Source organism: Phyllobates terribilis, unplaced genomic scaffold (assembly GCF_046119375.1).
Source record: "Phyllobates terribilis strain yellow unplaced genomic scaffold, ASM4611937v1 Scaffold_9__5_contigs__length_417890890, whole genome shotgun sequence".
In the NCBI taxonomy this organism is placed as follows: Eukaryota; Metazoa; Chordata; class Amphibia; order Anura; family Dendrobatidae; genus Phyllobates; species Phyllobates terribilis.
In genome coordinates, this window is record NW_027362769.1 from 117,087,308 (window position 1) to 117,664,023 (window position 576,716).

General features: G+C 44.2%; 2 protein-coding genes across 2 annotated transcripts; one reads left to right on the plus strand and one right to left on the minus strand.

Moving 5' to 3' along the window:
• The first annotated feature begins 87,336 nt into the window (after positions 1-87,336).
• Positions 87,337-432,421, plus strand: LRP2 (LDL receptor related protein 2). The gene is made up of 79 exons (XM_073646998.1): positions 87,337-87,529; positions 205,229-205,336; positions 209,878-209,994; positions 210,404-210,520; positions 234,369-234,479; positions 235,635-235,748; positions 238,671-238,787; positions 240,186-240,329; positions 244,890-245,009; positions 248,086-248,214; positions 250,482-250,651; positions 255,166-255,389; positions 256,105-256,311; positions 256,549-256,751; positions 258,177-258,317; positions 263,185-263,388; positions 267,738-267,930; positions 270,743-270,868; positions 273,434-273,564; positions 292,512-292,649; positions 292,841-293,122; positions 293,802-294,041; positions 294,399-294,518; positions 294,601-294,717; positions 299,729-300,106; positions 303,667-303,915; positions 304,029-304,240; positions 308,371-308,555; positions 309,140-309,368; positions 309,945-310,122; positions 310,519-310,647; positions 330,512-330,678; positions 330,827-330,970; positions 331,209-331,318; positions 334,391-334,568; positions 335,317-335,530; positions 338,267-338,506; positions 339,191-339,379; positions 341,050-341,967; positions 343,512-343,677; positions 343,802-343,960; positions 345,316-345,605; positions 345,692-345,895; positions 347,373-347,615; positions 348,913-349,038; positions 356,164-356,283; positions 357,762-357,893; positions 360,731-360,932; positions 362,823-363,118; positions 364,758-365,274; positions 366,329-366,481; positions 369,253-369,423; positions 370,585-370,808; positions 372,361-372,538; positions 372,691-372,887; positions 373,484-373,729; positions 375,993-376,121; positions 378,161-378,280; positions 380,929-381,045; positions 387,762-387,878; positions 395,680-395,817; positions 395,898-396,020; positions 407,527-407,655; positions 408,590-408,721; positions 410,007-410,138; positions 411,410-411,553; positions 412,598-412,763; positions 413,593-413,721; positions 414,625-414,845; positions 417,491-417,670; positions 418,240-418,359; positions 419,660-419,750; positions 422,332-422,399; positions 422,490-422,610; positions 422,709-422,838; positions 422,942-423,055; positions 427,734-427,838; positions 429,165-429,236; positions 431,717-432,421. Exons 1-79 carry the CDS (start codon positions 87,436-87,438, stop codon positions 431,885-431,887), a joined length of 13,980 nt encoding a protein of 4,659 aa, XP_073503099.1. The 5' UTR covers positions 87,337-87,435; the 3' UTR covers positions 431,888-432,421.
• Positions 432,422-434,752: 2,331 nt separating this feature from the next.
• Positions 434,753-464,866, minus strand: LOC141161740 (retinol dehydrogenase 7-like). Its single transcript, XM_073646999.1, has 4 exons — positions 464,560-464,866; positions 458,800-459,058; positions 436,999-437,162; positions 434,753-435,289 (listed from the first exon to the last, which is right to left on the minus strand). The coding sequence occupies exons 1-4, from the start codon at positions 464,864-464,866 to the stop codon at positions 435,039-435,041; spliced, it is 981 nt and encodes a 326-aa protein (XP_073503100.1). The 3' UTR covers positions 434,753-435,038.
• Between the last annotated feature and the right edge of the window lie 111,850 nt (positions 464,867-576,716).

Genomic DNA, 576,716 nt, shown 5'->3' on the forward strand with positions numbered 1-576,716 from the left:
CAGAATGGTTTTTATCAGGGAAAAATGCAAAGTACTGCATCTGGGCAATAAAAATGAAAAAAGCATATACAAAATGGGAGGAATAGAGCTAAGCAACAGTACATGAGAAAAAGACTTAGGTATACTAATAGATCATAGACTGATAATGAGTCAACAGTGTGATGCAGCAGCAAAAAAGGCAAATACAATTCTGGGATGTATTAACAGAAGCATACAGTCTAGATCACGTGAAGTCATTATCGCACTTTACTCCTCTTTGGTCAGACCTCATCTGGAATACTGCGTCCGGTTTTGGGCACCACATTTTAAAAAAGACATCGACAAACTGGAGAAAGTTCAGAGAAGAGCGACCAGAATGGTGACCGGTCTGCAAACCATGTCCTATGAGGAACGGTTACAGGATTTTGGAATGTTTAGCTTGCAAAAAAGAAGACTGAGAGGAGACTTAATAGCTGTCTACAAATATGTCAAGGGCTGTCACATTGTAGAAGGATCATCTTTATTCTCATTTGCACAAGGAAAGACTCGAAGCAATGGGATGAAACTGAATGGGAGGAGACACAGATTAGATATTAGAAAAAACTTTTTGACAGTTAGCGTGATCAATGAGTGGAACAGGCTGCCACGAGAGGTGGTGAGTTCCCATTCAATGGATGTCTTCAAACAGAGGCTGGACAGACATCTGTCTGAGATGATTTAGTGAATCCTGCTTTGAGCAGGGGGTTGGACCAGATGACCCAGGAGGTCCCCTCCAACTCTACCATTCTATGATTCTATGATAATTCCACAGAGGCTGGCAGGACATACTAGGCATGAATCATGCCTGCCTAGTATGTCTTGCCAGCCTCTGTGGTACTACCATGCCCACCTGGCATGTCCTGCCAGCCACTGGTGGTGGTGTGGTACTATCATGCTAGTACTACTACCACCAGTGGCTGGCTGGCAGGACATGCCGGGTGGGCATGATAGTACCACAGAGGCTGGCAAGACATACAAGGCATGAATCATGCCTAGTATGTCCTGCCAGCCTCTGTGGTACTATCATGCCTAGCATGTCCTGTCAACCTCTGTGGTACTAACATGCCCAGAATGTCCTGCCAGCCACTGGTGGTACCATCATGTATGCCCATTTAGTTTTTTATTAAAGATGGAGTTCCTACATGTGTTTTGTGTTTTATTTTTATTAAAAAAAATTTCTGTGTTGTGTTTTTTTTTCTGTTTACTAGAAGTTCATGGTGGCCATGTCTAGTTTGGCGTGACGCCATGAATTTCAGGCTTAGTGCCAGCTGATAATGTGGCGCCCCTGAGGGTTCGACCGCCACAGGGATGCTGCACCTCTTCAATGGGGTGTGGTGTTCCTCCTTCTAGGTAAGAACAGTGCCATGGTCAGGACCCCACCTCCACATCTAACACCACACTTCTCCCACCAGAGGGGGCTAATAGGCACTACTGTGCTGCCCCTACTGGAAAATGGGAGACTGGGGAACCAAAAGATAGGTGGAACCATGTAGTGGGTTAGGGTGGAGGACGCACATTTAGTTTACACTTAATATTTCATATTTAATAAACAGCCATCTTGGGCAAAAGGTCTTTTGATTGTGATCTCCATCCCTGAACGTGGCTTCTGCGTGAACCTGCAGCAGATGGAGACACGGTCCTCTTACCCTGGCCTTGAGTCGAGGGGCAGGTTGGAGTTAACATATGTCTCAACCCGGTCAAAGACCATACCCAAGAAGGCCTGGAGCTTAAGAGTGTAGCTCCACCGCAAAAGGATCCCAGGGGGATGCAGACGGAGCGGTATACGCCACCTGTCCTCGCTATTCTGGCCTAGTCAGAGGGATTCTGGCTGCAAAACGGGTACCTGCCCCCGACACCTGACTTTGCTACTCCACGTCCTAGTCAGGGAAACCCGGCAGGTCCAGAGGATCCCACCAGGTAACGGAAGGAGCGGAGCTGCCACCCGTACCCTTTTTCTGAGCGTAGTCCAGAGGGAGACCCGGCCTATGTACACCCACACAGACAGGAAAGGACTCGGTCTGAAGTCTAGGAACACTCTGGTGCGGGGTCCTGAATAAGCACTTGAATTACTCGGAGGTGGTCGGACCCCCGTCCCTGGTGACCGCAGAACTCTGTGAGGAGCAGGGAGAAGCCTTGCAGCTGCACTCTCCACCGTGAGTAAAAACCCTGGAAGTCAACCCCTATGGCCTCCGGACTCTTTATTTCTGCACCGCACCGCGCAGCACCAGACATCCTACACTATGACTCCCTCCATCTCCGTCTCTGCCCTGAGGCCCTGCTCCGCCTGTGGGGAGTAGTGTCAACGACAGCTGCCACAACATCCCGCCTCAGAGGACTGCAGCAGCACTGGTGGCCTTCACCAGGTACCACAGGTGGCGTAGTCGATAGCAACCACTCAACCCTGATAGCCCATTACATCCTTTTTAATGTGACGGCCCTGGGCACGGAACGGGTCCAGGCCACGGCTGCAACCCACCAAACATCTGACCCGGCTCCGAGTACCCCCCATCTCCCATGGCAGGGCTGTGAGCATCACAATAATACAAAGCTGGTACTAACCCCATTATTACCCAGCCAGCCACCCCCCACCAGGGCCGTTGGAAGAGCCGGATAAAGGGCCTGGAAATGGCGCTACGATAAATGCGTAAATTCCAGGGGTGGCTGGGGGCTGCCGTTTTCAGCGTGGGGGGCCCAGAATGCTTGGGCCTTACCATGCTGAGAATCCCAGCCCCCAGCTGCCTGGTTTTACCTGGCTGGCGATCAACATATGGCGGGAGCCCACACATTTTTTTTTATTATTATTTTTTTAAATAATTAAAAAAAAATTGGGCTTTCCTGACTTTTGATCAGCAGCCACGGTAAAGCCAGGCAGCTAGAGGTGGCAGCCCATAGCTGTCTGCTTTATCTGCGCTGAGAATCAAAAATTCTGCGGAGCGCTATGTCATTTTTGTTTTATTATTTCTTTTCACACTTCTATATGTGTGACAGTCCCAAAAGCTAATCACAGACGCTGACACAGAGAATGGGCTTCTGTGATTGGCTGCTTGAGTAACCTGAAAGCAGCCCATACATAGTACCATACTAGAATGTATGGGCTGATTGTACATTACTTGACCAGTCAATCACAGACGCCCATCCTCTTTGACAGCATCTGCGATTGGCTGTTGGGTCTGTCACATATAGAAGTGGGAAAAGAAATTTTTAAAAACGATGTAGAGCTCTGCAGAATTTTGGATTCTCACCGCAGATAAAGCAGACACCTACGGCCTGCCACCCCCAGCTGCCTGGCTTTACCTTGGCTGGCGATCAAAAGACAGAGAAGCCGAATATTTGTTATATTTGTTTTAAACTTATTTCACTTTTTTTTTTTTTTAAATGCGTGGGCTCCCGCCATATGTTGATCGCCAGCCAGATAAAACAAGGCAGCTGGGGGCTGGGATTCGCAGCATGGTAAGGCCCAAGCGTTCTTGGCCCCCTACACTGAAAATCACAGCCCGCAGCCACCCCTGAAAATGGCGCATTCATCATAGCACCATTTCCAGGTGCTTTAACCCGGTTCTTCTAGCAGCCCTGGTGGTGAGTGGCAACCTGGGTAATAATAGGGTTAGTACCAGGCCAGCTTTGTATTATCAGCTGGTACTAAGCCCGAAATTCATGGTGTCACGCTAAATTAGACATAGCCACCATGAATTTCTATTAAACAGAAAAAAAAAAGACAATTTTTTTTTTATTAAAAATAAAACACATTTAGGTACTCCATCTTTAATATAGAAAAATCCTCACTCCAACGTAATCCATAGGTCTTCTGTCTTCAGCTCTGCTACATCTTTGCCATCAGACAAATATGTCTGCTGACAGAGATGAGCAGGCACAGAATGACACTGGAGCACTGTTACTGTGTAGTGCGGCATTATGTTTCTTTTTTTGTTATTTCATGCAGTGTAGAAATCTTGGAAAAAGTGTGGATTGTGCTCTGGAAGTGATCAGTTATAGCTAACTATGTTATTTTCTGCAGAGATAAGTCCTGCATAGAAGATGTGATATATCGGTCTGCGACAGATAAAGAACTTCACCTAGAGACATCACTGGTGAGTATGCGCCTTACCTATACACACACACTGACACTATATACAGAGCTCCTGTGTATAATGTCACTGGTGATCACTGTATTACCTATACACACACACTGACACTATATACAGAGCTGCTGTACATAATGTCACTGGTGATCACGTATTACCTATACACACACACCGACACTATATACAGAGCTCCTGTGCATAATGTCACTGGTGATCACTGTATTACCTATACACATACACTATATACAGAGCTCCTGTGCGTAATGTCACTGGTGATCACTGTATTACCTATACACACACACTGACACTATATACAGAGCTCCTGTGTGTAATATCACTGGTGATCACTGTATTACCTATACACACACACTGACACTATATACAGAGCTCCTGTGTGTAATGTCACTGGTGATCACTGTATTACCTATACACACACACTGACACTATATACAGAGCTCCTGTGTTTAATGTCACTGGTGAACATGTGTATTACCTATACACACACACTGACACTATATACAGAGGTCCTGTGTGTAATGTCACTGGTGATCACTGTATTACCTATACACACACACTGACACTATATACAGAGCTCCTGTGTGTAATGTCACTGGTGATCACTGTATTACCTATACACACACATTGACACTATATACAGAGCTCCTGTGTGTAATGTCACTGTTGATTACTGTATTACCTATACACACACACTGACACTATATACAGAGCTCCTGTGTGTAATGTCACTGGTGAACACTGTATTACCTATACACACACACTGACACTATATACAGAGCTCCTGTGCATAATGTCACTGGTGATCACTGTATTACCTATACACACACACTGACACTATATACAGAGCTCCTGTGCGTAATGTCACTGGTGATCACTGTATTACCTATACACACACACTGACACTATATACAGCGCTCCTGTGTGTAATGTCACTGGTGATCACTGTATTACCTATACACACACACTGACACTATATACAGAGCTCCTGTGCATAATGTCACTGGTGATCACTGTATTACCTAAACACACACACTGACACTATATACAGAGCTCCTGTGCGTAATGTCACTGGTGATCACTGTATTACCTATACACACACACTGACACTATACACAGCACTCCTGTGTGTAATGTCACTGGTGATCACTGTATTACCTATACACACACACTGACACTATGTACAGAGCTCCTGTGTGTAATGTCACTGGTGATCACTGTATTACCTATACACACACACTGACACTATATACAGAGCTCCTTTGTGTAATGTCACTGGTGAATATGTGTATTACCTATACCCACACACTGACACTATATACAGAGGTCCTGTGTGTAATGTCACTGGTGATCGCTGTATTACCTATACACACACACTGACACTATATACAGAGGTCCTGTGTGTAATGTCACTGGTGATCACTGTATTACCTATACACACACACTGACACTATATACAGAGCTCCTGTGTGTAATGTCACTGGTGATCACTGTATTACCTATACACACACACTGACACTATATACAGAGCTCCTGTGTGTAATGTCACTCGTGATCACTGTATTACCTATACACACACACTGACACTATATACAGAGCTCCTGTGCGTAATGTCACTGGTGATCACTGTATTACCTATACACACACACTGACACTATATACAGAGCTCCTGTGCATAATGTCACTGGTGATCACTGTATTACCTATACACACACACTGACACTATATCCAGAGCTCCTGTGCATAATGTGACTGGTGATCACTGTATTACCTATACACACACACTGACACTATATACAGAGCTCCTGTGCGTAATGTCACTGGTGATCACTGTATTACCTATACACACACACTGACACTATATACAGAGCTCCTGTGTGTAATGTCACTAGTGATCACTGTATTACCTATACACACACACTGACGCTATATACAGAGTTCCTGTGTGTAATGTGACTGGTGATCACTGTATTACCTATACACACACACTGACACTATATACAGAGCTCCTGTGTGCAATGTCACTGGTGAATATGTGTATTACCTATACACACACGCTGACACTATATACAGAGCTCCTGTGTATAATGTCACTGGTGATCACTGTATTACCTATACACACACACTGACACTATATACAGAGTTCCTGTGTGTAATGTCACTGGTGATCACTGTATTACCTCTATATAGACACTATATACAGTGCTCCTGTGTGCAGTGTCACTGGTGAATATGTGTATTACCTATACACACACACTGACACTATATACAGAGCTCCTGTGTGTAATGTCACTGGTGAATATGTGTATTACCTATACACACACGCTGACACTATATACGGAGCTCCGGTGTATAATGTCACTGGTGATCACTGTATTACCTATACATACACATTGACACTATATACAGCATTCCTGTGTGTAATGTCACTGGTGATCACTGTATTACCTCTACATAGACACTATATACAGTGCTCCTGTGTGCAATGTCACTGGTGAATATGTGTATTACCTATACACACACAGACACTATATACAGAGCTCCTGTGCATAATGTCACTGGTGATCACTGTATTACCTGTACACACACACTGACACTATATACAGAGCTCCTGTGCATAATGTCACTGGTGATCACTGTATTACCTATACACACACACTGACACTATATACAGAGCTCCTGTGCATAATGTGACTGGTGATCACTGTATTACCTATACACACACACTGACACTATATACAGAGCTCCTGTGCGTAATGTCACTGGTGATCACTGTATTATCTATACACACACACTGACACTATATACAGAGCTCCTGTGTGTAATGTCACTAGTGATCACTGTATTACCTATACACACACACTGACGCTATATACAGAGTTCCTGTGTGTAATGTCACTGGTGATCACTGTATTACCTATACACACACACTGACACTATATACAGAGCTCCTGTGTGCAATGTCACTGGTGAATATGTGTATTACCTATACACAGACGCTGACACTATATACAGAGCTCCTGTGTATAATGTCGCTGGTGATCACTGTATTACCTATACACACACACTGACACTATATACAGCGTTCCTATGTGTAATGTCACTGGTGATCACTGTATTACCTCTACATAGACACTATATACAGTGCTCCTGTGTGCAATGTCACTGGTGAATATGTGTATTACCTATACACACACACTGACACTATATACAGAGCTCCTGTGCATAATGTGACTGGTGATCACTGTATTACCTATACACACACACTGACACTATATACAGAGCTCCTGTGCGTAATGTCACTGGTGATCACTGTATTACCTATACACACACACTGACACTATATACAGAGCTCCTGTGTGTAATGTCACTAGTGATCACTGTATTACCTATATACACACACTGACGCTATATACAGAGTTCCTGTGTGTAATGTCACTGGTGATCACTGTATTACCTATACACACACACTGACACTATATACAGAGCTCCTGTGTGCAATGTCACTGGTGAATATGTGTATTACCTATACACACACGCTGACACTATATACAGAGCTCCTGTGTATAATGTCACTGGTGATCACTGTATTACCTATACACACACACTGACACTATATACAGTGTTCCTGTGTGTAATGTCACTGGTGATCACTGTATTACCTCTACATAGACACTATATACAGTGCTCCTGTGCGCAATGTCACTGGTGAATATGTGTATTACCTATACACACACAGACACTATATACAGAGCTCCTGTGCATAATGTCATTGGTGATCACTGTATTACCTGTACACACACACTGACACTATATACAGAGCTCCTGTGCATAATGTCACTGGTGATCACTGTATTACCTATACACACACACTGACACTATATACAGAGCTCCTGTGCATAATGTGACTGGTGATCACTGTATTACCTATACACACACACTGACACTATATACAGAGCTCCTGTGCGTAATGTCACTGGTGATCACTGTATTACCTATACACACACACTGACGCTATATACAGAGTTCCTGTGTGTAATGTCACTGGTGATCACTGTATTACCTATACACACACACTGACACTATATACAGAGCTCCTGTGTGCAATGTCACTGGTGAATATGTGTATTACCTATACACACACGCTGACACTATATACAGAGCTCCTGTGTATAATGTCACTGGTGATCACTGTATTACCTATACACACACACTGACACTATATACAGCGTTCCTGTGTGTAATGTCACTAGTGATCACTGTATTACCTCTACATAGACACTATATACAGTGCTCCTGTGTGCAATGTCACTGGTGAATATGTGTATTACCTATACACACACACTGACACTATATACAGAGCTCCTGTGTGTAATGTCACTGGTGATCACTGTATTACCTATACACACACACTGACACTATATACAGAGCTCCTGTGCATAATGTCACTGGTGATCACTGTATTACCTATACACACACACTGACACTATATACAGAGCTCCTATGCATAATGTGACTGGTGATCACTGTATTACCTATACACACACACAGTGACACTATATACAGAGCTCCTGTGTGTAATGTCACTGGTGATCACTGTATTACCTATACACACACACTGACACTATATACAGAGTTCCTGTGTGTAATGTCACTGGTGATCACTGTATTACCTATACACACACACTGACACTATATACAGAGCTCCTGTGTGTAATGTCACTGGTGAATATGTGTATTACCTATACACACACACTGACACTATATACAGAGCTCCTTTGTGTAATGTCACTGGTGATCACTGTATTACCTATACACACACTGACATTATATACAGCGTTCCTGTGTGTAATGTCACTGGTGATCACTGTATTACCTCTACATAGACACTATATACAGAGCTCCTGTGTGCAGTGTCACTGGTGAATATGTGTATTACCTATACACACACACTGACACTATATACAGAGCTCCTGTGTGTAATGTCACTGGTTATCACTGTATTACCTATACACACACACTGACACAATATACAGAGATCCTGTGTGTAATGTCACTGGTGAGTATGTGTATTACCTATACACACACTCTGACACAATATACAGAGCTCCTGTGCATAATGTCACTGGTGATCACTGTATTACCTATACACTGACACTATATACAGAGCTCCTGTGTGTAATGTCACTGGTGATCACTGTATTACCTATACACACACTGACACAATGTACAAAGCTCCTGTGTGTAATGTCACTGGTGATCACTGTATTACCTATACACACACACTGACACAATATACAGAGCTCCTGTGCATAATGTCACTGGTGATCACTGTATTACCTCTACACTGACACTATACATAGAGCTCCTGTGCATAATGTCACTGATAATCTCTACATTATCGGTACACTGACTCTATATACAGAGCTTTTTTACATTTTCATTATCAGTCACTATCTGGTGCCATTATGTGCCATGGTCATGGCATGGCGGAATTTGTCCCTTATATGTGGTATTATTCAGACAGTCACTATGTGGTGGTAATATGTGGTCTTCTCATGGTGTGGCAGTATATATACCTTGTACTTGGTAGTATTTGGTCACTATGTGGTGGTATGTGTTCTGGTCATGGTGTGGTGGTATTTCTCTCTTCTATATGGTATTATTAGTCTAGGGATGGTTGTCAGTTATTTGTTTTTTCGGATATTAAGAATGGGAACATTCTTTATTTGCAATACATATTAAATACTTGGATGTTTAACCTCTCCATGTGTTGTGACTACTACACAGCAGCAGAGATGCATGTCAGCTCAAGACGCAAAAAATAAGCCGTCACACAGCCCCAGAAAGGTATACATGTATACAAGTATTTATTGTTATTGTTCTGTTATGGCACTTTTTCACACACTGGTGTGAATAAGATAACAGTGTTCCTCTTTTGCCAGGAGTGTTTCTTTAGTTTATTTAATCATTATATTGGTTATTTATTGGTTAATAAAGTTGATTCATTTTGAAAGAGTTTGTGGACTTATGTTATTCCTATATACGGTAACTGCATGGTGCTGGTGGGCCCCAAGATTGACTTTTTCCTGGTGGGCCCCAGGTACTCCAGTCCGGCGCTGGGTTTGGGGCTCAGGGAATCTGCTGGAAAAAGGCCACAGTTCAGGTACAAATGAACTTGACTATTCAGGCTGTACATCTCTGCTTTCTGATGTGTGCCAGTTTGACACAGAGCCAAATAAAACATCTGGTCCATCATGTTATGTATATTGCTGCTGCCTTGTCTACTCGTTGTAGCCCTAGTGCTGGCATAAACCCCAGGGCGTCAATGAACATGTAAAAGTTGCTGTTCTTCCTCTATTCCTTGTTGGATCTCCATGTTTTTTTCTAATATAAATATGAGTTATGACTAGTGTTGAGCGATACCTTCCGATATCAGGAAATATCGTATCGGATTGGATCGGACCGATACCCAAAAAGTATCGGATATCGCCGATTCCGATACCAGAAACCAATGCAAGTCAATGGGACACAAATATCGGAATGAAAATAAACCCTTTCTTTCCTGGTAGGTTAATTCTACATGAAGTAAAACAACTAACAATAATGTAGAATGTATTACGCGAAAAGCTGGCAATTCATCAGCGGCATACACCGATACCCGACAATTTATAACAGACAGAATTGGACTTCACACATAGATTAGATAGATAGAAACATGTCAGTCACATATATATGAAGTACAGTGACAGTGTTGCTTACTGTACTTGTCATTTAGTGTAAAGGATTTATTTAAAAAAATAATAGTGTTTTCGTGCACCGTCTCTTTAAAAAAGCCGGCCGGCAATTCAGCATCTGTACCCGACAATTTATAACAGACAGAATAGAGCTTCACACATAGATTAGATAGATAGAAACATGTCAGTCACATATATATGAAGTACAGTGACAGTGTTGCTTACTGTACTTGTCATTTAGTGTAAAGGATTTATTTAAAAAAATAATAGTGTTTTCATGCACCGTCTCTTTAAAAAAGCCGGCCTGCAATTCAGCATCTGTACCCGACAATTTAGAATAGAAGGAATAGAGAATCACACATAGATTAGATAGATAGAAACATGTCAGTCACATATATATGAAGTACACTGACAGTGTTGATTACTGTACATGTCATTTAGTGTTAAAATAAAGGATTTATTTAAAAAAAAATTGGCGTGGGTTTCCCCTTAATTTTAGGCTCTAGCGGAGGTTAAGCAAACAGCTGGGGCAGATGTTTGAAGCCTGGGAAGGGGGTAATACCCACGGAGCTTCCCAGGCTACTAATATCAGCCCCCAGCTGAATACCTAGCCTTTACTAGCTATTAAAATGGGGGACCCCCCCAAAAAAATGACGTGGGGTCCCCCCTAATTTAATAGCTAGCAAAGGCTAGGCAGACAGCTGGGGGCTGATATTAATAGCCCAGAAAGGGTGCCATGAATATTGGCCCCCTCCCAGACTAGAAACACCAGCCGTCAGCCGCCCCAGAAATGGCGCATCCATAGGATGCGCCAATTCTGGCACTTAGCCTCGCTCTTCCCACTGCCCTGTAGCGATGGCAGTGGGGTAATAGGGTTGGGGTTGATGTCAGCTTATAATGCCAGCTGACATCAAGCCCAGGTTAGTAATGGAGAGGAGTCTATAAGACACCCCCATTACTAACCCCATAGTCAAAGTTAAAGAAAAACACAAACACCCAGAATAAAGTCCTTTAATTGAAATAAAGACACAATTCTTTATTGTTCTAAATTAAACCATACTTACCGTCTCGTCAGTGGCGGACACAGACTGTAGTGGGCCCCTGTGCAAGAAATTTTTTGGGCCCCTCCCCTGCCTTTCATAGGGCAACAAAGTTATGTACACATAACCCCCCCATGTGCATCTCTCACCCCCCCATGTGCATCTCTCACCCCCCCCATGTGCATCTCTCATCTCCTCCATGTGCATCTCTCATCCCCCCCATGTGCATCTCTCATCCCCCCCATGTGAATCTCTCACCCCCCCATGTGCATCTCTCATCCCCCCCATGTGCATCTCTCATCCCCCCATGTGCATCTCTGACCCCCCCCATGTGCATCTCTCATCCCCCCCATGTGCATCTCTCATCTCCCCATGTGCATCTCTCATCCACCCGTGCATCTCTCATCCCCCTGTGCATCTCTGATTCCCCCCACTCCTAGTTAATTAATTGTATTTAAAAAAAATAAAACTTGTTATACTTACCCCCATGCGATCCCTGCAGAATCCTGGCGCTCGTCCACGTCGCTGCCACCAGGTTCTCCTGACGTTCGGCCATGTGACGGCGCCACATACATAGCCAGCAGCTTTTGTTTTGGCCAAAAGATTTTTAAAGCCGCCACCACGATAAGGTAGACTCTTCTGCCGGGCCCTACTCTAACCTATTAAAATTTTCTTAAAATATCCAATACTCTTTTTAGATATATTTTTATTTAGTTTTCTTTAAGGGGATGTGTCATATACATTTTTTTTTAAAATGACCAATAATACCACATACAGGGAATACCGCCACACCATGACCAGACCACATATTACCACAACATAGTGACTTAATAATACCACACAGAAGGGAGAAAAACTGCCACACCATGACCAGACCACATATTACCACCACATTACTAATATTACCACCACATTACTAATATTACCATAAGTGTCATTATACACGGGAGCTCTATACATGGTATACAGCGTATAATGTAAGTGTCCAGGTAATCTAGTGATCATCAGTGACATTATACACAGGAGCTCTGTATATAGTGTCAGTGTACAGGTAATACAGTGATCACCAGTGACATTATACACAGGAGCCCGGTACATAGTATATAGTGTAAGTGTACATGTAATACACTGACTCACTGGTGACGTCTCTAGGTGAAGTCCTTCAGCTACGCTTTTCTCCTTCATCCAGCACAGATGGCCATCACGTCTTCCAGCCAGGACTCGTCTCTGCATAAAATAACACAGTTATCTAGAGCACATTCCCCAACTTCTACATTACGCAGCTGAATACAGACGTGCATCCACCATCAATATATAGTTAGTTATTATGCAATCTACCATTCCAAATATAAATTGTAATCCACCACGGTGCCCCCATTAACTGTTAATAGGCACTTAATATATCATTTAATTAGAACCTCTACTCTTTCCGCCAATTTGTTACCAGTCACACTCCTGCATCCACAAAGCCCCCTACTCTATACTTCCTGCTCCCCGGATTCATTATTTACATGCACCCCCTTCCCCAATTCATTATATCATGTCCGTGCTCTCCCCACCCCATCATCATTTATCATTTACTCTCCCCCACCCCACATTCATTATGTGCAGCTCATTATCCCCCTACTCCCAATTCCCCCATGTGCAGTTCTCATCCCCCCTGCCCATGTGCAGCTCTCAAACCCCCCATGTGCAGCTCTCAAACCCCCCCATGTGCAGCTCTCAAACCCCCCCATGTGCAGCTCTCATCTCCCCCATGTGCACATCTCTCACCCCCCCATGTGCACATCCCTCACCCCCCCCACATGTGCACATCTCTCATCCCCCTCCCCACATGTGCACATCTCTCATCCCCCTCCCCCACATGTGCACATCTCTCATCCCCCTCCCCCACATGTGCACATCTCTCATCCCCCTCCCCCACATGTGCACATCTCTCACCCCCCTCCCCCACATGTGCCCCCCCATGTGCAGCTCTCAAACCCCCCCATGTGCAGCTCTCATCTCCCCCATGTGCACATCTCTCACCCCCCCATGTGCACATCCCTCACCCCCCCCACATGTGCACATCTCTCATCCACCTCCCCCACATGTGCACATCTCTCATCCCCCTCCCCCACATGTGCACATCTCTTATCCCCCTCCCCCACATGTGCACATCTCTCATCCCCCTCCCCCACATGTGCATCTCTCATCCCCCCATAGTGCATCTGTCATCGCCCCCACCATAGTGCATCTCTCATCCCCCCCACCATAGTGCATCTCTCATCCCCCCCACCATAGTGCATCTCTCATTCCCACCATAGTGTATCTCTCATCCACTGACACTATATACAGAGCTCCTGTGCGTAATGTCACTGGTGATCACTGTATTACCTATACACACACACTGACACTATATACAGCGCTCCTGTGTGTAATGTCACTGGTGATCACTGTATTACCTATACACACACACTGACACTATATACAGAGCTCCTGTGCATAATGTCACTGGTGATCACTGTATTACCTATACACACACACTGACACTATATCCAGAGCTCCTGTGAATAATGTGACTGGTGATCACTGTATTACCTATACACACACACTGACACTATATACAGAGCTCCTGTGCGTAATGTCACTGGTGATCACTGTATTACCTATACACACACACTGACACTATATACAGAGCTCCTGTGTGTAATGTCACAAGTGATCACTGTATTACCTATACACACACACTGACGCTATATACAGAGTTCCTGTGTGTAATGTCACTGGTGATCACTGTATTACCTATACACACACACTGACACTATATACAGAGCTCCTGTGTGCAATGTCACTGGTGAATATGTGTATTACCTATACACACACGCTGACACTATATACAGAGCTCCTGTATATAATGTCACTGGTGATCACTGTATTACCTATACACACACACTGACACTATATACAGAGTTCCTGTGTGTAATGTCACTGGTGATCACTGTATTACCTCTACATAGACACTATATACAGTGCTCCTGTGTGCAATGTCACTGGTGAATATGTGTATTACCTATACACACACACTGACACTATATACAGAGCTCCTGTGTGTAATGTCACTGGTGAATATGTGTATTACCTATACACACACGCTGACACTATATACGGAGCTCCGGTGTATAATGTCACTGGTGATCACTGTATTACCTATACATACACACTGACACTATATACAGCATTCCTGTGTGTAATGTCACTGGTGATCACTGTATTACCTCTACATAGACACCATATACAGTGCTCCTGTGTGCAATGTCACTGGTGAATATGTGTATTACCTATACACACACAGACACTATATACAGAGCTCCTGTGCATAATGTCACTGGTGATCACTGTATTACCTGTACACACACACTGACACTATATACAGAGCTCCTGTGCATAATGTCACTGGTGATCACTGTATTACCTATACACACACACTGACACTATATACAGAGCTCCTGTGCATAATGTGACTGGTGATCACTGTATTACCTATACACACACACTGACACTATATACAGAGCTCCTGTGCGTAATGTCACTGGTGATCACTGTATTACCTATACACACACACTGACACTATATACAGAGCTCCTGTGTGTAATGTCACTAGTGATCACTGTATTACCTATACACACACACTGACGCTATATACAGAGTTCCTGTTTGTAATGTCACTGGTGATCACTGTATTACCTATGCACACACACTGACACTATATACAGAGCTCCTGTGTGCAATGTCACTGGTGAATATGTGTATTACCTATACACACACGCTGACACTATATACAGAGCTCCTGTGTATAATGTCACTGGTGATCACTGTATTACCTATACACACACACTGACACTATATACAGCATTCCTGTGTGTAATGTCACTGGTGATCACTGTATTACCTCTACATAGACACTATATACAGTACTCCTGTGTGCAATGTCACTGGTGAATATGTGTATTACCTATACACACACACTGACATTATATACAGAGCTCCTGTGTGTAATGTCACTGGTGAATATGTGTATTACCTATACACACACGCTGACACTATATACGGAGCTCGGGTGTATAATGTCACTGGTGATCACTGTATTACCTATACATACACACCGACACTATATACAGCATTCCTGTGTGTAATGTCACTGGTGATCACTGTATTACCTCTACATAGACACTATATACAGTGCTCCTGTGTGCAATGTCACTGGTGAATATGTGTATTACCTATACACACACAGACACTATATACAGAGCTCCTGTGCATAATGTCACTGGTGATCACTGTATTACCTGTACACACACACTGACACTATATACAGAGCTCCTGTGCATAATGTCACTGGTGATCACTGTATTACCTATACACACACACTGACACTATATACAGAGCTCCTGTGCATAATGTGACTGGTGATCACTGTATTACCTATACACACACACTAACACTATATACAGAGCTCCTGTGCGTAATGTCACTGGTGATCACTGTATTACCTATACACACACACTGACACTATATACAGAGCTCCTGTGTGTAATGTCACTAGTGATCACTGTATTACCTATACGCACACACTGACGCTATATACAGAGTTCCTGTGTGTAATGTCACTGGTGATCACTGTATTACCTATACACACACACTGACACTATATACAGAGCTCCTGTGTGCAATGTCACTGGTGAATATGTGTATTACCTATACACACATGCTGACACTATATACAGAGCTCCAGTGTATAATGTCACTGGTGATCACTGTATTACCTATACACACACACTGACACTATATACAGCGTTCCTGTGTGTAATGTCATTGGTGATCACTGTATTACCTCTACATAGACACTATATACAGTGCTCCTGTGTGCAATGTCACTGGTGAATATGTGTATTACCTATACACACACAGACACTATATACAGAGCTCCTGTGCATAATGTCACTGGTGATCACTGTATTACCTGTACACACACACTGACACTATATACAGAGCTCCTGTGCATAATGTCACTGGTGATCACTGTATTACCTATACACACACACTGACACTATATACAGAGCTCCTGTGCATAATGTGACTGATGATCACTGTATTACCTATACACACACACTGACACTATATACAGAGCTCCTGTGCGTAATTTCACTGGTGATCACTGTATTACCTATACACACACACTGACACTATATACAGAGCTCCTGTGTGTAATGTCACTAGTGATCACTGTATTACCTATACACACACACTGATGCTATATACAGAGTTCCTGTGTGTAATGTCACTGGTGATCACTGTATTACCTATACACACACACTGACACTATATACAGAGCTCCTGTGTGCAATGTCACTGGTGAATATGTGTATTACCTATACACAGACGCTGACACTATATACAGAGCTCCTGTGTATAATGTCACTGGTGATCACTGTATTACCTATACACACACACTGACACTATATACAGCATTCCTGTGTGTAATGTCACTGGTGATCACTGTATTACCTCTACATAGACACTATATACAGTGCTCCTGTGTGCAATGTCACTGGTGAATATGTGTATTACCTATACACACACACTGACACTATATACAGAGCTCCTGTGCATAATGTGACTGGTGATCACTGTATTACCTATACACACACACTGACACTATATACAGAGCTCCTGTGCGTAATGTCACTGGTGATCACTGTATTACCTATACACACACACTGACACTATATACAGACCTCCTGTGTGTAATGTCACTAGTGATCACTGTATTACCTATACACACACACTGACGCTATATACAGAGTTCCTGTGTGTAATGTCACTGGTGATCACTGTATTACCTATACACACACACTGACACTATATACAGAGCTCCTGTGTGCAATGTCACTGGTGAATATGTGTATTACCTATACACACACGCTGACACTATATACAGAGCTCCTGTGTATAATGTCACTGGTGATCACTGTATTACCTATACACACACACTGACACTATGTACAGTGTTCCTGTGTGTAATGTCACTGGTGATCACTGTATTACCTCTACATAGACACTATATACAGTGCTCCTGTGTGCAATGTCACTGGTGAATATGTGTATTACCTATACACACACAGACACTATATACAGAGCTCCTGTGCATAATGTCACTGGTGATCACTGTATTACCTGTACACACACACTGACACTATATACAGAGCTCCTGTGCATAATGTCACTGGTGATCACTGTATTACCTATACACACACACTGACACTATATACAGAGCTCCTGTGCATAATGTGACTGGTGATCACTGTATTACCTATACACACACACTGACACTATATACAGAGCTCCTGTGCGTAATGTCACTGGTGATCACTTTATTACCTATACACACACACTGACGCTGTATACAGAGTTCCTGTGTGTAATGTCACTGGTGATCACTGTATTACCTATACACACACACTGACACTATATACAGAGCTCCTGTGTGCAATGTCACTGGTGAATATGTGTATTACCTATACACACACGCTGACACTATATACTGAGCTCCTGTGTATAATGTCACTGGTGATCACTGTATTACCTATACACACACACTGACACTATATACAGCGTTCCTGTGTGTAATGTCACTAGTGATCACTGTATTACCTCTACATAGACACTATATACAGTGCTCCTGTGTGCAATGTCACTGGTGAATATGTGTATTACCTATACACACACACTGACACTATATACAGAGCTTCTGTGTGTAATGTCACTGGTGATCACTGTATTACCTATACACACACACTGACACTATATACAGAGCTCCTGTGCATAATGTCACTGGTGATCACTGTTTTACCTATACACACACACTGACACTATATACAGAGCTCCTATGCATAATGTGACTGGTGATCACTGTATTACCTATACACACACACAGTGACACTATATACAGAGCTCCTGTGTGTAATGTCACTGGTGATCACTGTATTACCTATACACACACACTGACACTATATACAGAGTTCCTGTGTGTAATGTCACTGGTGATCACTGTATTAAATATACACACACACTGACACTATATACAGAGCTCCTGTGTGTAATGTCACTGGTGAATATGTGTATTACCTATACACACACACTGACACTATATACAGAGCTCCTGTGTGTAATGTCACTGGTGATCACTGTATTACCTATACACACACACTGACATTATATACAGCGTTCCTGTGTGTAATGTCACTGGTGATCACTGTATTACCTCTACATAGACACTATATACAGAGCTCCTGTGTGCAGTGTCACTGGTGAATATGTGTATTACCTATACACACACACTGACACTATATTCAGAGCTCCTGTGTGTAATGTCACTGGTGATCACTGTATTACCTATACACACACACTGACACAATATACAGAGATCCTGTGTGTAATGTCACTGGTGAGTATGTGTATTACCTATACACACACTCTGACACAATATACAGAGCTCCTGTGCATAATGTCACTGGTGATCACTGTATTACCTATACACTGACACTATATACAGAGCTCCTGTGTGTAATGTCACTGGTGATCACTGTATTACCTATACACACACTGACACAATGTACAAAGCTCCTGTGTGTAATGTCACTGGTGATCACTGTATTACCTATACACACACACTGACACAATATACAGAGCTCCTGTGCATAATGTCACTGGTGATCACTGTATTACCTTTACACTGACACTATACATAGAGCTCCTGTGCATAATGTCACTGATAATCTCTACATTATCGGTACACTGACTCTATATACAGAGCTTTTTTACATTTTCATTATCAGTCACTATCTGGTGCCATTATGTGCCATGGTCATGGCATGGCGGAATTTGTCCCTTATATGTGGTATTATTCAGACAGTCACTATGTGGTGGTAATATGTGGTCTTCTCATGGTGTGGCAGTATATATACCTTGTACTTGGTAGTATTTGGTCACTATGTGGTGGTATGTGTTCTGGTCATGGTGTGGTGGTATTTCTCTCTTCTATATGGTATTATTAGTCTAGGGATGGTTGTCAGTTATTTGTTTTTTCGGATATTAAGAATGGGAACATTCTTTATTTGCAATACATATTAAATACTTGGATGTTTAACCTCTCCATGTGTTGTGACTACTACACAGCAGCAGAGATGCATGTCAGCTCAAGACGCAAAAAATAAGCCGTCACACAGCCCCAGAAAGGTATACATGTATACAAGTATTTATTGTTATTGTTCTGTTATGGCACTTTTTCACACACTGGTGTGAATAAGATAACAGTGTTCCTCTTTTGCCAGGAGTGTTTCTTTAGTTTATTTAATCATTATATTGGTTATTTATTGGTTAATAAAGTTGATTCATTTTGAAAGAGTTTGTGGACTTATGTTATTCCTATATACGGTAACTGCATGGTGCTGGTGGGCCCCAAGATTGACTTTTTCCTGGTGGGCCCCAGGTACTCCAGTCCGGCGCTGGGTTTGGGGCTCAGGGAATCTGCTGGAAAAAGGCCACAGTTCAGGTACAAATGAACTTGACTATTCAGGCTGTACATCTCTGCTTTCTGATGTGTGCCAGTTTGACACAGAGCCAAATAAAACATCTGGTCCATCATGTTATGTATATTGCTGCTGCCTTGTCTACTCGTTGTAGCCCTAGTGCTGGCATAAACCCCAGGGCGTCAATGAACATGTAAAAGTTGCTGTTCTTCCTCTATTCCTTGTTGGATCTCCATGTTTTTTTCTAATATAAATATGAGTTATGACTAGTGTTGAGCGATACCTTCCGATATCAGGAAATATCGTATCGGATTGGATCGGACCGATACCCAAAAAGTATCGGATATCGCCGATTCCGATACCGGAAACCAATGCAAGTCAATGGGACACAAATATCGGAATGAAAATAAACCCTTTCTTTCCTGGTAGGTTAATTCTACATGAAGTAAAGCAACTAACAATAATGTAGAATGTATTACGCGAAAAGCTGGCAATTCATCAGCGGCATACACCGGTACCCGACAATTTATAACAGACAGAATTGGACTTCACACATAGATTAGATAGATAGAAACATGTCAGTCACATATATATGAAGTACAGTGACAGTGTTGCTTACTGTACTTGTCATTTAGTGTAAAGGATTTATTTAAAAAAATAATAGTGTTTTCGTGCACCGTCTCTTTAAAAAAGCCGGCCGGCAATTCAGCATCTGTACCCGACAATTTATAACAGACAGAATAGAGCTTCACACATAGATTAGATAGATAGAAACATGTCAGTCACATATATATGAAGTACAGTGACAGTGTTGCTTACTGTACTTGTCATTTAGTGTAAAGGATTTATTTAAAAAAATAATAGTGTTTTCATGCACCGTCTCTTTAAAAAAGCCGGCCTGCAATTCAGCATCTGTACCCGACAATTTAGAATAGAAGGAATAGAGAATCACACATAGATTAGATAGATAGAAACATGTCAGTCACATATATATGAAGTACACTGACAGTGTTGATTACTGTACATGTCATTTAGTGTTAAAATAAAGGATTTATTTAAAAAAAAATTGGCGTGGGGTTCCCCTTAATTTTAGGCTCTAGCGGAGGTTAAGCAGACAGCTGGGGCAGATGTTTGAAGCCTGGGAAGGGGGTAATACCCACGGAGCTTCCCAGGCTACTAATATCAGCCCCCAGCTGAATACCTAGCCTTTACTAGCTATTAAAATGGGGGACCCCCCCAAAAAAATGACGTGGGGTCCCCCCTAATTTAATAGCTAGCAAAGGCTAGGCAGACAGCTGGGGGCTGATATTAATAGCCCAGAAAGGGTGCCATGAATATTGGCCCCCTCCCAGGCTAGAAACACCAGCCGTCAGCCGCCCCAGAAATGGCGCATCCATAGGATGCGCCAATTCTGGCACTTAGCCTCGCTCTTCCCACTGCCCTGTAGCGATGGCAGTGGGGTAATAGGGTTGGGGTTGATGTCAGCTTATAATGCCAGCTGACATCAAGCCCAGGTTAGTAATGGAGAGGCGTCTATAAGACACCCCCATTACTAACCCCATAGTCAAAGTTAAAGAAAAACACAAACACCCAGAATAAAGTCCTTTAATTGAAATAAAGACACAATTCTTTATTGTTCTAAATTAAACCATACTTACCGTCTCGTCAGGGGCGGACACAGACTGTAGTGGGCCCCTGTGCAAGAAATTTTTTGGGCCCCTCCCCTGCCTTTCATAGGGCAACAAAGTTATGTACACATAACCCCCCCATGTGCATCTCTCACCCCCCCATGTGCATCTCTCACCCCCCCCATGTGCATCTCTCATCTCCTCCATGTGCATCTCTCATCCCCCCCATGTGCATCTCTCATCCCCCCCATGTGAATCTCTCACCCCCCCATGTGCATCTCTCATCCCCCCCATGTGCATCTCTCATCCCCCCCATGTGCATCTCTGACCCCCCCATGTGCATCTCTCATCCCCCCCATGTGCATCTCTCATCTCCCCATGTGCATCTCTCATCCACCCGTGCATCTCTCATCCCCCTGTGCATCTCTGATTCCCCCCACTCCTAGTTAATTAATTGTATTTAAAAAAAATAAAACTTGTTATACTTACCCCCATGCGATCCCTGCAGAATCCTGGCGCTCGTCCACGTCGCTGCCACCAGGTTCTCCTGACGTTCGGCCATGTGACGGCGCCACATACATAGCCAGCAGCTTTTGTTTTGGCCAAAAGATTTTTAAAGCCGCCACCACGATAAGGTAGACTCTTCTGCCGGGCCCTACTCTAACCTATTAAAATTTTCTTAAAATATCCAATACTCTTTTTAGATATATTTTTATTTAGTTTTCTTTAAGGGAATGTGTCATATACATTTTTTTTTAAAATGACCAATAATACCACATACAGGGAATACCGCCACACCATGACCAGACCACTTATTACCACAACATAGTGACTTAATAATACCACACAGAAGGGAGAAAAACTGCCACACCATGACCAGACCACATATTACCACCACATTACTAATATTACCACCACATTACTAATATTACCATAAGTGTCATTATACACGGGAGCTCTATACATGGTATACAGCGTATAATGTAAGTGTCCAGGTAATCTAGTGATCATCAGTGACATTATACACAGGAGCTCTGTATATAGTGTCAGTGTACAGGTAATACAGTGATCACCAGTGACATTATACACAGGAGCCCGGTACATAGTATATAGTGTAAGTGTACATGTAATACACTGACTCACTGGTGACGTCTCTAGGTGAAGTCCTTCAGCTACGCTTTTCTCCTTCATCCAGCACAGATGGCCATCACGTCTTCCAGCCAGGACTCGTCTCTGCATAAAATAACACAGTTATCTAGAGCACATTCCCCAACTTCTACATTACGCAGCTGAATACAGACGTGCATCCACCATCAATATATAGTTAGTTATTATGCAATCTACCATTCCAAATATAAATTGTAATCCACCACGGTGCCCCCATTAACTGTAAATAGGCACTTAATATATCATTTAATTAGAACCTCTACTCTTTCCGCCAATTTGTTACCAGTCACACTCCTGCATCCACAAAGCCCCCTACTCTATACTTCCTGCTCCCCGGATTCATTATTTACATGCACCCCCTTCCCCAATTCATTATATCATGTCCGTGCTCTCCCCACCCCATCATCATTTATCATTTACTCTCCCCCACCCCACATTCATTATGTGCAGCTCATTATCCCCCTACTCCCAATTCCCCCATGTGCAGTTCTCATCCCCCCCGCCCATGTGCAGCTCTCAAACCCCCCATGTGCAGCTCTCAAACCCCCCCATGTGCAGCTCTCAAACCCCCCCATGTGCAGCTCTCATCTCCCCCATGTGCACATCTCTCACCCCCCCATGTGCACATCCCTCACCCCCCCACATGTGCACATCTCTCATCCCCCTCCCCACATGTGCACATCTCTCATCCCCCTCCCCCACATGTGCACATCTCTCATCCCCCTCCCCCACATGTGCACATCTCTCATCCCCCTCCCCCACATGTGCACATCTCTCACCCCCCTCCCCCACATGTGCCCCCCCATGTGCAGCTCTCAAACCCCCCCATGTGCAGCTCTCATCTCCCCCATGTGCACATCTCTCACCCCCCCATGTGCACATCCCTCACCCCCCCCACATGTGCACATCTCTCATCCCCCTCCCCCACATGTGCACATCTCTCATCCCCCTCCCCCACATGTGCACATCTCTCATCCCCCTCCCCCACATGTGCACATCTCTCATCCCCCTCCCCCACATGTGCATCTCTCATCCCCCCATAGTGCATCTCTCATCCCCCCCCACCATAGTGCATCTCTCATCCCCCCCACCATAGTGCATCTCTCATCCCCCCCACCATAGTGCATCTCTCATTCCCACCATAGTGTATCTCTCATCCCCCCTACCATAGTGCATCTCTCATCCCCCCCATAGTGCATCTCTCATCCCCCCCACCATAGTGCATCTCTCATCCCCCCCACCATAGTGGATCTCTCATCCCCACCATAGTGTATCTCTCATCCCCACCATAGTGTATCTCTCATCCCCCCCATAGTGTATCTCTTATCCCCCCCACCATAGTGCATCTCTCATCCCCCCCATAGTGCATCTCTCATCCCCACCATAGTGCATCTCTCATCCCCCCCATAGTGCATCTCTCATCCCCCCCACCATAGGGCATCTCTCATCCCCCCCATAGTGCATCTCTCATCCCCCCCCATAGTGCATCTCTCATCCCCCCCATAGTGCATCTCTCATCCCCCCCATAGTGTATCTCTCATCCCCCCCATAGTGTATCTCTCATCCCACCCCCAATAGTGTATCTCTCACTCCCCCATAGTGCATCTCTCATCCCCCCCATAGTGCATCTCTCATCTCATTCCCCCCACTCCTAGTTAATTGTATTTAAAAAAAAATAAAACTTGTTATACTTACCCCCATGCGATCCCTGCAGAATCCTGGCGCTCATCCAAATCGCTGTCACCAGGTTCTCCTGACTTCCGGCCATGTGACGGCGCCGTCACATGACCGGAAATCAGGGGAATCATGAAGGCACTGCCTTAGCAGCGCAGCGCAGCGCTGAGATGTCCCAGACCCGGCGCTTAGCATGGGGCCGGGGGCCCCATGAGGAGAGAGACGCACAAGAGGGGGGCCCCCGAGGGGGCCCCGACCGGCCGGGCCCCATACTGGAGCCAGGGCAGTCATGCCCTGATGGCGGCCCTGCTGGAGGCTGGAGGGGCCCCCTCTCCCTCGGGGCCCCCGTTCAATGAACGGGCTGCACGGGCGGTAATTCCGCCCCTGCGTCTCGCCCATTCCAGCTGAAGCCAACGATCTCCTGCAATAAAAGAAAAATAATAAAGCAACATCATCCTTACCTTTCCATGGTTCCCACGACAGCTTCAGCTCTGCTACATCGAGATGACAGGCTGGACCTGAGGAGTGCAAGCATGCCTGCGCTTCTCAGTGTCTGCGGGATGACAGGCTGGATGGCAGCGTTCTGAAATAATTTTAAAAAAAATTGACGTGGGGCTTCTCCCTATTTTTGTGTCCAGCCAGATACAACTAGGCAGCTGGGGGATGGAATCTGCAGCGCAGGAAGGCCCAAGCTTTCTGCCCCCCCCCGCCGCTGCAAATTGCAGTCCGCAGCCACCCCAGAAAATGGCGCGTTCATAGAAGCTGGATGCTGTACCTGGCTGGCATACAAAAATATGGCAAAGCCCACGAAAAAATTTTTGGGAAAAATTAATTAAAAAATAAATAATAATTTAGGGACTGCATCTTTATTAACTCCTCAAATGTCATTTAGTGTTAAAATAAAGGATTTATTTAAAAAAAAATTGGCGTGGGATCCCCCATAATTTTAGTCTCTAGCGGAGGTTAAGCAGACAGCTGGGACAGATGTTTGAAGCCTGGGAAAGGGGGTAATACCCACGGAGCTTCCCAGACTACTAATATCAGCCCCCAGCTGAATACCTAGCCTTTACTAGCTATTAAAATGGGGGACCCCCCCAAAAAAAATGACGTGGGGTACCCCCTATTTTAATAGCTAGCAAAGGCTAGGCAGACAGCTGGGGGCTGACATTAATAGCCCAGGAAGGGTGCCATGAATATTGGCCCCCTCCCAGGCTAGAAACACCAGCCGTCAGCCGCCCCAGAAATGGCGCATCCATAGGATGCGCCAATTCTGGCACTTAGCCTCGCTCTTCCACGCTGCCCTGGTGCGGTGGCAGGGGGTAATAGGGTTGGGGTTCATGTCAGCGCCAGCTGCCATGAAGCCCAGGTTAGTAATGATGGGCGTCTATAAGACACCCCCATTACTAACCTACAAAGTGTTAAAAAGAAAAAACACACTACACCCAGAAAAAAATAATTTATTTGAAATAAAACACACCATTTTATTTAATTCTTAGTTTACTAAAAAAAAATAGTTACCTGTCCACGTTCCTGCGCTGATTTCCCATGCACAGCTGTCACATCTGGAGATGGTGACAGCTGTGCATGGCTGCTGTAAGCTCACGCTGCCGGGAACACGTCCGCTCCCGGCAGCGGGAGCCACTGACTGAGGTCACCGGAGTGCATTCAGGCAGCGCAGCTCCAGAGACCTCCTTTACGGCAGTGCTGTACCGTGGGAATTTCTCACGGTACAGCAGGGCCGTAAAGGAGCTAACCGGAGCAACGCTGCCTGAACTCCGGCGAACCCGCTTATGGAATGACGGGGCTGCTTTACGGCCCCGTCATTCTAGCGGCGGCAGTGGTTCAGAGCGGTCACATTCTATGTGGCTACTCTAAACTGGAGATCATCGTGGGACACTCGTGGACTACTACGGAGGGGTAAGGATAAGGTTGTGGTTTATTATTTTATATTTTATTACAGGAGATCGATGGCTTCGTGGAATTAGGTGTCTAGGTGAGTATAGGTGTAGTTTTTTATTTTTTACTTTATTTTAGGTGGCGATCGGCGGGGACAGGTAATGTATGAACTAATTTATTGTAGGTAACCACTGGCCACCAATGACATGTATTTAAAATTTATTGGGGACACAGTAGGGCAATTTAAATAGCAGGATCAGGCTGATGGGAACTACTGCTCCCATCAAGCTGATCCTGCTGGCACGAGTGGACGGGGGACAGACATAGGCCGATGGGAGTAGTATTGTCACATCGGCCTATGTCTGCCTGCACGCACACACCTGCAGACATCGCACAGACACCGCGCACACCCGCACACACCCCCAGACATTGCACAGACACCGTGCACACCCGCACACATCGCACAGACATCGCACGCACTCGCAGACATCGCACAGACACCGCACACCCCCGCAGACATCGCACAAACATCGCACACACTCGCAGACATCGCACAGACACCGCACACACCCGCACACATCACACAGACACCCGCACACACCAATCATGACGGGCTGATGGTCTGGGAGGTGAGGCTGACCTGTGCGGCCGTGGGAAAGTTCATGTGAGTTCATGCAGTCAAGCATGAACTCACATGAGCCCTCTGAGGGCACCGCGGCTACTTCAAATGAACAGCTGATCAGCATCACCTGATACCTCAGCTGTTCATTTGAAATAACCGGCGGGAAAGCGCAGCACAGAACGGGAAAGCCGGCGGTGAAGTCTTCTCACTGCTGGCTTCCCCGCCCGGGTCCTTCGCTCCCCGCTCCTTGGTGCTGCGCTCCCCGCCCGGTCCTAACTTACGATCAGGATGGGAGGTGGCGAGGGGAGCGGAGGATCGGGGTGGGAGGCTGCGGGGAAGCAGTATGGGGCTGTGTGATTGTTTAAAAGCCGGCGGCTTTTTACCGCCCGCCGGCTTTTAAACAATCAAGAGAATTCTCTCACGCTGGGATGGCATTCTGATGAAAGGCTGGATCGCAGCTGAGCGCTGCCATCCAGCTTGTCATCCTTCAGAGACCCTGCTGAGCGCAGGCATTATGGGAGCTTCCGATTCCGGTATTCGCTCCCCGCCCGGTCCTAACTTACGATCGGGATGGAAGGTGGCGAGGGGAGCGAAGGATCGGGGTGGGAGGCTGCGGGGAAGCAGTATGGGGCTGTGTGATTGTTTAAAAGCCGGCGGCTTTTTACCGCGCGCCGGCTTTTAAACAATCAGGAGAATTCTCCCCCGCTGGGATGGCATTCTGATGACAGGCTGGATCGCGCTGCCATCCAGCTTGTCATCCTTCACAGACACTGCAGAGCGCAGGCATTATAGGAACTTCCGATTCCGGTATTCGATATTGTAAAAGTATCGGAATTAAGTATCAGAATTCCGATACCGCGAATATCGGCCGATACCCGATATTTCAGTATCGGAATGCTCAACACTAGTTATGACATTGTTAATGTCACGGTAAAACATTCAGTTGGCAACATTCGCCCCACATCAGCTGCCAACAGAGGATTTCAAAGTAACCCAAGCTCCAACAGCATACGCATGTTGATTCCCATTGTTTAGTGACATCGCAAATCAGGCAAATCATTGTTATTTTAAAGCCTGGAGGGTGTGTGTAACATCCAGATAGTCTCCTGTCCATGGCTACCACCTTCTACAAGCAGGTGTATTTCTTTACAAAAATTTGTACTATTAAATACAGGATGTGTGCCTTGCAGGGCACATGAGTTACTTTGTACAAACTTAGTGCAGAGAGAATGGTCCAGGGATTGTAGTTTGCAACCATATCGAGTTGCAGTTGATAGGAAGGCATCTACAGTGGCTTGAAAAAGTATCCCCGCATTTTTCGTGTTTTGCTACCTCACAACCGCTAATTTCACAGTTTTTTTTTGAGGGTTTGCATCAGTTCATGTACAGAACATGCCGGCAACTGTGAACATTTAGTTTTCTTTTTGTGAAGCGAACAACAAAGAGGACAAAATAACTGAAAACTTCAGTGTGCATAACTATTCACCCCCCTAAAGTCAGTACTTTGCAGAGCCTCCTTTTTATGGCAATTACAGCTGCAAGTCACTTTGGATAACTCTCTATGAGCTTTCCACTTCGTGTCACTGGGATTTTTGCCCATTACTCAAGGCAAAACTGCTTCAGCTCCTTCAAGTTTGATGGTTTCCTCTAGTGAACAGCAATATTCAAGTCTGACCACAGATTCTCAATTGGATTAAGGTCTGGGCTCTGACTAGGCCACTTCAAAACATTTTATGTTTCCCCTTAAACCACACGAGTGTTACTTTAGAGAGACTGAAACAGGTTTTGCTCAAGAATATCCCTGTATTTCGCACTATCTTCCCCTCGACTTGGACAATTTTCCCTGTCCCTGCTGCCAAAAAACAACCCCAATGAATGAAGTTGCCACCACCATCTTTCACTGTGGCTCTTGAGGTGATGAGCTGTGTTGGTTTGGCGCAAGACATAGCGTTCACATTGGTGGTCAAAAAGTTAAATTTTGGTCTCATCTGACCACAGCACCTTCCTCCATACATTTGGGGAGTCTCCCACATGTCTTTTGGCAAACTCAAAACGAGCCTTACAATTTTTTTGTGTAAGTAAGGGCTTTTTCTGCCCACTGTTCCATAAAGGCCACCTCTATGGAGTGTACGACTTATTGCGGTCATATGGACAGATGCGCTAGTCTCTGCTTGAGAACTCTGCAGCTTCTTCTAGGTTACCTTTGGTCTCTGTGCTGCCTGTCTGAAAGTTTTGGTGGGCGTCCCTCTCTTGGCAGGTTTGTTGTAGTACCATATTTTTTTATAACCCAACCCTGACCTGTACTTCTTAACAACTTTGTCCCTGACTTGTTTGGAGATCTCCTTGGTCTTCATGGTGTTGTTTGGTTAGTGGTGCCTGTTGCTTAATGGTGTTGCAGCCTATGTGACCTTTCAGAAAAGGTAAAGTATACAGGGTGGTCCAAAAGTAGGTGGACGGAAAATAATAACATTTATTTGGATTTATATATAAAATTATATTTACTAACACAAGCATAACATTGACAATTAAATTGTATTCTGAACAATAATACAAAAGCCCTTAAGTTTTATTAACGCAGGTGCTCAAACTGTTTTTCATTACAATTTGCACAGCTTTGAAGTCGGCCTCTTGCTCTTCGACAAACTTTTTTGCACAAGTCTCTTTGGGTATTAATTTCTTGAAATGCATCTCTTAAGTAATTTTTCAAATCACTTACACTTTTTGGTTTTTGACTATAAACTAAAAAATCCATTGGGGTGAAGTCTGGTGAACGTGCCAGCCAATCACATGGGCCTCTTCGGCCAATCCAATTATTAGGAAATGTTTCATCAAGATACTCGCGGACTACTCTTGAATAATGTGGAGGGGCCCCATCTTGTTGGAAATAAAGGTCATTTGAATTAGGCTGTTGCTGTAACTGGGGAACTTGATTCATTAGAATTTCGAGATACTTTTCTCCTGTGACTGTTCCATAAAAAAATATTGGTCCTAAAACACCAAAACTTGATATACCACCCCAAGCATTGACACCAGGCTCATTTAGTTGTTGCTCTAATGTTAAATGCATGTTCTCATTATACCAGTAAATACAATAATGTCTGTTAATATGGCTGGATAATTTGAAAGAAGCTTCCTCACTCCACATAATGTTATCTAAAATTACTGGATTTTCTTCAATTTCGTTAAGCATAATCTCACTAAATTGCAGCCGCCTGTCTGGATCATCCTCCAATAAAACATGAATTAGACGTGGACGATCAGCTTTCCACCCAATAGATTTCAGGATTCGCATGATAGAAGCTCGTGAAATTCCCAATTCCAAAGAGGCTCTTCTGGTGGACTTTTTTGGACTCTGAACAAATGTTTCAGCAACAAGTTGTTTATTATCTTCTGTACAGACTGTTTTGGGGCGACCAGTCTTTGGAGCATTAAGGATTAAGCCAGTGGCATTGAATTTGTCACGAATGCGGTAAATGGTTTGTCTCTTTGGGGCTTGAGTACCAAATGTTTCAACCCAATTTGCTCTAACAGTTTCAGCATTTTGAGATTTACAATACTCTGTTAAAATCCATTTTCTTTGATCTGTATTTAAATTATTTGCCATTATGTGTTATCTGAATTATCTGAAAAGAAAACAGATTTGGGTGAGATTTATATGTGAAAAATAGATCTGTGAAACTGGCTCAGTTGCCCTTAGCAACCAATCAGATTCCACCTTTCATTTTCCAAAGAGTCTGTGAGGAATGAAAAGTGGAATCTGATTGGTTGCTAAGGGCAACTGAGCCAGTTTCACTTTACACCATGTTTGATAAATCTCCCCTTTCATAACCTTATTACACTTTCTGTCCACCTACTTTTGGACCACCCTATAGTGACAGACATGTGACACTTACATTGCACATACGGTAAGTGGACTTCCTTTCACTAAGCATGTGACTTATGAAGGTAATTCCTTTCACCAGAAATTTTTAGAGGCATCATAGCAAAAGGGGTAAATACATATGCACATGCCAATTTTTAGTAATTTGATTCCATAAATTTAATTTATGCCTATACTTTTCTTACTTCACTAACTTAGACTATCTAGTGCTGATTCATCGCACACAAGTTGGATTATAAAAATATTTAAACATAGGTTGCATTGTAACAAAATAGGTAAAAAGCCAAGGGGGTGAATACTTTCACAAGCCACTGTAGCATGAGATTTACAGCTTGACGCAGAGTAGCAACTTGTCTGCTGTCTGGCTTTGTTGCCCATGCTCATTAGCTGTAAAACAGCTGGGCAGCACTTAACCTTCCAAGAACGAAGAAGTAATGTTTCTCATTGTGGAGAGTGACATGCCTGACATGCCAGTGTAAGGAGACTTATAAGCCATGTCACTCTCCACAAAGAGAAATGCTACCCCTTAGACTCTAGTCAGAGGCCTCTCATACAGTCAAATCAGATCACAAGTTTTACACTGAGGAGGGGCAACATCCCAAAATACATGTCTGCGAATTGAGATTTTGGTTTGGCTGTTATCCTAAGTCATGTGGTAAGGCTTTTTAAAGGGTTGATATTAATTTTTAATATTGCTACTTCCAATAAGTTGCGCTAGAGTTTAAGTCCTCTTCCTCTTTCAAGAGGCAATTTACATATTTAATTTCCCAGAGGAGCATTGCATGGCCTAGAAGTCTCCTAACACTGGCATGTCACTTTCCACAAGGAGAGACATTACTCCTTAAACTATAGGTATGAATGTCTAATCAGTGGGAAAGAACAGAGCTCCTTTGATCTCATTCTGCCAATAGCAAATGCTCGGACGCACAACCAGTTCAAAACTATTGCAGTGCAAAGTGTCACTAACTCCCTACCCCACAATATCTATACACACTACCAGTCAGTAGCTGCCATTGCCCCTTTGTAGGTGGCATAATGATGTCACAGGGACATTATAAGTACATGGAAGCCAAAATTAGGGATTGTTATTAGTTTATGGGACCAGAGTGGAGGACATTATTAATTTATGGAACAACAAAGCGGACCTGACTAATGTCTCCCATTGTAGCCCTATACATGAATAATGTCCCCCATTGTGGCTCCATACCTTAATAAAGTACAGTTCTGCTCACCATTATTGGCACCCCTTCATTTTTTTCATAGACTCTACAATATCTTCAAAAATGAATGTAAATGTACCAAAGTTATGTCCTCAGGATTTTTTAATTAGTGGTCCAAAGTAATACAACAATAAAGCATTGTTTTTCAACTTCCATGTTGCAATTTCAAAGAAGAAACAGAATAAAGAGCATATGCAGAAATAAAGGCACCCCTAATTAATACTTGGTTGCACACCCTTTGGCATTGCTGACAGCCTCCAAACGTTTCTTGTAGCCATCTATAAGTTTCATGCACTTCTCAGCGGGAATTTTCTCCCACTCTTCCTTTGCAGTTTGTTCAAGCTCTTGAATGTTTGCAGGGTTCTTTTTCCCAATAGCAGATTTCAGCTCACCCCAAAGATTTTCATTGAGATTAAGGTCAGGACTCATTGCTGGCCATTTTAAAATAGTCCATTTATTCTTTTTCAACCATTCCTGAATACGTTTGGATGTGTGCTTTGGGTCATTGTCTTGCTGGAGGACCCATGATCTTCGACTCAAACCAAGTTTTCTTACACTGGGTAGGACATTTCGCTCTAAAATCTCTTGATAATTCTCTGATTTCATGATTCCTGTGATACTGTCAAGGCCACTAGTACCAGCAAAGCAACCCCACAGCATTATGGATCCTCCACCATGCGTAGATGTTGGTAAGGTGTTCTTTTCCTTATAAGCTTTATTGTGCCATCTGTAAACAAACTGTTGCTTTGCATTGCCAAAAAGCGCTATTTTAGTTTCATCTGTCCACAGAACATTTTACCAGAAGGATTGTGGTTTGTTCAGGTGCTCTTTGGCAAAGATCAGTCGTTCCTATTTATGCATTTTCTTCCGCAATGGTTTCTTCTTTGGCCTTCATCCATAAAGTTCTGCTTGGTTTAGTGTGCGGCGTATGGTACTTGTTGAAACCATGACCCCAGACTCTTCCAGGTTGGCCTTCGGATCTTCGGATGTTTGACGTGGTATTTTTTCCACCATTCACACCAACCTTCAAAGACATCTCTTGTCAATTTTCCTCTTTCCCCCAAGGAGGTTCTTGATGGTTCCATGCTTGGCAAACTTCTTAATAACATTGCGCACTGTTAAAATTGGGATACCAAGGTCTTTGGAGATGGCCTTACACCCTTTTGAAGTCTTGTTTTTGCTAATAATAGCAGTTATGATGTCCTCAGACAACTCCATCATCTTCACCATTGTGACAAAGGAACAGGGCCTACCATGTATCTTTTTAAAACACTGAAGTCATCATTCATTGGCTAATTCATGTCACATGAGCACCGACAATTATTCACAGGTGAATCTCTTTTGTGATTTATCACAGGCGAGTCAAATTGTGTTTCCATACTAAATTAATGTAAAGGGTGCCAATACCAGTGTCACAGCAAGCTTTAGGTTTTTCTATTTTTCCCTCCCTTTTTGGGGGTGTTTAAATTATTGTTTATCATTTGCTCTTTTGTATTTAACATGAGTCTCTATACAAAAATACTGTTTCACTTGATTCATTTTTTTCTGGAAATATTACACATAATGTACTTAAACTTCATGGGAGCCAATAATGATGAGCAGGACTGTATGGGTCAAAAATTGTGGACATTACAACTATACTGAGGCATAAGAGCCAGATGTTATTACAATCTGGGGACAGATATGGTATATGTTACAACTTTATGGGTGTCACTGGGGAGGGCGTAATTACTACTCTATGTGGTCACAAAGATGAATATTACTGCTTCATGGGGCACAAAGGGGATTTTTACTATTGCACGGGCACCACAACAGAGGACATGTGGATTAATACTGTATGGAGGGCCATAGAGGGAGTAATTTTTGGGGAAACTGCTACTATGGGTGGAAGAAAAGTACAATGTCGCTTTTCTTTTTAAGTGTAGAAGTGGAGTAAAAAATGGGGCATGTGCTCTAAAAGTAATCAGCCATAGATATTTGTATATCACATTCTACAGAGATGAGTCCTGGCTGGGAGTAGGCATAGTGGTTTTGGCCGAGTAAAGAACAAAATTAATTATTTCAATTGGAGTCATCACTGTTGGATTTACAAGAACTGTTTAAACTTACAAGTGCTTCTCACTAAATTAGAATATCATCAAAAAGTTAATTTATTTCAGTTCTTCAATACAAAAAGTGAAACGTCTATATTATACAGAGTAATTACAAATAGAGTGATCTATTTCAAGTGTTTATTTCTGTTAATGTTGATGATTATGGCTTACAGCCAATGAAAACACAAAAGAAGTCATTATCTCAGTAAATTAGAATATTTAACAAAAAAAAAACGGCAAAGGCTTCCTAAGCTTGTATATGATCTACAGAGCATGGTCATGGTGTGGAGGAAGTATTAATTTATTGTATAGTGGTATTATTGGTAATACTGATTTTGGTACAGTGGGCCACAATTTGGAGATACTATAGATACAATTTGGAGATACTATTTGTTATTAGGTAATTTTATGGCTGTATTACTTAGAAGTCTCATTAAGAAAATGATCTTATTGCTTTGTTTTCTGTGAGATTTATATACAGTACAGACCAAAAGTTTGGACACACCTTCTCATTTAAAGATTTTTCGGTATTTTCATGGCTATGAAAATTGTACATTCATACTGAAGGCATCAAAACTATGAATTAACACATGTGGAATTATATACTTAACAAAAAAGTGTGAAACAACTGAAAATATGTCTTATATTCTAGGTTCTTCAAAGTAGCCACCTTTTGCTTTGATGACTGCTTTGCACACTCTTGGCATTCTCTTGATGAGCTTCAAGAGGTAGTCACCGGAAATGGTCTTCCAACAATCTTGAAGGAGTTCCCAGAGATGCTTAGCACTTGTTGGCCCTTTTGCCTTCACTCTGCGGTCCAGCTCACCCCAAACCATCTCGATTGGGTTCAGGTCTGGTGACTGCGGAGGCCAGGTCATCTGGCGTAGCACCCCATCACTCTCCTTCTTGGTCAAATAGCGCTTACACAGCCTGGAGGTGTGTTTGGGGTCATTGTCCTGTTGAAAAATAAATGATGGTCCAACTAAATGCAAACCGGATGGAATAGCATGCCGCTGCAAGATGCTATGGTAGCCATGCTGGTTCAGTATGCCTTCAATTTTGAATAAATCCCCAACAGTGTCACCAGCAAAGCACCCCCACACCATCACACCTCCTCCTCCATGCTTCACGGTGGGAACCAGGCATGTAGAGTCCATCCGTTCACCTTTTCTGCACCGCACAAAGACACGGTGGTTGGAACCAAAGATCTCAAATTTGTACTCATCAGACCAAAGCAGATTTCCACTGGTCTAATGTACATTCCTTGTGTTCTTTAGCCCAAACAAGTCTCTTCTGCTTGTTGCCTGTCCTTAGCAGTGGTTTCCTAGCAGCTATTTTACCATGAAGGCCTGCTGCACAAAGTCTCCTCTAAACAGTTGTTGTAGAGATGTGTCTGCTGCTAGAACTCTGTGTGACATTGACCTGGTCTCTAATCTGAGCTGCTGTTAACCTGCGATTTCTGAGGCTGGTGACTCGGATAAACTTATCCTCAGAAGCAGAGGTGACTCTTGGTCTTCCTTTCCTGGGGCGGTCCTCATGTGAGCCAGTTTCTTTGTAGCGCTTGATGGTTTTTGCAACTGCACTTGGGGACACTTTCAAAGTTTGCCCAATTTTTTGGACTGACTGACCTTCATTTCTTAAAGTAATGATGGCCACTCGTTTTTCTTTACTTAGCTGCTTTTTTCTTGCCATAATACAAATTCTAATAGTCTATTCAGTAGGACTTTCAGCTGTGTATCCACCTTACTTCTGCACAACACAACTGATGGTCGCAACCTCATTTATAAGGCAAGAAATCCCACTTATTAAACCTGACAGGGCACACCTGTGAAGTGAAGACCATTTCCGGTGACTACCTCTTGAAGCTCATCAAGAGAATGCCAAGAGTGTGCAAAGCAGTCATCAAAGCAAAAGGTGGCTACTTTGAAGAACCTAGAATATAAGACATATTTTCAGTTGTTTCACACTTTTTTGTTACCTATATAATTCCACATGTGTTAATTCATAGTTTTGACGCATTCAGTGTGAACGTACAATTTTCAAAGTCATGAAAATACTGAAAAATCTTTAAATGAGAAGGTGTGTCCAAACTTTTGGTCTGTACTGTATTTTATCTGTATATTTATTTTAAAGGGGACAAACATATTTCTTTATAGGCTCTGGCAACGCCACTGGGGCTCATGCATCTGAGCAACATGCTGGTGGGTGTGGGGGCCCCACTACCCAATTTTGCCCCAAGACCCATACCCATAGGACTCTAGTTATGCCGTTGGCAACGGCACGTTTGTTCTAGCCACTGTGGGGTCACAGTGCAAGGAATTCGTCTTTATGACATAGGAAAAGTTAGTTATAACAGGAATTACACTTTAACCTTGGGAATGTAGCAATAGGCCAAAGTAAATGCTTAAGCAGGAAGATACAAATCCACTAAATATTAATTCCCCCTTTTGGTAAACATCTGTTCAAAGTTCTTTTTATTTGTAAGAATTGCTTCTCTCTTGTCAGTCTTCATTGTTTTCTTTGTTTTTCTGCAGTTTCGCCATCTCCATAGTTTAGATTAATGTTTAATGATCATTCCGCTGTATTTTTATCTGTGAATTTAAATGAACAGTATAATAAAGGACAGCTTCTAATATGTTTCCATTTGTAATTACCAAACTACATAACTACCACGTTCAATGAAGCGGGCTCAGGCGCTGATCATGCTCCAAAAAGCGATGTTTCAATCTGTATGAGGTCTTTATCAAGTTTGACCTGATATGAAATGTTACTTTTTTGACGCTTTTTTTTGTTTAATAGATTTACATTTTTACTGTTAAAAATAAAACTTTGGTTCATGCCACCACATTCAGAGAGTTGCTAATAGCTCTTTAATGTTAAAACACTAGCAAAAGTGTGCAATAGGGTTGAAAATGGGTCCACTTCACTCACTACAAAAGGCAAGGAGTTTTAGACTGTCAAGAACTGTCATATCCTTTACTGAGCCTGTTGGTGCGGAAATAACTAACTACCTATGTTTCCTTATTACGCAGATGCCATATCTGTGCAAATGTTACAGTATGTTATGCTCTTCCTTCTGGGTATCGCTAGCTAAGCAGGATTCCTAGGAGCAGTTTGGTTTGATAGCACTATACCGCATACAGTTAGGTCCAGAAATATTTAGACAGTGACTGAGTCTTTGTGATTTCAGCTCTGCATGCCATTATTTTTAATTTAAAATGAAACTGAGATGCAATTGAAGTGGAGACTTTCAGGTTTAATTAAAGGAATGAACAAAAATATCCTGTGAAACGTTTAGGAATTGCAACCATTTTTCTACAAAGTCTCCTCATTTCAGGGGCTCAAAAGTACTGTATTTAGACAAATTGTTAATTTTAATATTTTGTATAGAATCCTTTGCAGGCAATGACTGCGGCAGTCTAGAAGCCATGAAAGTAACCAAATGCTGTATTTCCTCCTTTGTGATGTTTTGCCAGGACTTTACTGCAGCTGTTGATTTGGCTACTCCTAATAATTCTGCTAGCTCTCTGATGGATTTCTTTTTTACAAGCCTAATGATGATCTGTTTCACTTCTATTGAGAGCTCCTTTGACCGCATATTGTGGGTTCACAGTAAAAGCTTCCAAATACAAATGCCACACCTAGAATAAGCTCCAGACCTTTTATCTGCTTAATTGATGATATATCAACAAGGAAATAGCCCACACAACCCAACAAAGTGCTTTTGAGATTGAGATTTTGACATAATTGGTGGAGAAAGGTCCATCAAGTTCAACCTAGGTCTTTTTTCAACATATGAAACTATGTAACATGTTAAAGAGCTGTAATTCCTAAACCCTTACAATTAGGATGTGAATACCCTCAAAAGATGAGAGTCTGCACTTTAAGCCCATATTGATTATATAACTGTATCTTAAATACATTTTGGTAAATAGCTAAAATGCCAAAACTTATGTCAGTGTCCAAATATTTCTGGACTTAACTGTATGTAGCATCGGCGTCTCTGCCTCCTGCTAGGCAGAGACGCCGTCCCTCTCACCTTCCTGTTCAGCGCGCGGCGTCCTCCTGCGCTCCTTCCCTCGCTGCTGCCGGCGCGCGCTCCTTCCCGGGCACTGTGCTTAGGGCGTGCGCCCTCCCCCTCTCTTAAAGGGGCCGCGCGCGTCATCCTAAGGAGTCCCCGGCCAATTGACGGAGGACTTCCCATATATTAGGCACCTCCTCCAAAATGGAGATGCCCGAGCAATGTTGTTGCAAAGCCTTTCAACTCTGCTTCAGCCCTCAGGTCCCGTTACCAGATACCTGCCAGTTACCTGCCAGATCTCTGCTTGATACCTACCTGATTCCTGTCTATCTACTTGCATTCCTGCGGTCCGACAGTCTGCCTTCCAACACCTGTCAGTCTGTCTATGGATCTGCCAGGCCGCTCACCTGGGAGCGCTCACCTGCTACCTGCCTGCTAGCCTACCTGGAGGCTCTGCCGTCACTTGCCGTGACCAGCTGCCTTTCCAGAGACTCCTGCCCGCTCACCTGGGAGCACTCACCTGCTACCTGCCTGCTAGCCTACCTGGAGGCTCAACCGTCACTTGCCGTGACCACCTGCCTGTCCAGAGACTCTTGCCCGCTCACCTGGGAGTGCTCACCTGCTACCTGCCTGCTAGCCTACCTGGAGGCTCTGCCGTCACTTGCCGTGACCACCTGCCTGTCCAGAGACTCTTTCCCGCTCACCTGGGAGCGCTCACCTGCTACCTGCCTGCTAGCCTATCTAGAGACTCTTTCCCTGCTGTCACTTGCCGTGACCATCCGCCTGTCAAGAGACTGTCCCCGCCACTTGCCGTGACCTCCTGCCCTTCTACCCAGAGACTGTCCCTGTCACTTGCCATGACTACCTGCCCGCCTTCCCTGGGAGCCACCCGCTTCCTTACAAGGACTGCCCCTTTGTATAGTTGCTCAGAGGTTCCACCTCCCAGACCCGTTGCAGTTTGTTTGGGCCATGGATTCCGGTGGCACCCAAGCTCCCTCGCTCTCTGACCTATACCAGGAAGTCTCCCGTCAGAGATCCCAGCAGGAGTCCATCCTGAACCACCTGCGGAATGTCCACTCCCACCTGGACACACTGACTGCTCCACCTACAACCTCCGCTAGTTGCACGACTCGCACCCCGGCAGCGCCGCTGCCCATCAATACCATGGCATCCTGCTCTGGACCCCGGCTTTCTGCACCTCCTCGTTTCGGAGGCGACCCCGCTCAAGCTCGGGGCTTCATAAACCAGTGTACCCTGCACTTTGAACTCTTGGCACATCACTTTTCCACCGACCGGGCCAAAGTGGCTTTCATAATGTCGCATCTCACTGGAGAGGCACTGGCTTGGCTAAATCCCCTGTGGGAGAGAGGGGATCCCCTAGTATCCAACTTGTCAGCTTTCCTCACTGCTTTCCGGAAAGTCTTCGATGAACCGGGACGAAAGACCTCGTCAGCCTCCTCTCTGCTACGTCTCCGCCAAGGGAGTCTCACAGTAGGCCAATATGCCATACGGTTCCGTACCCTCGCTTCTGAACTTGCCTGGGATAACGAGTAGAGATGAGCGTTGTTCGACTCGAACTGTTCGCCAATCTCAAATTCGAGCTGTTTTGGGCGGTGTTCGAGTCGTTCGGCGAACACGAACGATTTGAGAAAAATTCGGCTGTTCGAGGTTATGTTCGATAACTGTTCGTGCACCAAAATCATAACTGGATTTTTTCTCAGTAATGATGAAAATTAATGTTAATACTCAGTTTGAGTGTACAGCGGGGCGGGGGGAGGGGCAGGAAATGGATCTCTGCAGGAATAATGAAGATCTCCATTTTTTTTTCTCTTTCCCGCATTTACAGTGGGGAGGTGCAATCTGTCAGCCTATCAGCAGCGCACACATGGAGCAAACTGCTTTTTTTCACACAAGCAAGGGCATGTGTCATTGGCAGTGTATGTCACATGTCCTTGCCCTATAAGACCCAGCCATTTTCCCCGTCGCCACCATTTTCTCACTGCTGCAGCTGCGTGTTAGACGGCACCGCTGTTGCTGTGTGCGCTATACCTTGTTAATTTCAAGCCAATTTTCGCACAAATCTACAGATAGCTTGGGAGTAGGGAATAGTTGTGATTGCAGTCCTTTTAAGGACTACGTTACATCATTTCATGAGACTTTTATCAGGCAGGTCTGTGCTTTTAAATAGATAGGTTGGGAGTAAAGACTAATTGTAATTGCAGTCCTTTTCAGGGCTAGGTTACATCAGTTCCTATCAGTTTTTGCCAGGCAGGTCTGTGCCAGTGCTGTGCAAGTTTTTTTCACAGTCTTTGGCTGAATCTAGCAAAGTTAATCCTTTTTGGCCTATTGCAGAGTGTGTTAGTCAGTGGAGTAGCCTATCTCTGTTGCAAGATACACCACCTGTGTATAGAATACCAATTTTTTTACTGCACCTAGTGAAGTAAAACCTTTTGGGCATAGCATCATTCTATTAGTCCATCTATACTGACCTCCATCACGTTGCAAATTGAATATAATTGTTTACTGCATCTAGCTCTGAAAAAAATATTTGGCCTTCTAGCAGTGTGTGGGACTTGTTCTATTAGTCCATCTATACTGACCTCCATCAGGTTGCAAATTCAAAATAATTTTTTGTCTGCATCTAGCTCAGAAAAAATATTCAGCTTTCTAGCAGTGTGTGGGACTTTCTCTATTACTCCATCTATACTGACCTCCATCAGGTTGCATATTAAAAATAATTTTTATCTGCATCTAGCTCTGAAAAAATATTTGGCCTTCTAGCAGTGTGTGGGACTTTCTCTATTAGTCCATCTATACTGACCTCCATCAGGTTGCAAATTAAAAATAATTTTTATCTGCATCTAGCTCTGAAAAAATATTTGGGCTTCTAGCAGTGTGTGGGACTCATTGTATTAGGCCATCTATACCAAGCTCCACCAGCTTTTAAATTAATAATAATTTTTCGCTGCATCTAGCCCTGAAAATAATTTTTCTTCCCAATAGTGGTAGCAATAGAAATATGGGGCGCGCGCCTGGCTTACAAAAATATACGCTTCATAACAAAAAACACCATCCTAGCGCACTGCATTAATAAGATGGCATCATCGTCTCTCCCAGTGCTAGGCCTACTACCCAGGCTAGCATTCCTGTGCCTAAAACACAATGTATGGGTCTGCGCTAGACACTATGCTGAGGGGTCTAAAGCTGCTGCTAACGCTTTATAACAATTCAATTGGCAGATTTTCACAGAGCTCTTTGACAACGCCCACCCATCGGGCAACAGTTGCCCACCTTCCCTATGGGATCTAGTGGCGAATAGTTGATGCCATTAATCAGAGCGTCAGTTGCCCCATCAACGTGGCAAGCATACGATAAGGCATGGGAAGAGTGGACATGACTAGTAGCAGGCAGACGGGTTGACCAAGGTGAACAAGCCAGATCACAAGTCACCATAGAATTTCTCCACCAGCTAATTATGAGGGGCATATCAGGGGCGTCAGCGCAGCGGTGTCTGACCGGAGTAGCATTTCACTTCCAACTACTGAATTGGGGAGATGTGACAAAGGTTCATCATCAGACAATCCATAAAAGGGTGGAAAAGGGGTCAGCCAAGTCAGGAGTGTAGACGTCCCGTCCCGTGTCACTAAAACTGATTTCTCACATCATATCCCTAACACCATTAACATGACACTCACAATTTGAAGCAACACTACTGTCTACTGCATTTGTGATCGCCTTCTTCGGGGCGCTATGCATAAGCGAATTAGTCCCTCAATCCAAAATTACCACCAGTGGAGGCTTATTACACCAGGACGTAGTCATAGCCAATAATGCAATACGTCTACGCATACACAAATCGAAAACGGTTCCAGCAGGCAGGGGCACTTGGGTACTTCTACAACCCACAAACGGTACACTGAGTCGGGTAACAATAGTAAAAACATATCTAACCATCAGATCACAAAGTAATTTCTTCCTATCACACATTGATGGAATGCCATTATCAAGATACCAGTTCCAAGCTATATTTAATAAATGCATAACATCGGCAGGGAACCACCCCAAAGATTACGGGACACACTCATTCCGCATAGGCCCGGCCACGGAAGCAGCAAGAGCAGGACTGTCAGAAACGGAAGTTCAGAGGATAAGGAGATGGCGATCCACGTGTTTGGCAAGATACATAAGACCGGACTTGTTATCCTAACGTGGTTTGTTTCTTTTACAGGTGACGCTAAGCCAACAGTGTGGGTGATAGGCCACTCGTATATGTATTGGGCAGAAAAAAGGGCGAAAGTCTGCCCAGGCGGGAGGAAATTAGAGTTTCATAACACATATTTCAACTAGAGAGGTATTAGAGGCCTGCTATGGCCACAGGTACTAATGGAGGTAATCAAGGTAGGGAGAGAGGCAAGATGTCCGGTCATCTTAGTTATACAGGCCAGGGGAAACAACCTAGGTCATCACAACAGCGCATAACTAATGGCAATAATGAAACTAGACACTGAGCGCTTCAGAGAATTTTTCACAAAACTAGCTATAGTATGGTCAGAGATTGTGCCGATAGCGGTATGGAAAGGTGTGCGAGACATCACGGCCATCGAACGGACAAGGCGGGTAATAAATATTCGGATGGCAAAATTTAGAAGAGACAGAGGCGGTGTAGTGGTACGACACCGACAACTGGAAGGAGATAAAGCAGGCCTCATACGGCCCGACGTTGCTCACTTAATGGATATTGTACTGGACATATTCCTGTCAGGACTCCAGGACGGAGTGGAACAAGCGTTAAGAGTGATGGGTGGGGGTCAGAGACCTGCATACGAGTACGCAGGATCCTCCGTGGCCTGGAAATAGAAAGGACATGTTGGAGAGTTACACTTGTTGGCCAACTTGCCGGAGTGGAGACCCAGGGCATGCTGCAACAAGCTGAATTATTTTAGAAATAAAATGCCTTTCTAATGGAATGAGTATAAAGAGTTAATAAAGCTGTGACCGATCCTCACCCATCCAGTTGTAAGAGTTACATTATTGTATTGTCAAGGAAAGGGGGGCGGTAGGGGGGCTGAGCATCTGGGTTTGGTTGGGGGTCCCCACAGTCTACCTAGGCTAGATGCATTTAAAAATTCTTATTAGATACACAGGCGGTGCAGCTTGCTTCGCAGCTGGGCTACTACGCCCAAAGTATTGCCTAGGCTAGATGCAGTTAAAAATTCTACGCTGACTAGCAGACACTGAAGATTTGGAGCAGACCTCTGAGTAAACAGCTCTTCAGACTCAACCATCTGTGTTACCCCAAGCCATAATGTATGTAGTTTCTTACAGTTAAAAGGGAGGGGGCGACCCAACCCACCTGGAATTGACGATGCCAACGTCACGTAAGACACAGCAAGGGGACTCCAAAATTGTGGCACAGACACCACTTAACCCTAGAACGCATACCTGGGGCCTCGCAGGCCCGCCCTGTTAATTGTTTTCTATTTTCTGAAAGATTACTTTAGTTCGAATTTTGAAACTCTAGGTATTCTTCATGTATATAGTTGTTTGTCATTTGAGTTTGAGTTATTCCATGTTATTTGCACACGGCCTAAAAGGCCCCAGGTATATGAAAGTGTAGATTTTTATGGTCATGCGTTCTAGGGTTAAGTGGCATCAATTGCCCCACAGTTGCTTAAAACGGTTGGTGAGGTGATTTTACAAAATCCTCAAGGTTTTAGTCTCCCAAGGATGACACAGGGGTAGAAATGTCCTTGCGAATCCATGATTTGTTCATCTTTATGAACGTGAGTCTGTCTACATTCTCAGTGGACAGACGCGTGCGCTTATCTGTCAGCACACCACCAGCAGCGCTGAACACACGTTCAGAGAGAACACTGGCTGCAGGGCATGACAAGATCTCCAAGGCGTGAGTGCCGAGCTCCGGCCATTTTTCCAGATTGGAATACCAAAATGAGCAAGGGTCCAGTGACACAGTCATGGCTTCGATGTTCACTTGGAGATTCTCCTGTACCATCCTCTCTAGGCATTGACTATGTGTCAGACTTCTTGTCTCCTGTGGCCTTGCAAAGGATGGTCTAAAAAAGTGGTGAAACGATTCCACAAAATTGCTGTTACCAGCAGATACTGTGTTACTGTTACGGTTTGAGTGATGAAGACTCGACAGTCCCACGGTTGGCAAGTTAGAACTGTGAGATTCACTACGTGCACCACTGGTGTTTTGTGGAAAAGCACATGTAAGATTCTGCAACAGCGTCTGCAGATACTCCTGCATGCGTCAATCCCTTTTTATGGCAGGAATTATTTCAGCAAATTTACTTTTGTACCAGGGATCTAAGAGCTTGGCAACCCAGTAGTCGGGATTACTTCGAATTCTGACAATCTGAGGGTCATGTTGCAGGTAGTGCAGCAAGAAGGCACTCATGTGTCTTGCGCATCCAGGAGGACCAAGTCCTTGTTGTGTTGGTAGCGAGGTAAGAATCATGCTTCCTTCCTCTGCCCTCTCCCCCCAACCTCGCACAACAGAAATGTGATCAAGGTCTCCCTCATCTGATGAGTCTTCCATGCCCATCGCCAGTTCGTCCTCCACTTCTTCCTCGGCTCCTGCACCTTCCTCAACAGTTTGGCTGCTACCATACGCCCTGGTTAATCCCTCTCCCCCACCCTCCCATGCCTGCCGCCTTGGTGCTGCCAACCATCTGGACCTTGGAGATGTTATCCCTTCCGCATACGACTCCTCCTCTACTTCCTCCACCTCCTCTTGTCCCACCACCTGACTCTGAATTCTGTTTATTGTGTGCTCCAGCATGTAAATCACCGGAATAGTCATGCTGATAATGGCATCATCGTCAGCACTAAACATCTTTGTCGCCATTTCAAAACTGTGCAGAAGGGTGTGTGGCGCCCCTGAGGGTTCAGTCACCACAGAGATACTTCATCTCACCCAGAGGTGTGGTATCTCACCCCCAGGTAAGGAAGGCATATGGCTCGGGACCCTAACACCTGCATCCAACACATACCCGCAGTGGGGGTAGGGCGAGATTGCTCCTAAGGGAGAGCACAGTCCCAGGTCCTATGTAGTGGGTGCTTAGGGGAGCAGCTTAGCGGAGCACATGACAGGGAGAGTATAAATAGGAAGCCATCTTAGAAAGAGCAAGCCAGTCAGAGGAGGAAAAGTGACAGGAGCAGAGGCTCGGCATGAGCTCTGCTTCAGAGGCGGGCCTATCCTGGGAGGCCCAGGACTGAAGGAGAGAAGAGAGGAGTGGGAGCAGGAAGGCTCCAGGAACCGAAGGGACCCTAGGGCTACGGGCCGTGCAGAAGGCCACCCGTACTCCTGCTGCTACCAGGAGGTAGAGGGGTCAGGCCAGATAAGGGGAACCGGTCCCTCAACTAGCGGAGAAACAGCAAGGCTCAACTAGAAACCGGAGGCTGCAGCATTTCATGCACTGCAGGTAAAAGTCCACACCAGTCTCACTAAGGTAGCCACATAGGACCCAGGGGACGGAACACAAGTCGCCCGCCAAGGCCCGAGGATACCGGATAGAGGTGTCACTGGGTGTGAGGTGCAGGGAGAAGGCCAGAGAAAGGACACACAGAAGGGGGTCCTGCTAAGTACTCCGGAGCTATCTGGGGGTGGACTGAGCCCCTCACTGAGTACGCACAGTACGACGGGTGAGATTGCTCTGGTACCTGTAATCTGGACTGCAACAACTGTGAGTAAAGATCTTGGGACTGCATCACACGGACTCTGTGTTCATTACTGACTCCCTGCACTACAACCACCATCATCCACCCACACTGCCCTGAAGCTACACTCTTCCTGTGGTGAGTACTTCAGAGGACTGTTCCGCAGCGGCGGCCCCTTTTGCCCCACTCCAGAGGTGGCGTAGTCGGACATTATAAAACCCATATATACAAATTACCCTTGGATTGACCGCCCTGGATCACGGACCGGGTCACCGCCACAGTGACTACAACCCCCAGCGTCTACCGGCCAGGCTCAGGGTACCCCACAGCCCAGGGGGCGCGACAACTTCATAGGTCCCTGATCTGAGACCACTCCTGCAGCGTGATTTGCCCCACCTCTGGATCTCGTTGGCCCATTCTATACGTCAGAACGTATTGCACCAGGGCTTGTCGGTGCTGCCACAGTCGCTGCAACATGGTCAGAGTTGAATTCCACTGTGTCGGCACATCGCATTTCAGCCGGTGAACTGGCAGGCCCAACGACTTCTGTAGAGATGTAAGTCGTTGAGCTGCGGGATGCGAACAGCGGAAGTGAGCACACAGCGACCGTGCCCTCTGCAGAAGGCCATCTAGTCCGGGATAGTGGGCTAACAATTTATGGACAACCAGGTTCAACACATGAGCCATACAAGGCACGTGTGTGACATTGCCCTGGCGAAGGGCCGCACCCAGGTTTGCAGCATTGTCGCACACGGCCTTCCCTGGTTGCAGGTTCAGTGGAGACAACCATTCATGAAACTGGGTCTCCAGAGCTGACCACAACTCCTCAGCTGTGTGACTCACATTTCCCAGACATTTCAAAGTAAACACTGATGCATTGAGCCCTGCTGCCAGCATAGTAAGGAGGTGTGCAGGATTCCTTCTGCACAGTTAGAAAGCAGGTGGCATTACCAGACAGGCTTTGGGTGCAGGTGGAGGACCGAGAGGAGGTTGAGGAGGCAGAAGCAGTGGAGGAACTTTGAGATAAAGAGGATTGACGCACATGCCGTGGGGACGGTAAGACTTGGACAGCAGCCCCTTGTCCTGCTGTCACCATAGTTACCCAGTGCCCAGTCAGCGACATGTAACGCCCCTGTCCATGCCTACTCGTCCAACTGTCTGTGGTGAAATGCACCCTGTCACACACAGAGTTTCTCAAAGAAGCGGTGATGTTGTGTGCGACATGCTGGTGGAGCGCAGGCACACCTTTCTTTGAGAAGTAGTGCCGACTGGGCATCTGGTACTGGGGCACTGCGACGGACATAAGGTCTCGAAAATCCACTGTGTCCTCGAGGCGGAAAGGCAGCATTTCTGTAGCCAAGAGCTTGCAGATGGTGAAATTCAACCTCTTAGCTTTCTCATGGCTAGGAGGAAATGGTCTTTTACTTTTCCACATCTGAGGGACCGAGGGCTGGCTGTTGTGCTTAGACGGGGTTGAGTAGGGTGTCCCCGGCAAACTGCCGGTCTGTGAGGAAGATGCAGGCGGACATGTTAGGTTGCCTTGATCCAAAGGTGGTGCTCTCGATGTCAGAGAGCGCTCAACACCAGCAGGTGTTTCCACTTCCCAATGAACTGACGACCTGCCAATCACACTGGCTGTTGCAGGTAAAGAGGTGGCAGGTCTGCGTCCAAAAACATGTGACTGCTGTCCCCTCAGTCACAGAGGATGAAGAGGCCGCGGATGCACAAGATGGGGCAGACGGTGGTTGGCCCAGCCTGCTAGGCCGCATTGTAGCACAGTGAGCTTCCCACTGCAACTTATGCTTCATATCCATGTGACGGTCCATGCATGAAGGACTCAAACTATGGATTTTTTGGCCTCTACTTAGCTTTTGGTGACAAATATTACAGATAACACGAGTTGGGTCATCCTTATCATTCTGAATAAATGCCCAGGCTATGCAAGGCTTAGAGCCCATGCGACCTGAAGAGCCACTACGACTTGTGGTCAGAGGCAGAGTTGTGGTTGAGGATGCAGTTGTTGACGTGCTTCCAGTACTAAGTCTCTGTCCAGGAAGGTGCAACCTAACCTCGTCGTCAATAGCATGTGTGACGCCCCGCTGTGCTTGGTATCACAGATCCTAGAAGAGTGTATTGATGGAATCCTCCACAAGAGGCCCCCATAAACATTCACACATCTCCACCTTCCACCTCAGACCAGCAGAGGGAGCCCGTTAGGGATATAAATAGGGAAGGTGGAGCTAGGCAGTTCAGTTCCTCTGAAGAGTTCCTGCAGTAGAGAAGCCTAAGAGAGGTCAGTCTGCAGTGGAGCTCAGTCTAGTCTAGAGAACTCAGTTAATAGTTCAGCAGTGGAGCACGAGGCTCCTGCTAGCTAGATTCAGTAAGGCATAACCGAAATCCCTGGAGAACTACAAGTCCCAGGATCGCTAAGGTGCTGATATGTAACAGAGCCAGGAGATGCTTAGGCCCTGCATAGTAGGAGCGTGAACTCCAAGAGAAGGCCCTACCACAAGGTCAGCCAGCGCAGGACAGAGACAAAGTTAGGCCTAGCTCCAGGCAGGTCAGAAACTTACTACGCAGAGGCAAGAAACAGGAGGCCGTACACCCGCCATTGGGGAGGATCCTGATATTCACCCTTCACCCTACAGTGCTCCGGGATGTGCCTGAATTTCCTCCAGTAAAAGGTACTGAAGTGACTGCCGTGTCCATTCCCGTTCTTGCTCTGACTCAGCTGGGTCTCGCCTGTCCTGCATTCCCCCTGCATACGCTGCCCTGAGACCTAGCTCCACCTGTGGGGAGCTATACCATCGAGCTGCCTTATCACGGGTCTCAGTGGACTGCTGCAGCGCTGGTGCTTCTCACCAGATACCACAGGTGGCGTCACGAACTCTTATAAAATTAACAATTATCCACTCTTTTAAAGAGTGACCCCAGGGTACGGGCCAGGGAGCTGACCACCGCGACATCCCCAAGGCCACGCAAAGGCCCGGGTACCGAGTCATCCCCATCCCCTGGGCTAATCACATCCTCCTCCACCTCCTCCGTTGACCTCATCGACTGGCTGACTGTGGGTTGACAGTAAGTGGGATCTCCAACCTCGTCATCATCACCCTGTGTGTTATCACACCCGTCGTCCTCAAAGCCAACCTCTTCCTGCCCTGACCGAAAAGTCAAGTTGTCGCTCCAATCAGGTATTTGAGTCTCATCATCGTCTTCATCATTGTCTCCACCAACAGGAGTGACAGTTTGGGAACGAGGGTCTACATTATGCTCAGAACCTTCTTCATCTGGTCCTGGATCCGACTTATAAAGATTCTGGGCATCAGTGCAGATTGTAGCATCGGCGTCTCTGCCCCGTACTAGGCAGAGACACCGTCCCTCTCACCTCCCCGCTCCTGGCGCGGCGTCCTCCAGCGCTTCTCTCCCCGCTGCTTCCGGCACGCGCTCCTTCGCCGGCAGTGTGCTTAGGGCGCGCGCTCCCCCTCTCTTAAAGGGACCGCGCGCGCCGTCTTAAGGAGTCCCCGGCCAATTGCCGGAGGACCTCCCATATATAAGGCACCTCCTCCAAAATGGAGGTGCCCGAGCAATGTTGTTGCAAAGCCTTCACTCTGCTTCAGCCCTCAGGTCCAGTTACCAGTTACCTGCCAGTCACCTGCCAGATTCCTGCTTGTTACCTGCCAGTCACCTGCCAGATTCCTGCTTGATACCTGCCTGATATCCGCTTACCTGCTTGCAAGCCTGCGGTCCGACGGTCTGCCTTCCGACTCCTGTCAGTCTGTCTATGGACCAGCCGGCCCGCTCACCTGGGAGCGCTCACCTACTACCTGTCTGCTAGCCTACCTGGAGGCTCCGCCGTCACGTGCTGTGACCACCTGCCTGTCCAGAGACTCTTGCCCCCTCACCTGGGAGTGCTCACCTGCTACCTGCCTGCTAGCCTACCTAGAGGCTCCGCCGTCACGTGCTGTGACCACCTGCCTGTCCAGAGACTCTTGCCCGCTCACCTGGGAGCGTCCACCTGCTACCTGCCTGCTAGCCTACCTGGAGGCTCTGCCGTCACTTGCCGTGACCACCCGCCTGTCAAGAGACTGTCCCGGTCACTTGCCGTGACCACCTGCCCGTTTACCCAGAGACTGTCCCGGTCACTTGCCGTGACCACCTGCCTGTTTACCCAGAGACTGTCCTGGTCACTTGCCGTGACCACCTGCCCGTTTACCCAGAGACTGTCCCTGTCACTAGCCGTGACTACCTGTCCGCCTTCCCTGGGAGCCACTCGCTTCCTTACAAGGACTGCCCCCTTGTATAGTTGCTCAGAGGTTCCACCTCCCAGACCCGTTACAGTTTGCTCGGGCCATGGAACCCGGTGGTCCCCAGATCTCCGATCTGCACCAGGAAGTCTTACATCAGAAAACTCAGCACGAGGTGGTACTGTCCTATCTACGGTCCGTTAACTCTCGTCTAGGCGCATTGTGTGACTCGTCTTTGTCTACCTCTGGTCCAGTCATGCCCATTCCTGCGGTACCGCAATCCAGTCCCTTCATGGTACCCGACTATGGACCTCGGCTTCTGGCACCTCCACGCTTTGCCGGCGAACGCACCTTAGCTCGGGGTTTCATAAACCAGTGCACCCTGCACTTTGAGCTATTGGCATACCAGTTCATCTCCGACCGGGCCAAGGTGGCCTTCATCATGTCCCATCTCACTGGGGAGGCACTGGCATGGCTAAATCCCCTGTGGGAGAGAGGGGATCCCCTGGTGTCTGACCTGCCGTCTTTCCTCGCTGCTTTCCGGAAAGTCTTCGATGAACCAGGACGGAAAACCTCTTCTGCCTCCTCTCTGCTACGTCTCCGCCAAGGGAGTCTCACCGTGGGCCAATATGCCATACGGTTCCGCACCCTCGCTTCTGAGCTTTCCTGGGAAAATGAGGCTCTGGTGTCCGTCTTCTGGGAGGGTCTTTCCGGTCGGATTAAGGACGAGTTAGCTGGTCGGGACATTCCTTCCACTCTGGATGACCTGTTGTCACTAGCTACCCGGATTGGCATCCGGTTCCAAGAGCGTGCCAAAGAGACTGCCTGGGAGAAAGACTTTTCTTGCTCTGCTCCTACTTCCCTGAGACCTGTCTCTCAACCAGTCACTCCGCGGGCGCTCTCGCCTGAACCTATGCAGATCGACCAGACCAAGATGGTCAGATCTCGCCAGGAATCTCGCCGAGCCGAGGGAAGCTGTTTCTATTGTGGCAGTATGGAGCACTTCATCCGTTCCTGCCAGGAAAAGCCGGGAAAAGCCAGTGTCTAGGACCGTTCGGAGAGGTCATCCTAGACAAAACTAAGCCCTCTCCGTCTCTGACTTTACCGGTCTCTATTGCTTGGGGAGAAAACCGTCACTTTGAACTCGCCCACCTGGATTCTGGTGCTGCTGGAAACCTCATCTCCCAGTCTCTGGTAGAGAGATACCGTATTCCCACCAAGTCCCTGGCTGAACCATTGTCAGTCGCCTCCGTGGATGGAAGACTTCTCTCGGAGACCATCCTGCTCGTTACTGAACCCATAACCCTGCAGGTGGGAATGCTGCACTCTGAGGAGATCTCATTCCATGTGCTGTCCGGACCTTCTCACTCCCTGTTGCTAGGTCTACCTTGGCTCCAGACACATGAACCCGTATTGAACTGGCGATCCGGCGAAGTACTCCGATGGGGTCCAGACTGCCATAGGACCTGCCTGGTTCCGGTCCGCCCAGCTCGCCCTCCGCCTACACCAGCTAATTTACCAGGTCTCCCGGCTCCTTACTGGCCCTATGCGGACGTCTTCGGTAAGAAGGAAGCAGAGACGTTGCCACCCCATAGGCCATATGACTGCCCGATCGACCTGGTACCTGGCACCACTCCTCCCCGTGGGCGTATCTACCCGTTGTCTGCAGCCGAGACCCGGGCCATGTCTGAGTACATTGAAGAGAATCTGGCTAGGGGATTTATCCGAAAATCTACCTCCCCGGCTGGAGCCGGATTCTTCTTTGTCAAAAAGAAAGACAGCTCGCTACGTCCCTGTATTGACTACAGAGGACTCAATCTCATCACAGTAAAAAACAAATACCCCCTGCCGCTCATCTCTGACTTGTTTGACCGTCTCAAGGGCGCCAGGATCTTCTCCAAGCTGGATCTACGAGGAGCATATAACCTGGTCTGTATCCGTCAAGGAGACGAGTGGAAGACGGCATTCAATACCCGGGACGGTCACTATGAGTACCTTGTGATGCCCTTCGGTCTCTGTAATGCTCCCGCTGTCTTTCAAGAACTGGTCAACGACATCTTCCGTGACCTCCTGTACTCCTGCGTAGTGGTATACCTGGACGATATCTTGGTCTTCTCTCCGGATCTCCCCACACACTGAAGGGATGTTCGTCAGGTCCTGCTTATGCTTCGGCAGAACCACCTCTATGCCAAATACGAGAAGTGCCTCTTCGATCAGACCTCCCTACCGTTCTTGGGCTATATCATCTCCCAGACAGGTCTGCAAATGGATCCCGAGAAGCTCTCTTCCGTTCTAAAATGGCCTCATCCTGAAGGTTTGAAGGCGATACAGCGATTCCTGGGCTTCGCTAATTACTATCGTCTTTTCATCCCACACTTCTTGTCTCGGACTGCACCCATATCTGCACTTACCCGTAAGGGGGCTAACCCCAGGACATGATCGCCTGAAGCTGAGGAGGCCTTCCTTTCCTTAAAGAAAGCCTTCGCCTCTTCTCCCGTCCTGCACCGTCCGGACTGTAATAAACAATTCTACCTGGAGGTTGATGCCTCCTCCTTCGGAGCCGGAGCGGTACTCACCCAAAAATCTTCTACCGGGAGAATGGTAACCTGCGGCTTCTTCTCCAAAATCTTCTCCTCGTCTGAGTGCAACTACTCCATAGGAGACCGTGAATTGCTAGCCATCAAATTGGCACTGGGGGAGTGGCGCTATCTGCTCGAAGGGGCTCTCTACCCGGTAATTATCACAAAAACCTGGCATATCTCCAAAATGCCCAGAGACTCAATCCTCGCCAGGCCCGGTGGTCGTTGTTTTTTGCCCGCTTCGACTTCATTCTTCATTTCCGTCCGGCGGACAAGAACGTCAAAGCTGATGCCTTGTCCCGGTCCTTCCTGTCCTCCGATCAAGAGGAGGAGCCTACGCACATCATCGACTCCTCCAAAGTGATGAATGTGGCCCCCTTGGATCTGACTTGTCTCCCACCCGGTAAGATGTTTGTAGCTGTACCAGATCGGGAGAGGGTTCTTCGCTGGGGACATTCTTCTAAACTAGCTGGCCATGCTGGCCAAAAGAAGACCTTCCAACTCATTACCCGGCATTACTGGTGGCCTACCCTGCGTAAGGACGTGGTAGACTTTGCCGCGGCCTGCTCATCCTGTGCCCGTAACAGAGTTCCCAGACATCTACCAGCCGGCCATCTCCTGCCCCTTCCCATACCTGCTGCTCCCTTGGCAGCACATTGCTATGGACTTTATCACCGATCTTCCTATTTCTGCCGGTTGTACAGTCATTTGGGTTGTCGCTGACCGCTTTTCTAAGATGTCCCACTTCATTCCCCTGCCTGGTCTCCCATCTGCACCCGAGCTGGCTAAAGACTTTATCCGCCACATCTTCCGTCTCCATGGCCTGCCCCTCCAAATCGTGTCGGATCGTGGGGTTCAGTTCACCTCACGCTTCTGGAGAGCCACATGTAAGCTGCTAGACATTACCCTGGACTTCTCCTCCGCTTACAACCCACAGTCCAATGGTCAAGTGGAGCGGATCAATCAGATCCTGACCAGTTACCTCCGGCACTTCGTTAATGCACACCATTCGGACTGGGTGGATCTCCTACCATGGGCCGAGTTCTCTTACAACAACCATGAGAGCGAATCCTCTTCCAAATCCCCGTTCTTTATAGTTTCTGTGGACAACCCTGCTGCAGAGTCTCTTGTCAGCGAATTTTCTACTATTTGGGAGAGTACCAGGTCCGCTCTTCTTCTGTCCTCTGAGCGGATGAAAAGATATGCTGATAAGAGACATCTGGATCCGCCTCAATTCCGTCCGGGAGACAATGTTTGGCTCTCGTCCAAACATGTGCGGCTCAAAGTACCCTCCTTCAAGTTGGGCCCTCGATTCATCGGTCCCTTCGAAGTCCTCAGGCAAATTAACCCTGTGGCCTACAAATTAAAACTCCCGGCCACCCTACGGATCCCCAACTCCTTCCACGTATCTCTCCTCAAACCCGTTGTCTTTAACTCTTTTTCCAATAATCCAGGTGCCCCTCCTGCTCCCGTTTCCGCTGATGACGTCTTTGAGGTAGAGAGTATTCCGGCCTCCAAGAGGGTAAGAGGAAAAACCTTTTTTCTGGTAGATTGGGAGGGGTTTGGTCCTGAGGAGAGAACTTGGGAACCCAGGGAGAACATCAACGCCCCGCTTTTCCTTGAAAAATTTCTTTCTGGCCAAAAAAAGAGGGGGCCTAAAGGGGGGGATACTGTAGCATCGGCGTCTCTGCCCCGTACTAGACAGAGACGCCGTCCCTCTCACCTCCCCGCTCCTGGCGCGGCGTCCTCCAGCGCTTCTCTCCCCGCTGCTTCCGGCACGCGCTCCTTCCCCGGCAGTGTGCTTAGGGCGCGCGCTCCCCCTCTCTTAAAGGGACCGCGCGCCGTCTTAAGGAGTCCCCGGCCAATTGCCGGAGGACCTCCCATATATAAGGCACCTCCTCCAAAATGGAGGTGCCTGAGCAATGTTGTTGCAAAGCCTTCACTCTGCTTCAGCCCTCAGGTCCCGTTACCAGTTACCTGCCAGTCACCTGCCAGATTCCTGCTTGTTACCTGCCAGTCACCTGCCAGATTCCTGCTTGATACCTGCCTGATATCCGCTTACCTGCTTGCAAGCCTGCGGTCCGACGATCTGCCTTCCGACTCCTGTCAGTCTGTCTATAGACCAGCCGGCCCGCTCACCTGGGAGCGCTCACCTACTACCTGTCTGCTAGCCTACCTGGAGGCTCCGCCGTCACGTGCTGTGACCACCTGCCTGTCCAGAGACTCTTGCCCCCTCACCTGGGAGCGTCCACCTGCTACCTGCCTGCTAGCCTACCTGGAGGCTCCGCCGTCACGTGCTGTGACCACCTGCCTGTCCAGAGATGGTCCCCGTCACTTGCCGTGACCACCTGCCCGTTTACCCAGAGACTGTCCCGGTCACTTGCCGTGACCACCTGCCTGTTTACCCAGAGACAGTCCCGGTCACTTGCCGTGACCACCTGCCCGTTTACCCAGAGACTGTCCCTGTCACTAGCCATGACTACCTGTCCGCCTTCCCTGAGAGCCACCCGCTTCCTTACAAGGACTGCCCCCTTGTATAGTTGCTCAGAGGTTCCACCTCCCAGACCCGTTACACAGATCATTTCCTAGTCTGGATTAACAGAAGCTCTGGAGCAGACCTCCGTTTCCCAGGCTATAGTATGAATAAACAGCTCTGCAGACTCAACCATCTGTGTTACCCCATACTCAGACGGGCAGCTGGAGACTTGGGAGCTGTGAGGAAGCAAGTGCGATTGGGGTGACACCTCTGAGGACTGGAGTATTTGTGATGTTGAAATTGAGGTGGAGGAGAGCCCACTTGAAGGAGCACTTGATATCCGCTGAAGCACCTGCTGTTTTTGTGCCTCATCTGGAATTTGTAGCGATGGGCGTGTCCGTAAGAAAGGGATCGTATCACATTGTCCAAGAAAATAAGTCCACATCTTAGTTTGGCTGGAAGATGGTCTTTCTTCTGCAGATGTTACCCCCCCCCCACTGCGGGGGGGCTCGACCCACCAGCGGACAGGCACCAGTATTGGGAGAGGGGGGCTGGCCGTCAGGGTCCACCGTGGCTCTGGCACAAACCCGGCGACACGGAGGTGGCACGGGCAGGAACGAACTGGCCGTGTCGGCATCTCACTTTTTGGATTTTAGAAGGGCATGACATGCCTATATCTGTGTCTCCCCCTCCTTTTACTCCTCCACCTCTTTTCTTTTCGCATGACTATATGTACTTGTCACTTTTCCATGTGTTAGTTATGTCTTCTGAGCAGTTTGTCAGCTTTTGGACACCTTTGAAGGTGTTTTCTATGTGTTTCTATGTGTTTTTGTTTGCCTGCCATTGGTTGTAACGGTGTTCGAAGGTGTTCGACAAACAGTTCGACGAACAGTTCGGCGAACACACGGGTGTTTGACGAACCGAACCGAACTCGAACACTACGGGGGTGGCTCAATACTAATAACGAAGTCCTGCTGTCCGTCTTCTGGGAGGGTCTTTCTGGTCGGATTAAAGATGAACTTGCCGGTCGCGACATCCCTACCACCCTGGATGACCTAGTGTCACTTGCTACCCGGATTGACATCCGGTTCCAGGAACGTACCAAGGAAACCACCCGTGAGAGAAAGTTTCCCCGCCTTGCTCCTAACTTCTAGAGACCTGTCTCTTCTTCAGTCACTCCCCGGGCGCACTCACCCGAGCCCATGCAGGTCGACCAGACCAAGTTGGTCAAATCCCGCGAGGAGTCACGCCGGGCCGAGGGGAGCTGTTTCTATTGTGGCAGCAAGGAGCACCTGATCCGTTCCTGCCCGGAGAGGCCGGGAAACGCCGGTGTCTAGGATCGCTCGGAGAGGTCGTCCTAGACAAAAGTAAGTCCTCTCCCTCCCTGACTTTGTCTGTCTCTCTCTCCTGGGGAGAGGATCGGCACTTCGAAAATGCTCACCTGGACTCTGGAGCGGCTGGGAACCTCATCTCCCAGTCCTTAGTTGAGAGATACCGTATTCCCACCAAGCCTCTCACTGAACCTTTGTCAGTTGCCTCCGTGGATGGTAAACTCCTTCCAGTACCCATCCTGCTCATCACTGAACCCTTAACTCTGCAGGTGGGAATGCTGCACTCTGAGAAGATCTCCTTCCATGTGCTATCTGGACTCTCTCACTCCCTGTTGCTAGGTCTACCTTGGCTCCAGACACATGAACCCGTATTGAACTGGCGATCCGGCGAAGTACTCCGGTGGGGTCCAGACTGCCATAGGACCTGCCTGGTTCCGGTCCGCCCAGCTCGCCCTCCGCCTACTCCAGCTAATCTTCCCGGTGTTCCGGCTCCATACTGGCCCTATGCGGACGTCTTCGGTAAAAAGGTAGCAGAGACGTTGCCACCCCATAGGCCATATGACTGCCCGATCGACCTGGTACCTGGCGCCACTCCTCCCCGTGGGCGTATCTACCTGTTGTCTGCGGCCAAATGTCTGAATACATTGAGGAGAATCTGGCTAGGGGATTTATCCGAAAATCTACCTCCCCGGCTGGAGCTGGATTCTTCTTTATCAAAAAGAAAGACGGCTCGCTACGTCCCTGTATTGACTACAGAGGACTCAATCTAATCACTATAAAAAACAAATACCCTCTGCCGCTCATCTCCGAATTGTTTGACCGTCTCAAGGGCGCCAGGATCTTCTCCAAGCTGGATCTACGAGGGGCATATAACTTGGTCCGTATCCGTCAAGGAGACAAGTGGAAGACAGCATTCAATACCCGGGACGGTCACTATGAGTACCTTGTGATGCCCTTTGGTTTCTGTAACGCCCCCGCTGTCTTTCAAGAGCTAGTCAACGACATCTTCCGTGATCTTCTTTACTCCTGCGTAGTGGTTTACCTGGACGATATCTTGGTCTTCTCTCCGGATCTCCCCACACACCGGAGGGATGTTCGTCAGATCCTGCTTAGGCTCTGGCAGAACCACCTCTATGCCAAATACGAGAAGTGCCTCTTCGACCAGACCTCCCTTCTATTCTTGGGCTATGTTATCTCCCAGACAGGTCTACAAATGAATCCAGAGAAGCTCTCTTCTGTTCTAAAATGGCCCCGTCCAGAAGGTTTGAAGGCGATACAGCGATTCCTGGGCTTCGCTAATTACTATCGTCTTTTCATCCCACACTTCTCGTCCCGGACTGCTCCCATATCTGCGCTTACTCGTAAGGGGGCAAATCCCAAGGTATGGTCACCTGAAGCCGAGGAGGCCTTTCTTTCCTTAAAAGGAGCCTTCGCCTCTGCCCCCGTCCTGCATCGTCCAGACTATAATAAACAATTCTACCTGGAAGTTGATGCCTCCTCCTCCGGAGCCGAAGCGGTACTCACCCAAAAATCTTCTACCGGGAGAATGGTAACCTCCGGCTTCTTCTCCAAAATCTTCTCCTCGTCTGAGCGCAACTACTCCATAGGAGACCATGAATTGCTAGCCGTCAAATTGGCACTGGAGGAGTGGCGCTATCTGCTAGAAGGGGCTCTCTACCCGGTAATCATCTACACGGATCACAAAAGCCTGGCATATCTCCAAAATGCCCAGAGACTCAATCCTTGCCAGGCCCGGTGGTCGTTGTTTTTTGCCCGCTTCGACTTCATTCTTCATTTCCGCCCGGCGGACAAGAACGTCAAAGCTGATGCCTTGTCCCGGTCCTTCCTGTCCTCCGATCTAGAGGAGGAGCCTACGCACATCATTGACTCCTCCAAGGTGATGAATGTGGCCCCCTTGGATCTGACTCGTCTTCCACCCGGTAAGACATTTGTAGCAGTATCAGATCGGGAGAGGGTTCTTCGCTGGGGACATTCTTCTAAACTAGCTGGCCATGCTGGCCAAAAGAAGACCTTCCAGCTCATTTCCCGGCATTACTGGTGGCCTACCCTGCGTAAGGACGTTGTAGACTTCGTCGCGGCCTGTTCATCCTGTGCTCGTAACAAAGTTCCCAGACATCTACCAGCTGGCCATCTCTTGCCCCTGCCCGTACCTGCTGCTCCATGGCAGCACATTGCTATGGACTTTATCACCGATCTTCCTGTTTCTGCCGGTTGTACAGTCATTTTGGGTGATCGTTGACCGATTTTCTAAAATGATCCACTTCATTCCTCTGCCTGGTCTCCCATCTGCACCCGAGCTGGCTAAAGACTTTTTCCGGCATATCTTCCGTCTCCATGGCCTACCCCTCCACATTGTGTCGGATCGCGGGGTTCAGTTAACCTCACTCTTCTGGAGAGTCACATGTAAGCTGCTAGACCGCTTACCACCCACAGTCCAATAGTCAAGTGGAGCGAATCAATCAGATCCTGACCAGCTACCTCCGGCACTTCGTTAATGCCCACGGATTGGGTGGATCTCCTACCATGGGCCGAGTTCTCTTATAATAATCATGAGAGCGAATCCTCTTCCCAATCCCCATTCTTTATTGTCTATGGCCAGTACCCTCGGATTCCAGTTCCTGTCTCCACTTCTGTGGACAACCCTGCCGCAGAGTCTCTTGTCAGCGAGTTTTCTACTATTTGGGAGAATACCAGGTCCGCTCTTCTTCTGTCCTCCGAGCGGATGAAGAGATTTGCTGATAAGAGACGTCTGGATCCACCTCAATTCCGCCCGGGAGACAAGGTTTGGCTCTCTTCCAAATTTGTGCGGCTCAAAGTACCCTCCTACAAGTTGGGCCCTCGGTTCATCGGACCCTTCGAAGTTATCAGGCAAATTAACCCAGTGGCCTACAAATTAAAATTCCCGGCCACCCTACGTATTTCCAACTCCTTCCACGTATCCCTCCTCAAACCCGTTGTCCTTAACACTTTTTCCGACAATCCAGGTACTCCTCCTACTCCGGTTTCTGCTGAGGACGTCATTGAAGTGGAGAATATCCTGGCCACCAAGAGGGTAAGAGGGAGAACCTTTTTTCTGGTGGATTGGAAGGGGTTTGGTCCTGAGGAAAGAACTTGGGAACCCAGGGAGAACATCAACGCTCCGCTTCTCCTTGAGAAATTTCTCTCTGGCCTAAAAAAGGGGGGGCCTAAAGGGGGGGGTACTGTAGCATCGGCGTCTCTGCCTCCTGCTAGGCAGAGACGCCGTTCCTCTCATCTTCCTGTTCAGCGCGCGGCGTCCTCCTGCGCTCCTTCCGTCGCTGCTGCCAGCGCACGCTCCTTCCCGGGCACTGTGCTTAGGGCACGCGCGCGCGCGCCCTCCCCCTCTCTTAAAGGGGCCGCGCGCGTCGTCCTAAGGAGTCCCCGGCCAATTGCCGGAGGACTTCCCATATATTAGGCACCTCCTCCAAAATGGAGGTGCCCGAGCAATGTTGTTGCAAAGCCTTTCATCTCTGCTTCAGCCCTCAGGTCCCGTTACCAGATACCTGCCAGTTACCTGCCAGATCTCTGCTAGATACCTATCTGATTCCTGTCTATCTACTTGCATTCCTGCGGTCCGACAGTCTGCCTTCCAACACCTGTCAGTCTGTCTATGGATCTGCCTGCCCGCTCACCTGGGAGCGCTCACCTGCTACCTGCCTGCTAGCCTACCTGGAGGCTCTGCCGTCACTTGCCGTGACTACCTGCCTGTCCAGAGACTCCTGCCCGCTCACCTGGGAGCGCTCACCTGCTGCCTGCCTGCTGGCCTACCTGGAGGCTCTGCCGTCACTTGCCGTGACCACCTGCCTGTCCAGAGACTCCTGCCAGCTCACCTGGGAGCGCTCACCTGCTACCTGCCTGCTAGCCTACCTGGAGGCTCTGCCGTCACTTGCCGTGACCACCTGCCTGTCCAGAGACTCTTGCCCGCTCACTTGGGAGCGCTCACCTGCTACCTGCCTGCTAGCCTACCTGGAGGCTCTGCCGTCACTTGCCGTGACCACCTGCCTGTCCAGAGACTCTTGCCCGCTCACCTGGGAGCGCTCACCTGCTACCTGCCTGCTAGCCTATCTAGAGACTCTTTCCCTGCTGTCACTTGCCGTGACCACCTGCCTGTCTAGAGACTCTTACCCTGCTGTCACTTGCCGTGACCATCCGCCTGTCAAGAGACTGTCCCCGTCACTTGCCGTGACCTCCTGCCCTTCTACCCAGAGACTGTCCCTGTCACTTGCCGTGACTACCTGCCCGCCTTCCCTGGGAGCCACCCGCTTCCTTACAAGGACTGCCCCTTTGTATAGTTGCTCAGAGGTTCCACCTCCCAGACCCGTTACACTGTATATATTGTTGTATATCAATTGTTTGCTTCTGCCATATGATATGTAGCACTGCAAATCAAGTGTGTGACATATGTCTGGAGTACCACATGTGTGATGTGAGTGAATGTCGAATACATTGGAGATACACCCTGGTCTAATATGGTAAGACAGAATTTCACTGGCAGCGGGAAGGAGGTCTGAGGTGCCACTCACTAGGATCAAAAGCTGTGCTGTGTTCTTAATAAGTTAATGTACTAGGTCGGTGGCTAGTGACTTGGCTCAAAGGAAAGCGTGAGATCAGCATTAGAATTTGGTGCCCACATTCCAGGTGGAGACCATGAATGGTTCGTCTTTCCCACCAGTAGAGGTCAGACACATGTGGACTGACAGCCTTTGGAGATGAAGAAGAGCTGTGCAGCCCAGAGTGCCTTGTAGAGGGGGTGACTTGTCACATGTGATGTGCCAACTTAGGGCTATAGAGAGGACCCAAGAGGAACAAAAAAGGAAGTTGTAATCGGCAATTTATTAGGTTCTTGTAGCCAGCTCTGGGTTTGAAGTGTTTTGAATTCTCAAAAATAACATTAATCACAAATGTCCACCATATGCAGCAGATATTCTTTTCCATGAATAACACAATATTTTCAGCTTCTGAGCATTATATGGTAGCAGAATCATATTGTGTGCACCCCTATTATCTTGTGAATGTGTCATTGGTATTGAGTACAAGCGCTGGAGGAGAATATTTCTATGAGCAAATGTGACGTATCATAACATTTTAGTTGGGCCCCATTAAAAATAAGCACTCCTCTTTTCTAACCTTAAGCTAAATTTTTATTATTACATATTGAATGTGACTCGCCCCCTGGGCCGTGGGGTACCCGGAACCGGGCCTTCTGTACGATGCTGGGGGTAGTAGTGGCAACCCGATCCCGTGGCTCAGGGTGGTCAGACCAAGTTGTGGCAGTCTATCAATCTGTGCTATAAATGTCCGACTACGCCAACCGTGGATTGCGGTCAGGGATAACCGCCGCTGCAGGGCAGGCCACCGGGGCTGGTGTTGGTGTGCAGCACAGAGCTAGAATAACTCCCCACGGGAGGCGTGTAGCCCCAGGGTAGTGCAGGTGGATGTTGGGGGTGATAGTGCAGGCCGCAATAGTAAAAGTTCAGAGCCCGTGTCAAACAGTTCTGGGTCTTTATTGTAGAGGTTAATAATGACCCAACAGTAGTGCTGGGTAGGAATGGGCCTGGGTATCTGAGAGCATTCGGGCGAGCCCCACTGGTCAGGGTGAGTGTGTAGGCCTACCGTTCTCTCTGTGCTCTTTCTGACTATCCCCCTCTTCGTGGTGTAATAGCCCACGTCCCTGAGCTGGGCGTGTACTTCTCGCCTGTATGGCTTGCGAATCGGGCCTTGGGTACCTTTTGCTTTCTCCTCGATGTACTGGTCCCTCTGTGTGGCGGAGCCTCCAGGCTTCTTAGGCCAAGGGACTTGAAATCCCTCGCGGGTTGGTTCTCTGCTGCTGGGCTTATAACCCTGACAGCCTCGGACCCCAATGTCCGGTTAGATTGGTTCTCTGCCAGGACCGGCTCTCGTCGCCTCTGTCCCTGGCTTGCAGTTTCTCCTCTGCCTCACGGACTCCTCAGCTGCTGCTGACCTGTCCCTGTTCTCTGAGAACCCTTCTGGTCACTTCAGAAGTGGGTTCTGGTCTCTCTAACCCTGCCCCAGTCCCAGCTTTTATAGGGGCAGCCAGCTCCCCCTACTGGCCTGGGACAGGAGGTGCTGCATGCTAATGGTCCCTAACCAGGGAACCTCCCTCCTGCTCTCGGACACAGATTATTGTTTGTGGCATCCAGGCCTGGGGTGACACAAATGCATGTTGTATACAAAATATAAAAGATTTTTATTATTACACTGACATGTACAGTATTTTTCAGACTATAAAATGCATCGGACCATAAGACGCACTTAGGTCTTAGAGGAGGAAAAGAGAAAAAAAAATCGAAGCAAAAAATGTGGTCATGATGCACTGTTATGGGGGTGGGGATCTGCTGCTGACACTCTTATAGGGGTAATGTCCCCCAATTCAGTACTAATATTCCCCATCCTGGTATATATATATGCCCCCTTCCTGGTATACATATGCCCCCCCTTCCTGTTATATGTGTCCCCCACCCACATCCTGGTATACATGGCCCCCCCATCCTGGTATAAAAGGTACCCCATCCTGGTATGCATGGTACCCCCACACTGGTATGCATGGCACCCCACCCCCATCCTGGTATGCATGGCACCCCCACACCCATCCTGGCATGTATTGTACCCTCATCCTGGTATGCATGGCACCCCCATCCTTGTATGCATGGCACCCCCATTCTGGTATGCATGGCACCCCCATCCTAATATGCATGGCACCCCCCACCTCCATCTTAGTATGCATAGGACCCCCATCACACTGCACACATTAAAAAAATAAATGATTCTACTCAACTTTCCTCTGCCCCAGCGTTGCGTCCTGTTCTGCTGACAGCAGCTGATATCACCATGTAAGTAGCCCATGATGTCACTGCCATGCGCCTTCGCACGCTGAGGTCAGCTGTCAGATTATTCGCTGCTCCCCATACTCACACTATTGGAGTGGAGAGCAGTGAACATTCATTCTCCTTAGTAGCATGCACAGTGTCAGCAGCAGCCGCCGACTCCAGCAGCTGCTGGGCGATCACATGTACCTGCTGTTAAAGAGAATGAATATTCACTGCTCCCCACTCCCATGGGCGTGGAGAGTAATGAATATTCATTCTCTTTAATAGCAGGCACTCTTTGATCGCCCAGCCGCTGCAGGAGCCGCGGGTGACGCTGTGCACTCTATTAAGGAAAATTAATATTCAGTGCTCCACACGCCCATGGGCATGGGGAGCAGTGAATATTAATTTTCTGTAGCAGCGGGCACAGTGTTAGGCGCCTCCGCTGCTTCTGCTCCCCCCACACCCACCACCATCCATAGCTGGACTGTATATCCGGACTTACTATAAGACATATCCCCCACTTTCCTCCAAAATTTTGGAGGAAAAAAAGTGTGTCTTATAGTCCATAAAATACGGTATGAATGTGCTATACTTCTAGTAAAATATAACTATTGCATTAAAGAGCACCGGTTATTTCAGGATAAGCTTTCATGTGTGTACACAGTACATGAAACATAACTTTATATCTAGCCATAATATGCCTTATTATACAGCTTTTTCCTCAAGTTTTGTCCTCTACAGCTTCTATCTCTAAATTTCAGTTCTCTGAGCTAGTGGGTGGAGACTAGGTGCCATGATATATACATACATGATGTGTCAGCACACTGCAATTAATAAATACATGAACTCCAATATTGCTGGAAACGTTAAGTAATGTCAGTTAGTTAGCGTTTTTTGATTTTTGATCAAAGAACACAAAAGCTATCCAACCATGTCAAAGTGTACCTTTTATTACTGATGGTCTCTAACCACTATATGTCCTACCTCCCAATGTGCCAAACCAGGACTCATCTGAATGAGGAGTGAAAAGGAGACCAGGTATAGGTCGTAATTAAAAGCTTGTATGGGAAAGATGAGTGATTAAGGGTGCTGAGCCCTGGAGGGGGCCGCAACCCCTGATATGTACTACAAAAAAGAAAAAATAGGGTATGAACACTTTTGGTGTTAAATTAATGTACAGGTGCACAAATATGGGCAATATTCAAACATATACATACACGATGCATCAGCACACTGCGATTAATGAATACATGAACTCCAATAATGCTGTAAAAGTTACAAATATAAGGAAGGACATATAGTGGATAGGGACCATCCATATTAAAAGGTCACCTTGACGTGGCTGGATGACTTTTGTGCTCTTTGATCAAAAAACCCTAAGTACCTTACATTTTTAACATTTACAGAAATTTTGGAGTAATGAATATGTGGCACCCCAGGGGTCTGGTTTCCACAGTAACAGCAATGTTATGTCTGAGAGCAGGTGGGAGGTCTCTTGGTCAGGAATCCTATGCATGCCACACCTCCTGCCCAGTCCTGGGAGGGGAAGAACTTCCCCTATATAAACCTGGGGCTGAGGCAGGGTTAGGGAGTTGAGAGGGAGAGTTCAGCCAGGAGGGCTGACAGGGAGCTGTGGCTCCGGCTGGGCCCAGCTCCTGGGCCATGCCAGAAGTAGAGAAGAGAAGCAGCATAGGAAGAAACAACAGGAGCTCTGTGGGAGCAGTGTTACAAAGAGTCAGGGGCTGGCAGCTGCAGAGCTCGCCCTGACTGAGAAGATTTCTTACCGGACCCGGAGTCCGAGGCTGTGGGGACTAACTCCTACCCAGCAGCAGAATCCGTCAGGCAGGGGATTTCAGGTCCTCTGGCCAAGAAACCCGAAGGCACGGTCACACGCATGGGACCAGCACCGCCGTCGTGGAGCGGAAGCTACTAGAAGGCCCCGAGTCACCGGCCATACGGGTGAGCACCACACGGTACACTCAGGGACTTGGGCTACTTATACTCACTTCTAGCAAGGTAGCCAGAAGAGTATCGTTAGTTTGGGAGGCCTACAACTCCGCCTGGCCAGGGGAGATCCCATCTCCTCAAGGACTGACCAGGCCCCAACCGCTAGCCAGTACTCCGGGAGGGTCTATCTTTGTCACCAGTAAAGACCCTGAACTACACCGCATCGTCTCTGAGTGGTTCCTGCTACCCCCATCATCCACGTCGGCTGCCCTGAGGCCATACCCCTCCCGTTGGGGGTTATACCATCCACGATGCACCATCCTTCCACTGGCCTCAGCGGTCTGCCCTGCAGCGGCAGCTCCATAGCTGCATTCAACGGGTGGCGTAGTCGTCCATCATCTACCGCTGATACAGCGCCACTTAGTCTGACTCCCTGGGCACGGACCGGATCACCGCCACGAGACTACAACCCTCAAGAGATCCGGCTCCGGGTAAGCTCCCGCGTGCGCAACGCAGCGCGACACAGGCCCAGGGGTGCGTCAACTTTTGGCGTAGTCGGCAGGATCTCGTGCCCGCAACCACCGGGTACTGCGTGCCTGAAAAAGACTGTTCAAACTCACCTGTGGTGAAGATTCCCGCCATCCGGCGCCATCTTCCGCTTCCTTCCCGCCATCGGTGGAGTTTTCCCGCCATCCGGCGCCATCTTCAGCCTTCTTCCCGCCACACGTGGAGTTTTCCCGCCATTGGACGCCATCTTGAAGACGCCGCGCGGGAAGAAGAGGGGCGTGGACTCCGAAAGCGCGCGAGAACTGAAGCCCCGCCTCACGTCCGGACGTTGCGTAAGGTCCTGGAAGGAGCCCAGCAGACGCCGACGACACAGGAGCGCGACGGAAGGTCCTCAACCCTGACGATCCACTGCGGAGCCGCGGCCTACGGAAGAGGATCATCGCAAGGTAGGCCACGGTCCACTAGGGGGGAGAAGGATGTCGGATACGGAGGAGAGCTTCACCGCTTCAACCCCCGCCAGCGCCACCGCTGTTGCGGTCATGCCTTTCACCATGCCCTATATCCCGGGGGCAGCCTGGCTACCCCAGTACTCAGGGGAGTCACATACCCTGCATGACTTTAGAGAAAAGCTGGATAGCCTCTTCCAGGTGTACCCCCTCACAGAGGAGCAAAAAGTGAGCATCCTGGTGGCCCAATTAACCGGGGCAGCCCAAAGGGAGGTAAAGTCCTGGCCACCTGGGAGGAGGACTGTCGCAGAGATACTAACCCAGCTAACCGAGGAGGAGCTGCAGTACTACCAATACGAGGAAAGCCAAGAGGACCCGGACGGGTCTGAGGACTACCCTCAGGAGGGAGCACAAAGAGGACATAGCTACTGAAGGGAAGTAGCGTGAATAAAGAGCTGTAAATAGTTACCCGTAAGGGTACAAGGACTGCTGCTAATCAAAATATGGTCCCCGTTGGGATTAGTGAATTGTTCCCCATGTGCCCCTATCTTAAACCAGGCAGAGGACTGTGAGCAGCCATTCCTTATCCCCACTGACCGAGGACTGAGAGCGGTCGTTCTTTCCCTCTACCTGGCCGAGGACTGAGAGCGGCCATATCCTGTAAATAATTATGTGTTTCTAGTAATTTATAGGAGTCCTTGGTGGATTTACCGGGAATCCTTTGTACAGTTAGTGGAGCGTAACCCAGGATGGACTAAAAGACTGTTAAGGACTCGGGGCAGGACAGACCCCTACCTGGTTACGTCTCCCTGTTTTGGTGAAATGGACACCTTTGTTTCCTTCAAAGACTGCACCCGGTTGCGGACACGCCGTGACCATCTTTATATGTTTTTCTTATTGTACTATTATTGTTTATACCTTGTTATGTTTAAAAATATGTTTAGTCCTGGAGTACTAAATTTCACTAGGGGGGAATGTGGCACCCCAGGGGTCTGGTTTCCACAGTAACAGCAATGTTATGTCTGAGAGCAGGTGGGAGGTCTCTTGGTCAGGAATCCAATGCATGCCACACCTCCTGCCCAGTCCTGGGAGGGGAAGAACTTCCCCTATATAAACCTGGGGCTGAGGCAGGGTTAGGGAGTTGAGAGGGAGAGTTCAGCCAGGAGGGCTGACAGGGAGCTGTGGCTCCGGCTGGGCCCAGCTCCTGGGCCATGCCAGAAGTAGAGAAGAGAAGCAGCATAGGAAGAAACAACAGGAGCTCTGTGGGAGCAGTGTTACAAAGAGTCAGGGGCTGGCAGCTGCAGAGCTCGCCCTGACTGAGAAGATTTCTTACCGGACCCGGAGTCCGAGGCTGTGGGGACTAACTCCTACCCAGCAGCAGAATCCGTCAGGCAGGGGATTTCAGGTCCTCTGGCCAAGAAACCCGAAGGCACGGTCACACGCATGGGACCAGCACCGCCGTCATGGAGCGGAAGCTACTAGAAGGCCCCGAGTCACCGGCCATACGGGTGAGCACCACACGGTACACTCAGGGACGTGGGCTACTTATACTCGCTTCTAGCAAGGTAGACAGAAGAGTATCGTTAGTTTGGGAGGCCTACAACTCCGCCTGGCCAGGGGAGATCCCATCTGCTCAAGGACTGACCAGGCCCCAACCGCTAGCCAGTACTCCGGGAGGGTCTATCTTTGTCACCAGTAAAGACCCTGAACTACACCGCATCGTCTCTGAGTGGTTCCTGCTACCCCCATCATCCACGTCGGCTGCCCTGAGGCCATACCCCTCCCGTTGGGGGTTATACCATCCACGCTGCACCATCCTTCCACCGGCCTCAGCGGTCTGCCCTGCAGCGGCAGCTCCATAGCTGCATTCAACGGGTGGCGTAGTCGTCCATCATCTACCGCTGATACAGCGCCACTTAGTCTGACTCCCTGGGCACGGACCGGATCACCGCCACGAGACTACAACCCTCAAGAGATCCGGCTCCGGGTAAGCTCCCGCGTGCGCAACGCAGCGCGACACAGGCCCAGAGGCTCGTCAACTTCATTTCATTAGTCTAAGTATGCTGACGCATCATGTATATATATGTTTGTATATTGGCCAAATAGCGAATTTGTGCACCTGTACATTGATTTAATACTAAAGGTGTGCAGGCCCTATTTTCTTTTTTGTAGCTGCTACGATGTCACCCATACACAGCACACAGATGGAGTCCTGTATAGTTTTAAGTGGTATCCAGACAGAAGCAGCAGCAGAAGCATGGAGGGTATTATATTGCAGTACACAGCAGTGTGGATGTGAATCCAGCTTTGAAGTTAAATTAATTTGCTATAGCTACAGCACGGTCTGCCCTTGTCTTCCAGTTCTCTCACTGTGTTGATTCTCCTACCTTTCCTCTCTACAAAGTATTATAGGCTGTGTAACCTGACACTTCACTTTGCTGTAGTCCACTTTGTCATGACGAAGACTGATTTGAGCTCAGAGGATGATGAGTTCAAAAGGCAGGGTGAAGGGGAAGAAGTGGTTCATAAGTGGAGAAAAAAAAGCATATTTCATTGACAAGATATATTACAAAGTTTCTTATATTTGCCGGTACTATTGAATTATGCAAAGTTTATTGACCATTTAATTCAGCCCATAGCAGATGTTGGGTTCATTGGTTGTGTGAACAGTGTGGTTTTTATGATGTATCAAAATATATTTTGCTTAGGCAGCTACAGACCTGCAAACGGCTTTTGGGGTCTAAGTTAAGACTGGGGGTTATATTATCTATTTCTAAAGCCTGTCCATCGCTATTAATGCTGGAGATGCACTAAACACGGGGACCTATCTGTACTGTTTATACAGGAGGAGAGAATGTAGTCATTCAATTTCACTTTAATAAATTACACATTCACCAATCTCAATTAGTAACATCAATAGACCTCACACAGAGCACTAATAAAAGGGGAAACATCTAGACTGTCCGGGACTTTCTTTCGTTTGTACCATTTAAAAACAAAGCTGAGCTTTTCTCCCCCTTTAATGATGATTTTTTTTTTGTGCCATGGTAAGAAAACACGCGTCCTTCAATAAACCCAGAAATGCATTCAACATGGGCAAGCTGAAGTAACACGTCGGCCCGATCTAGGAACTTTGCCAACTTATCAGAATCAGTGGTCACATCAGAATATAAAAGGTTAAGTAAAAGCCTGGCAACAAAAAGTGCCAATCAATAGCCATGGCAACCAGACAAGCAAACTTAAAGAAGTCTCTATACAAATGTTCCAGAAATGGAGCGGTGGAGGTGGAGGGGGGAGAAAAAAGGAACACGAGATCAACAAAATACAACCAGGGTATATGATAAAAGTTAATAAAATACATTTGTCCATCCTTAAATATATTTCGTTTAACTAAAATGAATGCTAAATTGTGTAATCATTAGTTTTTAGGGGTCAGGGCTTAGGTTTTTTTTTCACTTTACAAGCATAGGCTCAGTATTTAAAGATAAAGCTTCGGCTTTATGACCTTACTGTGCAATGCTTTATTATTCAGTTCACTAGATAACGGCACGGACCTAAACTCCCTCTCGTGGCAGGTACAGGCAATGGCCAAATTTTAATACTTGCATTCTGAGATTAGGGAAATTGTACGGGAAAAACGCTAGAATTTAACTGTAGAACCTTCCCTTAGGGCATGCGCACATGAAGTCTTTTAGCGATGTTTTCCCGGAAGCGTCTTTTCTGAGGTCTGTTGGGACATCTTCTGTAGCAGCTTTGCTACAGATATATATATATTTTTTAAATTTTGTATATAACACAGTGGCATCTTCTAAGTAGAAGCTGCCATAAAAATGGACACGGCACTTCTTCTTTTTACCGCTTCAGGTTTCAAAAGCCTGAACCTAGAAGTGACAAAGGAAGTGTCACTTCTGTAAGAAGACCAGAGGCTCAATCAAAAAGGCTGCCTTGGACAGACTTGGCACGTGCCACTCCATCTGCCAGATTCCAGAGGTATCCCAACATGCACCCTTTAACCCCTTTACAGGGATCTTTTATTGCATCAGGGTCCAGTGGATTGCTTCCAGGAAAGGGCTGCCATCTGAAGGAGAGAACCAGAGGCAGAAAGGCTCGTCAAGCAGGGTCAAAGCCAAGAGGTCACGTCAGAAACAGAATCGTAAGACAAGTCGATGGTCAAAATTCACGCCGAGGTCAGAAAACAGAAGGAATTAGGAAACCAGCATAAGCAAAGGCTAGAGCACAAGTCAGGTAGCAAAAACTAATTAACTGGCAGTGGAAGTCAGAGACCCAGGGGTTTAAATAGCAGACAGTCTCGATAAAGGCTCTCAGAAAGGAGTAATGAAAACTAGACAATTAACCTCATAGCTCCCTGACCTGGCAGCACCAAAAGTCCCAGGAATTAAACAAGACTGATGTTGTCACGCATCACCCGCAGCAAAGCAGGACCAAAAGGGATAGGAACTGGCACAGATGTTACTGCAAGTCCAGCATGTCGTTTTTACATTGCTGGGCATTATGTTCATTCTTTTTTAGTGCTTTTTCTTTTCAAGGCTGGTTCTAGGCCTGAAATAGACGTTGCGTGCACATACCCTTGTTCTTACATTTTAAATATAAGTCCTGTTCTTGAGCTCATTGTAAGATTATTGGTAGGCATACAGACAACATTCATCCTCGTTACCAGCTCAAATATAGAAGGGAAGGCTTTTCGGTTTGTCCCTTGATGACATAGTTGGTGTGGACAGACAAACAACTTTATACCTACTGTATATGGTGAACAGGACTTAAAAATGGATATTACCTTTTCTCAGATTATTACCAGACTAATAGAAAATAGGTAAATAGGACCTGTCTGTTAACCAGTAGTGTCAAAATGGCAGACAGACTTGCTTGAAATATCTAATTGACCCAAGCAGGTGGACCAGTTGTATATATTGCATGATGCATCTCGCTATTTTTGGGGGCCATGTATTGGGTGCACGTGTATCTAGTTGCTATTGATTCTTTAGGGCATATTATAGAGCTAAAAACCTTATTCAGGTGTCCATTTTTTCACATACAGTACAGACCAAAAGTTTGGACACACCTTCTCATTTAAACATTTTTCTGTATTTTCATTACTTTGAAAATTGTACATTCACACTGAAGGCATCAAAACTATGAATTCACACATGTGGAATTATATACTTAACAAAAAAGTGTGAAACAACTGAAAATATGTCTTATATTCTAGGTTCTTCAAAGTAGCCACCTTTTGCTTTGATGACTGCTTTGCACACTCTTGGCATTCTCTTGATGAGCTTCAAGAGGTAGTCACCGGAAATGGTCTTCCAACAATCTTGAAGAAGTTCCCAGAGATGCTTAGCACTTGTTGGCCCTTTTGCCTTCACTCTGCGGTCCAGCTCACCCAAAACCATCTCGATTGGGTTCTGTTCTGGTGACTGTGGAGGCCAGGTCATCTGGCGTAGCACCCCATCACTCTCCTTCTTGGTCAAATAGCCCTTACACAGCCTGGAGGTGTGTTTGGGGTCATTGTCCTGTTGAAAAATAATTGATGGTCCAACTAAACGCAAACTGGATAGAATAGCATTCCGCTGCAAGATGCTGTGGTAGCCATGCTGGTTCAGTATGCCTTCAATTTTGAATAAATCCCCAACAGTGTCACCAGCAAAGCACCCCCACACCATCACACCTCCTCATCCATGCTTCACGGTGGGAACCAGGCATGTAGAGTCCATCCATTCACCTTTTCTGCGTCGCACAAAGACACGGTGGTTGGAACCAAAGATCTCAAATTTGGACTCATCAGACCAAAGCACAGATTTCCACTGGTCTAATGTCCATTCCTTGTGTTCTTTAGCCCAGACAAGTCTCTTCTGCTCGTTGCCTGTCCTTAGCAGTGGTTTCCTAGCAGCTATTTTACCATGAAGGCCTGCTGCACAAAGTCTCCTCTTAACAGTTGTTGTAGAGATGTGTCTGCTGCTAGAACTCTGTGTGGCATTGACCTGGTCTCTGATCCGAGCTGCTGTTAACCTGCGATTTCTGAGGCTGGTTACTCAGATAAACTTATCCTCAGAAGCAGAGGTGACTCTTGGTCTTCCTTTCCTGGGGCGGTCCTCATGTGAGCCAGTTTCTTTGTAGCGCTTGATGGTTTTTGCAACTGCACTTGGGGACACATTCAAAGTTTGCCCAATTTTTTTAACTGACTGACCTTCATTTCCTAAAGTAATGATGGCCACTCGTTTTTCTTTACTTAACTGCTTTTTTCTTGCCATAATACAAATTCTAACAGTCTATTCAGTAGGACTATCAGCTGTGTATCCACCTGACTTCTGCACAACACAACTGATGGTCCCAACCCCATTTATAAGGCAAGAAATCCCACTTATTAAACCTGACAGGGCACAAATGTGAAGTGAAAACCATTTCCAGTGACTACCTCTTGAAACTCATCAAGAGAATGCCAAGAGTGTGCAAAGCAGTCATCAAAGCAAAAGGTGGCTACTTTGAAGAACCTAGAATATAAGACATATTTTCAGTTCTTTCACCCTTTTTTGTTAAGTATATAATTCCACTTGTGTTAATTCATAGTTTTGATGCCTTCAGTGTGAATGTACAATTTTCAAAGTCATGAAAATACAGAAAAATCTTTAAATGAGAAGGTGTGTCCAAACTTTTGGTCCATACTGTACGTGTTCTGTGTTCTTCACAGATGGAACAAATAGCTATTATCATCTATAGGGTTATTCACTTCTCCGTTCTTTTTCACACACTGCATTTTTGCAAAAAATAACATCTCATCATTTTTTTTGTTCTGAGTGAAGAATCAAAATTACCCATATGAATCAAAAAATCACCAAAAGCACACGGATACATTATTTATTAACATTGTATTGGGTAGAATTTTTGCCCAATTTTTTTTTCGCTTCACTAATAAACAGTAAACAGGACAAATTGATTAAACACTGATGAAAATCTGATCTAGCACACTGATATAAGGGAGTCCATTATTTTCACGTACGAGAAAAAAACGGATATCTGAATGAGTCCTTAGATGTCCTAATTTTTATATTGTATATCTAATTTGTACATATATTTTTGTCCTTTTGAGATATCACCTATGATAACAATTAAATAGCTCTCGCTCATTTCTCATTGATGAGCAGACTGACTGCAGAGAAGAGAGTCAATGCTCCCTGGATGGTGCATGACCTGTTGACTCCCATCCACACTCTGCTGAGCATTCACTCTGATTGCAGCCAGTTTATTCTTTATAGGGTTCAGTGAACCCTAACTGTGGAGCCCGCTGACCTGAATTCATCAGCAATTGAGTGTAGCTAGGATGGGAAGTGCCAGGGTTGGAAATCATTAGTTTTTGTGTATATAAACCAACTCCCCACATTTGATATATCATATAAATCACTGCACCCTACATACTCTCATTTCCCTTATACATTATGCATTTCTTTCCTTCTATTTCAGAAGGTTTGTGTTACTTATTACAACCTTAGTCAGTGTCCTTGTCAGACATTTTTTACACTGTCTGGTTTACATCCTTAAGCCTTTGCAGAAAAACAGGTTTAATCTATTTCTTAAGAATAGACCTTTGTAAGATGAGAGCAGTTCCAAGAATGCGTCTCACTTACTTTTGGAATCCTATATAGGTACAATATTGCTGATGTGGTCATTGGAATCACTTGGCTTCGGCACCCAGGGCAGTGGTGCAGCCTCTCCTGACACTTAACAATTGAAGCCATGTAAAAGTCACCTGCCTACTACACTGTATCCATGTCACATGGATGTATATATGACGCGCCCCCTGGGCCTGTGCTGTGCAGGGGGATACCCGGAGCCGGATCGCTGGGATGCTGGGGGTTGTAGTCTCCGTGTGGCGGTGACCCGGTCCGTGCCCAGGGTGGTCAAACCAGTGGCAGTCTATTGGTGTTATAATAAGTGTCCGACTACGCCACCCGTGGATTGCGGTCAGTGGGGACCGCCGCTGCGCTGCAGACCGCTGAGGCTGATGTTGTATGCGCAGCCAAGAATGGGATAACTCCCCACGGGAGAAGTATTACCTCAGGGCAGCTAGTGTAGATGATGGCAGTGGTGGTGTGAGGGTCCCAGTACTAATGGTGCTGGTGCGGCGAGGAACCACAGAGACGTGCAGTTGCAGTTTTCAATGCTTTACTCACAGTTCTTTACTGGTCCTAGTCACCTCGGTACCGGCGGTGACTGCCCAAGCCGTGCTGCGTCCACCAGGCAAGGGACTCGACCAACTCCCAGGCAATTCCAGAGCGTGGCACAGGGCTCCCTTCCTTTCCTTTCTCTGGCCGTCCCCACCAGTGACCCACCTTTGTCCAGCTTCCTCGGGCCTTCTGTTGGCGAAACCTATCTCCGGTTTCCCTGACCCTATACGGTATGCCTTTCTGGTGGATGTAGTGAGGGGTGGCACCAAGATGTGGTCACAACCTCCGGTCTTTGGCTGAGGAATCTGTTGCCTCCACCAATTTGGGTTCCGGTACCCTGTTCTGCCAACCCTTCACCCTGTATCTCCTCTGGGCATATGGGGTTCCTTCTGTCCTCGTGTCTCTGGGCCTTTCTCTGTGTTCCTGTTCCTTGCTTCCTTCCTTACTTTCCTTTCTGTTCCTTCTCCTTTCTCTCTCTCTCAGGCTCCAGCCTCTTGACAAGGCCTGCCTGCGGAGCAGAGCCCATGCAGGGGCTCTGCTTCCTGTTTTCTCCTCTGACTCTCAACTGAACTGACCCCTGTCCTAAGATGGTGCCCACCTTATATACCTCCTTCTGACACCCGAGCCCAGGTGACTAGCAACCAATGGGCTCCTTCCTATGCCCAGAGACCCACCCCTATCTGCTCCTACACCACTGGGTGTACTTTCCCCTCCCCACTCCAGCCAGGGACAGAAGCTGTCGTGCCTGCACTTCTGTGGGAGCACCGTTGAGCTGTCCCTCGGAAATGAGGTGTGTGTGGTGCATGCAGCCTACCGAGTCCTGGTCCACACTCCATCCTTACCCGGGAGTGGAATATCACACCTCTGGTCTGAGGTGCAATACCCCTGTAGCAGCCGAGCCCTCGGGGTGCTACATTCCCCCCTGGTAAATCACAGCACGTCCTCGGGCTGGAAAAGAATAAAACAATTTAAACATACAAATTTTTAAAGTGCACTCGCATATAAAACATTAACTATCAACTCATCCCTTTATGGGAGGTACTCTTCTCTTTTTAACGTCACTGGTATAAAACATTTTCATAAAACACTTTGCTAATGCCACCGGAACTCTTTTCTAACACACTATATAAAACTTTTGGCATTACTATTTTAGCAGCATACTAAACTTTTCACATTAAGGCATTTTCAAATAAAACATTTTCAAACTGATTCTTGAACTCTGGCCGCTGTGCAACTTGCGACCAGGTAAAGGTGCAACAGTCCATTTAATTCTGAGGTAGACGTTGCAGTTTCGTATAAAACCAGTAGGGGGCGCTTTAAGAAGCGCAACTATTTACAAGGGGTTGGCCGTTCTCAGTCCTCGGCCAGTGGGGATAAGGGAGTGGCTGCTCACAGTCCTCAGCCTGGTTAGGGATTAGGGGCACACAAGTAACAGTTCTTTAACTATTCCACATTCGTCCCAACGGGGATCACACTTCAATCAGCAACAGTTTCACAACAGTTCTTGTACCCTGATGGGTAACTATATACAGTTCCACTTTACCGTTCACTGGTAACGGTGTCCTCCTAATGCTCCTTGCTCTTCCGGGTAATCTTCTGGTCTGTCCGGACCCTCGGTGTACTCAGTGTCTGGGCGGTACTGCAGTTCCTCCTCTGTGAGCCGGTGGACATGGAGGGCATACAGTCCCTTTGCGCCCTTGTGCCGGGTGTAGGTGACCACATCACCAGGGTACAAGTCACGTCCGTGATGTCCCTCTGGCAGGTGGCTTTCGACGTCCCTTCTAGTGACGAAGACGTCGGTGTCAGCCTCCGGGTCTCTGATGAAGCCCCAGCCATGCTCCAGCTGGAACTTGACTACGGTCCCGGTGGCTCTGGGTCCGCGGATGGCGTGGGTGTCTTGTTGGGCCCTCCTCTTTTGTTCCGCGCTCCTGGCCTGTAGTCGCTCCTCCCTGATGCGCCTCTGCCGCCGCTCCCTTTCATAGGTGGCTAGCTGCTGACGGCAGCAATCCAAGCGCTGGGCTGCTTCCGCCCGGGTCTCCTGGGTGAACCCCATGAGACTCTCGCCGGTGGGGTCCCATGCAAACTGGGCATCTTCCAGCGGGGGTGGAGCGATGTTGGCAGGCTCCGGGGCCGGGATCAGAGGCTCGCTCAGGGGTTGTTCTCTCTGGAGCCGGGGGTTGACAAACTCCGGTGGCCACTCAAAGGGCAGCCCGTCCGGGCTGGTATGCTGGGCGTACAGGTCCGCACCCAAGGGCGGCACCGCGGGCTTCGGACATGTGGCAGCGCCCCGGGGCACTCGGCCTTGCGACCAGGTCGGTGGTCGCTTGTTGGTCGCGCCCGGGGGTGGCACCGCCAAGGTAGGGGGCGCTGGTGAGGCAGCGGCGCCCGGGCGTGCTGGGCCTTGCGTCCTGGCCTGTGACGTCTCCCGCTTTACGGCGCCCGGGTTCAGAGGGCACAGCGCGGGGCGGGGCGTGATGACGGTGCTTGCCTGAGGCCTAGCTGGTGGCGGTGGAGGCGTGGTCTCAGGTACGGTCCCCGGGGCTTCGGGTCCCGCAACGGAGGGTGAGGGCAGGCTGGTGTTCCCAGGGCTTGGGGTGGTGGCGTCCCCATTACCTGCCTCGGTCTCCGTGGCCTCCTCCGCGTCGTCGTCTGCAGCTGCCGGTCCCTCTTCTCCGCGCCCAGCGGTAAGCGCGCTGCTCTGTCCTTGCGGGGTCCTCCGCTGGTTGTTTTCGTGCTGCCGGGCCAACTCCTCCTTCCACCCGGCAAACACATCCCGCTGCGCCCGGACCATTCTTCGGTTCAAATCTTCCAGCGCTGCGCGCGCACAGTCCGGGTCCCTGCGCAGCTGGGCTAGCAACTCTGTCAGGCTGCAGGGTGGCTCAGCTTGCAGCAGGCTGCGGGCCAGGGTGCTGGTGGGGTTCGCTGCTCCCTCCATCTCCGGGTGCAGCAGGTCCAGACTGATCCAGGCCGCACCCAGCCCCTTAGTTTTCTTTCCTATCCGCCCCCATGGGGGTTGGTCTTGGGGGCATCTGCTGACAATCACCTTCAGGGGCAGCCCCCCCCACGTTGATGGACATCTCCATTGCTGCATTCATGGCTGGTGGGGGCGGGCTCCTTCTTTGGCGCCACTCTGGGACCTGGCCCACGATGGGAGGTGGCTTCCTGCTGTCTTCTGGTGCGCACATAATGGCGTCCGCTCTGCCAGGGCGGGAAAAACGGATGAAGATGGCGGGAAACGGTCCAAAATGGCGTCCGATGGCGGGAATCGGCTCCGGATGGCGGGAAACGACTCCGGACGGCGGGAAACTTCTGGAAATGGCGGGAGACTTCCTTTTAAGGTACATGTGCAGTTTTCTTCAGGCACGCAATACCCGCTTGTGGCGGGTTGGTAATGATCCTGCCGACTACGCCAAAGTTGACGCGCCCCCTGGGCCTGTGCTGTGCAGGGGGATACCCAGAGCCGGATCGCTGGGATGTTGGGGGTTGTAGTCTCCGTGTGGCGGTGACCCGGTCCGTGCCCAGGGTGGTCAAACCAGTGGCAGTCTATTGGTGTTATAATAAGTGTCCGACTACGCCACCCGTGGATTGCGGTCAGTGGGGACCGCCGCTGCGCTGCAGACCGCTGAGGCTGATGTATGCGCAGCCAAGAATGGGATAACTCCCCACGGGAGAAGTATTACCTCAGGGCAGCTAGTGTAGATGATGGTAGTGGTGGTGTGAGGGTCCCAGTACTAATGGTGCTGGTGCGGCGAGGAACCACAGAGACGTGCAGTTGCAGTTTTCAATGCTTTACTCACAGTTCTTTACTGGTCCTAGTCACCTCGGTACCGGCGGTGACTGCCCAAGCCGTGCTGCGTCCACCAGGCAAGGGACTCGACCAACTCCCAGGCAATTCCAGAGCGTGGCACAGGGCTCCCTTCCTTTCCTTTCTCTGGCCGTCCCCACCAGTGACCCACCTTTGTCCAGCTTCCTCGGGCCTTCTGTTGGCGAAACCTATCTCCGGTTTCCCTGACCCTATACGGTATGCCTTTCTGGTGGATGTAGTGAGGGGTCGCACCAAGATGTGGTCACAACCTCCGGTCTTTGGCTGAGGAATCTGTTGCCTCCACCAATTTGGGTTCCGGTACCCTGTTCTGCCAACCCTTCACCCTGTATCTCCTCTGGGCATATGGGGTTCCTTCTGTCCTCGTGTCTCTGGGCCTTTCTCTGTGTTCCTGTTCCTTGCTTCCTTCCTTACTTTCCTTTCTGTTCCTTCTCCTTTCTCTCTCTCTCAGGCTTCAGCCTCCTGACAAGGCCTGCCTGCGGAGCAGAGCCCATGCAGGGGCTCTGCTTCCTGTCTTCTCCTCTGACTCTCAACTGAACTGACCCCTGTCCTAAGATGGTGCCCACCTTATATACCTCCTTCTGACACCCGAGCCCAGGTGACTAGCAACCAATGGGCTCCTTCCTATGCCCAGAGACCCACCCCTATCTGCTCCTACACCACTGGGTGTATTTTCCCCTCCCCACTCCAGCCAGGGACAGAAGCTGTCGTGCCTGCACTTCTGTGGGAGCACCGTTGAGCTGTCCCTCGGAAATGGGGTGTGTGTGGTGCATGCAGCCTACCGAGTCCTGGTCCACACTCCATCCTTACCCGGGAGTGGAATATCACACCTCTGGTCTGAGGTGCAATACCCCTGTAGCAGCCGAGCCCTCGGGGTGCTACATATACAACTATTAAAGGGGTTGTACTTAGAAAAATATGGCTGCTTTCTTGTACGCACAGTTCCAACCCCTTGTCCAAGGGTTGTTTCCGGTTTCCCAACTTAGTTCCATTGGGAGTGAGAGATGCTGCTTTAGAGTAACATGTTGCTAGAGGAGGAGAGGAGGAGAAATATATTAGTACTAAAGAAGGAGCAATAAGTGTTGCCAGGAGGAGAAGATGTGTAACTAGTAAGAAAAAGATGTATTGCCAGGAAGTAAGAAATGTTTTGTCAGAGAGGGAAGGTGTGTTGTAAGGAAGAAAAAGATGTGTTGTTAGAGGGGAAAATATGTTACAAGCAAGGAAAACTTGTTTTGCCAGCAGGGAAAAGATGTGATGCTAGAGGGGGGAAGATGTGTTACCAGAAAAGGAAAACGTGTTACTAGCGAGGAAAAAATGTGATGCCAGAAGGGGAAGATGTGTGACCAGTAAGGAGAAGATATGTTGCCAGTGAGGAAGAGATGTGTTGCAAGAGAGGGGGAAGAAGTTTTACCAACAAGGATATGATGTGATGCCAGAGGGGGTAGATGTGTTACCAGAAAAGGAAAAGATTTATTGCCAGTGAGAAAAAGATGTGATGCCAGAGGAGGAAGTTGTGTTACTAGTAAGGAAAAGATATGTTGCCAGTGAGGAAGAGATGTGTTACCAGAGGGGGAAGATGTTTTACCAGCAAGGAAAAGATGTGATGCCAGAGGGGGGAAGATGTATTACCATAAAAGAAAAAAAATGTGTTGCTAGAGAGCGAAACGTTACATGAAATTTAACAGTTTCTAATTCTCCACTAATCTAGTAATGTATTGCATGTATCGTAAAATCTACAATATTTCTATTTTGAGAACTACAGGAGCATTCTAATAATACTTTCAATGTTGGAAAAAGAAGAATACATGGCAACATGCTGCATTTGTGACATATGCAACAAAAGTAACAGAAAAGCTAAATAAATTATTAATTTGTTTTTAAAATGCAAATTTCCCGCCAGAGCATTGTTTAATTGTGAGATCCCGTCAGTCATTACAAATAACTTTTACATTATAAAGCAATTAAACACCATTAATGGAACTTGTATTTTCCCTCCCTAATAAAGGATGATTTGGAGACGAGTCCATACATTGATTCACTATGTAAACATCACAGTTCATTCATTAGAGAATGATGTCAGCGAAATGTAAAAAGAAGCATTAAAGGCATTCAGCAGCAGTTAGATGGGATTGATATCCAGCAGCTTTTCCTTTTCCCCAGTCTTCCTTTAGTTTCGAGCTTGTTTTTCTGGATTAAAACAACTTCAGAGATTCAGCTCTACAGAGAGACTCAGCTGGTGACGTTTGGTCAGAATGAACCTTGCTGTGAAACCACGACAAGAATTCCAGTAAGTTGGAAACAGTGAAACAAAGCAGAGAACAATAAGAAAGGCCCTTCAACCCAAGGAATTTATCAAGGACTCTGCTCCTCGGTGACAGCAGACATAGGGGAGAAGGAGACAAGGCTTGATGTGCTGCTCTTGCTGGGACCTCAGATGAGATGGTCCCCCCCACCCAGGCTTTGTAATTCGGAAAATGCCAAAACTCATTGAATATTCTGATCTGCTTCATGTGGTTTGACCCTGGTGCTATGTCGTACCAATTCTCTAAGAAGCCCTGAACCAGCATAAATCATGTGTACACATTACCAGCAATATACAATCACTGTTACTTGCTGCCCATGTTATGGAGTGAAATAGGCCACAGTTCACAGTGGGTGATGGTCAGACTGGGAAATGCACCACTATTGCAACAAGTAAAAATCTGGGAACACATGCACTTCAATTTGAAGTCAAACATAGGATTAGTGGGTGCTATGGATCAAAGGACATGGATATGTGCAGATAGAAATTCATAAATTCTCTATCATTCACTTATATCATCTGGAAAAGTCAGCAATTGTAATGGTCTTTCATCTTGCTTTTTTTAGATACCCACTATTCATATGTCTCCTGGCTTCCTGCTTTCTTGGGGGGAGGGGGGGGGGGCGGTGCGTTCCTGCTTGATTGACAGTCCAGACGAGTAGCATCGTCACACCGCTGATCTGAACTGTGCAATCTCCAATGATGCTATATAAAGTACCTTTAAATCTGTAGCATTGGAGTAGCGCAGTTGTACTTAATCGGGGGCTAACAGTCTTCTCCAGCTATCTTCCAGCGTTTCCAAGCTCTGTTGAGATGCGCTTGTAAGCACTGCACATGTCCGGCCACCACTGCTAATTAAAGCAGTGACGGGTAACCTAGGCAACGAGCAGTAAACAAAAACATAACAAATCCATAAATTTTTCAGAATGGAGATTTTTTAATAACAAGTAGATTACAAAAGTTGCCTATTTTTACAAGCTCTGTGCCATTTTAACTATTTAAGATCATGAGTGAAACCCTTTAAATGGCTTTTAAAGGTGAAAAATAAGGATAGATTTTACATTTATGATAACTTATGGTCCAACAATGAGAATCGGGGTCCCCTGTGTGTATGGATTAATAGTGTCCATGTGTGACCACTAGTGATGAGTGAGCGTGCTCGTTTTACCCTTTCATCGAGCATGCTCGGGTGCTTGCCGAGTATCTTCACCGTGCTCATATATTATGTTCGAGTCCCTGCGTCTGCATGATTTACAGCTGTAAGACCGCCTGAACAAGTGTTAGGATTCCCTAACAAACAAGCAATCCCCGCATGTGTTCAGGCTGTCTTACAGTTGTAAATCATGCAGACGCAGGGACTCGAACATAATATACGAGCACACCGAAGATACTCGGCAAGCACCCGAGCATGCTCGGTGAAAGGGTTAAACGAGTACGCTCGCTCATGACTAGCGACCACTCCTTCATTTACTCTGTATAGGACTAAGCTATCTCCAACAGTCACACAGAAAAATGCATGAGCATTCAAACAGGTGACTTAGGTACTCCATTCATATGATCCCTGCAATTAAACCCTCAATGATTAGACACTGATCACCATCCTGTGGATAAGTGATACATGTATTTATTGTATAAAAAAAACATAATATAGGGTCCACTTGTTATAACAATACAATGACTTGTGCACACAATGATGTCCCAGTCTCCATCACAACGGAGTAGCACACAGTCTATATATCTGTTATACCTGTCCATATCACTCTGTCAATACTCAATTATGTCAGTTATTTTATTAGATACGACACTTATGAGGCTACTTTGACCAAGACACAGATTACACTGCCAAAGATTGCTGTAGGCTGCGGCTACATTGCAGCATAACGCAGCTGTAAGGGGTTGCATTGCGACTTGCAAAGTACCGCGACTGCAATAAGCAAGTCACAAAAACCAGTTGGATTTTTTGCAAGTTGCTTGTCACGGTTCCTTCTGGATCACAATGCTGTAAGGAGATGGACATACTGCCCACGTTCCCCCTTGAAGACACGTGTATTGCTGTATTGTGTAATGTGTATTGTGACATGCGTTATTAGTGATAGATTATATTTTGCCGAACAGTAGGGAGCGTTAGGTTTAATGTTTGGGACTAGCCCAGAGTGGGAGGATCTAAGATAAAGGGACAGAGACAGCTTTCTGTCAAAAAGATAGATAGGGCCCAGCATGCAACAGAAGCAGACCTAAGGTATGACTAGAAAACCTAAACAGAAAAGAAATACCACACATACTACATAATGGCCAAAGAATACCACATAATAACCAAGCATACCCAAAAAATGTATTAAAAAAAGGCAAAGTCAATACAATGTAAGCAATTTATTAAATCATGATCACAGACAAGATAAAATACAAACACAACACATAATTTAAAACACGAAATATAAAAATGAGGGGATCAGGGTGTGCCAGATGATAACAGGCAGGCATGAGAAATAAAATACTGATAGAATATATAAAGCATCATTAGCAAATCTATACAAATATCAAGGGCTCTGAGTACATAATAATAATAATCAATATATTCAAAAAAGTGCCATGTGCATATATAAGGATGATGATATATAGCCAAAAGTATACAATGATAATTATACTTTGTTCCAAATTATTATGCAAATAATATTTTCTCAGATTTTCCCAAACTACCTATATGAATTGCAGTCATTGTAATTTTCCAGTCAAATAACTATTAGAGTACAACTGAACGGTTTTTGTACAAACTGCCGATGATAACAGTATATTTTAAAAAAAATAAAACACTCAAACTGCATGTTCCAAATTATTATGCACAGCAGAGTTTTCAACCTTTTCATGTTAATAAAGAACAAAAAAAATGGTCATTTTTGAAATTATAAGCATTAGCAGGTTATTACAAACTGAAATCAAACAGTTTTCAACTCAAAACTTTATTCTAGGTGATGTAACATTTGCACATAGGACCCCTTGTTCGAAAGGAGCTTCTGAACTCTCTCGTCCATTGAATTTGTCAGGTTTTGGATGGTTTCTGCTTCAATTGTTTTGCATGAGGACAGAATACCCTCCCAGAGCTGTTGCTTAGATGTGAACTGCCTCCCGCCATCATAGAGACTCCTTTTGATGATGCTCCAGAGGTTCTCAATGGGGTTGAGGTCAGGGGAGCATGGGGGCCACACCATAAGTTTGTCCCCTTTTATGCCCACAGCAGCCAGAGATGCAGATGTGTTATGTGCAGCATGAGACGGGGCATTATCATGCATGAAATGATCTCGATGGTCCAGATGGATGGAGTGGAGGATGGCTGGTTGATGGACACCCCATGCAAACACGACTACGGTGCCAACAAGGAGGAGGTGGAGTAATGTTTTGGGCTGGAATCATGGGGAGAGAGATTGTCGGCCCTTTTAGGATCCCTGAAGGGGTAAAGATGAACTCCATAATGTATGTTGAGTTTCTCAAACAGCACTTCCTACCATGGTTCAAGAAGAAGAACCGTGCATTCCGCAGCAAAATCATTTTCATGCATGATAATGCCCCATCTCATGCTGCACATAACACATCTGCATCTCTGGCTGCTGTGGGCATAAAAGGGGACAAACTTATGGTGTGGCACCCATGCTCCCCTGACCTCTACCCCATTCAGAACCTTTGGAGCATCATTAAAAGGAGTGTCTATGATGGCGGGAGGCAGTTCACATCTAAGCAACAGCTCTGGGAGGGTATTCTGTCCTCATGCAAAACAATTGAAGCAGAAACCATCCAAAACCTGACAAATTCAATGAATGAGAGAGTTCAGAAGCTCCTTTCGAACAAGGGGTCCTATGTGCAAATGTTATATCACCTAGAATAAAGTTTTGAGTTGAAAACTGTTTGATTTCAGTTTGTAATAACCTGCTAATGCTTATAATTTCAAAAATGACCATTATTTTGTTCTTTATTAAAATGAAAAGGTTGAAAACTCTGCTGTGCATAATAATTTGGAACATGCATTTTGAGTGCAGTTTGAGTGTTTTATTTTTTTAAAAATATACTGTTATCATAGGCAGTTTGTACAAAAACCTTTCAATTGTACTCTAATAGTTATTTGACTGGAAAATTACAAATGACTGCAATTCATATAGGTAATTTGGGAAAATCTGAGAAAATATTATTTGCATAATAATTTGGAACACAGTGTATAATATCCAAGTGGAAGGTTTATACATCATATGATATAAGGAAAAAACCTTAAATAGTACTTGCTAAGACTCAATGAATGAACAGCAGCCATTAATGATAGTAATAAATGATAAAGAAGATACTGATGCAGCCAAAATTCACAATATATAATGCATACCAATAAATAGACACACCACAGATTCCCTCACACCACTCCAAAGTAGTGGATGAGTCCTAGGACAGGTCACCTAGCAGTACTGCCCCGAGTTCGCCATACAGAGAGGTAATGGGCCAGGATGGAACAGGAAAAGTGAGATGAAGAGAGAGCCCTGGGTGGTAGTTCCAAGGCGTCACCAAGCAAAGAAGTTAAGTATCGGCCATAGTGGCAAACTAGTTTCCGTAAGGCATACGTGTCAAACTCTGGCCTGTGGGCCAAATCTACCCTGCAGGCTGATTACATTTGGCCCGCGACACAAGAACCACCACTCCTATGCGGGGCCCATTATACTGTATGGAGGGCTATGTGGGGCCCATTATTCTGTATGGAGGACTGTGTGGGGCCCATTATACTGCAAGGAGGAATATGTGGGGCCCATTATTCTGTAAGGAGGACTGTGTGGGGCCCATTATTCTGTATGGAGTACTGTGTGGGGCCATTATTCTGTATACTGGTTGGTCTGCTACTTTGTCCAAGTTTTTCATTTTGGCCCTCTGTGTGTTTGAATTTCACATCTCTGCCCTAAGGGAAAGGAAGACGTGGAACAGTGGGTTGAGGACAGGACTCTCATTTACTGGACAGTTGTACCGTACTGGGTTGTGCTGAAGGCAGAGGAACTTGGGGGCAGAAACAAGTAAGCCTGAAAAAGGTAGGGAGACCGTGTGTGAAGATGGTCCATGTTGAAAAGGAAACGTTTGTGAAATTATGCACCCACTATCCTATGTACATGATCCCCACCAAGTTGATGTTCTATAAAAGACTTTATGTTTGGTTGGTGGTCTCCCTCATTTTACTTTACACCATCTGGTCCTGGCCAGTCATAATCACGGGCAAGGGCGTAGCGTCCCCCGTAGTCAAAGCCCACATACCCAGCCAGGACCTCCATCTTCTTGTAGGCGTTGCTAGGGCGTGGAAGACGAGTCCCTTGCCTACAACTGCCACCCATTGCCACGTTACAATGCGACCACATACAATTGCATTATGCTGCAATGTACCAGTGGAATACAGCGATCTTTGGCCACGTGGTCTGTGTTGCAGCCAAAGCTGCTGTATAACATCAGCCTTAGGCCACGTTCACACGTTCAGTATTTGGTCAGTATTTTACATCAGTATTTGTAAGCCAAAACCTAGAGTGAGTGATAAATACAGAAGTGGTGACATGTTTCCATTATACTTTTCCTCTAATTATTCCATTCCTGGTTTAGGCTTACAAATACTGATGTAAAATACTGACCAAATATGAATGTGTGAACGTGGCCTTAGAGGCATGGTCTGATGAAGATAAGTTATTGTCTTTCCACAGGATAGGTGATAAGTCATAGATCGGTGGTGTTCCGACCATTGTGCCCTGCACCGATTGGCAGAACGGATCACTTAGATTGGAGTGGCAGTGCACATGTCCTATCTCGGATGTATTCATTCTCTATGGGGCTGCCGGAAAAAGTCGAGTACAGCCCAGTAAGGAAAGAATGAAGAAGCAGTTGGGCATAGTAAAGACTGTAAGAGATATTAAAAAAATGCTAAACATTCATACGGATGTAGCTGAGATTATAATTTGGCACATCATCTTGTGATACACCAACTCACTTATTAGCAGTTTTACACACTGTATATGTATGAATTTATGCAAACAAGTAAAATACTAAAACTTTTTTTCTGTATATAGAACTAGCACAGATTCTACTTTTTTTGTGTCTTCTCCCTTCCCCCTTCTTTATAACCCATCACTGTGACAGACTAGTGGATTGTAATGGTTATCCAGCCATGCTGGTTCCCTGGCTACAAGTTCTAAAGAGCTTATGTGATGTGTGGAGGGTGGGAGTTTATTGCCTCAGCTGAAGAACACGCCTTTCTTCCACAACTAGCTGGATAAGGAAAAAAAAAAAAAGACATCCACTTGGCTACTTAAGGAGAAATTCACATTGGTGTCACTTGGGCCAGCTCGCTGCTTGCAGGCTGGTCCATTCTCTCCATGAAACAGCGATGGGGGTTTTCAACACAATGCAAAGACCAGCTTCTTCTCGTCTCCTTATGGGTCTCCTCTTCACCTTCTGCATAGAAACCACAAATTCCCAGGGTAAGACTATAGACTATTTATGACGCTGTAGTTAGGACACTTGTAGCCTGGATGTAATACCCTCGTCTATTATAGAATTTGTTGGGATACAATGTTACCATATTTGTTAAACAATATTATTGTATTTTTTAATTATTTTTCATTTTCTTGTATACATTTATATATTTATATATGTATATATTTTCTTGTAATAAACTGCTACGGTCCACTATATTGCTGCAGAAGTTAGCATCATTTATTGCTATTCATCAAAAGTTGAGTTATAGTTTTTCAGTTACAATTCTAGAATATATGCCAATATTATATAGTATAATATTTTGGTTGTATATATGGTCATACTTTTACTTTTTAAATGTTAAATATCCAATGTATCTTTATTTATTACTAATCGTTCAGAGGTGGGAAATGCTGAATTAGTCATTGAACTATATTGATTTTGTAGCTGTTACTTGCATTTATATAAACAACAACAACAAAAATGAAACCATCTCAGCATTGCTACGTTTGTATACATTTTGTTTCTGGCATTGGAAGAAGTTTTTTTTTTCTTATTCTCTTTGCTCATAGTAATAGACTTAGCAGGGTGATATATTTATACTTTTGCACTAGTGAATATTTTGGTCCATACATGTTGCTGCAGAATATATTGACGCTATAGAATCAGATAAACGTTGATATTATTACTGTTTGTCGCATGCATTTTACAGTCGCTCTTGTGAGTTACATGCACTTGCGGATGCTGCAGAATATTTTGTCTGGGGTCTGATGTTTGGACCAGGGAGACTGATTTGCCCCCCGGTCAGAATGCTGCCAGTCTAGCCCTGAACAGATGTTAGGAGCGATTGAAGCACAAAGCTTCTCTTAGCCACAGATTGCAAGTTTAGAAAAGAACTTTTTTCCCTGGGCTTTGTGGTTGCTTAGCAATCAGCACTAGCATGTGACCAGGAGAGAATCTAAGGAGTGTAGTCCGGTGCCCCTAATCTATCTGTACCGGAGTCTTCCTGTAAAATCTTTTCGACCAGTGGCTCTTGTCTTGGAAACAACTTAATTGCCATACAATGAAAATGAAGGCTTATTGTGGCCGCTGCTTAGCTCTGATGTAGAAATTGATTTACTTGGTTGCATAGACATATTCACATTGTAATCAGCTTTCTTTTCTCAACTCTTTGCATAAGCTCCTTATGGAGAATCAAGTAAGTAATTATACATCAAGTGCTGGTGGAAGGAGCCAGTCACGGACCCTTGCTGTAGTAAATTCTGCTTGCATGCATTATGCCTGACAATATGTGAAGGAGATTTCCCTTCTTTGATGTTAAACAGGTGAATGCGTCATCTTATCCAGAATACGCAACGCACACGCACAACTTTAATGCACGAGCTGGTACGGATGTAGCAGAGCTGAATAAGTCATCTGCTAGAATTCATCTGCTCACGTTGCTTTTTTGTTTTTTTATAATGTTGCACTTGTGATTTCCAATGATAGAAATCTTATAGAAAGAGTTTGAACAATCAATGTAGCCCCCTTTTTAGATAGAATCTGTGTCTATTCCTTCAAAACGAAGCTAATATACTACTCTAAAGCAGGACATATACATTATATGGTCATCGGTAGAGATGAGCGAACCTGAACTTAAAAGTTCAGGGTTCGTACCGGACAGTTAGTGTCTGGTGCTAAACAACGAAGATGAAATCCGTTGCAATGTTTGGAGTTCCGGGGGAAGTCCATTGCAGAGAGCGGGTCCCCAATTATTTTCAATGGGCTTTGGGTCCTGGTTCAAGTTCGGGTACAGTTCTGCTACCCAAACTGAACTTTGAAGTAAAGTTTAGATCAGATACCAGAGCCCGAACTTCTACTGGTCTGCTCATCCCTAGTCATCGGCCATACGGAGCTTTAGCCGATTGTCCAGTTGATGGCTATCTCAGCTGGCTCTCTCATACACAGGACCACTCGTTCTGTAGACCGCTCCTGTGTTTTTTATGAAAAAGCCGTCGTCAGACATATTTGGCGTTGGTTTATCTCTGATAGAAAAAGGAGATCAGCAGTCTGAAATCGGAAATGTACAATCTATATCTCCCCCGACGATCAGTTGTCCTGGACCCCCATACATATTACACTGTCGGTCAAACCCGTCTGAATTGTCTGTGTTCAAATAATGTTTTGTCATATGAGCTAGAAAAGCCAACGAGGCATATGTAAAACATAGAAACAGGTGCCATTGGCTCCATAAGAGACCAATAGAGTGATTTTTGGCCTCCGTTAAAGAGTTATACTTTGTAGAAAAAACATAGAAATAGGAGCCATTGACTCAACGTAGGCCAATAGAGTACTTTTTGGCTTACGTTAGGGGGGTATACTTCAGTAGAAAAATGTTCCAGATGCATTTCTATACGTTTTGCCACCACAAAAAAAACCCCAGATGCCGTCAAATATACATGTTCTTAACATTGTGTCAGACGTACATATCGGAGGTATACTCCTATATACATTGAAAAGCCATAACATTAAAAGTGCCTGCCTAATATTGTGGAGGACCCCTTCATACACATCCCACGAATGCTAAATCGAAATGAGATGCGGGGAATTTGGAGGCCAACTCAAGACCTTCAAATAATTGTCAGGTTCCTCCAACCATTTCTGAACACTTTTTGCAGTGTGGCCGGGGCATTATTCTGCAGAAAGAGGCCACTGCTATTAGGGAATACCACTGCCATGAAGGTGGGCACTTGTTTTGTACAATGCTTAGGTAGTTGGCAAATCCACATGATTGACAGGATCTGAGGTTTGTCAGCAAAACATTGCACACAGAACTACATCCATCATACATTATGGCGCCATCTCTTCCTCAGGTAAGTAGCGCACACGCGCCCAGACATGATTCATTGGAGTCAGTGACCTTCTCCCATTGCCCCAACATCCGGTTCTGATGCTTGCATGTAAATTGTAAGCCCTTTTGATGATGGATAAGGGATCAACATGGGCACCTTGAGTGGTCTGTCGCAGCCCTTTGCACGTATCCCAAATAAGGGTATCAAACAGAAAGGTAGCTGTGCAGCAAAAAGCCACAATGTTAGCGATGTCATGAAAACAACAACGTAAACTTTGTAATTCAGGTGCACGTATTCCTAGTTATGTAAGGATACAGGATGTACTAACCAGGAGAAATTATCTTCAGGATTAGTTTTATTTACTTTTTGAAACAGATGCTCTTTTATGTTCTGTTCTTTCTCGGTATAGTGGCTATTAAGACACAAAATACAATTATACAATGGCGACACATTGTTGATTGTACTGTTTATTGGAAGTTCCAAATTTTATCACATTATATAAAATCTGCAAAGTGTGTCTTCTTTGTCCTTCTTGGAAACAATGGCCAGACACCAAGGAAACAAATGTCAGGCCAAGATAAATATTAATACTACCGTTCAGTGAGCCTCATAAATTAGAACCATAATTGACATTATTGTAGACTGGCACAGGAGGCAACAGATTTATGCCATAAAGACAGGTACTTTACTAAAGTTTGTAGATCAAAGAGACAACTCTGAAACTATTGACATCAGGAAATTCCCTAAATAGTAATGTGATACATTGTAACTGCAGAGTAATGATGAATGTGCTGATGAAGATGAATGTGATTACACTTATGGCCAGCATGGTCCACTAGTATTAGAGGATGGGCCAAGGCTCTGCAACAGTATGGCCCCGAAGATTTAGCAGAAGACAACCCTACTTGAAGTTGACTTTGGTGCCAATTACTTGCCACTAGCATTGTTTTTTTGACCGTATTGTTGATAAATCCTGTGCAAACCATGATAACATCAAAGGTTATGACATTTGGACATGAACATGTAAAGATGGAGGCTAGAACCTCTGAATTATTTCTCTTGGTACGCCTAAAAACCCCAGCCTGGAATTGATAAAACTTTTAAGGATGGAAACCATGGAAAGTGTTTACAGCGGCTGCAATATTTTTCATGGTACTTCTCAGCACATTCTCAATTCGTCATTTAGCTGAAGACCCATGTAATCTGAGGCAGACATTTTTCTGGGTCTTGCTACCTGATAACCCTATGTAAAAGGCTAGGTTAAATTCCCAAACACTGCTGATATGGTCCCAGTGCTTCAACAAGGACTAAGATCTTTTGGAAGAGAAACCAATGAATCCCAAAATGTCTTGTAGTAGGTGTTAGAAAAGTAACCTAGATTGATAATATTTTTAATGTGCCTTGAAGCATAAAAAAAAAATAGTCTTTCAGTCTTAGGGATCTGGCATTACAAGTCAGCTCGAGCTGCTTCTGGTGTATTGGCTTCAACATCTTCTGCGCAAGGAGCGTGCCCCAGATACTGCTGGATTGTGCTTGTAACGCCAGGACACCTGGAGGACACAGACAGAAAATGGCCTATGTACAAGAACAATATATGGGCCCTTTGTAGCCCAAATGTAAAATTGCACCTGCTTTTGAGGTAGAAATGGGTCCCCTTACCTCTTGGGCCCGTGTGCGGCCACACAGGTTGCACCAATGATATGTCCACCCCTGGCCAGGACTGCATGAATTCAGAAGAGACCAGGACTGACCGCTTGGCTCTTCACAGGATTCTGTGCTCTACTTTCTAATATTTTTCCCGTTATAGTCTTTAAGGTCCATTTAAATGAAGGACGTCTTTAGAAAGCTATTACTATCCTGCATAACTATAGAGGCTGCTCAAGCACGGTCTATTTAAAGCCATGGTTCCCTTTATTAGGCTGTATAATATTTGACTTTTATGACGTTTCATTTCAACAAAGTTGAGGTTTTTGTTGGGGGGGGGGGTGGACACAATTGATGTAAAATAGGAATATGAAGGGATCCTGGTGCTGGTTTTGATAATGTGATGACCATGATCATATAGAATTTTTCTATATTAAAGAATTGCAATGTATCCGTAAAAATAGTATGCTGTACGGTGGCTTCGTGTTGTATCCAATTTTTATTTTGCGCATCCATAGACTTGAATGGGCAAGCCTCACCCGACACAACTAGTGCAAGCTGCGATTTTTTTTTTTTATTCCACACGTGAAAAACATATAAAATAACATTGGACCTAATGCTGTCTTAGTTTTTTAATGACAGCACATGGACCAAAAATATGGTTGTATGTACCTACTGCAAGGCAGGGGCTGCATGGCATCTTTGACTGCAATACAGGACACACGGCCAATGATTGCTGAAATCTGCTGCTATATTACACAATAATGCCGGTGAATGGGGTCACTTTGCAATTTTAAAGGTACCGAGACAAGCAAGTCGCACATATGTTATAACCAGTCTTATTTGTTGCGATCATGATACCTATCCCATTCATTGCACAATGCTAAGATGTAGCAGCGGCATAAAGTGATCATCACGCTGCCAAAGATGCCGCGTATCCCCGCCTTCACTGCTATATAGTTTCCATTCTCAGGTATAGACAGTGCTTTCATGGAGGTGACTGAATATACCAGTGTAACTATTATTTTAGTCCATAATTAAAATAAACATTCTTATTGCAATATATTTTAGGGAATGTTTGGGATCCCCATTGTTCTTTGTGCTCTATGCAGTTAATGACTTCCTACTTCTCACATAATGCACAATTTTTCCATTGCACAGCCTCACACAGACATGTTTTCTGTCTTTTATCCGTCTTAAGATGATTTAAAGTTCTTGGATGCGGTAGTCACAGCACTAGATAATCAGACTAATTGAGTATTAGCAGTGTCTGTGACCTGGCAGGAGCATCCTGTTCCTGGCAGCACAAGGGTGAAGAGGAAGACATATGTTCATAGCCCGTCTATGGAATAAACACGACTGCCAGGTCTCATCATATTATAGACAAAAAAACTATTATTGCTTTTGGTGTGATAACACTTATCTAAGTGCTGAGTATTAATGCAGCACCTTCTCCATTCCTGATATTACTGTCTTAGTAAATGGATTCCCTATGATATAGCAAGTCTGGAGAATCCTTTCTTATTATAGGTCATGTAATCAAAAGTGATAAACCTCTACACTGGATGATCCTCCTATTTAAAGAGAACTTGTCATCAGGATTTTAGACCCCAAACTAATGGCATGTATATAAAGGTGCTTTCATGCTGATTACATACTTACCTTTCTTGTTGAAATCCGTTTTGTTATTATAGAGAAATCCATAGTTGAAACTGTATGCTAATGAGCTGCAAGTATATTGAAGTGGGCACTGCACTTGCAGCTCTGCTGCCTCTCTGCCTATTCCCGGCCTGAGGCCTGCCTCCTGTCTCTGATTGACAAGTCACTCCTGCTTCAGTGAACTATCAGTGAGAGACAGGAGACAGACAGCAAGCGGGGAATAGGCAGAAAGACAGGAGAGCTTTCTCACTGTACCGCCCCACTATACTTGCAGCTCATTAGCATAACATTTCTCTATGGATTTCTCCATGGTCTACTACATCAAGTTGTCAGCCTCCAATAGGCGTAAACAGCCAAAAATTATGCACAGCAGAGGACACAGTAGCTCCGTTTGTACCATTATAATCAATGGACTCATTGGCGCAGTCCCCCGAATCCTGTTTTACAGGGGGTTTGGACGTAAGCCCTTAGGGTATTTTCACATAGTGTTTTTTGACCTGGTTACTTCTGGCTGAAAAAAATTATAGAAAGTAGGTTTAAAGAAAATGTTGGGGGGTAATTTTTTTTTTTAACTTTTTCTACTTCTATTGATTTAGTAGCCTTTTTTCAAGCAGAAATGCCTCAAAAATTAACATGTAGTTTTTTTCCATGCTGAAAAAAACATCACCATGCACACTATAGGAGTGTTTTCCTATTAAAATCATAGAAATTTATTCAAGGCGTATTTGAACCTCTTTGATGTTAATTTTGCAGCAGAATATGCAGTGTTAACATATCGTTAGGATATGGTCACGTGGATTTTTTCTGGCTAAAAAGCCAAATATAAAAAAATACGTCAAAAGTTGCATTTTTTGGTTTGCTTTTTAGAATTTTTTTTGAATGCCGTTTTTGTGTATGAAGCATTCTTTTTCTCTATGAATTGGTTCAGAAGTTAAATTTGGAGAAATTTTTAAGGAAGAAGCATTGGCATGAGCTTCTTTTTCCCCATGGAAAAACACATTGAGAAATCAGCACCATGTGTACTGTAGGTGTGTTTTCCCATTGAAATATGCAAATTACCTTTTCAGAGAGGAAGAGGACTATTGGAAGTAGCAATCCTAAAAGTCAACATCGACCCTTTAACGAGCCTTGGCACGTGACTTAGGATAAAAGCCAAACTAGAATCTCAATTTGTAGACACGGTGTTTCAGGGTGCTGCCCCTCATCAGTGCAAAGTGTGATATCTGGTTTGGCTAGGTAAGAGGCGTCTGACCAGGATCCAAGGGGTAACGTTTCTCCTTATGGAGAGTGACATGCCAAGCATGGCATGCCAATGATGATGAGACTTTTAAACCTTGAATAGCAATCAAATTAAAACAGTTTGTAGTGTTTTTTTCATGTGGATTTGAGTCAAGAAGATATTCACACAATGTCTTTTGATGTGAATTTTGAAGCAGTTTTGCTTCGCTTTTGAGTATTTCTTAATGTGGCTTTTGGAAGGGATCTGCTTTAAAAAAACGCAATGTGAACATAGCCTTAGGGTATTTTTATATAGTATAGTTTAGTGCTTTATATTTTTCTCTCTTTATGTGTGATGTATTTTAAAAACGGGGTTGTCCCCTACCCAAACAACACTTTTTAAGTTAAGTAGTCCCCCTTGTAAAATAAAAATAACTTGTATTCACTTCCTACACTGATGCCATTCCAGTGTTGTCAATGCCAGGTCTCCCAGGGCTCATGTGACATTATTATGTCACTTGAGCCTGCAGCCAATCAGCGGCTGCTCTTGGGCTGCTGCACTCTCACTTCTTCCGCTTGTCTGAGGTTCCTCTAAAGGAAGTGAGAGTGAAGAAGCCAAATAATGGCCGCTGATTGGCTGCAGGCTCACATGGCATAATAATGTTTCATGAGACTCAGTGCCAACATTGCTGAATGGCACTGGTGCTCTAAGTATCAGTTGTTTTTATTTTACAAGGAGGATTAGTTCATTTATAAAGGAATCATCTAGGTAATAGACAACCCCTTTAACATCTGGCAGCACTGAAGCTGACACATCACTCACTTGAGCACCATGACACTTTCCACTGACTTTTTTTTTGCTGTATAAGAGGTCAGACCTCCCAATGTTTAAACATCAATGGCTAAAACAAAACCAAAAATTCCTTTATCTTGTACCTATGTCATTACTGTTCATATTTAGAATGCCCCATGGCTCATAGTTGCTTCCAATGGACTCTTTGTAGGTGGAAAGTCACCCGTTCCTTTATCATTTATGAAAACTGGCTAAAAGAATAACTGTCTTTGTTGCCCATAGCAACCAATTACAGCTCTGATTTTTCAAATGAAATCTCCACTATGTTTGGTTGCTATGGGCAACAAAGACAGTTATTCTTTTAGCCAGTTTAAAAAATCTAATATTCTCAATTGTGTGTATCAACTGTTATAGGTCCGTGATTAGGAAAAATGTCTGCGCTCGTCCAGAAATGGTCCACTCTTATCCATGGGCTGTAGCTGTTTTTGCAGTTAATTTCGTAATACCAGACATAGCTTTTTGACAAGAGTGGCACTATTTCTAGAAATAATGGAAGTCGAAAGTGATAAGCCAAAGATCAGTGCTGTTAAGGGAAACTGACGTGATATTGTCTTAAGGAATAAAAGCTTTTAACAACATAGAATAAAAACAACACGATTCGGTGCAGGGTCTGCACATTTCTCAGGTTCATAGGTCCTTTCTGAAAAGAAAGCAGACCCTTGTTTCTAACACGCCCCCTGATGAAGCTAGGGTGAAACTCGCATTGGAGCGCCAGAGTGTTTCCTTGTATAAATCGCACGTTGTTTTTGCATTGTCGATAGGCACTGGGATATATACTATATATTTTCATAACTTTTATTTCACCTTGCTTTTGTGGTCTTCCATTGGGTTACTCTGGCCTTTTAATTATTGGTTGTTATTTATATATTGTGTTCACTTTAATAAAAGATATAGTTTTATGAGACTTTAGTGGACTATTTTCTTTAGTCGGTATTATTAACCTCTTAAAGGGTTATTTGCTTTATTGTTGGGACCCCCAACGGTGTAGAGAACGGAGCTCTGCAGAGCCACATATGAATAGAGCGATGACCGCTCCATTCATTCTCTATGGGACTGCTGGGAAAAGCGGTGAGCGGTATTTGGCAATCTCTGGCAGTTCCATATAGAATGAATGGAGCGGAGATGTGCTTGCTCGACCTCAGCCCCATTCAGACGAGGCTCAGTAGAGCCCCATTCTCGAGATTGCTGGAAACATAATGTTTGGACCCCCGAAGATCAATAAGTTGTCCCCTATTCTGTTGATAGAGGATAACATATACTTGTTACACCCCCATTAAATAAATATATTTAGGATGATATTACTCTTTAAGTTGCTTGCAGTCCCAGTATCTGAATTTATTCACTTAATATCCTTTTCTACAGAAGGTAAAGAAAATAACTGCATATAAACTGGATATATTTTTCATTTCCCAATGCCTTTCCCGGTTGCCTGTAATAATTTACTCTTGTGGGGTAGTGAACCACATAAGGAATTTGCAAGTTCATCACCTAATGTTACAAAAAAGACAAAACCTTTAGAAAACTTGAGTTAAAATTTGAAAGTAGTAAATGAGGATGGCAGGTCAGATTACTTACTGCTGGAGTCACTAAAAACCAAGAGGCAAAGTCCAAATTAAAGAAAGTATCAGTGGCAAAGTAAAGTAAGATTGATGTACAACTGATGAAAAAAAACTGCACTCTCTCAACAAGACGGCCTTAAGACTTCTTTCACGTGTTGAGCTGAAGGGAAATTTGAGCAAAGAAATCCTCCTTTAATCCAGATTTACTTTTTCATATGCGTTTTGCAGGAAATGAACAGATTTCAGTTGGTGGCATTGTATAAATGTATACATCCATAAGTGATTTAACATACTGATATCATTTATAGGACATCCCTATATTTAAGGGAAACTATCATTGCAAAATTACCTATTGCTTAAATAAGGCTTTTGTGTTAAATGCATTTTTTTCATTTTTGGAATTTTTTTACATAGCTGTATAAAAAAATTGAAAATAGAATCCTTGCAATTTTCACACTGCACGCTGGGTCTTTTTTTTAGACTTCGGCTATGTTCACACATCATGGTTTTTTCAGCCGTGTAGCTGTTCTGCAGCGTTGGGCTGTTTAGCGCCCTAAGTCCATGAATTGTCCTCCTTTGTCAAATTTCAACACAAAAAATAATAGTGGAATTATGGAAATCACGGGATCAAAAGACTGATCTGCAAATGATGAAAAAAGGAAAATATTTTTTTATTTATTCAAATAATAGATTAAATATAATGTAGGGACAATTTAATGGTTTTCTGTTTATACCAATATTAAATCACAATCAGTATAAGAATAGCATAGCAATCACAAAATATGATATTAATATTTATATCTTAATACAATCCATATTTCTAATATCCACATCGCACATGTCCATATTGCACATTGCCCACTGACTGTATATAGTCATAAAAACAATAGATGTAATGCGGAGTATCTATCCTCCACGGACAGAGAATACAGCATATTGGGACTAATGTGCAGATAACTGGAAAAATAAGAAAAGAAAAAAATGTATTACCTGTGACTGTGTCACACAGAACCAATCAAAGTGTTAGTCGCAGTACCCTCTCACCCCGACGCGCGTTTTGCCTCGCTTCTTCAGGGGGCATTCTATATTATATATAATCTATTATAGGAATAAATAAAAATAAACATTGTGTTCTTCTGGCATAGCTTCACTTTCAATGCAAACATGCCACTATATTTATATAGAATACTGTACTATAGCCATTTGGCATAAGTAATGGCATACTAGTAGTTGTGTTTCAATTTACATTTTGAAAACTCTTGAATATTTATGTGATACTGAAAGCCATAGTGTCATTTAGAGGCAGCTCTGTTTTTTACTGTTTTATTTGTTGTTTTAATGGTATCGAATAAAGATTGTTAATTCTTAATTTTTATTGATTTCTTCATTTTTGGGGGGGATTCTATTCCCTGATAAAGGTTTATATAGTATTTTTAAACTGTCAGCTGTTAATGGGGTGATCCTGCCTTTAAAAAAATTAAAAATTGATAGCTTAGACTTAGGATAGGCAACAATATGAGACTGGATAGGGGTCCGACTCTTGGCACTCCTACTACTCAGCTGTTTGAGGAGGCTGTGGTGATTGTGCAAGCCCTGCAATCTCTGCCATGTTTCCATTGGCTTGCAAGGCTAGGTCAAATCTCTACAGTAAGAAAAGTCATAGCCTGATAAAGAGGCCTGAATAGTCTGGAAAGATTGCTATTTGTTATCATCATCTCAGTTATCAAAAGGAAACAACCACTGAGGACTCTCAATTTTGATTACTTTTCTGCACTAAGACAGATATTTCAAGGAAATTGACAAATCTTCTTTAAATTAAGGTTTATGTAATTTTCCAAAACACTATTTACTCGCATATATAGGTTTAATCTGCCGGTAAATAGCATTAAAATCCTGCCTGACTGCCTTTCTGGAATAGCGGCTAAAGGAAGAAAATTATCTTATATCCTTCCTGCAGACGCTCGCTTACAGTCATTGAGGCAGTGTAGGGAGCGATTAAAGTCACCACGCTACACACACTGCACATACACATGCTGCACACTCACACTGTACACACACACACGCTGAACACACACACACACGTGCTGCACACACACGCACACACACACACACTGCACACACACACGCTGCACACACACTGATAAAGAAGTTGGTCCAACTTCGAAAGGTGTTGAGAATAAACTGCATGGTCAATCCTTTTACAATGTCTTCTGGATTTTTTAATTACACGAAAGCCACACTAAGAAAAATTAAAATTCCCCCAAAAATTCAAGAAAAAACAGCAACAGAGGGCAGCAGTGTTTACCTGCCCAGATCTTCAAAGCCAAATGCACTATCAGGATGCAGCAGACCCACATAAAGATGGCGGCTACACAGGTGCAAAATACTAATGAGACTATCACTCACAGCCTACCATTTCATGGAGGGGGTGACTGCTTAGTATTTAAATTGCACAAAAAAAGGATTGTATAGGGTGCTGTTCACACTAGGGTAGCGCACAGTATCCGGCTTACAGCCTATTAGTTACGCCCATACTAGGGTGTCTGTTCCCAGGGGGTGTGACGCTCCCAGGGGATGGGGATGACTCAATACCCGGGCCTTTACAATGTGTTCCAAATTATTATGCAAATAATATTTTCTCAGATTTTCCCAAATTACCTATATGAATTGCAGTCATTGTAATTTTCCAGTCAAATAGCTATTAGAGTACAATTGAAAGGTTTTTGTACAAACTGCCTATGATAACAGTATATTTTTAAAAAAATAAAAAACTCAAACTGCACTCAAAATGCATGTTCCAAATTATTATGCACAGCAGAGTTTTCAACCTTTTCATTTTAATAAAGAACAAAAAAATTGTCATTTTTGAAATTATAAGCATTATCAGGTTATTACAAACTGAAATCAAACAGTTTTCAACTCAAAACTTTATTCTAGGTGATGTTACATTTGCACATAGGACCCCTTGTTCGAAAGGAGCTTCTGAACTCTCTCATCCAGGTTTTGGGTGGTTTCTGCTTCAATTGTTTTGCATGAGGACAGAATACCCTCCCAGAGCTGTTGCTTATGACGCGCCCCTGGGCCTGCTATGTCGCGCAGCGTCTCGCGCACGGGGGCTTACCCGGAACCGGATCAGATGAGGGTTGTAGTCTCCGAGTGGCGGGGACCCGGTCCGTGCCCAGGGAGTCAAACTCAGTGTGTGGCAGTCTTGATAGGTGTTATTTGAGTGTCGACTACGCCACCCGTTGATTTGCAGCTATGGAGCTGCCGCTGCAGGGCAGACCGCTGAGGCCGGTGTAGAATTGTGCAGCGTGATAGTATAACCCCCAACGGGAGGGGTATGGCCTCAGGGCAGCCGACGTGGAAGATGGGGGTAGCAGGAACCACTCAGAGACGGTGCGGTGTAATTCAGGGTCTTTACTGGTAACAACGATAGACCCTCCCGGAGTACTTGCTAGCGAACGGGGCCTGGTCAGTCCTTGAGCAGATGGGATCTCCCCTGGCCAGGCGGAGTTGTAGGCCTCCCAAACTGACTGTACTCTTCTGGCTACCTTGCTAGAAGCGGATATAAGTAGCCCACGTCCCTGAGTGTGCCGTGTGGTGCTCACCCGTATGGCCGGTGACTCGGGGCCTTCTAATGACTTCCGCTCCACGATGGCGGTGCTGGTCCCACGCGTGTGACCTGGCCTTCGGGTTTCTGGGCCTGAGGACCTGAAATCCCCTGCCGGTCGGCTTCTGCTGCTGGGTAAGAGTTAGTCCCCACAGCCTCGGACGCCGGGTCCGGTAAGAAAGCTTCTCAGTCAGGGCGAGCTCTGCAGCTGCCAGTCCCTGACTCGTAGTAGTATTGCTCCCACTGAGCTTCTGCTGTTTCTTCCTATGACTCTTTCTCGTCTCTACTCTCCTTGACTCCTAACCCTGCCTCAGCCCCGGGTTTATATAGGGGAAGTTCTTCCCCTCCCAAGACTGGGCAGGAGGTGTGGCATGCACAGGATCCCTGACCAAAGGACCTCCCACCTGCTCTCAGACATAACATTACATTACTGTGGAAACCAGACCCCTGGGGTGCCACATTCCCCCCTAGTGAAATTTAGTACTCCGGGACTAAACATATTTTAGAAAAACATAACAAGATATAACAACAATAATAGTACAATAAGAAGAAACACATAAAGGTGGTCACGGCATGTCCGTAACCGGGTGTAGTCTTTGAAGAAAAGCAAGGTGTCCATTTCACCAAAACAGGGAGACGTAACCAGGTAGGGGTTTGTCCTGCCCCGAGTCCTTAACAGTCTTTAGTCCGTCCTGGGTTACGCTCCAACTATGTACAAAGGATTCCCGGTAAATCCACCAAGGACTCCTACAAATAACTAGAAACACAAAATTATACACAAGCAACAATACACAGGTAAACATAAATAAAACAATTTATACACTTCAAATCCTCCAACGTGCGGGTAACTGGCCTCTAGTGGCCCTAGTGGACCTACGGAGCTGACTGTCTAGCCCTGAACTACAGGGTGTAGGAGCTGTCAAGGGTAAACTGGGCAGCTGTCTACCGGCTCTTTGGCTCACTAGGGATATGGCAGGCTCACTGCAAGCAGAGGGTTGATCCTCCTGGTCTGCGGGTGTGGGGTCTTCTGCCTCCTGGACCGGCTGTTCTTCCAGCTCTACCTGTTGCTCCGTAGGTGCTTGGGATGCTGGTTGGAGGAAGGTGAGTACGGGTACCACAACAGAACCATTGACTTGAGTCCAAGACCGAGGGAAGTCCCCGAGCACAGTACTAACCATATCTTCCCTTTCCTCTACGGGTCGATGGTCTTCTTGTTCCTCTTCAGGGTTCCTCAGTTGTTCGGGACACTTCTTCAGGTGGTCCCGGGATACAATGGCTGTGGTTTCCCCTCCGTCTTTACTGATGGTACAAACCTTCGGGTTCTCGTGGCTTGAGGGCAGTACGGTGTACGGGTCCTTCTCCCACTGGTCGTCCAACTTGTGGAGCCGTCTCTTCCTCTTCAAGACCTGCTCTCCGGGTACCAGGGGAACAGCGGGAGCATACTGGTTGTAAGTTTTCTCTTGTCTTTCCCTAGCCTGACAGAGACTTCGCTCCACGCTCTCCTGTACTCTCCGGTACTGCTGCTGCCTCTCTGTGTCCCAGTCTGCTTCTGGTGAAGTGTCCTCGGGTGTCAGGACTCCCATCTCCAGGTCAACAGGTAACTTACCAGGTCTCGCCCTCATTAAGTAAGCCGGGGTACAGTTGGTGGAACCTACCGGGATGTGGTTGTATAGGTCCACCAGATCGGGCAGCTTCTCAGGCCACAGACTGCGTTCTTCCAGGGGCAACGTTTTCAGAAGATCCATTACCACCTGGTTCATTTTCTCACAAAGTCCATTAGTTTGCGGATGATAGGGTGTCGTCCTTATCTTCCGGCAGCCATACAGAGTGCAGAATTCTTGGAAGACCTCCGCTTCAAAGGCAGGTCCCTGGTCTGTCAACACTTGGTCCGGGTACCCGTGTGGACGGCAGAAATGCTGCTGGAAGGCTCTCGCTGCTGTTCGAGCTGTTAAGTCCTTGACGGGGACGACAACCAAGAACCGGGAGTAGTGATCCACGATGGTTAGTGCGTAGACGTAGCCACTTCTGCTTGGGGTCAGTTTTACATGATCCAAGGCTACCAGTTCCAACGGCTGCCGGGTGACGATGGACTGCAGGGGAGTCTTCTGGCTGGCACGGTCCTTCCTTCTTAGGTTGCACGGGCCACAGTCTCTGCACCACCTCTCGATGGTTCCCCTCATGCCTACCCAGTGGAACCGCTCGCGCAGCAGGAACTCCAGCTTCTTCCATCCGAAGTGTCCAGCTCCGTCGTGGTATGCCTCCATCACCATGGCTGCGTCTCTTCGTGGCACCACTACTTGCCAGATTAGTTCATGCGTCCGGGAGTTAACCATTCTGCGGCACAACTTCCCTTTGTAAAGGAACAGTCGACTCTTCTCTGCCCATAGTTGTTTGGCTTCCTCCGGAGCGTCTGGTTCAAGGCGAGCCTCCGGCCGAGTCAGCATCTCCTTCACCAGTCGGACGGCAGGGTCGCTGTCTTGCGTTTCCGCCCAGTTGTAGTGGGGTAAGGGGTTCAACGTAGCAGCCTGCTTACTCCTTACCCGGTGGGAATACTGGATAGTCCCATGACGGTGGAATGCAGGGAGTTCAACTTCTTCCAGTCCCTCCGGATCTTCTCCTCCGTCCGGCAGGTTGGGCATCCTGGACAGGGCGTCCGCGTTGGTATTGGAGCGTCCTGCCCGGTATTTGATTGTGAACTCGTAGTTGGACAGACGGGCCATCCACCTCTGCTCCAGGGCACCGAGTCTTGCCGTGTCCAGGTGTGTCAACGGGTTGTTATCCGTGTACACGGTGAACCGGGAAGAAGCGAGGTAATGCTTAAAGCGCTCGGTGACTGCCCATACTACGGCCAGGAACTCTAGCTTAAATGAGCTGTAATTCTCGGGGTTCCTTTCGGTGGGTCGCAGTTTTCGGCTGGCGTAGGCGATTACTCGTTCCTTCCCCTGCTGGATCTGGGACAGTACGGCTCCTAGCCCGATGTTACTGGCGTCGGTGTAGAGGATAAAGGGCTGGCTATAATCCGGGTACGCCAGGATTTCGTCCCCCGTGAGGGCCATCTTCAGCTGGCGGAAGGACTCTTCTTCCAGCTCCTCCCATTTGAAGGGCGGCTTCTGGTTCTTGGCCTTCCGGGACTGGCCTATCAGGAGGTCCTGCATAGGTGCTGCCTTTTTGGTGAAACCGGGAATAAACCTTCGGTAGTAGCCTACCAACCCGAGGAACTGCCGCACTTCTTTTACGCTGGAGGGGCTTGGCCATTCCTTAATTGCGGTGATCTTATCAGGGTCGGGAGCCACTCCGTCAGCGCTCACCACGTGTCCCAGGTACTGCACCTTTGGTTTCAGGAGGTGACACTTGGAGGGTTTCACCTTTAGGCCGTAACTTGCCAGAGCTTCGAACACTTCTGCCAGGTGTTTCAGGTGGTCCTCATACGTCTTGGAATATACGATGACATCGTCCAGGTACAACAGGACCGTCTCGAAGTTTCTGTGGCCCAGACAACACTCCATTAGTCGTTGGAAGGTTCCCGGTGCGTTGCAGAGTCCGAACGGCATGCAGGTGAACTCGCTAAGTCCCATCGGGGTGGTGAATGCGGTCTTCTCCCGGTCCGCCTCTGCTACAGGAACCTGCCAGTACCCGCTAGTGAGATCCAAGGTAGAGAAGAAGTTAGCAGATCTTAAAGCAGCCAATGACTCCTCTATCCTTGGTAAGGGGTACGCATCCTTGTGTGTGATACGGTTGATTTTCCGGTAATCTACACACATCCTCATGGTGTTATCTTTTTTTCTGACTAAGACTAGTGGAGCTGCCCAGGGGCTACAGCTATCCCTGATCACCCCAGCCTCCTTCATGTCTCTAAGCATCCCCTTGGCGTGTTGGTAGTGTGCAGGGGGTACGGGTCGATACCTCTCTTTTATGGGAGGATGGTCTCCCGTGGGGATGTGGTGTTCTACCCCCTTGACTCGCCCGAAGTCTAACGGGTGTTTACTAAACACTCTCTCGTACTCTTGAACCACCCGATAGACTCCCTGTTTCTGATGTGAGGGAGTGGAGTCAGTACCCAAATGTAGTTGCTGACACCAGTCCTCCTTTGTTTTCTTAGAGCCGTTACCTTCCTCCGGGTGAGATGGAGGCAAGGGTTCCACAGATTGTATAGCATTTTGGTTAATGGTATATAATTTGGCTAGCGTGGCATACCGGGGCAGGTACACTTCCCTCTTCCCGATATTGATTATGCGAACGGGCACCCTCCCATGGCGTACATTAACCACCCCCCGTGCTGTCAAGATGGTGGGCCTACTGTCTGAGTAAACTGGTTCTACCATTGCCTGGTAATCTCTACCTCTCAGACCAATAGCTGCCCGGCACCAAATCATCATTTCACTTTTTGGGGGCATGGCAATAGGAAAAGGGTCACACATTCTTACGCTACCAATCTCACCGCCGGAGAGTTCCACCTGTTGCCGTCGCATCAGTGCCCGGATCTCTTTCTGGAGCACCCGCTGCTCGCCGGAGCTGGCGTTCTTGGCAACCTGCTGTAAAAGGAAAATCACCTCTGCAAGACAATTTTCAATTACATTAGTTCCTAGAGTTATTTTTGGGTGACTCTCATGTTTGTCAATATCTACAATGATCAGTCCCTGTGCTGCCAGTTCGACTCTACCGATTTTGATGGTCACCTCTTTAAATCCGATCTGTGGCACGGGCTGGCCATTGCTGGCGATGATACTCAAGTCGTCGTCAGGGTAGCGGGTAATATCCGAGTCATTCCAGTACTGCTTAAAGAGCACGTACGGGATGGTGGTGACCTGTGACCCGGTGTCCAGTAGGGCACTCATGGGAATGCCATCCAGTACCACAGGCAAGACTGGACGTCCTCCCACATATCTGTCGCGCCAGTTCGATGGGCCTGGTGATCTTTTTCCTGGGGGTTGGCCCTCTACCCCAGGTTGTGCCCGTTTAAAGAACAGTACCTTGCCATATGTCCGGGTTGATTGCAGCGGCGGCAGGTGGGTCGTCCGTCCTCGCTGTATCGGTCACTGGGTCTTCCTCTGGCCGGTGGGGTCCTCCTTGGTCGACGCCACGGGATGTCCTCCGGTCCGGATGCCAGCTGGATCTTCCCTGGAGTGGAAACCTGTAAAGACTGCACAGTTCGGGTTAGCGCAGCAACGCTCTTAGCTAGCTCTTGGACCTGATGGTGTAGGTCTGGAGCCGGGTCATTGTCCAAAGCCTGCGCATCAGCTCCCACAGGCCCTGCCGACAAGGGCGCCGCCTCCTGGTGGTAAGTGGTAGTGGGGCGCCTGTGGGTCACAACGCCACCTGGTGCCGGTTCTCGGAGCACCCGGATGGCTCTGTCCTTGAACTGTGCAAAGCCCAGATGGGGATCCTGTAAGGCCATCGCCCGCAACTGGGTTCGGTGGGCATTACAATATAGTCCCTCTATAAATTGTTCGGTCAACAGCCTGTCCTCGTTTCCCACTCCATCAGGGTCGGTCTGCTTAATGGCCCTCAGGGCCTCTTGTAGGTTTAGTGCATAGTCCCTTATACTCTCATGCGCTCGCTGCTTGCACCCGTAGAATCTAAGCTTAATCTCGGCTGAGGTGCGGGTATCAAAGGTATCCTTCAGCCGGGTTAGTATCCCTGCGACAGTCTTCCTCCCAGGTGGCCAGGATTTTACTTCCCTTTTGGCTGCCCCGGTTAGTTGGGCCACCAGGATGCTCACTTTTTGCTCTTCTGTGAGGGGGTACACCTGGAAGAGGCTATCCAGCTTTTCTCTAAAGTCATGCAGGGTATGTGACTCCCCTGAGTACTGGGGTAGCCAAGCTGCTCCCGGGATATAGGGCATGGTGAAGGGCATAACTGCAGCAGCGGTAGCGCTGGCGGGGGTTGAGGCAGTGAAGCTCTCCTCCGTATCCGACATCTTCCTCCCCCCTAGTGGACCGTGGCCTACCTTGCGATGATCCTGTTCCGTAGGCCGCGGCTCCGCAGTGGATCGTCAGGGTTGAGGACCTTCCGTCGCGCTCCTGTGACGTCGGCGTCTGCTGGGCTCCTTCCAGGACCTTACGCAACGTCCGGACGTGAGGCGGGGCTTCAGTTCTCGCGGGCTTTTCGGAGTCCACGCCCCTCTTCTTCCCGCGCGGCGTCCTCAAGATGGCGTCCAACGGCGGGAAAACTCCACGGATGGCGGGAAGAAGGCTGAAGATGGCGCCGGATGGCGGGAATCTTCACAGATGGCGGGAAGAAGGCTGAAAATGGCGCCGGATGGCGGGAATCTTCACCGATGGCGGGAAAACTTCACGGATGGTAAGTTTTAAAAGTCTCTTTTTCAGGCACGCAGTACCCGGTGGTTGCGGGCACGAAATCCTGCCGACTACGCCAAAGTTGACGCGCCCCTGGGCCTGTGTCGCGCTGCGTTGCGCACGCGGGAGCTTACCCGGAGCCGGATCTCTTGAGGGTTGTAGTCTCGTGGCGACGACCCGGTCCGTGCCCAGGGAGTCAAACTGAGCGGCGATGTATCGGCGGTAGATGTTGTACGACTACGCCACCCGTTGAATGCAGCTATGGAGCTGCCGCCGCAGGACAGTCCGCTGAGGCCGGTGGATGGATGGTGCAGCGTAGATGGTATAACCCCCAACGGGAGGGGTATGGCCTCAGGGCAGCAGATGTGGATGATGGGGGTAGCAGGAACCACTCGGAGACGGTACTGTGTAGTTCAGGGTCTTTACTGGTGACAATGATAGACCCTCCCGGAGTACTGGCTAGCGATTGGGGCCTGGTCAGTCCTTGAGCAGATGGGATCTCCCCTGGCCAGGTGGAGTTGTAGGCCTCCCAAACTGACTGTACTCTTCTGGCTACCTTGCTAGAAGCGGGTATAAGTAGCCCACGTCCCTGAGTGTACCGTGTGGTGCTCACCCGTATGGCCGGTGACTCGGAGCCTTCTAATGGCTTCCGCTCCACGATGGCGGTGCTGGTCCCACGCGTGTGACCGTGTCTTCGGGCTTCTTGGCCAGAGGACCTGAAATCCCCTGCCTGACGGATTCTGCTGCTGGGTAGGAGTTAGTCCCCACAGCCTCGGACTCCGGGTCCGGTAAGAAATCTTCTCAGTCAGGGCGAGCTCTGCAGCTGCCAGCCCCTGACTTGTAGTAGTATTGCTCCCACTGAGCTTCTGCTGTTTCTTCCTGTGACTGTTTCTTGTCTCTACTCTCCTTGACTGACTACCCCTGCCTCAGCCCAGGGTTTATACAGGGGAAGTTCTTCCCCTCCCAAGACTGGGCAGGAGGTGTGGCATGCACAGGATCCCTGACCAAAGGACCTCCCACCTGCTCTCAGACATAACATTACATTACTGTGGAAAACCAGACCCCTGGGGTGCCACATTTCTTCCTATGACTCTTTCTCGTCTCTACTCTCCTTGACTCCTAACCCTGCCTCAGCCCCGGGTTTATATAGGGGAAGTTCTTCCCCTCCCAAGACTGGGCAGGAGGTGTGGCATGCACAGGATCCCTGACCAAAGGACCTCCCACCTGCTCTCAGACATAACATTACATTACTGTGGAAACCAGACCCCTGGGGTGCCACACTTAGATGTGAACTGCCTCCCGCCATCATAGACACTCCTTTTGATGATGCTCCAGGGGTTCTCAATGGGGTTGAGGTCAGGGGAGCATGGCTGCCACATCATAAGTTTGTCCCCTTTTATGCCCATAGCATCCAGAGATGCAGATGTGTTATGTGCAGCATGAGACGGGGCATTATCATGCATGAAATGATCTCGATGGTCCAGATGGATGGAGTGGAGGATCGCTGTTTGATGGACACCCCATGCAAACACGGCTACGGCGCTAACAAGGAGGAGGTGGAGTAATTTTTTTGGGCTTTAATCATGGGGAGAGAGATTGTCGGCCCTTTTAGGATCACTGAAGGGGTAAAGATGAACTCCATAATGTATATTGAGTTTCTCAAACAGCACTTCCTTCCATGGTTCAAGAAGAAGAACCGTGCATTCCGCAGAAAGATCATTTTCATGCATGGCTGCTATGGGCATAAAAGGGGACAAACTTATGGGGTGGCAGCCATGCTCCCCTCACCTCAACCCGATTGAGAACCTCTGGAGCATCATGAAAAGGAGTGTCTATGATGGCGGGAGGCAGTTCACATCTAAGCAACAGCTCTGGGAGGGTATTCTGTCCTCATGCAAAACAATTGAAGCAGAAACCATCCAAAACCTGACAAATTCAATGGACGAGAGAGTTCAGAAGCTCCTTTCGAACAAGCGGTCTTATGTGCAAATGTAACATCACCTAGAATAAAGTTTTGAGTTGAAAACTGTTTGATTTCAGTTTGTAATAACCTGATAATGCTTATAATTTCAAAAATGACAATTTTTTTGTTCTTTATTAAAATGAAAAGGTTGAAAACTCTGCTATGCATAATAATTTGGAACATGCATTTTGAGTACAGTTTGAGTGTTTTATTTTTTTTAAAATATACTGTTATCATAGGCAGTTTGTACAAAAACCTTTCAATTGTACTCTAATAGTTATTTGACTGGAAAATTACAATGACTGCAATTCATATAGGTAATTTGGGAAAATCTGAGAAAATATTATTTGCATAATAATTTGGAACACAGTGTACTTGGTTTGGGGATGTCGCGGTGGTCGGCTCCCGGGCCCGTTCCCTGGGGTCACTCTTGAAAAAGTGGATTGGAACTTGGATAGAGATAAAAATAAAGTAAATAGTTTGTGACGCCACCTGTGGTACCTGGTAAGGATTACCAGCGCAGCTGCAGACCTTCGGGGGGTGATGGGATGGCAGCTGAGGTGTTTCTGCTCCCCACAGGCGGAGCGGGCCCCCGGGGCAGTGTGGAGTTTGATGGTGGGTGGTGATGCTGGGACTTGTAGTGCAGAAGGAGAGATGGCGCAGCTGAAATAATTGATGGAGGCAGTGCAATGCAGTCATCCGAGTTTTTACTCACAGTTCTTATGCAAGTTCCACAGGTACACTGTACGTGTGTCAGCCTCCCATGTCGCGCTGCGTTCACCAAACCGGGGATTCAGCTCTTCCTCAGATGTGTCAGGAGTGCTTGACGGAACCCCGCTTTCCTTATGTTCCTTGACAGACCGACTTCTCACGTTGGGTCTTCTCCCTCCTGCCCTGCGCTTCCCCACTCACAGTCCCGATCGGGTGCTCTGAAGTCCCTCTGGGCAACCTGGAGTTTCCGGACCTACTTGACCCTCACGGTGACTAAGATGAGGCTGTGGCAACTGCACCATAAAAGTCAGAAGCCTCCAGTTTTTCCAGCCGAGACCTGGAGTAACACGGCTGGTCCAGGGGCCGGTCCCCTTCTTGCGGCCTGATCCCTCTGACACCTGGCAGATTCGGGGTGTATGGGTGCCGTCCTGCACTCACCGTACCCCCTAGGATTCCTTCTGTAGAACGGAGCCTTTCTCCTCTGCTTCCCTCCTGGGCCTCTATCACTAGGCCCCACTTGTGGAGCAGAGCTCCTGAAGAGACTCTGCTCCCTGACTGTTCTCACTGACTAATCTGCCACCCTAAGATGGCTTCCCTTTATATACCTCCTATGAAGGTGCTCCCCTACTCTACTTCCTCCATCCACACCCACTACTGGTTCCCCCTCTCTTTGGTTCCCCCCACTCCAGCCAGGGACAGGGCTCAGCAGGAACACAGTGCATCTTGCCCTTCCAGCCGGCCTGGAGCAGTGTAGTGTTGGATGCAGGTGTTGGGGTTCCCGGCAGCACTCCCTCCTTACCTGAGAGAAGGAGACACCACACCTCTGGGTGAGGTGCAGTACCTCTGTGGCAACTGAACCCTCAGGGGAGCCACAGGTGCACTTGGATAGTACCGGGCAGCCGGTCTAGTTGGATAGTACCGGGCAGCCCGCCTAGTCGAATAGTATGGGTGTAACTAATAGGCTGTAAGCCGGATACTGTGCACTACCCTAGTGTGAACAGCACCCTATACAATCCTTTTTTTGTGCAATTTAAATACTAAGCAGTCACCCCCTCCATGAAATGGTAGGCTGTGAGTGATTGTTTCATCAGTATTTTGCACCTGTGTATCCGCCATCTTTATGTGGGTCTGCTGCATCCTGTTAGTGCATTTGGCTTTGAAGATCTGGGCAGGTAAACATTGCTGCCCTCTGTTGCTATTTTTTTATTACATCAGCAGCACAGACTACCACTCCTTTCATCTCACTATTTGCTCTATACGGTGGGATCTTCTGACCTGAGGGTACTGCAGAAGCTGTCAATCCTGGATTCCTTAGTTGTGGGTTAAACAACCCCAAAATGTGAGCCGATATTTACCCCTCACCTATATAACTTTGCTGTCCATGGGATAAGATCCCATTGCTCTTGATGTGCCCCTATTTCTTATTGATTAAGAAGGCCCAGTGATAACATTGTTCATCATTTGTTTCCTTTGGTCTCTCTGTAGCACAAGTTGGCTCCATTTTGTGGTTGCATCTATAAAAAACCCCTCCTAAGCCCTAATTCAGTCATTTATAATTTTTATCAGACTCAAATAATGATCCAATCAGTATCTTGGATCAGTTTTTCATCAGGGTTTTTCATTGTTTCCACGTTTCCCATCAGTGCTTCATCAGGGATTTTCTCATTGATAAAAAAAAAAAAATTGCAAAGCTTTTCCTATCCATTATAATGTTAAAAAGAGGCAGCTGCGTGCTGTCTGTAATTTTCAGGGACCCATACAGGTCCATTAGCAAGTTGGATCCTTGACTCAGATCAAAAACAGACATGGCTCCTTTCTTTTGTGCAATAAACCACAGATAAGTCAACAATAGAGATGAGTGAACCCGAACTGTAAAGTTCAGTGCTGAACTCCGAACGTGGACTTCATTTCATAGTCCGTGGAGTCCGGAGAGAGAGAAAGTGAGGAAGAGGGAGAGGGAAAAGGAGAGATTTTCCAGCTCCAAAGTTCGGGTCCCCGTTGATTTCAATGGGGTTGGGGTTCATGTTGAAGTTCGGGAACAGTTCTGGTACCGGAACCCGAACTCCCACGGGTCCATTCATTCAAACCCATGTTCTATGTGTGCAAAACACAAATAGAAACACATACTTGAAAAACAAACGCCATAGACTATTTGAGGCCATGAACAAGAGGTACTTGTACCTATTTTGATCACTTTGTAGTCAGAGATAACTACCAAAAGTCACCAAATGATACGTGTGATTGTGAAATATCATTATCCAAATTCTCCATTATCAATGATTTACAGATTCACACTTATAATACATTAGGTGATGCGTTTACACGTACACTAAAGGTCATTTGGCACAGTCACAAAACAAGACAGTCAGCTACTCACAGGTTAATGAATACTGCTAGTAAAGAGCCTCAAAGTAATCTATCAGTTAATTAATGACCTGTATCTAAATAGGTCACTTTCATTATTTTTTTTTAGAATTCTTTCAGTTCAAATTTTTAAATAATAAATTCATCTGTTTTAAAAACTAAAAAGTAAAAAAAAAAATCTATCTATATTTGCAATGATTTTATAAATATGCACATTTCCCTAATTTTATCTTTGGCTTGAAATAGTATATCCTTAGATAAGAGATGGTGGGAGATTACCAGCATTGAAATAAAATATCATGATTTTCGCCTACAGTATTATCGGAAGTTGTATACGCTATATGTGTCTATTGGTTGTGATCAGAGGTGTAGCAAGGTATTCAGCTCAAGGGGGACAAAACTTCTGAGTGGGCCTCTTACTAGGAAACCATGGTTACAACTACGGTGGTGCAGCCTATTAGTGGTGTGATGAACCTGTAGCCGCCATCTTGGTAATGATAAATCATATCCAGGGATGGCCACACTTCAGCAGCCCCCACCCTTGGGACCTTCTGTTAAAACGTCAACTAGATAGTTTCCCCCCATCCAGGCTCCTGTAAGATAAGAAGCCTACTTAACACTTGAATGCTAGGAGCTTCAAAGACTTCGAGAGGAAACACAGCCAGCAGGGGGGGGTGCTTCGTCTATCTGTACCTGACCATTTGTCCCATAGGACTAGTTTCTTTGTCTGTCACAAGCATGGAGGCATAAGATATAGAAACATGAATAGTACACGCATGTTGCGTGGGATGGGCCAATAAAAAAATATCACGGCGTCCCGGAGCCATTGCGCACACAAGCCTCCGCGGTAGACGTTTGTACGTGCTCTGGAAGCCAAGATATAGCGCGGAGCCATTCCTGAGGACCGTATGGTATCATAATTGATATCAAAAGGTCGGTTACGGCGGCCCGAATCCATGGGAACCCCTGGGGGTATCATGAGACCATCCCAGAAGAAGTTATTGGGTTCCATAGAATTTGGGCTTCTGATCGAAGTTAGACCTGAGGGTGGAGACTGAGCCAGCTGACCTCACCAGCAGTGGGCGGGACGGGGCAGGTAAGATAGCAGGACAGACAAGAGACAAGTCAGTTTTTGACCCAAGAGTGGTGTGCTGAACATCTGAGCACCAGCTGAGGCCACCAAGGGGAGGAGCAGTTTGACCATGCGGTGGTAGGCCTCAGCCTGTAACAAAGAACCGTGCCTGCGACCGCAGAATCCTCTCCCTGCGTCACAAGAAAATCAAGAAACCGGTAACTGATATGCTGTGGTGATTCTGTGTGTTGTATTCCATTGTTGTATAGTTTAGCCTGACCTTATACCTGTGTATATTTAGTTGTATATCGTGTATCTAGTGTATTATTATAATCAATTACCTCAAGTAATTGTGGGCCTGCCTTTTATTCTGCATAACGAACGCACGTCCGTGTGAGCTCGGCTCAAGCCAAAAACGCTACCCAGGGTTGGTTCCTGACCCGATATAGGCCCATTCACGGACTGGGCGTATATCTAAAATAGGGACTGGTGGCAGCATACCAACTGGGGATTGGGGAAGGCTGGTAGTGACGGTCGGAGGTTCAGATATATATATTCCTGGCGCGGCCAAGGAAGATATATATACCGCCCTCACTACAGAGGGCCCCGATACCCAGTAGGTTACAGGACAGTCTCCCTGGCGACCGCTTATCCTAGGTGCAGTTCCTTGACTGACCTGAGGCTAAGAGGGCGCTAGCGAGTTGTGCTGTGTAGTGACGTTACGGTTTAGTGACGTTGAAGGGATAACACACTACCGTGTTCCCTGCGCTGGTTGCAGCTTCCTGGCACTACTTTCTCTAGGTGCAGTACCTTGACTGACCTGAGAGGTAAGGGGGCGCCAGAGAGCTGCACCCACCGGCCGGCTTTCATCACATTGGTGGGAGCGGTGGGATTGCAGAATAATAGTGTTGTGGGACCCCTACTCCCAGGCACTAAAGACTGCCAGTGGTAACTTCCACTGCTGGAGTCTTAAGGTCAGCCCAACGTTAGACGGTCAGGCTAAAAGTATAACAAGGTGTGTGCAAACTCAGGGTTGCAGCGGTGTCGGTTACCAAGATGGCAGACGGCACCAGGAGCAAGACCCTGCAGGAGGCTAATGCTACGGTCCGTGTGGCAGGAGGGGAGGACATTGTTACTCATGGCGAGGAGGAGTCCAGCCCGGGCACCTCAGGGAGCCAGTCCCCAGTATACGGTCCCGCAGTGGGCTGCCCACCACCTACCCAGCCCAGCCTGTCCAGATCACAAGCCCTTTTACAAGCGGCTATGGCAAGTCTCCAGTCTCATGGCGATGCCGTCTACAAAACCCTCCTGGCAGCATCAGAGAAGGCAGCGGAGGAGGAGCGCGAAGCTGCAGAGCGCCGGGAGGCTGCGGAGCGTGAAGCTGCAGAGCGCCGGGAGGCTGCGGAGCGTGCAGAGCGAGCTGCGGAGCGCCAGCACCAACTGGACCTGGCCCAGCGGGGGCTTCCGCTAGAGCAACCAACCCATCAGGAGACCAAGTCGTCCAAAGTCCGAGCTGAGGACTTCCCTCTACTGGAGAAGGATGGGGACCTGGACTCCTTTCTGGTGGCATTTGAACGGACCTGTCTTCAGCACCATCTGGCCCGGGATCAGTGGGCCAGATACCTGACCCCCCGTTTGAGGGGTAAGTCCCTGGATGCCTTGGGGGACTTACCTGCCGGGGAGGTACAGAACTACGACTGCATCAAGCGGGCCCTGATCCGGCAGTACAACCTCACTCCCGAGTCGTACCGCCAGAAGTTCCGGAGCCTGCTGCGTGGCCCCAAGGACACCTGGACCGATCATATGCGGGCGCTGTTGAGAGCCGCAGAGCACTGGACCTCGGGTCTAGCGCTTACTACCCGCCAGGAGGTCCAGGAACTGTTCGTCACGGAGCAGTTCTTGTGGAACTGCCCAGAGGACCTCCGACAGTTCCTCCGTGACCGAAAACCAACAGGGGCTTCTGCTACAGCCGCCCTGGCAGACGAGTATGCCAATAACAGGGCGCCTGAGCTGAAGAAGTCTGCCAGCAGCACCTGGAGAGGGGGTAAGCCCAGTCATGCCCCTGTTTCCCCGGCCCCTAGAACACAAGGGGTGTATCCCCCTGTTGCCCTCTCCAGGCAAGGACCAGACGTAAGACGTTGTCATCTATGCAACAAACCAGGACACTTTAGGGCTGAGTGTCCCCAGCGCCAAAAGACCCCATCCCAGTCCCAGAGAGCGCCCAATGTTTTGTGTGTGGGAGGGGGTGGTGGTAGGTCCCTGGACAACATCCAACCCGTCACCATAGGCCGTTCTGCGGTCATGGGACTGCGGGACACGGGCGCTGAACGAACACTGGTACGGCCTGAGGTGGTGTCCCCCCAGGACTTGGTACCAGGAAAGACTCTTTCCGTCTCCGGGGTTGGAGGCGTGGAGCCGGCACTTCCCGTTGCCATGGTGTATTTGGACTGGGGTGCCGGAAGGGGGATGCGGGAGGTGGGAGTAACGCCAAATATTCCCGCAAATGTTTTATTAGGGACCGACTTGGGGCGTCTAGTATCGCAGTATGTACCCTCTGAACCCCCAAGTTCGGCCCCCCAAGAGTGTATTGATTTGTCTGCTGCTAATGCCAACCATGTTGTATGTAGTGTGTGTCCTGCTGAGGAGGAGGGAGTGAAACCTGAGGGTAACACCTGCACAGACACAACACAAACAGGGTTAGTGAAAGCAGGTGGGGAGTGTGGGGATGCCCGCAGAGGTGCTCAGCCGGCGTGCTGTGACCTCTTGTCCTCCGGTGAGGGAGGGGGCGGGCAGGATTCTGTAGAGGGAAGCTCAGGGATGGAGAGGGGGGCAGCTACCGGCAGTGTAGGGCTCCCAGGGGTATCCAGGCTGCTGAGTATAGGCCCACTGCAGGGGGAGGAACAGGCCATGGGAGGTGGGGGTGTCCCAAGAGAGGAGCCGCCAGGTAAGACCCCAGGGCAGGAGTTCCCCACATCCGAGATGTCCAAAGGCCTAGGAAGCCTGCCTGATCGGGCGGCTTGGTCAGAAACAGAGGGGAAGCGGGCACTACCCACGGTCACAGCGGTCATAGCCGCTGTCACCAGGAGTGGGAGCGCCGGAGCCCAAGGAGCCTTGCAGAGGTCCGACGGCTTCCCCACTTCTGACCAAGTGTCTGCCGGGTCAGACAGCGGCCAGGTGACATGCCCGGAGGGGCTGACAGAGGATGTGGCAGTTTCGTCGATTCTGGCCACATCAAGTCAGGAATTTCAGGCTGCGTTGGAAGCAGACGACAGACTGAAAGCTCTCAAGGAACAGGCGGCACAGCCTCCCATGGAGTCAGACTGCGAGCGTGTGGTCTGGGACCAGGGACGGCTGTACCGGGTAACGGTCCAGCAGGGTTCACCGGAGGCGTGGCCCAGGGACCGACAGTTAGTGGTACCCTATCCGTTCAGGGCGGAATTGTTGCGGATCGCACACGAGATTCCGATGGCCGGACACCTAGGGATCGCTAAAACCAAGGCCAGGATAGCTCAGCATTTCTACTGGCCTGGGATGGGAGCCGCGGTGGGTGCCTACTGCCGTTCGTGTGACACCTGTCAGAGGGTGGGGAAGGCGGGGCCGCGCCCCAAAGCCCCACTGGTAACTCTGCCAATCATCGAAGAGCCTTTCTCGAGGGTTGCTGTGGATCTTATTGGACCTCTGTCCACTCCCAGCCACTCCGGGAAATGCTTCATACTCACGGTAGTGGACTATGCCACCCGGTACCCGGAAGCGGTAGCTTTGTCGTCCATTCGGGCCGACAAGGTGGCTACCGCCTTACTGGAGATCTTCTCCAGAGTGGGTTTCCCCCAAGAAATGCTCACCGACCGAGGGACCCAGTTCATGTCGCGGCTGATGGAGTCCCTCTGTAAGCAAATGCAGGTGCAACATCTGGTGGCCAGCCCGTATCACCCACAGACTAATGGCCTGTGTGAGCGGTTCAATGGCACCTTAAAGCAGATGCTTAAGATGTTGGTCGACTCCCACGGGAGAGACTGGGAGCGTTACCTCCCACACCTCCTATTTGCTTACCGGGAGGTTCCGCAGGCCTCAACGGGGTTCTCCCCCTTTGAGCTCCTGTACGGGCGACGGGTACGGGGCCCCCTGGCTCTGGTGAAGGAAGCATGGGAAGGGGATTTGGCCACCCCCGAGGTGTCGGTCATCGAGTATGTCGTGCGCCACCGGGACAGGATGATGGCCTTGGCAAAGCTGGTGCAGGACAATATGGCCCAGGCCCAGGCCGACCAGAAGCGGTGGTACGACCAGAATGCTTGTGAGAGGACCTACCAGGTGGGTCAAAAGGTGTGGGTACTGGTCCCCGTACCACAGAACAAGCTTCAGGCAGCCTGGGAAGGTCCCTACTTCGTGCACCAGAAACTCAATGCCGTCACCTATCTGGTCACCCTGGATCACGCCCGTGGAAGGAGGAAGGCCTTCCACGTGAACATGATGAAGGCTCATCATGAGCGGGAAGCGACTGCCCACCCAGTGTGCAACCTTCCCGAGGAAGGAGAGGTAGAAACCCTCCTGGATCTGCTCACCCAAGCCAAGGCGGGTGGGTCCATCGAGGATGTGGGGGTTGGCCACCAGCTCACGGAGGACCAACGGTCCCAGCTGGGGACCACCCTGCACCCCTTCCGGGGGCTGTTCAGCAGCCTGCCCGGAAGGACTGAGATGGCTGTCCACGACGTGGACACTGGCGATCACCCGCCGATCAGCATATCGGGTCTCTTTCGAGGTGCAGGGAAACATGCGCCAAGAGATAGACGAGATGCTGAAGCTGGGGGTGATCCAGGCATCCAGCAGCGCGTGGGCCTCGCCTGTAGTCCTCGTACCAAAGAAGGACCGAACTACACGGTTCTGCGTGGACTACCGGGGGCTCAACGCTGTAACGGCCACCGATGCGTTCCCCATACCACGCATCGATGACCTGCTCGATCGGATGGCCGGGGCTAAGTACCTGACCATCATGGATCTGAGCCGGGGGTACTGGCAGATTCCTCTGACCCCCGCGGCAAGGGAACGCTCTGCCTTTATCACCCCTTTTGGACTGTACGAGTCCACAGTGATGCCATTCGGCATGAAGAATGCCCCTGCCACTTTTCAGCGGATGGTCAATACGCTGCTTGAGGGACTTGAAGGGTACGCGGCTGCGTACTTGGACGATATTGCAGTCTTCAGTCCCACTTGGGAGGATCACCTAGAGCACCTGCGGCAGGTGCTCGGTCGGATCCACCGGGCAGGCTTGACCATCAAGCCGGAAAAGTGCCAGCTGGGCATGAGTGAGGTCCTCTACCTGGGTCACCGGGTAGGCGGGGGGGTTCTGAAGCCAGAACCGGGGAAAGTGGATGCCATCGCATCCTGGCCCACTCCTAGGACCAAAAAGCAGGTGATGTCCTTCTTGGGGACCGCCGGGTACTATAGGAGGTTCGTCCCACACTATAGCACCCTGGCCAAGCCCCTGACGGACCTCACCAAGAAGAAGCTGCCCGTCGCAGTCGACTGGACAGTCGCCTGCGAGACAGCTTTCGGGGCACTCAAGGCCGCCCTAAGTAGCTCCCCTGTACTGCAAGCTGCCGACTTCGACCGGCCGTTTGTGGTACAGACCGACGCCAGTGACTTTGGCCTCGGTGCTGTGCTAAGTCAGGTCAACACGACAGGCCAGGAACATCCTGTCTTGTACCTGAGCAGGAAGCTACTGCCCCGGGAGGTGGCTTACTCCACGGTGGAAAAAGAATGCCTGGCAATTGTATGGGCCCTGCAGCGTCTGCAGCCCTACTTGTACGGGAGCCATTTCACCGTGGAGACGGACCACAACCCCCTCAGCTGGTTACACACGGTCTCTGGGTCGAATGGCAGGTTGCTACGCTGGAGCCTCGCTCTCCAGCAGTACCACTTCTCCATTCGCCACAGAAGAGGCCGTGACCACGGTAACGCTGACGGGTTATCCCGGCAAGGGGAGGGTGCAGAAGGACGCACGGGGGAACACAGGAATGTGCTACCCCCTCGCGCCCTCGTATAGGGGGAGGTGTGATGAACCTGTAGCCGCCATCTTGGTAATGATAAATCATATCCAGGGATGGCCACACTTCAGCAGCCCCCACCCTTGGGACCTTCTGTTAAAACGTCAACTAGATAGTTTCCCCCCATCCAGGCTCCTGTAAGATAAGAAGCCTACTTAACACTTGAATGCTAGGAGCTTCAAAGACTTCGAGAGGAAACACAGCCAGCAGGGGGGGGTGCTTCGTCTATCTGTACCTGACCATTTGTCCCATAGGACTAGTTTCTTTGTCTGTCACAAGCATGGAGGCATAAGATATAGAAACATGAATAGTACACGCATGTTGCGTGGGATGGGCCAATAAAAAAATATCACGGCGTCCCGGAGCCATTGCGCACACAAGCCTCCGCGGTAGACGTTTGTACGTGCTCTGGAAGCCAAGATATAGCGCGGAGCCATTCCTGAGGACCGTATGGTATCATAATTGATATCAAAAGGTCGGTTACGGCGGCCCGAATCCATGGGAACCCCTGGGGGTATCATGAGACCATCCCAGAAGAAGTTATTGGGTTCCATAGAATTTGGGCTTCTGATCGAAGTTAGACCTGAGGGTGGAGACTGAGCCAGCTGACCTCACCAGCAGTGGGCGGGACGGGGCAGGTAAGATAGCAGGACAGACAAGAGACAAGTCAGTTTTTGACCCAAGAGTGGTGTGCTGAACATCTGAGCACCAGCTGAGGCCACCAAGGGGAGGAGCAGTTTGACCATGCGGTGGTAGGCCTCAGCCTGTAACAAAGAACCGTGCCTGCGACCGCAGAATCCTCTCCCTGCGTCACAAGAAAATCAAGAAACCGGTAACTGATATGCTGTGGTGATTCTGTGTGTTGTATTCCATTGTTGTATAGTTTAGCCTGACCTTATACCTGTGTATATTTAGTTGTATATCGTGTATCTAGTGTATTATTATAATCAATTACCTCAAGTAATTGTGGGCCTGCCTTTTATTCTGCATAACGAACGCACGTCCGTGTGAGCTCGGCTCAAGCCAAAAACGCTACCCAGGGTTGGTTCCTGACCCGATATAGGCCCATTCACGGACTGGGCGTATATCTAAAATAGGGACTGGTGGCAGCATACCAACTGGGGATTGGGGAAGGCTGGTAGTGACGGTCGGAGGTTCAGATATATATATTCCTGGCGCGGCCAAGGAAGATATATATACCGCCCTCACTACAGAGGGCCCCGATACCCAGTAGGTTACAGGACAGTCTCCCTGGCGACCGCTTATCCTAGGTGCAGTTCCTTGACTGACCTGAGGCTAAGAGGGCGCTAGCGAGTTGTGCTGTGTAGTGACGTTACGGTTTAGTGACGTTGAAGGGATAACACACTACCGTGTTCCCTGCGCTGGTTGCAGCTTCCTGGCACTACTTTCTCTAGGTGCAGTACCTTGACTGACCTGAGAGGTAAGGGGGCGCCAGAGAGCTGCACCCACCGGCCGGCTTTCATCACAAGTGGGTTTAGGGGAACCTAAGCAGATGACCACCATGTTACTGAAAATAAATCTCTATACAAATACCAACACTGAATTACTGCCATACAGTGACATATAGTAATAGATATGAATATTGCAGAACATATAAAAGGTTACAGTACTGTTACAGATGGTGACTTACAGCTGACTTTCTTTTTAATGGTGTCGTTTACTTTTCCCATCTTTACCATCTGGCCCAGACCATCATGAAAACTTCTTCCAGCCACGACTCGTCTGCAGAGTTTACAACAAAGACACATTGACTTCTCACATTTCCAGCACCGTCCCAATCTATTCCCAACCTGCACATACTCCTCATCCTATTGTCACACCCACTGTAGCCCCTACACTGTATGATGGCCTCTACACTGCATCATGGCCCCTACAGTAGCCCCAACATTGTGCTATGGCGCAAACAGAAGCCCCGACACTGTGTGATAGCCCCTACAGTAGCCCCAACACTGTATGATGGCCCAAACTATGTATGATGGCCCGCATCGTATGATGACCCCTACTGTCATCCTCACACCATGTGATGACCTCCACAGTAGTCCCCATACCATATGATGGCCCTCACACGATATGAGGCCCCCACAGTAGACACCACACCATATGATGGCCCGCATTCTATATGATGGCCCCCACAGTAGCCCCTACACTGTATGATGGCATCCATACTGCATCATGTCCCCCACAGTAGACCTTACACTATGTTATGGCCCAAACAGTAGTTCCACACTGTGATGACCCCTACAGTAGCCCCAACACTGTATGATGGCCCACACTATGTATGATGGCCTCTTCATGATATAATGGCCCCTACTGTAGTCCTCACACTGTGTGATGGCCTCCACAGTAGTTCCCATACTGTATGAAGGCCCTCACACGATATGAGGTCCCCACAGTAGTCCCCACACCATATAATGGTCCGCACTCTATATGATGGCCCCCACAGTAGCCCCTACACTGTATAGTGGCCTCCATACTGCATCATGGCCCCCACAGTAGACCTTACACTATGTTATGGCCCAAACCGTAGCTCCACACTGTGATGACCCCTACAGTAGCCTCAGCATTGTATGATGGCCCACACTATGTATGATGGCCTCCACTGTAGTCCTCACACTGTGTGATAGCCAACACAGTAGTCCACATACCATATGATGATGGCCCTCACACGCTATGAGGCCCTCACTCTATATGATGACCCCCACAGTAGCCCCTACACTGTATGATAGACCTCATAGTAGCGCTGCACTTTATGATGGTTCCTTTAGTAGCACCTACATTTTATGATGGCACACTGAGTAGCCCCCAATCTGTATGACCTGCTGCCTACAGACTGGAGAGCGGTATTGCAGGTAGACCATGTCACGATGCTCTTCCACAGAGTTTAACTGTATAGGCATTCGCAGATAGCTGATACAGTTGAGGGTGGTGGTTGCAACACCTCTTCTGCCTCCCACCCTGATAGATGTTAGAACCCTCCTGTTAATTTTTGCTTGTGTTTTGTGGTCACGTGACCAGCTGCCTATATATTCCAGCTCCGCCCTTATGGCTTTGCTGGACTTCACTGTTTTTTGCCTGTCTCTCTAGCCAGGTGCTTCGGTGGCTAGTTGGTGCCTTCTCTGTCTAGTTCGCTTGGTCCTCTGGGACCTCTAGTACTTTTTGTCAGTCTGTTTTTTTGCTCTGCAACTGTGGCACCCCAGGGGTCTGGTTTCCACAGTAACGGCAATGTTATGTCTGAGAGCAGGTGGGAGGTCTCTTGGTCAGGAATCCTATGCATGCCACACCTCCTGCCCAGTCCTGGGAGGGGAAGAACTTCCCCTATATAAACCTTGGGCTGAGGCAGGGTTAGAGAGTTGAGAGGGAGAGTTCAGCCAGGAGGGCTGACAGGGAGCTGTGGCTCCGGCTGGGCCCAGCTCCTGGGCCATGCCAGAAGTAGAGACAGAGAAGAGAAGCAGCATGGGAAGAAACAACAGGAGCTCTGTGGGAGCAGTGTTACAAGGAGTCAGGGGCTGGCAGCTGCAGAGCTCGCCCTGACTGAGAAGATTTCTTACCGGACCCGGAGTCCGAGGCTGTGGGGTCTAATCCTTACCCAGCAGCAGAATCCGTCAGGCAGGGGATTTCAGGTCCTCTGGCCAAGAAACCCGAAGGCACGGTCACACGCATGGGACCAGCACCGCCGTCGTGGAGCGGAAGATACTAGAAGGCCCCGAGTCACCGGCCATACGGGTGAGCACCACACGGTACACTCAGGGACGTGGGCTACTTATACCCGCCTCTAGCAAGGTAGCCAGAAGAGTACAGTCAGTTTGGGAGGCCTACAACTCCGCCTGGCCAGGGGAGATCCCATCTGCTCAAGGACTGACCAGGCCCCAATCGCTAGCCAGTACTCCGGGAGGGTCTATCTTTGTCACCAGTAAAGACCCTGAACTACACCGCAGCGTCTCTGAGTGGTTCCTGCTACCCCCATCATCCACGTCGGCTGCCCTGAGGCCATACCCCTCCCGTTGGGGGTTATACCATCTACGCTGCACTATCCTACCACCGGCCTCAGCGGTCTGCCCTGCAGCGGCAGCTCCATAGCTGCATTCAACGGGTGGCGTAGTCGTCCTACATCTACTGCTAAAACATCGCCGCTCAGTTTGACTCCCTGGGCACGGACCGGGTCGCCGCCACGAGACTACAACCCTCAACAGATCCGGCTCCGGGTAAGCTCCCGTGCGCGCGATGCCGCGCGACACAGGCCCAGGGGCGCGTCAACTTTTGGCGTAGTCGGCAGGATTTCGTGCCCGCAACCACCGGGTACTGCGTGCCTGAAAAAGACTTTTAAACTTACCATCGGTGAAGATTCCCGCCATCCGGCGCCATCTTCAGCCTTCTTCCCGCCATCGGTGAAGATTCCCGCCATCCGGCGCCATTTTCAGCCTTCTTCCCGCCTTCCGTGGAGTTTTCCCGCCGTTGGACGCCATCTTGAAGACGCCGCGCGGGAAGAAGAGGGGCGTGGACTCCGAAAGCGCGCGAGAACTGAAGCCCCGCCTCACGTCCGGACGTTGCGTAAGGTCCTGGAAGGAGCCCAGCAGACGCCGACGTCACAGGAGCGCGACGGAAGGTCCTCAACCCTGACGATCCACTGCGGAGCCGCGGCCTACGGAAGAGGATCATCGCAAGGTAGGCCACGGTCCACTAGGGGGGAGAAGGATGTCGGATACGGAGGAGAGCTTCACCGCTTCAACCCCCGCCAGCGCCACCGCTGTTGCGGTCATGCCTTTCACCATGCCCTATATCCCGGGGACAGCCTGGCTACCCCAGGACTCAGGGGAGTCACATACCCTGCATAACTTTAGAGAAAAGCTGGATAGCCTCTTCCAGGTGTACCCCCTCACAGAGGAGCAAAAAGTGAGCATCCTGGTGGCCCAATTAACCGGGGCAGCCCAAAGGGAGGTAAAGTCCTGGCCACCTGGGAGGAGGACTGTCGCAGAGATACTAACCCAGCTAACCGAGGAGGAGCTGCAGTACTACCAATACGAGGAAAGCCAAGAGGACCCGGACGGGTCTGAGGACTACCCTCAGGAGGGAGCACAAAGAGGACATAGCTACTGAAGGGAAGTAGCGTGAATAAAGAGCTGTAAATAGTTACCCGTAAGGGTACAAGGACTGCTGCTAATTAAAATATGGTCCCCGTTGGGATTAGTGAATTGTTCCCCATGTGCCCCTATCTTAAACCAGGCTGAGGACTGTGAGCAGCCATTCCTTATCCCCACTGGCCGAGGACTGAGAGCGGCCATATCCTGTAAATAATTATGTGTTTCTAGTAATTTATGGGAGTCCTTGGTGGATTTACCGGGAATCCTTTGTGTATAGTTGGAGCGTAACCCAGGACGGACTAAAGACTGTTAAGGACTCGGGGCAGGACAGACCCCTACCTGGTTACGTCTCCCTGTTTTGGTGAAATGGACACCTTACTTTTCTTCAAAGACTGCACCCGGTTGCGGACACGCCGTAACCATCTTTATGTGTTTTTCTTATTGTATTATTATTGTTTATACCTTGTTATGTTTTTTCTAAAAATATGTTTAGTCCCGGAGTACTAAATTTCACTAGGGGGGAATGTGGCACCCCAGGGGTCTGGTTTCCACAGTAACGGCAATGTTATGTCTGAGAGCAGGTGGGAGGTCTCTTGGTCAGGAATCCTATGCATGCCACACCTCCTGCCCAGTCCTGGGAGGGGAAGAACTTCCCCTATATAAACCTGGGGCTGAGGCAGGGTTAGAGAGTTGAGAGGGAGAGTTCAGCCAGGAGGGCTGACAGGGAGCTGTGGCTCCGGCTGGGCCCAGCTCCTGGGCCATGCCAGAAGTAGAGACAGAGAAGAGAAGCAGCATGGGAAGAAACAACAGGAGCTCTGTGGGAGCAGTGTTACAAGGAGTCAGGGGCTGGCAGCTGCAGAGCTCGCCCTGACTGAGAAGATTTCTTACCGGACCCGGAGTCCGAGGCTGTGGGGACTAATCCTTACCCAGCAGCAGAATCCGTCAGGCAGGGGATTTCAGGTCCTCTGGCCAAGAAACCCGAAGGCACGGTCACACGCATGGGACCAGCACCGCCGTCGTGGAGCGGAAGCTACTAGAAGGCCCCGAGTCACTGGCCATACGGGTGAGCACCACACGGTACACTCAAGGACGTGGGCTACTTATACCCGCCTCTAGCAAGGTAGCCAGAAGAGTACAGTCAGTTTGGGAGGCCTACAACTCCGCCTGGCCAGGGGATATCCCATCTGCTCAAGGACTGACCAGGCCCCAATCGCTAGCCAGTACTCCGGGAGGGTCTATCTTTGTCACCAGTAAAGACCCTGAACTACACCGCATCGTCTCTGAGTGGTTCCTGCTACCCCCATCATCCACGTCGGCTGCCCTGAGGCCATACCCCTCCCGTTGGGGGTTATACCATCTACGCTGCACTATCCTACCACCGGCCTCAGCGGTCTGCCCTGCAGCGGCAGCTCCATAGCTGCATTCAACGGGTGGCGTAGTCGTCCTACATCTACTGCTAAAACATCGCCGCTCAGTTTGACTCCCTGGGCACGGACCGGGTCGCCGCCACGAGACTACAACCCTCAACAGATCCGGCTCCGGGTAAGCTCCCGTGCGCGCGATGCCGCGCGACACAGGCCCAGGGGCGCGTCACAACAACTTCTGTTTAGGAGGTGTCCCATTTTTGTCCCAGTCCTTATTTCTTTTAGGACCCCTCCCTTTATTCTATAGGTCTCTGTTCAGACTAGCCGAGGACGAAGGCGGGTCTGTTCACAAGGAACAGGTTGCCTGCTACATCGTAGGGATTCAGCTTAGTCTTATTGTAGGGACAGCTTTTCCCATTCTTTCCTTAGTTTATGTTGCAGATCATAACAATAGGTACACCATACCTCCCAACTTTTGAAGAACAGAAAGAGGGACAAATTATGCAGCGTGCCTCTGGCCACACCCCAATCCACGCCCATTTACCATTATCTTTCTCCCCTGGCAGAGCGGTGCTGGTAGTGAGGGAAATTCAGCAGACGGCCGAGACTGCAGGTTAATAAATAATAATAATCTTTATTTTTATATAGCGCTAACATATTCCGCAGTGCTTTACATACATTATCGGCACTGTCCCCATTGGGGCTCACAATCTAGATTCCCTATCAGTATGTCTTTGGAGTATGGGAGGAAACCGGACAACCTTGAGGAAGCCCATGCAAACACAGGGAGAACATACAAACTCCTTGCAGATGTTGTCCTTGGTGGGATTTGAACCCAGGACCCCAACGCTGCAAGGCTGCAGTGCTAACCACTGCGCAACCGAGCCGCCCGGTTGTAGACCCAAATCCAGGACTGTATCCGGGACAGTTGGGACTAGAGATGAGCGGATGGATTCCTGGGTCTCCAGTCCAGGTCAGTGCTACCTGGCGGCTGGATGAGAGGCCGTAAATCTCTTATCTTTCAGGGCAGCACGATGTCACCTGTGCGTCCTGCTCATCTCTTGTTGGGGCATGTAGATTATTTCTTGTTCCTCATTCACAGTCGGAGCCTCCAGAACTTTCTCATCATTATGTAGCTTCACTATACGACATCTGGCTTTTTCGTGTCTGTAAGGCCGTGTTCACACATTGCAGAAATACTGTGTTTTATGTTTTCAGCAGATATCTGCACCAAACTCCACAATAACAATCTCTTCCCCTTTATTTGATGCTTTTCTGGTGCAGATGTGAAGCTGCGTTTTTAAGGTGCTTTTTATATACAGAAAAGCTTTGCACTTAATGAAGTATCTGCGTTTTTTTTAGGCTCCACATAGAAGCGTCTGAAGATGCTGCTGAACTCCGTGATAGTGATGAGCGAGCGTATGTTGTTAACCCTTTCGGCAAGAACGCTCGCCATTTATGTTAGAGCCGTCGCGACTGCATGTGTCACGGCATCCTGCATGTGTCACAGCCGTCTAACAGCCGCGACACATGCGGCCGCGGAGGCTCAAACGTAGATGCCAAACGCCGAAAATACTCTGCGAACACCCGAGCGTGCGCACCGAAAGGCTTAACAATATACGCTCGCTCACCACTACTCTGCGGTTTTGGTGCATTTTCTCTCTATAGGGTTGGTCTACCAATAGGGGCATAATTTCTTTTAAGTTAAATTCATGTATTTGGGGCTTAAAATAATTTTAGCAAATTCGGTTTCACTAAAAGTTTTGCTCTTTAGCTTCTACAGGTTCTTTGTTTCCCTTCAATTGTAATGTGGTCTGTTTACATAGGTGGAGCTCTGAAAGAGACAGTTGAAAGAGTTACAAACTCTTCCATCAGACAGAATGAGTTCACTGATAGATTCCCAGGTAACTCATTCTGCTGGCAGCAATAAACAGGAAGGCCATAGAAGGCAAATAGTTCTAATTTTGGAATTAAACCCAATTGCAAAAATGATTTTTGCATGCATTTAAGCATGGGCGTACCCACCATGGGGGCCCCCCCTAGAAGCAGGGACGCACGCCGCACACACACTTGACCATGTGGGATGATTGACAATACCTGTGACTGGGCTCCTCCCTAATGAACGCTTACTCTGATTGTGATTGGCTGCTTACTGCACACATGGTCAGTGACATCATAAAAGTCCTGAAGTTAGTTTGCTGAAATCGCTGGCAATGCCTGGCACAATCTATAAAGTGCAGGAGACTGGAGTCACTGACAGCAGTGTGACACTTCTATTATTTCAGCGTCAGACAGGACAGGGGGTGGATGTGCGGCAGGAGAGGAGGCAGCAGCTCAGGGGAATAAATGGAGGTATATATATATAAAATAGAGTATAATAAGCAGCACTGAGTGTCACACGGCACTACCTGACATGGCCGAGCATTTAACCCCATAAGCAGTGGGCTATGTTATTATAATCATGTTATTTTTTTTCTTTTTAATTTCTGCGCTTTCGTCTTTCCGTCCCTCCTTCCTTTTTTTTGGAACCAGTGATACTCCATTTTATACGGTTTACTAAAAAACGTGCAATAAAAAAAAAACAACACGAGCATAGAGCATCGGATGCGATATGCTAATGACACTCAGCTCCTGCTCTGCTGCGAGTGTGATCCGAGTGTCAGTGCTTTGTGCTCCGATTCTCTCACATGACAGAATTGCCACAAAGCTGTGGAGGAGACTGAGAAAGTAATTTCTCCATCTCCTCCGTTGCCGGTGTCCGTGGGAATTGCACTGCACTCAGGTGACATTTGAGTGCACTGCCCCATAGTGTTACACTGCTCAAGTACAATCCTATTTTTTTATCGTATTGCACTTGTCTGATTTATTCGCTCGTGTGTCAGCGAGCCCTTGTAGTTTTTAGAGATCGTACTTTTGTGGACACGTTGATACCAAATGTGATTTTATTTTTTTGAACACTTCTTTATTGTTCACTAGTTTAAAGGTGGGAAGAATGATTCCAATTTTTATCTGATAATCATCTTTTGAGCATCCCAGTAGACAATGGGAGTCTCAAATGAAGCGTCATCAAAAGGAAGCAGAAAAAGAAAAAAGCTGTTAGATAGTGTAGTTAAAGCTCCACTCCTGCAGTTTTTTTATTTTGCTGCTGGAGTGGCGCTTTAAACCTCACTCCCCTGCCAGTGAATGGGTCTGCGCACATGACAGTGTGTTTCCACAGACCGTGTGTCCGTGGGCAAAACACGCTGACATGTCAGTTTTTTACACGCTGCACGGGCCACAAAACATCCCGTACTGATGACACATGGTTGACATCCGTGTGTCATCAGTGTGACACGTACCGGTGCCTGGGAATCAGTGTACAGTTAGCGCTGTTCCCAAGCGCCAGGTGCTGAACACTGCCCTCATCATTGTCCCCTGCCGGCGCTGCGATCAGCACCAGCAAGGAACAATGATGAGTAGTATTCTACTCCAGCTGTGTCCTGGTGTAAGAATAAAATAAAAAAAAATTATACTAACCTGTCCGAAGATGTCCCCCACTGTAACCCATCTGACCGTTCAAGCCGAGGAGCCGCAGAGAATGACTCACTCCAGCGAGCGAGCACCGAACCTCTGCTGCGCTCAGTGTGTGACAGGATACCGCTCACTGAGCACAGCATCAGTGCTGCAGAAGTCATTCTCCCTGGCTCCTCGGCGTGAACGGTCAGATGGGTTACAGTGGGGGACATCTTTGGACAGGTGAGTATAATGATTTTTTTTATTTTATTCGTATTTTTACACCAGGACACAGCAGGAGCAGAATACTACCCGTCACTCATTGTCCCTTGCGTGTGCTGATTTCAGCACCGGCAGGGGACAATGATGAGGGCAGTGTTCAGCACCCGACACTTGGGAACAGCGCTAACTGATGCGGCACGGCTGCCACACAAGTACACACGGATATCTCCGGGACTGTTTTTTTCCAGTACTCGAAATATCAGGACATGTGAAACTGGCCTAACACTGCGTGTGTGGTGCACAGATCATAGTTAGTCTGTAAGAGCCCGTAAGGGTATGTGCACACGATCAGCAATCGCTGTGGATTGGATGCAGTGCAAACCGCAGAGGCCAGATGTTAGAGCATAGTGGATGGGATTTCTTGAAATCCCATCCACTATGCGTCTCCGTGCATCTGCAGATTACCCGCAGACACGTACATGTGGCGCGTCTTCACAGACCGCAGCATGTCAATTTCTCTTGCGGAGACTAGCGACTCCGCAAGAGAAATTAGATCACTGTAATGTTTAGGATGCAGTGAATCCGCATGGTTCAATGAACACATGCGGATTCACCTGCGTGCAGCGCTTTGGACGCAGCATTCACCTTTTTCGTTTTAAAATTTTACAACCTGAACAACCATGGCTTGCCCCCACCCCCTCCTAGTTTTGATCCTGGGTACGCCCATGCATTTAAGTAAAAAAATGTCTCTAATGGTGGACAGGCCCAATAGCCAACTTGAATACTATGCAATAGTCAGCAGAATACTGGGTGTTGTAATTCACCACTATCTTAAAAAAAAAAAAACATCTGTTGTCCTTATTTTATTTGGTTTCCAGGGAAAGTGATAATCATTCCACAGAATTCCATTCACTCCTAGCATAGAAGGGGTTAACCGCTGCGTGGCTGCTGTAGAGGGCAGAAGTATTTAATCCCATTCATTTGAATGGAGCTGTGTGGTTCTCTAGCACGGAGTAGAGGCTTAGAAGCATATTGAATAGAGGCCTCAGTGTGTATTCTGGCAGCGGTCTCTGGGCTGCAAACTAACTTCATTTGGTGACGTAATCCAGACCTTGTTTTTATATTCCAGTGCAATTTGTTTCGCATTGTAAGGAAATAATACAAGAGATTTTTAAGGACCGGCCACTAGACTGCAGCCTTGTCACCAAAGAAAGGAGAAAAGATTGTCACTACATCCTTTTTTTGTCTGAAAGCCTGTACAATGGAAATTTCTCACTATGGATAAAGTGCCGAGCACAAGCTCAAATCTAGAATGATTTTAGGTTAGAGGCATTTTGGAAGCGCTTTAAATAAATGATTGATCAAATGCATTATCAGCACTATTACCGATGGATCAAACAGCAGAGAGAATTAGACAGAGGATTTTAAAAATAAAATTTTTCAAAAAAATTAAGAAATGTTATGCAACATTTTCATTGTGCAGGGCATTTGGCAATTTGGTTGGCCTCTCTTGGTTTCTTTTAAAGGGGGTTTCCACTAAAAGATATTCATCCACAGGACAGGTGATTAGTGATGAACGAGCACTAAAATGCTCGGGTACTCGTTGCTCGGGTCGAGCAAATTGGAATACTCGGGTGCTCGACCCGAGCAACGAGCCCAATGTAAGTCTATGGGAAACTCGAGCATTTTTCAAGCGGCTCCCCCCGGCGGTCTGCAGAGGGCCTAAAAATTACCCAAATCAATGGGAACAGTGCTCAAATGTCATGGGAAGAGCATGGGGAAGACCCCTGGAAGCATCTCTGACTCCCAGATCACTGCTGTCAACAACGTTGTCAGAGTATTACTCTACTTTTACTGACTCACAATAAAACATGCAAAAACGAAACCAAAATGGATTTTCCTGGGAAATATGTTAAGGAACATCCTTTCCAGGGTAATGACTTGTAAATAAGGCAAAACAAATAACCAAAAACAAAAATACTTCTCCAAACCTTGGGTTATGTTCACACGTAGCGTTTTTGATGCGTTTTTGCACTTTTGCATTGCTTTCAACCAAGACAAATGCATTCACTGGGAAATGTCATTTTAACATTTTACAACCTTATCTGGCCATGTGGTGTGTGACACATGTATACAGTGCTGAAAAGACATGGGGACAGCTTGGGGAAGACCCCTGGAAGCATCTCTGACTCCCAGGTCACTTCCTAAAAGTGTGCCCATCATAAGTGATCCTTGGCGCATGCGAAGATGCCTCCGCCATGCACCTGTCATTGCAGACATGCAACAATCACCGTCCACGTCCTTGTCTCAGTGCAGCGTTAATTGTCCCTACTCCATTCCTTGGAATGCAAGCGCAGGTATGCAGGCAGCCACCCACCCACAGGCTGCAATACTATACTGCCAAATTGTTGACAGCTGCTTGCACTTGAAATGTGGCCTTCTAGGCTCGTGGAGGGGGAAGCTGTCCACATTCTTATGACGGCGGCGACCGGGTATTCATACTCGGTCCCCAGTCGCCACTATTTATCCCGGTGTCATCTCCGCCTTCCACAAGCACAGGTCCCACAACATTACCCATGCCCTCCCTAGTGCACTTACTGGGAAGGACCGCCTAACCACAAACACGTGGACAGGTGAATGTGGCCAGGGACGGTACGGAGCAAGTCCACAGCTTTTTTTGCTGAGTTGTGTTTCACCACAGCCATATTCTTTAGCTTGGTGAAAGGACTGGGGAAACCATATCTACCCAGCTGCCATTTCTCCCAGGCGCATTTAATTTCATGACTATAGGTTGGGCAATGGCCTGATCTGCAATGCGGTTTGAGAAATAACATGCATAAGCACGTCCGATCCACATTAAAAAAGCAGCCATAGAGTGTCTGGGAACCTTCCCCCACACTTTTCTTAGCCAGGGCTGCTTCTCGTGAGGGTTGGACGGACCCACCAGAAAACCGGAGACTCCTCCGGCGGGCCCTGGCTTCTCCTTCAGGAGAGTTCATAGTGCCGAGGTGAGGCCATGATGATGATAGAGGCCACCATCTGCTAAGTTTTCTGTTACTTGGAATGCAAGCGCAAGTATACAGCCACCCACCCACCCACAGGCCGCAATACTAAATTGCCAGATTGCTAGGCAGCTGCTTGCACTTAAAATGTGGCCTTTTAGGCTCGTGGAGGCGGAAGATTTTCACAACCTCATGCCTCGTGTCTATACTCGGTCCCCAGCCGTCACCATTTCTCCCGGTGTTGTCTCCGCCTTCTACAAGCGCTGGTCCCTGAACATTACTGGTGGTACTTTTCTGTGGGAATTTGCTTGCCTCCTACCAGCCTGGAATATTTCCAGTAAACTATGGTACGACGCCATGGTATTAGCACTGCCCCCAGTACCAGTAGTGAAGTCATCCCCAATTTCCTTCTCAGGAATTTTATTTGGTAGACTGAGTGGCTGCCCAAATATATTAGTTTCTCACAAAGGAGCTGAAGATAGAGTGGCAGTAGGTGCAAGTTTCTCCAGTTAGATATTAGAGGGTGAACGGCAGCACATTGGATCAGTGGTTAGCACTGAAGCCTTGAAGCTGGGATCCTGGGTTCAAATCCCAGCAAGGACAACATCTGCAAGGACTTTGTATATTCTCCCCATGTTTGCGTGGGTTTCCACCTCAGTAAAAAAAGCAGCCATAGAGTGTCCGGGAACCTTGCCACACACTTTTCTTAGCCAGGACTGCTTCGCGGCAGGGTTGGATGGTCCCATCAGAGAATCCTTTGGTGTGCCCTGGCTTCTACATCAGGAGAGTTCATGATAGCGCTAACTGTGTAGCTGCTATGGGGCTCTTGAGCAGGGGAGAAAGGTGAGCCCTCAGAATCAAATCCTCTGGTGGGCACAATGTTTTTCAATCTGAAACAGCTTCTCAGTGGGAGTTGTATTTCAGCACAGCCATATTCTTTAGCTCGGTGAAAGGATTGGCATAGAGGGAAACCGTATCTACTCCGGCTGTCATTTCTCCGTCACCATGTTCCGCCCATTGTCACACACAACCATGCCTGGCTGTATGTTCAGCGGTGAGAGCCACAGATTAAGCTGCTGTGTTACAGCTTTCAACAACTCTGCAGTGCTAGGCAGTTTGTCACCTAAGCATTAAGCATGTTATCTTCAGCACATCCTGTTGCCGCTTGGCCAAGGCAGTGCTGCAGTACTTTCAGCTTGTCAATGATGTGGTCATTTTGGAGATGGAGGAGGAGGTGCAGGAGCTGAAAAATGTGATTACATTGAGGTTACATTGGCGACTGTTTTTTATACTAAAGAAAGATCCTACTGCAAGGGCTGCCAAAACTTCGGACGCAACCCAATACCCCTTTGAAGAGACATAGAGGAAGGTCTCAGTAAAAAAAAATGTTCCCATTATAAAGGAGCGGGTCTCCTATAGTGGTAATGCCCATGCTGTGACTGCAAGGGCTGCCAAAATTTGGGAAAATCCCACTAACAATTTAAAGACACATAGAGCAGGGCCACAGTAACGAGTAGAACATGTTCCTATTAGAAAGGAGAGGGTCTGCTATACAGTTATAGGATATGCAGGGAGTCCAATGGCTGACCAAATTTAGGAAAAACCCCACTAAGAATTTAAAGACACATAGAGCAGGGCCACAGTAACAACAAATTCCCATTAGAAAGGAGAGGGTCTCCCATAGTGTTGGCCTATGCAGTGAATGCAAGGGCTGCCAAAAATTGGGAGGCACTTTAAGTCTCTTCCAAGGGGCATTGGAGGGCCTCATAAAAAATGTTCCCATTAGAAAGCAGCGGGTCTCCTATACTTGTAATGCCCATGCACTAAGTGTATGGGCTGACAAACATTTACCCCTGGGGGGTACACATGAACATACTGTATAAAAATTTTTTTGACGGGCATCATAAACACCCTTTAAAAAAATTATGTGGGTGTTGCATCACGGACCACGGTCACCCTGGTGATATGGTGGTGGAGAAGGAGGAGGACAAGAGCAAATAGCTAAAATCAGGAAGCGTATACCCATGTGTGGGTGTGAAGAGGTGCATGGGAAAAAAAAAAGACACTGGATTTGAGTTTGTTACGCTGCTATCATTCGGTGGTGTTGAGAAGTCTGGTCCAATCCAGCCCTTGTTCATTTTTAAAAGAGTCAGCCTGTCAGCATTTTCAGTTGACAGGCGGATGCGCTTATTGTTAGAACCTTGCTGTTAGGTTTTTTTTTCCTTTGCTGGTCACATGACCTTGTTGGCCTATTTAATCCTGCTCCGCCCTTCTGGCTTTGCTGGACTTCATTGTATATCTACTTTCTAGCTAGCCTGTGCTCTGTATCTAGCTCTGTTAGTTTGCTTGGTCTACGGACCTCTATGTTCTATCTATTTTGTTTGTTCGTCTGTCTGCTACTATTTCTGTTAGGAGGTGTCCCATATTCCTCCCAGTCCTTAGTACTTGTAGGGATTCCCTCCCCACATCTATAGGTCTCCGTACAGACTAGATTAGGACTTTAGCAGGTCTGATCGCAGGATCAGGTTCCCTGTTACATCGTAGGGATTCAGCTGAGTCCTATAGTAGGGACAGATCTCCTCTCTTTCCTTAGCTTTGGTAGCAGAACATAACAGTAAGTCCAGCCTGCAAATTCTCTAAGGAAAGATTTTTTTTTTTTTTGTTCCATCATGGTGTCGGTTCAGGATTTGGCTAAACACCTGCAGGGACTCTCTCTGGAAGTGGCCGAGCTCCGTCAGCACGTGAGTAACTGTCCTGGAGCATATTTCTTGGAGCCTAAGGTATGTTTGCCGGATTTATTTTTTGGTGAACATCGAGAATTTTTTTCATTTAAAAATGCTTGCTTATTGTATTTTCGTTTGAGACCCAAGTCCTCTGGGGATGAATCCCAGCGCGTAGGGTTCATAATGTCACTTTTGCGCAAAGAGCCTCAGGAGTGGGCCTTTTCTTTGCAACCTAGTGATACATGCTTCAGATCAGTGGATAGTTTTTTTTTCTGCTTTAGGATTATTATATGATGATCCTGACCGTGTGGCATCAGCTGAGACTGAGTTGAGACGTTTAAAACAAGGATCAGGTAATGTGGAAAAATATTGTACTCATTTTCGTCGTTGGTCCACTCAAACAGGGTGGAACGATTCTGCTCTGAAAAGTCTATTTCTTGCTGGGCTCAGTGAAAGAGTTAAAGACCTGCTAATTGCTTATCCTACACCTGAGGATTTGCAACAGGCTATGCAATTAGCTATACGGGTGGATAGAAGACTGCGTGCTAGGATTAATGAGAGCAAATCCTCTGCTATGTCAGTTTCTGGTTATGAGAATGTATGTACTAACAGTGGTGAACCGATGGAGATTGGATCGGTGGCACCTCGCTCTCAAGAAAAAGACCGTCGTTTTTCGGAAGGCTTGTGTTTCTATTGCGGAAAATCTGGTCATTTGATTAAAGGCTGTGAGCTTCGTATGAAGAAAAAAAAATGGTCAGTCACGCCCGTATTGCCTGTTTAAATTCCAAGGGTATATTTTTAGCTGCTTCCACGATTGCTCAGGAAAAATTAATGGAATTTCGGGTGTTTGTTGATTGCGGGTCTACACTGAATGTAATTGATGGGGGATTCGTGGAAAAACTCAATTTAAAACCTGAACCTTTATCATCCCCCATTGCTGTGGTTTCTGTGGATGGCTCCCCTTTGAAGAATATTACTCTCAAGGTCAGTGAATTTCCTCTCACTATTAATGGTGTTCACCATGAGAAATTGGATTTGGTAGTGTTGAATAACTTGCCTTCTCCAGTAATATTGGGTTTGCCCTGGTTAAAATTTCACAATCCTGTACTGGATTGGTCTACCAGTGAAATTAAATCCTGGAGCCATAAATGTTATGACAAGTGTTGTAACGGGCGTATTGCAGCTTTGGATAGGGGAGAATTGCCTGTTCCTATTCAGGATTTTTGGAGAGTTTTTTCTGAGAAAGAATCGCAGGTTTTGCCTCCCCATAGAGACTATGATTGTTCTATTGAATTTGTCCCTGGAGCGATTCTTCCTAAAAGTCGTTTATTTAACCTTACTATTCCTGAGAGGAAGGCTTTGGAGGAATACATACAGACAAGTTTGGCCGCCGGTCACATTAGGCCCTCTAAGTCTCCTGTGGCGGTTGGATTTTTTTTTGTAAAAAAAAAGGACGGCGGTTTACGTCCTTGTCTGGATTTTCGTGAGATTAACAAAATTACGGTACGCAATCCTTACCCACTGCCATTGATTCCTGATCTGTTTAACCAGTTATTGGGGGCCAAGTGGTTCTCTAAAATTGACCTTAAGGGGGCATACAATCTGTTGCGCATGAAGGAGGGTGATGAATGGAAGACTGCTTTTAACACTCCTGTGGGTCATTTTGAGAATCTGGTTATGCCTTTTGGTCTTACTAATGCTCCTGCATTTTTTCAGAATCTGATTAATGACATCCTTAGACCTTTGATCGGTAAAAATGTGGTTGTGTATTTGGATGACATTTTGATTTATTCGCCAGATCTGGAGTCTCATTGGCGGAGCGTGCGTGAGGTATTACAGTTATTAATGGACAATTCGCTTTTTGCTAAGCTGGAGAAATGTGAGTTCGCTGTACAGAGAATTAGTTTTTTGGGCTACATTATCTCCAGCAAAGGTTTTGAGATGGATCCGGTTAAGGTTCAGGCTGTGCAGGAATGGCCTAGGCCTATTGGTTTGAAATTGATACAGAGGTTTTTGGGTTTCGCCAATTACTATAGAAAATTCATAAAAAATTTTTCTAGTATTGTCAAACCTCTGACTGATCTCACCAGGAAAGGTGCTGATGCGGTTCAGTGGTCTTCTGAGGCCATTGAAGCTTTTGTGTATCTCAAGGAGAGGTTCACCTCTGCTCCCATCCTTATGCAGCCTGATGTTACTAGGCCGTTTTTGGTTGAGGTTGATGCTTCCTCTGTGGGGGTTGGCGCAGTATTGTCTCAGGATAACGGGGATGGATTACATCCCTGTGCCTTTTTTTCAAAAAAAATTTCGGAGACTGAATTGAATTACGATATTGGTAATCGGGAATTATTGGCTATTAAACTCGCATTTGAACACTGGCGCCACTTCTTGGAAGGTGCGGAATTTCCCGTTCAGGTTCTTACGGATCATAAAAATCTGATATATCTTGATGCTGCCAAGCGCCTGAATGCCCGTCAGGCTAGGTGGGCACTGTTTTTCTCGCGGTTTAATTTCTCCGTTACTTACATCCCTGGTACTAAGAATGTTAAGGCGGATGCCTTGTCTCGCAGTTTTTCTCCCATAGTCGGTGCTGAGAAAGAGGAAAACATTTTACAAGAAGGTGTTGTGATAGCTGCTTTAGACTCCGTTTTGGAAGATGAGATTCTTAAAGCTCAGGAGAATGCCCCATCTAACACTCCTCATGGGAGGTTGTTTGTGCCTGGGACCTTTAGGAGAGATTTGTTTGTTGAGTGTCACGAATCTCGGTTGGCAGGTCATCCCGGAATCTCTGAGACCAAGAGACTGGTGGGTCGCAGTTTTTGGTGGCCTGGATGGCAGAAGGAAGTCATTAAGTGGGTGCGCCAATGTACTATATGTGCTAGATCTAAGTCCTCACATACTCCTGCTGCGGGGTTACTTTGTCCTTTGGAGGTCCCCAGTGCTCCTTGGACACATTTGGCTATGGACTTTATAACTGACCTTCCCCCCTCTGAGGGTTTTACTGTCATCTGGGTGGTCGTGGACCGTTTTAGCAAGATGTGTCACTTGGTTCCCTTAGTCAAACTGCCCTGCGCTAAAACTCTCGCTAAGGCCTTTGTCAAGGAAATTGTCAGACTTCATGGCGTTCCTACTGACATTGTTTCTGATAGGGGTCCTCAGTTTGTGGCTCGTTTTTGGCGTGCCTTTTGTGACAGGTTGGGAATTCATTTGTCGTTTTCGTCCGGATATCATCCTGAATCTAATGGCCAGACAGAAAGGAAAAACCAGGATGTTGAGCAGTTCTTGCGTTGTTTTGTGGCAGACAATCAAGAGGGGTGGTCTGAGTTTCTGCCACTTGCCGAATTTGCTCTGAACAATCATACATCTTCTTCTGCTGGTTGTTCGCCTTTTTTTTGTTGTTCTGGGAGACATCCGTCGTTTGGGTCGTTCTCCAAGTTGGGATCTGCCGTGCCTGAGGAGGAGAATTTTTCCGGTGATTTGGAAAGAGTTTAGACGGATGTGCGTGGTAATCTTCAGGAGGCCAACAGAAAATCTAAAGACTACTTTGATAGGAAACGACAGGAGGTTTTGTTCGCTGTTGGTGACATGGTTTGGTTGTCCTCTAGGAATCTGCGGTTGAGGATTCCTTCTAAGAAATTGGGTCCCAAGTTTGTAGGGCCCTTTAAGGTGCTTCAAGGTTGTCAACCAATCTGCTGTTAGGTTGGAGGTTCCTGCCTCCTGGAGAATTAATCCGGTCTTTCATGTCTCGCTGTTAAAAAAAGCTGTTGTGTCGGATGGTGACGCCTCTGCCTCTGTTCCTCCGGTGGTGGAGGACGGGGAATATGAAATTTCTCGCATCCTTGACTCTAGACAGTATAGAGGTAGTTTGCAGTATCTTGTGGCCTGGAAAGGTTTCGGACCCGAGGATAACTCTTGGGTGAGGTCAGATGATGTTTCCGCGTCCAGACTTATCAGAGCGTTTCACAGGAGATTTCCTGATAAGCCTGGTCCTAGGGGATCCGGAGGATCCTCTTAGAAGGGGGGGTACTGTTAGAACCTTGCTGTTAGGTTTTTTTTTCCTTTGCTGGTCACATGACCTTGTTGGCCTATTTAATCCTGCTCCGCCCTTCTGGCTTTGCTGGACTTCATTGTATATCTACTTTCTAGCTAGCCTGTGCTCTGTATCTAGCTCTGTTAGTTTGCTTGGTCTACGGACCTCTATGTTCTATCTATTTTGTTTGTTCGTCTGTCTGCTACTATTTCTGTTAGGAGGTGTCCCATATTCCTCCCAGTCCTTAGTACTTGTAGGGATTCCCTCCTCACATCTATAGGTCTCCGTACAGACTAGATTAGGACTTTAGCAGGTCTGATCGCAGGATCAGGTTCCCTGTTACATCGTAGGGATTCAGCTGAGTCCTATAGTAGGGACAGATCTCCTCTCTTTCCTTAGCTTTGGTAGCAGAACATAACACTTATCAATTATAATTCCACCAGCTGCACTAAAAACCCGCTCTGATAAAACGCTAGCGCAGGGCAGCCCAGGACCTCCAAGGCGTAGAGAGCCAGTTCATTCCACGTATCCAGCTTGGATACCCAATAATTAAAAGGCACAGAGGAATCACGGAGGACATTGGTATGGTCGGCAAGGTACTCTCTCAGCATCTTCCCAAACTTTGCACTCCTTGTGAGAGTACCCCACACCTCATGGCCTGTGCGATGGGAGGGTCTGAGAAAACTGTCCCAGAACTTTAACAGTGTTCCCCTGCCTCTGCTGGATAGCATTTGTCTTTCTCGCCTGTACTCCTTGGTTGTCCAATGAACTGTGACCTGCCGCCAGCGTTTTCAGATGGGAATTTTTTTAATAGTTCTGCAACAAGGGCCTTCTGTTACTGCCCCATTTTTGTAGACCTGTCCGCTTCAGGAATAAGAGATATAAAGTTCTCCTTGTAGCGTGGGTCTAGAAGTGTCACCAACCAGTAATGACTGTCACACAAAATTTTGAGAACGTGAGGGTCATGGGAAAGGCAGAGTAACATAAACTCAGCCATGCGTGCCAGACTGCTAACAGGCAAGGCTTCCGTGTCCTCACCAAGAGGATGACTGACCATGCTCTCCTCTTCCTCCTCCTCTCTGTCCTCTGGCCATCCACGCTGAACAGACAGTATGACAGTTGTGCAGGTAGTACCGTCTATAGCGCATGAAACTAGCTCATGTTCTTCCTCCTCCTCCACTTCCTCATTGTCACTCAATCCACGTATGGATGAGATGAGGCTGGGCTGTGTGTAATCACGCTGTATGGTTCCTTGCTCCATCTCATCGTGCTCTGCCTGCAATGCATCCTCTTTGATTGTGAGCAGAGAGTGTTTCAGAAGACAGAGAAGCGGGATGGTGATGCTAATTATGGCGTCATCGCCGCTCACCTTCTTGGTGGAGTCCTCAAAGTTTTGGAGGATGGTACATATGTCTGACATCCATGTCCACTCCTGAGGTCTTATGTGTGGAGTCTGAACTGAATACCGACGGACTTGTTGATGCTGGTACTCAACAACTGCCCTCTTCTGCTCACAAATCCTTCCCAACATCTGCAGTGTAGAGTTCCAATGCGTGGGGACGTCACATACCAGTCTGTGAGCTGGAAGCTGCAAATGCTGCTGAAATACGGCAAGGGCGGTGGAAGCTATAGGTGACTTTCTAAAATGGGCACACAAGCGGCGTACTTTAAACAAGCAGATCCAGCAGCTCTGGGTAGGATTTGAGAAACCGCTGAACCACGAAGTTAAGCACATGGGCCAGGCATGGTACGTGTGTGAGCTCGCCTCGCCTAAGAGCCGCCACCAGGTTCCGGCCATTGTCACACACAACCATGCCTGGCTGTAGGTTCAGCGGTGTGAGCCACAGATCTGCCTGCTCTTTCAGAGCTGTCCACAACTCTTCAGCATTGTTCGGTTTGTCACCTAAGCATATTAGCTTCAGCAGAGCCTGTTGCCGCTTGGCAGAGCCAGTGCTGCAGTGCTTCCAGATTGTGACTGATGTGGTCATTTCGGAGATGGAGGCTGAAGAGGAGGAGGAACCTGAGGAGGATGAGGTGCAGGAGCTGTAGACCATGGGGGCAACCCTGATTGACCTAGGGCCTGCAATCCTTGGCGTCGGGAGGACGTGTTCCGTCCCAAGGTCCGACTTGGTCCCGGCTTCCACTATGTTAACCCAGTGTGCCATCAGCGTGATTTACCGTCACTGCCCACAAGCACTGGTCCACGTGTCCGTGGTTAGGTGTACTTTCCCGGTAACTGCGCTGTTGAGGGCATGGCTAATGTTTTGGGACACATGCTTGTGTAATGCAGGGATGGCACACCTGGAGAAATAGTGGCTGCTGGGGACCGAGTACCGAGAGACGGCCGCCGCCATCAGGTTGCGGAATGCTTCCGTCTCCACGAGCCTAAAAGGCAACATTTCGAGTGCAAGCAGTCATGAAATGTGGAAATTTAGTAGTGTGGCCTGTGGGGCGTTGGCTGCTTATTTGTGCTTGCGTTCCAAGGACTGGGGTAAGGACAACTGAACGCTGCGCTGGGACAAGGACAAGTGCTTCCTGATGCTGCTACTTGAGAGTGTGCAACGACAGGTGCAGGGCAGGAGGCATCTTCGCATGCACCATGGACAGGGGATTGGCTTGCTTGCACAACAGCGGAAGAAGCAATGGTGCCACCCGCAGACACTGTTCTTGGACCCTGGGGTTCGGCCCACAAAGTCAGGTGCTTTGCTGCCATGTGCCTGATCATGCTGGTGGTGGTCAGGCTGGTCGTTTTGCCACCCCTGCTCATGCTGGCCTGGCAGGTGGTGCAAATGGCCTTTTTGGGGTTATCGGCTGAGTCTTTAAAAAACAACCACACTCAGGAAGACCTAACCGTTGTACTGGCAACTTCCTTCGTGTTGGTGTTACGGGGAACGGTTGCCTGCCCTCTTTCTGCGGCCACCACACTGCTTCTTCCTGCCTGTTGGGGTGCTCTGCCTCCATCCCCCTGTGTGCTGCTGTCCTCGCTCTGCATGTCCTCCTGCCAGGTTGGGTCAGTTACTATATCATCCACCACCTTGTCTTCCACTTCTGCACTCTGTTTCTCCGTCTGACTTTCTGGCAATTGTGTCTCATCATCATCCACCTCTTGTGACACTTTCCCACTGTCGCCTTCGCGTGACCGTGGCTTCTCAAATATTTGGGCAATCTCCTCTTGCCCCGCTTCAAGTGGACCGGGCGAGAGGTCCTAATCTATAAATGGAAAAGTGAACAGCTCTTCAGAGTGTCCAAGTGTGGGATCAGTTGTCTCTGGGTACTCGGCATGGTGGGAGGAAGGAGGATCAGGGTGAGGAATATGCGGTCCAGACTCACGGCTACTGAGACTTGACCGTGTGGAAGACAGGGTGGTGGTGGTGGCTAAGTGACTGGACGCATTATCCGCTCTCCAACCAATAACCTTTTCACACTGCTCTGTGTTCAATAGTGGTGTTCAGCGGTCCCCTATTAATTGGCACAGGAAGGTCGAGCGAGAAGATGTGGGTGTTTGCTGTAGCACAATTTAAGCTTGCCCACGGCCTCATGCTCTGCATGCACCATCATCACCATCACGTACAGTTCCCCGTCCCTTGCCCATTTTAAATGGAGGACAATATCTTCCACGCTCACTACAAATAACTGAATTAGGAGCGAACTTATATGTGATCCGTGTGACGGACAAACCACAGTTTTAAATACCTGGCCTGTAGGTAACTATTTTGTACAGCAAACTGGTGTCAATTGCTCTACTGACACACTGAAACAAATTTTTAATGGAGGTCAGAAATGGCAGTATTTTCTGAAAACGTATATGTGATCCGTGTGGCAGAGAAAAAGGTTTTGAATACCTGGCCTGTGGGTAACTATTTTGAACAGAAAAAAAACAAAGACAAAAGCGAAATACACAAAATGGATAAATCGCACAGTGCATAAAGATAATGATAAATAATAAAGGGTATTTAGTTAACATAAATTTTGATCAAAATAATGTAAAAGCCATCCTGCCACGTCACGGCAACCCTTATGGGACAGTCCTAACTGTAATATTAAAACCTTACCATTTGTCAAGTGACATACATATGGATAAGGGCAGAGAGACTGAACCCTTAGAAGCATGGACCTGAGAGGCAGAATGAACCTTTCAGCTCAGACAAAGGGTGGCCACACCCTTATATGCACTAAAGCACACTAGACTACAAAGAAAAAACCTGGGTGCATGCAAAATTGTAAATGCATGTTCACATAAGGCCATTAGACAGAAATAAAAAACAAAGACAAAAGTTCTTCTGCCTCTCAGGTCCATGCTTCTACTAAGGGTTCAGTCTCTCTGCCCTTATCCATATGTATGTCACTTGACAAATGGTAAGGTTTTAATATTAAAGTTAGGACTGTCCCATAAGGGTTGTCATGACGTGGCAGAATGGCTTTAACATTATTTTGATCAAAATTTATGTTAACTAAATACCCTTTATTATTTATCATTATTTTTATGCACTGTGCGATTTATCCATTTACTTTTAGGTATTTGTGTATTTCGCTTTTGTCTTTGTTTTTTTTCTGTCTAATGGCCTTATGTGAACATGCATTTACATTTTGCATGCACATCAATTTACCTTTCAGTTCAGACTCCCAGGTTTTTTCTTTGTAGTCTAATGTGCTTTAGTGCATATAAGGGTGTGGCTGCCCTTTGTCTGCGCTGAAAGGTTCATTCTGCCTCTCAAGTCCATGCTTCTACTAAGGGTTCAGTTTCTCTGCCCTTATCTATATGTATGTCACTTGACAAATGGTAAGGTTTTAATATTATAGTTAGGACTGTCCCATAAGGGTTGCCGTGACGCGGCAGGATGGCTTTTACATTATTTTGATCAAAATTTATGTTAACTAAATACATTTTATGCACTGTGCGATTTATCCATTTACTTTTAGGGATTTGTGTATTGTGCTTTTGTCTTTATTTTTTTTCTGTCTAATGGCCTTATGTGAACATGCATTTACATTTTGCATGCACATCAATTTACGTTTCAGTTCAGACTCCCAGCTTTTAACTATTTTTAACAGCAAACTGGTGTCAATTGCATCACTGACACACTGAAATTTTTTTTAATGGCGGTCAGAAATGGCAGTATTTTCAGAAAACGTATATGTGATCGGTGTGACGGAGAAAACACAGTTTTAGATACCTGGCCTGTAGGTAACTATTCTGAGCAGCAATCTGGTGTCAAAAACTTTGCTGACACAATGAAAAAAAATTTGAATGGTGGCCAGAAATGGCAGTATTTTCAGCGCAATTATATGTGATCCGTGTGACGGACAAACCACCCTTTTAAATACCTGGATTTTTAGATCTGTAATATGGAAAGGACCTGGTTATTCTGCAGTGCCAACAAGCAAATGGCGCAGAAAAACTGTGTTCTCTGGATTGCTTTTTAAGCAAATAACGAGGATTAAGATCCAAAAAAAAATTATTCCGGGCCCCTGAGACCTGGGCCTATTTCTAGAAATATCTAACAGCAGCAGCAGCAGAAAGAACTGGAATGGAGCCTCTTGTGCTATGTGCACTGCAGGCTGCTATATACCCTGCCTGCCTGCCTATATACACTGCCTGCCTGATATCTGTGCAGATGGATTAGTCCTCAGAAGGACTGTTTGTTGAGATGGATATGTGTCTCTAATATAGTCTGTATACCTACACTAACTAGAAACAAGCAAATCTCTCCCTAGCTCTGCAGCACCTCTCCCTGCACTGTCTCATTCCAGAGTGACTGTGATGAGCACGGCGGCGCCAGGTCTGATACAGACCTGATGACGCTGTGCGGCCAGCCAATCACTCTAATGCCACAACCGACATGGCTACAGCATTACAGTGAGTGGCAGGCAATCCCTGCATGTTCATTTGCTCTCTAAAGAGCCCCAAACATGCAGGGAGGAGACCCGAGCTCCTACCGAGCAACCCGGAAATACTCGGCGAGCGCCGAGCATCTCGAGCAGTAAGATGCTCGGGCAAGCACTGAGCAGTAGCAGACATGCTCACTCATCACTACAGGTGATACATGTATGATTGATGGGGGTCTGATCAGTGGTTCAGAGAATGGGCGTCCCGTGTGTGAATGGAGCTGTAGCGTGCATGATATCTTCATCAGTTTCATAGAAGTATAGGAAGCTGTGATCAAGCATGTACATTACTGCTCCATCCAAGTGGATCTTTTAGATCTCCATTCTTGGTACCGTAGAGGGGTCAATGGTCAGACCCCAGAGATCATACAGTACTCCCCCATCCTTTGGATAGGTGATGTATGTTTTTACTGGGGAAACCCCACTAAAGGAGTTTTTCCAAAAGATATTTATCACCTATCCACAGGACAAGTAAATGTATGATTGTTGGGGGCCCAGTAATCACTGCTGACCCCTAGATGTAAGTAGTTTATAGAGAACTTGTCATCAAATTCATACTGCCCAAAACCAATGGGGTTTGGGTTCTGGTTCAAGTTTGGCTACAGTTCTGGTACCCGAACCGAACTTTGGAATAAAGTTTGGGTCGGGGACCAGAAACAGAACTTCCACGGGTCCACTCATCACTAGCTGCGGCATTTCAGAGTAAACAATTTTGATTTACTCTCTCCCGGTAGGAGCGTTCCCTTTAACTCCCAGGAGAGACTTGTCAATCAACTGGAGCAGGGCAGGGAAAAGCCATTGGGGACCTGCCTTGGACTAGTCATTTCAGACACATGGTTCCAGGATGGTTTTTACATATATGTTTACTCTGAAACATTGCAGCGTTTCAAAGCAAAACATATATGGATACAATCGCGCATCCAGGCTCTGATCTAACGACAGGTTTCTTTTAAATGGAGTGCAGTCAAATATGTTGCATGTGTTACATACAGTATGTAGACTTTGACTGGATCGACATCACATGTGCTGGACCTCCACATCATTCACACTCCTCCTCACTCATGGTCAGTGGGGCCCTATCATTTATAGATTTTTACCTATCCTGTAGATGTGATCAACATCCTCTGAGGGATGCCAAGAATGGAATGACATAATCAAATGAGGAATGTGGTGATTCAGAATCCACGCTGCCAAAGGTCCAAAATACGATCAAAAACAAGGATGAAATATGGATGCGGTTTATTTCGTCAACGCGTTTCAAGGTTTTTAGACCTCTTCTTTAGGACACAACCGCAATATTTTGTCCTGATGAAGGAATTTATATTCATTATATCAGATCCTATAGGTGATCCTACAGCAGACTTCATATACTTTCTATAGGAGTTGTGGCTATCACAACCCCAATTAGGTGAGAATATTCTTTAAATTTTCCATACCCTTTTATCATTGAATAAGACCCTATTTTGCACTTTTTATCTCTCCGGTTTCTTTATTTTATTTAGGAATGGAATGCCAGAACTAGTAGCACTTTGACCAGCCTCCTTCTAGTGATTGTCAGGTATTTCCGCACACAGATTCCCACCAACACAAATTTTAAAGAAGCACTCCTCCTCCCATCAAAGTTTTTATCCTCTTAATACATTACAGTCATCATATTATATATCACTGTGTACTTACAATTGCTCATTTTGCCTTTCTACCCAGTTAATTATTCTCTTTTCTCTGTAGAAACAGAGTCTCTTTTCCCTGCATTTACCATTCCCCTTTTCACCTCCTGACCCAGTTGCTCCCTCCTCCTCCTCCTGCCAGAAACTTGTGTTGTAACTTATGACTCATAAAGTGAAAATAGTCCTCCTGTTTCTACATAGATCTCAGAAGGATTTTAATCACATGATGTCATAGACCTAATGGAAAAGAGAAGAAGTAACTGGGTAGAAAGTCAAAATGAGCAATTGTAAGTACACCATGCTATATAATACGATGATTGCAATATATTAAGAGGATAACAATTTTGAAAGGAGGAGGAGTGCTTCTTTAAACGTCTCTCAGTACCTATCATGTTTTTTTGTCCTGATGAAGACGTGTGTAGTACTTCGAAACGCATTGACAGAATAAAAAAGAGCAAAATCACTTGTGTGGACCAGGATTTACCATTTTCGATTACCAGCAGCGTGGATCATCCACAATTTTACTTTCCTGTGATTTCTTCGGTCTGAGGACCCATTGGACCTGCAGCAGCTGAATTTCTATGCCATAAAAATGATGTGTGAACACGACCTAACCAGGTTAGCATAACCTCTTTTTAATATTTAATTTTCTACTGGAAAAGACCCTATTGCGCTGTTTTGTGCTCCCTAGTTTAGGTTTATGAAGCCTCCTATAGCAAACAATGTCTCTTTTATTACTAGCAGGAAATGTTTGCATAAATGCAAGCCTGTATTGTGATGAAAATGAACCTCCATTTGTTTTCTCAAAAGGAATGGGGCTTAAGTTGTTTGTCCTTTCCTTCTTTCTAATCGTCCACTTTCACCTCATTATTATGGAAGAATGTTTTGTGTAGCTGAGGACATATAAAAGACAGAACAGTCAATCATCATGAATCGAATGCATTTTATAACACGTGACGTCAGTTTCCTGTAAAACTTTTTTTTATTAATGAGTGATACATTAAGTTAAAATGTGTCTGCTAAAAGAAACAGAAATTAAGGATTTACAAGGAAATTCTCTGTAGATCCCCCAAAATGTAAAAGAAAATAGCCGGGTGGGATTTACTATAGACATTATTTAATGGTGTAAAAAAAATGTTGCTACTTTTGGCATATATAAAAAGAAAGTCCAGCTCCAGCTCACCCGCATAAATAATCGCAGCAATTGGAGCAAGAAAACCGCTTGTGCCAGCACGTAAAATGCGCTCCATGATAGTGCAAAAAAACTGATCCTGATTACAGGTGCTATTGCACCAGAAACGCGTTGATACAATGTTTTTAATTTTATTTTTTCCATGCCCATTTTATTTGTACCTTGTACATGGCTATTTTTTTGTACTCTTCCATTGGATAAACTATTTTGCACCATCGTGATGCTGAACATTTTCTCCTTTTTCACTTTTGGCATATGCTTATTTTGCATAAAATGTGCAACTTTTTAAAGGAGTTGTCCACTACTTGGGCAACCCCTTCTCGTGAAACAGAGAGCAGCTGCGGTCCTGATTTCCTGTTGATGTTCAATATGTGCGAAGGTGGGGAGAGTGAATCTGGCGCTGATTGGGAGAAGCCCCGGTAATGCGAGTGACGACACCTCTGGAACATCGCCGGGGTGAGTATAGGTGTTTTTATTTTAATGAGGCCAAACATGAGGAATGAGAAGGGGTTGTCCAAGTAGTGGACAACCCCTTTAAGTTTTTACGTTGATCTTGCCTTTTTTTTTTTAAAGGGGCAATGTTTAGCTGGAGAGGGCATGACTTCCCGCGGCCTGACAAATTTACTATGGTTTACTCTAGAAATCTATATAAATTCTAGCAGTAATCTGTACTAGCTCACAGCTGTCAAACAATTCAAAGGAAGATGCAACAAATTTATCAAGAGGGTTAAGGGGTAACATTTCTCCTTATGGAGAGTGACACACCAGCTCTGGCATGTCAAGGTAAGGAGGCTTATTTGCCATTACAATGCTCCTCTGGGAAATTTAATATGCAAATTGCCTCTTCAGAGAAAAAGAGGACTTGTACTCAATAGCGCCACCTATTGGAAACAGCAATCCTACAAGTCACAATCAACCCTTTAACGAGTCGTGCAATATGATTTAGGATAAAAGCCAAATCAGAATCTCAATTTGCAGACACGGTGTTTTGGGCTGTTGACGTGCCAGAGCTGGTGTGTCACTCTCCATAAGGAGAAACGCTACCCCTTAGACCTCAGTCCAGAGCCTCTCACCTAGCCAAATCAGTTCTCATACTTTGCACTGACGAGGGCCAACAGCCCGAAACACCGTGTCTGCAAATTGAGATTCTGATTTGGCTTTTATCCTAAATCATATTGCACGACTCGTTAAAGGGTTGATTGTGACTTGTAGGATTGCTGCTTCCAATAGGTGGCGCTATAGAGTACAAGTCCTCTTTTTCTCTGAAGAGGCAATTTGCATATCAAGAGGGTTATAACTTTTAATAAATTAGTTACATTTTACTCCAGCAGATTTTAAATTAAAACCGGCATAATGTTTCCCAATGTTTTTAGGATTCATGTCTCCGGGTTTAAAGTAACAGAGATTTATGTCAAATACCATAAATCTCAACTAGGAGGAGAAGATAATTATCTCCTGCACAAATGTCACTATTTACTGTTTTTCAAATAGTTTAAAAAATCCAAGAAATAAACAAAAAATTGTATTTATGGAAGGTAGATCGATTCAGATTCTGTTCTGTCTGACATAACCCTGATGGACAAAATAATCATTTGGTCATAGATACCAGGTCATGAATTAAGATGAAAGACATGGAAAATGGAGAATTTGATTCCTAGTGGATTCCCTGTCTAAAAAAATTTAAACAAGAAAGGAGAGTAGGAAGCTCTGGGTGACGATGTGACGAGGTTCAACAGAACCGTGCGGGGTTCATGTGTTATGAACAAAATATTGATACAAAATATGAACATATTATGGTTATTTGAACTAAGTACATTTATAACCCTTGAAGCAAAAATGTTACAAAGCCAAAAGGTATCATTTTCATGTTCCATTTTCCCCCTGTGCAATGTTGCATGTCAGTATTTTTGTCTTGGATTTCATGTGTCTACCTATAAAAATGGAGTCAATTAGAGATACAGTATTGCATCTTATATGTGCAATATTATGGCTTAGTATTAGTGTTGAGCGAACATGCTCGACACTGCTCGGTACTCGCCCGAGCATCTCACTACTCTGGATGTTCGGCGAGCACCGAGCATTTCCGGGTTACTCGGGAGGGAGCTCGGGTCTCCGCCCTGCATGTTTGGCGCTCTTTACAGAGCCAATGAACATGCAGGGATTGCCAGCCAGTCACTGTAATGCTGCAGCCATGTTGGTTGTGGGCATTACAGTGATTGGCTGGCCGCACAGCGTCACCTCGAGTATTTAAAACCGGGCGCCGCCATCTTGGACAAGTCGCTCCGGATTAGACAGTGTAGGGACAGCGCTGCTGATTTAGGGAGAGATATATACTGCGAAATAGTTAGTGTAGGGTCTGTAAAGGCTGCCAGAACAAACAAACAGTCCTTTTCAGGACTAATATCCATCCCAGACATCAGGCAGGCAGGCTGTATAGGAGACACAGTGGTTATACCAGCAAACGCTGCATTACAGTCCTGTGTGCTCCTGTTGCTGAAATTGCTTTTTTTTTCCCTCCTTCACACTGTACAAATACCCGTCTTATTAACCTTTTGGCGTCCCCCCCCCCAAAAAAAAGCGTGTCTCTGATTTTTCAGACACAAATATAACTGTTGAAAATAGTCTGGTGTAGGCTAGAGAAACAGAAGTGTTGTTTTGCACTTCCACGGTTCAAACCTCTGTATTATCCATTTTGGGCCATTTGTATCTAAAAAAAAAAAACAGTTTGAGTGTGTCGCTCACTGTTCAGCCGCAAATCTATATATTTTAAAAGTCTGGTATACCCCAGTAAACAATAACTGTGGTTTTGCCATCCCACGGTAAAAAATCTCTATTATTCAGGTTTTGGTATATTTTCCGTAAAGAAAAACAGTAGTGTCTCCTGACTGTTGTGACACAAAAATATATCTGTTGAAAATAGTCTTGTGTAGGCCCGACATCCCAGTGTGGTTTCGCATTTCCATGGGTCAAATCGCTGTACTATCCAGTTTTGGGCCTTTGGTATCTAAAAAAAAGCAGTTTGAGTGTGCCGCTCACTGTTCAGCCGCAAATATCTCTATTTAAAAAAGTGTGGTATACCCCAGTAAACAATAACTGTGGTTTTGCCATCCCACGGTAAGAAATCTCTATTATTCAGCTTTTGGTAGTTTTTTCCGTAAAGAAAAACAGTAGTGTCTCCTGACTGTTGTGACACAAAAATATATCTGCTGAAAATAGTCTTGTGTAGGCCCGACATCCCAGTGTGGTTTCTCAAGAAACAGCATCAACGTTTACGTCCACGTCCCACCGCAGCGTTCAATTGTCCATATCCCAGACCTTTGAACGAAAGCGGAAAATCGCAGCTAACGCCCCACAGGCCACAGTCCTAAATTCGCACATTTCACTACTGCTTGCGTTGGAAATGCTGCCTTTTAGGCTGGTGGAGACGGAATCCTTCCGCAATCTTATGGCGGTGGCCGTCCCTCGGTACTCGGTCCCCAGCCGACACTATTTTGCCCGGTGTGCCATCCCCGCACTACACAAGCACATGTCTCAAAGCATCTGAGGTGCCCTCAACAACGCAGTTACTGGGAGAGTCCACCTGACAACGGACACGTGGACAAGTGCTTGTGGCCAGGGATGGTACATCTCTCTGACGGCACACTGGGTAAACATAGTGGAAGCCGGGACCCAGTCGGACCTTGGGACGGAACACATCCTCCCCACACCGAGGATTGCGGGCCCTATGTCAGTCAGAGTTGCCCCCACAGTGTACAGATCCTGCGCATCCTCCTCCTCCTCATGTTCAGCCTCTATCTCAAATATCACCACATCAGTTACAAGCTGGAAGCATTGCAGGCTGTGCTGAAACTCATAAGCTTAGGTGATAAACCTCACACTGCTTGTGAGTTGTGGACAGCTGTGAAAGAGCAGGCAGATCTGTGGCTGAGACCGCTGAACCTACATCCCGGCATGGTCGTGTGTGACAATGGCCGTAACCTGGTGGCGGCTCTGAGGCGAGGTGAGATCACACACGTACGATGCCTGGCTCATGTGCTTAACCTCGTGGTTCAGCAGTTTCTTAAATCGTACCCCGAGTTGCCTGATCTGCTTGTGAAAGTACGCCGCCTGTCAGCTCATTTTCGCAAGTCGGCTACAGCTTCCACCGCCCTTGCTGTGTTGCAGTAGCGTTTGCAGCTTCCGGCACACCGACTGGTGTGTGATGTCACCACACGTTGGAACTCTACCCTCCACATGTTGCAAAGGATTTGTGAGCAGAAGAGAGCAGTTGTGGAGTACCAGCTGCAACAAGGCCGTCGATATTCAGGTCAGACTCCACACAAGACCTCAGGAGTGGACCTGGATGTCTGACATATGTACCATCCTGACAAACTTTGAGGAGGCCACCAAGATGGTGAGTGGCGATGACGCCATCATTAGTGTCAGCATCCCACTTGTCTGTCTTTTGCAACGCTCTCTGCAGAGAATTAAAGAGGAGGCATTGCAGCCAGAGTATGATGAGATGGATCAAGAAGCCGTAGCGGGCGATTACACACAGCCCAGCCTCATCTCATCCCAACATGCATTGGGGGACAATGAGGGAGAGGAGGAGGAGGAGGAGGAGGAGGAAGAACAGGAGCTGCTATCATGCGTTGTAGACGGTAGTACCTGTACAAGTGTCATACCGTCGGTTCAGCGTGGGTGGCCTGAGGACAGGGGGGAGGAGGAAGAGGAGGAGGAGGAGGAGAGCATGGTCAGTCGTCATCTTGGTGAGGACACGGAAATCTTGCCCGTTACCAGTCTGGCACGCATGGCTGACTTTATGTTACGCTGCCTTAACCGTGACCCTCGCGTTGTCAAAATGTTGGGTGACAGTCATTACTGGTTGGTGACACTTGTAGACCCCCACTACAAGGAGAACTTTCACTCTCTTATTCCTGAGGAGTAGAGGTCTACAAAAATGGGGCAGTACCAGAAGGCCCTTGCTGCAGAACTCTTAAAAAATTCCCATCTGAACACGCTAGCGGCAGAGGTCACAGTTCGTTGCCCAACCAAGGCATACAGGCGAGAGAGATGCAACTCCAATCCAGCAGAGGCAGGGGAACACTGTCAACGTTCTGGGACAGTTTTCTGACACCCGCCAAGCTTACAGGCCCTGAGGTGCGGGGTACTCTCACAAGGAGTGGAAAGTTTCAAAAGATGGTGAGGAAGTACCTTGCCGACCGTACCAGCGTCCTCTGTGCCTTTTAATTATTGGGTATCCAAGCTGGACACTTGGAATGAACTCGCTCTGTACACCTTGGAGGTCCTGGCCTGCCCTGCCGCTAGCGTGTTATCGGAGCGTGTTTTTAGTGCCGCTGGGGGAATTATAACTGATAAGCGCACTCGCCTGTCAACTGACAATGCTGACAAGCTGACCCTTATCAAAATGAACAAGGGCTGGATTGGGCCAGACTTCTCATCACCACCAAATGTCAGCAGAGTAACATAAAGTCAAATCCACTGTGTTATTTCGGGAGGTGTTTTTCACATGCACCGCTTCACACCCACACATGGGTATACGCTTCCTCGTTTCGGCTGTTTTATCTTCTTCTCCTTATCCTCAGCCTCCACCACCACTATACCACCAGGGTGCCAGCATTGCAAGTTCCTCCGTCCTTATTTTTGGCAGCTTTTGCTTGCAAGGCATAAGCAAATACTATGGGACACCCACTCCCCAATAATGGGACTTATGTTTGTAATATGCTGTACTGCATGTGACGCGCCCCCTGGGCCGTGTGTACACGTGTGTGGGATACCCGATGCCGGGTCTCTGGGGTCTGTAGTCTCCGTGGCGGTGACCCGGTCCCGTGGCTCAGGCTGGTCAAACCAGTGGCAGTCTTTCTTAGGTTTTGAGGTTAATTGTCCGACTGCGCCACCCGTGGATTGCGGTCAGGGAGTACCACCGCTGCGAGGCAGACCACTGAGGCTGGTGTTGTGTGCGCAGCAGAGAATGGGATAACTCCGCACGGGAGGAGTATAGCCTCAGGGCAGTGAGTGTGGATGATGGGGGTGATGGTGCACGAGCGCAGCAGGAGCGACTCAGAGTCTTTGCAGTGCAGTTCAGGGTCTTTACTGATGATTATAAGGTAGACCCTCCCGGGGGTACTGGCTAGCATAAGAGGCCTGGTCAGTCTGTGAGCAAGCAGGAGTTCCCCTGGCCAGGTGGAGTTGTAGGCCTCCCCGTCTGTCTGCACTCTTCCTGGCTACCTTGCTGTAAGCGGGTAGAAGTAGCCCGCGTCCCTGAGTGTACTGTGTAGTGCTCACCCGTATGGCTGGTGACTTGGGGCCTTCTGTTAGCCTCCGCTCCACGACGGCGGTGCTGGTCCCTTGCTTGTGACTGAGCCTCCGGGCTTCTATGGCCAGAGGACCTGAAATCCCCTGCCGGCTGGTTTCTGCTGCTGGATATATAAGTCCTCACAGCCTCGGACTCCTGTGTCCGGTTCCTATTGTCTTCTGCCAGGGCGAGCTCTGCTCAGCTTCCAGCCCCTCATCTTTAGCTCCTAGCTCCTACAGAGCTCCTTGCTGTTACTTTCCCTTGCTCTCACTCTGACTCTGACTGTTCTCTGTTCTCTGACTCACTCAACCCCGCCCCAGATCCAGTTTATAAGGGCAGAATTCTCCCCTCCCAGGACTGGGGCAGGAGGATGTTGCATGTTTAAGGGATCCTGACCAGGAAACCTCCCACTTGCTCTCCGACGTAATATCTCTATTACTGTGGTGACCAGACCCCTGGGGTGCCACACATGGCTCTTGTAAGGGGCATTGCAGTTCCTCATAATTTTTGGAAAGCCTTCCATTCACTGCTTAGGCCAACAGTGTACGGGAGACCCAGTTGCTATAAATGGAAAAAAAGGTTTAGTTAACGCCCTCTGACCTCCATGTCATTTCCAAGGGGCATTGGAGTGGCTCGAAATTTTTGGTAGGCATTGCACTCACTGTATGCCCTATAACTGTGTAGCCGAACCGCTCCTTTTGTTACAGAAACATATTCTACAAGACATATCTGGTTGACTGGCCTGATATTGATGTGAATAGTCCCTGTTCCTCCTGCTCTTTCTCCTTTGCCACTACCTCATCCATCATTTATCACCTGAAGCTTTGTTTTAACGGGAGTCATAGAACTTGGATAGTAGCAGGAAAACATCCAGCAATCCTCGGAGGAGGTAGGATATGCGCCAAAACGCTGACCACCTCAGGCCTAGCCGCTACTACATACATGCGCTTGCATTACAACAAAACAAAGCAGATGCTAACTTCTATCATCCTCATCATGCTCCTCACCTTGGCACTCTCAACTCCCCTGATGGAGAAGCCAGGGCCCACCGGAGGAGTCTGATAGTCCAGTGGGCTCGGCCAATGCTGCCCTAAAACAGGCCAGGCTAAGAAAAGTGTGGGAAAGGTTACCGGGACAAATAGGGGTGGCTGGGGACAGAGTATGGACACCCGGCCACCCTCTGGAGGCTGGGGAGCAAGCGGGGACACCCGGCCACCAGGCGGCTGGGGACTGAGTATGGATACCAGGCCGCCGACACAGCCATGGCGTGGTGGCCAGATTCCGCCTCCACATGCCTAAAAGGCCCAATTTAAAGTGCAAGCAAGCAAGCAGTATGGTATTGCAGCCTGGGGGTGGGTGGGTGGCAGGCTGCATACTTGCGCTTGCATTGCAAGGAATGGGAGAGGTACAATTGAACACTGCCCTGGGACAAGGACTTGAATGGGGATAGTTGCAAGTCTGCAACGACAGGTGCAAGGTGGGAGGCATCTTCGCATGTACCATGAACAGGAGTTTGGCATGCACACACTACAGCGGAATAGGCTCTCCTTCCCACTAAATGCACTGGGGAGGGCACAGGTAATGTTTTGGTATACACGCTTAATCTTATGTATAAGGCACACCAGGACAAATAGGGGCGGCTGGGGACTGAGTATGGATGCCTCGCTGCCAAAGCAGCCATGAGGTAGTGGCCAGCTTCGGCCTCCTCCAAACTAAAAGGCCCCATTTCAAGTGCAAGCTAGCAGTATGGAATTGCAGTCTGGGGGTGGGTGGGTGGCAGGCTGCACACTTACACTTGCATTAAAAGAAAACATAGCAGATGCTAACTTCTGTCATCATCATCATGCTCCTCACCTTGGCACTCTCAACTCCACCGATGGAGAAGTCAGGGCCCACCGGAGGAGTCTGGTTCTCTGGTGGGCTCGTCCAATGCTGCCTAAAGCATGCCAGGCTAAGAAAAGTGTGTGGGGGGATGTTCCAAGGAGAAATAGGGGCAGCTGGGGACCGTTTATGGACACCCGGCTGCCCCCAGGCGGCTGGGGACCGTGTGTGGACACCCGGCCACGGGGCGGCTGGGGACCGAGTATGGACACCTGGCCGCCGGGCAGCTGGGGACTGAGTATGGATTCCAGGCCGCTAACACAGCCATGACGTGGTGGCCAGATTCCGCCTCCACATGCCTAAAAGGCCCAATTTCAAGTTCAAGCAAGCAAGCAGTATGGTATTGCAGCCTGGGGGTGGGTGGGTGGCAGGCTGCATACTTGCGCTTGTATTGCAAGGAATGGGGGAGGTACAATTGAACACTTCCCTGGGACTAGAACTTGCATGGGGATAGTTGCAAGTCTGCATCTTCTGATGCGGCAAGGATCTCTTATGATGGGCACACTTTTAGACAGTGACCTGGGAGTCAGAGATGCTTCCAGGGGTCTTCCCCATGCAGTTCCCATGTCTTTTCAGCACTTTATGCATGTGTCACACAGCACATGGCCAGATAAGGTTGTAAAATGTTAAAATGACATTTCCCGGTGAATGCATTTGTCATAGTTGAAAGCAATACAAAAGTGCAAAAACGCATAAAAAATGCTACTTGTGAACATAGCCGATGGTGTGGAGGAGTATTTTTGTTTTTGGTCATTTATTTTAACTTATACACAAGTCTTTTCCCTGGAAAGGATGTTCCTTAACATATTTCACAGGAAAAAAAAGTTTCACTTTCGTTTTTGAACGTTTTATTGTGAGCCTGTAAAAGTGGCTTAATACCTCTGACCACGTTGTTGACAGCAGTGACCTGGGGGTCAGAAATGCTTCCTGGGGCGATTCCCATGCTGTCCCCATGTCATTTGAGCACTGTCACTATCGTTTTGGGCACTTGTTAGGCTTTTAAAAGACTGCCGGGGGTGCCACCGCAAAAATGCTCAAGTCTCCCATAGACTAACATTGGGCTCGTTGCTCGAGTCGAGCACCCGAGTATCACGGCGAGCTCGGCCCGAGCTTCGAGCACCCGAGCATTTTAGTGCTCGCTCAACACTACTTAGTATCTGTGTTAGCTTGAGCATGTAGCCTGGCCATACACATTACAGTAATATTAGACATGCCTGTTGTAAAGGGATTATCCAGCCATCTTTTTGGGGGCCTCCCAACTCGCATCTTGTGGGAGAGTTGAATATAGTGGTGAGATAGCAACATGCCAGAACATTTTGTTTCCAGGAATATAAGCTGTCGACAGAGGAATCTGGCAGCAGCTTACTCCACTCTGCCCTATTAGAACAAAGGCACACTCAGCCAAACTGAGCATGCATGTTCATGAAGGTCAGAGAGCCCGTCAGGTCATTCATGCCACTCAAACCGTGGGAATCATAAATTGAAGCCTGGTTCCACAATTGTAGCCAGGTATATTTTCTATGAAAAAACTCCAGAATTTATTAGAGAATATACTTTGAAGATCCAGCTGGGGACTATCACTGGAGACCAGACGAGTCCGGCGCTGCCCCCGGCCGGCTCTTCCCAGCACCGCTGCTGGTGAGAGACAGCCAAGTAAATAGGGAGAGACCAATTAATTACCTCTATCAGCGCTGGGAAGAGCCGGCCAAGAGTGGCATTGGACTAGTCTGATCTCTAGCTTTGGTTCCCAGCCGGATCTTCAATGTATATTTTCTCTGATTTGCCGGAGAGTTTCAGAGAATAATATACACGGTTACAATTGCAATTCATGCTGCCTGCAGCTTAGGTAGCATGAATCGCCTGTTGGGTTCCCTTTAGCTGTTCACTGAGCCAATGACAATCTAATGTGTATGGCCAGCTAAGGATTGGAGTGGAAGTATATGGATTAGGACAAAACTGTAGCAGACACTACCCGTGTGATAAAATAAATAACTTAAATAATCAGTGATATGGGCAAGATAAACGACAGCGACACTTGTGTCTCATTTCCTCAGATTAAACCAACGTATTGCTATTAATTATCCCCCCTCATGAGTGTAACATTGTCCGTGCACCAGTCATTATGGACTGGGAACTTTTGACCTGATAATCTTGTGCTATAAAAGATTTTGTAACTTATTTCTGGTCTACTGCCCAATCAGCATTCTCATTTCCAGGCCAGTACTGAAGCGCTATTGTTTTCTATAACTGTTGTCTAGCAGTCTATTCCAAGTGATTTAGAGTGAAAATTGATGTGTTATTCTAAGACACATTCCTTAGCAAGAAAACTGCCCACAGATGGCATCCAGGATGCCCTTGGTAGCCAATACCAGTATCACGTGCACTGGACCAATTAAAGTGTTTAAGTTTCCATATCAATGAAACAGAGTTATGCATAATATGGTATTGTATGATCATTTAAGAAAATATATGGAGTTTCAATTACTATTTCTACAGAAGTGTAATATGCCCACAAATTCTTAATCAGAAGCTGGTAATTTTGGCATGATCTGCTAATAATCTAGTAGCAATGGGAGCTGGTAGATCTAGATGTCCGATGCTAGAGACAAATAGATTGGAGGGATTGGAAATATTCTGTACAAGTCTATTGTTTAAAGGTAGTTTAAAGGGGCTGTGCAGCACCTCTTATTTCTGCAGTGTGGAGAGGAGCTGAAACATACTATGTGGGATAGTTGAGAAGGATATCCATCAGGTATATGCACATTTACTATTAACTAGAATGCAACAGACATGATACCTGCCAAGCTTTGGATGGTTGCCTCCTCAACTGTCCTTCGCGGCACGCAACAGTGCCTCTCCATGCGTAATGCCGAAATGAGACTGATCTCCTTAAAGGGGTTTTCCCACGAACAAAAGTTAATTTTAATCAATAGGTCTTTGAATTATAATAAGTTCCACAATTGGATGTGTTTAAATAAAATGTTCCTGTGCTGAGATAATCTTATGGATGTGTCCCTGCTGTGTACTGTGTAATTGCTGTGTCTGACTGTGCAGGAACATGGTCTGATCATACCACAGCTCCTGGGCAGGGGAGGGAGAAAGAGTGTACAGACATTACAGCAAAGGATTGCAACTTATTATTTTTGTGAGATAAAACATTTCACTATCTGTTTTTAAGCAATGTTTTACTTCAAAGAAAGAATCAGCTGTGATCCCCTGCTGTAATGTCTGTATACTCTTTTGCTTCCTCCCCTGCCCAGGAGATGTGGTATGATCAAACCATGTTCCTGCACGGTCAGACACAGCCATTACACAGTAGGGGCACATTTATAAGATTATCTCAGCACAGGAACATTTTATTTAAACACATCCAATTATGGAACTTATTATTATTCCAAGATCTATTGATTAAAATGAACGTTTGTTTGTGGGAAAACCCCCTTTAAGTGCATAACATAAGACATAAAACATGTATAATAAACATGACTAAATGACTGACAGTGCATCAGATGAAATCCCGGTTTCAGACACCTTACCGCTGTAGCCAATCACAAGCTTCAGCTGTCAGGTACTAAGGAACATGACATCACTGCATCCTGCGACCACTAGGGCCACTTGTTCTGGAGCAACAGTGGTTGGAGTGGGTGTACTTACCATCTTTAATTAATTTTTAGCAATCTCGGTCTTCTGAAAAACGTTCTGGAAGTTAGGCAAACCTTTTAAGTGACAAGTTGAGGATGAATTGGAGAGATGTAAGATTATTAGATATGAAGCCACAGAAAAAAAAAGTTGCCAATGTCTAGGTGGGACATGATGGGGCATGCCCTAGTATTTTCATTGACTCAAAGCTGAGGAAGGCGCGTAGTCAATAATTGTTTTAATGTGGACAGCGAAAGGTGGTAAGGACCTGACATGTCACTAATGTAGGTACATGGTATGTCATTTGTACAGCCAAAATCTTTAGACAAACAACTGAGTTTTATACTTTTATATTTGTAGTTCAAATAAATACAAACCTGTTTTTTCACATGTGACTTATTAGGAAATAAAATGAGTTCATTATTACTTTATCTATTTACCAATACACCTTTTCATCAAATATTTTTACTCATTTGGTTCCTGAATTTCAAATGAATCAACATTTTTAAATAGTCTTCAATAAAAATGTTTTACCGTTTTGCAGTGAAGATGAATTTACATCATTAACATCTAAACTTCATGCTTTTGCAAAAATGTTATAAATCCTTGAAAGCTCCTGGTTCTGACGGCTGTTGCTGCACACCATCTCTCAGTGTAATAGAGAGCAGAAGGTAGGGAGAGGGCTGTGCACAGATCTCCACAGCATGGGCAGGGGAGAAAGTATCTGAAGGAGATCAAGTACCACAGCGTGGGCAGGGGAGAAAGTATCTGAAGGAGATCAAGTACCACAGCGTGGGCAGGGGAGAAAGTATCTGAAGGAGATCAAATACCACAGCATGGGCAGGGGAGAAAGTATCTGAAGGAGATCAACGACCAAGCGTGGGCAGGGGAGAAAGTATCTGAAGGAGATCAAGTACCACAGCGTGGGCAGGGGAGAAAGTATCTGAAGGAGATCAAATACCACAGCATGGGCAGGGGAGAAAGTATCTGAAGGAGATCAACGACCAAGCGTGGGCAGGGGAGAAAGTATCTGAAGGAGATCAAAGAACACAGTCTTTAAAAAAGAAGGAAAGCACATGGAAAGGAAATTGTAGGATAGAAGCTGTGATGATATATTAGTTACTGAAAACCTCACCATCCCTGATACACAGACCATCTAGCCTATATAATATGGAGAAACACTCCAACAAGAGTAAACATGAATCAGACTGCAAATTGCATATCAAGGGGTCTGAAAATTAATTAAAGAATAAAGATTGCAGGCTGAAACTTTTATTAATTAAAGGTAACCACTAAAATATATATTAACAAAAATTGTTTCCAAGTCTACATTGTGCATAGAATTTAATTTGGTTGCCTGATCTAGATAAATTTCTTCATATTGTGACCCCTTCAAAAATACTATGTTGGGGGGTTGGAGTGTCATGGCTTTTAGTTCACTGAATGATATGGTAGCAATAGGAAAACTGAACTCTCATATACAGTACAGACCAAAAGTTTGGACACACCTTCTCATTTAAAGATTTTTCTGTATTTTGATGACTTTGAAAATTGTACATTCACACTGAAGGCATCAAAACTATGAATTAACACATGTGGAATTATATACTTAACAAAAAAGTGTGAAACAACTGAAAATATGTCTTATATTCTAGGTTCTTCAAAGTATCCACCTTTTGCTTTGATGACTGCTTTGCACACTCTTGGCATTCTCTTGATGAGCTTCAAGAGGTAGTCACCGGAAATGATCTTCCAACAATCTTGAAGGAGTTCCCAGAGATGCTTAGCACTTGTTGGCCCTTTTGCCTTCACTCTGCAGTCCAGCTCACCCCAAACCATCTCGATTGGGTTCAGGTCTGGTGACTGTGGAGGCCAGGTCATCTGGCGTAGCACCCCATCACTCTCCTTCTTGGTCAAATAGCCCTTACACAGCCTGGAGGTGTGTTTGGGGTCATTGCCCTGTTGAAAAATAAATGATGGTCCAACTAAACGCAAACCGGATGGAATAGCATGCCGCTGCAAGATGCTGTGGCAGCCATGCTGGTTCAGTATGCCTTCAATTTTGAATAAATCCCCAACAGTGTCACCAGCAAAGCACCCCCACACCATCACACCTCCTCCTCCATGCTTCACGGTGGAAACCAGCCATGTAGAGTCCATCTGTTTACCTTTTCTGCGTCGCACAAAGACACGGTGGTTGGAACCAAAGATCTCAAATTTGGACTCATCAGACCAAAGCACAGATTTCCACTGGTCTAATGTCCATTCCTTGTGTTCTTTAGCCCAAACAAGTCTCTTCTGCTTGTTGCCTGTCCTTAGCAGTGGTTTCCTAGCAGCTATTTTACCATGAAGGCTTGCTTCACAAAGTCTCCTCTTAACAGTTGTTGTAGAGATTTGTCTGCTGTTAGAACTGTGTGTGGCATTGACCTGATCTCTAATCTGAGCTGCTGTTAACCTGCGATTTCTGAGGCTGGTGACTCGGATAAACTTATCCTCAGAAGCAGAGGTGACTCTTGGTCTTCCTTTCCTGGGGCGGTCCTCATGTAAGCCAGTTTCTTTGTAGCGCTTGATGGTTTTTGCAACTGCACTTGGGGACACTTTCAAAGTTTTCCCAATTTTTCACACTGACTGACCTTCATTTCTTAAAGTAATGATGGCCACTCATTTTTCTTTACTTAGCTGCTTTTTTCTTGCCATAATACAAATTCCAACAGTCTATTCAGTAGGACTATCAGCTGTGTGTCCACCAGACTTCTGCACAACACAACTGATGGTCCCAACCCCATTTATAAGGCAAGAAATCCCACTTATTAAACCTGACAGGACACACCTGTGAAGTGAAAACCATTTCCGGTGACTACCTCATGAAGCTCATCAAGAAAATGCCAAGAGTGTGCAAAGCAGTCATCAAAGCAAAAGGTGGCTACTTTGAAGAACCTAGAATATAAGACATATTTTCAGTTGTTTCACACTTTTTTGTTAAGTATATAATTCCACATGTGTTAATTCATAGTTTTGATGCCTTCAGTGTGAATGTACAATTTTCATAGTCATGAAAATACAGAAAAATCTTTAAATGAGAAGGTGTGTCCAAACTTTTGGTCTGTACTGTACCTGCAGCTCAACTACATGGAAAATGAAAAATACATTAAAGCCAAGCAAATCTGCAGTCACATTAGACCAAATGAACGATTTTGACCAAAGGTTTTTAGATGGCGAGCGAAAGACTCTTGTGTGGCAAACGACTGTAGTTGTCTGAAAGATCAATTGGGCATGTCTTCTGATATTTTTGTACGTCTATCGTGTATTGCATAATGTGTATGTGCTTTTTCTTTGCTATTCATTAGAAATGTATGGCTTCATCTAAAAGATATTTGCACAATGTAATTGGACATGTGTATGAAGCTGTTGTGCAATCCAAAATTTGTACGAACGACAAATGATCTTTTGTCGTTTGATTGTCATCTCGTGTATGGCTCGCTTTACTGTATGGCTTTCACAAACAAGTCATTTAATTTTCATACTGAGCATGGGACTCACTTACCTCTAGAATAATGTAATAGGAGGATATAGGAAAGAGATTAGTTACTTACCGGTAACGGGATTTCTCGGAGACCATGACAGCACCACGAGAGAGGGAATCCGCCCACCAAGGACAGGAAACCTACAGGCTTAAAAGGGGGCGGCCCTCCCTCTCGCCTCAGTTTGGATTACAGAGCATTGAGAGGACCGCCTGGTTAGTAGACATAGCAACATAATCATGAAACAAACAGTATATACATTTTCTTACAACACCAATGTGTGAGAATAAAGAAATGAAAACAGATAAGAAGTGCTCCCAAAAAGGGGTGAAGGGAGGGAATATAAGGGTGCTGTCATGGTCTCCGAGAAATCCCGTTACCGGTAAGTAACTAATCTCTTTATCGGTCGACCATGACAGCACCACGAGAGAATTGCAGAGATGAAGATTCTAGGGAGGGACCACCGCTTGGAGCACCCTTCTCCCAAATGTGAGGTCAGACGAAGCACCCAGATCTAGTCTATAGTGCTTATAGAAGGTAGATGGAGAAGACCAGGTAGCTGCCTTACATATATCCTCCATCGAAATGCCAGACCTCTCTGCCCATGAGGTTGCCACCGCCCGGGTAGAGTGAGCTTTCAGGCCACGCGATGCTTCTTCTCCGCTGGATACATAGGCTAGCGTAATGGCCTCCCTAATCCATCTAGCTATGGTGGATCTAGAGACCTTAAGCCCCTTCCTAACCCCCTGATAGGAGATAAACAGGGAACTATCTCTCCTAAAGGGCTGAGTGACAGCAAGGTACCTAACCACACACCTTCTCACATCTAAAGCATGGAAATCTGCTTCTATCTGATTACTAGGGTTCGGACAAAAAGAGGGTAATATTACTTCCTGAAGTCTATGAAACCGGGAAGCTACCTTAGGCAAGTATGCTGGATCTGCTCTAAGAATTATTCTGTAGTCCAGAACCTGGGTGAAGGGAGGGCCAGAGGACAGAGCCTGAATATCACCAATAGCAGCGCATCAGCACACTTTTTCCATTTTTTTTTTTTTTTTTTTTGAATTTCGCGCTCTTTTGCCGGCACATGAACGCCGAGTCGCGGTGACGTCATCGGGCCGCGACTTACCGAAACCCGGAAGTACGTGCCGCACGAGCTTCGCGCGAGGACGCATGCTGTCAGCGCTCCCTCAGGTAAGCTGCGCTTTAGCGATGCACCGTGCTGCGTTCACCCAGGGCAGGGCGAGGGGACACAATCACCTTGGCCCTCACCCCCCCTCCCCATACTTACGGAGGGTGATGGTGGGCTGTCACCCCCACTCGGGATGCTGACCCCACCGCACTTTTGGGGCTCAGCCAGGGCCTACACTCCCACGGGAGGTGCACCTGGCTTGAGGCAGAAAAGGGGATGCCACCCCAGACAGGGGCGCAGCCCCACTGCTAAAGGAACCCCCAGTGCTCAGGATGCTGTGCCTCTCCCATATAGGGGCGCACGAGCATAGGCCAACGCTGGAGCTGCCGTCCCCAGACAGGGGTGCAGGATCGACAGCCGTTGCCATCCATGTTCTTCGTTGCTAAGGATTAAGCCCTGGATTTTTTCGCCTGCGACCGGCTTCCTCCATCAAGGACAGGAAACCAAACTGAGGCGAGAGGGAGGGCCGCCCCCTTTTAAGCCTGTAGGTTTCCTGTCCTTGGTGGGCGGATTCCCTCTCTCGTGGTGCTGTCATGGACGACCGATAAATAGTTGTATGTGTCTGTGATAAAGAAGCATTTTATACCTGTCATACGTCGTGGGACTTTTCTGATGAGAATCTTTTTTTTCTGATAAATTAAAGAGGTTGTCCACTACTTTTACATTGATGACCTATCCTTAGGCACCCCGCCGATCAGCTGTTAACGGTGTCGGCGGTAGGGGCTGCTGGCTGGAAGTACTCACTTGCCAAGCTGCTCCATCTTCTGGTAGTGGCAGGGTGCTACATATCCACCTCCTATTCAAATCAGTAGGAGGCAGATGTGCAGTACTAAACCTCAGCCTCTATTAGAAGACGGCCAGCTCAGCAAGCAAGTATTTCCAGCCAGCGGCCGCCGCTGACACCAATAACAACTGATCAGACATTGATGACCTATCTTGAGGTCCAACACCCAGCACCCCCGCCGATCAGTTGGATCAAGGATAGGGGTGTGACACCCGGCACCCCCGCCGATCAGTTGGATCAAGGATAGGGGTCTGACACCCGGCACCCCCGCCGATCAGTTGAATCAAGGATAGGTCATCAATGTAAAAGTAGTGGACAACCTCTTTAATATAACACTAACCACAGTGGAAAAAGATTGTGTATTTTGTTTCTATTCAGTAAAAACGAGTACTGTAACTATTTTGAATTTAGACATGTACAATACCCTGGAATTAATGGTACTTTAAAAAAAAAATTATTATTTATTGTATACCAAAACATAAATTACTTTTAGAACATTGAAGAACTTTAATAGTAGAGTGAATAAGATCTATTCACACAAAACACACAAAAAAGTCTTCAGGTCTATATATAAGAAAAATATAGCTGTTGATGGGATCATTGAAATTAAGATTTGTATAGATTATTATTGATTAGATCATGTTGCAATTGGTGACATTGCGGCCAGAGATTTCATATTCCACTAGAATGTACAGTCCTGGTGCTGTCCTAGGTGCTGCACTGAATACATCTTATCTCTTTCCTCATCAGTTTTTTTTAAGCTAATTTTCTAATCTTGGACATATTAGTATGTAAGAATTTCACACATAGCAACACTGTGAATTTTAACCTTCCCTCATTTTTATTTAGATATTATAAAAGTACATTTGTATATCAGAAGGGTGTGCTGTTCATATTGTTATATTATATTATGATGCAATGGCTTTCACCTAGTCTATATGCTAATAATAGATAGAGCATCCCCATGAAAAGAATCACGTTATAGTAACTGGTGATCTGACCTCTAGGTCCCCCTACAATCCTTAAAATAAAGGGGCACAGCACAGATTCAGCTCTTCTACCCCTTTAGCAGTGTTCCTGTACCTGCTTCCTCACTGCACCGTGGCTTCATTCAAGACAAGTGAAGTGCCTCTTTGCAGGAAAAAAACTGTAAAAGATGTAGCACTGAATGAGCTTTGTTCTTAGAAGCCATGGGGGTCTCAGAGGTTGGATCCCTAGTGATGACTGTGTGATGGCATATCCTTGCAATTATATTCTAAATATGTGAGGTTCTGCTATGATAGAAATACCCCTTTAAAGTAATATCTAGTTCCAGGTATATATGGGCACATCGGTGACCATGTAACAGTGGGCCCTTCTTTATACCTCAAACTTGGCTTGACCAATGTAGAACGTATTTACCCAGATCCAAACCCAGTGTGCCCTGGCATCCAGCACATTGCTACCAAAAAAGTTGTTGATGGTCTTCTTAATAGGAATTATCTGGCTTGACAAAGTATATTTATAGAGTTTTTTGGCTTATCAAATAAAGTTGATTCAATTCAATTTTCAAATCTACTTTGTGTATCAATTCCATTCAAATTTCAAGATCTCTGCTTGTTGTTATTTGCTGGAAAACTCTTGTTTTCTTCTAGAGAATATGCAGTTCACTCATCCTAGTCATATAATATGCAAATTGTCTCTTCAGAGACTAAGAGGACTAGAACTCTAGTGCCTCCTGTAGGAAGTAGCAATCCTAAAAGTCAATATCGACTCTCTAACAAGCCTTGTCAAATGACTTAGGATAATAGTCAAAGCCAAAATCTCAATTTGCAGACAGTGTATTTCGGGGTACTGCCCCTCATCAGTGCAAAGTGTGAGATCTGGTTTGGTGAGAGACGTCTGACTGGGATCCAAGGGGTAATGTTTCTCCTTGCGGAGAGTGACGTGTCAAGCTTGACATGCCAAGGTGAGGAGACTTTTAAGTCGCAATGTTCCTCTGGGAAATATGCTAATTGTCTCTTCAGAGAGGAAGAGGACTAGAACTCTAGTGCCACCTATAGGAAGTAGCAATCCTAAAAGTCAATATCGATTCTCTAACGAGCCTTGTCACATGAGTTAGGATAATAGCCAAAACATGACACTGATGAATGGCTGGTAACCTTTGTGTTTGTAATATGACCTGGACAGATTTGCAAGCTTTAAAAAAAAAAAAAAACAATGAAGGTTTTCACTGAATTACTGCAAGCAGTGATCTTGAAAATTTCAAGCGATCAATGCATAAATGTAAACAGCATATTATTAGAAACACTTTCCTTAACAATGGGATAGGTCTAGTAATAAACTGCAGGATTGCTAAGAATTCTGAATTCTCTGCAGACCCATAAACAGAACACTGATGTATGTGTAAGGAGATGGACATACTGCCCATGTTCCCCTTGAAGACACGAGTACTGTTATGATGTATAATGTGTATTGTTGTAGTGGGTAATGTGTATTGGTGCATGTGTTATTAGTGTTGGTGTTGTGTTATGCCCGACAGTAGGGACAGTTAGAGTTAATGTTTGGGACTAGCCCAGAGTAGGAGGGGCTAAGTTGAATGGACAGACATAGTTTCCTGTCAGGATGTCAGACAAGGCCTAGCTTGCAGCTAGAGCAGACGTTTGGTCCGAGTACTCAGCAGAGCCACATGAGTTGGGTGTCCCCAAAGTGAGCGGAGACCGAGGCAGTGGATAGTGTGATCCTGAGCAGAGAAAGGAAAAGTGATAGGAGGACAGAGTGATTTACCTGAGACTGATCATGGGACAAGACGCCTAGCAGTACGGCCCCGAGTTTACAACTCAGAGAGGTAAGGGGCCTGAAGGGAATAGGGAACGTGAGATGAAGAGAGTGCCCTGGGCGGGAGTTCCAAGACGTCAGAAGCAGAGAAGCTAAGTACCTGCCATATTGACAACATAGTTCCCTTAAGAGGAAAGAGGACGCAGAACAGCGGGTTGAGAATAGGACTCTCACTAACTGGACTGTAGTAGTGTGCTGGGTGGTGGTGAAGACAGAGAAACGTGAGGAAGGAACAAGTAAACTTGAAGAGGTAGAGAGACTATGTGTGAAGATGCTCTGTATGTAAAGCGCCATGGAATAAATGGCGCTATAATAATAGTATTGTGAAAGAAACGTTCGTGAAGTTATGCACCCGCTATCTATTGTACATAGTTCCCACCAAGTTACTGTTAAGTAAAAGATTGTTTATGTATAATTGATGGTCTCTCTCATTGAACTCTTTAACATCCGGTCCTGGCCAGCCGAAGTCACCGGCATCATGCGGCTTGCAAAGGTGTAGCACTCCTTAAGACGATGTCCACGCACCCAGCCAGGACCCCCATCTTCATGTAACGTGCCGGGGCATAAGAGACGAGTACATCGCCCATGGGTACTGCCCCGCACCATGTTACATATGACAGCCTGGGATATGTTCATTAATGGAATGGAGGCTGCAGTAAAGGGCAGCAAATATATGTCTAAAGAAATTGTGTCAAAAGCAGTTTTTTATGTAAGTCGCATACATTTTTATAGATAAATAAGTAAACGAAAAAAAAATCATGATAAAGATTTGGAACATCCTTAGCAGCTAGATCACATGGTTCATTGGTTGTTCTAGTAATATGGAGTAGCAACCTGGAAAAATAGGTCCATTAAACTTTTTAACTTAAAATTCTGGCCAAAACTGGCCTAATCTTAGGTGATTCAGCTTCCAAAGGGATCACTCTTTATTGTCCAGGATCTTTCTATGACTTTACAGATGACTGAAAACACTATATTCGTATAATGAATCCAGTGTGCTGGGAATCCACTACCACTTATGACTTGAGATCTCGTGCAAAATCACATTGCAAAATCAAATGCAATGGGAACATTGTGATTTTTCACGCTATCACATTGCAGAAAATAATTTTAAATGTAATTTTCTGAAATAATGCAGTTGCATTTGGTAGCATATAGAAATACGATCTCATGTAATCCCATTGAGATACGATGAGATAAGACACTAGCTGTCATATTGCTCTGCGATGTAATGCAATTAGGCTATTTTCACATTTGCAGTAATTTATTTCCATTTTTGGTTCCAATTTGGGATCCGCTCATTTGAATGGAGCATTGAGCAGGGGATTGGACCAGATGACCTGGAGGCCCCTTCCAACTCTACCTTTCTATGTTTCTATTGAGATGATTTAGTGACTCCTGCATTGAGCAGGGGATTGGACCAGATGACCCTGGAGCTCTTCCAACTCTATCCTTCTATGATTGGGTACCAAAATATCCTAAAATAACGCTTTCCTGCAACGCAGCTGCAATCTGTTTTTAAGCTTGATCAAAAATGTAGCCTGCGCAATATTTTTGTCTGCCCCAAAAAACTGATAGCAACTGGATCCGTTTTTTTTTCTCTAAACATTCAAGACTATCGTAAATGAATCATGACAGATTGGTCATCTGTTAAGTCATCAATTTAAGGGATCTTTTTTTTAAGCACGATGCATGCCCAGAACAGTAGAGGTGCTAAGAGAATCCTTTAGTAAAAATGGATCCATTACCAACGGTACAAAAAAGGATGCAAAATGGAAACCAAATTGTCCATAAGTTTTTGCTTCTTTTTTAATGGAACCAGTTTTTTGCCTTTTTTAATACTGTATCAAACAAATGACCACTGGACATGTGAACAGAGGCTTAGTGTGATAAGTATTGTGCAGATAGGAGAATTGGCCTACAAATAATAAACATATAAAAGGGGTTTGGAGCGAGTTTTGAATTTTCTTTTTGGACTGCACAAAGCCTATTTCACGTCACCTCTGATGCATCATCATACCAATATCTTGAACTGTTATATTACACGAAGAACTACTGATAAGGCTGCGTTCCCATGATGAGGTTTTGGTGCGTTTTTGATGTTTCGGAATCTCTGCACCATTTCTGCACTTTTTATTTAAATTAGGTTACTTGCGTTTTTTCATTTTGTTTTTGTGTGTTCTTTTAATATGTGTTTTTATAGCGTTTTTTGAAGCTGCGTTTCTGACTCTGATGTGTCCTGCTTTAAATAAAACTCCTTTGTTTTTGATACTTTCTGTTCTTTTGCTTTGACAAAGCTTTATTGCTATATACAGTATAGGTGCGCATTACCTGCTTTTTTGATGCGTTTCCACAGCGGAAACCCACTAAAAACGCATGTGTTTTTTTTGCTGTGGATTTTCCATATCTAATGTAAGTCTATCCCACTTACAGTATTTGGTCAGTATTCGGTCAGTATTTTTTTCAGGAGTGGGAGCCAAAACCAGGAGTGGGTGATAAATGCAGAATTAGTGACTTGTTTCTATTATACCTTTTCTCTGATTGTTCCTCACCTGGTTTTGGCTCCCACTCCTGAGAACTACTGACCAAATACTGATTTGTGGGGCCCTGGCCTTAGAGGAAAATCCACACAGAAAACTCAGCGCACCTGCAAGGAAAATTGCCATGCTGCGCATTTGAAAAAAGCACTGCAGGTCAGTTTACGCAGCATTATAGAGAAGCACAGAGGGCATCAGATGTCTAGAAATCCCATCCACTTTGCTACAACTGTAAGAAACTCACCAAAAGCTTATTGTGGGAATGTAGCTTATTAGTTAAAAGACATGTAATTTCAGAAAATGTGGATGACCATTTTTGTAAAATTGCACTGACCTTTTGCTGTGGGTGTGTTGCCGACTTTCTGTTTAGATGAATCATTAGCTAAGTGTGATAACCACTGCTGTTTAAGGCCATCATACACATTAGATGGCCGATCGTTCGGCCGACAGCTATCACAACCGGCTCTCCCATACACACAGGGGCATAACAATCGCAGTTGCAGAGGGTGTGACCGCGAACGGATCCTTGCAGAAGAGGGGCTCGCAGACGCCACAGTCTATTTCCATTGGATATGCATCAGAGAAGGCACATTCAGCTGAAATGTATTGTGGTGGAGAGACTCGCTGCCTCCCTCCAATGCAATACACGCTGCTGGCTAATCAGGGGCCGGCAGCTGATCTCATCATGCCTGTCACAGGCAGCACATGGCAGTGACATCATATGTCGCCTATGGCTGACACTATGAAGTCAGCTGCAGGCCTCTGCGCTAACTAGAAGATTATAGAAGATTTATTTTTTTCCCAGAATCCCAGCGCTGCAAGGCTGCTAACCACTGAGCCACCGTGCTGCCCATAATATGCAAGTTTTTGCTGCCTTTTTACATGCGGTTTTTCAGAGTTTTTATTTGCATTATATTTCCCGTTCATTTGAACAGGAGAAAAACGCTGCAAAGACTTCACATGCTGTGGATTAAAAAGAACACACAGCAGCTCAAAAAAAAAACGCAAGGAAAAAACAAGCAAAAGTGTGCATGAGATTTTTATATTCACATTCATTTTGCTGATACAGTAAAACGCAGTATTTTTGCCACAAAAAAACTACAGCAAAAAAATGCTGCAAAAATGCCACTTGTGAACATACCCTTAGGCTCTGCCCAAGATTGCTGATACGTTAAATCTGCCACAACATTCTTAACAAACTGTGACAACATCATGACAAAATTGGACGACACTTGTTATACTATATCAAACATGTTTTTAAGACTTTTCCAATGTTTGATTTTTAACAGATTTATTTTCAGACACTTTTCCTTAACTCTCTGACTTTGTTTCACTACGTTCTCAGGAGCAGGTTCCTCCACTTCTAGTTTTGCGTTGATTCGAGAGTATAAACCTGGCACATAAAGCTGATTTGTACTTGTTAGGCAGCTACAACTCACCCTTCCCCCAGATATTTGCTTTCATGAGTTCACTCATTTGATAATCTTGAGTGTGAAGCAGTTTTCTCTTCAATGATTTTCAGCCTAACTAAATGTTACCGTCACTTGTCATCTAGGCTAATGCTCACTCGGGGAGACCTTTAATAGCTGGGTCAGTTTGTCAGTCAGTTTGTGTACCTACGTTTTAAAAGGTTGAGGCAAAAATAAGTAGTTTACTAAGGCTACGTTCACACAATGAGTTTTTGGTGAGTTTTTTAACCTGCGTATTTTCAAAAAAAACAAGTAATAATCTATTTTACTTACTGGGTGCAGAAATGGTGCCGAAAATCTGCAACATCATAAACTCAACAAAAACTCATCGTGGGAACGTAGCTTAAGCCTTTAGGCCAAGGGCATTGCCAATATCTAGAGTTGAGCTAAAAGTTTTGCAGGACCCTTTTCCAGAGTCTACGTCCGTAGTTCGTGGCCGCTTGACCAGAGCTCTTTCTCCTACCAGTCAGCATTCCCGACTCTTCTTCTAAGCAATATCACCAATGCACATGTGCACAGCTTATATAACACAACCATATATAGAAAGACATGCAATACGGCTATATACATTCCAAAATATACTGCCATATACAGTCTAAATAATACCATTATGTGTTTCTCTTACTTTCTCCATATTGTGCCAAAATAAAACTGCTCTATACGAGTTATTGTCCATATAATTGTGCTATATAGATGTCCAGTTATACTATTATACAGTAGTCAAATACAATAAAGAGGGTTGTATATAAAACTAACACTATGTCCCCCATGACCACCATGATGGGACTATTACCTCCAAAATTGGTTCCAGCCACGCACACAGGGCTGTACTTGCTTGCAGGTTCTCTCCATATTAATCCCTCTGACGTCTAAGCTTGGACTAGTCTCTAAACAGTATATAGTCCACTGTTACTTTGGCATCAGTCAGTGAGATCTGTATAGGGGGCTTCGAATCATACAACCCCTTCCTACGTATTTTTCACAGTGTGCTTGGCGGCGTCTGTCACCCCTGTGGCTGCTGTTAGGGAGCGTGACACTGGTACCCATGTGATACTATGCAGAATGTTCAGCTGCTGGGACACTACTGTCCTCTTGGTGTGATCAGACTTGTGTAGTCCAGTGAACCGACAGTACATGAAATTATCAATATGATTTTTTAGGCCATATTCTAACAGTAGCAATCATTCTTTTTTCACACTGCATTTATTTATAAGTACAGAGCTGGCCTAGTTTCCGATAGAGAAAATGTTTGCATACACAAAAGCTGCAGGCTTATGCCAAAGGTATTGTTAGGCAGACAGCAGGTGGCGCTGTGTTAGCTGTTACAGTATGTTGATACGTGTGTAGGTGCTCTTTATACTGTACTGTATGACCTCTTTGTATGATTTGTGTCAGTTCTCTCCTGTTATCCTACATCTTGTGATGTTGAAGATAATGGTTGTCATATGTTCCAAGTGAAACAATTAATTCTCCCACAATAAAGCTTGGACTGATCCACAGTGAATCTGTTGTGTACGCCTATGCAGGAGTGGTCACTGTGCTTGGACCATAAACTTAGAGAGGTTGTCCACTACTTTACATTGATGGCCTATCCTTAGGATAGGTCATCAATGTCTGATCGGCCAGGGTCTGACACCCGGCACCCCCGCAGATCAGCTGTTATCAGTGTCGGCGGCCGCTGGCCGGAAGTACTCACTTACCGAGCTGCTCCGTCTGCTTGTAGTGGCCGCCGCAGGGTACTGCACAACTGCCTCCTATTTCAAATCAATAGAAGGAGGATGTGCAGCACCAAGCCCTGGCAACTACAAGTAGAAAGAGTAGCTCGGCAAGTGAGTATTACAGGCCGCCGCCACCGATAACAGCTGATCGGCAGGGGGGCCTGGTGTCAGACCCCGGCCGATCAGACATTGATGACCTATCTTAATGATAGGCCATCAATGTAAAAGTAGTGGACAACCTCTTTAATGTAGTATTTACAGACAAAGGCAACACCTCATCATTTAACAAACTGCCCGGTTTATTGCATAAAATAGGTGAATTTGTGAATAAGGGTCAGGTAATATTGCATGTAGCTGAACAGTGGGCCCACAGTATCAAGGTTACTAGTAGGCCCTTGGCATCGCAGTCCGACACTGCCCACAGTGGTAACTCAAAAAGATGCCCAACGTTTCAACCCCACCGGGGTTTTCATCAGGGGCTTCAAAAAAGCTATATGGTAGAATCTAGTAAGTTCCGTTTTGCAGGATCCTGGGTTGTAGCGTGGTGTAAACCGGCAAATATAGTGCAGTGTACTGCGGGCAGTAAGCTATCCCTTTAAATGAAGGTAGGAGGTACACAGAAAAGTGGTGTGTACCTAAATGTGGTACTGGAGAATCTATTAAAGCATCCACCTGTTTGAAATACATCTATTGACTTTCTATTATTATTTGAGTGCCAGAACCTTAGTAGATATTATACAGTCTTGTTGAGTTCCTGGCACCTATACTCTCTTGGTTGAGCCTGGACTTTATATTTTGTACTGCCCACAGTGTCTGTCAACTGATGATTCTGCTGAAAGCTGAAATCTGCAACAGAAAGAACAAATTGCATCTGTTAGTTCAGGCGGGTACATGAAGTGCAGTTCTTCAAAATTTGCCTTCATTTTTGTGCACTAGTACAGCATAGATCCAAAGTAATTATGTTGTTAAACCAAGATCGAATAATGCTGCAATACAGCACACAACGAATACTGCTGTATAGTACAGCAGTATGTTACATATGCACATACCAGCAAAAGCATACACATTTACTCAGATGCATATAGTTGAGGGACTGTTCATGTTGTAAGGGTAGCCTTCAATTTGCAAATGAGCCCAGGTTCACATTTATATGTCTGTAGAGGTAAAAACATATTAAACGTGTGCTATACAACGAACAATGTCTGTCTGAATTTTGATGTATACATTGAACACATGTACAACGTAATATAGTGGGGAAAATAAGTATTTGATACACTGCTGATTTTGCAAGATTTTGCAAGATTTCCCACCTACAAAGAATGGAGAGGTCTGTACTTTTTTATCGTAAGTACATTTCACCTGTGAGAGACAGAATCTAAAAATAAAAAACAAAAAATCACATTGTATGATTTTTAAATAATTAAATTGCATTTTATTGCATGAAACAAGTATTTGATCACCTATCAACCAGCAAGCCCTCCTACTCTGCACTCATTACCTGTATTAATTGCACCTGTTTGAACTTGTTACCTGTATAAAAGACACCTGTCCACACACTCAATCAATCACACTCCAACCTCTCCACCGTGTCCAAGATCAAGAGTTGTCTAAGGACAAAATTGTAGACCTGCACAAGATTGGAATGGGCTACAGGACAATAGGCAAGCAGCTTGTTGATAAGGCAACAACTGTTGGCACAATTATTAAAAAATGGAAGAAACACAAGATGACTGTCAATCTTCTTCGGTCTGGGGCTCCATGCAAGGTCTCGCCTCATGGGGTAAGGATGATTTTGCAGGGCACTCAAGGTCCCCCTCCTCAAGCCACACATGTCCAGGCCCGTTTGAAGTTCGCCAGTGACCATCTAAACCAGGGGAGGAGTCCTGAGGAGATAATTTGCATATTCCCACTGCATTTTGGGGTAAGTGAAGAGTCTCCGCGAGCTCAAAGAACACTGGATATTGGCTGTTGGAGCTGAAAAGAGGACATCGGTAAACCGCGCGCCTATTGGCGCGCGCATTTTGAAGCTTTTTTTTTAAGCTTTTTTCACTGTTTTCAGAACATTAACAATAAGAACATGGAAGAGTCCAGGAGCCATTTGGTGAGCTGCATATTCTGCTACATGTTCACAGACTTGCCAGTGGAAAAGCCAAACTTCACATGCCAGAAATGCAAGCTTGTGTCCCTGTTGGAGGAAAAGTTGCGAAATCTAGAAGAGAGGTTAACTACCTTGAAAATCATTAAGGAAGGTGAAGAGTTCTTAGACAGAGCAGAATTATCTCTTCATGATTCAGAAAGAGAAGAAATTCGAACTGCACCTGACGAAACAGAGGAATGGAAGCATGTGACCCACAGAAGCAGGAGGATCGAGAGGCAGTCAGCACCCATACTGCTCAGGAACCAGTACCAGGCTCTCACGCAGGAGAACCATGAAGAAATACAGCAAAATAAGACTTTGCCAGCAATGAATAACCTTGTAAGCCCTCAGAATCCTCCTGGATGGAGAAAGAAGAATGTTGTGAAGAAAAAACGGAGAGTGGTGGTCATGGGGGATTCCCTGTTAAGAGGAACAGAGGCCGCTATCTGCAGACCAGACATAACCTCAAGAGAAATGTGCTGTCTTCCAGGAGCAAAAATTAAAGATGTGTCTGACAGGATATCAAGACTCTTCAGACCTACAGATCACTACCCATTCCTGCTAATACATGTGGGGACAAATGACACCGCAAGAAAGGACCTGGAAATCATCTGCAGTGACTTTGAAGACTTAGGCAAGAAAGTGAAAGAATTGGGAGCGCAGGTGGTCTTCTCATCCATCCTCCCAGTGGATGGCCATGGAACAATGAGGTGGAATAAGATTCTACAGGTGAACAACTGGCTACGTCGATGGTGCCGTCAACAAGGATTTGGATTTCTGGATCACGGAATGAATTACCTATACGATGGACTACTTGCTAGAGATGGGGTGCACCTTACGAAGACTGGAAAACATGTATTTGGAAGTCGCCTTGCTACACTCATCAGAAGAGCTTTAAACTAGAACAATGTGGGAAGGGAAGCAAAAGGCCAGAAAAAGCCATACAGCTGACAAATACTATTGAGATCTCTGCTACTGGAAGTGGAAAGGAAGAACAAAGACAAAACAATTTAAATAATAAAAATATGGGAGGAAGAGAAACCAATCACAAACTAAAATGTTTTTATACAAATGCACAAAGCATGGGCAACAAACAAGGAGAATTGGAACTACTAATGCAGGAAAAGGAATATGATGTAATTGGAATCACTGAAACTTGGTGGGACGATACACATGATTGGAATAAAAGGCTAAAAGGATACAACTTATTTGCAAGAAAAAGACTTGATAAACGAGGAGGAGGTGTTGCATTGTATGTTAGAAAAGCGTATATCTGCACAGAGATTGAAGCTTCAGAGACTGGGAGTTCTGTGGAAACTGTTTGGGTAAGAATACAAGGAGAGAACAACGGAAAGGACACCATTGTAGGCATTTACTACAGGCCACCTGGGCAAGCTGAAGATATGGATGAACTCTTTATGTATCAAATGACCAAGTTCTCCAAAAAATATAACGTAGTGGTCATGGAAGATTTCAACTATCCAGACATTTGTTGGGAATCTCTCTCAAGTAAAACTAACAGGTCAAGCAAATTCTTATCCTCTCTTGCTGACAACTTTATCTTCCAAAAGGTAGGGGAGAAAACAAGGGGATCTGCTACTTTGGATCTAATCCTTATAAACAGGGAGGAAATGGTTGAGGAGGTAAAGGTGGCTGGGACCCTAGGAGGCAGCGATCATGCTATTATAGAATTTTGGATAACTAGAGGAGGAAGACATGTGAAGACTCAAACTTCAAGGTTAGATTTTAGAAAGGCAGATTTTAAGAGACTCAGAAAGAGAATAGGAGGGATCCAATGGCTGGATGTCCTTAAGGACAAAAATGTCCAGGAAGGATGGGAAATTTTTAAAAATGAGATTCTCAAAGCACAATCGTTAACAATCCCGAAAAGTAGGAAGAATGGGAAGCATTTAAGGAAACCAGGATGGATGAACACAGAACTTAAACACATGCTAAAAAGAAAGAAAGAAATGTTTATTAAATGGAAAGAGGGAGGCATATCTAAAGAAGATTATAATGCAGTCTGCAGATCCTGTAGGGCACGTATCAGGTTAGCTAAAGCTGACAATGAATTAAGGCTTGCAAGAGATGTCAAAAGCAATAAAAAAGGATTTTGGGGGTATGTCAAAAGTAAAAGAAAAGTCAAAGATGCTATAGGATTTTTACAGGATGAAAATGGAGAAATAGTAAGAGAGGATGTTGAGAAGGCCGAACTTTTTAATTCCTATTTTGCATCTGTTTTCTCTCAGAAAGAAAATGTAACATCAACTGATCTTCACTGTCCTTTTAAAGGAATAGAGGAATCCAAGTTATCTGTAAACAGAAAGATTATGAGGGAAAATTTAGCTAACATAAATGAGTTCAAGTCTCCAGGTCCAGATGAATTACACCCCAAAGTACTGAAGGAGATCGTAGAAGAAATTTTAGAACCACTCTCCATAATCTTTGAAAATTCTTGGAGAACAGGAGAAGTCCCAGAAGACTGGAGAAGAGCAAATGTTGTTCTTATCTTCAAAAAGGGGAAGAGGGTGGACCCAGGGAACTATAGGCCGGTGAGTCTGACTTCTATACCAGGAAAGATCTTTGAACAAATTATTAAACAACATATATGTAAGTGTAGCACCCTGAGGATTCGGCTGCTACAGGGGTATTGCACCTCAACCCAGAGGTGTGATATTCCACTCCCGGGTAAGGATGGAGTGTGGAACTGAGCTCAGTTAGCTGCATACACTACATACATCCCATTTCCGAGGAACAGACCGACGGTACTCCCACCAGTTTATGTGCAGGTACGACAGTGTCTGTTCCTGGCTGGAGTGGGAGGGGGGTGGAACATCCCAGTAGTGTAGGGGCAGATAGGGGGAGCAGTCTGGGTAGTGCTAGGAGCTCATTGGGTGCTGGTCACCTGAGCTCACACATAGAGGGAGTATATAAGGTGGGAACCATCTTAGATCAGGGTCAGTCTGTCAGAGTTGAGTCAGAGAAGCAGAGCAGCTCAGCCAGCTCCAAGGCCAAGAGAGAGAGAGAGAGAGGAGAAAGAAGGACCCAGAGGGGGAGAAGAGGGAACTCCAAGAACCCAAAATTAGATCAGAGGGTGAAGAGTTGGCACAAGGGTACCGGATCCCAAGCTGGTGGAGGGCCCTAATCCTTAGCCAGAGACCGGAGGTCGTGGGCAGGATCTTCCACGACCACCCACTAAATCCACCCGGAAGGCAAACCAAGAATAGGGTCAGGGAACCCAGAGACAAGGGTTTACCAACAAGAGGCCCGAGGGAGCCGGACTTAGGTGGATCCCTGGTGGGGAAGGCCGGAGAGGAGGACAAGTCAGAAAGGGAGCTCAGGACTACACTCCGGAGTTGCCTGGGAGTTGACCGAGTCCAGGACCTGGTGGACGCAGCACGGCTTGGGTGGTCACTGCTGTACACAGTGACCCGAGCAACACCAGTAAGTAAAACCCTGGAACTGCATTTTATGCCTCTGAGTCTCCTTGCTGCACCTTCACAACCACCATCCTCCACGGCTGACCCCCTGAGGCTATACCCCTCCCGTTGGGGGTTATACTACCGCAGCTGCACACACACCACCAGCCTCAGCGGACCATCTTGCAGCGGCGGCCTTTTGACCGCAAATCAACGGGTGGCGTAGTCGACACTAATAACATCTATAAGGACTGCCGCACACTGAGTTTGACACCCTGGGCACGGACCGGGTCACAGCCACTCGGAGACTACAACCCCCATCTGATCCGGCTCCGGGTATCCCTAACAACATGGCCCAGGGGGCGCGTCAACTTTGGCGTAGTCAGCAGGATCACGTGCCCGCAACAACCGGGTACTGCGTGCCTGAAGAAAAGATCGCATTTACCTCAAAAAGAAGTCTCCCGCCAATTCCAGAGGGTCCCCGCCATCGGACGCCATCTCGGATCAGTTCCCGCCATTTGCCCGTCATCTGCAGTCTTTTCCCGCCATCCACAGAGTTTCCCGCCACTGGGAAGCGGTTCCCGCCATCTGAGAAGGTTTCCCGCCTTGGCAGAGCGGACGCCATTATGGGCGTGCCAAAGGATGGCAAGAGGCCACCTCCCATCGTGGGCCAGGACCGAAAATGGCGCCAAAAGTGGAAACCGCCCCCACCAGCAGAGACTGTGATGATTGATATGTCCATCAGCGTGAGAGAACTGCCCCTGGAACTGGCAATCACAAAGTTGCCCCAGGACCGCCTTCGGGATGGGCGTAGACAGAACAAAAGAAAGAAGATGGGAGCAGCTTGGAGGAGTCTGGAGGAGAGTCCAGAGAGAACACACCCGGAGATGGAGGGAGAGTCAGGCAGCACCGACCCAGTGGTCAGGAGCCTGTTGCAGGTCGCCACTCCAGAAGGCCTGCTGGAGATCCTGGCGCAGCTCCCCGGAGATCGGGAGCGTGCACAGACCGCGTTGGAGGGCCTCGCACGGAGGATGGCCCCGGTGCAGCAGGAAACACTGGCGGAGTGGACTCGAGAGATGGCCCAGCAGGCTGGAGCCCGCCAGCGAAGCATGCCACCCGCAGCGAGGAGCAAGTCCACCTCTGAGGACGGCGAAGGAGGGACGACGGCCGGAGACGACGCCGCGGAGGGAGCCGAAGAGATAAAGGCAGGTAATGGGGACGACAGCATCCCGTGCCCAGAAGCCGTAAACCTGCCCCAGCTCCCCGTCGCAGAGCCTGAAGCCCCACTCACCGTTCCCGTAGCCGCTGCGTCATCGCTCCAAGCTAGGCCTCAAGCGGCCGGAGCCGCGGCCACGCCCCCTGCTACGTCACGCGCCTCAATCCAGAGCGCGGCCAAGCAGGAGACGCCACCGGCCTGGTCGCAAGGCCGAGTGCCCCCGGGCGCCGCAGTACCAACAGCGCCCCCTACCTCTGCCGAACCACCGGCCTGGTCGCAAGGCCAGGAACACCCGGGCGCCGCCGTCTTTACGGTGCCCTTCACCTTCAGGGTGCCCCAAGCCTGGTCGCAAGGCCTGGTAAACCTGGGCGCCGCTACCACCTCCGCGCCCTCAACATCTAGAGTGCCGCACCTGGGTGAAGACCTGTTCGCCCAGCATACGTGCCCGGATGGGCAGCCCTTTATATGGCCACCGGAGTATTACCAACTTGAGCTCCAAAAAGAAAGACCCCTAGATGAGCCCCTGATTCCGGTTCCGAAGCCCGTTAAGATCACCCCACTCTCGTTGGAGGAAGCGCAGTTTGCGTGGGACCCCACCAGAGGAGACCTCATGGGATTCATCCAAGAAACGCGGGCGGCCGCAGCTGAACGTGCGAAGTGCTGCCGGCAGCAGTTAGAGGTCTTCGACCGGGAGAGGAGAGAGAGGCGGGTCCGAGAGCAGCGGCTGCAAATCCAGAGCGCAGAGCAGAAGAGCCGGACCCGGAGGAACCCCCGTGCAGCCCACGGTCCCCGTGCCACCGGGACTGTAATTAAATTCCAACTGCAGCACAGTTGGGGTTTCATCAGGGATCATCACACCCCCGGCGACGTCTTTGTCACCCGCAGAGACGTAGAAAGCCATCTGCCGGAGGGACACAGAGGTCGTGACCTGTATGTAGGGGACGAGGTCACCTTCACCCGGCACAAGTGTGCCAAAGGACCCTACGCCCTCCATGTGCATCGCCTGACGGAGGAGGAGCTGCGGTGTGAGGAGGAGCAAGAGGACCCGGACGGGTCTGAAGAATCTAAAGAAGGAGCAGGAGGACGCCGTCGTTGAAGTACGGTAGAGAGAGACTGTACATAGTTACCCGTCAGGGTATAAGAACTGTTCTAGTTAAAATATAGTCCCCGTTGGGACCAGCAGATTGAACTGAAACCCGTGTGTCCCTATTCCCACTGACCGAGGACTGAGAGCGGTCAATCCTCCCTAATACCTGGCCGAGGACTGAGAGTAGAGATGAGCGTTGTTCTACTCGAACTGTTCGCCAATCTCAAATTCGAGCTGTTTTGGGCGGTGTTCGAGCCGGTCGGCGAACACGAACAATTTGAGAAAAATTCGGCTGTTCGAGGTTATGTTCGATAACTGTTCGTGCACCAAAATCATAACTGGATTTTTTCTCAGTAATGATGAAAATTAATGTTAATACGCAGTTTGAGTGTACAGCGGGGCGGGGGGAGGGGCAGGGGATGGATCTCTGCAGGAACAATGAAGATCTCCATTTTTTTTTCTCTTTCCCGCATTTGCAGTGGGGAGGTGCAGTCTATCAGCCTATCAGCAGCGCACACACGGAGCGAAGTGCTTTTTTTCACACAAGCAAGGGCATGTGTCATTGGCAGTGTATGTCACATGTCCTTGCCCTATAAGACCAAGCCATTTTCCCCATCGCCACCATTTTCTCACTGCTGCAGCTGCGTGTTAGACGGCACCGCTGTTGCTGTGTGCGCTATACCTTGTTAATTTCAAGCCAATTTTCGCACAAATATACAGATAGCTTGGGAGTAGGGAATAGTTGTGATTGCAGTCCTTTTAAGGACTAGGTTACAGCATTTCCTATGACTTTTATCAGGCAGGTCTGTGCTCTTAAATAGATAGATTGTGGGAGTAAAGACTAATTGTAATTGGAGTCCTTTTCAGGACTAGGTTACATCAGTTCCTATCAGTTTTTGCCAGGCAGGTCTGTGCCAGTGCTGTGCAAGTTTTTTTCACAGCATTTGGCTGAATCTAGCAAAGCTAATCCTTTTTGGCCTATTGCAGAGTGTGTTAGTCAGTGGAGTAGCCTATCTGTGTTGCAAGATATACCACCTGTGTATAGAATACCAATTTTTTTACTGCACCTAGTGAAGTAAAATCTTTTGGGCATAGCATCATTCTATTAGTCCATCTATACTGACCTCCATCAGGTTGCAAACTGAATATAATTTTTTTCTGCATCTAGCTCTGAAAAAATATTTGGGCTTCTAGCGGTGTGTGGGACTTGGTCTGTTAGTCCATCTATACTGACCTCCATCAGGTTGCAAATTAAAAATAATTTTTTTCTGCATCTAGCTCTGAAAAAATATTTGGGCTTCTAGCAGTGTGTGGGACTTGGTCTATTAGTCCATCTATACTGACCTCCATCAGGTTGCAAATTAAAAATAATTTTTTTCTGCATCTAGCTCTGAAAAAATATTTGGGCTTCTAGCAGTGTGTGGGACTTGGTCTATTAGTCCATCTATACTGACCTCCATCAGGTTGCAAATTAAAAATAATTTTTTTCTTCATTTATCTCTGAAAAAATATTTGGGCTTCTAGCAGTGTGTGGGACTTGTTCTATTAGTCCTTCTATACTGACGTCCAGCAGGTTGCAAATTGAATATAATTTTTTTCTGCATCTAGCTCTGAAAAAATATTTGGGCTTCTAGCGGTGTGTGGGACTTGGTCTATTAGTCCATCTATACTGACCTCCATCAGGTTGCAAATTAAAAATAATTTTTTTCTGCATCTAGCTCTGAAAAAATATTTGGGCTTCTAGCAGTGTGTGGGACTTGGTCTATTAGTCCATCTATACTGACCTCCATCAGGTTGCAAATTGAATAAAAAAAATTTCTGCATCTAGCTCTGAAAAAATATTTGGGCTTCTAGCGGTGTGTGGGACTTGGTCTATTAGTCCATCTATACTGACCTCCATCAGGTTGCAAATTAAAAATAATTTTTTTCTGCATCTAGCTCTGAAAAAATATTTGGGCTTCTAGCAGTGTGTGGGACTTGGTCTATTAGTCCATCTATACTGACCTCCATCAGGTTGCAAATTAAAAATATTTTTTTTCTGCATCTAGCTCTGAAAAAATATTTGGGCTTCTAGCAGTGTGTGGGACTTGGTCTATTAGTCCATCTATACTGACCTCCATCAGGTTGCAAATTAAAAATAATTTTTTCCTGCATCTAGCTCTGAAAAAATATTTGGGCTTCTAGCAGTGTGTGGGACTTGGTCTATTAGTCCATCTATACTGACCTCCATCAGGTTGCAAATTAAAAATAATTTTTTTCTGCATCTAGCTCTGAAAAAATATTTGGGCTTCTAGCAGTGTGTGGGACTTGGTCTATTAGTCCATCTATACTGACCTCCATCAGGTTGCAAATTGAATAAAAAAATTTTCTGCATCTAGCTCTGAAAAAATATTTGGGCTTCTAGCGGTGTGTGGGACTTGGTCTATTAGTCCATCTATACTGACCTCCATCAGGTTGCAAATTAAAAATAATTTTTTTCTGCATCTAGCTCTGAAAAAATATTTGGGCTTCTAGCAGTGTGTGGGACTTGGTCTATTAGTCCATCTATACTGACCTCCATCAGGTTGCAAATTGAATAAAAAATTTTTCTGCATCTAGCTCTGAAAAAATATTTGGGCTTCTAGCGGTGTGTGGGACTTGGTCTATTAGTCCATCTATACTGACCTCCATCAGGTTGCAAATTGAATAAAAAATTTTTCTGCATCTAGCTCTGAAAAAATATTTGGGCTTCTAGCGGTGTGTGGGACTTGGTCTATTAGTCCATCTATACTGACCTCCATCAGGTTGCAAATTAAAAATAATTTTTTTCTGCATCTAACCCAGCCAATAGTTTTGGCCTAATACCACAGTTTGGCCACTCAGCTCTGCTCGGTTACCATCCATTGTTTTTTTGTGCAAACAACTCCAGAGTTGTGAATTAGTTAACCACCAAAATGAGTGGAAAAAGGCCTGCTGCTGGTGGAAAGGGGAATAGGCGTGTTGGGAAGGGGAAAAAAGGTTGTGTCCGTGGGGTAGGTGCAGAAGAAAGACCATCTTCCAGCCAAACTAAAATGTCTACTTCTTTTAGCGGACAATGTGATAAGATCCCTTTCTTACGGCCACGCCAATCGCTACAAATTCCAGATGAGGCACAAAAACAGCAGGTGCTTCAACGGATATCAAGTGCTCCTTTAAGTGGGCTCTCCTCCACATCAACTTCAACATCACAAATACTCCAGTCCTCAAAGGTGTCACCCAAATCGCACTTGCTTCCTCACAGCTCCCAAATCTCCAGCTGCCCGTCTGAGTATGAGGTAGAACAGATGGTTGAGTCTGCAGAGCTGTTTACTCATACTATAGCCTGGGAATCAGAGGTCGACTCCAGCGCTTCTGTGAATCCAGACGAGGAAATGATCTGCACTGATGCCCAGAATCTTTATGAGTCGGATCCAGGACCAGACGCAGAAGGTTCTGACCATAATGTAGACCCTCATTCCCAAACTGTAACTCCTGTTGGTGGAGACAATGAGGAAGACGATGATAAGACTCAAATACCTGATTGGAGCGACAACTTTAGTTTTTTGTCAGGGCAGGAACAGGTTGGCTCTGAGGACGACGGGTGTGATAACGCACAGGGTGATGATGATGAGGTCGGAGATCCCACTTACTGTCAACCCACAGTCAGCCAAGAGATGAGGTCAGCAGAGGAGGTGGAGGAAGATGCTAGTGACGACGAGGTCAGGTTGCGCCTTCCTGGACAGAGACGTAGTACTGGAAGCACGTCAACAACTGCATCCTCAAACACAACTCTGCCTCTCACCACAAGTCGTGGTGGCTCTTCAGGTCGCATGGGTGCTAAGCCTTGCATAGCCTGGGCATTTTTTCAGATCGATAAAGATGACCCAACTCGTGTTATCTGTAACATTTGTCAGCAAAAGCTAAGTAGAGGCCAAAAAATACATAGTTTGAGTACTTCATGCATGAACCGGCACATGGACATGAAGCATAAGTTGCAGTGGGAAGCTCAGTGTGCTACAATGCGGTCTAGCCGGCCGGGCCAACCACCGTCTGCCATATCTTGTGCATCCGCGGCCTCTTCATCCTCTGTGACTGGGGGGACAGCAGTCACACCTGTTTTTGGACGCAGACCTGCCACCTCTTTACCCGCAACAGCCAGCGTGATTGGCAGGTCATCATTTTCTTTGGAGGTGGTAACACCAGCTGGTCTTGAGCGCTGTCCGACATCGATAGCACCACCTTTGGATCAAGGCAACCTAACATGTCCGCCTGCATCTTCCTCACAGACCGGCAGTTTGCCGGGGACACCCTTATCAACCCCGTCTAAGCACAATAGCCAGCCCTCGGTCCCTCAGATGTGGACAAGTAAAAGACCATTTCCTCCTAGCCATGAGAAAGCTAAGAGGTTGAATTTCACCATCTGCAAGCTCTTGGCTACAGAAATGCTGCCTTTCCGCCTGGTGGACACAGAGGATTTTCGAGACCTTATGTCCGTCGCAGTGCCCCAGTACCAGATGCCCAGTCGGCACTACTTCTCAAAGAAAGGTGTGCCTGCGCTCCACCAGCATGTCGCACACAACATCACCGCTTCTTTGAGAAACTCTGTGTGTGACAGGGTGCATTTCACCACAGACACTTGGACGAGTAGGCATGGACAGGGGCGTTACATGTCGCTGACTGGGCACTGGGTAACTATGGTGACAGCAGGACAAGGGGCTGCTGTCCAAGTCTTGCCGTCCCCACGAGTTGTGCGTCAATCCTCTTTATGTCATTTTTCCTCCACTGCTTCTGCCTCCTCAACCTCCTCTCGGTCTTCCACCTGCACCCAAAGCCTGTCTGGTCATGCCACAAGCTTTCTAACTGCGCAGAAGGGATCCTGCACACCTCCTTACTATGCTGGCAGTAGGGCTCAACGTCATCAGGCGGTTTTTACATTGAAATGTCTGGGAAATGTGAGTCACACAGCTGAGGAGTTGTGGTCAGCTCTGGAGAACCAATTTCATGAATGGTTGTCTCCACTGGACCTGAAACCAGGGAAGGCCGTGTGCGACAATGCTGCAAACTTGGGTGCGGCCCTTCGCCGGGGCAATGTCACACACGTGCCTTGTATGGCTCACGTGTTGAACCTGGTTGTCCAGCAATTTTTAGCCCACTATCCCAGACTAGATGGCCTTCTGCAGAGGGCACGGTCGCTGTGTGCTCACTTCCGCCGTTCGCATCCCGCAGCTCAGCGACTTACATCTCTACAGAAGTCGTTGGGCCTGCCACTTCACCGGCTAAAATGCGATGTGCCTACCCGGTGGAATTCAACTCTGCACATGTTGCAGCGACTGTGGCAGCACCGACAAGCCCTGGTGCAATACGTTCTGACGTATAGCCTGGGCCAACGAGATTCAGAGGTGGGGCAAATCACGCTGGAGGAGTGGTCTCAGATCAGGGACCTATGCACCCTTCTGCACAGTTTTGAAATGGCGACGAAGATGTTTAGTGCTGACGATGCCATTATCAGCATGACTATTCCGGTGATTTACATGCTGGAGCACATGTTAAACAGAATTCGGAGTCAGGTGGTGGCACAAGAGGAGGTGGAGGAAGTAGAGGAGGAGGAGTTGTATGCGGAAGGGCTAACATCTGCAAGGTCCAGACGGTCGGCAGCACCAAGGCGGCAGGCATGTGAGGGTGGGGGAGATGGTTTAACCAGGGCGCATGGTAGCAGCCAAACTAGTGAGGAAGGTGCAGGAGCCCAGGAAGAAGTGGAGGACGAACTGATGGAAGACTCATCAGATGAGGGAGACCTTGATCACATTTCTGTTGTGCGAGGTTGGGGGGAGAGGACAGAGGAAGGAAGCATGATTGTTACCTCGCCACCAACACAACAGGGACTTGGTGCTCCTGGATGCGCAACACATATGAGTGCCTTCTTGCTGCACTACCTGCAACATGACCCTCGAATTGTGAGAATTAGAAATAATCCTGACTACTGGGTTGCCACACTGTTAGATCCCCGGTACAAAAGTAAATTTGCAGAAATTATTCCTGCCATAGAAAGGGATGCACGCATGCAGGAGTATCAGCAGAGACTGTTGCAGAATCTTACATGTGCTTTTCCACAAAATACCAGTGGTGCACGTAGTGAATCTCACAGTTCCAACTTGCCAACCGTGGGACCGTCAAGTGTTCAGCACTCAAACCGTAACAGAACCACAGTATCTGCTGGTAACATCAATTTTGCGGAATCATTTCACCACTTTTTTAGCCCATCCTTTGCAAGGCCACAGGAGACAAGAAGTCTGACACATAGTCAACGCCTAGAGACGATGGTACAGGAGTATCTCCAAGTAAACATTGAAGCCACGACTGTGTCACTGGACCCTTGCTCTTTTTGGGCTTCCAATCTGGATAAATGGCCGGAGCTAGCCACTTACGCCTTGGAGATCTTGTCATGCCCCGCAGCCAGCGTTCTGTCTGAACGTGTGTTCAGCGCTGCTGGTGGTGTGCTGACAGATAAGCGCACGCGGCTCTCCACTGATAATGTAGACAGACTCACGTTCATAAAGATGAACAAATCATGGATCCGAAACGACTTTTCTACCCCTGTGTCATCCTGGGGAGAGTAAAAGCTTGATGATTGGTTAAAATCACCCTACCAACCGTTTTAAGCTTTCAAATTACTAATCATGTTTATCTGTATCTTGACTGGAAAATAATTTGGGCTTTGTAGCAGTGTGCAGCACTGATCCTATTAGGCCATCTATAATAAGCTTCACCAGATTTAAAATTAAAAATAATTTTTAGCTGCATCTAGCCCGGAAAATAATTTTGGGGCTCCGAGATGCGCAAGACACATAAGTGCCTTCTTGCTGCACTACCTGCAGCATGACCCTCATATTGTCAGAATTCGAAGTAATCATGACTACTGGGTTGCCACACTCTTAGATCCCCCAAACTTTTCGATCAACCTTTTCATTTTAATAAAGACCAAAAAAATGGTCATTTTTGAAATTATAAGCATTAGCAGGTTGTTAGAAACTGAAATCAAACAGTTTTCAACTCAAAACTTTATTCTAGGTGATGTTACATTTTCACATAGGACCCCTTGTTCGAAAGGAGCTTCTGAACTCTCTCGTCCATTGAATTTGTCAGGTTTTGGATGGTTTCTGCTTCAATTGTTTTGCATGAGGACAGAATACCCTCCCAGAGCTGTTGCTTAGATGTGAACTGCCTCCCGCCATCATAGACACTCCTTTTAATGATGCTCCAAAGGTTCTGAATGGGGTAGAGGTCAGGGGAGCATGGGGGTCACACCATAAGTTTGTCCCCTTTTATGCCCATATCAGCCAGAGATGCAGATGTTTTATGTGCAGCATGAGATGGTGCATTATCATGCAGAAAAATGATCTTGCTGTGAAATACACGGTTCTTCTTCTTGAACCATGGCAGGAATTGCTGTTTGAGAAAATCCACATACATTATGGAGTTCATCTTTAGCGCCTTCAGGGATCCTAAAGGGGCCGACAATCTCTCTCCCCATGATTCCAGCCCAAAACATTACTCCACCTCCTCCTTGTTGGCGCTGTAGCCGTGTTTGCGTGGGGTGTCCATCAACCAGCCATCCTCCACTCCATTCATCTGGACCATCGAGCGCTGCACGGCACTCATCCGTGAACAAAACAGTTTTGAAATCAGTCTTCATGTAATGTTTGGCCCACTGGAGCCGTTTCTGCTTGTGTGAAGTGGATAGAGGAGGTCGACAGGATGGCGTATGCACAGCTGCAAACCTCTGAAGGACCCTGCATCTTGTTGTTCGGGGGACGTTGGAGGCACAAGCAGCTTCAAAAACTTGTCTGCTGCTATGACAAGGCTTTTTTGCCGCTGCTCTTTCAACCTGACGTAATTGCCTGTAGGAAAGAGTCCTCAATTTGCCCTTATCAGCACGCACACGTGTGTACTGTGAATCAGCTACATACTTCTTGATTGCCAAGACACTTCATCCTGATCATCGCACAATGTTGATTGTAGTCATGCCTTGACCTAAACACTCCACAATTTGTTGCTTCTCAGCAGCCGACACATCCTTTTTCTTTCCCATTTTGGCAGAAAATGTAGGCTGCTTAATAATGTGAGAGAGCCTTCTTAAGTAGTCTTGCCTTTATTGGACACACCTGCCAAACTAATTAGCACAGGTGTCTGCAATTGCTTACAGTGATATAAAGAGCCCTGACACACATCACCATCAATGAGTTTAACTGACAAACAAACAAATTCTTCCCTTATCACTCCTAAACACTTTTTGCATAATAATTTGGAACGCGGTGTACATGTGCTTTTCCACAAAACACCAGTGGTTCACGTAGTGAATCTTACAGTTCTAACTTGCCAACCGTGGTCTGTATGGAATTGTTCAATAAAGGGCCCAAAATTAAGATAACATAGATGGGAGAGGTCTCTATGAATAGGAATTCCTAAGTATTGTTACCCTGTGAGGGCCAGGCAAAGGGAAAGTTGGACTGGATGGAATCCTATATGGATTTAGGGAGGGAGACATCGAGGGCCTCAGACTTCGCTGCATTGATTTTAAAATTTTACCATGTAACAAAGTGATCTATTTCAGCCATAACAGCAGGGATGGATATATGTGATTGAGTGATATATACTAGGACATCATCAGCAAATAGAGAGCACTTGTACTCGGTGCCTCCCACCTCAATCCACCTAATATTGGGGTTATGGCGAATTGATGAGAGCAGGTGCTCCGTCACTAGGATGTATAAGAGAGGGGACAGAGGACATCCCTGCCTTGTCCCATTGGTGATTGTGAAAGGTGATGAAAATGTTCTGACGCACCCCCTGGGCCTTGGGACACCCGGAGCCGGACCCTTTTTGGTGGATGCTGGTGGTTGTAGTCTTCGTGGCGGCGATCCGGTTCCGTGGCTCAGGGCGGTCAAACCAGTGGCGGAACTATTTATGTGGTTTTGATGTTTAAATGTCCGACCACGCCACCCGTGGATTGCGGTCAGAGTGAACCGCCGCTACAGGGCAGACCGCTAAGGCTGGTGTTGTGGGTGCAGCAGAGCGTAGCATAACTCCCCACGGGAGGAGTATAGCCTCAGGGCAGTGTATGCGGAGGATGGGGGTGATGGTGCAGGGCAGCAGCAGTAACGACACGGAGTCAGTGATGCAGTTCAGGGCCTTTACTCACAGTTCTTATTATCCAGACCACGTCTGCAGGTAACGGCTGCCCACGTCGTACTGTGCTCACCAGGTGAGGGGCTCAGACAACTCCCAGATAACTTTGGAGCGCTTCACAGGACCCCCTTTGTGTGTCCTTTGTCTGGCCTTTCTTACCAACACTTCTGTCCGGCTGCCTCGGGCCTCCTCTTGGTAAACTTGGCGCCAGTTTCCCTGACCCTATGTGGTGCCTTCCTAGCGGGTGGAGCAAGGGGCTGCGCCACATAAAATGTCAGAGCCTCCGGTTTCTAGCTGAGGGTCGTTTCCTGCCTCCACTAGTTCGGGGACTGGTCTCCCCCTTTGGCCTGACCCCTCCATGCAGGTGGATTCGGGCGTGCGGTGGCGACTCGCCCGTCCGCACCCCTGGGATCCCTTCATTCCTCGTTCCTGGAGCCTTCTCCGCTCCTCTTCCTTCCTTCTCCCTCTTGCAGGCCTGGGCCTCTGTTACTAGGCCCGCCTCCGGAGCAGAGCTCATGCAGAGCCCCTGCTCCCTGCCACTTCTGCTCAGACTTCTCTGCACTGAACTAAGATGGTGCCCACCTTTTATACTCCCTTCTCAATGCACCCAGGAACTGCTTCCTCCCTGCTCCTGCACTGCAGGGTTCCCCTTCCTCAGTGTTCCCTCCCCCCACTCCAGCCAGGGACAGGGACTGTCGTGCCCATCTCAGGGGCATATTGGTCGCCCTGCCCCACGGCAATGTGGTGTAATGCATGCAGGTGTCGGGTCCTGATCCACACTCCATCCTTATCTGAGAGTGAGATATCACACCTCTGGGTGAGGTGCAATACGTCTGTAGCAACCGAGCCCTCGGTGCTACAGTTCCATTTATCTTCAGCCTAGGTGACGTATTGTGATACAGGGCCGTGATTTTGGCTATAAAAGGGTCCCCTAGACCCCTACCCCAAGCTTTTTAAGAGAATCATATATGGCGTGCCAGGAGACTCTATGGAATGCTTTCTCAGCATCCAACGAGAGTATCTACTTACAAATTTTTAACTGCATCTAGCCCAGGAAATACTTTGTGCCTAGTAGCAGTGTCTGCTAGTCAGCGGATTATCCCGGCTGTTAAGCAAGCTACACCACCTGTAGTTTGGACACTTAATTTTTTCAAAGGAAATGCTTCGGGACCACGGGATACTTAGTGAAGAGCATCAGGAGGCACCCCAAGGCATAGGGGCTGGGACTGGCACTAGGATGCCTTGCGGTGGACAGCCGAGCTCGATCTTTATAAAAGCTTTTTAACTGCAGCAGCTTTAGTGGACGCTACTGGAGCTGGAATTACGCGGCTGCTGGCATGAGACTTGCCCTCCAATAGATCCTTGTAAATGGATTTAAAGTGTATTCATTCAAATTAGAGGGACAATTTAAATTAAAAAGCTTAGAGCTGCCTCCACCACAGGGGGGCTCTCTCGACCCACCAGCGGACAGGCACCAGTATTGGGAGAGGGGGGCTGGCCGTCAGGGTTCACCGCGGCTCTGGCACAAACCCGGCGACACGGAGGTGGCACGGGCAGGAGCGGACTGGCCGTCTCGGCTTCTCACTTTTTGGATTTTAGAAGGGCATGACATGCCTATATCTGTGTCTCCCCCTCCTTTTACTCCTCCACCTCTTTTCTTTTCGCATGACTATATGTACTTGTCACTTTTCCATGTGTTAGTTGTGTCTTCTGAGCAGTTTGTCAGCTTTTGGACACCTTTGAAGGTGTTTTCTATGTGTTTCTATGTGTTTTTGTTTGCCTGCCATTGGTTTTAACGGTGTTCGAAGGTGTTCGACGAACAGTTCGACGAACTGTTCGGCGAACACACGGGTGTTCGACGAACCGAACCGAACTCGAACACTACGGGGGTGGCTCAACACTAACTGAGAGCGGCCATAATTCCCTTGTATATAGTTGCGCTTCCTAAAGCGCCCCCTACCGGTTTTTTAGGAAACTGTTTTCTTCCAAGAGAGACTGTCGCACTTTACCCGGTCACAAGTTGCACCGTTGCCGGAGGAACAAGAATGTTTCTAATGAGGAGTTTTATATGAAAAGTTTTATGATATATATATATTGTTTTATATGTTTATGATGCTTATGAAAAAAAATTGTATGTTTTTGGATGTTTTGTTATTTTACAGCCCGAGGACGTGCTGTGATTTACCAGGGGGGAATGTAGCACCCTGAGGATTCGGCTGCTACAGGGGTATTGCACCTCAACCCAGAGGTGTGATATTCCACTCCCGGGTAAGGATGGAGTGTGGAACTGAGCTCAGTTAGCTGCATACACTACATACATCCCATTTCCGAGGAACAGACCGACGGTACTCCCACCAGTTTATGTGCAGGTACGACAGTGTCTGTTCCTGGCTGGAGTGGGAGGGGGGTGGAACATCCCAGTAGTGTAGGGGCAGATAGGGGGAGCAGTCTGGGTAGTGCTAGGAGCTCATTGGGTGCTGGTCACCTGAGCTCACACATAGAGGGTGTATATAAGGTGGGAACCATCTTAGATCAGGGTCAGTCTGTCAGAGTTGAGTCAGAGAAGCAGAGCAGCTCAGCCAGCTCCAAGGCCAAGAGAGAGAGAGAGAGAGGAGAAAGAAGGACCCAGAGGGGGAGAAGAGGGAACTCCAAGAACCCAAAATTAGATCAGAGGGTGAAGAGTTGGCACAAGGGTACCGGATCCCAAGCTGGTGGAGGGCCCTAATCCTTAGCCAGAGACCGGAGGTCGTGGGCAGGATCTGCCACGACCACCCACTAAATCCACCCGGAAGGCAAACCAAGAATAGGGTCAGGGAACCCAGAGACAAGGGTTTACCAACAAGAGGCCCGAGGGAGCCGGACTTAGGTGGATCCCTGGTGGGGAAGGCCGGAGAGGAGGACAAGTCAGAAAGGGAGCTCAGGACTACACTCCGGAGTTGCCTGGGAGTTGACAGAGTCCAGGACCTGGTGGACGCAGCACGGCTTGGGTGGTCACTGCTGTACACAGTGACCCGAGCAACACCAGTAAGTAAAACCCTGGAACTGCATTTTATGCCTCTGAGTCTCCTTGCTGCACCTTCACAACCACCATCCTCCACGGCTGACCCCCTGAGGCTATACCCCTCCCGTTGGGGGTTATACTACCGCAGCTGCACACACACCACCAGCCTCAGCGGAACATCTTGCAGCGGCGGCCTTTTGACCGCAAATCAACGGGTGGCGTAGTCGACACTAATAACATCTATAAGGACTGCCGCACACTGAGTTTGACACCCTGGGCACGGACCGGGTCACAGCCACTCGGAGACTACAACCCCCATCTGATCCGGCTCCGGGTATCCCTAACAACATGGCCCAGGGGGCGCGTCATAAGTATATGGATAAGAATGAAGTGATTAACCAGAGTCAGCATGGGTTTGTAACTAACAAGTCATGTCAGACTAACTTAATTTCCTTCTATGACAGAATCACTGACTGGGTGGATCAGGGAAATGCTGTAGATATAGTATATCTTGACTTCAGGAAAGCATTTGACAAAGTATCTCACAACATCCTTATTGAAAAAATGACCAAGTATGCAATGGACCAGGCAACTGTTAGGTGGATTCATAACTGGCTTAGTGATCGGACTCAAAGGGTGGTTGTAAATGGCTTCACATCCAGCTGGATGAATGTCTCAAGTGGGGTACCACAGGGCTCCGTCCTGGGACCTGTATTGTTCAACATCTTTATCAATGATTTAGATGAAGGAATTGAGGGTAAACTGATTAAATTTGCTGATGACACAAAGCTAGGAGGGATAGCTAATACTAGAGAAGATAGAGAGAGGATTCAAAAAGACCTAAATAAACTGGAGCAGTGGGCAGCAACCAACAGAATGGTTTTTAACAGGGAAAAATGCAAAGTACTACATCTGGGCAATAAAAATAAAAAAAGCATATACAGAATGGGAGGAATAGAGCTAAGCAACAGTACATGTGAAAAAGACTTAGGTATACTAATAGATCATAGACTGAACATGAGTCAACAGTGTGATGCAGCAGCAAAAAAGGCAAATACAATTCTGGGATGTATTAACAGAAGCATACAGTCTAGATCACGTGAAGTCATTATCGGTCTTTACTCCTCTTTGGTCAGACCTCATCTGGAATACTGTGTACAATTTTGGGCACCACATTTTAAAAAAGACATAGACAAACTGGAGCAAGTTCAGAGAAGAGCGACCAGAATGGTGACTGGTCTGCAAACCATGTCCTATGAGGAACGGTTGCAGGATTTGGGAATGTTTAGCTTGCAAAAAAGAAGACTGAGAGGAGACTTAATAGCTGTCTACAAATATGTCAAGGGCTGTCACATTGTAGAAGGATCATCTTTATTCTCATTTGCACAAGGAAAGACTAGAAGCAATGGGATGAAACTAAATGGGAGGAGACACAGATTAGATATTAGAAAAAATTTTTTGACAGTTAGGGTGATTAATGAGTGGAACAGGCTGCCACGAGAGGTGGTTAGTTCCCCTTCAATGGACGTCTTCAAACAGAGGCTGGACAGACATCTGTCTGAGATGATCTAGTGAATCCTGCTTTGAGCAGGGGGTTGGACCAGATGACCCAGGAGGTCCCTTCCAACTCTACCATTCTATGATTCTATGATTCTATGATTCTATGATCTGGATGATTCAGAGGAGGCATGAGAGAAGGTCATGTCATCAGATGAGACCAAAATAGAACTTTTTGATATCAACTCCACTCTCCATGTTTGGAGGAAGAAGAAGGATGAGTACAACCCCAAGAACATCGTCCCAAACGTGATGCATGGTGGTGGATACATCCTACTTTGCTGGTGCTTTTCTGCAAAGGGGACAAAATGACTGACTGCACCGTATTGAAGGGAAGATGGATGGGGTCATGTATTGCAAGATTTTGGCCAATAACCTCCTTCCCTCAGTAAGGGAATTGAAGATGGGTCGTGGATGGATCTTCCAGCATGACTATTACCTGAAACACACAGCCAGGGCGGCTAAGGAGTGGTTCCGTAAGAAGCATTTCATGGTTCTGGTGTGGCCTAGCTAGTCGCCGGACCTGAACCCAATAAAATCTTTGGAGGGAGCTGAAACTCAATGCTGCCCAGCGACAGCCCCAAAACCTGAATGATCTGGAGAAGATCTGTATGGAGGAGTGGGACAAAATCCCTGCTACAGTGTGTGCAAACTTGGTCAACTACTACAGGGAACGTCTGAAATCTATAATTGCAAACAAAGGTTTCTGTATCAAATATTAAGTTCTGTTTTTTTTTGTATCAAATACTTATTTTATGCAATAAAAGGCAAATTAATTATGTAAAAATCATACAATGTGATTTTCTGGAATTTTTTTTAGAGTCTGTATCTCACAGGTGAATTGTACCTACGATAAAAATTACAGATCTCTCCATTCTTTGTAGGTGGGAAAACTTAAACTCAAATACTTATTTTCCCCACTGCACATCTAAATATGTTTTTTTTTTTAATGGACTTATTATAAAACGAAGGTACTTAGCACACAAATTGGTCAGTTCATGTGAGCCCATCAGCCATGACAATTTTTAATTAGTGCTGGATCCTATCTGCTCTACCTGTCACCAGGTTTTCGCGATATAAACGACGGCCCCCACCTTTAAATCCTTTTTTACAGTATTCTAGTATGCTGCATTACAGTCTACAACCCCCTCTACATAGCCTAAAAATATATTTTATAATCTCCATATACTGCACGGTCCGGTCCGATGGGCATTGCTGGTCTTGCTTCGACGCCAAATTCTGTCTTCGAAATTGCCGTCATTTTGATTGCTTCATGTGCATGATGCATCCTATGTCATCTAAACAGCGTCCCTCAATCGCGCTCCTGCTCGGGCGGACTTCACTCTGCCCTGCCGAGGGCAGAGCAAAGTACTGTAATGCGCATGCGCCAACTTTACTTCCGGGTCATCAGCGCTCTTTGGCGTCTCCCGGTGCTTGTGCATTGGCGTACTCTGCTCTGACCTCAACAGGGCAGAGAGAAGTGTGCCTGCGCAGGAGCGAGACTGGGGCCACTGCATGGATGACGTAGGACGCGTCATCCACATGAAGCAGGCAGGAGGATGGCGATTGTGACGAGAGAGCAGGGGCAGAAGCAAGACCAGCAACGTCGGACCAGACCGAGCTGTATGGAGGGAATACAAAAGATATTTTTTTGGGTTATGCAGAGGGGGTTGGGAAGAATACTGTAAAAGAGGAATTAAAGGTTCCCTTTATATTTGTAAGCTTTTAGCCTGAGAGAGGCATGTTTGATAAATATCAGGTTAGGGTCCCATCAAAGAAAGGTACACCTTGTCATGGCTAGTGGTCTCTCATAAATTGGCCAATTTGTGCACTAAGTATGTTAATTTTCTAAGTATATTCTATATAGCTGTAAGCAGTACAAATTTCACACATTCAATGTTTTCATAAAACGTAGCACTTAGAGACTGCTCTATTCTCTTGTTTGTATCTATCTATCATCTATCTTTCGATCATATTTGTCTATTTATCTGTCTGTTTTATTTTTATCTTACATAAATGTAAATTATATTTTTTTTTATCTAAACATAAGTCACAGGTTGATAAGATATTACATAATATCTTTTTTTTATATATTTAGTGTTTTTCCATTTTTCTATTACATTTCTTTGATTCCTATGTTAGATATGTTTTCAGCTCTTTCAAAGTGCTAAGTTCACTTTAATTAAACACTTATCAGTATACATATTTTTTTATCGACAGGCTTAAGAAAGCCTCTAATCTTGTCCGGCTTGACTCGCTGATAGAGCTCAGGGATTCCAGGCTGCATTTGTACATTCCTTGAAAGTGTTTTCTGCTAGGGAGGCTGTTGTGCTGTAAAGGTGGTTTGATAAGAACCCTGCACCACCAACCCCAGACCTGCACCACCAAGCTCCACCATACATTATTCCATAGAAGGTATTTGGGTGTACACATATTTCTGTACCACCCTGTACCACCATTAGCCCAAATGAAATTTCTGACCACTTGCAACATACATTATAAATCAGGATGTCACTGCTAGACAATCAGATACTTGAATTACATGGAGAAATGAGCTTTTAGCGCCTACATGCAGAGTCATTATATAACACTGACATGCTTCAGCTTCCTATTCAGTGACTTCTAATTGCTGCACAAATTAAGTTGAAGCATATATATATATATGATTTGTATATTAAACTAAATTCACTTGATTCTGAACGATGTCTGATTAAATATAGTTACAGCAGTAATAAGTACTATAAATTCTGTAACACTTTCTTGAATTCTAGAGGATAATTTTATTAATTTATTCCGATTGCTTATGTAGCACAAACATATTTTGCAACAATGTATACATGCAACAATGTATACATGCAGCTATCACTCACTGCCCCAATTTCCTATCTGGCATGCATGCTATCCGTAGCCACACAATAGTCTCAGTATGTTTACAGAGTGCAGTATAGTCAGAGGAAACCCTTGCAAACACAGGGAGACTATACAAATGTCTGTTCAGATTTAATGCAGGATCCTGGTGCGGCAAGACAACAGTGCTAAATACTGATGCTAAAGTGCTAATGATTGGTGAAAATTCCACTTCTGGGACTTCCACTGATCCCTTCCTGGGTCATTTGAATGAAGCATTGATTAGTTATGCTGATGCCCCTAAAGTCTGGGCAAAAATACATATTTTCAAGAAATGAAATTTATTAACATTTTATTCAAGTGGAATATTACATACCTTCTTCAATATCATTTCCATCATTTGCGATGCAAAGGTTGATGCGTTTGCAAAATTCTATTATAGTCAATTAAATTAAATTAATTACAATTCTAGTTAATGAGAATTCCTAGGTGTCCAGACTTTAGGGAGACCCTATATTTAATGTCTATAGGATTGATGGAGATAGCTGTAGATAGGGCCTCAATAGAGGTGAACAAGTCTTCTGAAATTTTTTTTGGTCAGATTCGCTCAAAATTGGCAGTCAGATTTGAAGATTTGAATGAGTACAAATCGAAAATCACGTTGGTGACGCACGTCATTATAGTCAATGTGACCATGTAATTTGATCATCACTTGGGGAACTCTCACATGGGGTGGGCCTCAGTACCGTAAGAACCAAAAACCCAGGCAGAAGACTGGGAAGTTGCAGCAGAGGCACATAAAGAATCAGATGGGGGGCCTAGACAGGCGAGTAAAAAGTGTATTTTTATTTTAACCATCCCTGGTCCTCAAAAGAATCCAGCCAAACGGTGGCCGATTCTATAAAATCTTGGATTCATGAGGAACTGAATTTTTCAAGAAATTCGTAACAAATTTGATTTATTTCAGATCGACTTGCTCATCTCTATGCCCCAGTTTTTAGTGATCATGAGGTCCAACTTTCAGACCTCCAAGATAATACTTTTCCTCTATTCTTTTGGGATTATCCCTCAAAGGGACACTGTAAGAAAGCTTTACCCACCCAAACCATTGTGTAGCTCTTTAAAAGATAGGCCAGTTGATCAAAGTATGGCCCCAAAGTTCTGATTCAGGAGCGAGAAATCGTATTTTGACGTTCAATCTGGAAATTTATTGGGGTGTGAGGATGCACTTACAGCTCCTTAGCCTGCGTTATATTCCTGAACTAAAGGCACCCTCCCCTGGCTGATTGAAAGGTTGTTTGCTCTAGTACATTGGCCACTGACCTATGAATCAGCCAAAGGGGCGGGGTGCAGCTAGATCAGTAATACAACAGAGACAAAGGAGCTGTAAGTGCATCGTCACGCTCCAATGCACTTCCAAATTGAACTTCAAAGCATGATTTATTGCTGCTGAAGCAGCACTTTAAGGGCTACACAGTCATATCAAAAGGTTTGTTGGGGGGGTTAACGTTTCTGATGGGTTCACTTTAACACTAGAAACACTACCTTTAGCCACAGGAGTGCTAAAAAAAAACCATCAGAACTGCAAAGATTTTTAAACTGTGCTTCTTCCCTAGAATACAGGCTGCTGTCATTGGATTGCAGACACTGGCTGTCATAAAACAGCATGCATATACTGATAGGTCTGCATGGCAATTTTAGGGAATCTGAATTTTCCGGCAGCCATGCATGTACAGAATACTGCCATGACGAAAGGATCAATTACAATCACAGCATCCTATTTTGGGAATAACTATTTATATGATTTCTTGAAATTTTCTACAAAGTGACTCCAAAGACTAGGGCTTCATGTCATTCATAGTGACATTAATATTCAGGATGAGTTTTATATTAGCATTAGGAATATAGTTTCTCTGTCGGTCATAGGAGCAGAAGATGCCGTGATGCGTTTGTCACATAATAAACTCTTAACAGAGCCGTATGAATCCCATTGACTTAGAATTCTGTCCCTGGGGATCCGTTATTTTTCTTTAAAAAAAAATAGCATTTTATCCATAAAATATGATGGGTTCTGTAAAGGAGAAATGAACAGATCTAAATAAGTAATTGGGACATTGTACAATCAGAAAATGAATGAAGAAAACAAAAATAAACTTCTAAAAAGTATATGCTATAAATATATCAAATAAATACAGGAATAATAGTATTTTGCATATTGTAGCTTAATATGGGATAATGGAAGCAACATGACTTTATGCTATCAGGTTACTGAATGAATAGAAGATGTTAGATAACAAATTTTTGCAAGCTTTACGACATCCTCATATCACCGCCCAATTTTTCTTTGGTTATTTGCTCTATGCCTCTTGCCTCTCTTTTGCAGTGCATCATCATCATAATATAATATTACCCTGGGCAGATCCAGCCTTGTCCTCACTGACATAATCAAAGGATCAGACAAGGCAGGCCTATCCTAAGTAACCTAATCACAAGAGCAGACAGGTCACTGCCCCCCACACCCGGTGCTATATGTGCTACGCACTGCTGCTGTCACTGCTTGTTGCTTGCTGACCATATCAATTACTATAGATTGGAAGACTTGTAGTTCTTGCAGGTGGTTGCACATATTGTAAAGATTACAAAATCAGTAATTGGTGTTTGCCAAAAGGAGAACGCTCATATTTTTCAGACACTTTATCTGAGATTATTTGTATATGGGCCTATGGCAAACAATAGTACACTTTTTGCTCATTGTTTTCTCCCTAAAATTGTGTGAAAAGGGGGCACCGGAAAGATCAGTTCAATCATACCCTTTAATGGGGAGATGAACAATGCAACATGTGAGAATTGGCGTGAAATCTATAAAAGATACCAATAGCAAATACTAAAATGGACTGGTGTGAATTTTCCTAACTAAGGACAGGAAAACTTGGGCTCCAATTCATTAAGACCTGTGTTCTGCATACCATGTCTTAAAGGGGTTGTCCAAGACTATTATATTTTTTTTTACTATGGATCTAATAACTAACATGCAGGGAGTTGCTCATAACAGAGGCAACTGCCTGTTTGTTCTGCTCGGCATCGACTCATAGTGATCACAGACCGCTCCTGCCATTGATTCAGCTGCTCTACATCAACTTCTTCTTGCTCTGTCCATGAGGGTGTGACTGTCAATGTCATGATGAATGACAGGCAGCTCCCCGCAGTTAGGTATCGGAGAGCCACCTGTCAATCAGCATGACTTTGGCAGTCATGGCCTGTCAATGGAACAGAGTGGAAGAGAAGCCACTGCTCTGTCGACATGACTTAATCGAAAGCCGCTGAATCCCCTATAGGAGCTGTCTGTGCCGGGCACAGCAGGTTAGTTCTTAGGCCCTTAGTAAAGAAAACAAAATAGTCCTGGATAACCCCTTTAATGAAGGGAGCGCTGGAGTAAAATGTGCCTTTAATGAATTTGGCTCTTCCTGCCATGCGCCACACACAAAAATGTACCAGTGGCTAGTGTACATGTCTTTCCCAATTTATGCTACTTTGTAATTATGATAAATTTGTTCTGCACACTTCGCCACACCTTACTCCACCCAAAGGTACTGGAGCTGAGTAGGGGTAATAATATTATAATATGATCATTCAGTAGATTATTCTGTTATAGGGCCACAAGGCTCAACACCATTATCATATAACCTGTTTTTATAATTCTGTATCCTGTTTATAAAGTTTCTTAGAACTGAAAATGAAGATAATAATGTAGAGATCATTATACAGATGTTTAAGGTTTTCCATTAAAGGCAATTTGACACATAGATCATATATAGGGATGAATGGACCCGTGGAAGTTGGGGTTGAGGTACCAAGTCAGAACTTTACTCCAAAGTTTGTTTCGGGTACCAGAACTGTACTCGGACCAGAACCCGAACCCCATTGAAAACAATGGAGACCCGAACTTTGGATCTCTCTCTCTCTCGTTCCCAGACGTACCCCAGAACTCTGAAGAGTAAAACGCATTAGCGGGAGAAGTCTGTGTTCAGAGTTTAACACCGGACACTCACTGTCCATTACGAACCCCGAACTTTTAAGTTTGGGTTCGCTCATCTCTAATCATATTGTCGGATCTGCCAGCAGCATGTTATAGTTCAGAAGACAAGGTTCAATATATCTTGGAGCTTATTGGATAATGTTCCTGCCCTTTCTATGAATAGGAGTCCAGGAGGCGGTCCTAATTAGTGATAGACAGTCTCTTCTGTATGACTGTGCATACAAAATTTGTAATAGGATCACTAAGCATTAACAGAGCAGGGATTTCAATCAATAAGCTGCAAGTTACTTTCTTTCCTGCAATGTCTTCCCCACTGTAAAATAACAAAATTAGTATAACTCAGTACTGCCTCTCCACTGCTGCCAATTTTTGTTGAAAGGCTGTGCTCATAACTACAGTGCACATGATTGCCACAGCCAATCATTGGGCTCAGTGGCTCTGCAGATGTAGACAACATGAGACCACTAAGCCCAATGATTGGCTGCAATGGTCAAATATGCCATAGGCTATGGTGACATCAAGACTATCAACAAAGACCTGGGGCAGTGGCGGAGAGGAATTGCTGGATCTGCAGGGAGTGAATACACCTAGTTTTGTTATTTTTATGCTAAAAAAGAAATGTAATGCTGAAAAACCCATTTAAAGAGCATCTGTCAGGAGGATGAACTCTCCTAAGCCAATTACACTGCTCAAAAAAATAAAGGGAACACTCAAATAACACATCCTAGACCTGAATGAATTAAATATTCTCATTGAATACTTTGTTCTGTACAAAGTTGAATGTGCTGACTACAAAATCACACAAAAATCATCAATAGAAATCAAATTTATTAACCAATGGAGGCCTGGATTTGGAGTCACCCCCAAAATTAAAGTGAAAAAACACACTACAGGCTGATCCAACTTTAATGTAATGTCCTTTAAAACAAGTCAAAATGAGGCTCAGTATTGTGTGTGGCCTCCACGTGCCTGTATGACCTCCCTACAACGCCTGGGCATGCTCCTGATGAGGTTGCGGATGGTCTCCTGTGGGATCTCCTCCCAGACCTTGACTAAAGCATCCGCCAACTCCTGGACAGTCTGTGGTGCAACGTGACATTGGTGGATGGAGCGAGACATGATGTCCCAGATGTGCTCAATCGGATTCAGGTCTGGGGAACGGGCGGGCCAGTCCATAGCTTCAATGCCTTCATCTTGCAGGAACTGCTGACACACTCCAGCCACATGTGGTCTGGCATTGTCCTGCATTAGGAGGAACCCAGGGCCAACCGCACCAGCATATGGTCTCACAAGGGGTCTGAGGATCTCATCTTGGTACCTAATGCCAGTCAGGCTACCTCTGGCGAGCACATGGAGGGCTGTGCGGCCCTCCAAAGAAATGCCACCCCACACCATTACTGACCCACTGCCAAACCGGTCATGCTGAAGGATGTTGCAGGCAGCAGATCGCTCTCCACGGCATCTCCAGACTCTATCATGTCTGTCACATGTGCTCAGTGTGAACCTGCTTTCATCTGTGAAGAGCACAGGGCACCAGTGACGACTTTGCCAATCCTGGTGTTCTGTGGCAGCTGCCAAGCGTCCTGCATGGTGTTGGGCTGTGAGCACAACCCCCATCTGTGGACGTCGGGCCCTCATACCACCCTCATGGAGTCGGTTTCTAACCGTTTGTGCAGACACATGCACATTTGTGGCCTTCTGGAGGTCATTTTGCAGGGCTCTGGCAGTGCTCCTCCTGTTCCTCCTTGCACAAAGGTGGAGGTAGCGGTCCTGCTGCTGGGTTGTTGTCCTCCTACGGCCCCCTCCACGTCTCCTGGTGTACTGGCCTGTCTTCTGGTAGCGCCTCCAGCCTCTGGACAGACACAGCAAACTTTCTTGCCACAGCTCGCATTGATGTGCTATCCTGGATGAGCTGCACTACCTGAGCAACTTCTATGGGTTGTAGAGTCCGTCTCATGCTACCACGAGTGTGAAAGCACAACCAACATTCAAAAGTGACCAAAACATCAGCCAGAAAGCATTGGTACTGAGATGTGGTCTGTGATCCCCACCTGCAGAACCACCCCTTTATTGAGTGTGTCTTGATAATTGCCAATAATTTCCATCTATTGTCTATTCCATTTGCACAACAGCATGTGAAATTGATTGTCAATCAGTGTTGCTTCCTAAGTGGACAGTTTGATTTCACAGAAGTTTTGATTTACTTGGAGTTATATTCTGTTGTTTAAGTGTTCCCTTTATTTTTTTGGAGCAGTGTATTTGGGCATGTAGGTTATATAATTATTATTCCAGAGAAATCTACATTTTTCTTCATATGTAAATGAACTGTTAAGATCTATTGGCCGGACATAGATCTCCCTGAGAATCTGCCTCCAGACGTTATTTTTTATGAAAGAAGGTATTACAAGTGTGAGACATGTAGATCAGGAGAGCAGACTGTCAGTCATTACATGTCTCACACTAATAACGCCTCCTTTCATTTAAAACAAGCTCAGATTCTAGGGGAGATCTATGTCCCGCCCATAGATCTTAACAGTTCATTTACATATAAGAAAAAGGTGGATTTCTCTGGAACAAGTCAACGGATCACAGATATCAAGGTATCATTTTATTCCGCTTCCTATGACCTACATGTCCCCATATAGACGGCTTAAAGGGGTTGATCCTAATGACAGATTCCCTTTAAGGAACATCACAATCAGCTTTTCTCCAACGTGACATGTCTGATAATCAGGGAGTAATAGATTACATCAATTATACAGCAAATAGAGTGCAAAATAACGTCGGTTTTAATATCTCTACAATATTAATACATTTTGCTACAGAAATAGAGATATTTTTGAAGGTGACTATTTTATGCTTTTGTCTTCTAGGATGTACGTCAAGTGATTTTCGGTGTTCCAGTGGCCGCTGTATTCCATTAAGCTGGAGGTGTGATGGATCTGCAGATTGCCCTGACAACTCCGATGAATTTGGCTGTCGTAAGTGTAATCTGCTGGTTGGAAAGATTATTGCCACCTTACTTTCTCAGACCCCCCAAAATGTAAAATCTGCTTAGTTATGTCCCTTGCATCTGCAAATTTGCCATGCCGGGGCTGGGGAAAGTTTGTTGACCAGTTCTGCAGATGAGAGAGCTAAAAAGAAATGACAGAAGAATAGAACTTTCTATAGATTTATTTCTACCAGTGGTTCTTTGAATTCAGGGGAGATTTTAAGTAAAGTTGCATTTGTCAAAGAATTACTGGTACTTTGTATATATGGTACTTATGCAAGTCAAAAAGAAACTTTGTAAAGTGGAAATATATAATGGAGCAAGGTCAGGGAACAGATTCCGGATGTCAGAGCTGATTTCTAATACCTTCAAAGGCATGCTTTCACAGTTGCTTAGTACTTTACAATGAGCAGATTCTTGTAATGAACAAACAAGCGGCAGTGTCAGGCCAAGTTCACACTCCCTTGGCAGTAGTGGTGCGACAGAAAGCCACAAAAACATAAATGTAGTTGTTTTACTGTTATACTAACCAAGGGTGTATCATTCCTTTGCTTAAAGCAGCACTTTGACAACATGTTTGCATAAACAGATAAAGGGATTGTTCAGGACTTATGTATTTATGGCCTATCCGTAGGAACAGGGGCGGGCATATCATTGTGCAACCTGTGCGGCAGCCCAAGAGCCCCAGAGGTAAGGGCAGGGCCGGCGTCAGCACCCGGGCAAATGCCGGGGCCCTGAGCAGGCAGAGGGGCCCACTGGCGGTCGCGCACCCCGCTGGGCTATGGGCGGAGGAGAGCGGTGTCAGCGCCCTCCCTTCTCCGCCGCTTGCTCAGGGCCCCGGCAGCCGGATACTTACCTCTCCCCATGCCTCCGCAGATCCGGTGTCTTCCTGCTCTGCGCTCCCTGTGACGTCTCAGGTCAGAGGGCGCGGTGACGTATTTTCACCGCGCCCTCCCCTGAGCCGTCACAGGGAGCGCTGAGCGGGACAACGCCGGAGACGCTGGAGTCCGGACCCGAGCAGCGAGCGGCGGGCAGCAGGCAGCAGGCAGCAGGTAGCAGGTAGCAGGTGAGGAGAAGGGAGGTGAGTATTTGATTTTTTTTTTTTTAATGTATGGAGGCATGGGGCAGTATAAAGAGAAGGGGGGGGACACCCTGCATGGGGCAGTATAAAGAGAAGGGGGGGACATCCTGCATGGGGCAGTATAAAGAGAAGGGGGGGACATCCTGCATGGGGCATTATAAAGAGAAGGGGGGGACATCCTGCATGGGGCAGTATAAAGAGAAGGGGGGGGGACATCCTGCATGGGGCATTATAAAGAGAAGGGGGGGACATCCTGCATGGGGCAGTATAAAGAGAAGGGGGGGACATCCTGCATGGGGCAGTATAAAGAGAAGGGGGGGACATCCTGCATGGGGCATTATAAAGAGAAGGGGGGGGCATCCTGCATGGGGCATTATAAAGAGGAGGGGTGACAGCCTGCATGGGGCATTATAAAGAGGAGGGGTGACATCCTGCATGGGGCATTATAAAGAGGAGGGGTGACATCCTGCATGGGGCATTATAAAGAGGAGGGGTGACATCCTGCATGGGGCATTATAAAGAGAGGGGGGGTGACATCCTGCATGGGGCATTATAAAGAGGAGGGGTGACAGCCTGCATGGGGCATTATAAAGAGAGGGGGGGGGCATCCTGCATGGGGCATTATAAAGGGGGGAGGACATCCTGCATAGGGCAGTATAAAGAGAAGGGGGGGACATCCTGCATGGGGCATTATAAAGAGAAGGGGGGCATCCTGCATGGGGCATTATAAAGAGAAGGGGGGGGGGCATCCTGCATGGGGCATTATAAAGAGGATGGGTGACAGCCTGCATGGGGCATTATAAAGAGGAGGGGTGACAGCCTGCATGGGGCATTATAAAGAGGAGGGGTGACATCCTGCATGGGGCATTATAAAGAGAGGGGGGGTGACATCCTGCATGGGGCATTATAAAGAGGAGGGGTGACAGCCTGCATGGGGCATTATAAAGAGAGGGGGGGGGCATCCTGCATGGGGCATTATAAAGGGGGGGGGGACATCCTGCATGGGGCATTATATAGAGGGGGGGGGGACAGCCTGCATGGGGCATTATAAAGAGAAGGGGGGGGACATCATGCATGGGGCATTATAAAGGGGGGGGGACACATCCTGCATGGGGCATTATAAAGGGGGGGGGCAGCCTGCATGGGGCATTATAAAGAGAAGGGGGGTGACATCCTGCATGGGGCATTATAAAGGGGGGGACATCCTGCATGGGGCATTATAAAGGGGGGGCAGCCTGCATAGTGCATTATGTGGGGGGGAACAGCCTGCATGGAGCATTATAAGGGGGGGCAGCCTGTATGGGGCATTATATGGGGGGTAACAGCCTGCATGGAGCATTAAAAGGGGGGGGCCTGTATGGGGCATTATGTGGGGGGTAACAGCCTGCATGGAGCATTAAAAGGGGGGGGCCTGTATGGGGCATTATGTGGGGGGTAACAGCCTGCATGGAGCATTATAAGGGGGGGACAGCCTGTATGGGGCATTATGTGGGGGGTAACAGCCTGCATGCAGCATTATATGGGGGCCAGTATCCTGTATGGAGAGTTATAAGGGGACCGGTATCCTGTATGGAGCGTTATAAGGGGACCGGTATCCTGTATGGAGCGTTATATGGGGGCCAGTATCCTGTATGGAGTTTTATAAGGTGACCAGTATCCTGTATGGAGCGTTATATGGGGGCCAGTATCCTGTATGGAGCTTTATAAGGGGACCAGTATCCTGTATGGAGCGTTATATGGGGGCCAGTATTCTGTATGGAGCCTTATATGGGGGCCAGTATTCCATATGGAGCCTTATATGGAGGCCAGTATTCCGTATGGAGCCTTATATGGGGGCCAGTATTCCGTATGAAGCGTTATATGGGGGCCAGTATTCCGTATGGAGCCTTATATGGGGGCCAGTATTCTGTGTGGAGCGTTATATGGGGGCCAGTATCCTGTATGGAGCGTTATATGGGGGCCAGTATTCTGTGTGGAGCGTTATATGGGGGCCAGTATCCTGTATGAAGCGCTATATGGGGGCCAGTATCCTGTATGAAGCGTTATATGGGGGCCAGTATTCCGTATGGAGCCTTATATGGGGGCCAGTATTCTGTGTGGAGCGATTCACCGGTTTCTGAGCTATTGTGGAATTTACAATAGATATCACTCATGTAATGTAAGAAGTGAAATCTTTGCATTGTACTATATATATATATATATATATATATATATATATATATTTATTTCTCCGCTGTATCTCTGCATTATGAATCGTGGTATGTGTTAAAGGGGCCCACTGAGACTCTTTCGCCCGGGGCCCAGAAAAACCTGGAGCCGGCCCTGGGTAAGGGGGTGCCATTTCTACCTCCAAAGCAGATGCATTTTTGCAATTTTGCATTTTTAGCAGCTCTTGGGCTGCAAAGAGCCCATATATTGTTCTTGAACAGGGTTCCCTTTTCTGTCTGTGTGTAGGAGTGCTTTCCTGACTGTTTTCTGCTCCCCCTGCGTCCACAGTGCACAGGCAGGAAAGCACAGCTCCATACATTAGGGCAGGTGCAGAAAAGCGTATATTCTCTCATCCGAGAGGTTGGGGTCGATTATGCAAATTACACTCTGATCAAACTCTTATCAGAGTGTGAACATAGTATAATCACAGTGTGATCCGATTCTCTCAGATGATGAGAAGTTGGAGAAAAACATTTCTCCGTCTTCTCCATTCTGTCAGTGCGTGGAAATCGGACTGCACTCAGATGTCATCCGAGTGCAGTCCGATGTTTCCCACGCACTCATTGACTTGCATTGCCAAGTGTGATCTGAATATCAGATCAAACTCAGGCATGCTGTGATTTTTCCTCCAACAGACTCTGTCCGAGGAAAAAATCGGACATGTGCACGAGCCCATAGACCATCATTGGTCTGAGTGCAATCCGATGTTTTGTCGGATCACACTCGGACTGATAATATGGTTGTCTGCGCAAGCCCTTAGAATAACTGAGGATAACGGAAGCGGGGTAGTATAGGGTGTCTGTGTATTGTAGCAGAGACCATGCCCTATTAGTCCATAGCCCTCAGGCAGATTGTGACATTACGGCTCTATACAATCTCATAGTTGCACAAAGCCGACATATCCTTATTTCCATGTGCTGATATGATTGAGAAGTGTTGCAGGAGACTGGGAGGTGAATGTCTCTTGGTATTGGAGGTCTCTGGGCACCTGCCCATTTTGCCCTTCGTACAAGTGATGCTAAATGACATGAATGAAGAATAGCCTTTTATGCTTTTAGAAGTCAAAATCACTTATGTGACACATCGAGGTCATAAAGTGACCGTTAGCATTGTATGTTAACTTTTTAGACAGAGATGAATTACAGTGGGCAGCGGTGATATCGAATGCTGCAATGTAGGGATATAACATCCTTTTAAGGGGGTGACCTAATTACTAATAAGATTCTTCCCTATTATATCAGCTCCACGGTCGTGTACAGCGAGCCAGTTTCGGTGTGGGGACGGCGAATGCATTGTTCGATCCTGGGTCTGTGATGATGAAGAAGACTGTATTGACGGCTCTGATGAACAGCACTGCCGTAAGTTTCTCAAATAATATCTGACGATTTATTTTTCGACAGATTTTTTTTACCATACGTCTTATTTGGAGGTCAGTTTTATGCATGTATAATAAGATATTTAGCCATTATCCATACTCTACAAATGTCACTGCCATTTAAATGCAGAACATAAATCCATACGTGTACATGGATCCCTATGGACAAATCCTATTCTATGTATGAGATTTATCACAGTGCCCATCCCCCATCGACTAATGACAAATATTTATAATGACGAATGTGATCTAATTAGCGAAATGTCGCATACATTAGCATTTTACATACATGATCATTTTCTCCATTTTTATTGTATCATAACAAACTTTTACTTTGAGGATGATAAATGCTTTATACAGAACAACGTGCAATTAATTGGTGTATTTTTCAGCCGGGAGGACTTGCTCTGCCCAGCAGTTCACATGCGGTGGTGGTCAGTGTATCCCAGGGGCTTATAAATGTGACCGAATGAAGGACTGCACAGATGGATCCGATGAACGCAACTGCCGTAAGTCTGATTTTGACACTAAGTAATCAAATCTTTTGCATATAATAACACCAAATAACTTATGTAACATATATGAATATTCACTATATAATCAATAAATCCTACTCAGAAAAAAAGTGAATAAACACTCAAAATATTCATTATAAAATATAATTTTTTATTAAGGATTAAAATAGAGCTAGAGGAAAAGTACATGGAGGAAAAATTTCATTAAAGTTCATTAAATAAGGCTATGTGCCCACGATGCAGAAATGAAGCAGAAAATTTCTGCAGCATTTCTGCATCTCCCTGGCAGAAAAAACGCATGCAGATTGTACATGCGTTTTTCCTGCAGAATACATGCGGATCCACATGCGGATTCACATGCGTTTCCGCATGCAGATTGACAAGCGCTTTCCAGGCGATTTTAGCATCACTTGGAAAGTGCTTGACAACTAGGTCACACTGTATAAATCCATGCAAACAGCAACAGGACTTGCAGCAGGCATTGGAGAAACAACAACAGGACTTGCAGCAGGCATTTGAGAAACAACAGCAGTTATGGAAGAAACGACAAGACGTGGTGCAGGAAGGGCAGGAGCTGTTGGCCCGTTACAGAGAGGCGGCAGCGGACCATTCCTTGAACTCTCCGGGGGCGCCCTTGTTGTCCCAGAGTGCCCGGGGAGGTGGTAAGAGCTGTTGTGAACTGAGTCCTAAGACTATTGTTGATTTTTCTTGGAAAAATTCCCCTGCCGGTGTGGTTGTTGAAAAGGGGGCGGAGTCTAAAAAGGGGCGGTTGTTCAAAACAGCGTGGAGGATAGAAAATCAAAAGGAATTATTGGTGGTGGGTTGGTACCTCCTAAAAATGACAATGTGACCGTTGATAATGAAGTAGCTCCAGTAAAAGGGGGTGACGTCAAGGTGGGAGGTGACTTGTTGGTCCACGACACCATAGGGAGTGACGCAGACCCCGTAGCTGATGGTGACACTATGAAAGTTGAAAGAGAGGTCAGTCAGGAGGGGCTAGACGAGGGGAGAGAGTCCCCCTCTCGTCGTCGACGGCGTAAGGGCCACAAACAGGTTGCTTCTGTAGATTTTGCTGAAAGGGCAAATAAAGAAAATGCAAGGCTGTGTGCCTTTATTCCGAGTTTGGATCCTCTTTTAGAAGAAGAGGAGGTGACGTTGCCAGTAGCAACCTCCGGTACAGTACTGAGTCAGAAGGATCTGGCAGCCCTGAAAGAGGAGGTGGCCAGTCGTGACCAAGAGCTGGAGCCTATCAGCCAGCAGGGTCAGAGTGACGTGCAGCAACTATATGGAAACCTGGAGATCGTGTCCTCAGACCAGCTGGGCCTGGAGTCTGAACGGCAGAAAATAAACCAGGTTGTGAGGAACTTGCAACGAGAACTGGAGGAAAACAGCAAGGAAGTCAACAATTGGAAGGAAAAGTTCCAGAGAAATAAAGAGGAGGTTTTTCAGTTGGGGCTTGACAAAGCGGAGTTTGAAGATGAGCTGTGCGAGTTGAAAAATAGGTTCTCCCTGGTACACGTAGAGCTGATACAGGTGAAGCAAAAGCTGGATGAGGGACTACACCAGAGGGATAGAGAGCTGTCTGCCTTAAAAGAGGCGCTGCAGGTTGAAGTTTCCGGATGTGACCAAAACCTAAAACGACTGCGCGAACAGTTCAACCGGGAGCTATGTGACTCCAAGAAGGAATATGGTGAAAAGCTCAATAGGGAACTGCAACAAATCAAGAGAGATTATGAGGATCTCCTCAGGGTTAAAGGAAAACTAGAGGATGATAAGGTGGATGCAGAGCACATACGCCAAGTGGTTGAGACCACTCTGCAGGACACCCGTAATGAAAATGGTGATCTCCGCAGAAAGACCTTAGGTCTGGAAGCTCAGGTGAAGGAGCTGCGGACGTTCTGTGATAATCTCCAGAGGGCAGAGACGTGCCTTAAGGAAAGGCTCAGCAAGATGGAGGCTGAGCAGAAGCAGATGGAGGAGTCTATCGGAGAAGCCACAGACCAGGGCCAGGAGTGGGCTGCTGGTGATGGGAGGTATGAAGCAGATACCTCCTCGAGTGATGTGAGCTCGGATGATTCGGTGGATGTAGGAGCCGAGATCAAGGAGTCGCTACAAACCCATTGGAAGCAAGAGGAGCTTCAGAGACGGGCCGCTGAGAGGCGAGTGGCGGAGCTAGAGGAAGAAGTTTCCGGGCTCAAAAGTCGCCTGACAAAGTATCACTCAGTGAACGAGGCCTTCTTGGAGAAGGAAAAGGGCGAACACGTTGCACTCACTCCCTTATACCAAGAGAGGGTGGGCCTGAGGAGAGCTAAGAGAGTGTTAACCACAGATAAATATGAGATGGAAGTGGTCAAGATGAAAATTGGTGAATTTGAAGCTGAAAGTCAGTTGTCCCTGAACCCTGAGCTGGTTGATCGTATGGAAACCACTGGTGAGACCGAAACGTCTTGGTACAAGTGCCTCGTTGATGTGCCCGAGGATTTGAGGGAAGAATGCACCAGTGAGTCCGTGCATGAGGAGTTTAAGAAGTCCGTGGGAGCCTGTAAGGTGTACTTGACCTCAGAAGCTAAACAGCTGGTGGTCCTGTCCATGACCGAAGTCACAGTGAAGAGGGTGGCTATCCTAAGTGACATGCACTGGCGATGTATTCGCACAAAGCGGTTTCTCCGGTTGAAGACGGAACAAGCCGTTAGACAACTGGAGTTGATGAGGAAAGCTCACAGTATGCGTGAAGAGTTCATCCGGGTGCTTCATGTTCTGGTGAGGAAGCTCGTTGGGAGAAATGGTCGAGCCATGCAGATGATAGTCAAGAAGTCTGGTGTGGTGAAAGTAAGCAGTCCACGTGATCGTCAGGACTGGATACCAGACGAAGACGGCAGGGCATCATTCTCCGTTGTAGAAACAGAAGAAAGCCTGGGATATATGCGCATGCTGTTGGAGTACCGAGTGACCTACCTGCAAGAGGTAGAACAGTTGAATCTCGCTAGACTGCGAGTGGATAGACAGCATCATCTGAGTAGCAGAAGATGGCAGCCGTCTAGAAATTATGAGACCAGACAGAGAAAGGGCCCCCTAAATAACAGAACAGCTATAGCTGGAGTTAGGGACCTTTCAAGATGTCCTGAGAGTAGTGGGCGTGGGTTTAGAGGTAGTGAGACCTCCAGTAACTCAGGTTTGAGCAGCCCATACAAATGACCCAATAGAGGACGGGACATTACGGAGTCGAACCGGACCTTAGATACCAGGGCATGTGAGTCACACCGCTGTATGACTGACCGCTGGGAGCGGGGGAGGTCTGACAAGATTATGACTGATCGCTGGGAGCGGGGGAGACCTGACAAGGTTACAACTGACCGCTGGGAGCGGGGGAACTCTGACAAGGTTACGACCCGGAAAGGTGACCTGACGAAGTCAGTGACAGTGACAAATGGTAGGTCCCTAAGGAATGGGCTAATGTCGTTGACTAATGTTCCAGGGGCTGAGTAGCACAATTGTAAAGTACATGGTCTCTATGTGAACTGGGGTTTATAATGCCATTGTGTATATTATGTGTTCAACCCCACAAGTTTGAACAGAGCTGGGGGTTACAGTGGTTGTGTATATTATGTGTTCAACCCCACAAGTTTGAACAGAGGGGGGGGATATGTAATGCAGCGACTTGCTGGCATTACGGTAATGGTCCAGGATGTGTTTTACCTGACCATGTACCTTCCCCCTCAGGTGACTGGTCACATGACTGTGACATAGCACAGGTCCTGCGTCCACAGAATGTCTGTCGGATCACATGACTGTGATATCAGCAAGGTCCTGTCAGTGTGTGTGTGTGTGTGTGTGTGTGTGTGTGCACGGTATGCATATATAAACCCTGCTTGATGGGAGACAGGTGTGTTCTGTGAGAGAGGCGTAAGGCCTGTTCCCGTGTGTGTGGGACACCGACCGTGTGAGGCCTAGTGAGGCCGAGTGAAGCCTGGCAACCTGAAAGGTCGAGACAGGATCCTGTGTGGATGCTAGTAGCCTTGGAAGGCAGAGGCTTGAGGAAGAGTCCTGAAAGGCAAAGCCTGGATCCTGTGTGGATGTCAGTGGCCTTTGAGGGAACGACGGCTAGAGACCCCCACCTGGGAAGCCGCAAAGCCACAGTGGTGGCGGATTAAAAGGACTGCAGCAGCTAAACCCGGCAAAGGTAATACCCTGTGTTATATGGACATTAATATGGACATTGCTATGTTATCACCTTGCTGAAGGCTGTACCTGGAGCAAGTGGGCCGGTCTGCCACTTGGCTCGTGAACATTATATATATATGTGTGTCGGCGTGCCACTGAGTTGGACCCGGTGAACTGTGGTTTATGAAGTGCAATAAACTGCAGCATTGTGAAATACCGGAAGGACATTGCTGGTCCTAATTTTTTTTCTTCTTTAATGGTGCTATTTGGATGTTGCACTTTTTCTGACCACTACTTAGCACTGTAATGAGTGCAATTATACTCACTAAGGCTATGTTCACACTAGGCGATTTTTCAGCGTTTTTTTATGCTTTTTTTTATGCAAATTTTCAGCTGCATTTTACAGTACCTGCAAAGTCTATGAGATTCCAGAAATCTCATGCACACCTTGGTTTTGGTTTGGTTACTGTTTCATCAGTATTTTGTGCTTTGCATGTTTTTTTGCTGAGTAGAGCATGTCACTTCTTTCAGCGTTTTGTGCCTAGTGTGAACATAGCTATCAGGTTTTGCTGCGTTTTTAGTGAAAATAAGCAAGTACAGTAGTATGTGAAACTCATTTATTTTTGTGATTTTACCATCTTGTCTTGGTCACCTGAGATGGCAGTTTGGATTAGGACAGTTTAATTAAATTAGTGATGTGTAAAGATGTAAATAATGGCTAAACTAGGTGTGAGATTGAACAATAACTGTGGCCCACAGAAGTGTGAATTTGAACAATCCCTGAGCAACTCAATGGCAGACCATAGTGTGCAAATAAATAGTGTCCTACAAACGTAATGCACTGCCAGTGTCTTAGGTAAACTATTCCTGGACAATTCACCTCCCCCCACTGTTACATTTGAAATTCTGGTTAATATGGTTTCACATATGTCTTGCATTGGTGACCTGTCTTCATGCTTCTGTGGTGGAACCAAAGTTGAACTTTGAGATCCTGAAAAACGCACCAAAAAACACACCAAACCTTGCGTTTTTGCCGCATCTTCTTTCCAGCTAAGAGATCAGGTTTTGCTGCAGAAAAAAAACTGAAAAAATGTCTAGTGTGTACATACCCTTAAGGCTTGTAAATATGAGTGTATTTTTGGTCCGAGTACGATCCGAAAACACATTGGATCCCTCTCAAGCCAATGTTAGTCTACGGGGCCGTGTACATGTCCATTTTTTTCCACGGACCGAGTCTGTCTGAGGAAAAAGTCATAGCATGCTGAGTTGGATCCGATTATCAGATCTCACTCATCCATGCAAGTCAATGAGTCAGTAGAAAACAACGGACTGCACTCGAATGAAATCTGAGTGCAGTCTGATTTTCACAGACTAACAGAATGGAGAAGATGGAGACATTTTTTTTTCCATCTTCTCCTCATCCAAGAGAATTGGATCACACTTTGATCAAACTCTGTTCAAACGCTGATCAGAGTATGATTAGCATAATCGGCCTGATTCTCTCTGATGACCTCGTGTGACCCTAGCATTACATGAGTCTTTTATAAAAAGGACCTATCACTTGTCATAAACATGATATTTTTAACCTTATGTAAATGCTCCTACCTTTTATAAATCTAGTCTTGTTAGTCAAGTGGGCGTGGTCCTCAAAAATATGTCCATAGGAAAGAATTGAAGGCTATGCCCACTTGGCTAACAAGACTAGATTTACATAAAGGGAAGATGCAACACTAGATGTAGGAAACAGCACCATTAATTCCAGGTAAAAAAATACAGATTTATGGCCATTAACAGGTCCTATTTAATAGGCTTTCTTTATTCTATAAATATATAGTTACTCAATATATTAAATATTGTAAATTAGAGAAAATAAATTGTTCTTCTCCTTTTATTAAAACTTGTACATACAAAACGCTGTCCTTCTGAAAGAAGATATGTATCAGGTTGAAGCTGAGGATCTTGTACAGACTCCTATTACTGAATCCGGCACTTCCACAATTCTCCCTCTAAATCACTTTGTAGAAAACAGAAGAGAAAAAAAACTGTATCTGTTGGATTAACTTCAAAGGATTTCAATTAAGTAGAGGAAACGTCCCCAAGTAAGTCAAGGAGATTTTTTTTTTAGCTCCAAATGTCCTACTGGTGCTTTAAAGTAAAGAGATCCCCAAGGAGTAGTGCACACTATTCTTGGCCTCCTGATCCTGTCTTGGATAGTTCAGCAAACAGATCCAAGTTGCACAGGAGATAAGAACTCAAGTTTGCCTCTCACTGTGGTACATTAGTTAGGAGGCCAGTCAACTGAAAAATTCCCCAATATTAAGTAACTCGGCTCCTGGACATGTCATAAAATGGGACAAGGAGTTTTTAAAGCACAGTCCACTTTGCAGCTAATGGGATTAGTGGGAAGGAAAAACTAGCCATGCAGACGCAGATAAACATCTGAGCAATGTTGTAGCCATTACCCATTTAATTAGAGTAGATGAAGTGTCTTATTCATCAAACAGTGTGCTGCTGTTTTATGTGAAATGACCATTAGAGGCTCCGAGTGATAATAACATTCCTTACATTTCACTCTTTGCAATGACAGAGGAGGAATGCAAAATGTATAGAAGCGGTTCTATAGGGGGTAAGAATGTCTGCTCCGGTGTATATACTGGGTGCATGAAAAATAATAATAGTGATAATTTGGAAAATGCTTTTGTTACATTACTCTAGTTTTGGAAATTTGCAAAATAATGATAATTCTAATAATTTTCATGCATCCGACTGCCATGTCTAAACCATCTGCATGCTTCCTGACCCAAACTCAACAGCCTCATAGGCATAACCGAGGCTGTACTTGTACCATTAATAACAGACATGTGAAATCGGACTAATAAAAAAAAGTTTTGATCAGTTCGAGTGCCTTCAATAATAGTGCTAATATGGTGCCAATAGCCATGGACCATTACTACAGCTTCTCACAGCTCTGATTTTATATGCACCTATGGAGTCCATTGCATGCTGTATTAATGGAGTTGTCCGGCCTTAGAGAAAAATGAGGGTGGTTTCCGGCACAACCGGCTGGATAAAAAATATACCGTAAGTTTATTGAATCAAGTTAAAAGTCCATTAAAAGTTAAAAACCTCAAAACCTGACGCGTTTGTGGTGTACTAGGATGCCCTTCTTCATAGTCCTATGACTAAGGGTGTCCTAGTACGCCAGAAATGCATCAGTGTTGAGATTTTTAACCTTTAATGGACTTTTAACTTGATTCAATAAACTTACGGTATATTTTTTATCCAGTCGGTTGTGCCAGGAACTACCCTCATTTTTCTCTCTGTCAGCTGCAATCACCAGCTGGTACGGCACCCACTGGTTTCTAATCACAGCAATGAATTCATCTATGTTAACAGTGTGAACAGCTCAAACCCTTCCCCTCTCCCCTAACTCCTTCGTTGTCCAGCCTTAGGCCACGGCCCCACTATCAGTATTTGGTCAGTATTTTTTCTCAGAAGTGGGAGCCAAAACCAGGTGAGGAACAATCAGAGAAAAGGTATAATAGAAACAAGTCACCAATTCTGCATTTATCACCCACTCCTGGTTTAGGCTCCCACTCCTGGGAAAAAATACTGACTGAATACTGACCAAATACTGATAATGGAGCCGTGGCCTTAGGCTACAAGTCTGCAGTCCCTCTATGTGACTGCAGACTTGTGAATTCTCACATGGCGTGCACTGCATGCTGGTGCCTGGAACGGGCAGTCATGTGATAGCAAGCTTACGATTTGTATATGTCCGGCCACATACTGACTAGACTGTGTCTGGCTTCGCTCAATACGCTTGTGACGCGCCCCTGGGCCTGTGTCGCGCTGCGTTGCGCACGCGGGAGCTTACCCGGAGCCGGATCTCTTGAGGGTTGTAGTCTCGTGGCGGCGACCCGGTCCGTGCCCAGGGAGTCAAACTGAGCGGCGATGTACTAGCAGTAGATGGTTGGTGACTACGCCACCCGTTGAATGCAGCTATGGAGCTGCCGCTGTGGGGCAGACCGCTGAGGCCGGTGGAAGGATGGTGCAGCGTGGATGGTATAACCCCTAACGGGAGGGGTATGGCCTCAGGGCAGCCGACGTGGATGATGGGGGTAGCAGGAACCACTCAGAGACGGTGCGGTGTAGTTCAGGGTCTTTACTGGTGACAAAGATAGACCCTCCCGGAGTACTTGCTAGTGATAGGGGCCTGGTCAGTCCTTGAGCAGATGGGATTTCCCCTGGCCAGGCGGAGTTGTAGGCCTTCCCAACTAACTGTACTCTTCTGGCTACCTTGCTAGAGGCGGGAATAAGTAGCCCACGTCCCTGAGTGTACCGTGTGGTGCTCACCCGTATGGCCGGTGACTCGGGGCCTTCTAATGGCTTTCGCTCCACGATGGCGGTGCTGGTCCCACGCGTGTGACCGTGCCTTCGGGCTTCTGGGCCAGAGGACCTGAAATCCTCTGCCGGACGGTTTCTGCTGCTGGGTAGGAGTTAGTCCCCACAGCCTCGGACTCCGGGTCCGGTTAGAAATCTTCTCAGTCAGGGCGAGCTCTGTAGCTGCCAGCCCCTGACTCGTTGTAACACTGCTCCCCACAGAGCTCCTGATGTTTCTTGCTATGCTGCTTCTCTTCTCTACTCTTGTTCTGTCTTCTTTCTCACTCACTCTGCCTCAGCCCCGGGTTTATATAGGGGAAGTCCTTCCCCTCCCAAGACTGGGCAGGAGGTGTGGCATGCACAAGATCCCTGACCAAAGGACCTCCCACCTGCTCTCAGACGTAATATCTCTATCACTGTGGCAACCAGACCCCTGGGGTGTCACATTCCCCCCTAGTGAAATTTAGTACTCCGGGACTAAACATATTTTTTAGAAAAACATAACAAGGTATAGCAATAACAATACAACAAGAAAAACACATAAGATGGTTACGGCGTGTCCGCAACCGGGTGCAGTTTTGAAAAGCAAGGTGTCCATTTCACCAAAACAGGGAGACGTAACCAGGTAGGGGCCTGTCCTGCCCCGAGTCCTTAACAGTCTTTAGTCCATCCTGGGTTACGCTCCAACTATGTACAAGGATTCCCGGTAAATCCACCAAGGACTCCTAAAAAGAACTAGAAACACAAAATTATACACAAGCAACTATAAACAAGTAAACAGTATAAGATCGCTTAAACATTTAGATCCTCCAACGTGCGGGTAGCTGGCCTCTAGTGGCCCTAGTGGACCTACGGACCTGACTGTCTGGCCCTGAACTACAGGGTGTAGGAGCTGTCAAGGGTAAACTGGGCAGCTGTCTATGGGCCCTCTGGCTCACTAGGGGTATGGCAGGCTCACTATAAGCAGAGGGTTGACTTTCCGGGTCTGCTTGTGTAGAGTCTTCTGCCTCCTGGACCGGCTGTTCTTCCAGCTCTACCGGTTGCTCCGTAGGTTCTTGGGATGATGGTTGGAGGAAGGTGAGTACGGGTACCACGACTGCACCATTGACTTGAGTCCAAGACCGAGGGAAGTCCCCGAGCACGGTACTAACCATATCTTCCCTTTCCTCTACGGGTCGATGGTCTTCTTGTTCCTCTTCAGGGTTCCTCAGTTGTTCGGGACACTTCTTCAGGTGGTCCCGGGATACAATGGCTGTGGTTTCCCCTCCGTCTTTACTGATGGTACAGACCTTCGGGTTTTCGTGGCTTGAGGGCAGTACGGTGTACGGGTCCTTCTCCCACTGGTCGTCCAACTTGTGGAGCCGTCTCTTCCTCTTCAAGACCTGCTCTCCGGGTACCAGGGGAACAGCGGGAGCATACTGGTTATAAGTTTTCTCTTGTCTTTCCCTAGCCTGACAGAGACTTCGCTCCACGCTCTCCTGTACTCTCCGGTACTGCTGCTGCCTCTCTGTGTCCCAGTCTGTTTCTGGTGAAGTGTCCTCGGGTGTCAGGACTCCCATTTCCAGGTCAACAGGTAACTTACCAGGTCTTGCCCTCATTAGGTAAGCCGGGGTACAGTTGGTGGAACCTACCGGGATGTGGTTGTATAGGTCCACCAGATCGGGCAACTTTTCAGGCCACAGACTGCGTTCTTCCAGGGGCAACGTTTTTAGAAGATCCATTACCACCTGGTTCATTTTTTCACAAAGTCCATTAGTCTGCGGATGGTAGGGTGTCGTCCTTATCTTCCGGCAGCCATACAGATTGCAGAATTCCTGGAAGACCTCCGCTTCAAAGGCAGGTCCCTGGTCCGTCAGCACTTGGTCCGGGTACCCGTGTGGACGGCAAAAGTGCTGCTGGAAGGCTCTAGCTGCTGTTTGAGCCGTTAAGTCCTTGACGGGGACGACAACCAGAAACCGGGAGTAATGATCCACGATGGTTAACGCGTAGACGTAGCCACTTCTGCTTGGGGTCAGTTTTACATGATCCAAGGCTACCAGTTCCAACGGTTGCCGGGTGACGATGGACTGCAGGGGAGTCTTCTGGCTGGCGCGGTCCTTCCTTCTCAGGTTGCACGGGCCACAGTCTCTGCACCACTTCTCAATGGTTCCCCTCATGCCTACCCAATGGAATCGCTCGCGCAGCAGGAACTCCAGCTTCTTCCACCCGAAGTGTCCAGCTCCGTCGTGGTATGCCTCCATCACCATGGCTGCGTCTCTTCGTGGCACCACTACTTGCCAGAGTAATTCATGCGTCCGGGAGTTAACCATTCTGCGGCACAACTTCCCTTTGTAAAGGAACAGTCGACTCTTCTCTGCCCATAGTTGTTTGGCTTCCTCCGGAGCGTCTGGTTCAAGGCGAGCCTCCGGCCGAGTCAGCATCTCCTTCACCAGTCGGACGGCAGGGTCGCTGTCTTGCGTTTCCGCCCAGTTGTAGTGAGGTAAGGGGTTCAACGTAGCAGCCTGCTTACTCCTTACCCGGTGGGAATACTGGATAGTCCCATGACGGTGGAACGCAGGGAGTTCAATTTCTTCCAGTCCCTCCGGATCTTCTCCTTCGTCCGGCAGGTTGGGCATCCTGGACAGGGCGTCCGCGTTAGTATTGGAGCGCCCTGCCCGGTATTTGATTATGAACTCGTAGTTGGACAGACGGGCCATCCACCTCTGCTCCAGGGCACCGAGTCTTGCCGTGTCCAGGTGTGTCAACGGGTTGTTATCCGTGTACACGGTGAACCGGGAAGAAGCAAGGTAATGCTTAAAGCGCTCAGTGACTGCCCATACCACGGCCAGGAACTCTAGCTTAAATGAGCTATAATTCTCGGGGTTCCTTTCGGTGGGTCGCAGTTTTCGGCTGGCGTAGGCGATTACTCGTTCTTTCCCCTGCTGGAACTGGGACAGTACGGCTCCTAGCCCGATGTTACTGGCGTCGGTGTAGAGGATGAAGGGCTGGCTATAATCCGGGTACGCCAAGATTTCATCCCCCGTGAGGGCCATCTTCAGCTGGCGGAAGGACTCTTCTTCTAGCTCTTCCCATTTGAAGGGCGGCTTCTGGTTCTTGGCCTTCCGGGACTGGCCTATCAGGAGGTCCTGCATAGGCGCTGCCTTTTTGGTGAAACCGGGAATAAACCTTCGGTAGTAGCCTACCAACCCGAGGAACTGCCGCACTTCTTTTACGCTGGAGGGGCTTGGCCATCCCTTAATTGCGGTGATCTTATCGGGGTCGGGAGCCACTCCGTCAGCGCTCACCACGTGTCCCAGGTACTGCACCTTTGGTTTCAGGAGGTGACACTTGGAGGGTTTCACCTTTAGGCCGTAACTCGCCAGAGCTTCGAACACCTCCGCCAGGTGTTTCAGGTGGTCCTCATAAGTTTTGGAGTATACGATGACATCGTCCAGGTACAACAGGACCGTCTCGAAGTTTCTGTGGCCCAGACAGCACTCCATTAATCGTTGGAAGGTTCCTGGGGCGTTGCAGAGTCCGAACGGCATGCAGGTGAACTCACTAAGTCCCATCGGGGTGGTGAATGCGGTCTTCTCCCGGTCCGCCTCTGCTACAGGAACCTGCCAGTACCCGCTAGTGAGATCCAAGGTAGAGAAGAAGTTAGCAGATCTTAAAGCAGCCAATGACTCCTCTATCCTTGGTAAGGGGTACGCATCCTTGTGTGTGATACGGTTGATTTTCCGGTAATCTACACACATCCTCATGGTGTTGTCTTTCTTTTTGACTAAAACTAGCGGGGCTGCCCAGGGGCTACAGCTATCCCGGATTACCCCAGCCTCCTTCATGTCTCTAAGCATCCCCTTGGCGTGTTGGTAATGTGCAGGGGGTACGGGTCGATACCTCTCTTTTATGGGAGGATGATCTCCCGTGGGGATGCGGTGTTCTACCCCCTTGACTCGCCCGAAGTCTAACGGGTGTTTACTAAACACTCTCTCATACTCTTGAACCACCCGGTAGACTCCCTGTTTCTGGTGGGAGGGAGTGGAGTCAGTTCCCAAGTGTAGTTGCTGACACCAATCCTCCATTACTTTCTTAGAGCCGTTACCTTCCTCCGGGTGAGATGGAGGCAAGGGTTCCACAGACTGTATAGAGTTTTGGTTGATGGTATATAATTTTGCTAGCGTAGCATACCGGGGCAGGTACACTTCCCTCTCCCCGATATTGATTATGCGAACGGGCACCCTCCCATGGCGTACATTGACCACCCCCCGTGCTGTCAAAATGGTGGGCCTACTGTCTGAGTAAACTGGTTCTACCATTGCCTGGTAATCTCTACCTCTCAGACCAATAGCTGCCCGGCACCAAATCATCATTTCGCTTTTTGGGGGCATGGCAATAGGGAAAGGGTCACACATTCTTACGCTACCAATCTCACCGCCGGAGAGTTCCACCTGTTGCCGTCGCATCAGTGCCCGGATCTCTTTCTGGAGCACTCGCTGCTCGCCGGAGCTGGCGTTCTTGGCAACCTGCTGTAGAAGGAAAATCACCTCTGCAAGACAATTCTCAATTACATTAGTTCCTAGAGTTATTTTTGGGTGGCTCTCATGTTTGTCAATGTCTACAATGATCAGTCCCTGTGCTGCCAGTTCGACTCTACCGATTTTGATGGTCACCTCTTTAAATCCGATCTGTGGCACGGGCTGGCCATTGCTGGCGATGATACTCAAGTCGTCGTCAGGGTAGCGGGTAATATCCGAGTCATTCCAGTACTGCTTAAAGAGCACGTACGGGATAGTGGTGACCTGTGACCCGGTGTCCAGTAGGGCACTCATGGGAATGCCATCCAGTACCACAGGCAAGACTGGACGTCCTCCCACATATCTGTCGCGCCAGTTCGATGGGCCTGGTGATCTTTTTCCTGGGGGTTGGCCCTCTACCCCAGGTTGTGCCCGTTTAAAGAACAGTACCTTTCCATATGTCCGGGTTGATTGCAGCGGCGGCAGATGGGTCGTCCGTCCTCGCTGTATCGGTCACTGGGTCTTTCTCTGGCCGGTGGGGTCCTCCTTGGTCGACGCCACGGGATGTCCTCCGGTCCGGATGCCAGCTGGATCTTCCCTGGGGTGGAAACCTGTAAAGACTGCACAGTTCGGGTTAGCGCAGCAACGCTCTTAGCTAGCTCTTGGACCTGATGGCGTAGGTCTGGAGCCGGGTCATTGTCCAAAGCCTGCGCATCAGCTCCCACAGGCCCTGCCGACAAGGGCGCCGCCTCCTGGTGGTAAGTGATAGCTGGGCGCCTGTGGGTCACAACGCCACCCGGTGCCGGTTCTCGGAGCACCCGGATGGCTCTGTCCTTGAACTGTGCAAAGTCCAGATGGGGATCCTGTAAGGCCATTGCCCGCAACTGGGTTCGGTGGGCATTGCAATATAAACCCTCTATAAATTGTTCAGTCAACAGCCTGTCCTCGTTTCCCACCCCATCAGGGTCGGTCTGCTTTATGGCCCTCAGGGCCTCTTGTAGGTTTAGTGCATAGTCCCTTATACTCTCATGCGCTCGCTGCTTGCACCCGTAGAATCTAAGCTTAATCTCGGCTGAGGTGCGGGTATCAAAGGTGTCCTTCAGCCGGGTTAGTATCCCTGCGACAGTCTTCCTCCCAGGTGGCCAGGATTTTACTTCCCTTTTGGCTGCCCCGGTTAGTTGGGCCACCAGGATGCTCACTTTTTGCTCTTCTGTGAGGGGGTACACCTGGAAGAGGCTATCCAGCTTTTCTCTAAAGTCATGCAGGGTATGTGACTCCCCTGAGTACTGGGGTAGCCAAGCTGCTCCCGGGATATAGGGCATGGTGAAGGGCATAACTGCAGCAGCGGTGGCGCTGGCGGGGGTTGAGGCAGTGAAGCTCTCCTCCGTATCCGACATCTTCCTCCCCCCTAGTGGACCGTGGCCTACCTTGCGATGATCCTGTTCCGTAGGCCGCGGCTCCGCAGTGGATCGTCAGGGTTGAGGACCTTCCGTCGCGCTCCGGTGACGTCGGCGTCTGCTGGGCTCCTTCCAGGACCTTACGCAACGTCCGGACGTGAGGCGGGGCTTCAGTTCTCGCGCGCTTTCGGAGTCCACGCCCCTCTTCTTCCCGCGCGGCGTCCTCAAGATGGCGTCCAATGGCGGGAAAACTCCACGGATGGCGGGAAGAAGGTCGAAGATGGCGCCGGATGGCGGGAAAACTTCGCGGATGGCGGGAAGAAGGTAGAAGATGGCGCCGGATGGCGGGAAACCTCCACGGATAGCGGGAATCTTCACCACTGGTAAGTTTGAACAGTCTTTGCTTTTCAGGCACGCAGTACCCGGTGGTTGCGGGCACGAAATCCTGCCGACTACGCCAAAGTTGACGCGCCCCTGGGCCTGTGTCGCGCTGCGTTGCGCACGCGGGAGCTTACCCGGAGCCGGATCTCTTGAGGGTTGTAGTCTCGTGGCGGCGACCCGGTCCGTGCCCAGGGAGTCAAACTGAGCGGCGATGTACTAGCAGTAGATGGTTGGTGACTACGCCACCCGTTGAATGCAGCTATGGAGCTGCCGCTGCGGGGCAGACCGCTGAGGCCGGTGGAAGGATGGTGCAGCGTGGATGGTATAACCCCCAACGGGAGGGGTATGGCCTCAGGGCAGCCGACGTGGATGATGGGGGTAGCAGGAACCACTCAGAGACGGTGCGGTGTAGTTCAGGGTCTTTACTGGTGACAAAGATAGACCCTCCCGGAGTACTTGCTAGTAGTGTTGAGCCACCCCCGTAGTGTTCGGGTTCGGTTCGGTTCGTCGAACACCGGGATGTTCGAGGAACTGTTCGTCGAACACCTTAGAACACCGTCGAACACCGTTAAAACCAATGGCAGGCAAACAAAAACACATAGAAACACATAGAAAACACCTGCAAAGGTGTCCAAAAGCTGACAAACTGCTCAGAAGACGCTCTCTTTAAAAAAGCCGGCCGGCAATTCAGCAGCAGCATTCACCGGTACCCGACAATTTAGACAAGAAGGAATAGAGCATCACACATAGATTAGATAGATAGAAACATGTCAGTCACACATATAAGAAGCACAGTGACAGTGTTGGTTACTGCATTTGTCATTTAGTGTAAAGGATTTATTAAAAAAAATATTAGTGTTTTCATGCACCGTCTCTTTAAAAAAGCCGGCCGGCAATTCAGCATCTGTACCCGACAATTTAGAACAGAAAGAATAGAGCTTCACACATAGATAAGATAGATAGAAACATGTCAGTCACATATATAATAAGTACAGTGATAGTGTTGCTTACTGTACTTGTCATTTAGTGTAAAGGATTTATTTAAAAAAATAATAGTGTTTTCATGCACTGTCTCTTTAAAAAAGCCGGCCGGCAATTCAGCAGCGGAACCCGACAATTTAGAACAGAAAGATAGAGCATCACACATAGATTAGATAGATAGAAACATGTCAGTCACATATATATAAAGTACAGTGATAGTGTTGGTTACTGTACTTGTCATTTAGTATTAAAATAAAGGATTTATTATTAAAAAAATTGGCGTGGGGTTCCCCTTAATTTTAGGCTCTAGCGGAGGTTAAGCAGACGGCTGGGGCAGATGTTTGAAGCCTGGGAAGGGGGTAATACCCACGGAGCTTCCCAGGCTACTAATATCAGCCCCCAGCTGAATACATAGCCTTTACTAGCTATTAAAATGGGGGACCCCCCCAAAAAAATGACGTGGGGTCCCCCCTAATTTAATAGCTAGCAAAGGCTAGGCAGACAGCTGGGGGCTGATATTAATAGCCCAGGAAGGGAGCCATGAATATTGGCCCCCTCCCAGGCTAGAAACACCAGCCGTCAGCCGCCCCAGAAATGGCGCATTCATAGGATGCGCCAATTCTGGCACTTAGCCTCGCTCTTCCACGCTGCCCTGGTGCGGTGGCAGGGGGTAATAGGGTTGGGGTTGATGTCAGCTTATAATGCCAGCTGACATCAAGCCCAGGTTAGTAATGGAGAGGCGTCTATAAGACACCCCCATTACTAACCCCATAGTCAAAGTTAAAAAAAACACAAACACCCAGAATAAAGTCCTTTAATTGAAATAAAGACACAATCCTTTATTGTTCTAAATTAAACCATACCTACCATCACGCCCATTCCAGCTGAAGCCAACGATCTCCTGCAATAAAAGAAAAATAATAAAGCAACCTCATCCTTACCTTTCCATGGTTCCCACGACAGCTTCAGCTCTGCTACATCGAGATGACAGGCTGGACCGCAGCAGAACGCCGCCATCCAGCCTGTCATCCCGCAGACACTGAGAAGCGCAGGCATGCTTGCGCTGCTCAGCGTCTCTCTGTGACGGCATCCAGATGAGCCGAGTTCATGTCCAATGAACTCGGCTCACCTCATGCACGTCACTGACAGCGTGGGAAAATTCTCACGCTGAAGCGCTGATTGCAGGAGAATTTTCCCACGCTGTCAGTGACGTGCAGGAGGTGAGCTGAGTTCATTGGACATGAGCTCACCTCATGCACATCACTGACAGCGTGGGAGAATTCTCCTGCACTCAGCACTTCAGCGTGAGAATTTTCCCACGCTGTCAGTGACGTGCATGAGGTGAGCCGAGTTCATTGGACATGACCTCGGCTCATCTGGATGCCGTCACAGCGAGACAGTGAGGAGCGCAAGCAAGCCTGCTCTTCTCAGTGTCTGCGGGATGACAGACTGGATGGCAGCGTTCTGCTGCGGTCCAGCCTGTCATCTCGATGTAGCAGAGGTGAAGCTGTCATGGGAACCATGGAAAGGTAAGGATGAGGTTGCTTTATTATTTTTCTTTTATTGCAGGAGATCGTTGGCTTCAGCTGGAATGGGTGTGATGGTAAGTATGGTTTAATTTAGAACAATAAAGAATTGTGTCTTTATTTCAATTAAAGGACTTTATTCTGGGTGTTTGTGTTTTTTTTAAATACTTTACTAGAAATTCATGGCGGTCATGTCTAATACTGGCGTGACCCCATGAATTTTGGGCTTGGGGCCAGCTGATAATACCAAGCTGGCCCTAACCCCTTTATTACCCAGTGAGCCACCGCACCAGGGCCCTGGATGAGTTGGGTACAGCGCCAGAAGATGGCGCTTCTATGAACGCGCCATTTTCCGGGGTGGCTGCGGACTGCAATTTGTAGCGGGGGGGGGGGCCCAGAAAGCTTGGGCCTCCCTGCGCTGCAGATTCCAGCCCCCAGCTGCCTAGTTGTACCTGGCTGGACACAAAAATAGGGCGAAGCCCCACGTACTTTTTTTTTAATTATTTCATGAATTTCATGAAATAATTAAGAAAAAAAGGCCTTCCCTATATTGTTGTGTCCGGCCAGGTACAAATAGGCAGCTGGTGGTTGGTGGCAGCCCGTTCCTGCCTGCTGTACCTGGCTGGACACAAATATAGTGCGAAGCCCCACTTCAATTTTTTTTAATTATTTCATGAAATTCATGAAATAATTAAGAAAAAAAGGCCTTCCCTATATTGTTGTGTCCGGCCAGGTACAAATAGGCAGCTGGTGGATGGGGGCAGCCCGTTCCTGCCTGCTGTACCTGGCTGGACACAAATATAGTGCGAAGCCCCACTTCAATTTTTTTAAATTATTTCAGGAAATTCATGAAATAATTTAAAAAAAATTGACGTGGGGCTTCGCACTATATTTGTGTCCAGCCAGGTACAGCAGGCAGGAACGGGCTGCCCCCAACCACCAGCTGCCTATTTGTACCTGGCCGGACACAACAATATAGGGAAGCCCTTTTTTTCTTAATTATTTCATGAAATAATTTAAAGAAAATTGACGTGGGGCTTCGCCCTGTTTTTGTGTCCAGCCAGGTACAACTAGGCAGCTGGGGGCTGGAATCCGCAGCGCAGTGAGGCCCAAGCTTTCTGGGCCACCCCCGCTGCAAATTGCAGTCCGCAGCCACCCCGGAAAATGGTGCGTTCATAGAAGCGCCATCTTCTGGCGCTGTACCCAACTCATCCAGGGCCCTGATGCGGTGGCTCACTGGGTAATAAAGGGGTTAGGGCCAGCTTGGCATTATCAGCTGGCCCTAAGCCCGAAATTCATGGGGTCCCGCCAATATTAGACATGACCACCATGAATTTCTAGTAAAGTATTTAAAAAAAACACAACACCCAGAAAAAAGTCCTTTAATTGAAATAAGCACACAATTATTTATTGTTCTAAATTAAACCATACTTACCATCACGCCCATTCCAGCTGAAGCCAACGATCTCCTGAAATAAAAGAAAAATAATAAAGCAACATCATCCTTACCTTTCCATGGTTCCCATGACAGCTTCAGCTCTGCTACATCGAGATGACAGGCTGGACCGCAGCAGAACGCTGCCATCCAGCCTGTCATCCCGCAGACACTGAGAAGCGCAGGCTTGCTTGCGCTCCACAGTGTCTCTCTGTGAGGGCATCCAGATGAGCCGAGTTAATGTCCAATGAACTCGGCTCACCTCATGCACGTCACTGACAGCGTGGGAAAATTCTCCTGCACTCAGCGCTTCAGCGTGGGAGAATTCTCACACTGAAGCGCTGAGTGCAGGAGAATTCTCCCACGCTGTCAGTGACGTGCAGGAGGTGAGCTGAGTTCATTGGACATGAGCTCACCTTATGCACGTCACTGACAGCGTGGGAAAATTCTCCTGCACTCAGCGCTTCAGCGTGGGAGAATTCTCACGCTGAAGCGCTGAGTGCAGGAGAATTCTCCCACGCTGTCAGTGACGTGCAGGAGGTGAGCTGAGTTCATTGGACATGAGCTCACCTTATGCAAGTCACTGACAGCGTGGGAGAATTCTCCTGCACTCACCGCTTCAGCGTGAGAATTTTCCCACGCTGTCAGTGACGTGCATGAGGTGAGCCGAGTTCATTGGACATGAACTCGGCTCATCTGGATGTCATCACAGAGAGACGCTGAGCAGCGCAAGCAAGCCTGCGCTTCTCAGTGTCTGCGGGATGAGAGGCTGGATGGCAGCGTTCTGCTGCGGTCCAGCCTGTCATCTCGATGTAGCAGAGCTGAAGCTGTCGTGGGAACCATGGAAAGGTAAGGATGAGGTTGCTTTATTATTTTTCTTTTATTGCAGGAGATCGTTGGCTTCAGCTGGAATGGGCGTGATGGTAAGTATGGTTTAATTTAGAACAATAAAGGATTGTGTCTTTATTTCAATTAAAGGACTTTATTCTGGGTGTTTGTGTTTTTTTTAACTTTGACTATGGGGTTAGTAATGGGGGTGTCTTATAGACGCCTCTCCATTACTAACCTGGGCTTGATGTCAGCTGGCATTATAAGCTGACATCAACCCCAACCCTATTACCCCCTGCCACCGCACCAGGGCAGCGTGGAAGAGCGAGGCTAAGTGCCAGAATTGGCGCATCCTATGAATGCGCCATTTCTGGGGCGGCTGACGGCTGGTGTTTCTAGCCTGGGAGGGGGCCAATATTCATGGCTCCCTTCCTGGGCTATTAATATCAGCCCCCAGCTGTCTGCCTAGCCTTTGCTAGCTATTAAATTAGGGGGGACCCCACGTCATTTTTTTTGGGGGGTCCCCCATTTTAATAGCTAGTAAAGGCTATGTATTCAGCTGGGGGCTGATATTAGTAGCCTGGGAAGCTCCGTGGGTATTACCCCCTTCCCAGGCTTCAAACATCTGCCCCAGCCGTCTGCTTAACCTCCGCTAGAGCCTAAAATTAAGGGGAGCCCCACGCCAATTTTTTTAATAATAAATCCTTTGTTTTAATACTAAATGACAAGTACAGTAACCAACACTATCACTGTACTTCATATATATGTGACTGACATGTTTCTATCTATCTAATCTATGTGTGAAGCTCTATTCTGTCTGTTATAAATTGTCGGGTACAGATGCTGAATTGCCGGCCGGCTTTTTTAAAGAGACGGTGCATGAAAACACTATTATTTTTTTTGATAAATCCTTTACGCTAAATGACTAGTACAGTAACCAACACTGTCACTATACTTCTTATATATGTGACTGACATGTTTCTATCTATCTAATCTATGTGTGATTCTCTATTCTTTCTATTCTAAATTGTCGGGTACCGGTGTATGCCGCTGCTGAATTGCCGGCTTTTCATGTTTCACTGTTGGCACTGTTCCCATCGATTTGGGCAATCACTGTAATGCCACAACCACCATGGCTGTGGCATTACAGTGAGTGGCAGACAATCCCTGCATGATTGGTGCTCTAAATAGCGCCAGACATGCAGGACACGCTTTTGGTGCACGAACAGTTATCGAACATAACCTCGAACAGCCGAATTTTTTGCAAATCGTTCGGGTTCGTCGAACAACTCGAACACCACCCAAAACAGCTCGAATTTGAGATTGGCGAACAGTTCTAGTCGAACACCGCTCATCTCTACTTGCTAGTGATAGGGGCCTGGTCAGTCCTTGAGCAGATGGGATTTCCCCTGGCCAGGCGGAGTTGTAGGCCTTCCCAACTAACTGTACTCTTCTGGCTACCTTGCTAGAGGCGGGAATAAGTAGCCCACGTCCCTGAGTGTACCGTGTGGTGCTCACCCGTATGGCCGGTGACTCGGGGCCTTCTAATGGCTTTCGCTCCACGATGGCGGTGCTGGTCCCACGCGTGTGACCGTTCCTTCGGGCTTCTGGGCCAGAGGACCTGAAATCCTCTGCCGGACGGTTTCTGCTGCTGGGTAGGAGTTAGTCCCCACAGCCTCGGACTCCGGGTCCGGTTAGAAATCTTCTCAGTCAGGGCGAGCTCTGTAGCTGCCAGCCCCTGACTCGTTGTAACACTGCTCCCCACAGAGCTCCTGATGTTTCTTGCTATGCTGCTTCTCTTCTCTACTCTTGTTCTGTCTTCTTTCTCACTCACTCTGCCTCAGCCCCGGGTTTATATAGGGGAAGTCCTTCCCCTCCCAAGACTGGGCAGGAGGTGTGGCATGCACAAGATCCCTGACCAAAGGACCTCCCACCTGCTCTCAGACGTAATATCTCTATCACTGTGGCAACCAGACCCCTGGGGTGTCACACTTGCATTGAGCGAGGCCACACCCAACAAGTCATCACGTGACCTCATGTATGCAAATCACCTACTTGTGGTCACTCGCCCTTGGCTCCCGGCACTGGAGTCACAAAGAGTGACTGCAGACTTGTAGCGTAAGGTCAGACAACCCCTTCAAGGCTCCTATACAAATTAGATTAAACTTGGTTAGACCCTGCATGATCGTCCAACAGTCTAATATGTATGGGGGCCTCCCAACTCTCCCCCAAAAGATGATATCGGGGGAGAGAAGGGTCTGTATTGTTGGATTTCCAACACCCGATCCTATTGTTCTCCAGCAGATAAGTCTCTACCAACGGAGTCGGACAATGGTGCTCTCATACACAACAGAGGAGCACTCGGCCGAGCGTTCCTGTGTATGGGAGTTAGGAGGTATATCTGTTCAGCTGACCGATTATCTTATGTGCAGGGGCAATTACATAGGTATTCTCCCCTAGGATCTATAGAATATAATGCTCCATACTATAAGAGTCAGTGATATGGAGCTATCGGCACCACATGTAATATCATGGGAAATTTCTGATGCAAATCTATTTCTTGAAAGCTAAATACACTGTATCCAGAAATGTTAATTACATGACTCAATGTAACCTGTGGTGGTTTAGTTGCTGAATATCATGTTTTAACCTATGACTCTTAAATCATGGATCATTTTACCTAATCTGCCATTCTTGCACCTGAAAATCCCATGGTGTAAATTAAGGGCTTGTCTGCTGTTACTTAATCCTTTTTCTTAAACGCTTTGCTAAAAAATAAAAGGCTCACATATGTCCTGATGCTGGGACCTCCATCATCAGTTGTAATCTCTGGGGGAATCTGGCAGCAAGTAATTAATTTACCTACAGGACCATCAGTGAAGCAGCACATGGTGCCTATTGGAATCAATGAAGTGTGTGTGCAATGCATGGACTTGTAAAGACTCCCTGCACTGGCTAATGGATGGAGGTCCTGAGTGAGAGACTGGCACATTTAATGGGGTATCCCTACCTGGAATGTGCAATCATCTAATGTTGCCTTGGGATCCGACCTCATGGACCCCCACCGATCATGAGAATGAAGGTGTGGCAATACTGCTACCACTTCACAGATTTGCCATGTGCATTGGTACTTCCAGTCACTTGGCTAGGCGGGTAACTGCATCCATACTGCAGCACAACTCCATCCAAGTGAATCAGAAGTTGGCTGGAAACACTACTTGGTTAAAAAAAAACTGTGAAGGGGAAGAATTGCTGAGGCACCACTGCAGCCACTTCATTCTCAGGATTGGTAGGGGTCTCCAAAGGATGCCATCACTCACCAAGGTGGGAATACCCCTTTAACACAGACAGGGGTTTAAAATACATTTTCTTGCTCATTTTAACTTCTAAGAACAGCAAATAAAATGAATCTTTCACCAGAATTCAGAATATAAACTGCATTCAGTATTAAATAGATCTATCAGACCTGCTGAGGCTGGTGTACTTACTTTGAAAATCCATATTAGGATGGCTTTATAATCCTCTTTGAAAGTTTTCCAGTCCAATACTTTGTATTAACATTCTCACCTTAATATCAATTTATACCAGCCATTACATAGCCATTTTGACCTGTATTTTCAAGTAATTACACCAGCCTCGTCAGGTTCAAGAGATATATTTAATAAACTTCTTTTAAGATGAACCTAAATGAAAAAAGTTATTTAATGTCATCCTTTATTTAGCAGCTATGTAGGTTACCAGTTTTGCAAGGAGATTGCAAGAAAATCTAAATCATCTCCTCAACTATAAGATAGTTATCTATTTATTTAACTGTCTTCGGCTTGATCTCGAGCCATGGTGACTTGATGGATGAACGCTCTGTAGGAAGATCGATCTTGTGCCGCCTAGATAGGTCCACCAGGTTCTTCTCCACCATTATCTTGATAGTATCAAGCCATCGGGTTGCTGGTCTTTCTCTTCACCTTGTTCCTTCTATTCTTCTGACCATGATGTTCTTCTCCAGTGATTGCTTTCTTCATATGATGTGTCCAAAGTAGGCAAGTCGTAGCTTGGTGATCCTTGCTTCTAATGACATGTCTGACTTCATTTGTTCCAAAATTGATTTGTTTGTTCTTCTTGCCATCCATGTTATTGAGAACATCCTTCTCCAGCACCACATTTAAACTCGTGAAAGTGCAGAAAGAAAAGTAATGATGCGCTGACTTCTTTATGTAACTGTGCTCATTGCAAACACCTGTCACTTTACACTTACAGAATATCCTGTGTGCAGTCAGCTTTCCTGTGCCAGTGGAGCCTGCTTCAATACAAGTCAGAGATGTGATGGGCTCGTCAACTGCCGGGACTCTTCCGATGAGGCCAACTGCAGTAAGTGATCAGATTGTATGCTATCACATATCATAACTGGCCAGAGTACCCCTATATCAATGCCCCTGGAGTCAGCAGAGCTTTGGTGACTATTATGAACTCTGCTCCTTAGCACTCGGTGGTCCACTACTTTGTGTCGGACTTCCATTGTTTCTATAACACCAATCACAGTTGATCATGGAATATTCAGAAAGGAAGAAATGTTACAAACTGACTGTGTAGTCTATCTATCTATCTATCCCATATCTATCTATCTATCTATCTATCTATCTATCTATCTATCTATCTATCTATCTAGTATCTATCTATCTATCTATCCCATATCTATCTATCTATCTATCTATCTAGTATCTATCTATCTATCTAGTATCTATCTATCTATCTATCTATCTAGTATCTATCTATCTATCTATCTATCTATCTATCTATCTATCTATCTATCTATCTATCTATCTATCCATATCTACAGTTGAAACCAGAAGTTTACATACGCTATATACAAAGACTCTGTATGTTTTTCTCAATATCTGACATGAAATCAGAATAAACCTTTCCCGTTTTAGGTCAATTAAGATTACCATATTTTTTAATATTTGCCAAATGCCAGAATAATGAGAGAGAGAGAATGTTTTAAGGCATTTTTATTACTTACTGCAAAGTCAAAAGTTTACATACACTAAGATCACTATGCCTTTAAACAATTCTGGACTGCCCATATGATGATGTCATGTGTTTGGAAGCTTCTGATTGATGTTTTTTTGGCAACATCTGAGTTAATTAGAGACACACCTGTGGAGGTATTTTAATGCACACCTGAAAAACACTGCTGATCAGAGTGTGATTAGCATAATCGTCCCGATTCTCTCGGATGAGCGCATATATGTTTGTGTGACCCTGGCATAGGAATAGGTCATCAATATCAAAGCAGTGGACAACCCTTTAAGAAATCATTTAATGCAGATTCGTAACACACAACCATATGATTGAATGGGTATAATTAAAATATTCTCTATTGCCTGCTTTATATTAGCAACTTTCCCCTGCATGTGTTATTTCTAGGGTAGGACATGGAAGCCTGAGTCTGTAATAATAAGACATGGGGCAATGCACTGAACATGCACCTTATAGTAATATTTCATTGTCTCTTCTTTCCAGCCCAAAGTTGTTTAACCAACCAGTTTCAGTGTGCCAACGGTGACTGCATCCCTCGGGATTTCATCTGCGACCACGATGATGACTGCGGAGATGGAAGCGATGAAAAGAATTGCAGTAATGTTCATTTTTAGCTATAATTTATATCTCCCCAACTAAGCAAAAAAAACTATATATAAATGATACTTATATATAACTGCACTAGATCTGCATCAACTGTTAAAATGTGGCTCCTAGCGCACTGATCTTTGTCTTGCGGGGGATGGGGTGCATCTTTCCTTCCCCCAAGATCAGTGCGTGCCAATGGAAGTTTGCCAGCGAGCACAGTGGATTACAAAGTTAGAGCACGTCCACTGCTCAGGATATAACTTTTCCTTTCCATATAACTGAGTCCAACCAGAATCATTTATTTGATTTGCGAGTAAGCTTGCATCGCAGACTCTTTGTACCTTCCAGTCTTTAAAAATTCTGTCTTATTATCTGGAGACGTTGCTTGGTGTCTGCTTTTTTCAGATTCACCAAACCCTGGCACTCATTAATCACTCCCAGTGTGTCTAGGGCAGCAGACATGTGCTATTGTTCCTTTCTGAAGCCCTCGTACTGCACAGCCAGACATGACAGCACTCACACAGCCACTGACTACTTGTCTGGGACCCAATACGAATGATGCCCCTCTGTAGAGACATCAGTCTGATCGGGCACCAGGAATCAGAGCTCTGTGCATCTAACATCACAGGGGGAAGCCAAATTATTTCACTGCTACTGAAAGGGGTTATTTCATGGAAAATATTACTAATAAAAATATAGAACATGGAAAAATAAATATTTTGCAATGTCAATTTATTACAAATATTTCACCAAGCAGAGGAGGACTGGCTTGCTCCATCTCAGCGCTGCGCACTAATCGCTTTTAATGCAGCCATGTATTTTATATATTTCTCGTCTCCACTTGTCAGAGAGGGGAAATTGTAGGGAAGACTATGAAGAATAAATGACTGCATCACCAGGGATTAGTTCACACAGCGATGCAGTATTTGGACAAGAGATATCTGTAATTAGGAAAAGTCAAGTAGACACCGATTGATGCACTTCCGATACTCGCTGAACGATTTCTAATAGATTAGCGCACATGGGTGGCCATTGTCTCAGCAGAACAAGTCCTTTTTATGCTGCCGTGAATGATGATATTTTGTGTAACGCGAAAGATTATTTCACCAGATGTACAAGCGTTTTGCTCGTTCATCGGGTGATCAACAACCGATTAGGAATGCATAATTATCATGAACGAGCATTTCCAGGTTCGCTAATGCACAATCATCTTGCTGTGTAAATGGACCCTTAGTTATTTCAAACCACACAAAATATTCTTAATAGATGGAGATAAGCGAACCCGAACTTAAAAGTTCAGCATTCGTACCGGAGAGTTAGTAACCGGTGCTAAACGCTGAACACGGACTTCTCTCAGAATCTGTTGCAATGTTTGGAGTTCCGAAGGAAAAGAGAGATTTTTTTTTTAACCTAGGCCCAAAGTTCGGGGCTTCCATTGTTTTCAAAGGGGCTCGGGTTCTGGTTTAAGTTCTGGTAAGCAAACTACACATTGGAATAAAGTTTGGGTCGGGCACCAGAACTCGAACTTTCGTTCATCGCTATTCATAGATTAAAATGGCAAAATGAAATTTTACATGTTCAACATTTTTTTGTGGGATAAACTCTTTAAACTGGGTTCCCTACTTCTCCGGTGGAGCTACCTTTTTGCCACTGCTTATAGTCACTTCAGTTTGGAGAAACAGAAGGTCATCCTTTGTGATGGAGATTTAGATTTATGTACACATCAACTTTGTAGTCAAGTTAGTAGACCACCAGGAATTGTTTGGAGATTAAAAAGGTTCTCCGGTGAAAACAAGTTATTATGTATTCAAGGATAGGTGATAATGTATTGACCAGTGGGGGTCCGACCTCTGGGACCTGCACTGATCCGCAGATCGGGGCACTTTTATCCCTGTGCACATGCTCGACCGCTACTTCATTAAAGGAGTTGTCCACTACTCAGACAAACCCTTCTCAATCTGAATGTTTGCCCCCGTTAAAATAAAAACACCTATACTCACCTCCCGTGCCGGCGCCGTTCCAGCAGTGTTGGCACTCGCGTTCCCGGGGCTCTCATGAGGTGGTTACGTCACGTTACCCCGGCGCCCAATCATCGCTGGAGTTACTGTCCCCTCCTTCTGACGTTTAAGTAATCAACAGGAAGTCACAGCTGCGACTGGCCGCTCACTTCCTCTTTATTACTGATATTTTTCCGAAGGAGGGGACAGTGATTCCAGCGCTGAATAGGCGCAAGGCTTATGTGACATAACAACCTCATGAGAGCCCCGGGAACATGACTGCGACTGCCAACACCACTGAATGGCCGGAACTGAGTATAGGTGTTTTTATTTTAACAGGGCGAAAACATTCAGATTGAGAAGGGGTTGTCCTAGTAGTGGAAAACCCCTTTAATTCCTGATGTGGCTGCCAAGCACTGCACTTTTACCGGCAGCCAAATATAGAATGAATGGAGATGCAGTCGGGTTTTCACACTGCTGCTCCATTCTAAGGATAAATGTGCCTAGGCTTGGACTGCCCATAGGAGAACAGGAGAATCCTCCGGTGGGCCACCACCCTCTTATATGAGCAGTACTTGGCACAATATACTTGAATCACTATGTATAGACAAAGGCAGCATCTTATTCATTTAACAATCTACCCAGATCATTGTTATATAAATGTGTGATTGATGATAATGTGACATTTGCATGTAGTGGAAAAGTGAGCCCCTAACGTCAGTTATTGGTGGGCCCTTGGCTCCCCAGTCCAACACTGAATGTGCTCCATTGGGGATACAAATTCCCTACTCAGCTGATCAGTGCAGGTCCCAGCTGTTGGACCCTCACCATTCAATTAGTTATCCTGTGGATAGGTGATAACTTGTCCCAACAGTTGAACCCCTTTCTGACATTTTTGTCTTATAACAACAATATGCTTTTATTTTTTACCTAGCTTACCCAACCTGTAAAGGAGATTATTTCACTTGCCCAAGTGGTCGCTGTATACACCAGAGTTGGCTTTGTGATGGGGACGATGACTGTGACGACAATGCCGATGAAACTGGATGTGGTAAGGTTATGCCCCATGTAGAGTCAAACAGAGATATCGTAAAAGGAAACATGTTATTACAGAATGAATGGGCTACATACATATATAGAAATGCTCTGAGATTCCTATTAGTGGGCAGCATGGTGCTCAGTGGTTAGCACAGCAGCCTTGCAGTGCTGGGGTCCTGGGTTCAAATCCCACCAAGGACAACATCTGCAAGGAATTTGTATGTTCTCCCCTTGATTGCGTGGGTTTCCTCCAGGTTCTTCAGTTTCCTCCCACACTACAAATACAAACTGATAGGGACTGTAGATTGTGAGCCCCAATGGGGACAGCGATGATAATGTATGTAAAGCACTGCGCAATATGTTGGCGCTATATAAAAATAAAGATTATTATTTTTTATTATTATTATAAGTGTCTTTGACACAACATTCTAAACAAAGTGCCAGTGATTTACCAACATACTGTGTACAGTATTTCCCCATCTCACCTATAAACTCGGGCAATAACATCTCCTTAATCCATCAGCTTCAATTACTTTTCCTTTATGTGGGTCTTGTTGCATATTAATTGGAAGTTATCATCAGAAAATTACCTATTGTTTAAATCAGTTTTTTTGTGTTAAATGTATCTTTTTTTATTTCTTGCCAAGTTTATTTTCCCATATCACAAGCTGTATTAAAAATGAGAAATCTTGCATTTTTCACACTGGCCACTGGAGCTTTTTTAGACTCTAACTTCCTGTTATTTTAGGAAATTCACATGTACATTAGCAGCAATAGAGTGACTCTGGCCCTGTCTTTTGTATTGAAGCATCTAATGAGCTTCTGCAAAGGTCATTGGGAAGGGAGGGGGAGGAGGTCAGCTGTGACATCACCTATTGTGATTGGTGGATCCTGTGTTATCAATTGTGTATAGAGGCGTCACCTGTCATTGACATCCTGCCTCTGATGATAATGAGCCTAATGAAAACTCTACCTTAAAGGACAGGAAGTCTGAGTCTACAAAGCCCCCAGAGGCCACTGTGAAAATTGTAAGATTGCTAATGTTGATTTTTAAGTAAAGGTATGAAAAAAATCATTGCCATTTTTTTTTTCTTTAAAAATACATGTAACATAAAAACCTGATTTAAACTATGTCATTTTCTGATGATAGCTTCCCTTTAAATTGTATTAAACGGGGCTTATTATAAGGAACGCTTATTAGTAACCTAAGTGTCTGATCATCTCAAAGATTAATATCCAATTATAAAAGTACAATATTTAGAGCTTTTATCCAATATGGAAAACGTAATTCTTCCTTATTTGAAAGCAACAGTTACACTTCAATGACAAGTCTTAATAATGAAATGACCATTTACATATTTACTGTAATATTCAATGTAAACCTAAAAAATATATTGTTTTTTTATTTTAGAAAGTGGTTTGAGAGAATGTGGTCCTGGAGAATGGCCGTGTCCATCAACTGGTCAGTGCATTCCTATAGATAAAGTCTGTGATGGAACAGCTCACTGTCGATTTGGAGAAGATGAAACCAATACAACGGCTGGAAGGAACTGCAGTAAGTCATATAATGTCTAATGCAACATGCAAAATAGAAATATTTATTCTTTTATTATTTTCTTAACATAATAACTGGGTGGAGTAATAAAAAGTACTTCTAAAAGAACGTTGTGCTGGTTCTGCTCTGTGGCACCTGCAAAGTAATGTTGCAAATAGAGTAAAAAAAATATACATATGCCCGAATATCAGATATATGAACAGATACAATAATGAATAGCTATCTTAGTCCTGTTGAGACTGGTGTACTTATTTTGAAAATTAATGGCATAATGACTACACAACACTTTTTTTTTTAAATGATCCTGTCTGATATTAGAATGAACATATTATGAGTATAGTAGCTATTGCTGGACTTATAAAATGTTCATCTTAATATCGGGATTATGCAGCCATTTTGGATTTTGAAAGTTAGTTCACAAGTCTAATCAAATCTAAGAAATCTTTTTAATAATAATGCAGTTTGCATTGTTAAATCTGGGGACAGATTGTCTTTAAGAGAACCTAATAATGGGGAAAAAAATTCAGAATAACTGCAAAATTTAAGGATGGACTTTTCATGAGTACAGCAACGGCTGGATTCATAAAATTGCCCATTTTAATATCAGACAGGAAAATTTTCAAAAAGGATTGTGTAGTCATGCTAAAGCATATTTTCAAAGTAAGTACAACAGCCTCCTTAGGTCTAAGAGATCTAGTCACTAATGTACCCAGTTTGTATTGTGAAATCTGGTGATAGATCCACTTTCACTCATTGCTTAGAGTAGGGACATTCATAAAGTTCTGCTTCGGACAAGACTTGTTGTACTATCTGCAGATCTATAGGAGGTATTATGATCTTCTCAGTGGGGTCTTCTTGTAAAAAGTAGTAGAAACAGTAAATTAAGTTGTTGGGGTCATCCATGATTTAATTAAGAGGTAAAATATGTCCAAACAGGTCCTATACATTTTTAAGTCATGGCAGATGGTAGAACATGGGTGGCAGACAATACCTACAGATTACGTGGACATGTGGAAGTTTGGATTCTGGTACCCGACCGTACTTTAGTCCAAAGTTTGGTTCGGGTACTAGAACTGTACCCGAACTTGAACCTGAACCCAAACTTTGGAGCTGGAAAATCTCTCTGTCTGTCTCTGCTCCCCGGACTGTACTGACTTCCAAGAGAAGTCCGTGTTTGGAGTTCAGCACCGGATACTAGGTGTCCAGTACGAACCCAGTTCGCTCATCTCTATTCCTGAATATGGATGTGCTATGCAATGCTTTTTAGCCTTTTACAAACCATCTAATTTTGAGCAGAGACTAGAATAAAAAAAAGTGATTGCCAGATGCCCAATATCTAGCCTGAATAAAGTTTGCTTAGGTGCCCTGGAGCTGTTTAGGATTTCTGCATGAACCTAAACAGATGCAAGTCGTAGCCCTTGTTTAGCTGATGGCTTGGGTAAGCATAAAAAGCAATCTGTTCCTCCAGCTGTAGTTGAGTTTTTTTCTTTCTAAAGTTTAAATATCTTAAATAAATGAACAATTAGCCATTTAGATGCAATGTGTTGTCAGAGATTGACCTATTGTTTAAATCAGGTTTTTGTTTTACATTTATTTATTTATTTTTTAAATTTGGCAATGTCTTTTTTTTTCATATCACAATAGTAAAAAAAAAACAAAATTAGTAATCTTGCAATTTTCACAGTTACCATTGAGGCTTTTAGAGTCATACTTCTTGTTATTTCAAGAAGAGTTTTCAGCAGTCCTTCCCCCTCCCCCAAACCCTTCTCCTTCCCTCTCCTCCAGCTGTTTCCCCTACTGTTCCCCTTTTCATATCTTCTTATTTAAAAGTTTGTACTTTGTTGTCTTGATGCATTTTTACTCTGTTTGACTTTAAAACCGTAAATAAAAATCAACAGTTTAAAAAAGAGTTTTCAGGAGTGCTTTATCATCAGAGGCAGGCTGACAATGACAGATAACAGTTTTGTACACAGCTGATAATACAAGATCTACCAATGACAATTAGGGATGAGCGGACCCGTGGAAGTTCGGGTTCTGGTGCACGACCCGAACTTTATTCCAAAGTTCGGTTTGGGTACCAGTACTGTACCTGAACTTGAACTAGAACCCAAACCCCATTGAAAACAATGAGGTCCTGAACTTTTGAGCTGGAAAATCTCTCTCTCTGCAATGGACTTCCCTAGGAACTCTGAACATTGCAATGGACTTCCCCCCGGAACTCTGAACATTGCAACGGACTTACCCCCGGAACTCTGAATATTGCAATGGACTTCCCCCCGGAACTCTGAACATTGCAATGGACTTCCCCCCCCGGAACTCTGAACATTGCAATGGACTTCCCCCGGAACTCTGAACATTGCAATGGACTTCCCCCCGGAGCTCTGAACATTGCAATGGACTTCCCCCGGAACTCTGATTGCAATGGACTTCCCCCCCCCGGAACTCTGAACATTGCAATGGACTTCCCCCGGAACTCTGAACATTGCAATGGACTTCCCCCGGAACTCTGAACATTGCAATGGACTTCTCCCGGAACTCTGAACATTGCAATGGACTTCCCCCCGGAACTCTGAACATTGCAATGGACTTCCCCCCCCGGAACTCTGAACATTGCAATGGACTTCTCCCGGAACTCTGAACATTGCAATGGACTTCCCCCCGGAACTCTGAACATTGCAATGGACTTCCCCCCGGAACTCTGGACATTGCAATGGACTTCCCCCCCGGAACTCTGAACATTGCAATGGACTTCCTCCGGAACTCTGAACATTGCAATGGACTTCCTCCGGAACTCTGAACATTTCAATGGACTTCCCCCCGGAGCTCTGAACATTGCAATGGACTTCCCCCGGAACTCTGAACATTGCAATGGACTTCCCCCCGGAGCTCTGAACATTGCAATGGACTTCCCCCGGAACTCTGAACATTGCAATGGACTTCCCCCCCCGGAACTCTGAACATTGCAATGGACTTCCCCCGGAACTCTGAACATTGCAATGGACTTCCCCCGGAACTCTGAACATTGCAATGGACTTCTCCCGGAACTCTGAACATTGCAATGGACTTCCCCCCGGAACTCTGAACATTGCAATGGACTTCCCCCCCCGGAACTCTGAACATTGCAATGGACTTCTCCCGGAACTCTGAACATTGCAATGGACTTCCCCCCGGAACTCTGAACATTGCAATGGACTTCCCCCCGGAACTCTGGACATTGCAATGGACTTCCCCCCCGGAACTCTGAACATTGCAATGGACTTCCGGGAGAAGTCCATGTACGGCATTTAGCACCTGACACTAACTGTCTGGGACTCACCCCGAACTTTTAATTTCGGGTTCGCTCATCTCTAATCAAAATAAGGTGATGTCCCAGCTGACCCTTCTCCCCCTTCCCTTCACAGTGACCTTTACTCATTAGATGCTTTAGTGCAAAAAATTGGGTGACAATCTGTTCATTGTCGCTAATGTACGTTTGGATTTCCTGAAACAGTAAGTAGGAGTCTAAAAACGCCCAAGAGGTCAGTGTGAAAATTGCAAGATTTCTAATTTTTCTTTTTATGGGCTGGTGCACATGACTGCATTATCGGTCTGAATGTGATCCGATAAAATAATAATAAAATAAAACCAATATTATGCTAGGGGGCCGTGCACATGTTCGATGTTTTTTTTTCAAAGAGAACCGGTCCGGGGAAAAAAATCGCTGCATGCCCGAATTTGACCTGATATTCGGACGACACTCGGCCGTGCAAGTCAATGAGTGCATGGAATCTATTGGACTGCACTTGGATGACATCTGAGTGCAGCCCGATTTTCACCAACTAACAGAATGGAGACATTTTTTTCTCCATCTTCTCCTCATCCGAGAGAATCGGATCACACTATGATCACGCTCTGATCACACTCTGCTTAGACTCTGATCAAAGTATTATTTGTATAATTGACCTAATTCTCTCGGATGAGAGAAAATACCCTGGTGTGATTCTCGCCTAATACGAAAAAAAAAAATCATTGCCAACATTTTTTAAAAATGATGTAAAAAATTCATGTACCACAAAAACCTGATATAATCAGTAGGTCATTTTTTGATGATTCCTTCACTTTAAGGTCTCATTTATTTTAGTATATTTTGTAAGTAGATTACACAAAGATCTATCCTTTGGGTAATGCCATGGTGTGGTTACACTTACTGTATGTGTACAAATGCCAATTTATACGGGAGCGACAACAGAAAGAAGATAACAACGTGGAAAAGTAATGTAAAGATCAGCAGATGTTTAATTATTCACTAAGGATCAATGGGCTCCTCCATTAATATTTAAGCCATCAGTGACCGCATGATTTTCTACACATATACAAAATCTCTTCTTCCCTGGGCATTAAGAGATTAGCAGATAGTATAGCTTCAGCAGAGATTCCCACTAAGCAGCAAGATTGACGACCTTACAGAGGAGGATGTAATGAAGCCGTAGCTCTACCGTATATTTCATACATCAGTCTCGTTCTTCTGTGCTTTATAAGTGATGTAGTAATCTGATGTGTATTCTCACCATTTTACTCCAGGTACCAGTAACTGTGCTGCGCTGAGCTGTTCATATCAGTGTCATTCCTCTCCATCTGGCGGGGTCTGCTTTTGTCCAGCAGGATACATCATCAGTGCCAACGACAGCCGGACCTGCATTGGTCAGTAGATATGTAGACATCATTCCCCAATGCATGAATGCCCAACACTGCAAATATTAGAACATGGAATATTCTTCATGTAGTCATTCCCTAGAAAAGATTGACCATCTGATAGGACTATGGGTATTACATAGGGTCTTCCTTATTCACGAGCAGACAATTTCACTGTAAAGAGCGCCAATACAGGAGATATTGCAAGTTGATTTGTGCTCGTTTATTAAACATTTACACTCTACAATTAACATAATACATTAAGGTTCAGGTTCTTTACTCTGGTCAATAATTGGGAATGATCATTCCTACGAATGATCATTCGGGCAATCATCAGCCCCCTAGTTTATTCTAAATATTAATATAAAATAAGCATTTTCCTGCCGTAGTGTTTATTACGCCGCACAGATCACCCCCTCCACCTTAGTCCTTATGCACATGTCACTATTTGCTTTGTATTTATACACCAAAATCAAGAATGAATCCTAAAGAGAGAAAAAATAGAGTTTGAAGGGAATTTGGGTGGCACGGTGGCTCAGTGGTTAACACTGTTGCTTTGCAGTGCTGGGGTCCTGGGTTCAAATCCCACCAAGGACAACATCTGCAAGGAGTTTGTATGTTCTCCCCGTGTTCGCGTGGGTTTCCTCTGGGTTCTCTGGTTTCCTCCCACACTCCAAAGACATCCTGATAGAAAATCTAGATTGTGAGCCCCAATGGGGACTGTGATGATAATGTATGTAAAGCGCTGTGGAATATGTTAGTGCTATATAAAAATAAAGATTATTAATTTGTAAAAAAAAAAAAGTGACTAAGCACTAACAGGCAAGTAGTTGCTACCTACCTGCCTGTTCTGTACTCAGCGCCATTCTTTGCGGTGTTCGACGTTATGTCGGCAGAGCGGCTGCTTCTTTTCTGCTCTGCTCTGGGGACTGCTGAGGTCATGCTGATTGACAGACTGATTGACAGACCTGCTGCCTAACTGCGGGGAGCCAGTTGTCAATCAGTCTGATGTTGGTAGTCAAGCCTTGTAGACAGAGCAGGGTGGAAAAGAATTCACCGCTCTGACGATGTGACCTCACATCATATGCCTATGAAGCAGTTAGAGATTGGGCCAAGTCTTCTGATGCGAGAACGGTCCGTGTCTGATGGAAGCGTGACAAAATACTGCCCAAAATGCCAACATGTGAATAAGGCATTACTTTCACTGTCTAATAGTAGTAAGTCCAAGGAGAATGATGAGAGTCCTTTCACAGAGCAAGAAGATCTGGTTAAAAGCAAAGATCAGCAATGTAACAAGTCGCTCATCGCTTGTTTTGTAAACATTTGCATGCTGCAATCAACAATGAAGAACTGAACAAAGGCTCCTCTGTATGATCTGTGTAAAAGCCCATTCAGTTAATAATGGCCTCATTTCAGCTGCAACACCCCGATTTTTGCATTTGGTCATCTATGAACATAGTGAAGTTCCATAACTATGGGCCCTTAAGCAATGGGAATATAAGCAGAATCCTTGTTAGTTTGGTAAAGCTCTATAGCAAGCCATCAAATTAAAAGTGGTTATATTGGATTTTTTTAGAGAAGTTAATAAAATATATAGTGAAAAAAAGAAACTTAAAGTACCGTCTCATTAGCACATATTTCCTACTAGTTCTGAGGACTACAGGTGCTATAGAAATACAGGATATTGTCATTGATAGAGAATAGAGGCCAAAATACCTAGTTCATTGCTCACTTTGTCCTGAACATTATCATGCTAGACCGCTACACACAAAAGCTTTCTATGGTAAGAAGATATTGACATCTGTCCCTGCTTCAAAGCACTAAGAAAAAGTATTGATATCTTCTATAACAAGACACTATTATCCGATTGTATAAAAATAGAGATGAAGTTTAAAGTAGCGACGAGCGATAAGTATCTCAGGTTCAGGAGGGTCATTACTGCAGTCTGGTAACTGCAAAACCTGACCGTGCTCAAGATGGAAGGATAGATAGATGATAGATAGATAGATAGATAGATAGATAGATAGATAGATAGATAGATAGATAATAGAAGATAGATAGATAGATAGATAGATATGAGATAGATATGAGATAGATAGATATGAGATAGATAGATATGAGATAGACAGATAGATAGATAGATAGATATGAGATAGATAGATATGAGATAGATAGATAGATAGATATGAGATAGATATGAGATAGATAGATAGATAGATAGATAGATAGATAGATAGATAGATAGATCTAATGTCAAAGGAGGTCACCTGACTCTCCCCAATATCAGTTGTTCGGGAAAGATCGATCTTAAAGGGAATCTGTCAGCAGTTTTATGCTAAGTAATCTGAGAGCAGCATAATATAGGGCACAAGAGCCTGATTCCAGCCATCTATCACTTACTTCGCTGCTTGGTGTAACTTTTATAGAATCCCTGTTTTCTCTATTGTAGATATAGCAGTAGTTATAATGCTGAGCTCTGTATAACCCCACACACACCACTGAGTGGCAGGTCCCTGTGTACACTGTGCAAAGGCAGAAATCTGCCAATCAGTGGTGGGGACGGGGTTACACAGATTAGCCTGACTGCTGTACATGTGAGGCTTAGTCAGGCAGCGATAATCTCTTGCTGATAAAACACTGATTGTATTGAAACTACAACACACAGCCTAATAAATGACACATCCCCTGACAGCTTAAGATATATATATATATATATATATATATATATATATATATATATATATATATATATATATATATATATATACAGTGCAAAGCAGTCATCAAAGCAAAAGGTGGCTACTTTGAAGAACCTAGCATATAAGACATATTTTCAGTTGTTTCACTCTTTTTTGTTAAGTATATAATTCCACATTGTTAATTCATAGTTTTGATGCCTTCAGTGTGAATGTACAATTTTCATAGTCATGAAATACAGAAAAATCTTTAAATGAGAAGGTGTGTCCAAACTTTTGGTCTGTACTGTATATATATAACATTTCTGTTCATAGAAATTGATAAAACCTGTAGTCATTATTATTTTCTGTAATATTGTTATATTTTTTCTTTATTTCACTTGCTTTAGATTTTAACGATTGCCAGATATGGGGCATATGTGACCAGCTGTGTGAAGATCGTACGGGCAGTCATCGCTGTAGCTGTGTCGATGGATATGTCTTGGAGCATAACAAGCACTGCAGAGCCAACACCACCAGTATGTAGAAAGCAACAATGGTCAACACACTTATTGGGAGATTTACTAAACAAAGCGAGCCAGAATTCTATAATAAATCGCCCCCACAAATGGAGCATGAGACACCACTTATTTTATGTGTCATAGGCTGCTTTCACACATCAGTTTTTTTTCTCTTACCTGAAAATTGATCCATATTTTTTTTTTAGTGTGCTGGTTAGTGTGTGTTAGGTCTTCTTATATGAACAAAAAAAATGTCTTCGCTTCTCCTACCCATTGAACAGTAAAATATGGACAGCACACAGATGATATCTTTGTGCTATCTTTTTTTTTCAAGCTGCCATTGACTTGCATTGGCGAGTTTTTTGCAGAAGATTGGCCAACAAGTACCTAGAAAAGAAAAGAAAAGATGTGTGAAAGAGCCCTACGTCACTTTTATTGTTACCATGACAGTTCAGAAAAGTGTCAAGAAAAGAAGAATTGGCCAAAAGGGGTTGTACAATGATGTCCTCCATTTGCAGGGCAAATTACTAGTGGAAATATATGCCATCGTCAATGATGAGGTGGCATGGGGCATGAAAAACTGTTTAACATCTCTAGGTTACATTGTGGCAAACAATGTCAAGGGCAACATTTTAATACAATTTTGCACAATTTTAGCTGACTTGCAGTACCCGAAACATGGTGTCTGTGAATTGAGATTTTGGTTTTGGCTATTATCCTAAGTCATGTGACAAGGCTTGTTAGAGAGTCGATATTGACTTTTAGGATTGCTACTTCCTATAGATGGTACAGATTATTATACTTGATACAAAATCCGAGTTTATCAGATTTATTAGATGCATCACTAATGCCCATACCAGTAAGTATGCATCGGACTGGATCAATTCAGGAAACAAACTAACCAACAGAGAACTGCCGAACAAAAAAGATCAAAGAGTAGACAATATTCCTTAAAAAACATTTAATGAATCATGGTTATGCCATTAGGTGGCACTGCATAGAGAGACGCTCACACAACAATGATGTATATTGGGGGAAAAGCACATTACCCCTGTATGTTACAAACATGGCATATATATCAATACAAAATGTAGGTAGCATGGTACATAATCATCTGGGCAAAAATAATCACATCTTTCATAGTATAAATGTAATGGTACAAGAATTAATTTAATTCAAGCTATAATAGTTATAAGCTGAAAAAGTGCCTTAGTGCAATAAATACTGAAGCAATGAATTACCATTTCCTAGTATGAATACAGAAGCACAAACAATTGATCAATCAGAGTCGTAATATCCATAAGCTGCAAAAGTGCCTTAGTGTAATACATACTGGATCAATACAGTGCCATGTAAATTCATAACTGTCAGACTAAATGATCAAAGATGGAGGTAAACCAGTATATCTATTTGTATATGATATAGTGGCCTGTACTGTCTATATATCAACAGAAAGTACAAGTAGCATGGCACATAATTGACCAAAAGGTATATATAGTGTATATTGGTATTATGTCTCATAGCACATATGAAACAGTACAAATCATTCTCTGGTCCAACCCATAATAGGATTGAGCAAAAGTGCCATAGTGCAATTAACAAAGTGCCATATAGAATTATAGATACCAGACTACAGATCTTTAGCTGGAATAAAAACAACATACAAGTTTTTATATATATATATATATATATATATATATATATATATATATATATATATATATATATTGTAAAATTTGCTGCCTTCCACTGGCATGTACATACCTATGGGATCCACCAGAGCTGTGTGGCGCCTACCCCGATGCGCGTTTCGGCGTAACACCTTTGTCAGCACATTTTATGCCATGTTTGTAACATACAGGGATAATGTACTTCCCCCAATATACATCATTGTTGTGTGAGCGTCTCTCTATGCAGTGCCACCTAATGGCCTAACCGTGATTCATTAAAGGTTTTTTAAGGAATATTGTCTACTCTTTGATCTTTTTTGTTCCGTAGTTCTCTGTTGGTTTGTTTTCCTATAGATGGTACTAGAGTTCTAGTTCTCTTCCTCTCTGAAGAGACAATTTGAATATTTCCCAGAGGAGCATTGCGGCTTAAAAATCTCCTCACCTTGGCATGTCGCACTTGACACGTCACTCTACACAAGGAGAAACATTACCCCTTGGATCCCGGCTGACTTTAGACACTTTTGACTGAGGATTGGGCTTGCTCAGTTTTCACAGTTTCACAGTTTTACCACTGAATTAAGCTACTTAACTTACCCTTGTATTCTCCTTCTCCAGCTGGCCCTCCATGGTTAATTTTTTCCAATGGACGAGACCTACTTATTGGTGACATTCATGGAAACAGCTATCGCACATTAGTGCGTTCACAGAATCGGGGAATTGCTGTGGGTGTGGATTTCCATTTTCAGCTTCGGCGAGTCTTTTGGACAGACACTGTCCAGGACAAGGTATTTTACATTACATAAAAGATGCAGAAATATATGGCAAAAGAATGTTCTGATTTTATGGAAATAAAATGTAAACTGGAACCTGTCACTATCTGTGGGCAGTGTGTTATAGAGTAGGAGAAGCTGAGCAGATTGATTTATAGTTTAGTAAGAAAAGATTCTGTATAAATTGTATTGTATTTATTAAAATCTATTCTGGACTTTGGAGTCCAGGGGGCGGTCCTAATCAGAGATTGACAACCTTCTTTATATGCACACTTATTGCTGTCAATCGCTTATTAGGGCTGGCCACTGAACTCCCAAAGCCCAGAATAGGTAGGGATTTTAATCAATAAAATACAAGCTATATATTTTCCTACTAATCTATATATCATGAAAATGGTAAGGAATTGAAGCACAAAACAATCTGCTGGTCGAACGTGCACCAGAATCGGAGATTTACACCAACTTTGAGCTAGACTTTTGCTATAATTTACTTTACTTTTTGGCGTAAATTATAAAGAATCTGGCAGGTTGTGCTTGGTCTCAGTAAGTCCAAAAACGTTTAGGAAAATAGCGGGGCCCGCCCAGGAATGCCAGAAGATGCTTATTTTTTTTTCTATGTGTTGATAAACTATTTCCTGCTTTTATAGTCCAATTTTCTGGCTTAAAGGGGTTGTCCATTAGTTGGACTATCTCTTCTCAATTACTATATCCCCCATGTAAAATAAAAGCAGCCTGTACTCACCTCCATTCCAGTGACATCTGCTCCAGGTTTCCCGGGGCTCACGTGACATTATTATGTCACGTGAGCCCTGCAGCCAATCAGCGGCCGCTAATGGGCTGCTTCACTCTCACTTCCTTCAGCCTGAAACTTACATCTGGAAGAAGTCAGAAAGCAGAATCAGTTCTCACTTCCTCTGGATGTCAGTTTTGTGTGAAGGAAGTGACTCATTTGCGGCTCCTGTGATATAAAAATGTCATGCCAGCCCCGGTAGACCCAGCACCGACATCGCTGGAACTACACCAGCACCGGAGGTGAGCACAGGCTATTTTTATTTTACATTGGGTAATATAGTAATTGAAAAGGGGGTGTCCGAATAGTGGGCAATACCTTTAATGAATTTCCCCCAAAATATATTAAAAAGGTTTACAGTTTTTTCTTATATAACGAATTAATATTTGTTGACAGAAAGGCGGAAAACCTCTTTAATATATATGGATAATATGTTTTGGAAAAAAAAGGATACAATGATATTAAACAATCTTAACAAATATTTTAATTAAGGCTCCATACTTGTATTACATGATATGGATGAAACAAAGCCTTCTATTATATGGCCCTCTTGTACAATTTGCCATTTATTTTAATGGAGTCAAAATGCCTAAATAGAGGACATTCTTTCAAAATGAGTCAATCTTTTATTAGTCATTTTTGGAAACCTGATGCGGTAAATGTAAAAGTGCCTTTTTTTTCTTGAATGATAAAAATCAAATTTTTCCTGCATATTTGTGTTTGTGGTGTAATGGATCTCCTCATAGAAAAGGCAGTGAAGCAGGTCATTGTTTTCAGACTGGTTAAGCTTAAAGATTGGGCGCAAAAAGACATGAAGTAGATGCCATATAACGAACTTGGAAAGCCTAAGTTAATATTCTTATGTAAAGTGCCTTGTGTGCCAAGTAGTACAAATTCAAACAGTTAAATGTAAAATAATGACCCAATTATAACCCTTACTTGCCATAAGTATATATTTTTTTTACGTGGTGTAAATGCCGCTGTTCTCCAGAATCCGGCGTTGTTTTTCTTTTGTCCCTGTGCCTCTTCATTCCCGAGATATGCCCCCTTCTTCCCTACATATAAATAAAGTCTTTTAGCCAAGTGGGCGTGGTCCTCTACTGTTCTTTGTGAACGTTTTTTGAAGATCACACCCAGTTTGCTAAACATAGCAGATTTATACACAGGAAAGGAGTCATATCTACACAATGGAGATGTGCAGAAACAAAGGAAAACAACAAGAACAAATTCAGGAGAACAATGGAATTTACGCTAGATAAAAATATATACATATTTATGGCAAGTCCTATTTACATAAATTTTACTATAAAAAAACACATTTAGATACAGTGGCTTACAAAAGTATTCACCCCCTTGGCATTTTTCGTGTTTTTTCTACCTCACAACCTGGAATTTCACATTTTTTTTTTTTGGAGGGTTTGCATCAGTTTACGTAAAGAACATACCTACAATTGTAAACATTTGGTTTTCTTTTTATTGTGAAGCAAACAACAAATAGGAGAAATAACTGAAAACTTCAGTGTGCATAACTATTCATCCCCCTAAAGTCAGTACATTGTAGAGCCTCTTTTTGCGGCAATTACATCTGAAAGTTGCTTTGGATAAGTCTCTATGAGCTTTCCACATCATGCCACTGGGATTTTTGCCTATTCCTCAAGGCAAAACTGCTCCAGCTCCTTCAAGTTAGATGGCTTCCTCTGGAGAACAGCAATCTTCAAGTCTGACCACAGATTCTCAATTGGATTAAGGTCTGGGCTTTGACTAGGCCACTCCAAAACATTTGCATGTTTCTCCTTAAACCACTGGAGTGTTGCTTTAGCAGTATGCTTTGGGTCATTGTCTTGTTGGAAGGTGAACCTCTGTCCCAGTTTCAAATCACAGACAGACTGAAACAGATTTTGTACAAGAATATCCCTGTATTTTGCACCATCCATCTTCCCATCGACTCAGACCATTTTCCCTGTCCCTGCACCCGAAAAAACATCCCTACAGCATGATGCTGCCACCACCATGTTTCACTGTGGGGATGGTGTTCTTGGCGTGATGAGCTGTGTTGGTTTGGAGCCAGACATAGCGTTTACCTTGGTGGCCAAAAAGTTCAATCTGACCACAGCACCTTCCTCCATACATTTGTGGAGTCTCCCACATGTCTTTTGGCAAACTCAAAACAAGCCTTACAATTTTTGAGTGTAAGTATAGGCTTTTATCTGCCCACTCTTCCATAAAGGCCACCTCTATGGAGTGTATGGCTTATTGTGGTCTGGACAGATAATCCAGTCTCTGCTTGGGAACTCTGCAGCTTCTTCAGGGCTGCCTTTGGTCTCTGTGCTGCCTCTCTGATTAATGTCCTCCTTGCCTGGGCTGAGAGTTTTGGTGGGCGGCCCTCTGTTGGCAGGTTTGTTGTGATACCATGTTCTTTCCATTTGATGATAAGGGATTTGATTGTGCTCCAGAGGATGATCAGAAATTGGGATATTTTTTTTAAAACCCAACCCTGACTTGTACTTCTCAACACATCTTTGTCCCTGACTTGTTTGCAGATATCCTTGGTCTTCATGATGGTGTTTGGAGATCTCCTTGGTCTTCATGGTGGTGTTTGGAGATCTCCTTGGTCTTCATGGTGTTGTTTGGAGATCTCCTTGGTCTTCATGGTGTTTGGTTAGTGGTACCTCTTGCTTAATGGTGTTGCAGCGTCTAAGGCCTTTCAGAAAAGGTAAAGTGTATATACTGACAGACATGTGACACTTAGATTGCACACAGGTGGTCTTCCATTCACTAAGTATGTGACTTATGAAAGTAATTTCTTGCACCAGAACTTTTTCTGGGCTTCAAAGCAAAAGGGGAGAATACATGTGTACATGACAAATTTTTATTTGATCCCATAAATTTAATTTATGCCTATATTTTTCTCACTTCACTTCAGCAACTTAGGCTATTTAGTGCTGATGCATTATGCACAAATCGGATTACAAAAATATTTACACACAGGTTGTAATGTCACAAAATAGGTAAAAAACCAAGGGAGCGAATACTTTTGCAAGCCACTGTACAATCATAAAACAGAAGAAAACCATAAGGGAAGTGTAGACAAAACTGAAGATCTGCCTATTCAGGATGTGTGCTATAAAGATGCACGAGCCCACCATAAACTTACTAGTAATACGTAATACAGAGGCCACTCTGGGTCTTGATTGACCAATAGCTGACCACATGATCGCATCACAATGTCTTTTCATAATGCTTATTTTCTTGTTAATTAAAGTGAAGTCTGTCAGTAGGTTTTTGCTATTTAATCTGAGAGCAATATGATATAGGGGCAGAGATCCTGATTCTAGTGATGTATCACTTACTGAGTTGCTTATTGTAGTTTCAATACAGTGTTTTATCAGCAGGTGATTATCACTAGAGGACTGGCTATCTCGTGCCATGTAATCCTCCTGATCTGTGACAATCCGCCCCCACCACTGATTGGCTGCTTTCTGCCTATGCACAGTGTACACATTAAGCAGCGGTGTGGGCGGGGTTATACAGAGTTCAGCATTCAGTGAACTGGTAGATCAACAACAGAAAAAACAGGGATTTTATGAAAACTGCAGCAAGCAGCTGAATAAGTGACTCATGGCTGGAATCAGGGTCTCTGTCCCTACATCATGCTGCACTCAGATTACATAGCTAGTGACAGATCTTTTTTAACCATTACTTAGGTTTTTTATTGATTTATCAAATATTGTTAAATCAGGTTTTTTCTGTGGATATTGACGGCTCGAATGTTCGGCAAGTCCTTAACGTATCTGTTGACTCACCTGAAAACTTGGCAGTCGACTGGATCAGCAATAAACTTTATGTGGTGGAAACAAGCATCAACAGAATTGATATGGTGGATCTTGATGGGCAAAATCGGATCACACTAATAGCAGAAGATTTGGGAAACCCAAGGGGAATAGCAGTTGATCCAACTGTTGGGTGAGTTTCACTTTTGCCAGTCGAAGACTTTAGGGGACCGGTAAGACAAATGTGAATTGCTTGGGGGCTCTTGGCAGTGAGACTTGTGGATTTTCTATGATCCTCTTCTAAGGAATGAAACTGTGCATTTTTTAGTGTTTTTCGCCTGTTTTACATTTGCGCCTAATTTTTTTTAAAATTTACGCCTTTTTTAAAACTCTATTTTATATGCCTTTGCTTATTTTTGTTATGTTCGTCATTGTGGTCTGGTTTGGGGTTTCCAGATGCTTTTGGCTGATTTATCAATTGCAATTTTTTTAAAAGTCACAACATTTTTTGTGCAAAAATACGTATGTTTTCCCCTGGAGTAATCTTATGTACGGCTGAAAATTTTGCGACATCGCAGTGGAATTTCTGGGTTTTTTTTTCTCTAAAAAGTCACAAACAAAAGGTTAAAGACAAAAATAACAGTTTTGATTTTGCATAAAATTCATTAATTGCATGTGCCATTTTGAAGAATTTGGCACATAAAACATCAACAAATACCACAAGACAAAAGGGTTGCCAACCCCCTTCTACCTGCCTTCTAATGGTCCATCATATGTAATAAGTATACACTTAAAGATAACATGAAAGTAATTTCCTGTAGGAAGAACAGCTCTGGAGAACAAAATGCTGCTATAACAATAAGCATGTTGTGCAGACAAACAGAACATTTACTTTGTTTTATCTGCAGGTACTTATTCTTTTCTGATTGGGATAGTGTATCTGGAGATCCTAAATTGGAAAGGGCGTTTATGGATGGCACAAATCGTCATGATTTAATTAAAACCAAACTTGGCTGGCCGGCTGGGATCACCCTGGACATTGTTTCCAAGAGGTTGTACTGGGCTGATAGCCGCTACGACTACATTGAAACTGTGACCTATGATGGTCTCCAAAGGTACTTTGGGCAGAACTTCATTTTGCTATTTATTTATTAATTTAAATAATTATTGACTAAGATCTTATATTAGTCCCATTTCTTTGTGAGACTGTCCTGCAATCAGTGCTTCAGTGAGACGTGTCAGGGCCCCAAGAAACTGCTTCTTGGTACCAACTAGCACAGCCATGATATCGCTTGGGTTGGGTCATCATTAGAGAATTCCTTATCACTATAAATGTTTGCAATTTGTTACAGGAAAACAATAGTACATGGAGGAGATATTATTCCACATCCGTATGGAATTAGTATCTTTGAACATTTTGTGTATTTTACCGACTGGACAAAACTTGCTGTGCTGAAGGTGAACAAATTTACAGACACTACAACCCAAACTGTGTTTAGTTCCTCATTAAGACCCTATGGAGTCACCATTTATCATTCGTCCCGCCAGCCGTACGGTAAGGCTGTCTCCACTTTTTTTCTACCTAAAATGTATCTCTCTCGATCTGGAATATCTATCTATTAGCTTTCTGTAAATCTATGTAATTATCTATCTATCTATCTATCTATCTATCTATCTATCTATCTATCTATCTATCTATCTATCTCATATCTATCTATCTATCTATCTATCTATCCTCTATCTATCTATCTATCTATCTATCTATCTATCTATCCTCTATCCTCTATCTATCTATCTATCTATCTATCCTCTATCTATCTATCTATCTATCTATCTATCTATCTATCTATCTATCTATCTATCCTCTATCTATCTATCCTCTATCTATCTATCATCTATCTATCTATCTATCTATCTATCTATCTATCTATCTAGCTATCTAGCTATTATGTATCTATCTATTATGTATCTATCTATTATGTATCTATCTCATATCTATGTATCTGTGTTACTGTATGTATGTATCTATCAGTCAACAATGTGGTAATGATAAACCTAAATTACATTGTATACTAAAGTCCCCCATGGGATGTCACCCAGCTTTCCTAGAGTCCTGACTGACAGATCAGCTTAGTTATCTAACAATATTGGATCAGTGAATAATATTTAGACAGAAATATTTTTGTCTGTTCTAGAGATGCGCGAATCGATACGAATTGAATTGTTGTAAAATTTTTGGAATTCACTGAAACCGGAGAATTTGAACATTCTGCAATTTTTTTGCCCCATGAAGCACCTGAAATGTCTGCTGCCATTTTACACATTGCAGAAAATAGCATTAGCAAGAGAAGGATCACATGACCAAATGACAGGCTTCCCTATAATGCTTTACAGCTACCACATTGCATGCTGTCATAGCCTGTATAAAAGCATAGGCAGGGAATGCAGCAGCCGTTTTGTGCTTTGAATACTAAGAGAGCATCACAGCTCACGGCTTAAATATATAGAGATAAGGAGAAGAATCCATAAAACACTGAATAAACCGGGCACATAGTGTGCGACAGCACAGAGTGAAGAAGATTAATGTGTGAGGAAATAAGAATAGTGTCATACACGTTTTTCATGGCAATTAGAAGGACTGTCGATTCACTGCAAATCAAATTTCTTCAAAAAATTCAGCGAAACTGGTAAATTCAGATTTCAAAAAGATTTGCTGATCTGTAGTCTGATCCTCTTGGATTGTAAAAAGGGTCCTATTTAAAAAAGAGTGATGTTTTGGGATCCATTTCCGGTGGAAGGGTGGGGCATAGAACGTTACTTGAAATCCCTAGTTTCAATGTAAGGAAGTAGATCAAGTTCATTTACTTCTATCTTAACCTGTTTAGTTCACTTTTCACAACCCATTTTGTGCAATTTATTATCATAAGAAAGCAGATAGTAAATTGATGATATTCATGTACAATTCATGTGGTTTATCTAGTGCGGAACCCTTGTGGAATCAATAATGGAGGGTGCGAGCAGATTTGTGTCCTCAGTCACAGGACTGACAACGATGGCCTCGGTTATCGATGCCGCTGTCGACTTGGCTTTGATTTACATCAAGATGGACGGCGTTGTGTTGGTAAGAAAACGGTCCCTTTATGCCATCCTGTTGAAGATATATTAAGAAATATGGATACCTCTGGGGCTTTTTTTTCACTTGATTGATTTATAAACATGTGAAATTTACGCTGAATTTTGTGTACATATATCAGTTGAGAGGAGCTGAGAAAAAGACAGTTACAAGAGTTACAAATCTGTGGTGAGAATGAGCTCACTGATGAATTCTCAGTTAACTCATTGTTTGCAAGAAAATAAAAATGCAAACTGTTTTTCAACATGAAATAAATTCAGTTAAATAAATAAAAAATATCCCCAAAGGTGCACATATCCTTTCAATAACATTTTGAACTGAAAACACTGATATTTATCACTGAAATAGTATATAATTAAACAAAACCCCTCTAAATACTGTTACAGTGTGAATGGAACAGTTCTATAGGTGTTAGGCCATGTTCACATGCAGCGTTTTTGCAGCTTTTTTTATATAATTACATGTAACGTTTTTTCACCCATAGAAAGCAGTGAGAAAGTGGAAAAAGGTTGCAAAAAATGCAACAAACCTTTTTTCGTGCCGTTTTTCCAAAATGTTTTTGGTACTGTAGACAAAGCAAACATGTAATCTGCACTCAAAAACCCTGCAAAAAATGCTACAAAAAGGCGGTGATATCATCGTGACGCCCCCCCTGGGGCCGTGGGGTAATCAGTAGCTGGGCCGGTTCTTTTTGGGGTAATCACGTTGGCAGTGACCCGGTCCGTGGCCCAGGGCGGTCAATAATTAAAGAAAAGGGGAATAAAGTTTTGGGCAAAAAAGTTTGTGACGCCACCCGTGGTATGCGGCTATAGGTGGCCGCCGCTGCTGTTCAGATCCTCTGAGGCTGTTGGTGACGCATCAAAGATGGGTCAGCTCTCCTCGGGTAGAGCTAGGCCTCAGGGCAGTTAAATGGGAGGATTTAGGATATTTGTGTTGTGGTGGAAGGACGCAGCAATTAAGTGAAGGACACAGCGGGGTGCAGTCTTCAAGTGTTTACTCACAGTTATTAAGATGCTCCAGGTTACAACTGCCAGATTATAACCACCCACCGAGTCCTGTGTCCTCCGGGGAAGTGATCCAGCCAACTCTCAGATAACTTGGGTGCACTTGATCGGGACCCCCTTCTTGTGTACCTTTCCCGGGTCGTCTCTCTCTGGCTGGCTCTTACCCTCCTGCCCTGCGCCTCACACACAGTGTCCCGAGCCAGTGGCTGCGGGCCTTGCTGGGCGATGTCTTTTCTGTCTCCTTGGTCCTATATGGCCACCTTTTCAGCGAACGTGTGTGGTGTTTGGCTATGGCACGTGAAGATACTGCAACCTCCGGTTTGCTAGCTGAGTCTTGTGGTCTTCCACTAGTCTGGGGCCGCTCCCCTACTGCGGCCTGATCCCTTCACGGTCAGTGTAAACTCGGGCACACGGGTGGACTCCGCACTTCCCGTGCCCCTAGGATCCTCTCTCTCTCTGGAGCCCTCTGCACTGCTCCGGTCTTCTCTCCTCACTCTCCCACTGGGCCTCTCTGACTGGGCCCCTCTCCTCCACGGTCCTCACTCACTGAACTCCTGCTCCAAGGACTGGAACCAGGAATGCCCCCTTCTAGATGTTTCTACCCTTCTTTTATACTCTTCCTTCAGTGCTCCCCTAAACTACTTCCTCCACCCACCTCCTCTACTTAGTTCCACCCTCCAAACAGGGAATGGGTCTGTGCTCTCCCTTAGGAGCAATCTGGACCTTCCCTAATGGAGTGGTGTAGTGTTGGATGTGAGTATGTGGGTCCCAGGTAGTGCTCCCTCCTTACCTGATAGTGGGGTACCACACCTCTGGATGAGATGCAGTACCTCTGTGGCTGCTGGACCCGCAGGGGCGCCACAATCGCAGAACGGGTATTTTGAACACAGTGTTTTTACTACCAAGAAAGCAGGTTTTGGCAGCAAAAGAAAAAAAAAAACGCTGCATGTAGATGACGCGCCCCCTGGGCCGTGGGGTACCCGGTGCCGGGCCAGTGGAAGCTGGGGAAATGTCACAGTGGCGGTGACCTGGTCCATGACCCAGGGCGGTCAATAAAAGGGGTTATGGATAGGGGATTTATAGTGATTGTATAAAGTTCGTGACGCCACCTGTGGAATGCGGCTAAAGGGAGCCCCCGCTGCGGAGCAGGTCCTCTGGAGCTGATGTTACTGCAGCAGGGATGGTGTGGCTCTCCACAGGAAGAGCTAGCTCCAGGGCAGTGTAGATGTTGTAGGTTGTGCTGGGCGTTGTAGTGCAGGGGTAGATGGCGCAGCAATAATCAGTCCACAACTTAATGGCAGTTTACTCTTGTCTTTACTGGTGGTGATTAGACAAGCCGGGACTAGGGTACTGGCTAGAAGTGGAAGTCCGGGCAGCTTGGAAGCAAGTAAAGAATCCTCCTCGCCAGGTGAAGTTGGAGGCCTTCCCTTTCCACTAAACTCTTTGGCCCTGCTGCTTGTAGCTGTGCGGTGGCCCTCGTCCCTGAGTGTAACGTTTCTGTGCTCACCCGTATGGCAGGCAGCTCGGGCCTTGCTGGTGCATCGCTCCCACGTGGCGGTGCTGGGCCCTCTGTGCTGCTGAGCCTCTGGGCGTCTGATGGGGTCAGGAGACCTGCAGTCTCCTACCCTCCGGTTTCTGCTGCTTCCAAACACAGCCTCGGGCTCCGGTGTCCGGTTCTCTGTGTTTGCTCCTTCTGGGGTGAGCTGCCGCGCAGCTCCAGTCCCCAGCTCCTCTCTCCTCGACGTCCTGACTTCAACTCCTCACACTAAGACTAACTAACCCCGCCCCCAAATACCAGTTGCCAAGGGGAGGAACTCCCCTTGCTGGTCTGGAGCCAGGAAAGTGTTGCATGTTTAGTATACCTGACTAGGGGATCCCTGCTTGCTTCCAGGCATGGCATTACCTCTTTTGAGGGACACAATGCACTGTGGCAACCGGACCCCTGGGGTGCCACATGAACGTAGACTTAGCATTTGTATAACTGTACATGTGAACAGACAGTATGCAGACGGCTGAGGGCCACACAGAATGGTATATTTTATCGCTTCCACTCTGCAGCTCAATGTATCATTGTATTTTTTGTCACCGTGGTGTTTTTCTCACAAGATCAGACACTCGTACAATGAAAGACATCATTCAGATTTCTTTATGTTACAACATACATGTGCATCTCAAAGTGCAGATACAGACTTTTTTGTCTTTTATAAAGGCTGAGATTTTTCCATAAAACCTTGTACTTACAGGATAATACTTCTTTTCTCTTTGTATCTATATAATTCAATCACTGACCCCAGCAGGGGTGTAACTATAGGGAGTGGAGTAACTTGTCCCTCTAGGACCTCAATGAAAAATCTCCAACAGCGTTCCCAACTATCACTGGTCTTTGGGGCTCGTGCACATGACCGTAAAAATCGGATGAGTGCTATCCGTCATTTTGCTGGATGGCACTCTTCTGCATGTTATTCATGCACATGGCCAATTTTTTTACTGAGTCGATCCGAAGAAAAAATTGCAGCATGTCCGAATTGCATCTGATTATGTCTATGGGTCGGTGGAAAAATTTGACCTCACTCGGATGACATCTGAGTTCAGTCCGATTTTCACGGATTGATCGAATGGAGAATATGAGGAATCTTTTTTTCTTCTCCACATCTGAGAAAATTGGATCACACTCTGAGCAATCTTTTTGATCAAATTCTTATCAGAGTATGATTAGCATAATTGGACCGATTTTCTAGTGTGATCCTAGCCTTAATAGAATTTGATCTTTTCATGTGGGACAACGGAACTATTTGGGCTCCCCCAAGGCTCCACGGCCCAGGTGCACCTGCAACCCCTGCACCCACTAGAGTTATACCACTGACTACAGAGGGGTTCCGAGGAAGACCTCAGTGCTGTAAGGGACCTAATCAAAACATCATAGTAAATGGTGACCCTGTTAGAGACTTTGCATTGGGGCCCTCAAAGCTTCAAATTTGTCTTCTGATTTTCAGCATGTTTTTAGCCACTGTGGGGTTTCTACTAACTTGGGTGCGTCGGGAGGCAAACAGGAAGCATTTTCCTTTAAATGTCCATGTCGGTTTATTACTTCATAAACCAGGCAAAAGCAAAAGGAATACAAACATCTTTAGTACAGGCAAAAACAAAGTAAATAATCCTTAAGGCAAAGTCTTTGGTTAGCCAGTCCTGTGGGCACACAGGCTGGATATCATCCAGTTCACTGGCTCAGTTGGGAGACCACAACACACAGGAGACCTTCTCTCTCCAAACACACAGACCATGTGCCAGACAACGGCCTCCATTTTATAGCTTAACAACACCCAGAGGTGAGATATGTGGGTAGCTAGACCCGCCCATCTCTCCAACTACCCGTAACCCGGTCCCAGGTGCACCAAACAGTCCTCTTAGTGCTTACGTGCACTAGAGCAACATTCCGGGTTACATCACAGAGGTCAGCCATCTCTGTGATACATACCTCTCATCAACTGTGTCCGTTTGCCACCTTGCACCACTAAAAATTGCATTTCTGCCAACAGTCCCGAATTTGGTGGGAGTGTCCTGATACAGGTCTGGCAAATTTGGCTCCACCCACAAATAAAAAAATAGACAAGATTTTAGAAAACTCTTCCCAAACGTAGGCTGATCCGGTTGTTTGGAGACATTCCAGGGTGGGACTGGGGGTTGGGGAAAAAAACCTTCCTAAACTACTGTACCAACAGTAAATGTAAAGTATAAAACTTTCTAGATCTGTGTGTGAGTTGAGATAATAATTTTAATAGTAAAATACTTGGAATATTGCAAAAATAAGTACTCCCCCAGTGTATAATGAAAATTCTGACATTTATTTGCAGGAGTTCAGAAGTTTCTACTTTTCTCCTCACAACTTGCCGTCCGTGGAATTCCCTTCAACCTCTCCACCCAGGAAGACGTCATCATTCCTATCACCGGGGTCCCCTCCTATTTTGTTGGAATAGATTTTGATGCTCAAGATAACAGCATATTTTATTCTGATACTGTAAAAGACATGATCTACAAGCAAAAAGTAGATGGGACAGGTAAAATTAATAATGATAAATGTGGGGGGTGAACATGACAATGTTGTGCCTTCATATGGCTTGTTGAGAACTTGAGATTGATTAGCTGGGAAGGGAAGTGCTGCAATGGAGTCGTACTATGGAAAAACGTCTCATCTCTACGAACACAATTTGTTGGAGAACTAAAAACTCAAAAAGTTAAGAGAGGGAAATCAGAAAAGAAAGCGACAGTGATATCACTAGGGTCTTAAAAGATTGTCTCTTGATATACAGGATGACTGCTACCATTACCATTACATAGAAAATAACTAATATTACCATACCTCTACACACAATAAAACACTATTAAAGGGGTTATCTGAAGATTGGAAATTAACCCCTATTCATAGGATAGGGGATAACTTCCCGACCGTTGGGACTCCCACTGATCTCGAAAAGTGGGGCTCTGGAGTGCCCTGTGTGAATGGTACGGTGGTCGATCATGCTACATTCATTCTTATGGGAGTGCTGAAGACCAGTCGAGCTCAGCACTCTATCTCTGGCGGTCCCTTTAATAATGAATGCACATAATCGACCACCGTTCCATTCATAGGAGGTACTTCAGAGCCCCGAATTTTGGAATCTGTGTGGGTCCATGTGGCTGGATTCCCTGCGATCAGGAAGTTATCCTTTTTTCTATTGATAGGGAATGATTTCCAAACTTAAGAATACTCCTTTAAAAAACGATATCCCCCCCCCCATACAGTGACCATATAGTGGTAGATACCAGTCCTGCCATACATGTAAGTGATTACAGTATAGTTATATACGGTATGGTGGTTTATAGATGACGTTCTTTCTGATTGGTGTCGTTCACTTTACTTTGATCTGTGATAATTTGTTTTTACTCGACAACCCCTTTAAGCCATACAACCTATTTTATAGCCTTATACTCTATAAAAGTATGAGGGATTGATATGATACAGTGTCTTCAGTCCTGCAGCTGATATCTGGCTGTTATTTGTAATTTCTTATAGGAATTAGGAAGCTCTGGTCAAATGATCCTTTTAGTCCGATAAACATATCAATGTCAAACAAGACATTTAAGATAAAGCTGAGTGTGAAGGCTGAGGAATGTCTGCGGGAGGCGCCCTCAGTGCAGGCCCGTGCCAGTTCATGAGGGGTATGTTGCCTGTCTGTGAGGAGGCACGCTGGTTCAGCTTGCTTGTCTTATTAGTCCATACCAACGGCTCTGATTAGGAAAAGTCAAAAAAGCAAAATATGTTTACAAGGAATTTGGCAAATGTTTTAACACCAACATTACAAAGGTCCAAGTTGATAGAAATTTCACTGCAAAATTCACTGTTATATATCTGATACAACTTATCTGCCCTGATACATTGTAGCAAACTGTCAGGCCTGGGGAGAGATTTGTGGTGTTGATCCATGTAGGATTTCATCATTACCTGTGAGAAGTATTAGAACTGTACATGTATTTGTCCTCTGGATATAAACTTTGTTGTTTTCAATGAATGACAACAAAGAGCTTAAAGGGGTTGTCCAGGGAAACAAGTTATTACCTATCAACACAATAAGTGATAACTCATTGATCGGTGGTTTCCGACTGCTATGATTCGCACCAATAGGCAGAATAAGGGAATTTTTATCTCCATAAGAACGGAGCAGTGGAGAACATGCTCAACCACCACTCTCTACTCATCCTCCATGGGGCTGCTGAGCTCTACACACAGCTTTTTTTGGAAGCCCCATAGAGAAGGAATGGAGCAGCGTCTAGCATCCCACCTTCTGCTCCATTTGTAACGAGTGCTCCATCAGTGATAAAAATTCCAGTGGTCGGACACCAACTGATTAGTAAGTTTATCACCTATCCTTTGGATAGGTGATCATTTGTTTTTACTGGACAAGCCCTTTAAATATGTGTTAATGGAATTTTAAAAACTTTTGGAAAACCCCCAGTAGGAGCTACATATGGATAAAAAAATAAAAGCACGTAGTCGGCTTCCACAACTCCCAACGATCCTGCCCTAACAATTCCACGGGCTCCTGACTCTCTTCTTTTACTTAGAGGCAGCGATACTTGTGACTGCAACAGTCAATCACTGGCCAGTAACACAGACAATTACTATAGAGTATATAAATTCTATAAAAGAGTGTAAGGATGGTAAAGTTTTTTGGAGCTTAAAGGACCACCGCTGTTTTCCAATAGGGCATTTAAAAGCCTTGTTGTTGGGATCGATGGAGGTCCCAGTGGTCAGGCTCTTATCAATCTGCAACTGTCCTGTTGGGAGGTGATATCTATGTTTGAAATAGCCATTTAAAAAGTAATACTGTATGTAAGTCAGTACCTGTAGAGAATGATTACCACCTATTTATTCTTAGGTTTTGCTTCTTGTATCCTTTTTAGCACAGTTCTAGTTATGGAAGAGCTGTGATATGTGACTACAGCTTAGCCACACTGCCTACAGGTAGTCTGAGGTAGTCTGAGACACGCCCCCTGCCTCATCACTGGTTCAGTCGGCTGCTTTCTCCCTCCCTCTGCAGCTCTCCCTCTTTTTTATTGGCTGTTGTGTAAAGCACAAGTCCATCACCAGAACGTTAGTGAATGTGGAGCTGATTTCTACTGCTCAATGAGAGACTGATTATAAAGTAGAGAGTAATACATTACTAGTGAGAAAAAGGTAATCCGGATACTAGTGCACATGTACTGAGGGAAGCGGACCTCACATGGACTCAGGGTGTTAGTTTATGCGCTAGTTCATACAGACCGCAGGCCCAAGTGAAAAAAAAATCCCAGCATGTGCTAGTCTGGTCCGATTTATGGACAGGAATAGTGCATGTAAATAGTAGACAGATCCTACACTCTTAAATGTTGTTTTAATGTTTTTTATTTTTGTCACCTGTCAAAAAATGTCATATGAACCACCACATGGATGAAAAATGTCTGTTTTATTCTGGATATAAAATGGACAATTTCTCATTAGCCCGTGTGATCTTAGTCTTAGAGGGAATCAGTATGATCATGTTATCTTTTTTATTAAAAAAAATAAAGTAAAAAAAACGAATTAATGTTTTCATCTTCAAAGTAGCTGCCTAGTAATGTCCAGTGATAGAGCAATAGATGTTCGAAGATTGCACTTACAGGGCACAGCAGTGCTGTATATAGTAAGGGGATGTGTGCTGTGGCATAACAGTAGCTCATACCCCCAATTCAGAATCTCTCAACAACGCCCAAAATTATCACTGGTCTTTAATGGGGTATTCTCATCTACATAAATGGGTACATTTACAAATTCCTTTTCAACACAAGCAACTTTACATCTTGCTTCGAAAGCAAGGTGGCTGGATCTGGTCATGTTCAATGTCCCTGCACATTGAACTGCAGAGGCAGCATTGGAGAGCACACAGTTTAGACCAGCGGCTCAGCCATGCTACTGGCCAGAACTGTCAATCTTCAGGAGCGCCTGCCCCCAGCCCTCAGGAAGGGAAGAGGCTGGGGAGCGGTGCAGTCCTGAAGATAGAAAATGAGAACAACCAAAAGGGACCTTTAGGGTATGTTAAAGCTTCAAGGCCTGAGTGAGATTGCAATTCCTGCACCCGCTATAATTATGCCCCATAGGGGGACATAGGGTGCACAATTGTGTACAATATTAGGAAGAGCAGCAGGAAAACCACTGGGCTACATCTAATCTGTGCAAGATCTGAAAGGGCTTTATAAGGTCTTCTTCTGTTTGCTTGGAATTTTTATAGGTGCTTTGTGTCACGATTCCACCGCTCTGTGTATCTTGGATGCATTGATTGACAACTCAGTCATTCAATTTGGTGCAGAGAAGAGCTGAACTGTTGGCATTTTAAGTGACAGCTCGGCCGTCGAATCTGAGTCTAGGAGGTCCCTTCAGGTGTTTCTTAGCTGAGCTGTCTAGCCCAGATAGCTGTCATTCGTAGCCTTCAGCTCTGTGTGGCTTGACCTCTGTGCTTTGTTCTCAGCATTCTTACTTTCTGATAGTTTGTTGCCGGACCCTGGACATTCCTATTGGCTACCCGTTGGTATTACCCCTTTTGCTCTGATCCGCTATCTTCCTGGTATTCTGACCTCGGACCGTTACCTGACTACACCGTTGTCTCTTTCCTCTGTATGATGTACCCTCCTGGCTCTTGACCTCAGACTCCTTGACTACCCTGACTCACGGCTTGTCCATGAGAAATGACTCAGCATCACACTTTGGTTTCCTATGAACGGATGAAATTAACCCCAGGGTATATGTGCGTAGTACATTTTGGAAAATTTGATGGTGAATGTGAGAACATTCTTAGTACAAGAAAACTAAGATGTGAGCTCCCATTAAACAATAAAGTCTCCTCGTTTCTATCAGGTAAAGAAATTCTCACGGCTAATAGAGTAGAAGGTGTGGAAGACCTGGCTTATGATTGGATTTCAAAGAATCTCTACTGGACCGACCCCAGATATAGAAGCATCAGCGTCATGAGACTTGTAGATAAGTCGAGAAGAGCGATCATTCAGAATTTAAATCAGCCTCGCTCCATCGTAGTGCACCCTGTGATGGGGTGAGTATCTGCTTCCTTTGTTTATCTGTTTCTGTTCTTCGTTCGCTGCTTGTGCTTTTTTAACCCGATCAAGAAGAGAATTAATAGAGGATGTTGCGTTTTATTTCTCATGATCCTGCATCTTTCGCTTCCAACTATTTATTTCTTCTCCGCCGCTGGCAAGTGACCATGCTCCGAGAAGACTGTAAGCCGATACGCTGCTCTGCATGAAAGGAATATGCTGACAAGTTATCGTTAGAACTTCTGCCTTTTCCCCACTTTTTTTTGTATGTTGACATGAAGCCAGAGGAGTCAGTCTTGTCCAGCTCTGTTATATTCACTTTAAAGTGCTTCTGTCTCCAGCCTGGAGATAATGTTCCACATCTTACTGGAGATAGCCGGCGGTGTCTTCCTGCTGAAATGGGATCTCTTATATTAATCTTGCATTTCTTCACTTACAAACAGAATTTGGCAATAGTTTTATTTTAATGTATTGCATTAATATTACATTAATGAAGCGCCGTACACACATCAAATTTGGTTGATCCCTTTTTGCTAGATCATAAGCATATCAGAGAATATCCCATTGCTAAGATCTGTAGCAATCAGCTGAAATCTATGGAGAAACCCAACAAGTGTCCAATTCTCCTGCAGGGAAAATGTAAGAACTACATGATTTTTAATGAAATCAACAGGTAGCCCTTGTGATGTGTCCTAATAGAATAGAGCGAAGCTTCTTAGCACATAATTGGGCCAATTCATACAGTCAGCGTCGGACTGGGATGCCAAGGGCCCAGCAGTAACCAACTCCAGGGCCCCACTTTTCAGCTACATGCAATTGTGACATTAACCTCAATCACAAATTTATATAACAAAGAACTGGGTAGATTATTGAAAGAATAAGATGCTGCCTTTGTCTGTACATAGTGATTCAGGTATATTGTGCCAAGTACTGCTCATATAAGAGGGTGGTGGCCCACCGGAGGATTCTCCTGTGGGCCAGTCCAAGCCTAGATGCATGCCCAGCAGCCAACAACAAGGTGATCTTCCTTGCTGGGGATCTATCCTAATGTGATTCATCTCCTGGGCTGAAGCCTGCTTTTATATGTGTAGGTAGGATCCTGCTGTAATTAAAACCACCACGGGCTGATGGGTGGAGTGCTCAGTCAGAGAGCCTATATATAAATAACAAAAGACTGACCCTCACAAACAGAACACTGAACAGGGGCATACTAAGAGTGGCCATCTCCATACATAACTAACAAATAAAGTTGCACTCTGTGGCGCTATAGCTTGTGAACATGAAATATATGAAATTTGAATTGCATTGCTGCTGTAGAAAATAGGAAAAAATGAAGATTTTTAGCACATAATTTGGCCAATTCATGCATTCCCAGCAGCCAACGACATGTTTACATGCTTTGGCGTTAAAAAAATATAGAATGCCACTATATGGTAGAACTGACCTGACAATATGATTTTACTGGTTATTACAAGTACGCAGATACCAGACATGTGTAGTATTTTTTTTTTTATTTAAGTGGTGAAAAAAAATGGAAATTTGTAAAAAAAATAAATAAAGAAAAATAAAAAAAATGTTGCTTGTGTCTCCATTTTCTAAGAGCTGTAACACCTTCATTTTTCAGGATAAGGGCTTACTTTGTGCACCATAAGCTGATGCTTGTACTGACACCATTTTGGGGTAGATACCTTTTGCCTTTTATTACACTGCATTGCAATGTTGCGGCAGCCCAAAAAACCCCGTAATTCTGGTGTTTTGATATTTTTCTCGTTACGGTGTTTATGAATTTATTTTATATTTTGATAAATCAGACTTTTACGAACGCATTAACACCAGATGTGTGTATTTAAATTTTTTTTTAATTACTTTATTTTTGCCGGTGTGTGTTAAAGAGGTTGTCCACTACTTTAGCATTGATGAGCTATCCTTAGGATAGGTCATCAATGTCTGATCAGATGGGGTCCGACACCTGGAACTCCCGCCGATCAGCTGTTATCGTTGTCGGCAGTGGCGGCCACCGGACGGAAGTACTTACTTGCAAAGTTGACCGTCTTCTGACAGTGGCCGCCACAGGGCACTGCACATCCGCCTCCTATTCATTTGAATAGGAGGCAGATGTGCAGTACCCTGCGGCGGCCACTAACAGAAGATGGAGCAGCTCCTCAAGTGAGCACTTCTGTCCGGAGACCGCCGACACCGATAACAACTGATTGGTGGGGGTGCCGGGTGTCAGACCCCGGCCGATCAGATAATGATGAACTACCCTAAGGATAGGTAATTAATTCTAAAGCAGTGGAAAACCTCTTTAAATGCCACTGTCAGATATCGACAGCGGCATTTAACAGGTTAACACCACCTAAAGCTATTAAAGGCACATGATGGCTGATTAAATCAGCCATCATCTGACGGGAGAGATGCAGGATCGGCGTGCGAGCTGTTATCAAAGGCAGGGACACAACATACACTTACATCACATATTGTGAAGAGGCTAATCATATAAAGTTGATATAGTACGTAAACTCATGGCGCTAATTGTGTATATTCCCAGTGCAACTGATTTTTTCTTGGTTCTTCTAGGGGGAGATCTATTATTTTACGTTTCTGAATTATGTACAATACAAAGTTATATTGTGGTACTGTGCGAGCCAGAAAATTCGATGTAAATACTTTTATGCCCAAAAATGACAAAAGTATTCTAGGAGTGATACCTTTATTGGCTAACCAGAAAAAAAAAAAAAATATATATATATATATATATATATATATATATATATCATTTCTGAATCAAATGAATGTTTTCTCTTCTTTTAGGTTCCTTTACTGGACTGACTGGTACCGGCCTGCTAAAATCATGAGGTCTTGGTGTGATGGATCACGTGCATCCGCAATTGTAAATACAACACTTGGGTGGCCAAATGGTTTAGCAATGGACTGGAGGTAAATGATTTACGTACACAAACTACAAATAAATCAAAAAATGATAAAGCCAAGGCTTGGGTCTGTTTTCCCTAGTCAAATACTGGAGATTTTTTTTTACCATGTTAAATTAAAATGCTCATGCACGTTTAATAGCCGCCGGCCAACAGCTTTTTTTCCCCCAACCTCCCTTAGCTCAGTTTGCCTGAATTTGCATGTGTTTTAATGTGAAGAAGGAAGTACCCAGGGGTGACATCTTTTGGTGGTTTTATCAACACCAACAAAAGAGGGTAAAAGCATAAATTATGGACTAGTAAATGAGTCAGCTGAAAATATAAAGAACCATAATAGCAACTATAAGAATCCAGCACAGGACCAATAAAGAAATATTAAAATAATCTTTATTGAAAACAAAGTGGATAAGACGCATTAATTAAATCCATATATATCAAGACAGACAAGATAAAATAAATGAAGGTGGAGGAATACAGTGCAAAAGTTAGGATTGGAAGATGTAACACAGAGTGACCCAGAGACCTGAACTAAATAATTAGTCAAATAGAAAATGCTATAGACCTTGTAAATGATCAAAAAGTGTTTGGTTCTTGATCTATGAATATAATTGTCAAAAAAAGTGTAGAAGTATGAATATATAAATACAACAAATAAAGTTCCAGTGCATAATAAAAATATGCAGCTCTTAATTAATGATAGAATAATATAGAGTTCAATTCATAGTGAATAATAAAGTACCAAGAATAAATAACCTAAAAGTATACGAAATATAAGTTTTATTCAGCTGTCCTGTGGATATTGTACTGTTAACACTTGTAATGCAGTAGGTTGCTAGCATTACTGTAAATGGTCCAGGATGTGCTTACCGGACCATGTACCTTCCCCTTTATCTGACTGGTCACATGACTGTGACATCACCCAGGTCCTGCATGCACAGTAAAGCTCTGTATACATGACTGGGACAGCACACAGGACCTATACACACAGCTGACTGATCACATGACTGTGACATCAGCAAGGTCCTGTCAGTATGTGGCTGTCTGTGCACAGCATATATAAACCTGCTTAATTTGAGACAGGTGTGTTCGGTGTGAGGCGTGAGGCCTGTTCCCCATGTGTGTGGGATACCGTGATACCGTTTGTGAGAGGCCTAGTGAGGCCGAGAGTGAAGCCTGGCAGCCTGAAAGGCCAAGCCTGGATCCGATGCATGGATGTCAGTGGCCTTTGAGGGAAAGCCGGCTTGTGGAAGAGTCCTGAAAGGCGCAGGCTGGATGTGAGTGGAGACATACCAGTAGCCTTAGACGGAACGACGGCTGGAGACCCCTACCTGGGAAGCCGCAGAGCCACAGTGGTGGCAGAGTAACGGACTGAGACAGCTATACCCGGCAAAGGTAATACCCGGTGCTATATGGACATTGTGATATGAACATTGCTACTTTATTACCTTGCCGTAAGCTGTACCCTGGAGCAAGTGGGCCGGTGTGCCACTTGGCTCATGAATTGTTTATGTGTGTAAACCTGCCGGTGGCGGACTAAGATGAACTGTGTGTGAACAGCGGTTTATGAAGTGCCATAATAAACTGCAACACTGTGTGAAAAACGTAAAGACATTGCACGTGTGCATTGATTGACGCAGCGAAGCGAGTTACCCCCAGTATGATGACGAGCGCTGCCTTACACACTGTAAGCAGAGGCGTAACAACCACGGATGCAGAAGTTGCGATTGTGACTGGGCCAGTGCGGGTGAGGGGGCCGCCGACGCCAGCGCAAACCTCAACTGGATGTGCGTCCTCAGACGCACTTTCAGCTGAAGTGTATTGCGGCGCAGAGATCTGTCAGGTCCGTGCACGGCAATACACGCTGTCGGTCAATCAGAGGCCAGCAGCTGATGTTGGCATGCATGTGACTGGGGGTGCATGGCAAGGACATCATGCGCTCCTGTCACTTGCATGCTGAAGGCAGCTGCTGGCTTCAGAAGAGGACACCGCGTGGCGGGGGAGCGGAGGGAAGGTGAGTATAACTGTTTATTTTTTTTCTGTGTATTAAAGAACAGCAGCAGAATGGGGTACATATGCCAGGATGGGGGATATATATACCAGGATGGGGAACATACATACCAGGAAGGGGGATGTATATACCAGGATAAGGGACATACATACCAGGAAGGGGGATGTATATACCAGGATAAGGGACATATATCAGGATGGGGAACATACATGCCAGGAAGGGGGATGTATATACCAGGATAAGGGACATATATCAGGATGGGGGATATATATACCAGGATGGGGGGGTCCTAGTCCAAATCTTGGACTGGGGCCAATCGGACTCTAGTTACGCCACTGACTATCAGTAACAATTTTGAGCTCTGTACAGTATCATCAGAACCTACAAAGGACTGTGAAAGACTATACTACACAATTGTACTGCCGCCATACTTTTAAACCCTCCTTCTTCCCATATACAAAATAGGTGTTGGCGCCATTCACAATTTTGCCAATGTGTTACAAGCATGCATTTCAAGTGTGTTTTTGTTTTTCGTGTAATCCTACCTTTACATTTTACGAATAGCTCACTGCGGATATATTGGGTGGACGCATTTTTTGATAAAGTGGAACACAGCAACTTTGATGGCTCAGACAGACAGACTCTTAGCAGAATAACACAGATGACACATCCATTTGGCCTCACCATCTACGGAGGTAAGATTTCTTAAAACCTTGACTAATATCTCTAAGATTGGATCTTTGTCTCCCTCTTGGCAGTGAAAAATTGCCCAGTGCTTCCTATCTTCTTTGGATTTGCAATGATAGACTAGCTTTACACATAAGATGGGTTCCCATGCAAATATGACTATTGGATCAACTGTATTTTCATACTTTTTTCATAATTGGAATGATAAGTGCTTTCCAGGCCTCGAAGCGCTTATCTAAAAGGCAAAAAAAGTAGACTGGTGATTTTAAGGTCTATTGGATATTGGTAGGTCATTGGGCACACACCACAGACATGAGAATGAATTCCACTGATAATAATCTCATATCTATATTCAGCTTTAAAGAGTAACTAAACTTTCATTTTTTAAATAATTTTATCCAGCATGGAAAGTTCTTAAAGTTTGCAATTCACTTTATTAGGGGATTTGTCTTGATACTTGTAAAACAGTGCATGCAAAAGGCTTCCAAAATCCTGTTTTTCACCAGTTTATTTAACTGCTTTCAGCTGCACTGATATCAGAACGTTCTCATTTGGAGTACAGATGATGGCAGTGAAGTGTCAGCACCTGTGTTCTCCTCTGATTGTTTGGCTGAAGCCAGTATTTGGTCAGTATTTTACATCAGTATTTGTAAGCCAAAATCAGGAGTGGGTGATAAATACAGAAGTGGTGACGTGTTTCTATTATACTTTTCCTCTGATTGTTCCACTCCTGATTTTAGCTTGCAAATAATGATGTAAAATAATTAACGTGGCCTTATCAGAACAATCTCCTGCAGCAGCTTTATCCCCAGAGTTAATGAGGCACAGGTGCTGACACTTTAACTGCCATCAGCTGTACTCCAAATGAGTACATACTAATATCAATGTGGCACTAAAATAGACTGGGGAAAAACAGGGGTTTGGACGCCATTTAAAAGCAATTTTTCTTTACAGAAATGAAGACAAATCCCCTAATATAGTGATTTGTAACGTTTCATAATTTTCCATGCTGTACAAAATTCCAAAAACAAAAATAAAAGTTTAGTTACTCTTTAATTCAGGAGCTTCAACCAGTGGGATATAATGCCCTTTTCCTCTTCGTGGCACAGAGGCGAGGAGGTAATTGTTAAAGTTTTGGAATTTTTTGTTCTGTTATGATGAGGTCAGAGTCGAAGGAGAAATGAAATTATGGCCTCCCTTTAATTTGTGTTTGCCCAGGTAACACTGACTACATGCTCAGGATTAGTGTTGAGCCACCCCCGTAGTGTTCGAGTTCGGTTCGGTTCGCCGAACTGTTCGTCGAACTGTTCGTCGAACACCTTCGAACACCGTTAAAACCAATGGCAGGCAAACAAAAACACATAGAAACACATAGAAAACACCTTCAAAGGTGTCCAAAAGCTGACAAACTGCTCAGAAGACATAACTAACACATGGAAAAGTGACAAGTACATATAGTCATGCGAAAATAAAAGAGGTGGAGGAGTAAAAGGAGGGGGAGACACAGATATAGGCATGTCATGCCCTTCTAAAATCCAAAAAGTGAGAAGCCGACACGGCCAGTCCGCTCCTGCCCGTGCCACCTCCGTGTCGCCGGGTTTGTGCCAGAGCCGCGGTGAACCCTGACGGCCAGCCCCCCTCTCCCAATACTGGTGCCTGTCCGCTGGTGGGTCGAGCGAGCCCCCCTGTGGTGGAGGCAGCTCTAAGCTTTTTAATTTAAATTGTCTCTCTAATTTGAATGAATACACTTTAAATCCATTTACAAGGATCTATTGGAGGGCAAGTCTCATGCCAGCAGCCGCGGTAATTCCAGCTCCAGTAGCGTCCACTAAAGCTGCTGCAGTTAAAAAGCTTTTATAAGGATCGAGCTCGGCTGTCCACCGCAAGGCATCCTACTGCCAGTCCCAGCCCCTATGCCTTGGGGTGCCTCCTGATGCTCTTCACTAAGTATCCCATGGTCCCGAAGCATTTCCTTTGAAAAAATTAAGTGTCTAAACTACAGGTGGTGCAGCTTGCTTAACAGCCGGGATAATCCGCTCACTAGCAGACACTGCTACTAGGCACAAAGTATTTCCTGGGCTAGATGCAGTTAAAAATTTGTAATTAGATACTCTCGTTGGATGCTGAGAAAGCATTCCATAGAGTCTCCTGGCACGCCATATATGATTCTCTTAAAAAGCTTGGGGTAGGGGTCTAGGGGACCCTTTTATAGCCAAAATTACGGCCCTGTATCGCAATACGTCACCTAGGCTGAAGATAAATGGAACTGTAGCACCCTGAGGGCTCGGTTGCTACAGACGTATTGCACCTCACCCAGAGGTGTGATATCTCACTCTCAGGTAAGGATGGAGTGTGGATCAGGACCCGACACCTGCATGCATTACACCACATTGCCGTGGGGCAGGGCGACCAATATGCCCCTGAGATGGGCACGACAGTCCCTGTCCCTGGCTGGAGTGGGGGGAGGGAACACTGAGGAAGGGGAACCCTGTAGTGCAGGAGCAGGGAGGAAGCAGTTCCTGGGTGCATTGAGAAGGGAGTATAAAAGGTGGGCACCATCTTAGTTCAGTGCAGAGAAGTCTGAGCAGAAGTGGCAGGGAGCAGGGGCTCTGCATGAGCTCTGCTCCGGAGGCGGGCCTAGTAACAGAGGCCCAGGCCTGGAAGAGGGAGAAGGAAGGAAGAGGAGCGGAGAAGGCTCCAGGAACGAGGAATGAAGGGATCCCAGGGGTGCGGACGGGCGAGTCGCCACCGCACGCCCGAATCCACCTGCGTGGAGGGGTCAGGCCAAAGGGGGAGACCGGTCCCCGAACTAGTGGAGGCAGGAAACGACCCTCAGCTAGAAACCGGAGGCTCTGACATTTTATGTGGCGCAGCCCCTCGCTACACCCGCTAGGAAGGCACCACATAGGGTCAGGGAAACTGGCGCCAAGTTTACCAAGAGGAGGCCCGAGGCAGCCGGACAGAAGTGTTGGTAAGAAAGGCCAGACAAAGGACACACAAAGGGGGTCCTGTGAAGTGCTCCAAAGTTATCTGGGAGTTGTCTGAGCCCCTCACCTGGTGAGCACAGTACGACGTGGGCAGCCGTTACCTGCAGACGTGGTCTGGATAATAAGAACTGTGAGTAAAGGCCCTGAACTGCATCACTGACTCCGTGTCGTTACTGCTGCTGCCCTGCACCATCACCCCCATCCTCCGCATACACTGCCCTGAGGCTATACTCCTCCCGTGGGGAGTTATGCTACGCTCTGCTGCACCCACAACACCAGCCTCAGTGGTCTGCCCTGTAGCGGCGGTTCACTCTGACCGCAATCCACGGGTGGCGTAGTCGGACATTTAAACATGAAAACCACATAAATAGTTCCGCCACTGGTTTGACCGCCCTGAGCCACGGAACTGGGTCGCCGCCACGAAGACTACAACCACCAGCATCCACCAAAAAGGGTCCGGCTCCGGGTGTCCCAAGGCCCAGGGGGCGCGTCAGAACATTTTCATCACCTTTCACAATCACCAATGGGACAAGGCAGTGATGTCCTCTGTCCCCTCTCTTATACATCCTAGTGACGGAGCACCTGCTCTCATCAATTCGCCATAACCCCAATATTAGGTGGATTGAGGTGGGAGGCACCGAGTACAAGTGCTCTCTATTTGCTGATGATGTCCTAGTATATATCACTCAATCACATATATCCATCCATGCTGTTATGGCTGAAATAGATCACTTTGTTACATGGTAAAATTTTAAAATCAATGCAGCGAAGTCTGAGGCCCTCGATGTCTCCCTCCCCAAATCCATATAGGATTCCATCCAGTCCAACTTTCCCTTTGCCTGGCCCTCACAGGGTATCAAATACTTAGGAATTCCTATTCATAGAGACCTCTCCCATCTATGTTATCTTAATTTTGGGCCCTTTATTGAACAACTCCATACAGACCACGGTTGGCAAGTTAGAACTGTAAGATTCACTACGTGAACCACTGGTGTTTTGTGGAAAAGCACATGTACACTGCGTTCCAAATTATTATACAAAAAGTGTTTAGGAGTGATAAGGGAAGAATTTGTTTGTTTGTCAGTTAAACTCATTGATGGTGATGTGTGTCAGGGCTCTTTATATCACTGTAAGCAATTGCAGACACCTGTGCTAATTAGTTTGGCAGGTGTGTCCAATGAAAGGCAAGACTACTTAAGAAGGCTCTCTCACATTATTAAGCAGCCTACATTTTCTGCCAAAATGGGAAAGAAAAAGGATGTGTCGGCTGCTGAGAAGCAACAAATTGTGGAGTGTTTAGGTCAAGGCATGACTACAATCAACATTGTGCGATGATCAGGATGAAGTGTCTTGGCAATCAAGAAGTATGTAGCTGATTCACAGTACACACGTGTGCGTGCTGATAAGGGCAAAATGAGGACTCTTTCCTACAGGCAATTACGTCAGGTTGAAAGAGCAGCGGCAAAAAAGCCTTGTCATAGCAGCAGACAAGTTTTTGAAGCTGCTTGTGCCTCCAACGTCCCCCGAACAACAAGATGCAGGGTCCTTCAGAGGTTTGCAGCTGTGCATGCGCCATCCTGTCGACCTCCTCTATCCACTTCACACAAGCAGAAACGGCTCCAGTGGGCCAAACATTACATGAAGACTGATTTCAAAACTGTTTTGTTCACGGATGAGTGCCGTGCAGCGCTCGATGGTCCAGATGGATGGAGTGGAGGATGGCTGGTTGATGGACACCCCACGCAAACACGGCTACAGCGCCAACAAGGAGGAGGTGGAGTAATGTTTTGGGCTGGAATCATGGGGAGAGAGATTGTCGGCCCCTTTAGGATCCCTGAAGGCGCTAAAGATGAACTCCATAATGTATGTGGATTTTCTCAAACAGCACTTCCTGCCATGGTTCAAGAAGAAGAACCGTGTATTTCACAGCAAGATCATTTTTCTGCATGATAATGCACCATCTCATGCTGCACATAAAACATCTGCATCTCTGGCTGATATGGGCATAAAAGGGGACAAACTTATGGTGTGACCCCCATGCTCCCCTGACCTCTACCCCATTCAGAACCTTTGGAGCATCATTAAAAGGAGTGTCTATGATGGCGGGAGGCAGTTCACATCTAAGCAACAGCTCTGGGAGGGTATTCTGTCCTCATGCAAAACAATTGAAGCAGAAACCATCCAAAACCTGACAAATTCAATGGACGAGAGAGTTCAGAAGCTCCTTTCGAACAAGGGGTCCTATGTGAAAATGTAACATCACCTAGAATAAAGTTTTGAGTTGAAAACTTTGATTTCAGTTTCTAACAACCTGCTAATGCTTATAATTTCAAAAATGACCATTTTTTTGGTCTTTATTAAAATGAAAAGGTTGATCGAAAAGTTTGGGGGATCTAAGAGTGTGGCAACCCAGTAGTCATGATTACTTCGAATTCTGACAATATGAGGGTCATGCTGCAGGTAGTGCAGCAAGAAGGCACTTATGTGCCTTGCGCATCTCGGAGCCCCAAAATTATTTTCCGGGCTAGATGCAGCTAAAAATTATTTTTAATTTTAAATCTGGTGAAGCTTTAGTATAGATGGCCTAATAGGATCAGTGCTGCACACTGCTACAAAGCCCAAATTATTTTCCAGTCAAGATACAGATAAACATGATTAGTAATTTGAAAGCTTAAAACGGTTGGTAGGGTGATTTTAACCAATCATCAAGCTTTTACTCTCCCCAGGATGACACAGGGGTAGAAAAGTCGTTTCGGATCCATGATTTGTTCATCTTTATGAACGTGAGTCTGTCTACATTATCAGTGGAGAGCCGCGTGCGCTTATCTGTCAGCACACCACCAGCAGCGCTGAACACACGTTCAGACAGAACGCTGGCTGCGGGGCATGACAAGATCTCCAAGGCGTAAGTGGCTAGCTCCGGCCGTTTATCCAGATTGGAAGCCCAAAAAGAGCAAGGGTCCAGTGACACAGTCGTGGCTTCAATGTTTACTTGGAGATACTCCTGTACCATCGTCTCTAGGCGTTGACTATGTGTCAGACTTCTTGTCTCCTGTGGCCTTGCAAAGGATGGGCTAAAAAAGTGGTGAAATGATTCCGCAAAATTGATGTTACCAGCAGATACTGTGGTTCTGTTATGGTTTGAGTGCTGAACACTTGACGGTTCCACGGTTGGCAAGTTGGAACTGTGAGATTCACTACGTGCACCACTGGTATTTTGTGGAAAAGCACATGTAAGATTCTGCAACAGTCTCTGCTGATACTCCTGCATGCGTGCATCCCTTTCTATGGCAGGAATAATTTCTGCAAATTTACTTTTGTACCGGGGATCTAACAGTGTGGCAACCCAGTAGTCAGGATTATTTCTAATTCTCACAATTCGAGGGTCATGTTGCAGGTAGTGCAGCAAGAAGGCACTCATGTGTGTTGCGCATCCAGGAGCACCAAGTCCCTGTTGTGTTGGTGGCGAGGTAACAATCATGCTTCCTTCCTCTGTCCTCTCCCCCCAACCTCGCACAACAGAAATGTGATCAAGGTCTCCCTCATCTGATGAGTCTTCCATCAGTTCGTCCTCCACTTCTTCCTGGGCTCCTGCACCTTCCTCACTAGTTTGGCTGCTACCATGCGCCCTGGTAAAACCATCTCCCCCACCCTCACATGCCTGCCGCCTTGGTGCTGCCGACCGTCTGGACCTTGCAGATGTTAGCCCTTCCGCATACAACTCCTCCTCCTCTACTTCCTCCACCTCCTCTTGTGCCACCACCTGACTCCGAATTCTGTTTAACATGTGCTCCAGCATGTAAATCACCGGAATAGTCATGCTGATAATGGCATCGTCAGCACTAAACATCTTCGTCGCCATTTCAAAACTGTGCAGAAGGGTGCATAGGTCCCTGATCTGAGACCACTCCTCCAGCGTGATTTGCCCCACCTCTGAATCTCGTTGGCCCAGGCTATACGTCAGAACGTATTGCACCAGGGCTTGTCGGTGCTGCCACAGTCGCTGCAACATGTGCAGAGTTGAATTCCACCGGGTAGGCACATCGCATTTTAGCCGGTGAAGTGGCAGGCCCAACGACTTCTGTAGAGATGTAAGTCGCTGAGCTGCGGGATGCGAACGGCAGAAGTGAGCACACAGCGACCGTGCCCTCTGCAGAAGGCCATCTAGTCTGGGATAGTGGGCTAAAAATTGCTGGACAACCAGGTTCAACACGTGAGCCATACAAGGCACGTGTGTGACATTGCCCCGGCGAAGGGCCGCACCCAGGTTTGCAGCATTGTCGCACACGGCCTTCCCTGGTTTCAGGTCCAGTGGAGACAACCATTCATGAAATTGGTTCTCCAGAGCTGACCATAACTCCTCAGCTGTGTGACTCACATTTCCCAGACATTTCAATGTAAAAACCGCCTGATGACGTTGAGCCCTACTGCCAGCATAGTAAGGAGGTGTGCAGGATCCCTTCTGCACAGTTAGAAAGCTTGTGGCATGACCAGACAGGCTTTGGGTGCAGGTGGAAGACCGAGAGGAGGTTGAGGAGGCAGAAGCAGTGGAGGAACTTTGACATAAAGAGGATTGACGCACAACTCGTGGGCACGGCAAGACTTGGACAGCAGCCCCTTGTCCTGCTGTCACCATAGTTACCCAGTGCCCAGTCAGCGACATGTAACGCCCCTGTCCATGCCTACTCGTCCAAGTGTCTGTGGTGAAATGCACCCTGTCACACACAGAGTTTCTCAAAGAAGCGGTGATGTTGTGTGCGACATGCTGGTGGAGCGCAGGCACACCTTTCTTTGAGAAGTAGTGCCGACTGGGCATCTGGTACTGGGGCACTGCGACGGACATAAGGTCTCGAAAATCCTCTGTGTCCACCAGGTGGAAAGGCAGCATTTCTGTAGCCAAGAGCTTGCAGATGGTGAAATTCAACCTCTTAGCTTTCTCATGGCTAGGAGGAAATGGTCTTTTACTTGTCCACATCTGAGGGACCGAGGGCTGGCTATTGTGCTTAGACGGGGTTGATAAGGGTGTCCCCGGCAAACTGCCGGTCTGTGAGGAAGATGCAGGCGGACATGTTAGGTTGCCTTGATCCAAAGGTGGTGCTATCGATGTCGGACAGCGCTCAACACCAGCTGGTGTTACCACCTCCAAAGAAAATGATGACCTGCCAATCACGCTGGCTGTTGCGGGTAAAGAGGTGGCAGGTCTGCGCCCCAAAACAGGTGTGACTGCTGTCCCCCCAGTCACAGAGGATGAAGAGGCCGCGGATGCACAAGATATGGCAGACGGTGGTTGGCCCGGCCGGCTAGGCCGCATTGTAGCACACTGAGCTTCCCACTGCAACTTATGCTTCATGTCCATGTGCCGGTTCATGCATGAAGTACTCAAACTATGTATTTTTTGGCCTCTACTTAGCTTTTGCTGACAAATGTTACAGATAACACGAGTTGGGTCATCTTTATCAATCTGAAAAAATGCCCAGGCTATGCAAGGCTTAGCACCCATGCGACCTGAAGAGCCACCACGACTTGTGGTGAGAGGCAGAGTTGTGTTTGAGGATGCAGTTGTTGACGTGCTTCCAGTACTACGTCTCTGTCCAGGAAGGCGCAACCTGACCTCGTCGTCACTAGCATCTTCCTCCACCTCCTCTGCTGACCTCATCTCTTGGCTGACTGTGGGTTGACAGTAAGTGGGATCTCCGACCTCATCATCATCACCCTGTGCGTTATCACACCCGTCGTCCTCAGAGCCAACCTGTTCCTGCCCTGACAAAAAACTAAAGTTGTCACTCCAATCAGGTATTTGAGTCTTATCATCGTCTTCCTCATTGTCTCCACCAACAGGAGTTACAGTTTGGGAATGAGGGTCTACATTATGGTCAGAACCTTCTGCGTCTGGTCCTGGATCCGACTCATAAAGATTCTGGGCATCAGTGCAGATCATTTCCTCGTCTGGATTCACAGAAGCGCTGGAGTCGACCTCTGATTCCCAGGCTATAGTATGAGTAAACAGCTCTGCAGACTCAACCATCTGTTCTACCTCATACTCAGACGGGCAGCTGGAGATTTGGGAGCTGTGAGGAAGCAAGTGCGATTTGGGTGACACCTTTGAGGACTGGAGTATTTGTGATGTTGAAGTTGATGTGGAGGAGAGCCCACTTAAAGGAGCACTTGATATCCGTTGAAGCACCTGCTGTTTTTGTGCCTCATCTAGAATTTGTAGCGATTGGCGTGGCCGTAAGAAAGGGATCTTATCACATTGTCCGCTAAAAGAAGTAGACATTTTAGTTTGGCTGGAAGATGGTCTTTCTTCTGCAGATGTTACTGTTGCTTTAACACCTACCCCACGGACACAACCTTTTTTCCCCTTCCCAACACGCCTATTCCCCTTTCCACCATCAGCAGGCCTTTTTCCACTCATTTTGGTGGTTAACTAATTCACAACTCTGGAGTTGTTTGTGACGCGCCCCTGGGCCTGCTGTGTCGCGCAGCGTCTCGCGCACGGGGGCTTACCCGGAGCCGGATCTCTTGAGGGTTGTAGTCTCGTGGCGGTGACCCGGTCCGTGCCCAGGGAGTCAAACTGAGCGGCGATGTAACAGCGGTAGATGTAGGACGACTACGCCACCCGTTGAATGCAGCTATGGAGCTGCCGCTGCAGGACAGTCCGCTGAGGCCGGTGGATGGATGGTGCAGCGTAGATGGTATAACCCCCAACGGGAGGAGTATGGCCTCAGGGCAGCAGATGTGGATGATGGGGGTAGCAGGAACCACTCAGAGACGGTGCGGTGTAATTCAGGGTCTTTACTGGTAACAACGATAGACCCTCCCGGAGTACTTGCTAGTGAACGGGGCCTGGTCAGTCCTTGAGCAGATGGGATCTCCCCTGGCCAGGCGGAGTTGTAGGCCTCCAAAACTGACTGTACTCTTCTGGCTACCTTGCTAGAAGCGGATATAAGTAGCCCACGTCCCTGAGTGTACCGTGTGGTGCTCACCCGTATGGCCGGTGACTCGGGGCCTTCTAATGGCTTCCGCTCCACGATGGCGGTGCTGGTCCCACGCGTGTGACCGTGCCTTCGGGTTTCTGGGCCTGAGGACCTGAAATCCCCTGCCGGTCGGCTTCTGCTGCTGGGTAAGAGTTAGTCCCCACAGCCTCGGACGCCGGGTCCGGTAAGAAAGCTTCTCAGTCAGGGCGAGCTCTGCAGCTGCCAGCCCCTGACTCGTAGTAGTATCTCTTCTGCTGTTTCTTGTCTCTACTCTCCTTGACTCACTAACCCTGCTTCAGCCCCGGGTTTTTATAGGGGAAGTTCTTCCCCTCCCAAGACTGGGCAGGAGGTGTGGCATGCACAGGATCCCTGACCAAAGGACCTCCCACCTGCTCTCAGACATAACATTACATTACTGTGGAAACCAGACCCCTGGGGTGCCACATTCCCCCCTAGTGAAATTTAGTACTCCGGGACTAAACAGTTTTTAGAAAAACATAACAAGGTAAAAACAATAATAATACAATAAGAAAAACATATAAAGATGGTTACGGCATGTCCGTAACCGGGTGCAGTCTTTGAAGAAAGCAAGGTGTCCATTTCACCAAAACAGGGAGACGTAACCAGGTAGGGGTCTGTCCTACCCCGAGTCCTTAACAGTCTCTAGTCCATCCTGGGTTACGCTCCAACTATGTACAAGGATTCCCGGTAAATCCACCAAGGATTCCTAAAAATAACTGGAAACACAAAATTATACACAAGCAACAATACACAGATAAACATAAATAAAACAATTTATACACTTCAAATCCTCCAGCGTGCGGGTAACTGGCCTCTAGTGGCTCTAGTGGACCTACGGAGCTGACTGTCTGGCCCTGAACTACAGGGTGTAGGGGCTGTCAAGGGTAAACTGGGCAGCTGTCTACCGGCTCTTTGTCTCACTAGGGGTACGGCAGGCTCACTATAAGCAGAGGGTTGATCCTCCTGTTCTGCTTGTGTGGAGTCTTCTGCCTCCTGGACCGGCTGTTCTTCCAGCTCTACCTGTTGCTCCGTAGGTGCTTGGGATGCTGGTTGGAGGAAGATGAGTACGGGTACCACAACTGCACCATTGACTTGAGTCCAAGACCGAGGGAAGTCCCCGAGCACAGTACTAACCATATCTTCCCTTTCCTCTACGGGTCGATGGTCTTCTTGTTCCTCTTCAGGGTTCCTCAGTTGTTCAGGACACTTCTTCAGGTGGTCCCGGGATACAATGGCTGTGGTTTCCCCTCCGTCTTTACTGATGGTACAAACCTTCGGGTTCTCGTGGCTTGAGGGCAGTACGGTGTACGGGTCCTTCTCCCACTGGTCGTCCAACTTGTGGAGCCGTCTCTTCCTCTTCAAGACCTGCTCTCCGGGTACCAGGGGAACAGCGGGAGCATACTGGTTGTAAGTTTTCTCTTGTCTTTCCCTAGCCTGACAGAGACTTCGCTCCACGCTCTCCTGTACTCTCTGGTACTGCTGCTGCCTCTCTGTGTCCCAGTCTGTTTCTGGTGAAGTGTCCTCGGGTGTCAGGACTCCCATTTCCAGGTCAACAGGTAACTTACCAGGTCTTGCCCTCATTAGGTAAGCCGGGGTACAGTTGGTGGAACCTACCGGGATGTGGTTGTATAGGTCCACCAGATCGGGCAACTTCTCAGGCCACAGATTGCGTTCTTCCAGGGGCAACGTTTTTAGAAGATCCATTACCACCTGGTTCATTTTCTCACAAAGTCCATTAGTTTGCGGATGGTAGGGTGTCGTCCTTATCTTCCGGCAGCCATACAGATTGCAGAATTCATGGAAGACCTCCGCTTCAAAGGCAGGTCCCTGGTCCGTCAGCACTTGGTCCGGGTACCCGTGTGGACGGCAAAAGTGCTGCTGGAAGGCTCTAGCTGCTGTTTGAGCCGTTAAGTCCTTGACGGGGACGACAACCAGAAACCGGGAGTAATGATCCACGATGGTTAACGCGTAGACGTAGCCACTTCTGCTTGGGGTCAGTTTTACATGATCCAAGGCTACCAGTTCCAACGGTTGCCGGGTGACGATGGACTGCAGGGGAGTCTTCTGGCTGGCGCGGTCCTTCCTTCTCAGGTTGCACGGGCCACAGTCTCTGCACCACTTCTCAATGGTTCCCCTCATGCCTACCCAGTGGAATCGCTCGCGCAGCAGGAACTCCAGCTTCTTCCACCCGAAGTGTCCAGCTCCGTCGTGGTATGCCTCCATCACCATGGCTGCGTCCCTCCGTGGCACCACTACTTGCCAGAGTAGTTCATGCGTCCGGGAGTTAACCATTCTGCGGCACAACTTCCCCTTGTAAAGGAACAGTCGACTCTTCTCTGCCCATAGTTGTTTGGCTTCCTCCGGAGCGTCTGGTTCAAGGCAAGCCTCCGGGCGAGTCAGCATCTCCTTCACCAGTCGGACGGCAGGGTCGCTGTCTTGCGTTTCCGCCCAGTTGTAGTGAGGTAAGGGGTTCAACGTAACAGCCTGCTTACTCCTTACCCGGTGGGAATACTGGATAGTCCCATGACGGTGGAATGCAGGGAGTTCAACTTCTTCCAGTCCCTCCGGATCTTCTCCTTCGTCCGGCAGGTTGGGCATCCTGGACAGGGCATCCGCGTTGGTATTGGAGCGTCCGGCCCGGTATTTGATTGTGAACTCGTAGTTGGACAGACGGGCCATCCACCTCTGCTCCAGGGCACCGAGTCTTGCCGTGTCCAGGTGTGTCAACGGGTTGTTATCCGTGTACACGGTGAACCGGGAAGAAGCGAGGTAATGCTTAAAGCGCTCGGTGACTGCCCATACTACGGCCAGGAACTCTAGCTTAAATGAGCTGTAATTCTCGGGGTTCCTTTCGGTGGGTCGCAGTTTTCGGCTGGCGTAGGCGATTACTCGTTCCTTCCCCTGCTGGATCTGGGACAGTACGGCTCCTAGCCCGATGTTACTGGCATCGGTGTAGAGGATAAAGGGCTGGCTATAATCCGGGTACGCCAGGATTTCGTCCCCCGTGAGGGCCATCTTCAGCTGGCGGAAGGACTCTTCTTCCAGCTCCTCCCATTTGAAGGGCGGCTTCTGGTTCTTGGCCTTCCGGGACTGGCCTATCAGGAGGTCCTGCATAGGTGCTGCCTTTTTGGTGAAACCGGGAATAAACCTTCGGTAGTAGCCTACCAACCCGAGGAACTGCCGCACTTCTTTTACGCTGGAGGGGCTTGGCCATTCCTTAATTGCGGTGATCTTATCAGGGTCGGGAGCCACTCCGTCAGCGCTCACCACGTGTCCCAGGTACTGCACCTTTGGTTTCAGGAGGTGACACTTGGAGGGTTTCACCTTTAGGCCGTAACTCGCCAGAGCCTCGAACACTTCCGCCAGGTGTTTCAGGTGGTCCTCATACGTCTTGGAATATACGATGACATCGTCCAGGTACAACAGGACCGTCTCGAAGTTTCTGTGGCCCAGACAACACTCCATTAGTCGTTGGAAGGTTCCTGGTGCGTTGCAGAGTCCGAACGGCATGCAGGTGAACTCGCTAAGTCCCATCAGGGTGGTGAATGCGGTCTTCTCCCGGTCCGCCTCTGCTACAGGAACCTGCCAGTACCCGCTAGTGAGATCCAAGGTAGAGAAGAAGTTAGCAGATCTTAAAGCAGCCAATGACTCCTCTATCCTTGGTAAGGGGTACGCATCCTTGTGTGTGATACGGTTGATTTTCCGGTAATCTACACACATCCTCATGGTGTTGTCTTTTTTTTCTGACTAAGACTAGTGGAGCTGCCCAGGGGCTACAGCTATCCCTGATCACCCCAGCCTCCTTCATGTCTCTAAGCATCCCCTTGGCGTGTTGGTAGTGGGCAGGGGGTACGGGTCGATACCTCTCTTTTATAGGAGGATGGTCTCCCGTGGGGATGTGGTGTTCTACCCCCTTGACTCGCCCGAAGTCTAACGGGTGTTTACTGAACACTCTCTCGTACTCCTGAACCACCCGATAGACTCCTTGTTTCTGGTGTGCGGGAGTGGAGTCAGTACCCAGATGTAGTTGCTGACACCAGTCCTCCATGTTTTTCTTAGAGCCGTTACCTTCCTCCGGGTGAGATGGAGGCAAGGGTTCCACAGATTGTATAGAATTTTGGTTAATGGTATATAATTTGGCTAGCGTGGCATACCGGGGCAGGTACACTTCCCTCTCCCCGATATTTATTATGCGAACGGGCACCCTCCCATGGCGTACATCAACCACCCCCCGTGCTGTCAAAATGGTGGGCCTACTGTCCGAGTAAACTGGTTCTACCATTGCCTGGTAATCTCTACCTCTCAGACCAATAGCTGCCCGGCACCAAATCATCATTTCACTTTTTGGGGGCATGGCAATAGGAAAAGGGTCACACATTCTTACGCTACCAATCTCACCGCCGGAGAGTTCCACCTGTTGCCGTCGCATCAGTGCCCGGATCTCTTTCTGGAGCACCCGCTGCTCGCCGGAGCTGGCGTTCTTGGCAACCTGCTGTAAAAGGAAAATCACCTCTGCAAGACAATTTTCAATTACATTAGTTCCTAGAGTTATTTTTGGGTGACTCTCATGTTTGTCAATATCTACAATGATCAGTCCCTGTGCTGCCAGTTCGACTCTACCGATTTTGATGGTCACCTCTTTAAATCCGATCTGTGGCACGGGCTGGCCATTGCTGGCGATGATACTCAAGTCGTCGTCAGGGTAGCGGGTAATATCCGAGTCATTCCAGTACTGCTTAAAGAGTACGTACGGGATGGTGGTGACCTGTGACCCGGTGTCCAGTAGGGCACTCATGGGAATGCCATCCAGTACCACAGGCAAGACTGGACGTCCTCCCACATATCTGTCGCGCCAGTTCGATGGGCCTGGTGATCTTTTTCCTGGGGGTTGGCCCTCTACCCCAGGTTGTGCCCGTTTAAAGAACAGTACCTTGCCATATGTCCAGGTTGATTGCAGCGGCGGCAGATGGGTCGTCCGTCCTCGCTGTATCGGTCACTGGGTCTTCCTCTGGCCGGTGGGGTCCTCCTTGGTCGACGCCACGGGATGTCCTCCGGTCCGGATGCCAGCTGGATCTTCCCTGGGGTGGAAGCCTGTAAAGACTGCACAGTTCGGGTTAGCGCAGCAACGCTCTTAGCTAGCTCTTGGACCTGATGGTGTAGGTCTGGAGCCGGGTCATTGTCCAAAGCCTGCGCATCAGCTCCCACAGGCCCTGCCGACAAGGGCGCCGCCTCCTGGTGGTAAGTGATAGCAGGGCGCTTGTGGGTCACAACGCCACCCGGTGCCGGTTCTCGGAGCACCCGGATGGCTCTGTCCTTGAACTGTGCAAAGCCCAGATGGGGATCCTGTAAGGCCATTGCCCGCAACTGGGTTCGGTGGGTATTACAATAGAGTCCCTCTATAAACTGTTCGGTCAACAGCCTGTCCTCGTTTCCCACTCCATCAGGGTCGGTCTGCTTAATGGCCCTCAGGGCCTCTTGTAGGTTTAGTGCATAGTCCCTTATACTCTCATGCGCTCGCTGCTTGCACCCGTAGAATCTAAGCTTAATCTCGGCTGAGGTGCGGGTATCAAAGGTGTCCTTCAGCCGGGTTAGTATCCCTGCGACAGTCTTCCTCCCAGGTGGCCAGGATTTTACTTCCCTTTTGGCTGCCCCGGTTAGTTGGGCCACCAGGATGCTCACTTTTTGCTCTTCTGTGAGGGGGTACACCTGGAAGAGGCTATCCAGCTTTTCTCTAAAGTCATGCAGGGTATGTGACTCCCCTGAGTACTGGGGTAGCCAAGCTGCTCCCGGGATATAGGGCATGGTGAAGGGCATAACTGCAGCAGCGGTAGCGCTGGCGGGGGTTGAGGCAGTGAAGCTCTCCTCCGTATCCGACATCTTCCTCCCCCCTAGTGGACCGTGGCCTACCTTGCGATGATCCTCTTCCGTGGGCCGCGGCTCCGCAGTGGATCGTCAGGGTTGAGGACCTTCCGTCGCGCTCCTGTGACGTCGGCGTCTGCTGGGCTCCTTCCAGGACCTTACGCAACGTCCGGACGTGAGGCGGGGCTTCAGTTCTCGCGCGCTTTCGGAGTCCACGCCCCTCTTCTTCCCGCGCGGCGTCCTCAAGATGGCGTCCAATGGCGGGAAAACTCCACGGATGGCGGGAAGACGGCTGAAGATGGCGCCGGATGGCGGGAATCTTCACCACAGGTAAGTTTGAAAAGTCTCTTTTTCAGGCACGCAGTACCCGGTGGTTGCGGGCACGAAATCCTGCCGACTACGCCAAAGTTGACGCGCCCCTGGGCCTGCTGTGTCGCGCAGCGTCTCGCGCACGGGGGCTTACCCGGAGCCGGATCTCTTGAGGGTTGTAGTCTTGTGGCGGTGACCCGGTCCGTGCCCAGGGAGTCAAACTGAGCGGCGATGTAACAGCGGTAGATGTAGGACGACTACGCCACCCGTTGAATGCAGCTATGGAGCTGCCGCTGCAGGACAGTCCGCTGAGGCCGGTGGATGGAGGGTGCAGCGTAGATGGTATAACCCCCAACAGGAGGGGTATGGCCTCAGGGCAGCAGATGTGGATGATGGGGGTAGCAGGAACCACTCAGAGACGGTGCGGTGTAATTCAGGGTCTTTACTGGTAACAACGATAGACCCTCCCGGAGTACTTGCTAGTGAACGGGGCCTGGTCAGTCCTTGAGCAGATGGGATCTCCCCTGACCAGGCGGAGTTGTAGGCCTCCCAAACTGACTGTACTCTTCTGGCTACCTTGCTAGAAGCGGATATAAGTAGCCCACGTCCCTGAGTGTACCGTGTGGTGCTCACCCGTATGGCCGGTGACTCGGGGCCTTCTAATGGCTTCCGCTCCACGATGGCGGTGCTGGTCCCACGCGTGTGACCGTGCCTTCGGGTTTCTGGGCCTGAGGACCTGAAATCCCCTGCCGGTCGGCTTCTGCTGCTGGGTAAGAGTTAGTCCCCACAGCCTCGGACGCCGGGTCCGGTAAGAAAGCTTCTCAGTCAGGGCGAGCTCTGCAGCTGCCAGCCCCTGACTCGTAGTAGTATCGCTTCTGCTGTTTCTTGTCTCTACTCTCCTTGACTCACTAACCCTGCTTCAGCCCCGGGTTTTTATAGGGGAAGTTCTTCCCCTCCCAAGACTGGGCAGGAGGTGTGGCATGCATAGGATCCCTGACCAAAGGACCTCCCACCTGCTCTCAGACATAACATTACATTACTGTGGAAACCAGACCCCTGGGGTGCCACATTTGCACAAAAAAACAATGGATGGTAACCGAGCAGAGCTGAGTGGCCAAACTGTGGTATTAGGCCAAAACTATTGGCTGGGTTAGATGCAGAAAAAAATTATTTTGAATTTGCAACCTGATGGAGGTCAGTATAGATGGACTAATACAAATAGTCCCACACACTGCTAGAAGCCCAAATATTTTTTCAGAGGTACTGTAGATGCAGATAAAAATTATTTTTAATTTGCAACCTGATGGAGGTCAGTATAGATGGACTAATAGACCAAGTCCCACACACTGCTAGAAGCCCAAATATTTTTTCAGAGCTAGATGCAGAAAAAAATTATTTTTAATTTGCAACCTGATGGAGGTCAGTATAGATGGACTAATAGACCAAGTCCCACACACCGCTAGAAGCCCAACTATTTTTTCAGAGCTAGATGCAGAAAAAAATTATATTCAATTTGCAACCTGCTGGAGGTCAGTATAGAAGGACTAATAGAACAAGTCCCACACACTGCTAGAAGCCCAAATATTTTTTCAGAGCTAAATGAAGAAAAAAATTATTTTTAATTTGCAACCTGATGGAGGTCAGTATAGATGGACTAATAGACCAAGTCCCACACACTGCTAGAAGGCCAAATATTTTTTCAGAGCTAGATGCAGAAAAAAATTATATTCAGTTTGCAACCTGATGGAGGTCAGTATAGATGGACTAATAGAATGATGCTATGCCCAAAAGATTTTACTTCACTAGGTGCAGTAAAAAAATTGGTATTCTATACTCAGGTGTTATATCTTGCAACACAGATAGGCTACTCCACTGACTAACACACTCTGCAATAGGCCAAAAAGGATTAGCTTTGCTAGATTCAGCCAAATGCTGTGAAAAAAACTTGCACAGCACTGGCACAGACCTGCCTGGCAAAAACTGATAGGAACTCATGTAACCTAGTCCTGAAAAGGACTCCAATTACAATTAGTCTTTACTCCCACAACCTATCTATTTAAGAGCACAGACCTCCCTGATAAAAGTCGTAGGAAATGCTGTAACCTAGTCCTTAAAAGGACTGCAATCACAACTATTCCCTACTCCCAAGCTATCTGTATATTTGTGCGAAAATTGGCTTGAAATTAACAAGGTATAGCGCACACAGCAACAGCGGTGCCGTCTAACACGCAGCTGCAGCAGTGAGAAAATGGTGGCGACGGGGAAAATGGCTTGGTCTTATAGGGCAAGGACATGTGACATACACTGCCAATGACACATGCCCTTGCTTGTGTGAAAAAAAGCACTTCGCTCCGTGTGTGCGCTGCTGATAGGCTGACAGATTGCACCTCCCCACTGCAAATGCGGGAAAGAGAAAAAAAAATGGAGATCTTCATTGTTCCTGCAGAGATCCATCCCCTGCCCCTCCCCCCGCCCCGCTGTACACTCAAACTGCGTATTAACATTAATTTTCATCATTACTGAGAAAAAATCCAGTTATGATTTTGGTGCACGAACAGTTATCGAACATAACCTCGAACAGCCGAATTTTTCTCAAATTGTTCGTGTTCGCCGAACGGCTCGAACACCGCCCAAAACAGCTCGAATTTGAGATTGGCGAACAGTTCGAGTAGAACAACGCTCATCTCTACTCAGGATATGTATGAAGGGATTTATTCACTTTTACGTGTTATTTTTTTTCCATCTTCTTTTTGCTACATCTTATATTGTATGAATGATATACAATTCTTATTTCTTATCCAGCCTATGCATACATAACTGACTGGAGGCTGCAGGCCATAGTCCGAATCCGGAAATATGATGGTGGAGAGATGACAATCATTCGTAGAGGAATCAATAATGTTGCACACGTGAAATCGTTTGATGCCGGCATTCAGATAGGTATGTCAAATATGTTAAGAATGCGAACAGAACTTGTTACCATTTTCTTAGATAAACCGTGTTTTTTACATAGGCTTGTAGTAGATATATCATTCTTCAGTGACTTTCTAATACTTTAGCCTGAACTTGATCTTTAACCTTATTTCTATAGATATTTCATTTGATGCATGCATTGCAATATTTATTTCCAGGGTCAAATCAGTGCAACCGTCCAACAAATCCAAATGGAGATTGCAGTCACTTTTGTTTCCCGGTGCCCAATTACCAAAGGGTTTGTGGCTGCCCCTATGGGATGAGGCTCCGACCTGATCAAGTCACTTGTGTGGAAGATCCATCTAATGAACCCCCAACAATGCAATGTGGTCTTTACTCATTTGCCTGTGCAAATGGCAAGTGTGTACCAGGTCATTACCGCTGCGATGGTGTCGATGACTGTCACGACAATAGCGACGAACAGGGTTGCGGATCCCAAAGTAAGTATTGCTGATACTATTAAATTTGAGAAGTAATTTAAGTTATCCCTTGAATCAGAAGAACTTCATTAAAAGGAATAGGTTTTTATGAGGTTTTTATGTTAAATATATGTTTTAAACATTTTTGATAATGTTTTTTCCATTTTTTCTTATCACCATCTCTTTATTTAAAAAATTTAGCAATTTCTACCACTAAAGTCCACCATACAAATTATATGGCTGTCGGCCGAGCGATACTTCTGCGGATCGTTCAGTCAACAGCCAATTCAGCTGACACTCTTTTACACGAGTACTTGCTCGGCCGAGCGCTCCTGTGTTCTCTTTAAGAATGCTGCCGACTAACATGTTGACCATCGGCTTATCTCTAGGAGAACAATGCGATCGGCAGTCGAAATTGGACATGTTCGATCGACATCTCTCCAGGTGATCAGTCGGTCAGCACCCCCACACACATTACAACCTGTCGATATCGGCAGGTTCAGCCAACATTAGCCTAATGTGTATGGCTGCGCCTAAAGACTGATCATCAGAAGAGATGTCGATCGCACATGTCTGATTTTGTCCTACCGATCACATTGTTCTCCCAGAGATTTCAAATTTCATGATGAAGTACAGTAATTTCTGTCCTTATACATGAATGTTATGGCATTTATCAGCCCATGCTTATGTTTTCTTGCAGACGCTACCTGTTCCTTCAGAGCATTCACATGCCACAATGGCCAATGCATTCCCCAGAACTGGCGCTGTGATAAGCACAATGACTGTCTTGATGGGAGCGATGAACAAAATTGTCCAACTCAAGGTCCTCGGTCATGTCCTGCCACCTCATATACCTGTAATAACAACCATTGCATTCCTAGGATATGGCTCTGTGACACAGATAATGATTGTGGAGACGGATCAGATGAATTAAACTGCAGTAAGTAGGAGATTTTATTTTATTAGTTGCTTTATTTGCAAATACTTGGGGAAGTTGCATTATTGTATTTATGTTATTCCTATTTATGGACATTAATGTCCAGTAGGTGCTGGTCCCGCCAGCAAGAGAGCTTGGTGAGAATCCATCCATACTACCCCTGTAAGAGAGGGAACCTGATCTTAAGAGAGTTTAGTAATATTAGAGGGTCAGTATATCTGGATCAGTCTCACGAAGGATGGGGGGAGTTGTACACTCACAAACACTGACGATTCTCAAGCCAATAATACAGAGCTCTATGTCGTCACAGTCCTGTGATGTTTAATACATAATTTTTTTCTAATGTGTTCTTGTTTGAAGATTTCACAAATACCTGTGAGCCAGGCCAGTTTCAATGTCCGGATCATCGTTGCATCGACCCATCTTATGTGTGTGACGGTGACAAAGATTGCATTGACGGTTCCGATGAAAAAGACTGCAGTAAGTGCCAGCAATATTCAATGCTCTGTGCCGAGCATAATATATATATTCTACGTACTAACTATATTTTGGTTTTGACTAGTTTACAACTGTACAGCCTCACAGTTTGCATGTGCAACTGGTAAGCAGTGTATCAGCAGCAACTACCAGTGCGACGGAGTGTTTGACTGCACCGACCGTTCTGATGAAACAAGCTGTCGTAAGTAAACGTAAACATTCAAGATGAAACCTCTATAAAATGACCTTTTGTTTAAATTACGTTTTTATATTGAATGTATTTTTATTTCAGAATTGTATTAATTATTATTATTATTTTTATTTTTTATTTTTAATAGTTTTTTTTTTCAATTTTCCAATCACTACATTATAGAAAAGAAATTAGAAGTCTTGCAATTTTCACACAGGTACTAAGCTTTAGACTAGGATCATACTTCCTGTTCTGTACAGGTCACTTTTCAGCAGTCTCATTTACTTCCTGTTCTGTATAGGTCACTTTTCAGCCATCTCATTTACTTCCTGTTTTGTACAGGTCACTTTTCAGCAGTCTCATTTACTTCCTGTTCTGTACAGGTCACTTTTCAGCCGTCTCATTTACTTCCTGCTCTGTACAGGTCACTCTTCAGCAGTCTCATTTACTTCCTGTTCTGTACAGGTCACTTTTCAGCAGTCTCATTTATTTCCTGTTCTGTACAGGTCACTTTTCAGCAGTCACTTTTCAGCAGTCTCATTTATTTCCTGTTCTATATAGGTCACTTTTCAGCAGTCTCATTTACTTCCTGTTTTGTCCAGGTCACTTTTCAGCCGTCTCATTTACTTCCTGTTCTGTACAGGTCACTTTTCAGCAGTCTCATTTACTTCCTGTTCTGTACAGGTCACTTTTCAGCAGTCTCATTTACTTCCTGTTCTATACAGGTCACTTTTCAGCAGTTTCACTTATTTCTTGTTCTGTACAGGTCACTTTTCAGCAGTCTCATTTACTTCCCGTTCTATACAGGTCACTTTTCAGCAGTATCATTTATTTCCTGTTCTGTACAGGTCACTTTTCAGCAGTCTCATTTACTTCCTGTTCTATACAGGTCACTTTTCAGCAGTCTCATTTATTTCCTGTTCTGTACAGGTCACTTTTCAGCAGTCACTTTTCAGCAGTCTCATTTACTTCCTGTTCTATACAGGTAACTTTTCAGCAGTCTCATTTACTTCCTGTTCTGTACAGGTCACTTTTCAGCCATCTCATTTACTTCCTGTTTTGTACAGGTCACTTTTCAGCCATCTAATTTACTTCCTGTTTTGTCCAGGTCACTTTTCAGCAGTCTCATTTACTTCCTGTTCTATACAGGTCACTTTTCAGCAGTCTCATTTACTTCACGTTCTATACAGGTCACTTTTCAGCAGCCACTTTTCAGCAGTCTCATTTACTTCCTGTTCTGTACAGGTAACTTTTCAGCAGTCTAATTTACTTCCTGTTCTGTACAGGTCACTTTTCAGCCGTCTCATTTACTTCCTGTTTTGCCCAGGTCACTTTTCAGCCGTCTTATTTATTTCCTGTTCTGTGCATGTCACTTTTCAGCAGTCTCATTTACTTCCTGTTCTATACAGGTAACTTTTCAGCAGTCTCATTTACTTCCTGTTCTGTACAGGTCACTTTTCAGCCGTCTCATTTACTTCCTGTTTTGTACAGGTCACTTTTCAGCCATCTCATTTACTTCCTGTTTTGTCCAGGTCACTTTTCAGGAGTCTCATTTACTTCCTGTTCTATACAGGTCACTTTTCAGCAGTCTCATTTACTTCCTGTTCTGTACAGGTCACTTTTCAGCAGTCTCAGTTACTTCCTGTTCTATACAGGTCACTTTTCAGCAGTCTCATTTATTTCCTGTTCTGTACAGGTCACTTTTCAGCAGTCACTTTTCAGCAGTCTCATTTACTTCCTGTTCTATACAGGTAACTTTTCAGCAGTCTAATTTACTTCCTGTTCTGTACAGGTCACTTTTCAGCCGTCTCATTTACTTCCTGTTTTGTACAGGTCACTTTTCAGCCATCTCATTTACTTCCTGTTTTGTCCAGGTCACTTTTCAGCAGTCTCATTTACTTCCTGTTCTATACAGGTCACTTTTCAGCAGTCTCATTTACTTCCTGTTCTGTACAGGTCACTTTTCAGCAGTCTCATTTACTTCCTGTTCTATACAGGTCACTTTTCAGCAGTCTCATTTATTTCCTGTTCTGTACAGGTCAGTTTTCAGCAGCCACTTTTCAGCAGTCTCATTTACTTCCTGTTCTATACAGGTAACTTTTCAGCAGTCTAATTTACTTCCTGTTCTGTACAGGTCACTTTTCAGCCGTCTCATTTACTTCCTGTTCTGTGCATGTTACTTTTCAGCAGTCTCATTTACTTCCTGTTCTATACAGGTAACTTTTCAGCAGTCTCATTTACTTCCTGTTCTGTACAGGTCACTTTTCAGCCGTCTCATTTACTTCCTGTTTTGTACAGGTCACTTTTCAGCCATCTCATTTACTTCCTGTTTTGTCCAGGTCACTTTTCAGCAGTCTCATTTACTTCCTGTTCTATACAGGTCACTTTTCAGCAGTCTCATTTACTTCCTGTTCTGTACAGGTCACTTTTCAGCAGTCTCATTTACTTCCTGTTCTATACAGGTCACTTTTCAGCAGTCTCATTTATTTCCTGTTCTGTACAGGTCACTTTTCAGCAGTCACTTTTCAGCAGTCTCATTTACTTCCTGTTCTATACAGGTAACTTTTCAGCAGTCTAATTTACTTCCTGTTCTGTACAGGTCACTTTTCAGCCGTCTCATTTACTTCCTGTTCTGTGCATGTTACTTTTCAGCAGTCTCATTTACTTCCTGTTCTATACAGGTAACTTTTCAGCAATCTCATTTACTTCCTGTTTTGTACAGGTCACTTTTCAGCAGTCTCATTTACTTCCTGTTCTGTACAGGTCACTTTTCAGCAGTCTCATTTACTTCTTGTTCTATACAGGTCACTTTTCAGCAGTCTCATTTATTTCCTGTTCTGTACAGGTCACTTTTCAGCAGTCACCTTTCAGCAGTCTCATTTACTTCCGGTTCTATACAGGTAACTTTTCAGCAGTCTCATTTACTTCCTGTTCTGTACAGGTCACTTTTCAGTCGTCTTATTTACTTCCTGTTCTGTGCAGGTCACTTTTCAGCAGTCTCATTTACTTCCTGTCCTGTACAGGTCACTTTTCAGCAGTCTCATTATCATCACAGGCAGGAAGACCATGATGAATAACATATCTTTATACAGTGTATAACACAGGATCAACCATTTGCAATAGGTGATAGCCACAGTTCACCTCCTCACCTCCCTTCACAATAACCTTGCCCTGTTGAGAGCATGCTTATAAAGTACATCAATGCAATTCAGTAGGGTCTGAGTTAGGCTGTTGCTGCTTAATGTTTATCTGCCCAATAGAAGGAATCTGGAGGCCAGTATGAAAATTGCAAGATGATTGATTTTTTTTTAATAAAGATAGAGATATGAAAAATGAATATATTAAAAAAGCAAACATTTAAAACTGATTTAAACAATTGGTCAGAATAATTTTCTATGACACATTCGCTTTAAGACAACAAACCAAAACTCTAATGAAAATAGTTTTTTAAAAAGGTGTTCCTAGAGGTGCATCATCCATGAGGAAACACTTTTAGGGAACCCCCTTTCAGTCTGCATGGGACAGCATTTTTGGAAGAATACGGCAGTTTATGGGAAGGGGCAGCCTTTGAGTTTTTGTAAGTAGAACTTGACACTCAAACAAAATATGAAACAAGAGTCAAGTTTTAATTACGATCCAAACAGTCCAAGATAAGAAACTTGACATTTCAGTCCAACATGTACCTTCATCAGAACATGGCAGATTATGTTGGGTGGAGAATTTATATATGAAGGAAGCACTAAAGGAAGTGTGACTGCTTCAATGTGGATAAAGAACAAGGGCATAGGGCAAAGTTGGACCGAAATGTCAAATTTGATATCTTGGACTGTTTGGAATGTAAATAAACTTCCCTCTTGTTGCGTATCCCATTTGAGTGCTGAGTTCTACTTACTTTATCTATCAAGGATGGCAACCCTACTCAGGCACTTTCCCTATGTTCCGGAGTGCCTTATACTACTGATACTAAAGATACACTTTGACTTTTTGCCATGAAGCTCAAAAAAGTTTTACAAATGTAAAAAAAAAAAACAGCAGCAAGTATTAGAAAGCAAAAAAAGAATCTATACTCTTCTTTTTTCTTCTCACAGATCCAGCTCTGATGTGATCTTGGCAAATGGTCACACTTGACAAATGGTCGCAGCAGTCAAGTGCTTTAGTACTGCCCTGATGGCTTTTATTTGTGAGTGGTGATGCCAGAAGTACCGCACATGACTGCAGTAGCTACTGATTAGCTGCAGCGGTCACATGCCGGACACTTGTAAACAATGATGCGGAGGTGCAGGCTGAAGTGTCAGTGCTGGATTTGCAGAAAACAGAATATACTTTTTTTTTATAACATTTGTTTTTGGTTTTTAACTTTTTTAGAACTTTTGAAGGCTTGATATACTGTATACATATATGGATCTCTCAAAGGAGAAGGACAATTTCTAGAGTATATAAACGTGAAAGCAAAGTATGTTCAGTATATTTGGTGTGGTCTTCTCAAAAAGAATGTGTTGTGAAGAGGTCCCATTCAGAGTTGGTACGAATTGATTCATAGGAACCAGTACAGAGACCAGGTCAGTAATTTGTGTCTATCAGACGGGAGCGCTGAGAACTGTTTCCTACCTCCCGGCATTTGTGGCTCATTTTATGATTATCCGGCCCATGCGATGTCATAGTTGCTGCATGACGCACGTGTGACATCACACCAAGCCAACAAAACAAGAGAGTTGAGGATGTCGGGAGGTAGGAGGCCGTTCTTTGGGCTCCCGTTCGATGACCACAAGTTACTTACCTGGCTGATGGACCATCCTGTGTCTCAGTGTGAGGTTATATTAACATGACATTATCACCCATACGTGCCCCATGTCTACCTATGTGGTAAGTCATCTATGTGACATATACAGAGTCAGGTCATTTTTTTGCAGTAACTCAACTGGTTTGACTTTGGTGCATCTTCCATTGGTCTGAGTCACAGGAGATGGTGATCAGGAGTAATTATGCACTCCATTGTAATTACATTTTATTTCTATAATTTCAGCCACACGACCAGCAGGGATGTGTCACGAGCATGAATTCCAGTGCCAGTCAGATGGGTCATGTATCCCCTCGAACTGGGAATGTGATAGACATCCAGACTGTGTTGATGGTTCTGATGAACACCACAATTGTCCGGTTAGGACATGTCCTCCTTCCCAATTCCAATGTGACAATGGAAACTGTGTCTACCGTTCCTGGATTTGTGATGGCGACAATGACTGTCGAGACATGAGTGATGAAAAAGACTGTCCAACTCCACCGTTTCGCTGTCCCAGCTGGCAGTGGCAATGTCCAGGCCTAAGCGTATGTGTGAACATCAGCAAAGTATGTGATAGCGTGCAAGACTGTCCCAATGGGGCAGATGAGTCTCCTCTCTGCAGTAAGTCTACCCTTCATGTCTTGAATCTTGTGTTTTATGTTCTTTCATTTTTCTGAAGGTTCTTCTTTATGTGCCACCACAATCCTCAATCACTAAGAAAATATTTCACTGGGTTAATTATAATTTATCTAACAAGAGAGCTGATAATACATTCTACATCTCAACACGATCTTTAATCTTGCTTGGATTATTGTCCATGGTCAGCCGAACGGAGTGATGTTGTTATCTAAGGCATCTTTTCAGCATTTCTTCTAAATAATTTAAGAATTATCTTCTTGTAATCAGAATAAATTAATCAAATGTGAATTAATCAAATGTGCATGATTCACCCATGATTTTTAATTTTTTTCTTGCTTTTTTCTTTCTTTCTTTGAAATCGCAAATTTTCAGATGAGCCGCAACCAGGTACCGTAAATTTCTACAGATTATTATCTTGTGATTGATGTGATTTTTAGGCTAAGAGCACACTATGTCTGTCCATTTTGCCAAACAAATACAGGGGAAAAAGCTTGCGGTGTCTAATTAAATGTTTTCATCAGATTAAGGCCAAAAAAGTGTTCTTTGTCCTCTGCCTGGCCAGTATGGATTTGTATATATTTGTTTAATTGGATCGGAAAATAAAGCATACTGCAACTTTCTATACAAGGAGCCCCTTAAAAAAGTCTATTTTTTTACAGTGTTGGCATATGATGGATAGATATCACAGCATCCATCTAGACTATGACCACTGTACATATATGACAAATAGTAGACAAAATCTACGTGCACTAAGCCCTAATGTCTTGTGATGTATCTATGATTAAAGGGATTTTACTTATCTTAAAAGTTATCCCCTATATATGGGATGAGGGATAACTCATTGATTTCGGGGGTCTGACCACTGGAACCCGCACCAATCCACAGAATTGCAAAGTTCCATCTGCATGGAGCGGAGGTCAATCATGTCCACCACTGCTCCATTCATTGGCTATTGAACTCCCAGAGAAAACAGAGTTCAGCCAGTCCTATAGACAATGAATGGAGCGGACATGGGCATGCTTGACCTCCACTTCATTCAGATTGGACTCTGAAAAAATCTCCTTCTCCAGATCTATAGAGGTCCCTGTGGTCAGACCACCAGTAATCAGTCAGTTATTCCCTATTCTATAGATAGGACATAACTTTCAATCTTGGTAAAATCCCTTTAAACATGAAGGCAGGTTACTATTACTTTAAGAAAGAGGGGATTTAACACACAATAAATGGGTTGTCTGAGATTAGGGTCCACCCTTTCTTTAAGATATTAATCTTGTGCAGGCTACATCTGTTATCACAGCTAGCACTTGCATGCTATAATATATAAATTAAAGAGGTTTTCCAATTTTGTAAAACCACTATCCCCTGACTGCAATTTGTTTAAAAAAAGAACCCAAACACCAGAGCTTTACTCATTCTTCCCTGATCTAGGACTGAGTCTTCACAGCTTCTTCCAGCGTTTGTTATTTTCTGCAGTGATGAGGTCACGTCACCAGCCCTGCAGCCAATCAGTGAATTTAGTTACTCTAAGCGACTTGTGACATCAAATCAAGCAGAACTGCTGAGCTCACTGATCGGCTGCAGCGCTGTCGACATGGCATCATTGCAGTAGACAACAACGGACAGCGGGAGCTGCGGAGAGGACTCAGCACTGGACTCTGGGAGGGTGAGTAAAGCCCAGTTTTGTTTTGCTTTTGTGCCATATATGACTTTCTAAGCCTTGCTTGCATCCTATGAAATAATTACTGAACAAGACTTCCCTATCAGGGCTCCTACTTCAGTTTTTGCTGTGGTTTCCAGTTTTGGAAAAGGTTCCACAGGATTGGTTGTCTCCATTTGCCTTAGTTTCTTGACAAAATATCTCTTGTGTGTTACTTTGCTATGAGATTTGTGTTATTATTTTTCAGTCATACATTTCTGAGAGGTTAATTGTTACCACTTTTTCCACAAATGGCTACCACTGAGGCTGCGTGCCCACGTTGCGGATTACAAGCGTATTTGCTGCGGATTTTCCACAGCGGATGCGCTTGTAAAACGCTTGGTAATCCGCATCCCATGGTCCCCAATGAGAATCCACAAGTTCTATGCCCATGCTGCGGATTTTTCCGCAGCGTTTATGCTGCGTTCAAAAATCCGCAGCATGTTCGTTAATTTTGCGTTTCCGCAAGCGGAATTGCCTTATACAATGCACTAAAAAACGCAAGGCAATTCCGCATGTCGAAAACGCGTGAAAAACACGCGATAAACGCTTGCGGAATTCCGCATGCGTTTTTCCGGGTGAGGACATGCGGAAATGAAGCAGAAATTTTCTGCTTCATTTCCGCAACGTGGGCACATAGCCTAAATGTAAAAAAATGGCAATACCTCTACCAGCAAAAAGTCAACTTTTCCCTAAGTTCTAACTTCTTATGTACTCTTTATGACAAGCATTACTGCTGAAATAAGAATGGCTTGAAATAAGTATCTAAAATTCATTTTTAGAGGTTATATATGTAAGGTGCGCATGGCGGTAGTCATGGGCGAGGGGCTGTTGTTCTCCCACACCCTTGAACCCCCCAAGTAAATAATATTCCATCTGTCATGTGGTCTGTGTAAAGTGGATAACACTCTCTTTTGGTCCCGAGGACTCCGCTTGCTCTGCGATTCTGGATCCAGATGCAGACACTTTGTCCTCTTTAAAGAGCTCAACTTTACTCAGCAGATCACGCTCAGTGTTAGTCATGGATACAGCACAATATGTCAAAGTGGTAACAGTTTCTTCAGCCTGCTCTATCCCTCTCATTACTGGAACCTCTAGCCCACATGATGTTCCGCCCGGCTCCGCAGCTCTTCAGAGTCCCGACCAATTTCCGTTCGTTGTTCCCCTGCCGCCTTCCCCTTGCGGGAAGGGAGTAAGGCAGGCTCCTCCATACCTAATTCGGGCCGTAGGCCCCGGATGTCCTGGGTTGGACCACAGAAATATGTCGCAGACGTTCTCATGCTGCTTTCTCTCTTTGTCCATATCTCCCATGCTCTTCAGCCCTCTGGCCTTGACTCCAAACAATCTTATCTGTACTCATCAACACTGTCACTATCTCTCAATGTAACTCTCTTCAACCAGGAAATCATTCCCCTTATATCTACCCTCGCCCTTCCCAAGCTGAGGCAGCTCCTATGTATATTAACTATTCCCTTTCTATGAATAACTATTTCCTGATCCTATTCCTATGTTCAAACCCTAACTTTTTATGTGCAATACCACATCATAACATTGTCATAATACATTCAAATTATACACATATAAGATAGCTATGAAACTGCACATACAATATTATTTACATTATTATTAATAAACCGTTCAATACACTTAAAATACCCAAAATGCGTACCTGATTTAGTAAAGAGGGAAGAAGAGCATGCTTGTCCCGGACATACCCTTACATATATACACTTGCAGACATGTTTTATTGATTCAAAGTAGAAAGCGACAATGTTGTTAGGAGTCAGTTACAAACTTTGTACCTTTTTGTTTTGAAGGATTTAATAGTTTTGTCTTGTATTTCCAGATCAGGAGAGCTGTACGGACAGTAATGGTGGTTGCACTCACGGGTGCATTCAAGGACCTTTTGGAGCCCAGTGCACCTGCCCTGTTGGTTATCAGCTGTTAAATGACTCCAAAACTTGTGATGATATGAATGAGTGCCTTATTCCTGGAGCCTGCAGCCAAAGCTGTAATAATGAGAGGGGATCCTTCAGATGTGACTGTGATGAGGGATACATTTTAGAACCCAATGGAAGAACTTGTAAAGCCTCTGGTACGTTTCCTGTTACTGTAAGGTCTAAGATACACCACTATCTTCCATTCTTATTTTTTACATCATATATTGTTTTTCATGATTTTGTGTATTGTCCTTATCTTGTCTTTCAGAGTTTGGGAATCTGCTGCTGTTGGTGGCAAGTCGTAACCAGATTGTGGCTGACAATATCACCACACAAGCTCACAACATTTACTCCGTTGTCAGGGATGGAAGCAATATAGTGGCTGTGGATTTTGACTCTGTGACAAATCGGATTTACTGGTCTGACACGTCGCAGGATAAAATTTGGAGCTCCTATATCAATGGGACAGACAGGAAAGTTGTAAGTTTTATGCTGTAAAGTTGTACAGAAAACCTGTAACTATAAATGAGAACTAAAAATCAATAGATAAAAATACATAAAATGTTGGAAACATTTCAGTCTTGCAGGCGACCTGCCTGAGTACATTGGGAGACTTCTATTGTTATATTCTATACTTCTCTATAATAGTTTGTATGTAATTAGTCTTAAGCCATGCAAGCTTTGATGTTGGACTGCTTTTCGAATAATGAGCTTAAACGGGAAGGAAAGACTGACTTTAATTAGCAAATTACATTTATTTTAATACAATAAAATGGCCGGCGTATTGTTACACAGCCTTAATTTTCTAGGTCAGCTTTCTCTATGTGCAGTAGATGCTGGCACAGCTGCCGAGTTTTCCCAGGCGAAGCCCTTTCAAGAAAGTGTAAGTAGTCGCTTTCTTGAGGTGGCTTTCCCCGGCACTTCTGCCATCGTTCATCGCCACCGGCAGCTTTCACTCTATATTGTTAAATATAGAGAGCAGACGACTTCAGAGTGGAAGCCACCCGAAGAATGAGCATGTCACATCTTTTAACAGCTTCATGTTCTCTGTATCCTGAATTTGTTAAAAAACATGGCCAAAAACAGAACATGTACACAGCAATTATGCTCATTTTATGAGGTGCTTCTGTGGTGCTTTTTTTAGGCAGATTCGGGGGGAATCTACCTGAATAAGACGCCATGATGCCTAATAGGACAGGTGACTGTGAGCATTTGTAGTAGGAAGCTCCTGTTCCCTTAATGTGTAGGGAGATGCTTTAATAGTGCACATACTGATCTAAAACTGAAAATACCAGAGGTGCTGAGGTAAGAAGAGGCCACTCACACTGCTGTACACTCTGTTTGATCTAATTACTGAGGATACCAAGGAGTTCTAAGGTAAGAAGACACTGCTCACACTGCTGCCCACCCTGTCTATCTGATCTAATACTGGAGATACCAGAGGTGCTAGGTAATAAGAGGCTGCTCACATTGCTGTTCACAATGTCTATCTGATTTAATAATGGAAATACCAAGGAGTTCTAAGGTAAGAAGACACTGCTCACACTGCTGGTTCCCATGTCTTTATGATCTAATACTGGAGGTACCAGGGGAGCTGAGGAAAGAAGAGGCTGCTCACGCTGCTGTTCACCCTGTTTTTCGGATCTAATACTGGAGATACCAGGGGAGCTGAAGAAAGAACAGGCTGCTCACACTGCTGGTTCCCATGTCTTTATGATCTAATACTGGAGATACCAGGGGAGCTGAGGAAAGAAGAGGCTGCTCACGCTGCTGTCCACTCTGTTTTTCTGATCTAATACTGGAGATACCAGGGGAGCTGAAGAAAGAAGACACTGCTCATACTGCTGGTTCCCATGTCTTTATGATCTAATACTGGAGATACCAGGGGAGCTGAGGAAAGAAGAGGCTGCTCACGCTGCTGTCCACTCTGTTTTTCTGATCTAATACTGGAGATACCAGGGGAGCTGAAGACAGAAGAGGCTACTCACACTGCTGTCCACCCTGTCTATCTGATCTAATACTGGAGATACCAGAGGTGATAGGTAATAAGAGGCTGCTCACATTGCTGTTCACAACGTCTATCTGATTTAATAATGGAAATACCAAGAAGTTCTAAGGTAAGAAGACACTGCTCACACTGCTGGCTCCCCATGTCTTTCTGATCTAATACTGGAGATACCAGGGGAGCTGAGGAAAGAAGAGGCTGCTCACCCTGCTCTCCACCCTGTTTTTCTGATCTAATACTGGAGATACCAGGGGAGCTGAAGAAAGAAGAGGCTGCTCACACTGCTGTCCACCCTGTCTATCTGATCTAATACTGGAGATACCAGAGGTGCTAGGTAATAAGAGGCTGCTCACATTGCTGTTCACAATGTCTATCTGATTTAATAATGGAAATACCAAGGAGTTCTAAGGTAAAAAGACACTGCTCACACTGCTGATTCCCATGTCTTTATGATCTAATACTGGAGATACCAGGGGAGCTGAGGAAAGAAGACGCTGCTCACGCTGCTGTCCACTCTGTTTTTCTGATCTAATACTGGAGATACCAGGGGAGCTGAAGACAGAAGAGGCTACTCACACTGCTGTCCACCCTGTCTATCTGATCTAATACTGGAGATACCAGAGGTGCTAGGTAATAAGAGGCTGCTCACATTGCTGTTCACAACGTCTATCTGATTTAATAATGGAAATACAAGGAGTTCTAAGGTAAGAAGACACTGCTCACACTGCTGGTTCCCATGTCTTTCTGCTCTAATACTGGATATACCAGGGGAGCTGAGGAAAGAAGAGGCTGCTCACGCTGCTGTCCACGCTGTTTTTCTGATCTAATACTGGAGATACCAGGGGAGCTGTAAAAAGAAGAGGCTACTCACACTGCTGTCTATCTGATCTAATACTGGAGATACCAGAGGTGTTAGGTAATAAGAGGCTGCTCACATTGCTGTTCACAATGTCTATCTGATTTAATACTGGATATACCAAGGAGTTATAAGGCAAGAAGACGCTGCTCACACTGCTGGCTCCCCATGTCTTTCTAATTTAAAACTGGAAATACCAGGGGTGTTGAGGTTAGAAGCGGCTGTTCACACTGTTGCCAACCCTGTCTATCTGATCTAAAACTGGAAATACTGGGAGTGCTTTGGTAAGAAGAGACCACTCACACTGCTGTCCACTCGTGTCTATTCTGGTACTGGAGAAACCAAGGATTTCTAAGATAAGAAGAGGCTGCTCACACTGCTGTCCATACACTCTGTCTTTTTGAATGCTGCGCTGCTGTTGTGACCTGAAAATAGCTTGAGGCTATGTGCCCACGTAGCGTTTTACAAGCGTTTATGCTGCGGAATTTCCACAGCATAAACGCTTGGGAAACGCTTGGTAATCCGCCCCCCATGGTCCCCAATGACAAGCTGCACTTACAATGCCCATGCTGCGGATTTTTCCGCAGCGTTTATGTTGCGCTCAAAAATCCGCAGCATGTCCATTAATTTTGCGGACACGCAGCGTAATCGCCGCCATTGACTTGCATTGAAATGCATAATATCCGTGTCAGTACATTTGTACACACGGATATTATGCGTTTCTATGTGCGGATGGTACCCAGGCCTGGAGGAGAGGAGACTCTCATCCAGACCTGGGTACCATAGAAACTGTAAAAAAAAGAATTTAAAATAAAAAATAAAGTTTATACTCACCTTCCGATGTCTTCCCGGTGTTTTGTCTGCTCCGTCCAGTATCTTGCAATGTTCGCGTTGTTGTGAAGGACCTGCCATGATGTCACTGAGTCATGTGACCGCAGGTCCTTCACACCACCGCGAGCAGTGCAAGACACTGGACGGAGCAGACAAAACACCGGGAAGACATCGGAAGGTTGAGTATAAACTTTATTTTTTTTATTTTTCACCATTCTTATTCTTTTTTTTTAACTAACTTGGTCACACTACTATAAATCCATGCCGGTTGCATGGATTTATATAGTGTGAACAAGTTGTCAAGCACTTTTCCTAGTGATGCTAAAATCGCTTGGAAAAGCGCTTGATAACCCGCATGCAGAAATGCATGCAAAAACGCTTGACAAACGCTTCTGCCTGGCGGGAAAAACGCATGTAAAATCCGCATGCGTTTTTCCTGCCAGGGAGAAGCGCAAAAAATATGCAGCATTTCTGCATCGTGGGCACATAGCTTGACACTATGTGGTATAGGTATCTTCAGGTCACAGCTGCTGAGCTTCCTACTGCACATGCTCACAGACTCCTGTCCCATTAATTTTCTAGGACCGGCTTCTATTAGTGTAACAAGACTGTGGCCATTTAAATATACTTTAGTGAATACAATTGTAGACAAAACAAGTGTGATTTACTAATTAAAGGTATTGAATAATTTATTTCTAATGACTTTCTATTTCTTTTATTTTTTTTCTATCTCTGGAGAATTCCCTTTAAAGGGACCTTTAGAATTACTGCGGTTATCAAACATGTATTCTCTATAGTTTGGATTACCATATTTGTCTGTATAGAATTCTTATATCTATTTCTACGACATGTCAGATTCAGTGATGCTCCAAGAAGCTGAAAATACAATGTTTATTGACTTTACTGCTTTTCTTACAGATTTTTGACAGCGGTGTCACTGTGACGGAAAGCATTGCTGTAGACTGGGTAGGGCGAAACCTTTACTGGACAGACTATATTCTGGAGACAATCGAAGTCTCCAAACTTGATGGGACTCACAGGGCTGTCCTCATCAGCGAGAATGTGACAAATCCTCGAGCACTTGTCTTGGATCCCAGAACAGAGTAAGAATATTTACATGGTTATATTATATTGAGGAATGAGAAAAAGTACACATTTTTGACCAGTGGTTAATAAATCTCATGGGTCCTTTACCGCTTACGATACAAATTTTATGATTTTTTTTTAACCTTATTTAATAACTTGTTTTCAATGATGTTCAGTTTATTTTAGAAGGGCTTTGTACAAAAAAAATACATTTTTACTATAAAGATTCAGTGCTGGTCTCATTTTCTGTCCAATAGAAAGTGTGACAAGTAAGTGGTGTTGCCTTTTTGCCCTTAATGTCATCATTTGCCCACTTTGTCCATGGGGAATTATGTTCTTATGCACAAAAATTACTCCACTGAACACCAAAAAGCCTAACACCCAAATTTAGACAACATGGTAATGCGATATCATATGCCAATGCACTCAACATCATTGAATGGATACTTGATCTTTTTTCCAAATTTTCATTATATGCAATTTGAAACCCAAATGAATACTAAAGGAATGTTTCAAAATTCAAGCCCTTCTTTTTGTTATCGGTTATAATTTGTAATTTTAGGCATAATCACACAAATGTAAACCTTAATTTTTTTTTCAGTGTCCGGCTAATGTTTTGGACAGACTGGGGAAGAAATCCTAGAGTAGAACGGTCGAGTATGGATGGAACCTTAAGAACGGCTATCATTTCAGAGAAGATCTATTGGCCCAATGGACTAACTATTGATTATCCTACTAAGCGCCTCTACTTTGCTGATGCTTATCTAGACTACATTGACTACTGTGACTATAATGGAAACAACAGGAGGCAGGTCTTGGCTAGTGATTTGGTGAGTGTAACCAGTCATACATATGATAAATGCTTATTTTATTTATTTTTCTTATATAGCACCATCATATTCCTTTACAGGCAATATCACATTATTATTACAGGCACTGTCCCCATTGGGGCTCACAATCTAGATTCCCTATCGGTATGTCTTTGGAGTGTGGGAGAAACCGGAGAACCCGGAGGAAACCCACACAAACACGGGGAGAACATACAAACTCCTTGCAGATGTTGTCCTCGGTGGGATTTGAACCCAGAACCCCAGTGCTGCAAAGCTACAGTGCTAACCACTGAGCCACTATTTATAGCAATGTATGATTCAATTGTTTTTTCACAGATGTCGGTCACAAATTGGTCGCATACATTCAGCAGCTGACTTTTGATTTCAGTTTTTGGTCTCCGTCCAGAAATAATTGTATAAGTTCTTCTAGATTTTACACTGGAATAATACATTTTTTAATATCAATATCCTTTATTACAGATAATAAGCAATGCTAGTGGTCGAGGCGCAAAAGTAAAATATGCATCCACCATTGTGTTATATATATTGTTTATATAGAAATCTGCATTCTTCTAGGTGCTACAACATCCACATGCCATTGCCATATTTGAAGACTACATTTATTGGAGTGACCGATATACCAATCGGGTCATTCGGGCCAATAAATGGCATGGCGGCAACCAGACGGTCATGATTTATAATATTCACCAACCGATGGGGCTCTCTGCAGTTCATCCTGTCAAACAGCCTGGAGGTAAAAACTCTAATATTCATGTTTTGCAACTACCATACTTATTCATCTTTCCAATCTTATTTTTAACATATTTTATTTTAATATTTTTATGACATATTTTGATGTATTATTTTTAAGTTTGTAAATGATATTTATATATTTGGACATTTAAATAAAAATATCAAAAGAGTAATGTTTTTTTAAGAAAAATTCTAAATTGTTATTGGCACAATTTCTTTATGGCAGGGCCATTTTTAAAATGATGAATAATATATTCTCAATAATCTATGGAAATACGGTTGCTGCTTTGTCATATGGTTCTTCAACAAAGCAGACTTTTTAATTCATTGTCATTTTCTATCTGTATATTAAGCACATACCTTTTCTATAACGTTATTTTGGCATTTATTTCCACAGGGCAAAATCCGTGTGCCTCGAACCCCTGCAGCCATCTTTGCTTGTTGTCCTCAAGTTCTCCAAAATTTTACTCTTGTGTCTGTCCTTCTGGATGGTCATTAATGGAAGACTCTGTAAACTGCCAGAAAGGTAATAAGATGCTTTATATAGGAGATTGGCGTCTTGTCATTTACTTGCTATTGAGATTTGAATGCTTTTTCTTGAGTCTTTATCCTTTCTGGGTTGTCCATCATTATGGCCATTTGGAAAAAGATCTTCATTCGGAAAGTAGATGTCACCGCACGGTTGGTTGTTGACCAGGGAACAGGGGCTCCTACCCTGTCCCTAATACTAGGGGAAGCCCTAGCTCGCCCTATTCCCCGGGATACCTCTGAAGGTGAGGATGCCGTGGCCTCCACCCTCGCCCTAACTCCTGAGATAGTCCTCCATCTGTTCTCCTCTCCCACCCAGGGAAGGGGGCACTACTGTGCATCATAGAACACCCACCCAACAAACAAGGCTACACAGACAGGGGTAAACAGAAAACTCCAGGCACACAAAATATTCACTCACATATAAAAGAGGGAAGCACCAGGGTATGAAGGTAGGGAAATAAACCAAAATGGAGAAGGATAAGGAATTACCATGCATACAAACCAAACAACAGTCTCTAATAATCCCTCCAACTCTCCTTCTCATAACTCCTCTCCCTCCGTTAGCCATGCAGCAAAAGCTAGCTCTGACAAAGACTAAAATCAGAGCCCAGATTATAAAGAGAAAAGGAGTGGCTAACTGAGCTCAGCTGTGAGTACCAAGATTTCCAACATGGCCGTTTAACCCCTGTTCTGCCAGAAGAAATAAAACATGTCTTAAAATGAAGGAGAAGTGCTTCTTCTCGGTGTCGAAGTAGGAGCCCTCAGATGCTGCGGTCTTCTTGCTCTAACCGTTGCTAAAGCCCTGTGACAGTAGAGATTAGCCTGTTTGTGTCTTGTGGGTTGCAAACATCTATTCATTTGCAGTGGTTGGCGGGCTCATAATAAACAGTAGACTTGTCTCGCAAAATCAACTTTTCCTTTTTTAGGTGTCATACACATGACAGATCATGTATGACAGTGGAAAATGGACCAAAAAGGTGCAATCCGGCACCGTTAAGAGCTGCAGTTGTGTACTGTTGAATTATAAGCACTCTCATACACATCTGTAAAATAGCAGCAATTCGAGCAAAGCACATTTTTGTTTTCATTTTCGGGACATACAGAGGGACAATAAGGCCCCATGTACCCCTGTAGATGCAGTTTCATGTCTTCATACAACTTGGAGGTGGTACTGAATCATAATTAATCTTGTGCATAACCCCAAAATTGGATCTAATATCACTCAATGAGTTTGGGTTCTCTCACATTTTGCCTTGTTTATGAACCATTATTTTTGCAAAGCAAAATTATAGACAGCATAGAGCCTGAAGACCCTGAGTGGTTTTGTTACTAGAGCAGTCAACACTGAAGTATACTACACCCAGCCACCTCTTTACTGTCTTTTCACATACTAATGAGATGCTCATCTTCCTATTAAGATGTGAAAAGATGTCTGGAGGTTTTTCCTTTGATCAAACTGGAAGGGCTTACCCTTTTCATCCCGTTCACTCCCACCTCCAAGCTTGGATTCAGCAGTAGGGAGTGATCATGGTGGACAGTCCCAGGCGGTGAAGTTAACTCATTAGATGCCACAGGCATTGATGACCATGGCACTTAGAGGAGCTTGTCAGACATCCTTCCTACAACACCCCATCGACCCACCACAGCATGATCACGAGGTGGTAATGTGTATGCCTAACTATGGTGACTGGGTCTTCCGGAGGCAGAATCTAATAGCCTGTCTATCGGTATAATTCTGATAGGCAGGTTTAGTACACTAAAAAAAGGAGAATAACCCGAACATACGGTCCATAAGACAGTAGAAAGCCTCTGGATGTCTCTGGATGTGCAATGACATACCTGTGTAGTAATCACCCAATGCGCGTAGGGCAGGTGTATAGTGTAGCCTGGTTTCCTGTGTAATTACATCATATAATTTTAGTATCAAGTACATGTCACGTTCTGCGCATGTACTTCTCTTCTTGTATGGAGTACCATTGTTTCAATGTTTAATAAAGGTATTTTAACTATTATTATCTTTAGTCATTATATTTTGTTGCTTTCTACTGTCTTATGGGCCATATGGTCGGGTTGTTCTCCTTTTTTTGTATGCACTCTTACCGAATGGTCTGCCATTCTATAGTCCTTGTGTTGACTTCCACATTTTGGATTTCATGCCGGAGACTGGATCTCAATGCACTTCCCTATTTGTATAGTTTTTCAGTGGTCTTATCTTCTAGGTTTAGTACACTCCAATACATTAGTAGAGTAGTGTATTATATAAATGATTTAAAAAATAATGTTTAACCGCTTCGCGACGGCCCACTGTAGATAAACGTCGGCGCTTGCTGGGCTCTGTGCAGCGCCGACGTTTAAAAACGGTGGGTGGTCCCGCAGCGCTCAGGACCCCCAGGGTCCTGCAAGCGCTGCGATTCCAAAGCAGAGCGTTAGCTCTGACAGGGGACATCATCGGGACCTGATTGGATCAGGTCCCAATGATGATAACCCTTTCCTATCTTCTATATGCCGCGATCTATAGTGATCGCGGCATATAGAAGATAGACAGAGGAGAGGGGGTCGTCTTACTTACCTCTCCGACGACCCTTGATACCTTCCAGGACCTGGCGTTTCTATGGCAGCTGGAGGTCACATGACCGCCTCCAGATCTGCCATATATGGTGTCCTGCCAGGCTCAGCCTGCAGCTGAAGCCTGGCAGGACACACTAACTGTGAAACAGTGAGCAAAGATCTCATGTAATGTAATACATGTCTATTACATTACATGAGATCAGTGATCAGAAAAATAAAAATTAATGTCCTATACAGGGACTAAGTAAAAATGTAAAAAAAAATGTTTTTAAACTGTTAAAAAAAAAATCACAAAATAAATAAAAATAAATAAATAAAATATTAAACCAATAAATCCGTATATTTATGCAAAACCAAAAAAAGTACACATATTTGGTATCACCGCGTCCAAAACAACCCGATCTATAAAACTGTCACACTAATTAACTCCTTCTGTGCACACCGTAATAAAAATAAATAAAAAACGGAGCAAAAAAATATGCTTTTTCATCATATCGCCAAACAAAAAGTGGAAAAAAATGCGACCAAAAAGCAAAATGGAAATAAAAATGGTACCACTGAAAACGTCATCTTGTTCCGCAAAAAAAAAGCCATCATACAGCTCCATCAGCCGAAAAATAAAAAAGTTATAGTGCTCAGAATAAAGCAATGCAAAAAAAATATATTTTCTATAAAATTGTTTTATTGTGTAAAAGCGCCAAAACATTAAAAAAATATACAGTAAGTGTAGTATCGCTGTAAATGTACTGACCTGAAGAATAACGCTGCCTGATCACTTTTACCACACGCTGAATGACATAAAAAAAACCCCTCAAAAAACAATTCCTGAATTGTTGGTTTTTGTTAATTTTACCTCCCAAAAAATGGAATAGAAAGCGATCAAAAAATGTCACGTACCCAAAAATGGTACCAATAAAAATGTCAACTCGTCCCGCAAAAAACAAGCCATCACATGACTCTGTCGGCCGAAATATGGAAAAATTATAGCTCTCAAAATATGGTGATGCAAAAACTAGATTTTGCAAAAAAAAGCGTCTTAGTGTGTGACAGCTGTCAGTCATAAAAACCCGATATAAATCTGGTATCTCTGTAATCGCACCGACCCGAAGAATAAAGTAATCTAATCAGTTATATCACACTAGGAACGGCGTAAAAAATAAATAAAACCAATTCTTCACCTGCTACTGATTTGTTTATTATGTCTCCCAAAGATCGCAGTAAGGCTCTGCCCACATTTATCCTGCGCTCTGCGCTGAGCACTTACACCAGAGTTTCCGTGTAAATCTCTGAAATACGTGATTCAGACGGAACCTATGAAGGAAGATTCCCTGTAATGAGGCAGATATAGGCCACTGTGGATGCCGTCTGGCCTGTGAGCCCACGGTGTCATTTGTTTTAGGCGTGCATAAAAGTGCGGTTGGCCACAGTTTTGTGCACTTCTGAAAAAAAGGACACCGCTAAACAGAGGCCAGACGGAGTCCAGAGTAACTCTGCTGCCTCATTACAGTGAATGGATCCCGCAGGGGTTTCATCTGAATTACATCACTTGGAAATTTAGATGGAAACACCGATGTAAGTGCTCAGCCTAGAGCGCCGGATAAATGTTACATAAAATGTTCCCAATAAAAGCTTCAACTCAGTCCTCAAAAAAAGCTAGTCCCCACTCAGGTCCGTCATCTGTTAAAAATATAAGGGACTTCCAAGTTACTGGCAGCAGAAAGGCTCTGGAAAAGCGAAATGGCCCTTGCCCCCCAAAAGAAATTCAGAAAATTTTGTGCTCCCAAATCCAAATACCTATTCTACAATAATTTGTTCTCCAATTGTCAAATAGCACTCCGTCCCCCCCAGATCTCGCCGTATGGCTGAGCGGTACGATACAGCCACATATGGGGTATTGCCACTTTTAGAAGAAATTGTGTGACACATTTCGGCACCATTTTTACCCATTGCCCTGTGTGAAAATGTAAAATCTGAGGGTAAAACATTTTTTTGTGGTAAAAATATAATTATGCTTTTTTCACTGCCCAATGGTATAAATTTAAAAATTAAAAAATACTCACTACTTCCCTAGATGAATTCCTTGAGAGGTGTAGTTTACAAAATGGGGTCACTTGTGGGGGTTTCTGCTGTTTCGGCATGCCAGCGACTCTTCAAATGTGACATGGTGTCTGCAACCTATCCCACCCAACATAGAGCTCCTTTCTCTTCCGAACCCTGCCGTACACCAAAGCAGTGGTTTCCTCCACATATGGGGTATCGGCGTACTCAGGAGAAATTGCACAACAAATTTCATGGTGCAATTTATCCTGTTACCCTTATGATAATGTAAAATTAGGGAATGAAAAACATTTTTTGAGGGAAAAATGTGAAAATTTTATTTTTACGGCTCAATATTATAAACTTCTGTGAAGCAGCTGGGGGTGCAAGGTGCTCACCACACATCTAGATAAGTTCCCTAAGGGGTCTAGTTTCCAAAATGGTGTCACTTGTGGGGGTTTTCCACTGTTTAGGCACATCAGGGGCTCCCCAAATGCGACATGGCGTCCACTAATTATTCAAACAAATTCTACATTCAAAAAGTCAAATGGCGCTCCTTCCCTTTCAAACCCTGCCGTGCGCCCAAACAGTGGTTTGCCTCCACATATGGGGTATCAGCGTGTTCAGAAGAAATTGCACAACAAATTTCATGGTGCAATTTATCCTATTACCCTTATGATAATGCAAAATTAAGGGATGAAAAACGTTTTTGTGGGAAAAATGTGAAAATTTTATTTTTACAGCTCAATATTATAAACTTCTGTGAAGCACCTTGGGGTTCAAGGTGCTCACCACACATCTAGATAAGTTCCCTAAGGGGTCTAGTTTCCAAAATGGTGTCACTTGTCGGGGGTTTCCACTGTCTAGGAACATCAGGGGCTTTCCAAACGCAACATGGCGTCTGCTAATTATTCAAACAAATTTTACATTCAAAAAGTCTAATGGCGCGCCTTCCCTTCCGAACCCTTCAGTGCGCCCAAACAGTGGTTTTCCCTCACATATGGGATATCTGCGCGCTCAAGAGAAATTGCACAAAAAATTTTGGGCTCCATTTTTTCCTGTTAGCCCTGCGAAAATAAAAAAAATTGGGTCTAAAGTAACATTTTTGTGAAAAAAGTTAAATGTTAATTTTTTTCTTCCACATTCCAAAAATTCCTGTGAAGCACCTGAAGGGTTAATAAAGTTCTTGAATGTGGTTTTGAGCACCTTGAGGGGTGCCATTTTTAGAATGGTGTCACTTTTTGGTATTTTCTGTCATAAAGACCCCTCAAAGTGACTTCAAATATTATGTGGTCCCTAAAAAATGTTTTTGTAAATTTTGTTGGAAAAATGAAAAATCGCTGGTCAACTTTTAACCCTTATAGCTCCCTAACAAAAAAAAATTTTGGTTCCAAAATTGTGCTGATGTAAAGTAGACATGTGGGAAATGTTATTTATTAACTATTTTGTGTGACATATCTCTCTGATTTAAGGGCAAACTTTGAAAATTGCAAAATTTTCAAAATTTTCCCAAAATTTCCGATTTTTTCACAAATAAACGCAAGTGATATCGAAGAAATTTTACAACTATCATGAAGTACAATATGTCACGAAAAAACAATCTCAGAATCAGGGGAATCCGTTGAAGCGTTAAAGAGTAATTACTTCATAAATTGACAGTGGTCAGAATTGAAAAAATTGGCCCGGTCACGAAGGCAAAAACAGGCTCTGGTGCGAAGTGGTTAAATCTCCTGGTGGGAACTTTAAGTATTTAAAAAAAGTATTTAAAAATGTAATAAGTAAAAAGTCAATCTGTGTCCTGTCCCTTGGCATGATTGTTCTCCACTGTGCCGTCATCTCTTTAGTGCAGGACATTGGATGCACGTGCCAATCTTTCTGCATATGATGGGGATGGTGAAGAATAAAAAGAAACAATAACAAATATAAAAGTACCAATGTAAAAATATAAAAAGTAATACTGAATCAGTTTATTAAGTTGGTAGTTTTTTTTCCTTCTATATTATTATTATTCTTATTTTACAAACCCACAAGGGACAAGGGTTTCTCTTCATGTATGTCATTCAGTCTATGTACTAACATCTTGGCTTGTTCTGAAGACTTCAAAAGTTCTTATAAATTTAAAGTTTGAGCCTCTGAGAACAACGGTGTTTTGTTCTGCCATCGATAAAATCTGTCAGGCTGTCAACAATCAGCATGTTTGGCCTTTGTAGAAGGAAAACGTAGGGCAGAGGTTAGGTTTTTCATCTTTTTACTCAATGTAATTCAAGTGAAGAACATAAAAAAAAAGTTACTTTAGGCTTTTGTAAGCTTGTGTGTGGGGTTGATATTGTATTTTGATATAAATATATAAAGGTTATCAAATATATATATATTTATTTTTGAATTTCCAGAATCCACAGATTTTCTCTTTGGAAATTATTAATCAAGCTTTCTTTTTGGTGAATTAGGTAAAGAGGATCTGTGACTTGCCATGAATATGTATTTTTTTTATTTTTATTTTTGCTTGGTGTAAATAACTCTGTTCTCCTGAATCTGGTGTTGTTTTTCATCTGTTCCTGCTCCTTTCTGTTCCTGAGATATGGTGTCACAATGGTGTTGGGACTATGGACGCTAACCAGGTCCCTAGAATTAGGGGTGCCCTAGTCTATCCCTTTGTCTTGGATTACTCCTGGATTTGGAGACGCCGGGTTCACGTGCCTTGCTATGCTCCTATATCAACCCTTATCTGTCCCTTCCTCCACCCAGGGTAGTATAAAGCTGAAGTGTATAGGTATGTATACACTAACCAGACAAACAAGGTAAAATGAACAGAGATAAATGAAAATGCCAACCATACAAAATACACTCACCAAATAGAGTGGGACACAGAGAAGTTAAAGGAAGAAGAAACCAAATAAGAGAGGATGAGAATGTGCACACAAACTCCAAGCAATAGTCGTCTGATCAAATCTCCAAAACACCAACTGCAACCACAAACACTACACCTCCAACTACAGAACCAGGCAGTAGGAACTAACACTGGCAATTTCTAAGTGTCAGAGGCAAGAATATATAGCAGAGGGGAGTGGCCAACACTGAACAGCTGAGACAATCCAGGTAGAAGAGCTCCAGGAGCTTCCACTGAACAGATTAACCCTTGCATTGCTAGAAAGGAAAAAAACTATGCTGTTTAATATGATGGTGAAGTACTTCTAACCAGTGCAGGAGTTCATGAAACCATAAACTGCAGTCTTCTGGCCCCTCTTTGTCATGGTATGCCTGAGACATATAGCCTGATATTCCTTGTATATTAACCTGGTCTTCTTAGTGAACTGTGTGTAGCCCTCAAGAAGACATTCACAGAGAAAAGTTGAGGACCACGCCCACTTGGATAACAAGACTATAATGACATAAAAAGAAGAAAAAGCTATATTCCAGGAATGGAGAGGCGAAAAACATCAGTTTCATAATAACATATTTATGCCAAGTGACAGGTCCTCCATGAAAGTAATTTTTCCATGAAAGTGATTTTGTCGTGTCAGTAGAACAACTTCCACCTGGGTATTTCAATAAGTTATATTGATTTAAAAAAGAAATAACTTTCATGACTGGCTCTCTATCAGCAATTTTGCTTTTCTTAAGCCATTCAGAGGTGGACTTGCTGATGTGATTCGGATCATTGTCCTGCTGCAAAACCCAAGTGCTCTTCAGCTTGAGGTCATGAACAGGTGGCCGGACATTCTCCTTCAGGATTTTTTGGTAGACAGCAGAATTCATGGTTCAATTTACAACAGCAAGTATTCCAGGTCCTGAATTAGCAAAACAGCACCAGACCACCACCATATTTTAGTGTTGGTATGATGTTCCTTTTCTAAAATGCTGTGTAACTTCTACGCCAGATGTAATGGGACATACACCTTCCAAAAAGTTCAATTTTTGTCTCGTCAGTCCATAGAGTATTCTCCCAAAAGTCTTGACAATCATCAAGATGTTTTTTGGCAAAACTGAGAAGAGCCTTTATGATCTTTTTGCTCAGCAGTGGTTTTCATCTTGAAACACTGCCATGCATGCCATTTTTGCCCAGTCTCTTCTTATGGTGGAGTTATGAACACTGACCTTATGTTCACACATGTTGGGTTTTTCAGCGTTTTTTGTTGCAGATTTTTATGCAAATTTTCAGCTACGTTTTGCAGTACCAGCAAAGTCTATGAGAAACCAGAATTCTCTGACGCATCTTGTTTTTTTTGTTGTTGCAGATTTTGTGCCTTGGTTGGGTTTTTGGAAAATAGAGCATGTCACTTCTTTCAGCGTTTTTTCAGCGTTTTTCACCCATTGGAAGTAATGAGTAGTGAAAGTTTAATTACATTAGTGATGTGTACAGTGTAAACATTGGCTGAGCTACATATGAGATTGAACAATACCTGTAGCCCAGTGAGATGTGAAATTGAACAATGCCTGTGCAACTGAATGGCAGACCCCATAGTGTGAATGTAAATAGTGTCATACAAACTCAATGCATTGCCAGTGTCTAAACTATTCCTGAACAATTCACCTCCCCTACTATGCCAAAACCAGAATGACTTTTTTTTCACAGAAATTTGTGTACATGCATAAATAGAGACAGAAGGACAGCGAAAAAATGCTGAAAAAACACACAAAAAAAAAAACGCATCAAAAATGCAGCAAAACCTGCGTTTTTGACACAGCTAATTTCCTGCAAGAGTTAGGTTTTGCTGCAGATTTGTGACTCTGAAAAAACCAACATGTGTGAACATAGCCTAACAGAGGCAAGTAAGGCCGCAAGTACTTTGGATGTTGTTGTGGGGTCTTTTGTGACCTCTTGGATGAGTCATCGCTGCGCTCTTGGGGTAATTTTGGTCGGCCAGCCACTTCTGGGAAGGTTCACCACTGTTCCATTTTTTCTCCATTTGTGGATAATGGCTCTCACTGTAGTTCACTGGAGTCCTAAAGCTTTAGAAATGGCTTTATAACCTTTTCCAGACTGATAGATCTCAATTACTTTATTTCTCATTTGTTTCTGAATTTCTTTGGATCGCAGCATGATATCTAGCTTTTGTGGATCTTTTGGACTACTTCACTTTGTCAGGCAGGTCCTATTTAAGTTATTTCTTGATTGAAAGCAGGTGTGGCAGTAATCAGGCCTGTGTGTGGCTGGGGAAATTGAACTCCGCTTCCCAAAGATGTGATAAACCACAGTTAATTTATGTTTTAATAGGGGGGCAATCACTTTTTCACACAGGGCCCTGCAGGTTTGGATTTCTTTTTCCCTTAATAATAAAGACCTTCATTTAAAAACTGCATTTTGTGTTTACTTGTGTTATCTTTGTCTAATATTTAAATTTGTTTTTCTAATATTTAAATTTGTTTTGTGATCTGAAACATTTAAGTGTGACAAATAAGCAAAAGAATAAGAAATCAGGAAGGGGGCAAACACTTTTTCACACCACTGTAACTGCCTAGTGGTTCTATATAACGGAACTTAAAGGGAGCTTTTCTGTTGCCATGTGCAGTTTGATAAAAAAACAGCGCCTTATTCACCCTCCTCAGGTCCATCGCTGAGTCTCCGCTCTTGCTTCAAGTGCCTGTTATTTTCTACTATGTTAACATCACGCTGACAGTGCTGCAGTCAATCAGTGAGCTCAGCGGCTCTGAACTGTTTGTGCCGTTATCTCAGGCACGGTCACGGATTTGACTTATTGGCTGCAGCAATCGACGTGATATCAGTGCTGCAGACAATAACAAACACCAAAATTCAGTGCCAGACCAGAGGATCATGAGAAAAGCACAGTTTTTTTTTGTAAACAAACTAAATTCGGTGAAGAGTGATTTTAGAGTGATTTTCTGAATATGGAAAACTCCTCTAAATCACCATAAAACCCTACAATCATCTGAGTTTGATTCAGTAGAACAGAATGGAGTCCAGGCTAAATATGAACGTTAAAACACAGTTTGTATTACAACTGCCTAAAAATGGATCTTTGCCAGTTATACCTCCAAATAGAGGAAGACCAAAAAAATATTTTGCATGGTCACGTTAATAACCATGATCTTTCTGGTTAAAGGGTCGATTCACCTACATTAAGGGTCATACAAAATAAATTTTTGATTGCTATAAATAGCCCCTAATTCAGCTCAGAAAAGAAACCAACTTTATTATTTGTTTTGATGGGTGACTGCAACATTCAAAGTGATTTAAGGTAGACAACTATACTGTTAGAACTCTCCTGTTAGTTTTTTTTTAGTTTGCTGGTCACATGACCATTTTTGCCTATTTAATCCGGCTCCGCCCTCCTGGTCTTGCTGGACTTCTTTGTATTTACTATTCTTGAGCTAGCTTGGTGCTCTGTTGCCGTTCTCTGTTAGTTTTGCTAGGTCTTCTTACCTCTATGCTTTTTGTTGTGTGTTTGTCTTTGACTGCTACTATTTCTGCTAGGAGGTGTCCAACTTATCCCAGTCCCTAGTTCTTGTAGGGATCCCTCCCTCATATCTATAGGTCTTCGTTCAGACTAGCCGAGGACTTTAGCGGGTCTGATCGCAGGATCAGGTTCCCCGTTACATCGTAGGGATCTAGTTTAGTTCTATTGTAGGGACAGTTCTCCTGTCTTTCCTTAGTCCCTGTATCAGATCATAACAGTAAGTCCAGCCCTAAAAGAAAAAAAAAAAAAAATTTCTCTAAGGAAAGACCTCCAGTTTTCCATCATGGTCTCGGTTCAAGATTTGGCTCAACGCTTGCAGGGACTCTCTCTGGAGGTGGCCAAGCTCCAACAACACGTGAGTAGCTGTTCTGGAGCACATTTTGTGGAACCAAAGGTACGTCTGCCTGATTTATTTTTTGGCGAACAACAAGATTTTTTTTCTTTTAAAAATGCTTGTTTATTGTATTTTCATTTGAGACCCGGATCCTCTGGTGATGAATCACAGCGCATAGGGTTCATAATGTCACTTTTGCGCAAAGATCCTCAGGGATGGGCCTTCTCTCTCCAACCTAGTGATCCGTGCTTTAGATCAGTGGATAGTTTTTTTTCTGCTTTGGGTTTGTTGTATGATGATCCTGATCGTGTCTCATCTGCTGAGTCTGAATTGAGACGTTTGAGGCAGGGATCAGGTAATGTGGAAAAATATTGTTCTCACTTCCGTCGGTGGTCTGCCCAGGTGGGTGCAACGATTCAGCTTTGAAAAGCTTGTTTCTTGCAGGGCTAGGTGAAAGGGTTAAGGATTTACTGATTGCTTATCCCACACCTGGAAACTTGCAGGAGGCTATGCAATTAGCTATACGGGTGGACAGGAGACTGCGTGCAAGGGTTAATGAGAGCAAATCCTCTGCTATGTCAGCTCCGAGTCTTGAGAGGGTCTGTGCTGACAATGGAGAGCCGATGGAGATTGGGGCAGGCTTTCTGAAGGCTTGTGCTTCTATTGCGGAAATTCTGGTCATTTTATTAAGAACTGTGAGCTTCGTTTGAAGAAAGAAAAAAAAATGGTCAGTTATGCCCGTATTGCCTGTTTAAATTCTAAGGGAGTATTCCTATCTGCCACTACTGCTGCTCAGGATGAATTAATTGAATTTCGGGTATTTGTGGATTGTGGTTCTACTCTGAATGTGATTGATGGGGGATTCTTGGAAAAACTTAGATTAGAACCTAAAACTTTGTCATCCCCTATTGCTGTGGTTTCTGTTGATGGCTCTCCCTTGAAGAGTGTTACTCATAAGGTCTGTGAATTTCCCCTCACTAATGGTATTCACCAAGAAAATTTGGATTTGGTGGTATTGGATAATTTGCCTTCTCCAGTAATATTGGGGTTACCCTGGTTAAAATTGCACAATCCTGTACTGGATTGGTCTACCAATGAAATTAAGTCCTGGAGCCCTAAGTGTTATGACAAGTGTTGTAACGGACGTATTGCTGCTGTGGATTAAAGGGGAATTACCTGTACCTATTCAGGATTTTTGGAGCGTTTTTTTCTGAGGAGGAGTCACAAATTTTGCCTCCCCATAGAGACTATGATTGTACCATTGAATTTGTCCCTGGAGCGACTCTTCCTAAAAGTCGTTTATTTAATCTTACTATTCCTGAGAGAAAGGCTTTGGAGGAATACATACAGACAAGCTTGGCCGCCGGTCACATTAGGCCTTCCAAGTCTCCTGTGGCTGTTGGATTTTTTTTTGTAAAAAAAAAAGATGGCGGTTTACGTCCTTGTCTGGACTTTCGTGAGATTAATAAAATTACTGTACACAATCCTTACCCACTGCCATTGATTCCTGATTTATTTAACCAGTTAGTGGGGGCCAAGTGGTTCTCTAAAATTGATCTCCGGGGGGCATACAATTTGTTGCGCATGAAGGAGGGTGATGAATGGAAGACTGCTTTTAACACTCCTGTGGGTCATTTTGAGAATCTGGTTATGCCTTTTGGTCTCACCAATGCTCCAGCATTTTTTCTGAATCTTATTAATGACATCCTTAGACCTTTAATCGGCAAAAATGTGGTTGTGTATTTGGATGACATTCTGATTTATTCGCCGGATCTGGAGTCTCATTGGCGGAGCGTACGTTAGGTATTACAGTTATCAATGGACAATTCGCTTTTTGCTAAGCTGGAGAAATGTGAGTTCGCTGTACAGAGAATTAGTTTTTTGGGCTACATTATCTCCAGTGAAGGTTTTGAGATGGACCCGGTTAAAGTTCAAGCTGTGCAGGAATGGCCTAGGCCTATTGGTTTGAAATCGATACAGAGGTTTTTGGGTTTCGCCAATTATTACAGAAAATTCATGAAAATTTTTTCTATTATTGTCAAACCGCTGACCGATCTCACCAGGAAAGGTGCTAATGCAGTTCAGTGGACTTCTGAGGCCATTGAAGCTTTTGTGTTTCTAAAGGAGAGGTTCACCTCTGCTCCCATCCTTATGCAGCCTGATGTGACTAAGCCGTTTTTGGTTGAGGTTGATGCTTCTTCGGTGGGGGTCGGTGCGGTGTTGTCTCAGGAAAACAAGGATGGAGTACATCCCTGTGCCTTTTGTTCAAAAAAAAATTTTCTGAGACTGAACTTAATTACGATATTGGTAATCGGGAATTGCTGGCGATTAAACTCGCATTTGAACACTGGCGTCACCTCTTGGAAGGTGCTGAATTTCCCATTCAGGTTTTCACTGATCATAAAAATCTGATCTATCTTGATGCTGCCAAGCGCTTGAATGCCCGTCAGGCTAGGTGGGCACTTTTTTTCTCGCGGTTTAATTTTTCCGTTACTTACATCCCGGGTACCAAGAATGTTAAAGCGGATGCTTTGTCTCGCAGCTTTTCTCCCATGGTCGGTGTTGAGGAGGAAGAGGAGAGCATTTTACAAGAAGGTGTTGTGATTGCTGCTTTGGACTCCATTTTGGAGGATGAGATTCTTAAAGCTCAGGAGAATGCCCCATCTAACACTCCCTATAGGAGGTTGTTTGTGCCTAGGACCTTTAGGAGAGATTTGTTTGTTGAGTGTCATGAGTCTCGGTTGGCAGGTCATCCAGGAATTTCTGAGACCAAGAGACTTGTGGGTCGCAGTTTTTGGTGGCCTGGATGGCAGAAGGAAGTCATTAAGTGGGTGCGCCAATGTACTGGGTGTGCTAGATCCAAGTCTTCGCATGCTCCTGCTGCGGGGTTGCTTTGCCCTCTGGAGGTTCCTAGTGCACCTTGGACACACCTGGCTATGGACTTTATTACTGACCTTCCCCCCTCTGAAGGTTTCACGGTCATCTGGGTGGTCGTGGACCGTTTTAGCAAGATGTGTCACTTGGTTCCCTTCATCAAACTGCCTTGCGCTAAGACACTCGCTAAGGCCTTTGTCAAGGAAATTGTCAGACTACATGGTGTTCCTACTGACATTGTTTCTGATAGGTGACCTCAGTTCGTGGCTCGTTTTTGGCGTGCCTTTTGTGACAGGTTGGGAGTTCATTTGTCGTTTTCATCTGGATATCATCCTGAGTCTAATGGCCAGACAGAAAGGAAGAACCAGGATGTTGAGCAGTTCTTGCGTTGTTTTGTGGCAGACAATCAAGAGGGGTGGTCTGAGTTTCTGCCACTTGCTGAATTTGCTCTTAACAACCATACATCCTCTTCTGCTGGGTGTTCGCCTTTTTTTTTGTTGTTCTGGGAGACATCCGTCTTTTGGGTCATTCTCCAAATTGGTTTCGGCTGTGCCTGAGGAAGAGAGTTTTTCCGGTAATTTGGAGAGAGTTTGGACGGATGTGCGTGGTAATCTTCAGGAGGCTAACAAAAAATCTAAGAGGTACTTTGATAGGAAACGGCAAGAGGTTTTGTTTGCTGTTGGTGACATGGTTTGGTTGTCCTCTAAGAATCTGCGATTGAGGATTCCTTCTAAAAAATTGGGTCCCAAGTTCGTAGGGCCCTTTAAGGTGCTTCAGATAGTTAACCAATCTGCTGTTAGGTTGGAGGTTCCTACGTCCTGGAAGATTAACCCGGTGTTTCATGTTTCTCTGTTGAAAAGAGCTGATGTGTCTGATGGTGACGCCTCTGCCACTGTTCCTCCAGTGGTGGAGGACGGGGAATATGAAATTTCCCGCATCCTAAATTCTAGACGGTATAGAGGGAGTTTGCAGTATCTCGTCGCTTGGAAGGGTTTCGGACCTGAGGATAACTCATGGGTGAGGGCGGATGATGTTTCTGCTTCCAGACTTGTCAGAGCGTTTCACAGGAGGTTTCCTGGTAAGCCTGGGCCTAGGGGATCCGGAGGATCCTCTTAGAAGAGGGGGTACTGTTAGAACTCTCCTGTTAGGTTTTTTTTAGTTTGCTGGTCACATGACCATTTTTACCTATTTAATCCGGCTCCGCCCTCCTGGTCTTGCTGGACTTCATTGTATTTACTACTCTTGAGCTAGCTTGGTGCTCTGTTGCCGTTCTCTGTTAGTTTTGCTAGGTCTTCTTACCTCTATGCTTTTTGTTGTGTGTTTGTCTTTGACTGCTACTATTTCTGCTAGGAGGTGTCCAACTTATCCCAGTCCCTAGTTCTTGTAGGGATCCCTCCCTCACATCTATAGGTCTTCGTTCAGACTAGCCGAGGACTTTAGCGGGTCTGATCGCAGGATCAGGTTCCCCGTTACATCGTAGGGATCTAGTTTAGTTCTATTGTAGGGACAGTTCTCCTGTCTTTCCTTAGTCCCTGTAGCAGATTATAACATATACGGCCTTTTGTTCTCTAGTGATCCCCAGAGACTATAGGATCCCTGCCTGGAGCTGTAATCGCTGACGTGAATGATGATTGAGCATTTCTCATAGAGTGCCATCACAGGCTAAACTGCTCCTAGCCTTAACGAAGCCCTCCTCCCACCAAAGCTTTTATCCTCTTAATACATTGCAATCACCATATTATACAGCACCGTGTGCTTACAATTGCTCATTTTGCCTTTCTACCCAACTAATTCTTCTCTTTTCTCTGCTCTATGTAGAAACAGGAAGTCTCTTGTCCCTGCATTTATCATTCCCCTCTTCAACTCCTGATCTAGCTGCCTCATTCCTCCCCCTGCCAGGGACTTTTTCAGTGACTCGTGCAGGGAAAATTGACCTCCTTTTTCTACCTAGAGCTTAGAAGGATTCAGCTATTCTGTTTTTAATCACGTGATGTCATAGACCTAATGGAAAAGAGAAGAATTAGCTGGGTAGAAAGACAAAATGAGCAATTGTAAGTACACAGTGCTATATATGCAATATATTTGGAGAATAAAAATGTCCATGGGAGTGCTTCTTTTAAGAGGTTTTCCCCTCTGGTAACAATTTATTTTTTTATTTTTTTTTCTCTTTTTTTTTTAACTTAATTACATGTATTTGGGGTTAAACATATTTTTTGCTATTTGGTTTCAATAAAGATTTTGCACTGTATGGTTTTTACTGCCTCTTCATTTCTCTGCAACTTTAAAGTGAACTGTGGTCATAAATCAACTAAGAGATACTAAAAAATTAGCAAACTCTCCCATTGGACCCCCAGAACAATTTCACTGACAGATTCTCAGTTAACTCATTCTGCAGCCAGCAATAGGCAGTGCAGCACAGATGCTATAAAAGGGCAAACAGTGAAACATTTTTTAAGATACTCAGCTACAAAAATGATTTTTAGCCAAATAACATGCATTTAAATAATAATAAAAAAAATATGCCCCTAAACGTGATCAACCCCTTTTAAGGTTTGAGACACTTTCAGTCTTCCACTAATATATTGATATCCACAAGAATAAAAGCGTGAAAGCTCCATTTTTTGCCATCTATGAAAGATCAAAGTCTACACTGACTGAATGACAGATCGATGCTCCAGCCCTGTTACCATAGAGATTGTATCACTTGTTAATTTAATTGTGAAAGATTTTAATTATTGCTAATGATTGAAAAAATAAAAAAAGAAGGACCTTTGCTCATTCTCCTGAGACTTATTATGATCCTAATCCTTGATGACAGTGTTATTTTTGTCTGCCAGCACATACTTTCAGCACAAAGATTAGATTTTAGTATGTTCATTCTGATCTATTGTCTTCATTTCAACATAGCAATATAGTTCACCTTCAGATCCGTAATTGCATCTACTGTAAATCAAGAAAAAAATAAAAGACAACAATTAAAAAGATATTTAAAAGTTTCACATAGTTCAAAGCTTGAGTTCTGTACTTAAAGACATAATAAATATATAATCAGGCACACTTCCCAAAAAATATATAAGATACAAGGGTTCATAAAAGTAGAAAAAATAAAAATATAAAAATAAATAGGTTAAAGTAAAGTACAAAAACACACACTTTGTTGTTACAAAATTGTTCTGAAAACATAAAATAAATTATAATTAACAATATAACTATAGTTAAATCGCTCAGAACCGCTAATAATGATTTAACTCTAAATGTGGCATTATTTCTTCCCTTTTTCTTCCGCGTTTTATACATGTAGTACAGTATATATAAGATCAGTGTATGCCTATGGTCAAATAGCATATGCTTCGCTGAACAGGAGAATATTCATTTCAATGTTTAATCAGTATGTGTTACTTAAGTGGAATGATAATTACAAGTGCAATGAGATGTGCCCCTAATTTGGACTTAATTAAAAAGTAATTGCAATTAGTGACTTCACTTAACCTGTTATTTCTGGGCTTCTGGCGGAATAGCAATAGTTCTAGTGTTTATGTAAAGGCGTCATTTAGTGACCGCGCATGATACAAGATACAGAAATGCAGAAGAATCAATCTATAATATTTAGATAATAAAAAAGTATTTAAAGGGAACCGCACAGTGGATACATGCTACCCGAAATGTGGGCAGAATGTATCAGACACTGGCTGTATGATTTCAGCCATGTAGGTTCAACTCTGAAACATAATTTAAAAGTCGTCCAAGGATCAAACCGCATAGGAGACTCGTTGTAAAGGCCAGTCCTTTGTGGCTTCTCCTGCCACTTCCCCTTGAGTGACAGGTCTCTCCCTGTGTGTAGGTTTAGGGAGAGAGCTGTCAGTCAATGACAGGGGGTTGCAAGAATCCGGCTGGGACTGGCCTTTTTGACTAGTCACCTGTGTTACTTGATCCTGGACCTCTTTAAACTGTTTTTGTCACCATTCCTCATATCAGGGTGGCAGGACACAGTGAATGACAGTTCTGCCATCCAATCTAGGACAGGTCACATCTAGTGATGAGCGAGTATGTTCGGATAACCCTTTCGGCGAGTATGCTCGGGCAAGTACCGAGTATCTTCAGCGTACTCGGTGATATGTTTGAATCACTCCCATGTGCATGATTTGCGACTGTTTGACATCTTTAATACATGTGAGGAATGTTTGTTTCTTAAGCATTCCTCACATGTATTAAAGCTGTCAAACATTCGCAAATCATACACACGGGAGTGATTCAAACATATCACCGAGTACGCTGAAGATACTCGGTACTTGCCCGAGCATACTCGCCGAAAGGGTTAACAGAACATACTCGCTCATCACTAGTCACATCTTAAGTGAGAGTTTAGTGGTACAATCAGGACCAGGGTGTGCCGAGGGATTCATCCGTGTGTCTCCTGTTCAGAGTAATTACCTGGCTATTTAGACAGCATTTTGCCTTCAATTGCTGTCAATTGTATCATTGCTCAGGAGGTGTATGTTTGCTCTGTGCTCCTAGTCTTGAATTCTAAGGTACTGGAATGGTATCGGTTCACCTGCACAGCCGTCAGTTGATGATAAGAAGACAAGAATCCGCTGCGGTTTATTGGTCAACGCGTTTAGAAGTTTCAAACTTTCAAACTTCTTAATCAGGGCAAAACCACGGTTGTCTTGTAATCTGATCTTTACTGCTCGACCTTGGATTTGCCTTGACCATCCATTTGCCTAGCCCTTTTGTCGTGATACGCTACCTTCTTGGAATTCTAACCTCAGAATGTTTCCTGACACGCTTTTCTATCACCAATCTGTCTATGATGTACCCTCCTGGCTTTTGACCTCAGACCTCTTGTCTACTCAGCCTCATGGCTTGTCCTTGAGTAGTGACTAGCATCACAGTTTTTATCTGAAATGCCGCAGCATTTCAGAGTTAAATATGCATGGCTGAAATCACACCGTGAGTGCCTGATACATGCTCTACCCGATATATGTATCAGCTGTCAGGTTCCCTTTCAAGAGTAATTAAACTTTCATTTTTTAAATATTTTTGTCCAGCATGGAAAGGTATTAAACTTCAGAAATCACTTTATTAGGGAATTTGTCTTCATTCCTGTGAAAAAAAAATGCATGCAAGTGGCTTTCGTACCTCTACATTTCCCTAGGCTATTTTATTGCATTTAGCTTTTTTTGACATCTTTCCTCCAAATGAATATGTTCTGATATTAATACAGTAGAAATCAGGCAAATACACTGAGGAAAAGCACAATTTTGGTACAGGAATGAAGATAAATCCAATAAGTTTTATAACTTTTCATACTGCATACAGTTATTATTATTATTATTATTATTAATAAAGAAAAATAAAGTTTAGTTACTCTTTAAAGACATCGTACATAAATTTTAATTGATGGCCTATCTGTAGGATAGGTCATAAATGTACAATATGATCCGTGGGGTCTGATGCCTGCAACCTCCCCAGCACGATAGATATACAGAAGTAGATAGTTATGGTTGCGCAGTGTTCTGCAGCTCAACCCCACTCACCCCAAAATCCATATGTGCAAAATATATCCCAAGCGAACACTCTTTCAGTATAGCCTAACCTATCTTAACATGGCTATACTTTTTTTTCCACAGATAATAAGCCATTCCTCATTGTTATAAGAGATAACATCATTTATGGGATGTCCCTTGACCCCTTGGAAAAGACCAATGATGCTATGGTACCAATAGCAGGCATCAGGAACGGATACGATGTGGAATTTGATGACTCCGAGGAAATGATCTATTGGATTGAAAATCCTGTACGTACTGTAATTTGAAAATCTGATGAAAAGTTACTGAATTTATCATTCAATTCAGTTCTCCTTCATGGACAACCTCGGCAATGCCACATCTATAGACAAGCAAATTACCTCTCTAGATGAAGCTTTTTTTCTTCTTTCTTTCCAGGGTGAAATTCACCGAGTGAAGGCAGATGGAACTAACAGGACGGCGTTTGCTCCATCTGTTATCATGGGCACACCTATCGGTCTGGCTTTAGACTGGATTTCAGGGAACCTTTATTACACAAATCCAGCAACGCAATCAATAGAGGTAAACTATATTTGTAATGGTGGCAGGTTGCGTGCAAGGTGTATTAAGACGGCACAATAGCCATTTATATCAGGGGAAATTAAATACATTTATGTACATTTTATGCACTTTATTATCAAAGCTATAAACTTTTTCCCGTGCCCCTTAATCTGTACCTCTATGGTCTATTGAAGTCAAGGATCACAGACTATATTCTGTATGGTATCTCACATGCACATCTTCTTCTTTAACATTTAAGGTTCTAAAACTTTATGGAGACGTGAAGTATAGGAAAACTATTATTACAAATAACGGGACCCCTACAGGAGCGGGAAGACCCATTGGAATAGCTGTTGACCCGGCCAGAGGGTATGATACACAGTTATGCTTTATGCTTCACATATAATTGTAGAAATTTGACAAATAAATAATTTGAGTCATGGCCAATAAAGGAGTTATCCAGGACTATATATTTTTTTACTGTGGCCTGAGAACTAGTTGCTAACTACCTGCCTGTTGGGCCCGACACAGATCTCTGCGAGCACAGATCGGTCACTGATCGCTCCTGCCAGAGATTCTGCAGTTTCAGCTGACGTCACATCGACAGAGCAGTATCTTCTCTTCCACTCTGCTCTGTTAATGGGGTGTGACTACCGATGTCATGCTGATTGCTGGAAGCCGGCTAACAATCAGCATAACATTGGCAGTCACGCCCCATCAACAAAGCAGCCTGGAAGAAGAAGAGCTTCTCTGTTGATGTGAAGCAGCTGAATTTCCAGCAGGAGCGGTCACTGAGTCAGCGCCGGATAGAACAGGCAGCTAGTTGTTAACTAGTTAGCAACTACCTGCCTGTTAATTTTTTGGCTCATAGTAAAAAATGTATTTAGTCCTGGGTTACCTGTTTAAAGTATAGATTTATTGTCATTGAGATTTTCTTCAGGTATTTTAAAGTGCCGTGATCGACTCATGTAAGTAGATATCATTCATGATGTCTGTGATTTTAGACCGTTACTGATTTCCAGAAATATGGCCCTTTATAGCAGGCTTAAAGAGGACCTACACTGGCCACTTTTCACCTGTGACAGGTCCTCTTTAAAGAGTAACTGAACTTCTTTTTTATTTAATTTTCGGTCTGTCTTTGTAAAATTATGAATCTTTTTAATGTGCCCCATTACCGTAGTTTGCTTCTCTTTCTCCCCAAAATCAATGTAAAATGGGCTGTTTGAACTGCCTAGTTCATGCACTTTAGTGTAGCTGTTTTGGACTGCAAATTTAGCAATTATCCATTTGCTTCTTTGCTCCCCTCCACTGTGATCAGACAGTAATAGAGTTTGTGAATAGCGTCTGAGCATGGGGAAAGGGAATAGAGAAGCTGACACTGGAGAACAGATGTTTGCTAGACCTTAAGCGCAAAACAGCCACTTCGAATGCAGGAACAAGGCAGATAAAACAGCCCTTTCAGAATGGAGTTTGGGACAAAAGGAAGCAATATAAGGAAATGGAGTACATTTAAAAGATTCATCATTTTGCAAAGACTGACCAATAATTAAATATAATTTTTCTCACTCTTTAACCATATACAGATTAAACTCAGATCTACAATCAGCTGATTGCCACACGTCTGACTATAGAAGGGTGATCAACTGTGGAAAGCTCCGGCCATCTGTATATTTCATACACTGTACATTTATGTGTGGATTTGTACCTGGCATTTTTCACTTACCTACAGTGCTGGCCAAAAGTATTGGCACCCCTGCAATTCTGTCAGATAATACTCAGTTTCTTCCTGAAAATGATTGCAATCACAAATTCTTTGGTATTATTATCTTCATTTAATTTGCTTGCAATGAAAAAACACAAAAGAGAATGAAGCAAAAATCAAATCATTGATCATTTCACACAAAACTCCAAAAAAGGGCCGGACAAAAGTATTGGCACCCTCAGCCTAATACTTGGTTGCACAACCTTTAGCCAAAATAACTGCGAACAACCGCTTCCGGTAACCATCAATGAGTTTCTTACAATGCTCTGCTGGAATTGTAGACCATTCTTCTTTGGCAAACTGCTCCAGGTCCCTGATATTTGAAGAGTGCCTTCTCCAAACTGCCATTTTGAGATCTCTCCACAGGTGTTCTATGGGATTTAGGTCTGGACTCATTGCTGGCCACCTTAAAAGTCTCTAGTGCTTTCTCTGAAACCATTTTATAGTGCTTTTGGAAGTGTGTTTTGGGTCATTGTCCTGCTGGAAGACCCATGACCTCTGAGGGAGACCCAGCTTTCTCACACTGGGCCCTACATTATGCTGCAAAATTTGTTGGTAGTCTTCAGACTTCATAATGCCATGCACACGGTCAAGCAGTCCAGTGCCTGAGGCAGCAAAGCAACCCCAAAACATCAGGGAACCTCCGCCATGTTTGACTGTAGGGACCGTGTTCTTTTCTTTGAATGCCTCTTTTTCTTCCTGTACACTCTATGTTAATGCTTTTTCCCAAAAAGCTCTACTTTTGTCTCATCTGACCAGAGAACATTTTTCCAAAACGTTTTAGGCTTTCTCAGGTAAGTTTTGGCAAACTCCAGCCTGGCTTTTTTATGTCTCGGGGTAAGAAGTGGGGTCTTCCTGGGTATCCTACCATACAGTCCCTTTTTATTCAGACATCGACGGATAGTACGGGTTGACACTGTTGTACCCTCGGACTACAGGGCAGCTTGAACTTGTTTGGATGTTAGTCGAGTTTCTTTATCCACCATCCGCACAATCTTGCGTTGAAATCTCTCGTCAATTTTTCTTTTCCGTCCACATCTAGGGAGGTTAGCCACAGTGCCATGGGCTTTAAACTTCTTGATGACACTGCGCACGGAAGACACAGGAACATTCAGGTCTTTGGAGATGGACTAGTAGCCTTGAGATTGCTCATGCTTCCTCACAATTTGGTTTCTCAAGTCCTCAGACAGTTCTTTGGTCTTCTTTCTTTTCTCCATGCTCAATGTGGTACACACAAGGACACAGGACAGAGGTTGAGTCAACTTTAATCCATGTTAACTGGCTGCAAGTGTGATTTAGTTATTGCCAACACCTGTTAGGTGCCACAGGTAAGTTACAGGTGCTGTTAATTACACGAATTAGAGAAGCATCACATGATTTTTCAAAGGGTGCCAATACTTTTGTCCACCCCCTTTTTTAGGTTTGGTGTGGAATTATATCCAATTTGGCTTTAGGACAATTCTTTTTGTGTTTTTTTCATTGAAGACAAATTAAATGAAGAGAATAATACCAAAGAATTTGTGATTGCAATCATTTTCAGGAAGAAACGGAGTATTATCTGACAGAATTGTAGGGGTGCCAATACTTTTGGCCAGCACTGTAAATCTAATTATTCCTACATTAACTGTTTAATTTTGGAAATATTTTTTTGTTTTATAAACTGAAATTTTTCTTTCTAGAAAGATGTACTGGACGGACCAGGGCACTGAAAGTGGAGTTCCCCCAAAGATCGCCAGTGCACATATGGATGGGTCCAACCCGACTGTCTTGTACACCAACAACCTTGATCACGTTGAGTTTATCACAATTGACATCGCTGAGCAGAAACTGTACTGGGCCGTTACTGGCAGTGGAGTGGTAATAATCACATTTTGTATCATTCTCAGCAGTAGTTTATGCTCCTTTTTAAGTTTTTAATACAACAAATACTGAAAAAAAGTTAATCCAGGTGGCCAAATGAATAGTATTTTTTTTCAGAAAGTATCATGACCGTGTTCCAGACTTTCCCCAAAAAGAAGCTCCACTTTAAATATTTGACTCTCCAGACATGGTGTATTTGTTTTAGTTACAATAGCTGTTGCCACTTGTTAGAGACTAAGGTCACACTTACCAACACAGGGATAGTAATTTCCACCTTGAGTCCTGCCCCACAGCATCAACAATCCCTCATGGGAACACCCCTGAACAAGATGAGCCACCTACTTTTGGATCAGCTCTACACAAACCCCATTGGCCCTTTCTGTCCAGGAATTTGTTGGGATTTCTTCCAGAAAATTGAAACAGTCTTGGCAAGTTCAAAACTATTGGAAACTATGCAAAGTATCCAAAAGCACGTATACATATAGGCTTCTCTCGGGTCATCTCTTTGTTCAATGATGGTATTTGTTTTTCTGTCAATTTCAACATTGTTAAAAATTCTTTCCATATCCAAAGTTTCACTTCTTTATTATCCACCATTCACATCCATAGATATTTGTTCTTCATCACCTCCATTATGCATTAATGGTGCTGATCTCATATAACAGAGCTTTTCTACGGCTATGGTTTCTGGCCCATGGTTTCACTATATGTAACCATTGTAATGAATCCTTAATTGTCTTTGTAGATTGAAAGAGGAAATGTGGATGGAACGAATAGAATTACTATAGTGCAGCATCTCTCACACCCCTGGGGTATAGCTGTCCACGAGAACTTCCTGTACTATACTGACCGGGACTATGAAGCCATTGAGCGAGTGGATAAATCTACAGGATCTAACAAAGTGGTCATACGAGACAATGTCTCAGGACTTAAGTGTCTACGTGTCCACTACAGAGACAGTAAGTACATTTTTACAATAGTAGGTCAATTTGATTTTTCTCTTTAAAGGGGTTTTTGTTTAACGAAACTCATGCCTATTCCTGCTTCGCCCAAGAATCCACCAGTCTACATTGCGCTGCAGAACTCATCTTTGTATATCTTATCCTGCCCGAACAAACTTGTGACCACTGCAGCTAATCTCCTCTTTTGGGCAGTTTTTCAAAGAAATTTTCAGGGGTCCCTTTAGATTATCATAAGTGCCTGCTATTTGTAATGCCACATACAGGCTATGAACACCTTCAGGCTTTTTACTTAAGTGCACATTTTATTGACTTAAAATAATTTTTGCAATAAAGGTTTCAATAAACATTTTGGACCGTTTGGGTTTTATGACAATTGTAGGGACTCACGCTCTCCGGTAGGCATTCAGTAGCGTTCACACAGACAATGCGGTTTGGTTCAAACATGTGCAGGCAGTTTTATTGCTTTCATAAAACTCCAAAGGATTGAAAACCAAAAGCAGCCTCTCCTGGGCACAAACAAGAAAAACTGAAATATCACATGGTCATAAGTATTCAGACCCTTTGCTCAGTATTGAGTAGAAGCACCCTTTTGAGCTAGTACAGCCATGAGTCTTCTTGAGAATGATGCAAAATGTTTTTCACACCAGGATTTGGAGATCCTCTGCCATTCTTCCTTGCAGATCCTCTCCAGTTCCGTCAGGTTGGATGGTGAACGTTGGTGGGCAGCCATTTTCAGGTCTCTCCAGAGATGTTCAATTGGGCTTAGGTCAGGGCTCTGGCCGGGCCAGTCAAGAATGGTCACAGAGTTGTTCTGAAGCCACTCCTTTGTTATTTTAGCTGTGTGCTTAGGGTTTTAGGGTTCTTCTTTACCTCTCTCACCAAGGCTCTTCTCCCACGATTTCTCAGTTTGGCTGGACGGCCAGGTCTAGGAAGACTTCTAGTGGTCCCAAACTTCTTCCATTTAAGGATTATGGAGTCCACTGTGCTCTTAGGAACCCTGAGTAATGCAGAAATTCTTTTGTAACCTTGGTCAGATCTGTGCCTTGCCACAATTCTGTCTCTGAGCTCCTTGGGCAGTTCCTTTGAGCTCATGATTCTCATTTGGTCTGACATGCACTGTTAGGTCTTATATAGACAGGTGGGTGCCTTTCCAAATCAAGTCCTATCAGTTTAATTAAACACAGCTGGACTCCAATGAAGGAGTAGAACCATCTCAAGGAGGATCACAAGGAAATGGACAGCATGTAACTTAAATATGAGTGTCTGAGCAAAGGGTCTGAATACTTATGACCATGTGATATTTCAGTATTTCTTTTTTAATAAATTTGCAAAAATTTCTACATTTCTGTTTTTTTTCAGTCGAGATGGGGAGCAGAGTGTACTTTAATGAGAAAAAAATGAACTTTTTAGAATTTACCAAATGGCTGCAATGAAACAAAGAGTGAAAAATGTAAAGGTGTCTGAATACTTTCCATACCCACTGTATATCACTGCGGGCTCACACAAACAGATTACAGTCCTTTCTCTGGGAGCAAAATTTACACAAAGCAGTGGTACAGTCTTACAAATTTCGGTATCTCCTTCAGCCCGAGCTCCAGCAGCTTCTAGCGCCAAATAGAGGTGTTCAGCTCTGGGTTCAGTTTACACTGAACAGGCTGCTGCTTCCACACGGTCCTCTGCAGTTTTAACACACAGACTGCTCCGCTTTCATAGCTGACCCGTGCAGTCTCCATTCAGAGAGAGATTCTGGCGTGTCTCTTTCCCAGCTATAGCTCACATTTTGGCTGGTCACTCACCAGCAGCAGACTCGACTCTGCTCCATCCAGCAGATTGACACCTATAGTGAATACAGGCCCTGGTGGTTAGTTAAAGCTATCCAAGTACATCTAATCAAGACCTGCAGTGCTATGATTTAACACAGTTTTAGCTTGCTCTGCTACAAAGTATATAGCATGGCTGCAGAGTGAATTAACAGTCAAATCAATCAGTAAACTCTTCTGACGCCGTGTCTGTAAACCGTATCAGAGCTGAACTTTAATTAGGACATAAAACAGCCTAGAAGATCGTTCAGGAGAAGAAAGAAAGAGTCTGAACAAGCTCACTAGTGGATATTACTGGTAACTCATTCTGCAGTCTGATATGTACTGTTATACCTAGAGGCTGCATAAGTCAAACAGTTCATTGTTTCTTTTTTTCTTTTTAAACTTTATTGCAAAAATACATGCAATATAAAATGTAAACCCCAAAGGTGTCCTTTAATAAAAAGAATGTTTTATTATTACATTACATCATTTGACGAATTGATTCTCTTTGAATCCAAAACTTGTCATTGTATTTTTTTTCATAGTTTTCAATTGCTAAATATTTTTAGCCAATACTAGTAACATAAAATCTTGTTATTTAGTCCATGTTCTCATAGCATGTGATCTGTTTCCCATTTAAAAACTTCAGGCTGCCATAAACAGCAGTCTGTATTCTGCTCACACACTAGCATAGCAAGTCATTTATACTGTATGGCAAGGGATTTGGTAAAAAATTTCCTAAAGATGTAAAAAAAAAAATTGCTTACAGATATTGTAGGATTTATTCTTCATAGCATTTAGTGTGTGGTCACACGTTACAGAAATGTATAAGTCTAAAAAATCCCTTACATAAATGTGAACGGGATTGTTCTTGCAACCTATGTTCATGGACTTGACTTTTGCAATGAAAGTATATTTTTTGTCTCTACAGAAGTGTCTGGTTCTTCTAATGGATGCAGCAATAACCCTGATGCCTGCCAGCAGTTGTGTTTGCCCAAACCCAGTGGCCGGTTCTCTTGTGCTTGTGCTACAGGATTCAGCCTGAGCGCTGATAACAGAACCTGCACGCCGTACAACTCCTTTATTGTGGTGTCCATGCTCACAGCAATCAAAGGATTCAGCTTAGAATCCGCAGATCATTCTGAAGCTATGGTACCCATGGCTGGACGAGGTAGGTGGCCTTAATTTAACACCAGTGTTTTCAGCATTTTGGAGTTCAATTTCCAATTAGACAACATTTTTGCTGGGTGCCATTAGATCATTGTTCCCCAACTCTGGTCCTCAAGAGCCACCAACAGGTCATGTTTTCAGAATTTCCTTAGTATTGCACAGGTGATGGGATTATTGCCTGTCCAGGTGATTCAGTTATCACCTGGGCAATACTAAGGAAATCCTGAAAACATGACCTGTTGGTGGCTCTTGAGGACTGGAGATAGGGAACACTGAATTAGATAATACCAACCTTACCTTTGCTGATCTTGATTAAATGCCATTGTAGTGGAGACTAATTTATTAGACACGTCTTTGGGGTTGGGATAAATGCATCATTGCAACATCAAACTGGAGATTTGATATCACAACAAACTCAACTCTGACAACTTTAGCTTTCGAGCACCAATAACTATTGGCTGCATTGAAATTTTGCAGCCAGTTGACCAAGTACAGAACTGTCCCACTACATGCCCCATTTTGTTTCCTTGGCTAAAAGCATGTGATTGTACATATTTATGGAAATTCCCAATACATCTAATTGCAATATATTAGAACTATTCCCTTTATTTGCCCCTGCATCCACACATATTGAATTGCACCTTAATGGATGAGGACAGTGATTTTTTTACATTTTTTTCTACAGGTCGTAATGCACTTCACGTGGATGTTCACATGCAGTCTGGTTTTATCTATTGGTGTGACTTCAGCAGCACTGTATCCGGATACAATGCAATCCGCCGTGTTAAACCCAATGGCTCCTACTTTAGAAATGTTGTCACTGGTGGTATTGGGAGGAATGGAATTCGAGGGATCGCTGTTGATTGGGTTGCAGGTAGGTTAAACCAAATGCACTTGTTTCCTATAGAGGGTTTTTTTTTTAATCAAAAGTATGGGATGCTATAAAAAAACAAACAAACATACTTTAACCCCAGTGACATATCAAGCATATGTCTCCTAAGACCAATCACTGGCCAACAATTGTCAGCAGAGGTCAAATGACTGATGGATAGGAAGTCATCACTTCCGATACTGACGAGAACCACCAAAGTGGCAGTGCTGGAAGGGTGAGGAGTCAAGGGTTAATTAATAATTATTTAATTTGATACTAATAATTGCAATGTTAAAAAAAAAAATCTTGGAAAACCCCTTCAACATCCTTTTATTTAAAACCTTTGTGTGAAATATTTGGACCGTGATAAGCAGCTATGAGATATCACTTCTAGTAAGGCTGCGTTCACACAAACTGACATCACACATAAAGCACTAGGACCAATGTTATTTTATAAGACTGTTCAGGTGATAGTTTTTTCACACTGACCGAATATCCGCATGAAAAGAAAAAAATCACAGCTTGCACTAGTAAAGTATTCCCTAACTCCAGTCCTCAAGAGCCACCATTGTACTGAGTGGGGGGCTGCTGGCGCCATCATAGTATTTTGGGGGTTGTGGGGGCCCTCATTCTTTGTGGGGACCCTCATTCTGTGTTGGGCTGTGGGGGCCCTCATACTGTGTGGGGGCCCTCATACTTAATAGGGTTTTGTGGGGGTCCTCATACTAAGTAAGTGGCTGTGGAGGCCATTATACTGTGTGGGAGCCATGATACTGTGTGTGTATGCAACGGGAACTATGGAAATATCATATTATAGGGGGAACTTTAGGGGCATCATGCTGCGGGGGTATTATACTATGCTGGTGGCACTATGAGTCCATCATAGTTTTCTGGAGGCACCATGGAGTCATGATGTTCTATACTGTATGTGTGGGGTGAAACTGGGGGGGATTTACTGTAGGAATACCATACTCAGTGTGTGTGTGTGTGGGGGGGGCATTTTTGGAAGCGGCATACTCTTATGGCCACAAAAGGGGAATCTCTTGGGAGGGGCATAATTCCTGAGTCCTTCTCCTAGTTTATAAACGCTGGGCGAAATGACTCTGCCAAATGTATTTATTAATATTAATATTATTATACATATTTTTTGTGGGGGGAGGGGGTGGCTCGGGGGTCAATTTTGCTTTTGCTATGGGGCCTTGTGATTTTTTTGTATGCCACTGTACCAGGACTGGAGTTGGGGAGCATTTCACTAGTATCTTTCGTATTTCGGATGAGACTCACCTATTCAAGTCTTCACTTGCGCAAAAACAGTCCATATATCATCCGATTTTTACAAATACATTGCAATTGTTACCAAAGGAAGCTGAATTTGGTCTTGTACTGTGTAAAAACGAATGCTGTATAGAAGACAATACCAATGAACAATCATCAATTTTTTTCATTTTCTGGATAAAAATTGGATGATTTTTTATACAGTCACTTATACACATTTATATATACCTAACAGACATTAAAGTAGTATAAGTAACCTTCCTTCATAAGGATGAAATAGTTACACATAAATAAAAAGATTATCTCATCTCTAAAAACAGCCCAAAGATTATACAATTCCAGTGTGTGAATTTCAAATTTGTCTTTTCACTTTTTACCTATTGCCCATTATTTTTTAGGAAATCTCTACTTCACCAATGCTTTCCTGACCGAAACCTTCATCGAAATAGTTCGCCTGAACACAACATATCGTCGTGTCCTGATGAAAACTTCAGTGGATATGCCCAGGCATATTGTAGTAGACCCAAAAAACAGATACCTCTTTTGGGCAGATTATGGACAGAATCCTAAAATTGAACGGGCCTTTTTGGATTGTACCAATAGAACAGTTCTGGTATCTGAGGGAATTGTGACACCGAGAGGATTAGCTGTGGATCGTAATACCGGTTATGTCTACTGGGTGGACGACTCTTTGGATATGATTGCAAGAGTTGGACCGCAAGGTGGTGAAATCGAAATAGTGAGATATGGAAACCGTTACCCAACTCCTTATGGGATTACTGTATTTGAGAACACCATTATTTGGGTGGATCGAAACTTGAAAAAGGTCTTCCAAGCCAGCAAGGAACCTGGAAACACTGAAACACCAACCGTCCTCAGGGATAATATTGATCTTCTTAGAGACGTTACTGTATACGACAAACGTTTTCAGCCAGTTTTACCCCAGGAGATCAACAATAATCCATGTCTGGTGAATAATGGGGGGTGTGCTCACTTTTGCTTTGCCTTACCTGGCACACAGACACAAAAATGTGGTTGTGCCTTTGGGGCAGTTGGGAGTGATGGAACAAGATGCATCATCTCCACAGATGACTACTTGATATTTGCCCTTGAAGGATCCATTAATAGTTTGCCCCTAGACCCTGAGAACCACAGTCCTCCTTTCCCCAGGGTAAATGTTCCTAGGACAGCAGTGGCTCTGGATTATGACAGCTTGGATAACAGAATATACTACACCCGAAGTGCTGGAGCTGGACGGAGTGAAATTCGCTACTTTGGTCTTTCAGCATTAAATCAGCATACCACGGTGGCATCAGGTAAGGCATGAAATAAAGATGACCTGATGATCAACTCATGGATATGGGTACAATTTCTGTAACATCAAGCAAAGTTATGGCTGACATTGACATTCACATGATTGGCAGACTATGCAATGCATGAACAGACCAGGTCCTTCAGAGTGAGAGGTGCTCGGCTTTGGCAGAGAGCAGAGGTCCTGAGCAGGGGACCTACGCCCTGGAATCCCATTTGCCTTTATGGAGCATAGTGGGAAAACTCCTTCAAACCTAATGTTAACCAGAATTAATACCAAATGATCTTGAATTACAGTCTATATTCTAAAATTGAGCTGCATTCTTATTTCCAATGTGGAAAATGATTTTAACTTATGATAGTAGTTACCTTTAGTTATTAAAATTGCTGTAGCTTTCAGTCTGCAATCTGCATTCCCTGATGCATTTTCAAACTCCCTGATATGCACTTGCAGCATGATCTACTTTTTTCCTGTGCGAGTGTCTTTTCCGGTAATACAGGTTGGAAGTGAGCTCTGTGTTTATAATAATAATAATAATAATAATAATTTTATATATATAGGGTCAGCACTTTACAATTAAGCAGGGACATGTACAACAATAAAAACAATACAAAGTAACACATAGTTAATCAGTTACAGTAGGAGTGATGGCCATGCTCACAAACTTTCAGTCCATAAGATTTTTTAGCCAGGGTGCTGTTGTCTTCATTAGCTCATATACAAGCACAGCTTCTATCCTGCACTCATGTCCTCTTCATGTGTTTTCCTTCTTTTCTGTCCCCTGTTTTCTTTCCTCTTTCAGATTGTACATGCTTTCTCCCTTCTGCACTTCTGAGATCTGTGTATAATCAGTCTCCTTCTCCCTTCCTGCTGCTATCTCTAACACTAAAAGAAGGCAGTAAACAGGGCTGCCAAAACTGAGCAGGCTCTTTGACCGAATTATCAGTTTTGCAAAAGCACTCAGCTAGATAGAGGACTTACGGACACTCTGCAGCAGCAAGTTGGTAGAACATTTTTAATGAACGCTATTTAGAAAATTGCTTCATTTTGCTTTTAGAAGGCAAATAGAACAATAAAAAATAAATGTGTGCAAAGATGTATGTAGCATTTAATCTATACACCATTCTCGTTGTGACTATTTGTATTCTTGGAAGAATAGTCTTTATACCCAGCACTATGCAGTAGTGCAGGAGTAGTACTCCTGTATAATAGAAACTCACAGTAAGGGGTATATATGGTTTCAATAAGCTTGATGGCTGTTACCAACCAGCAGGATTGTTAATACGGCTCCAAATAATGATACAAAGCAACTCAAGATCAGTACTGCAAGTGCAATGTACTGCAAGTACTGCAAGAGCTAGGTTATATAACAATCTATAAATCAGGCTTCTGCTAATATAATGGCCAGCGCGCCATCTAAACAGCCTAGCGCACTACGATGATCCACAATGCGCTATTTACTGCATATTTTGGAAGTCTTTTAGGGTGTGCAGTGCTCATGATAAATAAGTACTAAAATCATCTGATGTTTTGTGAATTATCTTTCAGATTTGGGAGCTCCGGATGGAATCGCTTTTGACTGGATCCATAAACGGGTTTATTACAGTGACTACCTGAACCAGACCATAACCTCAATGGCACTAAATGGGTCCGATCGTACAGTGATTGCTCGGGTATCCCGGCCCAGGGCTATCATGTTGGATCCATGCAGAGGGTAGGCCCTATTCTTTATTGATATATTTAAGAAAACAATTCCCCCTATAGTGCATTATATTCGATGGACCTAGGCTATACCTGTCGTTTACTTCAATTGTTAAATATTGTTCCCATGTACTTAGGTACATGTACTGGACCGATTGGGGCTCCAATGCCAAGATAGAAAGAGCTACACTAGGAGGCAACTTCCGTACAGTTATTGTGAACAGCAGCTTGGTATGGCCAAACGGACTTACCCTCGACTACGAAGAAGAGCGAATCTATTGGGCTGATGCAAGTTTGTATGTACTATTACCTATAGGATTGTAAATAATATAACTACTTCACACATGTAATGTGCAAATACTGAGGATTCTTCTTCTTCTTGTGTCCTGGCATTGACAATGGATCACAAAATAGTATTTTATTTAATTTATAGAAAACTAATTGATCTCCTTACTGTACACACCCTATGGCAAAGAGTGGCAGTGTTTTAGGAGGAAAAAAAGCTTATCCTTTTTTTTTTTCTAATCTCAAACCATTTCATAAGACATTACTGAGTGATTCTTTGCATTGTGGGAAAAGAAGTTAAAGCTAAGTGTCTACTGCATTCAAGCATTTAGCTGAATATATACACCAGCAAAAAAAAAAAAAAAAAAAACTCCTGGCATATAATTTTTGGAAAAGTAGACTCCCAAAAGTTAACGCTCATGTAAAATAAGAAATCTAAATAGTACTCACTCTCCCAAGGTCCAGCACCAGCTCTCTACCGTTTACAGCGGTGACATCATATTGATGGCTCACATCACCACTGCAGACAATGACTGAGCTCAGCAGCTCCTGTTGTCTACATTAACTGGCTGTAGCGGTGATGTCAGCCTTTTTTAGTGACGTCACCACTGCAGCCAAAACACTGAGGCCAAAGCACCCAGGGAGGGTGAGTGCTGTGTGATTTTGTTATTTTACATAATAGCAAAAGTTTAGGGACCACTTTTCCAAAAGAGGAAAACCCCTTTAACATCCCCATAGGTCATCATTCACCAGATGGACTGTCCTCTTGGCCTCGGTCGGGCTGGTGTGCACCTGCTTACCGTTATAGGAAAGCACCACAGAGGGGCACCATGCCAATGTCAGGCGTATACCACATGAGCGTATACGGCCGACAGTAGACTCAGACACTATGTGCACTTACCCTTAGCATCTCTTCTCAAACGTGAAATTACTTTTGATCAATTGGCTGACAACTATTTCATCTGACTCCACCATAAAGATACACCCTTCTGGCAGTTCCAGCAGGAGCGAAGGATCAGGCATGTTGAAATCCAGCATGCCCAATCCTTCCGATGATGTCCACCAGTTGGGAAGCCCATAACCATTATGCCAATCCCACCAATATCCTTTGTCCATGGAGTTATTCTCATACTATTCTTATTTAAAATAAAGTCAGGGCTTACAAAGTAACAATAGGAGATTTTTCAGGGCCTCCAGGGTTTTTTCTTTGGAGCTCGTGTAGCCCCCGGATCATGCTTGACTCCCTCAGGGTATAACACCGTTTTATCTGGAGTCTTCCTCACATTTCATTCAGTCTGTGTTAATATAGAGTGAAGCTTTTCTTCTCTATATTGGATATGAAGTGTGTGTTTTCTTTCTCTGACAGACAGAAGATAGAGCGCTGTGCGTTAACTGGTGCCAATCGGGAGGTCGTGGTTAGCACTGCCATATATCCATTCGCTATGACGCTGTATGACCAACACATTTATTGGACGGACTGGAACACGAGGAGCATATACCGGGCCAATAAGCACGATGGCTCAGACCAAATAGTTATGGTCCAGAACCTGCCGCAGCGCCCAATGGATATCCATGTCCTGTCTAAAAGCAAACAACAGCAGTGTGCCAGCCCCTGCGACCAGTTCAATGGCGGCTGCAGTCACATCTGTGCACCAGGTACAATTTATATACTATGTCAATGTTAATGGTTTCTGCTCCCTTTTACAATTGGGAATACATGATATCAATGTCTGAATCTTAAGGTCCCAATGGAGCAGAATGCCAATGTCCTTCAACCGGAAGCTGGTATCTGGCAAACAACAACAAGGACTGTATTGTGGATAACGCCACCCGGTGTCAGAGCGGGCAGTTTACGTGTCTTACTGGTCGATGCATACCAGAAAGATGGAAATGTGACAACGACAATGATTGCCGGGACGGTAGCGATGAGTTGGAACGTGTATGTGGTGAGTAAATGTGTATTATACTATTAAACGCAATTTTACCTTTCATCTATCATCCCACTATGGTGAAACCCTTGACGGATTGTTTTATTAATTAGTTCCATTATCTCTTCTATACATCTCATTTGATTTAGTGAACATATTGGAGTTTTAGCCATGTGCCGCCACTATCCATAGGCTGTGTGCCCACGATGCGTTTTTTTAAGCGTTTCCGCAGCTGCAATTCTGCTGCAGAAACGCTTAAAAAACGCTTGGTAGAAGGTCTGCCATGTTCCCCAATGATGATCCGCATGTGCTGTGCACATGCTGCGGAAATTTCCGCTGCGGATTATCATTGCGGAAAAATCCGTAGCACTACCAATTATTTTGCGGAAGCGCGGCGTTTTCGCCACCATTGACTTGCATTGGAACGCATGGATTATGCATCACTGTACTGTATATGTACATGCGGATTCCATGCGTTTCAATGTGCGGATGGTACCCGGGTGTGGAGAAGAGGAGCATTTCTGCATCGTGGGCACATAGCCTTACAATATTACTTACAAGCTACAAGTCCATCTACCTTGATATATAGCACCTATGGCTTGTCTATTTGTCAAGCCCCAGGTCTTGTAGGCAGTAGCTTCCCTGTTTGGCGATGTCTTTAATATAAGCGGCTAGAGATGAACCAGCCTGACGAAATTTGATTCTCGAGATTCTCTCGAATTTGACCTGGAAATTCAATTCAAGTTGAATTTATTTGACTTGAATCAAATTGCCATTAAAGTCATTTAATGTGCTCTGAGGTCTCTCCAGACCCCAAAAGCATAATAAACGAAAAGATTAAAAAATATTATACTACCTCGCCCCTCAACTGTCCTGGTGCTGGGCTCCCCAACCGGTCCTCCACTGGCTTACTTTCTCCCTCCAGCTCCAGTCTTCTCTTCCATCTTCTTCACTCTTTAGAACCTCAGGAGCTCATTAGGCCTTGCTCGATGTGCGTCTCCCCGCGACATCATGAAGTCACTTAAGGCCTGGTCAGTGTTGGAGAGTGAAGAAGACAGTAAATGGAAGAGAAGCTGGAGGGAGGAAACGAGGCAGCAGAGGATCGAGTGGAAAGCATCTGCGTCAGGAGAAGTGAGAGATGAGGTGAGTATAATTTTTTTTCTTTTTTAAACTTTTGTCCCTAAAACCAATCAGGCGATGTGGCGGTCAGTAGGCCACAATTTTGCTTGATTCGAACAAATCGAATCATAAAAAATGTAGGTTTCTGGTTTGATGATTTGTACTTTGGGCGCCCTTCTCTATAAGCAGTTGAGCTCCTACCACCTACTCCTGCCCTGAACATCTTCATTACTAATGCCATTGATTATTTCATCCAACATGCAGTCCGTTTTGCAGCGGTCTTTGCTCTAGCAGGTACAGTATATTTAGGACGACGTAGCCAGTTAGCACAATCCTATATCTGTTCACGTCACTGACATCTGTGTTCTTTTGGCAGCTTTTCACACCTGCTCACCTACAGCCTTCACCTGTGGTAATGGGAAATGTGTGCTCTACCACTACCGCTGCGACCACTATAATGACTGTGGGGATAATAGTGATGAAGTCGGGTGTCTGTTCAGAACCTGTGACCCGAACACTGAATTTGCCTGTAATAACGGCAGGTGTATTTCCCGCTTATATGTTTGCAATGGAGTCAATAACTGCTACGATAATGGCACATCTGATGAGAGGAATTGCCGTAAGTTATCCATGGTCTCAATGAAAGTATTTGCAATGTCTATTTATATTTCTATTATATTCTATTACAGAGTTTCCAAATTTGTATTTATAACCTATTGTCTAGTTTTTGCAGTAAAGCACTAGAAAGGATCAGGCAGCTAAAGCTAGATACAAAGCTCACTTTTTAATGAGTTTGCAGAGCTGGCTGGGACTGGCATTAAAAACGCCAAAAGTTATAACATTTTTGCACCCAAATTTTGCAGCATTTCAAACAGTATTGATTGATGTATTAGGGATTTAGAGGGATTGTACCACAATTAAACATTATATGTTACATTATTACGTATCAATTTTCAACTGGACCCTCTTTAAAAATTCTCCGGTGTCCAGACATTTTTTATGGCGCCCCCTGGAATTATTTTGATACTTTCTCAGAATGTCCTCCTAATGTGTCCAGCGCTGGGGAGAAGAAGCCACCTCTTATTGACTGGCCTGTAGAATAGTAGGAATCACCCCAGGAATCTCCCTGTGTACTCAAGGAGTCCAGGGTTGCCACCATTCCAGAAATTCAAGGACAGTCCATAAAAATAGGGCACTTTTTTGCCCTGTCCATAAAAAAAAGTTATTTTTTTTTAAGCTAAAGAAATTTATACAAATTATTATGACTGTAATTATCATCATTTTACAGTTTCCAATGAATACAGCTCTTGCCTTCCTATCAGAATTATGTAGACATGTATCACTTATAATCATAATGATTTATTTTGGTTTTCCGGTATTTCCATTGTCTGTCCATGATATTTTGATAAGCTGTCCAGAAAAAAATAAAAAGTCATATTGACAACCCTGGGCAGTGGGTCTAAGCTTACTGAGCATAGGTGACCACAAGTTCTGGAACACTTGGGGGACATTGAGAGAGGAAATGAAAAGAACACCAGGGGGCGCCACAAGTCTTTAATTGTAATATCTATGCACATTATAATTTTTTTTTAAGTTATTCCAATTAAATCTCACAATATAAATTAGTGTTCATGGAACAATCTCTTTAAATATACGGAGGGCAATTTATGAATCATTACTAATAATCTGTGCAAATATATGTCTTATAGCTATGATCACATCATGGTCACATGTCCCCTTTTGTCCAACAGTAGTTGTTTGTCATCAGTTTTTAGTGTGCTTAAAAGGCCCAAAAATAGGTATAAGATAAGGAAGGAATAAAACTTTTCTAACTACTGACAAGGAGTGGGGGAGAGATACAGAGGATTTTGGTTTATTTAAACATTTTTCATCACTTTTCTCCTTCTCTTTTATAGCCGACCGCACATGTCAACCGGGATACACCAAATGTCAGAGCACCAACATTTGCATTCCTCGTACTTATCTGTGTGATGGAGATAATGACTGCGGAGATATGAGCGATGAAAGCCCCACTCATTGCGGTAAGACTTTGTAGCATTTAATCAGATTACTAATGACTGTCTGAACAACAGAGCTTTGGAGAACTTTACAGCAGTAATGCAGATGGAAGCCTGGAAAAGTTACTAAACCGCCGCCGCGACGTGACTTGTACAGAATTTTGGAACCTTATTGATAAGTTGGATCATTGCGCGTTAGAGCTTTTATAATCCAATTCCTAATAAATAGAAAATACCGTTCATGTATACATACTGTACTTCACTAACAAATAACTAATATTGCTTTGCTGTAGGGAGGGTAGATCCTAAACTCTATCAGGGATGGGATTAATTTATATAAATTAATATGAATGGTCTGCTACAAATTAAGGACCATTAAAAAGTCTAACAGGAGAAAAATGTTTCCAAAATGGGGTCACTTGTGGAGGTTTTCCACTGTTTAGGCACATCAGGGCTCTCCAAATGCGATATCACACCCACAGACCATTCCATCAAAATTTGCATTCCAAAATGTCACATATGGGGCATCTGCGTGCTCAGGAGAAATTGCACAACACATTTTGGGGTCCATTTTCTTCTGTTACCCAATGGAAAATAAAAAATTTGCTAAAAGAACTTTTTTTGTGGGGAAAAATGGGATTTTTTTATTTTCGCGGCTCTACGTTATAAACTTCCTGTGAAGCTCCTGGGGGCATCAAGGTGCTCACCACACATCTTGATAGATTCCCTGAGGGGTCTAGTTACCAAAATGGTGTCACTTGTGGGGGGTTTCCATTGTTTAGGCACATCAGCTAATTATTGCAGCAAATTTTGCATTCAAAAAATCAAATGGCGCTCCTTCCCTTTCAAGCCCTGCTGTGCTCCCCAAACAGTAGTTTTCTTTCAAATATTGGGTATCGGCGTACTCAGGAAAAATTGCGCAACAAATTTTATGGTGCAATTTCTCTTGTTACCCTTGTGAAAATGCAAAATTTGGGGCTAAAAGACATTTTTTGTGGGAAAAATATATTTTTTGGATTTTTACAGATCCACTTTAAAATTCTGTGAAGCACCTGTCGGTTCAAGGTGCTCACACACATCTAAATAAATTCCTCGAGGGATCTAGTTTCCAAAATGGTGTCACTTATGGGGGGTTTCCACTGTTTAGGCATATCAGGGGCTCTCCAAATGCGACATGTCATCCGCAAATTATTCCAGCAAATTTTGCAATGAAAAAGTCAAATGCCGCTTCTTTCCTTCCGAGCCCTGCTGTGCTCCCAAACAGTGGTTTTCACCCACATATGGGGTATCAGCATGCTCAGGAGAAATTGCACAACAAGTTTTGGGGTCTGTTACTCCTGTTACCCTTGTGAAAATGTAAAAATTTGGGGCTAAAGTAACATTTTTGTGAAAAGTCAAATGTTCATTTTTTCCCTTCCACGTTCTATTAATTCTTGTGAAGCACCTGAAGGGTTAATAATTTTCTTGAATGTGATTTTGAGCACCTTGAGGGGTGCAGTTTTAGAATTGTGTCACTTTGTGTATTTTCTGTCATATAGGCCCCTCAAAGTGACTTCAAATGTGATGCGGTCCCTAAAAAAAATGGTTTTGTAAATTTTGTTGAAAAAATGAGAAATTGCTGGTCAACTTTTAACCCTTATAACTCCTTAACAAAAAAAAAAAATATGTTTCCAAAATTGTGCTGATGTAAAGTAGACATGTGGGAAATGTTATTAGCTACTTTGTGTGACATAACTCTATCATTTAAGGGCATAAAAATTGAAAGTTTGAAAATTGCTAAATTTTCCAAATTTTCGCCACATTTCCGTTTTTCTCACAAATAAATGCAAGTCATATCAAAGAAATTTTACCACTATCATGAAGTACAATATGTCATGTAGAAATAATTTTAGAATCAGTGTGATCCGTTGAAGCATTCCAGAGTTATTAACTCATAAAGTGACCCTGGTTAGAATTGTAAAATTTGGTCTGGTCATGAAGGTGAAAACAGGTTCGGAGGTGAAGGGGTTAATGACTATAGAATAAAAGTTTTTTTTTTACAGTGTCTGTGTCTTAACATATAATAACACATAACTTTAAATGCGTACAGCAGAAAGTGTCATCATGTGCACAGGAATTAAGCGGTGAAAGAAAATGGGTTATCAGAAAATGACTAAGGCTAAGTGACCACGATGTAGAAATGCTGCATTTTTATTTCGCTTCTCCCTGGCAGGAAAAACGCATGCGGATTTTGCATGCATTTTTCCCGCCAGGTAGAAGGGTTTGTCAAGCGTTTTTGTATGTGACGCGCCCAGGGAGATGACGGGGAGGCTACTTGGTGCCCGGGCCTTGTTGTTGGTTTTTGGGGATGTCGCGGCGGCCGGCTCCCGGGCCCGTACCCTGGGGTCACTCTTAAAAGAAAGGAAAGGGGGAAAGGTGTATGGGAAAGGGGAATGTTTGTGACGCCACCCGTGGTGTCTGGTGAGGATCACCAGCGCTGCAACAGTCCTCTGAGGCCGGTGTTCAGGCAGCTTAGTTGGTGCTGCTCCCCACAGGTGGAGCGGGGCCTCAGGGCAGTGTAGAGAGAGAGACAGCGTAGAGCGTTGGCGGCTGCAGAGCCGCGGAGGAAAAAACAGACAGAGGCAGTAGTTGAAGTCATCCAAGTCTTTTACTCACGGTAGTGTTTTCTCAGCTCAGAGCTTCTCTCTGCCATCACACGGCGAGCTGCGGCCGCCAGGGTGGGGTTCAGCACACTCCAGGTAGTTCAGGAGCACTTGTCAGGACCTCCGCTTTAGTGTGTTCCTCTCTAGTTGAACTTCTCCCGCCTTGTGTCCCCCACTGAGTCTCGTACGGGTACTGCGATGTCCCTCGTGGGTAACGTGTAGTTCCCGGACCGACTGGGTGCCATTTTTGGGTGACTTGTGGTGAGAACGTGGCGTAAGGCCGGGTCCCTCTGGATAAACTCAGATTAGGGCATACAGGTGGCGACTCCGCTCCGTCCGTATCCCCCTGGGATCCACATAAGCCTCCGGACTTTTCCGACAGAGACGTGAAGTGCAAAGTTAGATAATCGGGGACCGGTACCCCCTCTTGCGGCAGGGTCTCTCTGGCTGGGCCAGAATAAGGCATGCAGGTGGCGACTCTGCTCCGTCCGCACCCCCTGAGATCCTTTCGCCTGTGGAGCCTATCTCCTCTGCTCCCCTCCTGGGCCTTCTTGGTTGGACTCCGACCGGGGACAGAGCCAGGTATAACTCTGCCCCGATCCGCCATCTCGAGGCCTGAGACAGGGGACCGTGGACTCTCAGCCTGCTGCAGCCTTGTGCTGACCTGCCGCACCAAGGACCCACGACCAAAGACCTTGTTATTAAAATGGCCTCCAGTTATATATGATTCTATTAAGTGCTTAGGTAAAGTGCTTCCTCCACCCTCACTCACCACATGGTTCCCCCTAACCTTGGTTCCCCCCCAACTCCTCCATTCAGGCCCGGGGCAGCACTATGGTGCTTTTAGGCCCCCTTCAGAACTGGAGTGGTGTAGTGTTGAGTGTGTGGTTGGGGTCCTGAGTGGTACTCCATCCTTACCTGGGAGAGGAGATACCACACCTCGTTCTGAGGTGCAGTACCCCTGTGGCGACTGAACCCTCAGGGGCGCCACATATGCATTTCTGCATGCGGGTTATCAAGCGCTTTTCCAAGCGATTTTAGCATCACTTGGAAAGTGCTTGACAACTTGGTCACACTATATAAATCCATGCAACCAGCATGGATTTATATAGGGTGACCAAGTAATAGTTAAAAAAAAAAAGAATAAGAATGGTAAAAAATAAAAAATAAAGATTATACTTACCTTCCAATGGCCCCCGGTCTCCTTCTCCGATGCGTCTGGTCTCCCCGGTGTCTTGCGGTTGTGTAAAAGGACCTGCCATGACGTCATTGAGTCATGTGACAGGTCACGCGACCACCGACGTCAGCGGTTGGTTGACCTGTCACATGACTAAATGACGTCATGTCAGGTCCTCACACCACCGCGAGCCGCCCAACACACCAGACGCATCGCTGAGGAGGCCGGGGGACATCGGAAGGTAGGTATAATCTTTATTTTTTATTTTAAATTCTTTTTTTTACAGGTACTATGGTACCCGGGTCTGGAGGAGAGTCTTCTCTTCTCCAGACCTGGGTACCATCCGCACATTGAAACGCATGTTATCCACATGTACACATGTAGTGATGTGGATATCAAGCATTTCAATGCAAGTCAATGGCGGTAATTACGCTGCGTGTCCGCAAAATTAATGGACATGCTGCGTATTTTTCCGCAATGATAATCCGCAGCGGAAATTTCCGCAGCATGTGCACAGCACATGCGGATTATCATTGGGGACCATGGGGCACGTATTACCAAGCGTTTTTTAAGCGTTTTCGCTGCGGAAATTCTGCAGCAAAAACGCTTGAAAAACGCATAGTGGGCATGGAGCCTAAAGCTATGTTCACACGTTGCATTTTTGCAGTGTTTTTTGATTCATTTTTTAATGCAAATTTTAAAGTACCAGCAAAGTCTGAGATTTCAGAAATCTCCTGCACACAGCTTGTTTTTTTTTCTAACTGTTTTGTCAAACAGCTGCGTTTTTGCAAAATGCAGCATGTCACTTTTTTCAGCGTTCTTTCAGCATTTTTGCACAACCCATTGCTTTCTATGGGTGAAAAACGCTGCAAAAACGCAGGTATCAGGTTTGCTGCCTTTTTGGTGCCAAAACCTGCTGCAATTGATTTAGGATATTTTTTTCTGCACTAAACTTTATCAGCATGCACAAGAGACAAGTGAACACTGACAAAACCGCAGTAAGAAAAAAAGGAGCAAAAGTGTTGCAAAAAAAAGCGACAATAACTTGGCAAAACCTACTTTTTTTACGCTGCTTCTTTACTGCCAAGAGAGCTGGTTTTACCTGCAGAAAAAAAACGCATCAAAAACGCAACGTGTGAACATAGCCATACTTTTTCTATCAAGCTTTATGTTAAATGTATCTTTTTTTTTACATTTTCAGCAATGTTTTTTTTCTCCATGTCTGAATCTATATAAAATTAATATATGCAACTTTCACACTGGTCACTGGGGCTATTTTAGACTTTATACTTCCTGTTTTGTACAGAAGACTTTTCAGAAATCTCATTATCATCACAGGCAGGATTACAATGACAGGTAGCTCCTCTATACGTAGCTGAATACACAAGATTTACTATTCACAATAGGAGATGTCACAGCTCCCCCTGCCTGCACAATAATCTTGGCACACGCTCATTAGATGCTTCAATATGATTGTTCGCTCAGACTAGCGTCTATAAAAATCTGTCCCATTTTTTATCGGATTGCACTCGTCCAAGTTATACGCCAGTGTTGGCAAACCGTTAAAGATAGGGTCTGAGTCCGTCTATTTCTGATAATGTACATGTAGATTTCCTGAAACCACAGGAAGTAGGAGTCTGGAATAGCACCCAGTGGCCAGTGTTAAAATTGCAGTGTGTCTAATTTTTTTTTAATACATCTCGTGATATGAAAAAAAACAAGCATTATTGCAAAATAAATTTAAAAGCATGGTGTAAACAGTAGGTCATTTTCTGATGACATATTTAACGTCAATCAAGGACAGCGCTTAACACACAGTAAATGGGATTTTATATATTTCTTCTGGCAAATGTCTTTAAAGAAATTCTCTTCTACCTTGTATTCCTATATATCAAAAAAAAGGTCAACGATTTGCAACTTCCAATTCATATAATTTAACAAACAAACTAGAGCTACATGAGCCCGGTTTTAAGGAAGATATAAATACAATTACTTATTAAAATTACATTTTTATTTCAATAATTTAAAAGATTTTTTTATAAAAAACAGGTACCTTCAAATTTTACAACATCAAATCTCCATTATGGCTTATATTATTACAATGATTTATCTCTTTTAATGGATGCAGAAACTCTATGACATTTCTATTGCACCCTTTCCCTAATGATAAAGTGCTTGAAAAAATTAGTTAAACCCCCTCTGATCAAAAAACGAAAATTCCAGAAAAATAAGGCGCAAGTGCAAAGAAGGTGTTTTCCTCTCAATATTTAAAGAACATGCAAGAATAAATATACTTGCAGGTATATAATAAATACATGAGCTTTTTATACTTTACATTTCGTTTTTCAGATAGTAGCTGAACAATGGGGGAATATAAACAACAACACTTGTTTAATATCCTTAATAGGGAACTATGCATACAGAAACAACTGCATTTGGAATTCACAGTCCACACGTATAAAGTCCTGAGGAGAGTACTTACATGTTTTGATATCAGTATCGGTGTACAGCCTGTGGAGATGAGGTGATGATCTACCCCGACGACGCCGTTTCGCCTTGGGCTTCTTCAATGGACGCCCCCCATTGAAGAAGCCCAAGGCGAAACGGCGTCGTACGTGTGGACTGTGAATTCCAAATGCAGTTGTTTCTGTATGCATAGTTCCCTATTAAGGATATTAAACAAGTGTTGTTGTTTATGTTCCCCCATTGTTCAGCTACTATCTGAAAAACGAAATGTAAAGTATAAAAAGCTCATGTATTTATTATATACCTGCAAGTATATTTATTCTTGCATGTTCTTTAAATATTGAGAGGAAAAACACCTTTTTTGCACTTGCGCCTTATTTTTCTGGAATTTTCGTTTTTTGATCAGAGGGGGTTTAACTAATTTTTTCAAGCACTTTATCATTAGGGAAAGGGTGCAATAGAAATGTCATAGAGTTTCTGCATGCATTAAAAGAGATAACTCATTGTAATAATATAAGCCATAATGGAGATTTGATGTTGTAAAATTTGAAGGTACCTGTTTTTTATAAAAAATCTTTTAAATTATTGAAATAAAAATGTAATTTTAATAAGTAATTGTATTTATATCTTCCTTAAAACCGGGCTCATGTAGCTCTAGTTTGTTTGTTGAATTACCTTGTATTCCTGACTGTATTGCTTGCACTAATTGTCATTTGTGGAGCACATTACACTGGAGAGTGCACCTGACATTTAACATTTCAATCAATGCTGTAATTTGCTGTAAGTAGATAGCTATAATAAGCAGAACATTGCATCAGCTGAGGCATGGAAACTTATTAATATGCCTTATGGATTACTTTTCAGCTACCCTGACATGTACAGACAGTGAATTCCGCTGTGCCTCCGGACGTTGTATCCCTGGTCATTGGTACTGCGATCAGGGCACCGACTGTGCAGACGGCTCTGATGAACCAGCATCATGTGGTAAGAATTAGGCAAACGTAGACCCAATGATAACATTTCAAAATTGGCAGCAGACTGCTTTATCCTATACGTTGGACTACCTGAGAAAGAAAAATAGATCGTATACCTTTTTTTCTATTTCTAAGCCTTTCTTGGGAGGTGCATATTGGTATTCTCCCAACGTCAGGGGTGGACATATCATTGGTGCAAACTGTGCTGTCGTACAAGGGTCCAAGAGGTAAAGGGGTCCATTTCCACCTTCAATGCAGGAGGAATTGTGCATTATAATGAGCGATTTGACTAGAAAGGGCCCATACATTGGTTTTACATAGGGGTCTTTTTCAGTCTGTGTCCACCGTTGCCCAACGTATTCCTTTGATGTAATCCTCGGTGAACAGAACCTAAATATACCAATGGCGATAAGGTTACAGTCATCCACTCAAACCGTTTTCCATGGCATGTGATGACTATCTTATGTGTAGGGGGTCTTAAAAGGAACCCGTCATAATGAAAATGTCGTCAACATTGCAAAGGCCAAATTTTAAAGCCAAATAAGCTGAAAATATTGAGCTATAATTATATGGAAAAAAAAAATATATATATATATATATATATATATATATATATATATATATATATATTTCAATCAATCGATGTACTGTCACGGAAACCTCTTAGCTGCCAGAGCTAATTTGTGGTAGATGCAAAGGGTCGACCGATTGCGGAGACAAAGCAAGAAATACATGTATCTATCTGTGTACAAAGCTTGTCTGCTGGACCCTCAGTGTCATGGAGGGTTTTATTGTCTTTCAGAGAGAGGAAGTTACTATACATTACCACGGAAAGGAAATGTAATGTAAGCTACAAGGAGAGCTACCAGATTTCCTTGGCACAAACCACATTCAACTGTCAGAAAAACTGAACAGAAGACTGATATCCTGATCAGTAACTTCCATAAACAGCAAAAACTAAGCATGCCGTAATTCAGACATATTATAGCTAGATTTATAGATATAAAATTGTTTTAAATGATCATCAAAGCAAAATATGAAATATTAACCATAACTATATATATGTTGTGGGTGAAGATTTAGTAAAAATAGTCATAAATTCATTTAAACTTTTGATTCTTCTGGGTTTAAGAGTCCAGTGGGCGGTCAATCACTGAGTAGTACCGCCCGCTGGACTCCAAAGCCATGAATAAGCAGACTATATATCAATCTTCTCAGCTACTCCTGCTGTGTAACATTCTACCCACAAGTTGGACTGAATTTTCATATTGGCGGATTCCCTTTAACTGTTCAATAAACATGGATTAAAGGTGTATCGTCGCGTCACGTTATGTGTTTATAAAGGAGCAGAATGTAGAAATAATGATGATTGATTTTGTCTTATCTTATTTGCAGGAACTCAAATGTTACCTTGCTCCTTTCTATTAGCATAAAATCAGAAATTCTCCTATGTCTTTTTCTATTTCTGATCCTATCCATTCATTGCAGTTGCCCATGTGAGGACTTGTTCAAGCAACCAGTTCAGGTGCGATGATGCTCGTTGCATCCCAGCTACATGGGTCTGTGATGGTGATAATGACTGCGGTGACATGAGTGATGAAGACCAGAGACACAACTGTGGTAAGGGTTCTGGTGCAGAATATAGCAATATACAACAACATGAATCAATGCATGTCTTTAATTTGGGATAACAAGAATGTGTTCGGTGAGCCCACATTAATCTTATGGGTATATATCCCAATATCATTGATGATAAACTAAAGAGTCACAAATCAAAACATCTAGAATGGCTGGAATTATGCTTCAAAGACCACACACATTAGATAACTGTGGACCGAACAATCCTTCAGCTGACAACTGTGTCTCCCAACTCCTCCATATACAAGGAACGCTCAGAACGGCTGAGAAAGCCAAGAGGCCCCCCATACAGTTGCAGTTAATTTGTGGAAAAAGTCAAAATTGAAAGAAAAATTCTAAAGAAAACTTTTAGGTGCAGTATTGTGACACACAAGCGACAAGCCATTACTAGACAATTCAAAAAATGTCATTCATCGCCCCGTCTGGCCTCATACTAGGCATTGTGTATCAGTTTTGTTTGTAGTCTTCCTTTAAAGGGAACCTGTCAGTAAGATCAACCCTCTAAAACCACATACAGTGGTGGCCAAAAGTATTGGCACCCCTGCAATTCTGTCAGATAATACTCAGTTTCTTCCTGAAAATGATGGCAATCACAAATTCTTTGGTATTATTATCTTCATTTAATTTGCTTGCAAGGAAAAAACACAAAAGAGAATGAAGCAAAAATCAAATCATTGATCATTTAACACAAAACTCAAAAAAAGGGCTGGACAAAAGTATTGGCACCCTCAGCCTAATACTTGGTTGCACAACCTTTAGCCGAAATAACTGCGAACAACCACTTCTGGTAACCATCAATGAGTTTCTTACAATGCTCTGCTGGAATTGTAGACCATTCTTCTTTGGCAAACTGCTCCAGGTCCCTGATATTTGAAGGGTGCCTTCTCCAAACTGCCATTTTGAGATCTCTCCACAGGTGTTCTATGGGATTCAGGTCTGGACTCATTGCTGGCCACCTTAGAAGTCTCCAGTGCTTTCTCTCAAACCATTTTATAGTGCTTTTGGAAGTGTGTTTTGGGTCATTGTCCTGCTGGAAGACCCATGACCTCTGAGGGAGACCCAGCTTTCTCACACTGGGCCCTACATTATGCTGCAAAATTTGTTGGTAGTTTTCAGACTTCATAATGCCATGCACACGGTCAAGCAGTCAAGTGCCAGAGGCAGCAAAGCAACCCCAAAACATCAGGGAACCTCCGCCATGTTTACTGTAGGGACCGTGTTCTTTTCTTTGAATGCCTCTTTTTTTTTCCTGTACACTCTATGTTGATTCTTTTTCCAAAAAAGCTCTACTTTTGTCTCATCTGACCAGAGAACATTCTTCCAAAACATTTTAGGCTTTCTCAGGTAAGTTTTGGCAAACTCCAGCCTGGCTTTTTTATGTCTCGGGGTAAGAAGTGGGGTCTTCCTGGGTATCCTACCATACAGTCCCTTTTCATTCAGACGCCGACGGATAGTACGGGTTGACACTGTTGTACCCTCGGACTGCAGGGCAGCTTGAACTTGTTTAGATGTTAGTCGAGGTTCTTTATCCACCATCCGCACAATCTTGCGTTGAAATCTCTCGTCAATTTTTCTTTTCCGTCCACATCTAGGGAGGTTAGCCACAGTGTCATGGGCTTTAAACTTCTTGATGACACTGCGCACGGAAGACACAGGAACATTCAGGTCTTTGGAGATGGACTTGTAGCCTTGAGATTGCTCATGCTTCCTCACAATTTGGTTTCTCAAGTCCTCAGACAGTTCTTTGGTCTTCTTTCTTTTCTCCATGCTCAATGTGGTACACACAAGGACACAGGACAGAGGTTGAGTCAACTTTAATCCATGTTAACTGGCTGCAAGTGTGATTTAGTTATTGCCAACACCTGTTAGGTGCCACAGGTAAGTTACAGGTGCTGTTAATTACACAAATTAGAGAAGCATCACATGATTTTTCAAACAGTGCCAATACTTTTGTCCACCCCCTTTTTTAGGTTTGGTATGGAATTATATCCAATTTGACTTTAGGACAATTCTTTTTGTGTTTTTTCATTGAAGACAAATTAAATGAAGAGAATAATACCAAAGAATTTGTGATTGCAATCATTTTCAGGAAGAAACTGAGTATTATCTGACAGAATTGCAGGGGTGCCAATACTTTTGGCCACCACTGTATATGGGCATACAGATATTTGAGATGTAAATCCATCCACACCTTTATATCTTCTATCTGTTGCTGCATTCCCGAGAGATTAGCGTTTTCATTCACATGCAAATGGGGTACTAAGTGCTATTGGCCTGAGAGGGCACTTACCAAACTTGTTTCCCTTCCCAGCACCAGCCTCTTTAGCTTGATTGATAGTTCACTGTCTGATTTCTTTGCCTGGTGCCTGACATCACATAGTGAGCTATCAATCAAGCTAAAGAGGCTGATGCTAGGCGTGGAAAAAATCTTCGGAGGCAGAGGTTTGGGAAGTGCTCTTTCACACCTAGAGCATATTATGCTTCATTTTCACCTGAATTAAAACTCTAATTTCTTAGGAATGCAGCAGCAGATAGAAGATATAAAGGTGTCCGTTGATTTTGCTTTCAAAGACTTGCATGCAAAATCAGGTGATCTTACTGACATATTCTCTTTAATTACGATGGAAGGAATATTTGTCCGACATCAGTCACTTTGTTTTGTGACCCAGTTTTAACTCTCTTGGAAAATAAATTTGAACCATAAAATGCAGACATTCAATGTGCATAGATAAAGGAATGACTTTAAAAATACCTTAGAATGGAAAATCAGTATGTATGTACTAATTTCGATCATTTACTTTTTTCTTTATTTCTGTCAGCCAGTCGTAGCTGCGCCACTACAGAGTTCACCTGTATAAACAACAGACCCCCCGATAGAAGGTGCATTCCACTAAACTGGGTTTGTGATGGAGATTCGGATTGCTCCGATGCTTATGATGAACACCAGAATTGTACGCGACGGTCCTGCAGCAGCACTGAGTTCACTTGCAGTAACGGTCTCTGTATCCGGAATAGCTTCAGGTATTGTAATGCATCAAGTATGATTGGAACACAAAATGTAAGGCTTTCTGGCAATACGGAAACATGTTAGGAGTCCCATGTCTTACATATCTTTTTATGCCTTTATATCTCAGCCTCATTGTTATTTTGATTTCTATTGAAGCTAGTGATGATTGAATCTTTTGAAATTTGATTTCTGACAATTTAAAAGAAAAAAAAATTACCTGCGAAAAAATTTGCCTCTGATCGCAGGTACTCCAATTTTCCTGTGTAATACTCTGCAGTCTCCTCTGACCGTGTATCCAGACCCTTTCAAATTTTTTAAGCCTAGTATTGTCATAGTTTTAAGTAGCAGGATTGGAAGTGTGTGTGCGCTCTCCGGAATACGACACAATTAGTGGTAATAAAATTGTAGGTTTATTGTCAACGCGTTTCAGAGTCCACTGTCTCCTTCTTCAGGACAACCATATATAAACTTTGCAACTTATGCATGTCTGATATATGGCATAAAGTATATAAAAAATTCCCCACTTTGTGTCCTCCTTCTTAAATGTATTTTTTATTTTATTTATTTACCATTTGTAAAAACTTTCTTAAGGAGGACCTTAAATATGCAATTTATTTACTTGGTATAAATGTCATTGTTCCTCTGACTCTGGCGCTGTTTTTCTTTTGTTCCTGCGCCTCTCCGTTCCTGAGATATGGCCCCTTCTTCCTTGCTCATAAATCTAGTCTTGCTAGCCAAGGGTGCTGTTACGCAAGGTGTGGGAAAGACTTAGTGCAACACAAAGGGAAGAGGGAAAGGGAGCCTAGACTCTAGGGAAAGGGGGGAGTGGAGACTTCCAAGGCTGATCTAGTATCACCCTGTCTCCACTAACGTCCCTGTATTGGCTCTTCACCAATCGCCGCACGCGAACCTCACCCTGTCTTTCCCTGGCATTTGGCCTTGGCTAGAGAAGGGAGGGGGATGAGCGCTAGTCGATCCCCACTGACCACTAAAGACAACAAGTGGGAGCAAACAAGGGAAGATAGCTTAGCTTTTAGTCGACTTCAGAGAGATGGACACCCGTCCTCATAGCTCCAGAGAGGATGAAGTAATACACTTGCTCCGAGCCTTCACAAAGCGTAATGTGAGTGTTGCCGGCACCTCCCTCTAGCTGACAGCAGGTATTTACACACCCAGGCCAGGGTGTTAATTAGCCAGAGGAAGGTAGCCACTGGATCCTAGAGAGTGTCTGTAATGCCAAACATAGAAATTTCCTGAAACCAACTGCAGGGCGACTGTCTGTCACTTCTGACACACCCGTGACAGGTGCGTGGTGGTCACCAACTCTTTTCTATGGTGATCTTCTTCAGGACCACACCCAGTAAAAACACTAGATTTTTATACAAAGAAGAGGGGACAATATCTCAGTAATGGAGAGGCGCAAAATATAAAAGCAAAATTTTGCCAGATTAAGGAAAACAGCAGCATTTCAACCTGGTAAAAAATTACATATTTCTGACAGATTCTTTGAATTGTTTATAAGGCATCTGATTTATACATAGAAATCCATATTTGCTATATGAGAATGAAATATTTAAGTAGGACACAGTTTTTTGTATTTTTTAGATATAATGTTATAGAGGAGGATTTTATATAGTAAAGCACTTTATATAAAGCTTTGGTATTTTCCTCCTTTGCCGCACACTCACAAGTCGTCCTCTGTACATATCCATTTCCTTGGAAATTCCTTAGTGGAATCTTTCAGTGAAATAGTTGGGATGACATGAGAGGATTATTAACTACATTTTGGATTTTCACCACATTGACTTAATTGCCAGCGCCATACCCCATGACAGCCAGACGCCCGTTCTATGAATGGATGCCATTTTTCTTTGCTGCCACTAATCAGTCGCTTGATCTTCTAGGTGTGACAGACGCAACGACTGTGGAGATAACAGCGATGAGAGAGGCTGCAGCTACCCTCCTTGCCAGCAGCAGCAGTTCACTTGTCAGAACGGTCGCTGTATCACCAGGGCCTACGTGTGCGACGGAGACAATGACTGTGGGGACGAGTCCGATGAACTGGAACATCTCTGCAGTACTCCGGAGGCAACCTGTGCTCCCAACTTCTTCCAGTGTGACAATGGCCACTGTATTGAATCCGTCAAAGTCTGCAACCGGATAGATGACTGTTCCGATAACAGCGATGAGAAAGGATGTGGTGCGTGCGTGGAATAAGGTTTTGATCGGTGGGGGGCTGGGTGCACTGTTTCAATCCAATAGCTATAATAAAGGGGCCGAACACTTAAAGGGGTTTTCTGGTTTTGAAAGAACCCTGTCTGTATTAAAAAATAATCTGGGCTTTACTCACCCTCCCTGGGTCCAGCAATGAGTCTCCCCCACTGCTCCTGGGGTCTATTATCGTCTGCAGCGCTGAAATCCAATAACTGGGCTCAACGGCTCTGATCTTTATGCTGTCAACTCAGGGAGCTCCGCTGCTGCGCTCAGTGACTGGCTGCAGAGGTGTCAATGTAACATCAGCCCTGCAGACAGTAACAGGCACTGGGAGCTGAGGCGGAGACTTACCGCTAGACCTGGGGAGAGTAAGTGAAGCTACATTTATTTATTTTTTTTAAAACAAACTTCAGCCAGAGGACAAGAATTTTCCAAAACTTGAAAACTCCTTATATACAATCAACTCTAATCAATATTTTACAGTAAATCTATCCTCAAAGCATCAATGTAAGACATTTATGAGATATGTTCTTTTCTATAATTTGTGCCTATCAGTTGGCTGGAATGACATATTGAACTAAAAGACTGAAGATTTTTTTAGAAGATTATCAATCAGCTTGTAATTACCATTAGTATTTAGGTTTTAACTTTTAACATATTTAAAGGGGTTATCTACTACTGGACAACCCCTGCTTAAAGAATCAATACCCACCTCCCACAGAGGCGCCATTCCTGCAATCTCAGCGCCACTATTCCCTGTGTATAACGGGGCATTTTTGTGTCATGTGTCCACTCCAGACAGACTGCAGCGCTCACAGTTCTGTCTGATGGATGGATGCAGGCTGCCCATTAGTTTTAGCCGTCACGTGATATAACATTGTCACATCACCTGACGGGCATAGCATCTCCGACATCTCAGAAATGGCGCCATTCCAGAACATATGAACAAAAACAAAATTCAGATCAGGTCACCAAATCCAAGTAATTTGGTAATCTTGCTAGGAGTGGTGCAAGGACAGAAACAGGTAAGAGCAGAAACATATAGAACAACAAGTTCCAGCAGCCAGGATGAAATGCATTGGCTGAGTGCTTCTATTTTAACCCCTCTTTTTTTCTATTTTAAGAGTAAGTCAATAAATGAAGTTTTAATACATTTTCATCGCTGTTGTTGTTCTATACATTTTTGCCATTCCAGGAAGTTTGTATCAAAAAGGGTTTGTCCGATAGTGGACAACTCAATTTATTAACAGTATGTAGCTCCCCCTAGTGGTGACTACAGACTGCCAAAATTCTATAATTTAGCTTTGTGCCTTTGCAGGGATTTTGGATCTCTATTAAAAAAGTGAATGAATGCTATGAAGATATATTATATTTTATTTAGCACACATTTTTGATATTTTTATTTTGAAAATAAATACAATAATATTACAAATTTAGTAATATTATTAATTTTAATACTATTAATATGTAAATAATAATAATACTATACAATTCTAATTTGTAGAATCAACGTGGATTTTGGATTTATTACTTTGCACACATTATCCACTTCAAATAGTAAATATGAACGACAATACTGTTTCTTTAATGCACATCACATTAACCATTTGTTTTCTCCCATGCAGGCGTTAACGAGTGCAATGATCCTTCTATCAGTGGCTGCGATCACAACTGCACAGATACACAGACAAGCTTTTTCTGCAGCTGTCGAGCTGGTTACAGGCTCATGTCCGATAAACGAACCTGTGATGACGTCGATGAGTGCGCAGAGTCCCCGTGGTTATGCAGCCAAATCTGTGAGAATACTGCAGGCTCCTACATCTGCAAGTGTGCCCCGGGCTACATCAGGGAACCGGATGGGAAAAGCTGCCGCCAGAATAGCAATATTGCCCCATATCTTATATTCAGTAACCGCTATTATCTCAGGAACCTGACAGTGGATAGTCTGTCTTATTCTCTAATATTACAAGGTCTGAGCAATGTGGTGGCCCTGGACTTTGATCGAGTGGAAGAAAGATTATATTGGATCGATGTGGGACGGAGAGTTATGGAGAGAATGTTCCTCAATGGAACCAACAAAGAGACAATTATTACCACCGATATTCTGAGCGGAGAAGGTTTAGCAGTTGATTGGGTTGGCAGGTAAGGGAGAAATAACTAAGTTTAAAGGAGTTTTCCACTACTTGGACATGCCCATTTTAAATACCCGCGTCCCCCCAATAAAATCTCGATAGCTTATACTCACCTCCTACAGCGGCGCTGTACCTGCGATGTCGGCGTTGGGTCCCCCGGTGCTAGGGTAACATTGTTATGTCGCATGAGCACTGCAGCCAATCTGTGGTTGACAATGAGCTGATTTGCTCACACTTTCCCTGGATGAAAGTATGAGAACTGAAGTCCATTATTAGCCGCTGATTGACTGCAGCGCTCACGTGACATAACTATGTTACCCGAGTGAAGGGAGACCCGATGCAGACACCATATAAGCTTTACATATTTTACATGAGAGACTAGAGCATTTAAGAAGGGGTTGTCCAAATAGTGGACAACCCCTTTAAGGTGGGTCCAAAAAGTCAATATATTAATATAATAGACTACTGCTGTGAAGACAACTGGAGATCTGCTGAAAACCCTACTATAAGGGTACAGTCAGACAAACGTATTTTTTGTCCGTATAATGTTGTCGATGTGGAAATCGGATCGCACACGGACCCAATATTAGCCTATGAGCTAGTTGTCATGAGCTGTGCATTACATAGTCCTCGGCACAATGTGAAAAAAATTGCAGCAAGTGCTAATCTGACCTGATTTATGGATCAGACTAGTTTATATAAAAAGCAGGCCGCTCCTGCACCGTCTGCTATGTGGACGGGGAGATGGAGCTGCACATAGAGAGCTAAATGGCAATTTATAGACAAGACCGGCTCCGAATTACACAATGGCCGTCTGAACGTAGCCTAAAGATTAAATCATTATTGTTTCTAAATAAAAAACATACAAAACAACTAATAGAAGGGAAAAAAATCTGATGTGCTCTTAAATCAGAGTAGAGGTTGAATAAAGGTCCGGGTGACCACTTCCTCATCAGTAGAGGTGCCGATAGTCTCTTTATGCTCAAAGTCTAATACTATCAAAAAGGGTATGTTTTTTCTGTAGGGGTGCAGTACTGTACACACTACTTTTACTGCAATTCTAGGAAACTATACTGGGTGGACTCGTACAAGAACTGTATCAGCGTTGCCGAGCTGGATGGGAGGTTCAGGAAGAAGCTGGTAGACCGCTGTGCAGACGTCAATAACACTTTCTGCTTCCAGCATCCTAGAGCTATCGTGGTTCATCCAAAGAAAGGGTATGACATTTCACACAGAGCATTACCTCTTATTACTTGTGTTATAATTGACGCGGTTTTCATTATATTGTACTTTACCGTATCTCTTTATTTCCTGAAAGACACCACGCTGCCAACATGAAACCAAATCCATCTTTTATTAATATCTACTTAACATTTTCCTCTTCTTGGCATGCAAGAATCCTTCAGGAAATGCGGTCATTTCTTCATAAATGATTGAATTTCCTCTGGATAATTATTGCTGGTCATTTGTTTTTATTTCATTGGGGCCCATGTGTTGTATAAACCCCAGGGTGGGCACATTGCTCAAGTTCACACGAGTGTATAAAAAATGATCCAATTTTCATCCAGAAAAATGGATGATTTTTCAATCTGTATTAGTATCTATGCAGCATCTGTTTTATATACCAGCAATAAATAAAATTTACAATTTCAAATACAGTTTCCTCTGTTAATAATTGCAATATATCCATGAAAATCAGATGCAGTACGGGTGATTCATATGAGATCCAATTTTTTTTGTGCACCCATAGACTTGAATAAGGTGAGTCGTATCTGAAATACAGAAGAGACTAGTGCATGCTGTGATTATTTTTTATCTCCGCGGATATTCGGTCCATGTGAAAAAACTGATCTCTGAACAGCCCTTTTAAATAACGTTTTTCTGATGGTCGTCTGCGTGAGGTCAGAATTTTTCATGGACAGCAGTGGAACTGAAAATGTGGCTATGTGAATGTAGACTTAAGGCCCCTATACACATTAGATGGCTGTAGGACTAACTATGCTTCAGCCGATCATTTGGCTACCAGCCATCTCCTCCAGCTCTTCCATACACAGGAATGATCGTTCGGTCAAACTCTCTACGAGAAAGTTTACATTTCTGAAGACGGCTTACCTCCGAGAGAACAAAGTGATCGGCAGTCCGAAATCGAATATGCCCAATCAAATCTCCTCTGACAATCGGTTGGCCAGCGCCCCAGAGTGTTTGACAAACCTGTCGATTTTGGCGGCTACTGCCGCCATTAGTCTAATGTGTATGGGGGCCTTTCTTATGCCATTGGGACAAATATACCATCTTTTAGTATTCCATATTGTGGATTTCTTAAAGGGGTTTTCCCACGAACAAAAGTTCACTTTAATCAATAGATCTTTGAATAATAATAATTTCCACAATTGGATGTGTTTAATTAAAATGTTCCTGTGCTGAGATAATTTTATAAATGTGCCCCTGCTGTGTACTGTGTAATGGCTGTGTCTGACCATACAGGAACATGGTCTGATCATACCACATCTCCTGGGCAGGGGAGGAAGCAAAAGAGTATACAGACATTACAGCAGGGGATCACAGCTGATTCTTTCTTTGAGGTAAAATATTGTTTAAAAATAGGCAGTGAAATATTTTATCTCACAGAAAGAATCAGGTGTGATCCCCTGCTGTAATGTCTGTATACTCTTTTGCTTCCTCCCCTGCCCAGGAGCTGTGGTATGATCAGACCATGTTCCTGTATGGTCAGACACAGCCATTACACAGTACACAGCAGGGGCACATTTATAAAATTATCTCAGCACAGGAACATTTTATTTAAACACATCCCGTTGTCAAAGTTATTATTATTCCAAGATCTATTGATTAAAATCAACTTTCGTTCGTGGGAAAACCCCTTTAAGTCTCCAGTGCCGCTATAAACAGCTATAGATATTTTTTTGCCTGTGGCTTGTGTTAGATGCAGATGGATAAGAGTTTTAATAAATTACAATGAGCATATAGAAAGTCACATATTGTAAGAGCCAGCGTTATAAATTGACATCCATCATCCTCAGTATCACTACAAAATCTATTACAGATTTTCTGATGTTGTTGAGATGATGAATGTGATTTTTTTTTCTGGTGGAGTGTGACACCATCTCCTCCAACCAATAAATATGGCTGCCAACTTTCCTAGAGCCCCTATAACCTAATCTTCCTAGTTCTGCAGCGATACAGGAAGAGGGGATCCATCACTACAAAACGTATGTCAGTCTTTTCTTCTGAAAGCCATAAAAACTGGGTTACAACCACCAACCAAGCTGGAAAGATGACATGGTTAAAATTATTATATAAGTAGATACAAAATAGCAGATTACATTATTTGAGGAGTAAAATATTGTAAAATACATTATATATATATATATATATATATATATATATATATATATATATAGTATTTTTAAAATAATATCATGAGGGCTACCCATATGTGTAGGGTACCATATGAAGAGGACACTTTGTTGGTTGGTGCAGATGGGATCACACGATTTGATCAAACCTCTCATTTCTATGTATAGTAAACCTAGCAGTAATGCAAATTACATCAACCAATATATCTAATGTTTGTGCATTTATGAAGCTATTGTATCTTATGTATTTGATTGGGGGCTGCCCATATTGTCATTGATCTCTTCTTAACCTTCTCTGCTCATTCCATCACCTATAGAGATGGACCCAAAAATAGAAGTACATCTGGACGTCAGAGATCAAAAAGAAACATTTGGTCTCCACATATTACAATAACCTGCTGCACTAGACAACTTTCTTTCTCTGGCACCATGATATAATGGATGAGCAGTCACTGGTGGCCACAGGGACCTTACAATGACTAGACCCAAGAGGGCATAGAACCCACTAAAAGTAGTTTGTTTTCTGTGCAGTTGTTTCAAATATGCTCCCAGAAGAATATCATTAGGATACGAATTCCAAAAAGTTTTCTCTAACTTTAATTTTGTTTCTACAGGCACATTTACTGGACAGACTGGGGAGACATGCCATACATTGGCAGAGTTGGCATGGACGGCAAGAACAAAACCGCTATCATCACTACTAAGTTGGAATGGCCTAACGGAATTACAATAGACTACACCAATGACAAGCTCTACTGGGCCGATGCCCACTTGAACTACATTGAGTACGTACTTAGAGAAGAATAAAGCAACTCGGTAACTGTTCATAAACATATACATGGCATGACTCTTTGCAGTAATGACTAGGACTTTGAGCTGTCTATGAATCACTGTCAAAATGGACACATAGACAGTTCTTGATCGCAGCCAGTCAACAGTCTAATGAGACCTAGGAATATTGAATAACTCAATAACACTCATTAGCTTTCTATTAACATATACAGTAATATATATATATTTCTACTTATTTTGACTGGCACTAAATACTCCATTGCCTTTTAGGGCTGTGATTTCCAATCATTTTGTAAGTATTAGAGTGACTACAGACTTGTGAATCCTTACATCACATGCACTGCACGATGTGAGCATTCTCCGATTCTAGTGGCGGGTGCGTGACCCCCAAGCATGCAATTTGCATACAGGCGTCACCTACTGACTAGACTTGCACAGCCTCACTCAATGCAAGTGTATTAACACGACTAGTCGGAATGTGACCGGAAGTATACAAATCTCATACTTGCTGGCACATGATCGCCTGCTCCTTGCTGCCGGAATAGAGTGACTGCAGACCTGTACCCCAAGTTTGGACATGCACTTCTTAATGAATTAAGCGCATCTTACTCCTGCACATCCCTCATTAAGACTAGCATAGAAAACTCCAGTCTTAATAAATCGGGGCAATAGTTTACTTCGAAAAAATGATACTTGGCTTAATTTATAAAATTGGTTTTGAGTAGATGTAGAATTGATCTGGAGTAGAAAGTAGTAGGGCAATGGGGGTATACTTTTATTTCTCTCGAATTGAACAAGTCTATGTAGCCTATTTTGAATATCGCTGACACTGATTCTTTTTCATAGACAGCACATTATTGTCAGAATTAAAATTTTTGGAAAATTTAGTTAATTGTTCACCCACCTGAACTCGCCCCTCTACAGACTCAACAGGCCATTCATTATGCAGAGGACGCCTTCTTGTATTGTATGACATTACGTAATTAAATCTGGATTTTTATGTCTAAAGTTCCATTCTCAGGGATCTTCGTAACTTCTTAAACATTCTCTATATTTGCTTTTGCCTTTTTTAATCCCATTTTGCAGCCAGTAGTCTCGATGAACTGACCTTAGACATTTGCCTCAGTAGTTTTCGTTTTCCATTGTTTTTTTAGATACTCGGATTTGGATGGTAGACACCGACATTCCGTGTATGATGGAAACCTTCCTCATCCTTTTGCCATCACTGTATTTGAAGATGCGATATATTGGACCGACTGGAACACTAGAACGGTGGAAAAGGGAAATAAATACGATGGGTCTGGAAGAGTCATGTTGGTCAATACCACACACAGGCCATTTGATATTCATGTCTACCATCCTTACAGGCAGCCCATATGTAAGTACTATTACTGGAGCATTGCGTTTTATTGCTTCATTAGCTCTTATGTTAGTTCATTTTCCTTTTTACATTGCATGGATTTTTAATTTTAGAAGTAGAACAGAATATTTATTTATTTATTTTACTCAGTTATATAGCGCCATTAATTCCACAGCGCTTTACAGATATTATGGGCACTGTCCCCATTGGGGCTCACAATCTACATTCCCTATCAGTATGTCTTTGGAGTCTGGGAGGAAACTAGAGAACCCAGAGAAAACCCACGCAAATATAGGGAGAACATACTAACTCCTTGCAGATGTTGTCCTTGGTGGGATTTGAACCCAGGACCCCAGCGCTGTAAGGCTGCAGTGCTAACCACTGAGCCTTTAAGATTAATTGTAGCACTTCCGTTTTTTCCAGTGGTATCATTCAGTTCAATTGCATACAATGAAGCTGCTACGGGTCTTTATTATGGATCTGTAGACACTCCACCCTCGACAGTGTGGTAGGCCCTATGAGACACTGTAATTGCTCTATACCCGCTTTTTTATGACATACCCTAGAACAGACTGGTCCATAGATTCTCAAAATTGCGTATGGACCCATAGCAGACTATGGGCGCCATATTCTAGATCCACAAATATATCGAATTGTGCTCTAACTCTTATTTTGCTTTTTTTGTTTTTGGAGAAATGCAAAGTGAGGACACTTAAGACACTTTTGCCATTAGGACTGATTAGTTTTGGTCTTCAAGACTTTACATTTCATGGTGGTTGGAATAAGTCTATTCCTCTATTTCAGTTCAATCTTCCCTCCCTTAATGCTGGAAGTGAGTCTGTCAGCATAAAATGACTGTTCACACCAAGTACATGCTCTTGATGCACCTTGACGTGGCCGAGCAGTTCAGTGTACCTTCCCACCTACTTGTTTTGCATCAATCTCTGCTTCCCTCTTCCTTGATTGACAGGTCTACATTTGCAGGAGCCAAAGGAAGGAGGAGATAGATGGAAAACATTTAGATTAGAAGGAGCCTAATTGTTTCCCATTATTGAAATAGGAGATGGCAGTTGGTTCTTATAAGATTCTATGGAGAGGGGGGAGGAGCTAGAGGCAGACACACACATTCTGCTGCAAGTTCTCCTGAATGACAGTTACAGTTCTCCATAGAACTTTATAAGCACCTACAGCCACCTCGTATCTCAATGATGGGATAGTCTGTGTTCAGTGAAGACAGATTTTTCCCTTTACTGAAATGGGAGATGACGGTTGGTGCTTTTAAAATTCTATGGAGAGAGGAGAGGAGCAAGAGGCAGAGATTGACATTCTACTGCAAGTTCTCCTGAAATGACAGTTACACTTCTCCACAGAACTTTATAAGCGCCAACTGTCATCTCCTATCACAGTAATGGGGAAGATATTTTACCGGTGAATTGAGAAGTTTGAAAATGAATGATTCATCCAGGAGGAGAAATAAGCAGATTTCTCTAATAAGATATATTACAAACTTGCTTATTTTCATGTGTAATTAAGTATTAATATCCATTCCTGATATATTACTTCACTCTAGTGAGCAATCCCTGCGGCAGGAACAATGGAGGCTGTTCCCACTTGTGTCTTATTAAAGAAGGAGGCCAGGGCTACTCTTGTGAATGTCCAGACCATTTCTTGGCCATGCAGTTTGGAAACATTGTTCGCTGCCTTCCTTCTTGCTCCAGTACCCAGTTCTTATGTTCAGACAGTGAAAGGTCAGTACAGCATAGTAAGGCTTACTTATTAACAAGCTTCTTTTGTTTTTAATAGTTATCTGATCCTAAGATAAAGTCATTTTCCTGTTGATCTCCTGGCTTTTGTGTCTCCATATAACGCATTCCTTCGATATTATCTCACCACGCTAAAGATGTATCCCGATATGGTGGAAATGTGATGGCCAGCGAGACTGCAGGGACGGCTCTGACGAGCCACCTACCTGTCCTCACCGGTACTGCCGCGTAGGACAATTCCAGTGCAATGATGGAAACTGCACAAGTTCTCACTTCTTGTGTAACACGGCTCCAGACTGTCCGGACAACTCTGATGAAGATCCAGTGCTCTGTGGTAAGATGAGGGATGTGATAATGAGGCCATTTTTTGGTCATTTTTCTATACAATGATGTATGTGAACACTATTTTGCATGATTATTAAAGTTGTCTATGAGTTTTACCCCCCTTTTAAAGAAGCACTCCTCCTCCCATCAAAGTTTTTATTCTCTTCATATACTGCAATCATCATATTATATAGCACTGTGTACTTACAATTGCTCATTCTACCCTTTTACCCAGTTAATTCTACATCACTGCAAAGCCCCTGTCAGGGGGAGGAGCGGATCAGTTGAAGACGGGGTTTAGCTGGGCTGCCTGGGACAGTGATGTAGAATTGTAGTTCTAATGATGACTCATGCAGGGAAAAGAGACTTCCTGTTTCTACGTAGAGCTTAGAAGGATTCAGCTAGTCAGTTTTTAATCACGTGATGTCATAGACCTAATGGAAAAGAGAAGAATTAACTGGGTAGAAAGGCAAAATGGGCAATTGTAAGTACACAGTGCTGTATAATATGATGACTGCAATGTATTAAAAGGATAAAAACTTTGATGGGAGGAGGAGGAGTGCTTCTTTAATTCTTCTAGTTGACTTTTACATATCTTTTCTGCAGCCACTCATCAGTGTGATGACCACCAGTGGCAGTGTGCCAACAAGCGTTGTATCCCTGAGGCATGGCAGTGTGACACAGACGACGACTGCGGAGACAACTCGGATGAAGACAGCACCCACTGCACCACCAGAACCTGTAATCCTGGGCAATTCAAGTGCAATAATGGACGCTGCATCCCTCAGAGCTGGAAATGTGACGTGGACAACGATTGCGGAGACCATTCAGATGAGCCCATTCAGGAGTGCAGTAAGAGTTTATTCCAAGTTCCTAATAACATAGTATTACATATGAGACTTTATCTAGTATGGATCCCCATATAATTCTGAGACAGGGGTTATTGGGTCTAGACTACAAGGAATTTTACCATGATAGCAAATGCATCAAAAAGATTTTGGAAAAACAATACACAACTGAAATAGAATTCAATTCCAGAAATGCATCCCTGCTGCATTGTACATACCTATGTAGCCCGATCATTGGTCTTCCAATTTGCTTCAACTGCATAGTTCGTCCACCCTGATTCTCCTGCTGGGGTTGAGCATGCACAGATGTTGTATGTAGTATTTATAGGGAGCACACACATATCCTTCACATGGTCCCAGAAAGACAGCGGAGTGCTCATAACATGGCCAGTGTCCATTGTAAGCAGCGCTGATGACTATGTGCCAGACAAAGCATTCATATGATGCAGGTACACAGTGTTATATGTAGACATCTACCTGCACGATGGCCGAGAGCGTGCAGTCACCGTTCCTTCACTAGCTGTAACTACAAGCCAGGAGTCACAGATCACTGAGTGCTCTCAGCCATTGTATAGGCAAACAGTGTGGTGACTGCTTCATGTAACGCTTTGTCTGGCATATAGTCATGAGCATTTGTAGCGTGATAGCCGCAGGTGAGGCACTCGTCTCCTTTTACACCCCAGTGCACTACATGAAAGTGTGGGTCCTGGCTGGGTGTGTTGAGTTGTACTGTGAGGGTCTTATGCCCATGAAGGCCGCATGTAGCCGGTGGTGCGGGCTGGCCAAGACCATGTGTTTTACAGTTCAATGAGTGAGACTTCCGTTCCACCACAAACTCTCTGGGTGGTAACTTGGTAAGGGTTATATACAAGAGATAGCGGGTACACACTTCTTATGGACGTTTCCTTTACAGTATAAAGCATCTTTCACTCTCAATATCCTTCCTCCATAGTTTACTTCAGGGCTAGTGAGGCACACTGTTTCATCCTACTCCGCCATAACCCAGCTTTATCGCTACAGTCCTGATCATCAAGTCTCAATGCTTGCTGTTCGGTTCCGCGTCCTAATTCTTCCCCTACTGGAACCCTGGAACACTCGCACACGGGACCCCTGCTAGTCCGTCGTACTTAGTCTCGCTTGTGTTCGTAACCTTTTACAATACAAGCTCCAGGATTTGTGACTCAGCGTCCTGTCCAAGAACACCTCTGCAGAAGGCCACTTTGTCTCATCAGTCACTTCTCTTCATGATCAAACTATCCCTCATCCTTAGTCTCCTCTCACTTAGGGTCACTCTTCTATGCAGCTCTTCTTGCTTTACTCTCCAAACCCTATCCAACTAACTAACAGGAACTCCATCACTTTCCCAAACACTAACCCCACCCCCATGGGCTAGTCCCAAACATTAACTCTATCTTACCCTAATGTCACTACCTATTCTACGTCTTACACTATGTATCCTATACACTATGCCTTGCACTATACTATATATTACATTATCACATCCTACACTGTACATTACTTATCACACTCTATACACAATATATTACATGAAACAGTATTTACAAAAGACACATGATACAATGCCATTGGTGTCTTCAGGGGTGGGAACGCGACAGTATAGTCTACCATCCTTACAGACAGATTTTAATGATCACTGACCTGCTCGACCTCGGGTCTGACAGCTGGCTATGAGAACTCTGCTGTCTGCCTGGGCCCGTGTGAAGGACATGTGCTCTCCATCTGAATACTAAAGATATAAATCTGTGCATGCTCGACATAACAGAAGAATCCTGCTGGTGGATGAATCCTGCTTGGAGCAAATTAGGAGACCAGTGATCAAGCTACTTTTCAGGATATTTTAGATGGGATGCATTTTTTTTGCGTGGTAAAACCCCTCTAAGCCTTTAGTGCAGGCCACGGGGATTCGAGCTCACTAGTCTTGCAGTATAATCTTCACAAAGGTGCATGGGTACATAAGCGTGTTAGACAATAACAGTGAAAGGATATCCGACACTCCGTAAGCGGCCTAAAATCTTCAAGTTTATTTCAGGAACATAAATATAGACAGAACAGCTCAGTCATCAAAACCAACGCGTTTCATGATTAGGACCTTCTGTTCAAAACGCGTTGGTTTCGCTGAATGTTTCCAAATATATAATTTGAAAAATACTAAATTTACAAATGAAATAAAATATACAAATGCACAAACAGACGATACATGGAAAGATAACATATAAACTACGTGTGTTTTCTATAATCTGTTTTAGTGGGTCCTGCTTATCGCTGTGACAATCACACTGACTTCGACTGCAAGACAAACTATCGGTGCATCCCGCTGTGGGCTGTGTGCAATGGTTATGATGACTGCAGAGATAACTCTGATGAAGAAAACTGTGGTAAGATTTTTGAATTACAAAAATCGAAATATACCCTGACCAGCATTTATCACCAGCTTTAGTAATACATAAAGTGGAATTTCTACACTACCAATATATAAATGGTAAAGCGGGAAAAAAATACTGTAGATGTTTGGAGCAGGTTAGAAAACTGTGTCAATTTATTTTAGTAGCCAGAATTTTTTTCCAAAAGGATCTAATAAAAAACATAAAAAATACTAAATAAGAAAAAAAAAACAGCCCCACAAAGATAGGCAAAAATGTAGAAATTTTCTAAATGGGAAAACCATACACTCAGTGGTTGGCTCTATTGTTTTGTAACACTGCATTCCTGGGCTTGAATCTAATGAGGGCAACATACACATATAGCGTGTCTGTGTTTGTGTAGCTATGTGTCAGTGTATCAGAGCTAAGTGTGTTTATCAAAGCTAAGTATGTGTATATCAGCTAAGTGTGTGTGCTTGTGTAGCTAAATGTATGCTTATCAAAGCTAGGTGTGTGTATATAAGAGCTAAGTGTATGTATCAGAGCTAAGTGGGTGTGTATCAGAGCTAAGTGGGAGTGTATCAGAGCTTAGTGTGTGTATCAGAGCTGAGTGTGTGTATCAAAACTAAGTGTGTGTGTTCCGGGCTAAGTGAGTGTGTATCAGAGCTTAGTGTGTGTATCAGAGCTGAGTGTGTGTGTGCCGGGCTAAGTGAGTGTGTATCAGAGCTAAGTGAGTGTGTATCAGAGCTTAGTGTGTGCATCAGAGCTAAGTGTGTGTGTGCCGGGCTAAGTGAGTGTGTGTCAGAGCTAAGTGTGAGTATCAGAGCTTAGTGTGTGTATTATAGCTAAGTGTTTGTGTATCAGAGCTTAGTGTGTGTATCATAGCTAAGTGTTTGTGTATCAGAGCTTAGTGTGTGTATCATAGCTAAGTGTTTGTGTATCAGAGCTTAGTGTGTGCATCAGAGCTAAGTGTGTGTGTGCCGGGCTAAGTGAGTGTGTATCAGAGCTAAGTGAGTGTGTATCAGAGCTAAGTGAGTGTGTATCAGAGCTAAGTGAGTGTGTATCAGAGCTAATTGTGTGTATCAGAGCTTAGTGTGTGTATCACGGTAAAGTGTTTGTGTATCAGAGCTTAGTGTGTGTATTATAGCTAAGTGTTTGTGTATCAGAGCTTAGTGTGTGTATCATAGCTAAGTGTTTGTGTATCAGAGCTTAGTGTGTGTATCCTAGCTAAGTGTTTGTGTATCAGAGCTTAGTGTATGGTATCATGGCTAAGTGTTTGTGTATCAGAGCTTAGTGTGTGTATCATAGCTAAGTGTTTGTGTATCAGAGCTTAGTGTGTGTGTTTGTGTAGGCAAGTGTGTGTGTGCAGAGCTGAGTATGTGTGAGTATCATAGCTAAGTGTGTGTGTATCAGAGCTAAGTGTGTGTTTGTGTAGGCAAGTGTGTGTGTATCAGAGCTAAGTATATGTGTGAAGAGCTGAGTGTGTGTGTTCAGAGCTGAGAGTGTGTTCAGAGCTGAGTGTGTGTGCAGAGCTGAGTGTGTGTGTGCAGAGCTGAGTGTGTGTGTGTGTGTGTGCAGAGCTGAGTGTGTGTGTGTGTGTGTGCAGAGCTGAGTGTGTGTGTTCAGAGCTGAGAGTGTGTATTTCCTCCTCATGTTTGGGTTAATTGATTTTCTATGATATTGTGTCTGAAAGAGAAATTCATTTGTGAACCCCATTGGGGACACGGCTGATGGCAGTCTCTGTACAAGAACTCAGAACATGTTAGTGTTATTTAAGCAATGGGAAAGTGCTCTATTTCCACCATCCTTCACTGACTAAATTGTAACCAAATTCAATGAGATGAATTATTTTTGTAGCATTTAATTCACTGTTATTGGTATATGCCCCATGAAGCAAAGTCAGTGGTTCCCTTCATGGAGAAATTAGCCAGCGATTTCTCTCCAGGGCTATATGCCAATGATTATTAAACCATTTAGAGCTTAACAAAATACTTGTATAATCATTACGATCACTGAAGCAGCAAATCCTACCTGTGAATGATTGGAATTTGTAGAACAAAGAACATGTGATCCACTCGGGGACTTTCGCTGTGAAAATCATCGCTGTATTCCTCTGCGTTGGAAATGCGATGGAGATGATGACTGCGGGGATGGATCTGATGAGCGCAACTGCAGTAAGTTGCTTGATATCATTTTTAGTGTTGTTGGGTCACCAGTAGGGATGAGCAGACCCATGGAACTTTGGGTTCTGGTACCAGTCCTGAACCTTTAGTCCAAAGTTCGGTTTGGGTTCCAGAACTGTTCCAGAACTTGAACCAGAACCCGAACCCCATTGAAAACTATGGAGGATCTCTTTCTATCTCTCTTTCTCTCTCTTTCATTCTTGGATTTCCCCCGGAACTCCGAACATTAACAAGTTCCGGAAGAAGTCCATGTTCAGGGTTTAGCACCACGAACCCTGAACTTTTAAGTTCGGTTTCGCTCATCTCTAGTCACCATTAACAGGAATGATGATTATAGGTCATTTGGTCCCTAAGGTTCCTAGTGACTAAAGATGCTCCCAAATATAAATATTGCTTCACACACAATGGCTGCCTGTCCTGTTTTTTTATCAACATAACATTTCAAGAAGTAAAGTTTATTATTATTAGTAGTAGTAGTATTATTGTAACATAGTCAGAAAATACTTTTAGGAGTTATTTAGCCAATGTTCAGCCGATAGTTTGCAAACTTTTTTTTTTACTTTTGAAATGTTAGAATTTTTTTGTCAGAATCCACATAAAGATTTTTACAAGTTCTTTTTTCTATTGTGTTATATTACTTCAGATGTTGTAAGTGGGCTTTAAGGTAGCCTGTTGTGTTTTTATGCTGTACTTTTGAGAAACTGCCATCATTTTTTGCATACATTTCAGCAATAAAGAGCCACAAACCTGGTATATGTCAGTACACTCTAAGGCTACCACCGTATTTTTAGTCCGAGTGCTGTCCGTATAGAAAACTGACCTCACTCGGACAGTATTCGCACCAATGTTATTCAATTGAGCTGTTCGGGTGACATTTTTTTCAAATTGTCAAAAATTTCAGCTTGCAATAGTCTCTTCCATATTTCAGTTGAGAGTCACCTATTCAAGTCTATGGGTCCTTAAAAAAAACTGATCATCTGCATAATATCTGATTTTTGCAGATGCATTACGATTATTAACATAGGAAACAGTGTTGGGTCTTGTAAATTTTAGTAACTGTTGTTATAAAAAAATGATGGCATTTCGGTGCCAAACGGATGGCATATGGATGACCGTACAGATGAAAATTTATCAATTTTTCTAGATGAAAATCGGACTGTTTTTTTATGCACTCGTGTGAACTTAGCCCAATAAAAATGATAATGACAGATGACTATTCCAATTTCTATGTGAAGACCCTTCTAAAGTACTCTCTATATTTCAATTTCCCATGACTTCTAGTAACGTGTTCAAAAAATGGCTTGATGAAAAATCTGCATAAAAAATTTGCAGCAATTACGTAAAAATAAAGGGCATGTTGCAGAAATAAAAAAAAAATGCTACATTCCCCAAAATACCTTCTCATTTTTTTTCTATTATATGAGGAAGTGGTTTTGAAAACTCCATCATAGTATAAATTGGCATGAGTTTTCAAATCCCTTTCAAGTCCTATGTAATACCATGGACTGTGTCAAGTTATATACTCGGCTCTGACTCTTGACACCCCACAACTTTTTATCCATAGGGTATGAGAACTCATTATGATGTAGTCAAGTAGATGGGTAAAGTTGACCGAAAAAATTTAATTGGAGTATAAGTTGGTATGCATGCAGAATAGGAGCATATTCACATTGGCCATTAAACAGACGAACTCTAAGACAGAAACAAAATGAACATATACCCTGCTGTAAGTAAATAAGTAAAAGTAATAGTGCATAGGGTACTTAGTAAACACCGTTTTTGATCAACAAAAGGGTAAAAGCCATCCCACCAGCGTCAAGGTGACCCAAATTCGGGATGGTCCTAACCTCTAGTATTAAACCTGCAGTTAGTGCAAGTAAGGGTGAGACCTCCCTTTCTTTGAGCTGGACAATACATTTATATAGCTTCCCATTTTACTGGGTACTTACATTTGGGACCCGGTCCTGCTCAGCCCTTATTCACACAGACGTCACTTTGACACATGGTAAGGTTTTAATACTAGAGGTTAGGACCATCCTGAATTTGGGTACACCTTGATGCTGGTGGGATGGCTTTTATGCTTTTTTTTGCCCAAAAACAGTGTTTATGAAGTACCCAATGTTATTTATATGCACTATTGCTCTTACTTATTTACTTACAGCAGGGTATGTTTATTTTGTTTCTGTCTTAGGTTTTCCCATAATGAGTTAAGGCCCATATAGACGGGCCGATAGTTTAGGAACAAGAATTCCTACGAACTCTTATTCCCAACTATAGGCCTGTGTAAACAAGCAAGCAAAAATGAACATTGGTGTGATGATATTAAGCTGGTTTGGAAGTCATTGTTCTCGGCAGCACATCGTCCTTTATAAACAGGAATAGTGCTGCCGAAAATGTGCACAAAACGATAGTATTAACTATTATTCTGTGCATAGAAATATGGTCGGCCGGTCTAAACAGGCCATTATGTGACCGCCGATTTTGCTTGCATTAAGCCGATTGGCAGTTGTTTAACGACTTTGGTCGACACGAGCAAACCCAGCACTAGGAAGCCTACTCTGCCGCTGTGATGGAGAGAAAATGCCGTACAGTGTCAGTATTGAACATTGAACATATCCTCATTCAATTACTTATTGCAGGCCCCCAGGAGTGCACCGAAAGTGAATTCCGATGTGATAATTTTCACTGTATTCCCAGCCGCTGGCTCTGTGATCATGACAACGATTGTGAAGATAACTCAGATGAAAGAGATTGCGGTGAGTAAAAAACACGTCTTACTTTGTGAATGTATATATAGTACTTCTCTAGACTTCAGAGCTGAAATCTCCCAGCATTCCTTGCTAGTTTAATGTCTAGATTAAGGTTACGTTCACACATTCAGTATTTGATCAGTATTTTATATCAGTATTTGTAAGCCAAAATCAGGAGTGGAAAAGTATAATAGAAACACGTCACCACTCCCGTATTTATCACCCACTCCTGGTTTTGGCTTACAAATACTGGTGTAAAATACTGAGCAAATACTGAACGTGTGAATATGACCTAAGGCTTACATTCAGGGAAAAGCAGCATTTACACCAAACACTATATATAATAAAAAACTAGAAGAAGCTAGTTAGGAGTGTAGCTGACAACATGCCTGGTGAGTGTTGACTGTTTCTAATGACAGCTGGCAGAATTTTGAATGCAGCTCTGGACTATAATACAGGCTGGTATGTAACATAATGTACTTACAAAGTTGCTGATATCTAAATATAGACTGTAAAATAGTGTTAACTGGGGATGAAAAACGTTTTGTATTACTGCTTTAACTGCACAAGTTTATAATGCTTATATGTCCTGAAAAGCTTTTGCATCATTGGTATATTATTATTATTATTATAGCACCATTTATTCCATGGAGCTTTAAATGTGAAAAGAGTTATATATAATAAAAACAAGTACAATAATCTTGAACAATACAAGTCGGTGACTGATACAGGAGGAGAGAGGACTCTGCCCGCGAGGGCTCACAATCTACAAGGGATGGGTGAGGATACAGTAGGTGAGGGTAGAGCTGGTCGTGCAGTGGTATGGTGGAGCGGTGGTTACTGCAGGTTGTAGGCTTGTCGGAAGAGGTGGATCTTCAGGTTCCTTTTGAAGATTTCCACGGTAGGCGAGAGTCTGATACGTTGGGGTAGAGAGTTCCAGAGTAGGGGGGATGCACGGGAGAAATCTTGTATGCGATTGTGGGAAGAGGAGATAAGAGGGGAGTAGAGAAGGAGATCTTGTGAGGATCGGAGGTTGCGTGCAGGTATGTACCGGAAGACTAGGTCACAGACATATGGAGGAGACAGGTTGTGGATGGCTTTGTATGCCATGATTAGGATTTGAACTGGAGTCTCTGGTCAATGGAAAGCCAGTGAATCTTGTGTTCAGGGGATCACTACTCCTCTGCCTCCTGGCTTCCTGCTTTCTCGGGGGCGGTGGCTCCTGAAGATTGACAGTTCAGACCAGCGTGGTGGTTGCGTGGCTGGTCTAAACTCTCTGATGCTGTAAGCAAAGGCTTCTTTGCCTCTGCAGCATTGGAGGAACACGGGGGCACTGAATCTGGCCAGATATAATGGTGTGCTCCAGTGATTCTTGTCAGCCTCAGAGCAGTGCTTACAGTCTTTATTGGAAAGAGCTTATAAGCACTACCATCCTTGCCTAGGAAACCGGCCACTGCTGAGAGGCTGCAGAAGTGGCAGGTAAGCTTAGTAACAAGCACTAAACAATAAAATACAAAATCCCCAGTTTCTGAGAATGGAAATGTAGCACCCCGAGGGCTCGGCTGCTACAGGGGTATTGCACCTCAGACCAGAGGTGTGATATTCCACTCCCGGGTAAGGATGGAGTGTGGACCAGGACTCGTTTAGCTGCATGCACCACACACACCCCATTTCCGAGGGACAGCTCAACGGTGCTCCCACAGAAGTGCAGGCACCACAGCATCTGTCCCTGGCTGGAGTGGGGCGGGGAAAGGAAAACCCAGTGGTGTAGGAGCAGATAGGGGTGGGTCTCTGGGCATAGGCAGGAGCCCATTGGTTGCTAGTCACCTGGGCTCGGGTGTCAGAAGGAGGTATAAAAGGTGGGCACCATCTTAGAACAGGGTTCAGTCCAGTTCAGTTCAGTGGAGACAGGCTGAGGAGAAGACAGGAAGCAGAGCCCCTGCATGGGCTCTGCTCTGCAGGCAGGCCTTGTCAGGAGGCTGGAGCCTGAGAGAGAGAGAGAGAAGAAGGAACAGAAAGGAAAGTAGGAAAGGAACTGGAACAGAGGAGAAAGGAAGCAAGGAACACAGAGAAAGGCCCAGAGACACGAGGACAGAAGGAACTCCATATGCCCAGAGGAGATACAGGGTGAAGGGTTGGCAGAACAGGGTACCGGAACCCAAATTGGTGGAGGCAACAGATTCCTCAGCCAAAGACCGGAGGTTGTTACCACATCTTGGTGCGACCCCTCACTACATCCACCAGAAAGGCATACCGTATAGGGTCAGGGAAACCGGAGAGAGGTTTCGCCAACAGAAGGCCCGAGGAAGCTGGACAAAGGTGGGTCACTGGTGGGGACGTCCAGAGAAAGGAAAGAGAAGGGAGCTCTGAACCACACTCCGGAATTGCCTGGGAGTTGACCGAGTCCCTCACCTGGTGGATGCAGCATGACTCGGGCGGTCCTAACTGCGCACAAGTGACCTGATAAAGAACTGTGAGTAAAGCATTGAAAACTGCAACTGCACGTCTCTGTGGTTCCTCGCCGCACCAGCACCATCAGTACTAGGACACTCACACCATCACCACCATCATCCACATTAGCTGCCCTGAGGCAATACTTCTCCCGTGGGGAGTCATCCCATACTCAGCTGCGCAAACAACATCAGCCTCAGCGGTCTGCAGCGCAGCGGCGGTCCCCACTGACCGCAATCCACGGGTGGCGTAGTCGGACACTTATTACAATACAAATAGACTGCCACTGGTTTGACCACCCTGGGCACGGACGGGGTCACCGCCACACGGAGACTACAACCCCCAGCATCCTACAACAGGCCCGGTTCCGGGTTCCCCTGCACAGCACAGGCCCAGGGAGCGCGTCAACTTTGGCGTAGTCGGCAGGATCATTACCAACCCGCCACAAGCGGGTATTGCGTGCCTGAAGAAAACTGCACATGTACCTTAAAAAGAAGTTTCCCGCCATGTGGAGCCGATTCCCGCCATCAGATGCCATCTTGGACCGTTTCCCGCCATTTTCATCCGTTTTCCCGCCCTGGCAGAGCGGACGCCATTATGTGCGCACCAAAGGACAGCAGGAAGCCACCTCCCATCGTGGGCCAGGTCCCAGAGTGGCGCCAAAGAAGGAGCCCGCCCCCACCAGCCATGAATGCAGCAGTGGAGATGTCCATAGGCGTGGGAGGGCTGCCCTTGAAACTGACTGTCACCAAGTTGCCCCAGGACCACCCCCAATGGGGGCGGGAAGTGAAGAAAACTGTGGGGCAGGGCGCGGTCTGGATCAGTCTGGACAGACCGCACCCGGAAATGGAGGAAGCGTCCAGCAGTGCCAACACCTTGGTCCGGAGCCTGCTGCAGGCTGCACCGCCGGACAGCCTGGTGGAGATCCTGGCGCAGCTCCCCAGAGACCCGGAACGTGCACAGGCTGCGCTGGAGGACTTGGACCGGAGGATGGTCCGGGCACAGCAGGATGCGCTGGCCGAGTGGAGAAGGGAGATGGCCCGGCAGGCTGGAACCCGCCAGCAGGAGGCGCCACCCGCAACCTGGAGCATGCCTGCCTCTGAGGATGGTGCAGGAGGGACGAAGGCCGGAGACGACGCCGCGGAGGGAGCCGCGAGGATTGAGGCAGGTAATGGGGACGTCATCACCCCGAGCCCAGCAGCTGTAAGCCTGCCCCAGCCTCCCGTCGCAGAGCCCGAAGCCCTACTCACCACACCCGTTGCCGCGCCGCCACTGCTCCCAACTAGGCCTCAAGCGGCAGGAGCCGCGGTCACGCCCCATTCCGCGCCACGCTCCTCGACCCCGGGCGCGGCAAAAGAGGAAGTACCACCGGCCTGGTCGCAAGGCCTGGTGAACCCAGGCGCCGCTGCCCCTCCAGCGCCCTCTTCCTCAACAGTGCCACCCCCAGACCCAACCGGAAATTCCCCGGCCTGGTCGCAAGGCCGAGTGCCCCCGGGCGCTGCTCCCCGACCGAGGCCCGTGGTGCCACCCCTGGGCGCAGACCTCTTTTGCGCAACATACCAGCCCGGACGGGCTGCCCTTCGTGTGGCCACCGGAGTACGTCAACCCCCATCTCCGCAGGGAACGACCCCTGTGTGAGCCTCTGATCCCGGCTCCGGAGCCCGCCAAAATCGCTCCGCTCCCGCTGGAGGACACTCAATTCGCATGGGATCCCACCGGTGAGAATCTCATGGGGTTCACCCAGGAGACCCGGGCGGACGTAGCCCGGCGTGAGGAGAGCTGCTGTCAACCGCTGGAGGTATTTGAAAGGGAACGGCGGGAGAGGCGAATCCGAGAGGAACAGCTGCAGGCCCGGAGCGCGGAGCAGAAGCGCAGGGCCCGACAAGACCCCCGAGCCGCCCGCGGTCCCCGAGTCAATGGGACTGTAATAAAGTTCCAGCTGGAGCATGGCTGGGGCTTTATCCGAGACCATCGAACCCCCGGCGACGTCTTTGTCACCCGCAGGGACGTCGAGAGCCACCTGCCAGAGGGACACCGCGGACGCGATCTCTACCCGGGTGATGTGGTCACCTTCACCCGGCACAAGGGTGCCAAGGGACCGTACGCCCTCCACGTTCACCGGCTCACGGAAGAGGAACTACAGTACCGCCCAGAAACTGAGTACACCGAGGGTCCGGACGGACCAGAAGATTACCCGGAAGAGCGAGGAGGACACCGTTACCAGTGAACGGTAAAGTGGAACTGTATATAGTTACCCGTCAGGGTACAAGAACTGTTGCTGATTGAAGTGTGGTCCCCGCTGGGACTAGTATGGAACTGTTAAAGAACTGTTACCTGTGTGCCCCTAATCCCTAACCAGGCTGAGGACTGTGAGCAGCCATCCCCCTATCCCCACTGGCCGAGGACTGATAGCGGCCATCCCTTGTATATAGTTGCGCTTCTTAAAGCTCCCCCTACTGGTTTTATACAAAAACTGCAACGCCTACCTCGGAATTAAATGGACTGTTGCACCTTTTTCTGGTCGCAAGTTGCACAGTGGCCAGTGAAGAAGAGAATCTACTAAAATGTTTTACCAGAAAAAGTTTGCTATGCTGAATAGTTTTATATGCTGCTAGAAAATGTTATATGACAAAAGAGTTCCAGTAATATTAAAAGTGCAGTATAATGTCTAGTAAAGAGAAAGTGTTTCCCATAAAGGGAAGTTGAATAATGCCGGCCGGTTTCTAATGTGAAAAGTTTTGAAAAAGTATTGCATGTTTTTGAATTGTCTTTGCTCTTTTCCAGCCCGAGGACGTGCTGTGATTTACCAGGGGGGAATGTAGCACCCCGAGGGCTCGGCTGCTACAGGGGTATTGCACCTCAGACCAGAGGTGTGATATTCCACTCCCGGGTAAGGATGGAGTGTGGACCAGGACTCGTTTAGCTGCATGCACCACACACACCCCATTTCCGAGGGACAGCTCAACGGTGCTCCCACAGAAGTGCAGGCACGACAGCTTCTGTCCCTGGCTGGAGTGGGGCGGGGAAAGGAAAACCCAGTGGTGTAGGAGCAGATAGGGGTGGGTCTCTGGGCATAGGCAGGAGCCCATTGGTTGCTAGTCACCTGGGCTCGGGTGTCAGAAGGAGGTATAAAAGGTGGGCACCATCTTAGAACAGGGTTCAGTCCAGTTCAGTTCAGTGGAGACAGGCTGAGGAGAAGACAGGAAGCAGAGCCCCTGCATGGGCTCTGCTCTGCAGGCAGGCCTTGTCAGGAGGCTGGAGCCTGAGAGAGAGAGAGAAAAGAAGGAACAGAAAGGAAAGTAGGAAAGGAACTGGAACAGAGGAGAAAGGAAGCAAGGAACACAGAGAAAGGCCAAGAGATACGAGGACAGAAGGAACCCCATATGCCCAGAGGAGATACAGGGTGAAGGTTTGGCAGAACAGGGTACCGGAACCCAAATTGGTGGAGGCAACAGATTCCTCAGCCAAAGACCGGAGGTTGTTACCACATCTTGGTGCGACCCCTCACTACATCCACCAGAAAGGCATACCGTATAGGGTCAGGGAAACCGGAGAGAGGTTTCGCCAACAGAAGGCCCGAGGAAGCTGGACAAAGGTGGGTCACTGGTGGGGACGTCCAGAGAAAGGAAAGAGAAGGGAGCTCTGAACTACACTCCGGAATTGCCTGGGAGTTGACCGAGTCCCTCACCTGGTGGACGCAGCATGACTCGGGCGGTCCTAACTGCGCACAAGTGACCTGATAAAGAACTGTGAGTAAAGCATTGAAAACTGCAACTGCACGTCTCTGTGGTTCCTCGCCGCACCAGCACCATCAGTACTGGGACACTCACACCATCACCACCATCATCCACATTAGCTGCCCTGAGGCAATACTTCTCCCGTGGGGAGTCATCCCATACTCAGCTGCGCAAACAACATCAGCCTCAGCGGTCTGCAGCGCAGCGGCGGTCCCCACTGACCGCAATCCACGGGTGGCGTAGTCGGACACTTATTACAATACAAATAGACTGCCACTGGTTTGACCACCCTGGGCACGGACGGGGTCACCGCCACACGGAGACTACAACCCCCAGCATCCTACAACAGGGCCGGTTCCGGGTTCCCCTGCACAGCACAGGCCCAGGGGGCGCGTCAGAAACAATTTTTAATACCAAGTAAATTGCAAAGTTATTTGTTTTTACAAACAATTTTAACCATTTATAACGATGATACTAGCCCTTTAGGTAGAGCCGTATTACTGACATAAGCACTGACTTTTTGGTCTGTTGTAGACATGAGAACTTGTCATCCTGGGTATTTCCAGTGTAACAGTGGACATTGCATCTCCGAGAGATTCAAGTGTGACGGAACAGCTGACTGTCTAGACTTTTCAGATGAAATAACGTGCCGTAAGTATCAGAAGAAACAAGTGCCTGCAATGTTCCTTAGCTAATGTCCCCTACAAATAGCCTCAGATCTGTCCTCTTACTAAATAATCCATCAGTATCCTATAGGATGCCGTGTCATACATAGTTAGATAGATGTATAGGTTAAAAAAATACACAATTCCTTGAAGTTTGACCTTCCTCGATCACTTATAAATTATCTTAAAGGCCAAAGCTGACATTAGTTTTAAAGGGATTGTCTGTGATGAGAAAACCTCTGTGATATTGACCATTTACATTAGCGCAAGGTCCCCCAAATCTGCTGATTTCAGACCGTCTTATTAGTAGAGGGACCTTAATAGATGTTGATCCTCTAGGGGTTGCAAATACAGTAATGTTAATCTTCTTGACGAGAGTTCAGAGCTGCTACAAAGATTCTTGATATTACACATAGAACTCATTGATTTTAATGAGCTAGATGTAATGCAGATTTTCACCTGTGGTGGTGCTATAAAAATGTCATACTCATGGGAGAAGCGGGAATAAAACAAGAGCAAACACTGTTTACTTTTGACCTGGTGACAGGTCCTCTTTAAAATCTACTTATTATACAGGAACACTTCAAACAAGTACGGATTGTCCAGAGAATGCCTTTGAATTTGCGGGCAGACAGCTGTATATTGTCTCATGCGAGAGAACCTGACCGATTATGCTAATGACACCCAGCTCAAGCGCTCTCAGAGATTAATCCGAGTGTCATCTGAGTGTGATCCGATTCTCTCGCATGAGAGAATCGTATCACAGGTGCGGAGCAGGTGGAGAACTTCATTTCTCCATCTTCTCCATTGTCTCTGTGCGCGTATATCGGACTGCACTCAGAAGGCATCCGAGTGCAGCCCGATGTTTCACACACACCCATAGACTTGTATAGGTGCACCGTGCGCATGTTCCGATATTGGATGCATTCGCTGCATGCTGTGAAAAAAAATCGCCGATCTGAGCTGCCCCATAGAATAACATTGGTTCGAGTGCTATGCGATGAAACATTGCATAGCACTCGTCCGAGCTCTACGCTAATGTGAACGAACCCTAACACCTTAGCAACATCCGCTATACATTTAAATATAAATAAATACTGAAAAAAATAAAGAAAGAAATGAAAATAAAAAGATAATAAATAAATATATATATATATATATATATATATATTTGACATAAATATAAGTATTATATTATAATTAAATAAAATAAATACTTGCTGTGTGCGTAAGTAATAAATTATATGAAAGAAAAATATTTAATATTTATCCCATGAGGGGAGCCGCGAAGCAGAAAAAAATAATAAGTCCTCATACAGCTATGTCAGCGTAAAAAAAAGACGAGGAAGACAAGAAGGAAAAATCAAAAAATGTCCACGTCACCGAAGGGTTAAGCGTAGTACCGCTCTGCGTGAAAACTGTATATTTCATGACGAAAATTGGGCCAGGTAATGAAATGATTATGCAGAAAAACCTTCCTGAAATCTAAAAAAACTCCAGTGCTACAGATTCTTACAGAACAGATTGCTTTGGATACTAGATGCCTGTAAAGGAAGTTTCGATGGATCTGTAAAATATTATAAAAAAGCGCTATTGGCGGGGGAAATGTGAGGCTTCTGTTTGCTCCATCTGTGATGTGCATATTGAGAGGTTTGGGGTATTACTGATGGAGATATCCTTCCTTCCAGCTTTAATTAACAGGGTAATAAAATAAAAACTGTAATGCAATTTTGCCAGTCTACCTGCAATAAAAAAAAAGGATTGTGCATAATTAGAAATTAATTAAAGTGTGAAATGTTTCAACCCAATTAAGTTAGTAAGAAATGTTCTATCGGCAGCGAGCAGGCAGCACGGCGAGTGCAGTCACTCCATAAGTGACATGAATGAGTACATGAAAAGTAAATTGCTTGTATGACAGCTCTCGTGTCTCATTATTTATGCTTCTGAGCATTTTAATAAAGTCACATTTTTGAGGCCTTAATTGACCCAAGTACGGTAAAATGGGAACAGGCAAAGGAAATTTATATTTATTACATTGTAAACATACCCTAAGGCTGGATGCTGCTTTAACGTCTGTAGCAAATTATTGAAAAGTCTACATTGTCGTTTTTAAATAATTTTTGTGGTTTGGTTCGTTTTTTTGTAATAAATCAAGCTCTGGGTATGATTTTTTTTTCTGCCTTTTTTTTGCATATGTTTTACTATAGGAGTTGGGTCTAAATGGTAAAGTTTCTCCTTGTGGAGAGTAACAAGCCAAGCCTGGCATGTCAGAGTGAAGAGATTTATAAGCCATGCATGCTCCTGACATGCCAGGCTAGGCTTGTTACTCTCCACAAGGAGAAATGTTACCCTTTAAACCTCAGTCCAGAGTCTCTTACCTAGCCAAATCAGATCTCATACTTTGCACTGATGATTGGCAACACCCCGAAACACAATGTCTGCAAATTGAGATTCTGGTTTGGCTTTTACCCTTCATTAAAGATTCGATATTAACTTTTAGTATTGCTGCTGCCAATTTGCATTCTATAGGAGTTGAAAATGCAAAAAAAAAACAAATACAAAAAACACAAAAAAACAAACACATTTTAAATGTTATGTAATTGAAATATGATGAAATTAAAATGCATTATTTTTTTTTACAAGAATTAAAAAATACAGATAAAATAGTGCATATGAAGGATGCCTTTGGTGGGAATGATGCATGCATTTTTTGTCGCAATTTTTATGCTGTTTTTTGAGTAACACAAATAAGTGGATAAAAAAAGCCCAAAGTATTTACCTAGGGCTACATGATGATTGCGTCCACGAAATGGTAACCACGACCAAAGATCACTGTTTGCCAATGCTACATTGCAAGTGAAGGCACGGGATGCAGATATCATGCTTCATATATGGACCACAATGCAGACAGCGAGTCTCCTGAAACTACGGCCTCGTCCGTGCATTGCGATCAATATGCAGACCGGGAAGAAGCTTGATGAATCCAGCCTTTGTCATCGAATCTCAGTGAAACATGCCCTAACAACTCTGAGCTTCAGGGTGTGTTCACACTGAGTCTTCATGCATAGTGTTTGGAATGGAGAATGAGTGGAAACTCCAAGTTTCTAAGAAGTTTTTATTTTAGTTTTTGAGGAGGATTTTGGAAAGCTACCACTCAGTTTCTGCTCCAAAAACTCAATGAGAACATACCCAAAGGCTATGTGCCCACGTTGCATAAATGAAGCAGAAAATTTCTGCTTCATTTCTGCAAGTCCTCTCCCGGAAAAACGCATGCGGAATTCTGCACGCGTTTATCGCGCGTTTTTCTCGCGTTTATCGCGCGTTTTCCACATGCGGAATTGCCTTGCGTTTTTTATGCATTGGACAAAGGCAATTCTGCTTGCGGAAACGCAAAATTAATTGACATGCTGCGGATTTTTGAACGCAGCATAAACGCTGCGGAAAAATCCGCAGCATGTGCATAGAACTTGCGGAATCCCATTGGGGACCATGGGGTGCGGGTTACCAAGCGTTTTACAAGCGTTTCCGCTGCGGAAATTCCGCATCAAAAACGCTTGAAAAACGCTACGTGGGCACACAGCCTAAGGATCTCTTTTTCAGTGGATTCTGCCAGAAACCCACCTGGAAAAGCACTTAAAAAATACTAAAATGAATGAACATGTGCATTGCAATGTCCAAACGACTTGCTGCGCATATGTTCAATCTTTTCAGCTTTTAATTGCCTGAGACTTTGAAAATAGCGGTGAAAAGAGGTGACTGATCCATTTTTCAGTAGTTTTTTTTTATTTTAAAGTCTTTATTTTCCATTTTTTAGCACAATGTAAATATTAACAATAGCAACCATTAGAATCTTACAAATGATATAATAAGTATTATTAATTAACATTTAAGCCAGGGATCCTCAAACTTTTTAAACAGGGGGCCAGTTCACGGTCCCTCAGACCATTGGAGGGCCGGAGTATAGTTTTTAAAAAAAACTATGAACAAATTCCTATGCACACTGCACATATCTTATTTTGAAGTAAAAAAAACAATACAGGAACAAATACAATATTCAAAATGAAGAACAAGTAAAGTTAAATCAACCAGTATTTCAATAGGCAGGTAAATGTCCCCAATAGGCAGCATAGGTCCCCAATAGGCAGGTAAATGTCCCCAATAGGCAGCATAGGTCCCCAATAGGCAGGTAAATGTCCCCAATAGGCAGCATAGGTCCCCAATAGGCAGCATAGGTCCTCAATAGGCAGGTAAATATCCCCAATAGGCAGGTAAATGTCCCCAATAGGCAGGTAAATATCCCCAATAGGCTGCATAGGTCCCCAATAGGCAGGTAAATGTACCCAATAGGCAGCATAGGTCCCCAATAGGCAGGTAGATGTCCCCAATAGGCAGCATAGGTCCCCAATAGGCAGCATAGGTCCTCAATAGGCAGGTAAATATCCCCAATAGGCAGGTAAATGTCCCCAATAGGCAGGTAAATATCCCCAATAGGCTGCATAGGTCCCCAATAGGCAGGTAAATGTACCCAATAGGCAGCATAGGTCCCCAATAGGCAGGTAAATGTCCCCAATAGGCAGCATAGGTCCCCAATAGGCAGCATAGGTCCTCAATAGGCAGGTAAATATCCCCAATAGGCAGGTAAATGTCCCCAATAGTCAGGTAAATATCCCCAATAGGCAGGTAAATGTACCCAATAGGCAGCATAGGTCCCCAATAGGCAGGTAAATGTCCCCAATAGGCAGCATAGGTCCCCAATAGGCAGCATAGGTCCTCAATAGGCAGGTAAATATCCCCAATAGGCAGGTAAATGTCCCCAATAGGCAGGTAAATATCCCCAATAGGCTGCATAGGTCCCCAATAGGCAGGTAAATGTACCCAATAGGCAGCATAGGTCCCCAATAGGCAGGTAAATGTCCCCAATAGGCAGCATAGGTCCCCAATAGGCAGGTAAATGTCCCCAATAGGCAGCATAGGTCCCCAATAGGCAGCATAGGTCCTCAATAGGCAGGTAAATATCCCCAATAGGCAGGTAAATGTCCCCAATAGTCAGGTAAATATCCCCAATAGGCAGCATAGGTCCCCAATAGGCAGGTAAATGTACCCAATAGGCAGCATAGGTCCCCAATAGGTAGGTAAATGTACCCAATAGGCAGCGTATGTCCCCAATAGGCAGGTAAATGTTCCCAATAGGCAGCATAGGTCCCCAATAGGCAGGTAAATGTCCCAAATAGGCAGGTAAATGTCCCAAATAGGCAGCATAGGTCCCCAATAGGCAGGTAAATATCCCCAATAGGCAAGTAAATGTCCCCAATAGGCAGGTAAATGTCCCCAATAGGCAGCATAGGTCCTCAATAGGCAGGCTGTTTCCCCCTTTTAATGCCCTATGCAGGCTGTTCCCCCCTTATTATGCCCCATGCAGGATTTCCCTTTCTCCCACCATATAATGCCCCGTGCAAGATATCACTCCCCTGTCTTTATAATGCCCCATTCAGGATGCCACCCCCCCATATAATGCCCCATTCAGGATGTCACCCCCCCCCCCATATAATGACCCATGCAGGATATCACTCCCCTGTCTTTATAATGCCCCATTCAGGATGTCACCCCCCCCATATAATGCCCCATTCAGGATGTCACCCCCCCCATATAATGACCCATGCAGGATATCACTCCCCTGTCTTTATAATGCCCCATTCAGGATGTCACCTCCCATATAATGCCCCATTCAGGATGTCAGCCCCACCACCATATAATGCCCCGTGCAAGATATCACTCCCCTGTCTTTATAATGCCCCATTCAGGATGTCACCCCCCATATAATGCCCCTTTCAGGATGTCACCCCCCCCCATATAATGACACATGCAGGATATCACTCCCCTGTCTTTATAATGCCCCATTCAGGATGTCACCTCCCATATAATGCCCCATTCAGGATGTCACCCCCACCACCATATAATGCCCCGTGCAAGATATCACTCCCCTGTCTTTATAATGCCCCATTCAGGATGTCACCCCCCATATAATGCCCCATGCTGGATGTCACCCCCCATATAATGCCCCATGCAGCATGTCACCCCCCCGTATAATGCCCCATTCAGGATGTCACCCCCCCCCCATATAATGCCACATGCAGGATGTCACCCCTAATATTATGTCCCATGCCTCCATACATTAAAAAAAAAAAAAATCCAATACTCACCTCCCTCCTCACTTGCTGCCGCTGCTCAGGTCCGGACTCCAGCGTCGCCGGCTTCATCCCGCTCTGCGCTGCCTGTGACAGCACTCGGGAGGGCGCGGTGTAAAGACGTCACCGCGCCCTCTGACCTGAGACGTCACAGGGAGCGCAGACCAGGAAGACACCGGATCTGCGAAGGCACGAGGAGAGGTAAGTATCGGGCTGCCGGGGCTCTGAGAAAGCAGGGGGGGAGGGCGGGCGCTGACACCGCTCTCCTCTGCCCACAGCCCAGCGGGCCGGATAAAAGTCCTCCGCGGGCCGCATGTGGCCTACGGGCCATAGTTTGAGGACCCCTGATTTAAGCCATTCTTCAGTAGTCTATATAAAAATGTACAAAAAATAAAATAAAGTGAAAAAACACAGAATTTGAGCTTGGTTTAAGTTGGTTTACATGCAGCACATAAACACATGTTTACAATGGCCATAAATCAGAAAAAAAACTACAAGAAGCAAAATGAACATAATAAACCCTGCTATAAATAAATAAACAAAAAGCAGAAGTGCATTTAAATAAAATAGGGTTCTTAGTCACACTGTTTTTAATCAAAATTAGCATGAAAGCTATCCCACCTCGGCAAGGTGAACCCATTCAGGATAGTCCTACTCTGTCTAATATTAAAAACGTTTTCTTTTTATTTATTTATTTATTTATAGCAGGGTTTATGTTCATTTTGCTTCTTGTAGGTTCTTTCTAAAAAAAATAAAACACCAAAAACAATGAAAAAAACAATAAAAAAGATGCCCAAAATGACACTTCAGGACAAAAGACTTTGAGTGCAATTCATCAAATAGTGCACACTCGCACAACGCCAGTCTTGAGGGTGAGCATGGCAAATTCATTATTCTTCTGAGTGGCGAGCGCCTAAGTGCGTTGTGCCAGAATGGACTGGAGTAGCATTTCTGCTGTACTAAACGCCTTCAGTTTTGATGAACCTGGACTGCTGGGACAGAGCGTGGCCTATTTAGGCGGAACTGATTCAAACTTGCGTGAAAGAGACAAAAGTCTCAACATTTTTGTGAAACTCTGTGTTGTGCTAAAATGTTGCGACTTTTCAAAACGTTTCCGTCATTTTTATAGTGTAAAAGCTTTGATGAATTGGTCACAATGTGAACGCCACTTTTAATGAAAGGACCTGCTGGAGTAGTGAATTAGATTTATCTTTTAACAGGTGTGCGCCGCCACCAGAATGTACTCCAGTTAGGGACTGGAGTACATTTCTGGAGTAAGTTACACCACTAAACTGCAGGCTTCTCTAGAAATGACAGTGCCTGTGTTAGATGTCAGCCAAAGGAGCAGGTCACAGAGACTGACATCCTCGCATATGTTGCGTCTGTCTACCGCCGCAAGGAGACTAGCATATTAGCAGAGCACGCGAAAGATACTCGAATAACACTCGAGCATTCTCGTATAACACTAATTAGGATCTTCCATCTTAAAGTTTCTCAACTGGATACTGGTGCAGTTCTCACATGGTGCGACCTTTGTGATAACTTGTATCTGATGTTGAAAAATGCAAAGTTATTGACTCTATTACTGTCCAACATCCTTAGCAACTCGCTATCCGAACGGAACCTACTGCCCTCCGAACATGTTTGAGTGTAAGAACCATATCTGCATCCTGCCATACTGGAAGTGTGATGGTGACAACGACTGCGGAGATGACTCTGATGAAGAACTGAACCTGTGCTGTAAGTCTGACCCTCGTGTAGAGATCTCCGGGGTAGGTGGTGATTCCGGTACATGTTGTAAGCCTTGTTTCTGTTCACAGTGGACATCCCTTGTGAGCCGCCCTTCCGATTCCGCTGCGGTAACAACCGCTGCATCTACAGACACGAGATATGCAACACTGTGGACGACTGCAGGGACGGGAGCGACGAGACAGAGGAGCAATGTAAGTTGCACTAGATCCAACTTAGACCTCATCTTTTTTACATAAATGTTTTGTGTTTTTTTCAAGGAAAGACCAAAAATCAGCAATAAATTTTATGGAGATATAACCATTTTGACTTGAGTCACAGATCAAAATCACCCACTCAAGTGCATGGATCATTGAAAATTATCCATATTTAAAGGGGTTGTCCACCATTGGGGCATTTTTCTTTTTTTTTAACTTGCTAAAAATATTTTTTTTTAATTAAGTTTCGCTACAAACTTAGCATTGTTTTCATTCTACAGCCTCTCTATTGCTGGATGCAGAATGAATTAACTGAGAATCCGTCAGTCAGCCTCTATGACGGTCTGATAGGGAGGCGGTAACTCTTATATCTATCGTTTCCTGAGGTCCTCTCAGATGATTTATGACCACAGACCACATTGAAGTTGTATGTGCAGGCAAACAAAAAGCTTGTAAAAGTCATACAGGAGAAAATTTTTAATAAACCCCAATTGCAAAAATATTTTAGTCCCTGATACATGCATTTAAGAAAAATGGTCCTCAAAGATGGACAATCCCTTTAAATGTGTAGGAAGAAACTTTTTTGGCATTCAAAAAAATTATTGATGAAAATCAGATCTTTTTTTTATTGAACAAGAAAGTGAACACACATCCAAATGAGGCTTCTTGTCTTATTTTTTCTATTTTATCCATAAATCATGAGATTACCATCCAAAAGCAAACACAAGTAACCTTTAAGTTACTTTCAACTTTTACTACATGTACATATACAAGAAGCCTAATCTGCTGCCATTTCTATCGCTTTCATATGTACAACTAGGATACCACAGCAGTACTCAATGTCAAGCAGCAGCTGCAAAAGCAAACAAGATTTTAGGATGTATAAAAAGAGTGAGAAAATCCCATGATCCCAATATATTATCACTCCTCTATAAATCACTGGTGAGGCCACATCTGGAATACGGGATCCAGTTTTGGGCTCCACATTTTAAAAAGGATATTCAGAAATTAGAGTCAGTTCAAAGGTGGCAACTAGATTATTACAAAGGATGGAAGGGATCTCATATGATGGGAGGTTGGAAAATTTGGGCTTGTTTAGCTTAGAAAAACGACGCCTCAGAGGGGATCTCATTTACATGTACAAATACATGTGTGGTCAGTACAAAGGACTAGCCCATGACTTATTCATTCCAAAGACCATACTAAGGACCAGGAGGTACTCATTATGGGTGGTAGAAAGTAGAGATGAGCGTTGTTCTACTCGAACTGTTCGCCAATGTCAAATTCGAGCTGTTTTGGGCGGTGTTCGAGCCGATCGGCGAACACGAACAATTTGAGAAAAATTCGGCTGTTCGAGGTTATGTTCGATAACTGTTCGTGCACCAAAATCATAACTGGATTTTTTCTCAGTAATGATGAAAATTAATGTTAATACGCAGTTTGAGTGTACAGCGGGGCGGGGGGAGGGGCAGGGGATGGATCTCTGCAGGAACAATGAAGATCTCCATTTTTTTTTCTCTTTCCCGCATTTGCAGTGGGGAGGTGCAATCTGTCAGCCTATCAGCAGCGCACACACGGAGCGAAGTGCTTTTTTTCACACAAGCAAGGGCATGTGTCATTGGCAGTGTATGTCACATGTCCTTGCCCTATAAGACCAAGCCATTTTCCCCGTCGCCACCATTTTCTCACTGCTGCAGCTGTGTGTTAGACGGCACCGCTGTTGCTGTGTGCGCTATACCTTGTTAATTTCAAGCCAATTTTCGCACAAATATACAGATAGCTTGGGAGTAGGGAATAGTTGTGATTGCAGTCCTTTTAAGGACTAGGTTACAGCATTTCCTACGACTTTTATCAGGGAGGTCTGTGCTCTTAAATAGATAGATTGTGGGAGTAAAGACTAATTGTAATTGGAGTCCTTTTCAGGACTAGGTTACATCAGTTCCTATCAGTTTTTGCCAGGCAGGTCTGTGCCAGTGCTGTGCAAGTTTTTTTCACAGCATTTGGCTGAATCTAGCAAAGCTAATCCTTTTTGGCCTATTGCAGAGTGTGTTAGTCAGTGGAGTAGCCTATCTGTGTTGCAAGATATACCACCTGTGTATAGAATACCAATTTTTTTACTGCACCTAGTGAAGTAAAATCTTTTGGGCATAGCATCATTCTATTAGTCCATCTATACTGACCTCCATCAGGTTGCAAATTGAATATAATTTTTTTCTGCATCTAGCTCTGAAAAAATATTTGGGCTTCTAGCGGTGTGTGGGACTTGGTCTATTAGTCCATCTATACTGACCTCCATCAGGTTGCAAATTAAAAATAATTTTTTTCTGCATCTAGCTCTGAAAAAATATTTGGGCTTCTAGCAGTGTGTGGGACTTGGTCTATTAGTCCTTCTATACTGACCTCCATCAGGTTGCAAATTAAAAATAATTTTTTTCTTCATTTATCTCTGAAAAAATATTTGGGCTTCTAGCAGCGTGTGGGACTTGTTCTATTAGTCCATCTATACTGACCTCCATCAGGTTGCAAATTAAAAATAATTTTTTTCTGCATCTAGCTCTGAAAAAATATTTGGGCTTCTAGCAGTGTGTGGGACTTGGTCTATTAGTCCATCTATACTGACCTCCATCAGGTTGCAAATTAAAAATAATTTTTTTCTTCATTTATCTCTGAAAAAATATTTGGGCTTCTAGCAGCGTGTGGGACTTGTTCTATTAGTCCATCTATACTGACCTCCATCAGGTTGCAAATTAAAAATAATTTTTTTCTGCATCTAGCTCTGAAAAAATATTTGGGCTTCTAGCAGTGTGTGGGACTTGGTCTATTAGTCCATCTATACTGACCTCCATCAGGTTGCAAATTGAATAAAAAAATTTTCTGCATCTAGCTCTGAAAAAATATTTGGGCTTCTAGCGGTGTGTGGGACTTGGTCTATTAGTCCATCTATACTGACCTCCATCAGGTTGCAAATTAAAAATAATTTTTTTCTGCATCTAACCCAGCCAATAGTTTTGGCCTAATACCACAGTTTGGCCACTCAGCTCTGCTCGGTTACCATCCATTGTTTTTTTGTGCAAACAACTCCAGAGTTGTGAATTAGTTAACCACCAAAATGAGTGGAAAAAGGCCTGCTGCTGGTGGAAAGGGGAATAGGCGGGTTGGGAAGGGGAAAAAAGGTTGTGTCCGTGGGGTAGGTGCAGAAGAAAGACCATCTTCCAGCCAAACTAAAATGTCTACTTCTTTTAGCGGACAATGTGATAAGATCCCTTTCTTACGGCCACGCCAATCGCTACAAATTCCAGATGAGGCACAAAAACAGCAGGTGCTTCAACGGATATCAAGTGCTCCTTTAAGTGGGCTCTCCTCCACATCAACTTCAACATCACAAATACTCCAGTCCTCAAAGGTGTCACCCAAATCGCACTTGCTTCCTCACAGCTCCCAAATCTCCAGCTGCCCGTCTGAGTATGAGGTAGAACAGATGGTTGAGTCTGCAGAGCTGTTTACTCATACTATAGCCTGGGAATCAGAGGTCGACTCCAGCGCTTCTGTGAATCCAGACGAGGAAATGATCTGCACTGATGCCCAGAATCTTTATGAGTCGGATCCAGGACCAGACGCAGAAGGTTCTGACCATAATGTAGACCCTCATTCCCAAACTGTAACTCCTGTTGGTGGAGACAATGAGGAAGACGATGATAAGACTCAAATACCTGATTGGAGTGACAACTTTAGTTTTTTGTCAGGGCAGGAACAGGTTGGCTCTGAGGACGACGGGTGTGATAACGCACAGGGTGATGATGATGAGGTCGGAGATCCCACTTACTGTCAACCCACAGTCAGCCAAGAGATGAGGTCAGCAGAGGAGGTGGAGGAAGATGCTAGTGACGACGAGGTCAGGTTGCGCCTTCCTGGACAGAGACGTAGTACTGGAAGCACGTCAACAACTGCATCCTCAAACACAACTCTGCCTCTCACCACAAGTCGTGGTGGCTCTTCAGGTCGCATGGGTGCTAAGCCTTGCATAGCCTGGGCATCTTTTCAGATCGATAAAGATGACCCAACTCGTGTTATCTGTAACATTTGTCAGCAAAAGCTAAGTAGAGGCCAAAAAATACATAGTTTGAGTACTTCATGCATGAACCGGCACATGGACATGAAGCATAAGTTGCAGTGGGAAGCTCAGTGTGCTACAATGCGGCCTAGCCGGCCGGGCCAATCACCGTCTGCCATATCTTGTGCATCCGCGGCCTCTTCATCCTCTGTGACTGGGGGGACAGCAGTCACACCTGTTTTGGGGCGCAGACCTGCCACCTCTTTACCCGCAACAGCCAGCGTGATTGGCAGGTCATCATTTTCTTTGGAGGTGGTAACACCAGCTGGTGTTGAGCGCTGTCCGACATCGATAGCACCACCTTTGGATCAAGGCAACCTAACATGTCCGCCTGCATCTTCCTCACAGACCGGCAGTTTGCCGGGGACACCCTTATCAACCCCGTCTAAGCACAATAGCCAGCCCTCGGTCCCTCAGATGTGGACAAGTAAAAGACCATTTCCTCCTAGCCATGAGAAAGCTAAGAGGTTGAATTTCACCATCTGCAAGCTCTTGGCTACAGAAATGCTGCCTTTCCGCCTGGTGGACACAGAGGATTTTCGAGACCTTATGTCCGTCGCAGTGCCCCAGTACCAGATGCCCAGTCGGCACTACTTCTCAAAGAAAGGTGTGCCTGCGCTCCACCAGCATGTCGCACACAACATCACCGCTTCTTTGAGAAACTCTGTGTGTGACAGGGTGCATTTCACCACAGACACTTGGACGAGTAGGCATGGACAGGGGCGTTACATGTCGCTGACTGGGCACTGGGTAACTATGGTGACAGCAGGACAAGGGGCTGCTGTCCAAGTCTTGCCGTCCCCACGAGTTGTGCGTCAATCCTCTTTATGTCAAAGTTCCTCCACTGCTTCTGCCTCCTCAACCTCCTCTCGGTCTTCCACCTGCACCCAAAGCCTGTCTGGTCATGCCACAAGCTTTCTAACTGCGCAGAAGGGATCCTGCACACCTCCTTACTATGCTGGCAGTAGGGCTCAACGTCATCAGGCGGTTTTTACATTGAAATGTCTGGGAAATGTGAGTCACACAGCTGAGGAGTTGTGGTCAGCTCTGGAGAACCAATTTCATGAATGGTTGTCTCCACTGGACCTGAAACCAGGGAAGGCCGTGTGCGACAATGCTGCAAACCTGGGTGCGGCCCTTCGCCGGGGCAATGTCACACACGTGCCTTGTATGGCTCACGTGTTGAACCTGGTTGTCCAGCAATTTTTAGCCCACTATCCCAGACTAGATGGCCTTCTGCAGAGGGCACGGTCGCTGTGTGCTCACTTCCGCCGTTCGCATCCCGCAGCTCAGCGACTTACATCTCTACAGAAGTCATTGGGCCTGCCACTTCACCGGCTAAAATGCGATGTGCCTACCCGGTGGAATTCAACTCTGCACATGTTGCAGCGACTGTGGCAGCACCGACAAGCCCTGGTGCAATACGTTCTGACGTATAGCCTGGGCCAACGAGATTCAGAGGTGGGGCAAATCACGCTGGAGGAGTGGTCTCAGATCAGGGACCTATGCACCCTTCTGCACAGTTTTGAAATGGCGACGAAGATGTTTAGTGCTGACGATGCCATTATCAGCATGACTATTCCGGTGATTTACATGCTGGAGCACATGTTAAACAGAATTCGGAGTCAGGTGGTGGCACAAGAGGAGGTGGAGGAAGTAGAGGAGGAGGAGTTGTATGCGGAAGGGCTAACATCTGCAAGGTCCAGACGGTCGGCAGCACCAAGGCGGCAGGCATGTGAGGGTGGGGGAGATGGTTTTACCAGGGCGCATGGTAGCAGCCAAACTAGTGAGGAAGGTGCAGGAGCCCAGGAAGAAGTGGAGGACGAACTGATGGAAGACTCATCAGATGAGGGAGACCTTGATCACATTTCTGTTGTGCGAGGTTGGGGGGAGAGGACAGAGGAAGGAAGCATGATTGTTACCTCGCCACCAACACAACAGGGACTTGGTGCTCCTGGATGCGCAACACACATGAGTGCCTTCTTGCTGCACTACCTGCAACATGACCCTCGAATTGTGAGAATTAGAAATAATCCTGACTACTGGGTTGCCACACTGTTAGATCCCCGGTACAAAAGTAAATTTGCAGAAATTATTCCTGCCATAGAAAGGGATGCACGCATGCAGGAGTATCAGCAGAGACTGTTGCAGAATCTTACATGTGCTTTTCCACAAAATACCAGTGGTGCACGTAGTGAATCTCACAGTTCCAACTTGCCAACCGTGGGACCGTCAAGTGTTCAGCACTCAAACCGTAACAGAACCACAGTATCTGCTGGTAACATCAATTTTGCGGAATCATTTCACCACTTTTTTAGCCCATCCTTTGCAAGGCCACAGGAGACAAGAAGTCTGACATATAGTCAACGCCTAGAGACGATGGTACAGGAGTATCTCCAAGTAAACATTGAAGCCACGACTGTGTCACTGGACCCTTGCTCTTTTTGGGCTTCCAATCTGGATAAATGGCCGGAGCTAGCCACTTACGCCTTGGAGATCTTGTCATGCCCCGCAGCCAGCGTTCTGTCTGAACGTGTGTTCAGCGCTGCTGGTGGTGTGCTGACAGATAAGCGCACGCGGCTCTCCACTGATAATGTAGACAGACTCACGTTCATAAAGATGAACAAATCATGGATCCGAAACGACTTTTCTACCCCTGTGTCATCCTGGGGAGAGTAAAAGCTTGATGATTGGTTAAAATCACCCTACCAACCGTTTTAAGCTTTCAAATTACTAATCATGTTTATCTGTATCTTGACTGGAAAATAATTTGGGCTTTGTAGCAGTGTGCAGCACTGATCCTATTAGGCCATCTATAATAAGCTTCACCAGATTTAAAATTAAAAATAATTTTTAGCTGCATCTAGCCCGGAAAATAATTTTGGGGCTCCGAGATGCGCAAGACACATAAGTGCCTTCTTGCTGCACTACCTGCAGCATGACCCTCATATTGTCAGAATTCGAAGTAATCATGACTACTGGGTTGCCACACTCTTAGATCCCCCAAACTTTTCGATCAACCTTTTCATTTTAATAAAGACCAAAAAAATGGTCATTTTTGAAATTATAAGCATTAGCAGGTTGTTAGAAACTGAAATCAAACAGTTTTCAACTCAAAACTTTATTCTAGGTGATGTTACATTTTCACATAGGACCCCTTGTTCGAAAGGAGCTTCTGAACTCTCTCGTCCATTGAATTTGTCAGGTTTTGGATGGTTTCTGCTTCAATTGTTTTGCATGAGGACAGAATACCCTCCCAGAGCTGTTGCTTAGATGTGAACTGCCTCCCGCCATCATAGACACTCCTTTTAATGATGCTCCAAAGGTTCTGAATGGGGTAGAGGTCAGGGGAGCATGGGGGTCACACCATAAGTTTGTCCCCTTTTATGCCCATATCAGCCAGAGATGCAGATGTTTTATGTGCAGCATGAGATGGTGCATTATCATGCAGAAAAATGATCTTGCTGTGAAATACACGGTTCTTCTTCTTGAACCATGGCAGGAAGTGCTGTTTGAGAAAATCCACATACATTATGGAGTTCATCTTTAGCGCCTTCAGGGATCCTAAAGGGGCCGACAATCTCTCTCCCCATGATTCCAGCCCAAAACATTACTCCACCTCCTCCTTGTTGGCGCTGTAGCCGTGTTTGCGTGGGGTGTCCATCAACCAGCCATCCTCCACTCCATTCATCTGGACCATCGAGCGCTGCACGGCACTCATCCGTGAACAAAACAGTTTTGAAATCAGTCTTCATGTAATGTTTGGCCCACTGGAGCCGTTTCTGCTTGTGTGAAGTGGATAGAGGAGGTCGACAGGATGGCATATGCACAGCTGCAAACCTCTGAAGGACCCTGCATCTTGTTGTTCGGGGGACGTTGGAGGCACAAGCAGCTTCAAAAACTTGTCTGCTGCTATGACAAGGCTTTTTTGCCGCTGCTGTTTCAACCTGACGTAATTGCCTGTAGGAAAGAGTCCTCAATTTGCCCTTATCAGCACGCACACGTGTGTACTGTGAATCAGCTACATACTTCTTGATTGCCAAGACACTTCATCCTGATCATCGCACAATGTTGATTGTAGTCATGCCTTGACCTAAACACTCCAAAATTTGTTGCTTCTCAGCAGCCGACACATCCTTTTTCTTTCCCATTTTGGCAGAAAATGTAGGCTGCTTAATAATGTGAGAGAGCCTTCTTAAGTAGTCTTGCCTTTCATTGGACACACCTGCCAAACTAATTAGCACAGGTGTCTGCAATTGCTTACAGTGATATAAAGAGCCCTGACACACATCACCATCAATGAGTTTAACTGACAAACAAACAAATTCTTCCCTTATCACTCCTAAACACTTTTTGCATAATAATTTGGAACGCGGTGTACATGTGCTTTTCCACAAAACACCAGTGGTTCACGTAGTGAATCTTACAGTTCTAACTTGCCAACCGTGGTCTGTATGGAATTGTTCAATAAAGGGCCCAAAATTAAGATAACATAGATGGGAGAGGTCTCTATGAATAGGAATTCCTAAGTATTTGATACCCTGTGAGGGCCAGGCAAAGGGAAAGTTGGACTGGATGGAATCCTATATGGATTTGGGGAGGGAGACATCGAGGGCCTCAGACTTCGCTGCATTGATTTTAAAATTTTACCATGTAACAAAGTGATCTATTTCAGCCATAACAGCAGGGATGGATATATGTGATTGAGTGATATATACTAGGACATCATCAGCAAATAGAGAGCACTTGTACTCGGTGCCTCCCACCTCAATCCACCTAATATTGGGGTTATGGCGAATTGATGAGAGCAGGTGCTCCGTCACTAGGATGTATAAGAGAGGGGACAGAGGACATCCCTGCCTTGTCCCATTGGTGATTGTGAAAGGTGATGAAAATGTTCTGACGCACCCCCTGGGCCTTGGGACACCCGGAGCCGGACCCTTTTTGGTGGATGCTGGTGGTTGTAGTCTTCGTGGCGGCGATCCGGTTCCGTGGCTCAGGGCGGTCAAACCAGTGGCGGAACTATTTATGTGGTTTTGATGTTTAAATGTCTGACTACGCCACCCGTGGATTGCGGTCAGAGTGAACCGCCGCTACAGGGCAGACCGCTAAGGCTGGTGTTGTGGGTGCAGCAGAGCGTAGCATAACTCCCAACGGGAGGAGTATAGCCTCAGGGCAGTGTATGCGGAGGATGGGGGTGATGGTGCAGGGCAGCAGCAGTAACGACACGGAGTCAGTGATGCAGTTCAGGGCCTTTACTCACAGTTCTTATTATCCAGACCACGTCTGCAGGTAACGGCTGCCCACGTCGTACTGTGCTCACCAGGTGAGGGGCTCAGACAACTCCCAGATAACTTTGGAGCGCTTCACAGGACCCCCTTTGTGTGTCCTTTGTCTGGCCTTTCTTACCAACACTTCTGTCCGGCTGCCTCGGGCCTCCTCTTGGTAAACTTGGCGCCAGTTTCCCTGACCCTATGTGGTGCCTTCCTAGCGGGTGGAGCAAGGGGCTGCGCCACATAAAATGTCAGAGCCTCCGGTTTCTAGCTGAGGGTCGTTTCCTGCCTCCACTAGTTCGGGGACCGGTCTCCCCCTTTGGCCTGACCCCTCCACGCAGGTGGATTCGGGCGTGCGGTGGCGACTCGCCCGTCCGCACCCCTGGGATCCCTTCATTCCTCGTTCCTGGAGCCTTCTCCGCTCCTCTTCCTTCCTTCTCCCTCTTGCAGGCCTGGGCCTCTGTTACTAGGCCCGCCTCCGGAGCAGAGCTCATGCAGAGCCCCTGCTCCCTGCCACTTCTGCTCAGACTTCTCTGCACTGAACTAAGATGGTGCCCACCTTTTATACTCCCTTCTCAATGCACCCATCAACTGCTTCCTCCCTGCTCCTGCACTGCAGGGTTCCCCTTCCTCAGTGTTCCCTCCCCCCACTCCAGCCATGGACAGGGACTGTCGTGCCCATCTCAGGGGCATATTGGTCGCCCTGCCCCACGGCAATGTGGTGTAATGCATGCAGGTGTCGGGTCCTGATCCACACTCCATCCTTATCTGAGAGTGAGATATCACACCTCTGGGTGAGGTGCAATACCTCTGTAGCAACCGAGCCCTCGGTGCTACAGTTCCATTTATCTTCAGCCTAGGTGACGTATTGTGATACAGGGCCGTGATTTTGGCTATAAAAGGGTCCCCTAGACCCCTACCCCAAGCTTTTTAAGAGAATCATATATGGCGTGCCAGGAGACTCTATGGAATGCTTTCTCAGCATCCAACGAGAGTATCTACTTACAAATTTTTAACTGCATCTAGCCCAGGAAATACTTTGTGCCTAGTAGCAGTGTCTGCTAGTCAGCGGATTATCCCGGCTGTTAAGCAAGCTACACCACCTGTAGTTTGGACACTTAATTTTTTCAAAGGAAATGCTTCGGGACCACGGGATACTTAGTGAAGAGCATCAGGAGGCACCCCAAGGCATAGGGGCTGGGACTGGCACTAGGATGCCTTGCGGTGGACAGCCGAGCTCGATCCTTATAAAAGCTTTTTAACTGCAGCAGCTTTAGTGGACGCTACTGGAGCTGGAATTACGCGGCTGCTGGCATGAGACTTGCCCTCCAATAGATCCTTGTAAATGGATTTAAAGTGTATTCATTTAAATTAGAGGGACAATTTAAATTAAAAAGCTTAGAGCTGCCTCCACCACAGGGGGGCTCTCTCGACCCACCAGCGGACAGGCACCAGTATTGGGAGAGGGGGGCTGGCCGTCAGGGTTCACCGCGGCTCTGGCACAAACCCGGCGACACGGAGGTGGCACGGGCAGGAGCGGACTGGCCATCTCGGCTTCTCACTTTTTGGATTTTAGAAGGGCATGACATGCCTATATCTGTGTCTCCCCCTCCTTTTACTCCTCCACCTCTTTTCTTTTCGCATGACTATATGTACTTGTCACTTTTCCATGTGTTAGTTGTGTCTTCTGAGCAGTTTGTCAGCTTTTGGACACCTTTGAAGGTGTTTTCTATGTGTTTCTATGTGTTTTTGTTTGCCTGCCATTGGTTTTAACGGTGTTTGAAGGTGTTCGACGAACCGAACCGAACTCGAACACTACGGGGGTGGCTCAACACTAGTAGAAAGGCGATTCCGGCAGCTAAGCAGGAAAGGGTTCTTTACAGTCAGAGCAGTCAGACTGTGGAATGCCGACCACAAGACGTAGTGATGGCCGACACGATAAGAGATTTTTTTAAAGGGCCGGATGATTTCCTCAGTACACAGAACATTGTGGGTTATAGATAATTTAGTGACAAAAAATGTATAATTGGTGGAGAAAGGCTGAACTTGATGGACCGAGGTCTTTTTTTCAACCTACGTAACTATGATATAACCATTAAATATGGTCTTGTGCTTACAGGTAGACCGCCCACCCCGAGACCGTGCACAGAGGATGAATACAAGTGTGGGAACTCTCACTGCGTCCCTCATCACTATGTGTGCGATAATTACGACGACTGTGAGGATAGATCTGATGAAATTGGTTGCAGTAAGTATATATGTCTGTCAGTTGTGTCGTTCCTCTATTATACTTCCTGGAAATGTATGCCCAAATTGACAACAAGGGTGACAGTGTTAGACCGTGTACAGACACAGGATGTTAACTAGAAGACCTGTAACTCTCAGTTTTCAATGTATTCAAACACTTCCAGGAGCAACAACAAAGGGACAGTAGAAGTTTAAACAGTTTTTAATGTACATACCAGTCTAAAATGTCCCAAATTTCACGTCTTTAATTTTACATCCATTTTTTTTGAGCAGGTGGTTCGTCTTCATCATCATTCTGCCAGCACTATAAGTGCTGGAACACTCTTTTCCAACTTCCCATCATGCATTATTTTTGTCATTGTTCCATAGCTGTCTGCCCAAAACAGAAAGTTTGTGTCTCTGATATGGTAGTTGCCATTTGACAGGCAAAAGAGCTGAACAGAGAGATTAAGACAAACCCACTTCATGTTATACTTCTCAGTTTCTGAGCTGTTAAAATTACACTTGACAAATGGCAGTAGAATACAAGTTAGACTGATGAGAGACACCTAGTGGCCGCACATAAAAGTTATAAAAAATATTTATTATTTTACTGCGTTTTCTTCTCTAATTTTTTCTTGAATTTACCAATTACCATTTTCTCTTTTGTATCTCCAATAAAATAAATGAACAACTTTGCCAATAGTCTGAATAAAATATCTACCGTTTTGTTTCTACTTCTCCTCTAAGTACCTCACGGAGTTTTCATTTTAGTTTGTAATCATAGAGAATTAAAGGTCTGCATAGGAGCTGCATACACAAAACGAGTTGTTTTATTACGAGCGTTAGTAAAAGTGCTTCATTTGGCATTTCAAATGAATTGGGGGAAATAAAAATGATTGCAAAAGTGGAAATAGTCTTCAAGTGTGGAACATCTGTGCTTAATATGTCCATAGATAGAGGTACCGGACGACACTGTGGTGAAAACATCTGTGAACACAACTGCACTAACTTAGTGGATGGAGGATTTATCTGTTCCTGCCGACCAGGATACAAAGCCAGCGAGACTGATCGCAATTCCTGTGATGGTAATTTTGCATCTGATCATTTCCTTGGTGATAATAATAATAATAATAATAATAAAGGATCTTGTTAGAAGAAGTAGAACAAATTCCGGAAGTTCCTGGCATTAAGTGTTCAGTTTACCTGGAAAATGAAGAATTACACTATGTCATTTAATATCAATGGTCTACCTACTGTATGTAGTGCAAGGCAGAGATGCCGACTGCAAGTAAAGAGGGTCATGAACTGAGGACCCCCCTCTACTAACTCAGAATTACCTAATAGGGTATATGAAATGTAATCTCCGCTATTATTTCATAATTTTAAGTCAGGGCTCCTTTTTTTTTCACCTAGGGATCTTCTTTATATCCTCAGTTGCCTCAGACATTGCTATAGCTGAAGTAAAGTGATACAATTCTGGCTACATAAAGCCACCACTAGAGGGAGCTCTCTATGCATATACTCATATAGCAAGTGTATAAATCTGTATGCGGTAGGCTTTCCTTAGTGATAGGCTTAGGCAGACACTACGCCAGTGTGATAGTAAGCAGAGGATCAGTTCAGTGCCCGGCTGTAAAGTCTTATCAGATACTTTTAGCTGAAAGAAGCTACATCAGACAGACTCCATCTATCAGGTCTCAGACGAACCATGGATCTTTGACTTCTATAAAAGGATCTGGACTTACAACGGCGTCCCCTTGGTTGCATCCACAGAGTAGCTTCCAACCAGAAGAGCAAACTTGAGGCAACAATACTCAAGAGAGACAAAGCCAGGGATAGATAGAGAAGGCAAAATCAATGCCTGAGGAATAGCGAGGGTCAGGTAATAGAAGGTCAGACAAGAAGCTAAGCCAGATGGGCCAGAGTCAATGTCAGGAAGGATTACTAAGAAAGATGTAGAGAGGAACCAGCCAAGTTGGAAATTGGAAAAAGCACCAGAGAACAAGGATCAATCCAAGTACAATCACTGGCTACTATCACCAGTATTCTGAGAGTTTAAATAAGGTGTGGTGCTGCCCCATTAGCCATAGTAGGAGGAGGATGACTCCAGCTAAGCACCTGGATAGCACATACTCCCATTCTGCCTGATTGTGCAGCACCATAGGTACCAGCCTCACCAGTACCCCTGGCTGGACAGCGTGAGCTCATCGCGGTACTATTAGTCGTGAAGTCTGCCCTGCCACTAGTGCCACCAACTAGATGAATATGGTGGTGCTAGATGTTGCTGGAACATGTCCGGGTCAGGATGTAGCACAGGCCCTATGGACTATATTTAACCTGCTCCCTATAATCTTGCCTTTTTCTTTTCAGATATTAATGAGTGTGAGATTTATGGGTTGTGCCCACAAGACTGTAAGAACTCCAAAGGAAGTTATGAATGCTTTTGTGCAGAAGGATTTCGATCAGTTGGAGACCAACATGGAAAACAATGTGCAGCTGAGGGTAAGAATGATGAACAAGTGAAAAGCATGTTATCATTCGCTTCCCGTCTAATGGCGCCACTTCTCTGGGGAATTTGATTCCAGCGCGGTCCAGGTCATTAGTGATGTGATTGGTCCAGACTAGTTAAATGGATGTCTGCTTGTAAGAGGGTTAAAATAGAATTAGCGTATGTTCACACTGATTTTTTGACGTGAATTTTTCTGACTGAAAAATCGACATCTAAAAAGTGATTCTAAAAAAATCGGTGGTTTTTGGTGGTTTGCTTTGATGCTTTTTTTATGTTCATGATTCATTGAGTGAATGGCTCTAGTCACATATAAAGGATTGATTTTTATTGGTCAGCCAGCAGGTGTCACTACATTAAAGGGAATCTGTCACCAGATTTTTGCTACCTCATCCCAGAGCTGCATGATGTTGAGGCAGAGACCCTGATTCCAGCGATGTATCACTTACTGGGCTGCTTGCTGCAGTTTTCATAAGATCACTGTGTTATCTACTGCAGATGTAGCAGGGCTCTGAATGCTGAGCTCTGTAAAACCCCACCCATATTACTGATTGGCAGCTTTCTGCCTATTCACAGAGTACACAGAAAGCAGCCAATCAGTGTTGGGGGCAGGGTTATACAGAGCTCATGAATATGGAGGAATACATGGCAGTAGGTTTACTAGTCTTATGATAAGCTCCTGCTGATAAAACAGGGATTTTATGAAAACTACACTAAGCAGCCCAGTAAGTGATACATCACAGGAATCAGGGTCTCTACATTATGCTGCTCTAAGATTATGAAGCAAAAACCTAGTGACAGAATCCCTTTAACAATGCATCTTATCTGTAGTGGAATTGGTAGAGATGAGCGAATGGATTCGATGCAAATCAAATTTGTATCAATTTATTATGGAGAGAGAAAGTCACCAAACACTGAACAAACTGTAAAGATAGTGCGCGACAGCACAGCAGTGAAGAATATTAGTGCATGATGAACAGGCTGTTGGTTATCACCAGTTACAGTTACCCATAGTCATGTACAGTGTGTTTGGGTCACTTTGCCATTACTGAGGCTATGTTTGCGTTAACAAGCATGAGTGGGGTTGGACACAGTCCTAGGAGACCTCAGAGTGTTACACGTGTCTTTTCAGGTCGATTGGAAGTTTTGCAGCACTTTTGATTTGCGACTAGTCAAATTTTAAAAAAAAATTGGAGAAGCTGGAGAATTCAAGTTGTAAAAGATTTGCTCATCTCTAGTAATTGATTTCATTTGACTAATTTCGCAGGTAACCCTCCACTTCTGCTGCTGCCGGACAACGTGCGGATAAGAAGATACAATCTGTCTTCCGAGCAATACTCCGATTATATTGAGAATCAGCAGCATATCCAGGCCTTGGACTATGACTGGGATCCCGAGGGAATAGACCTCAGTACGTGTGTATATAATAACAGTACATTTATCCAGAGAGGTACAACTTGGAACTTTTGGGCCCCTATGAAAAATCTGCAATAGGACCCCCTACTTACAATACAGTGTCATTTATATTACTGGTGTCTTCCTATGTGGTAGAAGAGCTGCAGATATGAAGTCCTCGGTGCGACTGACACCTCTGCACCCCCTTTATTTATGGCCTGTACATATACTCCCGACATCATGCATCTTACAGCTTTGTGATATACTCTATATGCACCACAAGGGGGCAGCAGCGCTCCAGGATGAGTCCTACAAGTTGAAGTTCCCTAATAATATTTCAGCATTAATATAACATAATCCTTTATTTCGAATTAAATTATCATTTAAATCTTATTCCTTTAGCAAAAGTTACTATCGCCTTACTTGACACTAGCTATTATGTTGGTAAAATTCAAGCGACCATAAATCCTTCATTTAAGGCTATGTCCATCTTTGCGACCTATTTTTTAATTGCTTCAATGCATCTGATTGGAACACAATAAACCATCTTTGTTAATAGTCTCCATTAAGAGTATGCTAACATTTTTAGTCCACAGCTCCTGTGCAGATCTATGATTTTCCATGGTAACAACTACAAACAAACCCTGTGTAGTCTGAACATGTGCCGACACTCCCTTGTAACTGTCCCCGACCTCTTCCATTTGCAGGATCACACTAGACTTCACTTATTTTTAGCCTGTTACCATGGACTCACATAAATCTGCATGGATGCTGTAAGCACAAAACGATAAGATCTTTTGAATAAGGGTTATTAGCAAAGTGTCTTATTCTTTTCAATTTAGAAGCATTGGAATAATAAAAGGAAAGGTAGTAAAGGTAGATATTTACCAGTCACTTCTCATCACTACTAAAGTTATGTGCTAACAACATGAGTAAAGAGGCAAAATGATATGCTGCAACTTGTAGTACATTTAGAGTCCACCCGTACCTAAAATGATAATATTAATACAGATCAAGTGATCATGCTTTTCTGTATTGAAAATGTATTTTTCTCCAAAAGGTATAGTGTACTACAGTATTCGTGGGCAGGGCTCTGCGTTTGGCTCCATCAGGCGGGCCTATATACCGACCTTTGAAGATTATGGTAATAATATGGTAAAGGACGTGGATATGAACTTGCGCTACATAGTGAATCCAGATGGACTGGCCGTGGACTGGGTTGGAAGGTATTATATTCAGGTTGTCATTATTTGTCATCATTAATACATTAAAGGGTTTTTTCCCATGAACAAAAGTTCATTTTAATCAATAGATATTGTAATAATAATAATTTTCACAATTGGATGTGTTTAAATAAAATGTTCCTGTGCTGAGATAATCTTATAAATGTGCCCCTGCTGTGTACTGTGTAATGGCTGTGTCTGACCGTGCAGGAACATGGTCTGATCATACCACATCTCCTGGGCAGGGGGGGAAGGAAAAGAGTATATAGACATTACAGCAGGGGATCACAGCTGATTCTTTTTGTGAAGTAAAGCATTTCACTGCCTGTTTTTCAGCAACTTTTTACCTCAAAGAAAGAATCAGCTGTGATCCCGTGCTGTAATGTCTGTATACTCTTTTCCTTCCCCCCCTGCCCAGGAGATGTGGTATGATCAGACCATGTTCCTGCACGGTCAGACACAGCCATTACACAGTACACAGCAGGGGCACATCCATAGGATTATCTCAGCACAGGAACATTGTATTTAAACACATCCAATTGTGGAAATTATTATTATTCCAAGATCTATTGATTAAAATTAACTTTGTTCATGGGAAAACCCCTTTAAACCCTTAACGCTCTATAAATCCATTATGAGCATTTGCCAGTTAGTGCTTCATATCAGATATATACATCATGAGATACTTATATTTAATTGAAATATTTAATTAAAAAGTGATCAAAAAGTCACATGTACCAGAAAAAGTCATAAAACCACATATTATTGGTAATTGCCGTAATCATACATTGCAACTCCAAACTAACCCATTTTTCTTCCTACCAATAACTAGACACATATATTGGACGGATGCAGGAACAAATCGTGTGGAAGTAGCCAAACTGGATGGAAGATATAGAAAGTGGCTTATTTACACCCAAGTGGACCAGCCAGCAGCCATTGCTCTAAATCCCGAGCTTGGGTGAGTGATTGTCACCATGACAGTTTGTCCTAACGATTGTCTGTTCAGGCCACTTAAGATTATTGGGGCAGTTAAAAGTTTTCTTTCTGCTTTAGGAAACATATTTCCAAGTTCTTCTAGAGAGCTCTGACCTAAAGGGGTTGTCCCAAGATTCATAGTTATGCCCTGTCTGTTGGATAGGGAATGAATTACTGATTGTTGTGGGTCCGACTTTTGGTACCTGCGCCCTTTCTGAAAACAGAGGTCGAGCATGCGCTCCAACACTCCATTCATTCGCTATGGGACTGCTGAGTACAGCACTCGGCTATCTCTTACAGTTCTATAGATAATGAATGGAGCAGGGCTGCTCATGCTCAACCTATGCTCCTTCCAGAGACCAGTTCTCGGGATCTCAGGGGGTCCCAGAGGTCCGACCCTCTGTGATCAGTAACATTGCCCTTATCTTATGGATAGGGGATCATTTTCAATCTTTTGAAAACCCTTTTAATATGGCGAAGTCCCCCGTTCCAAACCCTCACCTCTTCGCAAAGAGTGGCTACTAAGTGTATATCTTTCCTTAGGGACGCCGCCACTTCTTTGCAGTGCAAAAACAAAGCCTGTTGATTTCACTGGGAACTTTGTAATTCCTCACTTCTCCTGCGGGAGTGCTGCAGGGAAGTTTACCACTCGTACAGGGAAGCTGGGTCACAAAAGCACCTAGCAATGATGCAGTGTATTGGGGCTTTTAATACGTCTCCTTAGTATTATCGGTCATGCTGCCATTGCTCTGGACCACTGTTCGGGAAGTTATAGGGTCCCAGTTGTGAGCAACCTTATTATTAGCTCATTGTCGGAAGATGCTAATGTTTGTCTAAAGCAGAAAACACATTTAAACTTTTAACATCTTACTCGCCCTTTTTGTAGAATGATGTATTGGACAGACTGGGGAAGGCAGCCTAAGATTGAACAAGCCTGGATGGACGGGCAGCAGAGACAGGTCCTGGTCTCAGAAGAACTTGGCTGGCCAACCGGAATCACCATCGACTACATCAACAACAACAGAATCTACTGGAGCGACTCCAAGGAAAATGTCATTGAGTCTATAAAACCTGACGGCACAGACAGGCAGACGGTTTTACACGGAGGTGAGAGAATACCTGTCGTCAGTTGTCTTCCACTGCTGATATAACACAGACATGAATGGCGATTAGGACATAGGACTCTTTTCACATGCATGCTCACTTTGAGCAAGTGTGCTTCTAATTTTAATGGGGATAGGAGCGTAACAGATGGGTTTTCTCCAATTTGCTCTTCTGTGTATGGGCATCTTAATAAGCCCACCATACATACCAGAATAGAATTGGCCTAACCCAGGGGTCCTCAAACTTTTTAAACACGGGGCCAGTTCACTGTCCCTCAGACCATTGGAGGGCCGGAATATAGTTTTTTTTTTAAAAACTATGAACAAATTCCTATGCACACTGCACATATCTTATTTTGACGTAAAAAAAACAATACAGGAACAAATACAATATTTAAAATGAAGAACAAGTAACGTTAAATCAACCGGTATTTCAATAGGCAGGTAAATGTCCCCAATAGGCAGCATAGGTCTCCAATAGGCAGGTAAATATCCCCAATAGGCGGCATAGGTCCCCAATAGGCAGGTAAATGTCCCCAATAGGCAGGTAAATGTCCCCAATACGCAGCATAGGTCTCCAATAGGCAGGTAAATATCCCCAATAGGCGGCATAGGTCACCAATAGGCAGGTAAATGTCCCCAATAGGCAGGTAAATGTCCCCAATAGGCAGCATAGGTCCTCAATGGGGAGGTAAATGTCCCCAATAGGCAGGTAAATGTCCCCAATAGGCAGGTAAATATCCCCAATAGGCAGCATAGGTCCACAATAGGCAGGTAAATGTCCCCAATAGGCAGGTAAATGTCCCCAATAGGCAGCATAGGTCCTCAATGGGGAGGTAAATGTCCACAATAGGCAGCATAGGTCCTCAATGGGCAGGTAAATGTCCCCAATAGGCAGGTAAATGTCCACAATAGGCAGCATAGGTCCTCAATGGGCAGGTAAATGTCCCCAATAGGCAGCATAGGTCCTCAATAGGCAGGCTATTTCCCCCTTATAATGCCCCATGCAGGATGTCACCCCCCATATAATGCCCCATGCAGGATGTCCCTTTCTCCCACCATATAATGCCCCATGCAAGATATCACTCCCCTGTCTTTATAATGCCCTATGCAGGATGTCACCCCCCCATATAATGCCCCATGCAGGATGTCACTCCCCTGTCGTTATAATGCCCCATTCAGGATGTCACCCCCCCCATATAATGCGCCACGCAGGATATCACTCCCCTGTCGTTATAATGCCCCTTTCAGGATGTCACCCCCCCCCCATATAATGCTCCATGCAGCATGTCACCACCCCATATAATGCCCCATGCAGGATATCACTCCCCAGTCGTTATAATGCCCCATTCAGGATGTCACCCCCCCCATATAATGCCCCATGCAGCATGTCACGCCCCCATATAATGCCCCATGCAGCATGTCACCCCTAATATTATGTCCCATGCAGCATGTCACCCCTAATATTATGTCCCATGCAGCATGTCACCCCCCCATATAATGCCCCATGCAGCATGTCACCCCTAATATTATGTCCCATGCCTCCATACATTAAAAAAAAAAATGCAATACTCACCTCCCTCCTCCTCACCTGCTGCCGCTGCTCAGGTCTGTACTCCAGCGTCGCCCCGCTCTGCACTGCCTGTGATGTCTCAGGGGAGGGCGCGGTGTAAAGACGTCACCGCACCCTCTGACTTGACACCAAGAAGACAGCGGATCTGCGGAGGCACGAGGAGAGGTAAGTATCCGGCTGCCGGGGCCCTGAGCAAGCGGGGGGAAGGGCGGGCGCTGGCACCGCTCTCCTCTGCCCACAGCCCGGCGGGCCGGATAAAAATCCTCCGCGGGATGCATGTGGCCCGCAGGCCGTAGTTTGAGGACCCCTGGCCTAACCCATTGATATCGCGGGATCAGCTGGCAGCCTTATGAATATGAGGGTCTTTACGGTGCCCATACACAATACAGTAAAATGGCCAAACCCACAGGGGCCAGTGTCAATAGTTTATGTTTGTGGGATCCTTCTGACTCTTCCCAAATATTGTGGACAGATAATGTCAGGGGAGAGGAGCGTCCGGTCCCTTGTACTTCAACAGCCGTTCCTTTCCTTCTTTACAGATAAGCCGCCACCAGAGATGTCTGGCAGCGGCTCTCTCAGAGAACACAGGAGCTCATTCCAAAGATAGCTGTTGGGCTAACGATCGCTCCACCGATAGCTATCTAATGTGTATGTGGGCCTTAAACTCTGTATGCATCTCCCCTGTCCCTAGTCTATTGACACGTTTCTGACCATTAAAGGGGTATTCCCATCTCCAAGATCCTATCCCAATATGTAGTAGGTGTAATAATAATAATATTAGCAAATACCTCAAATTAGAAATGTAGTATAGTTCTTTTCGTAACCTATGTCGCTTACCCCATGTCCAGGGCATTGCAGTAGCTTAGGTATCCATGGTTATGACCACTAAGAGCTGTCTAACTAACTAACTGTCACTGTATGAGTGGTCATAACCATGGATATCTAAGCTACTGCAATGCCCTGCACATGGGGTAAGCGACATAGCAAATTAGTAAATTGTTTGTTCTTCATTCTAAAATAAATACCCAATCCTAATTTATTTATTTTTTTTCATTTTTACATTTTTTTTTAAAAAGATCTGGGCAACCCTTACAGCCTGGATGTGTTTGAAGGCCATCTGTACTGGACAACAAAGGAGAAGGGTGAAGTGTGGAAAAAAGATAAGTTTGGCACTGGATCTAAAGTTAAAGTTCTGACAATTAACCCATGGCTGACACAAGTGAGGATATACCACTCGCATCGCTACAACCACACAGGTAATTGTCCATCCCTTTAAATCTCTCACTCTTCTTGGAAAGTCTTCTAAGTGTTATAGGACATTTTGGCTAATTGTTGAGGGTCTTCCCTCCTGCCAACTCCACTGAAGAAGGCTCCACAGTATGCAGCGAGCGCCACATAAGTGCAGTACATACTGCGGCTTAGTTCTGTTTAAGTGAATGCTCCTGAGCCGCAGTACCAGATACTGCCTCCATTGTAAGCACTTTGTGGTTCCTGTGTAAGCAAAAAAGAGACGGCTTCCGCAGCACGGACCCTTGTCTGCCCCCACATTCAAAGATTGATGACCTATCCTATGACACAAGTTCCAAAAATAAACCCTTTAAAAGCTCTCTACTTCTGAAAGCCCCTTTGAAGAATGATCATTTTGACCAGAAATGGAGACCAAGAGCACTCTCCATCTTCATTTTTATTACCGAGACCCCCACCTATCAATTTTAAAGACCATACACATAAGGAATGCAGATTTTTTTTTTCATCTCATAAAACCTAATTAAGTCTTTCTAGTTATTAAGATACATAATTATAATTTTTCTCTTGTCTTATTTAGTTTCAAACCGTTGCAAAGATATCTGCTCCCATCTTTGCTTGCTGAGACCAGGAGGCTATACATGTTCCTGTCCACAAGGGACGCGGTTCATGGAGGGCAGTACCAACGAGTGTGACGCAGGTATGTAAATAAATGTCCGCCACGTAGTTAAATGTCTGATATCATTATTGTTATAATAGGAATAAATATTCTAAAATATTTATGACAACACGTGGCATTAGCACTGCATGTTCTATACAATGGAAGAACTAACTCTGAGTTTATAGACCACAGTTCCTGCTAGTAATATTATACATTTCTGTTTATTAAATATTATTATTGCTGGCTGCTGTGTATATGCTAATTAATCATACAATTGGAAGGAAAGGAAAAGTGATGGCACTGACGAACCTGTTATCAGTAATGAAGTTGTCTGGATGTCAAATTTATTTATGGTACTATTTATTCCCACCAGTAGGTGTCGCTGCAACAGGGCATTTTATGACTGAATAAGTCATTATAAACTTTTCAAAACTTCTAAAACAAGTCAGCATAAACTTTTCAAAACACATTCATTAAAAGGAGTTGTCCAGGACTTTGATATTTATGATCTATCTTTTAAATAGATAAAATACATAGGTCATCAGTATCAAATTGGTGGGGGTCCGACAGCTGAGATACCTCCACAGATCAGCTGTACACAGAGCAGACACAGGACAGCTCCATACTACTTGTAGTGGCCGTTCTCTGGTACTGCAGCTCAGATCTTGAGTACGGCCACTACACGGTGCCTGGCTCTAAACCGAAAAAAATGATTGGCATGCATGCCAAACCGTCCCGAATTTGGGTCACCTTGACGCTGGTGGGATGGCTTTTACGCTTTTTTTTTAAATCAAAAACAGTGTTTACTAAGTGCCCTATGTTATTTATATGCACTATTGCTTTTGCTTACTTACTTACAGCAGGGTACATGTTCATTTTATTTCTGTCTTAGGTTTTGGCAGTGCCTGGCTCTGTATACATCCAGCCGCCTAATTGGTGTCGGTGTTGGACCCCCCAACCTTTTGATATTAATATATATATATATATGTATTGACATATTACATTTATATTTGGTACATTTGTGTATGTGACCTAATAGACCTAATACTAAAATAACATTAACAAACACAGATATATGAGGCCAGCGCGCAGTTGACTTATCACTAATTGTTATCCTTTTTCTCACAAAACTGGCGTATAATAATAATATTCTATAATATATCTATGCCCTTCCCTACTTTTAGGTTTGTATTATAAATTGTATCTGGATGATGACTCGTCTTATGCTTATGGTGAAAGTCTCCGCCGTCACATACACAATAGTTATTCCATTGCCTGCTGCTGACATATAATAATTGCATGTACTGCTTACTAACATGCATGGCTTTCCATTTCTTAGCTATTGAACCCCCTCCAACCATGCCGCCAGCATGCAGATGTATGCATGGAGGAACTTGCTATTATGATGAAATGGGCCTTCCAAAATGCAAGTAAGTTTTGTCTGATGCCATCTTTGTAAATAAGTGTTGAAGAATTCTTACTGTTCTCTTAAACATCCACTTACTTTACATTATGATAATGGTGATTTTTGGGACCATTGAGGTGATGGATATACACACACAGATAAGCATAATTATACTCTTACTTACTCTCCAAAACTTTGGATTTCACACATCCCACCTTCATGGGCCAAGTATGAGCCACAATATCCGGACCGGACGTGGGCCTCATGACTCGAACCCAACAACCTCATATGTGCTTGTAGGACAGGAGATCTGTGGTCGGTCTGGTCAACACAGTCTCTACTCAAACCACGAATGTAGGACATGTAAAACCAGCCTAAGGCGAGGGTCACACAACCGTATTCTCTCATCCAAGAAAATCGAGCCTATTATGCTAATCACATTATGATCAGAGTATGATTAGTGTGATCCTATTTTCTCGGATATGGAGACGATGGAAGAAAACTTTCTACATTCTGTCAGTGCATGAAAATCTGACCGCACTCAGATGACATCTGAGTGCGATTTTTTTTTTTTTTGACGGACCCATTGATTGCATGGCCGAGTGCGATCCGTTTCCGGATGCAAATTGTGCATATGCTGCATGCTCAGTCCGAGAAAAAAATCAGCCCCATAGAATAACATTGGTCCGACTGCAATCCAATGTGTTGTCGGATCTCACTCGGACCGAATATACAGTTGTCTGTGACGCGCCCCCTGGGCCGTGGGGCACTCGGTAGCCAGGCCGGTCGTTGCTAGGGGAGATGTCACAGTGGCGGTGACCCGGTCCGTGACTCAGGGCGGTCAATAAAAGGGGTTTTAAAGAAAAGGATTATAGTTTTTATGTTTAGTGTCCGTGACACCACCTGTGGTATGCGGCTATATGGAGCCGCCGCTGCAGTGCAGATCCTCTGGAGCTGTTGGTAATGCAGCAGAGTTGGTTCAGCTCTCCACAGGTAGAGCTAAGCTCCAGGGCGTTGCTGTGGTGATTTTAGATGAGGCAGATGTTGTGGTGCAGGGGGTGATGGCGCAGCAATAATTCAGAGACAGTGGGGTGCAGTCTTCCGGGTTTACTCACGGTTATCACATTGCTACTGGTTACAACGGCCAATTATCACCACCCACATTGTTCTGCGTTCACCGAGGCAGGGGTTCAGTAATCCCTCAGGTATGTCAGAAGTACTTAACGGGACCCCGTTCTGTGTGCCTTTCTCAGTCGTCTTCCTGAGCTGGCTCTCACCCTCCTGCCCTGCACCTCACAATCAGTGTCCCAAGCCGGTAACTTCAGATCTTGGCGGGCAACCTGGAGTTCCCTGGATCCTGTGTGGCCACCTTTTTGCCGATTAATTGTGGCTGTGGCAACTACACCCTGAAAGTGCAGAAGCCTCCGGTTTCTAGTTGAATATGCAATTCTCACTAGTTATGGGTCGGTCCCCTCTGTGGCTTGATCCTTCCACTCCTGGTAGATTCGGGCGTACGAGTGGCCTCCAGCACTGCCCGTACCCCTAGGATCCCCTTGTTCCTCCTGGAGCCTTCCTTCCTGCTCCTCTCCTCTCTTCAGTCAGTCTCACCTCCTGGGCCTCTCTCACTCAGGCACGCTCCTCCTGAGCAGAGCTCCTGCTCCTCCTCAGACTGAACCCTCAGACTGTTCTCCTCACTCCCAAGATGGCTTCCCTCTTTATATCCTTCTTCTCAAGTGCTCCCCTAAACTACTTCCTCCACCCACACCCACTACATGGTTCCCCCTCTCTTGGTTCCCCCCACTCCAGCCAGGGCCAGGGCTCAGCAGCGCAGCAGTGCATCTTGGCCCTCCTGCCGGTCTGGAGTAGTGTAGTGTTGGATGCAGGTGGGTGGGTCCCGGGCAGTACTCCATCCTTACCTGAGAGTGGGATACTACACCTCTGGGTGAGATGCAGTACCTCTGTGGTGACTGAACCCACAGGGGCGCCACATCTGCATCTGCCCTAAGGAAAACTGGACAGTTGCTTAGGGGCCCTGATTCCTAGGGGGTCACTAACTATGGTCACCACAGGAAGTAATTAAAACCATCTAGTATTATTTAGCGGTATTTGATAATATTTAAAAATGACTTTTAGTATTATTTGAGCACTAATTGGCAATATTGGGCTCTATTATGTGCAATATTCAAGTTATGCCATAGTTTCTACAGCATTCATTAAATATTCTTAGTATATAAATATGTGTATGTATATTCCGCACAATATATATATATATATATATATATATATATATATATATATATGTATATATATAAACTATAAATATATATTTTTTTCTATATATGTATATATATATTATTATATTATTTTTTTTAAGTTTACAGATCTACTTTATACTATACTTTGCGATGTAGATACAGTATATAGATATATATATATATGTGTGTATATATGTGTATATATATGTATATGTATATGTATATATATATATATATATATATATATATATATATATATATATACATACATACACTGACTGTATATATATTACAAAGTATATATAGTAATTTATTTCCATACTTTTTCTAAACATGACTTCTTACTTCCAGGTGTACCGCTGGCTATTCTGGTAGTTATTGCAATATGGCATATACTGCTGGTATTCCTCCAGGAACTGGTATGTCTGATCTTTCTCATATATCCAATTGTTTGTACTTTATATTATTTTCCCTATATACAGAAAAAAATAACGATTTCTTTATTTTAGCGGCCGTCGCTGTGCTCCTCACTGTGATTTTGGTCATTATTATCTGTGCCTTGGTGGTCGGAGGCCTCTTTAATTACAGACGGACAGGAAAACTTTTACCAGCTCTTCCTAAGTTCCCGAGGTTAGTACAATTTATGACACCAAAGATTACAAGAGAAAATATATTTCTGTTTTATAAGAATTGGCATGAAAACTGAAGATTGTTTTATGATATTATAGTTTAAGTGCGCTGGTGAAATCAACGGAAAATGGCAATGGAGTAACGTTCCGGTCAGGAGCTGACGTCAGCATGGATATTGGGGTGTCCGGATTTGGTACAGAGTCTTCTATAGACAGAGCAATGCAAATGGTAATGGTAATAATTGATCTGGAGAAATATTTTTTTTATTGTAGGTGATTTGTTGTTCTACTTCTCACATAGTAATTATTACATATTTACTATTGTGTCATAGAATGAAACCTTCACTCTGGAAGCTGGGAAGGAGCCAATTACATACGAGAATCCCATGTACTCGCACGCCGGGGAAAGTGGTGTCAGCGTGGTGAACATCAGCCAGCCGCCGGATGTAAGATGCCCAGTGTATACTGGAAGCCAGTGTATTGATGGGAATCTAGACAGAAAAAATTTAGGGAGGGTGTATATATATATATATATATATATATATATATATATATATATATATATATATATATATATATATATATATATATATAGCTTTAGAATATATAGTTTAAAAATTAAATAGAGGAGGGTGCCCTATGAGTCTGATATTCTTTTACCAGAGCAGTAAGCAGCTATATAGAGTGTCTTTGTCTGGAGGATCCAACTAATTGGTTATTTCACAAACAATCCATTCATTCCAATAGGGAATGTGTATTACTTCACTATCCTGCGGGGGCGCTGCAGAGAAACTAGACACCTGCTGCTGGATTCTCCCACAAATGGTTGCTAAAGGACTTAGCAGATCAGATCAGCTTATCATGTATCAAAAATGATTCTTCAAAGTGGACAACCTCTTTATTTGATCATAGAGCTATATTTCAGTCTGCATGGTTAGAAATGTGCAACATGCAAATTAGCTTTCATTGGGGAGGAAAGAATTCTAGGTTGATACCCTGAAACAGCTGCCTGTAGGTGGGTGTTAATTTGCAGTTTCTTTACATGGGGTATTGTCAATAAGACCAGGGGCGGACACAGACTGTAGTGGGCCCCTGTGCAAGAAATTTTTGGGGCCCCCTTGCCCTTCATAGGGCAACAAAGTTATGTAAACATGCATCTCTCACCCCCCATGTGCAGCTCTCATCCCCCCCATGTGCAGCTCTCATCCCCCCCATGTGCATCTCATCCCCCCCGTGCATCTCTCATCCCCCCCCATGTGCATCTCTCATCCTCCCCCATGTGCAGCTCTCATCCCCCCATGTGCAGCTCTCATCCCCCCATGTGCAGCTCTCATCCCCCCATGTGCAGCTCTCACCCCCCCGTGCATCTCATCCCCCCGTGCATCTCATCCCCCCCCTGTGCATCTCACCCCCATGCATCTCATCCCCCCCGTGCATCTCACCCCCCCATGTGCATCTCTCATCTCCCCCATGTGCATGTCATCCCCCCCCCCGTGCATCTCTGATTCCCCCCACTCCTAGTTAATTAATTGTATTTTAAAAAAATAAAACTTGTTATACTTACCCCCATGCGATCCCTGCAGAATCCTGGCGCTCGTCCACATCGCTGCCACCAGGTTCTCCTGACTTCCGGCCATGTGACGGCGCCGTCACATGACCGGAAGTCAGGGGAATCATGAAGGCGCTGCCGCAGCAGCGCTGTACTGCTACACAGAGGAAAGCAGCGCTGAGATGTCCCGGAGCTTAGCGCTCAGCATGGGGCCGGGGGCCCAGGGCCGGCTCCAGGTTTTTGTGGGCCCCGGGCGAAAGAGTCTCAGTGGGCCCCTTTAACACATACCACGATTCATGATGCACAGATACCGAAGAGAAATATATATATATATAGTACAATGCAAAGATTTCACTTCTTACATTACATGAGTGATATCTACTGTAAATTCCACAATAACTCAGAAACCAGCGAATCGCTCCACACAGTATACTGGCCCCCATAAAATGCTCCATACAGGAGACTGGCCCCCATAAAATGCTCCATACAGAATACTGGCCCCCATAAAATGCTCCATACAGAATACTGGTCCCCATATAACGCTCCATACATGATACTGGCCTCCATATAATGCTCCATACAGAATACTGGCCCCCATATAACGCTTCATACAGAATACTGGCCCCCATATAACGCTCCATACAGGATACTGGCCCCCATATAATGCTCCATACAGAATACTGGCCCCCATAAAATGCTTCATACAGAATACTGGCCCCCATATAACGCTCCATACGGAATACTGACCCCCATATAACACTCCATACAGGATACTGTCCCCCATATAACGGTCCATGCAGGCTGTTCCCCCCACATAATGCCCCACGCAGGCTGTTCCCCCCACATAATGCCCCACGCAGGCTGTTCCCCCCACATAATGCCCCATGCAGGCTGTTCCCCCCACATAATGCCCCACGCAGGCTGTTCCCCCCACATAATGCCCCATGCTGGCTCTTCCCCCCCATATAGGATGTCACCCCCCCTTATAATGTCCCATGCAGGATGTCACACCCGCCCCTCCCTTATAATGCCCCATGCAGCATGTCACCCCCCCCTTATAATGCCCCATGCAGGATGTCACCCCCCCCTTATAATGCCCCATGCAGGATGCCACCCCCCCTCCCTTATAATGCCCCATGCAGGATGTCACACACACCCCCTCCCTTATAATGCCCTATGCAGGATGTCACACACACCCCCTCCCTTATAATGCCCCATGCAGGATGTCACACACACCCCCTCCCTTATAATGCCCCATGCAGGATGTCACCCCCCCTTATAATGCCCCATGCAGGATGTCACCCCCCCTTATAATGCCCCATGCAGATGTCACCCCCCCTCCCTTATAATGCCTCATGCAGGATGTCACCCCCCCTCCCTTATAATGCCCTATGCAGGATGTCACACCCCCCCTCCCTTATAATGCCTCATGCAGGATGTCACACACCCCCTCCCTTATAATGCCCCATGCAGGATGTCACACACCCCCCTCCCTTATAATGCCCCATGCAGGATGTCACACACACCCCCTCCCTTATAATGCCCCATGCAGGATGTCACACACCCCCCTTTATAATGCCCCATGCAGGATGTCATCCCCCCTTATACTTCCCCATGCAGGATGTCACACCCCTCCCTTATAATGCCCCATGCAGGATGTCACCCCCCCCCTTATAATGCCCCATGCAGGATGTCACACACCCCCCCTCCCTTATAATGCCCCATGCAGGATGGCACATACACACCCTCCCTTATAATGCCCCATGCAGGATGTCACACACCCCCCCTCCCTTATAATGCCCCATGCAGGATGTCACACACACCCCCTCCCTTATAATGCCCCATGCAGGATGTCACACCCCACCCCCCCTTTTAATGTCCCATGCAGGATGTCACCCCCCCCCCCCTTATAATGCCCCATGCAGGATGTCACACAACCCCTCCCCACCATATAATGCCCCATGCCTCCATACAATAAAAAAAAAATCAAATACCTCACGTTTCACCTGCTGCCGCTGCTCCGGACTCCAGCGTCGCCGGCCTCATCCCGCTCTGCGCTGTGACTGCTCAGGAAAGAGCGCGGTGTAAAGACGTCACCGCGCCCTCTGACCTGAGACGTCACAGTGCAGCAGCCGCGGAGGATGCAGGAGCTGCTGCGGAGGCACGGGGAGAGGTAAGTATTGTGCCGGGGCCCTGAGAAAGCGGGGGGGGGTGGGCGCTGACACCGCTCTCCTCCGCTCATGGGTCCCATAGCGCGGGGGTGCCCAACGGTGAGGGCCCCGCCTGCTCAGGGCCCCGGCATTTGCCCAAGTGCTGACGCCGGCTCTGCGGGGGCCCCATGAGGAGACGCACAACAGGGGGGACCCCAATGGGCCTCCGAGGGGGCCCCGACCAGCCGGGCCCCATACTGGAGTCAGGACACTCATGCCCTTATGGTGGCCCTGCTAGAGGCTGGAGGGGCCCCCTCTCCCTCGGGGGCCCCCGTTCAATGAACGGGCTGCACGGGCGGTAGGTCCGCCCCTGAATAAGACTACATATTCAAGGGGTCTTTTTAAGAAGATACACTCTCCACCCTAAAATGTGAAACTTGCTAATTATCTCAAAGAAAGAAAGAAAGAAAGAAAACCATTCTGATAGTTTCGCCTATACCCTGAAACAGCTGCCTGTAGATTGGTGTTTGGTGTGTTAATTTGCATGCCAATAAGACTACATATTCAGGGGAAGATACCCCAGAATGTGAAACTTGCTAATTATCTCTCTCCTGGAAAGACAGAAAACTATTTTGATAGTGCTGTCTATACCCTGAAACAGCTGTCTATAGATGGGTGTTTGGTTTGTTAATTTTCAGTTTCTTCATGTGGGATATTGCCCATAAGACTCCGTGTTCAGCAGGTCTTCAGAGATAACGTCTTCACCAAACATGTGAAACTTGCTAATCAAGCCTCTCCCAGAAAGAAAGAAAACTATACTGATAGTGACTCCTATACCCTGAAACAGCTGGCAGTATATGGATGCTTGGCTTGGCTAATTCATGTGCTCTTCAAATGGGGCATTGTGAATAAGACTCAAGATTCAGATGGTTTCCTTTAAGGAGTTACAGTCTCCTCCAAAAATGTTCAGGAGATTACAGAAAGGGGCATGGATTGTAATTGGAGGCTGGCTTAATTCACAATGTGATGATTTGGGTGAAGAAAGATCCCAAAAAACAAATTAATATCAACTTTCTCATCTGTTCTGAGTATCGACGTAGCTCATGTGTTGTTAGAGGTCACAAGATTTACCCCTCGGTCGATATGAGCTCTTGGGTGAGAGTCGGGAGACCCCCACACTCATTAGACAGTCAGCCGATCCCACCAATATCTGTGGTTTGGCCAGCAGTATCAGGATCAGGCACGCCAGATTTCTGAAGGTTGATCCTTTTGTTTTCCAAGAGATAACCCGTCGCCAGAGGAGATTGGCAGTAGCTCTCATATAAAGAGCATAACACTCGGCCAAGCGTTCCTGTTTATGGGGGATTTTTGAGACAGATCATTGCATATGGAGGGCACAACTTTTCTTTTATTTTTTATTTCCAGGTGACTGAAGTGAGCATTGGACAAAAAACAGATAATTTTGAAAACCCGCTGTATTCTGTTGACACCCCGCAGACCTCGGCAAATACAGAACCGGTTCGGTTCGAGGTATGCTACAATTCTTTCCATTTAGACTCTGACACAAGAAAACATAATTTGGTAGAAAAGAAAGTTATCCTCCTGATTTAAAAACCCATTCTCAAAATGAGAAGCCGGTGCCCTGTGGGTGGGGAGTATGTGGTAAGGGACTTTGTGGGGGAGTTGAGTGGTGGGCTATCAGAGTTCCCATCATGGTCTGCCTGAAAGAAATGTATATCTCCTATTCACATACAGCATATACACACGTGGTCAAAATTGTTGGTACCCCTCGTTTAATGAAAGAAAAACCCACAATGGTCACAGAAATAACTGGAATCTGACAAAAGTAATAATAAATTAAAAATCTGTAAAAATGAACAAATGAAAGTCAGTGATTGCTTTTCAACCCTGCATCCACAGAATTTAAAAAAAAATTAAACTCATGAAATAGGCCTGGACAGAAATGATGGTGCCCCTCTTAACTTAATATTTTGTTGAACAACCTTTTGAGGCAATCACTGCAAACGATTCCTGTAACTGTCAATGAGACTTCTGCACCCCTCGACAGGTATTTTGGCCCACTCCTCATGAGCAAATTGCTCCAGTTGTCTCGTGTTTGAAGGTTGCCTTTTCCAGACGGCATGTTTCAGCTCTTTCCAAAGATGCTCAATAGGATTTAGGTCAGGGCTCATAGAAGGCCACTTCAGAATAGTCCAATGTTTTCCTCTTTGCCATTCTTGGGTGTTTTTAGCTGTGTGTTTTGGGTCATTATCCTGTTGCAAGACCCATGACCTGTGACTGATACCAAGCTTTCTGACACTGGGCAGCACATTTCTCTCTAGAATCCCTTGATAGTCTTGAGATTTCATTGTACCCTGCACAGATTCAAGACACCCTGTGCCCGATGCAGCAAAGCAGCCCCAGAACATAACAGAGCCTCCTCCATGTTTCACAGTAGGGACAGTGTTCTTTTCTAGATATGCTTCATTTTTCCGTCTGTGAACATAGAGCTGATGTGCCTTGCCAAATACTTCCATTTTTGTCTCATCTGTCCATCTGACATTCTCCCAGAAGCTTTGTGGATTGTCAACATGTAGTTTGACAAATTCCAGTCTGGCTTTTTTATAATTTTTTTTTTATGATTTTTTTTAATGATTAAGGCTTTTCTAAGCCGAAACGTGTAGCATTTTTTTACTCTGTTTGCCCATATGGTGTGAATTGTCTTTTTGTAAGTGTATTTTTTATGGAACTATCATTCTTCAAATAAATGGAAATTTTAATTACACCACGTCTCTGGAGTCTCCTCACTCGCTGGATTTTGGTCTGAAGTTGTATTCATCTCATGTTTCTCAACAGGAATCAAAGTGGAGCATCTTTAAACGGAAGATGAAACAAAGCACAAACTTTGAAAATCCAATCTACGCGGAGGTGAGTAAAGGTGTCCTGAGAACAGGGCCTAGATAAATAGAAAAGCCGGGATTTATTTATAAATGGGGATAAGATAGATCTTTCCCGAAAGACACAACCAAGCAATTCTAGGTGGTTTATATTGAATGCTAGAAACCTCATACAGAAAATCTGTTATTTATGGAGGGGAACCTAAACCTCCTTATATCTATATGTGCAAGAAACAATGACACAGAGCAGGGGCGGACATATCATTGGAGCAACCTGCACAGCCGCACATGGGGCCAAAAGGTAAGGGGGCCACTGCCACCTCCAAAGCAGGTGGAATTGTACATTATGCTGAGCTACTGAACTGTAAAGGGCCCTTATATTGTTCTTGCCCAGGGGCCCTTTTCTGCCTGTGTCTACCAGTGACACAGAGGCCGAGCATATGCACCTCCACTCCATTGCTAAACACCTGCCTGTTGTGCCCGGGACCGATCTCTGCCGGCACAGACCGCTCCTGCCGGAGATTCTGCAGCTTCCGCTGATGTCACATCGACAGAGCAGCAGCTTCTCTTCCACTCTGCTCTGTTGATGAAACTTGACTGCCAATGTAATGGTAGGCTACGTTCCCATGATTAATTTTTTTGTGAGTTTTTTATGCTGCATATTTTAGAAAAAATGAAAGTAACCTATTTTACTTAATGGGTGCAGAAATTGTGCAGAAAATCTGCAACATCCAAAACTCACCAAATACTCATCATGGGCAGGAAGTTGGCCTTGTTAACAATTGGGGGAGATAAGAGGGAGATTACAACACACCTTTTGCGGTTCAATGTGCAGGAGCACGGAAATTCGTCCTGACCAGACGTAGACCATTGTATGACGTCTACCCCATCACCTCCTCCTTCATGGATTTGTAATTTTAAAGATTTCTAATAAATTAACTCTTTTTACCGGAGCTGGAGACATCTTCATCTTCCTTTGATTGCCCGTTAACAGCCACCTGCCTATTTATTTTTAGGTCCATAGTAATAAAAAAAATAGTCCTAAACAACCCCTTTAAAAATAGGCATGTGTGAATTCAGCCTAACTCTGATATCATCAAATATAATTTTTTAGGGAAAAATCACATTTTTTTGCAAAGTGAACTTGTAACACATTTCTTATATGGAAAACCAATACCTGACTACACTGGAGTTTCCCGATCTTTTGTCCTGATAAGTAGTAAAGAATGATATTAATATATTCATTTCATACTTTGGTGACATAAGGGTTTGTTCATATGTTATGTTTTTTCACACATTATTTTACAGCTCCAGCTAGGCGAATGAGAAATCAGAAACCTCATGCATATTCTGCTTATTTTTCCCTTACAAATTTTTTCAAAGCATTTTTTCCAATTCTTTCAGTGTTTTTCAGCTATTCAGATGATTGGGGAAAAACTCAAGTAAAAATGCACACAAATAATCACACAAAAATGGGGCAAAAACGTGCTTATTTTATCTGCCATCAACGTGTGCATTTACCCTAAGGCTGTGTTCCCATGATGCGTTTTTTAAGCGTTTCCGCAGCTGCAAAAATGCTGCTGAAACGCTTAAAAAACGCATGGTAGAAGGCCTGCCACGTTCCCCAATGATAATCCGCATGTGCTGTGCACATGCTGCGGAAATTTCCGCTGCGGATTATCATTGCGGAAAAAAACGTGTTTTCGCCGCCATTGACTTGTATTGAAACGCATGGAATCCGCATCACTGCATCTGCAGATGCGCATTCCATGCCTTTCAATGTGCAGATGGTACCCGGGTGTGGAGGACAGACTCTCCTCCGGACCCGGGTACCATAGTACCTGTAAAAAAAAGAATAAAATAAAAAATAAATATATACTTACCTTCTGATGGCCCCCGGTGTGCTTGTCTTCGCTTGCCGGCAGATCGCGGTGGACTGAAGGACCTGCACTGACGTCATTGTCATGTGACAGCAGGTCCTTCAGTGTACCGCGAGCTGCCGGCAAGCCAGGACGGAGCGAAGCAAGACTGCGGGGGCCATCAGAGGGTAAGTATATATATCTATATATATATATACTTTTTTTTTTTTCATTCTTTGGGGTCACACTATATAAATCCATTCTGTTTGCATGGATTTATATAGTGTGACCAAGTTATCAAGCACTTTACAAGTGATGCTAAAATCGCTTGGAAAGCACTTGTCAACCCGCATGCGGAAATGCATGTGAAGAACGCTTCACTTCCGCTTGTCCCTGGCAGGAAAAACGCATGTACAATCCGCATGTACAATCCGCATGTACAATCCGCATGTACAATCCGCATGTGCAATCCGCATGCGTTTTTTTCTGCCAGGGAGATGCAGAAACGCTCAGGAAAAATCCGGAGCATTTCTGCATCGTGGGCACATAGCCTAATACTTACATATTTGGGGGGAATCCAGCCCGTGGCTGTCAGGTCAGGTTGGATGTGTTTGATGAACAAGTTATATAATATCCATCTCCATTATTGCAGATGGAAAAAGACCAACAAAACGAAGCTGAGGAAGACCCGTCCCCGTTTACCTCTCCTCCTCCACTTCCAAAACCTTCTCAGAAAAAGGAACAGCAGCACCTCTCCTTCTCCCCCACGGAAGACACTTTCATTGACACTGCCAATCTCGTGAAGGAAGACTCAGATGTATAACCAATACTTCTACTAGGAATCGTAGAGACAAGCTTGCACATATTTTTGTATCGGTCAAGAACGTTCATGTTATTATAAAACCTTCTCTTTTTAGCCTTTAGGTGAAGATTTTTTGCCTTTTTTTAATATGCCAATTGCTATTTTTCTGAACAATTATCACCATGTACTATATGTATATCTTTGCACTGAGACTGACTGAAAATAATATAAATATTTTGTATATTTGTAAATTTTTGAAAGAAAAAATTATTGCTGTCATTGATCTGTGAAAACTTTTGGAATAGTCAAATGAAATTAAAGGCACGGTAGTAATTTCTAATAGGTTAGACAGAGGAATGCATTAATATGTACAGGGAAGCGCTGTTTTAACATCGACATTTTTATAATTGTACAGATGTTTATAAAAACTTCTATTAAGAAAACTACCTTTTATAGAGTTACATGAAGAATATATATATATATATTTGTGTTACTGGTTCAGTTGCATATATTTTCTGGTACCTGTTTGTAGACGAGTTTTATTTTTTATGCTACTTACTATGCAAAACTTGGAACAATCAGACTTCAATGAAAAAATAAAATTATTATTAATGATATATTGAAAAATTTATTGGTTGTATTTTTGTAATTAATTATCCATTTTATTGACTAATCGACATACGATGATACTCAAAAATCATACAGAACAGCAGATGCAGGTGATATCATACATTGTGGTCACGTGGCGGTGATCCCACCTGAACCACGACACTGAGAATTATCATGGATTTCACATAACGTTTTTGGCCGTGCTCTATGGCTATAAAGTGATACTCAGTGGGTAATGGTGAACCATGCCCACAGGTTTCATATCTCCCATCAGTATAGTCTGTAGCCACAGTCCACACTCCTGCAGATGACAGATAACATGACCAAAGCACAGTATCTAGCACCAACTGTCCTTAAGAAAGTTCCTCAAATTCAGATGACAGATCCCTCAACTGTAGCACGTGTGTCCAGCCAAGCTTGCAACCGATCTCCAAACTCCATAGGCCATCCATCCATGGGCTTCAGGACCTCAGCAATCGATCCTTGTCCCTTGATATCACTTCACCAACTCCACACTAAACATGTGGCTTATTGTTCCCCCTCCCTGGGATCAGCCGCCTGAATGGGCAGAAGTGTTCACACTCTCTCCCCCAAAGCTAACTGTGCATTGGTCCAGGTATTTTCCTCAGGTCAAACCCATCGCCTGGGACTGTGTGTGAGACCCGCTGTGTTGACGGCTCAGCTGGGTCTACTATCCCCCATCCACACAATGGGACTAGTGGCTGGTAGAAGAATGGCTTGAGACCCCTGTAACACTAATGAGATTAATGGAATGATTGCTTTACATTTACCTTTAGCAATCTCCTGTCTAGCCTTATGTATACATAAGATCCAACCAGCATGTCTTCCTCTGTTTACAGTCACTGAATGGGAACATTGATTTCTGAAGGTGAACACTTTCCAGGTGAAATTAGTGCACTTCAACTGATGAGCAAACAAATCTCTAATAAAACACAGCAATAAGATCGACGGAACCAGAGCTCCGTGCTGGAAAAAGTCTGCATCCCTTAGAACCGTGGGCTCCGCTCTATGGACATTGGTCCAATAGTCTTTAAAACAAGGCCAGCTCCTCACATCCCAGGCATAAACTTTTCGGCATACAGGTTATCTGTCCATTGTGAATGGCCCCATCAAACCTCTGATAAAAAACAGATATTAAACTTAATCTTAAGGTCACTGTACACATTAGACTAAAGCCCCCGTCACACTAAGCGAGATCGCTGCTGAGTCACAAGTTTTGTAACGCAACAGCGACCTCAGCAGCGATCTCGCTACGTTTGACACGTAGCAGCGACCAGGCCCCTGCTGTGAGATCGCTGGTCGTGTCGAAATGGCCTGGACCATTTTTTGATCGTTGAGGTCCTGCTGGGTAGCATGCATCGGTGTGTTTGACACCTTACCAAGACCTCGTTGGCGACTCAGAACTGAGACACATAGGTGTGCATTTGCGTTGCATCGTTATACAGGTTGCTACACGTCGCAGTATCGTTGCTGCGTCGTTGGGAAGATCAGACTGTTTGACATCTCACCAGCGACCACATAGCGACGCAGCAACGATCCCTGCCGGGTCGTATCGTTGTCGGGATCGCTGTAGCGTCACTAAGTGTGACGGTACCTTAACCCGTCAATATCAGGGGGGGCGACCATCTAATGTGTGTGGGGCCTCTCAACCAACAGATAATGTCGGGGGACAGAAGAATCTGGCACATCTGATTCCTTTTGTTCAAACAAAGAAAGTTAAACCTGGCACCAAAAACCTGTGTGTTTCCTTATACAATTGTATTTAGACAGAGCAATCTAGATAAAGGTACCAGGTGCTCACCTGATGAAGTCCATCAAAATGGACGGACCATGTGCTTCACTCTCCCCTGCAGCCAGTTTTAATATGATGCCATGAATAAAAACATTAGATTTTAATAAAACAGACGAGTGCCACAATTTTAATTTTTTTACAATCCTTTTGTTCTCTAACAGATAAGCCGCTGTCAAAGATGTCTGGCAGTGGCTCTCTCATATGAGAACACAAGAGGACTCAGATGGCTGCCGATTGTTCAACTGACAGCAATGTTCAGCGTACGGGAGGATTAGAAGATTTTTATGCCTCCCCATTAATACCTTAAAAACGTAAGACCACACAATATTATATTGTGTATAGTGATGTAAGATCATTTGGGAGACAGTCAGCACTACTAATGAGGGAAAATAAGTGGTTTAATTTATTTTTTATCACTTCTTCGAAGGTGGTGATTCCCTTGGCTAGTAAAAAGTCTTCAGGGCAGTGCAGTCTAACAGAAATTATGCAAAACGGATCTTTTCTCAATAAGAAAAATATCTCTTTATGGCCTTCATATTAGTCATTCTTCCTTCTGAAGGAGCACTATTTTGCATATCTTTTTTCGTATTGACATTGTATTAATCATGAATGTCACACAGAATTATTAGGAATTTAGGATCATGTTTTTTCCCCGCAAAAAAAGTTTTGGTACCATATTAGCCAGTTGGAAAAAAAGTTCACAAAACTATATTTTATTAGTTATGAACAAGACACTTGTAAAAATATATGTTATACATCCACCTGATTTTTTTGTACTGCTTTTTCAATCCCGACAGGTCGAGGTAATAATAATTTCAACAGGACATCAGCAACAATGGCTGGAGCATAGGATAGAGGAAGCCAAAATAGCTTAGCATCCCAGCCAGCACCGTACCGCGTCCGTGGGTATTTGGCGGTCAGTGCGTGTTCCATGCAGTTTGTAACTTTGGAAATGTCAGAACTACACAAAGTTTTCATAGAAAATCGTTGCACCTTTATATCTATAAGAAAGAAAATACAGAAAGTTATGGCAGAGAATGACGTGATATCTCAATTACATAGAGTTGTAAAGGACATATTGATATTCATGCTATCCAAGTGTAAAGGACATATTGATATTCATGCTATGGCAACTCCATTTTGTCTGCTTGCTTCAAAATCATGTTATTATACTCTTTGCATAACATACATTCTTTCCTTCTTTCCTCTTGATTCACAAGCAACTTTACCACACTAACCTTTTCTCTCAGGAACATTCTATGAGACACCCTGCTCCTGTTATCTAGCTAGTCTGCGCCGGGATGTACGAGCTTGTAACTTTCCACAATGCACCGAACTAACGATAATATGACCATATGTGTATTTCCGTAATAATTGTACTAACATTGGTTTAAGCCGGTAGTATGTCTGTAAGTGATTGGCTATTGATATACTCAAAACAATATAAAATGCTAAGTAGAAATAAACGAGATTAGAGATTCTCTGAAACCTTCCATACAGAGCACTGTCTCCGTTTAGTTTTCTGTGGATTGCGCAATCAACATAATAATTTGACACCCACTTGGTCAACCGTGAAGGGACGTTGGTGCCCTCCCTCAACAGAGTAACACCGGATTATTTTAGAGATTCAGGAATATCTAATGCAATTTATAAAAGAGTAAAAAACTCCTGGGAAATTTTTTGTTCTAGTTTCTAATTATTTTGCAGTGCTTTGCTTGAAACGCGTTCTGGATTATCAGATGCCATATAAAATTGATTCCACTGCATTACAATGGCTAAACACATATGGTCAATTGTCATCCCTATTGGGCTATGTTCACACATCATGGGTTTTTTTGCGTCACAAATCTGCAGCAAAAACTGATCTCTCATGGGAGGTTTGTTGCAGATTTTTCTTGCAGTTTTGGTGGTTTTTGATGCATTTTTTTCACTGTCCTTCTGTCTCTTTTTATGCATGTACATAAAGTTCTGGGAAAAAAAAGCACTCAATTCTATTTTGCCAGCAAAAAAGCTGAAAAAAATGGTACCTGCGTTTTTGGTGCGTTTTTTCAGCATTTTTTTCACCACCCGTTACTTCCTATGGGTGAAAAAAAGCTGAAAAAAAGCTGAAAGAAGTGACATGCTCTATTTTCCAAAAACCCAACCAAGGCACAAAATACTGAACAAAAAAAAACATGATGAGAATTCTGGTTTCTCATAGACTTTGCTGGTACTGCAAAAGGCAGCTGGAAATTTGCATAAAAATCTGCAGAAAAAACGCTGAAAAAAACATGTGTGAACATAGCCTTAGAGTACATGTATGTACAACGTCTGGTCACAGTGGAGAGGGGTAGGGGAGCGCTCCCCTACTGAATACAGCAGACTCATGGCAAAGAATTTTATATTCTTTTTTTTTTTTACTGCTATTTTTTGTGCCTTTTTGGCTACTTGAAGTATGGTCGTCTAGTAACTTGTTGCCCTTACATATTTATTGACAGATGCCCTAGAGAACCCCTTTGATATATGTTGTAGTTTTTGCAGTGTTAAAATAAAAATTATTGCAAAACAGGGAATTTCAGTAATCTGTAGACGAAGGCAAATATATAATTTCTGGAATATCATAATATTGCTAGTTTTAGCATCTTGTTTTTATGTAGCAGTAATCTGCTTATCGTGGTATAAAAATGAGCAGAACCTTTACTGTTACGTACAGAATCATGTTATTACTTACAGTTATCAAAGTACTGATCGCCATATGCGTATCTGACTTCTGGCGCCAGTCTGTCCCACAGTCGCTGTAAATCTTTCTCAATTATTTCGAGGCTGGTGACTCCAGTCTTAAAGAATCCAGGTTCAATTATGCTAACTTTAACTCCAAAATGCTGCATGTCTCTCCTGGAAAAAATGAATGAGCGATGAACATTAGGTATTGGATGAAAGATATTGATAAATGGCGATGTCAATGGAATAGGCATATGGGTGACCAAAGTAGAGTTAAAGGAGTATTCTCAAGTTTTGAATTTATCCCCTAGCCATGTGATAGGGAATAACTTTCTAATCGCTTGGGGTCCAACTGTTGGGCCTTCAACCAATCCCAAGAACAGGAGCTTACTGAGGCTTTGAAGAGCCCCATGTGGTTGAACCGTTGGTCGATGGTTGATCTTAATGGGAGTGCCGTAGATTGACGATCACTGTGCTCGGCTGGTCTTCAGCACTCCCAAAAGAATGAATGGAGCAGCACTGCACACAATCAACCACCGCTTCATCCACACGGGACTCTTCAGTAGTGTTGAGCCACCCCCGTAGTGTTCGAGTTCGGTTCGGTTCGTCGAACACCCGTGTGTTCGCCGAACTGTTCGTCGAACTGTTCGTCGAACACCTTCGAACACCGTTAAAACCAATGGCAGGCAAACAAAAACACATAGAAACACATAGAAAACACCTTCAAAGGTGTCCAAAAGCTGACAAACTGCTCAGAAGACATAACTAACACATGGAAAAGTGACAAGTACATATAGTCATGCGAAAATAAAAGAGGTGGAGGAGTAAAAGGAGGGGGAGACACAGATATAGGCATGTCATGCCCTTCTAAAATCCAAAAAGTGAGAAGCCGACACGGCCAGTCCGCTCCTGCCCGTGCCACCTCCGTGTCGCCGGGTTTGTGCCAGAGCCGCGGTGAACCCTGATGGCCAGCCCCCCTCTCCCAATACTGGTGCCTGTCCGCTGGTGGGTCGAGCGAGCCCCCCTGTGGTGGAGGCAGGTCTAAGCTTTTTAATTTAAATTGTCTCTCTAATTTAAATGAATACACTTTAAATCCATTTACAAGGATCTATTGGAGGGCAAGTCTCATGCCAGCAGCCGCGTAATTCCAGCTCCAGTAGCGTCCACTAAAGCTGCTGCAGTTAAAAAGCTTTTATAAGGATCGAGCTCGGCTGTCCACCGCAAGGCATCCTACTGCCAGTCCCAGCCCCTATGCCTTGGGGTGCCTCCTGATGCTCTTCACTGAGTATCCCATGGTCCCGAAGCATTTCCTTTGAAAAAATTAAGTGTCTAAACTACAGGTGGTGTAGCTTGCTTAACAGCCGGGATAATCCGCTGACTAGCAGACACTGCTACTAGGCACAAAGTATTTCCTGGGCTAGATGCAGTTAAAAATTTGTAATTAGATACTCTCGTTGGATGCTGAGAAAGCATTCCATAAAGTCTCCTGGCACGCCATATATGATTCTCTTAAAAAGCTTGGGGTAGGGGTCTAGGGGACCCTTTTATAGCCAAAATCACGGCCCTGTATCACAATACGTCACCTAGGCTGAAGATAAATGGAACTGTAGCACCCTGAGGGCTCGGTTGCTACAGAGGTATTGCACCTCACCCAGAGGTGTGATATCTCACTCTCAGGTAAGGATGGAGTGTGGATCAGGACCCGACACCTGCATGCATTACACCACATTGCCGTGGGGCAGGGCGACCAATATGCCTCTGAGATGGGCACGACAGTCCCTGTCCCTGGCTGGAGTGGGGGGAGGGAACACTGAGGAAGGGGAACCCTGTAGTGCAGGAGCAGGGAGGAAGCAGTTCCTGGGTGCATTGAGAAGGGAGTATAAAAGGTGGGCACCATCTTAGTTCAGTGCAGAGAAGTCTGAGCAGAAGTGGCAGGGAGCAGGGGCTCTGCATGAGCTCTGCTCCGGAGGCGGGCCTAGTAACAGAGGCCCAGGCCTGGAAGAGGGAGAAGGAAGGAAGAGGAGCGGAGAAGGCTCCAGGATCGAGGAATGAAGGGATCCCAGGGGTGCGGACGGGCGAGTCGCCACCGCACGCCCGAATCCACCTGCGTGGAGGGGTCAGGCCAAAGGGGGAGACCGGTCCCCGAAACTAGTGGAGGCAGGAAACGACCCTCAGCTAGAAACCGGAGGCTGTGACATTTTATGTGGCGCAGCCCCTCGCTACACCCGCTAGGAAGGCACCACATAGGGTCAGGGAAACTGGCGCCAAGTTTACCAAGAGGAGGCCCGAGGCAGCCGGACAGAAGGGTTGGTAAGAAAGGCCAGACAAAGGACACACAAAGGGGGTCCTGTGAAGCGCTCCAAAGTTATCTGGGAGTTGTCTGAGCCCCTCACCTGGTGAGCACAGTACGACGTGGGCAGCCGTTACCTGCAGACGTGGTCTGGATAATAAGAACTGTGAGTAAAGGCCCTGGACTGCATCACTGACTCCGTGTCGTTACTGCTGCTGCCCTGCACCATCACCCCCATCCTCCGCATACACTGCCCTGAGGCTATACTCCTCCCGTGGGGAGTTATGCTACGCTCTGCTGCACCCACAACACCAGCCTCAGCGGTCTGCCCTGCAGCAGCGGTTCACTCTGACCGCAATCCACGGGTGGCGTAGTCGGACATTTAAACATCAAAACCACATAAATAGTTCCGCCACTGGTTTGACTGCCCTGAGCCATGGAACCGGGTCGCCGCCACGAAGACTACAACCACCAGCATCCACCAAAAAGGGTCCGGCTCCGGGTGTCCCAAGGCCCAGGGGGTGCATCAGAACATTTTCATCACCTTTCACAATCACCAATGGGACAAGGCAGGGATGTCCTCTGTCCCCTCTCTTATACATCCTAGTGACGGAGCACCTGCTCTCATCAATTCGCCATAACCCCAATATTAGGTGGATTGAGGTGGGAGGCACCGAGTACAAGTGCTCTCTATTTGCTGATGATGTCCTAGTATATATCACTCAATCACATATATCCATCCATGCTGTTATGGCTGAAATAGATCACTTTGTTACATGGTCAAATTTTAAAATCAATGCAGCGAAGTCTGAGGCCCTCGATGTCTCCCTCCCCAAATCCATACAGGATTCCATCCAGTCCAACTTTCCCTTTGCCTGGCCCTCACATGGTATCAAATACTTAGGAATTCCTATTCATAGAGACCTCTCCCATCTATGTTATCTTAATTTTGGGCCCTTTATTGAACAACTCCATACAGACCACGGTTGGCAAGTTAGAACTGTAAGATTCACTACGTGAACCACTGGTGTTTTGTGGAAAAGCACATGTACACTGCGTTCCAAATTATTATGCAAAAAGTGTTTAGGAGTGATAAGGGAAGAATTTGTTTGTTTGTCAGTTAAACTCATTGATGGTGATGTGTGTCAGGGCTCTTTATACCACTGTAAGCAATTGCAGACACCTGTGCTAATTAGTTTGGCAGGTGTGTCCAATGAAAGGCAAGACTACTTAAGAAGGCTGTCTCACATTATTAAGCAGCCTACATTTTCTGCCAAAATGGGAAAGAAAAAGGATGTGTCGGCTGCTGAGAAGCAACAAATTGTGGAGTGTTTAGGTCAAGGCATGACTACAATCAACATTGTGCGATGATCAGGATGAAGTGTCTTGGCAATCAAGAAGTATGTAGCTGATTCACAGTACACACGTGTGCGTGCTGATAAGGGCAAATTGAGGACTCTTTCCTACAGGCAATTACGTCAGGTTGAAAGAGCAGCGGCAAAAAAGCCTTGTCATAGCAGCAGACAAGATTTTGAAGCTGCTTGTGCCTCCAACGTCCCCCGAACAACAAGATGCAGGGTCCTTCAGAGGTTTGCAGCTGTGCATACGCCATCCTGTCGACCTCCTCTATCCACTTCACACAAGCAGAAACGGCTCCAGTGGGCCAAACATTACATGAAGACTGATTTCAAAACTGTTTTGTTCACGGATGAGTGCCGTGCAGCGCTCGATGGTCCAGATGGATGGAGTGGAGGATGGCTGGTTGATGGACACCCCACGCAAACACGGCTACAGCGCCAACAAGGAGGAGGTGGAGTAATGTTTTGGGCTGGAATCATGGGGAGAGAGATTGTCGGCCCCTTTAGGATCCCTGAAGGCGCTAAAGATGAACTCCATAATGTATGTGGATTTTCTCAAACAGCACTTCCTGCCATGGTTCAAGAAGAAGAACCGTGTATTTCACAGCAAGATCATTTTTCTGCATGATAATGCACCATCTCATGCTGCACATAAAACATCTGCATCTCTGGCTGATATGGGCATAAAAGGGGACAAACTTATGGTGTGACCCCCATGCTCCCCTGACCTGTACCCCATTCAGAACCTTCGGAGCATCATTAAAAGGAGTGTCTATGATGGCGGGAGGCAGTTCACATCTAAGCAACAGCTCTGGGAGGGTATTCTGTCCTCATGCAAAACAATTGAAGCAGAAACCATCCAAAACCTGAAAAATTCAATGGACGAGAGAGTTCAGAAGCTCCTTTCGAACAAGGGGTCCTATGTGAAAATGTAACATCACCTAGAATAAAGTTTTGAGTTGAAAACTGTTTGATTTCAGTTTCTAACAACCTGCTAATGCTTATAATTTCAAAAATGACCATTTTTTTGGTCTTTATTAAAATGAAAAGGTTGATCGAAAAGTTTGGGGGATCTAAGAGTGTGGCAACCCAGTAGTCATGATTACTTCGAATTCTGACAATATGAGGGTCATGTTGCAGGTAGTGCAGCAAGAACGCACTTATGTGTCTTGCGCATCTCGGAGCCCCAAAATTATTTTCCGGGCTAGATGCAGCTAAAAATTATTATTAATTTTAAATCTGGTGAAGCTTTAGTATAGATGGCCTAATAGGATCAGTGCTGCACACTGCTACAAAGCCCAAATTATTTTCCAGTCAAGATACAGATAAACATGATTAGTAATTTTAAATCTGGTGGAGCTTATTATAGATGGCCTAATAGAATCAGTGCTGCACACTGCTACAAAGCCCAAATTATTTTCCAGCCAAGATACAGATAAACATGATTAGTAATTTGAAAGCTTAAAACGGTTGGTAGGGTGATTTTAACCAATCATCAAGCTTTTACTCTCCCCAGGATGACACAAGGGTAGAAAAGTCGTTTCGGATCCATGATTTGTTCATCTTTATGAACGTGAGTCTGTCTACATTATCAGTGGAGAGCCGCGTGCGCTTATCTGTCAGCACACCACCAGCAGCGCTGAACACACGTTCAGACAGAACGCTGGCTGCGGGGCATGACAAGATCTCCAAGGCGTAAGTGGCTAGCTCCGGCCATTTATCCAGATTGGAAGCCCAAAAAGAGCAAGGGTCCAGTGACACAGTCATGGCTTCAATGTTTACTTGGAGATACTCCTGTACCATCATCTCTAGGCGTTGACTATGTGTCAGACTTCTTGTCTCCTGTGGCCTTGCAAAGGATGGGCTAAAAAAGTGGTGAAATGATTCCGCAAAATTGATGTTACCAGCAGATACTGTGGTTCTGTTACGGTTTGAGTGCTGAACACTTGACGGTCCCACGGTTGGCAAGTTGGAACTGTGAGATACACTACGTGCACCACTGGTGTTTTGTGGAAAAGCACATGTAAGATTCTGCAACAGTCTCTGCTGATACTCCTGCATGCGTGCATCCCTTTCTATGGCAGGAATAATTTCGGCAAATTTACTTTTGTACCGGGGATCTAACAGTGTGGCAACCCAGTAGTCAGGATTATTTCTAATTCTTACAATTCGAGGGTCATGTTGCAGGTAGTGCAGCAAGAAGGCACTCATGTGTGTTGCGCATCCAGGAGCACCAAGTCCCTGTTGTGTTGGTGGCGAGGTAACAATCATGCTTCCTTCCTCTGTCCTCTCCCCCCAACCTCGCACAACAGAAATGTGATCAAGGTCTCCCTCATCTGATGAGTCTTCCATCAGTTCGTCCTCCACTTCTTCCTGGGCTCCTGCACCTTCCTCACTAGTTTGGCTGCTACCATGCGCCCTGGTAAAACCATCTCCCCCACCCTCACATGCCTGCCGCCTTGGTGCTGCCGACCGTCTGGACCTTGCAGATGTTAGCCCTTCCGCATACAACTCCTCCTCCTCTACTTCCTCCACCTCCTCTTGTGCCACCACCTGACTCCGAATTCTGTTTAACATGTGCTCCAGCATGTAAATCACCGGAATAGTCATGCTGATAATGGCATCGTCAGCACTAAACATATTCGTCGCCATTTCAAAACTGTGCAGAAGGGTGCATAGGTCCCTGATCTGAGACCACTCCTCCAGCGTGATTTGCCCCACCTCTGGATCTCGTTGGCCCAGGCTATACGTCAGAACGTATTGCACCAGGGCTTGTCGGTGCTGCCACAGTCGCTGCAACATGTGCAGAGTTGAATTCCACCGGGTAGGCACATCGCATTTTAGCCGGTGAAGTGGCAGGCCCAACGACTTCTGTAGAGATGTAAGTCGCTGAGCTGCGGGATGCGAACGGCGGAAGTGAGCACACAGCGACCGTGCCCTCTGCAGAAGGCCATCTAGTCTGGGATAGTGGGCTAAAAATTGCTGGACAACCAGGTTCAACATGTGAGCCATACAAGGCACGTGTGTGACATTGCCCCGGCGAAGGGCCGCACCCAGGTTTGCAGCATTGTCGCACACGGTCTTCCCTGGTTTCAGGTCCAGTGGAGACAACCATTCATGAAATTGGTTCTCCAGAGCTGACCACAACTCCTCAGCTGTGTGACTCACATTTCCCAGACATTTCAAAGTAAAAACCGCCTGATGTCGTTGAGCCCTACTGCCAGCATAGTAAGGAGGTGTGCAGGATCCCTTCTGCGCAGTTAGAAAGCTTGTGGCATGACCAGACAGGCTTTGGGTGCAGGTGGAAGACCGAGAGGAGGTTGAGGAGGCAGAAGCAGTGGAGGAACTTTGACATAAAGAGGATTGACGCACAACTCGTGGGGACGGCAAGACTTGGACAGCAGCCCCTTGTCCTGCTGTCACCATAGTTACCCAGTGCCCAGTCAGCGACATGTAACGCCCCTGTCCATGCCTACTCGTCGAAGTGTCTGTGGTGAAATGCACCCTGTCACACACAGAGTTTCTCAAAGAAGCGGTGATGTTGTGTGCGACATGCTGGTGGAGCGCAGGCACACCTTTCTTTGAGAAGTAGTGCCGACTGGGCATCTGGTACTGGGGCACTGCGACGGACATAAGGTCTCGAAAATCCTCTGTGTCCACCAGGCGGAAAGGCAGCATTTCTGTAGCCAAGAGCTTGCAGATGGTGAAATTCAACCTCTTACCTTTCTCATGGCTAGGAGGAAATGGTCTTTTACTTGCCCACATCTGAGGGACCGAGGGCTGGCTATTGTGCTTAGACGGGGTTGATAAGGGTGTCCCCGGCAAACTGCCGGTCTGTGAGGAAGATGCAGGCGGACATGTTAGGTTGCCTTGATCCAAAGGTGGTGCTATCGATGTCGGACAGCGCTCAACACCAGCTGGTGTTACCACCTCCAAAGAAAATGATGACCTGCCAATCACGCTGGCTGTTGCGGGTAAAGAGGTGGCAGGTCTGCGCCCCAAAACAGGTGTGACTGCTGTTCTCCCAGTCACAGAGGATGAAGAGGCCGCGGATGCACAAGATATGGCAGACGGTGGTTGGCCCGGCCGGCTAGGCCGCATTGTAGCACACTGAGCTTCCCACTGCAACTTATGCTTCATGTCCATGTGCCGGTTCATGCATGAAGTACTCAAACTATGTATTTTTTGGCCTCTACTTAGCTTTTGCTGACAAATGTTACAGATAACACGAGTTGGGTCATCTTTATCGATCTGAAAAAATGCCCAGGCTATGCAAGGCTTAGCACCCATGAGACCTGAAGAGCCACCACGACTTGTGGTGAGAGGCAGAGTTGTGTTTGAGGATGCAGTTGTTGACGTGCTTCCAGTACTACGTCTCTGTCCAGGAAGGCGCAACCTGACCTCGTCGTCACTAGCATTTTCCTACACCTCCTCTGCTGACCTCATCTCTTGGCTGACTGCTGACTATGGGTTGACAGTAAGTGGGATCTCCAACATCATCATCATCACCCTGTGCGTTATCACACCCGTCGTCCTCAGAGCCAACCTGTTCCTGCCCTGACAAAAAACTAAAGTTGTCGCTCCAATCAGGTATTTGAGTCTTATCATTGTCTTCCTCATTGTCTCCACCAACAGGAGTTACAGTTTGGGAATGAGGGTCTACATTATGGTCAGAACCTTCTGCGTCTGGTCCTGGATCCGACTCATAAAGATTCTGGGCATCAGTGCAGATCATTTCCTCATCTGGATTCACAGAAGCGCTGGAGTCGACCTCTGATTCCCAGGCTATAGTATGAGTAAACAGCTCTGCAGACTCAACCATCTGTTCTACCTCATACTCAGACGGGCAGCTGGAGATTTGGGAGCTGTGAGGAAGCAAGTGCGATTGGGGTGACACCTTTGAGGACTGGAGTATTTGTGATGTTGAAGTTGATGTGGAGGAGAACCCACTTAAAGGAGCACTTGATATCCGTTGAAGCACCTGCTGTTTTTGTGCCTCATCTGGAATTTGTAGCGATTGGCGTGGCCGTAAGAAAGGGATCTTATCACATTGTCCGCTAAAAGAAGTAGACATTTTAGTTTGGCTGGAAGATGGTCTTTCTTCTGCAGATGTTACTGTTGCTTTAACACCTACCCCACGGACACAACCTTTTTTCCCCTTCCCAACACGCCTATTCCCCTTTCCACCAGCAGCAGGCCTTTTTCCACTCATTTTGGTGGTTAACTAATTCACAACTCTGGAGTTGTTTGCACAAAAAAACAATGGATGGGAACCGAGCAGAGCTGAGTGGCCAAACTGTGGTATTAGGCCAAAACTATTGGCTGCGTTAGATGGAGAAAAAATTATATTCGATTTGCAACCTGATGGAGGTCAGTATAGATGGACTAATAGAACAAGTCCCACACACAGCTAGAAGCCCAAATATTTTTTCAGAGGTAGATGCAGAAAAAAAATATATTCAGTTTGCAACCTGATGGAGGTCAGTATAGATGGACTAATAGAGAAAGTCCCACACACTGCTAGAAGGCCAAATATTTTTTCAGAGCTTGATGCAGACAAAAAATTATTTTTAATTTGCAACCTGATGGAGGTCAGTATAGGTGGACTAATAGAACAAGTCCCACACACTGCTAGAAGGCCAAATATTTTTTCAGAGCTAGATGCAGAAAAAAATTATATTCAGTTTGCAACCTGATGGAGGTCAGTATAGATGGACTAATAGAACAAGTCCCACACACAGCTAGAAGCCCAAATATTTTTTCAGAGGTAGATGCAGAAAAAAATTATATTCAGTTTGCAACCTGATGGAGGTCTGTATAGATGGATTAATAGAACAAGTCCCACACACAGCTAGAAGCCCAATATTTTTTCAGAGGTAGATGCAGAAAAAAAATTATTTTTAATTTGCAACCTGATGGAGGTCAGTATAGATGGACTAATAGAGAAAGTCCCACACACTGCTAGAAGGCCAAATATTTTTTCAGAGCTTGATGCACAAAAAAATTATATTCAGTTTGCAACCTGATGGAGGTCAGTATAGATGGACTAATAGAACAAGTCCCACACACAGCTAGAAGCCCAAATATTTTTTCAGAGGTAGATGCAGATAAAAATTATTTTTAATTTGCAACCTGATGGAGGTCAGTATAGATGGACTAATAGAGAAAGTCCCACACACTGCTAGAAGGCCAAATATTTTTTCAGAGCTAGATGCAGATAAAAATTATTTTTAATTTGCAACCTGATGGAGGTCAGTATAGATGGACTAATAGAGAAAGTCCCACACACTGCTACAAGGCCAAATATTTTTTCAGAGCTAGATGCAGAAAAAAATTATATTCAGTTTGCAACCTGATGGAGGTCAGTATAGATGGACTAATAGAACAAGTCCCACACACAGCTAGAAGCCCAAATATTTTTTCAGAGGTAGATGCAGATAAAAATTATTTTTAATTTGCAACCTGATGGAGGTCAGTATAGATGGACTAATAGAGAAAGTCCCACACACTGCTAGAAGGCCAACTATTTTTTCAGAGCTAGATGCAGACAAAAATTATATTCAGTTTGCAACCTGATGGAGGTCTGTATAGATGGATTAATAGAACAAGTCCCACACACAGCTAGAAGCCCAATATTTTTTCAGAGGTAGATGCAGAAAAAAAATATATTCAGTTTGCAACCTGATGGAGGTCTGTATAGATGGATTAATAGAACAAGTCCCACACACAGCTAGAAGCCCAATATTTTTTCAGAGGTAGATGCAGAAAAAAAATATATTCAGTTTGCAACCTGATGGAGGTCTGTATAGATGGATTAATAGAACAAGTCTCACACACAGCTAGAAGCCCAATATTTTTTCAGAGGTAGATGCAGAAAAAATATATATTCAGTTTGCAACCTGATGGAGGTCTGTATAGATGGATTAATAGAACAAGTCCCACACACAGCTAGAAGCCCAATATTTTTTCAGAGGTAGATGCAGAAAAAAATTATATTCAGTTTGCAACCTGATGGAGGTCAGTATAGATGGACTAATAGAACAAGTCCCACACACAGCTAGAAGTCCAAATATTTTTTCAGAGGTAGATGCAGATAAAAATTATTTTTAATTTGCAACCTGATGGAGGTCAGTATAGATGGACTAATAGAGAAAGTCCCACACACTGCTAGAAGGCCAAATATTTTTTTCAGAGCTAGATGCAGAAAAAAATTATATTCAGTTTGCAACCTGATGGAGGTCAGTATAGATGGACTAATAGAACAAGTCCCACACACTGCTAGAAGCCCAAATATTTTTTCAGAGCTAGATGCAGAAAAAAATTATATTCAATTTGCAACCTGATGGAGGTCAGTATAGATGGACTAATAGAATGATGCTATGCCCAAAAGATTTTTCTTCACTAGGTGCAGTAAAAAAATTGGTATTCTATACACAGGTGGTATATCTTGCAACACAGATAGGCTACTCCACTGACTAACACACTCTGCAATAGGCCAAAAAGGATTAGCTTTGCTACATTCAGCCAAATGCTGTGAAAAAAACTTGCACAGCACTGGCACAGACCTGCCTGGCAAAAACTGATAGGAACTGATGTAACCTAGTCCTGAAAAGGACTGCAATTACAATTAGTCTTTACTCCCACAATCTATCTATTTAAGAGCACAGACCTGCCTGATAAAAGTCGTAGGAAATGCTGTAACCTAGTCCTTAAAAGGACTGCAATCACAACTATTCCCTACTCCCAAGCTATCTGTAGATTTGTGCGAAAATTGGCTTGAAATTAACAAGGTATAGCGCACACAGCAACAGCGGTGCCGTCTAACACGCAGCTGCAGCAGTGAGAAAATGGTGGCGACGGGGAAAATGGCTTGGTCTTATAGGGCAAGGACATGTGACATACACTGCCAATGACACATGCCCTTGCTTGTGTGAAAAACAGCAGTTCGCTCCGTGTGTGCGCTGCTGATAGGCTGACAGACTGCACCTCCCCACTGCAAATGCGGGAAAGAGAAAAAAAAATGGAGATCTTCATTATTCCTGCAGAGATCCATCCCCTGCCCCTCCCCCCACCCCGCTGTACACTCAAACTGCGTAATAACATTAATTTTCATCATTACTGAGAAAAAATCCAGTTATGATTTTGGTGCACGAACAGTTATCGAACATAACCTCGAACAGCCGAATTTTTCTCAAATCGTTCGTGTTCGCCGAACGGCTCGAACACCGCCCAAAACAGCTCGAATTTGAGATTGGCGAACAGTTCGAGTAGAACAACGCTCATCTCTACCTCTGACAGTCTTTGTCCAGCGAAGGTTGGAGAATCCCAAGACATTAGGCCTGTAGGAGAGGCTGCCCTTGGCGTTAGTGTTTCCTCTTCACAGATGACCATGACTGTCTCCGTGGCAAGTGAAGGCCTCGGATTAACCGGAAGTTTCAGGCTTATAGCCTTGAAGAGTCGGTATCTGATTCCCGTCCGACAACTCCAGAAACCGGTTTGGGCATTATCGAAGGACGAGCCCTACTCAGAAACAGTCAAAATGTGTCTGTACAAATTAAGCTCCAGATTGGAGCATTACACATGAAGAAGTTCACATTCCAGGTGCTGTCTGGTTTACCCACAGGTCGTCCAGAGCCGAGAGATCTAGTACCCGCTCAGATCTGGGGATCCTGCATGGTGTTTCCTGGGGGACTGCTGAGGTGCAAGGGGTGTCCAGTCCCTATATCTTCAGGACAGTCAGCAGTTTCTTCTTCTTCTTCACCAGATCTGCTAGTCGCTGACTCGCTGTGCGCTGAAGTCTCCGAAGGAAGGGAAGCGGAGGCATTGTCCCCACACAGTCTCAACGATTGTATCAATGATCTGGCTTTAGGCACCGCCTCGCCTCGCAGACGTGTCATCTCAGAAACCAGACTGAAGTTGGTCCCTAAGCAAGGATCCTCCATCGCTAACAAATCTGGCAATAAGTCCATCAAAGCGGTGGCTACTTCCAAGTCTCTGCACCCCTCCAACCAGGCAGAGGACCTTCAGTTGCCTCCTGAATCCTCCAGGGTGCTATCTGATTACAAATGGAGAGAGACTTTTTTGCACCCTGTACCTGGTACTTCGCTCACTTCATCCAGTAAGCTTGGCAAAGTGTACGTCAAGGCGGTGGTTACCCCCGAGTCTCTGCACCCCTCCAACCAGGCGGAGGACTTCCAGTTGTCTCCTGAATCCCCCGGGGTGCTACCTGATAACAAATGGAGAGACTTTTCTGCACCCTGTACCTGGTACTTCGCTCACTTCATCCAGTAAGCTTGGCAAAGTGTACATCAAAGCGGTGGTTATCCCGGAGTCTCTGCACCCCTCCAACAAGGTGGAGGACTTCCAGTTGTCTCGTGAATCCCCCGGGTGCTACCTGATAACAAATGGAGAGACTCTTCTGCACCCTGTACCTGGTACTTCGCCAACTTCATCCAGTAAGCTTGGCAAAGTGTACGTCAAAGCGGTGGTTAACCCTGAGTTTCTGCACCCCTCCAACCTGGTGGAGGACCTCCAGTTGTCCTGTGAATCCTTGGGGTACTACCCGATATTAACAAGTGGAGAGAGATTTTCCTGTGTCCTGTTCCTGGTACTTCACCCACTTCCTCTGTTGCTGAGGATGGCTCCATGTGAGGAAGCATCCTAGTCAGCAAGATGGTAAAACCAGTTTCGTTCCCTCTAGTGGACAGAAGAGGTAATCTTCTTGAAGAGAAGGATCGGCCTCCAAATTCTCTGCAGGAAATCCTTGCTGGCTTGAAGAAGAGGGGGCGTAAAGGGGGGGGGTACTGTAACATCCCTGGTGGAGTGCTTGCATGGCTTACCATCTCCCACCTTGCAAGACCGCAATCTTACCTTTCAGGCCAGGCTGGACACTTTTGCTCCAGTACCTGCTGTTTGTATGTCTCTTGTCCGCTGGCTTAGGGCGTCGGCGCTGTTGCTTTCTGATTCTTAAAGCTACAGTGTGCGCAGTCCTAATGTGTCCCCAGCCTATTGCTGTGAGTCACTGGATACTTAAACCCCCTCCACCCAGTAAGAGATGCCTGATCAACACTTTCTTACAGTCTGTTCTGTGCAACTGTGAGTTGCCAGGTCCTGCCCTGACTCTAGTCTGTCTACCACCCTTGGGGCTGAGTACCCATGGCCTCTACCTGTACCTGTGACTTCTAATCAGTTTCTGCCACCCTGGGGGCTGAGTTCCCAGGCTCGTTCCTGTAGCTTGTTCCTGGTTCAGATCCTGTCTGAACAGTGTCCTAGTCCGTTACTTGTTTGTCTTTATGTCTGTATCTTCCCTCTTTCCTGCAGTATCTGAACCTGCACCTAACTCCAACTCGTTGTCTCTGTACTTCTGTTTGTGAGTTTTGTGTCCACTTGCTACTTCATTGTAAGTACCCTGTGTGTATCTTGTTCTGCTCATTCTGTTTCCCTCCCTCTGTATCTAACTCCTGTGTTCCAGCTATCTTCTTGTGTTTTCCAGTCTGTTCCATGTGAACAGAGCCCTGTCCTGTCTACCGCATCTGCGGGTTTTGCTTTGCTCTGCTTGCTCACCGCACCTGCGGTTTTGCTCTGCTTTGCTTGTTCACCGCATCTGCGGTTTTGCTCTGCTTTGCTTGTTCACCGCATCTGCGGTTTTGCTCTGCTTTGCTTGCTCACCGCATCTGCGGGTTTTGCTCTGCTTTGCTAGTTTACCGCATCTGCGGGTTTTGCTCTGCTTTGCTTGTTCACCACATCTGCGGGTTTTGCTCTGCTTTGCTTGTTCACCGCATCTGCGGTTTTGCTCTGCTTTGCTTGTTCACCGCATCTGCGGGTTTTGCTCTGCTTTGCTTGTTCACCGCATCTGCGGTTTTGCTCTGCTTTGCTTGTTCACCGCATCTGCGGGTTTTGCTCTGCTTTGCTTGTTCACCGCATCTGCGATTTTGCTCTGCTTTGCTTGTTCACCGCATCTGCGGGTTTTGCTCTGCTTTGCTTGTTCACCGCATCTGCGGTTTTGCTCTGCTTTGCTTCCTCACCGCATCTGCGGGTTTTGCTCTGCTTTGCTAGTTTACCGCATCTGCGGGTTTTGCTCTGCTTTGCTTGTTCACCACATCTGCGGGTTTTGCTCTGCTTTGCTTGTTCACTGCATCTGCGGTTTTGCTCTGCTTTGCTTGTTCACTGCATCTGCGGGTTTTGCTCTGCTTTGCTTGTTCACCGCATCTGCGGTTTTGCTCTGCTTTGCTTGTTCACCACATCTGCGGGTTTTGCTCTGCTTTGCTTGTTCACCGCATCTGCCATTTTGCTCTGCTTTGCTTGTTCACCGCATCTGCGGGTTTTGCTCCGCTCTGCTTGTCTACTGCACCTGCGGCTCTGTTCCTGTATCCCATTCTGTACTGGTCCCTATCCTGTCTACGTTCCTACTTGTCAGTACCCGCTTGTCTGCATGACAGCCGTGCCTCCCTGTGCCCACCTGTCTGCATGCCAGCCGTGCCTGCAAGTGCCCACCTGTCTGCATACCAGCTGTGCCTGTCAATATCCACCTGTCTGCATACCAGCCGTGCCTGCCAGTACCCACCAGTCAATATGCCAGTTTAACCTGCCTGTTCCTGCATTCCCCAGTGTGGGTCACCAACTGTGACCGGGGTCTGACCTGGAGTAGCACCTGGTCCCTCTGCTCGGTTCCTCCCTAGTTCACAGAGTCGACTGAGCCGCCGTGTGACCTTGGTCGGCTCGGGTTGATACTTAGTTACGCCCCTCCAGGCACTCCTCGGTTCATGGTACAGTGGGATCACTAATCAAGCTCACGCTAGTCTGCCCGGGCGTGTGCATAACATCCTGTACAAGCAGCAGGTAAAACTAGCAGGTGGTGAGATTGGTAATGTACGGGTGACAGACCCGATACCCATTGTGATTCCCCCAATGAGTGAAATGATGATTTGGTGTAGGGCAGCAATAGGTCTCAAGGGACGGAACTACCAGGCGGTAGTGGAGCCCACTAGCTCAGAACACACACCTACACTCCTATTTGCTAGAGGGGTAGTTGATGTACGCAATGGGAGGGTACCCGTACGTCTCCTAAATTGTGGGGAGGAGGAAGTCAAATTGCCACGATACGCCACTGTTGCCAGACTGTATACTGTGAATAATGATGCCATACACACAGTGGAATCCTTGACCCCACCGGATACAGTGGAGGACAATGACTCCGAAGCTCAGCTGGAGGAATGGTGTCAACAGCTCCATGTTTGGACTGACGCCACTCCTGTCCATCAAAAACACGGTGTCTACAGAGTGGTTCAGGAATATGAACAAGCATTTAGTAAACACCCACTTGATTTTGGAAGGGTTAAAGGGGTACAACATCACATACCCACCGGTAACCATCCACCCATTAAGGAACGTTACATATCCGTACCACCAGCACATTACCAAAAAGCCAAAGAAATGTTGCATGACATGAAATAGGCAGGGGTAGTAAGGGATAGCTGTAGCCCATGGGAAGCTCCCCTGGTCTTGGTCAGAAAGAAGGACGGTAGTATGAGGATGTGTCTAGATTATAGACAAATTAATCGAATAACACATAAAGATGCATACTCTTTGCCCCATGTAGAGGAATCCCTGGCTGCACTAAATCTGCCAATTACTTCTCCACATTGGATCTCACTAGTGGGTACTGGCAAGTCTCTGTTGCTGAGGAACACCAGGAGAAGACAGCCTTCACCACCCCGATGGGATTATGCGAGTTCAACAGTATGCCGTTTGGGCTCTTCAACACCCCCGGAACGTTCCAGAGGCTGATGGAGTGTTACTTAGGACACCGGAACTTTGAGACAGTGCTGCTGTACCTGGATGACGTTATCGTGTACTCGAGGACATATGAAGACCATCTGAAGAACCTGGCGGAGGTATTTGAGGCATTGTCCCGGTATGGGATGAAACTAAAACCTTCTAAGTGCCATCTGCTCAAGCAGAAGGTTCAGTACCTGGGACACGTGGTCAGCTCAGAGGGAGTATCACCGGACCTGGAGAAGGTCACTGCCATCCAGAAGTGGCCTGAACCGAGAAACATCAAGGAAGTACGTCAGTTTCTGGGACTGGTCGGGTACTACAGGAGGTTCATAAAGGATTACACCAAAAAGGCAGCACCTTTACAAGATCTCCTTGAGAGTCCAAGAGAGGTAAAAGTCCCCCTTTCCAGTGGGGTAAGGAACAGGTTGAATCCTTTGCAGTAATGAAGGAAGTCCTAACCGGTGAGGAAATCCTGGCTTACCCCGACTACAGCCAACCTTTCCTGTTATACACCGACGCCAGCAACGATGGACTGGGAGCTGTGTTGTCCCAGAAGCAAAACGGCAGAGAAAAGGTAATTGCCTATGCCAGTAGGAGGCTTCGCCCTACTGAGAGGAACCCGGAGAATTACAGTTCCTTCAAGCTGGAGTTCCTGGCCTTGGTCTGGGCTATCACTGAAAGATTCAAGCATTACCTAGCCTCAACTAAATTTACAGCCTTTACCGATAATAACCCCTTGACACACCTAGAGACAGCCAGGTTGGGAGCCATGGAACAGTGTTGGGTAGCCAGGTTGTCGAATTATTAGTTCACAATCAAGTACCGGGCAGGTCACATGAACACCAACGCTGATGCTCTGTCAAGAATGCCCCACCAGTCGGACACCGAGGATGAAGTGGATGATCTCGAAAAAATTGAGCTACCTGCTTTCCACAGAAATGGAATGGTCCACGAGAAACACGCCTCCAGAAGACATCATGGTAGGATGCTGAATCCTTTACCTCATCACAGCAGGAAGGAGACCCAGGACAGTGACCCGGTTGTCAGCCTCATCAAAAGATTGATAACCCAAGAAGGTTCTCACCTGGAGAAGGATGCTCCCCCACAAGCCAAACACCTGTGGAATGAGAGAAGCCGGCTGTTCATCTACAGAGAGAAGCTGTGCAGAAGGTATGTCAACCCCAAGACCCATGAAATGGTGTGGCAGATTGTTGTACCTAGGGTAGATATCCAGATGGTGTTAGAGGCCTACCATGACCAAGCAGGTCACTTTGGCTGGAAGAAGTGGGAAACCCTGCGGAAGGACCGGTTCTATTGGGTTGGAATGCGGAGTTCCATAGAAAGGTGGTGCCGGAATTGTGGGCCCTGTAGCCTCAGAAGGAAAGACTACGGCAGCCAGAAAGCACCCTTGCAGTCCATCAAAACAACCCAACCCCTGGAGATTGTCGCTCTGGATCATGTCAAACTGTCGCCCAGCAAATCAGGCTATTCCTATGCCCTGACCATGGTGGACCACTATTCCCGGTTCCTGGTGGTAGCCCCTGTCAAGGATCTGACAGCAGAAACTGCAACAAGAACGTTCCAAGCCTACTTCTGCAAACCCCATGGATATCTGGACAAGGTGCTAACAGATCAAGGCCCTGCTTTTGAAGCTGAGCTATTCAAGGAATTCTGTCACCTGTATGGATGCAAGAAGATCCGGACTACGCCATATCATCCGCAAACCAACGGTATGTGCGAGAAAATGAATAACATCGTTATAGACCTGTTAAAAGCCCTATCTTTGGAAGAGAGGAACCAGTGGCCAGACAAACTACCTGACCTAGTGGACCTGTATAACCACATACCTGTGAGTTCTACTAATTGTACCCCAGCGTACCTCATGAGAGCAAGACCTGGAAAATTGCCCATGGACCTGGAACTCGGAGTGGTAGAACCTGCTGCAGATATGTCCACTGAAGATTGGGACACAAGTCGGCAAGAGCAGTACAGGAAAGTACAGGCCTGTGTCGAAGACAGCCTAAACAAGGTGAGGGAAAGACAAGAAGAGCAGTATAACAAACATGCACCAGCAGAACCCTTGGCACCAGGAGAAACAGTGCTAAAGCGGAAAAGAAGAGGTCACAAGCTCCATGACCAGTGGGAAAGAGAGCCCTACACAGTGCTGAATTCCAAATTTGACAACACCAAAACCTGCCTGATCAGCAAGGATGGAGGTAAAATGACCGCAACAGTCTCAAGAGACCACTTGAAATTGTGCCAAGGTCTACTGAAGACACCGGAGGAAGAAGCACCTCTTGTAATCCCAGAGAAACCCAAGGAACATGTACTTCATACAGTTCTAGGAGACTTCCCTGCGGACTGACCTCAACTTGATGGAGCAGTTATTATACCAGTAATACACTTTTGTTAACCACCAGAAGAGCCACCACCACAAGCAAAACCTGTGAGCGCCCTAGAAAAACCTGCTCAGGAACAGGAAGAGTCCCCAGTAAGAGGAGGATCACCCGTTGAGGCAGAGCATGAAGGCCCAGTAAACAGTGTACTTTCCAGTCCCATAGAGAGATTGAGGCAGTTTTACAATCTACCAGCACGTAGATCTGATAGGTCAACAGAGAATGCATGCACAGACACCAGTATCACCCCAGTGCTACGAAGATCCACACGCAGCACACAAGGCCAAATCCCTGCCAGGTATAGAGAATAAGCACAAAGTGCCTACATTGTAAATAGTTACCCAGTTGGGTATTGCCTACTGTTATTTATTGTGTTAACTGAAAATAATGTGTTCATTTAATTACCCGTAAGGGTATAAAGACTGTAGGTTATGGACGGTGAATAACCGAAAAACTTTCCCTTGTAAATAGTTGCACTTACCAAAGTGCCCCCTTATTTATTTCATATTAAAAAAGACCACAGAACAAAAACCCGTTTGGTGTGGCCGAAGACGTGGTCCAAGACCTGGATCACCTATGCCCTGTAGCCACGCTCAGGGCCTACCTTGAGGGTTTTCAGGCGGGTCCCTCATGCTCCTGTTGTTACACTTTCATCAGCGAAATGGACACCTGGTGGCGGGACTTATTGTAACATTGTTATTGCTGTTATTATTATTGTTATTGCTGTTACCTGTTTTAAAAAAAAATGCTTCAGTCCAGGAGTACTGAATTGTACTAGGGGGGAATGTGGCACCCTGCTGCTACAGGTACCACAGGACCCAAAAGGGTGCATGGACGGACTTCTCCACAAGAGGCCCTCACTACAAACAAACACCTCCACCCTTCCACCTCAGACCACCAGAGGGAGCCCTGTTAGGGATATATATATGGAGAGTGGAGTTAGGCAGTGAGTTAGTTCAGTTCAGACAGAGAGGAAGTCTGAGAGCGTGCTGGCGCTGAGACCAGTGAAGGAGCAGCACATCTGCTGCTGTGTCCTGAGGGCCCCGAGTGTGGCCGGAGGCAAAGAGGAGAGGAGAAAGGAGTTAAGGGGGCAGAGGAGCATCACAGGCTCACCCCAGAATACAAACCGGACACCGGGTCCGTGCCTACAGGGTCCTCTACACCCAGTAGGGACTACCAGCATACCAGGAGGATTACAGATCCCTGGTCGACCTGAAGCTAAACCCTTTACAGGACTAGGAACCATGAAGGCCCCAGCGTCCAGGGATAGTGGTTGCCAGAGACAGGTCCTACTACCAAGCGACAGGTGAGAGAACAACACCACACAGAAGCTAGGCCCAGTTTCAGGTTGGCCAGGAGCTTAGAGAGAGGGAGAAACGGACCAGGAGGCCTTATACCTGCTCACTGAGTAGAGTCCTGAAGTGCACCCTTCCTACCGAGTACCCTGGACCGTACCTGACATCTGCCACCGTGAAAAGGTACTGAAGTGAATCTCCTGTCTCTGTCAATTACTCCTGCTGCGCCATCTCTTCTGCACTACAACGCCCAACATCACAATCTGCCCTAACACCTGCCCCGGGGGCCCGCACTGCCTGTGGGGAGCAGAAACATCCCAGCTGCCATCCCATCACCCCCCGAAGGTCTGCAGCAGCGCCGGCAACCGTTACCGGGAACCACAGGTGGCGTCACGAGATAAACTGTACACTAAAACCCCTTTTCAAGAGAGACCCCAGAGTACGGGCCCGGGAGCCGACTGCCGTGACATCCTAAACAAGGTAAAGGGCCCGGGTACCGAGTCCCCTATATCCCCCTGGGTGAGACATTTACAGCAGAGTTTTTGCTCATTTTGTTTTTATCTCAGGTTTTGTCTGTTTAGTGGCCAGTGTGAATATGTGCCTACACGTTGCATGCATACCAACTTATATTCCAGTTCATCTCTTTGGGTTTTTGAATTCCAATAATGCAGTATAGACCTCACTGCCTTTTAATGGGATTCATTGTTTTAAGTGCAGATGCTCTGTCGTTATTGCCGTCAAGTGTTAATAGAATCCTTGATATATAATAAAGCAAGTGAACATAGCCAAAGTAGCTTAAAGAAGACTTTTCACCAGGTGAAAAGTGGCCAGTTTTTGCTCATATCTTATTTCCGCTGATCTCTTGAGTATGCTATTTTTTTTTTAATCCGCCATACGGTTCCAGAGATATGGGCCTTTTTATTTTATGCTAATTTTATGGTCTTTAGAAGGGGGTAGGCTTATAGGGTGATGAAGCATAAAGACATGTCCCCAGAGAATCCTGTGTAGTCTTGATAGAATCCCTGTTTTCACTGCTGTAGATGTAGAAGTGTTCAGAATGCTCAGCCGTGTGTAACCCCGCCCACACAACTGGGCGGGGTTACACACTGCTGCCAATCAGTGGTGGGGGCGGGATTACACAGATTAGCCTGACTAGTCTGCATGTGAGACCTAGTTCTGCAGTGATAATCTCCTGCTGATAAAGCACTGATTGTAATGAAACTACAGCACACAGCCTAATAAGTGACATATCATTGTAATCAGGCTCTCTTGCCCTATATTATACTGCTTTCAGATTGAATAGAAAAAAGCTGCTGACAGATTCCCTTTAAATTAAAACCAGGCCTAAAGGCAAAAGAGCTGACTCTTGGTTACAGATTAAGACAGTCTCAAACATTACTGGAATCAACTTGTCATGGCTGAAAATACAAGTAGTGACAAATGCTACATAAAAAAACATAATTAAGAGGTTTGTTCATCTTCTATGTTTTCGACACATTGTTGCTTTTGACCTACAAACACACAAATGCTCATGAACACTTCTGCCCGATCCAGTTGCCCCCCCTCCCAATGCCGTGTTCCAACATGTTCCAGGATTTGAGAACATAAAATAATGAAGAATTTTGTAAAAACAAATATGTTGTTATACGGAGAAGACACATAAAAGTATAATGTACAGTTATAAACCCAACTCACCTCAAACTATCTGAGAAAGATTCAACGCCACATTTTGATAGACAGTAGCCGCCACCTCCAAAAGCCAATCTCCCCATCACACTGGCCACATTGACGATCCTTCCACGGCTCCTCTTTATTAATGGCAGGAACTTTATTGTGACCTCAATTAGTCCAATAAGATTTACGTCAAGAACTCTGTGGAAGTCCTCCATGTCCAACCAGTCAGTAGGTCCAATTGGAGTGGCTCTTCCTGCATTATTCACCAAACCATACAAACCTATGGGCACAAAAGCATTTTATAAGCTCACAAATTCATATTTGGGGCTACATAGAGCTTCGATGTAGAGTCCTTCTAAAAAAAGGTCAAGATGTGTAAAGTTCATTTATATGACAATTAGGTCTATTTTTACATGCACAAATGGCCCTCTTGTCCCAAGACTGAGAAAAGGGCATTTTTGCTCCCCTATAAGCTAGGTTGCAGTAAGGTAAGGAGCCTCAGAAAGGACACCTATAAGAGTATGTTGTGTTATACACTGTGTGCAGAATTATTAGGCAAGTTGTATTTTAGAGGATTATTTTTATTATTGATCAACAACTATGTTCTCAATCAACCCAAAAGACTCATAAATATCCAAGCTTAATATTTTTGGAAGTTGGAGTTGTTTTTTTTTTAGATTTGGCTATCTTAGGAGGATATCTGTTTGTGCAGGTAACTATTACTGTGCAGAATTATTAGGCAACTTAATAAAAACCAAATATAATCCCATCTCACTTGTTTATTTTCACCAGGTAAACCAAGATCAGTCCACAAAATTTAGAAATAAACATTTCTGACATGCAAAAACAAAAAACAAAAAAATTAGTGATCAATATAGCCACCTTTCTTTATGATGACACTCAACAGCCTTTCATCCATAGATTCTGTCAGTTGCTTGATCGGTTTTCGATTTTCCCTCCCTGTAGATCTCACATTTTATGATGGACCACAGGTTCTCTATGGGGTTCATATCAGATGAATAAGGGGACCATGTCATTATTTTCTCTTCTTTTAGACCTTTACTGACCAGCCACGCTGTGGAGTAGTTGGATGCATGTGATGGAGCATTGTCCTGCATGAAAATCATGTTTTTCTTGAACAATACCGACTTCTTCCTGTACCACTGCTTGAAGAAGTTGTTTTCCAGAAACTGGCAGTAGGTCTGGGAGTTGAGCTTCACTCTATCCTCAACCCGAAAAGGTCCCACTTTGATGATACCAGCCCATACCAGTACCCCACCTCCACCTTGCTGGCATCTGAGTCGGAGTGGAGCTCTCTGCCCTTTACTGATCCAGCCTCTGGCCCATCCATCTGGCCCATCAAGAGTCACTCTCATTTCATCAGCCCATAAAACCTTTGAAAAATCAGTCTTAAGATATTTCTTGGCCCATTCTTGACGTTTTATCTTATGTTTCTTGTTCAAAGGTGGTAGTTTTTCAGCCTTCCTTACCTTGGCCATGTCCCTGAGTATCGCACACCTTGTGCTTTTTGATACTCCAGTAACGTTGCAGCTCTAAAATATGGCAAAACTGGTGGCGAATGGCATCTTGGCAGCTTCACGCTTGATTTTCCTCAATTCATGGGCAGCTATTTTGCGCCTTTTTTGGCCAACACGCTTCTTGCGACCCTGTTGGCTATTTGCCATGAAACGCTTGATTGTTCGGTGATCACGCTTCATAAGTTTGGAAATTTCAAGACTGCTGCCTCCCTCTGCAAGACATCTCACAATTTTGGACTTTTCAGAGCCCGTCAAATCTCTCTTCTGACCCATTTTGCCAAAGGAAAGGAAGTTGCCTAATAATTAAGCACACCTTATATAGGGTGTTGATGTCATTAGACAACACCCCTCCTCATTACAGAGATGCACATCACCAGATTTACTTAATTGGTAGTTGGCTCTCAAGCCTATGCAGCTTGGAGTAGGACAACATGTATAAAAAGTATCGAAGTGATCAAAATATGCATTCACTTAATAATTCTGCACGCGGTGTATGTCATAATAGCCCGGACATCCAGCTAGAATTATATAAAATCTTCATCTACTGCTTGATGCAGGGACCTGGGCAAATAGAGACGAGTCGCTGTCGCACGTGACTTGCATTGACGTCCATGGAGCGAATTTGCATGTGACTCAAAATTCAACATGTTTGGATTTATTTGCGAAGGTTGCACCATAGTCATTCACAATGTGACCCCCATGCTCTAACATTAGATGCAAAGTCATATGTAAAATCATTAGCTTCATGTTATGCACACAGTACCCTCAATAGAAGGAAAACCTAAAGGTCTTGTGATAATATATTGGAAATGGTGGAAATATCCTACAATTACTGTAATGGCAGCAACAAAAATATCAAGTCAAATGAGAAGCAAAAACAGAACTTAATATAACTTTCAGGATTTAACTCACAAACATATATTAAGTATATGGACATGCTGCCCACGTTTTCCCTTGAAGAAACAAGTTTTGTTGTGAAGTGTGTGGTGTAATGTGAAATGTCATGTAAAATGTAAAGAAGTGTTAATAATATGTAATGTGAACTGTGTTGTGTATTGTGAATTATGATGTGCGTTACATATGTGTAGTTTGACTATGGGAACAGTTAGAATTAATGTTTGGGACTAGCGCACAGTGGCTGGGGCCAGTGTAAGGGAAAGTGATTGTTTCCTGCTAGAAAGACAGATAGGGCCTGGAGTGTGTAGTGACTGGACTACAAGGTCACAGGTGAACAGTGCCGCATTCAACGGTGTCCATAAATGAGAGGAGACCGAAGAGAAGGGATAGCGAGATCCTGAGCATAAGTGACACGGTGGTTTTCCGGAGACGGGTCCTAGGAGAAGATGTCTAGCTACGAGACCTCGAGCTTACAACACTGGAAGGTTATGCGCCTAAGCAGGACTGAGTACGTGGAACTAGTGAAGGGTCCCAATCGAAAGTTCCAGGCACCAGTAGTGGAAAGAGGATGCGGAACTGCAGAACAAGTAGATAACACTTGTTGATCAAGGCTGTAGTGTTAAAACTGGGTTGTGGTGAAGAAGGGAGAAACAGTGGACATAGAGATCCTTGGAGTAAACTACAGAAGAAGGCAACTGTTTGGAAAATGCTTCAAGTTAAAAAGAAAACGTTCTTAAGACTTTGTACCTGCTATCCCTTGTAAATAACCTTTACCAAGTTATCATTTAGTAAAGACTTTATTTTTGAATGGTGGTCTCTCTCAGTGAAATGTGAAACATCTGGTCCTGGCAAACCCACAACAGTGGTGACATGCACAGGCATAAGGCCCTCACAACACAAGTTCACACACCCAGCGAGGACCTCTGCTATCATGTAACGTGCCAGAACGCAACAGACGATTGCCTCTCCCACGGCTACCGCCCCATCCCACATTACACATGTGAAAATAAGAAACATAATATATGTTATCAGAGGAGTACGCTTCTTTCTCCTCCTGTTCTGATCAGTCATTCTCAAAATTCTTAACTTATACAGTACAGACCAAAAGTTTGGACACACCTTCTCATTTAAAGATTTTTCTGTCTTTTCATGACTATGACAATTGTACATTCACACTGAAGGCATCAAAACTATGAATTAACACATGTGGAATTATATACTTAACAAAAAAGTGTGAAACAACTGAAAATATGTCTTATATTCTAGGTTCTTCAAAGTAGCCACCTTTTGCTTTGATGACTGCTTTGCACACTCTTGGCATTCTCTTGATGAGCTTCAAGAGGTAGTCACCGGAAATGGTCTTCCAACAATCTTGAAGGAGTTCCCAGAGATGCTTAGCACTTGTTGGCCCTTTTGCCTTCACGCTGCGGTCCAGCTCACCCCAAACCATCTCGATTGGGTTCAGGTCTGGTGTCTGTGGAGGCAAGGTCATCTGGCGTAGCACCCCATCACTCTCCTTCTTGGTCAAATAGCCCTTACACAGCCTGGAGGTGTGGTTGGGGTCATTGTCCTGTTGAAAAATAAATGATGGTCCAACTAAACGCAAACCGGATGGAATAGCATGCCGCTGCAAGATGCTGTGGTAGCCATGCTGGTTCAGTATGCCTTCAATTTTGAATAAATCCCCAACAGTTTCACCAGCAAAGCACCCCCACACAATCACACCTCCTCCTCCATGCTTCACGGTGGGAACCAGGCATGTAGAGTCCATCCGTTCACCTTTTCTGCGTTGCACAAAGACACGGTGGTTGGAACCAAAGATCTCAAATTTGGACTCATCAGACCAAAGCACAGATTTCCACTGGTGTAATGTCCATTCCTTGTGTTCTTTAGCCCAAACAAGTCTCTTCTGCTTGTTGCCTGTCCTTAGCAGTGGTTTCCTAGCAGCTATTTTACCATGAAGGCCTGCTGCACAAAGTCTCCTCTTGAGAGTTGTTGTAGAGATGTGTCTGCTGCTAGAACTCTGTGTGGCATTGACCTGGTCTCTAATCTGTGCTGCTGTTAACCTGCGATTTCTGAGGCTGGTGACTCGGATAAACTTATCCTCAGAAGCAGAGGTGACTCTTGGTCTTCCTTTCCTGGCTTCCTTTTCCTCATGTGAGCCAGTTTCTTTGTAGCGCTTGATGGTTTTTGCAACGGCACTTGGGGACACTTTCAAAGTTTGCCCAATTTTTCGGACTGACTGACCTTCATTTCTTAAAGTAATGATGGCCATTCGTTTTTCTTTACTTAGCTGCTTTTTTCTTGCCATAATACAAATTCTAACAGTCTATTCAGTAGGACTATCAGTTGTGTATCCACCTGACTTCTGCACAACACAACTGATGGTCCCAACCCCATTTATAAGGCAAGAAATCCCACTTATTAAACCTGACAGGGCACACCTGTGAAGTGAAAACCATTTCCAGTGAAGCTCATCAAATGAATGCCAAGAGTGTGCAAAGCAGTCATCAAAGCAAAAGGTGGCTACTTTGAAGACCCTAGAATATAAGACATATTTTCAGTTGTTTCACACTTTTTTGTTAAGTATATAATTCCACCTGTGTTAATTCATAGTTTTTATGCCTTCAGTGTGAATGTACAATTTTCATAGTCATGAAAATACAGAAAAATCTTTAAATGAGAAGGTGTGTCCAAACTTTTGGTCTGTGCTGTAGGTAAAATCTGTCTTCAGTGAAGACAGATTTTCCCATTACTGTGATAGGAGATGGCAGTTGGTGCTCATAAAGTTCTATGGAACTTGCAGCAGAATATGTTTCTGCCTCTAGCTCCTTCCTCCTCCATTGAATTTTAATAACGCCAACTGTCACCTCTTTCACTGAATCCAGATTTTACCCTTGAATTGAAAGCAAAAGATCAGTCCAGGAGCAGAAAGAAGCACATTTCACTGATAAAATACATTACAAAGTTTCTCATTTTCATGTGAACTATTGATTTATGAAATAAAAAAACAAATGATGATTACTTTTTAAGGGCAAATCCAGGATATGGAAGCAACAAAATTATCATCAAAACACTGAATGCAAATGGTTCATTAAGAAGATATTCAGGCAGCACAGATGGTGAAGAGCATTATATCTGCTGCTTCCCCGCTGCCTGACTTTATATAAGGACATCGCTAACTGGAAAGTGTCCAGAAGAAGGACCATAAACTAAAGCAGTGGTCTCCAACGTGCGGAGGTGAAACTACAACACTCAAGTCACTGCCTCACTGTCAGGACATGCTGGGAGTTATGGTGTTAGACATTGGAGAGTATAAGTTGCATACAGAGATAGAACATTTTACCTTTACCGCCTGTCTCCTCGTCCACAAATGTCACAGCGTTATCGATACTCTTGGGGTTCGTGACATTTAATAAGACCGTTTTCAGCGACGGAGACGTACAAGCCTTTAAGTCTTCGCTCCCTTTCTCCGTCAGACAAGCAGCAATGATGGAGAATCCTCTCTTGTGAAGTTTTTGCGCCAATAGATTTCCAAATCCCGAGTCACAGCCTGTGATAAACACATATTTGCCACGAACATCTTTGATTTTTAAGTTGTCTCTAACGGACCAGCAAACAAACAGGAAGACGATGGAAGTCAGACTTCCCATTAATGCTGGATGCACAATCCAAAGCTAGGAAAAAAAATAATTGGAATAGTCAGCGAATGTATTCAAGCATTAAAAAAAGTATCAAAAAAATCTAATGGCGGTAATTGTCTTTTATAATATGCTTAACTTGCACTAAATTAGATAGTTACCTCCTTAAATCTGTCAAGCAAATCTTCCTCTTCCTCGCCCTGCAAATGCAAGAAAGAGAAAAAAATAAAAATAAAAAACGTTATTCAAGTAATGTCATAGAAAGGCCACATCTACATAAAAAGAAGTCTCAAGCCGAGCGACGAGAACTAAACACAGCTCGTTACAACAAAAACCTCTGCTGTGCATCATCGTAATGTCGCATTGCTGGAATTTCATTTAAAGAAAGTAGCGCGCAGAGGGAGAAACCTGAATAATGGATAGTTAATGTGTAAAGTAAAAAATGCTTTCTTAAAGAAAGCGGGGATCTAAAGGGTAAGATTTCTCCTTGTAGAGAGTGACATTCCAGGTCGGGCATGCCAGTATGAGGAGACTTAAATCCTTTGCATGATCCTCTGGGAAACTAAATATGCAAATTGTCTCTTCAGAGAGAAAGAGAAGTTGAACTCTAGTGCCACCTATTGGAAGTAATTATTGACCCTTTAACGAGCCTTAAAATATGACTTAGGATAAAAGCCAAATCAGAATCTCAATTTGTAGACATGGTGTTTCGGGGTATTGCCCCTCGTCAGTACAAAGTATGACATAAGATTTGGCTGGGTCTGATTTGGCTTTTATCCTAAGTCATATTTCAAGGCTCGTTAAAGGGTCAAAAATGACTTGTAGGATCGCTACTTCCAATAGGTGGCGCTAGAGTTCAAGTTCTCTTCCTCTCTGAAGAGACGATTTCCATTCTTAAAGAAAGAGTAAGATTCTCTCCAATTCGATCTGTAAATTTGATTTGTGTCAAATTCATTCATTGCAAATCGAATTGCTAGTAAAAGATGTTTATTGTGCTCTCTACGGGCCCCAGAGGATAATAAACGGAAGAGGTTAAAAAATAAAAAATATTCAAAAAAATAAATATTACAAATATTATACTTGCCTCTCCCATCATCTGTCCTCTCTCCACAGCTCACCACCCGGACCTCCGCTGTCTCGCATGCTCCCTCCGGCTCCATTGTTCTCTTACATCTGCGCTCTTTAGCGCCTCTAATTTTTACTGTGCCTCATGTGGCATCATGGAGAACATCACACCACAAATCATGAATGGAGATGAGCAAACCCAAACTTAAAAGTTCGGGACTCGTACCGGACAATTAGTGTCTGGTGCTAAATGCCGAGCATGGACTTCTCCAGGAAAGCCCGTTGCAATGTTCAGAATTCCGGGGGAAGTGAGAGAAAAATTTTCCAGCTCAAAATTGTTTTCAGTGAGGTTCGGGTTCTGGTTCAAATACAGGTACAGTTCCGGTACCAGAACCAAACTTTGGAGCAAAGTTCGGGTAGGGTACAAGAACCATAACTTCCAGGGGTCCACTCATCCCTTATCATGAAGTCACTCAAGATCTAATCATCACCAGAGGAGGCAAAAGAGAAAAGATTGAGAAGATCACCAGAGCCGGAAAGAAAAAGTAAAACAGCAGAGGACCGGGCGGAAGAAGGCTGTGGCTCCAGGACAGGTGAAGGAGGGGTATGATGTTTTTTTTTTTTTTTTTTTTTATTTTGCTTATTTTCAGAGAATTGAATGTAAAAAAAATTTGATTCTGGCAAATCCGAATTATTAGTGAAATTCTAAATGAATTTGAGTCTCCTCGAATAGATGTCCTTATCTCAAATTAAATGAAATCTGTCAGCAGGTTTTTGCTATGTAATCTGAGAGCACCATAATGTAGGAACACGGACCCTGATTACAGCGATGTGTCATTTACCAGGCTATGTGCTGATTTAATACAATCAGTGTTTTATCAGCAGGGGATTATTATTAGAAGACTAGCTGCCTCATGCATCCTAGTGCAGCTCTACCCTCAGCACTTATTAGCAACTTTCTGTTGCTATATAATATACACAGAAAGCTGCCAATCAGTGATGTGGGTGGGGTTATACACAGCTTAACATTCAGAGCTCTGCTAGATCTGCAGCAGAGAAAACTGTGATTGCTGAAATCAGGGTCTAAGCCCCAACATCATGCTGCTGAGAGATTACATAGCAAAAAAACCTGCTGACAGATTCCATTTAAGACTTGTTAAATTTATAGATTAAATGGGGTTTTCTGGTTTTGGAAACCCATGTTACCCAACAACAAATTGCTTTTAAAATAAAAAACAATAAAACTGTGCTTTTCTCACCCTCCCTTGGTCCAGCGCTGTGCTTATGCACTGCTCCTAGAGTCTGTTATTGTCTGCAGTTCTGATGTCACAGCTCTGCAGCAAAAACTGAGTAATCCAAGTAAAAGATTTAATCTTAGACTAGACCAGGGGTCCTCAAACTACGGCCCATGGGCCACATGCGGCCAGTGGAGGACTTTTATCCGGCCCGCCGGGCTGTGGGCGGAGGAGAGGAGAGCGGTGCCATTGCCCGCCCTTCCCCCCGCTTGCTCAGGGCCCCGGCAGGCGAATACTTACCTCTCCCCGTGCCTCCGCAGATCCGCTGTCTTCCTGCTCTGCGCTTCCTGTGACGTCTCAGGTCAGAGGGCGCGGTGACGTCTTGATGTAGCACCCCGAGGGCTCGGCCGCTACAGGGGTATTGCACCTCTGCCAGAGGTGTGGTATTCCACTCCCAGGTAAGGATGGAGAATGGACCAGGGCTCAGTTAGCTGCATACATCACACACACCCCATTTCCGAGGGACAGCTCAACGGTGCTCCCATTAGACAGAAGTGCAGGCATGACAGACCATGTCCCTGGCTGGAGTGGGGAGGGGGGTGGAATACCCAGTGCTGTAGGAGCAGATAGGGGTTGGTTCCTGAGCGTAGGAAGGAGCCCATTGGTTGCTGGTCACCTGGGCTCATGGTCAGAGGGAGGTATAAAAGGTGGGCACCATCTTAGATCTGGGTTCAGTCTGTTCAGTCAGTGAGAGGAGAAGACAGGGAGTGGAGGCTCTGTAGGAGCTCCACTCAGGAGCGGGCCTAGAGAGAGGCCGAGGAAGAGAGAGTGGAAGAGAGAGAGAGGAGGTGAAAGGGAGCTGTGATTACGTCTCATCCCAGCTCCACGAGAAAGGAACAGGAAGGAACAGAAAAGGAGAAGAAGAGACAGAGAAACAGAAGGGCTCAGGAACAAGAAGGTGGAAGGGACCCTAAGAACCCACGAGAATCCAGGGTGAAGGGTCAGGCAGATTAAGCGTGCCGGATCCCAAGTTGGTGGAGGAGAAACTACCCTCAGCCAAAGACCGGACGTCGTGATCATCTATTGGTGCGGCACCTCATCAAACCTGCTAGGAAGGCACCATATAGGACAGCGGAGAACGGGGCCAACGTTTACCCGCACAAGTCCGCGGCAGCTGGACAAAAGTGGGTCACTGGTGAGGCAGGCCAGAGAAAGGAAAGAAGGGGGGTCCTGTGCCATATTCCTGAGCTGTCTGGGAGTTGACCGAGCCCCTCACCTGGTGGACGCAGCACGGCTCGGGAGGTCACTACCTGTACAGAAGTGACCCGGAGTACCTGAACAGTGAGTAAAAGACATGGGACTGCAGTGCCTTGTCTGTGTGCTCTTTCGCTCCTCCAGCACTAACGGTACTGGGACTCTCACCACCATCACTCCCACCATCCACTACACTGCCCTGGGGCCGCACTCTTCCCGTGGGGAGTCACACCATCCCAGCTGCATACATCATCGGCCCCAGTGGTCTGCCCTGCAGCAGCGGTTCCTAATAACCACAATCCACGGGTGGCGTAGTCGGACATTATCTAAAACATCTAAAAGACTGCCACTGGTCTGACCACCCTGAGCCACGGGACCGGGTCGCCACTACTAGCCCTATCGTCTCCCTATTGCCCGGTTCCGAGTGCCCCACAGCCCAGGGGGCGAGTCATTTACACCGCACCCTCCCGAGTGCCGTCACAGGCAGCGCAGAGTGGGACAACGCCGCCGCGACGCTGGAGTCCGGACCAGAGTAGAGCAGCGGCAGCAAGTGAGAAGTGAGGTGAGTATTGGATTTTTTTTTTTTTTATGTATGGAGGCATAGGTCATTATATGGGGGGGGTGACATCCTGCATGGGGCATGATATGGGGGAGTGACATGCTGCATGGGGCATTATATGGGGGGGTGACATGCTGCATGGGGCATTATATGGGGGGGTGACATGCTGCATGGGGCATTATATGGGGGGGGTGACATGCTGCATGGGGCATTATATGGGGGGATGACATGCTGCATGGGGCATTATATGGGGGGGGTGACATGCTGCATGGGGCATTATATGGGGGGGTGACATGCTGCATGGGGCATTATATGGGGGGGTGACATGCTGCATGGGACATTATATGGGGGGGTGACATGCTGCATGGGGCATTATATGGGGGGGTGACATGCTGCATGGGGCATTATATGGGGGGATGACATGCTGCATGGGGCATTATATGAGGGGGTGACATGCTGCATGGGGCATTATATGGGGGGGTGACATGCTGCATGGGGCATTATATGGGGGGTGACATGCTGCATGGGGCATTATATGGGGGGTGACATGCTGCATGGGGCATTATATGGGGGGGTGACATGCTGCATGGGGCATTATATGGAGGGGTGACATGCTGCATGGGGCATTATATGGGGGGGTGACATGCTGCATGGGGCATTATATGGGGGCGTGACATGCCGCATGGGGCATTATATGGGGGGGTGACATGCTGCATGGGGCATTATAAAGACAGGGGAGTGATATCCTGCATGGGGCATTATAAGGGGGGGTGACATCCTGCATGGGGCATTATATGGGGGGATGACATCCTGCATGGGGCATTATATGGGGGGGTGACATCCTACATGGGGCATGATATGGGGGGTGACATCCTGCATGGGGCATTATATGGGGGGGAAAGGGACATCCTGCATGGGGCATTATAAATACAGGGGAGTGATATCTTGCATGGGGCATTATATGGTGTGAGAAAGGGACATCCTGCATGGGGTATTATATGGGGGGAACAGCTTGCATGGGGCATTATAAGGGGGGGGGACAGCCTGCATATGGCATTATAAGGGGGAAACAGCCTGCCTATTGGGGACATTTACCTGCCTATTGGGGACCTATGCTGCCTATTGGGAACATTTACCTGCCTATTGGGGACCTATGCTGCTTATTGGGGACATTTACCTGCCTATTGAAATACCGGTTGATTTAACTTTACTTGTTCTTCATTTTAAATATTGTATTTGTTCCTGTATTGTTTTTTTTACTTCAAAATAAGATATGTGCAGTGTGCATAGGAATTTGTTCATAGTTATTTTAAAAAACTATATTCCGGCCCTCCAATGGTCTGAGGGACCATGAACTGGCCCCCTGTTTAAAAAGTTTGAGGAGCCCTGGACTAGACCGTTTAAAGATGCACTAAAGTTATAAATGGCATGAGCCACTTTGATAAATTCATTGCATTTTGAAGACCGTTTAGTCTACCTTCACACCATCTAAAAGTTAGGATTAATAAATCTTCCCCAACTTGTGTGATTCCAGCCTAACAGTGTAACGCACGAGCCCTCACTAAGCAAGAGCATTGATATTCACAGCATCCTCATAGCAGTGTCAGACACAGTATCCCCGGAACAGTGTCAGCCAGTGGTAAAACTATACAGTATAAAGTGTGAGTCAACTTAACTGTGCCAACCCCAGGGACCTCTCATCAGCATAAAGCATGTTCACACGTATTTGGTCAGTATCTTACATCAGTATTTGTAAGTCAAAATCAGGAGTGGAACAATCAGAGGAAAAGTATAATAGAAACACATCACCACTTCTGTATTTATCACCCACTCCTGGTTTTGGCTTACAAATACTGATGTAAAATACTGACTAAATACTGAACGTGTGAACGTGGCCTTAGTAATACCCCCTGGATGAATTTGCATTTTCCTATATATGTAATAGATCATGATGAAGTGAACCACAGTCACTTTCTGTTAATGGACCCTGCTGAGTCATGTAAGATTACAGATTACATCTGTTGGGTAAGAGGAAGCAATTCTCGGTCACTTAGCTAATGATAAAGGTGAGATGGCTCAGAAAATGTGTGTTCAGTGACTTCAGTCATCTATCTTACATGAAGATGACATCTGAGTTTAGATTGAACGTAATCATTACCAATTGGGGATTTCACATTTGAGACAAAAATAATAATAATAATAATAATAATAATAATGGAACTTCGCAACTCTGAAAATGAGTGAAATATGCAGTTACAGAATGAACCAACAGAGAAGAATAATGTTGGCTGAACCTGATGAGTTCGGTAGGACCAGCCTATGGTTAGGGGTCTCTGGACACTTCCCCATGCAATTGACTCGCCCAGGGGGATATGGGGGAAACTCGGTACCCGGGCCTTGACCTTCTGTAGGATGTCACGGCAGTCGGCTCCCAGGCCCGTACCCTGGGGTCACTCTTTAAAAGGGCGTTTGTTAACAGTTTTGTCTCGTGACACCACCTGTGGTTCCCGGTAATGAGTACCGGTGCTGCTGCAGACCTCCGGGGGTGATGGGATGGCAGCTGAGATGTTTCTGCCCCCCCCATGCGGAGCGCGCCCCCGGGGCATGGTTGATGAAAGGGATGCAGGTGAGAGGTGGCCCAGCCGGGCCAGGGGAGAATAACAGATACGCACACAGGGGGGTTCGCTTCAGTACCTTTACTGGTGTAGACGGCAGGTAGGGTCCAGGGTACTTGATAGGAAAGGTGCAATTCTGGACTCTCCCCAGTGAGCGGGTATAAGGCCTCCTGATCTGTTTCTTCCTCTCTCTCTGAAGCTTCTGACCAGCCTGAAACTAGGCCTAGCTTCTGTACTCTTTCCCTCTCCTCACCTGCATGCTTAGTGGTAAGAACTTTCTTCTGGCTACCACTATCCCTGGACGCTGGGGCCTTCGTGGTTCCTAGTTCTTTAAATGATTGTAGCTTCAGGTTGACCAGGGGTTTAGAATCCTCCTGGTATACTGGTTATCCCTGTAGGCGCGGACCCGGTGTCCGGCTTGTGTTCTGGGGTGAGCCTAAGATGCTCCTCTGCCCCCATAACTCCTCTCACTCTTCTCCTTGCCTCCGGCCCCGCTCTAGGCCCCAAAACTTCAGCGCGTGCTTTAGGCCCTGGCTGGCCCTCAGCACAGCAGCTCACATGCTGCTTCTTCACTGATCTCGGTGCCAGCACACACTGACTACCTAACTCCACCCTCCAGTATATATATCCCTAACAGGGCTCCCTCCGGTGGTCTGAGGTGGAAGGGTGGACGTGTCTGTTGTGTAATGAGGGCCTCTGGTGGAGAAGTCTGTCCATGCACCCTTTTGGGTTCTGTGGTACCTGTGGTAGCAGGGTGCCACACGATGATGTTGGAGAAGAGAAAGATCGGGCACATGGAATTTAAATGTTCTACGCTTTTGTCTTGTTCTAAATAAGAACTGCCACCAGAGACGTCTGGCAGTGACTTCCTTACCCACTGAGCCAACCAGCATGGATGTGTTTGAGTCATCAGATATTGCAAATTGCCTCTTCAGAGAAGTAGAGGACTAGAACTGTAACACCAATGATTGGAAGTATCAATCCTAAAAGTCAATATCGACCCTTAAACGAGCCTTGCCACATGACTTAGGATAAAAGCCAAAGATGAATCTCTATTTGCAGACATGTGTTTCAGGGTTTTGACACTCCTCAGTGCAAAGCATGAGATCTGATTTGACTGTATGAGAGGCCTCTGACTGGGTTCTAACGTCTCTCCTTGTGGACAATGACATGCCAGTGTAAGGAGACATATCGGCCATGCCATGCTACTCTGGGAAATTATGCAAATATGAGTTGTCAAGAAAGATAGGGGAATTCAGCCACCAGCCATTCAATGTGCTCAGCCAAATTTAGTCTCAATGGCTAAATCACATAAATTGATATATAATAGAAAATTTTCCAGATTTGATGAAACGTACAAGCCGAGCCAAGAGTGCACGTGTGTGCCAGGGTGCAGATACCGGCTTTCTAATACGTGTAGTGTAAACAACAATCTTATTGTACGTAGAGATGGGACTAAGTGGCAATCTGTTTTTGATTATTACTTTGCAACGTTGGAGTCCTTGGTTCAAATCTGACCAAGTACAACATCTGCTTGTACATTGCAGTTCATATATTAGGTTCTCTCTTGGGTTTATTTGGTTGATTCTCCTTTGGGTTTCCTGATTTCTTCTCGCAAACACATGCTGACTTCCCATCGACCTTGCTGAAACATGCACGTATGGCGAAGTCCTCATTCTGATGTCTGTTTGTTTTTCATCAGTCTGCTGGATCCGATTTTCAGTTGTTTTTAATCCATGTGTCCATTTTTACAATCACATATGCAAAAAAAATTCCAAGCTATCCATTAAACAGTCAGTATTGGAATGAAATACGGATCCCGTGCATGTGCTGGACACATAAGCGTGAATGGACGAGTTTGAACTGTGACTCAGATAAAAAATGGATATGATTTTTTTTTTCTTTTGCTGAGATTCAGTAGGAATATGTGAACAGCCCCATAGACTATAAGGGTCATATGTTCTATCCATGAAAAACATGGATAAAAATGTGAAAAACTGACATTCCGAGTGAGACTTAAAAGGAACCAGTCATGTTCAAAATGGTCTTTGATCTGAAGGCAGGATGTTATAGAGCAGCATAAGCTGATTGGATTGATGTACATTTTTGTAAGAAAAGTTTCTCTAAGACTATAAAGATATAACTATAATCCCTGTTGTTTGTATGCATACCAGTCCAGTGGGTGGTCCTACTTAGTGATTGACAGTCTTCCCTGCGTGACTGTGAATGTGTGACGCCCTGCAGCTGCAGGCTGTCACAGAACTCCTGGGTGTTGCACAGATGGGATTCTCCCCAGTGGCCTCAATACATGCAGACACCTCCACCCAAGTCCACTAGATGGAGCCCTGTCAGGTATATTATACTGGGGGGTGGAGTTCAGGAAGTCAGTCAGTGGGAAGCAGTGAGTGTGACAAGATGCTGCAGCACCAGACAAGCTGAAGTTTGCGTGGCTGAAAGCCAGGCTAGGCCCAAGCTGCGGGCTAGTCTGGCCAGTGAGAGCCTAGAGTGGGCTAGAAGGAAAGGAGAAGAGAAGAGCGATGAGGGACAGAGGAACCACAGAGGGTTCGTCCCCTGATGCAAGCCGGGCACCGGGCCCGAGCCTCTTGGGATCTCTATGCCCAGTAGGGAATCCGGCATACTGAGGAAGATTTCATATCCCTCAGTCCACCCGTGAATACCGCACATTCAGAGGACTAGGTACCACGAAGGCCCCAGTGTCCAGGGATCGTGGTAACCAGTGGGAAAGCCCTCGCCGCCAAGCAAGACGGGTGAGAGAAACATCAAGGGAGCTAGACTCTGTTCCAAGCAGGTCAGAAGCTCCAGGGAGAGAGACAGGAAGATACAGAAAGGAGGCCTTACACCCGCTCACTGGGGAGCAAGTCCAGAAGTGCACACCCTTCTAGCAAGTACCCTGGACCGTACCTGACTACCATCCGCAGTAAAGGTACTGAAACTATCCCCGGTGTGTGTGTCTGTTCTTCCTCTGACCCAGCTGGGTCCCCTCTCTCCTGCATCCCTTCACACCATCCCTGCCCCGGGGGCCCGCTCCACCTGTGGGGAGCAGAAACACCTCAGCTGCCATCCCAACACCCCCGGAGGTCTGAAGCAGCGCTGGTACTCATTACCAGGTACCACAGGTGGCGTCACAAACTATTTATTTTATTTTTATTTTTATCCAAGTTTCAATCCCCTTTTTCAAGAGTGACCCCAGGGTACGGGCCCGGGAGCCGACCACTGCGACATCCCCAAACCAGGTAAAGGCCCGGGTACCGAGTCGTTCCTATCCCCTGGGCGCGTCAAATATATACTTCGATTAGGCTCATATACACATAAACTCCAAGGATTTCAATAAATAAAATACACGTTATACTGAATCTTTTCCAACAAACCTCTAAATCATTCCTCTCAGCTTCTCCTCCTTTATACCAGGGTGTCCACGGATCGGACGACATGTACAACGAGGCAGGTTCCATTTAAGATAAGAAAATTAAATAGTGAGCCCCTCTTAGGACAATGACTAAAGTAAATGGTGACTGTAGATTATGATGGCTTTATATATACAGCGGATGAAATAAGTATTGAACTCGTCACCAATTTTCTATGTAAATATATTTCTAAAGGTGCCATTGATATGAAATTCTCACCAGATGTCGGTAATATCACATCCAATCCACATAGGCAAATAAATCAAACCATAGATGTCTATAAATTAAGTTATGTGTATTAATGAGAAATGACACAGGGAAAAATTATTGAACGCATAAAGAAAGAGAGGGGCAAAAAGCCATGGAAAGTTATGACACCAGCTGAAATCTATTAGTAATTAGAAAGCAATCCTACCACTTAGTGAAAAATAATATCAGTGGATTCACCTGATGGTCTATAAAAAGGTGTCTCATTACCAAAGTGCCACACAAGAAACATCTCATGATGGATAAAACCAGTGAGCTGTCTTAAGACCTTCACAACCTTATTGTTGCAAAACATTGCATGGCATTGGTTACAAAATAATTTATAAACTACTGAAGGTTCCAGTGAGCACTGTTGGGGCCATAAGTGGAAAGAACATAATTTCACCATAAATCGGCCACAACCAGGTGGTCCCCTCAAGATTTCAGGTAGAGGAGTGAAAAGAATTATCAAAAGAGTTGTCCAAGAGCCAAGAACCACCTGTGGAGAGCTATAGAAAGACTTGGAATCAGCAGGTACAATTGTTTCAGAGAAAACAGTAAGTAATACTCTTAACCTCCGTGGCCTGTATGCATGCTCACCATGCAAGTTCCATGGCCTGTATGCACGCTTACAAAGCAAGACTTCATTGCTGAACAAAAAGCATGTTCAAGCACATTTAAAGTTTGCTCAACAACATTTAGACAAGCCTGTGAAATACTGGGAAAATATGCTTTAGATTCCATAATACACACCATGTTTGGAGGCCAAAAGACACTGCATATCATCCCAAAAACACCATACCAACAGTGAAGTTTGGAGGTGGGAACATCATGGTGTGGGGCTGTTTTTCAGCATACGGAACTGGCAAACTTCATGTAATTGAAGGAAGGATGAAAGAACAAATGTACCGAGACATTCTTGATAAAAATCTGCTGCCATCTACCAGGATGATGAAGATGAAACAAGGGTGGACATTTCAGCAAGACAATGATCCCAAACACACAGCGAAGGAAACTCTCAATTGGTTTCAGAAAAAGAAAATAAAGCTGCTAGAATGGCCCAGCCAATCACCAGACCTGAATCCAATAGAAAGTGTATGGAAGGAACTAAAGCTCAGAGTTCATAGAAGAAGCTCACAGGACCTTCAGGATGTGAAGAGTGTTTGTTTGAAAGAATGTATCACACTTGAGCAATGCCTGCGACTGGTTTCTCCATACAGGAGGCATCTTGAAGCTGTCATCACTAAAAAAGGCTTTTGTACGAAGTATTAATTACATTTTAGTAAACGTGTTCAATACTTTTCCCCTGTGTTATTTCTCATTATTACACATGACTTAATTTATTGACATCTATGGTCTGATTTCTTTATCTACTCAGTTGCACCTTTAGAAATATATTTAATTAGAAAATTTATGATGTGTTCAATACTTATTTTACCTGCTGTATATAAATATATATACAGTGCCTACAAGTAGTATTCAACCCCCTGCAGATTTAGCTGGTTTGATAAGATGCAAATAAGTTAGAGCCTTCAAACTGCAAACGAGAGTAGGTTTTATGAACGGAAGCATAAATCTTACAAACCAAAAAGTTATGTTGCTCATTTGAATTTTATTAAATTTTAAACATAAAAGTGTGGGTCAATTATTATTCAACCCCTATGTTTAATATTTTGTGGAATAACCCTTGTTTGCAATTACAGCTAATAATCGTCTTTTATAAGACCTGATCAGGCCGGCACAGGTCTGTGGAGTTATCTTGGCCCACTCCTCCATGCAGATCTTCTCCAAGTTATCTAGGTTCTTTGGGTGTCTCATGTGGACTTTATTCTTGAGCTCCTTCCACAAGTTTTCAATTGGGTTAAGGTCAGGAGACTGACTAGGCCACTCCAACACCTTGACTTTTTCCCTCTTGAACCAGGCCTTGGTTTTCTTGGCTGTGTGCTTTGGGTCGTTGTCTTGTTGGAAGATGAAATTACGACCCATCTTAAGATCCTTGATGGAGGAGCGGAGGTTCTTGGCCAAAATCTCCAGGTAGGCCGTGCTATCCATCTTCCCATGGATGCGGACCAGATGGCCAGGCCCCTTGGCAGAGAAACAGCCCCACAGCATGATGCTGCCACCACCATGCTTGACTGTAGGGATGGTATTCTTGGGGTCGTATGCAGTGCCATCCAGTCTCCAAACGTCACGTGTGTGGTTGGCACCAAAGATCTCGATCTTGGTCTCATCAGACCATAGAACCTTGAACCAGTCTGTCTCAGAGTCCTCCAAGTAATCATGAGCAAACTGTAGACGAGCCTTGACATGACGCTTTGAAAGTAAAGGTACCTTACGGGCTCATCTGGAACGGAGACCATTGCGGTGGAGTACGTTACTTATGGTATTGACTGAAACCAATGTCCCCACTGCCATGAGATCTTCCCGGAGTTCCTTCCTTGTTGTCCTTGGGTTAGCCTTGACTCTTCGGACAAGCCTGGCCTCGGCACGGGAGGACACTTTCAAAGGCTGTCCAGGCCGTGGAAGGCTAACAGTAGTTCGATAAGCCTTCCACTTACGGATGATGCTCCCAACAGTGGAGACAGGTAGGCCCAACTCCTTGGAAAGGGTTTTGTACCCCTTGCCAGCCTTGTGACCTTCCACGATCTTGTCTCTGATGGCCTTGGAATGCTCTTTTGTCTTTCCCATGTTGACCATGTCTGAGTGCTGTTCACAAGTTTGGGGAGGGTCTTAAATAGTCAGAAAAGGCTGGAAAAAGAGATCTTTAATCCACACATGTGAAGCTCATTATTCTTGGTGCCTGAACTACTTCTTAATACTTTAGGGGGACCAAACAGAATTCTTGTGGTTTGAGGGGTTGAATAATAAATGACACTCTGAATTAACTTTTAACGTTTTTTTTAAAAAAAAAAAAACAACACAAAAAAAAGTTGCTGCAGTGCATTTCCCACTTCCAGGCTGATCTACAGTACAAATGTCACAATGCCAAGTTAATTCCGCATGTGTCAACCAGCTAAATCTGCAGGGGGTTGAATACTACTTGTAGGCACTGTATACAGGTGCTTCTCACTAAATTAGAATATCATCAAAAATGTAATTAATTTCAGTTCTTCAATACAAAAAGTGAAACTCATATATTATATAGAGTCATTACAGAGTGATCTATTTCAAGTGTTTATTTCTGTTAATGTTGATGATTATGGCTTACAGCCAATGAAAACACAAAAGTCATTATCTCAGTAAATTAGAATAATTAACAAAAATCACCTGCAAAGGCTTCCTAAACGTTTAAAATGGTCCCTTAGTCTGTTTCAGTAGGCTCCAAAATCATGGGGAAGACTGCTGACTTCACAGATGTCCAGAAGGCAGTCATTGACACACTCCACAAGGAGTGTAAGCCACAAAAGGTCATTAGAATCTGGCTGTTTACAGGCTGCTGTATCCAAGTATATTTATGGAAAGTTGAGTGGAAGGAAAAAGTGTCGTAGGAGAAGGTGCACAAGCAACCGGGATAACTGCAGCCTTGAAAGGATTGTTAAGAAAAGGCCATTCAAAAATGGCCATTCAAAAATTTGGGGGAGATTCACAAGGAGTGGACTGTTGCTGGAGTCATTGCTTCAAGAGTCACCACAAACATACGTATCCAGGACATGGGCTACAAGTGTCGCATTCCTTGTGTCAAGTCACTCATAGTAACATGGTAACATAGTTTTTAAGGTTGAAGGAAGACTAAGTCCATCTAGTTCAACCCATAGCCTAACATGTTGATCCAGAGGAAGGCAAAAAAAACCCCACGTGGCAAACACCAAGCTCCAAATTGGGAAAAAAAAATTCCTTCCTGACTCCATACGTCAATCAGACTAGTTCCCTGGATCAATGCCCTATCAATGAATCTAGTATATATAACCTGTAATATTATACTTTTCAAGAAAGGCATCCATGCCCATCTTAAATTTTATTAGTGAATCACTCATTACACCATCATGCGGCAGAGAGTTCCATAGTCTCACTGCTCTTACAGTAAAGAATCCCCGTCTGTGATTATGATTAAACCTTCTTTCCTCCAGACGTAGAAGATGCCCCTTGTCCCCGTCTCAGGCCTCAGAGTAAAAAGATCAGTAGAAAGGTCTTTGTACTGTCCCCTCATATACTTGTACATAGTAATAAACCAATAGACAACTCCAGAAGTATCTTACTTGGGCCAAGGAGAATAAGACCTGGACTGATACTCAGTGGTTCAAGGTGTTGTCTTCAGATGAAAATAAATTTTGCATTTCATTTGGAAATCAAGGTCCCAGAGTCTGGAGGAAGAGTGGAGAGGCCACAATCCAAGCTGCTTGAGGTCTAGTGTGAAGTTTCCACAATCAGTGATGGTTTGGGGGGCCATGTCATCTGCTGGTGTAGGTCCACTGTGTTTTATCAAGACCAAAGTCAGCGCAGCCGTCTACCAGGACATTTTAGAGCACTTCATGCTTTCCTCTGCCGACAAGCTTTTTGGAGATGGAAATGTCATTCTCCAGCAGGACTTGGCACCTGTCCACACTGCCAAAAGTACCAATACCTGGTTTACACACAACAGTATCACTGTGCTTGATTGGCCAGCAAACTCGTCTGACCTTAACCCCATAGAGAATCTATTATAGAGAATCTATGGGGTATTGTCATGAGGAAGATGAGAGACACCAGACCCAACAATGCAGACGAGCTGAAGTCTGCTATCAAAGCCACCTGGGCTTCCATAACACCTCAGCAGTGCCACAGGCTGATCGCCTCCATGCCACATTGCCGCATTGATGCAGTAATTGATGCAAAAGGAGCCCGACCAAGTATTGAGTGCATTTACTGAACATACATTTCAGTAGGCCAACATTTCAGATTTTAAAAACATTTTTCAAGCTGTTGTTATAAAGTATTCTAATTTACTGAGATAATGACTTTTGTGTTTTCATTGGCTGTAAGCCATAATCATTAACAGAAATAAACACTTGAAATAGATCACTCTGTCTGTAATGACTCTATATAATATATGAGTTTCACTTTTTGTATTGAAGAACTGAAATAAATTAACTTTTTGATGATATTCTAATTTAGTGAGAAGCACCTATATATATAAAATAATACATTTTAAAAAATAGATACAATATCACAGTATCTATATAGACAGGTCGCATTTATTTGTGTTCCGGTATTCCCGGCTCTATTTACATACAGAAAATGTAATCCATCCCATTCATTATTATGACAAGTGCTATACATAGAAATCCAGAGTTACATTCTACATTCAAGTCATTTAATACAGACCTGAATGATTTCCCATTCATAATGATATAAGCCGTACTATGTATAATGCACTTACATTATGGAGCAGCATTGTGAAGGTGGGGGTGGGCTGTGAGTAACGCCAGGGTCCTTCTACAGGAGCTCAGTCTCTGATCAATGCATGGTGTTCCACAAAGTACAAAAAGTTGCTCAGAAATCCTATATCCCAAGGAAAAAATAAAAATAAAACTTCCTTCCACCTGGCAGTGCAATTTTATAGGGCTTTCATTGGGTGTCGTAATCCATAGGAAACCTGTAGACATTCACGTTCCACTTTTGCCCATCATATATCCTCCTCCTGATTATTTTGGGAACACAGCGACCTAAGCCTTATTAACAGAGACTAAATCACCAGCGGCTGAGCTGCGGAGGGCTGGCGGGGCTAAGTGTTAATTATATATATTGTTATGCAAAGCCATCTATCCAGGGTATTAACTTCAGCAGTTATCAGGCTGCCATCCTCACACATCAACTCATCAGCTTTTTAAGAAATGTTTCTCTTTTCACGGCCGGAACAGTCTTCATCATCTTAACAAGTTCATGTTGTGTACTTTGGAGATTACTGGATTGATTGTCTTCCTTTCTGCCTTTCTGACCTTGTCATATTACACAAATAACAGGTCTACTTCATCGCCAGAGGATGGAAATCACAAAGAACAAAGGCATTAATGCGCCTTCTGTCATCATTTCTTTTAAAGAGTTGGAGGATTAGAAAAAAAAAAATCTTTCCTCGTTTCGAGAAACAGCGCCACTCTTGTCCATTGGTCGCATTGGGTATTGCAGCTTTTTCCCATGCCAGGGACTGAGTCTGAGCTCCAAAAACTTGACACAACCCATAGGCAAGAGTGACACTGTTTCTAGAAAAGGAAAAAAAAAGGCAGATCATTTTTTTCTGATCTTGCTCTTTAAGAAAATGTCTAGCTGACTATTGCTGGACTATTGCTCTAATAACTACCAGGACTGTGGCGATTAGGGTATAGATCAGGGATGTCGAACTCAAAACACACAGAGGGCCAAAATGAAAAACTTGGACAAAGCCGCGGGCCAACCAGTATACAGGATAATAGCCCCCACAAAGCCCTCCATACAGAATAATGGGCCACACATAGTCCTCCATACAGAATAATGGGCCCCACATAGTCCTCCATACAGAATAATGGGCCCCACATAGTCCTCCATACAGTATAATGGGCCACACATAGTTCTCCATACAGAGTAATGGGCCCCATATAGTCCTCCATACAGTATAATGGGTCCACATAGTCCTCCATACAGATTAATGGGCCCAACATAGTCCTCCTTACAGAATAATGTGCCCCACATAGTCCTCCATACAGTATAATGGGCCCCACATAATCCTCCTTACAGAATAGTGGGCCCCACATAGTCCTCCATACAGTATAATGGGTCCCACATAGTCCTCCATACAGTATAATGGACCCCACAGAGTCCTCCATACAGAATAATGGGCCCCACATAGTCCTCCATACAGAATAATGGGCCCCACATAGTCCTCCATACAGTATAATGAACCACACAAAGTCCTCCATACAGTATAATGGGCCCCACATAGTCCTCCATACAGTATAATGGGCCCCACATAGTCCTCCATACAGTATAATGGGCCCCACATAGTCCTCTATACAGTATAATGGACCCCACATAGTCCTCCATACAGTATAATGGGCTCCACATAGGAGTGGTGGGTCTGGTGTCGCAATCCAAATATAATCACCCTGTGGGCCAGATTTGGCCCACAGGCTACAGGCACATATAGTATAGAGTAATATCAGGTAATGTGAAATCCCTCTAATTGGATTTCCAGTATTATTCATTCGAATGCTCCAATATAACAGTTATACGTATTTAGGGGTGCATAGAAGAGGGGGGGCCCCATAACATGGGTCCGAAAAGACATCCTTCTGCATTAAAGTTATAGGTTTTACTCTTCAGACAGAAATGACCGTGTAACATACTTATCTGTCCCTCCTTCTGTTCCTCGGGGGAGAAGCTAACGGCAAAAGTAGAGATGGTTCCTCCTCTGCTTACCACCCAGAAAACTCTATAGGTAGTTCCTTTCGTTGGGGATTGCATTGCTCTCGTACTGGGCTTTAAGCAATCTATGTTCCCCAAATATTGCACCTAGAGCTTTCATGGTGTCACTTCAGATTCTGTCATTTAAGATGATATCTAAAGCTGTATATATTGTATTCAATGCAACTGTTTATACTCATACATAGTTACTAGTGTTGAGCGAGCATGCTCGACACTGCTCGGTACTCGCCCGAGCATTTCACTACTCGGGATGTTCGGCGAGCACCGAGCATTTCAAAGTTACTCGGGCGAGAGCTCGGGTCTCCGCCCTGCATGTTTGGCGCTCTTTACAGAGCCAATGAACATGCAGGGATTGCCAGCCAGTCACTGTAATGCCGCAGCCATGTTGTTTGTGGGCATTACAGTGATTGGCTGGCCGCACAGGGTCACCTCGAGTATTTAAAACCGGGCGCCGCCATCTTGGACACAGTCACTCCGGATCAAACAGTGTAGGGTCAGTGCTGCTGAGCTAGGGAGAGATTTATACTGAAAATAGTTACTGTAGGGTCTCTAAAGCCTGCAAAATCAAACAAACAGTCCTTCTCAGGACTAATATCAATCCCACATATCAGGCAGGCAGGCAGGCAGGCTGTATAGGAGACGCTGTGGTTATACCAACAAACACTGCATTACAGTCCTGTGTCCTCCTGTTGGTCAAATTGCTCGACTTATCCCTAGGTCTCAGGGGCCAGGGAAAATCCTTTTTTTTTCATCTAAATCCTGTTTTGTTTTTTTTCCCTCAGTCAGACTGTACAAATACGCGTCTTATTAACCTTTTGGTATTTCCCCACCCCCCCAAAAAAAAAATTGAGTGTGTCTGTGACTGTTCAGACACCAATATATCTGTTTAAAAGAGTCTGGTGTAGGCCACATAACTATAACTGTGGTTTTGCAGGTCCACGGTTCATATCTCTGTATTATCCAGCTTTTGGCTTTTTTTCCGTAAAAAACACAGTAATAGTGTCTCCCTGACTGTTCAGACACAAATATATCTGTTTAAGAGATTCTGGTGTAGGTCACATAACTATAACTGTGGTTTTGCAGTTCCACGGTTCAAATCTCTCTATTATCCTGCTTTTGGCCTTTTTTCCGTAAAATAAATCAGTAATAGTGTCTCCCTGACTGTTCAGACACAAATATATCTGTTTGAAAGATTCTGGTGTAGGCCACATAACTATAAATGTGGTTTTGCAGTTCCACAGTTAAAATCTCTCTATTATCCAGCTTTTTGCCTTTTTTCAGTAAAAAAAAACAGTAATAGTGTCTCGCTGACTGTTCAGACACAAATATATCTGTTTAAAAGATTCTGGTGTAGGCCACATAACTATAACTGTGGTTTTGCAGTTCCACAGTTCAAATCTCTGTATTATCCAGCTTTTGGCCTTTTTTCCGTAAAAAAAAAACAGTAATAGTGTCTCGCTGACTGTTTGGACACAAATATATCTGTTTAAAAGATTCTGGTGGAGGCCACATAACTATAACTGTGGTTTTGCAGTTGCACAGTTCAAATCTCTGTATTATCCAGCTTTTGGCCTTTTTTCCGTAAAAAAAAACAGTAATAGTGTCTCGCTGACTGTTTGGACACAAATATATCTGTTTAAAAGATTCTGGTGTAGGCCACATAACTATAACTGTGGTTTTGCAGTTCCACGGTTCAAATCTCTGTATTTTCCAGCTTTTGGCCTTTTTTCCATAAAAAAAAACAGTAATAGTGTCTCGCTGACTGTTCAGACACAAATATATCTGTTTAAAAGATTCTGGTGTAGGCCACATAACTATAACTGTGGTTTTGCAGTTCCACGGTTCAAATCTCTCTATTATCTAGCTTTTTGCCTTTTTTTCCTAAAAAATAACAGTAATAGTGTCTTGCTGACTGTTCAGACACAATTATATCTGTTTAAAAGATTCTGGTGTAGGCCAGAGAAATAGAACTGTGGTTTTGCAGTTCCACGGTTCAAATCTCTCTATTATCCAGTTTTGGCCTTTTTTCCCTAAAGAATAACAGTAATAGTGTCTCGCTGACTGTTTGGACACAAATATATCTGTTTAAAAGATTCTGGTGTAGGCCACATAACTATAACTGTGGTTTTGCAGTTGCACGGTTCAAATCTTTGTATTATCCAGCTTTTGGCCTTTTTTCCGTAAAAAAAAAAAACAGTAATAGTGTCTCGCTGACTGTTCAGACATAAATATATCTGTTTAAAAGATTCTGGTGTAGGCCAGAGAAATAGAACTGTGGTTTTGCAGTTCCACGGTTCAAATCTCTGTATTATCCAGCTTTTGGCCTTTTTTCCGTAAAAAAAAACAGTAATAGTATCTCCCTGACTGTTCAGACACAAACATATCTAATTACAATATTCTGGTGTAGGCCACATAACTATAACTGTGGTTTTGCAGTTTCACGGTTCAAATCTCTCTATTATCCAGCTTTTTGCCTTTTTTCCGTAAAAAAAAACAGTAATAGTGTCTCGCTGACTGTTCAGACACAAATATATCTGTTTAAAAGATTCTGGTGTAGGCCACATAACTATAACTGTGGTTTTGCAGTTACATGGTACAAATCTCTGTATTATCCAGCTTTTGGCCTTTTTTCCATTAAAAAAAAACAGTAATAGTGTCTCCCTGACTGTTCAGACACAAATATATCTGTTTAAAAGATTCTGGTGTAGGCCACATAACTATAACTGTGGTTTTGCAGTTCCACGGTTCAAATCTCTGTATTATCCAGCTTTTGGCCTTTATTCCGTTAAAAAAAACAGTAATAGTGTCTCGCTGACTGTTCAGACACAATTATATCTGTTTAAAAGATTCTAGTGTAGGCCAGAGAAATAGAACTGTGGTTTTGCAGTTCCACGGTTCAAATCTCTCTATTATCTAGCTTTTTGCCTTTTTTCCCTAAAAAATAACAGTAATAGTGTCTTGCTGACTGTTCAGACACAATTATATCTGTTTAAAAGATTCTGGTGTAGGCAAGAGAAATAGAACTGTGGTTTTGCAGTTCCACGGTTCAAATCTCTCTATTATCCAGTTTTGGCCTTTTTTCCCTAAAAAATAACAGTAATAGTGTCTCGCTGACTGTTTGGACACAAATATATCTGTTTAAAAGATTCTGGTGTAGGCCACATAACTATAACTGTGGTTTTGCAGTTGCACGGTTCAAATCTCTGTATTATCCAGCTTTTGGCCTTTTTTCCGTAAAAAAAAACAGTAATAGTGTCTCGCTGACTGTTTGGACACAAATATATCTGTTTAAAAGATTCTGGTGTAGGCCACATAACTATAACTGTGGTTTTGCAGTTCCACGGTTCAAATCTCTGTATTTTTCAGCTTTTGGCCTTTTTTCCGTAAAAAAAAACAGTAATAGTGTCTTGCTGAATTTTCAGACACAAATATATCTGTTTAAAAGATTCTGGTGTAGGCCACATAACTATAACTGTGGTTTTGCAGTTCCATGGTTCAAATCTCTGTATTATCCAGCTTTTGGCCTTTTTTCCATAAAAAAAAGAGTAACAGTGTCTCCCTGACTGCTCAGACACAAATATATCTGTTTAAAAGATTCTGGTGTAGGCCACATAACTATAACTGTGGTTTTGCAGTTCCACGGTTCAAATCTCTGTATTATCCAGCTTTTGGCCTTTTTTCCATTAAAAAAAAACAGTAATAGTGTCTCGCTGACTGTTCAGGCACAAATATATCTGTTTAAAAGATTCTGGTGTAGGCCAGAGAAATAGAGCTGTGGTTTTGCAGTTCCACGGTTCAAATCTCTCTATTATCCAGCTTTTGGCCTTTTTCCCTAAAAAATAACAGTAATAGTGTCTCGCTGACTGTTTGGACACAAATATATCTGTTTAAAAGATTCTAGTGTAGGCCACATAACTATAACTGTGGTTTTGCAGTTGCACAGTTCAAATCTCTGTATTATCCAGCTTTTGGCCTTTTTTCCGTAAAAAAAAACAGTAATAGTGTCTCGCTGACTGTTTGGACACAAATATATCTGTTTAAAAGATTCTGGTGTAGGCCACATAACTATAACTGTGGTTTTGCAGTTCCACGGTTCAAATCTCTCTATTTTCCAGCTTTTGGCCTTTTTTCCGTAAAAAAAAACAGTAATAGTGTCTCGCTGACTGTTCAGACACAAATATATCTGTTTAAAAGATTCTGGTGTAGGCCACATAACTATAACTGTGGTTTTGCAGTTCCACGGTTCAAATCTCTGTATTATCCAGCTTTTGGCCTTTTTTCCATAAAAAAAAACAGTAACAGTGTCTCCTTGACTGCTCAGACACAAATATATCTCTTTAAAAGATTCTGATGTAGGCCACATAACTATAACTGTGGTTTTGCAGTTCCACGGTTCAAATCTCTGTATTATCCAGCTTTTGGCCTTTTTTCCGTAAAAAAAAAACAGTAATAGTGTCTCGCTGACTGTTTGGACACAAATATATCTGTTTAAAAGATTCTGGTGTAGGCCACATAACTATAACTGTGGTTTTGCAGTTCCACGGTTCAAATCTCTGTATTTTCCAGCTTTTGGCCTTTTTTCCGTAAAAAAAAAACAGTAATAGTGTCTCGCTGACTGTTCAGACACAAATATATCTGTTTAAAAGATTCTGGTGTAGGCCACATAACTATAACTGTGGTTTTGCAGTTCCACGGTTCAAATCTCTGTATTATCCAGCTTTTGGCCTTTTTTCCATAAAAAAAAACAGTAACAGTGTCTCCCTGACTGCTCAGACACAAATATATCTGTTTAAAAGATTCTGGTGTAGGCCACATAACTATAACTGTGGTTTTTCAGTTCCACGGTTCAAATCTCTGTATTATCCAGCTTTTGGCCTTTTTTCGTTTAAAAAAAAAACAGTAATAGTGTCTCGCTGACTGTTCAGACATAGATATATCTGTTTAAAAGATTCTGATGTAGGCCAGAGAAATAGAACTGTGGTTTTGCAGTTCCACGGTTCAAATCTCTGTATTTTCCAGCTTTTGGCCTTTTTTCCGTAAAAAAAAACAGTAATAGTGTCTCCCTGACTGTTCAGACACAAACATATCTAATTACAATATTCTGGTGTAGGCCACATAACTATAACTGTGGTTTTGCAGTTTCACGGTTCAAATCTCTCTATTATCCAGCTTTTGGCCTTTTTTCCGTAAAAAAAACCAGTAATAGTGTCTCACTGACTGTTCAGACACAAATATATCTGTTTAAAAGATTCTGGTGTAGGCCACTTAACTATAACTGTGGTTTTGCAGTTACACGGTACAAATCTCTGTATTATCCAGCTTTTGGCCTTTTTTCCGTTAAAAAAAAACAGTAATAGTGTCTCGCTGACTGTTCAGACACAATTATATCTGTTTAAAAGATTCTGGTGTAGGCCAGAGAAATAGAACTGTGGTTTTGCAGTTCCACGGTTCAAATCTCTCTATTATCTAGCTTTTTGCCTTTTTTCCCTAAAAAATAACAGTAATAGTGTCTCGCTGACTGTTCAGACACAATTATATCTGTTTAAAAGATTCTGGTGTAGGCCAGAGAAATAGAACTGTGGTTTTGCAGTTCCACGGTTCAAATCTCTCTATTATCCAGCTTTTGGCCTTTTTTCCCTAAAAAGTAACAGTAATAGTGTCTCGCTGACTGTTTAGACACAAATATATCTGTTTAAAAGATTCTGGTGTAGGCCACATAACTATAACTGTGGTTTTGCAGTTCCACGGTTCAAATCTCTGTATTATCCAGCTTTTGGCCTTTTTTCCGTAAAAAAAAACAGTAATAGTGTCTCGTTGACTGTTCAGACACAATTATATCTGTTTAAAAGATTCTGGTGTAGGCCACATAACTATAACTGTGGTTTTGCAGTTCCACGGTTCAAATCTCTGTATTTTCCAGCTTTTGGCCTTTTTTCCGTAAAAAAAAACAGTAATAGTGTCTCCCTGACTGTTCAGACTCAAATATATCTGTTTAAAAGAGTCTGGTGTAGGCCACATAACTATAACTGTGGCTTTACAGTTCCACGGTTCAAATCTCTGTATTATCCAGCTTTTGGCCTTTTTTCCATAAAAAAAACAGTAACAGTGTCTCCCTGACTGCTCAGGCACAAATATATCTGTTTAAAAGATTCTGGTGTAGGCCACATAACTATAACTGTGGTTTTGCAGTTCCACGGTTCAAATCTCTGTATTATCCAGCTTTTGGCCTTTTTTCCGTTAAAAAAAAAACAGTAATAGTGTCTCGCTGACTGTTCAGACACAAATATATCTGTTTAAAAGATTCTGGTGTAGGCCAGAGAAATAGAACTGTGGTTTTGCAGTTCCACGGTTCAAATCTCTGTATTATCCAACTTTTTGCTTTTTTTCCGTAAAAAATGACAGTAATAGTGTCTTGCTGACTGTTCAGACACAAATATATCTGTTTAAAAGATTCTGCTGTAGGCCACATAACTATAACTGTGGTTTTGCAGTTCCACGGTTCAAATCTCTGTATTATCCAGCTTTTGGCCTTTTTCCGTAAAAAAAAACAGTAATAGTGTCTCCCTGACTGCTCAGACACAAATATATCTGTTTAAAAGATTCTGGTGTAGGCCACATAACTATAACTGTGGTTTTGCAGTTCCACCGTTCAAATCTCTGTATTATCCAGCTTTTGGCCTTTTTTCCGTAAAAAAAACAGTAATAGTGTCTCCCTGACAGTTCAGACACAAATATATCTGTTTAAAAGATTCTGGTGTAGGCCATATAACTATAACTGTGGTTTTCCTCTTCCACGGTTCTAATCTCTTTTTTATTACCCTTTTTCCATTGATAGTTCGAGTGTAAGCTATTTTACTTCATTTACAATGGGCAAGGCGCGTGGCAAGGGACGTGGAACTGGACGTTCTGTTGATGGTGCGTGTAGAGGACGGGGCCGTGGCCAAAGTGAAAATGTGCCACAACTAACAGCCACATCTTCTCGCTCCCACTTCTTGACCGAATTACTAGGGAAGCACACAACAACACCAGTATTGCGAACTGATCAGTGTGAACAGGTTATTAATTGGATAGCAGATAATACTTACAGTTACCTGGGCACCACCACCTCCGGTCTGTCTTCCACGCGGTCAAGTTTTAGTAGCCGTGAGTCTCGACCGCATACTCCTCCTCACCCTGATGTTCCTTCCTCCCACCATGCCGAGTGTCGTCAGACAGCAACTGATCCCACAGTTGGACACTCTGAAGAGCTGTTCACTGATCCATTTCCATATTTGTGCCCCTCGCATGCTTCGCATGAAGTGGTGGAAGAGGAGATCCCATGTACTGATGCCCAAATATTTGAACAGCCACGGCCATAGCAAGGCGACGCTGGCAATTTGTCACAAGAGGTGGACGATGACGAGACACAATTGCCACAAAGTGAGGATGAGGATCGTGGTGCGCAAGTGGAAGAGGAGAAGGTGGTGTATGATCTAGTAACTGACCCAACGTGGCAGGAGGACACGCAGAGCGAGGCTAGCAGCACACAGGGGGAGGGAGGCAGAGTACCCCAACAGGCAGGAAGAAGCAGTGTGGTGGCCGCGCACAGAAGGCGGGCAACCGTTCCCCGTAACACCAACACGAGGGACGTTGCCAGTACAAGCAGTAGGTCTTCCAGAGTCTGGAAGTTTTTTAAAGACTCTGCTGATAACCCCAAAAAGGCCATTTGTACCACCTGCCATGCCAGCATCAGCAGGGGTGACAAAACTACCAGCCTGACCACCACCAGCATGATCAGGCACATGTCAGCAAAGCACCCGACTTTGTGGGGCGAACCCCAAGGTCCACGACCAGTGTCAGCGGGTGTCACTACTGCTTTTTCCGCTGTTGTGCGTGTAAGAGTACCCCCTGTTGTGCGTGCAAGGCAATCCCCTGTCCATACTGCATGCAAAGATGCCCCCTCCACTCAGTCTTCACTTGTTATGGCAGTTTCTCAAGAAACAGCATCAACGTCCACGTCCACGTCCCACCGCAGCGTACAACTGTCCTTATTCCAGACCTTTGAACGAAAGCGCAAATTCACAGCCAACGCCCCACAGGCCACAGCCCTAAATTCGCACATTTCACGTCTGCTTGCGTTGGAAATGCTCCTTTTAGGCTGGTGGAGACGGAATCCTTCCGCAACCTTATGGCATTGGCCGTCCCTCGGTACTCGGTCCCCAGCCGACACTATTTTGCCCGGTATGCCATCCCCGCACTACACAAGCACGTGTCCCAAAACATCTGCCGTGCCCTCAACAACGCAGTTACTGGGAGAGTCCACCTGACAACGGACACGTGTACAAGTGCTTGTGGCCAGGGGTGGTACATCTCCCTGACGGCACACTGGGTAAACATAGCGGAAGCCGGGACCCAGTCGGACCTTGGGACGGAACACATCCTCCCCACACCGAGGATTGAGGGCACTATGTCAGTCAGAGTTGCCCCCACAGTGTACAGCTCCTGTGCATCATCCTCCTCCTCCTCCTCATGTTCAGCCTCCATCTCAGATATCACCACATTAGTTACAAGCTGGAAGCACTGCAGTACTGCCTCCGCCAAGCGGCAACAGGCTGTGCTGAAACTCATAAGCTTAGGTGATAAACCTCACACTGCTTGTGAGTTGTGGACAGCTGTGAAAGAGCAGGCAGATCTGTGGCTGAGACCGCTGAACCTACATCCAGGCATGGTCATGTGTGACAATGGCCGCAACCTGGTGGCGGCTCTGAGTCGAGGCGAGATCACACACGTACCATGCCTGGCTCATGTGCTTAACCTCGTGGTTCAGCGGTTTCTTAAATGGTACCCCGAGTTGCCAGATCTGCTTGTCAAAGTACGCCACCTGTCAGCTCATTTTCGGAAGTCTGCTACAGCTTCCGCGACCCTTGCTGTGTTGCAGCAGCTTCCGGCACACCGACTGGTGTCTGATGACCCCACACGTTGGAACTCTACCCTACACATGTTGCAAAGGATTTGTGAGCAGAAGAGAGCAGTTATGGAGTACCAGCTGCAACAAGGCCGTTGATATTCAGGTCAGACTCCACACATAAGACCTCAGGAGTGGACCTGGATGTCTGACATATTTACCATGGTGAGTGGCGATGACGCCATCATTAGCGTCAGCATCCCACTTGTCTGTCTTTTGCAACGCTCTCTGCAGAGAATTAAAGAGGAGGCATTGCAGCCAGAGTATGATGAGATGGATCAAGAAGCAGTAGCGGGCGATTACACACAGCCCAGCCTCATCTCATCCCAAGTGCATTGGGGGACAATGAGGGAGAGGAGGAGGAGGAAGAACAGGAGCTGGTATCATGCGCTGTAGACGGTAGTACCTGTACAACTGTCATACTGTCGGTTTAGCGTGGGTGGTCTGAGACAGGGGGGAGGAGGAGGAGGAGCAGAGCATGGTCAGTCGTTATCTTGGTGAGGACATGGAAGTCTTGCCCGTTACCAGTCTGGCACGCATGGCTGACTTTATGTTACGCTGCCTTAACCGTGACCCTCGCGTTGTCAAAATGTTGGGTGACAGTCATTACTGGTTGGTGACACTTTTAGATCCCCGCTACAAGGAGAACCTTCACTCTCTTATTCCTGAGGTGGAGAGTTCTACAAAAATGGGGCAGTACCAGAAGGCCCTTGCTGCAGAACTGTTAAAAAAATTCCCATCTGAACACGCTAGCGGCAGAGGTCACAGTTCGTTGACCAACCAAGGCATACAGGCGAGAGAGATGCAACTCCAATCCAGCAGAGGCAGGGGAACACTGTCAACGTTCTGGGACAGTTTTCTGAGACCCACCCAGCTTACAGGCCCTGAGGCGCGGGGTACTCTCACAAGGAGTGGAAAGTTTCAAAAGATGGTGAGGCAGTACCTTGCCGACTGTACCAGCGTCCTCTGATTCCTCTGTGCCTTTTAATTATTGGGTATCCAAGCTGGACACTTTGAATGAACTCGCTCTGTACGCCTTGGAGGTCCTGGCTTGCCCTGCCGCTAGCGTGTTATCGGAGCGTGTTTTTAGTGCCACTGGGGGAATTATAACTGATAAGTGCACTAGCCTGTCAACTGACAATGCTGACAAGCTGACCCTTATCAAAATGAACAAGGGCTGGATTGGGCCAGACTTCTCATCACCACGAAATGACAGCAGAGTAACATAAAGTCAAATCCACTGTGTTGTTTCGGGAGGTGTATTCCCATGCACCGCTTCACACCCACACATGAGTATACGCTTCCTCATTTCGGCTGTTTTTTGCTCTTCTCCTTATGCTCAGCCTCCACCACCACTATACCACCAGGGTGACCGTGGTCCGTGTTGCCAGCATTGCATGTTCCTCCATCCTGATTTTTGGCAGCTTTTGCTTGGAAGGCATAGGCAAAGACTATGGGAGACCCACTCCCCAATAATGGAAATAATGTTTTTAATATGCTGTACTGCATGGCTCTTGTAAGGGGCATTAAAATCGTCTTGTTAAGCTACAGTGACCTCCACGTCCCTTTCACGGGGCATTGTTATTGTCTTTTTATTCCACTGTAACCTCCACCACTCTTCCAAGCGGCATTAAAACCGTCTTGTTAAGCTACTGTGACCTCCACGTCTCTTCCAAGGGGCATTAAAACTGTCTTGTTAAGCTACTGCGATCTCCACCACTCTTCCAAGGGGCATTGATATTGTCTTTTTATTCCACTGCGACCTCCACCACTCTTCCAAGGGGCATTAAAATCGACTTGTTAAGCTATAGTGACCTCCACGTCTCTTCCACGGGGCATTGATATTGTCTTTTTATTCCACTGTAACCTCCACCACTCTTACAAGGGGCAATAAAACCCTCTTGTTAAGCTACTGTGACCTCCACGTCTCTTCCAAGGGGCATTAAAACCATCTAGCTAAGCTACTGTGACCTCCTCGTCTCTTCCACGGGGCATTGATATTGTCTTTTTATTCCACTGCGACCTCCACCACTCTTCCAAGGGGCATTAAAACCGTCTTGTTAAGCTATTGTGACCTCCACGTCTCTTCCAAGGGGCATTAAAACCGTCTTGTTAAGCTACTGCGACCTCCACCACTCTTCCGAGGGGCATTGATAATGTCTTTTTATTCCACTGCGACCTCCACCACTCTTCCAAGGGGCATTAAAACCGACTTTTTAAGCTACTGTGTCCTCCACGTCTCTTCCACGGGGCATTGATATTGTCTTTTTATTCCACTGTAACCTCCGCCACACTTCCAAGGGACATTAAAACTGTCTTGTTAAGCTATTGTCACCTCCACGTCTCTTCCAGGGGCATTACAACCATATTGCTAAGCTACTGCGACCTCCACCACTCTTCCAAGGGGCATTGATATTGTCTTTTTTTTCCACTGCGACCTCCACCACTCTTCCAAGGGGCATTAAAACCGTCTTGTTAAGCTACTGTGACCTCCACGTCTCTTCCACGGGGCATTGATATTGTCTTTTTATTCCACTGTAACCTCCACCACTCTTCCAAGGGGCATTAAAACCGTCTTGTTAAGCTACTGCGACCTCCACCACTCTTCCAAGGGGCATTGATATTGTCTTTTTATTCCACTGTGACCTCCACGTCTCTTCCAAGGGGCATTAAAACCGTCTTGTTAAGCTACTGTGACCTCCACGTCTCTTCCAAGGGGCATTAAAACCGTCTTGTAAAACCACTCTGACCTCCACGTCTCTTCCAAAGGGCATTTTAACCATCTTGTTAAACCACTCTGAACTCCACAGCTCTTCCAAGGGTCATTGAAATGTTGTTTTTAATTAACTCTAACCTCCACGACTCTTCCAACGGGCATTGCATTTCCTCCTAATTTTAGTCAGCTTTTGCTTTTCAATGCATAGGCGAACACTAAGGGAGACCCACTCCCCAATAATGGGTGGAAGGTTTTTAGTATGCTGTAATCCACGTCTGTTTCAAGGGGCATTGCAGTTCCTCATAATTTTTGGAAAGCCTTCCATTCACTGCTCCAGTGTACAGGAGACCCAGTTGCTATAAATGGAAAAAACGGTTTAGTTAAGGCCCTCTGACCTCCATGTCACTTCCAAGTGGCATTGGAGTGCCTCAAAATTTTTGGTAGGCATTGCACTCACTGTATGCCCTATAACTGTGTAGCCGAACCGCTCCTTTTGGTACAGAAGCATATCCTACAAGACATGTGTGGTTGACTGGCCTGATACTGATGTGAATGGTCCCTGTTCCTCCTGCTCTTTCTCCTCTGCCACCACCTCATCCATCATTCATCACCTGAAGCTTTGTTTTAACGGGAGTCATAGAACTGGGATAGTAGCAGGAAAACATCCAGCAATCCTCGGAGGAGGTAGGATATGCGCCAAAACGCTGACCACCTCAGGCCTAACCGCTACTACATACATGCGCTTGCATTCCAAGGAACAGAAAGCTAAGGAGATGGATGGCCTCATGATCATGAGTAATTTACTCGTTGTGTAGGAGACCGACCACTGCTGCTGTCTACCTTCTGAACTTTGTGTTGAAGCCTGATTGACCCAGGACCCACAATCCTCTATGTCTGGAGGACGTGTTGCATCCCAGTGTCCAACTGTGTCCCGGCTTCCACAATATTAACCCAGTATGAAGGCATCAGTGAGATGGACCATCCCTGGCCACATTCACTTGTCCACGTGTTTGTGGTTAGGCTGTCCTTCAAATAGGGATGGCTGGGGACCGTTTATGGACACCCGGACGCCCCCAGGCAGCTGGGGACCGTGTGTGGGCACCCGGCCGCCGGGCGGCTGGGGACCGAGTATGGACACCCGGCCGCCGACGCAGCCATCATGTGGTGGCCAGATTCCGCCTCCACATGCCTAAAAGGCCCAATTTTAAGTGCAAGCAAGCAGTATGTTATTGCAGCCTGGGGGTGGGTGGGTGGCAGGCTGCATACTTGCGCTTGCATTGTAAGGAATGGGAGAGGTACAATTGAACAGTGCCCTGGGACAAGGACTTACACGGGGATAGTTGCAAGTCTGCATCTTCTGATGCGGCAAGGATCACTTCTGATAGGCACACTTTTAGGCAGTGACCTGGGTGTCAGAGATGTTTCCAGGGGGTCTTCCCCATGCTGTTCCCATGTCTTTTCAGCACTGTATACATGTGTCACACAGCACATGGCCAGATAAGTTTGTAAAATGTTAAAATGACATTTCCCGGTGAATGCATTTGTCACGGTTGAAAGCAATACAAAAGTGCAAAAACGCATAAAAAATGCAACTTATGAACATAGCCCAAGGTGTGGAGGAGCATTTTTGCTTTTGGTTATTTATTTTACCTTATACACAAGTCTTTACCCTGGAAAGGAAGTTCCTTAACATATTTCACAGGAAAACCGTTTCAGTTTCGTTTTTGAACGTTTTATTGTGAGCCCGTAAAAGTGGCTTAATACTTCTGACCACGTTTTTGACAGCAGTGACCTGGGCGTCAGAAATGCTTCCTGAGGCGATCCCCATGCTGTCCCCACGTCATGTGAGCACTGTCACTATCGTTTTGGGCACTTTTTAGGCTTTCTACAGACTGCCGGGGGTGCCGCCGCAAAAATGCTCGGGTCTCCCATAGACTAACATTGGGCTCGTTGCTCGGGTCGAGCACCCCAGTATCACGGTGAGCTCAGCCCGAGCTTCGAGCACCCGAGCATTTTAGTGCTCGCTCAACACTAATAGTTACCAACATTGGTGTTTTGTAATTTTATTTGGTCATCCCCTCCTTGAATCGTACACGAACGCGCCCATTTATGAGCGGGTTTATGTAAACCCCCTAAGAATTTCTCAGGACTGTTTCTGAAAAACCGTGATAGAGCCAGAAAATCCACCAAATATGACCATAATGTATTACATATTGTACATCTATGGCAGGGATGGGCTGTGGAATATACGGTACATTTACGGTATATATTTTAGTACCTATCCCAATAGTAGTAACAGTTCCTATATCTCTAAGGCTGGCCATATACACACGTGGTCAAAATTGTTGATACACCTTGTTTAATGAAAGAAAAATCCACAATGGTCACAGAAATAACTTGAATCTGACAAAAGTAATAATAAATTAAAAATCTATGCAAATGAACAAATGTAAGTCAGACATTGCTTTTCAACCCTGCTTCCATAGAATTTTAAAAAAAATTTAACTCATGAAATAGGCCTGGACAGAAATGATGGTACCCCTGAAAATAATGTGACAAAAGGGACATGTTAAATCAAGCTGTGTCCACTAATTAGCATCACAGGTGTCTACCATCTTGTAATCAGTCAGTGGGCCTGTATATAGGGCTACATATACTCACTGTGCAGTTTGGTGACATGGTGCGTACCACACTCAACATGGACCAGAGGAAGCAAAGGAAAGAGTTGTCTCAGGAGATTAGAAAGAAAATTATAGACAAGCATGTTAAAGGTAAAGGTTATAAGACCATCTCCAAGCAGCTTGATGTTCCTGTGACTACAGTTGCACTTATTATTCAGAAATTTAAGATCCATTGGACTGTAGCCAATCTTCCTGGACGTGGCCGCAGAGCTAAAATTGATGACAAATCAAAGAGATGGATAATACAAATGGTAACAAAAGAGCCCAGGAAAACTTCTAAAGAGATTAAAGGTGAACTTCAAGCTCAAGGAACATTAGTGTCAGATTGCACCATCCGTCATTGTTCGATCCAAAGTGGACTTCATGGGAGACGACCAAAGAGAACAGCATTGTTGAAAAAAAATCATAAAAAAGACAGACTGGAATTTGCCAAACTACATGTTGACAAGCCACAAAGCCTCTGGGAGAATGTCCTATGGACAGATGAGTCAAAAATGGAAGTTTTTGGCAAGGCACATAAGCTCTATGTTCACAGATGGAAAAATGAAGCATATCAAGAAACGAACACTGTCCCTACTGTGAAACATGGAGGAGGCTCTGTTATGTTCTGGGGCTGCTTTGCTGCATCTGGCCTAGGGTGTCTTGAATCTGTGCAGAGTACACTAAAATCTCAAGACTATCAAGGGATTCTAGAGAGAAATGTGCTGCCCAGTGTCAGAAAGCTTGGTCTTAGTCGCAGGTCATGGGTCTTGCAACAGGATAATGACCCAAAACACACAGCTAAAAACACCAAGAAAGGCTAAGAGGAAAACATTGGACTATTCTGAAGTGGCCTTCTATGAGCCCTGACCTAAATTCTATTGAGTATCTTTGGAAAGAGTTGAAACATGCCGTCTGGAAAAGGCAACCTTCAAACACGAGACAAGTGGAGCAGTTTTCTCATGAGGAGTGGGCCAAAATACCTGTCGAGAGGTGCAGAAGTCTCATTGACAGTTACAGGAATCGTTTGATTGCAGTGATTGCCTCAAAAGGTTGTTCAACAAAATATTAAGTTAAGAAGAACCATCATTTCTGTCCAGGTCTATTTCATGAGCTTAATTTTTTTTAAAATTCTGTGGATGCAGGGTTGAAAAGCAATCACTGACTTTCATTTGTTCATTTTCACAGATTTTTAATTTATTATTACTTTTGTCAGATTCAAGTTATTTCTGTGACCATTGTGGATTTTTCTTTCATTAAACGAGGGGTACCAACAATTTTGACCACGTGTGTACATTAGATGGCTGTTAGCCTAAAGATAGTTCGCGGACAGCCATCTCAGCCGACTCTCCCATACACAGGAGCGCTCAATCGGCCTAGTGCTCCTTTGTTCTCTCTGAGAAAACCGCAGGCTGAAAGGTTGTCCGTCGGCTTATTTCAGGGAGAACAATTTGATCGACAGTCTAAAGTCTAACATTCCTGATCGACATCTCTCCTCACCACCATTTAGCCGGCGCCCATAAACATTAGACTGTCTTCCGAACCTGTCGCTATTGATAGATTCAGCTGACATACTGTAAGTCTAATGTGTGTGGCCAGCTTTAGATTGCAGAAAATAAATGAAAGATGTAACTGTGAGAGGTGATTGACCACCATCATGTTGTTCCTGACAGATCCTGGGAATTTATGTACGAGGTTGTGTCACTGACTGAATGTAATCAGCGACGGTTGTTAATTACTCATAATACATAAGCATTTTATCGCTGTTATATTAATCTGTGCAGAAGGTTAATGATAGCAAATCATGTTGCATTTTTAAAGAGCTATGACTTTTTTTTTTTTTAAATGAAATTTTCAGGGTTCAAAAATTACCCTTCCTTTCGTAAGGGACTTTTTTTCTGCTTTAATTGAATCAGTAGTCAAATTTGAAGTGTTCTTTTCAAGCAAAAACGCCTCTAGAATTAAAATTTTCTTTCTTTTTACAAGTGGAAGAAAATACAACTCATAAGAGCCGTGTTTTCCCATTTTCCCATTTTTATTCAAAAAATAGTTTAAGCATTTTTTTTGTGTGGATCACGGTGTATAATCTGTTCCTAAATCCTTATTAAAAAACTCTGTGTTCACATATCTTACCCAATCATCAGCTTGACTCCTGGACAAAGCATTTCTTGCGAAACGCACATCGGGAGCAGTGGGTGACTGGCGGTTTCCCTTCCACAGGTAACATATATCTTTGCTGATTACTGTGGTGTATATAGAGTAGATATACTTGAAAGTACTCACTTCGAGAGTGTTTTGGGAGATCATATCATATACAGTATATAGACATATATACTGTATATTGTACATTGCCAGGTTTTTTCATCTGTTTTTTTTCACCTCTTTTGCCTCATTTTTTTTTTTATTTTAAATCTTTTGGCATTAATAGAGTTCATATATATTTATATACTTTTGTGACTTGCATTCTTTTCTTTTTGGTGTTATATACAGTGGGGAAAATAAGTATTTGTTACACTGACGATTTTGCAAGTTTTTCCACTTACAAAGAATGTAGAGGTCTGTAATTTTTATATTGGGAACACTTCAACTGTGAGAAACAGAATCTAAAAAAAATAATTAAATTGCATTTTATTGCATGAAATAAGTATTTGATCACCTACAAACAGCAAGAATTCTGGCTCTCACAGACCTATTAGTTTTTCTTTAAGAAGCCCTTCTACTCTGCACTCATTACCGATATTAATTGAACCTGTTTGAACTCGTTACATCCAACACTCCAACCTCTCCACTATGGCCAAGACCAAACAGCTGTCTAAGGACACCAGGGACAACTGTTGGCTCAATTATTGGAAAATGGAAGGAGCACAAGATAACTGTCAATCTTCCTTGGTCTGGGGCTCCATGCAAGGTCTCGCCTTATGGAGTAAGGATGATTCTGAGAAAGGTCAGGAATCAGCCCAGAACTACAGGGGAGGACCTGGTCAATGACCTGAAGAGAGCTGGGACCACAGTCTCAAGCATTACCGTTAATAACACACTACGCCATCTTGGATTAAAATCCTGCAGGGCATGCACGGTCCCCCTGTTCATGCCAGAATATGTCCAGGCCCGATTGAAGTTCCCCAATGACCATCTGGATGATCCAGAGGAGGCATGGGAGAAGGTTATGTGGTCAGATGAGACCAAAATAGAACTTTTTGTTATCAACTCCACTCAACGTTTTTGGAGTAAGAAGAGGGATGAGTACAATCCCAAGAACACCATCCCAGCTGTGAAATATGGTGTGGGAAACATCATACTTAGGGGGTGCGTTTCTACAAAAAGGACAGGACGACTGCACCGTATTGAAGGGAGGATGGATGGGGTCATTTATCCCGAGATATTGTCCAACAACCTCCTTCCCTCAGTAAGAGCATTGAAGATGGGTCGTGGCTGGGTCTTCCAGCATGACAATGACCAGAAACACACAGCCAGGACAACTTAGTAGTGGATCCGTAAAAAGCATTTCAAGGTCCTGGAGGCACCTAGTCAGTCTCCAGACCTGAACCCAGGGAGGGAGCTAAAACTCAATGTTGTCCAGCGACAGCCCCGAAACCTGAAAGATCTGGAGAAGATCTGTATGGAGAAGGGGGCCAAAATCCCTGCTGCAATGTGTGGGAAATGTCTGACCTCTGTAATTGCAAACAAAAGTTTCTGTACCAAATATTATTTTTTTTTTATTTCTATTGTATCAAATACTTATTTCATGCAATAAAATGCAAAGTAATTATGTAAAAATCATGCAATGTGATTTTCTGAATTCTCACAGTTGAAGTGTACCTACGATAAAAATTACAGATCTCTCCATTCTTTGTAGGTGGGAAAACTTGCAAAATCAGCAGTGTATCAAATACTTATTTTCCCCACTGTATATATACAGTGCTGGCCAAAAGTATTGGCACCCCTGCAATTCTGTCAGATAATACTCAGTTTCTTCCTGAAAATGATTGCAATCACAAATTCTTTGGTATTATTATCTTCATTTAATTTGTCTTCAATGAAAGAAACACAAAAAGAATTGTCCTAAAGCCAAATTGGATATAATTCCACACCAAACCTAAAAAAGGGGGTGGACAAAAGTATTGGCACCCTTTGAAAAATCATGTGATGCTTCTCTAATTCGTGTAACTAACAGCACCTGTAACTTACCTGTGGCACCTAACAGGTGTTGGCAATAACTAAATCACACTTTCAGCCAGTTAACATGGATAAAAGTTGACTCAACCTCTGTCCTGTGTCCTTGTGTGTACCACATTGAGCATGGAGAAAAGAAAGAAGACCAAAGAACTGTCTGAGGACTTGAGAAACCAAATTGTGAGGAAGCATGAGCAATCTCAAGGCTACAAGTCCATCTCCAAAGACCTGAATGTTCCTGTGTCTTCCGTGCGCAGTGTCATCAAGAAGTTTAAAGCCCATGGCGCTGTGGCTAACCTCCCTAGATGTGGACGGAAAAGAAAAATTGACGAGAGATTTCAACGCAAGATTGTGCGGATGGTGGATAAAGAACCTCGACTAACATCCAAACAAGTTCAAGCTGCCCTGCAGTCCGTGGGTACAACAGTGTCAACCCGTACTATCCGTCGACGTCTGAATGAAAAGGGACTGTATGGTAGGATACCCAGGAAGACCCACCTTCTTAACCCGAGACATAAAAAAGCCAGGCTGGAGTTTGCCAAAACTTACCTGAGAAAGCCTAAAACGTTTTGGAAGAATGTTCTCTGGTCAGATGAGACAAAAGTAGAGCTTTTTGGGAAAAAGCATCAACATAGAGTGTACAGGAAAAAAAAGAGGCATTCAAAGAAAAGAACACGGTCCCTACAGTCAAACATGGCGGAGGTTCCCTGATGTTTTGGGGTTGCTTTGTTGCCTCTGGCACTGGACTGCTTGACCGTGTGCATGGCATTATGAAGTCTGAAGACTACCAACAAATTTTGCAGCATAATGTAGGGCCCAGTGTGAGAAAGCTGGGTCTCCCTCAGAGGTCATGGGTCTTCCAGCAGGACAATGACCCAAAACACACTTCCAAAAGCACTATAAAATGGTTTTAGAGAAATCATTGGAGACTTCTAAGGTGGCCAGAAATGAGTCCAGACCTGAATCCCATAGAACACCTGTGGAGAGATCTCAAAATGGCAGTTTGGAGAAGGCACCCTTCAAATATCAGGGACCTAGAGCAGTTTGCCAAAGAAGAATGGTCTGCAATTCCAGCAGAGTATTGTAAGAAACTCATTGATGGTTACCTGAAGCGGTTGTTCGCAGTTATTTTGGCTAAAGATTGTGCAACCAAGTATTAGGCTGAGGGTGCCAATACTTTTGTCCGGCCCTTTTTTGGAGTTTTGTGTGAAATGATCAATGATTTGATTTTTGCTTCATTCTCTTTTGTGTTTTTTCCTTGCAAGCAAATTAAATGAAGATAATAATACCAAAGAATATGTGATTGCCATCATTTTCAGGAAGAAACTGAGTATTATCTGACAGAATTGCAGGGGTGCCAATACTTTTGGCCAGCACTGTATATATATGTATATCTTCTTCAAAGTTCTTTTCTCCTTTCTTAGCAGCTTTAAACAAGGCAAAAAAGGCGACATTGTCATGCTAATGTACTTATTGTTCTTCAAACAACCTTGAGCTGTAAAGCTGCTTTCTTATTCTCTATTAATAATGGAAACTATTCTCTCTGTTATATTCAACCAATTGCAAAGATTGGAACATCTTAATGTGTTAATGTCTCAGAGTTATATATTTCTGCACCTGTGCTTTGTGTTATGCCCTTTGGTCACCTTGTCCTTTCACATACAGATATGCAGAGGACAGAGATAAAAGGAACGATCTGGCATTTTGTTTATAAACACTGACCCGGTCCGCTGTCGTAACATAGGCTCTGTAGAAAATAAATTGCATGGGACTATCCCATGGACATAGCGGATTGAAGTCACAAGTACGGGCAGTGGATGCAACAGCAACAACAAGGAATTCTGCTGTTTACCGGGTTCACACGCTTGTATTTGATGTTCGATATACGAATGGCAATGCTGGACTGACTGTGGGTGCCCCTACACGATCTTTAAGCCTCATACATGTTCATAAATGAAAGGGACACGGAAGTATCTAATTACACATTCAAGAGAAAAAATACTCACACACACACATCACTTACACAATAGATACATGTGGCTCGCACATCACTTACGCATTAGATTCAGTACATGTCACACACAAACACATCACTCACACAATACATACATACCGTGCTGCTGACCATTATTGGCACCCTTTCATTTTTTTCATATTCTGTACAATATCTTCAGAAATAAATGGAAATGTACCAAAGTTATATCCTCAGGATTTTTTAATTAGTGGTCCAAAGTACTACAACAATAAAACATTGTTTTTCAACTTCTATGTTGCAATTTCAAAGAAGAAACAGAATAAACAGCATGTGCAGAAATTAAGGCACCCTTAATTAATACTTGGTTGCACCCCCTTTGGCATTGCTGACAGCCTCCAAACGTTTCTAGTAGCCATCTATAAGTTTCTTGCACTTCTCAGCTGGAATTTTTTTCTCACCTCTTTCTTTTCAGTTTGTTCAAGCTCTTGAATGTTTGCAGGGTTCTTTTTCCCAATGGCAAATTTCAACTCACCCCAAAGATTTTCAATAGGATTGAGGTCAGGACCCATTGCTGGCCATTTTAAAACAGTCCATATTTTCTTTTTCAACCATTCCTTTGTACTTTTAGATGTGTGCTGTAGGTCACTTTCTTGCTGGAGGACCCATGATCTTCGACTCAAACCAAGTTTTCTTACACTGGGTAGGACATTTCATTCTACAATCTCTTGATAATTCTCTGATTTCATTATTCCTGTGATACGGTTAAGGCCTCCCGTACCAGATGCAGCAAAGCAACCCCACAACATTATGGATCCTCCACCATGCTTAACTGTTGGTAAGGTGTTCTTTTCCTTATAAGCTTCATTGTGCCGTCTGTAAACAAACTGTTGCTTTGCATTACCAAAAAGCTCTATTTTTGTTACATCTGTCCACAGAACATTTTACCAGAAGGATTGTGGTTTGTCAAGGTACTCTTTGGCAAAGATCAGTCATTCCTTTATATGTCTTTTCTTCAGCAATGGTTTCTTCCTTAGCCTTCACCCATAAAGCTCTGCTTGGCTAAGTGTGCGGCGTATGGTACTTGTTGAAACCATGACCCCAGACTGTTCCGGATTGGTCTTCAGGTCTTTGGATGTTTGACATGGTGTTATTTTCCACCATTTTGCACCAACCTTCAAAGACATCTCTTCTCAATTTTCCTCTTTCTCCCATGTTCAGGGAGGTTCTTGACAGTTCCATGATTGGCAAACTTCTTCATAGAAAAGTAATAGGGCAATTAGATAGAGGATGTCCTAGTGAGTCTTCCCATCTAACATCACTGCGTGTTATCTATGATAACTCTCATAGAATAAGGGAACTCTGTGTGTTCAGTTTAGCACAATGTGACAAGCAATACGTGGCCATATGGATATACAGTTATATGAAAAAGTTTGGGCACCGCTATTTATCTTAAGCTTAATGTTTTATAAAAATTGGTGTTTTTGCAACAGCTATTTCAGTTTGATATATGTAATAACTGTTGGACACAGTAATGTTTCTGCCTTGAAATGAGGTTTATTGTACTAACAGAAAATGTGCAATCTGCATTCAAACAAAATTTGACAGGTGCATAAGTATGGGCACCCTTATCATTTTCTTGTTTTAAATACTCCTACCTACTTTTTACTGACGTACTAAAGCACTTTTTTTGGTTTTGTAACCTCATTGAGCTTTGAACTTCATAGCCAGGTGTATGCAATCATGAGAAAAGCTACTTAAAGTGGCCACTTGCAAGTTGTTCTCCTGTTTGAACCTCCTCTGAAGAGTGGCATCATGGGCTCCTCAAAACAACTGTCAAATGATCTGAAAACAAAGATTATTCAACATAGTTGTTCAGGGGAAGGATACAAAAAGCTGTCTCAGAGATTTAACCTGTCAGTTTCCACTGTGAGGAACATAGTAAGGAAATGGAAGAACACAGGGACAGTTCTTGTTAAGGCCAGAAGTGGCAGGCCAAGAAAAACATCAGAAAGGCAGAGAAGAAGAATGGTGAGATCAGTCAAGGACAATCCTCAGACCACCTCCAGAGAGCTGCATCATCAACTTGTTGCAGATGGTGTCACTGTGCATCGGTCAACTATACAACACACTTTGCACAAGGAGAAGCTGTATGGGAGAGTGATGCAAAAGAAGCCGTTTCAGCAAGCACGCCACAAACAGAGTCGGTTGAGGTATGCAAAAGCACATTTGGAGAAGCCAATTTCTTTTTGGAAGAAGGTCCTGTGGACTGATGAAACCAAGATTGAGTTGTTTGGTCATACAAAAGGCGTTATGCATGGCGGCAAAAAAACACAGCATTCCAAGAAAAACACTTGCTACCCACAGTAAAATTTGGTGGAGGTTCCATCATGCTTTGGGGCTGTGTGGCCAATACCGGCACCGGGAATCTTGTTAAAGTTGAGGGACGCATGGATTCCACTCAATATCAGCAGATTCCTGACAATAATGTTCAAGAATCAGTGATAAAGTTGAAGTTACGCAGGGGATGGATCTTTCAGCAAGACAATGATCCAAAACACCCCTCCAAATCTACTCAGACATTCATGCAGAGGAATAATTACAATGTTCTGGAATGGCCATCCCAGTCCCCAGACCTGAATATCATTGAACATCTGTGGGATCATTTGAAGAGGGCTGTCCATGCTCGGCGATCATCAAACTTAACTGAACTGGAATTGTTTTGTAAAGAGGAATGGTCAAAAATACCTCCATCCAGGATCCAGGAACTCATTAAAAGCTACAGGAAGTGACTAGAGGCTGTTATTTTTGCAAAAGGAGGATCTACTAAATATTAATGTCACTTTTCTGGTGAGGTGCCCATACTTATGCACCAGTCAAATTTTGTTTGAATGCAGATTGCACATTTTCTGTTAGTACAATAAACCTCATTTCAAGGCAGAAACATTACTGTGTCCAACAGTTATTACATATATCAAACTGAAATAGCTGTTGCAAAAACACCAATTTTTATAAAACATTAAGCTTAAGATTAATAGGGGTGCCCAAACTTTTTCATATAACTGTACATAGGATATAATATAACTGGATTTATAGGAGGCATTTGTCTATTCACGTAAAAATGATTTATTAAATGCTTGCGAAAAATCAGGGTGTATATAATCACTGATCAGCGTAATTTATCACAGTGTTTGCTAGGTCTAGATAAAAAGTTCAATAACTTTTCGGTCATTGAACCCAATGTCCCAGCAGTATCCTTCTTTGCTCATTTCCAGGAGCAATGCATACATTTGTATTCTATTAATAATTCTTTTTGCACATTTTATACTGTAGTCTTAAGGTTGGACAATGTTTAAAATAAGCCCCTTTGGAGATGGGGTCCCTGGACAACAGCCTATTTGCCTCCCTAATGCCATCACTGTGTGAATACACAAGGCATTGTAAGGAGATCTAACTAAGGACAAACATTGACCTTCTCCCTGAAGCCATTCCAACCACTGACACTTTTCTTTGTTTCCTTTTTCTTTCCTTTTTTAATGAACCATAACTTTTTTTCATATTTCTGTCATCATAGACATGTGAGGACTTTTTTTAATTTTATTTTTTTCTAATGACACTATTAAATTTACAATATAATGTATTAAAATCCAGTAAAGAATTATTTCAGTGTCGAATTAAAAAAGTGTCCAGATCCAGAAATGACATGATAACTTTATTCTGTGGGTCCGTACTATTATGGCAATAATATTTTATTTCATTTTATGTTTTACTACTTTTACAGAATTTTTTTTTTTTTTAATTAAAATAAAATGTCTTATGTTGCCATATTCTGAGACCCGTAATTTTTTTTTTCCTTCGGTAGAGTTGTATGCGGGATCGTTTTTTGGAAGTTGGAGTTGTAGTTTTTATTAGGTCAGATTTGTCACGGATTTTTCTACACAGATTTGTCACAAAACTTGAAACAGTTCCTGATGCCAGCAAAGTGAATGAGAATCCTGAAGTCTCATGCACACGTTGCTTATTTTTGACATCAGCATGTCAATTCTTTCAGAGTTTTTGCTGCAGATTTCACTCATACTTTATGAATGGGGAAAGATCTGCACCAAAAACACATGTAAAATACGCATAAAAAACTCATGAAAAACATGCCTATTTTACACAGCATTTTCCTGCCTAGAGATGCAGAAATGGTGAAGAAAATTTCTGCACCAAATACTTAACTGGTGCACATACCCTAAGTCTCATTTTCCTGCTGAATGGCACAGGCAGAATAGGAATAATAGAGAATGATCTGAGTGGTAGAGCCGGGCACCGATTATAGCTTTGTATACTTTGTCAGACTGAAGAACATTGGGCCCACCAGAGGATTTGATTCTGAGGGCCCACCTTTCTCCCCCACTAAAGAGCCCCATAGCATCTGCAAGGTTTGCACTCTGAAATCTCCTAAAGGAGAAGTCAGGGCCCACCGGAGGATTCTCCAGTTCTCTGGTGGGCCAGTCCAACCCTGTTTGTATACATGTCATAGAAGAAAGCCCCTACTCAGGACCCCCCACTATTAGTTGAGGAGTGTTTCTCACTATTGGCCACCATGTAAAACCACATTTACCCTCCTACACGCTCTGCTAAGAGAGTAATACTCTCTACTTTCTGTGTGATAAGAGCAGGATGCAATGTCAAGAGAACAGAAGTAATCAATAGTTGGATGTTGTCCAAAAGCCTTTGTCAAGGTGACGGTCTAGTAAGTACACATTATGGAATGTGTCAGATACTTTCACCAAGACATTTTTACTTTCTGCTGTATTGTGTAGATAGTAAGCAATCTATTTTTGTGAAGTTATCTGTTTAGAGAAATCCCTAAGTGGTTTTAAAGGGCGATTCCTGCTGGACAGCATGAATTGTAACCTGATTGCATGATCGCAGCCAGGTTTACTATTCTCTGAAATGCTCTGGTGTTTCAGAGAATATATACTTTGAAGATCTGGGCATAATAGCCGGAGACCAGACAAGTCTAGTTCCGCCTCAGGCCGGCTCTTCCCAGCACCGCTAGAAATGATTGACAGTTCACTCCTTCACGTGTACATAGAGTAAGATTTAACAATCATCTGCAGCGGCGCTGGGAAGAGTCGGTCAAGGGCAGAGCCAGACTAAATCCTGCTATGATCCCCTGCTGGATCTTCAAAGTATATGTTCTTTGAAACACCGTAGCATCTCGGAGAATAATATACCTGACTACAATTATGCAGCCAGATTGCTATTCATGCTGCCTGCTATTTGGCAGCATGAAAAGCCGGACATTTTCCCTTTGATGATAAGAGGATGAGTGTGGAGAAACATGACTGCAGGTGTTCAATTCCTCTGCAGCACCTCCACAGGTGAAATGATGCACTGCAGGAGGAGAGCAATGAGCTGTGCGTGTAACATGTCATGAACACGAAATGGGACCTCAAAAGTGGCAGCCACTTTTCATTCTGGCCAATAGATGAGGATTAGTGTTGAGCGAGCACTAAAATGCTCAGGTGCTCGAAGCTCGGGCCGAGCTCGCCGTGATACTCGGGTGCTCGACCCGAGCAACGAGCCCAATGTTAGTCTATGGGAGACTCGAGCATTTTTGCGGTGGCACCCCCGGCAGTCTTTTAAAAGCCCAACAAGTGCCCAAAACGATAGTGACAGTGCTCAAATGACATGGGGACAGCATGGGGATCGCCCCAGGAAGCATTTCTGACCCCCAGGTCACTGCTGTCAACAACGTGGTCAGAGGTATTAAGCCACTTTTACAGGCTCACAATAAAAAGTTCAAAAACGAAAGTGAAACTTTTTTCCTGTGAAATATGTTAAGGAACATCCTTTCCAGGGTAAAGACTTGTGTATAAGTTAAAATAAATGACCAAAAACAAAAATACTCCTCCACACCTTCGGCTATGTTCACAAGTAGCATTTTTTATGCGTTTTTGCACTTTTGTATTGCTTTCAACTATGACAAATGCATTCACCGTGAAATGTCATTTTAACATTTTACAACCTTATCTGGCCATGTGCTGTGTGACACATGCATAACGTGCTGAAAAGACAAGGGAACAGCATGGGGAAGACCCCTGGAAGCATCTCTGACTCCCAGGTCACTGTCTAAAAGTGTGCCCATCATAAGTGATCCTTACCGCATCAGAAGATGCAGACTTGCAACTATCCCCATGCAAGTTCTAGTCCCAGGGCAGTGTTCAATTGTACCTCCCCCATTCCTTGCAATACAAGCTCAAGTATGCAGCCTGCCACCCACCCACCCCCAGGCTGCAATACCATACTGCTTGCTTGCTTGAACTTGAAATTGGGCCTTTTAGGCATGTGGAGGCGGAATCTAGCCACCACGTCATGGCTGTGTTGGCGGCCTGGAATCCATACTCAGTCCCCAGCCGCCCGGCGGCTGGGTGTCCATACTCGGTCCCCAGCCGCCCCACGGCCGGGTGTCCACACACGGTCCCCAGCCACCTGGGGGCAGCCGGGTGTCCATAAATGGTCCCCAGCCGCCCCTATTTCTCCTTGGAACATCCCCCCACACACTTTTCTTAGCCCGGCCTGCTTTAGGCAGCATTGGACGAGCCCACCAGAGAACCAGACTCCTCCGGTGGGCCCTGACTTCTCCATCGATGGAGCTGAGAGTGCCAAGGTGAGGAGCATGATGATGATGACAGAAGTTAGCATCTGCTATGTTTTCTTTTAAAGCAAGTGTAAGTGTGCAGCCTGCCACCCAACAACTCCCAGACTGCAATTCCATACTGCTAGCTTGCACTTGAAATGGGGCCTTTTAGTTTGGAGGAGGCCGAAGCTGGCCACAACCTCATGGCTGCTTCGGCAGCGAGGTATCCATACTCAGTCCCCAGCCGCCCATATTTGTCCTGGTGTGCCTTATACATAAGATTAAGCGCATATACCAAAACATTACCTATGCCCTCCCCAGTGCATTTAGTGGGAAGGAGAGCCTATTCAGCTGTAGTGTGTGCATGCCAAACCCCTGTTCATGGTACATGCGAAGATGCCTCCCACCTTGCACCAGTCGTTGCAGACTTGCAACTATCCCCATTCAAGTCCTTGTCCCAGGGCAGTGTTCAATTGTACCTCTCCCATTCCTTGCAATGCAAGCGCAAGTATGCAGCCTGCCACCCACCCACCCCCAGGCTGCAATACCATACTGCTTGCTTGCTTGCACTTTAAATTGGGCCTTTTAGGCATGTGGAGGCGGAATCTGGCCACCACGCCATGGCTGTGTCGGCGGCCTGGTATCCATACTCAGTCCCCAGCCGCCTGGTGGCCGGGTGTCCCCGCTTGCTCCCCAGCCTCCAGGGGGTGGCCGGGTGTCCATACTCAGTCCCCAGCCACCCCTATTTGTCCCGGTAACCTTTCCCACACTTTTCTTAGCCTGGCCTGCTTTAGGGCAGCATTGGCCGAGCCCACTGGACTATCAGACTCCTCCGGTGGGCCCTGGCTTCTCCATCAGGGGAGTTGAGAGTGCCAAGGTGAGGAGCATGATGAGGATGATAGAAGTTAGCATCTGCTTTGTTTTGTTGTAATGCAAGCGCATGTATGTAGTAGCGGCTAGGCCTGAGGTGGTCAGCGTTTTGGCGCATATCCTACCTCCTCCGAGGATTGCTGGATGTTTTCCTGCTACTATCCAAGTTCTATGACTCCCGTTAAAACAAAGCTTCAGGTGATAAATGATGGATGAGGTAGTGGCAAAGGAGAAAGAGCAGGAGAAACAGGGACCATTCACATCAATATCAGGCCAGTCAACCAGATATGTCTTGTAGGATATGTTTCTGTAACAAAAGGAGCGGTTCGGCTACACAGTTATAGGGCATACAGTGAGTGCAATGCCTACCAAAAATTTCGAGCCACTCCAATGCCCTTTGGAAATGACATGGAGGTCAGAGGGCGTTAACTAAACCTTTTTTTCTATTTATAGCAACTGGGTCTCCCGTGCACTGTTGGCCTAAGCAGTGAATGGAAGGCTTTCCAAAAATTATGAGGAACTGCAATGCCCCTTACAAGAGCCATGTGTGGCACCCCAGGGGTCTGGTCACCACAGTAATAGAGATATTACGTCAGAGAGCAAGTGGGAGGTTTCCTGGTCAGGATCTCTTAAACATGCAACATCCTCCTGCCCCAATCCTGGGAGGGGAGAATTCTGCCCTTATAAACTGGATCTGGGGCGGGGTTGAGTGAGTCAGAGAACAGTCAGAGTCAGAGTGAGAGCAAGGGAAAGTAACAGCAAGGAGCTCTGTAGGAGCTAGGAGCTAAAGACCAGGGGCTGGAAGCTGATCAGAGCTCGCCCTGGCAGAAGACAATAGGAACCGGACACAGGAGTCCGAAGCTGTGAGGACTTATATATCCAACAGCAGAAACCAGCCGGCAGGGGATTTCAGGTCCTCTGGCCATAGAAGCCCGGAGGCTCAGTCACAAGCAAGGGACCAGCTCCGCCGTCGTGGAGCGGAGGCTAACAGAAGGCCCCAAGTCACCAGCCTTACGGGTGAGCACTACACGGTACACTCAGGGACGTGGGCTACTTCTACCCACTTACAGCAAGGTAGCCAGGAAGAGTGCAGACAGACGGGGAGGCCTACAACTCCACCTGGCCAGGGGAACTCCTGCTTGCTCACAGACTGACCAGGCCTCTTATGCTAGCCAGTACTCCCGGGAGGGTCTACCTTATAATCATCAGTAAAGACCCTGAACTGCACTGCAAAGACTCTGAGTCATTCCTGCTGCGCTCGTGCACCATCGCCCCCATCATCCACACTCACTGCCCTGAGGCAATACTCCTCCCGAGGGGAGTTACCCCATTCTATGCAGCACACACAACACCAGCCTCAGCGGTCTGCCTCGCAGCGGTGGTACTCCCTTACCGCAATCCACGGGTGGCGCAGTCGGACAATTAACCTCAAAACCTAAGAAAGACTGCCACTGGTTTGACCAGCCTGAGCCACGGGTCACCGCCACGGAGACTACAGACCCCAGAGACCCGGCACCGGGTATCCCACACACGTGTACACACGGCCCAGGGGGCGCGTCACATGCAGTACAGCATATTACAAACATAAGTCCCATTATTGGGGAGTTGGTGTCCCATGGTATTTGCTTATGCTTTCCAAGCAAAAGCTGACAAAAATTAGGTCGGAGCAACTTGCAATACCCCTTACAAGAGCCATGCAGTGCAGCATATTACAAACATAAGTCCCATTATTGGGGAGTGGGTGTCCCATAGTATTTGCTTATGCTTTCCCAGCAAAAGCTGCCAAAAATTAGGACGGAGCAACTTGCAATGCCCCTTACAAGAGCCATGCAGTACAGCATATTACAAACATAAGTCCCATTATTGGGGAGTGGGTGTCCCATAGTATTTACTTATGCTTTCCAAGCAAAAGCTGCCAAAAATTAGGATGGAGCAACTTGCAATACCCCTTACAAGAGCCATGCAGTACAGCATATTACAAACATAAGTCCCATTATTGGGGAGTGGGTGTCCCATAGTATTTGCTTATGCTTTCCCAGCAAAAGCTGCCAAAAATTAGGTCGGAGCAACTTGCAATACCCCTTACAAGAGCCATGCAGTACAGCATATTACAAACATAAGTCCCATTATTGGGGAGTGGGTGTCCCATAGTATTTGCTTATGCTTTCCCAGCAAAAGCTGCCAAAAATTAGGACGGAGCAACTTGCAATGCCCCTTACAAGAGCCATGCAGTACAGCATATTACAAACATAAGTCCCATTATTGGGGAGTGGGTGTCCCAAAGTATTTGCTTATGCTTTCCAAGCAAAAGCTGCCAAAAATTAGGATGGAGCAACTTGCAATGCCCCTTACAAGAGCCATGCAGTACAGCATATTACAAACATAAGTCCCATTAATGGGGAGTGGGTGTCCCATAGTATTTGCTTATGCCTTGCAAGCAAAAGCTGCCAAAAATAAGGACGGAGGAACTTGCAATGCTGGCACCCTGGTGGTATAGTGGTGGTGGAGGCTGAGGATAAGGAGAAGAAGATTAAACAGCCGAAACGAGGAAGCGTATACCCATGTGTGGGTGTGAAGCGATGCATGTGAATACACCTCCCGAAATAACACAGTGGATTTGACTTTATGTTACTCTGCTGTCATTTGGTGGTGATGAGAAGTCTGGCCCAATCCAGCCCTTGTTCATTTTGATAAGGGTCAGCTTGTCAGCATTGTCAGTTGACAGGCGAGTGCGCTTATCAGTTATAATTCCCCCAGCGGCACTAAAAACACGCTCCGATAACACGCTAGCGGCAGGGCAGGCCAGGACCTCCAAGGCGTACAGAGAGAGTTCATTCCAAGTGTCCAGCTTGGATACCCAATAATTAAAAGGCACAGAGGAATCACGGAGGACGCTGGTACGATCGGCAAGGTACTCGCTCACCATCTTTTGAAACTTTCCACTCCTTGTGAGAGTACCCCGCGCCTCAGGGCCTGTAAGCTGGGCGGGTGTCAGAAAACTGTCCCAGAACGTTGACAGTGTTCCCCTGCCTCTGCTGGATTGGAGTTGCATCTCTCTCGCCTGTACGCCTTGGTTGGGCAACGAACTGTGACCTCTGCCTCTAGCGTGTTCAGATGGGAATTTTTTTAAGAGTTCTGCAGCAAGGGCCTTCTGGTATTGCCCCATTTTTGTAGACCTCTCCACCTCAGGAATAAGAGAGTGAAAGTTCTCCTTGTAGCGGGGGTCTACAAGTGTCTCCAACCAGTAATGACTGTCACCCAGCATTTTGACAACGCGAGGGTCACGGTTAAGGCAGCGTAACATAAAGTCAGCCATGCGTGCCAGACTGGTAACGGGCAAGATTTCCGTGTCCTCACCAAGATGACGACTGACCATGCTCTCCTCCTCCTCCTCTTCCTCCTCCCCCCTGTCCTCAGGCCACCCACGCTGAACTGACGGTATGACACTTGTACAGGTACTACCATCTACAACGCATGATAGCAGCTCCTGTTCTTCCTCCTCCTCCTCCTCCTCTCCCTCATTGTCCCCCAATGCACGTTGGGATGACATGAGGCTGGGCTGTGTGTAATCGCCTGCTACGGCTTCTTGATCCATGTCATCATACTCTGGCTGCAATGCCTCCTCTTTAATTCTCTGCAGAGAGCGTTGCAAAAGACAGACAAGTGGGATGCTGACACTAATGATGGCGTCATCGCCACTCACCATCTTGGTGGCCTCCTCAAAGTTTGTCAGGATGGTACATATGTCAGACATCCAGGTCCACTCCTGAGGTCTTATGTGTGGAGTCTGACCTGAATATCGACGGCCTTGTTGCAGCTGGTACTCCACAACTGCTCTCTTTTGCTCACAAATCCTTTGCAACATGTGGAGGGTAGAGTTCCAACGTGTGGGGACATCACACACCAGTCGGTGTGCCGGAAGCTGCAAACGCTGCTGCAACACAGCAAGGGCGGCGGAAGCTGTAGCCGACTTGCGAAAATGAGCTGACAGGCGGCGTACTTTGACAAGCAGATCTGGCAACTCGGGGTACGATTTAAGAAACCTCTCAACCGAGAGTTTAAGCACATGAGCCAGGCATGGTACGTGTGTGATTTCACCTCGCCTCAGAGCCGCCACCAGGTGACGGCCATTGTCACACACGACCATGCCGGGATGTAGGTTCAGCGGTCTCAGCCACAGATCTGCCTGCTCTTTCACAGCTGTCCACAATTCACAAGCAGTGTGAGGTTTATCACCTAAGCTTATGAGTTTCAGCACAGCCTGTTGCCGCTTGGCGGAGGCAGTACAGCACTGCTTCCAGCTTGTAACTGATGTGGTGATATCTGAGATGGAGGCTGAACATGAGGAGGAGGAGGATGCGCAGGAGCTGTACACTGTGGGGGCAGCTCTGACTGACATAGGGCCCGCAATCCTCGGTGTGGGGAGGATGTGTTCCATCCCAAGGTCCGACTGGGTCCCGGCTTCCACTATGTTTACCCAGTGTGCCGTCAGAGAGATGTACCGTCCCTGGCCACAAGCACTTGTCCACGTGTCCGTTGTCAGGTGGACTCTCCCAGTAACTGCGTTGTTGAGGGAACGGCAGATGCTTTGGGACACGTGCTTGTGTACTGCGGGGATGGCACACCGGGCAAAATAGTGTCGGCTGGGGACCGAGTACCGAGGGACGGCCACCGCCATAAGATTGCGGAAGGATTCCGTCTCCACCAGCCTAAAAAGGCAGCATTTCCAATGCAAGCAGTCGTGAAATGTGCGAATTTAGGACTGTGGCCTGTGGGGCGTTAGCTGCGAATTTCCGCTTTCGTTCAAAGGTCTGGGATATGGACAATTGAACGCTGGGGTGGGACGTTGACGTGGACGTTGATGCTGTTTCTTGAGAAACTGCCATAACAAGTGAAGACTGAGAGAAGGGGGCATCTTTACATGCAGTATGGACAGGGGATTGCCTTGCACACACAGCAGGGGGTTCTACTGCACGCACAACAGTGGAAGAAGCAGTGTTGACACCCGCTAACACTGGTCGTGGACCCTGGGTTTCGCCCCACAAAGTCGGGTGCTTTGCTGCCATGTGCCTGATCATGCTGGTGGTGGTCAGGCTGGTAGTTTTGTCACCCCTGCTGATGCTGGCATGGCAGGTGGAACATATGGCCTTTTTGGGGTTATCAGCAGAGTCTTTAAAAAAATTCCAGACTCTGGAAGACCTACCGCTTGTACTGGCAACGTCCCTCGTGTTGGTGTTACGGGGAACGTTTGCCTGCCTTCTGTCTGCGGCCACCACACTGCTTCTTCCTGCCTGTTGGGGTACTCTGCCTCCCTCCCCCTGTGTGCTGCTGGCCTCACTCTGCATGTCCTCCTTCCACGTTGGGTCAGTTACTAGATCATCCACCACCTCCTCCTCTTCCACTTGCGCACCACGATCCTCCTCCTCACTTCCTGGCAATTGTGTCTCGTCATCGTCCACCTCTTGTGACAGATTGCCAACGTCGACTTCCTGTGGCCGTGGCTGTTCAAATATTTGGGCATCGCAACATGGGATCTCCTCTTCCACCACTTCAAGCGTATCAGGCGAGGGGCCCAAATATGGAAATGGACCAGTGAATAGCTCTTCAGAGTGTCCAAGTGTGGGATCACTTGCTGTCTGACGACACTCGGCATGGTGGGAGGAAGGAGTATCAGGGTGAGGAGGAGTATGCGGTCGAGACTCACGGCTACTAAGAGTTGACCGTGTGGAAGACAGACCGGAGGTGGTGGTGCCCAGGTAACTGGAAGTATTATCTGCTATCCAATTAATAACCTGTTCACACTGATCAGTTCTCAATACTGGTGTTGTTCTGTGCTTCCCTAGTAATTCGGTCAAGAAGTGGGAGCGAGAAGATGTGGCTGTTGGTTGTGGCACATTTTCACCTAGGCCACGGCCCCGTCCTCTGGACGAACCATCACCAGAACGTCTACTTCCACATCCCTTGCCACGCGCCTTGCCCATTGTAAATGAAGTAAAATAGCTTACACTTGCACTATCAATGGAAAAAGGGTAATAAAGAGTAGATTAGAACCGTGGAAAAGGAAAACCAAAGTTATTGTTTACTGGGGTATACCACACTTTTTTAAATAGAGATATTTGCGGCTGAACAGTGAGCGACACACTCAAACTGCTTTTTTTTTAGATACTAAAGGCCCAAAACTGGATAGTACAGCGATTTGACCCGTGGAACTGCGAAACCACACTGGGATGTCGGGCCTACACAAGACTATTTTCAACAGATATATTTTTGTGTCACAACAGTCAGGAGACACTACTGTTTTTTTTTACGGAAAAAACTACCAAAAGCTGAATAATAGAGATTTTTTACCGTGGGATGGCAAAACCACAGTTATTGTTTACTGGGGTATACCACACTTTTTTAAATAGAGATATTTGCGGCTGAACAGTAAGCGACACACTCAAACTGCTTTTTTTTTAGATACTAAAGGCCCAAAACTGGATAGTACAGCGATTTGACCCGTGGAACTGCGAAACCACACTGGGATGTCGGGCCTACACAAGACTATTTTCAACAGATATATTTTTGTGTCACAACAGTCAGGAGACACTACTGTTTTTCTTTACGGAAAAAACTACCAAAACCTGAATAATAGAGATTTTTTACCGTGGAATGGCAAAACCGCAGTTATTGTTTACTGGTGTATACCACACTTTTTTAAATCGAGATATTTGCGGCTGAACAGTGAGCCACACACTCAAACTGCTTTTTTTTTTAGATACCAAAGGCCCAAAACTGGATAGTACAGCAATTTGACCCGTGGAACTGCGAAACCACACTGGGATGTCGGGCCTACACAAGACTATTTTCAATAGATATATTTTTGTGTCACAACAGTCAGGAGACACTACTGTTTTTCTTTACGGAAAAAACTACCAAAAGCTGAATAATAGAGATTTTTTACCGTGGGATGGCAAAACCACAGTTATTGTTTACTGGGGTATACCACACTTTTTTAAATAGAGATATTTGCGGCTGAACAGTGAGCGACACACTCAAACTGCTTTTTTTTTAGATACCAAAGGCCCAAAACTGGATAGTACAGCGATTTGACCCGTGGAACTGCGAAACCACACTGGGATGTCGGGCCTACACAAGACTATTTTCAGCAGATATATTTTTGTGTCACAACAGTCAGGAGACACTACTGTTTTTCTTTACGGAAAAAACTACCAAAACCTGAATAATCGAGATTTTTTACCATGTGATGGCAAAACCACAGTTATTGTTTACTGGGGTATACCACACTTTTTTAAATAGAGATATTTGCGGCTGAACAGTGAGCGACACACTCAAACTGCTTTTTTTTTAGATACCAAAGGCCCAAAACTGGATAGTACAGCGATTTGACCCGTGGAACTGCGAAACCACACTGGGATGTCGGGCCTACACAAGACTATTTTCAACAGATATATTTTTGTGTCACAACAGTCAGGAGACACTACTGTTTTTCTTTACGGAAAAAACTACCAAAACCTGAATAATAGAGATTTTTTACCGTGGGATGGCAAAACCACAGTTATTGTTTACTGGGGTATACCACACTTTTTTAAATAGCGATATTTGCGGCTGAACAGTGAGCGACACACTCAAACTGTTTTTTTTTTAGATACAAATGGCCCAAAATGGATAATACAGAGGTTTGAACAGTGGAACTGCAAAACAACACTTCTGTTTCTCTAGCCTACACCAGACTATTTTCAACAGTTATATTTGTGTCTGAAAAATCAGAGACACGCTTTTTTTTTTGGGGGTGGGGGGGGGACGACACACCAAAAGGTTAATAAGACCGGTATTTGTACAGTGTGAAGGAGGAAAATAAAAAGGAGGATTTAGATGAAAAAAAAAGGATTTTTCCTGGCCCCCGACACTTGGTGCTAAGTCCAGCAATTTCAGCAGCAGGAGCACACAGGACTGTAATGCAGCGTTTGCTGATATAACCACTGTGTCTCCTATACTGCCTGCCTGCCTGGTATCTGGGATGGATATTAGTCCTGAAAAGGACTGTTTGTTTGTTCTGGCAGCCTTTACAGACCCTACACTAACTATTTCGCAGTTTATATCTCTCCCTAAATCAGCAGCGCTGTCCCTACACTGTCTAATCCGGAGCGACTGTGTCCAAGATGGCGGCGCCCCATTTTAAATACTCGAGGTGACGCTGTGCGGCCAGCCAATCACTGTAATGCCCACAACCAACATGGCTGCAGCAGTACAGTGACTGGCTGGCAATCTCTGCATGTTCATTGGCTCTGTAAAGAGCGCCAAACATTCAGGACGGAGACCCGAGCTCCCGCCCGAGTAACCCGGAAATGCTCGGTGCTCGCCGAACATCCCGAGTAGCGTGATGCTCGGCGAGTACCGAGCAGTGTCGAGCATGTTTGCTCAACACTAATGAGGATCTTAAACAGGAAAATTGAGCACTTGTACATTTTTTGTAAACTACCATCAACAACAACAAAAATTTCTATTGCGCTTTTCTCATACTGCACTCGAAACTCATGAACCAGACAAATTCTTTATATTTAGTTTCAAATTATTTTATTTGTCTTGATGTGACCTTCAATAAAAGTCAAGGGGTTGTCTGTTTCCCCCTCAAAATAGAATAAAGGCAGGAATGCTTGAAAATAACAAAATAAAAATGAATTATCCGATAAAGCTCCTGCAGCTCCAAAGTCACCTCTACTCTGCTCTCCAAAGTCTTTCGTTGGGAGGACTGCCTCTCTAGATTGTTAGAATGTGCGCTCTTGGTTTTCAAAAGTAAAGCATCGCATAAACCTGCACACATATATTGTCTGCGAGGCAAGGATACTCATGGTGACAACATAGTTATGCCTCTATACAAGTCACTAATGCGGCCACACTTAGATACTGGGTACAATTTTTGGGTTCCAGTGAATAAGAAGGATATAGCTATACTAGAGCAGATGCAGAGAAGAGCAGCCAAGGTTACTAAGGGAATGGGTGGACTGCAGAAGGCAAGTAATAAACTTGGGGTTATCCAGTTTGGAAAAATGAAGGCATAAGGACGATCTTATTACAATATACAAATATATGAATGGAGAATATAGAGAATATTCTTATTATCTTTTTACATCTAGGCCTGCAAAGGCAAGAAGGGAACATCCTCTACGTCTAGAAGAAAGAAGGTTTCATCATAATCACAGACGCAGGTGTGGCGCCCTGCTGCGCATTGGTGCCACAGATCCTAGAGGGGTGCATGGACTGATTCCTCCACAAGAGGCCCTCGTAACATTCACACACCTCCACCTTCCACCTCAGACCACCAGAGGGAGCTCGTTAGGGATATAAATAGGGAAGGTGGAGCTAGGCAGTCAGTCCAGTCTGGAGCAGTCTAGTCTGGAATCTACAGCCTGGAGTCGCAGCGTAGAGTCTAAAGTCTGCTGCAGCCAGAGAAGTTGTTAGTCCAGCCCAGACTCAGGGAGCTCAGGTTAGTGAGCCCAAAGCGTGCCAATGCCGTAAGAGCGGTGAAGAGTAGCGAGGCCTACTGTCACTGTGAAGCCTAGTGAGGACCCCGAGCGTGGCCGAAGGCAAGTGTCATAGGGGGCAGAGAAGCTTAGTCAGCTAACCCCAAGACCATATTCCGGACACTGGGTCCGCGTCTGCAGGGATCTCTACGACCAGCAGAAACTACCGGAACCCCTGGCGAACTACATCTCCCAGGAGCACCAAAAGCTGACTGATATACCAGGGTCAGGAGTCACTGAGGCCCAAGAGACCAGGGAGTGTGTTCTCCAACAGAAGGCCCTACCACCAGGTCAGCCAGAGCAAGACAGAGACCAAGTTTGGCCTAGCTCCAGGCAGGTCATAAACTTATCAGGAAAAGGCAAGAAACAGGAGGCCTCACACCCACTCACTGGGGAGAGTCCTGAAATGCACCCTTCACCCTACAGTGCCCTGGATCGTGCCTGAAACACCACCAGTAAAGGTACTGAAGTGAACTGTTGTGAGTGTGCCTATTCTTCTTCTGACCCGGCTGGGTCCCCTCTGTCCTGCATCCCTTCTCCTACGCTGCCCTGAGGCCCTGCTCCACCTGTGGGGAGCCGCACAAACTAAGCGGCCTGACCACCGGCCTCAGAGGACTTTAGCCGCGCTGGTGAGTCTCACCAGACACCAAGGGTGGCGTCACGAACTTTCCCTTTCCCACACACCCTTCCCCCAATTCCTTGTTTTTTATGAGTGACCCCAGGGTACGGTCCTGGGAGCCGGCCACCGCGACATCCCCCAAAACTAACAGCAAGGCCCGGGCGCCGAGTAGTCGTCCCCATCCCCTGGGCGCATCATCTCTTCCTGGCGTCACAAACAGGATTCCGTGCCCGCTGCAACGACGGAGTGTTGTGCCCGTTGCCACTGGGCACTGTGCGCCTTTAATCAGAACTGTGCATTAAACTGTGGCGCAGATCGCCGCCATTGTTGTGCCGCCGAGCGGGAAGAAGGGCGTAACCGCGGGAAACTTACAGGAATACCTGCTGAAGCGTGCGAAGCCCCGGACACGCCCCACGCCTCGACGTCAAACCAGGAAGCGCCAGGTCCTGGAAGGAGCTCCGGTGAACACTCTGACGTAGGACGCAAGCGACGCAAGGTCCTGAAGAAGACCGTCACCTGCGGAGCTGCGGCCTACCGGAAGAAACGAAAGGAAGGTAAGCCACTGTTCGATAGGGGGGCGCCAGGATGTCCGAAGAACAGCACAACACCGGAGTACTGGTTAACCGCTCTGATAATCAACCCGCGGTCGGCGCCGAGCAGGTCGAAGCAGCCGCTCCACCAGCAGGGCTTGTAACCCCTGTCATACCCATGGCCCTACCGTACATCCCTGAAGTGAAGTGTCTCCCCCGGTACAGCGGCAAACTGGATACCCTGTCTGGATTCAAAAGGAAAATATGCGGTATACTGGACATGTACTCTATGACAGGCAAGCAAAGAGCCGCTGTTGTATTGGGACAATTGACTGGTGCTGCGGAGTGAGAAGTAGAAACCTGGTCGGCCGCAGACCAGGAGTCAGTGTCCGCAATCTTTAAAAAGTTACAAACTGTCTTTGAGAATCGTACTGAGACAGACCTCCGGATGAGGTTCTACAACTGCTCTCAGCAACTGGAGGACAGTATTCAGGACTATGCCTGGAGTTTACAAGGGGCCCTGCGAGCTCTGAAACAGGTTAGTCCAACCAGCATCGATAATGAAAATAAAATGCTGAAGGAACAGTTTATCCGGGGACTGAGGTCTCAAGAGGAGAGCAGGACTGTGCGTTGGTGGTCCCTGGATCATCCAGATACCACCTTTGACACCCTTAAGGACATGGCTATAAAAGGACTGCAGCACCTGGAAACAACTGCTATCCATTGTTACCAGGGTGGGGCCACCCCAGTGCCTGCAGTGTCCACCTTTTCCCCAGTGGCTGCTGAAGCCAAGTTTCCAGCAACGTCCTCTAGCGAGCTGGACAGCCTGCGCTCTGAAGTGCGTCAGTTGAGCAAAACCCTGACCACTGTACTGAGTGCCCTGCAGCTGAGGACGGAGCCCGAGGCAGAAGGAAGGATTCTGCTAGCTGACAGCCCTGAGGATGTCCCCTGGATGAGAAGGAGGAGGAGGACACCCCGTGGGAGGACCAGCGACCAACGCCGCCCGCCGAGGGACCCTGTCTGCCACCGCTGCCACAAAACAGGTCAAACCGTCCAGAGCTGTCCTTTAAATGAGCAAACCCTGGGGCCGAGGGCCGACACCCAGGAGTAGACCCCTCAGGCCCATCAAACTGGTACCGCAGGTTCGTGGGAGGAAGACCTTTCCTGTCCATTGTGCTGGACGGCATCGCGACACCCGCTCTGCTGGACACAGGATCTCAGGTAACCATCATGCCTGAAGTCCTCTACAAAAGATTCTGGTCCATAGGCGAACTTCACCCACCAGATCCAAATCTTTCCGTGTATGCCTCCAACAGCCTCCCCCTTAACCTAGTCGGGGTTAAGGATGTGGCAGTAAAGGAGGAAAGAGTGGAACTGAAGGACCAGGGACTAATTGTAGTAGAGACTAATCCTGATGACACAGACTTGTATATGGTACTTGGCATGAATATTGTTAGTAACTGCTTGGGAGAAGTGTTCTTGCTCCAACAGATAGCTGACACTGCCTGACCAGGGCAGAGAAGGGCGCTGCAGAAAGAGATCTGAGCCCTTATGTACCAGCAACAGGTAAAGCTAACAGGCGGTGAAATTGGTAATGTACCGGTGACAGACTCGGTACCCATTGTGATTCCCCCGATGAGTGAAATGCTGATTTGGTGTAGAGCAGCAATAGGTCTCAAAGGACGGAGCTACCAGGCAGTAGTAGAGCCCCTTAGCTCGGAGCATAGGCCTACACTCTTGACTGCCAGAGGGGTAGTGGATGTACGCAATGGGAGGGTGCCCGTACGCCTCCTAAACTATGGGAAGGACAAGATTAGATTACCATGCTATGCCACTGTTGCCAAACTGTAAACAGTAAATAACAACTCCATACACACAGCGGAGTCCTTAACCTCACCAGACGAAGTAGAGGATAATGACCCGGCAACCCAGGTGGAGGATTGGTGTCAACAGCTCCATGCTGGGACCGACTCCACTCCTGCCCATCAGAAGCAGGGTGTACACTGGGTGGTTCAGGAATATGAGCAGGTATTCAGTAAGCACCCACTTGACTTTGGGAGGATTAAGGGGGTTCAACACCATATCCCTACAGGTGACCATCCACCCATCAAAGAACGTTACAGGCCTATACCACCAGCACACTACCAGAAGGCGAAGGAGATGTTGCGCGACATGAAAAAGGCAGGGGTAGTAAGGGATAGTTGTAGTCCTTGGGCAGCTCCCCTAGTTCTAGTCAGGAAAAAGGATGGAAGCATGAGAATGTGTGTAGATTAATGACAAGTAAATCGCATTACACATAAAGATGCATACCCTTTACCACATATAGAGGAATCCCTGGCTGCCTTAAAGTCTGCAAATTACTTCTCCACCCTTGACCTCACTAGTGGGTACTGGCAAGTAGCTGTTGCTGAGGAGGATCGGGACGTCACCACCCCGATGGGACTCTGCGAGTTCAATAATATGCCGTTTGGACTCTGCAACGCCCCCGGAACGTTCCAGAGATTGATGGAGTGCTGCCTGGGACACCGCAACTTCGAGACTGTGCTAGTATACCTGGATGACGTGATAGTGTACTCCAAAACGTATGAGGACCACTTGAAGCACCTGGCGGAGGTATTTGAGTCGCTGTCCCGGTATGGGATGAAGCTGAAGCCCTCCAAGTGCCACCTGCTCAAGCGAAAGGTACAGTACCTTTGCAAGATCTCCTGGTAGGACAGTGCGGGAGAGGCAGAAACCCCCCCGTTCCAGTGGGGTAAGGAGCAAGCTGAATCCTTTGTGGTGATGAAGGAGATCCTGACCGGCGAAGAGATCCTGGCCTACCCTGACTACAGCAACCGTTCCTGCTGTACACTGATGCCAGCAACGAGGGATTAGGAGCTGTGTTAAGTCAGAAGCAGAATGGCCGAGAAAAGGTGATCGCCTATGCAAGCTGGAAGCTCCGCCCGACCGAGAGGAACCCAGAGAACTATAGCAGCTTCAAGTTGGAGTTCCTGGCCCTAGTCTGGGCCATCACCGAGCGGTTCAAGCACTACCTAGCCTCCAGTAAATTCACTGCCTTCACTGATAACAACCCCTTGACTCATCTAGAAACAGCCAAGTTAGGAGCCATGGAGCAACGATGGATGGCTCGGCTGTCAAATTACCAAATCACTATTAAGTACCGGGCGGGCCGCAAGAACGCCAACGCCGATGCCCTATCCAGGATGCCTCACCAGTCAGACACTGAAGTAGAAGTGGATGACCTGGAGGAGATTGAACTACCTGCCTTTCATCGTAATGGAATGGTCCACGAGCAACGAGCCTCCAGGAGGCCTCGCGGTAAGACGTTAAACCCCCTGCCTCACCACAGCTGGAAGGAGACCCAGGACAGCCGTATCAAAGAGCTGATAACCCAGGAAGGTTCTTCCCTGGAGAAGGAAGCGTCTCTACAAGCCAAGCAGCTGTGGAATGAGAAGAGCCGGTAGTTCATCTATAGAGAGAAACTGTGCCGGAGGTACGGCAACCCTAAAACCCATGAGATGGTATGGCAGATAGTGGTGCCCAAGACAGACATCCAGATGGTGTTGGAAGCCTGCCACTAGTGTTGAGCGAGCATGCTCGACACTGCTCGGTACTCACACGAGCATCATGCTACTCGGGATGTTCGGCGAGCACCGAGCATTTCCGGATTACTTGAGCGGGAGCTCGGGTCTCTGCCCTGCATGTTTGGCGCTCTTTACAGAGCCAATGAACATGCAGGGATTGCAAGCCAGTCACCGTAATGCCGCAGCCATGTTGTTTGTGGGCATTTCAGTGATTGGCTGGCCGCACAGCGTCGCCTCGACTATTTAAAACCAGGCGCCGCCATCTTGGACACAGTCGCTCCGGATTAGACAGTGTAGGGACAGCGCTGCTGATTAAGGGAGAGATATATCCTGCTAAATAGTTAGTGTAGGGTCTGTAAAGGCTGCCAGATCAAACAAACAGTCCTTCTCAGGACTAATATCTATCCCAGATATCAGGCAGGCTGTATAGGAGGCGCAGTGGTTTTACAAGCAAACGCTGCATTACAGTCCTGTGTGCTCCTGTTGCTGAAATTGCTGGACTTAGCTCCATGTGTCGGGGGCCAGGAAAAATCCTTTTTTTTTCATCTAAATCCTCTTTTTTTTTCCGCCATCACACTGTACAAATACCCGTCTTATTAACCTTTTGGTGCCCCCCCCCCAAAAAAAAAAAGTGTGTCTCTGATTTTCAGACACAAATATATCTGTTGAAAATAGTCTGGTATACAACAGTAAATTAAAACTGTGGTTTTGCTGTTCCACAGAAAAAAAATCTCTATTATCCTGCGTTTGGCATTTTTTGCCGTAAAAATAAATATATTAGTGTCTCCTGATTGTTGAGACATAAATATATCTGTTGAAAGTAGTCTGGTATACATCAGTAAATTATAACTGTGGTTTTGCTGTTCCACGGTAAAAAATCTCTATTATCCTGCTTTTGGCATTTATTGCTGTAGAAAAAAAATAATAGTGTCTCCTGATTGTTCAGACACAAATATATCTGTTGAAAATAGTCTGGCATACACCGGTAAATTATAGCTGTGGTTTTGCTGTTCCACGGTAAAAAATCTCTATTATCCTGCTTTTGGCATTTTTTGCCGTAAAAAAAAGCTAATAGTGTCTCCCTGATTTTTCAGACACAAATATATCTGTTGAAAATAGTCTGGTATACGCCAGTAAATTATAACTGTGGTTTTGCTGTTCCACGGTAAAAAAATCTCTATTATCCTGCTTTTGGCAATTTTTGCCATAAAAAAAAAATAATAGTGTCTCCTGATTGTTCAGACACAAATATATCTGTTGAAAATAGTCTGGTATACACCAGTAAATTATAACTGTGGTTTTGCTGTTCCACGGTAAAAAATCTCTATTATCCTGCTTTTGGCATTTTTTGCCGTAAAAAAAAACTAATAGCGTCTCCCTGATTTTTCAGACACAAATACATCTGTTGAAAATAGTCTGGTATACACCAGTAAATTATAACTATGGTATTGCTGTTCCACGGTAAACAATCTCTATCATCCTGCTTTTGGCATTTTTTGCCGTAAAAAAAAAAAATATTGTCTCCTGATTGTTCAGAAACAAATATATCTGTTGAAAATAGTCTGGTATACACCAGTAAATTATAACTGTGGTTTTGCTGTTCCACGGTAAAAAATCTCTATTATCCTGCTTTTGGCATTTTTTGCCACAAAAAAAAAATAATAGTGTCTCCTGATTGTTCAGACACAAATATATCTGTTGAAAATAGTCTGGTGTAGGCTCGAGAAATACAAGTGTGGTTTTGCAGTTCCACGGGTCAAATTTCTGTACTATCCTGCTTTTTTGCTGTAAAGAAAAACTGTAGTGTCTCCTGATTGTTCAGACACAAATATATCTGTTGAAAATAGACTGGTGTAGGCCCGAGAAATACAAGTGTGGTTTTGCAGTTCCACGTGTCAAATCTCTGTATTATCCTGCTTTTCGCATTTTTTGCAATAAAAAAAAAATAATAGTGTCTCCTGATTGTTCAGACACAAATATATCTGTTGAAAATAGTCTGGTATACAACAGTAAATTATAACTGTGGTTTTGCTGTTCCACGGTAAAAAATCTCTATTATCCTGCTTTTGGCATTTTTTGCCGTAAAAAAAAAATAATAGTGTCTCCTGATTCTTCAGACACAAATATATCTGTTGAAAATAGTCTGGTGCAGGCCCGAGAAATACAAGTGTGGTTTTGCAGTTCCACGGGTCAAATCTCTGTATTATCCTGCTTTTTTTGCATTTTTTGCTGTAAAGGAAAAGAGTAGTGTCTCCTGATTGTTCAGGCACAAATATATCTGTTGAAAATAGTCTGGTGTAGGCCCGAGAAATACAAGTGTGGTTTTGCAGTTCCACGGGTCAAATCTCTGTATTATCCTGCTTTTTTGCTGTAAAGAAAAACAGTAGTGTCTACTGATTGTTCAGACACAAATATATCTGTTGAAAATAGTCTTGTGTAGGCCTGAGAAATACACGTGTGGTTTTGCAGTTCCACGGGTCAAATCTCTGTATTATCCTGCTTTTTTGCTGCAAAGAAAAACAGTAGTGTCTCCTGATTGTTCAGACACAAATATATCTGTTGAAAATAGTCTGGTGTAGGCCCGAGAAATACAAGTGTGGTTTTGCAGTTCCATGGGTCAAATCTCTGTATTATCCTGCTTTTTTGCTGTAAAGAAAAACAATAGTGTCTCCTGACTGTTCAGACACAAATATATCTGTTGAAAATAGTCTGGTGTAGGCCCGAGAAATACAAGTGTGGTTTTGCAGTTCCACGGGTCAAATCTCTGTATTATCCTGCTTTTTTGCATTTTTTGCTGTAACGAAAAACAGTAGTGTCTCCTGATTGTCCAGACACAAATATATCTGTTGAAAAGAGCATGGTGTAGGCCCGAGAAATACAAGTGTTGTTTTGCAGTTCCACGGGTCAAATCTCTGTATTATCCTGCTTTTTTGTTGTAAAGAAAAACAGTAGTGTCTCCTGATTGTCCAGACACAAATATATCTGTTGAAAATAGTCTGGTATAGGCCCGAGAAATACAAGTGTGGTTTTGCAGTTCCACGGGTCAAATCTCTGTATTATCCTGCTTTTTTGCTGTAAAGAAAAACAATAGTGTCTCCTGACTGTTCAGACACAAATATATCTGTTGAAAATAGTCTGGTGTAGGCCCGAGAAATACAAGTATGGTTTTGCAGTTCCACGGGTGAAATCTCTGTATTATCCTGCTTTTTTGCTGTAAAGAAAAACAGTAGTGTCTCCTGATTGTTCAGACACAAATATATCTGTTGAAAATTGTCTGGTGTAGGCCCGAGAAATACAAGTGTGGTTTTGCAGTTCCACGGGTCAAATCTCTGTATTATCCTGCTTTTTTGCTGTAAAGAAAAACAGTAGTGTCTCCTGATTGTTCAGACACAAATATATCTGTTGAAAATAGTCTGGTATAGGCCCGAGAAATACAAGTGTGGTTTTGCAGTTCCACGGGTCAAATCTCTGTATTATCCTGCTTTTTTGCTGTAAAGAAAAACAATAATGTCTCCTGACTGTTCAGACACAAATATATCTGTTGAAAATAGTCTGGTGTAGGCCCGAGAAATACAAGTGTGGTTTTGCAGTTCCACGGGTCAAATCTCTGTATTATCCTGCTTTTTTGCATTTTTTGCTGTAAAGAAAAACAGTAGTGTCTCCTGATTGTCCAGACACAAATATATCTGTTGAAAAGAGCTTGGTGTAGGCCCGAGAAATACAAGTGTTGTTTTGCAGTTCCACGGGTCAAATCTCTGTATTATCCTGCTTTTTTGCTGTAAAGAAAAACAGTAGTGTCTCCTGATTGTTCAGACACAAATATATCTGTTGAAAATAGCCTAGTGTAGACCCGAGAAATACAAGTGTGGTTTTGCAGTTCCACGTGTCAAATCTCTGTATTATCCTGCTTTTGGCATTTTTTGCCGTAAAAAAAAAAAATAGTGTCCCCTGATTGTTCAGACACAAATATATCTGTTGAAAATATTCTGGTATACACCAGTAAATTATAACTGTGGTTTTGCTGTTCCACGGTAAAAAAATCTCTATTATCCTGCTTTTGGCATTTCTTGCTGTAAAAAAAAACCTAATAGTGTCTTCCTGATTTTTCAGACAAAAATATATCTGTTGAAAATAGTCTGGTATACACCAGTAAATTATAACTGTGGTATTGCTGTTCCATGGTAAAAAATCTCTATTATCCTGCTTTTGGCATTTTTTGCCATAAAAAAAAATAATAGTGTCTCCTGATTGTTCAGACACAAATATATCTGTTGAAAATAGTCTGGTGCAGGCCCGAGAAATACAAGTGTGGTTTTGCAGTTCCACGGGTCAAATATCTTTATTATCCTGCTTTTTTTGCATTTTTTGCTGTAAAGGAAAACAGTAGTGTCTCCTGATTGTTCAGACACAAATATATCTGTTGAAAATAGTCTGGTGTAGGCGCGAGAAATACAAGTGTGGTTTTGCAGTTCCACGGGTCAAATCTCTGTATTATCCTGCTTTTTTGCTGTAAAGAAAAACAGTAGTGTCTCCTGATTGTTCAGACACAAATATATCTGTTGAAAATTGTCTGGTGTAGGCCCGAGAAATACAAGTGTGGTTTTGCAGTTCCACGGGTCAAATCTCTCTATTATCCTGCTTTTTTGCTGTAAAGAAAAACAGTAGTATCTCCTGATTGTTCAGACACAAATATATCTGTTGAAAATAGTCTGGTGTAGGCCCGAGAAATACAAGTATGGTTTTGCAGTTGCACGTGTCAAATCTCTGTATTATCCTGCTTTTTTGCTGTAAAGAAAAACAGTAGTGTCTCCTGATTGTTCAGACACAAATATATCTGTTGAAAATTGTCTGGTGTAGGCCCGAGAAATACAAGTGTGGTTTTGCAGTTCCACGGGTCAAATCTCTGTATTATCCTGCTTTTTTGCTGTAAAGAAAAACAGTAGTGTCTCCTGATTGTTCAGACACAAATATATCTGTTGAAAATAGTCTGGTGTAGGCACGAGAAATACAAGTGTGGTTTTGCAGTTCCACGGGTCAAATCTCTGTATTATCCTGCTTTTTTGCTGTAAAGAAAAACTGTAGTGTCTCCTGACTGTTCAGACACAAATATATCTGTTGAAAATAGTCTGGTGTAGGCCCGAGAAATACAAGTGTGGTTTTGCAGTTCCACGGGTCAAATCTCTGTATTATCCTGCTTTTTTGCATTTTTTGCTGTAAAGAAAAACAGTAGTGTCTCGTGATTGTCCAGACACAAATATATCTGTTGAAAAAAGCTTGGTGTAGGCCCGAGAAATACAAGTGTTGTTTTGCAGTTCCAGGGGTCAAATCTCTGTATTATCCTGCTTTTTTGCTGTAAAGAAAAACAGTAGTGTCTCCTGATTGTTCAGACACAAATATATCTGTTGAAAATAGCCTAGTGTAGGCCCGAGAAATACAAGTGTGGTTTTGCAGTTCCACGTGTCAAATCTCTGTATTATCCTGCTTTTGGCATTTTTTGCCGTAAAAAAAAAAATAGTGTCCCCTGATTGTTCAGACACAAATATATCTGTTGAAAATAGTCTGGTATACACCAGTAAATTATAACTGTGGTTTTGCTGTTCCACGGTAAAAAAATCTCTATTATCCTGCTTTTGGCATTTTTTGCTGTAAAAAAAAACCTAATAGTGTCTTCCTGATTTTTCAGACAAAAATATATCTGTTGAAAATAGTCTGGTATACACCAGTAAATTATAACTGTGGTATTGCTGTTCCATGGTAAAAAATCTCTATTATCCTGCTTTTGGCATTTTTTGCCGTAAAAAAAAATAATAGTGTCTCCTGATTGTTCAGACACAAATATATCTGTTGAAAATAGTCTGGCATACACCAGTAAATTATAACTGTGGTTTTGCTGTTCCACGGTAAAAAATCTCTATTATCCTGCTTTTGGCATTTTTTGCCGTAAAAAAAAAATAATAGTGTCTCCTGATTCTTCAGACACAAATATATCTGTTGAAAATAGTCTGGTGCAGGCCCGAGAAATACAAGTGTGGTTTTGCAGTTCCACGGGTCAAATCTGTTTATTATCCTGCTTTTTTTGCATTTTTTGCTGTAAAGGAAAACAGTAGTGTCTCCTGATTGTTCAGACACAAATATATCTGTTGAAAATAGTCTGGTGTAGGCGCGAGAAATACAAGTGTGGTTTTGCAGTTCCACGGGTAAAATCTCTGTATTATCCTGCTTTTTTGCTGTAAAGAAAAACAGTAGTGTCTCCTGATTGTTCAGACACAAATATATCTGTTGAAAATTGTCTGGTGTAGGCCCGAGAAATACAAGTGTGGTTTTGCAGTTCCACGGGTCAAATCTCTGTATTATCCTGCTTTTTTGCTGTAAAGAAAAACAGTAGTGTCTCCTGATTGTTCAGACACAAATATATCTGTTGAAAATAGTCTGGTGTAGGCCCGAGAAATACAAGTATGGTTTTGCAGTTCCACGGGTCAAATCTCTGTATTATCCTGCTTTTTTGCTGTAAAGAAAAACAGTAGTGTCTCCTGATTGTTCAGACACAAATATATCTGTTGAAAATTGTCTGGTGTAGGCCCGAGAAATACAAGTGTGGTTTTGCAGTTCCACGGGTCAAATCTCTGTATTATTCTGCTTTTTTGCTGTAAAGAAAAACAGTAGTGTCTCCTGATTGTTCAGACACAAATATATCTGTTGAAAATAGTCTGGTGTAGGCACGAGAAATACAAGTGTGGTTTTGCAGTTCCACGGGTCAAATCTCTGTATTATCCTGCTTTTTTGCTGTAAAGAAAAACTATAGTGTCTCCTGACTGTTCAGACACAAATATATCTGTTGAAAATAGTCTGGTGTAGGCCCGAGAAATACAAGTGTGGTTTTGCAGTTCCACGGGTCAAATCTCTGTATTATCCTGCTTTTTTGCATTTTTTGCTGTAAAGAAAAACAGTAGTGTCTCGTGATTGTCCAGACACAAATATATCTGTTGAAAAAAGCTTGGTGTAGGCCCGAGAAATACAAGTGTTGTTTTGCAGTTCCAGGGGTCAAATCTTTGTATTATCCTGCTTTTTTGCTGTAAAGAAAAACAGTAGTGTCTCCTGATTGTTCAGACACAAATATATCTGTTGAAAATAGCCTAGTGTAGGCCCGAGAAATACAAGTGTGGTTTTGCAGTTCCACGTGTCAAATCTCTGTATTATCCTGCTTTTGGCATTTTTTGCCGTAAAAAAAAATAATAGTGTCCCCTGATTGTTCAGACACAAATATATCTGTTGAAAATAGTCTGGTATACACCAGTAAATTATAACTGTGGTTTTGCTGTTCCACGGTAAAAAAATCTCTATTATCCTGCTTTTGGCATTTTTTGCTGTAAAAAAAAACCTAATAGTGTCTCCCTGATTTTTCAGACAAAAATATATCTGTTGAAAATAGTCTGGTATACACCAGTAAATTATAACTGTGGTATTGCTGTTCCACGGTAAAAAATCTCTATTATCCTGCTTTTGGCATTTTTTGCCGTAAAAAAAAATAATAGTGTCTCCTGATTGTTCAGACACAAATATATCTGTTGAAAATAGTCTGGTATACACCAGTAAATTATAACTGTGGTTTTGCTGTTCCACGGTAAAAAATCTCTATTATCCTGCTTTTGGCATTTTTTGCCGTAAAAAACAAATAATAGTGTCTCCTGATTCTTCAGACACAAATATATCTGTTGAAAATAGTCTGGTGCAGGCCCGAGAAATACAAGTGTGGTTTTGCAGTTCCACAGGTCAAATCTCTTTATTATCCTGCTTTTTTTGCATTTTTTGCTGTAAAGGAAAACAGTAGTGTCTCCTGATTGTTCAGACTCAAAGATATCTGTTGAAAATAGTCTGGTGTAGGCGAGAGAAATACAAGTGTGGTTTTGCAGTTCCACGGGTCAAATCTCTGTATTATCCTGCTTTTTTGCTGTAAAGAAAAACAGTAGTGTCTCCTGATTGTTCAGACACAAATATATCTGTTGAAAATTGTCTGGTGTAGGCCCGAGAAATACAAGTGTGGTTTTGCAGTTACACGGGTCAAATCTCTGTATTATCCTGCTTTTTTGCTGTAAAGAAAAACAGTAGTGTCTCCTGATTGTTCAGACACAAATATATCTGTTGAAAATAGTCTGGTGCAGGCCCGAGAAATACAAGTGTGGTTTTGCAGTTCCACAGGTCAAATCTCTTTATTATCCTGCTTTTTTTGCATTTTTTGCTGTAAAGGAAAACAGTAGTGTCTCCTGATTGTTCAGACACAAATATATCTGTTGAAAATAGTCTGGTGTAGGCGCGAGAAATACAAGTCTGGTTTTGCAGTTCCACGGGTCAAATCTCTGTATTATCCTGCTTTTTTGCTGTAAAGAAAAACAGTAGTGTCTCCTGATTGTTCAGACACAAATATATCTGTTGAAAATTGTCTGGTGTAGGCCCGAGAAATACAAGTGTGGTTTTGCAGTTACACGGGTCAAATCTCTGTATTATCCTGCTTTTTTGCTGTAAAGAAAAACAGTAGTGTCTCCTGATTGTTCAGACACAAATATATCTGTTGAAAATAGTCTGGTGTAGGCCCGAGAAATACAAGTATGGTTTTGCAGTTCCACGGGTCAAATCTCTGTATTATCCTGCTTTTTTGCTGTAAAGAAAAACAGTAGTGTCTCCTGATTGTTCAGACACAAATATATCTGTTGAAAATAGTCTGGTGCAGGCCCGAGAAATAGAAGTGTGGTTTTGCAGTTCCACGGGTCAAATCTCTGTATTATCCTGCTTTTTTGCATTTTTTGCTGTAAAGAAAAACAGTAGTGTCTCCTGATTGTCCAGACACAAATATATCTGTTGAAAAGAGCTTGGTGTAGGCCCGAGAAATAGAAGTGTTATTTTGCAGTTCCACGGGTCAAATCTCTTTATTATCCTGCTTTTTTGCTGTAAAGAAAAACAGTAGTGTCTCCTGATTGTTCAGACACAAATATATATGTTGAAAATAGTCTGGTGTAGGCCCGAGAAATACAAGTGTGGTTTTGCAGTTCCACGTGTCAAATCTCTGTATTATCCTGCTTTTTTGCATTTTTTGCTGTAAAGAAAAACTGTAGTGTCTCCTGATTGTTCAGACACAAATATATCTGTTCAAAATAGTCTGGTGTAGGCCCAAGAAATACAAGTGTGGTTTTGCAGTTCCACGGGTCAAATTTCTGTATTATCCTGCTTTTTTGCTGTAAATAAAAACAGTAGTGTCTCCTGATTGTTCAGACACAAATATATCTGTTGAAAATAGCCTAGTGTAGGCCCGAGAAATAGAAGTGTTATTTTGCAGTTCCACGGGTCAAATCTCTTTATTATCCTGCTTTTTTGCTGTAAAGAAAAACAGTAGTGTCTCCTGATTGTCCAGACACAAATATATCTGTTGAAAAGAGCTTGGTGTAGGCCCGAGAAATAAAAGTGTTGTTTTGCAGTTCCACGGGTCAAATCTCTGTATTATCCTGCTTTTTTGCTGTAAAGAAAAACAGTAGTGTCTCCTGATTGTTCAGACACAAATATATCTGTTGAAAATAGCCTAGTGTAGGCCCGAGAAATACAAGTGTGGTTTTGCAGTTCCACGTGTCAAATCTCTGTATTATCCTGCTTTTTTTGCATTTTTTGCTGTAAAGAAAAACAGTAGTGTCTCCTGATTGTTCAGACGCAAATATATCTGTTGAAAATCGTCTGGTATACACCAGTAAATTATAACTGTGGTTTTGCTGTTCCACGGTAAAAAAATCTCTGTATTATCCTGCTTTTGGCATTTTTTGCCGTAAAAAAAAATAATAGTGTCCCCTGATTGTTCAGACACAAATATATCTGTTGAAAATATTGTGGTGTAGGCCCGAGAAATACAAGTGTGGTTTTGCAGTTCCACGTGTCAAATCTCTGTATTATCCTGCTTTTTTGCATTTTTTGCCGTAAAAAAAAATAATAGTGTCACCTGATTGTTCAGACACAAATATATCTGTTGAAAATAGTCTGGTATACACCAGTAAATTATAACTGTGGTTTTGCTGTTCCACAGTAAAAAAATCTCTATTATCCTGCTTTTGGCATTTTTTGCTGTAAAAAAAAACCTAATAGTGTCTCCCTGATTTTTCAGACACAAATATATCTGTTGAAAATAGTCTGGTATACACCAGTAAATTATAACTGTGGTATTGCTGTTCCACGGTATCAAAATCTCTATTATCCTGCTTTTGGCATTTTTTGCCGTAAAAAAAAATAATAGTGTCTCCTGATTGTTCAGACACAAATATATCTGTTGAAAAAAGTCTGGTATACACCAGTAAATTATAACTGTGGTTTTGCTGTTCCACGGTAAAAAATCTCTATTTTCCTGCTTTTGGCATTTTTTGCCGTAAAAAAAAAATAATAGTGTCTCCTGATTCTTCAGACACAAATATATCTGTTGAAAATAGTCTGGTGCAGGCCCGAGAAATACAAGTGTGGTTTTGCAGTTCCACGGGTCAAATCTCTGTATTATCCTGCTTTTTTTGCATTTTTTGCTGTAAAGAAAAACAGTAGTGTCTCCTGATTGTTCAGACACAAATATATCTGTTGAAAATAGTCTGCTGTAGGCCTGAGAAATACAAGTGTGGTTTTGCAGTTCCACGGTCAAATCTCTGTATTATCCTGCTTTTTTTGCATTTTTGGCGGTAAAGAAAAACAGTAGTGTCTCCTGATTGTTCAGACACAAATATATGTGTTGAAAATAGTCTGGTGTAGGCTCGAGAAATACAAGTGTGGTTTTGCAGTTCCACGGGTCAAATCTCTGTATTATCCTGCTTTTTTGCTGTAAAGAAAAACAGTAGTGTCTACTGATTGTTCAGACACAAATATATCTGTTGAAAATAGTCTGGTGTAGGCACGAGAAATACAAGTGTGCTTTTGCAGTTCCACGGGTCAAATCTCTGTATTATCCTGCTTTTTTGCTGTAAAGAAAAACAGTAGTGTCTCCTGATTGTTCAGACACAAATATATCTGTTGAAAATAGTCTGGTGTAGGCCCGAGAAATACAAGTGTGGTTTTGCAGTTCCACGTGTCAAATCTCTGTATTATCCTGCTTTTTTGCATTTTTTGCTGTAAAGAAAAACAGTAGTGTCTCCTGATTTTTCAGACAGAAATATATCTGTTGAAAATAGTCTGGTGTAGGCCCGAGAAATACAAGTGTGGTTTTGCAGTTCCACGTGTCAAATCTCTGTATTATCCTGCTTTTTTGTATTTTTTGCTGTAAAGAAAAACAGTAGTGTCTCCTGATTTTTCAGACACAAATATATCTGTTGAAAATAGTCTGGTATACACCAGTAAATTATAACTGTGGTTTTGCTGTTCCACGGTAAAAAAATCTCTGTATTATCTTGCTTTTGGCATTTTTTGCCGTAAAAAAAAATAATAGTTTCCCCTGATTGTTCAGACACAAATATATCTGTTGAAAATAGTCTGGTATACACAAGTAAATTATAACTTTGGTTTTGCTGTTCCACGGTAAAAAAATCTTTATTATCCTGCTTTTGGCATTTTTTGCTGTAAAAAAAAACCTAATAGTGTCTCCCTGATTTTTCAGACACATATATATCTCTTGAAAATAGTCTGGTATACAACAGTCAATTATAACTGTGGTATTGCTGTTCCACGGTAAAAAAATCTCTATTATCCTGCTTTTGGCATTTTTTGCCGTAAAAAAAAATAATAGTGTCTCCTGATTCTTCAGACACAAATATATCTGTTGAAAATAGTCTGGTGTAGGCCCGAGAAATACAAGTGTGGTTTTGCAGTTCCACGGGTCAAATCTCTGTATTATCCTGCTTTTTTTGCATTTTTGGCTGTAAAGAAAAACAGTAGTGTCTCCTGATTGTTCAGACACAAACATATCTGTTGAAAATAGTCTGGTGTAGGCTCGAGAAATACAAGTGTGCTTTTGCAGTTCCACGGGTCAAATCTCTGTATTTTCCTGCTTTTTTGCTGTAAAGAAAAACAGTAGTGTCTACCGATTGTTCAGACACAAATATATCTGTTGAAAATAGTCTGGTGTAGGCCCGAGAAATACAAGTGTGGTTTTGCAGTTCCACGGGTCAAATCTCTGTATTATCCTGCTTTTTTGCTGTAAAGAAAAACAGTAGTGTCTCCTGATTGTTCAGACACAAATATATCTGTTGAAAATATTGTGGTGTAGGCCCGAGAAATACAAGTGTGGTTTTGCAGTTCCACGTGTCAAATCTCTGTATTATCCTGCTTTTTTGCCTTTTTTGCTGTAAAGAAAAACAGTAGTGTCTCCTGATTGTTCAGACGCAAATATATCTGTTTAAAATAGTCTTGTATGCACCAGTAAATTATAACTGTGGTTTTGCTGTTGCACGGTAAAAAATCTCTGTATTATCCTGCTTTTGGCATTTTTTGCCGTAAAAAAAAATAATAGTGTCCCCTGATTGTTCAGACACAAATATATCTGTTGAAAATAGTCTGGTATACACCAGTAAATTATAACTGTGGTTTTGCTGTTCCACGGTAAAAAAATTTCTATTATCCTGCTTTTGGCATTTTTTGCTGTAAAAAAAAAACCTAATAGTGTCTCCCTGATTTTTCAGACACAAATATATCTGTTGAAAATAGTCTGGTATACTCCAGTAAATTATAACTGTGGTATTGCTGTTCCACGGTAAAAAATCTCTATTAACCTGTTTTTGGCATTTTTTGCCAAAAAAAAAAAATAATAGTGTCTCCTGATTCTTCAGACACAAATATATCTGTTGAAAAAAGTCTGGTATACACCAGTAAATTATAACTGTGATTTTGCTGTTCCACGGTAAAAAATCACTATTATCCTGCTTTTGGCATTTTTTGCCGTAAAAAAAAAATAATAGTGTCTCCTGATTCTTCAGACACAAATATATCTGTTGAAAATAGTCTGGTGCAGGCCCGAGAAATACAAGTGTGGTTTTGCAGTTCCACGGGTCAAATCTCTGTATTATCCTGCTTTTTTTGCATTTTTTGCTGCAAAGGAAAACAGTAGTGTCTCCTGATTGTTCAGACACAAATATATCTGTTGAAAATAGTCTGGTGTAGGCTCGAGAAATACAAGTGTGGTTTTGCAGTTCCACGGATCTAATCTCTGTATTATCCTGCTTTTTTGCTGTAAAGAAAAACAGTAGTGTCTACTGATTGTTCAGACACAAATATATCTGTTGAAAATAGTCTGGTGTAGGCCCGAGAAATACAAGTGTGGTTTTGCAGTTCCACGGGTCAAATCTCTGTATTATCCTGCTTTTTTGCTGTAAAGAAAAACAGTAGTGTCTCCTGATTGTTCAGATACAAATATATCTGTTGAAAATAGTCTGGTGTAGGCCCGAGAAATACAAGTGTGGTTTTGCAGTTCCACGGGTCAAATCTCTGTATTATCCTGCTTTTTTGCTGTAAAGAAAAACAGTAGTGTCTCCTGATTGTTCAGACACAAATATATCTGTTGAAAATAGTCTGGTGTAGGCCCGAGAAATACCAGTGTGGTTTTGCAGTTCCACGCGTCAAATCTCTGTATTATCCTGCTTTTTTGCATTTTTTGCTGTAAAGAAAAACAGTAGTGTCTCCTGATTGTCCAGACACAAATATATCTGTTGAAAAGAGCTTGGTGTAGGCCCGAGAAATCCAAGTGTTGTTTTGCAGTTCCACGGGTCAAATCTTTTTATTATCCTGCTTTTTTGCTGTAAAGAAAAACAGTAGTGTCTCCTGATTGTTCAGACACAAATATATCTGTTGAAAATAGTCTGGTGTAGGTCCGAGAAATACAAGTGTGGTTTTGCAGTTCCACGGGTCAAATCTCTGTATTATCCTGCTTTTTTGCTGCAAAGAAAAACAGTAGTGTCTACTGATTGTTCAGACAAAAATATATCTGTTGAAAATAGTCTGGTGTAGGCCCGAGAAATACAAGTGTGGTTTTGCAGTTCCACGGGTCAAATCTCTGTATTATCCTGCTTTTTTGCTCTAAAGAAAAACAGTAGTGTCTCCTGATTGTTCAGACACAAATATATCTGTTGAAAATAGTCTGGTGTAGGCCCGAGAAATACAAGTGTGGTTTTGCAGTTCCACGGGTCAAATCTCTGTATTATCCTGCTTTTTTGCTGTAAAGAAAAACAGTAGTGTCTCCTGATTGTTCAGACACAAATATATCTGTTGAAAATAGTCTGGTGTAGGCCCGAGAAATACAAGTGTGGTTTCGCAGTTCCACGGGTCAAATCTCTGTATTATCCTGCTTTTTTGCATTTTTTGCTGTAAAAAAAAACAGTAGTGTGTCCTGATTGTCCAGACACAAATATATCTGTTGAAAAGAGCTTGGTGTAGGCCCGAGAAATACAAGTGTTGTTTTGCAGTTCCACGGGTCAAATCTCTGTATTATCCTGCTTTTTTGCTGTAAAGAAAAACAGTAGTGTCTCCTGATTGTTCAGACACAAATATATCTGTTGAAAATAGTCTGGTGTAGGCCCGAGAAATACAAGTGTGGTTTTGCAGTTCCACGGGTCAAATCTCTGTATTATCCTGCTTTTTTGCTGTAAAGAAAAACAGTAGTGTCTCCTGATTGTTCAGACACAAATATATCTGTTGAAAATAGTCTGGTGTAGGCCCGAGAAATACAAGTGTGGTTTTGCAGTTCCACGAGTCAAATCTCTGTATTATCCTGCTTTTTTGCATTTTTTGCTGTAAAGAAAAACAGTAGTGTCTCCTGATTGTCCAGACACAAATATATCTGTTGAAAAGAGCTTGGTGTAGGCCCGAGAAATACAAGTGTTGTTTTGCAGTTCCACGGGTCAAATCTCTTTATTATCCTGCTTTTTTGCTGTAAAGAAAAACAGTAGTGTCTCCTGATTGTTCAGACACAAATATATCTGTTGAAAATAGTCTGGTATACACCAGTAAATTATATCTGTGGTTTTGCTGTTCCACGGTAAAAAATCTCTACTATCTTGCTTTTGGCATTTTTTACTGTAAAGAAAAACAGTAGTGTCTCCTGATTGTTCAGACACAAATATATCTGTTGAAAATAGTCTGGTGTAGGCCCGAGAAATACAAGTGTAGTTTTGCTGTTCCCTGGGTCAAATCTCTGTATTATCCTGATTTTTTGCATTTTTTGCTGTAAAGAAAAACAGTAGTGTCTCCTGATTGTTCAGACACAAATATATCTGTTGAAAATAGTCTGGTGTAGGCCCGAGAAATACAAGTGTGGTTTTGCAGTTCCACGTGTCAAATCTCTGTATTATCCTGCTTTTTTGCATTTTTTGCTGTAAAGAAAAACAGTAGTGTCTCCTGATAGTTCAGACGCAAATATATCTGTTGAAAATAGTGTGGTGTAGGCCCGAGAAATACAAGTGTAGTTTTGCTGTTCCCTGGGTCAAATCTCTGTATTATCCTGATTTTTTGCATTTTTTGCTGTAAAGAAAAACAGTAGTGTCTCCTGATTGTTCAGACACAAATATATCTGTTGAAAATAGTCTGGTGTAGGCCCGAGAAATACAAGTGTGGTTTTGCAGTTCCACGGGTCAAATCTCTGTATTATCCTGCTTTTTTGCTGTAAAGAAAAACAGTAGTGTCTCCTGATTGTTCAGACACAAATATATCTGTTAAAAATATTGTGGTGTAGGCCCGAGAAATACAAGTGTGGTTTTGCAGTTCCACGTGTCAAATCTCTGTATTATCCTGCTTTTTTGCATTTTTTGCTGTAAAGAAAAACAGTAGTGTCTCCTGGTTGTTCAGACGCAAATATATCTGTTGAAAATAGTCTGGTATGCACCAGTAAATTATAACTGTGGTTTTGCTGTTGCACGGTAAAAAATCTCTGTATTATCCAGCTTTTGGCATTTTTTGCTGTAAAAAAAAAACCTAATAGTGTCTCCCTGATTTTTCAGACACAAATATATCTGTTGAAAATAGTCTGGTATACACCAGTAAATTATAACTGTGGTATTGCTGTTCCACGGTAAAAAATCTCTATTATCCTGCTTTTGGCATTTTTTGCCGTAAAAAAAAAATAATAGTGTCTCCTGATTCTTCAGACACAAATATATCTGTTGAAAAAAGTCTGGTATACACCAGTAAATTATAACTGTGATTTTGCTGTTCCACGGTAAAAAATCTCTATTATCCTGCTTTTGGCATTTTTTGCCGTAAAAAAAAAATAATAGTGTCTCCTGATTCTTCAGACACAAATATATCTGTTGAAAATAGTCTGGTGTAGGCCCGAGAAATACAAGTGTGGTTTTGCAGTTCCACGGGTCAAATCTCTGTATTATCCTGCTTTTTTGCTGTAAAGAAAAACAGTAGTGTCTCCTGATTGTTCAGACACAAATATATCTGTTAAAAATATTGTGGTGTAGGCCCGAGAAATACAAGTGTGGTTTTGCAGTTCCACGTGTCAAATCTCTGTATTATCCTGCTTTTTTGCATTTTTTGCTGTAAAGAAAAACAGTAGTGTCTCCTGATTGTTCAGACGCAAATATATCTGTTGAAAATAGTCTGGTATGCACCAGTAAATTATAACTGTGGTTTTGCTGTTGCACGGTAAAAAATCTCTGTATTATCCTGCTTTTGGCATTTTTTGCTGTAAAAAAAAAACCTAATAGTGTCTCCCTGATTTTTCAGACACAAATATATCTGTTGAAAATAGTCTGGTATACACCAGTAAATTATAACTGTGGTATTGCTGTTCCACGGTAAAAAATCTCTATTATCCTGCTTTTGGCATTTTTTGCCGTAAAAAAAAAATAATAGTGTCTCCTGATTCTTCAGACACAAATATATCTGTTGAAAAAAGTGTGGTATACACCAGTAAATTATAACCGTGATTTTGCTGTTCCACGGTAAAAAATCTCTATTATCCTGCTTTTGGCATTTTTTGCCGTAAAAAAAAAATAATAGTGTCTCCTGATTCTTCAGACACAAATATATCTGTTGAAAATAGTCTGGTGCAGGCCCGAGAAATACAAGTGTGGTTTTGCAGTTCCACGGGTCAAATCTCTGTATTATCCTGCTTTTTTTGCATTTTTTGCTGTAAAGGAAAACAGTAGTGTCTCCTGATTGTTCAGACACAAATATATCTGTTGAAAATAGTCTGGTGTGGGCCCGAGAAATACAAGTGTGGTTTTGCAGTTCCACGGGTCAAATCTCTGTATTATCCTGCTTTTTTTGCATTTTTGGCTGTAAAGAATAACAGTAGTGTCTCCTGATTGTTCAGACACAAATATATCTGTTGAAAATAGTCTGGTGTAGGCTCGAGAAATACAAGTGTGGTTTTGCAGTTCCACGGGTCTAATCTCTGTATTATCCTGCTTTTTTGCTGTACAGAAAAACAGTAGTGTCTACTGATTGTTCAGACACAAATATATCTGTTGAAAATAGTCTGGTGTAGGCCCGAGAAATACAAGTGTGGTTTTGCAGTTCCACGGGTCAAATCTCTGTATTATCCTGCTTTTTTGCTGTAAAGAAAAACAGTAGTGTCTCCTGATTGTTCAGACACAAATATATCTGTTGAAAATAGTCTGGTGTAGGCCCGAGAAATACAAGTGTGGTTTTGCAGTTCCACGGGTCAAATCTCTGTATTATCCTGCTTTTTTGCTGTAAAGAAAAACAGTAGTGTCTCCTGATTGTTCAGACACAAATATATCTGTTGAAAATAGTCTGGTGTAGGCCCGAGAAATACAAGTGTGGTTTTGCAGTTCCACGGGTCAAATCTCTGTATTATCCTGCTTTTTTGGCATTTTTTGCTGTGAAGAAAAACAGTAGTGTCTCCTGATTGTCCAGACACAAATATATCTGTTGAAAAGAGCTTGTTGTAGGCCCGAGAAATACAAGTGTTGTTTTGCAGTTCCACGGGTCAAATCTCTTTATTATCCTGCTTTTTTGCTGTAAAGAAAAACAGTAGTGTCTCCTGATAGTTCAGACACAAATATATCTGTTGAAAATAGTCTGGTGTAGGCCCGAGAAATACAAGTGTGGTTTTGCAGTTCCACGTGTCAAATTTCTGTATTATCCTGCTTTTTTGCATTTTTTGCTGTAAAGAAAAACAGTAGTGTCTAATGATTTTTCAGATACAAATATATCTGTTGAAAATAGTCTGGTATACACCAGTAAATTATAACTGTGGTTTTGCTCTTCCACGGTAAAAAATCTGGATTATCCTGCTTTTGGCATTTTTTGCCGTTTAAAAAAAATAATAGTGTCTCCTGATTCTTCAGACACAAATATATCTGTTGAAAATAGTCTGGTGCAGGCCCGATAAATACAAGTGTGGTTTTGCAGTTCCACGGGTCAAATCTCTGTATTATCTTGCTTTTTTTGCATTTTTTGCTGTAAAGGAAAACAGTAGTGTCTCCTGATTGTTCAGACACAAATATATCTGTTGAAAATAGTCTGGTGTAGGTCCGAGAAATACAAGTGTGGTTTTGCAGTTCCACGGGTCAAATCTCTGTATTATCCTGCTTTTTTTGCATTTTAGGCTGTAAAGAAAAACAGTAGTGTCTCCTGATTGTTTAGACACAAATATATCTGTTGAAAATAGTCTGGTGTAGGCTCGAGAAATACAAGTGTGGTTTTGCAGTTCCACGGGTCAAATCTCTGTATTATCCTGCTTTTTTGCTGTAAAGAAAAACAGTAGTGTCTACTGATTGTTCAGACACAAATATATCTGTTGAAAATAGTCTGGTGTAGGCCCGAGAAATACAAGTGTGGTTTTGCAGTTCCACGGGTCAAATCTCTGTATTATCCTGCTTTTTTGCTCTAAAGAAAAACAGTAGTGTCTCCTGATTGTTCAGACACAAATATATCTGTTGAAAATAGTCTGGTGTAGGCCCGAGAAATACAAGTGTGGTTTTGCAGTTCCACGGGTCAAATCTCTGTATTATCCTGCTTTTTTGCTGTAAAGAAAAACAGTAGTGTCTCCTGATTGTTCAGACACAAATATATCTGTTGAAAATAGTCTGGTGTAGGCCCGAGAAATACAAGTGTGGTTTCGCAGTTCCACGGGTCAAATCTCTGTATTATCCTGCTTTTTTGCATTTTTTGCTGTAAAAAAAAACAGTAGTGTCTCCTGATTGTCCAGACACAAATATATCTGTTGAAAAGAGCTTGGTGTAGGCCCGAGAAATACAAGTGTTGTTTTGCAGTTCCACGGGTCAAATCTCTGTATTATCCTGCTTTTTGGCTGTAAAGAAAAACAGTAGTGTCTCCTGATTGTTCAGACACAAATATATCTGTTGAAAATAGTCTGGTGTAGGCCCGAGAAATACAAGTGTGGTTTTGCAGTTCCACGGGTCAAATCTCTGTATTATCCTGCTTTTTTGCTGTAAAGAAAAACAGTAGTGTCTCCTGATTGTTCAGACACAAATATATCTGTTGAAAATAGTCTGGTGTAGGCCCGAGAAATACAAGTGTGGTTTTGCAGTTCCACGGGTCAAATCTCTGTATTATCCTGCTTTTTTGCTGTAAAGAAAAACAGTAGTGTCTACTGATTGTTCAGACACAAATATATCTGTTGAAAATAGTCTGGTGTAGGCCCGAGAAATACAAGTGTCGTTTTGCAGTTCCACGGGTCAAATCTCTGTATTATCCTGATTTTTTGCTCTAAAGAAAAACAGTAGTGTCTCCTGATTGTTCAGACACAAATATATCTGTTGAAAATAGTCTGGTGTAGGCCCGAGAAATACAAGTGTGGTTTTGCAGTTCCACGGGTCAAATCTCTGTATTATCCTGCTTTTTTGCTGTAAAGAAAAACAGTAGTGTCTCCTGATTGTTCAGACACAAATATATCTGTTGAAAATAGTCTGGTGTAGGCCCGAGAAATACAAGTGTGGTTTCGCAGTTCCACGGGTCAAATCTCTGTATTATCCTGCTTTTTTGCATTTTTTGCTGTAAAAAAAAACAGTAGTGTCTCCTGATTGTCCAGACACAAATATATCTGTTGAAAAGAGCTTGGTGTAGGTCCGAGAAATACAAGTGTTGTTTTGCAGTTCCACGGGTCAAATCTCTGTATTATCCTGCTTTTTGGCTGTAAAGAAAAACAGTAGTGTCTCCTGATTGTTCAGACACAAATATATCTGTTGAAAATAGTCTGGTGTAGGCCCGAGAAATACAAGTGTGGTTTTGCAGTTCCACGGGTCAAATCTCTGTATTATCCTGCTTTTTTGCTGTAAAGAAAAACAGTAGTGTCTCCTGATTGTTCAGACACAAATATATCTGTTGAAAATAGTCTGGTGTAGGCCCGAGAAATACAAGTGTGGTTTTGCAGTTCCACGGGTCAAATCTCTGTATTATCCTGCTTTTTTGCATTTTTTGCTGTAAAGAAAAACAGTAGTGTCTCCTGATTGTCCAGACACAAATATATCTGTTGAAAAGAGCTTGTTGTAGGCCCGAGAAATACAAGTGTTGTTTTGCAGTTCCACGGGTCAAATCTCTTTATTATCCTGCTTTTTTGCTGTAAAGAAAAACAGTAGTGTCTCCTGATTTTTCAGACACAAATATATCTGTTGAAAATAGTCTGGTATACACCAGTAAATTATATCTGTGGTTTTGCTGTTCCACGGTAAAAAATCTCTATTATCTTGCTTTTGGCATTTTTTACTGTAAAGAAAAACAGTAGTGTCTCCTGATTGTTCAGACACAAATATATCTGTTGAAAATAGTCTGGTGTAGGCCCGAGAAATACAAGTGTGGTTTTGCAGTTCCAAGGGTCGAATCTCTGTATTATCCTGCTTTTTGCATTTTTTGCTGTAAAGAAAAACAGTAGTGTCTCCTGATTGTTCAGACACAAATATATCTGTTGAAAATAGTCTGGTGTAGGCCCGAGAAATACAAGTGTAGTTTTGCTGTTCCCTGGGTCAAATCTCTGTATTATCCTGATTTTTTGCATTTTTTGCTGTAAAGAAAAACAGTAGTGTCTCCTGATTGTTCAGACACAAATATATCTATTGAAAATAGTCTGGTGTAGGCCCGAGAAATACAAGTGTGGTTTTGCAGTTCCACGGGTCAAATCTCTGTATTATCCTGCTTTTTTGCTGTAAAGAAAAACAGTAGTGTCTCCTGATTGTTCAGACACAAATATATCTGTTGAAAATAGTCTGGTGTAGGCCTGAGAAATACAAGTGTGGTTTCGCAGTTCCACGGGTCAAATCTCTGTATTATCCTGCTTTTTTGCATTTTTTGCTGTAAAAAAAAACAGTAGTGTCTCCTGATTGTCCAGACACAAATATATCTGTTGAAAAGAGCTTGGTGTAGGCCCGAGAAATACAAGTGTTGTTTTGCAGTTCCACGGGTCAAATCTCTGTATTATCCTGCTTTTTGGCTGTAAAGAAAAACAGTAGTGTCTCCTGATTGTTCAGACACAAATATATCTGTTGAAAATAGTCTGGTGTAGGCCCGAGAAATACAAGTGTGGTTTTGCAGTTCCACGGGTCAAATCTCTGTATTATCCTGCTTTTTTGCTGTAAAGAAAAACAGTAGTGTCTCCTGATTGTTCAGACACAAATATATCTGTTGAAAATAGTCTGGTGTAGGCCCGAGAAATACAAGTGTGGTTTTGCAGTTCCACGGGTCAAATCTCTGTATTATCCTGCTTTTTTGCTGTAAAGAAAAACAGTAGTGTCTACTGATTGTTCAGACACAAATATATCTGTTGAAAATAGTCTGGTGTAGGCCCGAGAAATACAAGTGTGGTTTTGCAGTTCCACGGGTCAAATCTCTGTATTATCCTGCTTTTTTGCTCTAAAGAAAAACAGTAGTGTCTCCTGATTGTTCAGACACAAATATATCTGTTGAAAATAGTCTGGTGTAGGCCCGAGAAATACAAGTGTGGTTTTGCAGTTCCATGGGTCAAATCTCTGTATTATCCTGCTTTTTTGCTGTAAAGAAAAACAGTAGTGTCTCCTGATTGTTCAGACACAAATATATCTGTTGAAAATAGTCAGGTGTAGGCCCGAGAAATACAAGTGTGGTTTCGCAGTTCCACGGGTCAAATCTCTGTATTATCCTGCTTTTTTGCATTTTTTGCTGTAAAAAAAAACAGTAGTGTCTCCTGATTGTCCAGACACAAATATATCTGTTGAAAAGAGCTTGGTGTAGGCCCGAGAAATACAAGTGTTGTTTTGCAGTTCCACGGGTCAAATCTCTGTATTATCCTGCTTTTTGGCTGTAAAGAAAAACAGTAGTGTCTCCTGATTGTTCAGACACAAATATATCTGTTGAAAATAGTCTGGTGTAGGCCCGAGAAATACAAGTGTGGTTTTGCAGTTCCACGGGTCAAATCTCTGTATTATCCTGCTTTTTTGCTGTAAAGAAAAACAGTAGTGTCTCCTGATTGTTCAGACACAAATATATCTGTTGAAAATAGTCTGGTGTAGGCCCGAGAAATACAAGTGTGGTTTTGCAGTTCCACGGGTCAAATCTCTGTATTATCCTGCTTTTTTGCATTTTTTGCTATAAAGAAAAACAGTAGTGTCTCCTGATTGTCCAGACACAAATATATCTGTTGAAAAGAGCTTGTTGTAGGCCCGAGAAATACAAGTGTTGTTTTGCAGTTCCACGGGTCAAATCTCTTTATTATCCTGCTTTTTTGCTGTAAAGAAAAACAGTAGTGTCTCCTGATTGTTCAGACACAAATATATCTGTTGAAAATAGTCTGGTATACACCAGTAAATTATATCTGTGGTTTTGCTGTTCCACGGTAAAAAATCTCTATTATCTTGCTTTTGGCATTTTTTACTGTAAAGAAAAACAGTAGTGTCTCCTGATTGTTCAGACACAAATATATCTGTTGAAAATAGTCTGGTGTAGGCCCGAGAAATACAAGTGTGGTTTTGCAGTTCCAAGGGTCGAATCTCTGTATTATCCTGCTTTTTGCATTTTTTGCTGTAAAGAAAAACAGTAGTGTCTCCTGATTGTTCAGACACAAATATATCTGTTGAAAATAGTCTGGTGTAGGCCCGAGAAATACAAGTGTAGTTTTGCTGTTCCCTGGGTCAAATCTCTGTATTATCCTGATTTTTTGCATTTTTTGCTGTAAAGAAAAACAGTAGTGTCTCCTGATTGTTCAGACACAAATATATCTATTGAAAATAGTCTGGTGTAGGCCCGAGAAATACAAGTGTGGTTTTGCAGTTCCACGTGTCAAATCTCTGTATTATCCTGCTTTTTTGAATTTTTTGCTGTAAAGAAAAACAGTAGTGTCTCCTGATTGTTCAGATGCAAATATATCTGTTGAAAATAGTCTGGTATGCACCAGTAAATTATAACTGTGGTTTTGCTGTTCCACGGTAAAAAAATCTCTGTATTATCCTGCTTTTGGCATTTTTTGCCACAAAAAAAAATAATAGTGTCCCCTGATTGTTCAGACACAAATATATCTGTGGAAAATAGTCTGGTATACACCAGTAAATTATAACTGTGGTTTTGCTGTTCCACGGTAAAAAATCTCTATTATCCTGCTTTTGGCTTTTTTTGCTGTAAAAAAAAACCTAATAGTGTCTCCCTGATTTTTCAGACACAAATATATCTGTTGAAAATAGTCTGGTATACACCAGTAAATTATAACTGTGGTATTGCTGTTCCACGGTAAAAAATCTCTATTATCCTGCTTTTGGCATTTTTTGCTGTAAAAAAAAAATAATAGTGTCTCCTGATTCTTCAGACACAAATATATCTGTTGAAAATAGTCTTGTGCAGGCCCAAGAAATACAAGTGTGGTTTTGCAGTTCCACGGGTCAAATCTCTGTATTATCCTGCTTTTTTTGCATTTTTGGCTGTAAAGAAAAACAGTAGTGTCTCCTGATTTTTCAGACACAAATATATCTGTTGAAAATAGTCTGGTGTAGGCTCGAGAAATACAAGTGTGGTTTTGCAGTTCCACGGTCACATCTCTGTATTATCCTGCTTTTTTGCTGTAAAGAAAAACAGTAGTGTCTACTGATTGTTCAGACACAAATATATCTGTTGAAAATAGTCTGGTGTAGGCCCAAGAAATACAAGTGTGGTTTTGCAGTTCCACGGGTCAAATCTCTGTATTATCCTGTTTTTTTGCTGTAAAGAAAAACAGTAGTGTCTCCTGATTGTTCAGACACAAATATATCTGTTGAAAATACTCTGGTGTAGGCCCGAGAAATACAAGTGTGGTTTTGCAGTTCCACGGGTTAAAATCTCTGTATTATCCTGCTTTTTTGCTGTAAAGAAAAACAGTAGTGTCTCCTGATTGTTCAGACACAAATATATCTGTTGAAAATAGTCTGGTGTAGGCCCGAGAAATACAAGTGTGGTTTTGCAGTTCCACGGGTCAAATCTCTGTATTATCCTGCTTTTTTGCATTTTTTGCTGTAAAGAAAAACAGTAGTGTCTCCTGATTGTCCAGACACAAATATATATGTTGAAAAGAGCTTGGTGTAAGCCCGAGAAATACAAGTGTTGTTTCGCAGTTCCACGGGTCAAATCTCTTTATTATCCTGCTTTTTTGCTGTAAAGAAAAACAGTAGTGTCTCCTGATTGTTCAGACACAAATATATCTGTTGAAAATAGTCTGGTGTAGGCCCGAGAAATACAAGTGTGGTTTTGCAGTTCCACGTGTCAAATCTCTGTATTATCCTGCTTCTTTGCATTTTTTGCTGTAAAGAAAGACAGTAGTGTCTCCTGATTTTTCAGATACAAATATATCTGTTGAAAATAGTCTGGTGTAGGCCCGAGAAATACAAGTGTGGTTTTGCAGTTCCACGGGTCAAATTTCTGTATTATCCTGCTTTTTTGCTGTAAAGAAAAACAGTAGTGTCTCCTGATTGTTCAGACACAAATATATCTGTTGAAAATAGTCTGGTGTAGGCCCGATAAATACAAGTGTGGTTTTGCAGTTCCACGGGTCAAATCTCTGTATTATCCTGCTTTTTTGCATTTTTTGCTGAAAAGAAAAACAGTAGTGTCTCCTGATTGTTCAGACACAAATATATCTGCTGAAAATAGTCTGGCATACACCAGTAAATTATAACTGTGGTTTTGCTGTTCCACGGTAAAAAAATCTCTGTATTATCCTGCTTTTGGCATTTTTTGCCGTAAAAAAAAAATAATAGAGTCCCATGATTGTTCAGACACAAATATATCTGTTGAAAATAGTCTGGTATACACAAGTAAATTATAAGTGTGGTTTTGCTGTTCCACGGTAAAAAAATCTCTATTATCCTGCTTTTGGCATTTTTTTGCTGTAAAAAAAAACCTAATAGTGTCTCCCTGATTTTTCAGACACAAATATATCTGTTGAAAATAGTCTGGTATACACCAGTAAATTATAACTGTGGTATTGCTGTTCCACGGTAAAAAAAATCTCTATTATCCTGCTTTTGGCATTTTTTGCCGTAAAAAAAAATAATAGTGTCTCCTGATTCTTCAGACACAAATATATCTGTTGAAAATAGTCTGGTGTAGGCCCGAGAAATACAAGCGTGGTTTTGCAGTTCCACGGGTCAAATCTCTGTATTATCCTGCTTTTTTTGCATTTTTGGCTGTAAACAAAAACAGTAGTGTCTCCTGATTGTTCAGACACAAATATATCTGTTGAAAATAGTCTGGTGTAGGCTCGAGAAATACAAGTGTGCTTTTGCAGTTGCACGGGTCAAATCTCTGTATTATCCTGCTTTTTTGCTGTAAAGAAAAACAGTAGTGTCTACTGATTGTTCAGACACAAATATATCTGTTGAAAATAGTCTGGTGTAGGCACGAGAAATACAAGTGTTGTTTTGCAGTTCAACGGGTCAAATCTCTGTATTATCCTGCTTTTTTGCTGTAAAGAAAAACAGTAGTGTCTCCTCATTGTTCAGACACAAATATATCTGTTGAACATAGTCTGGTGTAGGCCCGAGAAATACAAGCGTGGTTTTGCAGTTCCACGGGTCAAATCTCTGTATTATCCTGCTTTTTTGCTGTAAAGAAAAACAGTAGTGTCTCCTGATTGTTCAGACACAAATATATCTGTTGAAAATAGTCTGGTGTAGGCCCGAGAAATACAAGTGTGGTTTTGCAGTTCCACGGGTCAAATCTCTGTATTATCCTACTTTTTTGCATTTTTTGCTGTAAAGAAAATCAGTAGTGTCTCCTGATTGTCCAGACACAAATATATCTGTTGAAAAGAGCTTGGTGTAGGCCCGAGAAATACAAGTGTGGTTTTGCAGTTCCACAGGTCAAATCTCTGTATTATCCTGCTTTTTTGCTATAAAGAAAAACAGTAGTGTCTCCTGATTGTTCAGACACAAATATATCTGTTGAAAATAGTCTGGTATACACCAGTAAATTATATCTGTGGTTTTGCTGTTCCACGGTAAAAAATCTCTATTATCTTGCTTTTGGCACTTTTTACTGTAAAGAAAAACAGTAGTGTCTCCTGATTGTTCAGACACAAATATATCTGTTGAAAATAGTCTGGTGTAGGCCCGAGAAATACAAGTGTGGTTTTGCAGTTCCACGGGTCAAATCTCTGTATTATCCTGCTTTTTGCACTTTTTGCTGTAAAGAAAAACAGTAGTGTCTCCTGATTGTTCAGACACAAATATATCTGTTGAAAATAGTCTGGTGTAGGCCCGAGAAATACAAGTGTAGTTTTGCTGTTCCCTGGGTCAAATCTCTGTATTATCCTGATTTTTTGCATTTTTTGCTGTAAAGAAAAACAGTAGTGTCTCCTGATTGCTCAGACACAAATATATCTGTTGAAAATAGTCTGGTGTAGGCCCGAGAAATATAAGTGTGGTTTTGCAGTTCCACGTGTCAAATCTCTGTATTATCCTGCTTTTTTGCATTTTTTGCTGTAAAGAAAAACAGTAGTGTCTCCTGATTGTTCAGACGCAAATATATCTGTTGAAAATAGTCTGGTATACATCAGTAAATTATAACTGTGGTTTTGCTGTTCCACGGTAAAAAAATGTCTGTATTATCCTGCTTTTGGCATTTTTTGCTGTAAAAAAAAACCTAATAGTGTCTCCCTGATTTTTCAGACACAAATATATCTGTTGAAAATAGTCTGGTATACACCAGTAAATTATAACTGTGGTATTGCTGTTCCACGGTAAAAAATCTCTATTATACTGCTTTTGGCATTTTTTGCCATAAAAAAAAATAATAGTGTCCCCTGATTGTTCAGACACAAATATATCTGTTGAAAATAGTCTTGTATACACAAGTAAATTATAACTGTGGTTTTGCTGTTCCACGGTAAAAAAATCTCTATTATCCTGCTTTTGGCATTTTTTGCTGTAAAAAAAAACCTAATAGTGTCTCCCTGATTTTTCAGACACAAATATATCTGTTGAAAATAGTCTGGTATACACCAGTAAATTATAACTGTGGTATTGCTGTTCCACGGTAAAAAAATCTCTATTATCCTGCTTTTGGCATTTTTTGCCGTAAAAAAAAATAATAGTGTCTCCTGATTCTTCAGACACAAATATATCTGTTGAAAATAGTCTGGTGTAGGCCCGAGAAATACAAGCGTGGTTTTGCAGTTCCACGGGTCAAATCTCTGTATCATCCTGCTTTTTTTGCATTTTTGGCTGTAAAGAAAAACAGTAGTGTCTCCTGATTGTTCAGACACAAATATATCTGTTGAAAATAGTCTGGTGTAGGCTCGAGAAATACAAGTGTGCTTTTGCAGTTGCACGGGTCAAATCTCTGTATTATCCTGCTTTTTTGCTGTAAAGAAAAACAGTAGTGTCTACTGATTGTTCAGACACAAATATATCTGTTGAAAATAGTCTGGTGTAGGCACGAGAAATACAAGTGTGGTTTTGCAGTTCAACGGGTCAAATCTCTGTATTATCCTGCTTTTTTGCTGTAAAGAAAAACAGTAGTGTCTCCTGATTGTTCAGACACAAATATATCTGTTGAAAATAGTCTGGTGTAGGCCCGAGAAATACAAGCGTGGTTTTGCAGTTCCACGGTCAAATCTCTGTATTATCCTGCTTTTTTGCTGTAAAGAAAAACAGCAGTGTCTCCTGATTGTTCAGACACAAATATATCTGTTGAAAATAGTCTGGTGTAGGCCCGAGAAATACAAGTGTGGTTTTGCAGTTCCACGGGTCAAATCTCTGTATTATCCTGTTTTTTTGCATTTTTTGCTGTAAAGAAAATCAGTAGTGTCTCCTGATTGTCCAGACACAAATATATCTGTTGAAAAGAGCTTGGTGTAGGCCCGAGAAATACAAGTGTGGTTTTGCAGTTCCACAGGTCAAATCTCTGTATTATCCTGCTTTTTTGCTATAAAGAAAAACAGTAGTGTCTCCTGATTGTTCAGACACAAATATATATGTTGAAAATAGTCTGGTATACACCAGTAAATTATATCTGTGGTTTTGCTGTGCCACGGTAAAAAATCTCTATTATCTTGCTTTTGGCATTTTTTACTGTAAAGAAAAACAGTAGTGTCTCCTGATTGTTCAGACACAAATATATCTGTTGAAAATAGTCTGGTGTAGGCCCGAGAAATACAAGTGTGGTTTTGCAGTTCCACGGGTCAAATCTCTGTATTATCCTGCTTTTTGCATTTTTTGCTGTAAAGAAAAACAGTAGTGTCTCCTGATTGTTCAGACACAAATATATCTGTTGAAAATAGTCTGGTGTAGGCCCGAGAAATACAAGTGTAGTTTTGCTGTTCCCTGGGTCAAATCTCTGTATTATCCTGATTTTTTGCATTTTTTGCTGTAAAGAAAAACAGTAGTGTCTCCTGATTGTTCAGACACAAATATATCTGTTGAAAATAGTCTGGTGTAGGCCCGAGAAATACAAGTGTGGTTTTGCAGTTCCACGTGTCAAATCTCTGTATTATCCTGCTTTTTTGCATTTTTTGCTGTAAAGAAAAACAGTAGTGTCTCCTGATTGTTCAGACGCAAATATATCTGTTGAAAATAGTCTGGTATGCACCAGTAAATTATAACTGTGGTTTTGCCGTTCCACGGTAAAAAAATCTCTGTATTATCCTGCTTTTGGCATTTTTTGCCGCAAAAAAAAATAATAGTGTCCCCTGATTGTTCAGACACAAATATATCTGTTGAAAATAGTCTGGTATACACCAGTAAATTATAACTGTGGTTTTGCTGTTCCACGGTAAAAAATCTCTATTATCCTGCTTTTGGCTTTTTTTGCTGTAAAAAAAAACCTAATAGTGTCTCCCTGATTTTTCAGACACAAATATATCTGTTGAAAATAGTCTGGTATACACCAGTAAATTATAACTGTGGTATTGCTGTTCCACGGTAAAAAATCTCTATTATCCTGCTTTTGGCATTTTTTGCCATAAAAAAAAATAATAGTGTCTCCTGATTGTTCAGACACAAATATATCTGTTGAAAATAGTCTGGTATACACCAGTAAATTATAACTGTGGTTTTGCTGTTCCACGGTATAAAATCTCTATTATCCTGCTTTTGGCATTTTTTGCCGTAAAAAAAAAATAATAGTGTCTCCTGATTCTTCAGACACAAATATATCTGTTGAAAATAGTCTTGTGCAGGCCCAAGAAATACAAGTGTGGTTTTGCAGTTCCACTGGTCAAATCTCTGTATTATCCTGCTTTTTTTGCATTTTTAGCTGTAAAGAAAAACAGTAGTGTCTCCTGATTGTTCAGACACAAATATATCTGTTGAAAATAGTATGGTGTAGGCTCGAGAAATACAAGTGTGGTTTTGCAGTTCCACGGGTCAAATCTCTGTATTATCCTGCTTTTTTGCTGTAAAGAAAAACAGTAGTGTCTACTGATTGTTCAGACACAAATATATCTGTTGAAAATAGTCTGGTGTAGGCCCAAGAAATACAAGTGTGGTTTTGCAGTTCCACGGGTCAAATCTCTGTATTATCCTGCTTTTTTGCTGTAAAGAAAAACAGTAGTGTCTCCTGATTGTTCAGACACAAATATATCTGTTGAAAATAGTCTGGTGTAGGCCCGAGAAATACAAGTGTGGTTTTGCAGTTCCACGGGTCAAATCTCTGTATTATCCTGCTTTTTTGCTGTAAAGAAAAACAGTAGTGTCTCCTGATTGTTCAGACACAAATATATCTGTTGAAAATAGTCTGGTGTAGGCCCGAGAAATACAAGTGTGGTTTTGCAGTTAAACGGGTCAAATCTCTGTATTATCCTGCTTTTTTGCATTTTTTGCAGTAAAGAAAAACAGTAGTGTCTCCTGATTGTCCAGACACAAATATATCTGTTGAAAAGAGCTTGGTGTAGGCCCGAGAAATACAAGTGTTGTTTTGCAGTTCCACGGGTCAAATCTCTTTATTATCCTGCTTTTTTGCTGTAAAGAAAAACAGTAGTGTCTCCTGATTTTACAGACACAAATATATCTGTTGAAAATAGTCTGGTGTAGGCCCGAGAAATACAAGTGTGGTTTTGCAGTTCCACGTGTCATATCTCTGTATTATCCTGCTTCTTTGCATTTTTTGCTGTAAAGAAAGACAGTAGTGTCTCCTTATTTTTCAGATACAAATATATCTGTTGAAAATAGTCTGGTGTAGGCCCGAGAAATACAAGTGTGGTTTTGCAGTTCCACGGGTCAAATTTCTGTATTATCCTGCTTTTTTGCTGTAAAGAAAAACAGTAGTGTCTCCTGATTGTTCAGACACAAATATATCTGTTGAAAATAGTCTGGTGTAGGCCCGAGAAATACAAGTGTGGTTTTGCAGTTCCACGTGTCAAATCTCTGTATTATCCTGCTTTTTTGCATTTTTTGCTGTAAAGAAAAACAGTAGTGTCTCCTGATTGTTCAGACACAAATATATCTGCTGAAAATAGTCTGGTATACACCAGTAAATTATAACTGTGGTTTTGCTGTTCCACGGTAAAAAATCTCTGTATTATCCTGCTTTTGGCATTTTTTGCCGTAAAAAAAAATAATAGTGTCTCCTGATTCTTCAGACACAAATATATCTGTTGAAAATAGTCTGGTGTAGGCCCGAGAAATACAAGTGTGGTTTTGCAGTTCCACGGGTCAAATCTCTTTATTATCCTGCTTTTTTTGCATTTTTGACTGTAAAGAAAAACAGTAGTGTCTCCTGATTGTTCAGACACAAATATATGTGTTGAAAATAGTCTGGTGTAGGCTCGAGAAATACAAGTGTGCTTTTGCAGTTCCACGGGTCAAATCTCTGTATTATCCTGCTTTTTTGCTGTAAAGAAAAACAGTAGTGTCTACTGATTGTTCAGACACAAATATATCTGTTGAAAATAGTCTGGTGTAGGCACGAGAAATACAAGTGTGGTTTTGCAGTTCCACGGGTCAAATCTCTGTATTATCCTGCTTTTTTGATGTAAAGAAAAACAGTAGTGTCTCCTGATTGTTCAGACACAAATATATCTGTTGAAAATAGTCTGGTGTAGGCCCGAGAAATACAAGCGTGGTTTTGCAGTTCCACGGTCAAATCTCTGTATTATCCTGCTTTTTTGCTGTAAAGAAAAACAGTAGTGTCTCCTGATTGTTCAGACACAAATATATCTGTTGAAAATAGTCTGGTGTAGGCCCAAGAAATACAAGTGTGGTTTTGCAGTTCCACGGGTCAAATCTGTGTATTATCCTGCTTTTTTGCATTTTTTGCTGTAAAGAAAATCAGTAGTGTCTCCTGATTGTCCAGACACAAATATATCTGTTGAAAAGAGCTTGGTGTAGGCCCGAGAAATACAAGTGTGGTTTTGCAGTTCCACAGGTCAAATCTCTGTATTATCCTGCTTTTTTGCTATAAAGAAAAACAGTAGTGTCTCCTGATTGTTCAGACACAAATATATCTGTTGAAAATAGTCTGGTGTAGGCCCGAGAAATACAAGTGTGGTTTTGCAGTTCCACGGGTCAAATTTCTCTATTATCCTGCATGTTTGCTGTAAAGAAAATCAGTAGTGTCTCCTGATTGTCCAGACACAAATATATCTGTTGAAAAGAGCTTGGTGTAGGCCCGAGAAATACAAGTGTGGTTTTGCAGTTCCACAGGTCAAATCTCTGTATTATCCTGCTTTTTTGCTATAAAGAAAAACAGTAGTGTCTCCTGATTGTTCAGACACAAATATATCTGTTGAAAATAGTCTGGTGTAGGCCCGAGAAATACAAGTGTGGTTTTGCAGTTCCACGGGTCAAATCTCTGTATTATCCTGCTTTTTTGCATTTTTTGCTGTAAAGAAAAACAGTAGTGTCTCCTGATTGTCCAGACACAAATATATCTGTTGAAAAGAGCTTGTTGTAGGCCCGAGAAATACAAGTGTTGTTTTGCAGTTCCACGGGTCAAATCTCTTTATTAACCTGCTTTTTTGTTGTAAAGAAAAACAGTAGTGTCTCCTGATTGTTCAGACACAAATATATCTGTTGAAAATAGTCTGGTATACACCAGTAAATTATATCTGTGGTTTTGCTGTTCCACGGTAAAAAATCTCTATTATCTTGCTTTTGGCATTTTTTACTGTAAAGCAAAACAGTAGTGTCTCCTGATTGTTCAGACACAAATATATCTGTTGAAAATAGTCTGGTGTAGGCCCGAGAAATACAAGTGTGGTTTTGCAGTTCCAAGGGTCGAATCTCTGTATTATCCTGCTTTTTGCATTTTTTGCTGTAAAGAAAAACAGTAGTGTCTCCTGATTGTTCAGACACAAATATATCTGTTGAAAATAGTCTGGTGTAGGCCCGAGAAATACAAGTGTAGTTTTGCTGTTCCCTGGGTCAAATCTCTGTATTATCCTGATTTTTTGCATTTTTTGCTGTAAAGAAAAACAGTAGTGTCTCCTGATTGTTCAGACACAAATATATCTATTGAAAATAGTCTGGTGTAGGCCCGAGAAATACAAGTGTGGTTTTGCAGTTCCACGTGTCAAATCTCTGTATTATCCTGCTTTTTTGAATTTTTTGCTGTAAAGAAAAACAGTAGTGTCTCCTGATTGTTCAGATGCAAATATATCTGTTGAAAATAGTCTGGTATGCACCAGTAAATTATAACTGTGGTTTTGCTGTTCCACGGTAAAAAAATCTCTGTATTATCCTGCTTTTGGCATTTTTTGCCGCAAAAAAAAATAATAGTGTCCCCTGATTGTTCAGACACAAATATATCTGTGGAAAATAGTCTGGTATACACCAGTAAATTATAACTGTGGTTTTGCTGTTCCACGGTAAAAAATCTCTATTATCCTGCTTTTGGCTTTTTTTGCTGTAAAAAAAAACCTAATAGTGTCTCCCTGATTTTTCAGACACAAATATATCTGTTGAAAATAGTCTGGTATACACCAGTAAATTATAACTGTGGTATTGCTGTTCCACGGTAAAAAATCTCTATTATCCTGCTTTTGGCATTTTTTGCCGTAAAAAAAAAATAATAGTGTCTCCTGATTCTTCAGACACAAATATATCTGTTGAAAATAGTCTTGTGCAGGCCCAAGAAATACAAGTGTGGTTTTGCAGTTCCACGGGTCAAATCTCTGTATTATCCTGCTTTTTTTGCATTTTTGGCTGTAAAGAAAAACAGTAGTGTCTCCTGATTTTTCAGACACAAATATATCTGTTGAAAATAGTCTGGTGTAGGCTCGAGAAATACAAGTGTGGTTTTGCAGTTCCACGGTCACATCTCTGTATTATCCTGCTTTTTTGCTGTAAAGAAAAACAGTAGTGTCTACTGATTGTTCAGACACAAATATATCTGTTGAAAATAGTCTGGTGTAGGCCCAAGAAATACAAGTGTGGATTTGCAGTTCCACGGGTCAAATCTCTGTATCATCCTGTTTTTTTGCTGTAAAGAAAAACAGTAGTGTCTCCTGATTGTTCAGACACAAATATATCTGTTGAAAATACTCTGGTGTAGGCCCGAGAAATACAAGTGTGGTTTTGCAGTTCCACGGGTCAAATTTCTGTATTATCCTGCTTTTTTGCTGTAAAGAAAAACAGTAGTGTCTCCTGATTGTTCAGACACAAATATATCTGTTGAAAATAGTCTGGTGTAGGCCCGATAAATACAAGTGTGGTTTTGCAGTTCCACGTGTCAAATCTCTGTATTATCCTGCTTTTTTGCATTTTTTGCTGAAAAGAAAAACAGTAGTGTCTCCTGATTGTTCAGACACAAATATATCTGCTGAAAATAGTCTGGTATACACCAGTAAATTATAACTGTGGTTTTGCTGTTCCACGGTAAAAAAATCTCTGTATTATCCTGCTTTTGGCATTTTTTGCCGTAAAAAAAAAATAATAGAGTCCCCTGATTGTTCAGACACAAATATATCTGTTGAAAATAGTCTGGTATACACAAGTAAATTATAACTGTGGTTTTGCTGTTCCACGGTAAAAAAATCTCTATTATCCTGCTTTTGGCATTTTTTTGCTGTAAAAAAAAACCTAATAGTGTCTCCCTGATTTTTCAGACACAAATATATCTGTTGAAAATAGTCTGGTATACACCAGTAAATTATAACTGTGGTATTGCTGTTCCACGGTAAAAAAATCTCTATTATCCTGCTTTTGGCATTTTTTGCCGTAAAAAAAAATAATAGTGTCTCCTGATTCTTCAGACACAAATATATCTGTTGAAAATAGTCTGGTGTAGGCCCGAGAAATACAAGCGTGGTTTTGCAGTTCCACGGGTCAAATCTCTGTATTATCCTGCTTTTTTTGCATTTTTGGCTGTAAAGAAAAACAGTAGTGTCTCCTGATTGTTCAGACACAAATATATCTGTTGAAAATAGTCTGGTGTAGGCTCGAGAAATACAAGTGTGCTTTTGCAGTTGCACGGGTCAAATCTCTGTATTATCCTGCTTTTTTGCTGTAAAGAAAAACAGTAGTGTCTACTGATTGTTCAGACACAAATATATCTGTTGAAAATAGTCTGGTGTAGGCACGAGAAATACAAGTGTTGTTTTGCAGTTCAACGGGTCAAATCTCTGTATTATCCTGCTTTTTTGCTGTAAAGAAAAACAGTAGTGTCTCCTGATTGTTCAGACACAAATATATCTGTTGAAAATAGTCTGGTGTAGGCCCGAGAAATACAAGCGTGGTTTTGCAGTTCCACGGGTCAAATCTCTGTATTATCCTGCTTTTTTGCTGTAAAGAAAAACAGTAGTGTCTCCTGATTGTTCAGACACAAATATATCTGTTGAAAATAGTCTGGTGTAGGCCCGAGAAATACAAGTGTGGTTTTGCAGTTCCACGGGTCAAATCTCTGTATTATCCTACTTTTTTGCATTTTTTGCTGTAAAGAAAATCAGTAGTGTCTCCTGATTGTCCAGACACAAATATATCTGTTGAAAAGAGCTTGGTGTAGGCCCGAGAAATACAAGTGTGGTTTTGCAGTTCCACAGGTCAAATCTCTGTATTATCCTGCTTTTTTGCTATAAAGAAAAACAGTAGTGTCTCCTGATTGTTCAGACACAAATATATCTGTTGAAAATAGTCTGGTATACACCAGTAAATTATATCTGTGGTTTTGCTGTTCCACGGTAAAAAATCTCTATTATCTTGCTTTTGGCACTTTTTACTGTAAAGAAAAACAGTAGTGTCTCCTGATTGTTCAGACACAGATATATCTGTTGAAAATAGTCTGGTGTAGGCCCGAGAAATACAAGTGTGGTTTTGCAGTTCCACGGGTCAAATCTCTGTATTATCCTGCTTTTTGCATTTTTTGCTGTAAAGAAAAACAGTAGTGTCTCCTGATTGTTCAGACACAAATATATCTGTTGAAAATAGTCTGGTGTAGGCCCGAGAAATACAAGTGTAGTTTTGCTGTTCCCTGGGTCAAATCTCTGTATAATCCTGATTTTTTGCATTTTTTGCTGTAAAGAAAAACAGTAGTGTCTCCTGATTGTTCAGACACAAATATATCTGTTGAAAATAGTCTGGTGTAGGCCCGAGAAATACAAGTGTGGTTTTGCAGTTCCACGTGTCAAATCTCTGTATTATCCTGCTTTTTTGCATTTTTTGCTGTAAAGAAAAACAGTAGTGTCTCCTGATTGTTCAGACGCAAATATATCTGTTGAAAATAGTCTGGTATGCACCAGTAAATTATAACTGTGGTTTTGCTGTTCCACGGTAAAAAAATCTCTGTATTATCCTGCTTTTGGCATTTTTTGCCGCAAAAAAAAATAATAGTGTCCCCTGATTGTTCAGACACAAATATATCTGTTGAAAATAGTCTGGTATACACCAGTAAATTATAACTGTGGTTTTGCTGTTCCACGGTAAAAAATCTCTATTATCCTGCTTTTGGCTTTTTTTGCTGTAAAAAAAAACCTAATAGTGTCTCCCTGATTTTTCAGACACAAATATATCTGTTGAAAATAGTCTGGTATACACCAGTAAATTATAACTGTGGTATTGCTGTTCCACGGTAAAAAATCTCTATTATCCTGCTTTTGGCATTTTTTGCCATAAAAAAAAATAATAGTGTCCCCTGATTGTTCAGACACAAATATATCTGTTGAAAATAGTCTGGTATACACAAGTAAATTATAACTGTGGTTTTGCTGTTCCACGGTAAAAAAATCTCTATTATCCTGCTTTTGGCATTTTTTGCCGTAAAAAAAAATAATAGTGTCTCCTGATTCTTCAGACACAAATATATCTGTTGAAAATAGTCTGGTGTAGGCCCGAGAAATACAAGCGTGGTTTTGCAGTTCCACGGGTCAAATCTCTGTATTATCCTGCTTTTTTTGCATTTTTGGCTGTAAAGAAAAACAGTAGTGTCTCCTGATTGTTCAGACACAAATATATCTGTTGAAAATAGTCTGGTGTAGGCTCGAGAAATACAAGTGTGCTTTTGCAGTTGCACGGGTCAAATCTCTGTATTATCCTGCTTTTTTGCTGTAAAGAAAAACAGTAGTGTCTACTGATTGTTCAGACACAAATATATCTGTTGAAAATAGTCTGGTGTAGGCACGAGAAATACAAGTGTGGTTTTGCAGTTCAACGGGTCAAATCTCTGTATTATCCTGCTTTTTTGCTGTAAAGAAAAACAGTAGTGTCTCCTGATTGTTCAGACACAAATATATCTGTTGAAAATAGTCTGGTGTAGGCCCGAGAAATACAAGCGTGGTTTTGCAGTTCCACGGTCAAATCTCTGTATTATCCTGCTTTTTTGCTGTAAAGAAAAACAGCAGTGTCTCCTGATTGTTCAGACACAAATATATCTGTTGAAAATAGTCTGGTGTAGGCCCGAGAAATACAAGTGTGGTTTTGCAGTTCCACGGGTCAAATCTCTGTATTATCCTGCTTTTTTGCATTTTTTGCTGTAAAGAAAATCAGTAGTGTCTCCTGATTGTCCAGACACAAATATATCTGTTGAAAAGAGCTTGGTGTAGGCCCGAGAAATACAAGTGTGGTTTTGCAGTTCCACAGGTCAAATCTCTGTATTATCCTGCTTTTTTGCTATAAAGAAAAACAGTAGTGTCTCCTGATTGTTCAGACACAAATATATCTGTTGAAAATAGTCTGGTATACACCAGTAAATTATATCTGTGGTTTTGCTGTGCCACGGTAAAAAATCTCTATTATCTTGCTTTTGGCATTTTTTACTGTAAAGAAAAACAGTAGTGTCTCCTGATTGTTCAGACACAAATATATCTGTTGAAAATAGTCTGGTGTAGGCCCGAGAAATACAAGTGTGGTTTTGCAGTTCCACGGGTCAAATCTCTGTATTATCCTGCTTTTTGCATTTTTTGCTGTAAAGAAAAACAGTAGTGTCTCCTGATTGTTCAGACACAAATATATCTGTTGAAAATAGTCTGGTGTAGGCCCGAGAAATACAAGTGTAGTTTTGCTGTTCCCTGGGTCAAATCTCTGTATTATCCTGATTTTTTGCATTTTTTGCTGTAAAGAAAAACAGTAGTGTCTCCTGATTGTTCAGACACAAATATATCTGTTGAAAATAGTCTGGTGTAGGCCCGAGAAATACAAGTGTGGTTTTGCAGTTCCACGTGTCAAATCTCTGTATTATCCTGCTTTTTTGCATTTTTTGCTGTAAAGAAAAACAGTAGTGTCTCCTGATTGTTCAGACGCAAATATATCTGTTGAAAATAGTCTGGTATGCACCAGTAAATTATAACTGTGGTTTTGCTGTTCCACGGTAAAAAAATCTCTGTATTATCCTGCTTTTGGCATTTTTTGCCGCAAAAAAAAATAATAGTGTTCCCTGATTGTTCAGACACAAATATATCTGTTGAAAATAGTCTGGTATACACCAGTAAATTATAACTGTGGTTTTGCTGTTCCACGGTAAAAAATCTCTATTATCCTGCTTTTGGCTTTTTTTGCTGTAAAAAAATACCTAATAGTGTCTCCCTGATTTTTCAGACACAAATATATCTGTTGAAAATAGTCTGGTATACACTAGTAAATTATAACTGTGGTATTGCTGTTCCACGGTAAAAAATCTCTATTATCCTGCTTTTGGCATTTTTTGCCATAAAAAAAAATAATAGTGTCTAATGATTGTTCAGACACAAATATATCTGTTGAAAATAGTCTGGTATACACCAGTAAATTATAACTGTGGTTTTGCTGTTCCACGGTATAAAATCTCTATTATCCTGCTTTTGGCATTTTTTGCCGTAAAAAAAAAATAATAGTGTCTCCTGATTCTTCAGACACAAATATATCTGTTGAAAATAGTCTTGTGCAGGCCCAAGAAATACAAGTGTGGTTTTGCAGTTCCACTGGTCAAATCTCTGTATTATCCTGCTTTTTTTGCATTTTTAGCTGTAAAGAAAAACAGTAGTGTCTCCTGATTGTTCAGACACAAATATATCTGTTGAAAATAGTATGGTGTAGGCTCGAGAAATACAAGTCTGGTTTTGCAGTTCCACGGGTCAAATCTCTGTATTATCCTGCTTTTTTGCTGTAAAGAAAAACAGTAGTGTCTACTGATTGTTCAGACACAAATATATCTGTTGAAAATAGTCTGGTGTAGGCCCAAGAAATACAAGTGTGGTTTTGCAGTTCCACGGGTCAAATCTCTGTATTATCCTGCTTTTTTGCTGTAAAGAAAAACAGTAGTGTCTCCTGATTGTTCAGACACAAATATATCTGTTGAAAATAGTCTGGTGTAGGCCCGAGAAATACAAGTGTGGTTTTGCAGTTCCACGGGTCAAATCTCTGTATTATCCTGCTTTTTTGCTGTAAAGAAAAACAGTAGTGTCTCCTGATTGTTCAGACACAAATATATCTGTTGAAAATAATCTGGTGTAGGCCCGAGAAATACAAGTGTGGTTTTGCAGTTCCACGGGTCAAATCTCTGTATTATCCTGCTTTTTTGCATTTTTTGCTGTAAAGAAAAACAGTAGTGTCTCCTGATTGTCCAGACACAAATATATCTGTTGAAACGAGCTTGGTGTAGGCCCGAGAAATACAAGTGTTGTTTTGCAGTTCCACGGGTCAAATCTCTTTATTATCCTGCTTTTTTGCTGTAAAGAAAAACAGTAGTGTCTCCTGATTGTACAGACACAAATATATCTGTTGAAAATAGTCTGGTGTAGGCCCGAGAAATACAAGTGTGGTTTTGCAGTTCCACGTGTCATATCTCTGTATTATCCTGCTTCTTTGCATTTTTTGCTGTAAAGAAAGACAGTAGTGTCTCCTTATTTTTCAGATACAAATATATCTGTTGAAAATAGTCTGGTGTAGGCCCGAGAAATACAAGTGTGGTTTTGCAGTTCCACGGGTCAAATTTCTGTATTATCCTGCTTTTTTGCTGTAAAGAAAAACAGTAGTGTCTCCTGATTGTTCAGACACAAATATATCTGTTGAAAATAGTCTGGTGTAGGCCCGAGAAATACAAGTGTGGTTTTGCAGTTCCACGTGTCAAATCTCTGTATTATCCTGCTTTTTTGCATTTTTTGCTGTAAAGAAAAACAGTAGTGTCTCCTGATTGTTCAGACACAAATATATCTGCTGAAAATAGTCTGGTATACACCAGTAAATTATAACTGTGGTTTTGCTGTTCCACGGTAAAAAATCTCTGTATTATCCTGCTTTTGGCATTTTTTGCCGTAAAAAAAAAATAATAGAGTCCCCTGATTGTTCAGACACAAATATATCTGTTGAAAATAGTCTGGTATACACAAGTAAATTATAATTGTGGTTTTGCTGTTCCACGGTAAAAAAATCTCTTTTATCCTGCTTTTGGCATTTTTTTGCTGTAAAAAAAAACCTAATAGTGTCTCCCTGATTTTTCAGACACAAATATATCTGTTGAAAATAGTCTGGTATACACCAGTAAATTATAACTGTGGTATTGCTGTTCCACGGTAAAAAAATCTCTATTATCCTGCTTTTGGCATTTTTTACCGTAAAAAAAAATAATAGTGTCTCCTGATTCTTCAGACACAAATATATCTGTTGAAAATAGTCTGGTGTAGGCCCGAGAAATACAAGTGTGGTTTTGCAGTTCCACGGGTCAAATCTCTTTATTATCCTGCTTTTTTTGCATTTTTGACTGTAAAGAAAAACAGTAGTGTCTCCTGATTGTTCAGACACAAATATATGTGTTGAAAATAGTCTGGTGTAGGCTCGAGAAATACAAGTGTGCTTTTGCAGTTCCACGGGTCAAATCTCTGTATTATCCTGCTTTTTTGCTGTAAAGAAAAACAGTAGTGTCTACTGATTGTTCAGACACAAATATATCTGTTGAAAATAGTCTGGTGTAGGCACGAGAAATACAAGTGTGGTTTTGCAGTTCCACGGGTCAAATCTCTGTATTATCCTGCTTTTTTGATGTAAAGAAAAACAGTAGTGTGTCCTGATTGTTCAGACACAAATATATCTGTTGAAAATAGTCTGGTGTAGGCCCGAGAAATACAAGCGTGGTTTTGCAGTTCCACGGTCAAATCTCTGTATTATCCTGCTTTTTTGCTGTAAAGAAAAACAGTAGTGTCTCCTGATTGTTCAGACACAAATATATCTGTTGAAAATAGTCTGGTGTAGGCCCGAGAAATACAAGTGTGGTTTTGCAGTTCCACGGGTCAAATCTGTGTATTATCCTGCTTTTTTGCATTTTTTGCTGTAAAGAAAATCAGTAGTGTCTCCTGATTGTCCAGACACAAATATATCTGTTGAAAAGAGCTTGGTGTAGGCCCGAGAAATACAAGTGTGGTTTTGCAGTTCCACAGGTCAAATCTCTGTATTATCCTGCTTTTTTGCTATAAAGAAAAACAGTAGTGTCTCCTGATTGTTCAGACACAAATATATCTGTTGAAAATAGTCTGGTGTAGGCCCGAGAAATACAAGTGTGGTTTTGCAGTTCCACGGGTCAAATTTCTCTATTATCCTGCATGTTTGCTGTAAAGAAAATCAGTAGTGTCTCCTGATTGTCCAGACACAAATATATCTGTTGAAAAGAGCTTGGTGTAGGCCCGAGAAATACAAGTGTGGTTTTGCAGTTCCACAGGTCAAATCTCTGTATTATCCTGCTTTTTTGCTATAAAGAAAAACAGTAGTGTCTCCTGATTGTTCAGACACAAATATATCTGTTGAAAATAGTCTGGTGTAGGCCCGAGAAATACAAGTGTGGTTTTGCAGTTCCACGTGTCAAATCTCTGTATTATCCTGCTTTTTTGCATTTTTTGCTGTAAAGAAAAACAGTAGTGTCTCCTGATTGTTCAGACACAAATATATCTGTTGAAAATAGTCTGGTATACACAAGTAAATTATAACTGTGGTTTTGCTGTTCCACGGTAAAAAAATCTCTGTATTATCCTGCTTTTGGCATTTTTTGCCGTAAAAAAAAATAATAGTGTCCCCTGATTGTTCAGACACAAATATATCTGTTGAAAATAGTCTGGTATACACCAGTAAATTATAACTGTGGTTTTGCTGTTCCACGGTAAAAAAATCTCTATTATCCTGCTTTTGGCATTTTTTTCTGTAAAAAAAAAACCTAATAGTGTCTCCCTTATTTTTCAGACACAAATATATCTGTTGAAAATAGTCTGGTGCAGGCCCGAGAAATACAAGTGTGATTTTGCAGTTCCACGGGTCAAATCTCTGTATTATCCTGCTTTTTTTGCATTTTTTGCTGTAAAGAAAAACAGTAGTGTCTCCTGATTGTTCAGACACAAATATATCTGTTGAAAATAGTCTGGTGTAGGCTCGAGAAATACAAGTGTGGTTTTTCAGTTCCACGGGTCAAATCTCTGTATTATCCTGCTTTTTTGCTGTAAAGAAAAACAGTAGTGTCTACTGATTGTTCAGACACAAATATATCTGTTGAAAATAGTCTGGTGTAGGCCCGAGAAATACAAGCGTGGTTTTGCAGTTCCACGGGTCAAATCTCTGTATTATCCTGCTTTTTTGCTGTAAAGAAAAACAGTAGTGTCTCCTGATTGTTCAGACACAAATATATCTGTTGAAAATAGTCTGTTGTAGGCCCGAGAAATACAAGTGTGATTTTGCAGTTCCACGGGTCAAATCTCTGTATTATCCTGCTTTTTTTGCATTTTTTGCTCTAAAGAAAAACAGCAGTGTCTCCTGATTGTTCAGACACAAATATATCTGTTGAAAATAGTGTGGTGTAGGCTCAAGAAATACAAGCGTGGTTTTGCAGTTCCACGGGTCAAATCTCTGTATTATCCTGCTTTTTTTGCATTTTTGGCTGTAAAGAAAAACTGTAGTGTCTCCTGATTGTTCAGACACAAATATATCTGTTGAGAATAGTCTGGTGTAGGCTCGAGAAATACAAGTGTGGTTTTGCAGTTCCACGGGTCAAATCTCTGTATTGTCCTGCTTTTTTGCTGTAAAGAAAAACAGTAGTGTCTACTGATTGTTCAGACACAAATATATCTGTTGAAAATAGTCTGGTGTAGGCCCAAGAAATACAAGTGTGGTTTTGCAGTTCCACGGGTCAAATCTCTGTATTATACTGCTTTTTTGCTGTAAAGAAAAACAGTAGTGTCTCCTGATTGTTCAGACACAAATATATCTGTTGAAAATAGTCTGGTGTAGGCCCGAGAAATACAAGTGTGGTTTTGCAGTTCCACGGGTCAAATCTCTGTATTATCCTGCTTTTTTGCTGTAAAGAAAAACAGTAGTGTCTCCTGATTGTTCAGACACAAATATATCTGTTGAAAATAGTCTGGTGTAGGCCCGAGAAATACAAGTGTGGTTTTGCAGTTCCACGGGTCAAATCTCTGCATTATCCTGCTTTTTTGCATTTTTTGCTGTAAAGAAAAACAGTAGTGTCTCCTGATTGTCTAGACACAAATATATCTGTTGAAAAGAGCTTGGTGTAGGCCCGAGAAATACAAGTGTTGTTTTGCAGTTCCACGGGTCAAATCTCTTTATTATCCTGCTTTTTTGCTGTAAAGAAAAACAGTAGTGTCTCCTGATTGTTCAGACACAAATATATCTGTTGAAAATAGTCTGGTGTAGGCCCGAGAAATACAAGTGTGGTTTTGCAGTTCCACGTGTCAAATCTCTGTATTATCCTGCTTCTTTGCATTTTTTGCTGTAAAGAAAGACAGTAGTGTCTCCTTATTTTTCAGATACAAATATATCTGTTGAAAATAGTCTGGTGTAGGCCCGAGAAATACAAGTGTGGTTTTGCAGTTCCACGGGTCAAATTTCTGTATTATCCTGCTTTTTTGCTGTAAAGAAAAACAGTAGTGTCTCCTGATTGTTCAGACACAAATATATCTGTTGAAAATAGTCTGGTGTAGGCCCGAGAAATTCAAGTGTGGTTTTGCAGTTCCACGTGTCAAATCTCTGTATTATCCTGCTTTTTTGCATTTTTTGCTGTAAAGAAAAACAGTAGTGTCTCCTGATTGTTCAGACACAAATATATCTGCTGAAAATAGTCTGGTATACACCAGTAAATTATAACTGTGGTTTTGCTGTTCCACGGTAAAAAAATCTCTGTATTATCCTGCTTTTGGCATTTTTTGCCGTAAAAAAAAAATAATAGAGTCCCCTGATTGTTCAGACACAAATATATCTGTTGAAAATAGTCTGGTATACACAAGTAAATTATAACTGTGATTTTGCTGTTCCACGGTAAAAAAATCTCTATTATCCTGCTTTTGGCATTTTTTTGCTGTAAAAAAAAACCTAATAGTGTCTCCCTGATTTTTCAGACACAAATATATCTGTTGAAAATAGTCTGGTATACACCAGTAAATTATAACTGTGGTATTGCTGTTCCACGTTAAAAAAATCTCTATTATCCTGCTTTTGGCATTTTTTGCCGTAAAAAAAAATAATAGTGTCTCCTGATTCTGCAGACACAAATATATCTGTTGAAAATAGTCTGGTGTAGGCCCGAGAAATACAAGTGTGGTTTTGCAGTTCCACGGGTCAAATCTCTGTATTATCCTGCTTTTTTTGCATTTTTGACTGTAAAGAAAAACAGTAGTGTCTCCTGATTGTTCAGACACAAATATATCTGTTGAAAATAGTCTGGTGTAGGCTCGAGAAATACAAGTGTGCTTTTGCAGTTCCACGGGTCAAATCTCTGTATTATCCTGCTTTTTTGCTGTAAAGAAAAACAGTAGTGTCTACTGATTGTTCAGACACAAATATATCTGTTGAAAATAGTCTGGTGTAGGCACGAGAAATACAAGTGTGGTTTTGCAGTTCCACGGGTCAAATCTCTGTATTATCCTGCTTTTTTGCTGTAAAGAAAAACAGTAGTGTCTCCTGATTGTTCAGACACAAATATATCTGTTGAAAATAGTCTGGTGTAGGCCCGAGAAATACAAGCGTGGTTTTGCAGTTCCACGGTCAAATCTCTGTATTATCCTGCTTTTTTGCTGTAAAGAAAAACAGTAGTGTCTCCTGATTGTTCAGACACAAATATATCTGTTGAAAATAGTCTGGTGGAGGCCCGAGAAATACAAGTGTGGTTTTGCAGTTCCACGGGTCAAATCTCTGTATTATCCTGCTTTTTTGCATTTTTTGCTGTAAAGAAAATCAGTAGTGTCACCTGATTGTCCAGACACAAATATATCTGTTGAAAAGAGCTTGGTGTAGGCCCGAGAAATACAAGTGTGGTTTTGCAGTTCCACAGGTCAAATCTCTGTATTATCCTGCTTTTTTGCTATAAAGAAAAGCAGTAGTGTCTCCTGATTGTTCAGACACAAATATATCTGTTGAAAATAGTCTGGTGTAGGCCCGAGAAATACAACTGTGGATTTGCAGTTCCACGGGTCAAATTTCTGTATTATCCTGCTGTTTTGCTGTAAAGAAAAACAGTAGTGTCTCCTGATTGTTCAGACACAAATATATCTGTTGAAAATAGTCTGGTGTAGGCCCGAGAAATACAAGTGTGGTTTTGCAGTTCCACGTGTCAAATCTCTGTATTATCCTGCTTTTTTGCATTTTTTGCTGTAAAGAAAAGCAGTAGTGTCTCCTGATTGTTCAGACAGAAATATATCTGTTGAAAATAGTCTGTTATACACCAGTAAATTATAACTGTGGTTTTGCGGTTCCACGGTAAAAAAATCTCTGTATTATCCTGCTTTTGGCATTTTTTCCCGTAAAAAAAAATAATAGTGTCCCCTGATTGTTCAGACACAAATATATCTGTTGAAAATAGTCTGGTATACACCAGTAAATTATAACTGTGGTTTTGCTGTTCCACGGTAAAAAAATCTCTATTATCCTGCTTTTGGCATTTTTTTCAGTAAAAAAAAAAACCTAATAGTGTCTCCCTGATTTTTCAGACACAAATATATCTGTTGAAAATAGTCTAGTATACACCAGTAAATTATAACTGTGGTATTGCTGTTCCACGGTAAAAAATCTCTATTATCCTCCTTTTGGCATTTTTTGCCGTAAAAAGAAATAATAGTGTCTCCTGATTGTTTAGACACAAATATATCTGTTGAAAATAGTCTGGTATACACCAGTAAATTATAACTGTGGTTTTGCTGTTCCACGGTAAAAAAATCTCTGTATTATCCTGCTTTTGGCATTTTTTGCCGTAAAAAAAAAATAATAGAGTCCCCTGATTGTTCAGACACAAATATATCTGTTGAAAATAGTCTGGTATACACAAGTAAATTATAACTGTGATTTTGCTGTTCCACGGTAAAAAAATCTCTATTATCCTGCTTTTGGCATTTTTTTGCTGTAAAAAAAAACCTAATAGTGTCTCCCTGATTTTTCAGACACAAATATATCTGTTGAAAATAGTCTGGTATGCACCAGTAAATTATAACTGTGGTTTTGCTGTTCCACGGTAAAAAAATCTCTGTATTATCCTGCTTTTGGCATTTTTTGCCGCAAAAAAAAATAATAGTGTCCCCTGATTGTTCAGACACAAATATATCTGTTGAAAATAGTCTGGTATACACCAGTAAATTATAACTGTGGTTTTGCTGTTCCACGGTAAAAAAATCTCTATTATCCTGCTTTTGGCTTTTTTTGCTGTAAAAAAAAAACCTAATAGTGTCTCCCTGATTTTTCAGACACAAATATATCTGTTGAAAATAGTCTGGTATACACCAGTAAATTATAACTGTGGTATTGCTGTTCCACGGTAAAAAATCTCTATTATCCTGCTTTTGGCATTTTTTGCCGTAAAAAAAAATAATAGTGTCTCCTGATTGTTCAGACACAAATATATCTGTTGAAAATAGTCTGGTATACACCAGTAAATTATAACTGTGGTTTTGCTGTTCCACGGTAAAAAATCTCTATTATCCTGCTTTTGGCATTTTTTGCCGTAAAAAAAAAATAATAGTGTCTCCTGATTCTTCAGACACAAATATATCTGTTGAAAATAGTCTTGTGCAGGCCCAAGAAATACAAGTGTGGTTTTGCAGTTCCACGAGTCAAATCTCTGTATTATCCTGCTTTTTTTGCATTTTTGACTGTAAAGAAAAACAGTAGTGTCTCCTGATTGTTCAGACACAAATATATCTGTTGAAAATAGTCTGGTGTAGGCTCGAGAAATACAAGTGTGCTTTTGCAGTTCCACGGGTCAAATCTCTGTATTATCCTGCTTTTTTTGCATTTTTTGCTGTAAAGAAAAACAGTAGTGTCTCCTGATTGTTCAGACACAAATATATCTGTTGAAAATAGTCTGGTGTAGGCTCGAGAAATACAAGTGTGGTTTTTCAGTTCCACGGGTCAAATCTCTGTATTATCCTGCTTTTTTGCTGTAAAGAAAAACAGTAGTGTCTACTGATTGTTCAGACACAAATATATCTGTTGAAAATAGTCTGGTGTAGGCCCGAGAAATACAAGCGTGGTTTTGCAGTTCCACGGGTCAAATCTCTGTATTATCCTGCTTTTTTGCTGTAAAGAAAAACAGTAGTGTCTCCTGATTGTTCAGACACAAATATATCTGTTGAAAATAGTCTGTTGTAGGCCCGAGAAATACAAGTGTGATTTTGCAGTTCCACGGGTCAAATCTCTGTATTATCCTGCTTTTTTTGCATTTTTTGCTCTAAAGAAAAACAGCAGTGTCTCCTGATTGTTCAGACACAAATATATCTGTTGAAAATAGTGTGGTGTAGGCTCAAGAAATACAAGCGTGGTTTTGCAGTTCCACGGGTCAAATCTCTGTATTATCCTGCTTTTTTTGCATTTTTGGCTGTAAAGAAAAACTGTAGTGTCTCCTGATTGTTCAGACACAAATATATCTGTTGAGAATAGTCTGGTGTAGGCTCGAGAAATACAAGTGTGGTTTTGCAGTTCCACGGGTCAAATCTCTGTATTGTCCTGCTTTTTTGCTGTAAAGAAAAACAGTAGTGTCTACTGATTGTTCAGACACAAATATATCTGTTGAAAATAGTCTGGTGTAGGCCCAAGAAATACAAGTGTGGTTTTGCAGTTCCACGGGTCAAATCTCTGTATTATACTGCTTTTTTGCTGTAAAGAAAAACAGTAGTGTCTCCTGATTGTTCAGACACAAATATATCTGTTGAAAATAGTCTGGTGTAGGCCCGAGAAATACAAGTGTGGTTTTGCAGTTCCACGGGTCAAATCTCTGTATTATCCTGCTTTTTTGCTGTAAAGAAAAACAGTAGTGTCTCCTGATTGTTCAGACACAAATATATCTGTTGAAAATAGTCTGGTGTAGGCCCGAGAAATACAAGTGTGGTTTTGCAGTTCCACGGGTCAAATCTCTGCATTATCCTGCTTTTTTGCATTTTTTGCTGTAAAGAAAAACAGTAGTGTCTCCTGATTGTCTAGACACAAATATATCTGTTGAAAAGAGCTTGGTGTAGGCCCGAGAAATACAAGTGTTGTTTTGCAGTTCCACGGGTCAAATCTCTTTATTATCCTGCTTTTTTGCTGTAAAGAAAAACAGTAGTGTCTCCTGATTGTTCAGACACAAATATATCTGTTGAAAATAGTCTGGTGTAGGCCCGAGAAATACAAGTGTGGTTTTGCAGTTCCACGTGTCAAATCTCTGTATTATCCTGCTTCTTTGCATTTTTTGCTGTAAAGAAAGACAGTAGTGTCTCCTTATTTTTCAGATACAAATATATCTGTTGAAAATAGTCTGGTGTAGGCCCGAGAAATACAAGTGTGGTTTTGCAGTTCCACGGGTCAAATTTCTGTATTATCCTGCTTTTTTGCTGTAAAGAAAAACAGTAGTGTCTCCTGATTGTTCAGACACAAATATATCTGTTGAAAATAGTCTGGTGTAGGCCCGAGAAATTCAAGTGTGGTTTTGCAGTTCCACGTGTCAAATCTCTGTATTATCCTGCTTTTTTGCATTTTTTGCTGTAAAGAAAAACAGTAGTGTCTCCTGATTGTTCAGACACAAATATATCTGCTGAAAATAGTCTGGTATACACCAGTAAATTATAACTGTGGTTTTGCTGTTCCACGGTAAAAAAATCTCTGTATTATCCTGCTTTTGGCATTTTTTGCCGTAAAAAAAAAATAATAGAGTCCCCTGATTGTTCAGACACAAATATATCTGTTGAAAATAGTCTGGTATACACAAGTAAATTATAACTGTGATTTTGCTGTTCCACGGTAAAAAAATCTCTATTATCCTGCTTTTGGCATTTTTTTGCTGTAAAAAAAAACCTAATAGTGTCTCCCTGATTTTTCAGACACAAATATATCTGTTGAAAATAGTCTGGTATACACCAGTAAATTATAACTGTGGTATTGCTGTTCCACGTTAAAAAAATCTCTATTATCCTGCTTTTGGCATTTTTTGCCGTAAAAAAAAATAATAGTGTCTCCTGATTCTGCAGACACAAATATATCTGTTGAAAATAGTCTGGTGTAGGCCCGAGAAATACAAGTGTGGTTTTGCAGTTCCACGGGTCAAATCTCTGTATTATCCTGCTTTTTTTGCATTTTTGACTGTAAAGAAAAACAGTAGTGTCTCCTGATTGTTCAGACACAAATATATCTGTTGAAAATAGTCTGGTGTAGGCTCGAGAAATACAAGTGTGCTTTTGCAGTTCCACGGGTCAAATCTCTGTATTATCCTGCTTTTTTGCTGTAAAGAAAAACAGTAGTGTCTACTGATTGTTCAGACACAAATATATCTGTTGAAAATAGTCTGGTGTAGGCACGAGAAATACAAGTGTGGTTTTGCAGTTCCACGGGTCAAATCTCTGTATTATCCTGCTTTTTTGCTGTAAAGAAAAACAGTAGTGTCTCCTGATTGTTCAGACACAAATATATCTGTTGAAAATAGTCTGGTGTAGGCCCGAGAAATACAAGCGTGGTTTTGCAGTTCCACGGTCAAATCTCTGTATTATCCTGCTTTTTTGCTGTAAAGAAAAACAGTAGTGTCTCCTGATTGTTCAGACACAAATATATCTGTTGAAAATAGTCTGGTGGAGGCCCGAGAAATACAAGTGTGGTTTTGCAGTTCCACGGGTCAAATCTCTGTATTATCCTGCTTTTTTGCATTTTTTGCTGTAAAGAAAATCAGTAGTGTCACCTGATTGTCCAGACACAAATATATCTGTTGAAAAGAGCTTGGTGTAGGCCCGAGAAATACAAGTGTGGTTTTGCAGTTCCACAGGTCAAATCTCTGTATTATCCTGCTTTTTTGCTATAAAGAAAAGCAGTAGTGTCTCCTGATTGTTCAGACACAAATATATCTGTTGAAAATAGTCTGGTGTAGGCCCGAGAAATACAACTGTGGATTTGCAGTTCCACGGGTCAAATTTCTGTATTATCCTGCTGTTTTGCTGTAAAGAAAAACAGTAGTGTCTCCTGATTGTTCAGACACAAATATATCTGTTGAAAATAGTCTGGTGTAGGCCCGAGAAATACAAGTGTGGTTTTGCAGTTCCACGTGTCAAATCTCTGTATTATCCTGCTTTTTTGCATTTTTTGCTGTAAAGAAAAGCAGTAGTGTCTCCTGATTGTTCAGACAGAAATATATCTGTTGAAAATAGTCTGTTATACACCAGTAAATTATAACTGTGGTTTTGCGGTTCCACGGTAAAAAAATCTCTGTATTATCCTGCTTTTGGCATTTTTTCCCGTAAAAAAAAATAATAGTGTCCCCTGATTGTTCAGACACAAATATATCTGTTGAAAATAGTCTGGTATACACCAGTAAATTATAACTGTGGTTTTGCTGTTCCACGGTAAAAAAATCTCTATTATCCTGCTTTTGGCATTTTTTTCAGTAAAAAAAAAAACCTAATAGTGTCTCCCTGATTTTTCAGACACAAATATATCTGTTGAAAATAGTCTAGTATACACCAGTAAATTATAACTGTGGTATTGCTGTTCCACGGTAAAAAATCTCTATTATCCTCCTTTTGGCATTTTTTGCCGTAAAAAAAAATAATAGTGTCTCCTGATTGTTTAGACACAAATATATCTGTTGAAAATAGTCTGGTATACACCAGTAAATTATAACTGTGGTTTTGCTGTTCCACGGTAAAAAAATCTCTGTATTATCCTGCTTTTGGCATTTTTTGCCGTAAAAAAAAAATAATAGAGTCCCCTGATTGTTCAGACACAAATATATCTGTTGAAAATAGTCTGGTATACACAAGTAAATTATAACTGTGATTTTGCTGTTCCACGGTAAAAAAATCTCTATTATCCTGCTTTTGGCATTTTTTTGCTGTAAAAAAAAACCTAATAGTGTCTCCCTGATTTTTCAGACACAAATATATCTGTTGAAAATAGTCTGGTATGCACCAGTAAATTATAACTGTGGTTTTGCTGTTCCACGGTAAAAAAATCTCTGTATTATCCTGCTTTTGGCATTTTTTGCCGCAAAAAAAAATAATAGTGTCCCCTGATTGTTCAGACACAAATATATCTGTTGAAAATAGTCTGGTATACACCAGTAAATTATAACTGTGGTTTTGCTGTTCCACGGTAAAAAAATCTCTATTATCCTGCTTTTGGCTTTTTTTGCTGTAAAAAAAAAACCTAATAGTGTCTCCCTGATTTTTCAGACACAAATATATCTGTTGAAAATAGTCTGGTATACACCAGTAAATTATAACTGTGGTATTGCTGTTCCACGGTAAAAAATCTCTATTATCCTGCTTTTGGCATTTTTTGCCGTAAAAAAAAATAATAGTGTCTCCTGATTGTTCAGACACAAATATATCTGTTGAAAATAGTCTGGTATACACCAGTAAATTATAACTGTGGTTTTGCTGTTCCACGGTAAAAAATCTCTATTATCCTGCTTTTGGCATTTTTTGCCGTAAAAAAAAAATAATAGTGTCTCCTGATTCTTCAGACACAAATATATCTGTTGAAAATAGTCTTGTGCAGGCCCAAGAAATACAAGTGTGGTTTTGCAGTTCCACGAGTCAAATCTCTGTATTATCCTGCTTTTTTTGCATTTTTGACTGTAAAGAAAAACAGTAGTGTCTCCTGATTGTTCAGACACAAATATATCTGTTGAAAATAGTCTGGTGTAGGCTCGAGAAATACAAGTGTGCT

What these genes read in the sequence shown, in the direction of transcription:
- LRP2 (XM_073646998.1), top strand. Translation starts at nt 87,436, where the DNA reads ATGGGGGTTTTCAACACAATGCAAAGACCAGCTTCTTCTCGTCTCCTT. An exon ending in TGCCGATGAAACTGGATGTG is followed by an intron (nt 238,788 to 240,185) that starts GTAAGGTTATGC and finishes TTTTTATTTTAG; the next exon opens with AAAGTGGTTTGAGAGAATGT. An exon ending in GCAGTTGATTGGGTTGGCAG is followed by an intron (nt 365,275 to 366,328) that starts GTAAGGGAGAAA and finishes CTGCAATTCTAG; the next exon opens with GAAACTATACTGGGTGGACT.
- LOC141161740 (XM_073646999.1), bottom strand. Translation starts at nt 464,866, where the DNA reads ATGGGAAGTCTGACTTCCATCGTCTTCCTGTTTGTTTGCTGGTCCGTT. An exon ending in CGAGGAGACAGGCGGTAAAG is followed by an intron (nt 459,059 to 464,559) that starts GTAAAATGTTCT and finishes TTGTGCCCATAG; the next exon opens with GTTTGTATGGTTTGGTGAAT. An exon ending in CGATCAGTACTTTGATAACT is followed by an intron (nt 435,290 to 436,998) that starts GTAAGTAATAAC and finishes TCTTTCTTATAG; the next exon opens with ATATAAAGGTGCAACGATTT.